This window comes from Mobula hypostoma, chromosome 29, assembly GCF_963921235.1.
Source record: "Mobula hypostoma chromosome 29, sMobHyp1.1, whole genome shotgun sequence".
Taxonomy (NCBI): domain Eukaryota; kingdom Metazoa; phylum Chordata; class Chondrichthyes; order Myliobatiformes; family Myliobatidae; genus Mobula; species Mobula hypostoma.
In genome coordinates, this window is record NC_086125.1 from 30,859,283 (window position 1) to 31,435,998 (window position 576,716).

Here is a 576,716-nt window from a genome sequence, read left to right on the forward strand (position 1 = left end):
GCAGGAGAAATCTGAGGCTTTCTTTGAAAACACTGAACTGCACTCAACAGTCATCTTTGATGATAGACCTGGTGTCTATTTTGGGTTCCCTGCCAATATAATCCAACTTCCTCTTCTTTTTCGTTAAAAGGTCAATCATGACAATAACAGCAAAGTAAGTGAAGCATATTCATTGAAAAACACTTCCTTTCATTCATACTCCAAGAATTCAAGGAGACTGGGGAGCTGGGTTATGCCCTTTTATCTTTACCACAGATAGAAAGGAGACCAGTCTGAAGAAAGAAAAATGGGCCAAATCCAATAAACAACAAAACTTCCTTTTATTCAGCCCCTCATTTGGTTGCTAAGGAAATACATTTGAAACCATTCTGGCCAAAAAGTTCTTCTTCTTCTTAAGCCCAAGCGAGCATAGGCCACTGACAGCAGATCGCCAGAGTCCTCTGGCTTGGAACAGTCTTTCAATATGTCCTGAAGTGTAGTTCATCCTCGAAAATCCATCCTCTCCCAGGGGTGAGGCCCTTGAAGCTTCTGATGACAAAGCTCTGAGTTTTGACGGGATGGAGCTGCTTGCCCCGTGCCCAACCCTCATCCTTTTGTAATTTGGCTTGGGACCATCAATGGCAGAGTTAACTGGCCAAGGGGTAGCACATACAAGATACTGGAGGAACCCATCAGGCCAGGCAACATCGATGGAAAGGAATAAACAGTCAATGTTCCAGGCTGAGACCCTTCATTAGGATCTGTTGGATCAGGTTTTGGATTCAGGAAGACAAAAGAAAAAGCTTTCCGTCTTCAGAAGCAGGATTTTGGCATGAAAGAGGAAAGTCTCTAGTCTCCAGTCTCTACTCCCCTCTACTGACACTCTTACACTGGTACATTGTGGCCTCTAGTTTCTTTCAGTGTGAGTAACAGTTGTTCACTTGGGAGGCAAATTAATATGATGCAACTGGCATTGAAATTTTAGTGACCCCCTTATCTAACATTTCAATATATTCCAGAGAGTTCTTTGTAGATAGACTCCACCCATGTACATAAGAAATTTTCAGAACTGAACTGTATAACATTTAAATGACTAAATTTTAGATAAATCCCTTCATATATAATTGCAAAGCATTTCAGTACAAAGGTTCGGGTGCCACAGTAGCATAACGGTTACCTCGATGTTATCAGAACTCATATTGTCAGAGTTCAGAGTTACTTCCTGCCCTGTCAGTAAGCTGTCTCTGTGGGTCCTTCCCGGGGGATGCTTGGGTATTCCCCAGGTGCTTTGGTTTCCTCCCATTGTCCAAAAAACTTATCAGGTAGGTTACTGGGTCTTTGTTAATTGTCCCGTGCTTAGGATAGGGTGAATTGGGGTTGTTGGGATGGTATGGCTCAAAGGGCTGGAATCAGCTACTCTGTGTTCTATTGCTAAATAAACTAATTAATTAATAAATCTCTGGAGTATTGTTTACTTTATACATATTGTATTCCAATATCAGTCAGGCTATCATTTGTTACGTCAGCTCTGTTGTTCCTGAATTCTTTAATCATTCCTACGTAGACGCAATAGAACGTAGATCACTTGGGAGGGGGTTTTAGACAACACATGTCTATGGATTATCTGTAGGCAAATGAGATATTAATTTAGCATTATGTTCAGCACAGATTTTATGGACAGAAGGGCATGTTCCTCTGCTGAGCTGTTCTAAATTCTGTCACAGATACTGTCATCTGTAGCAGAAAACCCACATGTGGCACTGGAAAACCTTAATGCACCAAACACCCTTTACAGAAATACTCTTGAAACACCCCACCCTTCACTGTAACACTGACAAACCACACACCCCTCACTGTACTACTGATACACCCCAACCCCTCACTGTAATACTGACAAACCTCACACACCCCACTGTAACACTAACAGAACCCACACAACTCACCTTAACACTTTGACACAGTCATACCCCACACTGTAACACTGACGCACTTCACACTCCTCACTCTAACACTGACACACCCCACACACCTCAGTATATCACTCTGAAACAACACACACCACACTGTAAAAATGACACCCAGTATACCAGTCGGTGGAACACTGACAACACCCCACACCCCTCACTGGATCACACTGACACAACACACCCCTCACTGTAAAAATGTCACTCAGTACACCCCTCAGTGTAACACTGACACACATCACACCGTTCACTGTGACACTGACAAACCCCACACCATTCACTGTAATACTGACACAACCACACACACCACTGTAACACTGACACACACCACACCGTTCACTGTGATACTGACACACCCCACACCCCTCGATGTAACACTCCCACCCAGACCCTTTACTGTAACACTGACACCCCACACCCCTTTCTATATCACTAAACCACCGCATACCCCTCGATGTAACACTGACACACCTCACAACCCTCACTGTAACAGTGATACACCCCACACCGGTTACTGTAATTCTGACACACCCCACACCCCTTGCTGTAACACTGTCATAACCCACACCCGAAACAGTGACACTGACACACGCCACAATCCTGATTGTAGCACTGACACCCCACACCCCTAACTATAACACTGACAACCCACACCCCATTCTATAACACTGACACACTCCACACCCCTCACTGTATTACTGACAGACTGCACACACCTCACTGTAACACTGACAGAACCCACACCCCTCACTGTAACACTGACACAGTCCACACTTCTCACTATAGCAGTGACACACCCCACATCCCTCACTGTATCTCTCTGACACCCCACACCCCTCACTGTTACACTGAAACACCATACTCCTTACTGTAACACAGACACATCCCACACCGAAAAAATGACATCTAGTACACCCCTCAGTATAACACTGCCACACTCCACACCCCTCACTGTAATATTGACACACCACACCCCTCACTGTAACACTGACATCCTCACACCCCTCACTGTTACAGTGACACACCCCACACCCCTCACTGTGACAATGACATCCCCACACCCCTCACTGTAACACTGCCACACCACACTCCTTACTGTAACACTGACACATCCCACACCGAAAAAATGACACCTAGTACACCCCTCAGTGTAACACTGCCACACTCCACACCCCTCACTGTAATACTGACACACCACACCCCTCACTGTAACACTGACACGCCACACCCCTCACTGTTACAGTGACACACCCCACACCCCTCACTGTGACAATGACATCCCCACACCCCTCACTGTAACACTGCCACACCACACTCCTTACTGTAACACTGACACATCCCACACCGAAAAAATGACACCTAGTACACCCCTCAGTATAACACTGCCACACTCCACACCCCTCACTGTAATATTGACACACCACACCCCTCACTGTAACACTGACATCCTCACACCCCTCACTGTTACAGTGACACACCCCACACCCCTCACTGTGACAATGACATCCCCACACCCCTCACTGTAACACTGCCATACACCACACTCCTTCACTGTAACACTGACACACCCCACACCCCTCACTGTAATACTGACACACCACACCCCTCACTGTAACACTGACACTCCACACTCCTCACTGTAATACTGACACACCACACCCCTCACTGTAACACTCTCCGACACACCCACACCCCTCACTGTTACACTGATACACCCCACACCCCTCACTGTGACAATGACATCCCCACACCCCTCACTGTAACACTGATACACCCCACATCCCTCACTGTGACAATGACATCCCCACACCCCTCACTGTAACACTGACACACCCCACACCCCTCACTGTAATACTGACACCTAGTACACCCCTCAGTGTAACACTGCCACACTCCACACCCCTCACTGTAATATTGACACACCACACCCCTCACTGTAACACTGACACACCACACCCCTCACTGTGACAATGACATCCCCACACCCCTCACTGTAACACTGACACGCCACACCCCTCACTGTGACAATGACACACCCACACCCCTCACTGTAACAATGACATCCCCACACCCCTCACTGTAACACTGATACACCCCACACCCCTCATTGTAACAATGACAGCCCCACACCCCTCACTGTAACACTGATACACCCCACACCCTTCACTGTAACACCGATACACCCCACATCCCTCACTGTAACACTGATACACCCCACACCCCTCACTGTAACACTGACACGCCACAGCCCTCACTGTGACAATGACATCCCCACACCCCTCACTGTAACACTGATACACCCCACACCCTTCACTGTAACACCGATACACCCCACACCCTTCACTGTAACACTGATACACCCTACACCCCTCACTGTAACACTCTCCGACACACCCACACCCCTCACTGTAACACTGATACACCCCACACCCCTCACTGTGACAATGACATCCCCACACCCCTCACTGTAACACTGATACACCCCACATCCCTCACTGTGACAATGACATCCCCACACCCCTCACTGTAACACTGACACACCCCACACCCCTCACTGTAACACCGATACACCCCACGTCCCTCACTGTGACAATGACATCCCCACACCCCTCACTGTAACACTGATACACCCCACATCCCTCATTGTGACAATGACATCCCCACACCCCTCACTGTAACACTGACACACCCCACACCCCTCACTGTAACACTGACACACCCCACACCCCTCACTGTAACACCGATACACCCCATGTCCCTCACTGTACCACTCTGACACAACACACGCCTCAGTGTTAAAATAACACCCAGCATACATCTCAGTGTAACACTGACACACCCACACCACCCACTGTGACAATGACACAGCCCACCTCCCTCACTGTAACAGTGACATACACCACACACTTCACTGTAATACTGATACATCCCACTGTAACACCGATACAGCCCACACACCTCACCGTAACACCGATACACCCCACATCCCTCACTGTTTCACTCTGACACAGTCACATATTGATTCACATACAAACCTTGTTGTTGTTCGTCCATTGTCGTGATCAATGAAGACCTCAACACCATTGATGGATCGAGACTAGCACGTGATTTGGATTTAAGTGAGGGAGAGTTGCGCAGCGTCAGCCTCACTCTCTCTTCCCAATTCCCATCTGGGTCCAGTGGCAAGACAGAGTCGAGACGACTGGAGATGGGACTAGGCGCAGTTGATGACCAGGACGTCTTCTGTGTCTTGTCCTGCTCTACACGTTCCACGACGCTTGCAGAGACCGCCTTCTTGACCGTTGGACCTTCCATTGGTCTCATCCGCTCAATCCACCGGAGTCTGTCTTCACATGCTGGGATAGACAACTCCCTATCTCACCGAGGGTTTGAGACCCATCGGCTACCCTCACCTAGTTTAGCCAGCATGTCGAAGCCTTTGCCTGGGGTGTGGCCGCTGTCACGTGCAAACAGCTACGGGGAGCCACAGGTGAGAGCTGAGTGCCAGGTGGGGACCAAAGGTGGACTAACCGCCTTGAAAAGGACGCAACATGCTCCCCCACCAGAGGTGCTACCCCTCCCTGACACCCCATGCACTCCAAACCTTACTATAATGCTGACATTCCCAAACCCCTCACTGTAACACTCACACCCCCCACACTTTACTGTAACACTGACACACCCCACATCCCTCACTGTTACACTGATACATCCCAAACCCGTCGCTGCATCTCTCTGACACCCCACACCTTTAACTGTAACACTGGCACACCACATCCCTTTCTATAACACTAACACACCCCATACACCCCTCTGTTTCACTGACACACTTCAGCCCCTTCATTGTAACACTGACACATCTAACACCCCTCACTGTATCACCCTGACATGGTCACGCCCCTCAATATAACACTGACACACACCACACAATGACTGTGACACTGACAAAACCCACACCGTTCACTGCAACGCTGTCACATCCCACACCCCTCCCTGTAACATGACACCCACACCCTTTACTGTAACACTGACACTCCACATTCCTTTTTATAACACTGACACATCCCACAGCCCTCACTGTAACACTGACACAACCCACAACCTTTACAGTAACACTGACGCACCACACACCCTTTACTTTAATACGCCCGACACCCCTCACTGTAATACTGATACATCCAACACCCTTCACTTTAACACTGATACACCCCACATCCCTCACAGTATCACTCTGACACAACAAACGCCTCGTGAGACTGACACACCCATCTCTCTCACTCTGACACTGACACACCCCATACCCCTCACTATAACACTGATGTTCCCCACACCCTTGACAGTGACATCGACACACCCCATACCCCTAACTATATCATTGACACCCCACTACACTTTCTATAACACTGACATATCCCACACCCCTCACTGTAAAATTGACACCCAGCATACCCCTCAGTCTAACACTAACATACCCACACCCCACACTGTAACACTGACATACCCACATCCCTCACTGTGACAGTGACGCACTCCACACCCTCCACTGTAACACTCACAGCCCATCACCCTTTCTATAACTCTGACACACCCCACACCCCTCGCTGTATTATTGACACACTGCACACCGCTCACTGTAAAAATGACACCCAGCATACCCTTCAGTCTAACACTGACACACCCCACACTCCTCACTGTGACAGTGACACAGCCCTCCTCCTTTACTGTGACACTGAAACATCCCACACCACTCACTGTAACACTGACATACACCACACCCCTCACGATATCACTGACATCCCACACCCCTACGTTAACGCTGAAACCCCAGGCCCCTTACTCTAGCACTGACACCCCACATGCCTTTATCTAACACTGATACACCTTACACCCCTCACTGCAACACTTATACACCCCACACACCTCACTGTATCTCTCTGACACCCCACAGCCCAGCCTGTAACACTGACACACCACATCCCTTTCTATAATACTACCACACCTCATACCCATCTCTGTAACACCGACACACCACACACCCCTCACTGTATCACCCTGACATAGTCACCCTCCTCACTGTAACAATGACACACCACACCCCTTTCTTTATTACTCTGACACAGTTGCACCCCTCACTGTAACTCTGACACACCCTACACCCATCACTGTAACTCTGACATGCCACAACCTTCAGTGTGACACTGACACACCTCACACACATCACTGTAATTCTGATACACCTCACACATTTCACTGTAACACTGGCACACCCCACATCCTTCACTGTAACACTCTGACACAGTCACACCCCTCACTGTAACACCGACACACCCTACACCCATCACTGTAACACTGACATACCCCATACCCCTCACTGTGCACTGACACACACCACTCCCTCACTGTAACACTGACACCCCACACACCTCAATGTAACACTGAAACATCCCACACCCTTCACTGGAACAATGACACATTCCACACCCCTCACTGTAACACTGACAGCCCACACCATTTTCTATAACAGCTGACACATCCCACACCTCTCACAGTAACACTGACACCCCATCCTTCACTGGAACAATGACACACCCCATGCCCTTTATTGTAATAATGATACAACCCACACACCTCAATGTAACACTGAAACATCCCACACACCTCAATGTAACATTGAAACACCCCACACTCCTCACTGTATCACTGACACCCCACAACCCTCACTGTAACACTGACACACCACATTCAATACTGTAATTCTGACAAACCCAGCACACCCCATTGTAACACTGATGCACCCCACATCCCTCACTGTATCACTCTGACAACTCACCCCTGTAAAAATAACACCAATCATACCACTCAGTGTAACACTGACACTCCCCACACCCCTCTCTTTCTCTTCGGTCGTCCATCGAAATCTGATAACGACGTCCACTCCTTTAACGGTGAGATCTCTGATGACTATACAGTCCTATCCTGGACCCACAAGCTCTATTGCAGGTGGGACGTGTATATGTGGTAGTGGTGGCAACCATGGCTGCATTTCTCCCGGCTCTCTTCTGTTGTCTACTGGTTGCTCTTTCCATCTCCAGAATACGAGCCCCGTCCCTACACAGCTGTCGCCAAGTGGTACGGTCAGCAGCAACTCCTCCAGGTCCTCGGGTCTGATCTTGCACTTCCTTAAAGCATTCTTCATCTGATCCTTATCGCTCTTCTTCGGCCTTCCAGCTGAGCGTCGACCATGATGTAGCTGGCCGTATAACACTCGACAGGGTAGCTGACATGGGGGCATCCTTATCATGTGCCCCAGCCACTGCAGCTGACGCTGGGTGATCATGGCCTCAATACTCCTGCAGTTGGTCTTTACAAGTATTTCAGTGTGAGGCACCCGCTCACGCCAGGTAATTCCCAGGATGCGCTGAAGGCAGCTTATGTGGAAGGGCTCCAAGGATTTGATGTGATGGCTGTAGGTTACCCAAGCTTCACAGCTATAAAGGAGGGTGGTGACACAGTGCTTGGTATATGGCGACCTTTGTGGAGGGATAAAGGCTGCTGTTCTGAAAGACTCTACACGGAAGTCTCCCAAAGGCAGCTGATGCCTGTTTAATGCGGCTCTGCATATTGCTGTCAATGCCGCTATCCTCAGAGAGAATGCTCCCCAGATATCTGAAAGATGGCACTACTGACAGCTTCTCATCACCAACAGTGAAGGCAGGTAGAGTGGGTGGGACGCTGGTACTCCATTGGCAAACCACTTCTGTCTTGGTGGTATCGACAGTCAGCCCCATCCTGCTGTACGCTCTCACCGCCACAGCAAGGACAGTCTGAAGATCCTCCGGAGTATGGGCCACAAGAACACAGTCGTCTGCATACTGCAGCTCCAGGACCTGCTCTCTACGGAGTTTGGTGGTCGCGCGGAGCCTCCTGATGTCAAAGAGGTTGCCATCTAATCCGAGGTCCACTGCCACACCGCTGCTGTCTTCAATCTTGTTGTGGAGAAGCCTGGTAACACACAAGAGGAAGATGTTAAAGAGCACTGGCACTAGCACACACCCCTGTGCGTACAAGGAAGGGCTCGGGCTCTTGTCCTCCTATGGTCACCTAAGCAGTCATTCCATCCTGAAGCTGGCGGAGGATGTTAACAAATTTATTAGGACAGGCAAACCTGAGGAGGACATCCCATAAGAGTTCTCTTTGCACGGTGACGAATGCTTTGGAGAGGTCGGCAAAGGCCATAAACAGGTCCTGATGTTGCTCCCGGCACTTTTCCTGAAGCTGCTGGGCTGTGAAGATCATGTCGATCATGCTCCTGTTCTTTCTAAATCCACACTGCGATTCAGGCAGCATTGACTCAGTGATGTTGCTGATGAGTCTCTGAAGCATCACCTTAGCCAGGCCCTTTCCAGCAACAGAAAGGAGTGATATGCCCCTACTATTGCCGCAGATGGCCTTGTCACCCTTGTTCTTATAAATGACAACGATATTTGCATTTCCCTGTTGCTGTGGGATGCTCTCATCAGTCCAGGCCTTGGTGATGTACTGGTAGAGGGTGGTACGCATACACATGTACCCTCCGTTCTTCAGTAACTCAGCAGGGATATTGTCAGTGCCAGGGGACTTGTTGTTCTTAAGGGAATAGACAGCTGATAGAACCTCCTGGAAGGTTGGTGGTAGACTGAGGTCGTGAATAGGAGGAAGTTCAGGCAGTTCGTCCAGGATGGTGGGGTCTGCGTCAGAGTCCTGATTAAGCAGGGTGTTAAAATGCTCAGCCCACCTCAGCAGAATGGTATTCTGATTCTTCAGAAGTGTTAGACCATCTGCTGTTTTCGGGGGAGTAACACATCAATTTATTGGGCCGTAGATGGTTTTGACAGCATTGGAAAAATTATGCACGTCATTATTATTGGCAAAGGACTGGATTTCATGTGCCTTTTCAGTCCACCACTCATTTTGTATGTCCCGTATGGCCTTTTGCACTTTCCTCCGAGCTGCCTGCCAATGCTGCCTGATACTGGTGGATGAGGAGTTGTCTAAAGTTGCCCGGTGTGCTTTGTTCATGTCCTTAAGCAAGTTGTGGATGGTGTCTGAGTTATCGTCAAACCAGTCTTCGTGGTTCCTGCTCTTACGGTGGTTCCTCTCTGTGACACTGACACAAACCATACCTCTCATTGTAACACCTTGACACAGTCAGACCTCTCACTGTAACACTGTCATAACCCACACGCCACAGAGTGACACTGTCACATGCCACACCCCTCACTGACACCCCGTACCCCTAACTATAACACCGACACCCAACACCACTTTCTATAACACTGACACATCCCACACCCCTCACTGTAAAAATGACACCCAGCATACCCCTCAGTCTAACACTGACACATCCCACACCCCTCACTGTAAAAATGACACCCAGCATACCCCTCAGTCTAACACACACACACCCTACTTCCCTGACTGTGACACTGACACACCCCACACCCGTCACTGTGACACTGACACACCCCACCTCATTCACTGTGACACTGATTCATCCCACACCACTCACTGTATCACTCGGACATCCTAGACCCCTCAATGTAACACTAACACACCCCACACACTTCAGTGTAATACACACCACCCCACACCCCACTCTAACATTGATGCACTCCATACCCTTCACTGTAGCACTGACACACAACATCACTGTAATACTGACCACCCCACACACCCCACTGTAACAGAGATACACCCCACACTGCTCAATGTAACACCACATCCCTCACTGTATCACTCTGACACAGTCACATTCTGATTCACCCATAACCCTCACTATAATGCTGACATCCCCACATCCCTCACTGTTACACTCACAATCCACACCCATTACTGTAACACTGACACTCCCCACATCACTCTGTATCTCTCTGACACCCCACACCCCTCACTGTAACACTGACACACCACATGCCTTTCTATAACACTAACACACCCCATACACCCCTCCGTAACACTGACACACCTCACACACCTCACTGTAACACTGACACACCTCACACACCTCACTGTAACACTGACACACCTCACATACATCACTATATTAATGACACATCACACACCCCTGACTATGACACTGACACACCACACAGCCTTCACTGTAACACTGACACTACACACCCTTTTTATAACACTGACACACCCCAAACCCCCACTTTAACACTGTACATCCCTTTTGGTAACACTGACACACCCCACACCCCTCACTGTATCACTCTGATACCCCAGACTCCTCACTGTAACACTGACAATCCCCATATCCCTGTCTTAACACTGACATCTCCTACACATCCCACTGTAACACTGATACACCCACACCCCTCACTGTAACACTGACACCCAACACACCTTTCTATAATCCTGACATACCTCACTTCATCAGTCTGACACAACACACCCCTCACTATAAAAATAACAACCAGCATTCCCTTGAGTGTAACTCAACACACCCCGCACACCCCACTGTCACACTGACACCCCACACCCCTCACTGTGAAACTGACACACTCCAACACCCTCACTGTAACACTGACACCCCACACCCCTCACTGTATCACTCTGACATCCCAGATCCCGCACTGTAACGCAGACACACTCCACATCCCTCAGTGTGACACTGACACACCCCACACTCCTCACTGTAACACTGACACCCCACACCCCATACTGTAACACTGAAGCAGTGTTACCTTTCATGGTAACACTGACACACCCTACACCCCTCACTGTATCACTCTGACATCCCAGATCCCGCACTGTAACGCAGACACACTCCACATCCCTCAGTGTGACACTGACACACCCCACACCCCTCAATGTAACACTGACACCCTCACACCTTTCTATAACCCTGACATGCCCCATATACCTCACTGTAAGACTCTGACACAACACACACCTCACTGTTAAAAATAACACCCAGCATACCTCTCAGTGTAACGCTGACACACACCACACCCCTCACTGTATTACTGACACACTGCACATCCCTTCCGGTAACATTGACCCACTCCTCAACCTCCACTGTAACACTGACATACCCCACACCCTTCGTTGTGACACTGACACACCCCACACCCCTCACTGTAACACACACACCCCACCCCCACACCCCTCACTGTAACACTGACACACCCCACACCCCTCACTGTAACACTGACACACCCCACACCCCTCACTGTAACACTGACATACCCCACACCCTTCGTTGTGACACTGACACCCCACACCCCTCACTGTAACACACATACACCCCACACCCCACACCCCTCACTGTAACACTGACACACCCCACACCTCTCACTGTAACACTGACACACCCCACACCCCTCACTGTAACACTGACATACCCCACACCCTTCGTTGTGACACTGACACCCCACACCCCTCACTGTAACACACATACACCCCACACCCCTCACTGTAACACTGACATACCCCACACCCTTCGTTGTGACACTGACACCCCACACCCCTCACTGTAACACACACACACCCCACACCCCACACCCCTCACTGTAACACTGACACACCCCACACCCCTCACTGTAACACTGACATACCCCACACCCTTCGTTGTGACACTGACACCCCACACCCCTCACTGTAACACACACACACCCCACACCCCTCACTGTAACACTGACACCCCACACCCCTCACTGTAACACTGACATACCCCACACCCCTCAATGTAGCACTGACACACCACACCCCCATCACTGCAATACTGACACACATCACACACCCCATGTAGCACTAAAAACCCTACAACCCTCACTGTAACACTGACTCCCCCCACATCTTTCTTCAACCCAGACACACCCCACTTCCCTCAATGTATCACTCTGCCACAACACACACTTCACTGTAAAAGTAACACCCAGTATACCCCTCAGTGTAACACTGACACACCCGTTATCCCTCACTGTGGACACTGACACACCCCAGTGTAACACTGACAGCCAACATCCACAGACAAACCCCACACACCTGTCGGTAACTCTAATGCATCCCACACTCCTCACTGTAACACTGACAACACACTCGCCTTTCTGACACAACCCCCCACTGTATCACTCTGACACCTCACACCCTTCCCTGTAAAATTAACTCCCAGCATTCCCCTCAGTTAACATAAAATACAAAATACTCTGCAGATGCTGGGGTCAAAGCAACACTCACAACACGCTGGAGGAACTCTGCAGGTCGGGCAGCATCCGTAGAAACGATCAGTCAACATTTCGGGCCGGAACCCTTCGTCAGGACTGAAGAGGGAAGGGTCAGGGGCCCTATAAAGAAGGTGGGGGGAGGGTGGGAAGGAGAAGGCTAGTCAGTTCCAGGTGAAAAACCAGTAAGGATAAGATAAAGGGGTGGGGGAGGGGAAGCAAGGAGGTGATAGGCAAGAAAGGTGAAGAAGGAATAGGGGAAAATACAATGGGTAGTAGAAGGAGGCGGAACCATGAGGGAGGTGATTGGCAGCTGGAGGAGGGGGGCAGAGTGAAATAGGGATAGGGGTAGGGAGGGGGAGGGAATTACCAGAAGTTGGAGAATTCAATATTCATGCTAAGGGGCTAGAGACTACCGAGATGGTATATGAGATGTTGCTCCTCCAACCTGAGTTTGGCCTCATCATGGCAGTAGAGGAGGCCATGTGTGGACATATCCGAATGGGAAGGTGAAGCAGAGTTGAAGTGGGTAGCACCCGACGATCCTGTCTGTTGTGGCGGACGGAGCGGAGGTGCTCGATGAAGGGGGTCCCCCAATCTGTGTCGGGAGAGTCAACATGGCTTTGTGCGTGGTAGGTCATGTTTGACCAATCTGTTGGAGTTTTTCGAGGAGGTTACCAGGAAAGGGAAGGCAGTGGATATTGTCTACATGGACTTCAGTAAGGCCTTTGACAAGGTCCCGCATGGGAGGTTAGTGAGGAAAATTCAGTCGCCAGGTATACATGGAGAGGTGGTAAATTGGATTGAACATTGGCTGGATGGAAGAAGCCAGAGAGTGGTGATAGAAAATTGCTTCTCTGAGTGGAGGCCTGTGACTAGTGGTGTGCCACAGGGATCAGTGCTGGGTCCATTGTTATTTGTCATCTATATCAATGATCTGGATGATAATGTGGTAAATTGGATCAGCAAGTTTGCTGATGATACAAAGATTGGAGGTGTAGTAGACAGTGAGGAAGGTTTTCAGAGCCTGCAGAGGGACTTGGACCAGCTGGAAAAATGGGCTGAAAAATGGCAGATGGAGTTTAATACTGACAAGTGTGAGGTATTGCACGTTGGAAGGACAAACCAACGTAGAACATACAGGGTTAATGGGAAGGCACTGAGGAGTGCAGTGGAACAGAGGGATCTGGGAATACAGATACAAAATTCCCTAAAAGTGTCGTCACAGGTAGATAGGGTCGTAAAGAGAGCTTTTGGTACATTGGCCTTTATTAATTGAAGTATTGAGTATAAGAGCTGGAATGTTATGATGAGGTTGTATAAGGCATTGGTGAGGCCAAATCTGGAGTATTGTGTTCAGTTTTGGTCACCAAATTACAGGAAGGATATAAATAAGGTTGAAAGAGTGCAGAGAAGGTTTACAAGGATGTTGCTGGGACTTGAGAAACTCAGTTACAGAGAAAGGTTGAATAGGTTAGAACTTTATTCCCTGGAGCGTAGAAGAATGAGGGGAGATTTGATAGAGGTATATAAAATTATGATGGGTATAGATAGAGTGAATGCAAGCAGGCTTTTTCCACTGAGGCAAGGGGAGAAAAAAACCAGAGGACATGGGTTAAGGGTGAGGGGGGAAAAGTTTAAAGGGAACATTAGGGGGAGCTTCTTCACACAGAGAGTGGTGGGAGTATGGAATGAGCTGCCAGATGAGGTGGTAAATGCGGGTTCTTTTTTTAACATTTAAGAATAAATTGGACAGATACATGGATGGGAGGTGTATGGAGGGATATGGTCCGTGTGCAGGTCAGTGGGACTAGGCAGAAAATGGTTTGGCACAGCCAAGAAGGGCCAAAGGGCCTGTTTCTGTGCTGTAGTTTCTATGGTTCTATGGGTCTCACCAATGTAGAGGAGGCCGCACCGGGAGCACCGGATGCAATAGATCAGTGGTCCCCAACCACCGGGCCGCAAAGCATGTGCTACTGGGTCATGAGGAAACGATATGAGTCAACTGCACCTTTCCTCATTCCCTGTCAGGCCCACTGTTGAGCTTGAACGCATGCGAGGTCATTACCCAGCGTCATCCATGTCAACGCGGGAAGGAGATCAACTCCTTGCGCTTGCAAATGACGGCGGGCAGAAAAGGTATGTTTGACATAACATCTCTGCCAGCATTCTGGATCGAAGTCAAGGCTAAATATCCTGAGATAGTCATGAAAGCACTGAAAACGTAGCTTCCATTGACAACATATCTCTGCAATGAATGCAACGAAAACTAGATTGCGGAATAGACTGGACATAAGGAACCACCTTCGAGTATCGCTGTCTCCCGTCACCCCTCGATGGCACCATCTTGTTGCAGAGAAACAAACCCCGGGTTCGCACTGATTCAGCGATATTGGTGTGTTGCAATGATTTTATATGTCCATACGGGGAAAATATGTGCTGCGTGTTTAATATCCAAACGTTACTTAAAATGTTATAATGCTGTTGACTTACTTATATAACCATATAACAATTACAACACGGAAACAGGCCATCGCTGCCCTTCTAGTCCATGCTGAACGCTACTCTCACCTAGTCCCACCGACCTGCACTCAGCCCATAACACTCCATTCCCTTCCTGTCCATATACCTATCCAATTTTTCTTTAAATGATAATATTGAACCTGCCTCTACCACTTCTACTGGAAGTTCATTCAATACTTACTTCAAGCTCCCCTGTCCTCCCCTGATAATTGACTTATCACTATATTCATGCGAGGAAATTATGCGCTGTGTGTTTAATATTAAATTCGTTAGATAAACCCTTTTAGAAACGATATTGAGTGTATTAGCCATTTATCACCAATATTCTGGTTGTGATTAACACTCCCCCGCCGACAGAATCGCCAAAAACGATTTGTAGTAAAAAATTGGCATGTATACGCATGCGCACTGGTGCCCCCGCAAGGCTTCATGGTCATTGTAGTCTTTCTCAGGGTAAACACAACGTATTTGACTGCTGCTCTTGTCCACTGGCAACCACCCCGCCCCCCACCGGTCGGCCGGTCCACAGTGCAAAAATGGTTGGGGACCCCTGCAATAGATGACCCCAACTGACTCACAAGTGAAGTGTTGTTTCACCTGGAGGGATTGTTTGGGGCCCTGAATGGTGGCAAGAGAGGAGGTGTAGGGACAGGTGTCACACTTCGTCGACCACCTCCGCTCCGTCCGCCACAACGGAGGGAATGGTGGCAACCGGGAGATCCTGTCCTGAGCTCCAGATCGAGCTCGAACCGAGGTCCTGACCCTCTCCAGACCGGGACCGCTCTTACTGCCGCTGGGTTCTACACCCGTCCTATTCCCCCACTACCCTCTTTCCACCCCGCGACTCCCAAACTTCCCTCTACCCCTCATCGCCCCTCCAATCCTCTGATCCCTCATCCTCCCCTAACCCCACTCTTCCTGAATATCCCAACCCCCTCTCTCCTGAGACTTCCCTCTCTTCACCCTCCTCTGACCCCAGCCCCAACCCTTGCCGTGTCTTCACCATCCCCTCTGACCTTCCCCTCTCTGAGGCAGAAAGTTCTGTCCTTAGCAAGGGCCTCACTTTTGTCCCCCTCTGTCCACACCTCTGTGAGTTCGGTGCCCGCCATGACGCTGAACTCTTCTTCCGTCACCCACATCTCCAAGCCTACTTCTTTGGCAAGGCTTCCCCTCCCCCTACTGATGACCCCTTCTCCCGTCTTCAACCCTCCTCCTCCTCCTGGACGCCCCGCTCGGGCCTTCTACCTGCACTCAATCTCTTCATCTCCAACTGTCGCCGAGACATCAACCGTCTCAACTTCACCACTCCTCTCTCCTGTTCCAACCTCACTCCCTCTGAACGCACTGCCCTCCACTCTCTCCGCACTAATCCTAACCTCACCATCAAACCCGCAGACAAACGTGGTGCTGCAGTAGTCTGGCGGACGGACCTCTACCTCACTGAGGCAAAACGGCAGCTCTCTGACACCTCCTCTTACTTACCCCTGGAACAGGACCCCACCAAAATACATCAAACCATTGCCTCCCGTACTATCACCGCCCTTATCAACTCTGGAGATCTTCCATCCTCAGGCACTAAACTCATAATTCCCACACCCCGTACTGCTCGGTTTTACCTCCTCCCCAAGATCCACAAGCCTGACTGTCCCGGTAGACCCATAGTTTCTGCCTGCTCCTGCCCCACCGAACTTGTATCTGCCTACCTGAACTCTATTTTGTCCCCCATAGTTCAGTCCCTCCCCACCTACATCTGGGATACATTCCATGCCCTCCACCTCTTCAATAACTTCCAGTTCCCCGGTCCCAACCGCTTCATTTTCACTATGGATGTCCAATCCTTATACACCTCCATTCCCCATCAACAAGGCCTCAAAGCCCTCCTCTACTTTCTGAACAATAGACCTCACCAGTTCCCCACCACCACCACCCTCCTCCGGTTTGCAGAACTGGTACTCACACTTAATAACTTCTCTTTTGGCACTTCCCACTTTCTTCAGACCAAGGGTGTAGCTATGGGCACTCACATGGGCCCCAGCTATGCCTGCCTCTTCGTTGGTTATGTGGAACAGTCTGTGCTCCAAACCGATACTGGTGCTGCTCCCCAACTTTTCCTTCGCTACATTGACGACTACATTGGTGCTGCTTCCTGCACCCATGCTGAGCTCATCAATTTCATCGACTTTACTTCAAACTTCCACCCAGCACTCAAATTCACTTGGTCCATCTCGGACACTTCTCTCCCCTTTCTCGATCTCTCGGTCTCCATCTCTGGAGACAGACTGTCCACTGACATCTTCTACAAGCCCACTGACTCTCATAACTACCTCGACTATACCTCTTCCCACCCTGCCATATGCAAAAATGCTATTCCTTATTCCCGGTTCCTCCATCTCTGCCGCATCTGCTCCAGGATAAGGCTTTCCGTTCCAGGACATCTCAAATGTCCTCTTTCTTTAAGGATCGTGGTTTCCCTTCTGCCGTAATCAATGATGCCCTCACCCACATCTCCTCCATTTCCCACACTTCGGCCCTCACCCCATCCTCCCGTCACCACAACAGGGACAGAGTTTCCCTTGTCCTCACCTATCACCCTGCCAGCCTGCGGATCCAGCACATTATCCTCCGCAGCTTCCGCTACCTTCAACAGGACCCCACCACTAAGTGCATCTTTCCCTCTCCATCCCTCTCCGCTTTCTGCAGGGATTGTTCCCTTCGCAACTCCCTGGTCCACACGTCCTTCCCCATGGATCTCCCACCTGGAACTTATCCCTGTAAGCGTAAGAGCTACACCTGTCCCTACACCTCCTCTCTTGCCACCATTCAGGGCCCCAAACAATCCTTCCAGGTGAGGCAACGCTTCACTTGTGAGTCTGTTGGGGTCATCCGGAGCTCCCGGTGCAGCCTCCTCTACATCAGTGAGACCTGATGCAGATTGGGGGACCATTTTGTCGAACACCTCCGCTCCGTCCGCCACAACAGACAAGATCTCCTGGTTGCCACCCACTTCAACTCTGCTTCACATTCCCATTCTGATATACAACATAGAACATAGAATAGTACAGCGCAGTACAGGCCCTTCGGCCCACATTGTTGTGCCGACCCTCAAACACTGCCTCTCATACAACCCCCCACCTTAAATTCCTCCATATACCTGTCTAGTAGTCTCTTAAACTTCACTAGTGTATCTGCCTCCACCACTGACTCAGGCAGTGTATTCCACGAACCAACCACTCTCTGAGTAAAAAACCTTCCTCTAATATCCCCTTTGAACTTCCCACCCCTTATCTTAATGCCATGTCCCCTTGTATTGTGCAGTGGTGCCCTGGGGAAGAGGCGCTAGCTGTCCACTCTATCTATTCCTCTCAATATCTTGTATACCTCTATCATGTCTCCTCTCATCCTCCTTCTCTCCAAAGAGTAAAGCCCTTGCTCCCTTAATCTCTGATCATAATCCATACTCTCAAAACCAGGCAGCATCCTGGTAAATCTCCTCTGTACCCTTTCCAATGCTTCCACATCCTTCCTATAGTGAGGCGACCAGAAATGGACACAGTAGTCCAAGTGTGATCTAACCAGAGTTTTATGGAGTTGCCTCATTACCTTGCGACTCTTAAACTCTGTCCCTCGACTTATGAAAGCTAACACCCCATAAGCTTTCTTAACTACACTATCTACCTGTGAGACAACTTTCAGGGATCTGTGGACATGTAACCCCAGATCCCCCTGCTCCTCCACACTACCAAGTAGCCTGCCATTTACTTTGTACTCTGCCTTGGAGTTTGTCCTTCCAAAGTGTACCACCTCACACTTCTCCGGGTTGAACTCCATCTGCCACTTCTCAGCCCACTTCTGCAACCTATCAATGTCTCTCTGCAATCTTTGACAATCCTTTACACTATCTACAGCACCACCAACCTTTGTGTCATCTGCGAACTTCCCAACCCATGCTTCTACCCCTACAACCAGGTCATTAATAAAAATCACGAAAAGTAGGGGTCCCAGAACCGATCCTTGTGGGACACCACTAGTCACAACCCTCCAATCCGAATGTACTCCCTCCACTACGACCTTCTGCCTTCTGCAGGCAATCCAATTCTGAATCCACCTGGCCAAACTTCCCTGGATCCCATGCCTTCTGACTTTCTGAATAAGCTTACTGTGTGGAACCTTGTCAAATCCCTTACTAAAATCCATATAGATCACATCCATTGCACTACCCTCATCTATATGCCTGGTCACCTCCTCAAAGAACTCTATCAGGCTTGTTAGACACAATCTGCCCTTCACAAAGCCTTGCTGACTGTCCTCGATCAGAGCATGATTCTCTAAATGCCCATAGATCCTATTTCTAAGAATCTTTTCCAACAGCTTTCCCAGTACAGACGTAAGGCTCACTGGTCTATAATTACCCGACTATCCCTGCTATCTTTTTTGAAACAAGGGGACAACATTCGCCTCCCTCTAATCCTTTGGTACCATTCCCGTAGACCATGAGGACATAAAGATCCTAGCCAGAGGCTCAGCAATCTCTTCCTTCACCTCGTGGAGCAGCCTGACCATATGTCCATACATGGCCTTCTCTACTGCTATGATGAGGCTAAACTCAGGTTGGAGGAGCCACACCTCATATACAGACATCCCACCCTGCAAAAACTCATTTCAGGGAGGTACTACCCTCGCCCCCCACAACCCCATATCCCCCCATCGACCTCCAAGGGTGTATGTAATACTTTGTTTAGTGATTTTGTCTAATCTGTAAACCAAGTTGGGTATATGCAGAAAATGTGACATTAAAAAATGTACTTATATTATCATGTTTATTCTATTACATCTTTAAGCAAGTCTACAGGGGGTTTGGCCTGATCACGTAGGACATCAATAGTGTAGCTCCTTAGCAGCCAGCCAGCTAGTTTAAATAACGTTAGTTATTCTAATGAACGAATGACATCTGTTCAACTCACCTCAACATGTCTTTTACATTTTAACCCACCATGGGCAATAGAAAAGTCACTGTTGCAAACAGTGCAGCGAGCAACACTGTCATTATTTTTGAGGTCAACTGTAAAGCCTGCCCACAGAGAAAACTGACAGGTCTACTTAGAGCTGTCAGTTAAAGGTCTCCAACCTTTTTTGCACCTCGGACCGGTTTAATATTAACCATGTTCTTTCGCACCGGCCAACCGGTGGGGGGGGGGGGTGGTGGGTGTTAATCACAACCGGAATATAGGTGATAAGTCAACTATAAGTCACTTATAAGTGGCTAATACACTCAATTTCGAATCTAAAAGGGATTATCTAACGAACGTAATATTAAACACACATATTTTCCTCACATGAATATAGTGATAAGTCAATTATAAGTCAATAGCATCATAACATTTTAAGTAACGTTTGGATATTAAACACACAGCTTAAATTTTCCTCATATGAACATTTAAAATCATTGCAACACACCAATATTGCTGAATCAGTGGGAGCCCTGGGCTTGTTTTCCTGCAACAAGATGGTCCCATCGAGGGGTGATGGGAGACAGCAATACTTGAAGGGGGTTCCTTATGTCCAGTCTATTCCGCAATTTAGTTTTCGTTGCATTCATTGCAGAAAACCCCGCTTCGCAGAGATATGGTGGAAATGGAAGCAATGTTTTCAGTGCTTTCGTGGCTATCTCAGGATATTCAGCCTTGACTTTGATCCAGAATGCCAGCAGAGATGTTATGTCAAACATACTTTTCAGCCCACTGTCATTTGCAAGCTCGAGGAGTTGATCTTCCCCCGCTGACATGGATGACGCGTGCGTAATGACCTCGCGTGCGTTCAAGTTCAACAGTGGGCGTGACAGGGAATGAGAAAAGGTGCAGCTGGCTCATATTGTTTCCTCGTGGCCCGGTGGTTGGGGACCACCCTTAGCACGAAGAGAGACCAATCAGGATGTTCCCTCTCCCTCTCCCTCTTGCGCTCAAAAAATCGATTTCCGGGATATTGCATATAATTTCCGGCCGTCAGGAAACCACTATTGATGTGCGGGAGACTCCCGGAACTTCCCGGAGAGGTGGGATGTCTGCATATACCGTTTAGGTAGTTTCCAGCCCCGTGGTATGAACATTGAATTCTCCAACTTCCAGTAATTCCCTCCCCCTCTCTTCCCCCATCCCAGTTTCACTCTGCTCCCTCCCCCAGCTGCCTATCACCTCCCTCATGGTTCTGCCTCCTTCTACTACCCATTGTGTCTTCCCCTATTCCTTCTTCACTTTTCTTGCCTATCCCCTCCCTGCTTCCCCTCCCCCACCCCTTTATCTTTCCCCTTACTGGTTTTTCACCTGGAACCTACCAGCCTTCTCCTTCCCACCCTCCCCCCACCTTCTTTATAGGGCCTCTGCCCCTTCCCTCTTCAGTTCTGACGAAGGGTTCCGGCCCGAAACTTTGACCGATCGTTTCTACGGATGCTGCTCGACCTGCTGAGTTCTTCCAGCGTGTTGTGAGTGTTGTTCCTTCCCCTCAGTTAACACTGACACACCCCACACCCCTCACTGTAACACTGACACACTCCATACCCCTCACTGTGACACTGACACACCCCACCTCCTTCCCACTAAAACTGACACCCTACACCCATTTCTTTAACACTGACACACACCATACCCCTTATGGTAACACTGACATCCCATATCCGTTTCTATAACACTGACACACCCCACACCCCTCACTGTATTACTGGCACACCCCACACTCCTCACTGTAACACTGATATACTCCACACCCCTCACTGTAACGCTGATACACCCCACACCCCTCACTGTAACACTGACACCCACACACTTTTCCTTAACCCAGACACACCACACATCCCTCAACATATCACTCTGACACAACACACCCTTCACTGTAAAAGTAACACCCAGCATACCCCTCAATGTAACACTGACACACCGCACCACACAGCCCCACTGTATCACTCTGACACAACACGCACCTCACTGTAAAAATAAAACCCAGTATACCCCTCAGTGTATCACTGACAAACCCCACACCCCTCACTGTGACACTGACACACCCCACACCCCTCACTGTGACACTGACACACCCCACACCCCTCAGTGTAACACTGACACACACCACACCCCTCAGTGTAACACTGACACCCAACATCCCTCACTGTAACACTGACACCCCCCACACCCCTCACTGTGACACTGACACACACCACACCCCTCACTGTGACACTGACACACACCACACCCTTCACTGTAACACTGATGTATCCCATGCCTCTCACTGTAAAACTGACACACCCCACATCCTCACTGTATCACTCTGACACAACACACACCCCTCACTGTAACACTGACACACCCCACACCCCTCACTGTGACACTGACGTGCCCTGTACCCCTCACTGTAACACTGAAACACCCCACACCCCTCACTGTGATATTGACACACCCCACACCCCTCACTGTGACACTAATGTGCCCTGTACCCCTCACTGTAACACTGACACACCCCACACCCCTCACTGTGACATTGACACACCACACAGCCCTCACTGACAACACACACCTCACTGTAAAAACAACACCCAGTATACCCCTCAGTGTAACAGACTGACAAACCCCACACCCCTCACTGTGACACTGACACACCCCACTTCCCTCACTGTAACACTGACAAACCCCACACCCCTCACTGTAACACCTTGACACAGTCAGACCCCTCACTGTAATGCTGTCATAATCCACAAGCGACACAGTGACACAGTGACACAGACACACCCCACACACATCACTGGAACGTTGACACCCCACACCACTTTCTATAACACTGACACATCCCACACCCTCACTGTAAAAATGACACCCAGCATACCGCTCAGTCTAACACTAACATACTTCACAACCCTCAATATGACACTGACACATTCCACCTCCTTCACTGTGACACTAACACATCCCACACCACTCACTGTAACAATGAAATACCCCACACCCCTCACTGTAACACTGGCGCACCACACAGTCCACACTGTAAAACTGACCCCCTACACCACTTACTGTAACAATGACACGCCCCACAAATCTCACTGTAAAACTCTGACACAGTCACACCCCTCACTGTAACACTAACACACCCCACACCCTTCATTGTGACTCTGACACCCACACACTTTTCTTTAACCAGACACACCCCACATCCCTCAATGTATCGCTCAGACACAACACACCCTTCACTGTAAAGGAACACCCAGTATACTGCTCAGTGTAACACTGATGCGCCCCATACACCTCACTGTGACACTGACACACACCAACTCTCTCAGTGTGACACTGACACACCCCATTCCCTCACCGTAACCCTGACGTACCCCACAACCCTCACTGTGACACTGACACCCCATATCCCTTACTGTAACACTGACACACCCCACACCCTTCACTGTAACACTGACACACCCCACACCCCTCACTGTGAAAATGACGCATTACACAGCCGTGACTGTAACACTGACGCACCACATAGGCCTCATAGTAACACTGACACCCCACACCATTCACTGTAACACTGACATACACCACACCCATCACTCAAATACTGACACACCCCACAAACCTCATTGTAACACTGATACACCACACATCCCCCACTGTATCATTCTGACACAACACACACCTCACTGTAATAATAACACCCATCATACCCTTCAGTGTAACACTGACAAACCTCATGCACCCCACTGTAACAGTGATGCAACCCACACCCCTCAGTGTAACACTGACACCCCACACCCTTTGTATAACCTTGACACACGCACACCCTTCACCGTATCATTCTGACACAACACACACCTCAGTGTAAAAATAACTCCCAGCATCCCCTCAGTGTAATATAACACACCCGACACCACTCACTGTGACACTGACACACCCCACTTCCCTCACTGTAACACTGAGATGACCCACATACCTTACTGTAACACTGAAACCCCACACCCCTTTCTATAACACTGACACACACCACACAACTTCCTGTAACACTGAAACCCCACACCCCTTTCTATAACACCGACACACCCCACAACCCTTTCTATAACACTGACACACCCCACAATCCTTTCTATAACAGCGACACACCCCACATAACTTACAGTAACACTGAAACCCCACACCCCTTTCTATAACACTGACACATACCACACCATTCAATGTATCACTGACAGACTGCACACCCCTCACTGTAACACTGATGCACCTCACACTGCTCACTAATACTGACACACCCCACATATCCCACTGTAACACTGATGCAGCGCACAGCCCTCACTGTAACAGTGACACACCACACCCCTTACTGTAACACTGACATACCCCACACCCCTCACTGTGAAACTGACGCTCTACACAGCCCTCACTGTTACACCCTGACACGCTAGACCCCTCAGTGTAACACTGACACACTCCACAATTGTCAATGTAACACTGATACAACCCACATCTCTCACTGTAACACCTTGACACAGTCAGAACTCTCACTGTAACGCTGTCATAACCCACAACCGACACAGTGACACTGACACACCCCACACACATCACTGTAACACTGACACCCACACCACTTTCTATAACACTGACACATCCCACACCACACACTGTAACAATGAAATACCCCAGACCCCTCACTATGACACTGACGCACCACACAGCCCACACTGTAACACTGATGTTCTACACCCTTACTGTAAACATAGAAAACATAGAAAATAGGTGCAGGAGTAGGCCAATTGGCCCTTCGAGTCTGCACCACCATTCAGTAAGTTATGATCATGGCTAATCTTCCAACTCAGATCCCTGTACCAGCCTTCTCTCCATACCCCCTGATCCCTTTAGCCACAAGGGCCATATCTAACTTCCTCTTAAATACAGCCAATGAACTGGCCTCAACTGTTTCCTGTGGCAGAGAATTTCACAGATTCACGACTCTCTGTGTAAAGAAGTTTTTTCCTCATCTCTGTCCTAAAAGGCTTCCTCTTTATCCTTAAACTGTGGCCCCTCGTTCTGGACTTCCCAACATCGGGAACAATCTTCCTGCATCTAGCCTGTCCAATCCCTTTAGGATTTTATACATTTTAATAAGATCCCCCCTCAATATCCTAAATTCCAGCGAGTATAAGCTTAGTCGGGCAACGCACATCAAAGTTGTTGGTGAACGCAGCAGGCCAGGCAACATCTCTAGGAAGAGGTACAGTCGACGTTTCAGGCCGAGACCCTTCATCAGGACTAACTGAAGGAAGAGTTAGTAAGAGATTTGAAAGTGGGAGGGGGAGGGGGAGATCCAAAATGATAGAAGAAGACAGGAGGGGGAGGGATGGAGCCAAGAGCTGGACAGGTAATTGGCAAAGGGGATATGAGAGGATCATGGCACAGGAGGTCCGGGGAGAAAGACAAGGGGGGGGGAACCCAGAGGATGGGCAAGAGGTATAGTCAGAGGGACAGAGGGAGAAAAAGGAGAGTGAGAGAAAGAATGTGTGTATAAAAATAAATAACGGATGGGGTACGAGGGGGAGGTGGGGCATTAGCGGAAGTTAGAGAAGTCGATGTTCATGCCATCAGGTTGGAGGCTACCCAGATGGAATATAAGGTGTTGGTCCTCCAACCTGAGTGTGGCTTCATCTTTAGAGTAGAGGAGGCCGTGGATGGACATGTCAGAATGGGAATGGGATGTGGAATTGAAATGTGTGGCAACTGGGAGATCCTGCTTTCTCTGGCGGACAGAGCGCAGGTGTTCAGCAAAGCGGTCTCCCAGTCTGCGTCAGGTCTCGCCAATATATATCCCATTCTGACATGTCTATCCACAGCCTCCTCTACTGTAGAGATGAAGCCACACTCAGGTTGGAAGAACAACACCTGATATTCCGTCTGGGTAGCCTCCAACCTGATGGCATGAACATCGACTTCTCTAACTTCCGCTAATGCCCCAACTCCCCCTTGTACCCCATCTGTTATTTATTTTTATACACACATTCTTTCTCTCACTCTCTTTTTTCTCCCTTTGTCCCTCTGACTATACCCCTTGCCCATTCTCTGGGTTCCCCCCCCCCTTGTCTTTCTCCCCGGATCTCCTGTCCCATGATCCTCTCATATCCCCTTTGCCAATCACCTGTCCAGCTCTTGGTTTCATCCTTCCCCCTCCTGTCTTCTCTTATCATTTTGGATCTTCCCCTCCCCCTCCCACTTTCAAATCTCTTACTAACTCTTCCTTCAGTTAGTCCTGACGAAGGGTCTCGGCCTGAAACGTTGACTGTACCTCTTCCTAGAGATGCTGCCTGGCCTGCTGCGTTCACCAGCAACTTTGATGTGTGTTGCTTGAATTTCTAGCATCTGCAGAATTCCTGTTGTATAAGCTTAGTCAATCCAGTCTTTCATCATATGAAAGTCCTGCCATCCCAGGAGTCAATCTGGTGGACCTTCTTTGTACTCCCTCTATGGCAAGAATGTCTTTCCTCAGAATAGGTGACCAAAACTGCACACAATACTCCAGGTGTGGTCTCACCAAGGCCTTGTACAACTACAGTAGTACCTCCCTGCTCCTGTACTCGAATCCTCTCACTATAAATGCCAGCATACCATTCACCTTTTTCACTGCCTGCTGCACCTGCATGCCCACTTTCAATGACTGGTGTATAATGACACTCAGGTCTCGTTGCACCTCCCCTTTTCCTAATCAGCCACCATTCAGATAATAATCTGTTTTCCTGTTCTTGCCACCAAAGTGGATAACCTCACATTTATCCACATTAAATTGCATCTGCCATGAATTTGCCCACTCACCTAATCTATCAAAGTCACCCTGCATTCTCTTAGCATCCTCCTCACAGTTAGCACTGCTGCCCAGCTTCGTGTCATTGGAGATGCTGCCTTTTAATTCCCTCATCTAAGTCATTTATATATATTGTAATCAACTGGGGTCCCAGCACTGAGCCTTGCGGTACCCGACTAGTCACTGCCTGCCATTCTGCAAAGGTCCCGTTTATTCCCACTCTTTGCTTCCTGTCTGCTAACCAATTCTCTATCCACATCAATACCTTACTCCCAATACCGTGTGCTTTAAGTTTGCACACTAATCTCCTGTGTGGGACCTTGTCAAAAGCCTTTTGAAAATCCAAATATACCACATCCACTGGTTCTCCCCTATCCACTCTACTGGTTACATCCTCAAAAAATTCTATGAGATTCGTCAGACATGATTTTCCTTTCACAAATCCATGCTTACTTTGTCCGATGATTTTACCGCTTTCCAAATATTCTGTTATCACATCTTTGATAACTGACTCTAGCATTTTCCCCATCACCGATGTTAGGCTAACCGGTCTATAATTGCCCGATTTCTCTCTCTCTCTTTTTTTAAAAAGCGGGGTTACATTAGCCACCCTCCAATCCTCAGGAACTAGTCCAGAATCTAAAGAGTTTTGAAAAATTATCACTAACGCATCCACTATTTCTTGGGCTACTTCCTTAAGCACTCTGGGATGCAGACCATCTGGCCCGGGGGATTTATCTGCCTTTAATCCCTTCAATTTACCTAACCCCATTTCCCTACTAACATGTATTTCCCTCAGTCCTCCATCTCAATAGACCCTTGGTCCCCTACTATTTCTGGAAGATTATTTATGTCCCCCTTAGTGGAGACAGAACCAAAATAGTTATTCAATTGGTCTGCCATGTCCTTGCTCCCCATAATCAATTCACCTGTTTCTGACTGTAAAGGACCTACATTTGTCTTAAGCAATCTTTTTCTTTTCACATATCTATAAAAGCTTTTACAGTCAGTTTTCATGTTCCCTGCCAGCTTTCTCTCATAATCTTTTTTCCCTTTCCTAACTAAGCCCTTTGTCCTCCTTTGCTGGACTCCGAATTTCTCCCAGTCCATAGATGCCGCTTTTTCTGGCTAATTAGTATGTTTCTTCTTTGGAATTGATACTATCCCTAATTTCCTTTGTCAACCACAGGTGCACTACCTTCCCTGGTTTATTCTTTTGCCTAACTGGGATGAACAATTGTTGTAGTTCATCCATGCGATCTTTAGATGCTTGCCATTGCATATCCACTGTCAACCCTTTAAGTATCATTTGCCAGTCTATCTTAGCTAAATCACGTCTCATACCTTCAAAGTTACCCTTCTTTAAGTTCAGAACCTTTGTTTCTGAATTAACTATGTCACTCTCCATCTTAATGAAGAGTTCCACCGTATTATGGTCACTCTTACCCAAGGGGCCTAGCACGACAAGATTGCTAACTAACCCTTCCTCATTGCTCAATACCCAGTCTAGAATGGCCTGCCCTCTAGTTGGTTCCTTGACATGTTGGTCCAGAAAACTAACCCTCATACATTCCAAGAAATCCTCTTCCTCAGCAGCCTTACCAATTTGGTTCACCTAATCTATATGTAGATTGAAGTCACCCATTATAACTGTTGTTCCTTTATTGCATGCATTTCTAATTTCCTGTTTAATGCCATCCCCAACCTCACTGTAACACTGACACACCCCACAAATCTCACTGTAACACTCTGACACAGTCACACAGTCACACCCCTCACTGTAACACTGACACACCCCACACCCTTCATTGTGACTCTGACACTCCCCACTCCCTTCACTGTAACACTTACACATCCCACACCCCTCTCTGTATCACCTTGACACCCCAGACCCCTCACTGTAACACTGACACACCCCACACCCCCTCACTGTAACACTGACATACCTCACATCTCTCACTGTAACACTGACATCCCACACCTCTCTCTATAGCACTGACATACCCCACACACCTTACTGTAACACTGACACCCACATACTTTTCTTTAACCCAGACACACCCCACATCCCTCAATGTATTACTCTGACACAACACACCCTTCACTGTAAAAATAACACCCAGCATACCCCAGTAAACTGATACTGACACACCCCATACCCCTCATTGTGACACTGACACACACCATCTCCTTCACTGTAACACTGACACATACCACATCCCTCACTGTGACACTGACATATCCCACACCCCTCAATGTGACACTGACACAGCACAAAGCCCTCACTGTAACACTGACACACCCCACACCCTTTAGTGTAACACTGACACACTTCACACCCTTCACCGTAACACTCACATATCCCACACCCCTCACTGTGACACTGACACAGCACACATTCCTCACTGTAACACTCTGACACCCTAGACCCCTCAGTGTAACATTGACACACCCCACACCCTTCACTGTAATACTGACACACCCACACCCTTCACGGTAACACTGACACACCCCACACACCCCAGTGTAACACTGATATATCCCAAAACCCTCACTGTAACATTGACACACCCTACAAGTGTCACTGTAACACTGCAACAACCCACAACTCTCACTGTAACACCTTGACACAGTCAGACCTCTCACTGTCATGCTGTCATAACCCACAGCTGACACAGTGACACTGACACACCCAACACACATCACTGTAACACTGACAACCATCCCATTTCTATAACACTGACACATCCATTACTGTAAAACTAAAACCCAGCATACTCCTCAGTGTGAAACTGACACACCCAACAGCCCTCACTGTAACATTGACATTCACCACAAACCACTCAGCCTTCACTGTAATACTGACACACCCCTCACCCCTTCCTGTGACACTGACACTCCCCACACCCGTCAGTCTAACACTGACACACACCACACCCCCCACAGTATCCCTCTGACACACCCCACACCCCTTACTGTGACACTGACATACCCTGCCTCCTTCACTATAACACTGACACACCCACACCCTTCACTGTGAGATTGACACACCCCACACACCATTCTTAACTCTGACACACCCCACATCACTCGCTGTATCACTCTGACACAACACACATCTTACTGTAAAAATAACACCCAGCATACCCTTCAGTGTAACACTGACAAACCCCACACCCCTCATTGTGACATTGACACACACCACACCCCTCAGTGTAACACTGACACCTAACACCCCTCACTGTAACACTGACACAACCCCCACCCCTCAGTGTAACACTGACATCTAACACCCCTCACTGTAACACTGACACAACCCCCACCCCTCAGTGTAACACTGACACCTAACACCCCTCACTGTAACACTGACATACCCCACACACTACACTGTAATACTGATGCACTCCACACACCCCATGGTAACACTGATACACCCCACACCCCTCAGTGTAACTACTACAACTACCACGTCGACTCAGGCCTAGGGGGCCGGTGTCGGGCACGACGACGGACTCTCCACTTCTCCCTCTCCCTCAGCAGTGTGTTCAGTTCATCTACATGAGCTGCACCACTGGCTTCTAGAAGCGTGTTGACCATAGTCTTGGGAGGGCGCCCAGAGTTCATCCTCCCGTACTTGGGCTCCCATATGATGACTAGGCTGGCAGGTAGCTCAGGGTGGCGTAGACAGTGCCCCGCTAGTTGCAGTCTTCTCGCCTCGATTTTAGTGGAGAGCATCGGTAGGTTGTTATAGAGCTTGACTTTCATCATGTGCTGTTGCCAACTCATATCAAGAGCCATCTGGAGCATTTGTGTATAGCAACCATTTAGAGACTTTCGCATTGTCTTGGTGAGTGTCCACATCACACATCCGTACGTGAGAATGGACTCTATGACTGCTATGAAAATCCTCTTCTTAAGCCCTCTGGTCAGGTTCGACTTTCAGATTTCCTTCATGTCGTTCATAGCCCTCCACACCAGCGCCTTCCGTATCTTTATGTCCTTCTCCGAACTCATCATTCATTACACCCCTCACTGTAACGCTGACATACCCCGCATGCTTCACTGTGATACTGACGCACCCCACACACCTCACTGTAACACTGATACACCCCACACTCCTCAGTGTAACACCGACGTACCCCACACCCCTCACTGTGACACTGACACCCGACACCTTCTGACTGTAACACTGACATAACACTCACTCTTCACATGCAATACTGACACACCCCTCACACCCCACTGTGACACTGACACAACCCACACCCCTCACTGTGACACTGACATACACCACACAGCCCTCACTATAATACTGACACCCTCACCACTTTTTATATCAGTGACACCCCCACACCCCCCACTGTAACACTGACTCCCCACACTGTTCACTGTAACACTGACACATCCCACACTCCCTACTGTAACACTGACATACCGCACACTCCTCATTGTATCACTCTGACACAGTCACACTCTGATTCACCCACAACCCTCACTATAATGCTGACATCCCCACACTCCTCACTGTAATACTCACACCTCACACTGCTTTCTATAACACTGACACACCCCACACCCCTCACTGTATCAGCCTGATGTAGTCGCACTCCTCACTGTAACACTGACATCCCACACCCCTTTTATAACAGTAGTGAGAGCAAGTCCCTGTCCCTGCCTTTGCAATGTGTTTGGTCTCAGTTTACTTAAAACTACACAGACATTGTGTACAGGAGATATTACTGGATGCCTTTGTGGTTCAACTTCAGTACACCCACAGCTGAAGATAGTTGCAGGATTTAATTATTGAGTAACTCTTTGTAAATTATGAGTCTCCAGCTATTCTGGCTACACTTGCAAAATCTCTAATCAGCTGTCTCTTCCTGTAAAAACACAAGATAGTGTTGGCAGGAAACTTCCTCCCACATCACACCCAACAGATCTCTGAGCTGTGCTTAAAATAATTAATGTGGCTAACTCAACACTCGGACATGCGTACAGGAAATACGAGCACTCGGTTCACAGCTCTCTGTGCCTGAGTGATTCAGGTATTAACCTGGACAAGCAACACACATCAAAGTTGCTGGTGAACGCAGCAGGCCAGGCAGCATCTCGAGGAAGAGGTACAGTCGACGTTTCGGGCCAAGACCCTTCATCAGGACTAACTGAAAGAAGAGCTAGTAAGAGATTTGAAAGCTGGAGGGGGAGGGGGAGATCAGAAATGATAGGAGAAGACGGGAGGGGGAGGGATGGAGCCAAGAGCTGGACAGGTGATTGGCAAAAGGGATATGAGAGGATCATGGGACAGGAGGACCAGGAAGAAAGAAAAGGGGGAGGGGGGAAAACCCAGAGGATGGGCAAGGAGTTTAATGAGAAGGACAGAGGGAGAAAAAGGAGAGAGAGAGAAAAAGAATGTGTGTATATAAATAAATAATGGAAGGGGTACGAGGAGGAGGTGGGGCATTAGCGGAAGTTTGAGAAGTCAATGTTCATGCCATCAGGTTGGAGACTACTGAGACGGAATATAAGGTGTTGTTCCGCCAACCTGAGTGTGGCTTCATCTTTACAGTAGAGGAGCCGTGGATAGGCATATCAGAATGGGTCCATCCCTCCCCCTCCTGTCTTCTCCCATAATTTCTCTTATCTCCTATAGCTCTTCTTTCAGTTAGTCCTAACAAAGGGTCTCGGCCGGAAGCGTCGACTGTACCTCTTCCTAGAGTTGCTGCCTGGCCTGTTGCGTTCACCAGCAACTTTTATGTGTGTTGTTTGAAATTCCAGCATCTGCAGATTTCCTTCTGTTTGCACATTTATCTGGACACTTTGTAACTGCAGCCAGTGGCCCAGCTTCAACCAGCTTCTCAGAATTCAATCTAGTCAGAGAGGATCTGTCCCTGAAAAACCACATTACCTTTCTCTGATTAGCTTCTGCCTTTCCAATGATCACTAATTCTCAGAAGTTTCTCCACTGACACAGAAGATCCCTACCACTGGTGATTCTATAGTTACCAGGCCTTTCCCCGGTTTATTTTATGAAAATGGGGACTCATTGACTACCCTCTAGCCATCAGATACCTCCTATGTCCAACAAAAATTTAAAATCACAGCTAGAGCCCGACCAATCTCTTTCCTTACCACCTGGATAAATTCCATCTTTTCTGGGGATATTTCAATGGGAGACTACCACAAATACACCTTTACCCCACATTCCATAGGGATTGCTCCCTCCATATTCCCTTGTCCATTCACCCCTCCCCACTAATCTCCCTCCTGTTAGTATCCCTGCAAGTGGCAGAAGTGCATCAGTTCCTCTCATTCAAGACGATGAATGGTCTTTGTGGTGAGGAAACACTTCACATTCCAATCTGCTGAGGTTGCCTACTGTACCCTGTGCTCCGGGTGCAATCTCCTTTACAATGGTGAGACCCGGCAGAGATTGGTCAAGCACCTCAGCTCCATCTGCAAGAAGCATAAAATCTCAGTGGCCAATTATTTCAATTCCTATCACAATTTCCATTCTGACGTGTTGGTCCATGGCCTCCTCTTCTGCCATGATGAGGCCACTCTCAGGTTGGACGAACAAGACCTCACTGAATTAAGCAAGGGTCTGAGGTTGAACTGTCTGTGGACTTTAGTTCAGAACACTATTTGCTTGCATTTATTGTTTGCGTGATTTGTTTGTTTTCTTTTCTGCACTTTGTTTGACAGACTTCTTTTTTGTGTGAGTTCTTTTGGATTTCTTTGTTTTGTGGCTGCCTGTTAGGAGACATATCTCAAGGCTGTATATTTTGATAATAAATGTACTTTGAATTTGACCTTCATATTCCATCAAAGTAGCCTCCAGTCTAATAGCATAAGTTTCGATTTCTCCAACTTCAGGTAATTTGTTTCCCTCCCACTTCCACCTTCTTCATTTCCCTACTCTGACCCCTGCATATCACCTCCCTCAGTGCCCCTCCTCATTCTCTTTCTCCCACGATCCATTCTCCTCTCCTATCTTAAACATAAGAAAGTCTGCAGAAGTTGGAAATCCAAGCAACACACGCAAAATGCTGGAAGACCTCAGCAGAACAGGCAGCATCTATAGTAATGAAGAGATAGTTGACATTTCAGGCTGAGACTCTTCTTCAGAACGTAGAAGGAAGGGGGAAGATGCCAGAATAAAAAGGTGAGGGGAGGGGAAGGAGGAATAACTGGAAGGTGATAGGTGAAGCCAGGGGTGTGGGAAAGGTCAAGGGCTGGAGAAGGAAGAATCTGAAAGGAGAGGAGAGTCAACCATAAGAGAAAGGGGAGGAGGAGGGGATCCAGGGGAAATAATAGGCAGGTGAAAAGAGATAAAAGGTGGATTTAGAGGAAAGGGGGCAAATTTGTTTACTGGAAGGTCCTCTCCTCCTTCCCTTTCTGAGAGAACACATGAATTTATCCATTCTAATTTGCTTCAAGTCAGCAAACACCCCCTCCTCTGTAATCTGTATAGGGTCCATGAACTTGCTGCTCCTTTGCCTCATATCTATAGACTTTGTGTCCATTTCCTGAGTAAATGAAGATGCAAAAAAAAACATTTCACATCTCCCCCATCTTTTTTGACTCCACATGTAGATTACAACTCTGATCTTCCAGTAGACTAATTTTGTCACTTGCTTTGCTTTTGTTCTTAACATATCTGTAGAAACCCTTTGGATTCTCCTTCATCTAATCTGCAGGAGCTACCTTTAGTCTTCCTTTAGCATTCCTGATGTCCTTCTTTAGTGTTCTCTTGCATTTCTTATACTCCTCAAGTACCTCATTTGTTCCTGCCTGATTATACCTGCTATGCATCTCCTTTTTCTTAAAGGAGGGCCTCCATATCCCTCAAAACCAAGCTTCCCTAAACCTGTTATCCTTGCCTCTAATTCTGACAAGAACATACAGTACTCTCAACATGTCACATTTGAAGGCTTCCCAGTTACAAAGTACACATTTCCCAGAAAACAAACTGTCTCAATCGACTCACAAAAAAGAGAAAATCTGCAGATGCTGTAACTGCGGGTAACGCACTCAAAATGTTGGAGGAACTCAGCAGGCCAGGCAGAATCCAGAAAGAGAGTACAGTCAACATTTCGGGCCAAAACCCTTCAGCAGGATTGGAGAGAAAAGCTGAGGAGCAGATTTGAAAGGAGTGGGGACAAATGCAAGATGAGAGGTAAAACCTGAAGAGGGAGGGATGAAGTAAAGAGCTGGGAAGTAAATTGGTGAAAGAGACAGAAGGCCAAGGAAGATAGACAAGGTGGGGGAGGGGGGGAGAAGCACCAGGGGGAGGCGATGGGCAGGCAAGGAGATAAAGTGAGAGAAGAAAAAGAGGATGGGAAATGGTGAAGGAGAGGGAAGGTGGGGGGCATTATCGGATGCTCAAGAAATCGATGTTCATGCCATCAGGTTGGAGGCTACCGAAACAGAATATAAGGTGTTCCACCAACCTAAATGTGGTCTTATCATGACAGTGGAGAGGTCCATGGATGGACATATTGGAATGGGAATGGGAAGTGGAATGAAAATGGGTGGCCACTGGGAAATACCACTTTATCAGGCAAATGGAGTTTAGGTTCTGGGCGAAGTGGTCTCCCAATCTACGTCGGGCCTCACCGATACACAGGAAGCCTCACCGGGAGCACCAGACACAGTATATGACCCCAACAGACTCACAGGTGAAGTGTCACCTCACCTGGAAGGACTGTTTGGAGCCCTGAATGATAGTGAGGGAGGAGGTGTAGGGGCAGGTGTAGCACTTGTTCTGCTTGCAAAGTTAAGTGACAGGTGGGAGGTCACTAGGGAGGGACAAATGGTCAAGGGAGTCGTGGAAGTGATCCCTGCGGAAAGAAAAAAGTGGAGAGGAGGGAAAGATGTGCTTGGTGGTGGGAACCCTTTGGAGATGCGGAAATTTTGGAGAACTATGTGCTGGACTTGGAGACTGGTGGGGTAGTTGGTGAGGACAAAAGGAAGCCTATCTTTGCTAGGGCAGCGGGAGGTAGAGTCCGCATCCTCCTGACACCCTACCAGGGATAGGATTTCTCTTGACCCCATCCTCCCGCCTGTGAATCTTTTGGGGCCATATACTGTGTTCAACTGTGTTCAATGCTCCCAGTGTGGCCTCCTGTATATCGGTGACACCCGGCACAGATTCTGGGGTGGGGGTGGGGTGGGAACGTCGACTCAGACCATGACAGGCCTACGTCGGGCATTTTCATGCCTTACAAGGCCGGCGCCGATTGGAAGTCAGTGTGGGGCGCCACTCCTCGAACAGACTAGATTAATGTGTGATTAAGTGCCTTTGCTCAAGGACAAAAACACACTGCCACAGTTGAGGCTCGAACTAGCGACCTTGAGGTAACTAGACAAACGCCTTAACCACTTGGCCACGTGCCCAATATTTCTAATTCATAATATTTCATAATGAATATTTCATAATTCTACATCCCTAAGCTCATCTGCTTTTCCTACAATACTCATTGCATTGAAATACACACAGCTCAGATGTTAGTCCCAGCTTGCTCAACCTTTTGATTTATGACTTTGTATGGAGGCTTAACAACATCGTGCGCCATAACCACTCCACTATCTGTTCTGGTGTTCTGGTTCCTACCTCCCTGCAAATCTAGTTGAACTCTAGCTCTCCCCCACCCGCCGCCTTTGCAACACCAGCAAATCTCCCCACCAGGATATTGGTCCCCCTCCAGTTCAGATGTAAACCAACCATTCTGTACGGGTACTATGTTCCCTGGAAGAGAGCCAATGATCCAAAACCTGAAGCCCTCCATCCCATACCATCTGATCAGCCATGTGTAAATCTGCAGGATCTCTTGTGTTTGGTTTGTCAAACTTTAAGCCTGTCGAGGCTTGTAAAAAGCCTTTCGGCTCACCTTAATTCTATCCACTGTTGATTTCTCATGACCCATCTCAACCTTTTTAATTCCTTATTTGATGTTCTTCTTTCACTTTTTATACTCATGACATGCCTCTCTTATCATTCGTTCCCCATACCTGTCAAATAATTCATTTTCTCTTTTTATCCAACCCTCAAAATCCCTTGACATCGAGCATTTCCTATGATTGCCACCCCTGGCTTGCATCCTCACAAGACCATGTTGGCCTTGAACTCTTGTTATTTCTTCTTTTTATGCAGAGCTTGTTACAAATAGGCACCCCCTATCTACATTTGCCAGGTCCTACCTTTAGGATGTCCTGAAGGTGGAAGGTGAACAGCCAGAGGTCATGGTACATATTGGTACCAATGACATAGGTAGGAAAAGGAAGGAGGTCCTGAAAACAGACTATAGGGAGTTAGGAAGGAAGTTGAGAAGCAGGATTTCAAAGGTAGTAATCTCCGGATTACTGTCTGTCCCACGTGACAATGAGTATAGGAATAGAATGAGGTGGAGGATAAATGGTGGCTGAGGGATTGGAGCAGGAAGGCAGCTATTCAGATTTCTGGATCATTGGGACCTCTTTTGGGGCAGGCATGACCTGTACAAAAAGGACAGGTTGCACTTGAATCTGAGGCGGGACCAATATCCTGGCAGAGAGGTTTGCTAAGCCTAATGGGGAGAGATTAAACTAGAATTGCTGGGGAGTGAGAAATTAAGTGAAGAAACCAAGGAAAGGGCTGTTGGCTCACAAATAGAGAAAGCTTGGAGACAGTGTGAGAGGGAGGATAGGCAGGTGATAGAGAAGGGATGCACTCAGACTGATGGTTTGAGATGTGTCCATTTTAATGCAAGAAGCATCATGAGCAAAGCAGATGAGCTTAGAGTGTGGATCAAAACTTGGAGCTCTGATGTTGTGGCCTTACAGAGACTTGGATGGTTCAGGGGCAGGAATGGTTACTTAGAGTGCCAGCTTTTAGATCTTTCAGAAAGGACAGGGAGGGAGGCAAAAGAGGTGGGAGCATGGCACTGCTACAGAAAAGGAGGAGTCATGGAGGGATCGTCTACTGAGTCTCTGTGGGTGGAAATTAGAAATAGGAAGGGATCAAGAACTCTACTGGGTGTTTTTTATAGACCACCCAATAGTAACAGGGACAGCAAGGAGCAGATAGGGAGACAGATTCTGGAAAGGCATAATAATAACAGGGTTGTCATGGTGGGAGATTTTATTTTCCCAAATATTGATTGGCATTTCCCTAGAGCAAGGATTTTAGATGGGGTGGAGTTTGTTAGGTGTGTTCAGGGAGATTTCCTAACACAAAATGTAGATAAGCCTACAAGGGAAGAGGCTGTACTTAAACCATAAGACCAACAGACAAAGGAGCAGAAGTTGGCCATTCGGCCCATCGAGTCTGCTCTGCCATTTTATCATGAGCTGATCTATTCTCCCATTTAGTCCCACTCCCCCGCCTTCTCACCATAACCTTTGATGCCCTGGCTACTCAGATACCTATCAATCTCTGTCTTAAATACACCCAATGACTTGGCCTCCACTGCCGCCCGTGGCAACAAATTCCACAGATTCACCACCCTCTGGCTAAAAAAATTTCTTCGCATCTCTGTTCTGAATGGGTGCCCTTCAATCCTGAAGTCATGCCCTCTCGTACTAGACTCCCTCATCATGGGAAACAACTTTGCCACATCCACTCTGTCCATGCCTTTCAACATTCAAAATGTTTCTATGAGGTCCCCCCTCATTCTTCTGAACTCCAAGGAATACAGTCCAAGAGCGGACAAACATTCCTCATATGTTAACCCTCTCATTCCCGGAGTCATTCTAGTGAATCTTCTCTGTACCTTCTCCAACGTCAGCACACCCTTTCTTAAATATGGAGACCAAAACTGCCCACAGTACTCCAAGTGAGGTCTTACCATTGCCTTATAGAGCCTCAACATCACATCCCTGCTCCTATACTCTATTCCTCTAGCAGAGTGTAGGGCTTTGGCTTCAACGGGCTTCGGCAGTAAACGGGAAGAGGCGAGAGCGAAGCGCCAACTCTTTCCACCCTCCCCTTGGTGCATCGGCCTGGACAGACAGGAACAGCAGGGCACACACAGCTGACAGTACAAGCTAACGGTTTAAAAAGTCCGTCTGTTTGCCGAGGTAAGTGGGTGAGTAGACTTACTTTTACTGTTTCATTCCTGTAGAATTAGATAGCATGCCTGCAGAGTTAGTGCTTTGTTCAGGGTATCAGATGGGGAATCCTGGGAGACCTCCAGCCTCCCTGATGGCCACATCTGCGCCAGGTGCTTCAGTATTCACTACGGAAAAGGATCTTGGCGATTGTAGGGATGACTTACAGTGGATTGAAAAGCTTGAGCATTAAGAAAGAGGATGTGCTGGAGCTTTTGGAAAGTATCAAGTTGGGTAAGTCTCTGGGACTGGACAAGATGTACCCCTGACTACTGTGGGAGTTGAGGGAGGAGATTGTTGAGCCTCTGGCAATGATCTTAGCATCATCAATGGGGACGGGCAAGGTTCCGGAGGATTGAAGGGCTGGAGGGTTGCAGATGTTGTTCCATTATTCAAGAAAGGGAGTAGAGATAGCCCAGGAAATTACAGACCAGTGAGTCTTACTTCAGTGGTTGGTAAGTTAATGGAGAAGATCCTGAGATGCAGGATTTATGAACATTTGGAGAGGCATAATATGATTAGGAATAGTCAAAGGCAGGTTGTGTCTGATTGAAATTTTTGAGGATGTGACAAGTTTTTTATGCAGAGAGTGCTGAGTGCGTGGAATGGGCTGCCGGCAACAGTGGTGGAGGCGGATACAATAGTGTCTTTTCAGAGACTCCTGAATGGGTACATGGAGCTTAGAAATATAGGGGGCTGTAGGTAATTTCTAAGTAAGTACATGCTGGGCACAGCATTGTGGACCAAAGGGCCTGTATTGTGCTGTAGGTTTTCTGTTTCTACGTTTCTACCTTGAAATTGCCCAGTTTCAGACCTTTCCTACTGATCCATCCATCTGCTTTACTATAACCATTTTTAATTATATGGAATTTGTCATTATATTTTAATGACTTCTCACTGACACCCTGTCCACTCAACCAGCTGCTCGGTGATACTCCTTCCCTACATACATTGGTCATGACAAAACTACTCATTGGATTGTTAATTAACAATGATCTTGTGGTGAAAATGGTGCATGCAAAAATTTTGTTGGCATATGGTACAGTGGAGCCCCTTAATTCGTTAAACAACTCCTCACCCTCAAAAAAGATTATCATTTTTAAGGTCAAATGAATCAGCAAATGATATTTCACAACCCGAGAGCAAGGAAATGTTTTCCACAGGACATACCTCAAGCTGGCTTAGTATCACCTACACTGTTGCAAAACCACGTAGTATTGGATGATATGTTCTGAGATCCTCGCAGACCCGGTGTACGATGGTTACAATAACAATACTATTAGAAATGATGTTATTTTTCAATTCTCTTTTTAAAAGATCAATATTGATAATTTTTGAACAAGCTTCTACTGCTAAGGAAGGCTGACTAAAAAATATGTTAAGCTGGGAGGATCAACAAGCATACATTTTCTGCGCTGCTTAACTCTATAACTTTACAAACCATTCTACACTGAAAGCATCACAGGTTCCTTGTTCAGATGCAAAACAGCGCATCAACTAATTTTATTTCTCGGAGGTTTAGAATGGTGATAAGATCAATATGAAGCCTAGGAGATGGTGAATCATCAAGTGATGTACACAGTCACTGTGCTGTAAGCTCTGGTGGATGCAGCCTGTATGATGCGGACTGGAAGCAAATGCTTACAGCAGAGCAAGGGAGTACTCATCCAATCTCCAACAGCAAGATATGAATTGTCTGTCATTTCCTGGATGTTCTGTGGTTATGCTTCAGAAAACATAATATGTAATGTGCTGTACTATTCCATGTTCTATGTTCTAAAACATGTACCTTTTGTTGGCAGCACTTTAAAATATCCTGTGAGTTTGCAAGCTGCTGTGGAATTGCAAATGTGTCCTACTCCAAGAGTTGGGCTTCATCTGTTTCTGAGGGAGTTTTGTGGTGTATTTTCTGCTTAACAATGATTAGGACATGACACTGTATATCTACAGATGTTTCCTAAAAGTGAAGAGGAGAAAATTCTGATACCCTAAGATTATAAGACATAGGAATTCAGCCATTCAGCCCACCAAATCTGCGCCGCCATTCCTCGTTTATTATTCTCATTTTCCTCGCTTCTCTCCGCAACCTTTGACACGATGACTAATCATGAATGTCATTAAAGACACCTAATGACCTCAGTTTCACAGTCACCTGTGTCAACAAATTCCACAAATGCAGTACCTCTGGCAGAAAAACTTCTTCTTTATCTCCATTCTAAATGGATATCCCTCTATTCTGAGGTTGTGCCCTTTGGTCCTCTAGTCCCCCGCGATAGGAAACATCCACAACCGCTCTATCTCAGCCTTTCAACGTTCAGTAGATTTCAATCAGATCCTCTTTTATTCTTCAAAACTCCAATGAGTACGGGCCCAGAGCCATCAAATTCTCCTCACATGAAAAGCCTTTCATTCCTGGAAGCCTTTTCTTGAATCTCCTTTTAACCCTCTCCAATGTTAGCACATCTTTTTTTTCGATAAGTGGCCCAAAACTCCTCACAATATCCTGTGAGGCTTCACTTCAGCATTAAGTCCTTGTGTTTTATATTCTAGTCCTCTCAGAATGAATGCTAATATTGCATTTCCCTTCCTCACTACCGACTCAACCTGCAAGTTAACCTTTAGGGAATTCTCCATGAGTATCCCCAAATCCAATTGAACCTTGATTTTTGAATTTTATCCCCATTTATAAAGTATTCTAGTCTTTTATCCTTCTAACAAGTTGCTTGACCATACACTTCCTGATATTGTATTCCAGTGGCTGCTACTTTGCCCATTTTCCCAAACTTTCCCTGCACCCACCTTGTTTCCTCAATATTACATGCCCTTCCACCTCTACCATCATATCTTCCACAAACCTGGCCACAAAGCTGTCAATTGCATCATCAAAATCATTGATGTGCAATGTACAAAGAAGTGGTCCCAACATCAACCCTTACGGAAAACCACTAGTCACTGATAGCCAATCAGAAAAGACTCTTTTTAATGACAAGAGGCCAAAATGTTTTATCCCGTGGTTCCTGATACAGCCAATGTGCAGAATAATGGTTTGATACATGCTAGGTGAGCTGAAGGACCTGTTTCCGTGCTGAAGTATTCTACGACTTTTAATTTGTGGATATCCACATTCAACTGAATTGAGATTTAACTGATTCGTCAAAAGGTGATGCCTTAAAAAGGTGGCTTCCATCATTAATGACCTCTTCTACCCAGGATATACTTGTATATAGTGGATTCTGGGACAGCTCTTAAAGAAAAAGAAACTAATCACGAAAATAATCTCTTTGTTTATTTGGGTCACTATGCAACTTAATTATGACAGGAGATTGCTGGAGAACTGTTTCTAACTAGCATCAGGTGCAAGCACTTATTTGGTCATAATACACCATGCTTAGAGCAGTTTCTATATAGCGTCAGTCATGCGCACTTACGTTCAGAAAGCAGTGATTTTTGTCACTGACTGTTGACAAGAAATAGGCATTAAGAACTGTTTTGCACCTGTGGTTTCAAGCATTCATGCTTGGAGATACCAGAAATGGCTGGGAGTGAAAATGGAAATATTTCACGACTTCAATAAGTTAGGAACTATGAAAAATTTGAAGGTATCAACAATCATCATGAATGTTACAATGAAAATGAAGATTTTTAGCATGCAGTCATCAAAAGCATTGCATGAAGGTTAATCGTTGTCTACACCAGATTTTGTTCATTTACAGTCAATCAAATGCACATGGCATCCTCCTTCAATAAATATTTAAAACCAATATACAGTTTTATAGTACAGGAGTAGCATTGATAGTGTTATAATTTATGCATACATACATACAGTGCCTGTAAAAATTATTCACCCACCTTGGAAATTTTCATATTTTATTGTTATACAACATTGCAACATTGAATCAGTGCTGGAGAAATTGTGGAAATCAAAATGCAAACCATTATCATATTTTCTGTAAATGCCCCATTATCAAAGACTATTGGAGTGGGATACATAATGCCCTATAAGACACCTTTAAATGTGAAATACCCTTAGAGAGTAAGACCATATATTTTGGGTATATACCTCAAGAATAGTTGAAAAGAGATAAATATTTAATGAATGTACTGCTGGTGGCTGGTAAAAAGACCCTTAACACGAAATGGTTATCTCAGGAGAGCCCAACTTTAAATGTATGGATGGAAATTACAATGGACATTAACAAAATAGAGAAGATAACAGCATCTGTTAATCATAAGTTGGAACAATTTTTTTCTTACTGGAAGAAATGGTTTAACTACATAACACCTTATTGGACTGATTTTATTCTCACATGTCAATGAATATGTTGTAAATAAAATCACTCCCTACTCTGCACATAGTTTTCTTCTTTTGATTGTTCTTTCTTTCTTTCCTCTCCTTTTCTATAAGTATATACCTCAGATAAATATTATGTGGAGATTTGTGACAAATATGATTATATGATATATATGTACAGTATCTGAAATACATTTTATGGAAATGTTTGTTTGATGATGAAATTCAATAAAAAATAAATTACAAAAAAAAGAGAAACCTACAGCACAATACAGACTCTTCGGCCCACAAAGCTGTACTGGACATGTCCTTACCTTAGAGATTACCTGGGATTACCCATAGCCCTCTATTTTACTGAGCTCCATATACCTGTACAGGAGTCTCTTCAAAGACCCTATCGCATCCACCTCCACCATCTTCGCTGGCAGCTCATTCCACACACTCACCACTCTCTGTATAAAAAATCTTACCCCTGACATCTCCTCTGCACCTACTTCCAAGCACCTTAAAATTGTGCCCTCTCAAGCTAGCCATTCCAGCCCTGAGAAAAAGCCTCTGACTATCCACACGATCAGTGCTTCTCATCATCTTATACACCTCTATCAGTTCACCTCTCATCCTCCGTCGCTCCAAGGGGGAAAAGGCCGAGTTCACTCAACCTATTCTCATAAGGTATGCTCCCCAATCCAGGCAACGTCCTTGTAAATCTCCTCTGCAGTATTTCTATGGTTTCCACATCCTTCTGATAGTGAGGCGACCAGAACTGAGCACAGTACTCCAAGTGGGGTCTGACCAGGGTCCTATATAGCTGTAACATTAACTCTCGGCTCCTAAACTCAATCCCATGATTGATGAAGGCTGGGTTGAACTCCATCTGCCACTTCTTAGCCCAGTTTTTTTTAGATTATGAGGACACGCAGTTCTCTTTTATTATCATTTAGTAATGCATGCATTAAGAAATGATACAATGTTTCTCCAGAATGATATCACAGAAACAGATGACAATCTGACTGAAAAACTGACAAAAATCACATAATTATAACATATAGTTACAACAGTGCAAAGCAATACCGTAATTTGATAAAGAATAGACCATGGGCACGGTAAAAAATCTCAAAGTCTCTCGAAAGTCCTATCATCTCACGCAGATGGTGAACCTCCAGCGCTGCAAACTTGCCGATGCAGCATCCTGGAAGCATCTGACCACAGTCCGACTCCGAGTCCGTCCGAAAACTCTGAGCCTCTGACCAGCTCTCCGACACCGAGCACCGAGCACCATCTCTGCCGAGCACTTCGACCCCAGCCCCGGCAACAGGCAATAGGCAAAGCTGAGGATTTGAGGCCTTCCTCTCTGGAGATTCTCAATCGCACAGTAGCAGCGGCAGCTAAGCGGGCATTTCAGAAGTTTCTCCAGGTGTTCCTCTATGCTTCTCACAGCTGTCTCCATCAAATCAGGATTGTGCACGGACCCCTAGTTAACACATACGATATCATTCGGAATGGCCGTGCGCGCTGCATCGCATCGCCATCTTCTCCTCCCTCCTTTTTTTTGCATAGTTTTGCATCCTATCAATGTTTCGCTGTAACCTCTGACAGCACTCTGCACTATCCACAACACACCCAAACTTTGTGTCATCAGCAAACTTACTAACCCATCCCTCCACTTCTTCATCCAGGTCATTTATAAAAATCGCAAAGAGTAAGGGTCCCAGAACAGATCCCTGAGGCACACCACTGGTCACCACCTCCATGTAGAATATGACCCGCCCATAACCACTCTGTGGGCAAGTCAGTTCTGGATGCACAAGGCAATGTCCCCTTGGATCCCATGCCTCCTTACTTTCTCAATAAGCCTTGCATGGGGTACCTTATCAAATGCCTTGCTGAAATCCATATACACTACACCTACTGCTCTACTTTCATCAATGTGTTTAGTCACATCCTCAAAAAATTTAAACACGACCTGCCTTTCACAAAGCCATGATAACTATTACTAATCACATTATGCCTTTCCAAATGTTCATAAATCCTGCCTCTCAGGGTATTCTCCATCAACTTACCAACCACTGAAGTAAGACTCACTGGTCTATAATTTCCTGGGCTATCTCTACTCCCTTTCCTGAACAATGGCACAACATCAACAACCCTCCAATCCTCCGGAACCTCTCCCGTCCCCATTGATGATGCAAAGATCATCGCCAGAGGTTCAGCAATCTCCTCCCTCGCCTCCCACAGTAGCCTGGGATATATCTCATCCAGTCCTGGTGACTTATCTAACTTGATGTTTTCCAAAAGCTCCAGCATATCCTTTTTTCTTCATACCTCCATGCTCAAGCTTTCCAGTTCACTGTAAGTCAATCGCCAAGATACTTTTCCTCAGTAAATACCAAAGCAAAGTATTCATTAAGTACCTCTGCTATCTCCTCCAGTTCCATACACACTTTTCCACTGTCACACTTAATTGGTCCTGTTCTCTCACATCTTATCCTTTTGTTCTTCACATTCTTGCAAAATATCTTGGGGTTTTCCTTAATCCTGCTCGCCAAGGCCTTCTCATGGCCCCTTCTGGATCACCTAATTTGCTTCTTCATCTCCTTCGGGCTAGCCGTATAGCTGCTAGATCGCTATCATTATCTAGTTTTTTGAACCTTTGTAAGCTCTTCTTTTCTCCTTGAATAGATTTTCAATAGCCTTTGTACACCACAGTTCCTGTACCCTACCATCCTTTCCGTCTCATTGGAACATACCTATGCAGAACGTCACACAAATATCCCTTGAACATTTGCCACATTTCTTCCATACATTTCCCTGAGAACAAGGCCTTGGTGAGACCACACCTGGAGTATTGTGTGCAGTTTTGGTCCCCTAATCTGAGGAAAGACACCCTTGCCATAGAGGGAGCACAAAGAAGGTTCACCAGATTGATTCCTGGGGTGGCAGAACTTTCATATGATGAAAGATTGGATCGACTAGGCTTATATTTGTTGGAATTTAGAAGATTGAAGGGGGATCTTATTGAAACATATAAAATCCTAAAGGGATTGGACAGGCTAGATGCAGGAAGATTGTTCCCGATGTTGAGGAAGTCCAGAACGAGGGGTCACAGTTTGAGGATAAAGGGGAAGCCTTTTAGGACCGAGATTAGGAAAAACTTCTTCACACAGAGAGTGGTGAATCTGTGGAATTCTCTGCCACAGGAAACAGTTGAGGCCAGTTCATTGGCTATATTGTGTTTAAATCTTTTTATTGAGTAAGTATACAAAAAAGGTAAGCCATATAAACATTAATACAATGTTAAAGTACAATAAAATTCCAAAAGATAACAATACCAAAAAGAAAATACTACAAACAATGTAATTTAAGCATAAGAAACCAAGATAACATAATAGTATACTAGATTTTATATATATCAATGGAAAAAAAAAGAAAAAAGAAAAAAAAAACCCCCAAAAAAAAACCCACCGTGCAACTACCTAAAAGCAAAGCAAAGCAATGGGCTAACTTGAAACCAAACAGAGTTAAACTTAAAATCACGTCCTCAATCCCGACCTCCATTAAAACAGTGAAAAAAAAACAAGAAGGGTAAATATTACATTAAATGAAAATATCGAATAAAAGGTCCCCAAATCTGTTCAAATTTAAATGAAGAATCATAAAGGTTACTTCTAATTTTCTCCAGATTCAAACATAAAATCGTCTGAGAAAACCAAAAAAAGGTAGTTGGAGCATTAAGCTCTTTCCAATGTTGTAAAATACATCTTTTCGCCATTAAAGTAAGAAATGCAATCATTCTACGGGCTGAAGGGGAAAGAGGGAGTTATATTTTAATACAAGGAGTATTATTGGCTATATGGCTATATTTAAGAGGGAGTTGGATATGGCCCTTGTGGCTAAAGGGATCGGGGGTATGGGGGGAAGGCTGGTACAGGGTTCTGAGTTGGAAGATCAGCCATGATCATACTGAATGGCGGTGCAGGCTCGAAGGGCCAAATAGCCTGCTCCTGCACCTATTTTCTATGTTTCTATCTGTTCCCAATTTATGCTTCCAAGTTCCTGCCTGATAGCCTCATATTTCCCCTTACTCCAATTAAATGCTTTCCTAACTTGTCTGCTCCTATCCCTCTCCAATGCTATGGTAAAGAAGATAGAATTATGATCATTATCTCCAAAATGCTCTCCCACTGAGAGATCTGACACCTGACCAGGTTCATTTCCCAATACCAGATCAAGTACAGCCTCTCCTCTTGTAGGCTTGTCTACTTACTGTGTCAAGAAACCTTCTTGAACATACCTCACAAACTCCGCCCTATCCAAACCCCTTGCTCTAGGGACATGCTAATCGATATTTGGGAATTTAAAATCTCCCACCACCACAACAGTGTTATTATTACACCTTTCCAGAAACTGTCTCCCTATCTGCTCCTTTATGTCCCTGTTACTATTGGGTGGTCTATAAAAAAACACCCAGTAGAGTTATTGACCTTAACTTTGCTTAAGTTCTTAAGTTCACCCACAGAGGCTCCGTAGACAATCCCTCCATGTCTTCTTCCTTTTCTGCAGCTGTGACACTATCTCTGATCAACAGTGCCATGCCCTCACCTCTTTTGTCTCCCTCCCTGTCCTTTCTCAAACATCCAAAGCCTGCAGCTCGAAGTAACTATTCCTGCCCCTGAGCCATCCAAGTCTCTGTAAGGCCACAACATCATCGCTCCCAGTACTGATCCACGCCCTAAACTAATCCGCTTTGTTCACAACACTCCTTGTATTAAAATAGACACATCTCACATCTCAAACCATTGGTCTGAGCGTGTCCCTTCTCTATCACCTGCCTATCCTCCCTCTCACACTGTCTCCAAGCTTTCTCTATTTGTGAGCCAACCGCCTCTTCCTCTGTCTCTTCAGTTTGGTTTCCATCCCCCAGCAATCCCAGTTTAAACTCTCCCCAGTAGCCTTACATGAAGTTGTTGCCAGTGTGAAAGTGATGGGGAAGCTAGTGTTAAGTTAGTGAGCTAACAGAGATAGAGTGTAGACTGTGAAACTCAGCCACACTGAGTGTGAGACTTGAGAGACAATTTTCTCTGTGTACAGCCTGAGAGCCAGGGGCCCATGTGCACCAGGAAAACTAAGACAAGGATACAAGTGAAGTATTGGAAAGGATGCACACTAATGATTGGACAATTGGCTTACCATCACAAGTGTCTATTTGGCCATTAATATTTTAGCTTTATTGGTTTTTGACACCTGAAGAATATATTGTGATTGGTAGTTACTATGCAGATACTGAATTGGAAAGTGCATAAACACAACGAGATCCTGCAGATGGTGGAAATCTTGATTAGCACTCTAAATCTTGATTAGTGGAGGAACTCAGCAAGTTTGGCAGAAGGTACAGAGAAGAATAAATAGTCGATGGTTCATGGCAAGACCCATCCTCTGGACTGAAAAGGAAGAGTTCAGCAGTCATAATAAGAAGGTGGTGGAAAGGGGGAGCTGATAGGTGTTGGGGGAGACCTGTTGGGGGAGAAGGTGGTTGGGTGTGGGAGAGGTTGTGAAGTAAGAATCTGAAGGGTGATAGGTGAACGAGGAACAGGCAGAATAAGGAACCTAACAGGAGAGGGGAACTAGAAGGAAGCGATGGATAGGTGAGGAAAAGGGTTGAGAGAGAAACTGGATTGGGGAATAGAAAAAAACAGAAGTGGAGGGGGTGTGAAGTAATGACAGGAAGTTTGAGAAACCGATGTTCATGCCACCAGGTTAGCTGCTGCCCAAATGGAAAATACATGTGGCTCCTCCAAAATGAGATTGGACATATCATGTCAGGATTGCAGAAAGGAAACTATGGACCAACATGTCAGAATAGGAAAGCAAAGTCAAATTAAAATTGGTGGTCACTGGGAATCCTGTCTTTTGCAGCAGACAGAACCAAGATGCTTAACAAAGCAGTCCCCCAATCTGCATCAGCTCTCACTGATAAAGAGGAGGCTGCGCTGGGAACACTGGATACAAATGATTACTCCAACAGATTCACACGTTAAATCACAAACATGAGAAAACTTGAAGATGCTGAAAATCTAAAGCAACACATACAAAATACTGGAGGAGGTGATAGTTGATGATTTGGGCTGAGACCTTTTATCAGGACCAGAAAGAAAGGGATGAAGTCAGAGTAAGAAGGTGGGGGGGGGGAGGGGGAGGGTTGGAAGAAGGAGAAGGTGGCAGGTGAAGGGTAAAAATGGAAGAAGGGGAGAGCTGGGAAGTTGATTAGGTGAAAGAGATAAAGGGCTGGAGAAGTGGAAATCTGGTAGGAGATGGCAGAAGACCATGGAAGAAAGGGAAGGGGAGGAGAACTAGAGGGAGGTGATGGGCAGGTAAGGTGAGAGAGGGAAATAGGAATGGGGAATGGTGGGGGGGTGGGGTGGGGAATGGAGGCAATTACCGGAAGTTTAAGAAATTGATGTTTATGCCATTAGGTTGGAGGCTACCCAGATAGAATACAAGGTGGTGCTTCTCTAAGCTGAGCCTAGCTTCATCGTGGCAGTAGGGGAGGCCATGGGCTGACATGTCAGAATGGGAAGTAGAACTGAAATGATCAGCCACTGGGAGATCCCGTTTTTTGTGGCAGACAGAGTGAAGGTGCTCGGTGAGGGAGATCGGTGTGGAGGAATGCATGGATAAGGAAGTCATGTGGAGCGTGACCCACGCGGAAACTGTGGAAGGAGTGAGGGAACAATGTGTTTATTGAATCTATATTGGGTCACTTCGATGTACAGGAGGCCGTACCGGGAGCCCTGGACACAGTAAATGACCCCAACAGACTCACAGGTGAAGTGTGGCCTCACCTGGAAGAAATTATCGGTGCCCTGAATGGTGTTGAGGGAGGAGGTGCAGGGGCAGGTGTTGCACTTGTTCCATTTTTAAGGATAAATGCCAGGAGGGAGATTAGTGGGAAGAAACGAGCGGAGTAGAGAGGCACATAGGGAAGTGATCCCTGTGGAAAGTAGAGAGTGGAGGATAGGGATTTCTCGGACTTCTGGTAATTGCCCCCCCTCACAGTATTCCCCATTTGTGTTTCCGTCACTTACCTTATCCCCTTACCTGCCCACCACCTCCCTCTGGGGCACCTCCCCCTTCCCTTTCTTCCATGTTCTTCTGTCCTCTCCTATCAAATTCCTCCTTTTCCAGTTCTTTATCTCTTTCAGTAATCAACTTCCCAGCTCCATTTCCCCCACCTTCTTCATTTGTTTTCCAGTCCTGATAAATGATCCCGGCCTGAAGCATCAACTGGTTATTTATTTCCATAGATGCTGCCTGTCCTGCTGAGTTCCTCAGTATTTTGCGTGTCACAGTTTAAATGCTGCCTCTCCAGGAATGACTGTTTGAGGCCCAGAGTGGTGGTGTGGGAGGAGATGTAGGGACAGGTGTAGCATTTGTCATGTTTGCAGGGAAAAGTACAAGGAGGGAGATCAGTGGGGAGGAATGCATGGACAAGTAAGTCATGTAGAGTGTGACTGCTGCGGAAACTGGAGAAGGAGTGAGGGAACAATTTGTTTATTGGTAGGATCCGGTTGGAGACGACGGAAGTTATGGTGAACGATGTACGTGATACAGACTCTCATGTGGTGGTAGGTGCAAGTGGAACCCTATCCCTGTAATGGCGACCGGAAGATGGGATGGGGGCATTTGTTGGGAAGTTGAGGAGGGAATTAATAGTGATGAAAGGGAAACCCCTTTCTTTGAAAAAAAAGTGGACATCTCAAATGGTCAAGCATGGAACCGAAAGGCAGAAGAAATAAAATTATCCACCACACACACAAAATGGTCGAGGAACTCAGCAGGCCAGACAGCATCTATGGAAAAGAGTGCAGTTGACATTACAGGCCGAGACTCTTCGGCAGGACTGGAGAAAAAATGCTGAGGAGTAGATTTAAAAGATGGGACGGAGGGGACAGAGAAATACAAGGCGATCTGAAGGGGGAGGATGAAACATAGAAAACTTACAGCACAATACAGACCCTTTGGCCCATAGTGCTGTGCCGAACATGTACTTACTTAGAAATTACCCAAGTTTACCCATAAAACCATAAGATATAGGAGCAGAAATAGGCCATTCGGCCCATTGAGTCTGGTCTGCCATTCAATCATGGGCTGATCCAATTCTTCGAGTCATCCTCACTTCCCTGCCTTCACCCCATACCCTTTGATGCCCTGGCTAATCAAGCACCTATCTATCTCTGCCTTAAATACACCCAATAACTTGGCCTCCACAGCCGCTCGTGGCAACAAATTCCACAGATGTACCACCCTCTGACTAAAGTAATTTCTCTGCATCTTTGTTCTAAATGGTCGTACCCTCTTGTCCTAGAATCCCCTACCATGGGAAATAACTTTGCCATATCTAATCTGTTCAGGCCTATTAACGTTCGGAATATTTCTATGAGATCCCCCCTCATTCTCCTGAACTCCAGAGAATACAGCCTAAGAGCGGCCAGATGTTCCTCATACTGTAACCCTTTCATTGCTGGAATCATTCTTATGAATCTTCTCTGAACCCTCTCCAATGTCAGTATATCCTTTCGAAAATAAGGAGCCCAAAACTGCACACAATACTCCAAGTGTGGTCTCACGAGTGCCTTATAGAGCCACCACATCACATCCCTGCTCTTATATTCTTTCCCTCTACAAATGAATGCCAACTTTGCATTCGTCTTCTTCACAATCGACTCAACCTGGAGGTTAACCTTTAGTGTATCTTGCACAAGGACTCCCAAGTCCCTTTGCATTTCTGCATTTTGAATTTTTTCCTCATCTAAATAATAGTCTGCCCATTTATTTGTTCCACCAAAGTGCATGACCATACACTTTCCAAAATTGTATTTTATTTGCCACTTCTTTGCCCATTCCCCTAAATTATCCAAGTCTCTCTGCAGGCTCTCTGTTTCCTCAACACTACCCACTCCTCCCCTTATCTTTGTATCATCGGCAAATTTAGTCACAAATCCATTAATACCGTAGTCCAAATCATTGACGTACATCGTAAAAAGCAATGGTCCCAACACCGACCCCTGTGGAACTCCACTGGTAACTGGCAGCCAGTCAGAATAGGATCCCTTTACTCCCACTCTGTTTTCTGCTGACCAGCCAATGCTCCACTTATGCTAATAACTTCCTTGTAAGTCCATGGGCTCTTATCTTGCTAAGCAGCCACAAGTGTGTCACCTTGTCAAAGGCCTTCTGAAAATCTAAGTACACCATGTCTACTTTGTCTACCCTGCTTGTAATTTCCTCAAAGAATTGCAGTAGGTCTGTCAGGCAGGATTTTCCTTTCAGGAAACCATGCTAGCTTTGGCCTATCTTGTCATGTGCCTCCAGGTACTCTGTAATCTCATCCCTAACAATCAATTCCAACAACTTCCCAACCACTGATGTCAGGCTAACAGATCTATAGTTTCCTTTCTGCTGTCTCCCACCCTTCTTAAATAGCAGAGTAACATTTGCAATTTTCCAGTCATCTGGTACAATAACAGAATCTATTAGTTCTTGAAAAATCATCGATAATGCCTCTGCAATTTCTCCAGCTACTTCTTGCGGAACCTGAGGGTGCATTCCATCAGGTCCAGATTTATCCACCCTCAGACCATTAAGCTTCCTGAGCACCTTCTCAGTCGTAACCCATAGCCCTCTATTTTTCTAAACTCCATGTACCTATCCAGGGGTCTCTTAAAAGACCCTGTCATATCCGCCTCCACAACCATCACCGGCAGCCTATTCCACACACTCACCACTCTCTGCGTAAAAACTTACCCCTGACATCTCCTCTGTACCTACTTCTAAGCACCTTAAAACTGTGCCCTCTCATGCTAGCCATTTCAGCCTTGGGAAAAGCCTCTGACTATCCACACAATCAATGCCTCTCATCATCTTATACACCTCTATCAGGTCACCTCTCATCCTCCGCCGCTCCAAGGAGAAAAGCAAAAAGCTGGGAAGTTGGCTGGTGAAGGGGGGTGTCAGATGGAAGAGGTCAGAAGGCCATGGAAGAAAGCAAAGGGGGGAGTAGTGCCAGAGGGAGGCGATGGGCAGGCAAGGAGATAAGGTAAGAGAGGGAAAAGGAAACCAGCAGATTTTCTCTTGTTTGTGATTAAATTATCCGAAACTTAGCTGACTTCAATGGTAGGAAAGATGTTGAATGCTATTATTCAGGATGAGCATTTGGAGTACTTGAAGGCACATGATAAAATAAGACAAAGTCAGCCTGGTTTTCTCAAGAGAAAATCTGCTGGAATTTTTTGAGGAAATAGCAGGCAGGATAGACAGAGGAGAGTCAGTGGATGTTGTTTATTTGGATTTTCAGAAGGCCTTTGACAAGGTGCTGAACATGAGGCTGGTTAGCAAGATAAGAGCCCATGGAATTACTGGATAGGTACCAGCACAGATAAATGATTGGCTGACTGGCAGAAGGCAAAGAGTGAGAATTAAGGGGGCCTTTTCTGGTTGGCTGCTAGTGACTGACTAGTAGTGTGCCACAGGGGTTGGCGTTGGGACTGTTCCTTTTCATGTCATTTATCAATGATAAAGGTGCGGACTATTTTCAAAATGGGGAGAAAATTCAAAAATCAAAGGTGCCAGAGGTTTAACTTGCAGGTTTAGTTGGTGGTAAGGAAGGTAAATACAATGGGAAAATTGGAATGCATATCGGTGAGAGGCCATGTAGATTGAGAGACCGCTTCGCCTAGCACCTATGCTCTGTCCGCCAGAAAAAGCAAGATCTGCCAGTGACCGCCAATTTTAATTCCACTTCCCATTCCTATTGTTTACACTGACTTAATTGAATATGCTCTTGCTTCAGGTGTGGCCACAAAGCATGAATGGAAGCCACAAAGGCAGAAAGGTATAAAGGGAGACATTCTAGAGAGCTGGTTTCAACAAAGACACCAATGGCTGGGGAAAAGCCGAGCTGAGTACAAGTTGAGGAATTTAGATACAGTGAATAACTATTATAAGTTCATTGTTTACAATGTTGTTAAAAGATTTAGAAGGCAATTTATCAATAAAACACTTTATTTAATTATGTACATTCTGCTGGCAATATCAAAAGCACTGAGGTAAGGCAATATTGCAGAGCTAAAGTGATCTAAACAACTAATACTACACCATCGTTGGTGGGATGGAGCTTTGAGATTCATCTTGTCAGGTTAGACCTGGAGCTGGTTACATGGTGTCCGGTGAACTGAAAGTGGAAAAGCAAAATGCTGCAGAGTGCCGTTAATTCAGGCCAATCACTGTCAGGATTTGTACTTGTTTGTGACACAGATATCATTGGCAATGCCAACTTTCGTTATATGGAACTGAGGGGCAGTTACACACACATTGGTGAGCTTGGGGGCACATATGATCTAACCAGAAGAAAGGAAATGTAGCAGTGGTGGGATTTGAACTGCTGTATCTGGATTAGTGGTGCAGAACTCTGCTACCTCAGGAAGTAAATCCCTGCACTGCTGTATTCCTGTCTCTCTAATAGGGTAACAAGCAAGGTGTGTCCAATTGCACCAAATTAAAAAAAATGTTTTGACAGAGAATAATTCACTGGGTGAATGGAAAATGGTGTTTATGAGATTGCAACCACAGGCACAATAATCTTTCCAGCCTCTTACTCTTCAGTAACAATTCTAAGAAATGTGAATGAATGAAGAGATAAATATGTTTCTCTGTGGGTTGGTACATTGACCTTGAAGAGGCAGGGATTTGGGAAATCTAAAAATTCCAATGTTTGAGTTCTAGAGAGCAAGAGGTTTTAAAAATGATTTTACATTCATTTCAGCATGAATTCAGAAGCAATTCACAAAGGTTGCAGCTTCTCCAGTTCTCCGCTGCAAAAGGTTGCAGGTCCCAAATTTACTGGAGCTCCTCAGACTAAGTTTGTTTGATTTTTCTTGTCAGGCAAATGGCAGGGAGATGGGCTTGAGATATAGACAGATGATAAGCAGTGTGCTGAGACCACAGGACTCAGATGAAGAAGCAGGAAGCTGTTTAAGCCTTTGCAAATTAATTGTCAGGAAATCACAAACCAAAATCCATAGATAATACAAACCTGGATTGAACTATGGGTTAAAACAATATTTTTTCCTCTGGTCAATGAACAGTGAATGGATATTAACAGTCCAAGCTTATGTCATTACAAAATAAACTTTCTCTACTTAAATTTTACAAAAACTATTGGAAGTATTACACTCGACAGAACTTGAGAGGAGATGTTTTATCAGTGACTGATGCCCACAAATTCACTCGTAGGTTGCAGAGGTGCCAGCATGAGAGGAGGAGGAAGAAGGCAGGAACGAATTGGCAAATGACGAGTATTTTGATAACTTCAGGAAGTTGCAGACGTTTACAAACCACACCTGATACTCACTTCTCACCTAAACCAGCAGAGCAGAAGATGGATAAGGAATGTGCAAAACATATTCTCATCATCACATAGATCATCTAGTATTACAGTTGTCTTATAGACTCATTCAGTGGCGGGACATACAGTCCCTGTTACACACACGGCCATCATGGGGACATCATCCCTGTTCACAAACACAGTCAGTGCTGGACACATGGTCCTTGATGGACACATGGTTCCTATTGCACACATGGTCAGTGCTGGGACACAGTCCCTCTTATTCACATGGTTCCTCATACATTCTATACTGCGCCATTAATAGGAATACAGTGAACGCAGGAGCAGGATTTAACCATTTGACCTTTGGAGCTACTTGACAGTCCAATGCCTCATGATGCTCTGAGCCTCACCTGCTTGTTGATGACACAGTGCAGAATGAAGATGAATGTTCCCTGGAAGCTGTTGAGGATTGTGAAGATATACGCCAGTGCAATGGTTCTCCTTTGGAAATGGAAAACTCCAAAAATCCAGGCAGAGCCCAGCAACTCCAACTGAGCAATCGCAGTTATGACAAACACTCTACGCAGGAAAATAGAAAATACCATCATGAATAGTCACTAACCAACTGTTAGCACAGAGTGAGAGGGGGGTGGGGTAAGAAATGGGGAAGCATTAGGGATGGGGTGGGAGGGTAATTAGCAACACATAGAAGCAAGGCAGACATCTGGATACAAGATTTTAGACAGGCATGATGTTTGGGATGTGAACTTTAGGAGGTGTGATTTTTTTTGGACATAGAAGTGGATTTTTCAGACTGAACATGATTTTCTGCGGGTGAAAATGTGGTTGTTTCAAGGATCATCAGCAATTTTGGGCTTGTGCGGACATTTTGGGCCCAATACCAGTCTTTAAGGAAAGTAGCTAATGCTTTGATAGAGATGGGGCAGGTGAGACCGTGTATGTGGGTGAACATAGTTTGGGACTGGGTAAGACATGTGTAGGTGGGCATAGTGTGGGAAAGGGAAGGGAAGTATGTGTGCGGGTAGACACAGTGTGGGACAGGGTAAGGCAATCTGTATGCACGTGAGCACATTGTTGGAAAGTGTGGGACAAGACAAGGCAGTGTGTGAGTAGGTGGGCACAGTGTAAGACAGGGTAAAGAAAGGTGTGTGCAGGTGGGCACTGTGTGGAACAACATGGGAAAGGTGAAGCCAGTTTGTACTGGTGGGCATGATGTGAGGCAGGGTAAGACATGTAGGTGCTCACAGTGTGGGACAGAATAAGGGAGCATGTGAGTGGGTGAGCACTTTGTGGGACAGGATAGGGTAGAGTGTGTGGGTCAGCACAAAGAAGAACAAGATAAGACAGTATTTGTTTGGGTTGGTACTGTGTGGGGCAGAGGACAGTGCCAGTGTGAAGGTTTGGCAGACTGTGAAGAAGTGGTAGGTGGAGCATCGTGACTGACTGGAAGAACTGGTGTGAGAGGGTGTGAGTGGCCCACAAGTTCAGGTATGCGATGTTGAGTTCGTGGGGGGGGGAATGTGTGGGAGATGTGAGGTGGGTGTTGAGAATCTGTGAAGGACTGAGTGAGTGGGAGAGTCTGTTGAAGGTGGGTGGGGGGGTGTGTGCAAGGAAAGAGGAGACCATGGGGGGTAGGTGAGGGGGGATCGGGGGGAAGCCGTATGGAGGGGGAGGGGTGGGGTAAGTGTGGAGGAGGCCATGCGGAAGGGTGGTGGAAGTGTGGGGGAGGTCGTGCTTGGAGGGTGGGAGTCGAGTGAAGACTGCAGGGTGGGACGTGAGGGGCATGTACTGGAAATGGAGGGGTGTGCACATGTGCACACTGTAGGCAGGAGAGATTAGGTTAGTTAGACATTTGATTGCTAATACAATTAGTGCAACACAACATTGTGGACCAGAGTGCATGTTCCAATATTGTTTTGTTATATGTTATACATGTTGTAGGTTGCAAGAGCATTTGTAGTCTGAGTTTCTCCTGTACAGATTGAATGTGGCAGGAATCCATTGGGCTAAATATTCATTTCAGCCAGGCTCTGCTGAAATCTCCATGTACAACATTTAATGCTTGAAGCTTGATTGAGCAATACTGATTGGACTTAGTACCTGACGTTCTGTAAGTCCGTTAAATCTGGATTGATGGAATGGAATTTCTGAATCAGCTTCCATATTGTCAAACTGAGGAAAACAAGATTTACCTAGGAAGCATCAAGAAATAATGGTGATGAGTTAGTGGACTGTATGTTGCTCCATTTGTGTCCACATGCATGTGTGTCTGCATGGATATACTGAGTGTCTATGTGAAGAAGAATCTAAGTACTTCCACCCCATTCCCCTTCTTCATGGTCAAACCTCCCTTGACACTGTGCTTGGTCATTGAGCAACCCAGCATGGATACAGGCTCTCTCACCGTAAGACATAGGAGCAGAATTAACCAAATTGGCCAAATGAGTCTGCTCTGCCATCCCTTTATCCCCATTCTCCTGCTTTCTCCCGATAACCTTTGATACCCTTACTAATTCCACCAAGATGCAACACTGAGCGTCATAGGAAGTCATTCCTGCCTGTGGCCATCAAACTTTACAACTCCTCCCTTGGAGGGTCAGACACCCTGAGCCAATAGGCTGGTCCTGGACTTATTTCCTGGCATAATTTACATATTACTATTTAATTATTTATGGTCTTATTACTATTTAATTATTTATGGTGCAACTGTAACGAAAGCCAATTTCCCTCGGGATCAATAAAGTATGACTATGACTAATTTGGATCCTGTCAACCTCAGGTTTAGATATACCTCATGACTTGGCATCAATAGCCATCCGTGGCAACAAATTCTGCAGATTTTCCACCCTCAAGCTGAAGAAACTTTTCCTCACCTCTTTTAAAGACATGCCCCTCTATTCTGACATGGTTCCAGACTCTCTCACTAGAGGAAACATTCTCTCCACATCCACTCTATTTAGGTATTTCAATATTCAATAGGTTTAAATGAGATCCCGCATCATTCTTCTAATCTCCAGTACCCAGAACTACCAAATGTTCCTCATACTTCGAACCTTCCAGTTCCAGAATCATTCTCATGAACCTATTGGATGCTCTCCAATACTCCAGTACTATCACATCTTTTCTTAGTTAAGGAGCCCAAAACCGCTCACAATACTTGAAGTGCAGTCTGACCAATGATGTCTCAGGATTACATCCTTGATTTTGCATTCTAGTCCTCTTGAAATTAATGCTATAATTGTATTGCCTTCCTTACCATCAACTGATCTTGTAAGTTAACATCAGAGAGTCCTGCATGAGGATTTTTGTCCCAAGTCCCATTGCATCTCTGATTTCTGAAATTTCTTCCCACTTTAAAAATAGTCTAAGCCTCTATTCCTTCTACCAAAGTGCATGACCATACACTTTTTTGCACTATATTCCAACTGCTACATTTTTGTCCATTGTCCCAATCTGTGCATTTTCTTCTGCAGACTCCTTGCTTCACTAACGCCACCTGTGCATCAACCTATCTTTGTATTATCCACAAACTTGGCCACAAAGCATCAATTCTTTCATCTAAACTGTTGACATACAATGTGAAATGAAGTGGACTCAATACCGACCCCCCCAGAACACCACAAGTGACATGCGGCCGTGGAGGCCAAGTCATTGAGTGTATTTAAGGCAGAGATAGATAGGTTCTTGATTAACCAGGGCATCAAAGGGTATGGAGTGAAAGCAGAGGAGTGGGGATGACTGGAAGAACTGGATCAGCCCATGATTGAATGGCGGAGCAGACTAGATGGGCTGAACGGCCTACCTGCTCCTATATCGTATGGTCTTATGCAGCCAATCAGAAAACCGCTTTATTCTGACTCTTTGCCTCCTGCCAGTCGACCGATCTTTGATCTATTCCTGTAATCTTTCCTGTAATACCATGAGCTCTTATCTTGTTTATCAGCCTCATGTGGAGCACCTTGTCAAAGACCTTCTGAAACTCCAAGTAAACATCATCCATTGACTCTCTTTTGTCTATGCTGGCTGTTACTTTCTTAAAGAATTCCGACAGATTTGTTTGGCTAGATTTCCCCTTACGAAAACTATGCTGAGTTTGGACTATTATCATGCGCCTCCAAGTACCCTGAAATCTCATGCTTCATAATGAACCCAAACATCTTCCCAACCAACCACTGAGGCCAAGCTAACTGGACTATAATTCCCTTTCTTTTGCCTCCCTCCCTTCTTAAAGAATGGAGTGGCATTTGTAATTTTCCAGCACTCTGGAACCATTCCAGAATCCAGTGCTTCTCAAAAGTTCACTACTCATGCATCCACAATCTCTTCAGCCACCTCCTTCAGAGTGTAGTCCATCTGACTCAGATGACTTTTCTGCCTTTAGGGCTTTCAGCTTCCTGAACTACTTTTCCTTAGTAATAGCAGCTATACTTTTGCTCCCTGACCCTCTCAAATTCCTGCTAGTGTCTTCCTCAGTGAAGGCTGACACAAAATACTTAAGTTTGTCCACCATTTCTTTGTACTCCATTGCTACCTGTCCAGTGTCATTTTCCAGTGATCCGTTATCCATAAGACCATAAGATTATAGGAGCAGAAGTAGGCTATTCTGCCCATCAAGTCTGCTCCGCCATTCAATCATGGACTGATCCAATTCTTCCAGTCATCCCCACTCCCCTGCCTTCATCCCATACCCTTTGATGCCCTAGCTAATCAAGAACCTATCTCTGCCTTATCCACTTTTGCCTCTCTTTTACTCTTTATATATCTGAAAATCTTATGGTATCCTCTTATATTATTGGCTAGTTTACCTTCATATTTATTTTTTTTCTTTCTTTGTTGCTTTTTAGTTGCTTTCTGTTAATTTTTAAAAACTTCCCAATCTTCTAGCCTCCCACTATTTTTTTGTTATTTTATATGCCCTCTGTTTTGCTTTAACACTGTCTTTGACTTCCCTTGTCAGCCACAGTTGCCTCAACCTATTAGAATACTTCTTTGGGATGTATTTGACTGGTGCCTTCTCCCTGAAACCCCAGCCAACACTTCTCTGCCATCATCCCTGTCCCTTTCCAATCAATTTTGTCCAGTTCCACTTTCACACTTCTGTAATTCACCTTCTTCCACTGTTATACTGAAACATCTGATTTTAGCTTCTCCCTCTCAAACTGCAGGGTGAACTCCACCATATTATGATCACTGCCTGCTAAGGGTTTCTTTACCTTAATCTCCCAAATTAAATCTGTTCATTGCACAGCACCCAATGGTGAAGAGGGAAAGTGTTCATGTTTGGGACAAGCAGTCAATGCTGACCGCGGTACCCAGCCAGCTAGTCTCAGTTTCCCTAGCCAATTCCTCATGTGACCTGGTGTAAAAATATGAACTCATGATCAGCAGGAATAGGCCATTTGGTTCTTTAAGCTTGCCCTACCATTCAGTGGCTGTTCTACCCCAGGTTTCAGATCCTCTCCTCTCCCTGTTTTTCAGAAGTTCATTTACTTCTTCTTCAGATACCCTCAATGATACAGCCTTCACATCCCTCTAGGGCAAAAAATTCCAGAGATCCAATACCCTCTGAGAGAAGTTCAGTTTTAATCAGCCAACTCCTTCATAACTATGACCCCTCATTGAAATTTCCACCACTGGAAACGTATCGCTTCGCCTCCCCAAGCCCCACCATGCCGTCAAGGATCTTTTAATCATTTCACAATTCTCTAAAATCTGAAGAGTATAGATTTAATTTCCTTAGCCACTTGGGAGAGGACAACTGTCCCAGCAATTCACCTAGCAAATCTCTTTGGGATTGCCTCCAATATCAGGTACACAATTTCTTAAATAAGTGGACCCAAACTGCACCCATGACTCCAGGTAATTTAAATGCAGATTGTTGTCAGGAGCTCTTGCTACAGAGTTACCACCTTTACAGTGTTGGCAAATTTAACAACACCTACCAGGCAGATGATACACATGGGAGCCACAAAACTCCAGCGAAATCCCTTCTTCATTGTCAGCCAACAGCTGAGAGGGAAAGTAAGCACAATTAGAAACATAGAAAGATAGAAAACCTTCAGCACAATGCAGACTCTTCGGCCCACAAAGCTGTGCTGAACATTCCTTACCTTAGAACTACCTAGGCTAACCCATAGCCCTCTATTTTTCTAAGCTCCGTGTATCCATCCAGGAGTCTCTCAAAAGACCCTATCGTTTCCGCCTCCACCACCACTGCTGGCAGCCCATTCCATGCACTCACCACTCTCTGCGTAAAAAACTTACCCCTGACATCTCCTACTTCCAAGCACTGTAAAACTGCCCTAGCCATTTCAGCCTGGGAAAAAGCCTATCCACACGATCAATGCCTCTCATTGTCTTATACATCTCTATCAGGTCACCTCTCATTCTCCGTTGCTCCAAGGAGAAAAGGCTGAGTTCACTTAACCTATTCTCATAAGGCATGCTCCCCAATCCAAGCAACATCCTTGTAAATCTCATCTGCATCCTTTCTATGGTTTCCACGTCCTTTCTGTAGTGAGGCGACCAGAATTGAGCACAGTACTCCAAGTGGGATCTGACCGGGGTCCTATATAGATGCAGTAGTGTGCCTCAGGGATCTGTTCTAGGACCCTTACTCTTTGTGATTTTTATAAATGACCTGGATGAGGAAGTGGAGGGAAGGGTTAGTAAGTTTCCTGATGACACAAAGGTTGGGTGTGTTGTGGATAGTGTGGTGGGCTGTCAGAGGTTACAACGGGACATTGATACAATGCAAAACTGGGCTGAGAAGTGGCAGATGGAATTCAACCCAGATAAACGTGAAGTAGTTAATTTTGGTAGGTCAAATAAGATGGCAGAATATAGTATTAATGGTGTAACTCTTGGCAGTGTGGAGGATCATAGGGATCTTGGGGCCCGAGTCCATAGGATGCTCCAAGCAGCTGCACAGGTTGACTCTGTGGTTAAGAAAGCATATGGTGTATTGGCCTTCATCAATTGTGGAATTGAATTTAGGAGCCGAAAGGTAATGTTGCAGCTATATAGGACCCTGGTCAGATCCCACTTGGAGTGCTGTGCTCAGTTCTGGTCACCTCACTACAGGAAGGATGTGGAAACCATAGAAAGGGTGCAGAGGAGATTTACAAGGATGTTGCCTGGATATGCTGGCATTTATAGCGAGAGGATTCGAGTACAGGAGCAGGGAGGTACTACTGCAGTTGTACAAGGCCTTGGTGAGACCACACCTGGAGTATTGTGTGCAGTTTTGGTCCCCTAATCTGAGGAAAGACATCTTTGCCATAGAGGGAGTACAAAGAAGGTTCACCAGATTGATTCCTGGGATGGCAGGTCTTTCATATGAAGAAAGACTGGATGAACTGGGCTTGTACTCGTTGGAATTTAGAAGATTGAGGGGGGATCTGATTGAAACGTATAAGATCCTAAAGGGATTGGACAGGCTAGATGCAGGAAGATTGTTCCCGATGTTGGGGAGGTCTAGAACGAGGGGTCACAGTTTGAGGATAGAGGGGAAGCCTTTTAGGACCGAGGTTAGGAAAAACTTCTTCACACAGAGAGTGGTGAATCTGTGGAATTCTCTGCCACAGCAAACTGTTGAGGCCAGTTCATTAGCTATGTTTAAAAGGAAGTTAGATATGGCCCTTGTGGCTACAGGGGTCAGGGGGTATGGAGGGAAGGCTGGGTTCTGAGTTGGATGATCAGCCATGATCATAATAAATGGCGGTGCAGGCTCGAAGGGCCGAATGGCCTACTCCTGCACCTATTTTCTATGTTTCTATGTTTCTATGGATTGGGGAGCACACCTTATGAAAATAGGTTGAGTAATTTCTAAGATAGGGACATGTTCGGCACAGCTTTATGGAACGAAGGGCCTGTATTGTGCTGTAGATTTTCTATGTTTCTCTGTTTCTAACATTACCTCTCGGCTCTTAAACTCAATCCCACAATATGATGAAGGCCAATGTACCATACGCCTTCTTAACCACAGAGTCAACCTGCTCAGCAGCTTTGAGCGTCCTATGGATTTGGACCTCAAGATCCCTCTGATCCTCCACACCGTCAAGAGTCTTTCCATTAATGCTATATTCTGCTATCATATTTGACCTACCAAAATGAACTCCATCTGCCACTTTTCAGCCCAGTTGTGCATCCTATCAATGTCCCACTGTAACCTCTGACAGCCCTCCACACTATCCACAACACCCCCAACCTTTGTGTCATCAGCTTATTTACTAACCCATCCCTCCACTTCCTCATCCAGGTCATTTCTAAAAATCACAAAGAGTAGGGGTCCCAGAACAGATCCCTGAGACACACCACTGGTCACCGGCCTCCGTGCAGAATATGACCAGTCTACAACCACTCTTTGCCTTCTGTGGGCAAGCCAGTTCTGGATCTAGTTATATATAAAAAAAAACAACACAGCTTCTGTCTCTTTCTTCTTTCCTTCTAACCAGGTCCAAATCTGTGGTTTGCAAGCTTTCAAAGTTCAAAGTACATTTATTATCAAAGTATGCATACTGTACGCAACTGAGATTTGTCTCCTTACAGCCAGTCATAAAGCAAAGAAATCCAAAAACCCATTAAAAAGAAGAGGACTCACTGTTCTTTGGTTCCGTAGCCCTCCGGGTACACTGCTGCAGAAAGAATGACGATCAGAGCTGGGATGCCATAGGCAACGAGATAGGTGTACTTCCCATAAAGACTCCGGGCCTGAAAGACCTTTACCACCAGCAGGTAGAGATGGAATCCTTCTAGAAGCATCCACATAAAAGATGCCAGGAAGAGGTAATGCAGGAGCCCAGCAATGGTAGCACACACAACCTAGGGAAAGAGAGTCCTTTCAGTGCCACAGACACTTGCAGATTACGCTGTCATGTACACTGCAGCCCTGTCATTTGATGTTGGGAGCCCCCAGCCCTCCACACATTTATAGTGGTAGCAGGTGGAAGAGGGGACATTTCTGCCTGTTCTGAGACATCATTTTCATCTGGGATTTCCCCATAAAATTCTGTCACATTGTCCTGCTGGAAAAGGGTGTCCTGTATTGGGCAAACACGAGGAATTCTGCAGATGCTGGAAATTCAAGCAACACACATCAAAGTTGCTAGTGAACACAGCAGGCCAGGCAGCATCTCTAGGAAGAGGTACAGTCGACGTTTCAGGCCAAAACCCTTCGTCAGGACTAAGGGTCAGTTAGTCCTGATGAAGGGTCTCGGCCTGAAACATCGACTGTACCTCTTCCTAGAGATGCTGCCTGACCTGCTGCGTTCACCAGCAACTTTGATGTGTGTTCCTGTATTGGGGAAGGGATTGTTGCCCTGTAATGATGAAGTGACCAGTGTCCTGTAAATAATAATGGTGCCTGGGAGAGGTGTCCTGTAATGGTGAAGGGGGGATTTGTCCTCTAATAGTGAATGGATGGGTGCTCTATGACAGTGGAAGGCGGACAAGGTTTGAAGTACAGAGAAGCGCCAGGACTGAATGGGAGAATGACTAACCCAGTGGGTCAGTTACACCTTAAACTACTGCAGTCCTCACCCAATCCTCAACGATGATCTGAATGAAAGAACCTTTGATAAAGCAGCTTTACCTCAGCATTATGCTGGGTTACTGCATCATAGAACACAGAACAGCACTGATATAGGCCCTTCAGCCACCATGTCTGCACTCGTTCTCGGAAACACCAGTGCCACAGCGGTGTAGCAGTTGGCAAGATGATACTACAGCTTAGGGGGTTCTGGAGTTTGGAGTTTAATTCTGTCGCCATTCTGTACGGAGTCTCTGTACATGGGGTTTTCGCTGGGTGTTCCTGTTTCCTCCTACGTGTCACAGTTAGGGTAATTGGCCCTTTCATGATTAGGTTAGGATTAATCAGGGTTGTGGGGTTGCTGGAGAAGTGTGGCTCGAAGGGCCAGAAGCGCCTACTTTCTGGTGTATTGCTAAATAACCAAATAATAGATAACATTAACGTGTGATATTGGGACAAATTAATTGTTGATATTTTTCTATCATTTCCTTAATATTGATCCCAGCAAATAAGCAGCTTAAACCCACCATCCCATCCTTGGATTTTGCAAAGTCTATGTTTCTTCATAATCACCATTGGGATTGAGGTTCTGCAATTTTGTGAGAGATAAACCCCCATCTCATAAGCTTAAGTATAAAAATCCATGCGCTCGATGTCGTGAGATCACTGAAGTAGTATTTAGTGCGTTCAGTCAATACCATGCCTGAGGAATCTGTTATTCATCAAGGAGGTTGGCCTCTGGTTGTTACCTTGTTTTCGGTTTTGGATATTCCGATAAGGAACAGCAGTTCTGCCAGGAATAGACAGAGGCAGAGGTGCGTGTGGATAGTGGTCCGTGAGCTCTGGATAGCCCGGCACATGGTGAATGTGATGACCGCCATTAACAATGCCACCAGTGAGATCAAGATGCCGACGTAAGTAATGATGTTAAGAGCAGGATCCTGCAGAGACAGGAGAGGGGATCAGTCTAAAGCAGAAAGGAGGCAGAATTCACTAGTAATTATGTCAAAGGGTCATATAGAAATCAAGAAACTGTAGCATGTACAGGCCATTTGGCCCATCAAACCTGCTCCATCATCTAATATAATCAGAGCAGATCATCTATCTGATTGTCAGTTCCTCTCTCTCATTTCTCCTGATTTCCTGTGTGTCTAGTTATTCTAGAACTAACTAGTTAATCACCAAGCTAAGGTAATTAGCTCAAAGCTGGTTCTCATTACAGAGTTTTTCCTTCTATCAGAAATATGCCCATGTATCAGATTAGATACATGGTTAGAACATATCAACCTGTCTAATCCACACTTAATTTTTGATGCAGATTTGGTGTAGAAAGGTAGGCAGAACAGAGTGGTCATATAATGAATTAGCACACAGCAGGTCCTACAGGGAGCAATGGAATGCTAAAATCTGCAGGTAAAAAATATGAAGTGACATAAAATGCTAGAAATTCATAGCTGATCAGACAGCATCTGTGGAGATAGAATATTATACATTGATACCTTCCATCAGAACTGCCCACCTCTGATAAAATCAGAAAGTCAAATGTTCTTGTCAGATGTGCTGGACCTTTTGGAAAATATCAAGTTGGATATGTTGCCGGGACTGGATGAGATGTACCCCAGGCTACTGTGGGAGGCGAGCAAGGAGATTGCTGAGCCTCTGGCGGTGATTTTTGCATCATCTATGGGGACGGAGAGGTTCCAGAGGATTGGAGGGTTGCGGGTGTTGTTCCTTTATTCAAGAAAGGGAGTAGAGATAGCCCCGGAAATTATAGACCAATGAGTCTTACCTCAGTGGTTGATAAGTTGTTGGAGAAGATCCTGAGAGGCAGGATTTATGAACATTTGGAGAGGCATAATATGATTAGGAATAGTCAGCATGGCTTTGTCAAGGGCAGGTCATGCCTTACAAGCCTGAGTGAATTTTTTGAGGATGTGACAAAACATATTGCTGAAGGAAGAGCAGTAGATGTAGTGTATATGAATTTCAGCAAGGCATTTGATAAGGTACCCCATGCAAGGCTTATTGAGAAAGTAAGGAGGCATGGGATCCAAGGGGATATTGATTTGTGGATCCAGAACTGGCTTGCCCACAGAAGGCAAAGAGTAGTTGTAGATGGGTCATATTCTGCATGGAGGTCAATGACCAGTTGAGTGCCTCAGGGATCTGTTCTGGGATCCCTTCTCTTCTTGATTTTTATAAATGACCTGGATAAGGAAGTGGAGGGATGGGTTAGTACGTTTGCTGATGACACAAAGGTTGGAGGTGTTGTGGATAGTATGGAGGGCTGTCAGAAATTATAGCGGGACATTGATAGGATTCAAAACTGGGCTGAGAAGTGGCAGATGGAGTTCAATTCAGATAAGTGTGAAGTGGTTCATTTTGGTAGGTCAAATGTGATGGCAGAATGTAGTATTAATAATAAGACTCTTGGCAGTGTGGAGGATCAGAGGGATCTTGGGATCCTAGTCCATAGGACACTCAAAGCAGCTGCACAGGTTGACACTATGGTTAAGAAGGCGTACGGTGTATTGGCCTTCATCAATCGTGGAACTGAATTTAGGAGCCGAAAGGTAATGTTGCAGCTATATAGGACCCTGGTCAGACCACACTTGGAGTACTGTACTCAATTCTGGTCGCCTCACTACAGGAAGGACGTGGAAGCCATAGAAAGGGTGCAGAGGAGATTTACAAGGATGTTGCCTGGATTGGGGAGCATGCCTTATGAGAATAGGTTGAGTGAACTCGGCCTTTTCTCCTTGGAGCGACGGAGGATGAGAGGAGACCTGATAGAGGTGTATAAGATGATGAGAGGCATTGATCGTGTGGATGGTCAGAGGCTTTTTCCCAGGACTGAAATGGTTGCACAAGAGGACACAGGTTTAAGGTGCTGTGGAGTTAAGGTACAGAGGAGATGTCAGGGGTAAGTTTTTTTACTCAGAGAGTGGTGAGTCTGTGGAATGGGTTGCCAGCAATGGATGTGGAGGCGGATACAATAAGGTCTTTTAAGAGACTTTTAGATAGGTTTATGGAGCTCAGTAAAATAGAGGGCCTAGTAATTTCTAAGGTAGGGACATGTTCGGCACAATTTTGTGTGCTGAAGGGCCTGTATTGTGCTGTAGGTTTTCTATGTTTCTCTGTTTCTGAAATGCTGAGTTCAGTATTGAGACACAGTGTAGTAAAAGCTTCCACTGGTTTCCCAGAGGGAGAGAAGGTCATTCTGGGAGATGGATGGAGAATTAAAGGTGAGGTTTACCCTTCAAAGGTTCATTTATTATCAACGTATGTATGCAGTATACAACTCTGAGATTCTTCATCACCAGCTAGCCACAAAATAAGGAAAAACCATGGAAGTCCGTTCAGAGAGAAAGAGCAAAACCCACAAAAAAAAAGAATGGCAACATGATCATCAATCCACAAAGCCCCCACCCCGATACAAAATGCAGCAAAAACACTGGCCATAAAAACCCCCTCCTCCTGTACAAAATGCAGACTGAATGGAGATGTTGTGTTCCACTAGGACAATATTTGGTGATCTCATTGGAATGTACGAACTTTGTACTGGGCTTCACAAGCCAGATGGTGTAATTGTTTGGTGACCTTTCATCAGAACTAGGAAAAGTTCAGAAACAAGCAGGCTTTAGATTGGAGAGGATGAAGGAGAGGTGGCTGCTTTAACCTGTAAAGTTGACAGCTTTATTCTCTATTCTCTGTGGTTCCTGAGTCCACTCGCACTGTCATAGTTCTCCAATTCCAATCTGGCAACAAAACTTATCTTCCAGTGGGCACAAAATAGGCCTCTGGTTCAACAATTTCTGATCGCCTGGCTTTTTTCTCTCAGAGTCAGACTGGGCAGCGAGAAACAGAAAATACAAGCTGTTCATGTCTGCACCACCATCCAATTTAGTCCCTGTATTCTCCCTATATCCCTCTCCTTATGGTTTTATGGCCACCTCCTTTTTAAATATTTATACATCCTTGGGCTCCACTGCTTGTTGTGGTGGAGAATTCCACAGACCCACCATTCTTTGGGTGAAAAACCTCCTCTTGATCTCAGTTCTAAATATCATATCCCATAAAGTGCAGCTGTAACCTCCAGTTGTGAGATTCCTTGCCACTGGGAACATCCTCCTTACATCCATTTTGTCTCTTCACAGTTCTTCAGATCCCCTCTCATCTGTCTAAGCTGCAAAGGGAAGAATGGGAGGAACACCCAGTAAATTCAGAAGGGTTAGACCCCAGGACATACGAAAGATGCAGACTCCAGTAGGGAGTGGATCCCAGCATGCAAGGGAGCAGATCCAGCAGATCCAGTGGGGAACAGCACATAACAATAAAACAGATCCCTGAAATCTGAAACTGAAAAAAAACCACCGAAACTACTGTAAGCATCGAGCAGATCAAGGCAGCATCCATAGAAAGAGGAGCAATTTATGTTTCCAAGACCCTCATCAGAACTAGGAAAGACTCTGTGGTGGTAGAGAATGTGGGGATGGAGTGGATAGAACAAAGAAAATTTCTAGTTGTTATCACATTGGGGAGAAACATATGGGAAGCCCAAAGGGAACAGAATGAATGTGCAGAATCCACTAGCTCTAGCAGAGCACAGCACCTGCCACATTCAGTACAGAACAAAACCGGCAAAGTCAAGACACACGAGAGAAAATGCTAGTGTCCAGATGAAGGGTCACAACACAAAATGGTGACTGCTATTTGCCTCTACAGATTCTGCCTGGTCCATTGAATTCCTCCAGCACCTTGTGTAAAATCAGGACAGAAAAACACTATCATCAGAGAAAGCATCCTCTCTGGATACCATGGTTTGGTATGAAACTTCAGAGAATTGTGGGCAATTCAGCACATTACGAAAACCAGCCTCACCTCAATGAATTCTGTCTACACTTGTCACTGCCTCAGTAACATTGCCTGCAGGATCATACAGCCCACCCACCCCGGACATTCTCTCTTCTCCACCTCCCATGAGACTGAAGATACTGAAGCCTGAATGTACATACCACCAAGCTCAAGATCAGCTTCTCTCCCACTCTTAAAAGATTATTGAATGATTCCCTAGTTTGATAACATGGATTCTTAATCTGACAATCTATGTCCTTGCACGTTGTTGCCTAAATAAACCAAATTCAATTCCATTTCCAGTCCCCATGTCCAGCTGGGAAAAGACCCTAGCTGATCTGGCAGCACTCAGTACTCCCAGAACAGAGAAGATTCCAGCATGTTGCCTTGTCCTTCGGGACCAGTCGGGAGGAGCTCTCAGAAAGTCCTGCAAGGCAAAAAGTCCTGAAGGGCTCACTCGGGACAACCTGGATTATTAAACCAGGAGACAGTGTTCAGCTAGTTCAGTACGGGGCACACAACAGCTGCAGACGCTATAATTTGGAGCAACAAACAATCTGCTGAAGGAACTCAGTGGATCAAGCAACATCTGTATGAGGAAAGGAACAATTGTTTCTGTTGGAGATTCTCGTAATTGGGAGTTCTGGAGACGGTTTCAACTTGATATTCCTTTCCTCTGAAAGACTGTCGTCGACCCATTGAACTCCACCAGCAGACACTTGGCCAGCAAGAAGCAGTTCCCAGCAGAGCAGGGGGGGAGCAGCAGTGGTCTTGTCCAGTTTGAGGGGGAACAGGCAGGAAATCCAGCAGGTTCTTGAGGAAGCAGTTGTCAAAATTCAGAAGGGGAAGATTGCAGCAACTCTGTTCAAGTTGAAGTTTATTGTCAGCTGACTGTACATAGTGTTACGTACCCCGTAACTGGGTTGCCAAACCAGCAGAAATGGATCACTCAGTTGGAGTCTGGAGTACTAGAACTAAGAAAGTTTTATTAAAGAAACAAGCAACACAGTAATCGAAAGGATAATAAATGCAACAGTTCAGTGATGATAAACACACATGTGCACAGAATTAAGATAACAGCATCAATCAAGCTCTATCGTTGTCTAGGGGTAAATGACCAATTTCAAAATGACTCAACGTTCAGTCCAGTTTGTAGTTCAGTTCGCAGTAATCGTTGTCATGGCGATGGACAAGGTGGGGAAGAGAGACATAGAATAGGAACAACTCATCATTCAGCACAGCTTCACTCACAGACCAGCGAGATGGCTCACAAACAGCTTTTGGGCAGGTCCTTGGTGATGTCACCTGAGGTCACCGACTGTGACCCCTCCTCCAGATGCGGTCGATCCTCTGCAGTGAACCCGGCACCCAGGCAAGGGCGGACACACACCGGGTTCCCGCTGATCGTACCTTTCCACCCTTGTCGTTGTCTGGGACTTCTCACCCACTCGTGAGAAGCGCACCGCTTCCAGGGTCTCGTTACCTCGGGTGGCGTGTGTCTGTCTTAGCGAACCTGTCCCTTTTTATCCCCCTGCTGGGGTATCGCCTGTCCATCACTTCAAACAGTTCAGGGTTCAAAGGGGGGAGCCGCTCCAGACAGCTCTTCCTCCCACATCCCTTCATTACACATCTCCAGACGCTGCTCCATTGTTCCTTATCTCTCCTTCCCCTGAGGGCAGGTGGCAGACCAACTGCTGATGCCACTGATGCTAGCCCAGGCCAGCAAACATCTTAATTTTATGTGTATTCTCGTAACAATAGTCATAGTGATCCCGGGGGAAATTGATTTTTGTTACAGTTGCACCATAAATAATAAATAGTAATAAAACCATAAATAGTTAAATAATAATATGTAAATTATGCCAGGAAATAAGTCCAGGACCGCCTATTGGCTCAGGGTGTCTGACCTTCCAAGGGAGGAGTTGTAAAGTTTGATGGCCACAGGCAGGAATGACTTCCTATGACGCTCTGTGTTGCATCTCGGTGGAATGAGTCTCTGGCTGAATGTACTCCTGTGCCCAACCAGTACATTATGTAGTGGATGGGAGACATTGTGCAAGATGGCATGTAACTTAGACAGCATCCTCTTTTCAGACACCACGGTCAGAGAGTCCAGTTCCATCCCCACAACATCACTGGCCTTACCAAAGGGAACAGTGTTCCTCCAGGGAACAGTGCAGCCACAAAACACAACGTTCGCAGTACATAAACCAAAATATTACATAAACAAGTCAATAAAGTATGATTCAAAATGTATGCAAAACAGGTAAGCTGTAAACAGTATCAGTGAAGAGCATCCTAACCTATGATCAGACATCATTGGTGACAGGGTATTCATTAGACTCACAGCCTGAGGGAGAGAAGGTGTTACCCAGTGTAGCAGTCCTAGTCCTGATGCTTTAGCACCTCCTTCCTCACAGTGGGTCAGAGATTGTAGGATGGGTGGTGGGGTGCTTGGGGTCCTTTGTATATAATGCTGCTGGTAAATGGCACAAATAGGGAAGGGAGACCCTAGTGATTCTCTTTGTGGTGCCAACTGTTCTCTGTAGGGTCTTGTGGTCTGACGCCTTGCAGGTTCCGTACCACACAATGATGCAGCCAGACAGGACACTGTCAATGGTGCTCCTGTAGAAAGTTGTGTGTCCAGGTTAGCTCATTGTTATGTGCACACAAAGGAAGTTTGTATTCTTCACTCTCTGCACAGCTGAGCCATTGATGTGGAATGGGGGGTGGTCGACCTGTGCCTTCCTGAAGTCCACAATCATCTCTTGTCCACGTTGAGACTCGGGTTGTTGTTCTCACACCATTTGAAGAACCTCCCCACTTTCCTCTCTGTATGCCCCATTGTTATTGATGAGACAACCACTATTGTATCATCAACAAACTGGATGATATGATTTGAGCTGAATCTGGCAGTGCAGTCATGAGTCAGCAGTGTGAATCACAGTGGGCTGAACACACAGCCCTGGGGGGCACCAGTGCTCAGCATGATGAAGCTTGAGATGCTGCTGCCAATTTGGACTGACTGGGATCTTTCTGTTAAAAAGTCCAAAATCCAGTTGCAGAGAGGGGTCCAATTACAAACAAGAGAAAAGCTGCAGATGCTGGAAATCCAAGTAACACACACAAGATGCTGGAGGAGCACAGCAGTCCAGTCCTGTCGAAGGGTCTTGGCCTGAAATGTCAACTGTACTCTTTTCCATAAATATTGGCTAGTCTACTGAGTTCCTCCATTTTGTGTGTGTTTACTTGCAGAGAGGGGTGTTGAGTCCCAGTGAGGACAATTTACCCACCACCCTTGAGAGATGGTTAGATTAAACACCGAGCGAAGTTGATGAACTGCATTCTGGAGTACGAGGTGTCGTATTCTTTTTGGTTCAGGACAGAATGCTATGGCATCATCAGTGCATCAGTTTGAGCAGTCAGCAAACTGGATGGGTCTAGTGTAGTTGGAAGATGGCATTTTACAGTATATAATCTATTACCAGCTGCTCAAAACATTTCACGATTGTGAAGTCAGTGCCACTGGGCAGAATTGTTGAGGCTATTTAACATTGCACTCTTGGGCACTGGAATGATGGTGGCTGCCTTGAAGCCTGCAGAGAGAGTGGACTTTTCAAAGAGATGTTAAAGAAGTCCGTTAAGAACACTGTCAGCTGTTCCATACTCCCTCTGCGTCTGTCCAGGTATGTTGTCCACCCCCGCAGATTTGCTTGGGTTTACCCTGGCTAGGATCCTTCTTACCTTGGCTGCAGCTAGAAGGGGTGTCTGATCCTTGGGGAAAGGGTGCTTTCCTTGATGTTACAGTATATTGTTCAATGCATCAAATCATGTATAGAAGGCATTCTGGCGATCGAGAAAGGAGGCATCATTGTTGTTGATGCAGAGGGTGAGTTTATAATCTGTTATGGTTTGAATACCCTGCCATATGTGCTGCGATTCCTGTTGTCACAGAAGAGTCTGTGAATTTTCTGTGTGTACTCACACTTTGCCTCCCTGATGGACTGGGAGAGCATGGCTCTTGCTGATCTAAGAGATGTTCTTTTCCCTGATCTGAAGGCAGTGGCCCCATCCTCAAGTAATGATGAATCTCTGCTCCTCCCGTGGAGGGTCAGACACCCTGAGTCAATAGGCTGGTCCTGGACTTATTTCCAACTGACATAGTTTGCATATTGTTGTTTGATCCTTTGTGGTTTTTGTGTTTCTATATTTATGCTCTATTCTTGGTGGTGCAGCTGTAATGAAACTCAATTTCCCTCGGGATCAATAAAGTATGTCTATGTCTATCTCTGCAGCCAGCTATTATTTCTGGTTTGCCCTAGCGTTGTAAGGTTTAATCATGGCAATGCCCTCAATGCAATTTCCTATGTAACCAGTTGTACTGTATGTTTGAGTACAGTAATCTTATTCATCCTGTAGAACACAATGCAGCAGGGACAAACACCAATTTGGTTCAATTGGTTGCAATACCCAGAATTCCCAGCAGAGAATAGTATTCTGCTGGCCCTCCAGAGCCACCACTGCAGAATGTACTGGCCAATGGGCTGCTAGGCTTAGGAAGGCAGTTCACCCTGAGCACAAATCCTCAATCTTGCTCTCACCACCCAGACAGACCCTCCGGCCCACCCTGAAGCTCCAGCAGCCTCTCACCTCCACCTTGTAAAGAGCAACCAGCACGGCGAAGTTACTCAGGTGCTTGCAGTTACAGAATGTGTGGGACTGATTGGAGAATGTCTTCCTACAGCCAGTGGTTGACCAGAAAACCCTTCCCTGGCTCTTACGCAGGAAGACACAGACTGTGTATTCATCGACGTTATCTACCTACAAAAGGACAGTCAACAGATTGCAATCAACTGATGATATCAGCGCAAAATAAAATTTTCCATCTACGCCAATGCAGATAAACCCCCTGCTCCTTCAGTAAACCATAACACTGGAGAACTTTTGGAAACACACACTCTTACTGTTACTCTCACTGTAACATGACACTCCCAATGCCCCTAGGTTAACACTGACAACCCACACCACTCACTGGACCATTAATCCACCTCATGTACTCACTGTAACATGACACATCCCAGACCCTTCACTGTAACACCTACACACGCCACACCCCTCACTCTGATACACCGCTTATTGTAACATTTATTTCACAGATCCCTTCAGGGACAATGATAACAACTTGGATCTCTTTGATTTTTAAACCTCTTTGTTTTTGATGATAAATGTGACGTTTTCAAGACTTTGATTGGTGGTGGTCAGTATGGCCATCAGCAGGTTTGAATGCAGCTCCAAATGCTCCTTCCCAAACTTCTTATTCTCCATTTCCAGCTCTTTCACATTCAGTAACGCCCCCAACTTCATACAGACAACGAAAGAAACAGCTGCAAATTCTGTTGGGAAACAGGATTGGTGGTGTTACATGAAGTGATAAAATTTGTACCTGAGGAAAGAGGAAGCTGAGAAGAACTTGGTGAATTTGGAGGAAGCTGTTACGTCTGTTTTTGGAAACATAAAACACAGAGCAATACAGCTCAGGACAGCAAACCAGGCCCTTTGGCCCACGCAGTTGTTCCAACATTTTAAACTACTCTAAGATCAAACTGACCCTTCCCTCCTACACAGCCTTTGAACATTCTTTCATCCATGCACAAATCTAAGCTTCACATAGTTGTCCCTTATGTATTACACCCAACAATCTCTATGTAATAAAACCTACCTCTGGCATCTCCCCTGTACTTTCCTCCAAAACCTCCATAACCTTGAAGTTATGCCCCCTTGTTTTAGCCATTTATGCCCTGGAAAAAGGTCTCTAGCTGTCCACTCTATCTATATGGCTTATCACCTTGATTATTTTTATCAATCCATCTTTCATCTGCCTTCGCTCAAAAGGTAAAAACCCTGGTTTGCTCAACCTTTCCTCATGAGATATGCTCTCCAATCCAGGCAGCATCCTGGTAAATCTCCTCTGTGCCCTCTCTAAACCTTCCACATCCTTCCTATAATGAGGTGATTAGAACTGAATACTCCAAATGTGGTCTAACCTGGGTTTTTTTAGAGCTGCAACATTATCTCCCGGCTCTTAAACTCAGTCCCCTAATTAATTAATGCCAACACACCATACACCTTAACAACCCTATCAACTTGAGCAGCAACTATTTGGAATGATAGACCTAGACCCCAACAACCATTTGTTCCTCAGCACTGCTAAGAATTCTTAGTAAATGGATCCTGGAGAAGAATTATGAGGGACTAGTGGATGTATTTTGGCATTGCAGATCATGTTGCATCACAGTTCCAGCAACTGTAGTTCAATCTGGATCTCATCTGCTGACTAGGTGAAGCTTGCATGTTCTCCCAGTGATGATGTAAGTGTCCTCAGGTGTGCCAGTTTACTCCTACATCTCAAAGATGTACCCAGTGGTAGGTTAAAAGGAATCAGAGGGTGGTGGTGAAGAGTTGTTTCCAATTTGGAAGCCAATAACTAGTGGTGTGCCACAGAGATCAGTGCTGAGTCCTCTGTTGTTTGGTTACATATCAACAATTTGGGTGAGAATATAAGTGCTAGAGTTAATAATTTTATAGATGGCAGCTGGTGTAGTGGACAATAAAAAGGTGATCTAAGATTGCAACCAGATCTAGATGAACTGGGTAAAAGAATGGGACATTGAGTTCTATGCAGTAAAGTGTGATGTGATGCATTCTGAGAAGTTAATCAAGGGCTGGACACACATACGAATGACAGGTCCCTGCAGAGTGTTTTCGGACAGAGAGACCTAGGCTACAAATATATAGTTCCCTGAAAGTGGTGACAGAGGCAGACAAAGTGAAGAAAGTATGTTGCAACTCTGCATTTGTCAGATAGGAAATGAGTTGGGACAACACGTTAAAGGACAGTGATAAGAAATTCAGTGGCAAAATACTATAGGAAGGATGCTGCTAAGTTTTAAGAAAATATTTATGATGTTGAAGTGTTATAAGATGAGGTTGGGCAGGCTAGGACTTTGGTCCTTGGAGTGTAGAAGATTGGAGGTGGTGATATAATAGACGAGAATTAAACATGAGGGACCTTGATAATGTAAACACATTTGGTCTTTTTCCCAGCAAAGGGGAACATGATACTAGAAGAAATAGGCTTAAGGTGAGAGGGGAAAGGTTTAAAAGGAACTTGAGGGGCAACTTTCTATGGAGTTTGTTACCACAGGCAACTGTGGAGGCCAGGTCATTGGGTGTATTTAAGGCAGAGATTGATAGGTTCTTGATTGGACATGGCATCAAAGGTTATGGGGAGAAGGCTGGAAAATGGGGTTGAGGAGGGGTAAAAAAAAGGATCAGCCATGATTGAATGCTGGAGCAGACTTGTTGAGCCAAATGGCCGAATGTTACTCCTATGACTAATGGTCATATGGTTAACTTCTTCACACAGAAGGTAGTGTGTATATGAGACGAGATGTCAGAGAAAGTGGTTGAAGTAGTAATATTCAAAAGGCATTTGGATAAGTACATGGAAAGGAGTAGTTTAGAGGGATATGCACCAAATGCAGGACGAAGTTAGTGGTCACAGTGGCTAGCATGGATGAGATTGGGATTTTGGGTTGAAGTTCCTGTTTCTGTGCTGTATTAGTCTGGTCTCGGCCTGTTCAGTCTCTCTTTATAATTTAAGGCATCCAATCCTGGTAACATCCTTGTGAATCCTTCCTTTCCCCTCTAATTTAGAGTTATAGAGAGAGTAATCCATACCTCTCCCATCCATGTACCTATCCAACTTTCTCTTAAACGTCGAAATCAAACCTGCACCCACCACTTTCACTGACTACCGCTCTCTGAGTGAAGAAGTTCCCTTTCATGTTCCCCTTACACATTTCACCTTTCACTCTTAATCCATGATCTTTAGTTCCAGTCTCACCCAATCTCAGTAGAAAAGGACAGCTTACATTTACCCTTTCTATACCCCTCAGTTTTGTGTACCTCCATCAAATCTCCACACATTCTTCTTTGCTTGAGGGAATAAAGTCCTAACCTACTCAATTTTCCCCATAACTCAGGCTCTCAAGCCTAGGCATCATCCTTGTGAATTTTCTCTGCTCTTTTGATCTTGTTGATATCTTTTCTGCAGTTAAGTGACCAAAACTGCACACAAGACTCCAAATTAAACCTCACCAACTTCTTGCATAACGTTGACATAGCATCCAAATACATGAACTTGGTACTTTGATTTATGGAGACTAATGTGCCAAAAGCTAGCTTTATGAGCCTATCTCCCTGTGATACCATTTTCAAGGAATTATTGGTCTCTATTCCCAAATTTCTCTGTTCCACCACAATCCTCAGTGTCCTACCACTCTTACTCTGGATTGTCGTCCCAAGTTCAACACCTCACGCTTGTCTGCATTAAATTCCACCTGTCATCTTTCAGCCCATTTTACCAGCCCGTCCAGATGCTATTGCAAACTTTGATAGTCTTCCTCACTGTCCATTACACCCCCAATCTTGGTGTCATCTGCAACTCTGCTGATCCATTTTAGTCCATTATCATCCAGATCACTGATATTGATGATAAACAACGGACACAGTTCCAGTTCCTGCAGTACATCACTACTGGCAGGGCCGCAGTCAGAGAGGCAGCCATTTGCTCCCACTCTCTAGCTTCTCCAGTGATGTAAGTGTCTAAGCCAGTATACTACCTCGTCTTAAATGCCAAGAGACTGAAGCTTCTTGATCAACTTTTCTAGTAACTTGGTCAGCAAAAACCCTTGAAAATTGGCTAGATGACTGACCACACAAAAACATGTTTACTATCCCTAATCAGTCCCAGTTTGTCCAAGTACTGAAATGCTTATATATTCGGACCCTTAGAGTACTTTCTAGTAACTTTCCCACTACTGATGTCAGGTTCACTGGTCTATCATTTCCTGGCTTATTCTATGAGCCTTTCTTAAACAATGCAGCAACATTAGCTATCTTCCAATTCTTCAGTTAATACAGAGGAAATTTTCAGAAAAGCAAATGAGTGATATCCTGTTGTGACAAAGCCTTTGTTAAAAGTCCATTGTAAGCTCTGACAGAGTTCGTCCTCTAATTCACTTCTCACAGAGAGAGCTGACCTTACCAAATTTATAATTCGACTTCTTTGTTTCCCAATGGAATTCCATCTGATTTTGGTTTGCCAATAGTGTCACAGTTCTGTTGACTCTGACGGTTTCATTTCTAAGAAGTTTGACTTGAAGGTCTGAAATAGAATGCAAATAACTGAAATCATTTAATGTGGTTGGTTGTTGCTTAGTGGCTGCTTTTTAATATTTTAGATGCTCAGTAGAATTTTTTAGGGTAATCTCCATTTGGCCAAGCCAGTTGTGCTGACATTTATGGTCTGTTTAAGCCTTCTCCTCTATAACTCAGCCCAGGGACAGGGTTCATTGACTAGAGGTTGACAATAGTGATCTGTATTTATACAGCACTATCAACATGTGTAAATATATGAAGCAACCTTTGACAGCATACTCTTTAGAAGCATTACAATACACGAGGCCATTTAGCACATTGTCCATGTGCCAAATAAGAATGAGTTCTCCAGCCTAATCCTGCCTCCTACTTGTGAGTCTAGCTCTGAAGGTCCAGCTCATGAGTACATCCAAGTGTTTACATGTGATGATTTGCTCAGTCTCTTCATGCAGAGGGTTTTAGGTTCCATCACCCTCTCGACAAGAACCATTTCATCCCCTGCCCTTTAATCCCTCTACCAGTTGATTTAAATCCTTGATCCCTAGTTTTTGACCCAACATTTTCTACTTACTCTGTCTCGGCCAAGCATGATCTTGTACAAATCAACTAATTATTTCATTGCCTTCTTCTGGTTTCATATGCCGACTATCCCCTGAATGAAGAAGTTGCCCCTCAGGTACTTATCAAATTTCTCTCCTTTAATCTGAAACCTATGCCTTATACCTCCTGACTCCCCAAAAGTCTAACAGCATTCAAAAGAATAAAAGCATATGCCCCCACCGTGATGTTATTCACCTCTATAAGAACACCACTCAGTGTCCTGAACTCCAATGAATGAAGTCCTAACCTGCTCAACCTCTCTCTTTAACTCAGTCCCTTGAGTCCCAGAACCATCCTTTATATTCTTTCCAGCTTCAAAAGATCATTCCTGTAGCAATTATGAAGGCTGGTAATTTAACTGCTGTTGCCTGGTTGGTTCGCTTGGTGAGGAAATGGAAGAAACCCAACCTTATATCTAACTGGTGTGAGAAGGAGATCAAAGCTCGGTCCTTGTGTGAACCTTTAAAGCTTCAGGTTAATGGATTTTACCAAAGGATCAGTTCATCACAAGGATGAAGCCATTGGTAAATACAGGAAATACTGTAGGTGCTGTAAATCCAAAGGAACATGCACAAAACGCTGGAGAAACTCAGCAGGACTGTCAGCATCCATGGAAATGAGCAAACAGTTGATGTTTCAGGTTTTGTTGCACCTTAAGGGTATTGGCCTGAAACATCAAATGTTTGTTTATTTCCATAGATACTGCCTGACCTTCTGAGCTCCTCCAGCATTTTATGTTTTTTGCTCTGAATTTCCAGCAAATGCAGAATCATGTGTTTATATCTAGCTTAGAACCTGTGATGATCTGCAAGTTACAAAGTTGGCTTAATGGATTACATACCTGGTGGGACCTACCTAGACCACCCACTGTTAAGCTGTAATTCTCCATTTTCATGTTTACCACATACAGCTCTATGGAACGCTCCAGAAAATCCATCGGGAGCAAGGCAACTTTTGTGCGTTGATCCTCCTCCATTTCCTCCCACTGGTTGTTGTCTTCTATGATCTGGTTGATGCTGCCGAACACATTCTGTAAGAAAGAAGAAGCTGGACATAAACTGAAGCTGGTTCAGCACACATGAGGAGCTGAACATAGCTGATTGTGGCTTTAGTGTGGAACACACTGAATGACAGGAGGACCTGCAGAAGAACAAGACCACCGTGAATGTTTTCCTCACTCTGCACAATCACACAGGCTGAATACTCACTGATCTCATGCAGGATTATAACATAAGAACATAAGAAATAGGAGGAATAGGCCATCTGTCCTGTCAATCCTGCTCTGCCATTCAATAAGATCATGGTTGATCTGACCATTGGCTCATCTCCATCTACCTGCTTTTTCTCAATAACCCATCATTCTCCTAGTATGCAAAAATCTATCCAACCTGGTCTTAAATATATTTACTGAGGCAGCCTCCACTGCTTCATTGGGCACAAATACACAAAATGCTGGAGGAACTTAACTCAGCAAGTTAAGCAACATCAGTAGAGGGGAATAAACAGTCAATGACTTTTGCATGTTTATGATCTAATTCTGGAAGCAGTGGAAGGGTCAAGTTGCCTCTACACCCAGTTCCCAAGCATAGACTGAAGTACAAGACAGTGTCTGCACTCTCCTATGCTTGGCACCACTTATCAAAAGACAGCTGGAGTAGTGTAATCTCAACCCAGAGATTACAGGTTATTCGAGTGTCCAAGTACAGGAATGGAGTGTGAGGGGTCAGTGACAACAAGTTGGCTCATAAGTTGATTGACCAGTCCTGTCACTATATTCTGATCTGGAGCTTCTGCCTTTTGACAACTCCATGAACTCAAGGTGTCCCAGCATTCAGTCAGGAGCCCTCCAGCTGGCACCAGGCACAGCAACCCAACAATCAGGAATGGATACGACAGAGAGTCTTCTACCTTGGACACCGTGTGCTAGGAAAGTTACTGTGGACTTGGAGATATTTAGTATGGTCTTATCAATGTAAGAGGTTAAATTATAATTACACAAGGGGTTGCATTAATGAAGTTTTGATGGACTAGGCATGATCTGATACAATGTCACACCGTTGGTTTTGGTGAGGATCGTGTGCACTTATGAAAGTGTTACTTTAAAATCAGATGGCAGGCCAAAATAACACATCCAGTGCAAGGTCGTCTATTGTATGCCCGAGTTTTAAAAAATTAGAAAAAGTACAAAAATATTCACAGTGCAAATGTGGCAAAATGACAAAAGAGAGAATGATGATATATACCACCAGACCTTTAGGACTACATCTCTAAAGCATCAGTATGAACCTACATAACCCCCTCCGCACTTTACACTGAAATGGACCTTTAAATAAGGATCTCCTTACACTAGGAGAAAAGCCATAATTCATTCTTTGTAATGCAGCGGAGTTGTCATCATTAGCTGGAACAATTATCCAAAATAAAATAAAAGAGAAATTCACATCCCTCTTCAAAATCACCACTGTTTGCAAATATATTCGTTACAGTGGGATCACAATGGCACTGATCAACGAATCAATCAATAACTAAACATTTTCCTGAAGCAAGAACTCTCCCCGTCCCCCAACATGAACTCTTCCACTGAGCCAGCACTGAGCATGCACAACCACAAACAAGACAAATCATTCATTAGTTGGGCCGCCTCCCTGAAACAGGAAGCAGCAACAAACCGAACACGTCAGAGAATTCCATTGTCCTGAAGAGTGCTAGAACAAAAAAAAACAGTCTATGCTGCGCGTTAGCCCAGCATATGCACCCGATAAGCATAATGTCAGCACTGAGAATTACCTGGCTACTGGGGGTGGAAGAAATTACTTGTGGCAAACCCCGCTTTATTACATACAGGCTACCAAGATGCTTAGTGAAACTAGTGGAATAGCCCTGGAGAATCAGGGGCGAGGGAACATGTACAAACATGGACCAGGTCTGTCAGGAGTGAAGAACTGTAACACCTCTACACACACAATCATAAGACCATAAGATATAAGAGCAGAATTAGGCCATTTGGCCCATTAATTCTGTCTCTGCTTCATCATTTCATCATGGCTGATCTATTTTCACACACAGCCCCAATATCCTGCCTTTTCCCCATATCTCTTCATGCCCTGACTAATCAAGAGTCTATCAACCTCTACCCTAAATATATCCAATGACTTTGCCTCCACAGCCGCCTGTGGCAACGAATTCCACAGATTCACCATTCATTGTCTAAAAAATTCCTCATCTCCATTCTAAATGGATGACCCTCTTTTCTCAGGCTGTATCCTCTGGTCTTAGACTTCCTCACCATAGGAAACATCCTCTCCACATCCACTCTATCAAGGCTGATGACCATTCAATAGGTTTCAATGAGGCTACCTTTCATTCTTCTGAATTCCAGGAAATAGAGGCCCAGAGCCATCAAATGCTCCTCATCTGATAAGTTTTTAGATCCTAGAATAATTTTCCTGAAGCTTCTTTGAACCCCCTCCAATATCAGCACATCCTTTCTAAGATAAGGAGCCAAAAAGGCTCACAATACTCCAAGTAATACCTCACTAGTGCTTTACAAATGTTCAACATTACATCCTTCCTTTTATATTCTGGTCCTCTCGAAATTAATGCTAACATTGCATTTGCCTTCCTCACCACTGATCTAACCTACAAACTAACCTTTAGGAAATCCTGCATGAGGACTCCCAAGTTCCTTTGCATCTCATATTTTTGAATTTTCTCTCCATTTCAAAAGTAGTCTGCACTTTTTTTCCTTCTGCCAAGGTGCATGATCGTACACTTCCTGACACTGCATTCCATCTATGTCTTTGCCCATTCTCCTAATCAGTCTAAGTTCTTCTGTAGCTTCTCTGCTTCCTCAAAGGTATCTGACCTTCCTCCTATCTTCATATCTTCTGCAAACAAGGCTACAAAGCCATTAACTCCATCATCAAAATCATTGACATATAACGTAAAAAGAAGTGGTCCCTGCATTGACTAACATGATTAACTGGTCTGTAGTTTCCTTTCTTCTTGAATCTGTCTAGCTTCTTGAAGAGTGGAGTAACATTTGTAACTTTTTAGTCTTCTGCAATGATTCCAGATTCAATTGATTTATAAAAGATCATTACTAATGCCTCCACAATCTCTTCAGCCACCGTTTTTAGAACCTTGGGGTGTAGACCATCTAGTCCCTGTGACTTACCTAGACCTTTCAATTTCCCGAGAACCTTTTCCCTAGTAATGGCAACTTCAAGCACTTCTGCCCCCTGACACTCACAAACTTCTGCTATACTGCTAGTGTTTTCCACAGAGAAGACTGAAGCAAAATACTTATTCAGTTCATCCACCATTTCCTTCCAGCAGTCCAATATCTACTCTCACCTCTCTTATACTCGTTATGCGTCTGAAGAAACTTTTGGTATCTTCTTTAATATTATGGGCTAGCTTATCTTCATATTCCCTCTTTTCTTTATGACTTCTTAAGTTGCCTTCTGTTGGATTTTAAAAACTTCCCAATCTACTAACTTCCCACAAATTTTTGCTCCATTATTTGCCCTCTCTTTGGATTTTATGTTGGCATTCTTAGCCGTCGTTGCATCATCCTGTCTTTAGAATACTTCTTCTTTGGGATGTATATGTCCTGCGCCTTCTAAATTGCTCCCAGAAATTGCAGCCATTACTGGCATCCCTGTTAGTGTTCTGTTCCAATCAATTTTGGCCAGGTCCTCTCTCATGCCTCTGTAATTCCTTTTATTCCACTGTAATTTCACATTAGCTTCTCTTTCTCAAATTTCAGGGTGACTTCTATCATATTATGATATCCGGCACCTAAGAGTTCCTTTATCTTAACTCCCTAATAAATTTTGGTTCATTGCACAGTCCATAACAGCTGATTCTCTAGTGGGCTCAACCATGAGCTGCTCTAAAAAGCCATCTCAAAAACATTCTAAAAATTACCCTCTCTTGGGATCCCACACCATTCTGATTTCCCAATCTATTTGCATATTGAAATGTCCTGTCACTATCATAACATTGCCATCTTGACTTGCATTTTCTATTTCCCATTGTAATTTATAGACCACAACTTTACCACTATTTGGGATCCTCTATGTAAGTTCCATCCAGGTCTTTTTACACTTGCAGTTTCTTAGCTTTACCTACAACAATTCTATCCTTCTGATCCTAGAGCACCTCTTTCCAATGATTTGATTTCATTTTTTACCAACAGACCTTCCCCCTCTGCCTACCCACCTGCCCTTTCAACATGATGTGTGTCCTTGGACGTTAAGCCCCTAGCTATAATCTTTCAGCCACAATTCAGTGATGCCCACAATGCCATACATGCCAATTTGTAATTTTTCTAGAAGTTCATCTACTGCATGCATTTAAATATAACAGCTTCAGTCCTGTATTCACACTGTTTGATTTTTTCCACCTTTTACATTGTAGCTTATCCTGTTGACTACAATTGTCCCTTATCATCAGCTTCTCCTTGCTATCTGGCTCACTACACACCACCTCTGTTTGTAACTTACCCCATCCTCAGCACTGTCACTCTGGTTCCCATCCCATCACGTTCGGAATCCTCTCCATAGAGCTGATAGAGTTTAGGTCAGGAGTAACTTTTAAATCTGAGACTTTTGTAACTCTAAGTATTAAGGCACACTGGATAAGGACATGACTCAGAGATCAGCCAGGATCTTGTTGGAAGATAGAACGGAACAGCTTCTTCTTTTTCCTGTGCTCCTGCTCTGTTGTGGGAAAGAGACTGAGTGAAGAGTGGTAAATGAACGAAACAACAGTTTTAGCAGAGAGTTGATTAACCAGACCAGCCAAGGACAGGTTTTTGTCTAACTCACCGACAGAATTAGATTACTGGAGCCATTCCTCTTGTAATTTTCGCAATTCTCAGTGATCAAGGAGGCCAAATTCTAGAGATCAAGAAATGGCACATTGTTATTCTGTGAATGAAATGCAAAAAGAGGATTAAATATAAGATTAACCATATTATAGATTGTTGCTATTGAGGTAGCTGTGGATTAGATGTCCACTGAGAGGACTGTGGCACTTTTATTCCATCCTTTAAAAAGTCTTTGCAAAGTAAACTGGGGAAAGACTTAAAGAAACCAAGACAAAAGTGACAGGTTACACTTGAACACTGGGATTGGCCAGTTGTTTCTGTGTATTAGAGAGGAGGGGGAGGGAGAGGGGAAGAGGGGTTGGGCAAGGGCTGAGGGTGAGAGGGGGAAAGAGGTGAAGGAGGGGGCAGAGAGATATGAAAATATAGAACATAGGACATAGAACATATATGGACACTTGAGGCTGTCTGCATGGAGTTTGCCCATTCTCCCTGTGACCAAAGGAATTTTCTTCCAAGTTGTTTGGTCCCCTCCACATCCCAAAGATGCGCAGGTTGTAAGGTTAATTTTCAAAGATGTTTTTCGAAATCTAGACACGGCACTTACATATATCATTTCCTGTCAATATGTTGTTAGCTTGGCTCAACATCAATCAGCAATTCAGTGCAGATTTTATAGTTTATTTGCCATCGAGAATGTATGCTATGTGCAATTTGAATGAACTGGTTAATCACTTGAAGTCCTATTGACAGAAGGTAACCCACTGTAAATACCTGGCTTGGTAATAGGAGGCAAAGAGTGTTGGTCGGAGTCATAGAACATGACAGCCCAGAAACAGGCCCTTTGGCCTATCTAGTCCATGCCAAACTGTTCTTCCTCATCCCATTGACTTGCACCTGGAACATAGCCCTTTTTTCCATGTACCTATCCAAATATTCCTTAAATGTTGAAATCAAATTTCCATCCAGCACTTCTGCAAGCAGCTTGTTCTGCACTCTCACCACTAAGTGAAGATCCCCCTCATATACATAGAACAAAGAAGATAGAAGAGTACAGCACAGTACAGGCCCTTCAGCCCACAATGTTGTGCCGACCCTCAAACCCTGCCTCCCATATAAGCCCCCACCTTAAATTCCTCCATATACCTGTCTAGTAGTCTCTTAAACTTCACTAGTGTATCTGCCTCCACCACTGACTCAGGCAGTGCATTCCACTCACCAACCACTCTCTGAGTAAAAAACCTTCCTCTAATATCCCCCTTGAACTTCCCACCCCTTACCTTAAAGCCATGTCCTCTTGTATTGAGCAATGGTGCCCTGGGGAAGAGGTGCTGGCTATCCACTCTATCCATTCCTCTTATTATCTTGTACAACTCTATCATGTCTCCTCTCATCCTCCTTCTCTCCAAAGAGTAAAGCCCTAGCTCCCTTAATCTCTGATCATAATGCATACTTTCTAAACTAGACAGCATCCTGGTAAATCTCCTCTGTACCCTTTCAAATGCTTCCACATCCTTCCTATCTTCCTATAGTGAGGCGACCAGAACTGGACACAGTACTCCACGTGTGGCCTCACCAGAGTTTTATAGAGCTGCTTCATTACCTCGCGACTCTTAAACTCTATCCCTCCACTTATGAAAGCTAACACCCCATAAGCTTTCTTAACTACCCTATCTACCTGTGAGGCAACTTGCAGGGATCTGTGGACATGTACCCCCAGATCCCTCTGCGTCTCCACACTTCCAAGTATCCTGCCATTTACTTTGTACTCTGCCTTGGAGTTTGTCCTTCCAAAGTGTACCACCTCACACTTTTCCGGGTTGAACTCCATCTGCCACTTCTCAGCCCACTTCTGCATCCAATCAATGTCTCTCTGCAATCTTTGACAATCTTCTACACTAGTTACAACACCACCAAACTTTGTGTCGTCTGCAAACTTGCCAACCTACCCTTCTACCCCACAAGCAGGTCGTTAATAAAAATCACAAAAAGTAGAGGTCCCAAAACCGATCCTTGTGGGACACCACTAGTCACAATCCTCCAATCTGAATGTCCTCCCTCCACCACCACCCTCTGCCTTCTGCAGGCAATCCAATTCTGAATCCACCTGGCCAAACTTCCCTGGATCCCATGCCTTCTGACTTTCTGAATAAGCCTACCGTATGGAACCTTGTCAAATACCTTACTAAAAACCATGTAGATCACATCCGCTGCACTACCCTCACCTATATGCCTGGTCACCTCCTCAAAGAACTCTATCAGGCTTGTCAGACACGATCTGCCCTTCACAATGCCTTGCTGACTGTCCCTGATCAGACCATGATTCTCTAAATGCCCATAGATCCTATCTCTAAGAATCTTTTCCAACAGCTTTCCCACCACAGACGTAAAGCTCACTGGTCTATAATTACCCGGACTATCCCTACTACCTTTTTTGAACAAGGGGACAACATTCGCCTCCCTCCAATCCTCTGGTACCATTCCCGTGGACAACGAGGACATAAAGATCCTAGCCAGAGGCTCAGCAATCTCTTCCCTCGCCTCATGGAGCAGCCTGGGGAATATTCTGTCAGGCCCTGGGGATTTATCCGTCCTAATGTATTTTAACAACTCCAATGTACCCCTTAAATATTTCACCTTTCAACTTTCATACCCCTTAAATATTTCACCTTCCATGACCTCTAGTTCTAGTCTCACCCAACCTCGATAGAAAAAGTCTGCATGCATTTTCCCTATCTACACCCCTCAATTTTGTATACCTGTAGCATATATCCCCTCATTCTGATATGGTTTCAGGAATAAAGACCTAATCTGTTCAACCTTTCCCTAATTTAGGTCCTCATGTTATGACAACATTCTTGTAAATTTTCTCCAGTAACCCAGTGATCAGGAACAAGCATGACAGAGTCTTCTACCTTGAACACTGTGTGTTAAGAAAGTTGCTATGGACCTGGAGATGTCCAGTATGGTCTTACCAATATAAAACTGTATAAAAGGTTAAATTAGAATTACACAATGGGCTGCATTCATGGAGTTTGGATGGACGAGGCATGATATGACACAGGTTACGAAAATACTAGGTCAAAACATTAGATCAGATATTCGGCAGGTGGTCTCACTCCTAGGGACTCAGATGGATTACATGTGCAAACATAGATTCAGTTCTGTTAGGAGTGAAAAACTGAAGCCCCTCTCTACACACATGCTGATCCATATTTGGACTCCTCTCCACAATGAGGCTGGGACAGGAGTTAATTTAAATCTAAGACAATTTTGTTAACTGTAAGAATTAAGGCACACAGGACATCAATACGAGTCATAGATCAGCCATGATCTTGGAAGATGCACAGAATAGCCTCCTCTTCCTGTGCAGGGCCCAACTCTGTGTTCCTGCTCCATCCTGGATAAGAGCTTGAGCAGAGGGTGGTAACTGAAGGAAACTGTAGTGTGAGCGCAGGGTTGATTAATCTGGGCATCTGGAGAGATATCGTGAATTAGACTAGTCATTATGGCTTGGTGTGTGGGAGGTCATAAGAACATGTCTTACAAACTTGACTGTTTTTTTGATGAGGTGACCAAGAAGGTTGATATCAGAATCAGAATAAGGTTTATTATCATCGGCATGGGACGTGAAATTTGTTAATTTAGAGGCAACAGTTCAATGCAATACATAATCTAGCAGAGAGAGAGAGAAATAATAGTAAATAAAATAAAACATTATAATAAATAAACAAGTAAATCAATGACATATATTGAATAGATTTTTTAAAAATGTGCAAAAACAGAAATACTATATCACAATTACAGCATGGAAACAGGCCATCTCAGCCCTTCTAGTCCATGCCGAACTCTTACTCTCACCTTGTTCCACTGACCTGCACTCAGCCCATAGCCCTCCATTCCTTTCCTGTCCATATATCTATCCAATTTAACTTTAAACAACAACGTCAAACCTGCCTCAACCACTTCTGCTGGAAGCTTGTTCCACACAGCTACCACTCTCTGAGTAAAGAAATTCCCCCTCATGTTACCCCTAAACATTTGCCCTTTAACTCTCAACTCATGTCCTCTTGTTTGAATCTCCCCCATTCTCAGTGGAAAAAGCCTATCCACATCAACTCTATCTATCCCCCTCATAATTTTAAGTACCTCTATCAAATCCCCCCTCAATCTTCTACGTTCCAAAGAATAAAGACCCAACTTGTTCAACCTTTCTCTGTAACTTAGGTGATGAAACCCAGGTAACATTCTAGTAAACCTTCTCTGTACTCTCTCTATTTTGTTGACATCTTTCCTATAATTTGGTGACCAAAACTGTACACAATACTCTAAATTTGGTCTCACCAATGCCTTGTACAATTTCAACATTACATCCCAACTCCTATACTCAATGCTCTGATTTATAAAGGCCAGCATACCAAAAGCTTTCTTCACCACCCTATCCACATGAGATTCCACCTTCAGGGAACTATATACCATTATTCCTAGATCCCCCTGTTCTATTGCATTCTTCAATGCCCTACCATTTACCATGTATGTCCTATTTTGATTAGTCCTACCAAAATATAGCACCTCACATTTATCAGCATTAAACTCCATCTGTCATCTTTCAGCCCACTCTTCTAACTGGCTTAAATCTCTCTGCAAGCTTTGAAAACCTACTTCATTATCCACAACTCCACCTATCTTAGTATCATCTGCATACTTACTCATCCAATTTGCCACCCCATCATCTAGATCATTAATGTGTATGACAAATAACATTGGACCCAATACAGATCCCTGAGGCACATCACTAGTCACCGGCCTCCAATCTAACACACAGTTATCCACCACTACTCTCTGGCGTCTCCCATCCAGCCACTGCTGAATCTATTTTACTACTTCAATATTAATACCTAACGATTGAACCTTCCTAACTAACCTTCCATGTGGAACCTTGTCAAAGGCCTTACTGAAGTCCATATAGACAACATCCACCGCTTTACCCTCGTCAACTTTCCTAGTAACCTCTTCAAAAAATTGAATAATATTTGTCAAACATGACCTTCCATGCAGAAATCTATGTTGTCTGTTCCTAATCAGACCCTGTCTATCTGGATAATTATATATACCATCTCTAAGAATACTTTCCTTTATACTTTATTTATACTTTATTGTATAAATACTTTATACTTCATACTTTATTGTCGCCAAACAATTGATACTAGAACGTACAATCATCATAGCGATATTTGATTTCTGTGCTTCCTGCTCCCTAGATTACAAATCGATAGTAAATATTAAAATTTATTTATAGATTTATAAATACTGTTTATTTAAAAAGTGAGGTAGTGTCCAAAGCTTCAATGTCCGTTTAGGAATCGGATGGCAGAGGGGAAGAAGCTGTTCCTGAATCGCTGAGTGTGTGCCTTCAGGCTTCTGTATCTCCTACCTGATGGTAAAAGGGAGAAAAGGGCATGCCCTGGGTGCTGGAGGTCCTTAAGAATGGACGCTGCCTTTCTGAGACACCGCTCCCTGAAGATTGTAGGTTAGTGCCCAAGATGGAGCTGACCAGATTTAGAACCTTCTACAGTTTCTTTCGGTCCTGTGCAGTAGCCCCTCCATACCAGACATATGGACTTGGATAAGGCTTTTGATAAGGTTCCACATGCTAGACTGTTTTGGAATGTTAGATTGCATGGGATACAGTGTGGGCTGGCTATTGGATACACAACTGGCTTGATGGTAGAAAGTAGGTGATTTTAGAAAGTTGTTCTTGGACTGGAGGCTGTGACAAGTGGTGCCTCAGGAGTCGGTGTTGAGCCCAGTGCTATCTGTCATTAGAAACACAGATACATAGAAAACCTACAGCACAATATAGGGCCCTCATAGGATACTCATTCAGAAGACTAAGATGCATGGGATCCATGGTGAATTGGCCATTTGGATTCAGAACTAGCTTGCCCATAAAATCACAGGTTAGCGGTTGAAGGGACTTATTCTATATGGAAGTCCATCATTAGCGGTGTTGCTAATATTACTGGTGGCCTATGTTACTTGTACTATATAAGTGGTCACCCGATTAGTGCTAATCAGAGAGTCCTAGTTTTGAGAATGTTATGTTTTGCATTGTCGCTTGGCCAAGCCACCAGTTTTCTTTTGGAATTCTTATGAATAAATTCTAGTCACTCTCTCTACATCAGAATATCTTTCCTCCACACTTGGGTCCTGACATTGCCAGTGCACATTGTGACACCGTGCTGTCCTGTTCTATGTTCTATTCTTCCATCCTCCACTCTGTTAAGAATCCTACCATTCACCCTGTACTTTGCCTTCAAAACTTTCCAAAGTGAATCACTTCACACTTTTCCGGATTGAACTCCTTCTGCCACTTCTTAGTCCAGCTCTGCATCCTATCAATGTTCCATTGTAAGTTCTTGTGAAGCAGTCTTGAATTAGGGCTCAAATATTTAAATATGAAAGTCACCCACTTAAGGCTATCATGATGAGATCTACAGGTGCTGGAATTTCAAGCAACACACATAAAAGTTGCTGGTGAATACAGCAGGCCAGGCAGCATCTCTAGGAAGAGGTACATAGGTACAGTCCTGATGAAGGGTCTCGGCCTGAAACATTGACTGTACCTCTTCCTAGAGATGCTGCCTGGCCTGCTGCGTTCACCAACAACTTTTATGTGTGTCACTTAAGGCTATGATGAGTTCTCGCACATGGTTGTGATGTGACCATTCTCTGTCAACAGAAGCAGTGTATGAATAACTTTGAGGTTGATTGATAGATATTGCAATGTGATAAGGGTGTAGAATTGGCTACAAACTGATCAGCCTCCTCATGACTTGAAAGGCTGAGCTATCATCTCTTCCTGATTCATACCTTTGTTTGAATGTTCTGGACCAATCAGAGTTACAGTGGTCACTTACCGAGAGCTGTTCACTTTTCTCTGTGGTTGTGAAATTGCTGACTTCTGGGCATTCTAGCTCTGCAAAGCAAACAGAATCCAACAACAAATCAGCTGGTGCTGTCCTGATAAGACCCCACCGCTCCAAGCAGCGAAAGAACTGAAACCAGAGTGAAATTTCCTGGGACCGAGTTCAATAATATTGTGGCATAATAACTAATTAGCTAGCTGGCGGTATAGTGGCATCAGTACTGGACTTCGTGACAAATGGTCCTGGGTCTGAATCTGGCTGGCTCTTTGCATGGTCGACCGTTGAGCTAGCAACTAGGCCTTGTAAAAAACAAACAAATGCTAAGGAAGCGGCAAAAAAAAAAGCTGCCTGAAGAGCCACAAGTAGCCGAAAATTTTTGAAATTGATTAGTTCTCAATTATACAAGCTGCCATCAGGAAAAGGATTTATGAAATTACAGTATTATTAAAAATGACCCCTCTGAGGAAGTGCTGTTCTTATCTGGTCTGACCCAGGTGTGAGTCCTGATGCACAGAAATGTGGTCAGGGCTTCTAGGATGGACTTTAAATACTGGCATTGCTGGTGATGGCCTTGTTTATAACAAGCAAAATTCCTGCTTCTGGACTCAATGCTCCACAAGCCATCAACACTGCTGGAGATTTGGTCCCAGAGAACGAGATCAATGCAGAGAGAAGAAATTTTAATAGCTTGGGTTGTTCCCTTTGAAAGGAAGATAAAGGCAGCTTCAGTGAAGACCTTCATTGGGGATTTGAAGGGGGAATGTGGAGGGGAGTCAGAAAAATTCAAAGTACATTGAACTTGTGGGGAAGAGAGTCAGACTAGGTGTGTTTCATTTCACAGCTCCTAGGCATTGTTACTTTGTAATGTAACTACAGGTGTCAGTTATTACTCTGTACAGGATGTGTGACCATTTCTACATCTCAGCCTTTGAGGATGAGACTTCAACCACAGGATGAATAGTACTCTAATGGTAGTCTATCTCCAACTTCTGCAACACTAGTATTGGGCAGTCTGAAAGGTGCACAACAATGGAGCAGTTGTGACTTCATGGACAGGAGATGGTTACAGAAGATTAGTCCAACAAATGCCAAGGCCCATTCTAGCTTGCCACTAGCACTTTAATTCTGTTACTGCCTGATCAGGCATGGATGAACATTTTGGTCTAATTGGTTACCCAGACACGGTTTCTTAGCAGCCTCCTTTCCTTCTTCGCAGATGCATTTGTAGTGGTCATTTAGAGAAAGGCATTTTGCCGTTTTATCACAAATTTTGTCTTCCACGCAATAATCTTTAACTGTAAGAAAGAGAAAAGGTGAATAGCACATATTCCTGAATGTATCCCATACAATTAATTAATGTGCTAAATACAAACTGGTAAGTCCATTTTCCCAGGTGGTTCCATCATTGGATGTTTGTTGTCAAGCACAATATTGATAGATTGTTGGGATTTGGAGGTTCAGACTCATGGTATATTTTCCTTATGAAATGAATTAATGAATGTAGTCAATTTGGTAAACATATTTTTGTGGATAGTGTAGAAGGTTAATGAAGGTTACAACCAGCCACTGATAGGATGGATTTTAGTAAGGTTTTTGACAAGATTCCTCATGGTAGACCCATTCAGAAAATCAAGAGACATGCTATCCAGAAAAACTTTGCTGTATGGATTCAGAATTGGCTTGCCCACAGTGGGCAGAAGGTTAGACCATAAGATATAGGAACAAATTAGGCCATTCAACCTATCAAGTCTGCTCTGCCAGTCCACCATAGTTGATCCCGGATCCCACTCAACCCCATACAGCTGCCTTCTCGCCATGTCCCTCGATGCCCTGACTGATCAGTAAACAATCAACTTCCGCCTTAAATATACCCACAGACTTGGCCACCACCACAGTCTGTGGCAGAGAATTCCACAGATTTACTACTCTCTGGCTAAAAAAATTCCTCCTTACCTCTGTTCTAAAGGTTTTCCCTTCAATTTTGAGGTTATGCCCTCTAGTTCTGGTTAACCCTGCCACAGGAAACATTCTCTTCACATCCACCATATCTAGTCCTTTCAACATTCAGTAGGTTTCAATGAGATCTCCCCACATTCTTCTAAATTCCAGTGAGTAGAGGCCCAAAGCTGCCAAGTGCTCTGGATATGTTAACCCCTTCATACCTGGAATCATCTTCGTGAACCTTCTCTGGATTCTCTCCAATGACGACACATCATTTCTGAGATATGGGACTCAAAACTGCTACAATACTCCGAGTGTGGCCTGATTAGTGTTTTCTAAAGCCTCAGCATTATCTCCTTATTTATATATTCTATTCCCCTTGGAATAAATGACATTTCATTTGCCTTTTTTTTATCACAGACTCAACCTGTAACTGAACCTCTGGGAGTCTTGCATGAGGACTCCCAAGTCTTTTACCAAAATACGTTATCATACATTTCCCAAAACTGTATTCCATCTGCCACTTTTTTGCATATTCTTCCAAATTGTTTAAGTCCTGCTACAATCGCATTGTTTCATCAGCACTACCTACCCCTCCACCTGTCTTCGTATCCACAAACTTTGCCACAAAGCCATCAATTCAATTATCCAAATCATTGACAAACAATGTGAAAAGTAGTGGTGCCAATACTGACCCCTGAGGAACACCACTAGTCACTGGCAGCCAACCAGAAAAGGCCCCTTTATTCCCACTTGCTGCCTCCTGCCTGTCAGACATTCCTCTATCCATGCCAGTATCTTTCCTGTAATACCATAGGATTTTATCTTGTTTAGCAGCCTCATGTGTGTCATCTTATCAAATGCCTTCTGAAAATCTAAGTAAATGACATCCACTGCCTCTCCTTTGTCCACCCTACTTGTTACAGAAACCATGCTGACTTGACTTACTTTGTCATTAGTCTCCAAATATCCAGAAACCTCATCCTTAATAGTAGACTCCAACACTTTTCCAACCACTGAGGTTAGAATAACCAGCCTATAATTTCCTTTCTTTTGCCTTTCTCCCTTCCTAAAGAGTAGAGTGACATTTGCAATCTTCCTGTCCTCCAGGACCATGCCAGAATCAAGTGGTTCTTGAAAGATCACGACCAATGCCTCCATTATCTCTTCAGCAACCTCTCCCAGGACTCTGGGAGCTAGTCCACCTGGCCCAGGTGACTTACCTACCTTAAGACTTCTGAGTTTGCTTAGCACTTTTTTCTTTGTAATAGCAACTCCCCACACCTACTCTCTGCCACTCACAGACCTCTGGTACACTGCATCAGTCTTCACTGTGGAAGACACTAGCAAAGTACCCATTCAGTTCATCTGCCACTTCTTTGTCCCCCCGTTACTACCTCACCAGCACCATTTTCCAGTGGTCCAATAGCAACTCTCATATCCCTTTTACTCTTTATATAACTGAAAAAAACTTTTGTTATCCTGCTTTATATTATTGGCTAGTCTGCCCTCAGATTTCATCTTTTCCCTTTGTATAGCTTCTCTGATGCCTTTTGTTGGATTTTAAAAGCTTCTCAATCATCCAACTTCCCACTCACTTTTGCTACCTTGTATGCCCTTTCCTTGGCTTTTATGCAGTCCTTACCTTCCCTTGTCATCAGGGTTGCCTACCCTGCCATTGGAGAATTTCCTCCTCTGTGGAACATATATTCCCAGAAACTGCAGCCATCTCTTGTCTGCCATCATCCCCGTCAGTTTCCTCCTCCAATCTACCTGGGCAAGCTCCTCTTTAATGCCTCTGTTATACCCTTTTTTCCATTGCGATACAGATACATGTGAGTTATGCTTCTCCCTCTCAAATTGTAGTATGAATTCAATCATCTTATGGTCACTGTCTCCTAAAGGTTCCTTTAGGCTAAACTCCCTAATAAGATCTGGGTTATTACACAACATCCAATGTAGGATAGCCTTTCCCCAAGTAGGCTCAAGCACAAGCTGCTCTAAAAAGCCAACTCTTAGGCATTCAACAAATTCCCTCTCTTGCAATCCAACACTAACCTGATTTTCCCAACCTCTTACATATGATTTCCGTAATTCCTTTTTCACTCTAGCAATTTCTTAACTCTACCCACAAAGATTCAACATTCTTTGACCCTATGTTACCTCTTTCTGAAGACGTAACTCCATCTCTTACCAACAGAGCCACACCATCACCTATGCTTTCCTGTCTGTCCTTTTGATACAAAGTATATCTTTTGATCTTAAGTTCCCAGCTATGGCCTTCTTTCAGCCCTCAACAGCATATTGACCAATCTGTAATTACACCATGAGTTTATCCTCCTTATTCTGAATGCTACGTGCACTTAAAAACAGCACCTTCAGTCCTGCATTCTGACACCCTTTTGAATTTTGCCTCTGTGGTACAATTTAACTCTTTGCTCTGTCTACATTTGTATCCAATCAATGACTCATCCTTCCTTATGTTCATTTTATTCCCATCATTACTTGTAAACCTGCTGGCTCATCCTAAGCTCTATGCAGGCAAAAGAGGTGGGGGCGTGGCACTACTGATCAGAGATAGCGTCACGGCTGCAGAAAAGGAAGAAGTCATGGAGGAATTGTCGACTGAGTCTCTGTGGGTGGAGGTTAGAAACAGGAAGGGGTTTATAGCTCTACTGGGTGTTTTTTATACACCACCCAATAGTAACAGGGACCATAAGTCCATAAGACAAAGGAGTAGAAGTTGGCCATTCGGCCCATCGAGTCTGCTCTGCCATTTTAACATGAGCTGATCTATTCTCCCATTTAGTCCCACTCCCCGGCCTTCTCACCATAACCTTTGATGCCCTGGCTACTCAGATACCTATCAATCTCTGCCTTAAAGACACCCAATGACTTGGCCTCCACTGCTGCCCGTGGCAACAAATTCCATAGATTCACCACCCTCTGACTAAAAAAATTTCTTCACATTTCTGTTCTGAATGGGAGCCCTTCAATCCTTAAGTCATGCCCTTTCGCACTAGACTCCCCCATCATGGGAAACAACTGTGCCACATCCACTCTGTCCATGCCTTTCAACATTCAAAATGTTTCTATGAGGTCTGCCCTCATTCTTCTAAACTCCAAGGAACGCAGTCCAAAAGTGGACAAACGGTCCTTATATGTTAACCCTCTCATTCCCCGAATCATTTTAGTGAATCTTCTCTGTACCCTCTCCAACGTCAGCACATCCTTTCTTAAATAAGGAGACCAAAACTGCCCACAGTACTCCAAGTGAGGTCTCACCAGCGCCTTATAGAGCCTCAACATCACATCCCTGCTCCTATACCCTATTCCTCTAGAAATGAATGCCAACATTGCATTCGCCTTATTCACCACCGACTCAACCTGGAGGTTAACCTTAAGGGTATCCTGTATGAGGACTCCCTAGTCCCGTTGTATCTCAGAATTTTGAATTTTTTCCTCATTTAAATAATAGTCTGCCAAAGTGCATAACCATACACTTTCCAACATTGTATTTCATTTGCCACTTCTTTGCCCATTTTTCCAACCTATCCAAGTCTCTCTGCAGACACTCCGTTTACTTAGCACTACCGGCCCCTCCACCTATCACGGGATGTTCAGGTCCCAGAGACATGCATCCTTTAGCTACGTCTCAGTGATGGCCACAATATCATACCTGCCAATCTGTAGCTGTACAACAAGATCATCCACCTTATTCCTTATGCTGCGTGCATTTAAGTATAACACCTTAAGACCAATATTTGGTACTTTTTGCTTTGATTTCACTGCAACTTTATTGCACTGCAACTCATCCCAATGGCTACAAATTTGCCCCATCACCTGCCTGTCTTTCCTGACATCTTTACTGCTCGCTATCTTAGATTTATTTCTGTTTTCCCCTTCCTCTGCTCTGTCATTCCGGTTCCCATCCCCCTGCCAAATTAGTTTAAACCCTCCCTAACAGCTCTATTAAACTTTCCCACCAGGATATTGGTCCCCTTTGGGTTCAGGTGTAACCTGTCCTTTTTGAACAGGTCATACTTCCCCCAGAAGAGATCCCAATTATCCAAGAATCTGAAGCCCTGCTCCCTGCACCAGTCTCTCAGCCACGCATTCATCTGCCTGGTCCTACTATTCTTGCCCTCACTAGCACGGAGTAGAGACATCAAGGAGTAGATAAGGAGACAGATTCTGAAAAGCATCAAGTTGAATAAGTCTCTGGGACTGGACGAGATGTACTCTAGGCTATTACGGGAGGCAAGGGAGGAGATTGCTGAACTGCTGGCAATGATCATTGCGTGATCAATGATCAATGGGGAACGGAGGAGGTTGTAGAGGATTGGAGGGTTGCAAATGTTGTTCCCTTATTCAAGAAAGGGAGTAGAGATAGCCCAGGAAATCATAGACCAGTGAGTTTTAATTCACTGGTTGGTAAGTTGATGGAAGAGATCCTGAGAGGCAGAATTTATGAAGATTTGGAGAGGCATAATATGATTAGGAATGATCAGTAGTGTGCCTCAGTGATCTGTTCTGGGACCCCTTCTCTTCATGATTTTTATAGATGGCCTGCATGAGGAAGTGGAGGGATGGGTTAGTAAAGTTTCTGTTGACACAAAGGTTAGCAGTGTTGTGGATAGTGAGGAGGATTGGCAGAGGTTACAGCAGGACTTCGATAGGATGCAAAACCAGGCTGAGAAGTGGCAGATGGAGGTCAACCCAGATAAGTGTGAGGTGGTTCATTTTGGCCCTTGTGGCTAAAGAGATCAGGGGGTATTGGGGGGGAAGGCTGGTACAGGGTTCTGAGTTGGATGATCAACCATAATCATACTGAATGGCGGTGCAGGCTCGAAGGGCCGAATGGCCTACTCCTGCACCTATTTTCTATGTTTCTATGTTTCTATGTAAATATGATGGCAGAATATAGCATTAATGGCAAGACTGTTGGCAGTGTGGAGGATCAGAGGGATCTTGTGGTCTGAGTCCATAGGACACTCAAAGCTGCTGCGCAGGTTGACTCTGTGGTTAAGAAGGCATACGGTGTATTGGCCTTCATCAACCGTGGGATTGAGTTTAAGAGCCGAGAGGTAATGTTACAGCTATATAGGACCCTGGTCAGACCCCACTTGGAGTACTGTGTTCAGTTCTGGTCACCTGACTACAGGATGGATGTGAAAACTATAGAAAGGTGCAAAGGAGACTTAGAAGGATGTTGCCTGGATTGGGGTGCATGCCTTATGGGAAAAGGTTGAGTGAACTCAGCCTTTTTTGCTTGGAGCGACAGAGGATGAGAGGTAACCTTATAGAGGTTTATAAGACGATGTGAGGCATTGATTGTGTGGATAGTCAGAGGGTTTTTCCCAGGACTGAAGTGGCTATCACAAGAGGATATAGGTTTAAGGTGCTTGATGCTTGGAAGTAGGTACAGAGAAGATATCAGGGGTAAGTTTTTTTTTATGCAGAGAGTGGTGAGTGCTTGGAATGGGCTGCTGGCAATGGTGGTGGAGGCGGATACCATAGGGTCTTTTAAGAGACTCCTGGATAGGTACATGAAGCTTAGAAAATTAGAGGGCTATGGGTATCCCGAGGTGATTTCTAAAGTAGGTGCATGTTCGGCACATCATTGTGGGCTGAAGGGCCTGTATTGTGCTGTAGTTTTTTCTATGTTTCTATGTTCTAAAGACAAGTTGCTTTGACTCCTGTCTTTTCTGAGGTGACTGTGCCCAAATTTGGGCCCACTGCTCTGCATCATGATGAGCATGCTTTGCTCATCAGACTTGTGATGTCCTGTTCTGCACTCATTGTAGAGAATCTGAGAGGTAGGTGACATTTTCAAGGCAGCTCCTCTTTCCTGTGGATTGAAGAATCTGCACACACCTGCTGGGCAGGTAAAACTTGTGATTTGATGGGCCATAGTCTTACTTAGTTAAACAATTCCTGTGTTCTTATTTTTGTGCAGCAATCATCAAATTTTGTTTGCAGTTCATTTAGGAAGTTTCTCGGCAAGCGACATGTCCTAAGTTTCAAGCCTTTTACTATGAGCATGACATCACTTGTCTCCAAAGCTTATTGGCAATACTGTAGGTATTGAGAAGTCAGCAATAATCACTGGAATGGTGACTCAGCAGGATGTACTTCTACAAAGGAAAGACATGAGACTGCAGGTGTTTCATCCTCGAAACTAGAGCAACAAACCAGCTGCTAGAGGAACTCACTGAATCAGCCAGTATCCATGGAGGCAGAGGGTAGTTGACATTTTGGCTTGCAAACCTGCATTGGGACTGAGACCAGGGGAAATATTCATATGAAGAAGTGAGGGGGAGGTGAGACAGGAGCTTACAAGCAATAGGTGGAACCAGATGACCACAAAACCGGTAAGTTGGATAGCTGCTTTTAGAATGTACCAACATCACTTGAAAAGTATACTTTTTGATATATTCTGTACTATAGAAACATTATTTTGAAGTATAACTAAGTGCTTATTACTTACTTTGATTTGCAAATGCCTGCGGAAAAGTCTCTTGTTCGCTCAAAATGGTACAGATATATAAACCTGTCAGAGAGAGAATTCCATATTAGGCGCATTCAATCCAATGATTCCCATGGACCCTATATGCACTCAAATACATGTTAAATTAAGCAGCAATTAATGAAAACATTTTAGTTTGAAATTCTCTTCCCATTTCATCAAGTAACACTCATGTCCGTTGAAAGACCATTTGCAATCATTGATCTTTGGTGTCAAAGTCAGAGCTTTAAAAGAACTGCACCTTTGACAAATAACAAACATGTATTAGTTAGATTTATTATAAATTTTAATAATAATGGCAATTAATTTTCAACATTTCTAACCAAATTCTGCCAGGGAATGTTTACTTTACTGGCAACCCAAGTTGTTTAGTAGAGATTAGCTTTATTTGTCACAGGTATATAAGAACACTAATCTAATGTAAGAGAATAAATCAAATCAGCTCGGATTGTGCTACACAGCTTGCAAGTGTTGCCATATTTCTTGTGCCAATATTGTATGCCTAAAACTCACTAACTGTACATCTCTTTGGAATGTGGGAGGAAACCCACACCATCACTGGCAGAATGTACAAACTCCTTACAGGCAGCCGAAGGAATCAAGCCCTGGTCTTACAGTTGGCTCTATAAAGCATGGCACTAACCACTACACTACCGTTTCTTCCTCAGTCTCCATCAGTCAGTGATTGTGAAAAAATTATCTCATTTATTTCAGCCAAGATGGAGGGAATGAATTCTAGAGAGCTTTACAGTTGGAGGAAGGGAATTCTGCCTAAGCAGGTCTTTGCACTGAATCAATTTCACTGGCAAAGCAAGTCTGCAGCTTGAGGGTTATTAGGTTGGGTACCTGATTCATCTGTATCTTTCTAAGAGTTGCACAGGGTAATTTCCTGAACATTTATGTTAGGTTTTGTTGCCCTAAGTTAATAGCTATATACTCTTCTGCATAGTGCAATGCCAGAAGATCCCTCAGCATCTTACCAGTATACAGAGATACTGCTACTGATGGCCAGGGCCATCTGCCACTACCTCTTTCCTTACCTTTGCTGCAAGTAAATCTCTCTTATGCACCCCATTCACACACTGTATATCCTGTGATCCCCCTCAACTCTTCTAACAAAGTGTCAGTATTGCCAATACTTCCACTCATCCCCACACTCTTACTCTGCCCCTAACATGTACATGGGTAACATTTCAATATTCTCCAGTAAACCAGGCCTCTCTCTGTCCTTAGTTCTTCTTGTTCCTGTGTTTAGTGGTATGAAAACCCATTGAAACACACACAAAATGCTTTAAGAACTCAGCAGGTCAGGCAGTTTCCACAGAAATGAATAAACCATTCACAAGAATGGTTCCTTCCTTCCTGATCAAGGGTCTTGGCCTGAATTATTGACTGTTTCTTCTCCTCCATAGATCTGCCTGACCTGCTTAGTTCCTCAAGCATTTTGTGTGTGTTTCTCTGGACTGGCTTGATACATGACTCTATATCCACTTTTGTGAATGCCTCAGCAAACCACATCTGTGTTAAAACAGAGAAGGCATGAAATAGAACTGACCATCAAGCATTGACCGGAGCGTAGCAGAGCTGGCCCTGCAAGATCCCCTTACAAACATTTGCGAATGTGTCTTGACTGAGAGAGCTGCCCTATAAGGCTGCGAAGCAACATTATGATGCTGTCATCCTCACAGAATCATACCTTCCAGACAATGTGCTGCTTTCATGTTGCGGATACCCTCCATCACCTCTCATAACACTATAGCCATGATAAATGGGAGGACAGATCCGACAACTCAAGACTCAACTCAAAATAACTGTAAAGTGAACTTAAGCAACTTTAAGGGACTTCAGTTTTACCAAGGTTCCCTTATGCAAAATTCAAACGCTATCTCAAGAGCAGTCTTTTCCACCTCACATCTAGTGTTTAGGCTGTTTGATCTGTATTTCGATGGCGGTTCTGATGAGATATGAGTGTATTGATTTGGGCTATTGTGAAAGAATTCCCCTATTGACAATGGTTTCCATCACTTGGCTGATAATTAGACTGCTGCAGCTTTAGCTGACATTAACCTTCAGTTGAGTTCCCAGCATGTCTATCTACACTTTTGACTGGATAAGAGTGGTTCCCCTGAAACCCCTTTTTACCAGGCAACTCTAGAGATGTGGCTCATTAGTCCCTTGCTAAAAGCCACTGGACTCAGTAGTGAGAAAACCATCTTTCTCAAACTACAGTCACAAACAAGAGAAAATCTGCAAATGCTGGAAATCCAGGCAATGCACACGAAATGCTGGAGGAACTCAGCAGGCCAGGCAGCATCTATGAAAAAAAGTACAGTCGACATATCGGGCCGAGACCCTTCAGCAGGGCTGGTCAAGGGTCTCGGCCCGAAATATTGGCTGCTCTTTTCTATAGCTGCTGCCTGGCCTGCTGAGTTCCTCCAGCATTTTGTGTGTGTTTCTCAAATTCCATATATCTAGTGCTGGTATGACTTGGGTCCCACCAAACTGTGAAGTTGGAAAGTCTTGATCACCCTGAACCCTGATCTGTGTGTATACTGTGCAAGTACTGCCCCCATGCAATTAGTCGTTGGCAAGAAATACCAGATCGTAGTTTGCATACAATTATAAAGAAAATATATTTACAAATTTCAACTTTATCGAACAGTTAATAGGAAAAAAAGGGAAAAAATAAAAAGGGCCCATTACAGTTAAACCAGTCCAAATGAGGACAAGTTGAAGCTCATCTGTAACTTACGAGCTGGACCCACAGTCTGCGGGAAAGCACACACCACCTTCTGAATATTGCTCAAAATCTATCTCAAACAAATGGGCTCCCCTATGGGAGTATTGGTCCTTCCTCTTTGAAGCCATTCATCTGCACAAAGAACCTTGTGCAACAGGGACGGCATCCTCAGCCATCTTCCCTCCTGTCTTCTCCCAGCTTCTGCCAAAAAGACTTCAACCCAGACTAGTGTCCGTCAGAAAACCTCTCCATCCAGCATCCTCGAGAACCTTTTCCCAATTCCACCATCCTGATTGGCTGACACAATATTCCTTAGTTCACCAACATAGCCCCTTATCTTTAACTCAAACCCAAACATGCTAAAAGCAGAACAGACTGCTCTTACAGAACTGCTAAAATGAAGCACTGGCAGCATGACAGTCAAGATCTTAATCAGGGTGTTACACCCCTAAATTGAGATTAATAGTTGAGCGAGGGATACACCAGGCTGTGAGTGAATATTATAGGAAGTTTTCAGCAGATACAAAGATTGGTGGCATCGAGGATAATGTAGAACGCTGTAAAAGGATTACAGCAGGATATAGAACAGTTGTAGATATGGGCAGAGCAATGGCGGATGGGGTTTAATTTGGGCAAGTGTGGGATTTGGGAAATCAAATGTAATGAGACGGTACACGGTTAATGTCAGTGCCCTCAGCATTGTTAATGTACAAAGGGATCTCGGTGTCCAAGTCTATAGCTTCCTGAAAGCAACCATAGAGGTTAATAGGGTGGTAAAGAAGGTGTTTATTAGTTGAAGCAGGTTCAAGTGTTGGGAAGTTATATTGCAGCTTTATAAAACTTTAGTTAGCCCAATCTGGAGTGTAGCATTCTTTTCAGGTATCCCTATTACAGGAAGAATGTAAAAGCTGTGGACAGAGTACAGATGAGGTTTATCAGGATGTTGTTAGTTAGTTATAACATGGAAGGAAAGGAAAGGAAATTGCCTTTTAAACTCACGAGAGAGCATAGGCCATCAACTTTTTGCTGTTGATGTTTCTGTAGCAGGCAATCTCTTTTTCACGAGGTCGAGCTGCTAGCTCGTCACTCAACCCAGCACAGATGGAAAGCGTGCCTGTGGAGCTGGCTGGGTTCGAACTTGGGAGCCTTCGCTCCGAAGACTGGCACTGATGCCACTACGCCACCAGCCAGCCCAGTTATAACATGAAGTGTTTTCTCTGTCATTCTCTGTTAAAATTCCTCTGTCTTATTTTCTTAATCCCCACATCTCTGAGAACTCATCGTTCTTCTGGTTCTGGCCTGCATTCATTCTTCACTTACCCTACTATTGGCAATTGTACCTTCAGGCACTGAGCTTAGGAGTTTCATTACTGACCTTTCTCCAGTATCCTCTCTCCCTTTGGGACACAGTTGATCTCTGTTAGCTAAATGACACTTTTAGAATGAGCACTTTAACATCTTGACAAAACCTTTACATTCATTGAGTTTTGTGTTTTATCTAATATCTTTTGTCTTCCCCATATTTAATTTTTATTACTTCAGAAACCCCTTCTGCTAACTCCTTTCAATCCAGAGACATTGTGCTTAAGGAAGTAGCCCAAGAAATAGTGGATGCATTAGTGATAATTTTTCAAAACTCATTAGATTCTGGAATCTTTTAATAGAGCATCAATTTCTTTAATACTAAAGAAGGATAAAGACCCTGCTCAATGTGCATCTTATAGACCAATATCTTTATTAAATGTTGATTCTAAAGTTTTTTCTAAGTTATTAGCAAATAGACTAGAAAAAGTACTTCCTTCTATTATTTCGGAAGACCAAACGGGTTTTATTAAAGGTCGTTACTCTTTTTATAATATTCGTACATTGTTAAATATCGTTTATACTCCCTCACAAAATGTTCCTGAGTGTGTTATTTCTTTAGATGCCGAGAAAGCTTTTGATAGAGTAGAATGGCCTTATTTATTTAAGGTGCTTGAAATGTTTAATTTTAGCTTGAAATTTATATCCTGGATTAAACTGTTATATCACTCCCCTGTAGCCTCGGTTCGTACTAACTCTTTAAACTCACCTTTTTTTCCTCTCTTTCGTGGTACTCGACAAGGCTGTCCTCTTAGTCCCCTATTATTTGATATTGCATTAGAACCTCTTGCAATTGCTATTCGAGATTCTTCAAATATTACTGGGATAACTCGGGGATTAAAGTTCCATAAATTATCACTCTATGCTGATGATTTACTTTTATATATTTCTAATCCTGAGAGATCTATTCCTGCTGTTTTAGAGTTATTAGCACAATTTGGTCTTTTCTCAGGTTATAAATTAAATCTTAGTAAGAGTGAACTTTTTCCGATTAATAAACATCTTCCCTTATATTATAAATTTCCATTTAAATTGATTAATAATTACCTTTCATATCTTGGGATTAAAATTACTTGTAAACATAAAGATTTATTTAAGACTAACTTTTTACCATTAATAGACCATATTACTCAACTTTCATCTAAATGGTTTCCCTTATATTTAACTTTGATTGGTCGTATTAATGCAGTTAAGATGTTTTTTTTGCCAAAATTTTTATATGTGTTTCAGGCATTACCAATTTTCGTTCCTAAATCTTTTTTTGATAAAGTCGACTCTAAAATTTCTTCATTTATTTGGCAGAATAAGAATCCGAGACTGGGTAAAATACATTTACAGAAAGCTAAGAGAGATGGAGGTTTAGCATTACCTAACTTTAGATTTTATTATTGGGCTATTAATATTCGACATATGAAATTTTGGTTACTTGACCGGGACATACTATCTATTCCTAAATGGGTAGCATTGGAATTACAATCTGTTCAGGGTTATACACTTGGTTCTATTTTAGGTTCATCTCTTCCCTTTGATTCGAAACGCCTTAAGCAGGTCTCTAACCCGATCGTTAAATATGCTTTGCGTATTTGGTTTCAATTCAGAAAATTTTTTGATCTTAATCAATTCGGGTTAGCGATTCCTATTTTAGGTAACATATTTTTTCCTCCCTCTTTTACGGATCGCGCTTTTCAAACTTGGAAGACTAAGGGTATTTTACGGTTTTTGGATTTATTTTTAGATGGTTCCCTTATGTCTTTTGAACAATTATCTAATAAATATAACTTATCAAGAATACATTTTTTTAGATATTTACAAGTTAGAAATTTCTTAAGTACTATACTTTCTTCCTTTCCAATGCTTCCTCCTATATATATTTTAGATTCGATAATTAACCTTAATCCATGTCAGAAAGGTGCATCGGCTATGATTTATAATATTATTATGAAACTTAGGAAAGCTCCATTTGATAAGATTAGGGTAGATTGGGAACAGGAATTGGGGCTTACCATCTCTGTGGATGATTGGGGGCAGATTTTACAATTAGTTAATACTTCCTCTATTTGTGCTAAACATTCCCTAATTCAATTTAAAGTGGTTCATAGAGCACATATGTCCAAAGATAAGTTAGCGCGTTTTTACACGCATATTAATCCTTTCTGTGATAGATGTTCGGGGCAGATAGCCTCTTTAACTCATATGTTTTGGTCTTGCCCTACTTTGGAAACTTTTTGGAGAGATATTTTCAATATTATTTCTAAGGTATTAAATATAGATATCTCTCCTCACCCTATTACTGCTATCTTTGGACTACCTAAAATTTCTAGTAATCTTTCCCCTTCAGCCTGTAGAATGATTGCATTTCTTACTTTGATGGCGAAAAGATGTATTTTACAACATTGGAAAGAGCTTAATGCTCCAACTACCTTTTTTTGGTTTTCTCAGACGATTTTATGTTTGAATTTGGAGAAAATTAGAAGTAACCTTTATGATTCTTCATTTAAATTTGAACAGATTTGGGGACCTTTTATTCGATATTTTCATTTAATGTAATATTTACCCTTCTTGTTCTTTTTTCACTGTTTTAATGGAGGTCGGGATTGAGGACGTGATTTTAAGTTTAACTCTGTTTGGTTTCAAGTTAGCCCATTGCTTTGCTTTGCTTTTAGTTAGTTGCACGGTGGGTTTTTTTTTGGGGTTTTTTTTTTCTTTTTTTTCCATTGATATATATAAAATCTAGTATACTATTATGTTATCTTGGTTTCTTATGCTTAAATTACATTGTTTGTAGTATTTTCTTTTTGGTATTGTTATCTTTTGGAATTTTATTATACTTTAACATTGTATTAATGTTTATATGGATTACCTTTTTTGTATACTTACTCAATAAAAAGATTTAAAAAGAAAAGAAAGATTCTGGACTAGTTCCTGAGGATTGGAGGGTGGCTAATGTAACTCCACTTTTTAAAAAAGGAGAGAGAGAGAAACCGGGGAATTATAGACCGGTTAGCCTAACGTCGGTGGTGGGGAAACTGCTGGAGTCAGTTATCAAAGATGTGATAACAGCACATTTGGAAAGTGGTAAAATCATCGGACAAAGTCAGCATGGATTTGTGAAAGGAAAATCATGTCTGACGAATCTCATAGAATTTTTTGAGGATGTAACTAGTAGAGTGGATAGGGGAGAACCAGTGGATGTGGTATATTTGGATTTTCAAAAGGCTTTTGACAAGGTCCCACACAGGAGATTAGTGTGCAAACTTAAAGCACACGGTATTGGGGGTGAGGTATTGATGTGGATGGAGAATTGGTTGGCAGACAGGAAGCAAAGAGTGGGAATAAACGGGACCTTTTCAGAATGGCAGGCAGTGACTAGTGGGGTACCGCAAGGCTCAGTGCTGGGACCCCAGTTGTTTACAATATATATTAATGACTTGGATGAGGGAATTAAATGCAGCATCTCCAAGTTTGCGGATGACACGAAGCTGGGTGGCAGTGTTAGCTGTGAGGAGGATGCTAAGAGGATGCAGAGTGACTTGGATAGGTTGGGTGAGTGGGCAAATTCATGGCAGATGCAATTTAATGTGGATAAATGTGAAGTTATCCACTTTGGTGGCAAAAATAGGAAAACAGATTATTATCTGAATGGTGGCCGATTAGGAAAAGGGGAGGTGCAACGAGACCTGGGTGTCATTATACACCAGTCATTGAAAGTGGGCATGCAGGTACAGCAGGCGGTGAAAAAGGCGAATGGTATGCTGGCATTTATAGCGAGAGGATTCGAGTACAGGAGCAGGGAGGTACTACTACAGTTGTACAAGGCCTTGGTGAGACCACACCTGGAGTATTGTGTGCAGTTTTGGTCCCCTAATCTGAGGAAAGACATCCTTGCCATAGAGGGAGTACAAAGAAGGTTCACCAGATTGATTCCTGGGATGGCAGGACTTTCATATGAAGAAAGACTGGATGAACTGGGCTTGTACTCGTTGGAATTTAGAAGATTGAGGGGGGATCTGATTGAAACGTATAAAATCCTAAAGGGATTGGACAGGCTAGATGCAGGAAGATTGTTCCCGATGTTGGGGAAGTCCAGAACAAGGGGTCACAGTTTGAGGATAAAGGGGAAGCCTTTTAGGACCGAGATTAGGAAAAACTTCTTCACACAGAGAGTGGTGAATCTGTGGAATTCTCTGCCACAGGAAACAGTTGAGGCCAGTTCATTGGCTATATTTAAGAGGGAGTTAGATATGGCCCTTGTGGCTACGGGGGTCAGGGGTTATGGAGGGAAGGCTGGGGCGGGGTTCTGAGTTGGATGATCAGCCATGATCATACTGAATGGCGGTGCAGGCTCGAAGGGCCGAATGGCCTACTCCTGCACCTATTTTCTATGTTTCTATGTTTTGTCTTTTGAGCTTTGTGCAAACTGCGCAGAGAGATTCTCAGTCCAGTGCAAACTTTCCCCATTCCTCACCTTTAATTCTTCCATTACCCACAATTAATAGCCAGTCAGATAACTTTAACAAATTTGACTTACCCAGTACGAGGGTCAGCCATACTTCCTTCATATCAGCTCTGCAGACGACCAGACTTCACTACACAAATCCTTTAACATGGCAGAGGAAGGAAATGGAAATTGTGGTGCAACAACTTCCTTTACTACAGTAGAAAACTGGTGTTACCAAACTTGAAAAAAAATAGGAAGACAGATAATATGTTAACCTCCATCGCAAGAGGAGTTGAGCATGAGAGTAAAGATAAGGCAAATTTCTAGATCTTACTGCCTGAAGAGGTGGTGAAGACGGACATAACATTTAAGAAATACCCAGATGACCATTTGAATTGCCAAACTCAAAGATGATGGTCCAAGCGTTATGGTAAATGTGATCAGTGTAGGTGGGTGGGATAATGCATTTGGGGTTGCTTCTCTGACTCCATCTTGTAGCAATTACATGGGACCTTGTGAGACTGCATCTGGAGTCATGGGGACAATTTGTACTCCTAACTGCAGCCAAGTGGTTTCAACAAGAACCACGAAGCTCATGGTGAACCAACTTGCAGTTCAGTTATTGTGAGGACTTCATTGTTTACTGCTGAACTTTTCAAACAGGATGCAAGCTGGAAGGAAGCTCGTAAAGTACTTGTTTTTGAAAAGGTTAACACCTTATCTCACCTCTATCACATGACAATATTACCAAGTAGTGCAGTCTACAGAACTCATCCCTGGCCCATATAAATAAATGGGAAAGAGCTTAGCAGGGCATCCAAGACTGGAAATGGAATAGTTTAGGAACTATCAGCCAGTGTTGGTACATATTGGCACATGGCAGAGGTAGAGAAGGTGACGAGGTCCTGAAGAGACATTTTAGGGAGGTAGGTCGAAAGCTGAGAAACAGGACCTGCAGGGTAGTAATCTCTGGATTGCTGCCTGTGCCACATCCCAGTGAGGGTAAGAATAGGATATTTTGGCAGATGAATGTGTGGCTGAGGAACTGGTGCAGGGGATAGGGGTTTAGATTAATGGATCATTGAGATCCCTTCTGGGGAAGGCATATTATACAAAAGGGATGGGTTGCACCTGAACTGGAGGGGTTCAATATCCTTGCGGGCAGGTTGGCTAAAATTATTTGTGTGGGTTTAAACTAATTTGGCAGAGGGGATGGGAAAGGAAGTGATAGTGCTGAAGATGAGGCAATTGGCTTACAAACAGAGTAATGTGTAGGGTTGTCAGGATATTGGAGCAGGGACTGTGCACACACAGTGATATTAATCGAGAAACAAATCCTGAGGTGCAAACAAAGTAGGCGTCAAAGTTCAGGCAGAGATCAAAACATCCAGAGAAATCCAAAGACCAGAATTGGGAAACAGGCAAAGTCGATATTCAGACAGACAGAGTACAGAACAAATGCTGGAACAGCTCAGGCTGTAAAAGAGGGAATTTGTTGAATGCCCACGAGATGGTTTTTTAGAGCAGCTTATGCTTGAGCCTCCTCAGGGAAAGGCTATTTTAGATTGGATGTTGTGGAATAAGTCAGATCTTATTAGGGAGCTTAATGTAAAGGAAACCTTAGAGTAAGTGGTCATAATAAGATTGAATTCATTCTGCAATTTGAGAGTAAGTATTCTTAAGCAAAGGTGACACAACCGTGGCTAACAAGAGAAGTCAAAGCCAACATAAAAGGCAAAGGGAGGGCATTTAATAGAGCAAAAATCAGTGGGAAATTTTTAAATACCAATAGAAGGCAACCTAAGAAGTCATTTAGAAGGTAAAGATGAAATATGAATGTACGCTCACCAATAATATTGAAGAGGATACCAAAATTTCTTCAGATACATAAAGTGTAAAAGAGAGGCGAGAGTGGATATCTGACCACTGGAAACAATGCTGGAGAGGAAGTAGTAGATGGTAGTAGTAGTAATGGCAGATGAACTGAATAAGTATTTTGCAACAGTTCTTCACTGTGGAAGACACTAGTAGTATAGTGGAAGTTCCATCAGTCACGGGTCATGAATTGTGTGAAGTTACCATTACTAGGGAGAATGTTCTTGGGAAACTGAAAGGTCTAAAGGTAGGTGAGTCACCTGGACTTACACGCCAGGGTCTGAAAGAGGTGGCTGAAGGGATTGTGCAGGTGTTAGTAATGATCTTTCAAGAATCACTCAATTCAGAAAATTGCGAATGTCACTCCACTCTTCGGGAAAGATGAGAGGCAGAGGGAAGAAAATTATAGGCCAGTTAGTTTGGCCTCAGTGGTTGGGAAGATGTTAGAATCGATTAGTGAGGTTAAGGTCTCAGAGTACTTGGAGACAAACGATAAAATAGGCAGTAGTCAGCATGGTTTCCTCAAAGGAAATCTTGCCTGACAAATCTGTTAGAATTCTTTTGAAAAAACAACAGGCAGGGTAGACAAAGGAGAATTGGTTGATGTTGTGTACTTGGATTTTCAGAAGGCCTTTGACGAGGTGTCACATATGAGGCTGCTTAACAAGCTACTACCCCTTGGTTAAACAGGAAAGATTCTAGCATGGATAAAACCATGGCTGATTGGCAGGAGGAAAAGACTGAGGATAAAGGCAGCCTTCTCTGGTTGGCTGGTGTTGACTAGTGGTGTTCCACTGGGGTCGGTGTTGGGAACAATTCTTTTTAAGTTATATATCAATGATTTGGATGATAGAATTGATGGCTTTGTTGCAAAGTTTGCAAATGATATGGAGGGGCATGTAGTTTTTCAGAAATAGAGAGGCTACAGAAGGACTTAGATAAATTAGGAGAATGGGAAAAGAAGTGGCAGATGGGATACAGTGTCGGGAAGTCTATGGTCATGCACTTTGGTAGAGGAAATGAAAGGGTTGACTATTCTCTAAATGGAGAGAAAATACAAAAATCTGAAGCACAAAAGGATTTGGGAGTCCTTGTGCGGGATTCCCTAAAGATTAGTTTTCAGGTTGAATCTGTGGTGAGGATGTGATGTTAGGATTATTTTAGGAGAACTGGAATATAAAAGCAAGGATGTAATGTTGAAACTTTATAAAGCACTGATGAGACCTCACTCGGAGTATTGTGAGCAGTTTTGAGCCCCTTGTCATAGATAAGATGTGCTGAAACTGGAGAAGATTCAAAGGAGGTTCATCAAAATGACTCCAGGATTGAATGGCTTGTCATATGAAAACCGTTTGATTGCTCCGGGCCTGTATTCACTGGAATTCAGAAGACTGAGAGGTGACCTAATTGAAACCTGTCGAATGGTGAAAGGCCTTGATGGAGTGGATGTGGAGAGGAAGTTTCCTATGGTGGGGGAGTCTAAGACCAGAGGACGCAGCTTCAGAATAGAGGGGCATGCTTTTAGAATAGAGTTGAGGAGGAATTTCTTTAGCCAGAGAGTAAAGAATCTGTGGAATTTGTTGCCACAGGTGGCTGTGGAGCCTAAGTCTTTATGTATATTTAAGGCAGAGGTTGATGTATTCTTGATTGGTCAGGGCATGAAAGGATATGGGGGGAAGACAGGAGATTGGGGCTGAGAGGAAAATTGGGTCAGCCTTGATGAAATGGTGGAGCAGATGCAATGGACAAAATGGTGTAATTCTGCTCCTATAGCTTATGGTCTTAGGTCTGTATATGATAAACTGAGCTACAGCTACCCATGCAATTCAAAATGAATCATTGGGGACAGAGAACTGTGCCTTGGGGCAGCTTTTAGACAGGGAAAGGAAGAAGGCAATGGAGATGGGTAAGAATTTTAAAGTTGAAAACTTATTAAGTCAGGATGCATTGTAGGTTGTTTGTGATGGTGTAACAGGACTTCCTCATATGTCATCTCTTCTGTAAACTTGTCTATGATGAAAGTTTGAAGCAAAGTGTTGAAATCATTGCAGCAGCGATACAGGATCATATCTAACTCCTTCCCCATTTGACCACTGAGGTAAGAACAAAAAAGTTCACTCTCTGCCATTTGTGATTTTATGACCAGACAACATTTGATTTTATTTTCCATTGAGAGGATAGTTTACTTGAACCAATTTTCAGGATCTGGACATCATTGGTAGAGTCCAACATGAATTACCCTCCTGAGCCATCGCCTTTAAATACTATAGTCTCTCTTGAAGTTATATAAAATGTTGGTAAGGCCTAATTTGGAGTATTGTGTACAGACAAAATACTCTGCAGATGCTGGGGTCGAAGCAACACTCACAACACGCTGGAGGAACTCAGCAGGTCGGGCAGCATCCGTGGAAACGATGAGTCGACGTTTTGGGCAGGAACCCTTTGTTAGGACTGGAGAGGGAAGGGGCAGAGGCCCTATAAAGAAGGTGGGGGGAGGGTGGGAAGGAGAAGGCTGGTAGGTTCCAGGTGAAAAGCCAGTAAGGGGAAAGATAAAGGGGAGGGGTAGGGGAAGCAGGAAGGTGATAGGCAGGAAAGGTGAAGAAGGAATAGGGGAAAACACAATGGGTAGTAGAAGGAGGCAGAATGATGAGGCAGGTGATAGACAGCTGGAGGAGGGAGGCAGAGTGAAACTGGGATGGGGTTAGGAAGGGGGAGGGAATTACCGGTATTGTGTGCAGTTTTGGTCACCTTCCAACAGGAAAGATGTAAGCAAGCTTGAAAGAGTACAGAGAAATTTTTACAAGGAAGACCTGAGCTATAAGGAAAGGTGAGTAGGTTAGGGCTGTATTCTTTCGAATGTAGAAGATTGAGAGGAAATTTGATAGAGGTATACAAAATTATGAGGGGTATAGATAGCACAGGTGCAAACAGGCTTTATCCACAAAGGTTGAGTGGGACCACATTACAAGATCATGGATTAAGGGAGAAAGGTGAGAAATTTAAGGGGAACATGAGGGGAAACTTCTTCACTCAGAGGATTGTGAGAGTGTGGAATGAGCTTCCAGCACAAGTGGCCCATGTGACCTCAGTTTCAACATTTAAGAGAAGTTTGGAGATGTACATGGATAGTATGGATATGAGTACTATGGTCCCGGTGCAGGTCATTGGGAATAAGCAATTTAAATAGTTTTCAGAATGGACTAGATGGACTGAAGGGTGTGTTCCTCTATGATTTTTAAAATTAGACATAATGGAATGGTGGAGCAGACTTGATGGGCTTAATGGCCTAATTCTGCTTCCAAGTCTTAAGGTCAAAGACTACACAGGGAAGTATATTAGTTTTGAAGAGTAGGCTAATACAGTATAACCTCCTTATAGTGAGGGTACCTATAGATACTTATATCCCATAATGCTTAGAATCTTCTTTTGAATTTAGGGCTTTGCAGACAGTGAACCCAGTACCATCACAATATGCCATTGCTAGTGCATGTCAGGAGATCTGAGTGTATGGCAGCACTAACACCAACACAGAGAACAGCGTGTGAGAATAGCTGACAAACTTTAAAATGAACCTACAGACTGTTTTCATTAAACTAGTGAAATTTCATTGATGTCTTTTGTCTTAACAGGATAGTAATCCATGTTTGACATATTGTACAACTGTTGTCAATTTTTCAGGTAAAAATTCACAAATCCTTATTACCAGTGATGTACTGTTGATAGATCATTAAAGGGTTAAGATTTATAGGGAGAAGCCGGAAGAATTTAGTTAAAAAAAATCACCCATGATTCTCTGGGCTAAATGGCCTAACTCTGCTCTTATAGCTGATTGTCTAAGGTGTATTGAAGGATGAGTCCAGAAACGTGCAGCTCCGTGTATCTGTAAAATAGTGAACAGACAGCATGCACCACTTTTCATTTGGAAAAGGAAGGCTGAGGATTGAATTAATACTGTAGAGGTTTTAAACATCATGAAATGTTCGGAGGAGAGAATGGGAAAGAGTGGCACAACTCCACATTCAAGTTTGTTGATGACACCACCGTCACTGGCTAAATTAAAGGTGGTGGCGAATCAGGATATGGGAGGGAGATTAATAATCTGGCTGAGTGGTGCCATAGCAATGACCTCTTACTCAATGTCAGCAAGACCAAGGAGCTGATTACTGACTACAGGAAAGGGAAACCAGAAGTCTAGAGAGTGGTGAATGTGTGGAATGGGCTGCCAGCAGTGGTGGTGGAGGCAGATATGATAGAGTCTTTTAAGAGGCTCCTGGACAGGTACATAGAGCTTAGAAAAATAGGAGGCTATGGGTAACCCTAAGTAATTTCTAAGGTATTGACATGTTCGGCACAGCTTTGTGGGCTGAAGGGTCTGTATTGTGCTGTAGATTTTCTATGTTTCTAAGCAGCAGTGCTGCCCATGGCACACCACAGGTCACAAGTCTCCGGTCTGAAAAAACAAATCCCCACAACCATCCCAGGTTTCCTTCCACCACCAATTTTATTCCTGGTTGACTTGCTTGCTCTGGATGCCACACGATCTCCCTTTCTGCACTCTGTGTGAAATGCACCCAGGGGACCCACAGTGTTTTGTAGCCATTATCTTTGTGAATAGAAAACAAGTTCCTTCCTCTGTGTGCTGTTTAGCAGGAAGTTGGGTGTGTTTGATCCTTTGGGCTTTAATCTATTATACTTTGCATAACTATCAGATCTCAGCACAGCTCAGCCCGTAAACAGCTCAACACACATACTCCGCACAATAGTGCATTATTTGCAGAGTGACAAACCAATCCAACAATTTGCATTTCTATAGCACCTCTGCATGTTGAACTATCCAATAGGACCACACCTTTTTTTACACCATATCACGGAAAGAGAAGTTGGAATCAACGACAAATACTTTGAATTGAAGTAGCAGCTGGAAAAATGGGCTGAAAGATGGCAGATGGAGTTTAATACTGACAAGTGTGAGGTATTGCACTTTGGAAGGACAAACCAAGGTAGAACATACAAGGTAAATGGTAAGGCACTGAGGAGTGCAGTAGAACAGAGGGATCTGGCAATACAGATAAAAAATTCCCTAAAAGTGGCGTCACAGGTAGATAGGGTCGTAAAGAGAGCTTTTGGTACATTGGCCTTTATTAATCAAAGTATTGAGTATAAGAGCTGAAATGTTATGATGAGGTTGTATAAGGCATTGGTGAGGCCGAATCTGGAGTATTGTGTTCAGTTTTGGTCACCAAATTACAGGAAGGATATTAATAAGTTTGAAAGAGTGCAGAGAAGGTTTACAAGGATGTTGCTGGGCCTTGAGAAACTCAGTTACAGAGAAAGGTTGAATAGTTTAGGACTTTATTCCCTGGAGCGTAGAAGAATGAGGGGAAATTTGATAGAGGTATATAAGATTATGATGGGTATAGATAGAGTGAATGCAAGCAGGCTTTTTCCACTGAGGCTAGGAGAGGACATAGGTTAAGGGTGAAGGGGGAAAAGTTTAAAGGGAACATTAGGGGTGGCTTCTTCACACAGAGAGTGGCAGGAGTGTGGAATGAGCTGCCAGACGAGGTGGTAAATGCAGGTTCTTTTTTAACATTTAAGAATAAATTGGACAGATACATGGATGGGAGGTGTATGGAGGGATATGGTCCGTGTGCAGGTCAGTGGGAATAGGCAGAAAGTGGTTCGGCACAGCCAAGAAGGGCCAAAAGGCCTGTTTCTGTGCTGTAGTTTTTCTGTGGTTTCTATGGTTTCTTTCTAATTCCCAAGAAATTGGAGGGAGTCCTGGTGCACAAATGCCATTACAGGAGAGGATGGAGAAGGTTAAAGAGAATAGCAGAAATGGAGGCATAGGTGGAGGTTTTGGTGATGGATTAAAGGATCAAACTTCAGGAGTTTCCTCAGTGAAGGCCTGTACTGACTCAAAGCCTCAGATACCCGTTTCCAGTCCACCACTATTTAATTACATCTTAAGAGACGGAAACTTGCATTTCCCCGAATGAGACTGTTTATTCCGCTTCTCCTTTTTTGCTAACTATACAATATCTATAGAGTTTTGATAACTACCAACAGCATAATTCCACATGTGAACCTTTATTTCTTGAAACTATCAGGATCTAATGCAGTTCAGAAAACACCACGGTTGGCTGGATGTTCCTGTGGGCATATTCAGATTATGGCAGATATAATTGCTGCCCCGCACAATCACAGTCAGAGTCACAGAGCACTACAGCACAGTGACAGGCTCTTTGGTTCATCTAGTCCATGCTGGCCTGATCTCTTCCCTAGTCCATCCACCTGCATCCAAACATATCCTTCCAAACCATCCCACCCATGAACTTCTTTTAAATGTTACAATAGAACTTGCATCTTTCATTTCCACTGGCAGCTTGTTGCACACTTGCATTACCCTCAGACTGAAGTCCTCGTCGCAATTCTCCTTAAGTATTTTATCTTTCACCCTTAACCCATGATATCTAGTTCTTGTCTCACTCAAACTCAGTTGCATTCACTCTATCTATACCCTTCATAATTTTGTATGCCTCCTGAAGTTCTCCCCTCATATGCCTACGTTCCAAGGAATAAAATACTAACCTATTCAACCTTTCCCTATAGCTCAGGTCCTCAAGGCAATTCTTTCAAGCTTAGTGATATGCTGATTTATGAAGCCAATTTGCGAAAAGCTGTCTGTACATCCCTATCTAACTGCGATACTATTTTCAAGGCATTATGGATCTGTATTCCCAGCAACACACATCAAAGTTGCTGGTGAACGCTGCAGGCCAGGCAGCATCTCTAGGAAGAGGTCCAGTTGACGTTTCAGGCCGAGACCCTTTGTCAGGACTAACTGAAGGAAGAGTTTTTAAAGAGAAAGTAGATCTTTTTGGAAGAGCTGGGAACTTGAGGGATAAAGATAGCTGACAGAGACAAAATGAAGCTGAAAGCAAATCAGTTATTATCATATTGAATGCTGGGACTGAGTGGCCTACTCATGCTCCTATTTTCTATATTCTTAACTTCAGGATTCAAACAAAAGTGCTGGTCATTGATTGCAGGAATGGGAGTGCTGCACATGCTCCTATCTACAGTTCTGTGCAAATGTTTTAGGCACATGCGTATATATATATATTTAGGTATATATCGTAATGATATGTATTGCACTATACTTTGCCATAAAACATAAAAACTAATTCCATGACATATGTAAGTGATGATACATCTGATTTCGATATGTGTTTTCTATTGTGCCCCAGGAGTGGGAAGGGGACCTGGAGAAGGAAATCATGGCTGAGAAAAGGGGAAGGGAGAAGGGACAGAGCAGAAACCACCAGAGAAACCTTGCCTGGCATCTCAGGGCTGGGTTTGTCTGTACCTGCACCACTCTCCTGCCCTGGCATTTCCTTCTCTGCCACCTGTCCCACAATTCTCCCACAGTGTTCCACCCTCGCCGTTCCCAATATTTTCTGCTCCTGCCAGATTTGAGAGCCTCAAAATCCTAGGTGTGAACATACAGCCTATTATGATCAAACCACGTAGATATCACTAATGTCTCTGCTTCGTCAGGACACTAAATAAATTAATCTCTTACCAGTTGTTATTGATGCACCACAGAAAGCATTCTGTCTGCATGAACAACAGGTTGGTATGGCAACTTCTCTGCACATGACCACACAAACCTGCAGAGCACATCACAGCAACAAGCTTTCCCTCTATGGACTGTGATTATACTTCTCACTGCGTCAGTACAGCAGCCAGTATGATCAAAGATTTCATCCACCCTGAACATTCTCTCTTTTTCCCTGTTCCATAGGGCAGAAGACACAAAAGATTGAAGGCACATACCACCGGGCTCAAGAACAGGTTCTATCAGACTGTTATCAGACCCTTCAATGGACCCGATGTACAAAAATATGGACTCTTGGTCTTAGAATCTAACACAATCATTCATCTGCACCATACTCTTTTGGTAGTTCTTAGACTTTATTCTGTAATTGTTATTGTTCTACCTTATTCTAGCTCAATGGACTATATAATATACAGTATACAGCACAATCTTTTCACTGGACCTCCACATATGTGATAATAGTAAATCAAGGCCAAAACTTTCCTCTAAGGTCAGTACGTCCTTTCTTGCAAAAGGAAATAAACCAGTATGCTGTCCTCCAGCTGTGCTTTTATCAAACCCTGTGCAGCCACAAAATTTGACCTCTATCACTCCTGTAAAAATAAACAATACCTGTATTCTATTTGCATTTTTAATAACTTACTTTGCATAGATTCTATATTTCTTTGAAAAAAAAACAGAAAACTTCAGGCATGGAAGTTTGAAATGAAAACAGACAATGTTGGGAATATTCCACAGATTAAACAACATCTGTGAAGGAAATACAGCGTTAATTCATCAGGTTAATGACCTTGCTTTCGATTGAACTTTCTATGTTGTACAGTGCTTACAGAGTCGCTGCGTGTTTGAGTTTGTATGTTTATATTATGTTCTGCATTCTCCTCCTACTACAGGTTGATAGGGTGGTCTAGGAGATGTACAGCAAGTTGCCTTTATAAGTTGAGGCACTCTGTTTAAGAGTTATATTGCAGTTTTATAAAATACTGGTTATGCCACATCTGGAGTACTGCATTCATTTCTGGTCACCTCATTATGAAAAAAACTTTGAAGAGTGTGCAGAGGAGGTTTATGAGGATGCTGTTTTTATTAGAGGGCATGTGTTGTAAGGAGTATTTGGGCAAGCATGGAGTTTTCTTTTCTGGAGCAGAAGAGGTTGAGGAGACACCTGATAGAGGTTTATAAGATTATAGGAGGCATAAATAGACAGCTAGTGTCACTTTCCCAGGTTCACAATATCTAATCAGAGCATGTCCTGAAGAAGAGTCTTGACCCGAAACATTAATTTCCATGGATGCAGCCTGACCTTCAGCATTCTCCAATATTTTGTGTACGTTACTTTGGATTTACAGCATATGCAGAATTTCTTGCATTTAAGAGTGATAATCAAATTCGTATAGTAGTTCAGGAAGGGACACAATTTACCGCAAGCATTTTGCATGTAACCTTATAAACTCTGTGATGCTGATAACCCTCTATCCCCTTTGCTGTTGTATAATTCCAAACCAATATTCTATGTCACCTGATCCACCTGTCAATTAAAATCACAATCTATCAAAGGAATCTCAAACCCACATATTTGTATTCCTCTTCCTTTAGCTATTGTTCCTAGGAAAGACTTCGCTGAGTTTAAAGAGGAACATAGTCATTGCTGGAGGTGTTGTGCTGTAGTGCATAATAGAACAGCGGAAAGAAACAATGGCATTTCTCACTACTTACTTCATTCTGGGTGAGTTTGACAGCTCTGCTGTTCGTTTGATGAATTAACAAAAATGTTAAAAGTAAGAGAAAGAAAATAGAAAACTGAGAAAGGTCTTGAAATACTTTGACCATTGTGACCGTAGATTGAGAGGAGGAAATGCTTGATTTAGGGTTGAGTGGTGGTTCACTTACTTAGAAAAGCAGATGCACAAGAGGGGGATGGGGGTTATCGATAATTAGTTTAAATTGGCATCAAGGATGGCAGAAACATGTCAGCTGAAGGATCTGTTCCTGTGCTCTACTGTTCTTTGTTCCATGATTTGTGTTCTGTGTTCAAATCTCCCTATGGCAGCAGGACATTTTAAATTCAAGTGATTAAGTAAATCTAGAATTGAGTAAAGAAGTTAAACTCAACAATGGTATCACTGGGTTATTAAAAAAATATATCCATCTTGTAGCAAAGGATATGTTCCCATAACTGTTCTTTATGTAACTGTAGAAACACTAATGCGGTTAACTCCTAACTGCTTCCATTTCAGGGACAGTTGGTGATGGAGGTGAAGGAAAGTCACTGGATGTTGTTTATTTGGATTTTCAAAAGGCCTTTAATGAGATGCTGCACATGAGGCTGTTTAATAAGATAAGACCCCAAGGTATTACAGCAAAGATACTAGCATAAGTAGAAGATCTGCTGACTGGCAAGAGGCCAAGAGTTTGAATAAAGGGGGCCTTTTCTGGTTGGCTGTGAGAGACTAATGGTGTGTTGCAGGAGTTGGTGTTGGGGCCGTTTCTTTTCACGTTTTATGTCAATGATCTGGATGAAGTAATTGATGGCTTTGTGGCCAAGTTTGCAGACAATATAAGGATAGGTGGAGGGGCAGGTAGCAGTGAGGAAGCACCAAGTCTGCAGAAGGACTTAGACAGATTGGGACAATGGGCAAAAGTGTGTCACATGGAATGTAATGTAGGGAAGTGTATAGTCATGCATATTGGTAGGAGGAATAAAGGCATAGACTATTTTCTAAGCAAGCAGAAAATTAGAAATGCAAGAAATTTGCGAGTTCGCGTCCATGATTCCCTGAAGATTAACTTGCAGACTGAGTTGGTGGTAAGGAAGGGAAATGAAATGTTAGCATTAATTTCAAGAGGACTAGAATATAAGAGTAAGGCTGTCATACTGAGGCTCTATAGGGCTTGGTCAGATGCAGTTAGAGTATTGTGAGCAGTTTTGGGCCCCTTATCTAAGAAAAGATGTGCTAGCATTGGAGAGGGTCCAGAGGTGGTTCACAATAATGATTCCAGAATGAAAGATCTCATTGAAAACTATTGAATATTGAAAAGCCCAGACAGAGTGGATGTGGAGAGGATGTTCCCTATAATGGGGGAGTCTAAGACCAGAGGGCGCAGCCTCAGAACAGAGGGTGTCCCATTTAGATCAGAGTTGAAGAGGAATTCCTTTAGCCAGAGGAGTATATTTAATGAAGAGGTTGATAGGTTTCTGATTAATCAGGGTATCAATAGTATATTGTATGTTTAGGTATGTTAAAGTATATTTAATGTCAGAGAAATGTGTACAATATACCTCCTGAAATGTTTATAGGCAAGAGAATGGGATTGAAAGGAATAATAGAATAGCCATGATGAAATGGTGGAGCAGACTTAATAGACCAAGTGGCCTAATTCTGCTCCAATGTTTTGGGGTCTTATGGTTTAAGGGTGAGTGTTGGCGCTACAGCAAAGTCCATATCCTGTTAGCAAATGGAAGAGAAGAAGCAGGTTATATTGGACATATCAGCCCAAGCCAACCATGGTGCCCACCCAGCTGGTCCCAATTTCCTGCATTCATCCCATATCTATCTAAGCCTCAGATTGAAATGCTTCTTATTATTACTAATGTACCTGGTTCAACCTCTTCCTCTGGCAGCTTATTCCATATACTCACTGCCTTCTACATGAAAATGTAGTCCTTTTAAATATTTCCCCTTTCACCCTAAATCTATGCCCCTAGTTCTCCTACCCTGGGGAAAAGAGTGCTAATATCTTCCCATCTTATTTAACAGTTTTTAAATGGTTCTATCGGGTTTGCCTCTACAACTACCCTAGAGAGTGCATTCCAGGCACCCACCACTCTGTATTTAAAAAAAACTTTCCCAGTGTATCTCATTTGAACTTATCCCCTCTCACATTAAATGCATGTCTTATGGTAATAAAAGTTCAAAATAAATTTATTATCAAAGTACATATATGTCACCATATACTGAGATTCATTTCCTTGTAGGCATTCACAGTAAATATAAATAAATACAATAGAGCCAATGAAAAACCACATACAATGAAGACAGACAAACACCAATGTGCAAAAAACAACAAATTGTGCTAATAAAGAAGATAACAATAAGTAAGTAATACTCTGAGAGCTTAAGTTGGAGAGTCCTTAATAATGAGTCCATAGGTTGTGGAATCAGTTCAGGTTGTCTATGTTGTTCAAGAGCCTGATGTTTGAGGGATAATAACTGTTCCTGAAGTTGGTGGTGTGGGATCTGAGTCTCCTGTACCTCCTTCCCGATGGCAGTAGTGAGAAGAGATCATGGCCTGATGGTGGGTGTCCTTGATGACGGCTGCTGCTTTCCGGTGGCAGTGTTCCTTATAAATGTGCTCAATGGTGGGGAGGGCTTTGCCTCAGCCGGACTAGACTATATCCACTACTCTTCATAGGTCTTTCCATTCAAAGCCATTGGTGCTCCCACACCAGACCATGATGCAGACGCTCTAAAGATGTTTTTCAAAGTACTATTTGACATGCTAAATTTGTGCAAACTTCTAAGAGAGTAGAGGCTCTGTTGTGCCTTCTTTGTAATGGAACTTAGGTACTGAACATAGGACAGTTCCTCTGAAATTATCAACATGGAGGAAGTTAAGACATTTCAACCCTGGGATAAAAATATACTCTACTGTATATCTGCAAACTTTCTAACTCGGCCATCTATATTCTTATCCATCTCATTTACATAAATGACAAATAGCAGAGGTCTCAGTATGGATCCCTGTGGATCAGGCCACCAGCTTGAATAAATCTCATTGACCACTACTTCTATGGACAAGCCAATTCTGAATCCTAATGGCCAATTACTGTAGATCCTAAGAATCCTCTCCAGTAACTTCCCTACCACTGATGTGAGACTCACCAATTTATAGTTTCCCTTCTTGAATAATAAAACAACATTAGCTACTCTCCAGTCCTCTGGAACTTCACCTGTGGCTAGAGAGGACAACAAGATATTCATCAAGGCATCATAAATCTCATCTCTTGCTTCTCTAATAACCTGAGGTATATCCAATCAGGCCCTAGGGAGTTATCCCCTTAATTTTTTTTAAGAAATCCCACACTACATCCTTCTTTATCTCAAAATGTCCCAACAAATTAACGTGTTCCACACTGATCTCCCTATCCTCCACATCCTTCTCTTCGGTAGAATATTCCCTCCTTTATCCTTGAGGGTACTCCCCACTTTTCACTACCTTCCTGGCTTTTCTAATTCCAATCTTATGTTCTTTTCTGGCTTCTTTATAATTCTCAAGGGCTCCATTTAATCACAGCTTCCGAAACCTTACAGAACTTTCTTCTTCTACAGGACTAATGTAATCACCTATCTTTACATCCAAGTTTCCCTGCCTTGCTTCCTTCGTCCTTTCTTTTCTTTGGAAAATATCTGTCCAGTACTCTATGCAGTTGATCTGTAAACATCTTCATACGCTAGATGTGCAGATCCCAATTATCTCTTTAGTTCCTCCATAATTTTATTCTAATTTGCCCTGCTCCAATTTAATACTCTCCTTCAAGGTCCATGTTTATCCTTACCTATAGCTGTCTTAAAACTTCCAGAGTTGTGATCACTGTAGTTGCGCTGATATGCGACGAGTGAAAACAACACACTGACGTAAGCAGGGTTGGGTTGAACCGTTTACTGTTCTGTCTGTCTGTGTCTTGTTTTACGGCGGTTGGCATCCAGCTTAATGGTGCATTACCGCCACCTTCTGCTCCGGAATGTGCACTAGACATATATTCTAAATCCCTTCACCCAATCGCGCGCGCGCGCACACACACACACACACACACACACACACAAACCTACACTTTACCCTCCCATCTTTGACCATCCGAGTACCCTATTCCTGTTTATCCATCATATCCTATAAAAAACCCTTGTACCCCTTAAGAACGCTAAAAATACCCGGACCTGTGCTCTCTCACCCATGCCCAGCAACCCTTTTGATGTGAATTCCTGCACCCCCAACTCCCTTAGTTTAATTCACATCATCTCCCTCTGTATCCCATACTTCCTGCAACACAGAACTACATGTTCTACTGACTCCTCTTCCTGACATTCCTCACACAATCCTGTCTGGTGTTTCCCTATCATTTTCAATGTTTTGTTTAATGCACAGTGCCCCAACCTTAACCTAGTCCACACAATTTCCTCTCTTCTGTTTCCACTACCTACCCTAGTACCTGCAACACTCTGTTGTATTTGATATAAATGCCTCCCCTTCCCCTCCCTGTCCCATCTTCCTTGCCACATTTGGTTGACTTTTTCCCAGATTACACACTTAACCTCTGCTTTACTGATACTAATGTGCATTTCCACATTTTCTTTCTTTAACGCCCTCTTTGCCAACTCATCCACCCTCTCATTCCCCTTCACCCCTACATGTGCTGGAACCCATAGAAATTTTACCTGACCTCCCTGATTTGCAATTCTTGTAACTAGCTGAAGGACTTCATAAAGTACATCTTGCCGACTGTTTGTGTGAAAAGACCTTAAGCTTGCTAGAACTGAGGATGAATCTGAACATATCAATGCTTTGGCTTGTCTGGCTTTCTGCACCCATTGCAACGCAACCAACACTGCCAGCATCTCCACTGTAAACACCCCTAACTTATTAGATGTTCTTCTGCTGATTCCAATTTCTTTTGCTGGTATAACCACCCCAAACCCTGTCACTCCTGTTTCAGGTTCCTTCGCACCATCCGTATAAATGTGAGTATAATCACTATACCTTTCCATCACATGACAATTAAATGCATTTACCAAATCTGTTTTATATCTTCCTTTCCTTTTTACCTCTAACAAATGCCAGTCTATGTCAGGCCATACAAGCTTCCATGGAGCTACAACCGGATAAACTACTGAAGGACTTATCCTCAGATCAAACACTCCACATTCTTTTGTGATATAATTCCCTACCCGACTAAAGGTATCCCTCTGAAACCTCCCATTTTCCCAGCACTCCTGCAACACTCCTTTTGCAGGGTGAGAATCATTGTGCCCCTGCAAGTTAGCCCAGTAGTTTACCATCAGTTACATCCTTCTTAATTCCGAAGGCATTATTCCCATTTCTACCTGTAGGGCTGACACTGGTGACGTTTTAAAAGCCCCACTGCACACCCTCAAGGCCTGAGCCTGAATCACATCCAGTTTCCTTATAAGAGATCTAGCTGCTGATCCATATGCTATATTTCCATAGTCTAACACAGATCTCACTAAAGCCACATACATTCTCTTCAAAGCTGAATAACTTGCTCCCCATTCCCTACCAGTCAAACATCTCAACACACTTATTACTTTTTTACATTTCTCCTCAACTTTCCTGATATGGTCTGCCCATGTTAATCGTGAATCAAATATAACTCCCAGAAATTTAAATGATGCAACCCTTTCTAATTCAACCCCATACATCCTTAACTTCTTCCCTACCTCAACCCTTTTCCTGGTAAAAAATACAGTTTGAGTTTTATCTACTGAAAATCTACATCCCCAATCATAACCCCACTCCACCACTTCATCAATTGCTTCTTGTAGTTTCCTGATTATATGGTCCATGTTCCTGCCTCTTTTCCACAAGGCCCCATCATCCGCAAACAGTGACCTACCTATATCCACCGGTACCTTTGTCAAGACATCATTGATCATAATGACGAAAGTAACGGGCACTACCTTGAGGTGTGCCATTTTCCACTATGTACTGTTTTGATAATTGTGATCCAATCCGAACTTGAATTTTTCTACCAAACAAAAAATCTTTAATCCAATTAAAAACTCTCCCACCAACCCCCAACTTGTGCAGTTTAATTAATAATCCTTCCTTCCACATCATATCATAGGCTTTTTCAATGTCAAAGAACACTGCAACTACTGACTCTTTATTTGCCTGGGCCTTCCTTATTTCAGTTTCTAACCTTATCACTGAGTCCATGGAATTCCTTCCCTTTCTAAAACCACTCTGATATCTTGCCAGCATTCCCCTCTTCTCAAGCTCATATGATAGCCTTTCTGTTATCATCCTTTCCATTATCTTACATATATTTGATGTTAATGCAGTTGGTCTGGAGCTAATGGGTTTTGACGGATCCTTGCCAGGCTTCCTTATTGGAATTACTACTGCTTCTTTCCTCTTTTTTTAATTTTATTTTTATTTGGATAAGGAATTCACAATTATCATGTACTTTTTTCACACATATAACCTTTTCCATTTTTTTATATGTATAAAACTACAATTATTTATACATTCTTAAGTACACATTGAGATGATATAAAAGGAAAATAAACATTTAAATAGATAATTATGTACTTTGGTAAATCTAACCTATTAGGCTAAGTAATGAAATTAGTTGTTAAGAAAAATGGTAATAATAGTTTCCATACAACCCTTCTGGACCATTTCCACTGGTCCAAAATGTTGCATACAAGCCTATATACCAACCATTGTAGGTGTTTATATCCCAATTTGTTCGTGCTTGTTCCTGCCCGCAGAAATAATTATCCAATCCCTATGTACTTATTTACTTAATTTTTTCATTTTTTTTAATCCCTTTCCCAAATCTTTCCCTTTACTTGTGTTAATTCTCTATTTTCCAAAAAAAAAACAAACATTTAGACTAGGGGAGCTTACATTAGCAATATTACTGTGTTGATGAGAAGAGCAATATAAATCATTAGGAGAGTCATCTAAAGTCTGCTCGCATTGGGGTTATATATTCAATCCATTTATTCCAGATTTGATAAAATGTTTCTTTTTGAGTTCTCAGGGAGTAAGTCAACTTTTCCATTTTAAATATTTCCAAGATAATTTCGTACCAATCTTCTAATGTAGGTGGTATTGGATTTAGCCATTTTCTAGTGATTGATTTCTTACTTGCCGCTAAGAGGGCCTGCAGCAACTTTATATCTTCCTTCTGTTCAAGGAACAATACATGCCCCAAATAGAGCGTCTCAAAGTTCAGAGGTATCTGGGACCTAAGTACCTTAACTAATGTTCTATGAATACCTTCCCAAAATAGACTTAATTTAGGGCAACCCCAGAATATATGAAAATGATTTGCCTCCTTGGAGCCGCACCTTCTCCAACACATCACATTTGTATCTTTATATTTTTCCTGATATGGGGTCTTGAAGTATCTTATAATGTTTTTCCAACAATGTTCTCTCCAAGTCAAAGAATTAGTCGAGGACCATTGAAAGCTGCAGATTTTCCCCCAAGCCTCCTCTGAAAGTACCAACCCCGCTTCTTTCTCCCACTTCTCTTTAATATACAGTGTATTTACATTTTTAGCATGGGAGAGTGTATTATATAGGCGAGAAACTGATTTACTAGGTATTGAACTGCAAGCCGAATTCAGAATCTTGAAAAATTCTAATTCTACTATTGATAGGTCTGTATATCTACAACTCTGGTTAACATAGTTTCGTATTTGAAGGTACCTAAAAAAGTCATTATGTTCTAGGCCATGTTTGTCCTGCAGGATTTGGAAACTTTGTAATACTCTTTTATCTATAAATGAGAGGTAGGTTGTAAGACCTTTCTTTATCCATAGCTCAAATCTTTTATCTCCTCTGTTGGGAAGGAATTCGGTATCATATGCACACCATCTAAAGAGTTTTAACATGTTATTAATTCCACATGAATTAACCACCTTCTGCCATACTTTTAATGTAAGATTTATCCAAGCATTATTAAATTTTTCCAACTGGGCCATCAATCCTTTGTCAGCTATTGAGGCCTGAAGAGGAAAACTGTCAACTAATCCAAATTCTATTTCCTTCCATCTAGCCTTATATTCCCTATTACACCAATATAACAGAGGGGTTATCTGTGAGGCATAAAAATAATTTCTCAGGTAAGGAAGAACCATACCTCCTCCTTCCTTCCCTAACTGTAAGGTGTTATATCGAATTCTAGGTTTCCTTCCTTGCCAAATGAAGCAGGAAATCCATTTGTCCCATTCCCTGAATTGATTATCATCCACCTCCACTGGTAAAGTATGGAAAAGATATAATAACCGAGGAAGAATATTCATTTTTATAGTATTTATCCTTGAATTTAAACTTAAAAAGGGGATAAGATTCCATCTATGCATATCTGCTTTTATCTCTGAGATCAATGGCCCATAATTTACCTGTGACAGTGTTGAAAGATCCTTCGGCAGGGTTATTCCTAAATATTTTAATGATTTAGCTTCCCACTTAAGATCGTATGTATCCTGCAATTTTTTGGATGGTGTATAATTTAGGGACATAACCTGCGTTTTCTTTACATTTATTTTATAACCTGATATTTTCCCAAAGTCATCCAACAGTGTAAACAATCCTATAAATGATTTTTCTGGTTCACTCAGATAGACCAAAACATCATCTGCGAATAACGCCACGTTCTGTTCAATCCCTGCCACCTTGATACCTTTTACGATTTCGCTCTGTCTTATTAGTTGGGCAAGTGGTTCAATATATAGTGCAAAAAGGAGAGGAGAAATTGGGCATCCCTGTCTAGTGCCTCTCTCTAAAATGAAGGAGTCAGAGAGGTCCCCATTTATCTTAATTCGGGCTGTAGGGCTGTCATATACAGTCTGAATTACTTTAATAAACCTTTCTTGAAAGCCGAATCTTCCTAACACTCTGTATAGGAATGCCCAACTAACCGAATCAAAAGCTTTCTCAGCGTCCAATCCTACTACCATTGCCTCTGTCTCGTACTTATTAACCTGTTCTAATATGTGCAGAGTTCTCCTTATGTTGTCCTGTGTTTGTCTTTGTTGAATAAATCCAGTCTGGTCTAAATGGATTAGGCCAGGTAAAAACTTTTCCAATCTGCGCGCTAATATAGATGTAAATAGTTTGTAATCTAAATTAAGAACACTAATTGGCCGATAATTGCCACATTCTAGTTTATCTTTACCCTCTTTAGGAATAACTGAAATAATCGCTTCTCTCCAGGAAGGTGGAGTTTCTCCTCTCTGCAAGATCCAATTAAAGGTGTTAAGTAGTAATGGGGCTAACTGCGTCTTCAGGGACTTGTACCACTCTGAGGTAAACCCATCAGAACCCGGGGACTTTCCAGCCTTTAACCTAGAGATGGCCACGTTCGGTTCTTTGACAGTTACTGGTTCTAATAAACTTTCATTTTGTAAATCTGTAAGTTTAGGTAGATCTAAAAAATTCAATACACTGTCTATATAGGGCTCATTGGGGGCCCGGGGTTGGGAGTACAGCTCTCGATAATATGTTTCAAAACTCTCTTGCATTTTCCCTATTGTACTCTCCACAAGCTTTGTCTTTGGATTCTTTATTTTATGAATTGTATTGTCTGCTTGTTGTTTTCGTAATTTATATGCTAATAATCTAGCTGATTTACCTCCTACTTCTTAATTCTTTTGTCTCAGGTAAAGAAAATTTCTTTGAGTTTCCAACGTATAAATATCATCAATTTCACTTTGCAATTTCCTAATTTCCTGTTTTCGATTTGAATTACTTTTGTTGCTATCTACAACTTGAAGTTGTTTTAATTTTCCTTGAAGGTCTGCTGATTTTTGTGCATTGATTTTTTTCATGTGAGTAGTAATGGAAATAATTTTCCCTCTCAGTACAGCTTTCAATGTATCCCATAAAATCACTGGTGATGTTTCTCCCGTGTCATTAAGGTCTAGATATTCTTTGATTTCTCCCCTTAATCTCTCCATTACTTTCGGGTTATTGAGTATATGTGAGTTTAGCCTCCATAGTGTTTTCCTCATTTTCCTTTCCAGGATTAGAGACATAGAGACTGGGCTATGATCCGACAGATCAATTGTTGCAATATTACAGTTTTTTATCCTGAGTCTATCTGTATTAAAGATAAAGAAATAGTCTATCCTTGAATAGGCTGAATGACGGAAAGAGTAATATGTATAATCTTTACTAGTAGGGTGTAATTCCCTCCAGACATCTGTAATTCCCAACTCCTCCATCAATGAATTCACTTTCCGAGTCAGAGGTTTATTCTGAGTAACTATTCTTGAAGAATCTAATATAGGATTTAATCTAATATTAAAATCCCCTCCACAAATTACTACCCCTCGAGAACTGACCATTAGGTCAAAAATGTGTCTATAAAATGACCATTCACTACCTGGAGGAGCATAAACATTCAGCAATGTTATTTCTGTACCTTCTATTCTTCCTGTGATTTTTACAAACCGTCCTTCTTTGTCTCTAGTCTCTGAAATATGTTCATAATTAAGAGTACTTGATATTAAAGTAGCTACCCCTCTTTTGTGACTCAGTTTATATGATGAATAAAATATATGCTTAAAGCCCATTCTTTTTAATTTTCCATGTTCAGATTGGCTCATATGTGTTTCCTGGAGGAAAGCTATTTGTGCCCTCTCTTTTTTCAATTTAGACATACTCTTATTTCTTTTAATTGGATTCAAAACCCCATTAACATTATAGGAAATTATTTTTACCAATTCAGTTTGCATTTTTCTCTAGTAGAAAAAAAAGCACTCTCCTTTTCTAACCAAACAGTAAGCAATCCCTTCTCAACAGTAAATCAAGACATATAACCACACCCTAGACATTTCTGAACGTATAACATTTGAAAATTTTTCCCGACTTCCCACAGTGAGGCCTCAGCACCGACCCGCCTCAGTTCAGAGGGATAACCTCTATCTTCACCCTGTGTTAGAGGGCCCTCAGCAGTTTGAATAATCATAGAGAATTTTCTCCTATTTATGTCTCGACCATATTGCTATCATTCAAGTTATTCCGCCTAGTTTATTTTCAGTTACCAGTTTTCATTTTACTTTTAAGTCCGATTTACTCTTTTCAGTCATTTCTCTTAATTAATCTGTATTCTCTGTACATTCGCTCCTGAATATTTGCAGCTTTTCCTTGTAGTTTGACACTCTGGTTCCAGTGGAGCGTCCTCGCCCCACTAACTGCCACGACTTCTGCTGAATCCTCTCCAGTAGCGACTCCGGTTGGGTGATAACTTTAATAGGTAGTCCCCGGTCCGCCAGGTCCAACGTTGCCTCCTCCACCGTAGCGTAAGTTTTTGTCCCTTCGTCGTAAAAGACTCTCAGCCAAGCTGGATACAGGGTCTGGAATCTGATGTTGTTTTCCTTCAGGACTCTCCGTGTTTCCATATATTCCTTCCGTCTGGCAAGAATTCCCGGTGCGTAGTCATGGTCTAAACTGATTTTGCAGTTGTTCCACATGAAACCTTTCTTTTGCCATGCTCTTTTAAGCACCTCTTCCTTCGTTCTGTAACTGAGAAATCTGATCAGAATCAATCTGGGCTGGGCGCCTGCCGGAGGCTGTGGTGCCAACGCGCGGTGAGCCCTTTCTATCTGTAGGTCTTTTGCGGCCGGTATATCAAGGTTCTCTCTAAGCAGCTTCTCCACGAAGGGAACCATCAATCCTGGTTTACCTTCGGTTCCTTCGGGAACTCCGTAGATCCTCACATTTTCCCTTCTCGAGCGGCCTTCTTGATCTATTAGTTTCCACTGGAGCTGGTCTTGTAGCTTCAGCATTTCTGCTATCACTTCCTCGGCGTTTTGTAGCTTCTCTTCAATTCCAACAATCCTCGCTTAGGCTTCATCTATCCACGAGTTAGTTTTTACTATTTCTCCTTTAATATCTTCCAGCTGTTTGCTGTTATCTTGTCGGAACTCGCGAATCTCTCCTAGAATCAAAGACAGAGTCACCGATTCCCCCTCATTATCTCCGTCCTGGCTTGCCGTGGGGGAGCTAGGCCCGTCGCCTTGCTGCATCTCTTTATGTTTATCAGCCTTCGAAGCGGACTTTTTATTCTTGTTCTTAGACATCATCCTTGCCCCTTTTATTAATATAGTTATGCAATATTAAGTATTTGTCTAAATTCGATTTTGGGGCAGTTTACCTTCTTTTTTGTCGAGAGACCTTTTCCTTACGCCGCCATTCCCTTGATGACCCGGAAGTCCCCCCACTACTGCTTCTTTCCATGCAGTTGGTAATCTTCCCTCCCGCCACACTCTGTTATAAAAATGCAGCAACTTCAAGAGCGCTCCTTCTCCTAGATTTTTTAGCATAACATAGCATATCAGATCTTTCCCTGGGGAGGTTGGTCTCGATCTCTTTATTGCTCTCAGCATTTCTGCTAATGTAAATGGATCATCAATTATATCATCTGTTCCTTCCCTCCTGTTTAACACACCTGGGTGTTGGCTCATTATTCTTTCCCTTCTCCTTCTCCCTTCTTCAGACAAATTTTCTGAACTGTGTATCAGTACAAATGACTTGGCCATGATCACAGCCTTATCCCTACTGGAGACTGCAGTTTCCTCCTCAGATATCATTACTGGATATTCCCATTCCCTTCTATCTCCTCCCATCCTCTTAATCATTCCCCACATCTCTCCCACAGGTGTTGTTCTTCCTATCTTGTTGCAAAAAACTCCTCCAACTTGCCCTTTTAGCTTGACGTATAGTTCTTCTCACCACTGCCTGTGCTTTCTTATATTAAACCAAAATGCTGCATATTATGGGTTCTTTTAACTAGCCTGAATGCTCTATTTCTGTTTTTTACAGCCTGACAACATTCCTCTGTCCACCATGGTACTGGTTTCTTTAGGTTTGAAGCAGCGTGCGCTTAAGTAACCCGCTCCCAGCAACCCCCACTCTTCGCGGGGCAGAAGTGACGTCGGCTTCCAGGCCGAGGTCTGCCTCGTACTCAGAGTCCTCTCGGTTGCCGCTGTCTGCTGGCTCACCGGTGACTGCTGGAGCTGGTTCGCTTGCTGTGTGGGCAAGCCGCCACATGAACCGCGCCCCCCCCCCCAGAACCAGCGATAGGAGGTGCAGAGTCTGCAGCCTGCACACTTCAAGTGCCTGTGGAAATGTTCCACCAGGCCGTTAGACTGCGGGTGGTATGCAGTCGTTCGGTGGAGCTGGGTTCTGAGGAGTTGTGCCAGCGCCGACCACAAAGCCGATGTGAACTGCACACCCCTGTTTGAAGTGACGTGGGCTGGGAGTCTGAGCTGTGCCACCCAGTGGTAATCAGGGCTCTGGAGCATGTCTCCGTGGCCGTGTCAGCGAGTGGGACAGCTTCCGTTCACCTTGTAAACCTGTCCACCATGGTGAACAGGTATCTCGCTCCTCTCGAAACCGGCAGTGGGCCAACGATGTCCACCTGGACATGTTCGAACCTCCTATGTGTCGGCTGGAAGGATTGCAGAGGGGCCTTCATGTACCTCTGGATTTTGGAGGTTTGACAGTGTGTGCATGTCCTGGCCCAGTGCCCGATCTCCTTGCGTAGGCTGTGCCACACAAATCTGTCTGCAATCAGCCGGATGGTCGCCTGGATGGAAGGGTGGGCTAAACCGTGCAAGATGTCAAAAACGTGGCGCCTCCAAGCAGTCTGGACAATGGGCCGAGGTTGCCCGGTGGACACATCGCAAAGGAGCCAATGGGTATATATATATATATGGTATATATATATGGGTATAGCCTTCAGGCCCAATGGGTATATCTTCGAGGCGGAGACCTGAGACTGCGGTTCGGTGCGCCGGCATCTCACTGTCCAGCCATTGCGCCTCAGCTAACGCCGCATAATCCACCCCCGGAGACAGAGAGTACACTGATTGGACGGAAGTTCGTGATAGCGCGTCTGCCACCATGTTGTTCTTCCCGGAGATGTGCTTGATCGTGGTGGTAAACTACGAGATGTACGACAGATGGTGTCGTTGGCGGCCCGACCACGGGTCCGACACTTTGGCAAACGCGAAAATGAGGGGCTTGTGGTCTGTGAAGACCGTGAACTCTCTCCCTTCTAGGAAAAACCTGAAGTGCCGGATGGCAAGGTACAGGGCCAGCAGCTCCCTGTCAAAAGCCCTGTACTTAAGTTCCGGGGGTTGTAGGTGCTGGCAGAAGAAGGTGAGCGGCTACTGACCTTCGATGAGCTGCTCGAGCACGCCGCCAACTGCCACGTCAGAGGCATCCACAGTGAGGGCAGTGGGGACGTCGACCCGGGGGTGGACCAGGAGTGTGATGTTTGCTAGTATGTTCTTGGATTGTTCAAAAGCTGCTGTCGCCTCCTCTGTCCAGGTGACCTCTTTGACCTTGCTGGACAAGGGGCCGCATCATCCGGACCGCTGAGGGCAGGAAACGGTGGTAAAAGTTAACCATCCAAACAAATTCCTGCAGGCCTTTAACAGTGCTGAGCCTGGCGAATTGGCGGATGGCCTCAACTTTCGCTGACAGAAGAACAGCTCCATGGCGGTCAATCCGATGTCCCAAGAAGTCGATGGCGGGTAGGCCGAACTGGCACTTGGCGGGGTTGATAGCCAGGCCGTAGTCGCTTAGGCGGCAGCAGAGCAGGCGTAGATGTGCTAGATGTTCCTGGCGGGAGCGGCTGGTGATAAGTATGTCATCCAGGTAGATGAACAGAAAGTCCAGACCTCGCCCTACTGCATCTATCAAGCGCTGGAAAGTCTGCACTGCGTTTTTGAGCCCGAACGGCATCCTGAGGAACTCGAACAGGCCAAGGGGGGTAATGAGGGCCATCTTGGGTACATCATCCGGGTGGACTGGGATCTGATGATACCCTCGGACCAGCTCAATCTTCGAAAAGATGTGCGCCCCGTGCAGGTTGACCATAAAGTCCTGGATGTGTGGTACCAGATAGCAATTGGATGTGGTGGCGTCGTTCAGCCTCCAATAGTCGCCACACAGTCTCCACCCTCCTGCGGATTTGGGCACCATATGGAGTTGGGAGGCCCACGGGCTGTCGGAACGCCGCACAATCCCCATCTCCTCCATCTTCTTGAATTCCTCCTTCGCGAGGCGGAGCTTGTCGGGCGGTAGCCTGCGGGCCCGGGCATGAAGGAAAGGTCCCTGTGTGGGGATGTGGTGCATCACACCGTGCTTGGGGTTTGTTGAGGAAAACTGCGGCGTGATGATAGATGGGAACTCCGATAACACTCTGGCGAACTCGTTGTCGGAATGAGTGACGGAGTCCAACTGCGGGGCCAGTAACCTGGCCTCACCAAGGGAGAAAGACTGGAACGTCTTCGCATCGGCCAGTCATCGTTTCTTCAAATCCACGAGCAGGCAGTACACGCGGAGGAAGTCCGCACCTAGCAATGGCTGCAACACTGCGGCCAGCATAAATGTCCATGTAAAGCGCTGGAACCGAACTGCAAGGGGATGGTTCTTGTGCCGTAGGTGCGGATGGTGCTGCTGTTGGCTGCCCTAAGTTCCGGTCCTGTTCTTCTAGTTCGGGTATCGTGGCTCGAGGGGGGTAGGACACTGATTTCCACCCCCGTTTCCACCTGGAATCTATGCCCAGAGTGCTTGTTCCAAACGTAGAGGAGGCCAGCCGCCGTAGCCATCAGCGACAGCTGGTCCTGGTGTTTCCCTGGAACGAGCATGGTGGTCGGCAGTGGCGGGCCCCGGAACCCCACCTTCGATGATAAAAGCACCAAGACTCAGAAGTGGTGCCGTCTCTTGGTGTGGGTGTTACGTGCTGTGCTGTTGGGGTGTGGGAGGGCTGGGCTTTCAGCTGTGCCGCAGCTCTAATTCCAATGGTGGTTCTGCCAATTTCTTTGGCGCGCCAAGGCACGTCCGCGCAGGCAGCCACCCTGTGCGGGTCTCTGAAGTCTTCATCTGCTAGCAGGAGGCGGATGTCTTCAGGCATTTGCTCCAGGAAGATCTGTTCAAACAGCAGGCAAGGCTTATAGCCGTCTGCCAGTGCTAGCATGTCGCTCATCAGGGCTGATGGTGCGCGGTCGCCCAGGCCGTCCATATGTAGTTCGCGGCAGGAGAGGCCAAATGTGCAGATTAACAGGGCCTTGAGTGCCTCGTACCTGTGTGTTGCCAGGGGCTGACGCAGAAAATCAATAACGCGACCCGCTGTCTCCTGGTCGAGGGCGCCCACCACGTAGTAATACTTGGTGGCATCTGAGACAATTTGCCTGACCTGGAACTGGGCCTCTGCTTGCTCAAACTAGACCAGGGATTGGGTGGTCCAGAAGGCTGGCAGGTTAAGGGAAACTGCATTCTGCAGAGCTGAGTCATTCATGTTGGGTCCAAATGCCGTTGGACCGTTGGAGTCACCAACGTAGTCACGCTGATACGCGACGAGTGAAAACAACACACTGACTGGAGCAGGGTCAGGTTGAACTGTTTACTGCTTGAATTGGCGCGCACTTAAGTAACCCGCTCCCAGCAACCCCCGCTCTTTGTGGGGCAGAAGCGACATCAGCTTCCGGGCCGAGGTCTGCCCTGCACTCAGAGTCCTCTCGGTTGCCACTGGCTGCAGGCTCGCCGGCGACTGCTGGAGCTGGTTCGCTTGCTGCGTGGGTGAGCCGCCACATCACTGTGATTTACTCTTTTAGTTACCTTTTCAAGAACCTCATAAAGATTAATCAAACACAACATCCCATGCACATGGCCATGCGGACTCCTCCTGATCAGACTCTGTCTTTTCAAATGTTGACAGATCAAGCTCATCAGAATTCTCTCCAGTAACTTCTCTGCTACTGCAGAGAAGATGACCAACCTGTAGTTCCCTTACATGTCCTTGCTACACTTCTTAAATAATGGAATTAAATTAGCCACCTTCTAGTCTTTAGACACTTCAATGGTGGCTAGTAATGAAGCAAATATATCCACAATGTTAGGGGACTGTTTAATGCCTTTTTCTCAGTTAGTGGATAAATATGATTTATCTAATGCACACTTTTTTAGATATTTACAAATTAGGAATTTTTTATGTGGTTTGTTGCCAAATTACTCTTCTGCTTATCCATCTAATATGACAGACGCTCTCATTCAGTTTAAACCATTTCAAAAAGGGTTGATAGCTATAATCTATAAATGATTGTTGAACTCACGAATGATATCTAATGATAAAATTAAACGTGCTTGGGAATCGGAACTTCAAGAGTCATTTTCAGATAATCAATGGAGTAAAATTTTTGATTCAGTTAACAACCCATCTATTTGTGCCCGTCATTCCTTGATACAGTTCAAGGTAGTGCATTGGGCCCATATGTCATAGGATAAACTAGCATGTATTTTCTCCAATATCAATCCTATTTGTGACAGATGTAATACTGAGCTGGCCACTTTAACTCATATTTATTGGTCTTGTATAAAGCAAGATATCTTTTGGAGAGATGTTTTTAAAACACTATTAAAAGATTTGGATCTGGATAGACAACCTAATTTGCTTACAGCAATTTTTGGGATTATCCCACTGGAAGCAGGAAATATTCCTGTTTCCGCTCAACGTATGATGGCCTTTTCAACCTTACTGGCTAGGAGAGCCATTTTATTGAAGTGGAAGGATTCTAATCCACCTACCGTCTTTTTTTGGCTCTCTTCCATTATGTCCTGTTTAAGTTTAGAGAAAATGAGAAGTTGGAATTTGATGCATCCTTTAAATTTGAGCAAATCTGGCAACTTTTTATCCAATATTTTCATTTAAACTGACTTATTATTCTTTCAATCTTTTTTCTGAAGTTTAAGATTTGAGCAGAAAGTCTTTCTTTTTTTAAATTGTATCCTCAAAATGGACTGCCCAGTCCCTTTTTTTCTGATTTTTTTTTGTTTTTTTTCTATAGTGTAGTGGTTTTTATTTTCTTTCCATTTAAAACCCGAAGTTTTTTCTTTTCTGATAAGAGGACAATTGTTATTTTCATTTTTTTGTTATATACCGAATTATAGGAAAGATGTCAATAAAATTGAGAGAGTACAGAGGAGGTTTACTAAAATGTTGCCTGGGTTTCATCTCCTTAGTTACAGAGAAAGGTTGAACAAGTTATGTCTTTATTCTTTGGAGCGTAGAAGGTTGAGAGGGGACTTGATAGAGGTGTTTAAAATTATGAGGGAGATTGATGGAGTTGATATGGATAGGCTTTTTCGATTGAGAGTAGGGGAGATTCAATCAAGAGGACATGAGTTGAGAGTTAAAGAGCAAAAGTTTAGGGGTAATACGAGGGGAAACTTCTTTACTTAGAGAGTGGTAGCTGTGTGGAACGAGCTTCCAGCAGAAGTGGTTGAGGCAGGTTCAATGTTGTTGTTTGAAGTTAAATTGGATAGATATATGGACAGGAAAGGAATGGAGGGTTATGAACCGAGTGCAGGTCGGTGGGACTAGGTGAGAGTAGGTGTTCGGCACGGACTAGAAGGGCAGAAATGGCCTGTTTCCGTGCTGTAATTGTTATATGGTTATATGGTTATATGTTATATTTTATACTAGTTTAACAGTATCTATGATTTTGACACTGTCTATCCTAATCATGGTTTATATTGTTACTGATATATATATATTCAAAATAATTCTCCTCTTTATTTATGTACTTATGCTTCTTTTAAATCAATAAAAAGATTAATAAAGAAAAGAAGAAATATATCCACATCGGCCTCAGCTATTTCTTCTATAGCCTTCCACGAAGCCTGAGAATGCACTTACTCAGGCTCAGGGAATTCATCAACGTTAATGTGCTGTAAGGCTGCAAGTACCTCTTCCATGGTAATATGAACATCCCTACTTGTTTTCCTCATCTTTTGAGCAACCATCATTTTTTCTCAGTAAACACCAAGGGAGGAATATTCATTAAAAATGCCCCCCATCTCCTGTGGCTCAAGAAATAAGTGGCCCTGCTGATCTCTCTCTCCTCAGCATCATCGTATGACATGGGTGATCATGGTCTATGGCCATGATTGTTCTTTGCAAATTTTTCTATAGAAGTGGTTTGCCATTGTCTTCTTCTGGGCAGTGTCTTTACAAGATGAGTAACTCCAGCCCATTATCAATACTCTTTCAAATTTTTTGCCTGGCATTAGACGACACATAACCAGGACTTGTGATAAGCACCAGCTGCTTGTACAACCATTCGTCACCTGCTCCTATGGCTTCACACGGTCCTGACTGGGAGCTAAGGAGGTGTTACACCTTGCCCGAGCGTGACCTGCAGGCTAGCGGAGGAAAGGAGCGCCTTACACTTCCTTTGGTAGAGACTTATCTCCACCCCTCCACCTTAACTGCCTTCCTTAGCTACCCTTATAGTCTTAATATATCTAAAGAACCCTTTGGGACTTTCCTTAATCTTTCATAGCTTCTCTTTGCCCTCCTGATTTCCTTCTTGTGTATTCTTAATTTTTTTATAGTTATCAAGAGATTCATCTATCCCCAACCTCCTACGCCTGATGTATGCCTTATACACCTCAATATCTCTCATCAGCCGTGGTTCTCAAAACTTGCTAGTTTGACTCTTCACCCTAACAAGAGCATGTTGTTCCTGGGCTCTTGATACCACACTCTTAAAAGCCTCCTGCTAGCCATTTGTTTCTTTCCCTCCAGACAGGCTTCCCCAATTGACATCTGCTAGATCCTTTCCTAGTTCCCCCAAAAGTAGCCCTGCTTCATTTTATCTTGTGCTTGAGGCTGGGAATGAGAGAGGATGCTATTGCTGGTTCTTATCCTGCCAGTGTATTGGTATATTTCATTGCTTTGATTCACCCACTATAGGTTTTTGGTACCAAGTTTCAGAAGCAGGACTTTTGGGATGGCAGGACTTTCATATGAAGAAAGACTGGATGAACTGGGCTTGTACTCGATGGAATTTAGAAGATTGAGGGGGGATCTGATTGAAATGTATAAGATCCTAAAGGGATTGGACAGGCTAGATGCAGGAAGATTGTTCCCGATGTTGGGGAAGTCCAGAACGAGGGGTCACAGTTTGAGGATAGAGGGGAAGCCTTTTAGGACCGAGATTAGGAAAAACTTCTTCACACAGAGAGTGGTGAATCTGTGGAATTCTCTGCCACAGGAAACTGTTGAGGCCAGTTCATTGGCTATATTTAAGAGGGAGTTAGATATGGCCCTTGTGGCTACGGGGGTCAGGGGGTATGGAGGGAAGGCTGGGGCGGGGTTCTGAGTTGGATGATCAGCCATGATCATAATAAATGGCGATGCAGGCTCGAAGGGCCGAATGGCCTACTCCTGCACCTATTTTCTGTGCTTCTATGTTTCTAAGCATACAGGAGGACAAGAAACAGAAAACAGAAACAAGCTATTTGGTGCTTGGGGTCTGCCACCCAAAAAAAAGACTCATTTATTCAAACACTCTGGTCTCTATTGGTTAACAAGGATCACTGTGGTGCGTTAGATAACAAATTCTGTGCCAGGGTTGACCCTCTTCTCAGACAGCCAAAGGTGGATTGACAACAATGGTAAATCTCATCACTGATAATTGTTTTATTTTTGCTGAGGTGAGACTCCAAAGATATGGAAAGTGGAGCAAATGTTCTTGTCTCCTGTCATGGATCTTTAATGTTGGACAGAAGTATAATGCAGCAGGTACAGATTGGTGGAGGGCCTTTATTTGATTCATGATGGTGCCGACTCAAACTACGCGACATCTTCTCCCGTCTTTCTCACTGCATTGTTGAACCTTTCCTCCAACAAGTCTCCTGCTTGAGTTGAACGGATCTGCAGGATTTATGATAAATTGTTCAATCTTTATCAGGTCTACTCCAGAAGAAGTGCAAAGCTGGTACAGGAAAAGGAAGACTATTTTCATATGCAGGCATACTCAGAGGCTGAATTCCAAGTCACTGTAAACTTGTTATGGAAGTATATCCGCACATCACCAAGGCATATACTGTATCATATATATGTTTTGTATTGAATATTTACATAACTGTTTTGTACTTTTTATATCATGGTTTATCCCCAGTGTGTGCATCATTTTGACACACAAATACGCCTGCTTCTTAATGTCTTTTTGCTTCACTTTGAGTCACGCTGATGACAAGGGCGCTGGCTTGCTTTGTGGACTAACTCTGAATTGCTTTGATTTCAGGTCTGCTCTGTTGCATTATCAACAATCATTTGGAAAACAAAGGCAGAGCAAGTGAGTTGCAATTTGTAAAGAAGACTCTATTTATTTGTACACGGATCATAGAACCATTGTGTCATACAGCATGGAAACAGACCCTCTGGTCCAGCTGGTCCTTTCCACTAAAGATGCCCATTTAATCTAGTCCTTTTGTACACGCTTGGGAACGTAACTCTCTAAACTTTTGTTATCCATATACTTGTCCAACTGTCTTTTAAAAGTTGCTATTGTACCCACCCAACCAATTCCCTGATAGCTTGTCCCATACATACATCAGCATCTGTGTTTAAAAAAAAAGGTTCCTTAAGTCCCTATTAAGTATTTCCCCTTCACCTTCCACCTACACCTACTAGGTTGGGTTTTTCATTAACCCAGCCTTGGGAAACCGACTTGAGCGCACATGGCCTATCTATAACCCTCATGGTTGGACCAGAGGAAATCTGTGGAACGAAGGCTGAAATTTGATTGGAGTGCACCAAACGTGACAGGTTTAGTGAGGAGAAAGAGAGGGAAGGTGCTGGTACTGGCATGTGTTCAGAAGGATAGACGTCCAGTCTGGGTGAGGGTCAGTGTGGGTGAGGTTTTGGCTGCTAGTCAGCTGAATAACAGACCAATGTTACAGACTGTCATAAGTGAGATCTGCATACTAGGGGAGGATGAGAATAGTGTGTTGAGAGGTGAGTGATCAGTGGAGATTGTGTTCAATGAGTTCTAGATGGGTGCCAGAGGTCAGAGTGGACAGTGGAGGGTATGGTTGGTGAGTTGAGGATGAGTGGTCAGTGAGTTTTGGGTGGATGGGCAATTGGAACTGTAGTCAGTGAGTTTTGGTGGGTGGTCAGTGCAAATTGTGGTGAAAGAGTTTGGAGTGGGTGATCATTGGAAATTAGGTCAGGTGAGGCCATAGTCAGAAGGTTGACAATGAATGATCTTTGGTCACTGCAGTCAGTGAGTTGGGCTGCCAGTGTCAGTGGTGGCTGTGGTCAGTGAGTTAGGCAGTGGGTGGCAAGTGGAAAATGTGGTCAGTGACTAGGACAGTGGGAGGTCATTGGGTACTGTGATCAGTTTCTTGGACAGTTAGTTCAGTGGATTCTGTTGCTAGTCAGATGGGCAGGGTGGGTAAGTGGATGTTATGGTCAGTGAGTTGGACAATGCGTGATTATTGGAGGCTGTGCTTTGTTAGTTGGGCATTATGTGGTCAGTGGAGGCTGTGCTCAGTGAGCTGGGTGGTTTGTGTTCAGTAGAGACTGTGGTCAGTGAGTTGGACAGTGGGAGATCAGTGGAGTTTATGGTCAGTGAGTTGTACAGTGTGTGGTCAATGAGTAGTAGGTGGTCAGGGTGTTGGGATGACTATGGACAGTGGAAGGCATGGTCAGCATTAGTCGGTGAGTGGTCAGAAGAGTGTGTGGTCATTGAGTTGGGCAGTGGGAAGTCAGTGGAGCTGTGGTCTGTAATGTGGGCAGTGCGTGGGTAGTGGGTTGTTAGTGATTTGGGCAGTGGAAGATCAGTGAGTTGGACAGTTGATGATCAGTAGGTTGTACAGTGGATGGTCAGTGAGTTGTACAGTGGGAGTTCAGTGAGTTGTATAGTGGGAGTTCAATGCGTTGTACTGTGGGTGTTCGGTGAGTTGTACAGCAGGTGTTCGGTGAGTTGTACAGTGGGTTGTCAGTGAGTTGTACAGTGGGTGTTCGGTGAGTTGTACAGTGGGTGTAGAGTGAGTTGTACAGTGGGAGTTCAGTGAGTTGTATAGTGGGAGTTCAATGCGTTGTACTGTGGGTGTTCGGTGAGTTGTACAGCAGGTGTTCAGTGAGTTGTACAGTGGGTGGTCAGTGAATTCAGCACTTTGAGTTGGGTTGTGGAATGTCAGTGAGTTGGACAGTGGGTAGTCATTAAGTTGGGCAGTGTGTGGTTCGTGGTGCTTGTGGGCAGTGGGTGGTCAGTGAGTTGGGCAGTGGGTGGTCAGTGAGTTGGGCAGTGGGTGGTCAGTGAGTTGGGCAGTGGGTAGTCAGTGAGTTGGGCAGTGGGTAGTCAGTGAGTTGGGCAGTGGGTAGTCAGTGAGTTGGGCAGTGGGTGGTCAGTGAGTTGGGCAGTGGGTAGTCAGTGAGTTGGGCAGTGGGTAGTCAGTGAGTTGGGCAGTGGGTAGTCAGTGAGTTGGGCAGTGGGTAGTCAGTGAGTTGGGCAGTGGGTGGTCATTAAGTTGGGCAGTGGGTAGTCAGTGAGTTGGGCAGTGGGTGATCAGTGAGTTGGGCAGTGGGTAGTCATTAAGTTGGGCAGTGTGTGGTTCGTGGTGCTTGTGGGCAGTGGGTGGTCAGTGAGTTGGGCAGTGGGTGGTCAGTGAGTTGGGCAGTGGGTAGTCAGTGAGTTGGCAGTGAGTTGGGCAGTGGGTGATCAGTGAGTGGATGAGTTGGGCAGTGGGTGGTCAGTGAGTTGGGCAGTGGGTAGTCAGTGAGTTGGGCAGTGGGTAGTCAGTGAGTTGGGCAGTGGGTGATCAGTGAGTTGGGCAGTGGGTAGTCAGTGAGTTGGGCAGTGGGTGGTCAGTGAGTTGGGCAGTGGGTAGTCAGTGAGTTGGGCAGTGGGTGGTCAGTGAGTTGGGCAGTGGGTAGTCAGTGAGTTGGGCAGTGGGTGGTCAGTGAGTTGGGCAGTGGGTGGTCAGTGAGTTGGGCAGTGGGTAGTCAGTGAGTTGGACAGTGGGAGGTCAGTGAGTTGGAGAGTGGGAAGACAGTGAGTTGGGCAGCGGGTGGTCAATGAGTTGGGCAGTGGGTGGTCAGTGAGTTGGGCAGTGGGTGGTCAGTGAGTTGGAGAGTGGGTGGTCAGTGAGTTGGAGAGTGGGTGGTCAGTGAGTTGGACAGTGGGAGGTCAGTGAGTTGGAGAGTGGGAAGACAGTGAGTTGGGCAGCGGGTGGTCAGTGAGTTGGGCAGTGGGTGGTCAGTGAGTTGGGCAGTGGGTAGTCAGTGAGTTGGGCAGTGGGTGGTCAGTGAGTTAGGCAGTGGAAGGTCAGTGAGTTGGACAGTGGGAGGTCAGTGAGTTGGAGAGTGGGAAGACAGTGCAGTGAATTGGGCAGTAGTTGGTCATTGATTTGGACAGTGGGTGGTCAGTGACTGGACAGTTGGTGGTCAGTGGAGCATATGGTCTGAGAGTTGGGTAGTGGGAGGTCAGTGAGATGAACAGTGTGATGACAGTGAGTTGCACAGTGTTTGGTTAGCGGATGCTGTAGTAAGTGAGGTGATAATTGGTTGGTCGGTGGCTGAGGCAGTGTGTGGTCAGTGGAGGAAACAGTCCCTTAGTTTGGCAGTCGGTAGTCAGTGGTGATTGTGGTCTGTGAGTTGAGCTGTGCATGGTCAGTGGAGGCTCTGGACAGTGACTTAGTCTGTTGTTGGTGACATTCTTGGTCAATGAGTTGGGAAATGGGTGGTCTGTGAGATGAGAAGTAGGTGGTCAGAGGATGATGTGGTCAGTGAGCTGTGCAGTGAGTGAAGAGTGGAGGCTGTTGTCAATGAGTTGTGCTGTGGGTATTCAGTGGATGCTGTGGTCAGTGAGTTGGGTAGTGGCTGGTTAGTAGAGGCTGTGGTTAGAGACTTGGGTAGTGGGTGGTCAATGGTGGTTGTAGTCATTGAGCTAGGCTTTGGGTGGTCATTGAGTTGGGCAGTGGGAGGTTATTGGATGCCTCTGTCGGGGAGTTGGACAGTGGCGTTCAGTGGATTCTGTTGTCATTGCGTTGTGCTTGGGTGGCTGGTGGATGCTATGGTCAGTGAAACGAGCAGCTGGTAGTCAGTGGATGCTAAGGTCAATGAGTTGAGGTAGTCAGTGGAAGTTGAGGTCAGTGATTTAGGTCAGGGGATGCTATGGTCAGATTGTTGAGCAGTGGGTAGTCAGTTGTACCAGTCAACTGCCCAGTGACTGGGCAGTGGGTGCTCAAAGGAGGCTGTGGTTAGATTTGGGCCTTGGGTGGTCAGTGGAGGTTGTGGTCAGTGAGTTGGACAGTGTGAGTGTGGACATTTAGTTGGGCAGTGAGTGATCAGCAGTGGTTGTGGGCAGTGGGTGGTCGATGGAGGCTGTAGTCAGTGAGTTGAGCAGTTGATAATCAGTGGATTCTGTGGCTAATGAGCTATGCAGTGGATGGTCATTTGATGCTGTGTCAGTGAGTGGTCACCAGTGGTTATGGTCAGTGACTTAGGCAGCAGGTGGTCAAAGTTACTTGGGATGTGGAAACTATAGAAAGGGTGCAGAGGAGATTTACAAGGACGTTGTCTGGATTGGGGAGCAAGCGTTATGAGAAAAGGTTGAGTGAACTCCGCCTTTTTTCTTTGGAGCGGCGGAGGATGAGAGGTGACCTGATAGAGGTGTATAAAATGATTAGAGGCATTGATTGTGTGGATAGTCAGAGGCTTTTTCCCAGGGCTGAAATGGCTAACATGAGAGGGCACAATTTTAAAGTGCTTGGAAGTAGGTACAGAGGAGATGTCAGGGTTAAGTTTTATATGCAGAGAACAGTGAGTGCGTGGAATGGTAGTGGAGGTAGATACAATAGGGTCTTTTAAGAGACCCCTGGATAGGTACATAGAGCTTAGAAAAATAGAGGGCTAAGGGTAACCCTAGGTAATTTCTAAAGTAAGTACATGTTCAACACAGCATTGTGGGCCGAAGGGCCTGTATTGTGCTGTAGGTTTTCTATGTTTCTATGTACTTGCCGTTAGTGAGTTGGGAAGAGGGTGGTCAGTAAAGGTTGTGCTCAGTGAGTTGGTGTTCAGTGGATTCTGTAGCTAATCAGCTGATGGTAAATAGATGCTGTTGTCAGTGAATTGGGCAGACGATTGTCAATGGCATTTATGGTCAGAGAGCTGGGCAGTGTGTGGTCAGTGTGAAGTGTGATCTTTGAGTTGGGCAGTGTGTGATCAGTGACTTGGGCAGGGGGTGGTTTTAGGATGTTGTGGTCAGTGAGTTCTGCAGTTGGATGTTCAGTGAATGCTGTGACTAACGAGCTGGGCTGTGAGTGGTCAGTGACCTGATTAGTGGCTGGTCGGTATAAGGTCAATGAGTTAGGCGGTGGGTGGTAAGTTGATGTTGACGTAAGTGAGTTGGGGATTGGTTGGTCAGTGGACACTCTAACTGATTATCTGAACTGATTTTATTTCTCTCTAAGGTGCGGAAACATCTGGATTTTGTTGCAGATCATCTGTAAGTCTTTAGTTTTTAATGTAAATTGCAAGCAAAAATCAGTCTGATGTTAGAAAAAGGACAACTTTACAAACAAACATCACAGTCTACAGAGCACAGGCTCAAGACTGCTGGCTGCTGGCTCAAGAGATGTGATTTGCAAAGTGAAGTGACCATGAGACTTTGGGGTAATGGCCTAGATGCTGCTTAGCCTGCTGAGTTCCTCCAGTATTTTGTGTGTGTTACCTTGATTTCCAGCACCTTCAGATTTTCTCTTGAGAATGGCAAAAAGGCAGGGCAAGAGAAAGAAGGAGTAGAATTATTCCTCAAACTTTGGTTTCTGCAACAGGTGACTCACTCTTCTGCAACTTGTTGCTATGTTCTTTTGGTTCTTAAGAACTGTACCTGTGTTTGAAAACTTGTAGTTTAAAAACTTTTGTAATTCAGAAGTCTTTTATAAATCAGAAATCCTCTGTGAGTTTGAAATGTGTGTTATGAACTATTTGTCTAAATATAAACATGTTAAAGCTATTTTGTTAGTTGAACAACTCTCCTTCTGGGTTGGAACAGGGAGCCCACTACTCAAACAATGAGTATTGGCTGTTAGACCTCACAGAGATTAATGGCTTTGTGCCCAAGGTTACAGACAATGCAAAAGATAGGAAGAGGGGCAGATAATGTTGGGGAAACAGGGAGTCTGCAGAAGATCTTAGACAGATTGGGAGAATGGGCAAAGAAGTGGCAAATTGAATACAGTGTAGGGAAGTGTATGGTCATGCACTTTGGTAAGAGGATTAAAGACATTGACTGTTTCCTAAACAGGAAGAAAATTCAGAAATCAGAGATTGAGTTGATAGTAAGGCAGGCAAATGCAATGTTAGCTCTCATTTCGATAGGACGAGAATATAAAGGCAAAGATGTAATGTTGAGGCTTTATAAAGCAATGTACTTGAAGTATTATGAGCAGTTTTGGGCCCTTTGTTTAGGAAATGATGTGCTGGCATTGGCAAGGGTCTAGATAAGATTCATGAGAATAATTCTAGTAATGAATGAATTCACCTATGAGGAGCATTTGAAGGCCCTGGTTCTGTACTTGCTAGAGTTTAGAAGAATAAGGGGGATCTCATTAAAAGCTATCAAATATTGAAAGATCTAGATAGAGTGGATGTGGGGAGGATGTTTTGTAGAGTGGGACCAGAGGGCCCAGCCTCAGAATAGAGAACAGAGATAAGGAGGAATTTCTTTAGACAGAGGGTAGTGGAATATGTGGAATTCATTTCCACAGATGGTTGTGGAGGCCAAGTTATTCAGTATATTTAAAGTAGAGGGTGATAGGTTCTTGATCAGTAATGGTGTCAAAGGTTACATGGAGAAGGCAGAAGAATGGGGTTGAGAGGAATACTAAATTGTGTATGTGGATATTCGACAAGGTCCTGCACAGGATGCTGATCAAGAAAGTTCAGTCACTCAGCATTCAAGATGAAGTAGTAAATTGGATTAGGCATTGGCTTTATGGAAGAAGACAGAGAGTGGTCATTGATGGTTGCCTCTCTGACTGGAGGGTTATGACTAGTGGTGAGCCACAGGGATTGATGCTGGGTTCTTTGTTGTTTGTCATCTATAGCAATGATATGGATGACAATGTAGTTAACTGGATCAGCAAATCTGCGGATGACACCAAGGTGTAGTGGACAGTGAGGAAGGGTTTCATGGCTTGCATGAGCTGGAACAATGGGTTGAAAAATGACAAATGGAATTTAATGCGGACAAGTGCTAAGTTTTGCACTTCAGTAGGACTAAACAAGGTAGGTCTTACACAGCGAATGATAGGGCACTGAGGAATGTGGTAGAACAAAGGGATCTGGGAATACCGATACATAGCTTGTTGAAAGTGGCATCACAGGGAGATAAGGTTTAAAGAAAGCTTTTGGCACATTAGCCTTCATTAATTAATATACATTTTGAGTGCAGAAGATAGGATGTTATGTTGAAGTTATATAAAATGTTGGTAAGGCCTAATTTGGAGTATTGTGTGCAGTTTTGGTCACCTACCTACAGGAAAGATATAAGCAAGGTTGAAAGAGTGCAGAGAAATTTTTACAAGGATGTTGCTGGGTTGGAGAACCTGAACTATAAAGAAAGATGAGTAGGTTAAGGCTGTATTCTTTTGAATGTAGAAGATTGAGAGGAGATTTGATAGAGGTATACAAAATTATGAGGGGTATAGATAACATAAGTGTGAACAGGCTTTTTCTACAGAGGTTGAGTGGGACTACAACCTGAGGTCATAGATTGAGGGTGAAAGGTGAGGAGTTTAAGGGGAACATGAGGGGAAACTTCTTCACTCAGAGGATTGTGAGAGTGTGGAATGAGCTTCCAGCACAAGTGGCCCATGTGACCTCAGTTTCAACATTTAAGAGAAGCTTGGAGATGTACATGGATAGTATGGATATGAGTACTATGGTCCCGGTGCAGGTCATTGGGAATAAGCAATTTAAGTAGTTTTCAGAATGGACTAGATGGACTGAAGGGTGTGTTCCTCTATGATTTTTAAAATTAGACATAATGGAATGGTGGACCAGACTTGATGGGCTTAATGGCCTAATTCTGCTTCCAAGTCTTAAGGTCAAAGACTACACAGGGAAGTATATTAGTTTTGAAGAGTAGGCTAATACAGTATAACCTCCTTATACTGAGGGTACCTATAGATACTTATATCCCATAATGCTTAGAATCTTCTTTTGAATTTAGGGCTTTGCAGACAGTGAACCCAGTACCATCACAATATGCCATTGCTAGTGCATGTCAGGAGATCTGAGTGTATGGCAGCACTAACACCAACACAGAGAACAGCGTGTGAGAATAGCTGACAAACTTTAAAATGAACCTACAGACTGTTTTCATTAAACTAGTGAAATTTCATTGATGTCTTTTGTCTTAACAGGATAGTAATCCATGTTTGACGTATTGTACAACTGTTGTCAATTTTTCAGGTAAAAATTCACAAATCCTTATTACCAGTGATGTACTGTTGATAGATCATTAAAGGGTTAAGATTTATAGGGAGAAGCCGGAAGAATTTAGTTAAAAAAAATCACCCATGATTCTCTGGGCTAAATGGCCTAACTCTGCTCTTATAGCTGATTGTCTAAGGTGTATTGAAGGATGAGTCCAGAAACGTGCAGCTCCGTGTATCTGTAAAATAGTGAACAGACAGCATGCACCACTTTTCATTTGGAAAAGGAAGGCTGAGGATTGAATTAATACTGTAGAGGTTTTAAACATCATGAAATGTTAGGAGGAGAGAATGGGAAAGAGTGGCACAACTCCACATTCAAGTTTGTTGATGACACCACCGTCACTGGCTAAATTAAAGGTGGTGGCGAATCAGGATATGGGAGGGAGATTAATAATCTGGCTGAGTGGTGCCATAGCAATGACCTCTTACTCAATGTCAGCAAGACCAAGGAGCTGATTATTGACTACAGGAAGAGGAAACCAGAAGTCCATGAGCTAGTCTTCATCGGAGGATTAAAGGTGGAGAGATTCAGCAACTTTGTTCCTCAATATTATTTCTGTCCTGGCTCAGCACTTAAGTGCAATTATGAAGAAAGCATAACAGCGCCCTTCTTCCTCAGAAGAATGTGAAGATTCAGCATGACATCTAAAATGTTGACAAATTTCTACAGATGTGCATGTATATTGACTGGCTGCATCATGGCCTGATATGAAAACACTAATGCCCTCGAACAGAAAATTCTACAAAAGTAATGAATCCATCACGGGTAAAGCCCTGCCCACCACGGACCACATCTACACAAAATGTTGTCATAGGAAGGCAGCATTCATCATCAGGGACCCCCACCATCCAAGTCATGATTTCTCCTTGCTGCTGCGATCAGGAAGAAGGTACTGGAGACTCAGGACTCACAACACCAGATTCAGTAACAGTTATTACTCCTCTACTATCAGGCTCTTGAATCAAAAGAGATAACTTCACTCAACTTCACTTGCTCCATCACTGAACTGTTCCCACAACCTATGGACTCACTTTCAAGGACTCTTCATCCCATGTTCTCGATCTTTTTTGCTTTTTCTTTCTTTCTTTTTGTATTTGATCAGTTTGTTTCCTTTTGCACACTGACTGAACTCCCAAGTATAATTATTATTCTGTTATGAATTTGTTTAGTATGCTCACAAGAAAGTGAATCTCAGGGTTATATATGTTGACATATATGTACTTTGATGATAAAGTCTATTTAAATTTTGAACTTTGAACTTACTTGTTGAGAAAATCATTACTGAACATCGTTCACTTTCAAGCCTAACAATGAAATCAAACAGGGAATGAAGGAACTTCTTCAGCAAGAAAGTGACATGAGTGTGGGAGAGGTGGAAGAGAATAATATAGTATTTAGGTAGAGGCTGGACAAGGACATTAAAGTGGTGGGGAGTGAAATGAGGGTGAAATTAGATTAGATTAGATTATGAAAGCATGCAGTCCTCTTTTATTGTCATTGAGTAATGCATGCATTAAGAAATGATACAATATTTGAGAAATATTGGGAGACTTAGAGAACAAAAGACTAGCAGAGGCATGAGGAGGGACATAAACATCCATATGAACTGAATGGCCTGTTTCTGTGCTACATATCCATTGTCATCCAATTTTTTGACATTTTTCTATCATCCAAGTGCCCATCTAAGAATCTTTTAAATGTTCCAAATGTTTCTGCCTCGACCACAACATTGTGTGTATGCAATTTTTATGGGATTTGTGTATCTGTAGGGGGTAGTGTATATCTATGTTGTATGTACGTATACATATACTAATGGCTCCATTAATGATTATATGGTGACAATTGTATTTCAGTTTATTCTAATGTTACTGAAGTAAATATCACAAGCACTGGAAAAGTGATTATTCCACTGAACATGAGCACTTTGGAAATGCAGCTGAATGAGAATGAATGGAACAAAGGTAAGAGTGTGTTATGCATTGGGCACTAAACTTTCTCATTGACATTTTCAATCTCTTTCCACTGGAAATTCTGTGGTGTCACAACAGCTAATTTTCATTTGATCAGAGGAATGGCAAATAGATGATGTGAATGGAAGAAATAATTTTTGGGAAGGCTGGGAAATCACATGGAGAAGGGGTTGGAACCCAGAAGATGATAAACACAAAAGATTCTGCAGATGCTGGAAATCCAGAACAGTACACCTAAAATGTTGGGGGAGCTCAGCAGGTCAGGCAGTATCAATGGAAATGAATGAACAGCTGACGTTTCAGACTGAGACCCTTCATCGGGACTGATGGCAAGTTTTGGCCTGAAATATCAACTCTTTATTGCCCTCCATAGATGCTTGCTGACCTACTAAGTTCCTCCTGCATTTTGTGTGTATTGCTCATGGAAAATTCATTTCAGGACAATCACTCAGAATGAGAAAACAAGGACATACAGAGATGATCATTCTATAAGTCTCCCCTGCATTGTGGACAGGCCCTTTAATAAGCTTAAGACATGCTGCAGGATGATGGTCCATGGTTATGTAAATTGCATGCATAAGGTAAAGATGGTGAAGAGATGCTAGTCATGTTTGCAGGCTGATGCTTTGCAATGCATACTTGTCATACATGTGTCAGAGAACACTGGTATTCTTACATTCTGTTGACATACATCATGAAACTGATTGGATTTCCAATAAAATTAGATAGTGTGCTGCATAAAATATTGAGGTATACCTAGCATTTCACAAGGAAGTTAGTTCCATGCTTTGATGTTCTGAAGGGAAATCTGAACCACATTGGGATGAATGATTCTTATTAGGCAGCAAACTCAGGATGTTTCCCTTTCAAGCATCACGTTGAGTGGAGTAGAGCATCCTGTTTTTTGTCTTCACATCATTCCTTATGCCAAGTGCTATGGTGTGATAAAGAGGAAGAGGTATAACACGTATGGCCATAGAGATTTCCACTATTAAGAAGTATTGTAATTAAATACATTATGCTTCCATTTCTAGATTTGCCCACAGTATCTTTGTTCCATTCCATTTATCCGTGAAGGAAAAGGTAATTTTGGTCCAGCTGGCTCTTGCCCTTTGGATCCTTGAAGATAAGCACGATGCTGATTGGATGGATGATGCTTATAACCTATTGACAAACCAAAGTGTTGCCTACTGGAATCCATACGCCACACCCTAGAGGCTTTGCAATGGGTCAAATTACACAAAGGCTTACATTAAAGAGATAATGTCAGAAAATGTTCTTCAACCTCTCGTACAACATGACACTTGACAGCATCCAGGCAATTGGGACTTATTTGGGTATGCAACATGGTCAGCATGGACAAGTTGGTCCAAAGGGCTGGCTTCCGTACCATTTACTCTATGTCCTTATCTATGAGCATGGAATATAGGCTCGTACACCATGATGTGTAAACAAATCCCTTCTGAATGCACATGATCCAGTGAGATCCTCCATTGATCAAGGCTGACCACAGACATTATGTCCTGGTTGTGTATGTGATATGCAAGCCAGTACGCAAACTAGGGATATGGAGAGCAAGTTGTTGCTCATGCAGCAGAATCCCACTCTCCACGTAGATGAAGAATCCAAAGGAACGGCAGAGACCGATCCAGTCTGGCATCAGTGGCATTGCAGGAATTGCCAGTCAGAGTTCAATTCAATGTAGGACTGCCTTTGGGACTCCAGCTCCAGATTTTTCTTTGGGTTTATACACGAAGCCTTTCCCATGAATAGGTATAGTCGCAGTGCAGAGGAGGATTGAGATTTCTTCTCCTAGATGAGTTGCCAACTACAGCTGACAAGCCCCATCTGCCTGAAGCAACTCATTTTAAGGCACCAGTAAGCTTCCTTTTCCCCTTCTCCTGCCTCCTTTCCCCCTTCTCCTGTCAGTAGAAATGGTTCCACCAGGAAGCCACACATGAAGTCCAGGAGCTGGACTTTGTTGTCAGAGGCTGTTTGAGATGCACATTATGAAGAGCATTTAATAGGTAGTGGGAGCTTATCTCCAATACTTCCCCCCACTGTGACAACCTTTAGGAATAGGATCCATATCCCTGCATTTTCTATATGTTTATGTGTCTGTCCAACAGCCTTTTATCACATCTGCTTCCATTACCGCCCCTGGCAGACTATTCCAGGCAACAAGCACTCTAACACACACTGTATTAAAAATAAAACTTGCCACACACATTTCCTTTAAACTTTTTCCCGACCATTTTAAATTCATGCCCTCTAGTATGTGACATTTCTACCCAGGGAAAAATATTCTGATTGTCTACTCTATCCATGCTTCTCATAGTTTTATAACCTTCTATCAGGCCTTCAATGCCCTGGAGAGAGCAATCCAAGTTTGTACAACCTCTCCTAGTAACCCGCTTCTACATCCTTTCCAAAGCCTCCACATTCTTCATTCTCCACATAACCAGAACTCAAAGAGAACATATTGATACAGAGCCGAGTAACATGATGCCAACAGAACAACATTTCCCCCAATGTAGTAAAACAAAAGAACTGGTCATTGATTTCATAACAGGGGTAGTGCAGGTGATCCCGTTGACATTAATGGTGCTGAGGTCGTGAGAATTGAAAGCTTCGAGTTCCTAGGAATGACACCAACTGTCCTGGTCCAAACACATTGATGCCACAGCCAAGAAAACCAGCATAATGGAAGACCCTGTGTATAACAGACATCCTCTATTCTCTCCATCCAATTGGGCAGAAGATACAAATCATTGAAGCACATACCACCAGTAGAATCTGGCCTACTGTTGTACAGTAAGACTATCAACCTAGTATGATGATATAGATTCTGGACCTCACTATTTACCTCATCTTGGCCTTGAAATTTATTGTCTGCCTGCACTGCACTTTCTCTGTCACTATGTCAGTTTACTCTATAGTGTCAGAGGTTGAGAGGAAACCAAATATAATATGAGAGACCTAAATGAAGTAAGTAGTTGGAATGTTTTTCCCAGGTAGAAATGTGAATATTAACTTTAAGGTGGTGGGCGTACGTTTAAAGGAAGAGTGCAGAGCAAGTATTTTTTTGCACAGATAGTGTTGGATGCCTGGAATGCATTGCTTGGGGTGGTGGTGGAGGAAGATATGATAGTGGCATTTAAGAAACTTTTAGATAGCCACATCAAAAAGCAGGGAATGGAGGAATATAAATTAGACAGACAGACAGAAGGGACTTTAAAACAATTTGGCATCATGCTCTGCACAGATATTGATGACCAAGGACCTGTTCCTGCATTGTACACTTTATGTTCTCTGTTCTGTGGTCAACCTCCAGACAATTTTACTTCATATCAAGAGTTGCTGTTAGAAATATCCAAAATGAAAGATCAGAGAGAAATGAATTATTTCCTCATGTATGCCTACAGCACAAGGACCATACCTTAAAATCAAGACTAGCCTGACCAAGATCAGAGTTAGAAAATAATTATTTACCAAAAGGGCAGTGAAAATGTATAACACTCTGCCAGAGCTACAGAGGGTGGGCAGCATTGAAAGAGGGATTCCCAGAATTTGTTAGCCAGGAGGAAAATTAAGCTTAATGAGATGTGACTAGGTGAAGGTGGGGTCCAGATCAGCCATGTGAATGATGAGATGAGATTCTGGTAGCTGAATTGTTTCCAGTTTCTATCTTTCTTGGGGCTGGATTTTACTGTGATCTTACTTTTCAGAGTTGTTTATAAGGAACCATTAGAAACTTAAAAATTCAGAAGCTATGTACTGCACTTTCTTTCACTGGTTCAAAGCGTGATACCACTTTAGCAATTAATGTGAAGTGGAAGAATAACTGATATTTTCAAACTCTTTCTATGTGCAGGGAATGCAAGTGTTATTTTTGTCGAGTGGAGAGAATGGAAGTACACTAACATATTGTACAAAGAAAATGGACTAGGATACACCCTCCCAGTAGCCTCTACACCAGTCACAGTCATAATTGCCAATGCATCAGAAAATATTTTTAATCAATCAATCACCGTAATTTTCAACAAGGTTGGTATTTTTTTTTGTCTAATACAGAGAAATGTTATTGACTTGTCCATGAGAGGCCACAGGCTGTTCCAGTGCATCGGCAGTTAGAGAGGGCAATAAATGTTGGACAGCAACTCTCATATTGAGAAAATGAATGAATATCTCCAAAATGATTTGTGGCTGGTGTTAATCTGTGACCTCACCCCATAACTCTGCCTATAACCAATATCTCTCTGGTAAGCATAATATATGATTATTGAGCACCCTTAAACTGGGGAACTGTGCTTCTCCACAGCTGATAGAGGAACAAGGGCCAAGAATTCCATGGTTAACCACTCATCATTTGCCTGTTCTACACAGAGCAGATGGATGCACAAAGGCATACACATTAGGAGGGGTGTAGGTCACTCGGACTCTCCAGCGTCTTTCCCAATTTATAAGGTCCTTGCTGAGCGGATCCTCTTGTAGTCAAACTCCATTTTCCAATCTACTCACAGTGACTTTTCACTCCTTACTTACCACCTACCACTCAGATACTAGAAAATACTCAGATGAACAACAGTACTATGAATAGAGCTATTGACTCTTAGCACCAGCAACACAAGTTGAAGCCTGACCTTGGGTGCCGTCTATGTAGAGACTGCACGCTTCCCCTGTGACCATGTGGGTTTCCTATGGGTAATTCTGTTTCCTCCAACATCCCAAATATATGGAGGTTAGAAGTTTAATTGACTACTGTAAGTTGTCTATAGAGTACAGGTGAGGGGTAGAATATGAGGGTGGTTGAAGAGAATGTTGGGGAGAATAATAATATAAAAGGATTAAGTGGAATAAGTATTTAATGGCTGGTGTAATGATGGTCTATTTCTGTATTGTGTTTCTCTCGGACTTCAAAAGACATTTATGGGCCAAATGCAAGTAGGGCTAGATTGGATTGGCATCTTGGTCAGCAGGAACAAATTGGGCCAAATGGACTTTTTCTGTGTTGTTTGAATCTACAGTTCTGTTTCCATCGTTCTTTCAGGAAGAGCAATCCAAAGGATTGGGACTCAGTCAGAGGATAAACCAACTGTCTTATCCTGGGTCCATTTGAGCCTCTGAGGTTTGAGTTTGCTCCCCATTTGGAGAATGGTTTGCACCTTAGTACCTTTTGCCAAAGTGCATGGTCATGCATGAGAGGACATTTCCTATAATGAAGGAGTCTAGGACCTGTGAGCTCAGCTTCAGAATACAAGGACATCCCTTCAGACCCAAGATGAGGAGGAATTTATTTAGCCAGAAGGTGGTGAATTGGTGGAATTCTTTGCCTCAGACAGCTGTGGAGGCCAAGACATGGAGTATATTTAAAGTGGTGGTGTAGGGTAATTTAATTGGTGGAAATGTTCATAATTCACAACCACAAACATTAAGTTGGGGTTTCACTTTAAGAGGCTGGTCTGACTTGATGACATAATTACGCTAGGATTTTTTAGCGCACTTCTGTGTTTAGGTTTTGGAGTACGATAAAATATTTTACAGGTTTCATTAAACTTAAAACACCTCACTTCATTTTATTTGCAAAAACCTGCATTGGTGATCCGATGCTCTGGGACGATTCCAGAGTTATTGAACATGTCGGCTAATGTAGTCACTTTGAAACTGCTGGAGTTTTGGGAGCAAAATGCCATTGCTTGGTTTGTACAAGCTGAGGTCCGGTTTTCTCTGTGAGAAATCTCCGCAGATAACATCAAATACTACTGTGTAGTATTGTCGTTCAGCAGTTCCATGCCGGTGAGAGTGGTGAGTCTGCTTGTAAACCCACCTGAACACGATAAATACTGATCGCTGAAAACCCACCTTTTACAGACTTCTGAACTCTCGGAGTCTGAATGTGCCAAATAACTACCAACCTCGGTGATGCTAGTCCTTCAGAGCTAATGGACCAGATGCTACCTCTCCAGGGAAATCACCATCCTTGTTTTATTTTTAAAGAAATCTTCATGTAACAAATGCCTGATTTAATTTGCATAGCCCTCACTAATGCACCCATCAAGGACTATAGGGAGCTTCCTAAATGGCTGATAGCCTACACTCAGCGGGGCAGTGACCTTGTTGGTCAACTTCTCCCCTCCCAGCATTTCACGCACCTCCTTACTATGGTAGACTATACCACCAGGTGGCCAGAGGTTTCCATCGATGATGCCTGCAGATGTAGCTTGGACTCGGGTTGCTTGGTTCGGCACTTCATTGAATCTTTTCTCTGACCGTGGTCCCCAAGTCATCAAATCTCTGGGCTATGATGGTCTAGAATCTTGGCATTAGGCTAAATCACTCACAGTCCAATGGCTGATGCGAGCAGTTTCACTGCTCCTTAAAGGCTGCTTTGAGGGCTTCCCTGACTGATGATATGATTGTCTCCCGTGGGTCCTGCTGCAGCTCAGAACAGCTCCAATAGAGGACCTTTAGTCGTCCGTGGCTGAGTTGGCATACAGACAAGTGCCAGGTGATTTCATTCCTCATGCTATGACAGCCTGGTCGACCTCTCAATAGCGTTCCACACTCCTCATTAAATTCTATTCCTTTCCACCTATTCCCATAGACCAGAATAAGACATAAGAGTAGAATTAGGCTATTTGGCCCATCGAGTCTGCTCTGCCATTCAATCATGACTGATCTTTTCTTTTCCCCTCCTCAGCCCCACTCTTTGAGATTTTCCCTGTAACCTTTGATGCTGTGGCCGATTAAGAACCTATCAATCTCCGCCTTAAATACACCCAAAGACCTGGCCTCCATTGCTGCCTGTGGTAATAAATTCCACAAATTCACCACCATCTGGCTAAAGAAATTTCTCTGCATCTCTTGTTTAAATTGACACTCCTCTATCCTGAAGCTGCACCCTCTTGTCGTAGAATCCCTGACATGGGAACCATCCTCTCCACATCTGCTCTGTCCAGACCTTTCAGCATACGAAAGATTTCAATGAGATCACCTCTGGTTCTTCTAATTTCCAGTGAGTACAGACCCAGTGCCATCAAATTTTCTTCATAACTTCTTTGTTTCCTGGAATCAACCTTGTGGACCTCCTCTGAGCCCTCTCCAATGCCAACTCATCTTTTCCGTAAGTCATAGTAGCAAAATTAGGCCAGCTGGCTCATCTTCTTAGATAAGGAGCCCAAAACTATTCACGGTACTCAAGGTGAGGCCTCATCAGTGTCTTATAAGGCCTCAGCATCACATCCCTGCTCTTAAATTTTAGACCTTGTTAAATGAAAGCTAACATTGCATTTGCCTTCCTCACCAACAACTTAACCTGCATCCCATTAGCAGTATAGCACTCTTGGTTTCCTGTTGACCCTACATCCTGTCTGGTTTGTTTTCATCCACCATAATGCATACCAACATCCCCTTAGGCCCCATGGAATGGGGAGAAAAGACTTTTATCATATATACGAGGGGTAAACCTGAACGTATTTTGGTAGATCTCCTTAAACTGGCCCACCAAGGTTTGAAGGATTCCACCATCATGCCCCTGCCATCGCAGCATGATCATGAGCATGTTAACACACCTCTGGATGACCCAGAGGCACCTGCTGTCTCACCACTCTTGGAACAGAGGACCTGAGTTGGGTGGCTTGTCTGAGCATCTGAACAGGCTCACAATGCCGGTTTTAGTGAATTCTAGATGGGCCTGTGTAGGGTAGTTAGTAGAAATGTACATAATTCACAACCACTGACATTGAGATGGGATCTCACTTTAAGGGGCTGGTCTGCTGTAATGATATAATTATGTAAGGAGTTTTAGCATGCTTTTGTAATTTTGTTTTGGAGTTCAATAAAATATGTTATGGGTTTCACTGAACATAAAATGCCTCACTTTGTTTTATTTGTTAAAACCTACAATGGTTGCTAGGTTCTTGATTATTAAGGGAATAACAGGTTACAGGATGAAGGCAAGAGAATAGGGGTGAGGGGGATTATAAATCAGCCATAAAGTAATGGTGGAGAAGACTTGATAGACTGAATGGCCTAATTCTGCTCTTATGTTATATGGTGTGATGATGTATCTCCATCATGAATACCCTTACTTTAATCAGTAATCACTGCTTCTGGATTCTGTCTTGAGCAACATCCTCTCAATGTCCAGCTTTTGAAGATCTTTCAAGATCTTACTGTTCTAATTATGCACCCGCTCACTCTCCTAATTCAAGCGGATCAAATGCCAGCCTGTCCAATGTTTCATAAACTCACGCTACCCCATTCGTCAGTCTAGTAATTTATTTTCTGAAGTGGCCTTAATGTATCCTTCCTTACATGAACAGACAAGTTCTGCCTACAAAACTCAAACCAACTCCAACCAAAACTCCAATGTTGGTGGTTGTGAATTATGTAAATTTCTACTCATTACGCTAACCGACACAAGCCCATCCAGAATGTCCCACCAAGTCCTTTATGACTGAAGGACAACCTGCCTACTTTGTATTTAAGTTCCTTGGAAATCAATAACAACCTTCTGGTTTTCATTATGATCTACTACCTTGTATGCCAGCCTTCTATGACTGATGCACTGGAACAGCTGAAACATCTGTACTGCGGATCTCTGTCTCTCTCACCATTTAGATACATGATCTTTTTATCTTGCCAAAATGAACAACTTCACATTTCTCCACTTTACCTTCCATTTGTCAGAATTAAACTTCAGAGAAATGTTTTGTTTTACTGTTTTTGCCTGCAATTCTTAAATCAGCAGAAGCATATTTTTTTTACTGTGCACCTAATTGTGTTTTGGACAGAATTTGAAGGGCGGCAATTTTGTTTGTGCCCACTTGGTCGTAGAAAATTGTACTGCTGTGTGGTCTTCAGAGAACAGATCTGTGCAGCATGTCACTGAGACATCTATTACTTGCTCCTACAATCAACCCTCCACATTCACTATACTGCAGAGAATCGCTTCATTAGAGGTACTGTCAATTTCTCTTGCATGTGTGCAAGATTTTTTTCACAATACAAATTCGAATTTTAAACGGATGGATGAGCTTTGGTTCATGCAGTTAGGCCTACTCTGCCATTCTTACTGCATTTATCTGCAACGTTTTCTTTCTGTTGATACAATGTTGAAAAGCTGAATAGTGTGTGAAATGTGAGAGAATGCAGAGAACCTTCAAGAGGATATAAGCCGCAATAAGGACATGAGAGATGGAGCATAATGTAGAATGATAAGTGATTGTATGTTTTAGTTGAGAGAAAAATAAGTAAAGCAGATATTTGTTAATTATGAGGTTGAAAGCTATTGGTTATCTCTGAAAACTAGCTGTTCTATATATAAAAAGTAATGCAAAGGTACAGCAAATAATTAGGAAAGCAAGTTGTATGTATTTTTATTGCATGAGGATTTGATGCACAAGTAAGATGGTGTCTTGTAATCATATAGGACTTCGGTGGGAACTGAACTGAAGAGACCGAGGAAAGGGCGGTTGGCTCACAAATAGAGAAAGCTTGTAGGCAGTGTGAGAGGGAGGATAGGCAGGTGATAGAGAAGGGATGCACTCAGACTGATGGTTTGAGATGTGTCTATTTTAATGCAAGAAGCATCATGAACTAAGTGGGTGAGTTTAGAGTATGGATCAGTACTTGGAGCTATGATGTTGTGGCCATTAGAGAGACTTGGATGGTTCATGAGTAGGAAAGATTACTTAGAGTGCCAGGCTTTAGATGTTTCAGAAAGGACAGGGAGGGAGACAAAAGAGGTGGGGGCGCGGCACTGTTGATCAGAGATAGTGTCACGGCTGCAGAGAAGGAGGAGTCATGGAGGGATTGTCTACTGAGTCTCTATGGGTCAAAGTTAGGAACAGGAAGAGGTCAATAACACTACTGGTTGTTTTTTTTAGACCTCCCAATAGTAACAGGGACATCGAGGAGCAGACAGGGAGACAGATTCTGGAAAGGTGCAATAATAACAGGGTCATCGTGGTGGGAGATTTTAATTTCCCAAATATTGATTGGCATCTTCCTAGAGCAAGGGGTTTAAATGGGGTGAAGTTTGTTAGGTGTGTTCAGGAAGGTGTCCTGACTGAATATGTAAATAAACCTACAAAAGCAGAGGCTGTACTTAATCTGGTATTGGGAAATTAACCTGGTCAGGTGTCAGGTCTCCCAGTAGGAGAGCATTTTGTAAATAGTGAGCATAATTCTATCTCCTTTACCATTGTATTGGAGAGGGATAGGAACAGACAAGTTAGAAAAGCGTTTAATTGGAAAAAGAGGAAATATGAACCTATCAGGCAAGAACTTGGAAGCATAAATTGGGAACAGATGCTCTCAGGGAAATGTATGGCAGAAATGTGGCAAATGTTCAAGAGATATTTGCGTAACGTTCTGCATAGGTACATTCCAATGGGACAGGGAAAGGATGGTAGGGTACAGGAACCGTGGTGTAGAAAGGCTGTTAAAAATCTAGTCAAGAAGAAAAAAGTTTACGAAATGTTCAAAAAACTAGGTAATGATAGCGATCTGGAAGAAGCTAAAAGGAAGCTAAAAGCTAAAAGGAAGAAGCTTAAGAATGAAATTAGGAGAGCCAGAAGGGGCCATGAGAAGGCCTTGGTGAGCGAGATTAAGGAAACCCCCAAGATATTCTACAAGTATGTAAAGAGCAAAGGATAAGATGTGAGAGAATCGGATCAATCAAGTGTGACAGTGGAAAAGTGTGTATGGAACTGGAGGAGATAGCAGAGATACTTAATGAATACTTTGCTTCAGTATTCACTACAGAAAAGGACCTTGGCAATTGTAGGGATGACTTACAGTGGACTGAAAAGCTTGAGCATATAGACATTAAGAAAGAGGATGTGCTGGAGCTTTGGGAAAGCATCAAGTTGGATCAGTCACCAGGACTGGACGAGATATACCCCAGGCTATTGTGGGAGGCAAGGGAGGAGATTGCGGAGCCTCAGGCAAGAATCTTTGTATCATCAGTGGGGACAGGAGAGGTTCCAGAGAGTTGGAGGGTTGCAGATGTTCTTCCTTTATTCAAGAAAGGGAGTAAAGATAGCCCAGGAAATAATAGACCAGTAAGTCTTACTTCAATGGTGGTAAGTTAATGGAGAAGGTCCTGAGAAGCAGGATTTATGAAGATTTGGAGAGGCATAATATGATTAGGAATAGTCAGCATGGCTTTGTTAATGACAGGTCATGCTTTACGAGCCTGATTGAATTTTTTGAAGATGCGACTAAACACATTGATGAAGCTAGAGAAGTAGATATAGTGTACATGAATTTCAGCAAGGCATTTGATAAGGTACCCCATGCAGGGCTTAATGAGAGAGTAAGCAGGCATGGGATCCAAGGGGACCTTGCTTTTTGGATCCAGAATTGGCTTACCCACAGAAGGAAAAGAATGTTTGTAGATGGGTCATATTCTGCATGGAGGTCGGTAACCAGTGGTGTGCCTCAGGGATCTGTTCTGGGATCCCTACTCTTTGTGATTTTTATAAATGACCTGGAAGTGGAGTGATGGGTTAATAAGTTTGCTGATGACACAAAAGTTGGGGGTGTTGTGGATAGTGTGGAGGGCTGTCAGAGGTTACGGCGGTACATTGATAGGATGCAAAACTGGACTGAGAAGTGGCAGATAGAGTTCAACCGAGATAATTGTGGTTCATTTTGGTAGGTTAAATGTGATGGCAGAATATAGTATTAATGGTAAGACTCTTGGCAGTGTGGAGGATCAGAGGGATCTGGGGTTCCGAGTCCAAAGGACACTCAAAGCAGCTGCGCAGGTTGACTCTGTGGTTAAGAAGGCATATGGTGCATAGGCCTTTATCAACTGTGGGATTGAGTTTAAGAGCCATGAGGTAATGTTACAGCTTTAGGGGACCCAGTCATACCCCACTTGGAGTACTGTGCTCAGTTCTGGTCACAGTTCTGGTCACATCACTGGAGTGATGATGTGGAAACTATAGAAAGGGTGCAGAGGAAACTTACAAGGATGTTGCCTGGATTGGGGAGCATGCCCTATGAGAATAGGTTGAGTGAACTTGGCCTTTTCTCCTTGGAGTGACAGAGGATGAGAGGTGACCTGACAGAGATGTATAAGATGATGAGAGGCATTAATCATGTTGACAGTCTTTTTCCCAGGGCTGGAATGGCTAACACAAGAGGGCACAGTTTTAAGGTGCTAGGAAGTAGGCACAGAGGAGATATCAGGGGCAAGTTTTTTATGCAGAGGGTGGTGAGGATGCATGGCAACTCTGGCAGGGTCTGCAAGACATTACTTCGTACAAAGCAAAACCCAATAACATGGATGGGAGTGATGCTTCACTACCAGATGAACTCAGCAGCTCTATGCACGCTTTGAAAGGGAGAGCACAACTGCAGTGTGAAGGTCCCTGCTGTATCTAATGACCCTGTGATCTCTGTCTCAGAGGCCAATGTTAGGCTGTCTTTAAAGAGATTGAACCCTCGCAAGATGGAAGGTCCCGATGGAGTACCTGGTAAAGCTCTGAAAACCTGTGCCAACCAATTAGCAGGAGTATTCAAGGACATTTTCAACCTCTCAATGGTGAAAGTTTCCACTTGCTTCAAAAAGGCAACATTTATACCAGTACCGAAAAAGAATAATGTGGGCTGCCTTAATGACTATTGCCTGGTAGCACTCACATCGACAGTGATGAAATGCTTTGAGATGTTGGTCATGACTAGACTGAACTCCTGCCTTAGAAAGGTCCCGGACCCATTGCATTTTGCCTATTGCCACAATAGGTCAATGGCAGATGCAATCTCAATGGCTCTCCACACAGCTTTAGACCACCTGGACAACACAAACACCTACGCCAGGATGTTGTTCATTGACTACAGCTCAGCATTTAATACCGTCATTCCCACAATCCTGATTGAGAAGTTGCAGAACCTGGGTTTCTGTACCTCCTTCTGCAATTGGAATCTTGACTTCCTAACTGGAAGACCACAATCTGTGCGGATTCGTGATAATATATCCTCCTCGCTGACGATCAACACTGGTGCAACGCAGGGATGTGTGCTTAGCCCACTGCTCTACTCTCTACACATGACTGTGTGGCTAGGCATACCTCAAATACCATCTCTAAATTTGCTGACGATACAACCATTGATGGTAGAATTTCAGACGGTGACAAGAGGGCTACAGGGGCGAAATATGCCCACTAGTGGAGTGGTGTTGCAGCAACAACCTGGCTCTCAACGTTAGTAAGACAAAAGAGCTGATTGTGGACTTCAGGAAGGGTAAGACGAAGGAACACATACCAATCCCCATAGAGTGATCAGAAGTGGAGAGTGTGAGCAGCTCCATGTTCCTGGGTGTCAAGATCTCTGAGGATCTAACCTGGTCCCAGCATATCGATGTAGTCATGAAGAAGGCAAGGTAGTGGAGTTTGAAGAGATTTGGCATGTCAAAAACTTCTATAGTTGTACCGTAGAGAGCAATCTGACAGGCTGCATCACTATCTGGTATGGAAAGAAGCTGTAGAAGGTTGTAAATTTAGTCAGCTCCATCTTGGGTACTAGCCTACAAAGTACCCAGGAAATCTTCAGGGAGCAGTGTCTCAGAAAGTCTGCATCCATTATTAAGGACCTCCAGCACCCGGTACATGTCCTTTTCTCACTGTTACCATCAGGTAGGAGATACAGAAGCCTGAAGGCACACACTCAGTGATTCAGGAACAGCTTCTTCCCCTCTGCCATCCGATTCTGAAATGGACATTGAATCAATGGACACTACCTCCTGTTTTTTTTTATATACAGTATTTCTGTTTTCACACTATTCAATATACATAATTGATTTACTTATCTATTTATTATTATTATTTTTTCTCTCTGCTAGGATATGTATTGCATTGAACTGCTGCTGCTAAGTTAACAAATTTCACGTCACATGCCGGTGATAATAAACCTGATTCTGAGTGGAATGGGCTGCTGGCGATGGTGGTAGAGGTGGATACGATGGGGTGTTTTAAGAGATTTCTGAATAGGTACATGGGGCTTAGAAAAATAGAGGGCTATGGATAACCCTAGGTAATTTCTAAAGTAAGTACATGTTCGGCACGGCATCGTATTGTACTGCAGGTTTTCTAGGTTTCTATGTTTCTATGGTGGGACTGCACCAGAAATACCATACCCACTCTGCCTAAGGAATATCGGGAGGGCACCATGCTCAACCGATTGATTCCGAGGTTGGTTAGTTTGTTTTTATCTGTGATTAGTAGAAATGCACATATATTCTCTCAATTCAAGACCCTACACTGTTTAATGTGATTTACAGTACGCAACTGTAAAGGAGAATGAAATAATTATTACTCTGGATCTGATGCAACACAACAAAATATAATAAGATAAAGAACACAATAATAATAAAAATTCAATAAGTATTAGTAAAATAAGTATAAGTAAAATACATTGTTTGTATATCCATAAATTGACGCTAGGCACGGGAGTGTTTGTTTATAATGTGACTCTGATGGGAAATGATAAGTGGTTGGGGGTGTGGAGGGGTGGGTTAGTGGGTGGAGGTGTTGATCAGATTTACTCCTTCGAGGAAGTAACTGTTTTGAGTATGGTAGTCCTGGCACATAGGCTATGTAGCCTCCTCCCTGATGGGAGTGGGACAAAAAATCCATGAATAGGGTTGGTAGGGACTTTTATGATGTTACTGGACTTTCTCCAGCACCTCTCTTGATATATGTCCTTGATGGTGGTCTCTTTGAAGCATAGACGTGTTTGGTGGGTTTGAGTACCTCAGAGGGTTGATGAGAGGAATTACTCTAACCTACTGTCAAATTTGCTAGTTAATGAAACTATGGAGCTTGAAAACTATATTGAATTGGTGCTATAAAACTGCCTGACATGACCTCCTACCTGAAGAAAGGTACTAAGGGGCAGTGAACAAAACTCACCAAAGAACAGATACAACTGTCCAAACCTCACTGTGGAACAGATACAACTGTGCAAAGCTCACCGCAGAGCAGATAGAACTGTCCAAAGCTCATCACGGAACAGAAACAACTGTTCAAACCTCACCACGGAACAGACAAAGCAGTCCAAAGCTCACTGCGGTGCCAATGCAGCTGTCCAAAGCTCACCACAGAGCAGATAAAACCATCTGAAATTCATCATGGAACAGATACAGCTATCCAGTTCTCACCACGGAGCAGATACATTTGTCCAAAGCTCACCACAGAGCAGATACAACTTTCAAAACACACCACAGAGCAGATACAGCTGTCCAACGCTCACCACGGAACTGATACAACTGTTCAAAGCTCACCACAGAGCAGATACAACTGTCCAAAATTCACCAGGGAGCAGATACAGCTGTCCAAAACTCACTGCAGAGCAGATACAACTGTCCAAAGCTCACCACGGAGCAGATACAACTGTCCAAACCTCAGCATGGAAGAGAAACATCTGTCCAAAGCTCACTACGGAACATATACAACTGTCCAGAATATATGACAGAACAGATACAACTCTCTGTGGCTCACCATGATGCAGATATAGCAGTCTAAAACTCAACATGCAGCAGATACTACTGTCCAAAGCTCACCACAGAGCAGATATCACTTTCCAAAATGCACCATGGAACAAATACAGCTGTCTGTGGCAACTGGGGTGCAGATACAACTGTCCAAAGCTCATGACGTAGCAGATACAAAGTCCAAAGCTCACCACGGAACAAATACAACTGTTTGTGGCAACCAGGGTGCAGATGCAACTGTCTAAAGCTCATGAGGGAGCGGATACAACAGTCGAAACCTCACCACGGAACAGATACAACTGTCCAAAGCTCATTGCAGTGCAGATGCAGCCAAATCTCACCACAGACCAGATACAACTGTCCAAACCTCACCACGGTGCTGATACAACTGACCAAATCTCACCATGATGCAGATACATAGAAAGATAGAAACATAGAAAACCTACAGCACAATAAGGCCCTTTGGCCCACAATGCTGTGCCGAACATGTCCTTACCTTAGAAATTACCTAGATGTTTACTGGAGATGTCAGTGGTAGGCTTTTTACACAAGCGTAAGACTGGCAAGTGGCTGCGATACCCTACCTGGTGAGATGGTCAAGGCTGAATCATTAGGGGCATTTAACAGACTCTTAGATAGGCACATGGATGAAGGAAAAAAAGAGAGTTATGGGCTGTGTAGGAGGGAAGGGTTAGACTGATCGTGGAGTAGGGGCCCATACTGTGATGCACTGTTCTATGTTCTATTTCAGGTGTCCAGAATCTGTAGTTTTTATTTATTTCCATTTTAGTAATTTGTTGTTGAACAATGTGCCAAAGGATAAAGGAGGGTTTAAGCATGTAACATTCAGCTGAGATGTCTTACAAGGTTGACTGCTCAGTGGCTCCTTATTCACAAAGCCTTCTGCAAACAGTGATCTGTGTGATGAGTGTAAGTGGTGATAAATGTCAGTCTGTCAGTGAGTGGGTCTAATAGATCCAATGCAAGAAACAAACTTGACCATTTTAATCTTTTCTTTCCACAGAACATTGGTAAAGTAGTATCAAACTTCGGTCAAGGATACAAATCAAAACAAGCTACTGCAGGGAATTTGAAGACAATGGAAAATTTAATACAGAACGCATCACGCGACATTGCTAAGATTAAAGAAGCAAGGCTAAAAAATGAAAAGATAGGTAATCTCAACAGGCTGTACCGGGGTTTGGTTTAGGAAGGGGTCTTGTATTATTATTTTGCTTTTTACAACCACACTTCTCCCAAATCAGTTTGAAAACAATAAAGGCAAAGCAAGCAGCAAAGACAGTGGTAATTCATCAACACAACAGATTCTGCAGATGCTGGAAATTCAGAGTAACACACACAAAATGCTGGAGGAACTCAGCAGATTAGGCAACATCCATGGAGGGGAATAAACAGTCGACATATCAGGCCAAGATCCTTCATAAGGACTGGAAAGGAAGGGGGAAGAAACCAGAATAAGAAAGTGGGGGAAGAGGAAGGAGTACAATCTGCAGGTGACAGGTGATACAAGTAAGAGGGAAGAGTGGCAGAATGTCAGTTGTGAAAGCGCAGGGCATTCATGATCCACTCAGCAGCTCAGAGTCTTAACAAGTTCAATACTCCTGTGCAATATGGCAGTGCTGGAACACTCCTGGTTCACTGAATACTGACCAGTGCTGAATTTGGTAGTGGTGCAGGAGCCTGGTGTCTCTCCAGCATTCAGAGTGTACAGATACTGTAGGTCCGAGGGCAGCCAGGGTCAATATAAGTTTGAATGGTGAGCTTGCAGCAGTGTGTAACATCTGTGTAGTGCTCACCTTATCTCATGTGACTAGTGGCCACACACTGTATGAGAAAACCAAATTACATAGTACTACACTAGGTGCTCATAGGCCATCAGAAGCTTTAGATATTGGAAGGAGGCAGTGAATAGAAAACGCACACTTCTGGAGGTAAGTTTAGTTTATTAAAAAAAACAAGATATACAAAATATTTACATGAGTAAGATGCATTCCAAATTCCAACATTATGCTTAGGTTCTAAATCTCAGATATCAACAAATACCAATTTCCTGGTTAGTTAGAATCAGTGATATTCATTAGAACTCCAATTTCTCTAACTAATTACATCTAGTGTTACTCCCTATTTAAAGGTTTACAGACTAACCTTTCCCTTTCTGTTTTCCTAGTTAGTTAGAAAACTAATTGAATTCCTATTCTTAAGTATTATGGTTAACTTTAGTTTTAGTCCAAGTCAGTATATCAGTATATGTGATTTAATAGAATTAATTCCCAGTTACACAGTAAAGATCTTGGACACTCATCTCTGCCGATATTATCGCGTTACAGCTGCTGCTTGTTATATCTGTAGCTTCAATAGATCTTTTTTCACTATTGTCTTTCCTCCAGTGGTTTCACCCTGAGGTTTTCAAGTAAGGTAGAGATACTCACTACTAATTCCACTTTTAACAGTTTATATCTTTAATTTCTCATAATTTGCTGTGTTTCTCTCACTTTCCCATGCTGCGTCAGCCATGCCTTGTGCTCACATAGTTTTTCATTCCCCAAGTTATTTTTTTAAAATTCAGTAAAGCTCAATTTTATCCCTCCACAGGTGAAGCTTTCTAACATTACATCTTTGGGTTTAATTAATCTGGGTTACACCCTCCCCCTTTGAATTTATTCAAGTCCCTTTGCATATTGCTACAGGTTGCACTATAATGGGTTTGGGGTGTTCAACATATGTGAAATCTGGAAGAAACTACAATGGTGACTGTTCATTCTTAGTACTCCTGCGAGTTGTGTACTTATGAACAGGGACAGGAGAAAGTTGTTCATTGTCTTCAAAAGGAAGAAATCCAATGGAGAGCAATAGATCTCTATACAATGTTCATGTGGGCCCGGACTGGTTCTCAGGGTATATCTTGTAGACAGGCAGATCTAGCTTGGCTCACCACTACATAAACTATTTCTTCCCATTTATTGGCAAGTTTGTTTTTACCTTGTAGGTGCACATTCCTTACTAGCACTTGGTCTCCTTTCAATTCTGAAGCTAACACGTTTGTCATATCTGGTCTTGTTTCGGTCTGCCATTTTCTATGAGTTCCCCATGGCTATCTTGAAGCTTTCCTCAAGATGAGATTTCATATTTTGTACATACTGAGAGCGTGATGTACCATGTTTGTCTTTCCAGGTAGTCCAAAAGTTAAGTCAACTGGAAGTCTGGGTTGTTGTCCGAACATCCATTCATAAGGACTAAAACCAGTTGTCTTGTTCCTCGTACAATTATATGCATAGACTAGGGGTTTCACAAATACTCGCCAGCAACTTTTATATTTCGTCTCCACGGTTCCCAACATATTTAAGAGGGTCCTGTTAAACATCTCGACAGGGTTTCCCCTGGGATGAAAATGGTGTAGTTCTGACTTTTTGAATTCTAGCTATCTCACACAATTCGTGAATCAAATGCGATTCGAAGTCAGGCCCCCTAATTGCTGTGTAGGTGTTCGGCATAACCATAATGCAAGGGGAAATGCTCCCATAGGCACTTTGCAACCGTCTTAGTTTTTTAGTTAGGTGTAGGAACAGCCAAAGCATATTTAATGAAATGATGAGTTATTACTAACACATCTTTTGTGTTACTTTGATTGGTTTCTGATGCATGAAAGTCGATGCAGACCAGCTGCAAGGATCAAGTATTCACAATATTCATTAACGGAACAGCTTTCTCAGGCAGGAATTGATTCTTACACATCAGCCACATGTTTTAATCTTGTGTTCCACATCAGCAGCCATCTTAGGGCAATAGGATCAGCTTCTGACTAAATCCAGGGTACGATCAATCCATGTGACCAAACTCATTGTGAAGAGCCTTAAGTACCTCACATTGAAACTTTTCAGGTAAAACAAGCTGGTTTGTTGTTTTATCTCTGGTTAATCTTTTCCTGTAGAGAATTCCATCTTTTAGCTCTGGACAATCCCATTCTCCGAGAAGGTAGGGTAGTCTGGGAATTGTGTTTCTCACTGAAGTGGATGGTTTTTCTCCAGTTTCTATCTGCTTGTTGACTTCCCTTATATAAGGATCTGCTAACTGCGAGTCTGTAATCACAGCAGCAGAGAGATGAGAAATGACTGGTAATCCCTGACACTGATCTTGTGTGAAACTGTCAGCCATAACTCTTGAATGCATCATTAATGATCGAACATATGCAATGGCAACATTTGCAGCAGGTTTTGTTTGTTGGATGAGATGACTTTCACATACCGCTGGCAAAACGTCAGCGTTACCTTCAACCATATCACCTGAGTTCACCAGATGATTTTCAGTAAACTTCAAGATGTGTTCCTGCTCTTTCTGAGACTTTGTTTCACCAAGCAAGATCTTGGAGCTTTTGGGACATGCTTAGCCAACATCAGTCCCCATTTGTCCTGCAACAGGAATTGTTTCTAGTTTAAAATGAGGCTCAGAAGTACTATAACATGACTCCCACTCACTTTGTCTCTTTTCAAGCTGTCTTCTCTTTTCTGCTACTAATGCCGGATTGGGTTCATGGCAGCAAGAGCTGGCTATATGCCCATCTTTGTCACATTTAAAACAATACCAAGGTTTTGGTTTGACATTTGGCTGTTTGTTAGTGGTTATAAGAAGACTCGTACGTCCAGATTTGGGAACAGCTTCTTTCCAACTGTGATAAGACTGCTGAACGGATCCTGACCCGGAACTGGGCCATACCCTCCAAATATCCGGACCTGCATCTTGGTTTTTTTGCACTACCTTACTTTCCATTTTTCTATTTTCTATTTATGATTTATAATTTAAATTTTTAAAATTTACTATCGATTTGTAATCCAGAGAGCGGGAAGTGCAGAATCAAGTATCGCTATGATGATTGTACATTCTAGTATCAATTGTTTGGTGGCAATAAAGTATAAAGTATAAAGTATAGACTATTGTTTACCTTTCGTGTCAGCCTTTCCTTTTGGTGGCATATCATTTGCTGCCTTAGAGCTCGTTTTTACCTTCTGCTGTTTCATAGTTTGTAGAGTAGCTAGTTGACTTTGAAGCTCAGCAATTCATTTAGTCAGTTGACAAGTAACTGAAATTAGCTGTGCTATATCATCTTCTTTACAGGCACCTGCAGTCTAAGACTGTGTAATGGCATTGTTCCTACATGCTGCTTCACGGTTGAGGTTCTGGAAGCATGCTTGTCTTCCTTCGTGCATAGAAAGGTCAATAGTTCGATAAACAAAGGCGTGTTTTGTTTTTTTCTTCTGTTCCAGTTGCAGCTCTAACATTGGGGAGTGGTCCCAACATCCCCTACAAAACTGCTTTAGTAAAAGATGCTTGTTAGCCTCAGTTTCAGCAACTCTGCCTCGCTTTACAGGCAGTGTCAATGCTACCTGTAGCTGCTGTAGGACGGCAGAAGGTTTTTCACCCGTATTCTGTACCATGTTCATAAATTTGGTGAATGACTCATTACCGTCTTCCATGGTGGCAAAAACAAGGAGTTGTACGTAAATAGCAGGTGAAGCTCCAAGGCTTATTGATTTGATAATGTCAGAAGCTGGTGGAAGAATACTTTCACATATTTTCCATGTTCTGTGGATCTTGACAGAGCAGTTCAACACTAGTACTCGTCATTAGGTGGACGAGGGGCTCTGCCAGAAAAAGCTTGGAACTTTACTGCCACCATGAGCCATCAAGTCATTACTGCACACAATGTGCTCTGATACAACTCTTCAAATATCTGGAAGGATAGATCACTGGGAGAGAGGGATGGCTTCACTGCAAATCCATTAGTTTGTATTACAGGGATTGAGTTATTCTGAACAGCAGCTAGAGCTGCTTCTGGCTGGTTAGTATCACAGGAGTCTGCTCTGAATTGAAGAGTTGTGGTCTTGTTACGTTCACCTTCAGCAGTTTGAACAGTGACTGTTTCCCTATTCTCGATAGTAAGGGTTTCACTGATTGGGTTAATACCTTTCTCAGGATTTTGTAATAATCTTTCCCACTGCGCTTCGCTAGGTTTTTCAACCTATGAAGGTAAGCTTGAGTGGTGTCTTTTCCAACTTTCTCAGTGTAAACGCTAGCTAAAGTAACTACATGGTAGCAAACCTTTTGGTCACCACTTGCCTGTTGAGTGTACCGTAGCAAGGGTTGGAGATAGAAACATAGAAACACAGAAAACCTACAGCACAATACAGGCCCTTCAGCCCACAAAGCTGTGCCGAACATGTCCTTACCTTAGAAATTACTTGGGTAACTCTCTGCGTAAAAAACTTACCCCTGACATCTCCTCTGTACCTACTTCCAAGCACCTTAAAACTGTGCCCTCTCATGCTAGCCATTTCAGCCCTGGGGAAAAGCCTCTGACTATCCACATAATCAATGCCTCTTGTACACCTCTATCAGGTCACCTCTCATCCTCTGTCGCTCTAAGAAGAAAAGGCCGAGTTCACTCAACCTATCCTCATAAGGCATGTTCCCCAATCCAGGCAACATCCTTGCAAATCTCCTCTGCACAGCTGCTTGCCTTACTATGGTTTTCACATCCCTCCTATAGTAAGGCAACCAGAACTGAGCACAGTACTCGAAGTGGGGTCTGACGACTGGGTACAGTTAGAGGAATAATTCTGGCAACTGAATCATATTCTTTTAGAAAGTCTAGTATTCCCTCATTCCCTCATCTTTTTCTGTTCCTGTTATAACCATATAACAATTACAGCACAGAAACAGGCAATCTCAGCCCTTCTAGTCCGTGCCAAATACTTACTCTCACCTAGTTCCACTGACCTGCACTCAGCCCATAACCCTCCATTCCTTTCCTGTCCATATAGCTAACCAATTTAACTTTAAATGACAACATCGGACCTGTCTCACCCACTTCTGCTGGAAGCTCGTTCCACACAGCTACCACTCTCTGAGAAAAGAAGTTCCCCCTCATGTTACCCCTAAACTTTTGCCCTTTAACTCTCAACTCATATCCTCTTGTTTGAATCTCCCCCACTCTCAATGGAAAAAGCCTATCTACATCAACTCTATCTATCCCCCTCATAATATTAAGTACCTCTATCAAGTCCCCCTTCAGCCTTCTATGCTCCAAAGAATAAAGACCCAACTTGTTCAACCTTTCTCTGCAACTTAGGAGATGAAACCTGGGTAATATTCTAGTAAATCTTCTCTGTACTCTCTCAATTTTGTTGACATCTTTCCTATAATTCGGTGACCAGAACTGTTCACGATACTCCAAATTTGGCCTTACCAATGCCTTGTACAATTTCAACATCACATCCCAACTCCTACACTCAATGCTCTGATTTATAAAGGCCAGCATACCAAAAGCATTCTTCATCATCCTATCCACATGAGATTCCACCTTCAGGGAACTATGCACCATTATTCCTAGATTCCTCTGTTCTACTGCATTCTTCAATGCCCTACCATTTACCATGTATGTCCTATTTTGGTTAGTCCTACCAAAATGTAGCACCTCACATTTATCAGCTTTAAACTCCATCTGCCATCTTTCAGCCCACTCTTCTAACTGGCCTAAATCCCTCTGCAGGCTTTGAAAACCTACTTCATTATCCACAACTCTGCTTATCTTAGTATCATCTGCATACTTACGAATCCAATTTACCACCTCATCATCTAGATCATTAATATATATGACAAACAACATTGGACCCAGTACAGATCCCTGAGGCACACCACTAGTCACCAACCTCCAATCTGACAAACAGTTATCCATCACTACTCTCTGGCGTCTCCCATCCAGCCACGATTGAATCCATTTTACTACTTCAATATTAATACCTAACGATTGAACCTTCTTAACTAACCTTCTGTGTGGAACCTTGTCAAAGGCCTTACTGGAGTCCATCTAGACAACATCCACCGCTTTACCCTCAACAACTTTACTAGTAACCTCATCAAAAAATTCAGTAAGATTTGTCAAACATGACTTTCCACGCACAAATCCATGTTGACTGTTCCTAATCAGACCCTGTCTATCCAGATAATTATATATACCATCTCTAAGAATACTTTCCATCAATTTACCCACCACTAACATCATACTCACAGGCCGATATTTGCTAGGTTTACTCTTAGAACCGTTTTTAAACAATAGAACCACATGAGCAATATGCCAATCTTCCAGCACCATCCCCGTTTCTAATGACATTTGAAATATTTCTGTCAGAACCCCTGCTACTTCCACACTAACTTCCCTCAAGGTCCTAGGGAATATCCTGTCAGGACCCGAAGAGTTATCCACTTTTATATTCCTTAAAAGTGCCAGTACTTCCTCTTCTTTAATCATCATAGTTTCCATAACTACCCTACTTGTTTCCCTTACCCTCCACAATTCAATATCCTTCTCCTCAGTGAACACCGAAAAAAAGAAGTTGTTCAAAATCTCCCCCATCTCTTTTGGCTCTGCGCAAAGCCATCCGCTCTGATTCTCTAAGGGACCAATTTTATCCCTCACTATCCTTTTGCTATTAATATAACTGTAGAAACCCTTTGGATTTATTTTCACCTTACTTGCCAAAGCAGCCCCATATCTTCTTTTAGCTTTTCTACTTTCTTTCTTAAGATTCTTTTTACATTCTTTATATCCCTCGAGCACCTCATTTACTCCAAACTGCCTATATTTATTGTAGATCTCTCTCTTTTTCCGATCCAAGTTTGCAATATCCCTTGAAAACCATGGCTCTCTGAAACTTTTAACCTTTTCTTTCAATCTAACAGGAACATAAAGATTCTATACCCTCAAAATTTCACCTTTAAATGACCTCCAGTTCTCTATTACATCTTTCCCATAAAACAAATTGTCCCAATCCACTCCTTCTAAATCCTTTCACATCTCCTCAAAGTTAGCCTTTCTCCAATCAAAAATCTCAACCCTGGGTCCAGTCCTATCCTTCTCCATAATTACGTTTCTATATTGAAACTAATGGCATTGTGATCACTGGATCCGAAGTGCTCCCCAACACATACCTCTGCACCTGACCTATCTTATTCCCTAACAGGAGATCCAACACTGCCCCTTCTCTAGTTGGTACCTCTGTGTATTGTTGCAAAAAACTATCTTGCGCACATTTTACAAACTCCAAACCATCCAGCCCTTTTACAAAATGGATTTCCCAGTCTATGTGTTGAAAATTAAAATCTCCCACCATCACAGCTTTGTGGTTACTACAAATTATCTGCTATCTCCTTACAAATTTGCTCCTCCAATTCTTGCTCCCCATTAGGTGGTCTATAATACACCACTATAAGCGTTACTACACCTTTCCCATTCCTCAATTCCACCCAAATAGCCTCCCCAGACGAGTCCTCTGATCTATCCTGCCAAGCTACCATTCAGGTCTCTGGACTGCATCCACAGAATTGCCTATCTGACCCCCTTACTATCTAGTCCCCTATTACAACTGTCCTCCTCTTCCTTTCCCTACCCTTCTGAGCTACAGGGCCGGACTCTGTGCCGGAGGCACGGCCACTGTTGCTTCCCCCAGGTAAGCTGTACCTCCCAACAGTACTCAAATAGGAATACCTATTGTCAAGGGGCACAGCCACCGGGGTACTCTCTATTACCTGACACTTCCCCTCCCCCCTCCTAACCATGACCCACTTGTCTGCCTCCCATGGCCCCAGTGTGATCACCTGCCTGTAACTCCCCTCTATCAACTCCTCACTCTCCCTGACCAGATGAAGATCGTCGAACTGCAGCTGCAGTTCCCTAACGTGGTCCTTTAGGAGCTGCAGCTCAGCTAACCTGGCGCAGATGTGGACGTCTGAGAGGCTTGGAGACTCCAGGGCCTCCCACATCCGACACCACAAACAACAAGCTGCCCTCACACTCATACTTCCCCCTTTCCTCAAATAATAGGAAAAATTGAAAACCAAACCTATTTTGCCTCACCCGTTTCTGCCTAAGCCTGTTGAGCCAAAGCCCTTAGGCCTTCAATCTGCTCCCGGTTCACACCGCTGCCCGCAAAACGATGCTGCCCGCTGTATAAAGCTGTGTTCCTTTTAAATCTTCCTCTCTTCACTGCCCAACGTCACACATCTGCACAGTCCCGCCTCTCTTAACTCCGATGATAAGAACAAAAAATCAAAATGGCTCCCACCGCACTCCCTCTCCGATTCTCAGACTTCCTTCTCTGAATTGACTACTGACTAGAGTTATGCCACTGACTAAAACAGCATTTGGGATTTTGACACCCTTTTCTTCTATAACTTCCATTTTCTTTCATTGTAGATCTTAATTGAATAAGTGAGTTTAAACAATATGATTCTTTCAGTGTTCTGTATACTAATCAGTGTGTTATGGTTACCTAATACATTGCCTCCTGGCTGGCTGGGGGAGTTTTATGTAACTCCTGTGTAGTGATTGTCTTATCTCATGTGACAGGTCGCTGCATCCCCTTTATGATAAAAAACAAATTATATGATACTACACTAGGTGCTAGTAGACCATCAGAAGCTCTAGATATTGGAAGGAGGCAGTGAATAGAAAACATACACTTCTAGGGGTCAGTTTTGTTTATATAAAAAAATCAAGATATACAAAATATTTACATGAGTAAGAACAATTCAAAATTCCAACATTCTGCTTCGGTTCCAAATCTCAGATATCAACCAAAACCAAATTCCTGTTTAGTTGGAATCAATGATATTCATTAGAATAACCACTGTTACTCCAATTTCTCTAATTAATTATAGCTAGTGTTACTCCATATTTAAAGGTTTACAGACTAACCTTCCCCTTTTTGTTTTCCTAGTTAGTTTGAAAACTAATTGAATTCCTATTCTTAAGTATTATGGTTAACTTTAGTTTCAGTTCAAGTCAGTATATCTACAAATTGAAATTCAAAAGTTATGTGTCTACTCACTGCTTAACTTCTTTTACAATTCTCCAACATCATAACTTTTAGACAAAGTAAATCTCATTCAGTAACTTATCAAAGTCTTTCAAAAATAATCCGTTCTTGCAGAAAATCAAATTCAAATCCTTCGAATTAAAATATGCATCCAAATGTATTAAATCGTCTATACCATGAAACATTTTGTTCCAGTGCTGGTTCTTCAGTTTGGGTGGCTTGCCATCTTGTTTCTTCATTCATTGGATGAAATAGTTAGACAAAAAAACTGACCAAATCCCTTGGTATGATTTAACAGAACGAATTCCCGGTTACACAGTAGAGATCTTGGACACTCGTCTCTGCCGATATTGTCTTGTTACAGCTGCTGCTTGTTATAGCTGTAGCTTCAACAGATCTTTTGTCACTATCTTCTCTCCTCCAGGGGTTTCACCATGAGGTTTTCAAGTAAGGTAGCGATACTCACTACCAATTCAACTTTTAACAGTTTATATCTTCAGTTTCTAATAGTTTGTTGCATTTCTCTCACATTCCCACCCTGCATCAGCCGCGCCTTGTTCTCGCATAGCTTTTCTTCCCCGAAGTTCGCTTTTTTAAAAAATTCAGTAAACCTTGATTTCATCCTTCCAGGTGGAGCTTTCTAACATTACATCTTTGGGTTTAGTAAGGAAGAATAACTTAAAATGCATGTTACGGGTAAACCTACTGAAACACAGACAATTATTTTCAAAGTTTTTATGTTCTTAGCAGATATATTGAAAAAAATCTACAATTTACAATTTACAATCTAAAATTTTGACCTGCTTCCTTGAGTTACTTTTAAATATTTCAAAATGACAAGAATGACAGGCTCCATTCAGAAATAATGGAGAAATGTGTGAGGTTATGGTACAGGAAGAGGCCACTGGCCCATCCTGCCTGGAGACCCATAAAAAAACCCACATATCTATAGCCCTATTTGCTGTGATCCTTTAATGTTGCATTAAATAATTAATGTCTGCAGTCAAGGTTTCTGCCTCCACCACCTAGAGTCAATGAGTCATAGAGCACTACAGCGCAGGAACAAGACATTCAGCCGATCTAGTCTGTGCCAAATTGTTATTCTGCCTAGTCCCTTCAACCTACACCCGGACCATAGCCCTCCATGGATATCCCTCCTGTACAAACTTTTCTTAAACGTTGAAATCAAACCTGCATCTTCCAATTCCACTGGCAGCTTACTGCACACTTGCACTATCCTCTGAGTGAAGACACCCCTCCTCAGGTTCCCTTCATACATTTCATTAATCATTGTGCGAGTCTCAGGCACACAGTTGTGCAGGTAAATTCAAAAGTAGCATGCACAAATACAAACACGAGGAAATCTGCAGAAGCTGGAGTTTCAAGCAACTTTTATGTGTGTCGCACAAATACAAGGCATTTTTAATAGATCCATTAAGGTAAATAAGGTGATTCTCATGAAGGTGCATGTATTACCTTGTCTTCACTTCAGCCTTAGTCCAAACATAGACAAAAGAGCAGGCCTCCAGAGGTGAAATGTCTGCCTTAAAAAACTGTTCTCTACATTACAGCAGCACTTGATCAAATGTGGCACTAAGGAGCCCTGGTTAGGTGTCAGTGGGAATCAGGGAATCCTGCCTTCCCCCTTACTGGTTTGAGTTATACGGCAACACACGGCAATGGAAGGTAGTTGTAATGTTTGGAGTTCAATAATCTCTGCCAACAGCAACTCCACAGGAATTCCTCAGGATAGTGTCCTAGTCCAACCACCCTCAGCTGCTTCATGGGTAATACAATCAGAAGTAGGGATGTTGGCTTACTTCAACAATGTTCAGCAATGTTTGTGACTCCTCAGGTAATAGGCATCCAAATGGAATGAGACCTGGACAATATCCAGGCTGGGCTGATAGGTGACGAATTATATTCGTAGCACATGACAATACCCAACAACAGAAAATCTACCTCTTATCCCATAAGATGACAAAGGCATTACCATCACTGAATCCCCTCTATCAATTTCCTGGAGGTTGCCATTGACTGGAACCTGAACTTGTGCAGCCATGTATACGATGTGCATGTCAGGGGCTAAGAATCCCGTGGTCAGTAACTCACCTCCAAACTCCCCAATACCTGTCCACTACCTACAAGTTTGTGTCAGGAGTGTGATGGAACAGTCCCCACTTGACAGGGTGAGGGCAGTTCAATTGACACCACACAGGACACAGCAAACCACTTGACGAGCTCCCCAGCCACAGCTGTTCACTCACTCCATCACCAATGCACAGTAGCAGCAGTCTATATCATCTATAGAATGCACTGCAGCAACTCACCAAGACTCCTTAGACAGCACCTTCCAAACCCACCACCTCTACTTGCTGAAATGATAAGGGCGGCAAAAGCACAGGGAACACCAGTTCCTTAGAAATGGCTACAAACCACACTGACTTGGAAATATATCACCATTCCTTCACCGCTGCTGGGTCAATAGCTTAAAACCCCCTCCTTACCACATTGGGAGTACACCCCACACTTCAAGGACTACAGCAGCTCAAGAGAGAAGCTCACCACCATTTTCTTGAGGGTAACAGAGCATTTAAGTCCTGGATAAAGCTGTAAAGACCACATTCCTTGCAGTAGTATTTTTTAAATCAGAAAGTTTGTGGTATGTGATTCCACAGGTAATTGTCAAGGCAATTAGACGCTTCCGGAAAAAAAACATGATAATAGAATAAGAATGGAGGCTAGAAAAATGAGGCAGAGGTTGAGATGAAGGATATGGTGGAGGATGAGATTCATATAAAGTACCTTCAGTGTCTGAGTTGAAGGACACTTCCTTCCACTACAGCTCTGCAGGATCTGAACTAGCTAATGAGCCAGACTCTAACTACAGTCCTGATGTAGAATTTTGATCCAAAACATTGACAGTTTCTTTCCCCCCACAGATGGCACTCAACCTGATGATTTCCTCCAGCAGGTTGTTTCTTGCTTCAAACTCTGCCAAGATGGCCTAGGAATGATCTGACAGGGCTGCTGGATGATTTCTTACTGTGTCTTTACCATTCACATCATGGCTGATGGCTGCATGCAGTGTCATGTAGCATCAGTTTTTCTCTAGTTATTTCAAGGTTGGAGACATCCTCAGAATTATTTGTAGCTTCAAGAATCCTGTTCTTACCTATCTACACCTGCTCCCAGGTCCCCCAGCAGGACAGGGAGACTGCTTACACTCCTGGAATGCTCTTTCTAAAGTGGCAGAGACACAAATAATGTTATCATTAGGATTAGATCAGCTTGGTAGGCACAAAAATATGATTGGAGGAAATATGGTAGAAAATGAGAATAGGATCCTTTTCTGCAGATAGTAAATGAAATGGGGTTTGTATCAAATAGTCTCTTGCATTATTGACCAGCCATCTAGAATATGAAGGATCTCATAGCAAGGGGAATAAATTGTGTAATTTTATATACCAGAGAAGGTTTAGTACAATTGCACTCTGTACAGAAGCAGATGAAATTTACGACCACTGATTAAGTGAGTGCATTTAAGGATAGACTGCAACAGAGGAATTGATATTGTTGATGGGATAAATAAGAGCTGCAACTCTTTCATCCCACCCTATTGTGTGCAGTTTTGGTCAATTGTATGCAGTTTTGGTCTCCAGGGTTAAGGAAGGACATCCTGGCTGTGGAGGAGGTGCAGCGTAGGTTCACTAGGTTAATTCCTGGGATGTCTGGACTGTCTTACACAGAGAGGTTAGAGAGACTGGGCTTGTACATGCTGGAATTAAGGAGATTGAGGGGGGATCTGATTGAGACATGTAAGATTATTAAGGGATTGGACAAGATAGAGGTAGGAAATATGTTCCAGATGCTGGGAGATTCCAGTACCAGAGGGCATGGTTTAAGAATAAGGGGTAGGTCATCAAGGACAGAGTTGAGGAGGAACTTCTTCTCTCAGAGAATTGTGGAGGTGTGGAACGCGCTGCCTCAGAAGGCAGAGGAGGCCAGTTCTCTGGATGCTTTCAAGAAGGAGCTAGATAGGTATCTTATGGATAGGGGAATCAAGGGTTATGGGGATAAGGAAGGAACCGGGTATTGATAGTAGATGATCAGCCATGATTTCAGAATGGCGGTGCAGGCTCAAATGGCCGAATGGTCTACTTCTGCACCTATTGTCTATTGTCTATTGTCTATTGTATTGTGTATTATTGAGCACAAACTCCACTAACTCTATCTGAATTCCCTTTTCAGAAGTTGTTATTCAAGCTTTTCCCATTAACGAGTTACCAAATTCAACGGCAAAATTATCAGCGGAATCTGCGAGCATTGAGCTATTGTGGGAAGCCATTAAAGGCGAGAGCCCATCTGGTAATATTGAATTCTCTTCTACAGGTTGAATGTCTGTTCGTAAAGCTTCTGTCCTCAGTAAAGGGCAATTCCCTTCTACTTGGCCACTCCCTATTAGAATGTTCCCATTTGAAGACCATTTGAGAAAGTCACTAATAAATTTGTGATTAAATTGTGATTTGTGAAGAAACTCCATCTTGTAATGAGGTGCACACTCCACACATGTAGCTCAGAAGTATTTAAACTAAATTAGTTGGTCATACGAGGGAGAAAAGACTAAAGGAATATAGGTTAAATAGGGTATGTAAGATCTTCCTTGAGGTAATTATTCTGGAATACATCTGTAAAATCAGATAACAACATACATCAAAGTTGCTGGTGAACGCAGCAGGCCAAGCAGCAGCTATAGGAAGAGGCGCAGTCGACGTTTCAGGCCGAGACCCTTCGTCAGGACTAACTGAAGGAAGAGTGAGTAAGGGATTTGAAAGCTGGAGGGGGAGGGGGAGATGCAAAATGATAGGAGAAGACAGGAGGGGGAGGGATAGAGCCGAGAGCTGGACAGAAGGTTCTGACGAAGGGTCTCGGCCTGAAACGTCGACTGCGCCTCTTCCTATAGATGCTGCTTGGCCTGCTGCGTTCACCAGCAACTTTGATGTATGTTGCTTGAATTTCCAGCATCTGCAGAATTCCTGTTGTTTGCGTGTAAAATCAGATGTTATTTTTGAATTTTAGCTTCTATATCAGGTTAGTTAAATGGATTCCCTGAGGAAATTCATGGACTACATAAAGAGAGATGGTCCCAGAGCCCATGTTACTGTCAGAGGGATAAATTTTATCCACTTGTTCCCTGCCATATATTCCTGTACTTTTATGTGGTCTATCGAATAGGATATACAGAACCATAATTCCAAAATAGCAGTTGTGAAGCTACATCAGTGTCTATGTCAGTTTTTACCTTAATGCTTGTGAAAAATATATGCTGTTAATTAGAGGCAAAATTTATTTCATTATATCCCAGGGACAGTTCCTAACTGAATTAATTGAGAGAAATGGTGGTAAAGTGAAATGATCCAAACATGGATTGAGTTGTCCTATAAACCTTGATAAGGTCCCTAGTTAAGTTCTCTTTTATTTCACTGCGGTCATCCGTTTTTTTGGGCCTGTCCATTTCCCTCCACCTTCATCAATACTTCTCCCTCTAGGAAGTCTCTTAAATCACATGACAATGTCCTTGCTTGTTGCCTCATTCTACAAAGTAGTCACCTTCAGGCCGCAAAGCTGACCACCACCTACCATCCTATCCTTCATACTGTATAGTTAATTCTTGTCTTGTGTCTACCCGAGATTTGACACTTTCTCCACAGACAGCAGGGTCTGGTGGGCCTCATTCGGGTATATAGTGACTATATCTGGAACAAATGTTGGCTGCTTGAAGATTATCAGCTCAGTCGAGCTACAAACACTGCCGCACATCAGTTGGAGGGGGGCAGGGGTGCGAATTATCTGGAAACATTTCCAGGAGGCAATTACATCCTCAGATTAGCTGGCTCTGAAGTGCAAATGATTGAATTATGGTGTGACTACAGGTGAGACAGGCAGGACAGGTAGAGGGTTCCAGAGGATAGTTTCAGGGAAGACTCAGCCCTGTTCCTTGCTTACAGGTACGAAGTTCTTACTCCCTGTGTTGCCAAGACTTGGGGCTGCAAGATAGATATGCAAGTTGTCCATAGCCCTATGGCACAGGAAGCCATTCAGGGGAGAGCAGGAAAGAGAAACATAATAGTCATAATGGATAATATTGTTAGGAGAACAGACACTGTTCTCTAAAGCTAGAGTTCTAAAGGCATGTTGCCTTCTTGGTGTCAAAGTTGAGAGCATTAAATTTGCAGGGAATTGTGAAGCTGGCCATGTACAAGGAGGTGGATTTGTTGGGTTAGCATTATAGTTGGTACAGACTTGATAGACCAAAGAGCTTGTTCCTGAAGCAAAGACTTTTTGGTATGTTCTTTATTTCTTCTGGGCTGGAGAAGGAGTGGATCCAGATGTCATGGTCTATGAAGGCACTCACTACATGGGTAAAGATAGAGGAGGTTCAATTGTGGGATTACAAGGAACTCAGAGCAAAACCTGAAAAGCAGAAACACAAGGTAGATAACCTCCAGATTATTACCTGTGTATGAGCCATGTATAAATTGGCCAAGGGTAAATAAGATTTAATGTGTGGCTGATAGTGTGGTGTGGCAGAGATGGGTACTGACTCATGAGGTTCTGGGGAAGGAGAGAGTTGTTCCTTTGCGAGAGGCTTCATCTATATTGTGGTGGCAGCAGTGTCCTAGCAAATCATCTAAATAGAGTTGTAGAGAGGAATTTAAACTAAATATTAGAGAAAGGACGCTTCACTGTGGAGGAAACTGTAAACATCCCTCAGATAATAGATGAGCTAACTTCAAATAACAAAGAGGATTGTAAAAATCCCAATCACGGGGGAGAAAATATTAGAGAAACTAATGGGGCTAAAGGCAGACAAGTGGTGAAGACCCAATGGCCTACACCCATGAATTTTAAAGGAAGTGGCTGCAGAGTGGAACCATTGGTTGGGATTTTTCAAAAGTCACCAAACTCCAGAAGGTACCAGAAGACTAGAAAACTGCCAATGTTCAAAATAGCAGGAAGATAGAAGGTGAGTTACTACAGGCCAGTTAATTAACAATTATTGTTGAAAAATTCTACAAATCAATAATCACAGAGGAAATAACTGATCATTTAATAAAGTGGAACATAATCAAATATAGTTTAAGTAAATTATGTTTGATGAATTTGCTCAAAATTTTTGAGGATGTGACAGGGAGGGAAAATCAGAGTTGGAATTAATTGGTCCTTTTCAGGTGAGAAAGATGGGAGTAGAAGGGTGACCCTATATCAATTCCTGGAGGCAGGAGCAGTATGTTAGGTTTCCATGCTTATTAATGATCCAAAGGTTGGTGGAAGAGTATCAGAGTTTGAGGATATGGTAATTTTGAGATTGAGGGATATAGATAGAGTGACTGTGCCAAACCTCACATATGTAAGAAAAGTAAAATACCTACACTTTAGTAAATGGAATCAAAAATGTACATAGATTATTGTTTAGATGTAGAGTGACTGAGTGAAACTCAGAGGAATTTATGTGTACGAATGCAATAAACACAAGTTAATATGCAGGGGAAAAATAGTTTAAAAAAGCACACGCAGTAAATTGGCCTTTATTGCAAAGGGTTTGAATTTGTTTTTTTCCCAGTTGTACAGAGTTTTGGTGAAGCCACACCTAGAATACTACATATAGTTTTGATCCCTTACCTTGAAAGGATGTTCACTTTGCTAATTGCTGGGGCGCCCAGGATGAGAATGTTGTCCTATCAAGAGAGGTGGACAGTTGGCCCTTGAATTCCTTGGAGTTTTGACAAAAGAGGAGTGACCCTTATTTCAAACATATAAAATTCTAAGGAAGCTTGTCAAAGCAGATGTTGAGATGTTTTCACATGTAGAAGTGTCATGAACAAGGGGTTATAGCTACCAAGTAAGGGGCTGGGCATTTAAAACTGAGGTTTCTTCTCTCAGAGAGTAGTGAAACTTGAAATCCATCTCAGGGTGGTGGAGGCCAGATTATTTGATATCCTTAAGGTGAAGATAGATAAATATTTGAAAGATTGAGGAATTGAGAGTGATTGAGAGCTGGCAGAAAAGAGAGATGAGGGCAGTATGAAATAGACATGGTCATATTGAATGATGGGTCGGGGTTGAGAGGCTGAGTGGCTCCTGTGTTCTTGTGTTTTTATAGTTTCTTGTGAGGTGAAGTTGTTCTCTCATGCCTGTCTATCTAATTGTTATCTGATACACAGAATTTGTTTGCATTGGTATCGTCATCCTCAAAGGCTCTCAATCAGGACTGGACCCCAGTCTCGCGTCAAACGAATCTGAAGTAAAATCAAGACTGGCTTCCGATGTGCTGACAGTGAGCATTAGTGGCATGAAAACAGGAAATCTCTCATCTCCCATCATTTTCAACTTAACTTTGGCTCAGGTTGGTGTGTCTGTCATTGTGAAACGTCACTTAAATTCAGATTGTCAAATATAATGTGCATTTTTAATCTTATTTCTCTGAGAAATATCAATGTTTAGGAATATTACATTACAGTATTTAGTAACTGCAGCAAACACTCCAGAAATGAAATTGAAATAAAGGTTAAAGCTCTCTCTATTCAATTCAATTCAACCCTTTCAGAATAGTGACAGCATAGTTTAGTACTGAGTAAATTTGTCTACAGACCCCCATTAAAATGTCTAGGGAAGGGATAAGACCATAAGACCATATGACATAGGAGCAGAATTAAGCCATTCAACCCATCGAATCTGCTCTGCCGCTCTATCATGGCTGACCCCAGATCCCACTCAATCTCATATACCTGTCTTCTCGCCACATCTTTTGATGTCTTGACCGATCAGGAAACGATCAACTTCCGCCTTAATATACCAACGAACTTGGCCTCCACCATATTCTGTGGCAGAGCATTCCACTACTCTCTGTCTAAGACAATTCCTCCTTACCTCTGTTTTAAAAGATCACCCTTCAATTTTGAGGCTGTGCCCTCTAGTTCTGGATACTCCCACCATAGGAAACACCTTTTCCACATCCACCCTATTTGTCCTTTCAATATTCGATAATTTTCAATAAGATCCTCCCATATTCTTCTAAATTCCAGTGAATACAAGCCCAAAGCTGCCAAATGCTCCTCATATGTTAACCCCTTCATTCCTGGAATCATCCTCATCAACTCCCTCTGGATTCTCTCCAATGACAATACATCCTTTCTGAGACATGGGACCCAAAACTGTATGGGGACCAAGAGGATACAATTAGAATCACACAATCTGCTTCAAATATACCTGAGTTCAATCCCACATCTCATGGTTAATTCTTAATGCTATCAGGACACTTGGGGATGGGCTGTCTTCCTGATCTGCCATTGTTGCAAATTACTCTTCCCTCTAAACGTTTCTTATCTGGCCAAATGTCTACTACAAGTCACCATTAAGAAGGTGACTTGTACAAGCAGCTCCGATGGAAATCATCATTCCAGTTTTAGACAGCTACAGCTGAAATCCACACCTTCAGCCATGGACAATACAGTAAGCAACATCGTTTTAAGATGTTTAAAAAATCTATCACTACTCAAAGTCACACTGGATTAAATGCTTGTTCAAGGAAAAGAGGGTTCCGACTTCCCCTACCGACTATTCTGCTGGCAAATGTACAGCCTCTGGAAAATAAAATTGAAAACCACAGAGTAAGATTGCTGTACCAGAGGGATATCAAAGACTATTGTCTTTTTTTGTTTCTCGGAGACTTGGATATCTGCCACCATTCCAATGCAGCGATACAGCTTGCTGGCTTCACGATTCACTGCTAAGGTAGGACTGCTGACTCTTCCAAAAGCAGAGGAAGTGGAGTATGCTTTATGATTAACTAACTCCTCATGGTGCACAGATGTGGCAGTTCTGTTCCAGTCCTGCTCACCCAACCTGAAACATCTTGCGATCAAGTATCACCCATTTTATCACTATGGGAGCTTTCAGTCATCATCTTAGTAGTCATCATCCTGCAGGATTTTAACCAGGCCAGAAAAAGTCTCTTAAGTATCACTTGTGGAACCAGAGGAGCCAACATACTGACCACTGTTATACTACCATTAAGAGCTCTTACCATACCATCCTATGACCACAATTTGAAAAGTCTGATCATCTGGCTGTACTTCTACTCCCTGAGTATAGGCAGAATCTAAAAATTGCAGCACCAGTAGTAAGGAGCAAGAGAATCTGCCAAGGGTGGTGGAGGAGCACTTACAGGACTGCTTTGAGTTGGTGGACTGGACAGTATTCATGGATTCATCTTTGAGTCTGAATGCATATGTAACAGATGACTTCATCAAAACCTATGTGGATGAGTGTGTGACTATCTGAATCAAAAGTTGTGGATGAACCCAAAGATTTCAAGTCTGCTGCAGGCTCAATCTGTGACATTGAAGTCTAGTGATCCAGGACTATACAAGAAGGCCAGATACAACGTATAGAAGCCTAGCTCAAGGGTGAAAGAACAATTACGATTGAGGTTAGAGGCAGAATCAGATGCACATCTAATCTAGTAGGGTTTGCAGGCCATTACTTCCTACAAAATGAAACCTAATGTCAGGAATGATGGTGATGCAGCTCAGATGAGCTCAATGTCTTTTTTGCATGGTTTGAAAGGGAGAATAAAACTACAGGTATGAGGATCCCTGCAGCATCTGGTGACCCTGGAATCTGTCTGAAGCCAACATCAGAACATCTTTCAAGAGGGTGGACCTCACAAGGCACCAGGCCCTGATGATGTACCTGGTAGAGCTCCGAAAACTTATATCTAACTAACTGACAGGTGTGCTCAAAGACATTTTCAATGTCTCTTGCTACAGTCAGAATTTCTGACCTGGTTCAATGGGCAATAATCATACCAGTAGACTAGAAGAGCAGGGTGATCTGCCTTAATGACTATTGTCCAGTAGCACTCACATCTAAGGTGATGAAGTGCTTTGAGAGGTTTGTTATAGCTAAAATCAGTTCCTGCTTAAGCAAGGACCCACTGCAGTTTGGCTATCACCACAATAGGTCTACAGCAGATGCAATTTCCTTGGCCTTCACACGGTGAATCACCTAGACAATACAACATCAGGCTGTTTTTTATTAACTACAGTTCAGAGTTTTCAACACAATCATTCCTACAGTTCAGATCAACATCTGGGCCTCTGTACCTCCCTTTTTAATTGGATCCTTGACTTCCCTCTGGAAGACCACAGTATGGGTGGATCATAAATAACAAATCCACCACGCTGGTAACCTACACTGGCACACCTCAAGGATGTGTGCTTAGCCCACTGCTCAACTCTCTCTATACCCATGACTGTGTGGCTAGGCATTGCTCAAATGTCATCTCTAAATTTGCTGACAACACAATTATTGTTGGCAGAATTTCAGATGGTGATGAGAAGATGTATGGGAACGAAAAAGATCAACTGGCTGAGTTCAGTAAGACCAAAGAATTGATTGTGGACTCCAGAAAATGTAATATGAGGGAACACGCACCAGTGCTTATCGAGGAATCAGAATTGGAAAGGGTTAACAATTTGAAGCTCCTGGGTCTAAACATCTCTAAGGATCTATCCTAGGCCCAACATACTGTTACAGTCACAATGAAGGCACGACAGCAGCTATATTTCATTAGAAGCTTAAGGAAAATTGATATGTCACCAAAGACACTCACGAATTTCTACAGAAGTACCATGGAGAGCATTCTAACCAGTTGCATCACTGTCTGGTGGGGGGGGGGTAGGGCTGGGGGAAGGGTGGTGAGAGCACCACTGCGCAGGATAGAAATAGGCTGCAGAAAGTTGTAAACTTTGTCAGCTCCACCATGGACACTAGCCTCCCCAGCTTCAAGGAGTGATGCTTCAAATAACTGGAACCTATCATGAAGGATTCCCATCATAAATCCATAAACTATAAGACATAGAGGTAGAATTAGGCCCTTGGACCCATCAAGCCTGCTCTGCCATTTCATCTCTTTCCCTCTCCACCCCAATCTCATGCCTTACCCCAGTATCCCTTCATGACCTGACCAATCAAGAATCTATCAACCTCTGCCTTATTCAGAAATCTGATGACATTCCCTTTCAAACTAATATGGCAGGGGAATGGGAACTAGTATGACAGAGCTGAGGATGAGCCAGCAGGTTTATAAAGTAGATGATGGGTGTAACATCAATGTAATGAAGGGCAAGCCAATGATTGAGTATAAATGCAGACAGAGCAAAGAGTTAAATTGTATCACAGAGGCAAAATTCAAAAGGGAATTTGTTTAATGCCTACAGGATGGATATTTAGAGTAACTTGTACATGAGCCTACATGGGGAAAGGCTATCTTAGAATGGGTATTGTGTAATATCCCAGATCTCTCTAGAGAGCTTAACGTAAAGGAACCCCTAGGAAGCAGTGATCATAATATGATTGAAGTCATACTGGAACTTAATAGGGAGAAGCATAAGTCACATGTATCAGTATTGCAATGGAATAAAGGGTATTTTGGAGGCATGAGAGAGGAGCTTGCCCAGGTGGATGGAAGAGGTTACTGGTGGGGATGATGGCAGAGCAGGGGTGGCTGAAGTTCCTGGGAATAGTTTACAAGGCACAGAATAGATATGTCCCACAGAAGAAGTTCTCAAATGGCAGGGATAGGCAATCGTGGCTGACAAGGGAAATTAATACTGTATAAAAGCCAAGGATCAGGAATATAAGGTTGCAAAAGTGAGTGGGAAGTTGGATGATTGGGACGATTTTAAAATCCAACAAAAGGCAACTAAGAACTACAAGTTTCTGTAAGCTTGGAAGAACAGGCAAAAATGTGACAGATGGAATACAGTGTTGGGAAATGTATAGTCGAAAAAAAGTCGATAGATTCTGGCATGGTTCTGGAGGACTGGAAGATTGCAAATGTCACTCCACTATGTAAGAAGGGGGCAAGGAAACAAAATGGAAATTATAGACTTGTTAGCTTGACATCGGTGGTTGGGAAGTTGTTGGAGTCGATTGTCAAGGATGAGGTTACAGAGTACCTGGAGGCCTATGACAAGATAGGCAGAACTCAGCATGGATTCCTTAAAGGAAAATCCTGCCTGACAAACTTAGTACAATTTTTTGAGGAAATTACAAGTAGGCTAGACAAGGGAGATGCAGTGGATGTTGTATATTTGGATTTTCAGAAGGCCTTTGACAAGGTGCCACACATGAGGCTACTTAACAAGATAAGAGCCCATGGAATTATGGGAAAGTTACATACATGGATAGAGCATTGGCTGATTGGCAGGAAACAGAGAGTGGGAATAAAGGGATCCTATTCTGGTTGGCTGTCGGTTACCAGTGGTGTTCCACAGTGGACCGTGTTGGGGCCGCTTCTTTTTACATTGTACATCAGCGATTTGGATTATGGAATAGATGGCTTTGTGGCTAAATTTGCTGATGATACGAAGATAGGTGGAGGGGCCGATGGTGCTGAGGAAACGGAGAATCTGCAGAGAGACTTGGATAGATTGGAAGATGGGCAAAGAAGTGGCAAATGAAATACAATGTTGGAAAGTATATGGTTATGCACTTTGGCAGAAGAAATAAAACGGCAGACTATTATTTAAATGGGGAAAGAATTCAAAGTTCTGAGATGCAATAGGACTTGGGAGTCCTCATACAGGATACCCTTCAAGTTAACCTCCAGGCTGAGTCAGTGGTGAAGAAGGCGAATGTAATGTTGGCATTCATTTCTAAAGGAATAGAGTATAGGAGCAGGGATGTGATGTTGAGGCCCTATATGGCACTGGTGAGACCTCACTTGGAGTACTGTGGGCAGTTTTGGTCTCCTTGTTTAAGAAAGGATGTGCTGACGTTGGAGAGGGTATAGAGAAGATTCACTAGAATGATTCTGGGAATGAGAGGGTTAACATATGAGGAACGTTTGTCTGCTCTTGGACTGTATTCCTTGGAGTTTAGAAGAATGAGGGGAGACCTTATAGAAACATTTTGAATGTTGAAAGGCATGGACAGAGTAGATGTGGTAAAGTTGTTTCCCAAGGTGGGGGAGTCTAGTACGAGAGGGCGTGACTTAAGGATTGAAGGGCTCCCATTCAGAACAGAAATGCAAAGAAATTTTTTAGTCAGAGGGTGGTGAATCTATGGAATTTGTTTCCATGGGCAGCAGTGGAGGCCAAGTCATTGGGTGTATTTAAAGCAGAGATTGATAGGTATCTGAGTAGCCAGGGCATCAAAGGTTATGGTGAGAAGGCGGGGAAGTGGCACTGAATGGGAGAATGGATCATCTCATGATAAAATGGTGGAGCAGACTCGATGGGCCGAATGGCCAACTTCTGCTTCTTTGTCTTCTGGTCTTATGGTATAATAATGCATTTCGGTAAAAGGAACAATAGTGGGGACTATTATGTAAATGGGGAGAAGGTTTAAATATCAAAGGTGCTGCAGGACTTAGGAGTCCTTGTGCAAGTCTCCCAGTAGGTTAATTTACAGGTTGAGTCTGTGTAAAGAAGGCAAATGCAATATTAGCATTTCTTTCTAGGGGAATAGAATATAAAAGCAAGGAGATAATGCTGAGGCTTTATAAGACACTAATCAGGCTGTATTTGAGTATTGTCAACAAGTTTGGGACCCCATATCTCAGAAAGGATGTGTTGCCATTGGAGAGAGTCCAGAGGAGGTTCACAAGGATGATTCTGGGAATGAAGGGGTTAACATATGAGAAGTGTTTGGCAGATTTTGGCCTGTATTCGCTGGAATTCAGAAGAATGGAGAGGGATCTCATTGAAACTATCTAATGTTGAAAGGATTAGACAGAGTGGATGTCTTGGTGGAGACCTGATGGGCTGAATTTCCGAATTCTGCTTCTATGTATTATGGACTTATGGTTTTATGTATGCATAAAGACTTCACAGCTTCCTGTGGCAATGGATTCCACGATTCACTTCTCTCAGGCTAAAGAGATTTACATAGAAACATAGAAAACCTACAGCACAATTCAGGTCCTTTGGCCCACAAAGTTGTGCCGAACATGTCCCTACCTTAGAAATTACTAGGCTTACCTTTAGCCCTCCATTCTTCTAAGCTCCATGTACCTATCCAAAAGTCTCTTAAAAGACCCAATCGTATCCACTCCCACCAGAGTTGCCGGCAGCCCATTCCACGCACTCACCATTCTCTGCGTAAAAAATTTACTCCTGGCATCTCCTCTGTACCTACTCCCCAGCACCTTAAACCTGTGTCCTCTTGTGGCAACCATTTCAGCCCTGGGAAAAAATCTCTGACTATCCACATGATCAATGCCTCTCATTATCTTATACACCTCTGTTAGGTCACCTCTCATCCTCCGTCGCTCCAAGGAGAAAAGGCCGAGTTCACTCAACCTATTATCATAAGGCATGCTCCCCAATCCAGGCAGCATCCTTGTAAATCTCCTCTGCACCCTTTCTGTGGCTTCCACATCCTTCCTGTATTGAGGCGACCAGAACTGAGCACAGTACTCCAAGAGGGGTCTGACCAGGGCCCTATATAGCTGCAACATTACCTCTCGGCTCCTAATTTCAGTCCCATGATTGATGAAGGCCAATACACAGTACGCCTTCTTAACCACAGAGTCAACCTGCGCAGCTGCTTTGAGCGTCCTATGGACTCGGACCCAAGATCCCTCTGATCCTCCACACTGTCAAGAGTCTTACCATTAATACTATATTCTGCCATCATATTTGACCTACCAAAATGAACCACTTCACATTTATCTGGGTTGAACTCAATCTGCCACTTCTCAGCCCTATCAATGTCCCGATGTAACCTCTGACAGCCCTCCACACTATCCACAACACCTCCAACTTTTGTGTCAATAGCAAACTTACTAACCCATCCCTCCACTTCCTCATCCAGGTCATTTATAAAAATCACGAAGAGTAAGGGTCCCAGAACAGATCCCTGAGGCACTCCACTGGTGACCAACCTCCATGCAGAATATGACCCATCTGCAACCACTCTTTGCCTTCTGTGGGCAAGCCAGTTCTGGATCCACAAAGCAATGTCCCCTTGTATCCCATGTCTCTTTACTTTCTCAAAAAGCCTTGCATGGGGTAACTTATCAAATGCCTTGCTGAAATCCATATACACTACACCTACTGCTCTTCCTTCATCAATGTGTTTAGTCACATCTTCAAAAAATTCAATCAGGCTCTTAAAGCACAACCTGCCCTTGACAAAGCCATGCTGACTATTCCTAATCATATTATACCTCTCCAAATGTTCATAAATCCTGCCTCTCAGGATCTTCTCCATCAACTTACCAACCACTGAACTAAGACTCAATGGTCTATAATTTTTTGGGCTATCTGTGCTCCCTTTCTTGAATATTCTAAAAGGACACCTCTCTATCTTGAGGCTGTGTCCTCTGGTCTGAGACACACCCACCATAGGAAACATCCTATCTACATCCACTCTATCAAGTCCTTTCAATATTTGATAGATTTCAAGTAGGTTACCCCTCCTTCCTCTATATTCCAGTGACTACAGGCCCAGAGCCATCAACTGCTCTTCATATGACAAGTCATTTCATCTTGGAATAATTTTTGTGAACCTCCTTTGAACCCTCTCCAGTTTCAGCAATCCTTTCTAAGATAAGGGGCCCAAAACTGCACACAATACTCCAAGTGAGGCTTCACCAGTGCTTTATAAAGTCTCAATTGGGAAGACATGAGAAAACATGCCTTCTTCCCATTGCCATCATCAGGTAAGAGATACAGGTACCTGAAGGCATACACTCAATGATTTAGGAATAGCTTCTTCTCTTCTGCCATCAGATTTCTGATTGGATGTTGAACCCATGAACACTTTCTTACTATGTTATTTATTCTCTTTTTGCACCGCTTCTTAAATTTAACTTTTGAAATATATACATACATCTTCCTGTAATGTATAGTTTTTATTATTATGTATTGGAATGTACTGCTACTGCATAACAACATATTTCATGACATATGCCAATGATATTAAATATGATATTTTGGTTCTGATTCTGATTCTGATTCTGAAATATCTTTTAAATGTTGCAAATGTACCCTCCTTTGGCAACTTGTTTGGCATACTCACCACACACTCTGTGGAAAAACTGCCTCTCAGGTCCCCTTCAAACCTTCCCTTCTCACCTTAAGTATACACCCCCTAATTTCAGACTCTATACCCCAGGAGCAAAACTGTAACATTTAACTTAGCTCAGATCTCATACCAAAATGTCTTGTATTCCCTTGTGGTGAGGATTGGGATTGTACACTTGGAGTTGGAGATCCTCAAGTTTGAGTGCTAGTTATTGCCTCCTGCTCCTTCTGGGATGTTAATCTTAAACAAATAATGTTTGATGGCCCACATATCCTCTGTCCATCTTGTGGTTAACTTTGCCTGAGTGTGGAAATCTGTGCTGGATACACAATTGAAGATGGATGTTTACAAGTGGGGAGAATTCCTTGATGACCATATGTAATCAGATGAGAAATAAAAAATAGAGTGGTAATATATCCCCAGCTTGATCTTAATAAGGCTTAGTGGATAAAATTGAATTTATTTAAGTGTTTAAGAGTGGGACAATCCACATCACTGGGGCATAAAAATCCAAACTTTAAAGGCAGAGTTTTGTGGCAGTTTCTCTGAGTTGAGGAATGACCAATCAGCAAGAGGGATTCATTGGAAAGGGCCAGTAAGAATAATTCAAGTGCAATTCATTGAGTGGCCATTCTTTTGAGTGTATCAGTGCTTACAGTGACTTCAGCTGTTCGGGCTTAGATGAGATCAGGCTTGGGTGAGGTAAATTTTCTTATAAGTTCTGATTCATTTATTCCTCATCTATTAGTGTATAATACAGTGAGAATGGCTTCAGGGGCAATGTTTTGTACTGAGTGTGGAATGTGGGAAGTCTGAAAGGCCTCCAGTCTCCCAGATAAACACATCTGTACAAGCTGCAGCTCCTGAGAGAATGTATTAAGGAACTGGAGCTGCAGCTTCATGATCTTTGACTCATATGGGAGAATGAGGAGGTGATTTACAGGAAGTAGAGTGACAGTGAGGTAGTCACCCCTAGGTTGTAGGAGACAGGTAACAGAGTGACTGCCAGTAGAAGGATGGGAAATGCACAGCCAGTGAAGACTACACCTATGGCCATTTCCCTCAGTAATAAGTATAAAATGTTAGATAATATTGAGAGGGACGATTTACTGGCTGGCAGGGATCCACAGTGAACAGGTCTCTGGCACACTGAGTCTGGTGCTGTGGCTCAGAAGAGCAGGGAAGTGAAGAGGACTGCAGTGTGGATAGGAGATTCCTTAGAGGAACAGAGATGAAGTTCTGTGGGCATGATAGAGACACCTGGATGGTATGTTGTCTCCCTGGTGCCAGAATCAGGAATGTCTTGGATCATGCCCATGGCATTCTCAAGGGCAGCCAGAAGTTTTGGTACATATTGGCACATGGCAGAGGAAGACAAGGTGAGGAGATCCTGAAGAGAGATTTTAGGGAGCTAGGTAGAAAGCTGAGAAACAGGACCTCCAGGGTAGTAATCTCCGGATTGCTGCCTGTGCCACGTGCTAGTAAGGGTAAGAATAGGATGATTTTGCAGGTGAATAGGTGTCTGAGGCAGGGGTTCAGATTTATGGATCATTGTGATCTCTTCTGGGGAAGAAATGACCTGTACAAAAGGGAAGCATTAAACCTGATGATCCAATATCCTTGAGGTAAGTTGGCTTGCATTGTTCAGGTGGGTTTTAAACTAATTGTGCAGGGGATGGGAACCAGAATGACAGTGCTGAAGCTGAGGTAGTTGGTTTCAAACAGAGGCAATATGTAGTGAGACCGCTAGCGAGGAAAGGCAAAATTGCAGTTAACAGGATGAGTTTCAACGTAAAAGGCAGACAAAATTGAAAAAATAGAACTGAGATGTTATATATGGATATGCGCAGTATATGGAATATGGTCGACAAACTTGTAGCACAGTTACAGATTGGGAAATATGATGTTGTAGGCATCACTGAATCATGGCTGAAAGACCATAAGACAAGGGAGCAGAAGTTGGCCATTCGGCCCATCGAGTCTACTCCGCCATTTTATCATGAGCTGATCTATTCTCCCATTTAGTCCCACTCCCCCGCCTTCTCACCATAACCTTTGATGCCCTGGCTCCTCAGATGCCTATCAATCTCTGCCTTAAATACACCCAATGACTTGGCCTCCACTGCTGCCCGTGGCAACAAATTCCATAGATTCACTACCCTCTGACTAAAAAAATTTCTTCGCATTTCTGTTCTGAATGGGCGCCCTTCAATCCTTAAGTCATGCCCTCTCGTACTCGACTCTTCCATCATGGGAAACAACTTTGCCACATCCACTCTATCCATGCCTTTCAACATTCAAAATGTTTCTATGAGGTCTCCCCTCATTCTTCTAAACTCCAAGGAATACAGTCCAAGAGCGGACAAATGTTCCTCATATGTTAACCGTCTCATTCCCGGAATCATTCTAGTGAATCTTTTCTGTTCCCTCTCCAATGTCAGCATATCCTTTCTTAAACAAGGAGACCAAAACTGCCCACAATACTCCAAGTGAGGTCTCACCAGCGCCTTATAGAGCCTCAATATCACATCCCTGCTCCTATACTCTATTCCTCCAGAAATGAATGCCACCATTGCATTCGCCTTCTTCACTACTGACTCAACCTGGAGGTTAACCTTAAGGGTATTCTGTATGAGGACTCCCAAGTCCCGTTGCATCTCAGAACTTTGAATTTTTTCCCCATATTCTTCTAATCTATCCAAGTCTCTCTGCAGATTCTCCATTTCCTCAACACTACCGGCCCCTCCACCTATCTTCGTATTGTCAGAAAACTTAGCCACAAAGCCATCTATTCCATAATCCAAATCGTTGATGTACAATGTAAAAAGAAGTGGCCCCAACACGGACCCCTGTGGAACACCACTGGTAACCGGCAGCCAACCAGAATAGGATCCCTTTATTCCCACTCTCTGTTTCCTGCCAATCAGCCATTGCTCTATCCATGTATGTAACTTTCCTGTAAATCCATGGGCTCTTATCTTGTTAAGTAGCCTCATGTGTGGCACCTTGTCAAAGGCCTTCTGAAAATCCAAACATACAACATCCACTGCATCTCTCTTGTCTAGCCTACTGGTAATTTCCTCAAAAAATAGTAATAGGTTTGTCAGGCAGGATTTTCCTTTAAAGAATCCATGCTGAGCTCTGCCTATCTTTTCATATACCTCCAAGTACTCTGTAACCTCATCCTTGACAATCGACTCCAACAACTTCCCAACCACCGATGTCAAGCTAACAGGTCTATAATTTCTTTTTTGCTGCCTTGCCCCCTTCTTAAAGAGCGGAGTGACATTTGTAATCTTCCAGTCCTCTGGAACCATGCCAGAATCTATCGACTTTTGAAAGATCATCGCTAATGCCTCCGTAATCTCCACAGCTACTTCCTTCAGAACACGCGAGTGCATTCCATCTGGTCCGGGAGATTTATCTACCTTTAGACTATTCAGCTTCCTGAGTACTTTCTCCATCGTAACTGTGACTGCGCACACTTCTCTTCCCTGCCACCCTTGAGTGTCCGGTATACTGTTGATGTCTTCCTCAGTGAAGACTGATGCAAAATACTCTTTCAGTTCCTCTGCCATCTCCTTATCTCCCATTATAATTTCTCCAGCATCATTTTCTATTGGTCCTATATCTTCTCTCACCTGTCTTTTACTCTTTATGTACTTGAAAAAGCTTTTAGTATCCTCTTTGATATTATTTGCTAGCTTCCTTTCATATTTAATCTTTTCCCTCTCAATGACCTTCTTAGTTTCCTTTTGTAAGGTTTTAAAAACTTCCCAATCCTCTGTCTTCCCAATAATTTATGTTTCCTTGTCTGCCCTCTCCTTCGCTTTAACTTTGGCTTTGACTTCTCTTCTCAACCACGGTTGCATCCTTTTTTCATTCGAAAATTTCTTCTTTTTTGGAATATACCTGTCTTGCACCTTCCTCACTTCTCGCATAAACTCCAGCCACTGCTGCTCTGCTGTCTTTCCCGCCAGTGTCCCTTTCCAGTCGACTTTGGCCAGTTCCTCTCTCATGCCACTGTAATTTCCTTTACTCCACTGAAATACCGACATCAGATTTCGGCTTCTCTTTTTCAAATTTCACAGTGAACTCAATCATGTTATGATCACTGCCTCCTAAGGGTTCCTTCACCTCAATCTGTCTAATCACCTCTGGTTCATTAAACAATACCCAATCCAGTACAGCCGATCCCCTAGTGGGCTCAACAACAAGCTGTTCTAAAAAGCCATCTCGCAGACATTCTACAAATTCTCTCTCTTGAGATCCAGTGCCGACCTGATTTTCTCAATCCATTTGCATGTTAAAATCCTCCACAATTATCATAACACTACCCTTCTGACAATCTTTTTCTATTTCCTGTTGTAATTTGTAGTCCACATCACCGCAGCTGTTTGGAGGCCTATAAATAACTGCCATCAGGGTCGTTTTACCCCTGCGATTTCTTAGCTCAACCCATAAAGATTCTGCACCTTCTTATCCTATATCACCTCTTTCTAATGATTTAATATAATTTCTTACCAATAAAGCAACGCCTCCCCCTCTGCCTACCTTCCTATCCTTCCGATACACCGTGTATCCTTGGACGTTCAGCTCCCAGAGACATGCATCCTTTAGCCACATCTATATTCTATCAATATAGAAGATTATATTGGGGAGTTTAACACCCAAGGAGACATATTGTATCGATAAGATAGGCAAGTTGGCAAAGGGGCTAGCATGGCTCTGTTGGTAAAAAGTGAAATAAATTTTTCGAAAAAGGAGCAATAGATGAAATTGTTGAATTTTTGTGAAAATAGCTAAGGAACTGAAGGGAGTTGAAGGCAGTTATATACAGATCCCCAAATAGTAGTAAGGATGTGGTCTACAAATTACAATGGGAGATAGAAAATACATTCCAAAAGGGCAATGTAACAATAGTCATGGGGGGATTTTAATATCAAGTAGATTGGGTAAATCAGATGGCGTGGGATTCAAAGAGGGGGAGTTTCTAGAATGCCCATGAGATGGCTTTTTAGAGCAGCTCATGGTTGAGATCACTAGGAGATCAGCTGTTCTGACTGGGTGTTGTACAATGAACCGGAATTGATTAGAGAGCTGAAGGTAAAAGAAACCTCACAGGTAAGTGATCACAATACAATTGAGTTCATCCTGAAATTTGAGAAGGAGAAACTAAAGTCAGATATATCAGTATTACCAACAGACCATAAGATGTAGGAGCAGAATTAGGCCATTTGGTCCATTGCACTGCTCCGCCATAATTATGACTGATCACTTTACCTCTTAGCCCCAATCGCCTGCATTCTCCCTGTATCCTTTCATGCTCAGACCAGTCAAGAATCTGTCAACTTCTGCCTTAAATATACATAAAGATTTGGCCTCCACAGCTGCCTATAACAGAGAATTCCACAGACTTACCACTCTCTAGCTAAAGAAATTCCTCCTCATCTCTTTTCTAAAGGACACCGCTCCATTCTGAGGCTGTGTTCTCTGGTCTTAGACTCTCCCATTACAGGAACCATCCACTTCACATCCACTCTATTGGCAAGTTAGAGGATTGGGAAGCTTTTAAGTGCCAACAGAAGGCAACTAAAAAGTAATTAAGAAGGTAAAGATGGAAAACAAAAGTAAGCTAGCCAATAATATTAAAGAGAATACTAAAATCTTCTTCAGATACATGAAGTGGAAAAGAGAGGTGGAAGTGTATATAAGACTGCTGGAAAACAATGCTGAAGCAGTTGTAATGGGGGACTAGAAAATGGCAGATGAATTGAATAAATACTTTGCACCACTGTAGAAGCCACCAGCAGAGGTATCAAGCAGTAGAAAACCAAGGCAGCTGGACTTGCTGTGTTGTCTAGAAGCTGCTTCACCACTCATCCTAGAGGCTCCTACAGTTCTGATTCATGGTAGGTAGTTTTCCGGCTTATAAGCACTGTGAGTTGTTTAAAGGTATAACCATCACATGAGGGTCATTAGAGTCATAAAGATAATGAGAGGATCCTTAGTCTTATCTTTGCATGACTGAAGGTATGAACTCTTATGGAGAAACATAGAAACATAGAAAATAGGTGTAGGAGTAGGCCATTCGGCCCTTCAAGCCTGCGCCAGCAGTCAGTACGATCATGGCTGATCATCCAACTCAGAACCCTGTACCTGCCTTCTCTCCATACCCCCTGATCCCCTTAGCCACAAGGGCCAAATCTAACTCCCTCTTAAATATAGCCAATGAACTGGCCTCAACTGTTTCCTGTGGCAGAGAATTCCACAGATTCAACACTTTCACTTCGGTCCTAAAAGGCTTCCCCTTTATCCTCAAACTGTGACCCCTCGTTCTGGACTTCCCCAACATCGGGAACAATCTTCCTGCATCTAGCCTGTCCAATCCCTTTAGGATTTTATACGTTTCAATCAGATCCCCCCTCAATCTTCTAAATTCCAGAGAATATAAGCCTAGCCGATCCAGTCTTTCAACATATGAAAGTCCTGCCATACCAGGAATCAATCTGGTGAAGTTTCTTTGTACTCCCTCTATGGCAAGAATGTCTTTCCTCAGATTAGGGGACCAAAACTGCACACAATACTCTAGGTGTGGTCTCACCGAGGCCTTGTATAACTGCAGTAGTACCTCCCTGCTCCTGTACTCGAATCCTCTCGCTATAAATGCCAGCATACCGTTCGCCTTTTTCACTGCCTGCTGTACCTGCATGCCCACTTTCAATGACTGGTGTATAACGACACCCAGGTCTCGTTGCACCTTCCCTTTTCCTAATCGGCCACCATTCAGATAATAATCTGTTTTCCTGTTTTTGCCACCAAAGTGGATAACCTCACATTTATCCGCATTAAACTGCATCTGTCATGAATTTGCCCACTCAGCTAAACTACCCAAGTCACCATGCATCCTCTGAGCATCCTCCTGACAGCTACCACTGCCGCCCAGCTTCCTGTCATCCGCAAACTTGGAGATGTTGCATTTAATTCCCTCATCTAAATCATTAATATATATTGTAAACAACTGGGGTCCCAGCACTGAGCCTTGCGGTACCCCACTCATCACTGCCTGCCATTCTGAAAAGGTCCCATTTATTCCCACTCTTTGCTTCCTGTCTGCTAACCAATTCTCTATCCACATCAATACCATACCCCCAATACCATGTGCTTTAAGTTTGCACACTAATCTCCTGTGTGGGACCTTGTAAAAAGCCTTTTGAAAATCCAAATATACCACATCCACTGGTTCTCCCTTATCCACACTACTAGTTACATCCTCAAAAAATTCTATGAGATTCGTCAGACATGATTTTCCTTTCACAAATCCATGCTGACTTCGTCTGATGATTTCACCGCTTTCTAAATGTGCTGTTATCACATCTTTGATAACTGACTCTAGCATTTTCCCCACCACCGATGTCAGGCTAACTGGTCTATAGTTCCCTGGTTTCTCTCTCCCTCCTTTTTGAAAAAGCGGGGTTACATTAGCCACCCTCCAATCCTCAGGAACTAATCCAGAATCTAAAAAGTTTTGAAAAATTATCATTAATGCATCCACTATTTCTTGGGCTACTTCCTTAAGCACTCTGGGATGCAGACCATCTGGCCCGGGGGATTTATCTGCCTTTAATCCCTTCAATTTACCTAACACCATTTCCCTACTAACATGTATTTCCCTCAGTTCCTCCATCACACTAGACCCTCAGTCCCCTAATATTTCCGCAAGATTATTTATGTCCTCCTTAGTGAAGACAGAACCAAAGTAGTTATTCAATTGGTCTGCCATGTCCTTGTTCCCCATGATCAATTCACCTGTTTCTGACCGTAAGGGACCTACATTTGTCTTAACCAATCTTTTTCTTTTCACATATCTATAAAAGCTTTTACAGTCAGTTTTTATGTTCCCTGCCAGCTTTCTCTCATAATTTTTTTTCCCTTTCCTAATCAAGCCCTTTGTCCTCCTCTGCTGGACTCTGAATTTCTCCCAGTCCTCAGGTGTGCTGCTTTTTCTGGCTAATTTGTATGTTTCTTCTTTGGACTTGATACTATCTCTAATTTCCCTTGTCAGCCACAGGTGCACCACCTTCCCTGGTTTATTCTTTTGCCAAACTGGGATGAACAATTGTTGTAGTGCATCCATGCGATCTTTAAATGCTTGCCATTGCATATTCACCGTCAACCCTTTAAGTCTATCTTAGCTAATTTACATCTCATACCTTCAAAGTTACCCTTCTTTAAGTTCAGAACCTTTGTTACTGATTTAACTATGTCACTCTCCATCTTAATGAAGAATTCCACCATATTATGGTCACTCTTACCCAGGAGCTGGGGTAGAGATGTTAGAACTGCGTTGTAAGTAGCTGATAGGTGGTGTCATACCCCACCCCCTCTGTTTAGGGATGGGTTTTCCAGTTTGTCAAAGATGGCTTCTTTAACCCCTCTTTCAGTTCTCCCTGTCTAAAATGTGCACATTGTTATAATCAAAGGAGTGTCCCTTGTCATGAGGGTGTAGATATACAGCCAAATATGGACCTGAGGTGTTAGCTCTCCTTTGTTGTGCCATCGATTTGTGAAGTGGTTGTTTTGTCCTAACATCTCTACCTGGCATCTGCACAACAGTTCACACCTCCATTCTTGCAAACATAAGACAAATGACCCTCTCATTACCTCTATGACTCTTAATGACCCACATGTGACTGCTTTACCTTTAAACAACTCAGAGTTCATAGGCCTGAAAACTACGCACTGTAGATCAGAACAAAAGATGCCTATTGGATGAGAGGTGAAATGGCTTCTAGACAACACAGTTGTCTTGATTTACTACTGCTTGATACACAATGATCTGGATGACTGAGAACCTTCATAGACATATAGCAGTATGGTGGAAGGTCCATGTGTCAGGGGTCATGAAGTGTGTGAATTTACCATTACAAGGAAGAAATTTCTTGTGAAACTGAAAGGCCTGATGGTAAGTAAGTCACCTGGACCAGATAAAGCACACCCCAGTGTGTCACAATGGTGGGGCATTGGGAGCAAGGGTGGACCCAAATGGAAGACACATCTTGTGAGGTTAATTAAATTTAGTTTATTGTTCGATATCAGGAGAGCTAGGCAGGAGCAGGAGTAGTGAACTGGACAAGGACTGAGGACTACGACTAGGCTGGGACAAAGGGTCTGGGCTAGGACTCGGAATCGGCTCCCAGAACTAGAGGAGACATGAAGGGGCTAGGGTATGGACTCCGAGCCCGAGACTGGGCAAGGACCCCAGAACCAGGCATGGACACGACTTGGGCTAGGGAGAGGAGGAACATGGGAACACAGAGCCTCGGTTTCGGGGAGCAGGTACATGGAACCATGGACACATACACAGACGGCATTACGGCCTGACTTACCCCGCGGAGGCGAAAACAAGACAAGACAGGACATGACCCCCCGTGGGGCAACGGCACGATGGCCTGACTTACCCCATGGAGGCGAGGACAAGACAAGACAAGACAAGACAAGACCACACAAATGAACACCAGACAGTACCTATCTAGTTCCGGTGATGGAACTAGACCGAAGTGCAGGCAGGGGCTGCAGATGAGGGCTAGAGTCGAGAGGGGCAGAGAAGGGATTCAGACAAGGGGGTAGGATAGGAATCACAGACCGCCAGGGCCAGGACTTGACTCAGAACTGGGAAGCCGCCAGGGACAGGACTTGACTTGGTGCTTGAATGCCGCCAGAGCCAGGACTTGACTTGGAGCCTTCGGGTAATGGTGAGCTCTCGACTCAGCCCGGGAACAGTAGACAGCGGTTCTTGATTCCCTCTGGCGGGTTAACTGATGGACCCACCTCGGTGAGGAAACTTTGCAGGCTCGCTTTGGCGAAGTAACTGGACAGGGTTGCTCCGGCGAGGAGAGGCGAATTACCAGCACTCGTTTCTGCAGAGACTAGGCTTGCTCCAGCCGGATGACATCGGCACACCGTACCCTAGATGACTTTGCAGATGCTCCCGCGCCGAATGGCTGAAAGCTGGAGACTATAAACTACCGGTTCAGCCCAGTGTTAATTGCCTCTAATTACCAAAGTCGAGGGACACGGGAAAACAGGGAATCAATGGTCCGGATCGTAACATAAACAAGGTAAATTTAAAGGGACCCCAATCCGGACCATGATACAGGGTTCTGAATGAGATTGTGGAGGATCCTTCAAGAATCACTAAATTCTGGAATGGTTCCACAAGACTGGAAATTGCATATGTTACTCCACTCTTCAAAAGGGAAAGAGGTGGAAGAAAGGAAATGATAGACCAATTAGTCTGACCTCAGTGGTTGAGAGATGTTGGAGTCAATTATTAAGGGTGTTATTTCAGGGTACTTAGGGGCACATGATAAAATTGGCTGTAGTCAGCATGGTTTCCTCAAGGGAAAATCTTGCCTGACCAATCTGTTGGAATTGTTTGAAGAAATAACAAGCAGGATAGACAAAGTAGAATCAGTTGATGGTCTGTATATGGATTTTCAGAAGGCCTTTGACAGGGTGCCACATGTGAGGCTGCTTAACAAGCAACAAGCCCATGGTATTACAGGAAAGATTCTAGCATGAATAAAGCAGTGGCTGATTGGTAGGAGACAAAGTGGTGGAATTAAAGGGATTCTTTTCTGGTTGGTTGCTGGTGACTAGTGGTGTTCCACAGGGGTCTGTGTTGGGATCAATTCTTTTTATGCTATACGTCAATTATTTGGATGATGGAATTGCGGCTTTTTTGTAAAGTGGGCACACAATATGAATACAAGTAGGAGGCAGGTAGTTTTGAGAAAGAAAAGAGGCTACAGAGGACAGACAGATTAGAAGAATAGACAAAAATGTGGCACATGGAATACAGTGTCAAGAAGTGTATGGCCATGCACTTTCGTAGAAGAAATGAAAGGGTTGACTTTATCTAAATGGAGAGAAAATAACAAAAAAGACTGAGGCACAGAGGGATTTGGGAGTCCTTGTGCAAGATTCTCTGATGGTTAATTTGCAGGTTGAGTCTGTGTTGAGGAAGGCAAATATGAAGTTTGCATTCATTTCAAGAGGACTAGAACCTAAAAATAAGGGTGTATTGTTGAGACTTTATAAAACAGTATAAATGTTTTATGTTAAGAGGGGGATAATTTAAAGGAGATTGTGGGGCAAGTTGTGCACCCTGAGAGAGGTGAGTCTCTGGAATGGGCTGCCCAGAGAGGTGATGGGGGTAGATATGATGGTCATGTTTAGGAGACACCTAGACAGATATGTAAACATAGAGGGATATGGACAATGAGCAGATGCTTCACTTGAGCAGTTAAGCCCCTTATCTTAGTTAGAAAGGATGTGCTGAAACAGGATAGGGTTCAAAAAAGGTTCACAAAAATGTTTCTGGGGTTAAATGGCTTGTCATGTGAAGAGTGCTCGATGACTCTGGAATCCACTGGAATTCTGAAAAATGAGGGGTGACTTAATTGAAACCCATTGATTGTTGAAAGCCCTTTTTAGAGCAGATGTGGAGAGGACCTCTCCTATGGTGGGAGAGTCTGAGACCAGAGGACACAGCCTCAGAATAGTGGGGCATCCTTTTAGAATAGAGATGAGGAGGAATTTGTTTAACCAGAGTTTGGTGCATCTGTGGAATTTGTTGTCACAGGCAGCTGTGGAAGTTAAATCATTGGATATATTTAAGGCAGAGTTTGATAGATCCCTGATTAGTTAGGGCATGAGGGGATATGGAGGGTGGGAAGGCAGATAATTGGGGCTGAGAGGAGTAATGGATCAGCCATGATGAAGTGGCAGAGCAGACTCAATGGGCCAAATGGCCTAATTCTGCTCCAATATCTTACAGTCTTATGGTTTAGAAAGATGAGGTTTGTATACCTTGCCTGAATGGAAAGACGATCCAAATAGCATCAGTGTCTTTACAGAAAGACCAATGACAATACAAAGGAGCTGCCACAAAGCATCATCAGGAAAATAGAAGACATACATTTATGCTGCGTAAGGAGGTGAAATGGTTATGGTCAAGTCGCAGAACTTGTGTTCCAAGGTCTCAAGTAAATATTAGAAAACTTGATTTCATACCTTACCTTGTATAAATATGGTAAAATAATCTGGAACCTGATCAGGCTTTAGTGATGATAACCAACAGCCGACTTTACTTTTATAAAGGACTTATTGTAAGACCAGGTGAACGGTCTCACCCCCACCCCCACAGATGCTGCTTGAACTCCAGCATTTTGTGCATGGCTCCAGATTCCAAAATCTGCATTTTCTGGTTTCTACACTAGTACTCTACTGTTTCCTTCTGGACTGAATTGGCTCGTGATACAATGTCTGCTGAGCAGATCACACGGTCCTCCAAACTCCACACCATGCCCCCCTTGCCTGCTCCCAAACTTCACAGACTGAGAAAATTTGCAAAAGCTACTTTTTTTTTTCTGCTCAATGTGTGTTGCCAGCTGCATCTGTGTCTTTTAGGACACAGAACAGGAACATGCGCTTTGGCCACAATGTCTGCCGATGCCAATTAAAATCAATTTCTTCTGTTTGCTCATTGTCCATATCCCTCTATGTTCACATATCTGTCTAAATGTCTCCTAAACATGACCATCATATCTACCCCCATCACCTCTCTGGGCAGCCCGTTCCAGGCACTCACCTCTCTCAGGGTGCACAACTTGCCCCACAATCTCCTTTAAATTATCCCCCTCTTAACATAAAGCTATTCCCTCTACGATTTGACATTTCTGCACAGGGAGAAAAAAAGACTCCAAATACACTTCCTGTCTATAAGGCTCATAATTTGATAAATCCCTGTCAGGTCACACCAGAAACTCCAGTGAAAACATCCAGGTTTGTCCAATATCTTCTAATGACTAATGCCTTCCTATCCAGACTGAGAGAAAAAAAAATATTTTATTTGGAAAGGGCCAGGGAACAGAAGTTGTATTTTGGTTTATAGGGTGGGAGGAGATTGACTAGGCACAAACACAGCCAGAGACACTGAGACAATCAGCTGCTTTAAAGTGAAGCAATATTCAATTTTGTAATGTCAGTGGTTCAGAACTAATTATTCTATAGTGACACATGTAAAATGCTGAAGGAAATCAGATCAGGCAGCATCTATGGAAAGGAATAAACTGTCAATGTTTCAGGCCAAGACCATTCATCAGGATTGGAAAGGAAGGGGGTAAGAGCCAGAAGTTTGTTTATAATTATTCAATAATCTTCTTTTCCTTTCTTGCAGAGGAAAGCAAAATCTGAAAATCCAGTATGTGTCTACTGGGAACATGGAGGCAAGGCCAGGAAGGAAGGATGGAATATCTTTGGCTGTAAACTTCATCAAGATTTGCCAGAAACTACATCATGCAGTTGCACACACCTGACCAGCTTTGCCGTTTTGCTTTCCCATACTCCAATCCCGGTACAGTCTATAGTTGATTAAAGTCTCTCTGATGTGTACTAACTGAAAGAGATCGCTCTGGGTAAACCAATTTGGAATACGAAAGGAAGAGCAGGTTGAGAAATACAGGATCACATCATTTGGAGTCCATTGAATGGGCTTGAGAGTCATTACTCTCCCCGTTTGTATACCTGAGATCACATCGAGAGACCTAGGACAGTGCGTACCTAGACTTGCAGCTTTCATCATTGAACTGATCAGCAACATGAGTTGAAGGATAGAATTTGACTCCAGTGAGCATTACATTGCTTTATGTAATGAGGCACCCCAGGAGCGAAGGCCTGCATGTTTCCAGCTGTAGCTCAATGGGAGCTTTCTCCCAGTTAGATCTGAATTAGTGGGTCAAAGCTTGCTTCCAATTTATGTACAGTGAATGCTTCCTCCATATAGTATACATTTTTCTTAAAAGGACTTTGCAAGGATATTTAAAGGGACCAGGAAATAGAGCCATGTTGCATTTCAAGGGATCGTGGGAAACAGAGCACCAGTATTAAGGTATATAAAGATGTTTTAAAAAAATCTATCAATAATGAAAATTGATGAACCTTAGTCAGCAGACTTAGATCAAGAGTGCAGTTCCCTTTTAAGAAAACTGAATTGGGGACATCATGCCAGTCAACAAATATGGATGAAACACAGAGGGCTTAGATTTCCACTCCCAGTTATCCTCCCGGCTATCCTGCTGGTGAGTGCATAGTCTCTTGAAAATATAATTGAAGACGTCTATTCTGTTTTATGGAAACGTGGCTCACACCCACAATTTTGGATGCCATTCTCCACAAAGACAGGACAACTTGGACAACTCAGTCTTTTAAAGGCAGAGGAGGTGGAGTATGCTTTAGGATTTTCTCATTGTCATGTGCAATCATGGCAGTTCTGTTTCAGTCCTGCCCAACCTGGAGCATCAAGAGGTCAAATATTGTCTATTTTATCTTCTGGGGAAGTTTTCTGGCACCATCCTGGTAGCGCCTCAGGCCAATGTCAGGCAGGCATTGGAGGAACTGAGCATCATAATCAGCAGCACAAAACTGCACTCTGATACCTTCCAGATAATCGCAGGAGATTTCAACCATTCCAGTTGGAAGAAGGCTCTCAACATCTACACATTTTGAATCATCTATCATTTTTGAATCTGAATGAATACACCACAGTTGTCACTGACTTCATCAAGATCTGTGTGGATGAGTGTATAACTTCAAGAACATACTGGACATACCCAAACCAAAAGCCATGGATTAGATTAGATTATTACAAACGTAGATTATGAGGACACACAGTCCTCTTTTATTGTCATTTAGTAATGCACGCATTAAGAAATGATACAATTTGTTCCTCCAGAATGATATCACAGAAACACAAGACAAACCAAGACTAAAAAAACTGACAAAAACCACATAATTATAACATATAGTTACAACAGTGCAAAGCAATACCGTAATTTGATAAAGAACAGACTGTGGGCACGGTTAAAAAAAAGTCTCAAAATCTCTCAAAAGTCCCATCATCTCACGCAGACGGTAGAAGGAAGAGAAACTCTCTTCCTGCCATGAACCTTCAGCGCTGCAAACTTGCCGATGCAGCACCCTGGAAGCACCCGACCACAGCTGACTCTTGAGTCTGTCCAAAAAATTCGAGCCTCCGACCAGCCCTCTGACATCGAGCACCGAGCACCATCTCTGCCGAGCGCTTCGACCCCAGCCCCGGCAACAGGCAATAGGCAAAGCCGAGGATATGGGGCCTTTCCCTCCCGAGATTCTCGATCGCACAGTAGCAACGGCAGTGAAGCAGGCATTTCAGAAGTTTCTCCAAATGTTCCTCCATGCATTTCACGTCTGTCTCCATCAAATCAGTATTGTGCATGGTACCTACTTAACAAATACGATATCATTTCGGAGCGGCTGCGTGCGCTGCGTCATGTCACCATCTTCTCCTCCCCACCTCCCATCCCCACCCCATCACTAGTTATAGTGATGACTATAACTATAGAAAAAAAATTCAGGTACTACCTACAGAAGGCTACTTTAAGAGAAAAGTAACAATTTTAGTTGAGGTTAAGGATGGAATCATCAGCTCTGGTGGGGTTTGCAGGTTCCTACGAAGTGAAACCTAACATCATGAATGAGCGCGATGCTTCATTCCCAGATAAGCTCAATGCCTTTTGTACAGGATTTGAAAGGGAGACTAAAGCTGCATCTGTGTAGTTCCCTGCAGCACCTGGGACCCTGTAATCTGTCTCCGAGGCCAATATCAGAACATCTTTCAAAAGGGTGAACCCTAGCAAGAAGTCAGACCCTGAGAGGGCTCTGAAAACCTGTGCCAGCCAACTACCAGGACTGTTCAAAGTCATCTTCAATCTCTCACTGCTGCAGTCAGAAGTTCCCACCTGTTTCAAAAGAGTGACAGAGTGACAGTCATATCAGTGCCCAGGAAGAGCAGGGTGATCTGTCTCAAGGCAACAGTCACAACACACTGGAGGAACTCAGCAGGTCGGGCAGCATCCGTGGAACCGATCAGTCAACATTTCGGGCCGGAACCCTTCATTAGGACTGAAGAGGGAGGGGGCAGAGGCACTATAAAGAAGGCGGGGGGAGGGTGGGAAGGAGAAGGCAGGTAGGTTCCAGGTGAAAAACCAGTAAGGGGAAAGATAAAGGGGTGGGGGAGGGGAAGCAGGGAGGTGATAGGCAGGAAAGGTGAAGAAGGAATAGGGGAAAGCACAATGGGTAGTAGAAGGAGGCGGAACCATGAGGGAGATGATAGGCAGCTGGGGGAGGGGACAGAGTGAAATAGGGATATGGGAAGGGAGGGGGTGGAAATTACCAGAAGTTGGAGAATTCTATGTTCATACCAATAGACTGGAGATTTGACCCCAGCATCTGCAGAGTATCTTGTGTTTATGATCTGTCTCAATGACTATGGATCAGAGGCACACATTTCTACTGCGATGAAATGCTTTGAGAAGTTAGTCAAGGCCAAATCACCTCCTGCCTAAGCAAGGACCTGGCCCCACTACATCCACTGTAGACCTATTGAGGTGACAAGCAAAATACAATCTCATTGGCTCTCCTCTCGGTTTTGGCTCACCTGGACAAAATTAATAGAACATAGAAATCTACAGCATATTACAGGCCCTTTGGCCCACAATGTTATGCTGACCATGTAACCTACTCTAGAACCTACCTAGAATTTCCCTACAGCATAGTCCTCTATTTTTCTAAGTTCTATATAACTATCTCAGAGTCTCTAATAAACCCTATTGTATCTGCCTCTACCACCATTACTGGTAGTGCATTCAACGCACCCACCACTCTCTCTGTGGAAAAACCTACCTCTGACATCCCATCCGCACCTCCTTCCAAGCACCTTAAAACTATGCCCCCTTCATGTTAGCTATTTCAGCCCTGGGAAAAAGCCTCTGGCTATCGACACGATCAATGCCTCTAATAATCTTCTACACCTCTATCAGGGCACCTCTCACCCTCCATTACTCCAAGGAGAAAAAGCCAACTTCACTCAACCTATTCTCATACGGCAAGCTCACCATCCAGGCAATATCTGTGTAAATCTCCTCTGCACTCTTTCTATAGTATCCACATCCTTCCAGTGGTGAAGTGGCTAGAACTGTACACAGTACTCCATGTGGGGTCTAAGATCTTTTATAGCTGCAATGTTACCTCACAGCTTTTGAACACAATCCCATGGCTGATGAAGGCCAACACACCATACTCCTTCTTAACAACACTCATCCTGTGTAGCAGCTTTGAGTGTCCTATGGACATGGACCCTAAGATCTCTCTGATCTTCCACATTGCCAAAAGTCTTATCATTAGTATTATATTCTGCCTACCAAAATGAACCACTTCACACTTAACTGGGTTGAGCATCATCTGCCACTTCTCAGTCCAGTTCCGCAGCCTATCAATGCCCTGACAACCCTCCAGACTATACACAACATCCCCAACTTTTGTGTCATCAGCAAATGTTCTTACCCACCCTTCTACTTCCTCATCTAGGTCACTTATAAAAATCACAGAGGAGGGGTCCCTGAACAGATCCCTGCAGAACACCACTGGTCACCGACCTCTATTCAAAATACAAACCATTTACAATCACCCTTTGCCTTCTGTGAGGAAGCCAATTCTAAATCCACCAAGCAAGGTCTCCTTGGATCCCATACCCCCTTACTTTCTGAATGAGCCTTGTATGGGGAACCTTATCTAATGCCTTACTGAAATCCATGTACACTGCATCCACTGCTGTATCTTCATCAATGTGTTTTGTTACATCCTCAAAGAATTCAATCAGACTCGTAAGGCACAACCTGCCCTTGACAAAGCCATGCTAACTGTCCCTAATCAAGTTATGTCTCTCCAAATGCTCATAAATCTTGCCTGTCAGGAATTTCTCCAACAACTTGCCCACCACTGAAGTAAGACTCACTGGTCTATAATTTCCTGGATTATCTCTACTCCCTTTCTTGAACAAGCAAACAACATTTGCAACCCTCCAATTCTCTGGTACTTCTCCCGGCCATATTGATGATGCAAAGATCATCACCAGAGGCTCAGCAATCTCCTCCCTCACTTCCCACAGTAGCCTGGGGTATATCATTTCTGGACCTGGAGCCTTATCTAACTTAATGCTTTTCAAAAGCTCCAGCACATCCTCTTTCTTAATGTCTGTATGTTCAAGCATTTTAGTCCACTGTAATTCATCCCCACAACTGCCAAACTCTTTTTCCCTGATGAATATTGAAGCAAAGTATTCATTAATTTCCTCCTCCGACTCTATGCGCATGTTTCCACTATCACACCTGATTTGTCCTATTCTCCTACGGCCTATCCTCTTGCTCTTCACATACTTGTAGAATGTCTTGGTGTTTTCCTTAATCCTGCTTGCAAGGCCCCTTCCAGCTCTCCTAATTTCATTTTTAATCTCCTTCCTGGCAATCTTGTAATTTTCTAGTACTCTAACAGCACCTAGTTTCTTGAACCTTTTGTAGACTTTTCTTTTCTTCTTAACAAGATTTTCCACATCCTTTGTACACTACCATCCTTTCCCTGCCTCAGTGGAATTTACCTATGCAGAATGCCATGCCATGAACCTTTGCTACAATTGCGCTGTGCATTTCCCAGTTTCTGCCTAATAACATCATACCCCAATTAAATGTTTTCCCAAGTTGTCTGCTCCTTTCCCTCTTCAGCACTTTGGTAAAGGAGATAGAGTTGTGATCACTACCTATCCCACTGAGAGATTTGACAGCTGACCAGGCTCATTTCCCAATATCAGATCAAGTACAGCCTCTCTTCTAGTTTGCTTATCTACATATTGTGCCAGGAAATCTTCCTGAACACACCTAACAAACTCTATCCCATCCAAACCTTTTGCTCTATGGAGACACCAGTCAATATTAGGAAAGTTAAAATCACCCATCACAACAACCCTATTATTACTGCACCGTTACAGAATCTGCTTCCCTATCTGCTCCTCGATGTCTCTGTTACAATGGGGGGTATCTATAAAAACACCCATTACAGTTATTGCCCCCTTCCTGTTTTTGACTGCCACCCATACTGACTCAGTAGACAATCCCACCATGACTTCCTCCTTTTCTACAGCCGTGATACTATCCCTGATTAGCAGTGCCATGCCCCCACCTCTTTTGCTTCCTTCTCTGTCCTTTTTGAAATACCTAAAGCCCAGCACACTCAGCAGCCCTTCCTGCCCCTGAGGCATCCAAGTATCTGTAATGGGCACAACGTCATAGTTGCACATATTGATCCACACTCTAAGTTCATCTGTCTTGTTTATGATAATCCTTGCATTAAAATAGACACATCTCAAACAATCTGGCTGAGTGCATCCTTGCTCTATCATCTGCCTATCCTTCCTCACAAACTCCCTACAAGCTGTCTATTTGTGTGCCAACTGCCCCATCCTCTGCTTCTTCACTTTGGTTCCCACTCTCCTGCAAATCTAGTTTAAACTCTCCCCAATAGCATCAGCAAACCTCCCTCTCAGGATAGTGGTTCTGCTCCAGTTCAGGTGCAACCCCTCCCACTTGTAGAGGTTACCCCTTCCCCAGAAAAGGTTCCAGTGATCCAAGAACTTGAAACCCTGTCCCCTGCACCATCTCCTCAGCCACTCATTCATCTGTGCTATCTTCCTGTTCTGACCTTCCCTAGCTCATGGTACTGGAAGTAATCCATTGATTACTACCCTGGATATCCTGCTCTTCAGGTTCCTTCCTAACTACCTTAACTTACTGAGCAGGACCTCTACCCCTCTCCTGCCTATGTCATTGGTAACCAATATGTACCATGACCTCTGGCTGCTCACCCACCCCTTCAAGAATATTCTGCAACTGCTTGGATATCCTGGACCCTAGCATACGAGAGGCAACACATTAGCCTGGCATCTCTTTTGCTGCCGCAGGATTTCCTATCTTTCCCCCAACTATCGAGTTCCCTATAACTATTGCTCCACCTGTCCTCACCTTACCCTTCCGAGGCTCAGAGCCAACCACAGAGCTATTGGTCTGGTTGCTGCTGCCTTGCCCAGATAGGTCATCCCCCTCAGCAGTATCTATAGGAGTATACCTGTTGCTCAGGGGAATGGCCACAGGGGGACCCTGCACTGACTTCTTTCTCTCTTTACCTCTCTGTGTTCACCCATCTACTCCCTGAATTCTGCACTCTGGGTGTATCCACCTGCTCCAAATCTTATCTGTCAATTGCTCTGCCTCCCAGATGATCCTTAGTTTATCCAATAGCTCCAGCTCCTTAATGCATTCTTTCAGGAGCTGGAGTTGATTGCACTTCCAACAGGTGTAGTCATCAGGTTCCATAAATTCCTACCTCCTACAGGAGGAGCATTCCACTGCCATATCCGCCAACCTGCCTGCACTGTACTATGGGCAACCAAGACCAAATCAGTAATAATGGAAGGAAGAAACTACTCTTCTTGCCCGTTTCCTTGGCTTCAGCCTCTTCTCGTCGCCGCCTCTTGAGTCAAAGCCTCTAAGTTCCCACTCTGACTCTATCCCCCACTCCGTGAATGGCTGCTTCAACGATGGCCACTCTGCTTGACCCCATCTCTTTAATGGTTTAAAAAAATAAGAAAAACCCCCATGCAAGGAGAAAGAAGTCACTTTGTTTGGCAGTGTTCTGCCTGCCTTCTGCTGCCGCCAATGCCTCTGACACTTCCCACGTCTGCGCACTAATATCTATATCAACCTACTGTTTGTTGATTACAGCTCAGCATTCAATACAATCATACCCTCAGTTCTAATCAACAAGCTGTAAAACCCAAGCCTCTGTACCTCCCTCAACAACTGGATCCTTGACTTCCTTGCTGGAAGACCACAGTCAGTGTGGGTCAGAAATAATCTCCTCCTAGCTGACAGTCAAAAGTGGGGCACCTCGAAGATGCATGCTTTGCCCACTGCTCTACTCTACATTCATGGTTGTATGGTGGCTATATATTTGTATTTATTGATTGTAATTTGTAGTTTTTATTATTATGATTTGCAACATCTGCTGCAAAACAACAGATTTCATAACATATTTTAGTGATATTAAACCTGTTTCTGATTTTCTGAACATTGAGATTTGCAAACAATTGGACAGTGGGATTTCACTGTATGCTTATGCAGGTAAAATATATTGTCATATCATATAATGTCCTAGAATTTTGCAAGGCATGGGAATGAACAGATATGGTCCTGCACATCATTGATTAAGTTTTCCTTTTTGATTGTTGTAGCACAAGTGGAGTAATTTGGATTATTAGATATTTCAACTCATTTTTTTCTCTCTGTCTTACCAAGGCGGCTGATGAGAAGAATCTGGAATTAATCACTTATGTTGGACTGTCATTGTCAGTTTTCTGTCTTCTGCTCTCAGTCATCATCTTCCTCTATTGTCGTTCCATCCGAAGCATTCGAATTACAATTCACACACATCTGTGCCTGAGTATGCTGCTGGCAGAATTCCTGTTTCTTGTAAACAGTTCAAAAATTAAAAATGAGGTAAGTTCACAAAATTGCATTACAGTGGGCAGCTGAGACTCAACAGATATTAAAAATCAAACAAACAGTAACATACTGGAAATTTGCGGTACAATAGAACAAGCTGACAGACCTCGTCAGTGAAAGAGACACAGAGCTGACGTTTCAGATAAATATACACATACCTATATACATACACACACATACAACTACAATATAGATATTAATGAAATAGTAAATTTTAAATTGTCCCATTGTCCCATTCAAGCATAAAGCTTTAATCACTGGGGACAATTTCTTACTCTTATGGGAAGATTACATCTTTCCTGACTTTGCTTGGCAGGTGAGATGTGGCTGTGAAACAATCTCAGGTTGTGGGGCCTCCTCCGTGGTGATTGTAGGCGCTTACTCTGAAAAGCAGTAAGTGGTTCTGACTGCTCTGGACACTTCCTTCTCTAACAATTGACTCTGCTGTCCTTAACTGGTCTATGTGTTGTCTTCAGATGACATCAGATGCAATCTCTTATTGTGTCGGAAAGCGGTCCAGTTCCATTCTGAATCTTTTTAAGTACCCACTTTTTATCACCTCTGCAGTCCTGCAACAGGACTATTTGTCCAGGAGTGAAATAGTTTGAGAGCCCTCAATTTGTTTCAGCTGCTAGTCCAACTTACTCCTTTTGAGAATGGGTTTGAGGATATCCGACCATGAGCGAAAGAGATAATCCAGGGACCACATATCTGGTGAGTTGTTGGTTGTGGAGTGCATTGTATTGCGAAATGCAAGAAGCAAATTGTCAAACTTTCGATTCAGTGTCACTGTAGTGTGTTCTGGGGACATTGCTCGCAGTGGGTTCTTTAGACTCTGGACAAATCTTTCTGCTAAGCCATTTGTTGCTGATGGCACAATGCAGATGTAATATGTCTTATTCCATTCATTTTCAGGAATGACAAACTGTTCCACAACAAATTGTCACGCAAACACGAGGAAATCTGCAGATGCTGGAAATTCAAGCAACACACACAAAATGCTGGTGGAACGCAGCAGGCCAGGAAGAAAGGTCTCAGCCTGAAACGTCGACTGTGCTTCTTCCTACAGATGATGTCTGGTCTGCTGCGTTCCACAACAAATGGACAGTCCATTATCACTGACGAAATGTTCTGCAGTACTAGTCCTTGAGAAGAGGCTTCTCAACACCTTAACACTGTGCTAAGTTATTGGGAACACTTCCAGCTTTGTAGCTGGAAAGCTTTGTAATAAGAAATTTGTGTTCATGCATGGTCTGGCAAAATCTGCAAGAATCCTCAGGGACTGAGAGGCGCTGGTCTTGGCATCTTCTGGACATGTTGGCATCCTGAGCAGTCCATGGCAAACTGCTGGATCTGCTGATCAATCCCAGGTGATCAGACAAAGCTTTCAGCCAACGCTTTCATTTTGACCATGCCTAGATGTTTGGCATGTAGATCCTCAACACTTTAGCTTTCTGCTGGAGTGCTACAATAACTCTCAATCATCACATAAAGCAGTACCTGCCAAGAGCAAGTTCATCCTGGCACTGGGGATATTGGATTTATAATGCATATTCCTGACATTGTGGGTGGCCATATAGTCCTGAGACACTGTGGTGTCTTTTCTGATTGCCCTTTGGATCATCTCTGCTGTAATAAGAAGTCTTTCGATTTGCATTAGAGAGAATACGTTTAGAGGAGTGTCTTTTTTTGTAACTTCTTTTCTAAAGGTAAACGGGACAATCCATCAGCATTTTCATCATTAGTTGTCATCCTGAATTCAATCTTGTAATTCTTTCTTCCAAGAAACAGAGCCCATCTCTGCATTCATGCAGCTGTTCCATCCATGGAACACCCTTCTGTAGATTGAAAATGAACTCTAGTGGTGGATAATCAGAAATAAGGGTAAATTCTCTCCCATAGAAGTACTGGTTGAAAGATTTAATGCCCCAAACCAGTCTCACAGTCGATCTGTGTGTAAGTTTTCTCTGCATCGATAAGAGAATGTGATGCAAAGTCTGTGGGACGTTCACTTCCATCACTCATAACATGAGACACGATTACACCTATACCATAAGGCGAGGCATCAGAGGCGAGCTTCACTGCACGTTGTCGATCATAATGAGTGAGTACAGTGTCTAGCATCACAATTTCCTTTACTTTTTGGAAAGTCACCTCACAGTGCTTTGTCCATTGCCATTTCTTCCTATCTGTAGCAATTAGTTCAAGGGGTGGAGTACTGTAGTCAGGTTTGACAGGAACTTGTTATGGTAATTGACAAATCCTAAAAAATGTCCATAACTGTGACACATACTTTGACCTTGGAGTATTCACCACTGCTTGAATTTTCTCAGCACACATGTGCAATACTTGTGCATCAATAGTGTAACCATGATACGTGATGCTGGGTTTAAAGAATTCACGCTTGTTTCATTGTGCCAAGCTCATAATCTTCCAATCACGTTAACACTGTCTAGAGATTTTGGAGATGCTCCTTGTCATCCTCACGATAATTATGATGTCATCCAGGTAACACTGACTGCCTGGCAGTCTTGCAGCACCTGATCATCACCATTTGTAGGAAGGCTTCATCTAAGTCTACTTTGCGAAAGTGATTTCCTCCAGAAAGCTTTGCAAAGATATCCTCTATTCTAACAAGATGGCATTGGTCTACTTTCTATACTGCATTGATGGTGACCTTAAAATCACCACAGATCCTGACAAATCTATCCATCTTGGCTAATGCGACCACTGGTATCCATGAGTCCACTCAACCTTGGAAAGGATTCCTTCAGTCTCCTTGCAATCTAGGCAACTGGCTACAAGGAACCAGATGGCTTTATAAAACTTAGTGTGGCATTTACATTTAACATTATTTTACCCTTGATATGTTTTCCAGTGCTATTCTAGAACACCACTGTGGCATCATCCAGTACTTTTCTTAATTCACTTTTAGTTGACTTTATTGCAGGGGATGTGGCATTCAAATGGTGGGTGGATTTCCAGTCAAGTTTCAGCAAATCAATGCTGGTCCTCCTGCTTTTACAACAGCCAAAAGGTCCCAGTGTATTTCACTGTTCCAAATGTCATCCCCACAGGAACGATCTTTTCTCAAGTTGGATATCTGCAGGATTCAGTTCAGTATATTTGAAATATTGTTCAAACTCATTTTGTGGAATGACAGAAAAAACAGCTGAATTGGTGGTCAGTTCTATTTTACTTAATTTGCTGTTTTCTTCTGGTATAAGCCATATTGCTTATCTCAGGTTAGTTTTTACATTGTAAATCTTAAGCCTGTGTCACTTTCATCATTATCAGATTTTTCTTCAACAGTATGCAGTTTGATGCTCTTTTTGTCTGACTAGCATGTTCTCTTGTATGTGTCCTACTTTGTTGCATTTTCTGCAAGTTTTCCCCTTAAACCTACATTGGTTTCAAGTATGAGGTCCACAACAATGACACAATTTGAGGCGAGATCCCATCTGATATACTGGAATGTTTTAATAAGAGTGGTGCAGTTATATATTGTCTACCTGGACTTTATTAGGGCCTTTGACTAGGTTTTACATGGGAAACCTATCCCTGATTGGGTCAAAGCCAAGAGATCAGGGCAATGTAGCAAATTTATTGGAGACAGAGAGTAGTGGCCAAGGGTTGTTTTTGCCATTGTGTCTGTAACTAGCGGTGTACCACAGGAATGTTGGGGTCAAAGAGCTATACTGTGCTATACTGTTCTATGTTTATGATGTAAATCTAGGAGGTAGGATCTGTAAGTCTGCAGGTAGTGTTATAGTGACAGAATATATTGATCAGTCGCTAGGATAGGCAGAACAATGGATGATGGAATTTAATTCTGCCAGAAGAGATAATAGGAAATCTTGCCCCATAGCAGAGGCATCTAAAGCTAGAAGGCATAGGTTTACGGTAGGAAAATTGGAGTGAATTTGATTATTATTTTCACTAAGAAGGTGACTGAAACCAGGAATTCACTGTCTGTGGAGGGGGAGACAGAGACTCCAATCATCTAGGTGAGGAGTTGATGCTTCAAAGCAAATATTGCTACAGACCAGGCTGGAAAATGAAATTCATAAAGATGCAAATTTGATGGTCAGGGCATAAGTGTTTGTATATCTCTGTAATTCTAAGTGAATTGACTGAAGGATAGCAGTGTTATTATGGGCTGAGAGAAAGGGAGAAAGAGAGTGAAATTACAAAGGGAAAATCAATGCAGAAAGATGAACATTTTATCTGAATATGGAACACTACCCATTTTGGGCCAGAAGCTGTTGTGATGGGTAAACATGATGTGGCATATTATTGGCACAGGGCGGTGTCCCAAGACAGGGGTGATACAGTACAGAGTGTTAGAGACTATTCATGTTGTGATGGGGATGGAAAGCTCATTAAAGAGACTTGGTACCTCAACATGGAAAAAAATGGCATAGATCATAGAGATAAAATCTAAATTGCTGAGGATAAATGAGTATCAGGTTTGCTTTTGACTGGACACATATAATTCAGGGTCAGAGATCAAATGGCCAGTGGAGAAAGGGACAAAAGGACAAAGTCTCCCTGTTGACATATACATAGAAGAATGTGCTACCAGGGGAGGTAGAAAGAGGGATGTGATCAGCAATTCAGCAGATTGCTCTATGATCAGCATTTCAGCAGATACCAGGGATTAAGTGTCCAAATGGCTAAGCTATTGGTTCAGGTCTGGATTGTTGTTTTGTTAATATCCCACCAGAGCAGTCTATTTCTATTTAAGCCAATCTTATTGCCATCACTACTAGATTGTTATTAAAAAAAACGAGTATTGGTTCTTTCATGTCTACCAGGAAAACTGCAGTTCTTATCTTGTTTATGTGACTCCAGACCCACCAAGTGGAGTAATCTGATCAGAGTGACAAAGGGATGGACAATAAATGTTGTGATTGCCACATCGCTTGTATGGATTAGCAGAGAAAAAGGCTAAGAACTGGTACAGTTGATTAAAATTAATAACATATGGTGTCCTGACTATATATTTGGAATGTGTATGTTTTTACAGTTGGGATGCAAGATTGTGGCCATATGTCTTCACTACCTGTTCCTGGTCTGTTTTGCTTGGATGCTTCTGGAAGGAATTCAGCTTTATTTCATGGTGGTAAAGGTCTTCCATTCAAGGAGTCTTCAGAAGAAGTATCTCTTCCTGGTCGGCTATGGTTCTCCTCTTATCATTGTCATTGTCACAGCGGCCTACAATATTAATGCTTATAGTACATCTAAGTAAGTATGGAGTTTCTACCCTCAACAACATTTTTCCTTATTTCAATGATGCCTCTAAAATGATAGTTTTATTAGATTGCTGTATCTTACTGGAAAATTTGAAAACAGAACATTCTAAAGTAATCAATCAGTTAGTGTGAATCTTTTCTTTCCTGCCACCCTAACATCCACTTGTGGTGTAGAGTTCGTGAACTCTGCTCAACTGATCTCTACAGCTGAATCACTGTCCTTTCTTCACTGGAATGACAAAGTGATGGTGGTATGTCTTGTCAAAGCTGATCTTTAGCAAATGCTGCAGCAGACATCATCACAATGATGTACCACAAAGCGCCTGCCCTTCCAGGAACAGGAATGCACCAGCCAGGATATCCCCTCATACTGCACTTCCCCCTTTAAACAGGGGAAGGTGAATAAAAACTTACTTTGAAGATTTATATTATCAATAGCTCATTGAGAGGTTTACAATTTCCTTGAGTTTGGTTACAATTAAAAATACAAGTTTGTAAATTTGGTTATCATTTCAGGAATTTATTTACTGTAAATATGCAAAAGAATGAATTGCAATTGTTTATTTTCTGCATATTTTCTTGTTATTTCCCTTTGTACTATATCCTCACTTCCTTCTTGCACCTTGCTGCATACTGTCTGACTGTGCTGCTGGAATCTCCTCTGCTCTCTGAATAGAGCAAACTTGTAATGTGGTTACCACCTAATAAAGGATCTTGACTCAAAACATCCATTTATTCCTCTACTTGATGTTATCTGACTTACAAAACTCTGGAGGAACTCACTGTGTCTAGCTCTGGATATCCAGCATCTGCAGAACCTCTTTTGTTTTAATGGTTACCAGCAACTGTTCACAGCTGCTCAGGATACTTTTTATAAGAGGCAACAAAAAAGAATTCCTTACTACTTGCTCTTTGCCATGAGCTAGGCCCAGCATCTTCCAAGTGCAGCAGTCAACAAACAGCTAACATAACTCCAGTGTATGATGAGGCCACTTCCCTGAAAGCACTGCTTATTTTTTTTTAGCCCTCCTGTCAATATCATCTCCTGCCCCATCACCATACTCTCACTCATCGCATAGAGACTCTTCCAATATCCATAGTAACCCAACTCACCCTATAGTAATCCCTAGGAAGAGGCGCAGTCGACGTTTCAGGCCGAGACCCTTCGTCAGTCCTGACGAAGGGTCTCGGCCTGAAACGTCGACTGCGCCTCTTCCTATAGATGCTGCTTGGCCTGCTGCGTTCACCAGCAACTTTGATGTATGTTGCTTGAATTTCCAGCATCTGCAGAATTCCTGTTGCTATAGTAATCCCAACCCTTTCATCAGTGAACCTACCCTCCATACAATAGCCCTGACCATCTCTGCAATAACGTCACCTTTTTTGTCAGTAATCTTGCCCTCTCTACCATGACCTCACTCATCTCCACAGTAGCCCCACCCGTTTCATCAGTAACCCCACTCATCTCCACAATAACTCCTCCACTTTCACCAGTAACTGCCCACCCTAGTGTCATCAGCCATTTACACTGTAGCTCGACCCCTTTCATCAGTAAACCCACCCATCTCTACAAAAATTCTTCTGCTTTCATCAGTAACCCTGCCCTCCATACAGTAACCATGCCCATCTCTGCAAGAACTCCACCACCATCACCACATTAACATTGCACCCTGCATTAATCCCTCCTCTCTCGTTAATAATCCCACCCATCTCCAAACAAAGCCCCTGGCTGCAGTAACATATTGATGCCATTACAAAGGTACAATAGCAGCTCTATTTCATTAGAAGTTTGAAGAGACTTAGTATGTCACCAAATACTCTTGCATATTTCTACATGTACTGTATACCGTGGAGAGCATTCTATCTGGTTGCATCACCGTCAGGCAATGAAAAGGTCACTGCACAGGATCGAGAAAAGCTGCAGAAATTTGTGAATTTAGTCAGCTCCATCATAGGCACTATCTTCCCTAGCACTGAGGATGCCTTCAAAAGGCAATACCTTAAAAAGGTGATCTCTATCGCCCAATCCGTATTCTCTTCTCATTGCTACCATCAAGGAGGAGTTACAGGATCTTGAAAGCACACACTCAACATGTTAGAAACATCTTATTCCCTTCCTCAATCCTCACTATTTTTGCTTTATTTTGAATACATTATTTAATTTAATATATTTCTTATTCTAATTTATAGATTTATTTATTACTGCTACTGCTGCAAAACAGCAAATTTCAAAACATATGCATGTGTTATTAAATCTGATTCTGTTTCCCCCCCTTTGCTAAAATACCGTCCACCCATATTCCCAGCCACTCCACTGTCATTCCCCTTTTAACCAGATGTGGATAATATGGAGACCAGTTCTTTGGGTAACTAGAGCAGATGGCCTGACCTGATCTCAAAGCCATATTCCGAACCTTCTCAAAGCACAATAGGAAGCTGCAGTTCTCAGTCACTTCCTGGACTGTGAACTTCCACATACGCTACCTACACTCTTCTCTTGACATGTGTCGATTCCCTTTCGAACAGAGACATGTCCTTAGGACAGAAATGGCGAAAATTTCTTTAGGCAGAGGATGGCGATTCATTGTCATAGTTGGCTGTGAAGATCTAATCATTGCTTATATATTACAAAGGGAGATAGAAAAGGCATGCAATGTTAGATTGGGAAACTCAAGTTGATGCTAGGTCCCAAGAGAAGGTATTTGTAAAATGCCTATGAGATGGATTTTCACAGTAGCTTGTGGTTGGAACCACTAAGCGAAAGGTAATTCCTGGATTGGGTGTTGTGTAGTGAACCATATTTGATTAGGGAGCTTAAGGTAAGGAACTTATGAGGCAGTGACCACAATATTATACACCCTGCAGTTTGAGATGGAGGTGAAGTCACACATATCAGATTTTCAGTGGAGTTAAAGGAATTAGAGGCATGAGAAAAGAGCTGGCCAAGGTTCATTGGAATGGGACAATAAATGGGATGACAGTAGAATAACAATGGCTGGGGCTTCTGGGGCAATTTGGGAGGCACAGGAAAGATGAATCCCAAAGATAAAGAAGTATTCTAAAGAGAGGATGAGGCAACTGCAGCTGACAAGGCAAGTCAAAGACAGCATATAAGCAAAAACGAGGGCATATAATGTAGCAAATATTAGTGAGAAGTTAGAGAATTTGGTAGTTTTAAAAAACCAACAGGTGACATCTAAAAACCATAAGAATAAAATGAAGACTAGCTAACCAATAATGTATAAAAAATACTATAAATTTCTCCAGATATATAAAGAATAAGACAGAGGTGAGAGTGGATATCATTCTTCTGGAAAATGATGCTGAAAGGTAGTAATGAAGAAGAAAGAAATAGCAGGCAAACTTTCAAGTATTTTGTGTCAGTCTTCTCTGTGTATGATACTAGCAGTAGGCCAGAAATTTGACAGTGTCTGGGGCAGAAGTGAGTATAGTTGCCATTACAAAGGAGAAGATACTTGAAGCTGAAAGGTTTGAAGGTACATTAGTCACCCAGACCACTTGGACTGCACCCCAACACTCTGAAAGAGGTAGCTGAAGAGATTGTGGAGGCATTAGTAATGATTTTTCAAGAATCACTAGATTCTGGAATGGTTCCAGATGACTGAAAAATAGCAAATGTTACTCCATTCTTTAAGAAGGGATAGAGGCAGAAGAAATAGCCTTGCAGGCCAGTTAGCCTGACTTCACTGTTTGGGAAGATGTTGGAATCCACTCGTAAGGATGAGGCTCATCATAAGGTAGGCCAAAGTCAGCATGGTTTCTTTAAGGAGCAATTTTGCCTGACAAATATGCTGGAATTCTCGGACGAAATAACAGGCAAAATAGGCAAACAAAAACCAGTGGATGTTGTTTATATGGATTTTCAGAAGACCTTTGACAAGGATGTTAAATGTCAACAATTTGGGTGATGAGATTGATGGCTTTGTGGCCAAGTCTGATACAAGTATTGGTGGAGGGGCAGTTAGAGTTGAGGACGCAGGCAATCTTCGGAAGAACTTAGAGAGATTGGGCAAATATGCAAAAAAACAGACAGGTGAAATATAGTGTTGTAGAAGGAATAAAGGTGTTAAATATTTCCTAAAGGGGGAGAAAATTCAAAAATCAGAGGTGCAAAGGGATGTGGGAGTCCTTTTACAGGACTCCTTAGAAATTATAGATATATAGATAGATAGATCGATAGATAAACTTTATTGATCCCAAGGGAAATTGGGTTTCGTTACAGCCGCACCAACCAAGAATAGAGCGTAAATATAGCAATACAAAAACCACAAACAATCAAACAACAAAATGCAAACTATGCCAGATGGAAAATAAGTCCAGGACCAGTCTGTTGGCTCAGGGTGTCTGACCCTCCACGGGAGGAGCTGCAAGTTCAATGGCCACAGGCAGGAATGACCTCCTGTGCCACCCAGTGTTGTATCTCGGTGGAATGTGGCTGAAGTCCAACAGTAAAAAGTTCAATATCCGGTCTACAAACATGTTCCTCGATCGTAATATGACCCGGATTGCACCATCTGTTGTTAACCAGAACAGTAACCACCCAACTCCTTTACGCTTACCGCTCTCAGTGCATTTCCGGTCAGCCGGAACGGTCTGGAAGCCGTCCATGGAGAAGTTTTGATCGGGTATGTCCTCGTGCAGCCCCGTTCCAGTGAAACACATAAGATTGCACTCCCAAAATGTTCTCTGATGCTTGGCTAGCGCTGTGAACTCGTCCATTTTATTACCCACTGAACTCCTCTTCTCCATAAGTCTCTATTGTCTTGACCCAGTCCTCTTTCTTCACCTTTGTGATCCCCCTCTGCAGGTTAACTTGCAGGTTAAGTAAGAGGTAGTATTTATTTCAAAAGGACTAGAATATAAGAGCAAAGGTATGATGTTGAGGCTTTGATAAAACATTATAAGCCTGTACTTAAAGTATTGTGAGCAGTTTTCGGCCCCATATCTAGGCCAGCATTGTGGCACAGAGGTTTGCACAATGCATTACTGTAGCAGTGACCTGGGTTCAATCCTGCCACTGCCTGTAAAGAGTTAGTATGTTCTCCCCATGACCACATGGGTTTCTTCCGTGTGCTCTCACTTGCTGGGCAGCATGGTTCAAGGGGGCCGGAATGGCCTATTCCACGCTGTATTTCAGTCAGTCTAAAAAAAGCACTGACATTGAAGGTCTAGAATGAAAGGGTTAATCTATGAAGAGTTCTGTTAGATTTGAGTTGGTACTTGATGGAGAGAGGGGGGATCTCATTGAAACCTATTGAATATTGAAAGTCCTGGAGAGAGTAAATATGAAGAGGATGTTCCCTAATATGAGCAAGTCTAGGGCACATATATGAGGGGTGATTGATAAGTTCCTGGCCTAAGGTAGAAGGAATCAACTTTAGAAAACCTAGCACATTTATTTTTCAACATAGTCCCCTCCTACATTTACACACTTAGTCCAGCGATCGTGGAGCATACGGATCTCTTCCTTGTAGAAGTCGGCATCTTGGACCTCCAGTAGTGGTCCACAGCAGGGATGATTGATATGTTCGTAGCCTATGGTAGAAGGAGATCAGTTATACAACTCTCGTTATAGAGTGCAGGTCAACTCTTTGAGTGATTATGCAGAAAGTTTGAAGTTAGTAACTCATCTCCTTCTACCTGACGCCATGAACATATCAATCACCCCTTGTAAGGGCACAGCTTCAAAATAGAGAGACATCCATTTAGAATGAGAAGAGAAGGAATTTCATTAGACAGAGAGTAGTGAATCTGTCAAATTCATCGTTATGGATTACTGTCGAGGCCAAGTCATTGAGTATATTTAAAGTGGGTGCTGAGAGGTTCGTGATTAGTTAGCAAGTCAGAGGTTACATGAAGAAGGCAGAAGAATGAGGTTGAGAGGGTTAATAAATCAGCCATGATGGAGTGGTGGAGCAGACCTGATGGGCTTGATTTGCTTGTTTATTTATTATTATGTTTTGTTTATTATTATTATTATTTTCTCTCTCTCTCTGCTAGATTATGTATTGCATTGAACTGCTGCTGCTAAGTTACCAAATTTCACATCACATGCCGGTGATAATAAACCTGATTCTGATTCTGTGTCTTATGGTCTTGTGATCCTGCAGCTACTGTTATTCATCCTGCCATTGGACACCCATTACCCTGTGGTTGCAAGGTGCTTATCACAGAACCCACTCCTGGAGAAACTGCTCTTGGTGTACTTTTTGCCTTTGCTTGTCTTATTGATGTAATTTCAGCATATCGGTGCACTGATACGCACTTGTCAGACTTTCCATTATCCTCCCTTTGAAGGCATGACCTGTCTTCTTCACAGTTGGAGAACTTTCCTTTGTCTTTCTGCCAACATTAGAGTTAAAAAATGGAGCACCTGCCAGCAGCATTAGACCTGGCTCATGTCACCAAAGGATTTAATGCTTGCAGCCTAAAGACACGCTGGTTGTCATGTCTAACTAATAAACACTATTCTCTCACCTAACTGACTTGTTAGGAACGTCCAGCATTCCTAGTTTCACATCATTCTGCCATCTGAGATGAATTCTCCTTTTACCCGAGATAAATCCTAGCCCTTTCATCAGAGCCACACTCTGAGCTACTGAAACAGATTTCTCTTTCACCTCTATCCTTACACACTACTATCCTTACACAGCTTTTTACCTGCCTAAGCCACGCTCCAATGCTTCACCCACACTGAAATCAAGTGATGTTTTCCATTTCCTTTTAGCATATGATATTTCATACCTTGGTTTTCTATTAGACTTGTTTTGGTCACCTAAAACTATCAGTCTTTTATTTAATTGTTTTTAATCTGAATTGTTTACCTTGCTCCAGACTTTACACACCTTTGTAAGTGAGAAGATGAAATGTTATCGTATGGTTGTGGTCACAATCAGATTACCTACAATCATTATCATCCAGCACAGAAACAAACCTTTCATCCTGCCACGTCCATGCTGACTATCTTGTTTCTATCCACATTTTTCTGCATCCATCTTTGCCCTAATGATTCAATTGCTCAAGATTTGAGCACTTGAATGATTGGTCTTGCTCCTAATTTGTACAAAGTTAATGTGGAATATTTATTTTACAGTGAGTTGAAGTGGAAAATGTTGGTTCCAAATGTTTTCTTGCAACCACCACCTAACATTTCCAGTTTGTGATACGGACTTTTATAAAGGCCAGTTTTCCCCTGGACCACATGCATCCTGTCTCTCTTAGAGTTCACAACACTTCTCTGCAGTTTATACATAATCAGAGTTACTGTTCATCCACACAAGATTCTACAGATGCTGGAAATTTTGAGCAGCATATACAGAATGCTGGAGGAACTCAACAAGTCAGGCATCATCTATAATAGTCGATGTTTGTGATGAGATCTGTTATCAGTCACTGTTTATGAGCGGGAATTCCATTGTGTACCTATGGGTATCTCAGTGTTTTTCTGAAGAGTCTGCTGTGCACCTACTCATTGCAAGGTCCTGATAAATTATTTTAATAGTAGCTCAGAATGAACTGTCTTTTGTCATATCATCATCAGTGCTATAGATACCTTTCACCAAGTGTTCCTCTTGCTGGTTAGCTTTCCTGGAATTCCCAGCACCTTGGCTGTTTCCCATGGGAATATATCCATACTCCAAGTAATCCCTGGGGTGCAGTTCTTGGTCAGGCATGTTATACTTGTTTCTATAGATGTTCTATTTAATTGTATCAATGGGCAGACAGAGCGCTTGTTTTTTCTGGCATCATATAATTTTTCTAACATGAGGGAATTTACTTCTGTGATCTGCATCAGAACCCAACACCATTGTCATGGTTTAGGTTTTCTCTCCCTCACAACCCAACCAGATCCCACAACTCTGCCATTACCAACACATCACAGACAAAGAAACACAATAATTCTCTAACTGTCCTTCAACCCATTGACCCTGTTTCAACCTATCACAGATATTCCTTTGCCCTATCTTCCCACCTTCTTTGCCACTTAGGGGGTTTCAGACTCTTAATCTATCTTCATAGATGCCACCTTACCTATTTTCAATGTATCAGGTCAAAATATCCAGCAGTAGTCTGGAGGAATGTTGTTTCATTTGATTTTATATATGTACAATCAGAACACAATAAACCTGAACCTGAACTTGATATCCAACAGGGCCAAACAAACTATTGGTTGTGACGTGGGAACTGAATTAAATTGACTTGACTTTATTACTTACATCCTTCACATACATGAGGAGTAAAAATCTTTATGTTACACCTCTGTCTAAATGTGCAATGTAGTCAAGGAAAAGAGTTCATTGGGTACAAAAAGACTTTATTAGTGACAGTGGGTATGGTGTGTGGCAAAGATACCATCCAACTGATGAGCGATTTCCCAGAGAATGTGCTCATTAATCTACAAGGACCAGTTAAGGTCAATAGTTAATATTGCAGTTAATGGTGTGAGTGTCCCACCAGCTCTTAGGTCCACAACACGCAGATTTATTTTTGCATGTAGTGTCAAAATGTGTACAGCATATCACGTGATTTTACAGCATACATCAGGAGACCTCTGAATGTATGTGTATATGCGCACTTGCATACACAACATACGAAGGACATCAGTGAAACTTTGGGAAGTGTATGGTTGAAAGGTAATGTGGGATGTTTTCGCTAAAGCTCACTACACAAGGTATACAATATAGCACTATGCAAGAGAATTTTTCAGTCAGGATTTCAATGAGGAAAAGGTAAGAAAATACTCCAGGAAAGTCAAGGACAGTGAAATCCTTCCGCAGCTTGTACTGTTGTCTGGAACAAATCAACCACAAACCTTGCCGTGCAATTAAGTCCTTCAATGAATTCCACTTTACCTAGCCATTTTAATTTTTTTTCTCTCCTCTTCAAGTTGCTGGTTGAACTTCAAATCTGGATTCATCTTTGCTTTTATTGGACCAGTCTGTGCTATTATCGGAGTAAGTTCAAAACTAGCACTGTGAAATAAGATTGGAATTGGTCTATTCTTGTCATATGTACTGAGATGCGGTGAAAGGTTTGTCTTTTATATTGTTCATATGGATCAGATCATGAGGTAGCTCAAGGTTAAAAACAGTAACAATTAGAATAAAGTTTAACAGTTACAGAGAAAGTGCAGAGCAGGTAAACAGTTAGTATCAAGATCATTACAAGGTAGATTGTAAGATCAAAAACCTATCTTATTGTACAATGGAACCATTTACTAATCTTATTACAGCAGGGGAGGAGCTGTCCTTGAGCCTGGTGGTATGTGCTTTCAGGCTTTTGTGTCTTCCGCTCAATGAGAAAGGAGGGAAGAGTGAATCTCTGGGGTGGGTGGGGTCTGGCTGCTTTACTGAGGCAGTGAGGTTAAGATAGATTCCACGAAGGAGAGTCTAGCTTCCATGATGTCCATAACCCTCAGCAGTTTCTTGCAGTAACATGCAGAACAATTGCCATACCAGTTTGTTATGCAACGACAGGATGTTTTCCATGGTGTATTGGTAAGGGTCAATGGGGCATGCCAGATTTCTTTAGCCTCCTTAGGATGTAGAGGAATGGGTGAGCTTTCTTGGTCATGTTGTTTACATTGTTGAACAAGGACAAGTAATGTTCACTCCTGGAGCCATGAAGTTCTCAACGTCAATGCAATTGGTGTAAGCAGGAGCATGTGCATCATCTGCTTTGTGGTCAATGACCAGCTTTTTTCATTTTTCTGACATTCAGGGAAATGTTGTCATGACACCAGTTACAAAGTTCTATCTTCCCCTGTACGCCAACTCATTAATTGAGATACAGACCACCACAATGATACTATCCACAGACTTGTACATGGAGCTAGAGCAGAATCTGGCCATACAGTCTTGGCTGTACAGCAAGTAGAAGAGACAACTTTGTGGAACAACAGTGTTTAGAATAATTGTGGTGGTGGTTGCTGCCTATCTTTGCTGACTGCAGTCTGTTGTAAATCTTCACCATCGTTGCAACTACAATATGAAGTTGGTAATCCTTAATGAAGTCCATCAGAGTTATTGCACTTCTTGGAGCTTCTTTCCCTTAAGGCTCCTTCCGTTCCAGGAAGACAAAAACTCTTCTTATGTCATTCTCTACCCTGCTCCTTTTACAATCACGGTCTCCCCTTTTATTTATTTAGCAACTGCGTGAAATTGGCCCTTCTGGCTCTTTGAAACGCACCACTTAGCAAACCCAACTAAACACCAGCCTAATTTGGGGTAATTTACAATGACCAATTAGCCTAGTACATCTTTAGACTGTAGGACAAAACCAAAGCATCCAGAAGAAGCCCACAAATTCCATGGAGATGATGTACAGACTCCTTACAGATGGTGTTGGTATTGAACACCAAACTCAGACATCCTGAGCAGAAAAATGTCATACGAGCCACTGCACTACTGTCAACTGTAAAAGCCCTCCTTTCACTGTATGTGATTTGTTGCCTCAGCATCATACACTTTTTTGCTCCTTCATTCAGGCACAAAATCCCCCTCTCCAGTGGGGGATGAACAGACACTGAGAACAGAAGACTTTTGTGCCACTGGTAATCTTTTCCAGCAATGCTCCAATCTTATATTTTCCTACTCCCACCCAAATAAAACCTAATTCCATAACCACAACAACTCAATAAATGAGGCAGCATCCATGGGCTGAGAGAAGTGTTTGAAGTTCAGCAGGTGGTGGTGGAGAGAAGACCATATCTGAACTGGAGATTAGACACAAACTGTCAGTTAGACAGAGAAAATAAAAAAGATGTTGAATGGTGGTGGGTTTCCCCAGTTCTAGAGAAAGATCCTCACAGAACAGAAACAGGACCTATAGCCCTTTGAGTCCATTCCCCCTTCAACCACCTAGAAAAACCATAGAAACCATAGAAAAACTACAGCACAGAAACAGGCCTTTTGGCCCTTCTTGACTGTGCTGAACCATTTTCTGCCTAGTCCCGTTGACCTGCACACAGACCATATCCCTCCATACACCTCCCATCCATGTATCTGTCCAATTTATTCTTAAATGTTAAAAAAGAACCCACATTTACCACCTCGTCTGGCAGCTCATTCCACACTCCCACCACTCTCCATGTGAAGAAGCCCCCCCTAACGTTCCCTTTAAACTTTTCCCCCTTCACCCTTAACCCATGTTCTCTGTTTTTTTTTTCTCCCCTTGCCTCAGTGGAAAAAGCCTCCTTGCATTCACTCTATCTATATCCATCATAATTTTATATAATAGGTTAGTTAACCACCAAGTTAACATTAACACTACAACATTCCATTTTAATTCTCCCGACATTCCCATTAATTCTCTCCAGTTACGACCACTCACGCATATACTAGGGATAATTAACCCCCCCCCCACCATCCTCAATCAGAACGCCTTTGGGCTGTGGGACAAAACCAGAGCATTTGGAGGATATATCCACAGTCAGTGGGAGACATGCAAACGCCACACAGGCAGCACCTAAATTCGGGATTGAATCAAGTTGATGAAAGTGACCTGGATCACATTTCTTCTGCATTCTGATGTTTGGACAATAATTGAACCTCTTGGGCATGTCTGCATGCTTTTATTAATATCATAAGCTGTACCACTGTGTCACCTGTTTAGCACTTCACCTGAAAACAACAGTGTGACTTTTCAGTAGATTTAAGACAGAATTATGGCTGTTTGTGGCATCCTGCTATGCTTTAATTAGCTGTTGATTTTCTGATTTACAGTATCCACCCAATTACATGGAGTTACACCCAGTGGCCACTTTGTTATGTACAGGACATAATAAAATTGCCACTGAGTGCATTTTGCTTGACGTAGAATTCTGCAGACATTCTTGATGAGGAGGAAAGGCAATTGATATATTTATTTAACTACTAAACAGGCAGCAATGTTCAATGTTGAAAACTAATTTTCATTTTTCGATTTGTAGTTGAATTTAATTTTCTTCATTATTACCATATGGAAATTGGCTGATAAATTTTCAATGCTCAACTCGGACGTACCACACTATAAGAAAGTGAGGTAATTAAAAACTTTATTTGCTATTGTTCACAAGCCATTGTCACTGAATTAATTGGATTTCACTGACTTGGACAGATTGGGAAAATGGGCAAAGAAGTGGCAGATGAAATACAATGCAGAGAAGCGTATGGTCATGCATTTTGTTAGAAGGAATAAATTCTTCGACTATTTTTAAAATGGGAAGCAAATTTGGAAATTAGAGGTGCAGAATTCCCTGAAGGTTAAATTGCAGTTTGAGTTGGTGTTAAGAAGGCAAATGCAATGTTAGCACTTATTTAAAGAAGGTGATAATATTAAAGCAAGGCTATAATGCTGAGACTCTGACATTGATCAGATCACATTTGGGACATTGTGAGGTGTTTTTGGCCCCTTTTCTAAGGAAGGAAGTGTTGGTATTGGAGAGAGTCCAGGGGAAGTTTAAAAGAATGAACCTGGGAATGAAAGGGTTAATATATGAGACACATTTGATAGCTCTGGTCCCGTACAGGCGTACCATAGAATGTGCCGTGAACAGTTGCATCAGTGCCTGGTATGGGAACTGCAAGGCATCTGACTGCAAGTCCGCACAAAGGGTTCTGAAAACTGTTCAGAGGATCATCAAGGTCTCTCTCCTAGCCATTAAAGATACTTAAAAGGGTGCTGCATACGCAGGGCCCTTAGCATTGTTAATGATCTTTCCCATCCATCCAACAATCTCTTAGATCCCTAACATCAGGCAGAAGGTTCTGTAGCATTGGGTAAAGAACTGCTAGAATGAGAAACAACTTCTTCCCCCAGGCCATAAGGCTACTGAATTCTCTGCCACCACCCAGATCTCATCATGTATGAAGCATCAGTAGCATTATACTGTTTACTTTTTAAGTTGTATCATATATAAACACCTTAGTATTTGTTAATTTGTTTGTGATATTATTGCTTTATGTATTACGTGTATGAATTATAAGTTTTGTGTTGTGCATCTTGGTCCGGATGAACGTTATTTCGTTTGCCAGTATAGATGTGTACCGTTGAATGACAATAACTGAATATGACCTGATTTTTACTTGCTGGAGGTCAGAAGAATAAGGGGGAGGGGATCTCACTGAAATCTATCCAAAATTGACCGGCCAAGATAGTGTTGACGTGGAGGGCATGCTTGCAATAGTGTGAAAGTTGAGGACCAGAAGACACAACCTCAGAATGACAAGGACTTCCCTTTAGGACAGAGATGAGGAAGAATTTCTTTAGCCAGAAGGAAGTGAATCTGTGGAATTGATTGCACAGGTGCCTGTGGAGGTCAAGTCTTTGGGTATATTTAAAGCAAAGGTTGGTAAGTTCTTGATTAGTAAGGATGTCAGAAGTTATGAGGAGAAGAGAAGAACGGAATTGAGAGGGAAAGTAACTCAGCCATGATCAATCGGTGGAGCAGACTTGATGGTCCAAATGACTTAATTCTGCTCCTATGACTTATTCTCTTATGGATTTCAAGCAAGAGTAACTGCGTTTTTTTAAAAAAAAGCAGATGTGGAGGCCAAGTCTTTATGTATACTTAAGGCAAAGATTGATAGATCCTTGATTGGTTAGAGCATGAAGGGATACTGGGAGAAGGCAGGAGACCGGGGCTGAGAGGACAATGGATAAGCCATGATGAAATGACCGAGCAGACTCGACGTTGCCCTATATCTTATGGTATTATGATTTAAAAATGCAGCCCTGAAACCAGCAAAACATAAATAAAGGAATGCATAGAAAATGCTGGAGGAAGAGAAGCACCAATGACACACAGATGTGGATTAATTTTCTTCTAATTTATAAGAAGGAAGTAAATTTCACTGTAGATCCCTATTGATTAAATAACAAGCAGCTGACATTTTACAAAGGCTGCAAGCACATGAAACTAACCTCAGCATTCACATAAATCTTGAAAGGCTATGTTGAAGATGTATTTGTTTGGGATTGGGACAGACAGCAATGCAGTGTGTCCATGACTCCTGAGAGACTTAGTGAAAGGTTCATGGGCATCCATAATGAGATGAAGAGCTGGTTTTAAAACAGCATTTGGTGGGGGGTGGGAGTGGGGGGGGTGGAGAGACACATTGAAAGTCTAAGCCAGGACACTGAGATCAGGATAAGAGGAACAATTGATGAATGCACCCTACCCAGGGCTGAAGTCGACTAAATGGCTCAGAGCAGCCATCGTAGGAAACAGGAAAGGATATGAATGAAGCAGACATGAAGAATGCAGTGCATTAGAGAAGGAAGGTGTCTGGCACCATTGTAACATAGACAAAATGGAATATCCTAAATTAAATTTATGCAAGAGGTCCCAAAGAACTAATTGACTAAATTGGTCATTCATATCTGACAGGCTGTCAATCACTGGTCATTATATCATTATGTTATACATTCTGAACTGCCTACTTGAAAGGTTTGATGTCATCACCACTCTAGTCAGTGAGTAGTTTTCCTTATAACATAAATAATGTTGTTCACAATGCCATCTACCATGTTGCAGTCAAAAAGGTATTCTGGGATTATCTTAGTTACCTGTGGAATTAATGAAATTAGATTCTAGAGGAACTTTTGAAGTTTTATTACTGCTATAATGTAGGATGTGAGGTACAGCTGACCCTACTCTACTGACCTTACTGTGTGTTGCATACAAAGCTAGGCAGGGAGTTAAGCACCTTCTTAAAATATTACCTGAGCTGGAAGCTTTCATCAGGGACTTTAAATGAGAAAACTTTGTGAAGAGATATTGCTATATCGAGGCAAATAAAGAGTGGATGGAAATGGATGTGTATCTACCATATGTGGTTCAAGTCGAAGTCCAAATTAACATGCACCAGAAATGATGCAAATAAATGAAATGAATGGGAAGTGACGTTTGAACAAAACAAACTGCATACAAAATAAGCAGTGCCTCTAGAGGCAGAACACTTGCAGAGTTTAACAGAGTAGTGGACAAATAACTTGATTCACCATAGTTGGCTAAGAGATAAAAAGAGATGAAAGCATCAGGGGGAACTGGCCTGCTCTGATTTGAAATATAGAAGCTTTCCATTCCACCCAGAAAGGGCAGAGAGAAGCTTAGTTCATCCAGAGATGGATTATCACAAGGAATGACAAGCCAGGGTTTGTGTTGAAGACAATAAGTATGTGGGAGGCTACTGATCTGAACCTCAATAGTATATTGTACCTAGAGAGGAGAAATTGTCTCTGCGACATTCAATATCTTAGTGATTTTTTTTCTTTTTGCAGATCATTCATGTGTACAGCAATTGGCCAGCTTGTACTTTTGGGTGGTACATGGATCTTTGGCATGTTTCATTTCAATGAGGGGACTGTCGTCATGGCTTACATCTTCACTGTAATTAACAGTTTCCAAGGCTTTTTCATTCTCATCCTGCACTGCGTCTTAAACAAACAGGTAAGTTTCATTGAAAATATATCAATGTATTTAAGTTAAACTGGTGACTTTCCCAAGTCTTACAGCTGCCTGGGAGCCGAGGTTCCAGCTGGGACTACACTGATGTACACTAGCTCTGGGAATGGGAACCATAGTGACAGAATAGATAGAAGACCCACTGTGGAGAAAGATGTTGATAAGCCTACATACAAAGTCAGGAATCAAAAGGTCAAATGTGGTGGGACTGAGCTGCATATATTTCAATACAATGAGTATTATAGGATGAGCTTGGGACATGAATCAGCATGTGGGTTTGTGCTACCATAGCCATTAGTGAGGGGCAGGACTGGCAGTTCAAAGTTCTGGGATTCTGTTGTTTTAGATGTGTTAAAGTGGGAGGAATTAAAGGGTCTTATCAATCAGGGAAAATTCCACACCCAGAGCTTAGTCAGGACAGACTAGAAAGGTCATCTAGAGAGGCTTTATGGGTAGAACTAAAGAATAAGAAAGGCGTAATGACTTTAATAGGATCATAATATAGCCCACCCAAAATTCCATGGAACTTAGAGGAACATATTTGCAGGGAGATTGTAGACTCTTACAAGAAGCATAATTTGTGATAGCAGCAGATTTTAAATTTCCACATATTGACTGGGACTCCCATACTGTAAAATGGCTAGAGGGAAACAGTTTGTCAAATGTGTTCAGTAAAGTTTCTTTAATCAGTACATCAAATTCCAAATGAGAGAAAGTGCAATACCAGATCTCCTATCAGTAAATGAGACAGGGCATGTGACAGAAGTGTGTGTAGGGCAACACTTTGCATCTCATGATCATAATGCAATTAGTTTCAAGGTAATTATAGAAAAGGATTGGTCAGGTCCTCAGTTGGGACTCTAAATTGGAAAAAAAGCCAATTTTGATGATATCAGAAAAGATCTGGCAAGTGTTGATTGGGTCAGATTGTTATCTGGCAAAGGTATACCTGGTAAGTGGGAAGCCTACAAAGTACGGAGTTTATACGTTCTTGTCAGAACAAAAGACAAGCATAACAGGTATAGGGAATCTTGGTTTTCAAGAAATATTGAGGCCCAGTTTAAGATAAAGAAGGCGTTGCATAGCAGGTATAGACAGGCAGGAACAAGTGAGTTACTTGATGAATATAAGAAATACAAGGGAAAACTTAAGGCAGAAATCAGGAGGGCTAAAAGAAGATTAATGAGGGGCAGGACTGTGGTTACTCTAGCAGACAAGGTGAAAGAGAATCCTATGGGTTTCTATTGATGTATTAAGAGCAAATGGATAAGCAAGGGACAAAATTAGTTCTCCGAAACATGAGTGGTAATCTATGCATGTTGCTGAAGGGGATGTGGAAGATCTTAAATGAATTATGTGATCTGTATTTACTTGGGAGATGGAGTCTATACATGTGAGGCAATGCAGTAGTGAGTTCATGGAACCTATACAGATTACAGAGGAGGAGGTGTTTGCTGTCTAAGGCAAATTAGGGGGGATAGATCATCCGCACCAGACAGTATGTTCCCTTGGGTCCTGCAGAAATTACAGGAATCCTAGCAGAGGTATTTAAAACTTCCTCAGCCATTGATAATTTACCAGAGGACTGGAGGATAGATAATGGTGTTTCAGTGTTTAAGAAAGGCTCTAAGAATATACCTGAAAATTGTAGGCCAGTGAGCCTGACATCCATAGTAGAAAAGTTATTGAGGGTATTCTAAGGGACAGGATAAATAAACATTTGGATAGGCAGGGCCTGATTAGGGACAGTCAAAATGCCTTTGTGTGTAGTAAGTCATATCTAACCAATCTTATATATTTTCTGAGGAAGCTACCAGGAAAGTTAATGAAGACAAATGGATATAGCAAGGCCTTTTAGAAGGTTCCACATGGGAGTTTGATTGAGAAAGTTCAGTCAAGATGAGGTAGTAATTTGGATTCAACATTGGCTGTATGGAAGAAGACCAAGTGTGGTTGTGGTTGGTTATTCCTTTGACAGGGCTTCTGTGACTTGTAGCATACCACAGGGATCTGTGCTGCATCTATTGTCATTTGTCATCTATATCAGTGATCTGTATGATAATGTGGATAATTGGATCAGCAAATTTGCGGGTGACACAAAGTTTGGGGATGTAGTAGACGGTGAAGAAGATGATCAAAGCTTGCAGTGGGATCGGGACCAAATGGCTCAAAAGGTTAATTTTAATATCAAAGAATATATACAGTATACAACCTGAAATTTTACTCTTCGAAGACATCCACGAAACAAGAAACCCCAAAGAATGAATGATAGGAGTATCAGAACCCCAAAGCCCACCCTAACTTCCCACGCATAAGCAGCATTGACCCTCTCCGTCCCCTTCCTCTCACTTGCACTAGCAGAAGCACCCCCCACCATGCAAGGAATAGCAAAAGCCCCCAAAGACACCTTGACATAGAGTCGATAAGACCATAAGATATAGCAGCAGAAGTAGGCCATTCAGCTCATCGAGTCTGCTCTGCAATTCAATCAAGGGCTGATCCAATTCTTCCAGTCATCCTCACTCCCCTGCTTTCACCCCATACCCTTTGATGCCCTGGCTAATCAAGAACCTATCTATCTCGATCTTAAATACACCCAATGACTTGGCCTCCACAGCCACTCATGGCAACAGATTCCACAGATTTATCACCCTCTAACTAAAGTAATTTCTCCGCATCTCTGTTCTAAAAGGACGTCCTTCAATCCTGAAGTCATGCCCTCTTGTCGTAGAATCCCCTACCATGGGAAATAACTTTGCCATATCTAATCTGTTCAGGCCTTTTAACATTCGGGATGTTTCTATGAGGTCCCCCCTCATTCTCCCGAACTCCATGGAATACAGCTCAAGAGCTGCCAGACGTTCCTCATACGGTAACCCTTTCATCCCTGGAATCATTCTCGTGAATCTTCTCTGAACCCTATCCAATGTCAGTATATTCATTCTAAAATAAGGAGCCCAAAACTGCACACAATACTCCAAGTGTGGTCTCACGGGTGCCTTAAGAGTCTCAACATCGCATTCCTGCTCTTATATTCCATACCTCTAGTAATGAATGCCAACATTGCATTCGTCTCCTTCACAACCAAATCAACCTGGAGGTTAACTTTTAAGGTATCATTGAAGTCTCTTTGCATCTCTGTATTTTGAATTCTCTCCCCATCAAAATAATTGTCTGCCCATTTATTTCTTCCACCAAAGTGCATTTTCCAAAATTGTATTTCATTTGCTACTTCTTTGCCCATCCCCCTAAATCATTTAAGTCTCTCTGCAGGCTCTGTTTCCTCAACACTACCCGCTCCTCCACCTATCATTGTATCATTGGCAAATTTAGCCACAAATCCATTAATAATGTATTCTAAATATTGACATACATCGTAAAAAGCAGCGGACCCAACACCAACCCCTATGGAACTCTGCTGGTAACCGGCAGCCAGTCAGAATAGGATCCCTTTACTCCCTCTCTCTTTTCTGCTGACCTGCCAATACTCCACCCACTCTAGTAACTTCCCTGTAATTCCATGGGCTCTTATCTTGCTAAACAGCCTCATGTGTGGCACCTTGCCAAAGGGCTTCTGAAAATCAAAGTACACAACATCTACTGCATCTCCTTTGTCTACCTTGCTTGTAAATTCCTCAAAAAATTTCAGTAGGTTTGTCAGGCAGGATTTTCCTTTCAGGAAACCATGCTGGCTTTGGCCTATCTTGCCATGTGCCTCCAGGTAGTTCGTAATCTCATCTCTAACAATTGATTCCGACAACTTCCCAACCACTGATGTCAGGCTAACAGGCCTATAGTTTCCTTTCTGCTGCTTCCCACCCTTCTTAAATAGCACAGTAACATTTGCAAATTCCCAGTCATCCGGTACAATGCCTGAATCTTGAAAGATCATTGTTAATCTCTCAGCAATCTCTCTCGCTACCTCCTTCAGAACCCAAGGGTTCATTCCATCAGGTCCTGGAGATTTATCCACCCTCAGATTATTAAGCTTCCTGAGCACCTTCTCAGTCGTAATTTTCACTGCACAATCTTCACATCCCTGACACTCTTGAATGTCCAGTATACTGCAGATGTCTTCCACTGTGCAATTGTAATTTCCTTTATTCCACTGAAATACTGACACATTTGATTTTATTTTTTCCCTCTCAAATTTCAATGTGAACTCGATCGTATTGTGATCACTAAGGGTTCCTTAACCTTAAGCTCTCTTATCACCTCCGGATCAATGCACAACAACAAGCTGTTCTAAAAAGCCATCCCTTAGACATTCTACAAATTCTCTCTTGTGATCCAGTACTGACCTGGTTTTCCCAAACACGAGGAAATCTGCAGATGCTGGAAATTCAAGCAACACACATCAAAGTTGCAGCTGAAGGGTCCTGACGAAGGGTCTCAGCCCGAAACATCAACTGTACCTCTTCCTAGAGATGCTGCGTTCACCAGCAACTTTGATGTGTGTTGCTGGTTTTCCCAATCCACTTTCATGTTCAAATCCTCAACGATTATCATGACCTTCCCCTTCTGACATGCCTTTTCTATCTCCTGTCGTAATTTGTAATCCACATCCCAGCTGCTGTTTGGAGGCCTGTATATAACTGCCATTAGGGTCCTTTTAACCTTGCCATTTCTTAACTCAACCCATAGAGACTCTATACCTTCCAATCCTATGTCATCTCTTCCCAATGATTTAATATTATTTCTTATACACAGAGCCACACCACGCCCTCTGCCTGTTAACCTATCTTTCCGAAACATCGTGTATCCTTGGACGTTCAGCTCTCAATGGTAGCCAAGTTTCAGAGATGGCCACAACATCATATTTCATAGTCATATTCATAGTCATACTTTATTGATCCTGGCGGAAACTGGTTTTCACTACAGTTGGACCATAAATAATTAAATAGTAATAAAACAATAAATAATTAAATAGTAATATGTAAATTATGCCAGGAAATAAGTCCAGGACCAGCCTATTGGTGCAGGGTGTCTGACCCTCCAAGGGAGGAGTTGTAAAGTTTGATGGCCACAGGCAGGAATGACTTCCTATGACGCTCTGTGTTGCATCTCGGAGGAATGAGTCCCTGGCTGAATGTACTCCTGTGCCCACCCAGTACATTATGTAATGGATGAGAGACATTGTCCAACATGGCATGCAACTTGGACAGCATCCTCTTTTCAGACACCACCGTCAGAAAGTCCAGTTCCATCCCTACAACATCACTGGCCTTACGAATGAGTTTGTTGATTCTGTTTTTGTCTGCTACCCTCAGCCTGCTGCCCCAGCACACAACAGCAAACATGATAGCACTGGCCACCACAGACTCGTAGAACATCCTCAGCATCGTCCGACAGATGTTAAAGGACCTCAGTCTCCTCAGGAAATAGAGATGGCTCTGACCCTTCTTGTAGACAGCCTTAGTGTTCTTTGACCATTCCAGTTTATTGTCAATTTGAATCCCCAGGTATTTATAATCCTCCACCATGTCCACACTGACCCCCTGGATGGAAACAGGGGTCACCGGTGCCTTAGCTCTCCTCAGGTCTACCACCAGCTCCTTAGTCTTTTTCACATTAAGCTGCAGATAATTCTGCTTACACCATGTGACAAAGTTTCCTACCGTAGCCCTGTACTCAGCCTCATCTCCCTTGCTGATGCATCCAACTATGGCAGAGTCATTAGAAAACTTCTGAAGATGACAAGACTCTGTGCAGTAGTTGAAGTCCGAGGTGTAAATGGTGAAGAGAAAGGGAGACAAGACAGTCCCCTGTGGAGCCCCAGTGCTGCTGATCACTCTGTCGGACACACAGTGTTGCGAGCACACGTACTGTGGTCTGCCAGTCAGGTAATCAAGAATCCATGACACCAGGAAAGCAGCCACCTGCATCGCTGTCAGCTTCTCCCCCAGCAGAGCAGGGCGGATGGTGTTGAACGCACTGGAGAAGTCAAAAAACATGACCCTTACAGTGCTCGCTGGCTTGTCCAGGTGGGCATAGACACGGTTCAGTAGGTAGACGAAGGCACCCTCAACTCCTAGTCGGGCTGGTAGGCGAACTGGAGGGGATCTAAGTGTGGTCTAACCATAGGCCGGAGCAGCTCCAGAACAAGTCTTTCCAGGTTCTTCATGATGTGGGAGGTCAATGGAACTGGTCTGTAGTCATTGACGCCGCTAGGGCGTGGCGTCTTCGGCACAGGGACAAGGCAGGATGTCTTTCACAGCACAGGAACCCTCCGGGGCCTCAGGCTCAGGTTGAATACATGGTGAAGTACTCCACATAGCTGAGGAGCACAGGCCTTGAGCACCCTGGTACTGACACCATCCGGTCCAGCAGTCTTGCTTGGGTTGAGACGTTTCAGCTGTCTTCTCACCTGTTCAGCTGTGAAGCCCACCGTGGTGGTTTCGTGTGGGGAAGGGGTGTAGTCATGAGAGCAGGGTGGGAGACTGTGAGAGGGGGGAGTAGGAGGGGAGAGTGGAATATGTGTTGGTTGGGGGCTGACAACAGATGCCAATCTGTAGCTGAATTTTAAGATTTCAAGAGTCCATCAAAGCTACAGTCCATAACCCAGCACTTTAGTATCTCAGACAGGCTTTCTCTCACCACCAAGGGAGAGAGAGATGGATCCTGCAATAATAAGAGTGGGAGACCAGTGAAAATCTTCGATGTTGCTTCGCCAAGCCTCTCAGCTCAGGGACCATCAGGCTCTCACCCTCCATAGAGAGAGAGAGAGAGAGGGATAGATTCTTCCCACAGCATCACCATGATGTCTTGATGCTGTCTTGATGCTTCAGTCAGCAAAATCGGTGAGAAATCAGGTCGGCCTCAGGGCTGCCTCCATGAGGTGCAAGAATATTCCTAGCTGCTTCTGGAGATTTCAAACGGCCAGGCTGCACCCCAGTGCAAAAACCCACTGTTAGCGGAGAATCGTAGTTTGAGCTGTAGATTACTGACTCTGACTGTAGATCCCAGTTACCTTGAAATGAAAAGAAAGACATAGGAAAAGAAAAATAATCTGTTTTGCAAATGGTCTGGAAGAAGTCTCCTGGGTCTACTAAAACCTCTCGTGCCATCTTTCCTTGCTCCTCCCCAGCTGGACAAATGGAAGATGGAATTTAGTGCAGACCAGTGTAAGATGTTGCACTTTGCGAGGACCAACCAGGGTAGGTCTTAAATTGTGAATGGTAGGGCACTGAGGAGTGCCCTAGAACAGAGGGATCTAAGCATACAGATCCAAAATTCCTTGAAAGTGGCATCCCAGGTAGAGATGGTTATAAAGAGAGGTTTTGAAAGATTGGCCTTTATAAATCAATGTATTGAGCACAGGATTTGGGATGTTATGTCAAAATTGTATAAGACATTGGTGAGGCCTAATTTCAAGTATTGTGTGCAGTTTTGGTTGCCTACCTACTAGAAAGATGTAAATAAGATTGAAAGAGTGCAGAGAAAATTTATAAGGAGTTAGAGAGAAAGTTTGCATAGGTTAGCACTTTATTCCCTTGAACATACAAGATTGAGGAGAGATTTGAAAGAGAGATACATAAAATCATGAGTGATATAGATGAGGTAAAATAAAGCAGGCTTTTTCCAATTAGGTTGGGTGATACTACAACTAGAAATCATGGGTTATGGGTGAAAGGTGAAATGTTTAAGGGTGCTGAGAGTGTAACAAGCTGCCGGCACAATTGGTGGATGTGAGTTTGATTTTAATATTCATAAGAAATGTGGATAGGGACATTGGAAGGGAGGGATGTGGAGGGTTATGGTCTGGGGACAGCTCAATGGGACGAGGCAGACCAATGGTTTGACACAGAATAGTTGGGCCAAAAGGCCTGTTTCTGTTCTGTAGTGTTTTATGACTCTGAGTCCAGGAGCAGGATCACTGACAATGGTGCTGGGGAAAGACACATATTCCTAAAATGTCTACAGTGTCATTAGGAGCTGGTATATAAAATGATGAGAGGCCTAGATAGGGAAGATAGCTAGAAACTATTTCCCTTGGTAGAGGCAGCTAAATTTTTAAAGGGATAGGGAGGTAGTTTAAAGGGGATCTGCGATGGAAGTGTTTTACACAGAGTAGCTGGTCTCTAGCAGAGGTGGATGGGCTAGGGACAACATTTAAGAGGCATCTGAAAGATATAGGGCATAGAGGGAAATGGTATTAATGCAGCCAAGTGGAATTTGTATGAACAGATATGGTGATTGGCATGGACAGGATGGGCTGAACGGTCTTTATCTGTGCTGTATCAATCTGACACATGGATGGAAGATGGAACACTTATAATAAAGATGACAACCCCAGCTCCAAACTTCAAAGTAAAATTTATTATCTGAGTACATACATGTCAACACATACAAATCTGAGATTCTTCTTCCTCCGGACATACTTAGCAAATCCATTGAACAGTAACTGTAAGCAGGATGAGTGAACAGCAAGCTATGCAAATGCAAGTATAAACAAAAAGCAATAAATAATGAGGATGCAATAAAAAGACAGAATCCTTAAAGTGAAAGCACTGGTTGTCAGAGCACCAGAAACAGAATGACTGTAGTTATCCACCTTCGTTCAAGAGCCTGATGGCTGAGGGGTAGTAACTGTTCTTGAACCTGATGGTGCCAGTCCTGAGGTACTTCTACCTTCTACCTGATGGCAGTAGTGAGAAAAGAGCATGACCTGAGTGGTGAGGATCTTTGATGATAGATGCTGCTTTACACGGCAACATTTCATGTAGACATGCTCAGTGGTTGAGAGGGTTTTACCAGTGATGTACTAGCTGAATCCACTACCTTTTGTAGGATTTTCCACTCAAAGGCATTGATGTTCCCATACCAGACCATAATGCAGTTAGTCAGCAATCTTTCCAAGACACACCGATAGAAGTTTGCCAAGGTTTTTGATGACATGCCAGATCTTTGCAGACTCCTGAGGAAGTAGAAGCACTGTCATGCTTTGCAAATATATTTATATGATGCGTCCAGGACAGGTCCTCTGAGATAATGACACCCAGGAATTTAAAGTTACTGATCCTCTGAATACTGGCTCACAGACTGGCTCTTGTTTCCCTCTTCTGGTCTACAGTCAGTTTCTTGGTCTTATTAACACTTAGTGAGAGGATGTTGTTATTACACCACTGAGCCAAATTTCCAATCTCCCTCCTGTATGCTGATTCACCACCACTTTTGATGCAGCCCACAACAGCGCACTGATGACATTGTTGTCTCTGAGACAGATGGTCATCATTACAGGTTCCACTTCATCATCTTGAATACACCCTTGGCTGACGGAGTGCAGTGCCATGCTTTAAAGGAGTCACAAAGTGCATGAAAAAAAGATGAAAAGTTGTCCACTGTCGCAGGCAATATTTAACACTCAACCCATGGTGAAAATTCTAAGGTTAGGAGTTAGTAACAACTTTGTGGATAGTAAAGGCAATGGGGTTGTTTATGTAACACTTGTACAGCACCCGTCTTATCGTGTGTGACTAGTCACCACACTCTTTGAGAAAATCAAATTACACTAGGTGCTAGTTGGCCATTAGAAGAATCCAGGTATTAGAAGGAGGCAGTGAATAGAAACCACATACTTCTGGAGATAAGTTTTGGTTATAAGAAAAAAAAACTATGTACAAAATATTTATGAGCAAGAACATTTCAAAATTCTAACATTCTGTTTAGGTTCCAAATCTTAGATATCAAATCACAACAAATTCCTTTTTAATTTGAATCAGTGAAATCCTTTTAATATTCTAATCTCTCGAACTAGTTAGATCTAGTGTTATTCCCAATTTAAAAGTTTACAGACTAAACTTTCCTTTTTACCTATCCCTAGTTAGTTAGAAAACCAAATATAATTCCTATTCTCAGGATTATAGTTAACTTCAGTTTCAGTTCCTTGTCAGTATAGCAACATTTAAATTCAAATTCAAATATTATATATACGCAGTTCTTGCAGAAAATCAAATTTGGATTCTTCGAATGAAAATAAGCTTGTACATCTAACCATATTAAATCCTCTGCATCATTACACATTTCGTCCAGAGCTGGTTTGTCATCTTGGGTGGTTCACCATCTTTTTTCTTGGTTCATTGGATGAAATAGTTGATCATCCACAGAAAGTCAATTCACAAACTTGTACAACAACTTGACCAAATGCCGTGGTATGAGTTTGCAGAACTAATTACCGACTACACAGTAGGGATTTTGGACACTCGTCTCTGCTGATATTGTCTCGTTAAAGCTGCTGTGTATTATAGCCGTAGCATCAATAAATCTTTTATCGCTGTTGTCTCTCCTCCAGGGGTTTCATCCTGAGGTATTCAAGTTAGTAGGGTAAAGGAACTCGCTATTAATTCCAATCTTAACACATTATGTCTTCAGCTTGTAATTGTTGCTGCGTTTCTCTCCTTGTCTGTGGCTGTGTCCAGCCCGACCCACCCTCACATTGTGCTTTTTCCCAAATTTTTTTAAAATCTGTAAACTTCGTTTTCATCTCTCTGCTGTAGAACTTTCTAACATTAGTCATAGTCATACTTTATTGATCCTGGGGGAAATTGGTTTTCGTTGCAGTTGCACCATAAATAATAAATAGTAATAGAACCATAAATAGTTAAATAGTAATATGTAAATAATGCCAGGAAATAAGTCCAGGACCAGCCTATTGGCTCAGGGTGTCTGACCCTCCAAGAGAGGAGTTGTAAAATTTGATGGCCACAGGCAGGAATAACTTCCTATGATGCTCTGTGCTGCATCTCGGAGGAATGAGTCTCTGGCTGAATGTACTCCTGTGCCCACCCAGTACATTATGTAGTAGATGGGAGACATTGACCAAGATGGCATGCAACTTAGACAGCATCCTCTTTTCTGACACCACCGTGAGAGAGTGCAGTTCCATCCCTATAACATCACTGGCCTTACGAATGAGTTTGTTGATTCTGTTGGTGTCTGCTACCCTCAGCCTGCTGCCCCAGCACACAACAGCAAACATGATAGCACTGGCCACCACAGACTCATAGAACATCTTCAGCATCGTCCGGCAGATGTTAAAGGACCTCAGTCTCCTCAGGAAATAGAGACGGCTCTGACCCTTCTTGTAGACAGCCTCAGTGTTCTTTGACCAGTCCAATTTATTGTCAATTCGTATCCCCAGGTATCTGTAATCCTCTACCATGTCCACACTGACCACCTGGATGGAAACAGGGGTCACCAGTACCTTAGCTCTCCTCAGGTCTACCACCAGCTCCTTAGTCTTTTTCACATTAAGCTGCAAATAATTCTGCTCACACCATGTGACAGAGTTTCCTACCGTAGACCTGTACTCAACCTCATCTCCCTTGCTGATGCATCCAACTATCTTTGGGTTTAATTAACCTGGGTTATATTCACATAGCAAAAAGGGTTGGTCACTTGGACTGGGATGAAAATAGATTTCATTGTACAGAAGATTGTAGATGGTTAGAGATGTTTCTGTTAGGTTACTAAAATAGCTCACTGCTTGCCTACATTCCAAGCTAAGTACCATGCCCCTTGGAAATGAAAGATGAAAAGGAGCTGCTTTTTGATCAGGCCAACACCTGAGATTTTAAAGGCAGTTTTGCGGCAATTTCTCTGAGTTGAGGAGCAACCAATCCAAAAAGGGGATTCATTAGTCAAGGCCAATAAGAACAATTCAACTGCAAGAGGAGTAGCTATTCTTTTGAGTGTGCCAGTCTTTAAAGTGTCTGTGGCTCATCAGGTTTTGGAAAGATCACGCTTCGTTGAGGTAGATTGTCTAATAAGTTACGCTCTTTGTTCTTATTTGTTCATTCCGCATCCATTAGTTCATAGTATAGTGAGAATGGTAGTATTTTCTACTCTGTGTGGGATGTTGGAAGTCTGGGAGATTTCTGAGGTAAGCACATCTGCAGCAGGTACAGCTCCTGAGTGAATATATTAAGGAACTAGAGCTGCAGCTTAATGATCTTCAACTCATACCAGTGAATGAGGAGGCGATAGACAGGAGCTACAGGTTGGTAGTTACAACTAAGATGGAGGAAATGGGTAACTGGGTGATAGTCAAGAGAAGAAGGGGAAACACACAACCAGTGCAGAGTACACCTGTGTCTGCTTCCCTCAATAATAAGTGTACAACTTTAGATACTATTAAGGTGGAACAATCTACTGAGGGGAGGGGAGGGTGGGACCACAGTCTGGTGCTGCAGCTTAGAAGAGCAAAGAGATGAAGAGGACTGCAGTGTCGATAGGAGTTTGCTTAGTCTCAGATCAGGTCCGTGACATTCTCAAGGGCACGGCTGAGCATCCAGAAGTCTTGGTATATATAGAAGCCTTGGCACCAACGACATGAGTAGACAAGGTGAGGATGTCCGAAAGAGGGGTTTTAGGAAGCAAGGTAGAAAGCTGAGAAACAGAACCTCCAGAGTGGTAATCTCTGAATTGCTGCCTGTAGGGGTATGAAAAGGGCGATTTGACAGGTGAATACGTGGCTGAGGAACTGGTGCAGGGGGCAGGAGTTCAGATTTATAGATCGACTGGATCTCTTCTGGGGAAGGAATAAGAGAAGGGTTACACCTGAACCTGAGGGGTCCTATATCCTCGCATGCATTTTTGTTAATCCGGTAAATTGGAAAAATCAGTTTGGTTTGGAATTCCAAGAGGAGGAATATCTAGAATGCTTATGAGATGGCTTTTTAGAGCAGCTCGTGGTTGAGCTATTCACCAGAGGATCAGCTATTCTGGACTGGGTGTTGTGTAATGAACTGCAGTTGATCAGAGAGCTTAAGGTAAAAGAACCCTTTGGGGAAAGTGATCATAATAGGGTCAAATTCACCCTGAAACTTGAGAAGAGGAAGCTAAAATCAGATGTATCAGTATTACAGTGGAGTGAAGGAAATTACCAAGGCATGAGAGAGGAGTTGGCTAGAACTCATTGGAGAAGAACACTGGCAGAGGAGCAATGAAATTTCTGGAAGCAATTCGGAAGGCATGGGATATATACATACCAAGGAGGAAAAGTATTCTAAAGGCAAGATGACACATCGATGACTAACAATAAAAGTCAAAGCCAAAGTAAAAGCTAAAGAAAGAGCATATAATAGAGCAACAATTAATGGGGTTAGAGGATTAGGAAGCCTTTAGATACCAACAGAAGGCAACTAAAAAAGTCATTAAGAAGGTAAAGGTGGAATACGAAAGTATGCTAACCAATAATATTAAAGAGGATACCAAAAGTTTTTTTCAGATACAGAAAGTATAAGAGAAAGGCAAAAACATGGATATCAGACCACTGGAAAACGATGCTGGAAAACAGTAGTGGAGGGTGACAAGGAAATGGCGGATGAACTGAATAAGTATTTTGCATCAACCTTTACTGTGGAAGACACTAGCAGTATGGTGGAAGTTCCAGGTGTCAGGGGTCATGAAATGTGTGATGTTAACATGACAAGAGAAGTTTCTTGGGAAACAGGAAGTTCTGAAGGTAGGTAAGTCACATTGTCACCTAGATGGTTTACACCCCAGGATTCAGAAATAGATGGCTGAAGCGATTGTGGAGGTGTTAGTAATGTTCTTTCAGAAATTACGTTATTTGGAAGGGTTCCAGAAGACTGGAGATTTGCAAATGTCACCCCACTCTTCAAGAAGAGACAGAAGCAGAAGAAAGGAAACTTCTGGTCATTTATTCTGCCCTCACTGGTTGGGAAGATGTGTTAGAGTCAATTGTTAGGAATATGGTTTTAGGATACTTGGAGGCAATTGACAAGAGAATCCTCAAAATTTTCCTCAAAAGAAAATTTCGCCTGACAAATCTTTTGAATTCTTTGCAGAAATAACAAGCAGAAGAATCAGTTAATGTTGTGTACTTGGATTTTCAGAAGGCACACATGAGACTACTTAACAAGCATGGTATTACAGGAAGGATTCTAGCATGGATAAAGCAGTGGATGATTGGCAGGAGGAAAAGACTGGGAATAAAGGGAGCCTTTTCTAGTTGGCTGTCAGTGACACATGGTGTTCCACAAAGTACTGTGTTGGGATCGATGCTTTTTACATTGTATGTCAATGATTTGGATGATGGACTTGATGACTTTGTTGCAAAGTTTGCAGACAATATAGAGATAGGTGGGGGGGACAAATAGTTTTGAGGAAATAGGGAGGCTACAGAAGGGTTTTGACACATTAGGAGAATGGGCAAAGAAGTGGCCAATGGAATACAGTATCGGTAAGTGTATGGTCATACACTTTGGTAGAAGAAATGAAAGGGTTGACTATATTCTAAATGGAGACGGAATACAAAAAACCAAGGTGCAATGGGACTTTGGAGTCCTTGTGCAGGATTCCCTAATGATTAATTGACCAGTTTTGGGCCCCTTATCTTACAAAGGATATATATAAAAAACTGGAGAGAGTTTGAAGGAAATTCATGAAAATGATTCTAGAAATAAATGGCTTGTCATGAAGAGCGTTTAATGGCTCTGAGCCTGTATTCAGAGTCAGGTTTAATATCATCGGCATGTGACATTAAATTTCCTAACTTAGCAGCAACAGTTCAATGCAATACATAATATAGAAGGAAAATAACAGAATATAATAATAAATAAATCAATAACTAAATCAATTACACTATATGTATATTGAATAGATTAAAAATTGTGCAAAAACAGAAATGCTATATATTTAAAAAGCTGAGGCAATGTCCAAGGGTTCAATGTCTATTTGAGATTCGGATGGCAGAGGGGAAGAAGCTGTCCCTGAATCACTGAGTGTGTGCCTTCAGGCTTCTGTACCTCCTAACAGTGAGAAAAGGGTATGCCCTGGGTGCTGGAGGTCCTTAATGATGGACACTGCCTTTCTGAGACACTGCTCCTTGAAGCTGTCCTGGGTATTTTGTAGGCTAGTACACAAGATTGAGCTGACTAAATTTACAACCCTCTGCAGCTTCTTTTGGTCCTGTGAAGACACCCCCCCCCCCATACCAGACAGTGATGCAGCATTCTGACAGGCTCTCCACAGTACATCTATGGAAGTTTTTGAGTGTATTTGTTGACATACCAAATTTCTTCAAATTTCTACTGACATGTATCCGCTTTTTTACCTTCTTTATAACTGCATTGTTATGTTGGGACCAGGTTAGATCCTCAGAGATCTTAATATCCAGAAACTTGAAACTGCTCACTCTCTCCACTTCTGATTCACTAGGTATTCTCGTATTCACTGGAATTCAGAAGAATGAGGGGTAATCTAATTAAAACCTATCGAATGGTAAAAGGCCTTGATAGAGTCTATTTGGAGAGGATGCTTCCAATGGTGTGAGTGTCTAAGACTAGAGGGGCATTCTTTTAGAGCAGGAATGAGGTGGAATTCTTTTAGTCAGAGAGTGGTGAATTTGTGGAATTCATTGCCATAGGCAGCTGTGGAGCTGCAGAGGCTAATAGAATCTTGATTGGTCAGGGCATGAAGAGATACAGGGAGAAGGAAAGAGATTGGGGCTGAGAGGCAAAATGAATCAGCCGTGATGAAATAGTGGAGCAGATCTGATGGGCCAAATAGCCTAATTCTGCTCCTATATCTTATGGTCTTATGATGTCCAGGGAAGGGTAATTCATACTGACATGGAACCAACGTGTGAAGGCGCTGGAAGGGATGGCAACCTGAGTGTTGGGAAAGTGGTGGAGTGAAGACCAAAGTTATATTTATGGAATGTGAGTCCAATACTCCAGAGAGAATTGATATTGGCTGTATTGAGACCTTTTAGCATCTACACTTTTTAATTTCTTGCCTTCTCTCAACAGGTTCGCACAGAGTTATGGAACCGTCTTAGCAACATCTCAACAGGCATGAGTGTCGACACCAGGAAGGGCACCAACTGGAAGGTGAGGGCTGTGGACACCAGTAATACATTTGTAGATACTGCAGTCAGTAGGTCAGTGAAGGGGAGAGGGAGCGAAGCTAGGGTGGAGGGCCAATGTTTAGAGGGTTTTGCATTTTGGCAGAAAAATGAGGTGTATACGAGGCAGAAAGTGCCATGGTCCGGATCGGGGTCCCTTTAAATTTAGCTTGTTTATGTTATGATCCGGACCGTTGATTCCCTGTTTTCCCGTATCCCTCGACTTTGGTGATTAGAGGCAATTAACACTCGGCTGAACTGGTAGTTTATAGTCTCCGGCTTTCAGCCCTTCAGTGCGGGAGTGTCTGCAAAGACATGGCGTGCCAATGTCATCTGGCCGGAGCAAGCCTTGTCTCCGCCCGAAGCGAGTGTCGGTAATTCGCCTTTCCTCACCGGAGCAACCCTGCCCATTTATCGCGCTGAAGCAAGCCTGCAAAGTTTCCTCATCAAGGTGGGTCCGTCAGTTAACCCGCCAGAGAGAATCAAGAGCCGCTGTCTACTGTTCCCGGGCCGAGTCAAGAGCTCGGCACTACCCGGAGGTTCCAAGCACCATGTCCTGGCTCCGGCGGCATCCAAGTACCATGTCAAGTCCTGGCCCTGGCAGCTTCCCAGTTCTGAGTCTAGTCCTGGCCCTGGCAGTCTGTGATTCCTGTCCTACCCCCTTGTCTGAATCCCTTCTTTGCCCCTCTCGCCTCTAGCCCTTGTCTGCAGCCCCCGCCTGCACTTCGGTCTAGTTCCATCACCGGAGCTAGATAGGTACTGTCTGGTGTTCATTCGTGTTGGTCTTGTCTTGTCTGGTCCTCGCCTCCATGGGGTAAGTCAGGCCATTTTGCCGTTGCCCCGCGGGGAGTCATGTCTTGTCGTGTCTTGTCCTCACCTCTGTGGGGTAGGTCAGGCCGTCTTGCCATTGCCCCACGGAGGGTCATGAGTCCCAGCCCTATGTCCTGCACCCAAGGAGGGGTCCCGACTCTGTGTTCTGTGTATGTGTCCATGGTTCCATGTACCTGCTCCCCGAGACCAAGGCTGTGTGTTCCCATGTTCCTCCTCTCCCTAGCGCATGTCATGTCCTTGCCTGGTTCTGGGGTTCGAGCCAGAGGCAAGACCCAGGTACCAGTTCCTTGCCCAATCTCTGGCTCGGAGTCCATACCCTAGCCTCTTCAAGTCTCCTCTAGTTCTGGGAGCTGATCCCGAGTCCTAGCCCAGACCCTTGGTCCCAGGCTGGTCGTAGTCTCGGTCCTTGTCCAGTTCGCTACTCCTGCTCCTGCCTAGCTCTCATGGTATCGAACAATAAACTAAATCTACGTAACCTCACAAGATTTGTCTTGCATTTGGGTCCACCCTTGCTCCCAAAGCCCCCGCTCATTGTGACAGAAAGACTTGTTCTGGACGTGTAAAACCTTCATGCTAATGGAGGAACAGTATTCTTGTGATTGATCTGTGTTCTGCTGGGATGTTCTGTGAAGCTCCTGGGACATTGACCACACTGGGAGCACAGACTAAACTCCAGAAAGACCACTATTGCTAGTGGAGACATTCATCTTCATTTCACAGCCCTCTCACCCCCTTTCTGGTCCATTACTGCCTCTTCTTTGCACTGTCCTCTGCAGCAAGTTGGTAAATTGTCATCCAGTGGCTTTGCTCAGAGACAGATATCTCTAACATTCTTCCACTCAGCAGTATACATCACAGCTGGGAATGTTTCGGTCTTCAAATGACCCAACAAATATTTTATGATACTATCAGCTCCTAATGTCATGTGAACTATTTTGTTGTGAACAAATCAAGGTTCATAGAAGGCAGAGTCAGCCCTTTAATAAATTTTCCTTTTCATTTCATTTCAGGGCTTGCAGAATTCACAAGAGTCCAACAATTTCAAATCAACTACAAACGTCGTTACTTACAGCTGAGAATCTGAAGTTCTCTTTGGCTTCTTGCTTTGATGTAACTACCCTTCCCATTTTAACCTTGTATCTCGAGCTGTTGCAACTTCACTACACTTACACAGAGCTTGGGTCATTCAGCCGTTCTCACTCTCTACTGTGTCTGCTTTTAACTCTGGTCTCTTCAGTCTTCTCTTTAACATCAACTGCCATACGAACAGTTTAACTCTGTAGGAAATAATTAGTCTTTGACTGATAGTCACGGCTACCTGGTCATCTGTACTCCCTTCTGTCATCCCCTTCAATGCAGGCAAAATCATGATAGAGGCAAATTCTTTGAACTAACCCTCCCTAATCATTACCCGCCTCAATTCTAACCTCCCCTACCCAAGCTCAACCCTCCACTACACAGCAGTCATCCTGTACACAAACTAAGCTTTCCTCTCACATGTACATTATCTTTGCTGTCCGCCAGAAGAGTATCTCCAATATTACTTTATTGACACATATAATACTGTCTTAAACCTAAACACTTGCAGCCTCCATAACTCATCCTAACCTTACACAAACCATGGTCCTACTTTGTTAGATTAACTTTTTGATTTCCATTCTATCCTGTCCCATCCCATCTGTCTTTATATAACCCTAACAAGCCTTCTTTATCAAAACCTGTACCTTCCTTTGCTCCACCACCAACCATTTCTACCCCAACATTATTGTAGATAAGATCTTCTGACTTTAACCCAGAGACTCAGATAAATGAGAGTGGTCCCCTGATATGTGCAAAGGTGAACCAACTGGGCAATCAAGATTTGATTTTTGTTTACCACGTTGTTCTGTTGTGCACAAATTAACTGCCATTTACTTGATATTACAATATTAGTTAATCTGAAAATATTCTTTAATGACATTGCAATGTCCAGCAGTTCCAAACGATTCTACATAATGCAATTTGCAGAACCATGGAGGTTTACAGAACCACAGGAATCCATTCGAGCTATTATGTTGTATCCCCTACAGATGCAGAGACAACACAATGCAGGTTTAGCTCAAACTCAACATCAATGCCCATTATTACCCTATGGTATAAACTGGCTAGTACAAAGGAATATCAGGAAAATGAAGGAGTGCAAGGCACTTCTCCCACCACTCCGAAGATCTTGAGTTGGTAGTTATATTCTGATGTATCAAACTGTTTGGACCTCCTGTAACAATTTAAAATTGCGCAGCCAAACCCAAATTGTGATGTTGCATAGCACTATTTTTGGGTTGAAAGCAAGTAGTTATTAATGATATAAATACAGACATTTAATAATCACCTTTGTGCTTTCATTTGCATAGCTAATTAACATAGATTAGACTTAAATATGAGAAATGTTGATTTTAATATTTTTCATTTTAAAATACATAAGGATTTGATTATATATTCTATTATTATTGCTACTACTCTTTAGAACTGCTATAGTGAACAAAGCTATAACCTTGAGTTCCATAAATACCTGTTAAATGTACCTTGTTAGTCTCGTCTCTTTCTATGGTTAAGTAGCTTTCAAATAAAGCAGGATTTCTGCTAATGTTCAGAATATTTACTCCATGTATCTCTTCTCATTCTTTGCTGAAAATTATTAAATGGGTTTGTCACTCAATAATGATGCTCCATTACATATAGAATGGTCTGGACAAGCAATGGCTGACTGGACTTGGGAAGGATCTGCCTGGGAGAGTGTTGATGGCCAAACAGTGTAATGATGGACACTATTTCAAATCATAGAACCACTGTCTAGTTTGTTTAATTTGCGAAACTGCAGTATCATCATGATGCATGAAGGCAAGGAGCAGTAGGTGGTGTTGGTTGCTTGAATTGACCACGATTATACCTTTCATCAGATGTGTGAATGCTGCTTCTGTCGTAAGGTGTTCGATGATAATATATTTTATCAGTGTCCATCAAACAAGGCCTGAAATTATTTGCTACTCAAGTTAATAATTGTGTGGTACTTAGTTAATAAAAAGCATGGAGCTCCTGTTGTCAGGCTAATAATTATCTTTCAACTAGCACTGTAGATCATAGAATTCTACAGCACAGAACCATGGTCCTTTCAGCCCATCTCTTTCATACCAACTATGATCTACAGTACATGGACCCTACTTAAAACATAGAAAACCTAGAAAATCTACGGCACAATACAGGCCTTTTGGTCCACAATGCTGTGCTGAACTTACTTTAGAAATTACCTAGTGCTACCCATAGCCCACTATTTTCTAAGCTCCATGTACCTATCCAGGAGTCTCTTAAAAGACCCTATCGTATTCCCCTCCACCACCGTTGCCAGCAGCCCATTCCACGCACTCTCTACTCTCTGTGTAAAAAAAAGAAAAAAAAAAACAACTTAGCCCTAACAACTCCTCTGTACCTATTTCCAAGCACCTTAAAATTGTGCCCTCTCGTGTTAGCCATTTCAACCCTGAGAAAAACTACTACTACGTCGACTCAGGCCTAGGGGGCCGGCATCAGGCAAATAAGGCAAGGCCTGGGAAAAAGCTTCTGACTATCCATATGATCAATGCCTTTCATCATCAATTACCTGCATTAGATCCATATCTATCACTCCAATCCTATCTAAGAACCTTCCAGATGCCCTTTAAACATTGTAATTGTACCTGCTTCCACCACCTACTTTGGCAGCTCATTCTAGATGTGCAATGATCTGGCAGTGATAAGGTTAAGGAAACCTTAGGGAACAGTGATCACAATATGATCGTGCTCACTCGAAAATTTGAGAAGGAGAAACTGTATTCCAATGTGTTGGTATTTTAGTGGAATAAAGGAAATTACAATGGCATGAGAGGGATACTGACCAAAGTTGACTGGAAAGGGACTCTAGCAGGAAGGACAGCAGAGCAGCAATGGTTGGAGTTTCTGTGAAAAATGGAGAAAGTGCAAGATAGATATATTCCAAAGAAGAAGACATTTTCAAATAGAAGAAGGACACTACCGTGGCTGACAAGTGAAGTCAGAGCCAAAATAAAAGGAAAAGACAGGGTATACAAGGAAGCCAGAGCTAATGGGAAGATAGAGGGTTGGGGGGCTTTTAAAAACTTGCAGAAGGAAAATAGGAAGGTCATTAGGAAGGAAAAGATGAATTATGAAAAGAAGTTTGTGACTAATATCAAAGAAGATACTAAAACCTTTTTTAAGTATATAAAGGGTAAAAGAGAGTTGAGGGTAGATATAGGACCAATAGAAAATGATGCTGGAGATATTGTAATGAGAGACGCAGAGATGGCAAAGGAATTGAATGCCTATTTTGCATCAGTCTTCACAGTGGAAGACACCTGCAGTATACTGGACATTCAAGAGCTTCAGGGAAGTGAATTATGTGCAGTGAATATTATGACTGAGAAGGTGCTCAGGAAGCTTAGCGGCCTGAGGGTGAAGTAATCTCCTGGACGTGATGGAATGCACCACTGGGTTCTGAAGGAAGCAGCTGGAGAGGTTAAGTAGGTATTAACAATGATCTTTCAAGAATCGATAGATTCTGGCATTGTACCTGATTTTCAGATGTTACTCTGCTATTTAAGAAGGTGTAGGAGGTAGTAGGAAGGAAACTATAGACCTGTTAGCCAGACATCACTGGTTGGGATGTAGTTGGAATCGATTATTAGAGATGAGATTACGAACTACCTGGAGGCACTTGAGAAAATAGGTCAAAGCCAGCATGGTTTCCTGAAAGAAAAATCCTGCCCGACTAACCTACTGTAATCCTTGGAGAAAATTACAAACAGGGTAGACAAAGGAGATGCAGTAGATGTGCTGTACTTGGATTTTCAGAAGGCCTTTGACAAGGTGCCACACATGAGGCTGCTTATCAAGATAAAAGCCCATGGAATTACAGGGAAGTTACTAGCATGGTTAGGGCATTGGCTGATTGGCAGAAAACAGAGAGTGGGAATAAAGGGATCTGATTCTGGTTGGCTGACAGTTACCAGTGGAGTTCCACAGGGGTCGGTGTTGGGACTGCTGCTTTTTATAATGTACATCAATGATTTGGAGTATGGGATCAATGGATTTGTGGCTAAATTTGCTGATAATACAAAGATAACTGGAGCAGCAGGTAGTGTTGAGGAAACAGAGAGCCCACAGACATACTTAGATAGTTTAGGGGAATGGGCAAAGTGGCAAATGAAATACAATGTTGGAAAGTGTATGGTCATAAACCTTGGTGGAAGATATAAGTAGGCAGACTATTATTTAGATGTGGAGAGAAGTCAAAATGTAGAGATCTAAAGTCCTTGTGCAGGACATCCTGAAGGTTAACCTCCAGTTTGTGTTGGTGGTGCAGAAGACAAATGCAAAGTTGGCATTCATTTCTAGAGGTATAGAATATAACAACAGGAATGTGATGTTGAAGCTCTATAAGGCACTTGTGAGACCACACTTGGAGTATTATGCGAAGTTTTGGGCTCCTTATTTTAGAAAGGATATACTGACATTGGAGAGGGTTCAGAGAAGATTCACGAGAATGATTCCAGGAATGAAAGGGTTACCATATGAGAAATGTTCGGCAGCTCTTGGACTGTATTCCATGGAGTTCAGGAGAATGAGGGGGGGATCTCATTGAAACATTCCAAATGTTAAAAGATTAGATGTGGCAAAGTTATTTCCCATGGTAAGGGAGTCTAGGACAAGACTGCACAAATTCAGGATTGAAGGATGCCCATTTAGAACAGAGATGCAGAGAAATTACTTCAGTGAGAGGGTGGTAAATCTGTGGAATTTGTTGCCACGAGCGGCTGTGGAGGCCAAGTTATTGGGTGAATTGAAGGCAGAGATAGATAGGTTCTTTTTGGCCAGGGCATCAAAGGATATGGGGAGAAGGCAGGGGAGTGGGGATGACTGGAAGAATTAGATCAGCCCATGATTGAATGTCGTGGCAGTCTCAATAGGCTGAATGGCCTGCTTCTGCTCCTATATCTTACGGTCTTATAGATCACCACTACCTTTGTGTGGCAAAACCTACTCCTCAGGTCTCCTTAAACTTTCATCCCATCACCTTATATCCATGCCCTTTATTTCCAGATTCTTTCATCTTGTGGAAAAGATTTTGATAATCCATCCTGTCTATATAGAACTTATTACTTTACAAGCACCAATCAAGATAGGGGGGCTAAAAGTGGCCATGAGATATCCTTGGCAATTAGGAAGGGAGAGATTTTAGATCTAGTTTGATTAAAATTAGTTTTAATTTCAATTCCACCCTCAGTTATTTGCTCAGTTATTAGAAGCACTTAAGAACCTTTGAAAATAAACATATTAACAGGAACTGCAGATAATTTCATATTTTTATTAAATCAAAGCATTGCATTTTTCAGAAGTTATTTATTTCCACACTCAGTGTACTATATAATAGAGTACAAACAGATTTACCAGCATACCATCCTGCTTCTTGAACAGAGTGAACAGCATTTGTCTCATCTGCAGCAGTTACTATCAAACTTGGGCCAAGGGGAGACATGAACCATGTCCATGTTTCACTTTTGGCTGCTGTTTCATTAATCAGCCTCGGGCAAGCCCAAAATTCAGTGTTCAATCCCCAGCTGTCTTTGAGAATGTGATGATGGGAAATCCCTTTGTGAACTACTCTGTGCATATTCAATATGCCTGAGAGGATAGTTGCAAATTATTGCCCCAGTGATCTGCTTTCTGATGCTGACATGAGGAATCAGGAGGAGATGTTGTTCCTATGCAGCAGCTGCTTCTAACTGGCAGTGGAGACCTTGTTGTCTTTTGCTGCTGAGGAATTTCTACTCCATCCTAATCTGGGCCAACTCTGGTTTCTTGCCTAGTGGTGGCAAGAGCCAGAATATTCCTGTCGGATTTAACCCATTGTCACTCTTGTTAGACACTGCAAACATCATCTGTTAAACAGAAACTCAGACATACCAGAGCCAGTCAGGGGATGGCATCGTCAGTGTGAATCTGCAATGTGTTTTTGCTGGCTCTTGAAAGTCCCCCATTATGACTGGCTATGATGGTCATAATATTGTGTCACCAAAGCAGTAGCATCCAAAAGCCAAATGAGGAGCTGTTTTTATATGAACTGGTTTAAATAGGTTAGCAGACACTCAAGGGTCAGAGCAAGGTGTGGTTGGATAGTGGATGAAGCGTGCTTGACTATTGAACAATAACTCAACACAAAATATCCCACACATCCACAGGAATTCTTTACCAATGCAAACTCCTTCCAATACCAGCTGAGTGCCAATCCTTTCCTTCCTCACCTTCTCGTGGCTGTTCCTGAAGTTGTGACACCTTTCCAACCTCTGTCCAAACATCACCAGTTAGACATTCACTGAACTTAAATTCAAAGAGAGCTTCATCAGATCTGCCCGTGATAGTGCTTGAAATGTAAGGGAATTCCTTGCTTTCCCCAGGAATCAGACTGGTATTGTTGCACACGTTATTGTACAGTCTAGTCCTATTTTAGGAACCTGATGAACTCAAGTTACAGGTAAGGTGATTTGAAACAGAGAGCTGAAACAACCAAACTCTCAGACAGCAAAGTTTTCCCTTTCTGAAGTTTGTACAAATTTCTACAGTGCGATGGAGGTAAGAAAGAGAAAGATGGCGACAGTGATGGGGCATTCTCCGATGACAGTGCCAAGCAAAGTAAGTCAGTGCGATGCTGCTCCTGTGCTCTCTTGCGCTTTGTAAGCAGCTGCAGGCTCACATCCTGTCATTCACATCCCTGTCTCGTGTGTGATTTTTAGGCTCTGTAAGAAAACAGATGAGACTGTCAGGAGCTGAAATTCAACACACAGTCTGTCCTATACATGCCAGTTTGGGTAATATTCGAACACACGAAGTACGCTGTATGAGCCCTGATAGCAACTGCACAACTCAGCTTACAAGCTGAAGAGAACTAATATAAACCTGTCGGGCTGTCAGGAGGCATCTCAATTCTCGAGGGATATTTGGGGAGAATGTGTGATGCAGTGGGTGAGGATTGTGTGAGTGCTACATATGGTAGCCATGTGCACAATCTGTGGGTGTGAGCGTGTGGGGTGGATCTGTGGTGGAGATGTATGATAGTGAATGAAAGAGAAGATAGTTCAGGTTTATATGGGAGGAGGGTGTGGGGGAGCATTAGAGGGAATGTGAGTTGGTGTATATAGGGGAATGTGTGGGGAAGTATTAAGGGTAGTGTGCAAGGGAGAGGGCAGGAGAGTGTCGAGGAGCATGAGGAGGTCATGAGGGGAGTGTGTGGGGAAGAATGCAGGAAGGTGTGAGAGCGAGAGTATGGGCAGCAGTGGAAGAGGCAGAGGGTAGAGTGATGGAAAGGGCAGAGACACCGGTGGAACAGTATGAAATTAACTGAGGCAACCTGAGAGAACAGGTGAGCAACGAACTTAGTCGTTGGGATTTAGTAGAGGATGAGGGTGGTTTGGTGCAGATGTGGTGGTGTATGGCAATGGTGACCCCACATATTCAATAGTCACAGGAGAATGTGTTGCTCATCAATGCTGAAAGATCAAACTTTCAATAATTAATCTGGAGGAATAAAGTTCTCTTGACTGGCAGATACAAATGGTAATATTCCAGTTAAGGACAGGTGAAGGTACGAACAGTCCATTTAATGGGAACAGCTACAGGCCTTCACTCCTTATTCTGGCACTGTTTCCAACCTCTGTAATCCAAGCACACAAATATGATTATTCCTGTGCCTCTCACTGAAATCTCATGTGTATTGAACACCTCACTCAGCTTCTGGGGCATAAAGTTTACACACAGAGTTTCTCATTCGCAAATCCATCATGCAAACCCAGAATGTATTGCTCAATATAATTGTGTAATTTTTATTGTAAACAGTTGCTTTGCTAGTGAAAGAAAGCTGTGGCTTATATGAAGTATCTTCCATGAACTCAGTATTTCCCAAATACCTCACAGCCAGTGCAATACTTTAGAAGTTTATGATCATGAAGCAGGATATTGAATGACCATGTAAAAATCCAGCAAATAGACTGAATGTAGGGAAGTGTGAGGTCACACACTTCAGTAAGAGGAATCAAAAGTTGGATTATTATCTAAATCAAGAGAGACTGGAAATGGGTTCAGAGGGATCGAGGTATTCCAGAGCATGTAGAGCAAAATGTCAGTAGACTGCTCCAAGAAGTCAATTAAGATGGTAAGCAATCATGTTTACTATCTTTACTGCAAGGGGGTTGAGGTTGAAGAATATAGAGGTTTTATTTCAGTCATAGTGTTTCTGAGTCCATGCCTTCGAATATTGCACTATACTTCAGCCCCTTTACTGAGAAAAATGTATAGTATCTTTGGACAGTGACTGAGCTAATTCCTGGGAAGTCCTATCCAGAGTGGCTTGATGGTTGGCTTTGTATTCTTGGAGTTTGGAAGAAAGAGGGGTGACCTCATTCAAACAGCTAAGATCCTCAGGGAAGATGCTGAGATGTTCTCCCTAGAGGGGGAGTTGAAAAGCAGGGGGATATAGCAACAGAATAAGGGGTTTAACCCGAGGTGTGGAAAAACCTCTTTCCTTAAAGGGTGGTCAACCTGTGGAATTCTTTGCCCATAAGAATTAGAGTATGTAAAGGCCAAATTATCAGAAAATTGAAGGGGGAGATAGATGAATATTTGAAAGGTCAAGAAATTGATGGTTATGGGTGACTGGCACAAGGAAGAGTTGAGGCCAGCATAGATCAACTGGGATCAAATTGAATGGTGGGAAACACTTGGGGGCCTGAATGCCCTACTTGTGTTCCTATTTGCTTGTGGTTTGTAGGGGAAGTGGCAGTGAATTGGTGCACAGAGAGCATCCACAAACAATAATGGCCAGGATTATTTTTTAATGATGCTGGTTGAAGGATAATTGCTGGTCCCCTGACCTGTGATCCTCCTTGAAATAGTGTTTTGTGATCTTCTTGGCCTCAATCCCTCTTTGTGCAATTAGATCCTTGATTTCCTCACCTGCAGACCTCAGTCAGTTTGGATTGGCAACAACATCTCCTCCACAATCTCCATCAGCATAGGTGTGTTCACCACAGTGCTTAGCCCTCTGCTCTGTTTGCTTTACGCTTATGACTGTGTGGCTAAGCACAGCTCCAATGCCATATTCAAGTATGCTGTTGTAGGCCAAATTAAAGGTGGTGACAAATCAGTATATAAGAATGACATTGAAAATGTGACTGAGTGGCACTACAACAACAAGCTTTTACTCAATGTCAGCTGATTATTGACTTAAGCAGGAAGAAAACAGAGGCCCATGAGCCAGTTCTCACAGGATCAGAGGTAGAGAAAGTCAGCAACTTTTAATTCCTTGGTGTTATAATTTCGGCTGACTTGTCCTGGGCCCAACTCATAAGTGTAATTACAAACAAAAATGGCAGAGTCTGCCTCCTTAGAAATTTGAGAAAATTTGGCATGACATCTAAAACTTTGCCAAACCATTATAGATGTGTGGTGAAGAGTGCATTGACTGGCTGCGTCACAGCCTAGTTTGGAAACAACAATGCCCTTGAATGGAAGATCCTCCAAAAAGTAGTGGGTAGAGCCCAGTCCATCACGTGTAAACCCCTCCCCAACATTGACCACATCTGTACAAAACACTGTCACGGGAAAGCAGCATCCGTCATCAGGAACCCAACAACCCAGTTCATGCTCTCCTCACTGCTGCCATCAAGAGGTTTAGGAGCCTCAGGACTGACACAAGCAGGCTCACAAACAGTTAATAACCCTCAGCTATCAGGCTCTTGAACCAAAGGCTCTTGAATCAGGCTTGTGACTTCACTTACACCATGACAACCTATGGACTCACTTTCAATCTCTTCATCCCATGTTCTTGATATATGTTCCTTATTTATTTACTTATTATTATTTCTTTCTTTATCTATTTGCAGATTGTTATCTTTTGTACACCAGTTGAACACTCAAGTCGGTGTGGTCATTCATTGATTCTAATATGATTATTATTCTATTATGCATTTATTATGCCACGCGAAAATGAATCTAAGGGTTGTATGTGGTGACACATATGTATTTTGATAATAAATTTACCTTGAGCTTTGAACTTCTATGGGGCTTGGTCTCATTTTGACACCTTGCCTACAAGACAGCCTCTTGCAGTGTTGCACTCTAAATATTATGCTCAAGTCTAGAGTAGATGATAAGTCTACAAATTTATGACCTTATGGCATACATATTTCACAATGAGGCAATTAATAAATGCTGGGACATTGAACTCATTCATCTTTCAATTATTCTTACAAACTTGGACTATCTGTTTTCTCTCTTTTCACTATTTGTGGGAATTTGATGCACATAAAATGTCTTTGTAGTTCCAATTTAGCAACAGTGACTATATTTCAGAATTACACCTGGATTACTGGCAAATGTTTGAGCACCACAGTTTAGGAAGAAAATACTGATCCTCCCAGGTACAAATGTCCTGACTTATGGACATCTATACAAGTGATCCTTTGGTAGAACAGTGGAAGGAATGCAGATAGATCAGTTGCTGCGAGGCTGTAGGAACCTTCCTTTGGGTGGGAATGGGGACCGCAACATTGCCACATGACACTGATCCTCCCTCCCACCCCCAAGCCAAAACAGCCAGGGGCTGAGTGGAGGTGAACAGAGCCTGGAGCAGTGAAAATACTTAGTTCATCTTCCTGTGCTTGCTAACTCTTCCACCACTGCTGCTCCTCTGATTCTCTCCCATAACTTTTGTTCATTTCTGACTTACATACAGTTTGTGCTATGAACAGTTCTGAGGAATGAATCCTGTTGTAACCTGGTGATCAGCAGTAGGGATAGGCAGTGCACAATTAGTTAACAAATGACAGAAAAATTACAGAAGATAGGGTTGTATAGTTTGAAATTTAGGAAGCTGGATTGGCTTAATTAAAGTTACAAAATAACTGGGCAAAGTGTTCCTGCAATTTGGGAATGTGAGATTCGGCACAAGATCTAGTCACACCCTTCTTGTGGGTAAAATTAATAAAGTTGTCCAATGAAGGCAGAGAGTGTGGTGGGAATTTGGAATTCTCTTGTGGAGAAGGTAATCTATAGATGCTGTTCTTAAAGCATTGCAAAGCATATCTATATTTCCATGTAGATCCATTCACAGGATGTGGTGTTGCTGGGAATATTATGGTGTTATTGTCCATCCCTATGTGAACCATAGGTTCACAAGGTTAATTCCCGGGATGGCGGGACTGTCACATGTTGAAAGATTGGAGCAACTGGGCTTGTATACACTGGAAATTAGAAGGATGAGTGGGGATCTGATTGAAACATGTAAGATTATTAAGAGATTGGACACACTGGAGGCAGGAAGCATGTTCTCACTGATGGGTGAGTTCAGAACCAGAGGCCACAGTTTAAGAATAAGGGGTAGGCCATTTAGAACGGAGTTGAGGAAAAACTTTTTCACCCAGAGAGTGGTGGATATGTGGAATGCTCTGCTCCAGAAAGCAGTGGAGGCCAAGTCTCTGGATGGATAGAGCTCTTAAAGATAGCGGAATCAAAGGTAATGGGGATAAGGCAGGAACTGGATACATGATCACATTGAATGGCGGTGTTGGCTCGAGGGGCCGAATGGCCTACTCCTGCACCTATTGTCTATTGTCTATTGTCTATCCTTAATTGCCCACAAATTCAGATAGCAATTAGGAGTTAACTAGATTTGAGAGATTGTAGCCAGATCAGATAAGGTCAGCAGATTTTTTTCCCTGAATGACAATAGTGAAATTTTTTAACAAAACTTCATAAACTTTGTTGCTGATATTAGCTTTAACATCTGCAGATCGGAAGTACACAATACACTGTCTTTAGTTTTTGCTGTATATTAAGGATGGCTGATTGGTTACTCCTATAGCACCACCCCGCCCCGTGTTGAACACAGCATGAAACATTGTGATCATACCTGTGTAGTAGAGGTTGAAAACTCAGAGTACTTTGAAGTTTTCTTCAGAGAGCAAACACCAAGGAAGAATTTCGTATATTCATCCCTCACCTGTAAGACAATACGATGAGGAATTTGTACATTTTTTCCCATACACTTGACAATGAGAATTACAAAGTGATGACATGGAGAAGGGAACACTCTTGGCAGAGGATGACTCTCCCCTCTAAGTGAGGGGTACTTGCCTGTTTATGAAGGAGGCAATGCAGGATGAAGATGAACATTCCCTGGAAACTGTTGAACACAGTGAAGATGTAGGCCATAACAATCCCTTTCTTGTCGAAGTATAACATGCCAGATATCCATACACATCCCAGGAGGCAGAGCTGAGCAACAGCAGTGAAGGTAAAGATCCTAAAATAAGAGGTATGAGGGAACTGAATGTAAGGCAACATCTAATTCTTTCCTATGTACAGTTTACAGATGCAATATAAACGTTCCCCTGCCCCGCTTCTGGCAGCTCTTTAAAATTATTTGTGATCACTGGGCTAATTTCTTGAATTTTGCATCCAACAAAACTTTGAAGCCTTCATTACAGAGACTGCAACAGATAAAGAAGGCAATCAATAAATCTAGGTGTGGCTTGTGGCACCCAGAATCCAGATGATTTACTGAAAAGAAGGAAATTTTTATGTTGGTACTTACTAAGTAATTTTGGTTCATGATTTCAAACTGAATAATGCAAAGCTCTGTACTTCTCGTACCAAAACAGTAACCAGAGAAAGCCAATCCATGAACACACATCCAATGACCTCGATTTACAGTATAATTGGTACAGTAATTATGACTGGGTGAATCATATGCTTGCCCTTTCATTTACTGGCTAACCCACAAGCCTGGAGTCAGCTGTTCTACCTGCAGCCTTCAGGCAATCTATCTTACTTGATGCTTTTATCCTTTTGGTTTTTACAAGTTTGAGGAAAGTTCAGCTATTAGTGAGTGGGTCCTAAATCAGATGAGCAAGATCTGTGAACACTAACAGCTTCAAGTAAATTGTGGAAGAAAGAATTTAAATATTTAAATTGTCAACCCATTTGTATGGTCCTAAATAACAGGAAATGCCTGGATGCACGTGAAAACCATGTAAGTCACCATCTCATGTACCAGATATTCTCACCTGATTTTCTTCAACCAGCCATATTCAGGATTAATACTTGAAAACTTATTAACCAGTTTCCACACAGTAATAATGAAGAATCCTCCATTCAACTGCCGATGAAAGGGGAATACGTGAGATAGGTAATAGTTTTTGTAATAATATACAATAAGATAGCTAACTGCATCTTTACAGTCCAAAACTCATGAACACTACCTCATTATGTAGATTCTTTGCACTACTTTTTTTTATCTTTCTTATTGTAACTTATAGTTTTTTTAGTATATGCTACTGTACTGCTGCGGCAGAACAACAGATTTCATGACTTGTCAGTGATAATGAACCAGATTCTGAATCTGATAAGTATACTTGTTATAATATGTAATGTCATTGGCGTGATCTTTAGTCTATTCACATTTCCATGGAAACACCTTCCTCTGGAAAAACAGCTACACCTGAAGCTTAATCACGATGACTTTTAGAAGACATAGTAATAGGTGTTCCAGCAGTTGCAAGGAAATAATTTCAAACCTTATCATATTGTATTGTGATTTAAAGTTATTAATGGACATGGTATAAAGAATCAATATGGAAACCAATATGACAGAAATTTTGCTCATGATCTTTGAAGAACTATCATATCACCAAGCTCTATGTTGCTCTCTTAATCGCCAAGGTTAGTACAGAGCATAACTGGAGAATATTCAGTAACTCTGGCCATGTAAGTACTTTTGCCACCCTGAGCTTTAGAAAGGTTTAGGAGAGAGTGTGGACAGTACAACTCTCACATCCATGGGCCAGCCATGGGTAGGAGGAGAAAGGACTGCACCTTGGAACTCAACAAGGGTCAATGATAGAGGCAGAAACAATCATGTAATTCATAATCCCAACATGTACTACTAAAAATTTGCCCTTTCTAAGCCTTGCCTCAGAAATAGTGCATTTTAAAAGCCTACCATTCATGGTGCATGTCCAGGCCTTGCAAATGTTCCCATAATGCATCACCTCATATATATCTGATTCAAACAGATCTTCATACTTTTACAACTTACCAGAATGATTATACAAACTGGAGCCAGAAAAGCCCACAGAAAGCCTGATTTTAGGTCCAACCAACAACTGGGGAAAGAAGGAAAAAATATTGGTTTTCAAATCACACAGAGGATTTTTCTTCACTTTATACCTACACATGAACACACATTTGCACCGGTTGCACCAGTAACATTACTATTCAAATGACAGTGTTCCATACATGAGCCTAGGCAGTGGCTGACTATTCTAGTGATGGAAATTGCTGCCAAATCCAGTTTGGTATTGATCTTATTGTGCACTGACAGTTTGGGCTACAACCTGGAGAATGCACTGGAGGGGTTACTGGTTTGGGAAGGAGTTGATTATTTTCAGCAGTGTTACTCTCCATTCAGTTATCCTATACTTTTCATTCCACTGCAACTTTCATATCTGTTAGTCTTCCTAATCACCCTCTTTAAACTTATGTGCTCCCATACTGGAAAGAGCTTATGTGTGACTTCCTTCAGGAGAAAGGTGCAGTCGACATTTCAGGCCGAGACCCTTCGTCAGGACTAATTGAAGGAAGAGTGAGTAAGGGATTTGAAAGTTGGAGGGGGAGGGGGAGATCCAAAATGATAGGAGAAGACAGGAGGGGGAGGGATGGAGCCAAGAGCTGGACAGGTGGTAGGCAAAAGGGATACGAGAGGACCATGGGACAGGAGGTCCGGGAAGAAAGACAAGGGAGAGGGGACCCAGAGGATGGGCAGGGGGTATATTCAGAGGGACAGAGGGAGAAAAAGGTTCCCCCCCCCGTTGTCTTTCTTCCCAGACCTCCTGTCCCATGATCCTCTCGTATCCCTTTTGCCTATCACCTGTCCAGCTCTTGGCTCCATCCCTCCCCCTCCTGTCTTCTCCTATCATTTTGGATCTCCCCCTCCCCCTCCAACTTTCAAATCCCTTACTCACTCTTTTTTCAGTTAGTCCTGACGAAGGGTCTCGGCCTGAAACGTCGACTGCACCTCTTCCTAGAGATGCTGCCTGGCCTGCTGCATTCACCAGCAACTTTTATGTGTGTTGCTTGAATTTCCAGCATCTGCAGAATTCCTGTTGTTTTCCTTCAGGAGAAAGTTGGGCCTGTTAGAGTGACCAGGGTTTCTTTGTGGATAAATCACTGGAAACATGTTTAGGTACAGCGAGCACTCAGGAAGGCAATTGCTATGTTGCCTTTATTTAAGAGGAGCAAGTAGGGGTAAGTCAAGTAACTACAGGCCAGTAAGCCTTAGGTGAATGGTCAGAGTATTGGAGAAATGTGAAGAGACAGGATGCATGTGAATATGGAAAGACAGGAGCTGATTAGAGACAGTCAAGTGTCATTGACTGTGAGAAATCCTACTTCACTAATCTGATTGAGATTTTTGAGGAGTTAACAAAGGACGATGGTAGATGTTGCCCAAATGGCATTTAGAGGACCATCCGAGAAGGCCCCACATGGTATGCACAGACATGTGTGTAGACTGGATGCAGAGTTGACTTGGTGATAGGAAGCAGAGGGTTGAAGTGGATAGATATTACTCTACTTGAAAATCTATTACAAGTGGTTTTTCACAGGCATCAGTTATTTGTAATATGTTTATGACTTAGATGAGAAGGTAGGAGGTAGCTTTAGTAAACTTATGGATGACACTGAATTTATTGAGAAACATTGTCTAGAGTTGCCAGCATTTTCTGTAGGGTCCTTTGTTCTACCACAGTCTCCAGTAAGTCCAGTTTGAATCCTATAACAAATCCAGCCTTTCTAATCTTTACATTGAGGCTGCTGGCAGCACCTGTGTTGATGTCATTGCCCCAACACATCATCGCATGGAAGATTGTACTGGTGACAACAGACTGGTAGAACATGTGAAGGAGAGGACTGCATACTCCAAAGGACCTCAGTCTGCTCAGGAAGTTGAAGTGATTCTGGCCCTTCTTGTACACAGCCTCTGTGTTGATATTCCACTCAAGTCTGTCATCCAGGTGCACTCCCAGGTACTCATACGTCCTCACCACATCCACGTCTTCACCATCAATAGTAACAGGGAACAATGTAGGTTTAGGCTTTCTAAAGTCCATCACCATCTCCTTTGTCTTACTGATGTTGAGATGCAGATGATTCAACTTGCACCAGTTGACAAAGTCATCCACCAGGAGGACTTGAATTTTGATAAATAAAATTATTGGGATGCAGCATGGAATAGGCCCTTCAGGCCCTTTGAGCCACGCCACCCAGCAACCCCCGATTTAATTCTAGCCTAACATAAGACAATTAACAATGATCAATTAGCCTATGAACCAGTACGTCTTTGGACTGTGGAAGGAAACCGGAGCATCCGGGGATGCAACGCAGCCACAGGGAGAACGTACAAACTCCTTACAGGCAGTGGCAGGAATTGAACCTGTACCGTAAAAGTGTTGTGCTAACCACGACGCTACCGCGCCACCCTAAACTTCTCAAAAATGTGATAAAGCTGCAACATAACCTCCTGAATTTTGTACACAATGCTTCAACTGATGAGGAGAATTTCCTCCATCACAGCCTCAATCATCTTCATCACTTCAAATTTGTAGGACAGGATATTTTCAGCACAAAGCCACGGTGACTATCCTCAACAACCCTATGCTTTTTCAAATGTGATTAAATCATGTTTTTAAGAATCTTTTCCATAATTTTCCCACTGCAGATTTAAAGCTCACTATTTTATAATTTCCTAGTTTGTCTCTACAGGCCTTTAGAATGGAGGAACATATAGGCTGTTCTCTAGTCTTCTAGCAACTTGCATGTCGCTGAAAATGAAACAGAGATCACAATCAAGACAGCAGAAATCCTTTGCCAACCCCCTCCCCACTGAGCATCCCAAGACCTATTCCATGAGGTCCAGATGACTTTTTCTTGGCTCAGAGTTGATAAACTGCATTACCAGCTTGGGTCAATTTAGTCCCTTATGAAAGGGGAACATCTCCATGATGCTTTCTTCCAAGAGTCAGTCACACCTTGTAAATTAGGTACTACAGGTTTGATTAGCGTGGATGTGACCGAGGCAGGTATGCAGATTCAGATGGTGCCACTGGAGAAGATTTAGCCCGGGCCTTTGACCAAAAGAGAGAGAAAGAGAGTAAAGCAATGGATACCATTTATGAAAAATGGTACTAAGGTGAAAGGTCAGTCACTGACTGGTAGAAGAGGCACAAGTGGGCACTGTGGTACTGTAGTGGCTAGAGCGATGCTATTACAGCTTGGGATGTTTGGAGTTTGGAGTTCAACTCCAGTGCTGTTCTGCAAGGCTTCTCTGTATATCCTCCCAATGGAATGTGTGGGTTTTCTCTGGGTCTTCTGGTTTTCTCACACAGTGCAAAGATGTACAGAAGTATAGAAGTCTGAAGATTCACACACAACATTATAGGAACAGCTTCTTCCTCTCTACCATCTGATTTATTAACAGTCCATGATTCCATGAACACTACCTGATTATTCAGCTTTTGTACTATTTATTTGTTTTTATTTTAACACAGTAATTTATTATGATTACACTGTACTGCTGCCACAAAACACGGCTTGTTAATGACAATAAACCTGATTCTGATCATTAAAACTGCACGAACAGAGAAATAAATAGTTTGTCCACACTTACTATTTGGTTGTTCCATATCCTTCACGATACACAGCAGCTGAAATGCCAACCACTATCAAAGGGCATCCATAGCCGAACAAACACATGTACTTTGCCTGAAGACTCTTTGCATTGAAGACTTGCACCACCATGAGGTAAAGCTGGATTCCTTCCAGAAGCATCCAAGCAAAACAGGCCAGGAAGAAATAATGGAGGAATCCTGCGATGACAGCACAGACAGTCTGTGGAGGAGATGCAAAAGAGCAACAAGGTAATAACCAACAGGAGCATGTAACTACCCATCCACCATCCAGAGTAATATACAGAAAAGGTTCAGACACTGGCCACAGGTGCTGGGTCACTGTGTGAGCTCGGTGTGTGGAGTCAGTGTGTGTGGGGTCAGTATGTGCAGGGCTGTTGTGTGGGACAGCTGTAAGGGCTTGCATGTGGTTTCAGGGGCTGGGTATTATTGAGAAGGGATGGCAGTGAGTATGGCGGGCAGGTGATGAATGTTGTGTGAGCTGGGCTGAAGAATGGGACTATGGACAGTACATGGGGAGGTGGGGAATGCGTGGTAGGATGTGCTGAAGAATAAAAGACAGCTGCCTCACTGGGACCCTCTTCAACGCTGCTGTATGAAGGGCAGGTAGTCCAGCGAATTACAGCCAGGTTACTTCTGCATACCCTGATCTAAGTTCCACCACAATGATCCAAGCAGATTCTTGTACAGGTAATGGTGTTGCATTGTCTATCTAACAAGGGAAACATATAAGAGAATTCCGCAAAAGACTTATTGAATATCCATTGGAATGCAAGATTATTCCAAAGTGGTTTCAGTGCAATTAGTTATCGAGTCATAGCTCAATGCACTTGGACACAGCCTCTTTGGGTGCTACCACAATTAGACTGGGAGAGAAGAAATTGATTTTCATTTGCATGGAGTTCAAAAGAGCAAATGACTGCAAGTGAATTTCTCAGCAGAGATACCATGTCTTTCATAACCTTGGAAGTCACAAAGGATTGAAAGTCAATGGAACACTTTTAAAACGTGGTCACTAATGCAATCAAATGAACCAGATGGCTAATGGCTAGTGGTAGTATGATAATGACTAGATAGGGCAGCATGGAAATTCCCTTTATCTCATTCACTATTTTTTGAGTTCCTTTGTTGGTCAAGGGTATGGATATTGTGTCCTAGCTGTCTATGTGAAAGGTTAGCCAGGGTAGTACAATGTGGAGAGCAATATGTAGCATGCTTCCCCTCTCTGTGCAGCTGATGATTCCAAAAGAAGGGCAGAGACTGATATAGTATGGTATCAGCGGTATCGCAAGAGTTGGCCAGTCAGCATTGAACTCAACATAGGACTGTCTTAAAGACTCCAGCTCTGGATTTTTCCTCAGGGTTTATCCCCAAAGCCTTCTTCATGAGTGGGTATAGCTGCAAGGCAGCAGAGGTTTGAGATCAGAAGTTTCCTTCCCCTGGATGAGTTTCCAACCACGGCTAACAAGCCCCATCTCCTCAAAGTGATTAGTTTTAAGGAGCCATTGTCCCTTTTGTCCCTTCCACAGTTCTGCTGGGTTTAGGAGCTAAGCTACATGTGAAGGCCAGGAGCTGGATTTGGTTTTCAAAGTCTATTTGAGATGCAAATTATTGGGAGCCCCACTACCTAGCTCTCTCTGCTATGACAACCTACAACCTTAAGGAACTACATTCACTATTAACTTCAGGAATAATTTCTATCAGTAAACACAAATGAATGCATTTGTTGAATGTTGTATGAAAAAAAGTGATATGGATTATCCCAGACAATTGATCAATCTGGTCTTGTACACAGAGATGGCCAGTTCTTCAAATATTGTGCTTGGAGAAGATACCAATATGTATTTTCACTTACCGTGTCTTTGGTCTTGTCTATTCCAACGATGAAAAGAAAATCTGCTATAAAGAGGCTGATGCAAAGGTGTGTATGGATAGTTGTCCGGATACATTTAATGGAACGACACAGGCTGAAGGTGAGGATTGAAATCAAAAGGCACACCAGAGAAAAAGAAATGCCAAAAATAGTGATCATATGCAGACGGAAGCCATGAACTGCCTAAGAAGAAACAAGAGCCAGTTTAAATAATAGCATCATTGAAGGGCAGTTAACTCAAACATGTGAATGGGTAATGGGAGGATATGGACCATGTGCAGGTGGATATGCAGTTTATAGTGGCAACATAGTCAGTACAGACATAGTAGGCTGAAAGGCATGTTCCTTTACTGTACTGTTCTGTATTCTAAACACTAATTTCATTCATTCCACTCACAGTAATTTCACTTTGAACACTACACAACAGAAACAGCAGAAAGAGCTGCTGACTACATTTGAGACAGACGTGGATAAACTTCTGTTACAGGTATTAAGGGCAATGAGGAACATAATGTTGAGGTAGAAAATAACCTATGATCTCTTTAGATGCAGCAGACTTGGGCTGGTAGAGTGGTGGTCTAAGGTCAACTACAGCTCCTTGCCTAAGCCCCCAGTTGTTGTTATCATCTGCGGCAGACCAATCGGTTCACAGAGAGAGAGCTTCTCACAGTTCAGGGAGAAGAGTTTAAAAAAATAGTATTTCCCGGGGCTCAGGTCATTAGTGGTGGACCAGATAACTCATGATTCTCACAATCAGCAGGAGCAAATAAAAGTAAAGCAGGGTCAAAGTAGAGCGGCCATTGTGTGAGGGGACCAGTGTAGGAGTGGGAACTAGAGGCTTTGGCTCACAGGGCTTTGGCGAGGAGGCACAGGTGAGTAGCAGGAAAGGCTTTTATTGTGGTTGAATAAGAAGTCACTAAATTACAGCTAATTAAATAAAGTAGGGATGATGCAGGATCAGGTGATGTGCTGTAGTTGCAAGACATGGGAGCTGGTGGACTCCATTGTGGTTCCTGGTGACCACATCTGCAGCAAGTGTTGGCTGCTTGAGGAGCTCAGGCTCAAAGTTGATGAACTGGAATCTGAGCTTCAAACACTGCGGCACATCAGGGACGGGGAGAGTTACTTGGATTCTCTGTTTCAGGAGGTAGTCACACCCATTAGGTTAACTGCCTCAAATTCGGTCTGCGGTCGAGACCAAGAGGGTGTGACTGCGAGTGAGGAAGGTAGTGGGATCCAAGAGGCAATGCTGGAGAAGCCTCAGCCCTTGAGCCTATCCAACAGGTCTGAGATATACTACCTGCTCCCTGTGTGGATGAGAGTGGGAGATGTAGGAAGGATGAGCAACCTAACTGTGGCATCGTAGTTCACGGAGACATCAAGAGTGGGGAGAGGAGAGAATTGTAGTGGTAATTGGGGATAGTATAGTCAGGGGAATAGGCAGAGTTCTCTGTTGCAAAGATAGTGTCCCAAAGGCTGAGTTGCCTGCCGGGTGTCCGGGTTTGGGATATCTTAACTGACCTGCAGAGGATTTTGCAGTGGGAGGGGAAAGATCCAGTTGTCGTGGTCCATATAGGTACCAATGACTCAGGTGGAATGAAGCAAGAGGTTTTTCTGAGTGAACTTGAGCAGCTAGGGACCAATTTAAAAAGCAGAACCAAAAAAAGTGGTAATTTCTAGATGACTACCTGAGCCACATGCAAATTGGCATAGAGTCAAGAAGATTAGAAAGTTAAATGCGTGGCTCAAGGATTAGTGTAGGAGAAGTGGGTTTGAATTCATGGGGAATTGGCACCTGTACTTGGGAAGGAGGAAGCTGTACCAATGGGATGGGCTCCACCTGAACTGTGATGGGACCTGGATCCTAGCAAATCACATAACTAGGGCTGTGGATAGGGCTGTGGTAGGTTCAACAGATTGGAGAAGTATGGATAAAGTAAAAGAGAAAAGTGTCGAGAAAGGTAAAGAAAAAAACAAAAGATAAAAAAGAGAAAAGTAAGAGTGGAGTGAAGAAAAGTCAAATGCAAAAGAGTAAAAGATTACAAGGTTTTAAAAGCACGATGAGTGTAAGGGCACTTTATTTGAATGCCCGTAGTATTCGAAACAAGGTCAGTGAACTCGTGGGACAAATCTGTACAAAGGGGTCTGATTTAGTGGCCATTACAGAAAGGTGGTTGCAGGGCGGAGAGAATTGGGAATTAAATATCCTAGGATATCAGGTAATACTGAATGATAGGCAGGAAGGTAAGGGAGGCGGGCTAGTGTTCTTAATTAAAGATGAGAGCAGGGCAATAGTGAAGGATGATATAAGAACTAAGGAGCAGAATGCTGAATCCATCTGGGTAGAGATTAGCAATTGTAAATGGGGAAAAAAATCACTGGTGGGAGTTGTCTATCAGCCATGGAATAATATGATTACAGTGGCACAGGCAGTAAACAGAAGTATCTGAGGCATTTAACAATGGAACAGCAGTTATCATGGGAACTTCAACTTGCACATAGATTGGGTGAATCAAATTGGTTGAGACAGTCTTGAAGAGGACTTCATAGAATGCACCTGTGATGGCTTTCTTGAACAGGATGTTACTGAACCTACAAGGGAACATGCTGTCTTAGTTCTGGTCCTGTGCAATGAGACAGGTAAAATCAGTGATCTTGTAGTTAGGGATCCTCTTGGAAAGAGTGATCACAGTATGACTGAGTTTCTCATACAAATGAAGAGTGCAATAATTCAATCTAAAATCAATGTATTATGCCTAAACAATGGAGAGTACAATGGGATGAGGGAGGATTTGGCTAGTGTAGACTGGGAACACAGGCTATATGGTGGGACGGTTGAAGAACAGTGGAAGACTTTCAAAGAGATTTTTCACAGTGCTCAAAGTATATTCCAGTTAATAGCAAGGATAGTAAGGGTGGTGAGAGCCAGTCTTGGATGACCAAGGAAATAAAAGAAGGCATCAAACTAAAAGCTCATGGATACAAATTCACCAAGAGTAGTGGGAAACTGGAAGATTGAGAAAATCTTAAAAAGTGACAAAGAACCACTAAGCAAGCAATAAAGAAATTGAAGCTAGATTATGAACATAAGCTAGCACGAAATATGAAAAATAGATATTAAAAGATTTTGTATTTATAGAAATTGGAAAATTGTGGCTAAAATGAACGTAGGTCCCTTGGAGGACAAGAAGGGGGAATTGATATTGGCTAATGAGGAGATGGCCGAGTCTTTGAATGCCATTTTGTGTTGGTCTTCATGGTGGAGGACACATCTAACACACCAAAGAGAGATGTTATGGATGTGATGAGAGGTATCACTAGCTATCACTAAAGAGGTAGTGCTGAGCAAGCTCGTGGGCCTGAAGATAAACAAGTCCCTTGGTCTTGATGGAAAACATCCCAGGGTACTGAAAGAAATGGCAGAAGTTATAGTAGAAACTTTGATGATAATTTACCAAAATTCTCTAGACTCTGGGCAGGTCCTGACAGATTGGAAGACAGCAAATATTCAAAAAAAGGTGTAGGTAAAAGGCAGGTAACTACAGACCAGTTAGTTTAACGTCTGTAGTTGGGAAACTGCTTGAAGCTATCATTAAAGAAGAAATAGCAAGGCATCTGGAGTGCAATGGATCCATCAGGCAGACGCAGTGTGGATTCAGCGAAGGCTGGTCCTGTTTGACAAACTTACTTGAGTTCTTTGAAGCAAGTGCAGTGGTTAGAGGGGAACAGTGTTACCAGGTTCTGATATGACCCAAGTGTGGAGTGAGAGACACTGAAGCAGTTTGATAGTTCACGGTCTTTAATACGAACAGTGTTAAAGGGAAAATGAAGCTGATTGTTGGGTGGCCCTCACCTCTGCCTCTATTCCCCAGATAACCGGAGCAGCGATACACGAGGGAGAAAGAATGGGATCTGGATCGGCATTGTCCTCAGATCCATCGAACTGCTGGGAGAGAGCGTTGGCCTTTGTATTCTTGCAGCTGGGACGATAAATGAGGACAACATTGAACCGTGTGAAGAAGAGAGCCAACCGTGCTTGACGAGAGTTGAGTCTCTTAGCATCCTGAATATAGGAGAGGTTCTTGTGATCTGTTCAGACCAAGAATGCATGCTCTGCCCCCTCCAGCCAGTGTTGCCATTCCTCCAGGGCCTCCTTGTCAGCCAGAAGCTCCCGGTTCCCAACGTTGTAATTCCTCTTGGCTAGAGTCAAGTGACGGGAAAGAAAAGCACAAGGGTGCAGCCAGCTATCCGCAGACGAGCGCTGAGAGAGGACAGTTCCAATGCCTACATCGGATGCATCCACCTTGACAATGAATGGCTGATATGGGTCTGGGTGTTGCAGCAGCGGGGCAGTGGTGAAACGTCGCTTTAGCTTGGAAAATGCTTGGTCGACATCGTCCGTCCAATGGAATCCTGCCGAGGTGTTCTTGGTGAGTGCATTAATTGGAGCTGCGATAGAGCTGAAATTCTGGATGAAGCGGTGATAAAAGCTCACAAACCCCATGAAGTGCCGTACCTGTTTGACTGTAGACTGTTTGGGCCACTCTGAAACTGCCTGAACTTTACTAGGGTCCATTTGAACACTGGATGGGGTAAGTATATAGCCCTGAAATGGCACCTGGTCTTTATGGAATTCACATTTTTCAGGGTTGATGTACAGGTTATTTTCAAGAAGGCATTTGAGTACTCTCTAGACATGCTTGACGTGTTCCTGATGAGAGTGGGAATAGGTAAGGATGTCATCTAAACACACAAGCACAAATTTGGCCCTTTTCCAGTTTAGAACCTCAACCTGAGGACCAGATCTATCTTTATCCATGATCAAGTTGAAACTAATCGTGTTATGATCACTGGAACCAAGGTGTTCTGCTACACACACTTCCGTCACCTGTCCTAACTCATTTCCTAATAGGAGATCTAATATTTCAACCTCTAGTTGGTACCTCAATATATTGATTTTGAAAACTATCCTGAACACATTTTACAAATTCTAACCCATTAACCTTTAACAGTATGGGAGTCCCAATCAATATGTGGAAAATCAAAATCCCCTACTATCGCAACTTTATGTTTCCTGCAGTTATCTGCTATCTCTCTGCAGATTTGCTCCTCTAATTCTCGCTGACTATTGGGTGGTCTATAATATAACCCCATTAATGTGGTCATACCTTTCCTGTTTCTCAGCTCCACCCATATGCCCTTGGTAGACAAGCCCTCTAACTCCGCCACGAAACAGAACGACTGGTCTGCGGGGTACCCTTGCTCCCGTAAAGCATTAAACAGGCTGAGTGGAGGTCCATCAAGAAGATTGACCATCTACACCAATCTTTGCACATCATCACCTAAACTACCAGGCTGGGCTTGGAATGTCAGCTCGCATTGAGTAATAAAATTCCTGCAACCATCGGGATCACCAGAATATCTGCCTGGTCGTGGAATACTCGGTTCTTCAACAGTCGTGGGAGTTGGATCTGGTCCAAGTGCAGGAAAGGGAGCATTAGTAGCAGAGATTGTCGGGGCAGCAGAAAAGGAGGACCTGTGAGATGCTGAGAGTGCGACTGAGGCGGCCTGAAGCTGCTGAATTGAGATGTCAAAAACGTTAATGGCTGCCAGCTGATGCTAGCTATTGAACTGTTGTGGCTAGGGATGATACCTGTTCCTCCAAGTGAGACTGGGCTCGTCGGCACGAGGTTATCTGCCTCGTTGCCTCTGTAACGTCACTGAGAATAGATTCCATTGCCTGTAGCTTGTCTCCTACCTGACCAATGAATCTCACGGCCAAGGTCAGCTGCCCTCTCTCTGCTGGGTCCATCTTTGTCATTCAAGACTTGCTGTTACCAGGTTCGGATATGGCCCAAGTGCGGAGTGAGAGACACTGAAGCAGGTCGATAGTTCACAGACTTTAATACGAACAGTGTTAAAGGGAAAATAAAACAATAAACGCTAGGCCAAACAGGGCCATTAACTAAAACTCTCAAAAGGAAAACAAATCCTACGCTGCAGCTGAAAAGAATATATAAACATTAAACGAGTACCGCGAGTCTTCAGAGTCAGTTGATTTGAAAGTCCAATATCTCAAGGAAGGTCGAATGCAAACAGCAACGAAGTGTTGCTACGTTCTGTCCAAGTCTCGACAACATGACAAGTATGGAGTTAAATATTGCCACGATTAAATAATAATTAGCTGACACGTGCAAATTCACAAGTGCAATTGCCATATCTACCGTGCTGCCGAATCCGTGGTTGTGGTAAACAGATGGACGTTATTTACTTGGAAGGTGTTTGATGAGGTGCCGCATAACAGACATATTCATAAGATAAGGATGCATAGAGTTGGAGATGATGTATTAACATAGAGAGAAGATTGGTTAACTAGTAGAAAGCAGAGTTGGGATACATGGGTGTTACCCTGGTTGGCAATCAGTGGTGAGCGGTGTGCCACAGGGGTTGGTGCTGGGCCTGCAACTGTTCATGATATAAATTAATGATCTAGAAGAGGGGACTGAGTGTAGTGTATCTAAGTTTGCTGATATACTAAATTAAGTGGAAAAGCAAATTGTGCAAAAGATACAGAGTCTGCAGAGAGATATAAATAGGTTAAGTGTGTGGACAAGGGTCTGGCAGTACAATATTAGTAAATGTGAGGTCATCCACTTTGGAAGGAAAAATGAAAGAGCAGATGATTATCTAAATGGTAAAACATTGCAGCATGCTGCTGTGCAGAGGGACTTGGGAATGCTTGTGCATGATCACAAAAGGCTGGTTTGCAGGTGCAGCAGGCTATCAAGAAGCCAAATAGAATGTTGGCCTTCATTGCTAGAGGGATTGAATTTAAGAACAGAGAGGTTATGCTTCAAATGTACAGGGCACTGGTGAAGCTACACCTGGGGTACAGTGAACAGTTCTGGTCTCCTTACTTGAGGAAGGATATAGTGGCTTTGGAGACAGTGCAGTGGAGGTGCACCAGTTGATTCCAGAGATGAGGGGATTGACTGTACTTATTGGCATTCAGAAGAATGAGAGGGTATATTATATTACAGAAATGTAAAATTATGAAAGGGATAGATAAGACAGGCAGGAAAGTTGTTTCCACTGGTAGGTGAGAATAGAACTAGGGGACATAGCCTAAAGATTTGGGGGGTAGATTTAGGATGGATATGAGGATGAACTACTTTTCCCAGAGAGTGGTAAATCTGTGGAATTCTCTGCCCAATAAAACTGTAGAGCCTACCTTAGTAAATACATTTAAGACAAGGTTGGGTAGATATTCATGTAGTAGGGGAATTAAGGGTTATTGGGAAAAGGCAGGTAGGTGGAGATGAGTCCATGGCCAGATCAGCCATGATCTTATTGAATGGCAGAGCAGGCTGGATGGGCCAGATGGCCTACTCCTGCTCCTATTTCTCATTTCTATGTTCATATCAGAAAAATCAAGCTTGAGCTTAACGGACTTTTCTGTTTCCTGCACTAATGTTGCTTATTTTGTTTTATAAGTTATGTACAATTTTGAGTCACAGAGCAATACAGCACAGATATAGACCCCTTGGTCCAAGCATTCCCTGCTGACCACAGTGCCCAGCCAGCAAGTACTATGTTCAGCCCATATCCTGCTGACCACAGTGCCCAGCCAGCCAGAATCATGTTCCAGTTCCTATATTCAATGCCCTCTGATGAAGATTAATGTGCTACATACCTTTCTCGCCACCATGTCTACTTATGACACCAGATTCAGCAAACTAAGCACTTGTATTCATCGGTCCCTCTTTTCCATTGCACTCCCTATTGCCCTACCATTCATGGTTTAATAACTACACTGGTTTGACTTTCCAAAATGCATCACCTCACACTTAACTGTATTGAAATTTATGTTAATTTAAGTTTTATAATGTACTGCACTGCTGCTGATGAAAAATATTTAATTTCTATTGCATTTAAATTCTGACAATGAAAGTGAAATTAAACTGCAGAGTATCTCCATAGATCATTTTGCTGGCACAATCTATACTGTTTCGAGGAAGGAATGAGGTTTGTTGGAGCCAAAAGGTATAAGATAACTGAGAATGCTAGTGATGTAAAGACTTTCATCTCTTACAACCTTTTGTCTAGTAATCCTCTTTCTAGAACCAAGCTATTGGTCACTTATCATGTTATCTCTTTCTGTGGTGCTTGGTTAATTGTCTTTGAAATACCTTGGTACATATAAATACACAACCTTTCCAAAGTACTCTTCGATTGTGCTTAGGTGACTTTGGTAAATGATGTGTTTGGCTGTAGTGTAATCAGTGCCAAGGCTGCTCTACATTAGGTCGAAGCAACTTTGGGCCGCTGTTTGAAAGACAGCAATATCGGAGGATTAATATATTTCCTGTTGAATTCTGCTGCCACTGTATGGAGTAAGATTATCAAACCTGTGGGGATGTTGACTCCTGAATTGTGATCTCTTCTCACTGCCCTCTAGCTCTGTGGCCAAGTTCCTAATGCACCGCACTTCCCATTCACGCACCCTCAACACACCATGTAGAGCGTACCTCTATTTCACTCAAGGCCATAAGCACAGCAAAGCTTGTCAGATGTTTGCAGCTGCAAACTACGTGTGTCACGTTGAACCTGAGCACTTTGCAGCCATGTTCAGACCAGGCACTAGCTGATCCATTCCAGAAGACACATTTTGGTGTTTCATTAGTAAGCTGTTAAAAGACAGAAAAAAAGAATGACAGTAATTAACTCCTTCCATTGAACAAATTGGCATATATTGTATTTCATGGTTTAGGCTTGGAATTTTAACAAAATTTAAATTTGCCTGCAAGGAGTGTTTAAAAGGTATTCCATAGCCTTTTGGGTCCTTTGAAGAGCCTTTGAGGTGTATTTATTGTTGTAGGATAAATGGCTGTGCAGGAAGCTCCCACAAGCAACAATCTGAAAAGACCAGTTAAGCTATTCTTGAAGAGTCATCCCTACATTCCCTAAAAGGGGAGCAGATCCTTTGTTTAACATTAATTCTGTATAAAATCTCGAGGGACAATGAGGAAGTGATAGACAGGAACTTCAGGGTGGTAGTCACCCCTAGATTGCAGGAGACAGATAACTGGGTGACTGTCCGGAGAATGAGGGGAAATGCACAGCCAGTGCAGACTAGGCCTGTGGCCGTTCCCTTCAATAATAAGCATATAACTTCAGATGAGGTAGTCGGTTTACAAACAGAGGCAATGTGTAGTGGGACTCATAGCATGGAGAGGCTGATGACAGTGCAAAATTGCAGTCAACAGAATGAGTTGCAAAGTAAAAGGTGGACAAAATCAAAAGGGTGAATACAGGACTGGAAGTGTTATATTTGAATGTGTGTATGTATGGAATAAGGCACATGAACTTGTAGCACAGTTGCAGATTGGCATTTATGATGTTGTAGGCATCACGGAATCAAGGCTGAAAGAAGATTATAGCTGGGAGATAAATGCCCAAGTATACACTTTGTATCAAAAGGACAGGCAGGAATGCAAAGGGGCTGGTGTGGCTCTGCTGTTAAAAGATGAAATCAAATCATTAGAAAGAGGTGATATAGGGTCAGAAGGTGTTGAATTGTTGTGGATAGAGCTAAGGAACTGCAAGGGTAAAAAGACCCTGATGAGAGTTATATACAGACCCTAAACAGTAGTAAGGACGTGGTCTACAAATTACAACAGAAGGTACAAAGTGCACGCCAAAGGGGTAATATTACAATATTTGTGGGAGATTTCAATATGAAGGAAAGTTGGGAAAATCAGTTTGGTGCTAGATTCAAAGAGGGGGAATTTCTGGAATGCCAACAGGATGGCTGTTTAGAGCAACTTATGGTTGACCCCACTAGGGGATCAGCTATTCTAGATTGGGTGTTATGCACTGAACTAGAATTGATTAGAGAGGAAGGTAAAATAACCCTTACAGACAAGTGATAATATAATCGAATTCACCCTGAATTTTGAGAAGGAGATGATAAAGTCAGACGTATCAATATTACAATGGAGTAAGAGAAATTACAGAGGCAAGAAAGAGGTATTGGCCAGAAGTGATTAGAAAAAAAAAGACACTGGCAGGAATGCCGGCAGAGCAGCAATGGCTGGAATTCCTGGAAGCAATTCAGAAGACACAGTATATATGTTACCCAAAGAGGAAGAAGTATTCTAAAGGCAAGATAGCACAACCATGGCTATCAAGGGAAGTCAAAGGCAACATAATAGAGCAAAAATTAGTGGAAGTTAGAGGATTGGGAAGCTTTAAATACCAACAGAAGACAACTAAAAAGTCATTAAGAAGGTAAAGATGGAATACGAAAATAAGCTAGCCAAAAATATTGAAGATGATACCAAAAATTTCTTCAGATATATAAAGTGTAAAAGAGAGGCAAGGATGGATATCAGACTGCTGGAAAACGATGCTGGAGAGATAGTAATGGGGGACAAGGAAATGGTGGAAGACACTAGCATTATGCTGGAAGCTCCAGGTGTCAGGGGTCATGAATTGTGTGAAGTTGCCACTACTAAGGAGAACGTTCTTGGGACACTGGAAGGTCTGAAGATAGATAAGTCACCTGGACCAGATGGAGTACATCCCAGGGTTTTGAATGAGGTGGCTGAAGAGATTGTTGAGAAATTGGTAATGATCTTTCGACAATCATTAGATTCTGGAATGGTTCCGGAAAACTGGAAGATTACAAATGTCACTCTACTCCTCAAGAAGGGAGAGAGGCAGAAGAATGGAAATTATAGGCCAGTTAGTCTGACCTCAGTGGATGGGAAGGTGTTGGAGTTGATTGTTCAAGATATAGTTTTGGGGCACTTGGAGGCACAGGATAAAACATGCCATAGCATGATTTCTTCATGAAAAAATCCTGCCTGACAAATCTGTTGGAACTCTTTGAAGAGATAACAAGCAGAGTAGACAAAGGAGAATTGGTGGACGTTGTGCAATTGTATTTTCAGAAGCCTGTGACAAAGTGCCACTTGTGAGGCTGCTTAACAAGCTATGGCCCCATGGTATTACAGGAAAGATTCTTGCCTGGGTAAAACAGTCATATGAAGAGCATTTGATGCCTCTGGGGCTGTATTCATTGGAATTCAGAAGAATGAGGGGTGCCTTCATTGAAACCTATCGTATGGTGAAAGGCCTTGTTAGAGTGGATGTGGAGAGAATGTTTCCTATGGTGCGAGAGTCTAATACCAAAGACACAGTGTCAGAATAGAGGGGCGTCTTTTTAGAATGGAGATGAGGAGGAATTTATTTAACTGGAGAGTGGTGAATATGTGGAGTTCATTGCCAAGGGCAGCTGTGGAGACAAAATCTGTATGTATATTTAAGGCAGAAGTTGATAGATTCTTAATTGGTCAGGGCATGAAAGGATATGGGGAGAAGGCATGAGATTAGGGCTGAGAGGAAAAATAGATCAGCCATGATGAAATGATGGAGCAGACTCAATGGGCCAAATGACCAAATGACTCCTATACCTTATACAACAGGAATTCTGCTGATGCTGGAACTTCAAGCAACACACATCAAAGTTGCTGGTGAACGCAGCAGGCCAGGCAGCATCTGTAGGAAGAGGTGCAGTCGACGTTTCAGGCCGAGACCCTTCCGAAAGGTCTCGGCCTGAAACGTCGACTGCACCTCTTCCTACAGATGCTGCCTGGCCTGCTGCGTTCACCAGCAACTTTGATGTGTGTTGCTCCTATACCTTATGGTTGTTTCCCAGGGTTGGGAAATCAAGAACCACAGGGTATAGATTTAAGCTGAGAAGGGAAAGATGTAATATCAATAGGAATTTGAAAGTTAACTTTTTTACACAATGAGTGTAATCTATGCAGTTCTAGTCACCAACCTACAGCTACATAACCAAAGCTAATGGAAGATTTAAAGTGTACAGAGAAAATTTACAAAGATGTTGCCAGGACTTAAGGACCTAAGTTATAAAGAAAGTTGAATAGGTTAAGATTTTATTCCCTGGAGCATAGGAGAATGAAGGGCAATTTGATAAAAGTGTACAAAATGATGAGGGGTATAGTGTAAGTACATTCAAGTTCTTTTCCCTTGAGGTTGAGTGAGACTAGAACTAGTCATGGGTTGAGAGTGAATGGTGAAATGTTTAAGGGGAACATGAGGGATAACCTCTTCACTCAGAGGGTGCTGAGAATGTGGAATGAACTGCCAGTAGGATTGGTGGATGCAGGTTCAATTGAAATGTTTAAGAAATTTGGATATATACGTGGAAGAGAAGCATGGAGGGCTATGGTCTGAGTGCAGGTAGTTGGGACTTAGGCAGAAAAAAACAGGTTGGCATGGACTAGATGGGGAGAAAGTCCTGTTTCTATGTGGTGGTACTCTATGATTCTATTATTCATCACCCTCACACTGCCACTCCTCCAACTTTGCTGGGTTAAAAATCCTTGAATTTCAGATCCAATGATCTTGCAGGAATACCTTCTGAGGAAATGATGCTCAGACCCTCTGACTGCCTGATCTTCAGCACTACCTATTTATATTTCAGATTTCCAGCATCTGTAGTATTTTGCTATTGAACAAACCCGGTTCTCAATGGTAAGATTGACTCGTTCAGGAAGATCTTTCGTGTTCTTGTTTGTTACTGCAACAGTAACAATTTTGGATTTTAGTTGCAGCTTGGATTCATTGTTGCTGGCTTCCAAAAGAGTCGGTTTCATGTGGGAGCCCAGATCTTTGTAGGTTATAAGAACAACAGCGGCAACATCTGCAGAAAGAAAATAAAAAACTGAGCAAATTACCCTTAGTGTCATAACAACGGGATTCAGGAAGAGAGATGCCAACTCTTCAGGAAATTCCTTGGTTAATTTGAGCAATATGCAGATAAAAACCTTCAGAAGGGCTTTGTCTATTTAATTTTAGTGAAATATATTTGTTTGTCAGTTGAAAGTATTACCAAAGATTTACCAAAAGCAGTACCAAAACTTAGCATTTTCAATGGTTCAAGATTTCATGGCTCTGTAAATGGGGGAATCGGAGGTTGGTGTCTGGGCAGGAGATCGGTGTGTCATGGGAGATGGAAGATCTAAGGCTGTGCGCCCAGAGACCCAGATCTTTGGGCACAGAGCTCGGAAAAAGTGATGCAATGGACTCTTAACATCGTAAACCAGTGAGTTGTTTGTTATGTCTCCATCTCGCTGTGAAACGGAGATACCTCTTTCTCCCTTATTAGGGAGAGAGAGAGAGCCTGTGGTATTTTGCATATTGGGTGAACAAGTAGTCTTTGGCGTACTGCAGGTCTGTATGCTTTGTTCATGCTTGAGCGCTCGGTGGCGGGTGCCAATCCTTTTTTTTACATGCTATCACTTACACGTGGGAGGAAGGGGAGCTGGGGAGGACTTTGTGGTTCTAACATTTAACTATCATTCATTCTTTGGGGGCACTCCTCTGTTTTTCGTGGATGGTTGCGAAGAAAAAGCATCTCAGGATGTATATTGTATGCATTTCTCTGACATTAAATGTAGCTTTGAAACCTTTGGTTTTAGACACTCCTACCATAGAAAACATCCTCTCCACATCCACTCTATCAAAGCCTTTCAACATTCGATAGATTTCAATTAGGTCACCCCTCATTCGTCTGAATTCTAGTGAATACAGACCCAGAGGCATCAAACACTCTTCAGATAACATTGTCATTCTGCTGAGAATGACTGCACTTCTGGACATGTCTCATGAATAACAGCAGCAACATGGGACAGGGTTGATTGGTCAAAACGGCTCATGTGGTGAAACATTCAGGAGCATGGGAAACCAATATCCAGTACAATTGTCAGCAGAGGACCATTTTGATTCTCAGAGAGTTAGGGACAGAGAATGCAAAGTTTAAATGTTCTTTGAATTAGGAAAATGTATAAAACTGGAAATGAAATGTCTGAGTCTTTTCCAATGAATGTCTAACAGAACTGTGCAGGAAGGAACCTCCTCAATATACATTATTAGATGAGATTTATTCTCAATATCTCAATTAAGATTGGAGGTGCTCTCAGTATTCAGGACCCAGGCGGAATCTATGCACCAGAAACTTCCCATGAATGGTGCTGATCAATATGATGCTCTTTTCCTTTTTGAATCTGTTCTGATGAAATTGTAGCAAATCTGAATAATACAAGAAATAGAAACAGGGGTAGGCTATTCAATCCCTCATGCAGATTAAGTCACAATACTGTTATTTACCCCATGGTTTTTATTGAGCTGACTGGTTGAGTTTCTGGGCTATGGTGACTTCAGTAAGGTTGAACATGATGTCAGGTGATGTTAAGTGCATTGACCACCAAGCCAGGTGGTGAGACAGGAGATGGTCATTGTTACTTGTCACTGAATGCTGTCTAGGTGCTGCTTTGTGCAGGCATGAGCAGCCTCATTATAAATAAGATTGAACAATAAGAATATAAGAACATTATATATAGGAGCAGAATTAGGACATTTGGCCCATAGAATCTGCGCCACCATTTCATCATGGTTTATCCATTTTCCCTCTCAGACCCAATCTCCTGCTTTCTCCTAGTATCCATTCAAGCCCTGACAAATCAAGAATCTGTCAACTATTGCCTTAAATATACCCAATGAGAGCCTCCACAGCAGTCTGTGGTAACGAATTCCACAGATTCGCCACACTTTGGCTCAAGGAATTCCTCCTTATCTCCATTCTAAAAGGATTCCGTACTATTCTGAGTGTGTTTCCTCTGCTCTTACACTCTCCCACCATAGGAAACATCCTCTCTATATTCACTCTAACAAGGCCTTTCAATTTTCGATTTGTTTCAATGAAGTCACTCTTAATTCTGAATTCTAGTGAATAGAGCCCCACAAGGCTGATTTCAGGAACCAAAGGTTTGACATATGTCTGGCAGATTTGGACCTGAACTTATTGGAATTTAGATAAATGTGGGGGGGGGGGGGTGGGTAGAATCTCATTGAAACCTACTGAATGTTGAAAGGACTAGGTAAGGTTGATGTGCAGAGGATGTTTCCTCTGGTGGAGGTATCCAGGACTAGAAGGCACAGCCTCAAAATTGAATGGTGACCTTTTAGAACAGAGGCAAGGAGGATTTTTTTTTTTAGCCAGGGAGTAGTGAATCTGCCACAGACTACGGTGGAGGCCGTCCATTTGTATATTTAAGGTGGTAGTTGATAGTTTCCAGTTGGTCAGGGCATCAAAGGATATGGTGAGAAGGCAGGTGTATAGGTTAAGTGGGATTCAGGATCAGACATGATGGAATGGTAGAGCAGACTTGATGGGCTGAATGGCCTAATTCTGCTCCTATGTCTTATGGTCTTATGGTCTTGGTAAAATCCAAACCAGGAATGGCAGTTTGCTCATGAGTAATTGTTTCTTGAAAGCAATTGGATCTCAGGAGAAGCTAAGATGGACCATCTACTTGCTACTTACATATAAGAATAATACAAATAGCATAGCCTCATTTTTAGTACATATTTATTGGGCCTCACCATCATAGAAGATGTGAATGTTAGTTATTTAAATGTCCCTTCTCATTTATGACTAGGTGTAGTAGATAAAATCCCCTTGGGGGATTTCTTGGCTAATGTTCTACAGCTTCATTAGTCTGATACATTGTACTGCTCCTGGCATTCCCTCTACAGTCTACACTCTGAAGTGAGTCAGAACTGATGCACTTGTTTGGCAGAAGTCAAGTCAGGAGTATGAAGTGGTGGTAGATATCTCTGTTGCTGTTGAAGGTACACACTGCCTTACGGATGCACAGGTTTGAGCAACCTGATCTATTGTGATTTTGTACTATTTAGCAAATTTGAAATGCATTACATGAAGGAAGATTTCCTCTGTGTGAAGATTTGATCTTCAAGAACTGTGTAAGTTATTTCTATGGTAGACAGTAAGTAAGGATGAGAACAAGATATATGCCCCACAGAAACACAAGCAAACAGCAATGTCTTTACAGGAACTGGTCAGTCTGATCTTCCACTGTCCTCTTAGAGAGCTAGTTCCAAAAATACCATATGAAGAAATCCCATTTCTATCCTGAAAATGATACTGAGGTGTGTGTTGGATATTTGATATTAATTTTAGTTTGATTTCTGTCAACAAGAAGTCCAAGCTTAAAATGTAAACACTCACTGGTGGACAAAATACTGTAGAACTAACCAGTTTTAGACAAGCTCTCAGCATCAAACCAAGTACAAAAGAATAGCTACTTATGTGCTTACTTAAGATAACCTCTTATTATTTACTCTGAATCTAGCAATGCAGGCATTTATATTTTATGAACGTTGTATGAAATGCAGCAACCTGTATTTGTTGCAAACTGTTAAGGATCTGGCCTGAACACTGGGTCGAAGGGCCTCTGCTGGTAGCTCTGGATCATGATAGTCTTTAATTTCTGTTTTCTTTCACCTGGCCATATGGGTTCCGGCCCAGCCCCATTCCTTTTTGGACTTACTCCAATTACCAGCTTGTCTCCTCATTTGCACCCACCTGTTTCTAATTTTCACTTATTACCCTGTCCATTTAAACCCTGCCTTGACTAGCATTCTCTGTTAGGGCTGGCTGTGTGAATGTGGTTTGGAACCTGTTGAGGGAAAGAGAGTGGGGAAGGAAGGGAAATTGCTGGGAGGGGGTTGTGTGGGTCTGGTAATGGTGGACAAGATAAGAGGTGGGGTTGAGGGAAAGAAAGTGGAGAAGGAGAGGGGTAGAGACTTAGGACCAGAGGTAGGTAGTTGGGGAGAGGTGGATTATTGTGAAGGGAGAAGTAAAGGGAATGAGGAGGTAGTGAGTGGTCAGATGAATAAAAACCAAGACAAAGGGAATAAAAGAATAAGAAATGATAGTGGAGAAAGCTCTGAAAGTGAGGAAGATGAACAAGCTCAGAGAGGAGGTGTTGTCATAATTAGGTTTAATGAGAAGGCTCAGGGACATATGAAGAAAATTAACCTGTTTGAGCTAAGAACAACTCTGACAAATAAGATAGGGGAAATAGTATTTGCAAAAGTCCTTAATGATGGCAACTTATTTGTAAGATGTATAAATGAGGAACAACTTGAGAAAGTACTCAAGCTAAAAGAGATAGGAAAATGCAAGGTGGAATACACTGGGAGGGTGGGAGCACAAAATAGTGGTTGTAAAGGAGTGATCACGGGGGTACCAATGAGTATAAATATGGAGGAGTTAGAGGAATATCAAAGGAGGGAAAGTAATGAATGTTCAAAGACTGAAAACAACAAAGGAGGGAGTGAAAAAGGAAAGTGAATCAGTATTGATTAAATTTGAAGAAAAGAGTACCAAGGAAGGTGTTCCTGGGTTTCATGAGTTACCCAGTAAGGGTGTATGTGCCAAAACCACTGAGGTGCTATAATTGTCAAAGGTTTGGACGTATAGCTAAAAACTGTAAAAGGCAGAGGAGATGTGCTAGATGTGAGGGTGATCATGAATATGGAATGTGCGGAACAGGAGTTCAACCAAAATGCTGCAATTGTGGAGGAGCTCATAATTTGGCATATAGTGGGTGTGAGGTTGTGAGATGGGAGACTAAAATTCAAGAAATAAGAGTGAAAAGAAAGATCACTTATGCAGAAGCTGTAAGAATGTCAAGAGAACAGAATAATGCTCCTAATGAACAGGGAGCAATAGGGATACGAGAGATGCAACAAAGAACAAATGACAGGATTTATGTAGACAAAAAGGCTCTAGTAACATTCATTGCAGGAGTGATTAATAGTACTGCTGAAGTAAAGTCAAAAAGTGACAAAATTCAGCTGGTGGTAAAAGCAGCAGTAAACCATTTAGGGTTAGTAGGACTGACATGGGAGGAAGTGAGGGAGAACCTCGCTAATCAGTCAAGCCAGGAAGTGTCATGTGTTGGTTAATACCAATTATGGTGATTCTTTTACAATGGAATGCAAGGAGCTTACTGGCCAATAGCCAGGAATTCAAGCACTTTATTAAAGAAATGGTTGTAAAACCGAATGTAGTGTATATTCAGGAAACTTGGTTGAAACCAGCTTTAGACTTTATGGTATATGGGTATACAATGATAAGGAAAGATAGAAATCTAGGGGGAGGAGGGGGTTGTGCCATGTTAATCAAGCAAGGTATACAATAGGGTACTGGAAAAAGGAGATGATCAGAAATACATAGTGGTGGAAGTGTGGGAGAGAGGGGAGGGAGTGGTTATAATTAACTACTACAATCCATGTAAAAGGTTGGATTTGGACAGCCTATTAAAGATACAAGGACAAAACAGGCATAAAGTAGTGTGGTGTGCAGATTTCAATGCTCATAGCACAATATGGGGGGACCAGATTACAGATCCAAATGGAAAGGTAATTGAAGATTTGATAGAAGAAAGGGATTTGGTGTGTATGAATGATTGTAGAGGCACAAGGATAGATATAACAACAGGAACTGAGTTAGTGTTAGATATTACGTTAGTGTCTAATACCTTGGCTGGCATTAGTAACTGGGGAGTTTGGACTGCTTCAACAGTAGGCAGTGATCACTACCCAGTTTTATGTTCAGTGGGTGAAAGAGTTGAAGTAAGACCAGGTGGCGGAACCCCAAAGTGGGTGTTTGGAAAAGCAGATTGGGGTAAGTTCCAGAAGTTGAGTGAAGAAGGGTTTGCAAAGATTGACATTTCTGGAAATGTAGATGAATTAAACAGTCAGGTGACTTCAGCAATTATCATGGCAGCAGAAGGATCTATACCCAGGAGTAAAAATAGGATGAATAGGAAACTGGTACCATGGTGGACAGAGGAATGTTGTCAGGCTGTAAAAAACAGAAATAGAGCATTCAGGCTAGTTAAAAGAACCCATAATATGCAGCATTTGGTTCAATACAAGAAGGCACAGGCAGTGGTGAGAAGAACTATACGTCAAGCTAAAAGGGCAAGTTGGAGGAGTTTTTGCGACAAGATAGGAAGAACAACACCTGTGGGAGAGATGTGGGGAATGATTAAGAGGATGGGAGGAGATAGAAGGGAATGGGAAAATCCAGTAATGATATCTGAGGAGGAAACTGCAGTTTCCAGTAGGGATAAGGCTGAGATCATGGCCAAGTCATTTGTACTGATACACAGTTCAGAAAATTTGTCTGAAGAAGGGAGAAGGAGAAGGGAAAGAATAATAAGCCAACACCCAGGTGTGTTAAACAGGAGGGAAGGAAGAGATGATATAATTGATGATCCATTCACATTAGCAGAAATGGTGAGAGCAATAAAGAGATCGAGACCAACCTCCTCAGGGAAAGATCTGATATGCTATGTTATGCTAAAAAATCTAGGAGAAGGAGCGCTCTTGAAGTTGCTGCATTTTTATAACAGAGTGTGGGAGGAGGGAAGATTACCAAGTGCATGGAAAGAAGCAGTAGTAATTCCAATAAGGAAACCTGGCAAGGATCCGTCAAAGCCCACTAGCTACAGACCAATTGCATTAACATCAAGTATATGTAAGATAATGGAAAGGATGATAACAGAAAGGTTATCGTATGAGCTTGAGAAAAGGGGAATGCTGGCAAGATATCAGAGTGGTTTTAGAAAGGGAAGGAATTCCATGGACTCAGAGATAAGGTTAGAGACTGAAATAAGGAACGCCCAGGCAAATAGAGAGTCAGTAGTGGCAGTGTTCTTTGACATTGAAAAAGCCTATGATATGATGTGGAAGGAAGAATTATTAATTAAACTGCACAAGATGGGGGTTGGTGGGAGAGTTTTTAATTGGATTAAAGATTTTTTGTTTGGTAGAAAAATTCAAGTTTGGATTGGATCAGAGTTATCAAAATAGTGCATAGTGAAAAATGGCACACCTCAAGGTAGTGTGATTAGCCTGTTACTTTTCATCATTATGATCAATGATGTCTTCACAAAGGTACCAGTGGATATAGGTAGGTCACTGTTTGCGGATGATGGGGCCTTGTGGAAAAGAGGCAGGAACATGGACCATATAATCAAGAAACTACAAGAAGCAATTGATGAAGTGATGGAGTGGGGTTATGATTGGGGATGTAGATTTTCAGTAGATAAAACTCAAACTGTATTTTTTACCAGGAAAAGAGTTGAGGTAGGGAAGAAGTTAAGGATGTATGGGGTTGAATTTCTGGGAGTTATATTTGATTCACGATTAACATGGGCAGACCATATCAGGAAAGTTGAGGAGAAATGTAAAAAAGTAATAAATGTGATGAGATGTTTGACTGGTAGGGAATGGGGAGCAAGTTGTTCAGCTTTGAAGAGAATGTATGTGGCTTTAGTAAGATCTGTGTTGGACTATGGAAATATAGTATATGGATCAGCAGCTAGGTCTCTTATAAGGAAACTGGATGTGATTCAGGCTCAGGCCTTGAGAGTGTGTAGTGGGGCTTTTAAAACGTCACCAGTGTCAGCCCTACAGGTAGAAATGGGAATAATGCCTTTGGAACTAAGAAGGATGCAACTGCTGGCAAACTACTGGGTTAACTTGCAGGGACACAATGATTCTCACCCTGCTAAAGGAGTGTTGTAGGAGTGCTGGGAAAATGGGAGGTTTCAGAGGGGATACCTTTAGTCGGGTAGGGAATGATATTGCAAAAGAATGTGGGGTGTTTGATCTGAGGATAAGTCCTTCAGTAGTTTATCCGGTTGTAGCTCCATGGAAGCTTGTATGGCCTGACATAGACTGGCATTTTTTAGAGGTAAAAAGGAAAGAAAGATATAAAACAGATTTGGTAAATGCATTTAACTGTCATGTGATGGAAGAGTATAGTGATTATACTCACATTTATACAGATGGTGCGAAGGAACCTGAAACAGGAGTGACAGGGTTTGGGGTGGTTATACCAGCAAAAGAAATTGGAATCAGCAGAAGAACATCTAATAAGTTAGGGGTGTTTACAGTGGAGATGCTGGCAGTGTTGGTTGCGTTGCAATGGGTGCAGAAAGCCAGACAAGCCAAAGCATTGATATGTTCAGATTCATCCTCAGTTCTAGCAAGTTTAAGGTCTTTTCACACAAACAGTTGGCAAGATGTACTTTATGAAGTCCTTCAGTTAGTTACAAGAATTGCAAATCAGGGAGGTCAAGTAAAATTTCTAAGGGTTCCAGCACATGTAGGGGTGAAGGGGAATGAGAGGGTGGATGAGTTGGCAAAGAGGGCGTTAAAGAAAGAAAATGTGGAAATGTACATTAGTATCATTAAAGCAGAGGTTAAGTGTGTAATCTGGGAAAAAGTCAACCGAATGTGGCAAGAAAGATGGGACAGGGAGGGGAAAGGGAGGCATTTATATCAAATACAAAAGAGTGTTGCAGGTACTAGGGTAGGTAATGGAAACAGAAGAGAGGAAACTGTGTGGACTAGGTTAAGGCTGGGGCATTGTGCATTAAACAAAACATTGAAAATGATAGGGAAACACCAGACAGGATTGTGTGAGGAATGTCAGGAAGAGGAGTCAGTAGAACATGGCCAGGCATCATCTGTAGGAAGAGGTGCAGTTGACGTTTCAGGCTGAGACCCTTCGTCAGGACTAACTGAAGGAAGAGTGAGTAAGGGATTTGAAAGTAGGAGGGGGAGGGGGAGATCCAAAATGATGGGAGAAGACAGAAGGGGGAGGGATAGAGCTGAGAGCTGGACAGGTGATAGGCAAAAGGGGATACGAGAGGATCATGGGACAGGAGGTCTGGGAAGAAAGACAAGGGGGGGGACCCAGAGGAGGGGCAAGAGGTATATTCAGAGGGACAGAGGGAGAAAGAGGAGAGTGAGAGGAAGAATGTGTGCATAAAAATAAGTAACAGATGGGGTACAAGGGGGAGATGGGGCCTTAGCGGAAGTTAGAGAAGTCGATGTTCATGCCATCCTCTACTGTAAAGATGAAGCCACACTCAGGTTGGAGGAACAACACCTTATATTCCGTCTGGGTAGCCTCCAACCTGATGGCATGAACTCCTCTACTGTAAAGATGAAGCCACACTCAGGTTGGAGGAACAACACCTTATATTCCGTCTGGGTAGCCTCCAACCTGGTGGCATGAACTCCTCTACTGTAAAGATGAAGCCACACTCAGGTTGGAGGAACAACACCTTATATTCTGTCTGGGTAGCCTCCAACCTGATGGCATGAACATCGACTTCTCTAACTTCCGCTAAGGCCCCATCTCCCCCTCGTACCCCATCTGTTACTTATTTTTATGCACACATTCTTCCTCTCACTCTCCTCTTTCTCCCTCTGTCCCTCTGAATATACCTCTTGCCCATCCTCTGGGTCCCCCCCCCCTTGTCTTTCTTCCCGGACCTCCTGTCCCATGATCCTCTCGTATCCCCTTTTGCCTATCACCTGTCCAGCTCTTGGCTCTATCCCTCCCCCTCCTGTCTTCTCCTATCATTTTGGATCTCCCCCTCCCTCTCCTACTTTCAAATTCCTTACTCACTCTTCCTTCAGTTAGTCCTGACGAAGGGTCTCGGCCTGAAACGTCGACTGCACCTCTTCCTACAGATGCTGCCTGGCCTGCTGCGTTCACCAGCAACTTTGATGTGTGTTGCTTGAATTTCCAGCATCTGCAGAATTCCTGTTGTTTCAGTAGAACATGTAGTTTTGTGTTGCAGGAAGTATGGGATACAAAGAAATAATGACAATTAAATTAAGGGAGTTGGGGGTGCAGGAATTCACGTTAAAAGGGTTGCTGGGCATGGGTGAGAGAGCACAGGTCTGGGTATTTTTAGCATTTTTAAGGGGTACAGGGGTTTTTTATAGGATATGACGGATAATCAGGAATAGGGTACTAGGATGGTCAAAGATGGGAGGATGAAGTGTAGGTTTGTGTGTGTGTGTGTGTGTGTCTGTCTGTCTGTCTGTGCGCGCGTGTGCGCGCGATTGGGTGAAGGGATTTAGAATATATGTCTAGTGCACATTCCGGAGCAGAGGGTGGCGGTAATGTACCATTAAGCTGGATGCCAACCGCCGTAAAACAAGATACAGACAGGCAGACATTCTCTGCCAGTTTGTTCCAGTTCTGACCTGTGTCATTCTAGTCTGTCATTGCGACTTCCGCCAACCGATTCTGCCTGATTCTGTGTTTTGGATTTTGCCCGTTTGTACACCTGATTTTTGCCTGTGTGCTCTGGATTGTCTGTCCTCGCCTGACTGCCTTCCCTGGTAAGACCTCTGCCTGCCATTTCGGATTCATGCCTGCTTTCTGCTTTTGAAAGACTGTTACCTTTGTTCTCCCTAATAAATCCTGGTGAAAAAGTATTCATCGGTCTGCACTTGAGTCCGACCGAAACCCGACACAAACTCATGGATCCTTTTTGAATGAATTTGTTATGTTTTTTTTAAACTATCTTTAACGAGTATATATAGAATTTTGGCACATTATTGTTATGAATTAGGTAAGAACAAAGAAGCCTTGACCCTGTGACAGAGAGGAATCTACAACCAGAGCAGTATTTTGGCTTCTATGAAGTGGCAAAAGACTATAAAAGGATCCAAGTTTAGACTCACCGAAGTTCCCGTTTCCTGTCACACTGCTCCAGCCAATGTCCAGGCTGTTGTTGGTAGTGGATAACTTTAACCTATTAACCTTAAGGAATGCGCTATTCCGAATTGCTTGCATAACGATTTCTATGGAAGCAGGAATATCAGCAACAGAATTTAGTAACAGGAAGAAAATGTTTCACAGCATTAGTAACTTGTCACATTTTTAGGGAGAAAATCACTACAAACTTTTATAAAACATATCAATCCTTCTTCTGTACAGAACTCCCTTCTCCCCACTCTGGGTTACTCTCATTACTTCATTCAATGAGAATTTGAAAAACCTTTCTCTAATAACTCACTTTTATCAGTTTTGCTACAGATGGAGCTAGTTCTTTAAATTGTAAATTACGTTTTTAAGGGCTGTAATGGGGGAGGTTTTCTTTTCATACAACATTCGTAATAGTTAAATCTTAAGATAAATATTTTGCCTTCCCAAACTGTGTATCTTCCAGTCTCTAGTTGCTTTATTTGTACCATTACCAATCTATTTCACCCACACTATTAGAATAAGACCATAAGATATAGGAGCAGAATTAGGTCATTCAGCCCATTGAGTCTGCTCCACCATGGCTGATTTATAGAATCACAGAATCCTAGAGAAGTATAGCACAGGAACAGTTTCTCTTGCCTCCACACATTCTCAATATTATAAAGCATGTTTACTTTAAAGCTTTGCCTGGTATGATGTAGTTTACCAACCTGAAACATTAGCATATATTTTAGTATGTTCTAAACTGTTTCTCTCAACACAAATATTGTCAGACCTACTGAGTATTTCAGAGCATCGTTGTTTCAAACTATTTCCTTCATTAAGAGACCTGTGATAAGTCACCACCAATTTAACATTGTGATAAAGAGAGTGAGGAGAACTTTGAGGGGAATTTCCAATTAAAACATGGGATAATGGAGAAAAATATGTCCTGTTATTCCTATTGATTGTGCCATACACTAACATTGACTTTTAGAGGAACAGAACTACAGAAACAGTTCAAAGCATATCTGTTACTATATTGGATATTTAAGACAAAGGACACATTTCTATCAAGTTTACTTTTTATTACTAATTTCTAAGAAGTGGGGGTCCCTTTGTGGAATTCATTTGATTACTTTTATAAAATGAACCAATTACCAATCTACAGCACACTGACAATGAGATCCCATGAGCAGCAACTGGAAGAATTACTCTTAAACCATTTTGACATTGCTACCCAGGGAAAGACTGTTGGTTCAAGCCTACAACACTTTCCACCTCATTGTTATACTCCAACATGTGATGATATCCTGAATGATCCCTTATGGACTGTACCTTTAAAAAGAGAGAGATTCGGAGAGAGAGAGCAACGAGCAGCCGTGAGTCACCATGGTGACTGAGGGCAGTGTTATTTGATGGACAGCTGGTGTTCAGCATACTTAGATAAATACAGGGTCAGTTGGTTGAGTGACGGACACACACAGATTTGGACACTGGATGAGCTTTGTGTGCCCACAGAAGGGTGGGTTTTTGGAGGTTTGATTGGGAGAATCGATCAGTGGCTTTTGCAGTGTGGAAAAGAGGTGACCGGTGGGAAGTTATCAGTGTGTCCAACCCTTGCCTGGGTCGATAGCTTTACCACAGAAGACAGTCTCCTTCTTCAACAGAGGATCGACAGCATCGGCTTACCTGGAGAACTAAACACCTATCTCTCTGTCTCTCCTCAATTCTACTCAACTAAATATCATGAACTGAACTAAACTGACTTTGCTTACCTACTATTGTAAGACTATCCAATTACCCCCTAAGCTTGAAGAAGTTTGGGTTTTATATTTTTGCATCTGTATATGCAACAGTTCTGCTAACCTGTTTGATTTATCTGGTTTTATATTATTATGTAGTTACTAATAAAATAGCTTTTTGTTAACAGCAATACCAGACTCCAGATGTGTTCCATTTCTGCTGGCTCTTTAAACCCATTACGGGGTATGTAACAAACAATTTTGTTAAGCAATGGGTGTGAACTGTACATCAGAAACCAATTGGGGGAAACGAATGGCTAAAGCAAAGCTTCAGAACAAAGACTCCTACATTACCATAACTCTCGGAAGAGATTGTTTTTATTTCATTGTGATGTAATTTCAGGGCAGCAGCAATTGCATAATTTTCCATTCTTTCCAGGAAGTTGGAAATTGACTTGTAGAATTCCGTTGAATTTGTCTTGTTTGACTTTGATAAGTTCATGAAAAATTGGTCAGCAAGTGAACTGATATCCTGTTGGGACAGAAAATAGTGCCCTTTTAACCACTTTATCTATCTTTAAACATCTGTGGGCATGCACTTCGAGGTCCCACTGCTCTCTTCATCACTCAATACCTTTTCATTTTCTGTATATTTTCTTGCTTTGTTGTATCTTTGCCTCTCTCCCACCCAATGTACTGCTTCACACGCTTTTAGAGTAAATCCCATCATTACTCTTCTGCCCAGCTGACCACCCTGCATACATCCTCCAGAAGTTACCACCGCTTCTCCATAGCCATTTGATGGGTCATCTGTAATCTAAACTAACTTGTCGACCAATGTTCCCTCCAATTTGTAATGATTAGTGTACGCACAAGATCTGGTGTTTTGCAACTTTTTGCCTAGTGACAACAACATGTGCTTACTAATTCTTCAATAAAAACAGTATAAATAAGCCAGTTCTAAAATCTACAGATAGATCATCGCAAACTCCACATTGTCAACACTGTCCACATCAGAAACTGGAAAAGGAAATGTGATTGTGTACTATCATGAAGTACACTTAATATGCCAACAAGATAGAGGGTGATAACCTTTTGAGCGTAGTTTAAATTCCTCTGTGCACTAAGTAGCAAGAGATGTGTGCGCGCGCGCGCACCATCTGCCCTCGACACACACACACCACCTTAGAGGGAAAATTGTTGCCCACTATCTTTTGCTAAAAATAATTTGTATATCATAAAAATCTCAAAACTGAATACTGATCCTGTGGAACCTACCGATTACAGTTTTGCAGTCCTAAACTTGCCTAGCAAACGTTACTCTTTGTTATATTTTGTACTTACCTGCAACATTATTTTTGTCAAAAAATTTAGAGTCCAAGTACACTACATCAAATGTACTACCCTCATGAACAGTTCATCTCACCACCTCCAGAAATTAGACAATACCTCACCTCAACAAATACAAGCTGATAGAGTCTGAATATTCTTTTTCACTAAATGAAAGGTTAAGTAGTTCAATATTTTGATCATCACTGAAGCTAAACTAATTGGCCTGCAAATAAAGGTCCTGAGACTGAGGCAGGAGCTTTTAAACTGCGGAGCATCTTTTCATTGTAAACCTGCTCAAGATAGGTTTTGGAAAATCAAATAAGAAAATTAATTAAAACCTGTCACCACAACTGTGCTTACAAATTAAGTCAGAGATTACTTCAAAATAAACTCTTACCTGAAGTGATGAGCTGTTGGAATGTGAATCTGTTAAAAGTAAAAGAAGTGGATGAACCAGCAATCAAAGGGAAATTAGAGTAGAAAGTCTGATGCTACTAATATGCTATGCCAACAACAATGTTGAATATGCCAGCTTTCACAGAGGATATCAAACCATGTCCTCCCTGATCATCTTATGCTGACATAAAGCTTTATTAGAAAGTGAGAGTTCATACCTCACAGCACCAGTGATCCGGTTTGGATCCTAACCTCTGGTGATTTCTCTGTGCAATTTATATTTCCTCCTATATCTCTGTGCATTCCCTCTGGATGCTCCCACATGGTCGGTTAAATTCCTCCCAATGTGTAGCTGGGTTGTAGAATGTTCGAGGAGGGGAGTAGGGAGCTAATAGAAATATGGGAAGAGTTTAGTGGATGTGGGTAGGATTAGAGTAAAAATAGGTGCTTGATGGTCAGGCTGTATTAATGTCAAATATAGAACAGGGCCGCACAGTACCTACCAGTTGCAGACAGATCAGCGCAGGAAGCCTTACACGGGTCAGAAGTGTGGAAGTTAAATAAAGGAGCTTTCACAGGACTTCGCTAGTGCAGTTGCAGTCAGATCAGTGCAGGAGGCCTTATGCATTAGCAAAGACAAATAAAAACAAGGCAGGGCCAGGCATAGTGGCCATTGTGTGAGTGGGCCAGTGTTAGAGTGGGGGAGCTCATTAGGCTTGGGCAAGGTAAGTATCCGGTAAGTTTCTTCATCTTCATTCTTCATTTTTTGTCCATGAGTACGTTGTTAGAGCAGTGAGAATAGCTCTAGGGGCTGAGTTATGTGAGATATAAGAAATTCTGGGAGACCTCCAGCCTGTACCACATCTCTACTAAGTGCTCCGAGTTACAACTCAGAGAATGTGTTAAGGAACTGGAGATGCAGCTTGATGACCATATGGGAAACTGAGATGATAGATAGCAGTTGCAGAAGGTGGGAAAATGGGTGACTATCAGGGGAGGGAAGAGAAGTGGCAGCCAGTGCAGAATTCCCCTGTGCCCGTTCCTCTTAATAATAAGCTTATCATTTTCGATACTGTTGAGTCGATCTGCCTACTGTGGAGGGAGCCACATCGACTGGGTCTCCGGTGCTGTGGCTCAGAAGGGAAGGAGGGAGAAGAGGACTGCAGTTGTGCCAGCAGACTCCATAGTTATAGTTATGAGATTCTGTGTATGTAATGGAGACACTCAGATGATATGTTGCCTCCTAGCTGCCAGGGTCAGGGACATCTTGGATTGGGTCCATGACATTCTAAGGGAGGAGGGTGAGCAACCAAAAGTCTTGTTACATATTGATAGGAAAAGCAAGGAGGCCCTGAAGAGAGAATTTAGGGAGCTAGGTAGAAAGTTGAAAACTCCAGTGATAACAGTCTCTGGATTGCTGCCTGTGCCATGTGCCACAGTAGAATGATCTGGCAGATATATGCGTGGCTGAGAAATAGGTGCGGGATTATAGATTTCTGGATCACTGTGATCTCTTTTGGGGAAGGTATGACAACAGGAATGTAAGGGAACTAATATCCTTGTGGGCAGGTTTGCTGGAATTGTTGGGGATGTTTTAAACTAATTTGGTAAGGGGATGGTAACCAGAGTGATAGGGCTTCCCCATGAGACTGTCGGGAGGGACAGCAGATGACCGGCAAAATTGGAGTCAGTGGGATGAGTTGCAGTATAGGAAGAGGACAAAATCAGAAAGGGTGTTGGATACAGAATTGAAGGTTTTAGTGGTACAGTTAGAAATTGGCAAGTATGATTTTATGGGCATCATTGATTCACGGCTGAAAGAAGATCGTAGTTGGATCCTAAGAGAGATAATTTGTAGAGGGCATACAGATGGATTTTTAGAGCAGCTTGTGGTTGAATCCACCAGGATATCAGCTATTCTGGATTGGGTGCTTCCATCAGTCTGCACTGCAGAAGACACTATCAGAATGCTGGAAGTTTGAGAGTATCAGGGAGCGGCATTGAGTGCGGTTGCTATGGAGAATGTGCTTGGGAAGCTGAAAGGTCTGAAGGTAGAGAAGTCACCTAGACCAGATAAACTACACATCAGGGTTCTGAAAAAAGTAACTAAAGAACATAGAGCATAGAATAGTACAGCACAGTACAGGCCCTTCGGCCCACAATGTTGTGCCGACCCTCAAACCCTGCCTCCCATATAACCCCCTACCTTAAATTCCTCCATATACCTGTCTAGTAGTCTCTTAAACTTCACCAGTGTATCTGCCTCCACCACTGACTCAGGTAGTGCATTCCACGCACAAACCACTCTCTGAGTAAAAAACCTTCCTCTAATATCCCCCTTGAACTTCCCACCCCTTACCTTAAAGCCATGTCCTCTTGTATTGGGCAGTGGTGCCCTGGGGAAGAGGCGCTGGCTATCCACTCTATCTATTCCTCTTATTATCTAGTACACCTCTCATCCTCCTTCTCTCCAAAGAGTAAAGCCCTAGCTCCCTTAATCTCTGATCATAATGCAAGAGATTGAGGAAGCATTAGTTATGATGTTTTGAGAATCACATGATGCTGGAATGGTTCAGGAGTACTGGAAAATTGCAAATGTCACTCCACTCTTCAAGAAGGGAGGGAAGAGGAAGAAACAAAATTATACACCAATAAGCCTGACCTCAGTGATTGGGAATATGTTGAGTTGGTTGTTAAGGACTTGGAGGCAGATGTTAAAATAGGCCAAAGCTAGTACGGTTTCCTTTAGGGAATACGTTGCCTGACAAATCTGTTAGAATTCTTTGAGGAAATAGCAGACAGGATAGACAAAGGAGAATTGGTGAATATTGTGTACTTGGATTTTCAGAAGGCCTTTGACAAGATGCCACACATGAGGCTGCTTAACAAGATAAGAGTGTATGGTATTATGGGAAAGATACGTCCATGGATACAGCATTAATCAAATGGCAGGAGGCAAAGAGAAGGCAAGGAGGATAAAAAGAGGCCTTTTCTGATTGGCTGGCTTTGACTAGTGGTGGTCCACAGGGATCTCTGTTAGGACCACTCCTTTTCATGTTCTGTCAATGATTGGATGATGGTATTAATGGCTCTGTGGCCATGATTGTGGATGATATGAAGACAGGTGGAGGTGCAGGTAGCGTTGAGGCAAATGGCATATAGTGTCAAGAAGTGTATGGTCATGAACTTTGATAGAAGAAGTAAAAGTATAGATTATTTTCTAAACAGGGAGAAAATTCTAAATTCTGAGGTGCAGAGAGTCTTGGGAGTCATTGTTATGGATTCCCCAAAATGTTAATTTGCAGGTTGTGTTGGTGGTAAGGCAATTGTAATGTTAGCATTCATTTCAAAAAGACTGGAATATAAAAGCAAGGATATAATGTTGAGGCTTTATTATAAAGCCCTGTTGAAGCCTCACTTGGAGTATTGTGAGCGGTTTTGGGCCCCTTATTTAAGGAAGGATGTGCAGAGGAGGTTCAGAAGAATGATTCTTGGAATGAAAGGCTTATCGTATAAGGAGCAGTTGATGGTTCTGGGCCTGTTGGAATTTTGACAAATGGGGGGATCTCATTGAAATCTATCAAATGTTGAAAGACTATATAGAGTGGATGTGGAGAGAATGCTTCCTATGGTGGGAGGAGTCTAGGACTGGAAGGCAAGGCCTCGAAATAGAGTGACATTGCCTTAGAATAGAGATGAGGAGGAATTTCTTCAGCCAGAGGGTGGTGAATCTGTGGAATTCATTGTCACATGCAGCTGTGGAAGCCAGGTAATTAGATGTATTTAAGGAAAAGGTTGACGTGTTCTTGATTAGTCAGGGTGTGAAAGGTCACGAGGCAAAGAAGGTAGAAGGGGGTTGAAAGGGAAATGGATCAGTCATGATGAAATAGCTGAGCGGACTCGATGGGGAAAAAATGGCCTAATTCTTCTCCTATGCCTTGTGTCTTAGACCCATGTACTGGCCTATATAAATCTAACCCTTCCTTCCTACACATCCTATAACCCTCCATTTTTCTTACATCAATGTGCTTATCTATATGCTTTTAATTCTTCCTAATTTATCAGCCTCTACCATCACCCTCCAGCAACAAGGAGGTGTCTGAGCAGTTGCACAACATCTCAATAGGACAGGTGAGCAGCCAGAGGTCATTCTGCATGTTGGCATTAATTACATACTGTAGGCAGACAAGAGATGAGGTCCTGTGGAGTTAATACAGGGAGACAGGAAAAAGATCAGAAAACAGTGCTTCAGCTAATCATCTCTGGATTCCTCCTGTGCCACATGTTAGTGAAGGCAAGAAAAAATGGTTATAGCAGATGAATGTGGGGCTGAACAGTTGGGCAGGGGCAGGGATTCATTTTTTTGGACCACTGGGATCCCTTTTGGGACAGATGTGAAACGTACAAGAGGGTCAGCTTGCACCTGAACTGGAGCGGGATCCAACATCTCAGCAGAGTTTGGCTAGTGCTACCGGGAAATTTTAAACAAGTCTGGCCGAGTTTAGGGTTTAGCTCAGAAAACAGGCTGAGGAATGACAAAGAGGATAAGTGTGAGTTATTTCATCCTGGGAAAACCAAAGAGTGCAGGACATATACTGTCAATAGTTGTGCCCTGCAGAATTACAGTGCCTATAGAAAACATTCACCGTCCCCCTCAAAAGTTTCCATGTTTTATTGTATAACAATATTGAATCACAGTGGATTTAATTTGGCATTTTTGACACTGATCAGCAGAAAAAGACTCTTTTGTATCAAAGTGAAAACAGATCTCTACAAAGTGATTTAAATTAATTACCAATATAAAGCACAAAATAATTGATATACACAAATATTCTCTGCCTTCGTCAGTACTTAGTAGATGAACCTTTGGCAACAATTACAGCCTTGAGTCTGTGTGGGTAGGTCCCTATCAGCTTTGCACATCTGGAAACTGCAATTTTCCCCCATTCTTCTTTACAAAAGTGCTCAAGCTCTGTCAGATTGCATGGGGATTGTGAGTGAACAGTCCTTTTCATATTCAGCGATAAATTCTCAATGGGATTGACATCAAAAACTCTGATTTGCCCACTCTGAGACATTAACTTTGTTGTTTTTAAGCCATTCCTGTGCAGCTTTGGCTTTATGATTGGGGTCATTGTTTTGCTGGAAAGCAAACCTTCTCCCAAGTCACAATTCTCTTGCAGACTGCATCAGGTTTTCCTGCAGGATCTCCCTGTATTTTGCTGGATCCATTTCACCCTCTACCTTCACAAGCCTTCCAAGGACTGCTGCAGTGAAGCATCCCCATTGCATAATGCAGTCACCACCATACTTCATGGTCAGATGGTGTTTTTGATGATGTGTGGTGTTTGGCTTATGCCAAAAATAGTATTTAGTCTGATGGCCAAAAAGCTCAATTTTGATTTCATCAGACCATAGAAATTTCTTCCACCTGAATTCAGAGATTCCCACATGCCTTCTGGCAAACTCTAGCTGAGATTTCAACAGTGGCTTTCTCTTTGCCACTCTCACATAAAGCTGCGACTGGTGAAGTACCCAGTCAACAGTTGTATGCTCAGTCTCTCCCATATCAGCCACTGAATCTTGTAACTCCTCCAGAATTATCATAGGTTTCCTGGTGGCCTCCCTGACTAGTCCACTTCTTGTACAGTTACTCAGTTTTTGTGCCATAATCCACGATAATCCACCCAGAAATGGTGAAGAGCATTCATGTTAAGGAGAGATTAGTAAATGAAATGTTATTTGAAGGGCTCCTTACAGTGAAATGTGTCATTGACAAGTTTACCTCCTTTAAGTTTCTCGCAGAGTAGGTGCTGGAAAGTTGGATCATAACTTAAAGCAATTTAACTGAACTAGTCATGTAAAAGTGATCCAGGACACCAGATTCTGATGTGGCCAGTACTCTTCCGGCCCAATCAACTTGCAAGTTCCTTCACACAAATAATTGGTGAACAGTTACTCAATTGGAAGAACTAACTATCCCACACATTAACCAAGCAATACTTTGACATTATGGATGTATTAGTCTTCCTTCTAATCCAGGGCAATTCCTGCCCCACTCAATGACAAACTCACAAGAGGGTGTGGTACAGTTCTATAAAAGTAATTGACTTGGAATTCCTCAAATAATTATTTCAAATTTCATGAGCCTCTCAGCATCAGGTGAAACATGGGCAAAGAATGTTCCTCCTGTGTACCACATCCTGCTTTCCTTTTGTGACAAAAGAGGGGGACAAAAGTACACATAGACTAAGATGTAAACTGTCCTGTGCTATCACCAGTGGGATCATCAGTTGATCTGCCACCTGTCTTCAGGAGAGAGAGATAAATAAGACAATGGAGCAGCATTTGGAAATGTTAATGAGGAGACGAGAGAGGTTAACGGAAGGACACCGGTCTGAGTATTGTCAAGACTGGCTCCTTAGAACCTTGAACTGTTTGAGGTGATGGACAGGCGATACCCCAACAGGGAAGATAAAAAAGGGACAGGTTCACTAAGGCAACAGACACCACACACGACACCACGAGGTAACGAGACCCTGGAAGCGGTGTGCCCCCACAAGTCGGTGGGAGTTTTGAAAATCTGGTCGCGGGACCAGCCATAGACGCACAGGGTGGAAAGAGACGGTCGGCAGGACCCTGGTGTGTGTGTCCACCCTTGCCTGGGTGCCGGGTTCACCGCAGAGGAATGATCGTATCTGAAATGGAGGGGTCACAGTCGGTGACCTCAGAAGACATTACAAAGGGCTCGCCCAAAAGCTAACTGCGAGGAATATCAAAGGTCTCTTGAATCCGATTTGAACATCAGCATTCGCTCTCCCTCTCCCCAATGGCACGATGGCGATTACTGTGAACTGAACTAAACTGAAATCTGTCACTTGTGATTGATCATTTTACCCCTAGACTGCGATAGAGCTTGATTGATCCTATTATCCCAGTTCTGTGTACATGTGTGTTTATTCATTGCTAACCTGTTGTAGTTATGTCCTTACTATTAGAGTACTGTATTGTTTATTTCTTTAATAAAACTTTCTTAGTTCCAGTAATCCAGACTCCAACTGAGTGATCCATTTCTGCTGGTTTGGCAACCAGTTACAGGGTACGTAATGTAAGTGGGGTTCTCGTCCGCGATTTTGAACGCTAAATTTGGGACGGGGTAAATTGACTGGGTTAAAAAAAATTCCCGGAAGAAAGAAAAGGCAAACAGCAGAAATGGAGATTGTGGAATTTCTAAAGGCGCCAACCTTGGAGGCATTAGAAGATGCCAGGAAAGCGGAATTGGCAGCTATGGCCAAACGGTTGAATCTTGTTAAGGGGAAGTCGACAATGAGGAGAGAGGAGATACACAGAGCTATTGTAGAGCACTATGTATCTAAAGGTGTGTTTCCCCAAGGGGAGCTGGAGGTGGTGTCTATTGAAAAACCTGGTGAAGACGCAGTACAGGGGCAGATTGAAAAACTGAGACTCGAGCACGAGTTCCGGTTACGGCAGCTAGAACACGAAAAGAAACAGTTAGAACGGCAAGAAAGAGAGAGGCAATGGGAGCGAGAAGAGAAAGAGAAGCAGTTAGAAAGGCAGGAGAAAGAGAAACAGAACGACAAGAAAGAGAGAGGCAATGGGAGCGAGAAGAGAGGCAGAGGGAAAGGGAATTCGAGCTGGAGAGGTTAAAGATGAGGGCAGAGCAGGGGCCCATGCCGAACCAAGGTGGAGGATTCAGGGCGACCCAGGAGGTTAGGCTGGTTCCCCCATTTGACGATACCAATGTGGATCAGTACTTTCTCCATTTCGAAAAAGTTGCTGCAAGTCAGGACTGGACGAAGGATAAGTGGGCTGTTTTGCTTCAGAGTGTACTTAAAGGAAAAGCCCAACAAGCTTACTCAGCTTTGTCCGCGGAAGATGCCCAGAGGTATGAGGTGGTGAAAGAGGCCATCCTCAGGATTTATGAGTTGGTCCCAGAGGCATACCGGCAGAGGTTCCGGAATGCAAGGAAGCTGTGGGACCGCACATATTTGGAGTTTGCCCGTGAGATGCAGACATATTGTGAGTGTTGGTGCGCCTCGAAGGGGGTAAATGGGGATTATACAGACTGTTACAGCTGATCCTGATTGAGCAGTTTAAAGGTTGTGTCCCTGAAAGTATGAGACCCTACCTAGATGAGAGAGAGAGGCAGCCACGTTAGCCGCAACTGCTAAATTAGCAGATAAGTACGCGTTGAGGCATTAAAATGAAGTTTGCCCTGAGTAAAGGCTACCAGAAGGGTAGTCAGGACGGCGGGGAGAGTCCGCCAGAAAAGTCAGAAAATAAGCCGGGGACTAGTGAGAAGGATAAGGTGGACCAGGAGCAGTCTGGTAGGTAGTCTCCTGGGGTCGTCTGTTATAATTGTGGGAAAGTCGGACACTTTGCGTCCAGGTGCTTTACCCCAAAGAAGGAGACAAGGAAAGGAAAAATGGCGATTTCGACTGGCTGTATTGAGCTGGTAAACAAACCGCTAGGAGAGGAAAGGTTTGCCAAAGTTCAGGAAGGGCGCGAGAGGTTTATCTTGGCCGGATTGGTGTCGGTGAAGGAGGGGTTAAACCCAGTTCCAGTACGGATCTGGAGAGACACGGGACCATGTCAGTCATTGATATTAAAGGGTGTGTTAGACTTCAGTTCAGAGACCGAGACTGGGAAAGTCAGGGCCATGAAAGGCATTGGAAAGGGGACTGAGGCAGTCCCTTTGCACCAGATACACATACAAAGCAACTTGGTCTCTGGACTAGTCACGGTCGGGGTGAGGCCCGAATTACCGATGAAAGGCGTGGAAGTCTTGCTTGGTAATGGCCTCACCGGGGGAATCGTGTTCCCAGCCGTGAGATTGACAGGTCAGCCTGCCAGCATTGAGGCCCCGCCCGTGGACTCACAGGTTCATCCCGTTTGCACAGTGACGTGGTGTGTGTCCAGAAAGACTGCCGAAGTAAATTTAGCTGAGATGTTTCTACCAGCCTTGTACCAGGAGGAGGTAGAAAGTGAAAAGAAGGAGTGTAGTGAAACAGGAGGAAGTGAGGGAGCTGAGGCAGACTTAGCATTCGCCAGGAAGGAATTTGTACAGGCGCAGGAGCGAGACGAGGAGCTGGTGGTTTCGGCGAAGACAGCTGTCTCTGAAGCAGAATTAAAAAGAGAGCCAGTAGGCTATTATGTGAAGGAGGGAGTGCTATGGAAGAAAGGGAGACCAAGTACCGTACCCACAGGTGAGGAATGGGGGATGGTGCCAAAAATTTATGGGGATGAGATTCTTAACCTGGCCCACAAGATACCCCTCGGTGGACATTTTGGGGGGAGGGAAACAGTTGGCGGAATCATGAAAGAGGTTTACTGGCTGCACAAGAGGAAGGACGTTATTGACTATTGCAGACGTGAGTTAACACAGTTAGAGGCTAGTAACATGTTAAAAGCCCACCACGATCAGAGAATAGATCTAGCTGGTGATATCATGAAAATTAATGAGGCTAAGGTGCCACCTGATAAGGGGAGGACCCATTTTGAAAAGATAAGTGTGGTGCCGACCAGATGGGAGATGTCTATTGTTTTGACCTGTTTTGCTGATAAGGTCTCTCACCTAAACCCCGAACAAAGCGGGCCATTGATAAAGCTAATTAACCGGCACGCGCACGTAGGTCTAGATGTCCCGAGGCGATGCAAAGCGCTGGGACATGGAGCTGTTTTCACATCAGGTCAGCCTAGTGAGCAACGCCCCTATAGAATGATTAATTCAGTGACAAACGGGCGAAAGAACACAGAAATGTATATTGGCGATGTAGTGGTCTGGAGTAACACATGGGAGGAGCTGTTCAAAAAGCTGTCTGAAGCCGGCCTGACAGTGAACCTCGCAAAGATTGAATTCGGCCATGAGAAAGTCACTTATCTGGGATTTGTGGTAGGACAGGGGCAGCTGGCTCCGATGCAAACTAAGGTGCGGGCTATCGCTGAAGTCCCCACCCCGACAGACAAGAGAGCCCTAAGAAGGTTCTTGGAGATGGTGGGGACTATCAGAAATTTTGCAGAAAAAAACAACTTTGCGGATAGTACCCACCCTCATACTAAGACCTTTCCAAAGAATGCTAAATTGGTATGGGACGACCCTTGTGATCTGTGTCCGGGGCGAAAACCACTGAGAAGTTACACTGATCACAATTCATTTAGTGTTTTCGGCCACTATGAAGTCTGCTAAGTTGGAGCCTGGTTTGAGAAGATTATTAAAATAACACATATAAAAGGAACAGAAAATGTGATTGCTGACTGTCTGTCAGGTGTTGACAACATAAAATTCTCTGTATTAGCCAAATAGCTGATGAAGATGTATATTTGTGTGTATCTAATAATGTATTCATGCTTGTAATTTTTACCCCGGTAAAAATCCTTAAAGGGGAGGGGTGTGATGAAAGAGGGGGACAAAAGTACACATCGACTAAGATGTAAACGGTCCTGTGCTATCACCAGTGGGATCATCAGTTGATCTGCCACCTGTCTTCAGGAGAGAGAGATAAGTAAGACAATGGAGCAGCATTTGGAAATGTTAATGAGGAGACGAGAGAGATTAACGGAAGGAGACACCGGTCTGACTATTGTCAAGACTGGCTCCTTAGAACCCTGAACTGTTTGAAGTGATGGACAGGCGATACCCCAACAGGGGAGATAAAAAAGGGACAGGTTCGTTAAGGCAACAGACACTAAACACGACACCACGAGGTAAATAGAACCTGGAAGCGGTGTGCCCCCACAAGTCGGTGGGTGTTTTGGAGAAGTGATCGCGGGACCAGCCATAGACGCACAGGATGGAAAGAGACGGTCGGTGGGAACCTGGTTTGTGTGTTCACCCTTGCCTGGGTGCCGGGTTCACCACAGAGGAACGATCGTATCTGAAACGGAGGGGTCACAGTCGGTGAACTCAGAAGACATTACAAAGGGCTCACCCAAAAGCTAACTGCGAGGAATATCAAAGATCTCTTGAATCCGATTTGAACATCAGCATTCGCTCTCCCTCTCCCCAATGGCACGACGGCGATTACTGCGAACTGAACTAAACTGAACTCTGTCACTTGTGATTGATCATTTTACACCTAGACTGCGATAGAGCTTGATTGATCCTATTATCCCAGTTCTGTGTACGTGTGTTTATTCATTGCTAACCTGTTGCATTTATATCCTTACTATTAGAGTACTGTATTGTTTATTTCTTTAATAAAACTTTCTTAGTTCCAGTAATCCAGACTCCAACTGAGTGATCCATTTCTGCTGGTTTGGCAACCCAGTTACGGGGTACGTAACATAAGTGGGGTTCTCGTCCACGATTTTGAACGCTAAATTTGGGACGGGGTAAATTGACTGGGTTAAAAAAAAAAATTCCCGGAAGAAAGAAAAGGCAAACAGCAGAAATGGAGACTGAGGAATTTCTAAAGGCGCCGACCTTGGAGGCATTAGAGGATGCCAGGAAAGTGGAATTGGCAGCTGTGGCCAAATGGTTGAATCTTGTTAAGGGGAAGTCGACAATGAGGAGAGAGGAGATGCACAGAGCTGTCATAGAGCACTATGTATCTAAAGGTGTGTTTCCCCAAGGGGAGCTGGAGGTGGTGTCTATTGAAAAACCTGCTGGAGACGCAGTACAGGTGCAGCTTGAAAAACTGAGACTCGAGCACGAGTTCCGGTTACGGCAGCTTGAACACGAAGAGAAACAGTTAGAACGGCAAGAAAGAGAGAGGCAATGGGAGCAAGAACAGAAAGAGAAGCAGTTAGAAAGGCAGGAGAAAGAGAAACAGTTAGAACGGCAAGCAAGAGAGAGGCAATGGGAGTGAGAAGAGAGGCAGAGGGAAAGGGAATTCGAACTCGAGAGGTTAAAGATGAGGGCAGAGCAGGGACCCATGCCGAACCAAGGTGGAGGGTTCAGGGCGACCCAGGAGGTTAGGCTGGTTTTCCCATTTGACGATACCGATGTGGATCGGTACTTTCTCCATTTCGAAAAAGTTGCTGCAAGTCAGGACTGACCGAGGGATAAGTGGGCTGTTTTGCTTCAGAGTGTACTGAAAGGAAAACCCCAACAAGCTTACTCAGCTTTGTCCGCGGAAGATGCCCAGAGGTATGAGGTGGTGAAAGAGGCCATCCTCAGGATCTATGAGTTGGTCCCGGAGGCATACCGGCAGAGGTTCCGGAATGCGAGGAAGCAGTGGGACCGCACGCATTTAGAGTTTGCCCGTGAGATGCAGACATATTGTGAGTGTTTGTGCGCCTCGAAGGGGGTAAATGGGGATTATGACAGACTGCTACAGCTGATCCTGATTGCGCAGTTTAAAGGTTGTGTCCCTGAAGGTATGAGACCCTACCTAGATGAGAGAGAGAGGCAGCCACGTTAGCCGCAACTGCTAAGTTAGCGGATGAGTACGCGTTGACGCATAAAATGAAGTTTTCCCCGAGTAAAGGCTACCAGAAGGGTAGTCAGGACGGCGGGGAGAGTCCGGCAGAAAAGTCAGTAAGTAAGCCGGGAACTAGTGAGAATGATAAGGTGGACCAGGAGCAGTCTGGTAGGAAGTTTCCTGGGGTCGTCTGTTATAATTGTGGGAAAGTCGGACACTTTGCGTCCAGGTGCTTTGCCCCAAAGAAGGAGACGGGGAAAGGAAAAACGGTGATTTCGACTGGCTGTATTGAGCTGGTAAACAAACCGGTAGGAGAGGAAAGGTTTGCCAATGTTCAGGAAGGGCGCAAGAGGTTTATCTCGGCCGGATTGGTGTTGGTGAAGGAGGGGTTAAACCCAGTTCCAGTACGGATCTGGAGAGACACGGGACCGTGTCAGTCATTGATATTAAAGGGTGTTAGACTTTAGTTCAGAGACCGAGACTGGGAAAGTCAGGGCCATGAAAGGCATTGGAAAAGGTACTGAGGCAGTCCCTTTGCACCAGATACCCCTACAGAGAAACTTGGTCTCTGGACTAGTCACAGTCGGGGTGAGGCCCGAATTACCGATGAAAGGCGTGGAAGTCTTGCTTGGTAATGGCCTCGCCGGGGGAATCGTGTTCCCAGCCGTGAGATTGGCAGGTCAGCCTGCCAGCATTGAGGCCCCGCCCGTGGACTCACAGGTTCATCCCGTTTGCGCAGTGACGTGGTGTGTGTCCAGAAAGACTGCCGAAGTAAATTTAGCTGAGATGTTTCTACCAGCCTTGTACCAGGAGGAGGTAGAAAGTGAAAAGAGGGAGTGTAGTGAAACAGGAGGAAGTGAGGGAGCTGAGGCAGACTTAGCATTCGCCAGGAAGGAATTTGTACAGGCGCAGGAGCGAGACGAGGAGCTGGTGGTTTCGGCGAAGACAGCTGTCTCTGAAGCAGAATTAAAAAGAGAGCCAGTAGGCTATTATGTGAAGGAGGGAGTGCTATGGAAGAACGGGAGACCAAGTACCGTACCCACGGATGAGGAATAGGGGATGGTGCTAAAAATTTATGGGGATGAGATTCTTAACCTGGCCCACAAGATACCCCTCGGTGGACATTTTGGGGGGAGGGAAACAGTTGGCGGAATCATGAAAGAGGTTTACTGGCTGCACAAGAGGAAGGACGTTATTGACTATTGCAGACGTGAGTTAACACAGTTAGAGGCTAGTAACATGTTAAAAGCCCACCACGATCAGAGAATAGATCTAGCTGGTGATATCATGAAAATTAATGAGGCTAAGGTGCCACCTGATAAGGGGAGGACCCATTTTGAAAAGATAAGTGTGGTGCCGACCAGATGGGAGATGTCTATTGTTTTGACCTGTTTTGCTGATAAGGTCTCTCACCTAAACCCCGAACAAAGCGGGCCATTGATAAAGCTAATTAACCGGCACGCGCACGTAGGTCTAGATGTCCCGAGGCGATGCAAAGCGCTGGGACATGGAGCTGTTTTCACATCAGGTCAGCCTAGTGAGCAACGCCCCTATAGAATGATTAATTCAGTGACAAACGGGCGAAAGAACACAGAAATGTATATTGGCGATGTAGTGGTCTGGAGTAACACATGGGAGGAGCTGTTCAAAAAGCTGTCTGAAGCCAGCCTGACAGTGAACCTCGCAAAGACTGAATTCGGCCATGAAAAAGTCACTTATCTGGGATTTGTGGTAGGACAGGGGCAGCTGGCTCCGATGCAAGCTAAGGTGCGGGCTATCGCTGAAGTCCCCACCCCGACAGACAAGAGAGCCCTGAGAAGGTTCTTGGAGATGGTGGGGGACTATCAGAAATTTTGCATAAAAGAACAACTTTGCGGATAGTACCCACCCTCATACTAAGCCCTTGCCAAAGAATGCTAAATTGGTATGGGACGACCCTTGTGATCTGTGTCCAGGGTGAAAACCACTGAGAAGTTACACTGATCACAATTCATTTAGTGTTTTCGGCCACTATGAAGTCTGCTAAGTTGAAGCCTGGTTTGAGAGGATTATTAAAATAACATATAAAAGGAACAGAAAATGTGATTGCTGACTGTCTGTCAGGTGTTGACATCTTAAAGTTCTCTGTATTAGCCAAATAGCTGATGAAGATGTATATTTGTGTGTATCTAATAATGTATTCATGCTTGTAATTTTTACCCCGGTAAAAATCGGTAAAGGGGAGGGGCGTGATGAAAGAGGGGGACAAAAGTACACATCGACTAAGATGTAAACTGTCCTGTGCTATCACCAGTGGGATCATCAGTTGATCTGCCACCTGTCTTCAGGAGAGAGAGATAAATAAGACAATGGAGCAGCATTTGGAAATGTTAATGAGAAGACGAGAGAGATTAACGGAAGGAGACACCGGTCTGAGTATTGTCAAGACCGGCTCCTTCGAACCCTGAACTGTTTGAAGTGATGGACAGGTGATACCCCAACAGGGGGAATAAAAAAGGGACAGGTTCGCTAAGGCAACAGACACCACACACGACACCACGAGGTAAATAGACCCTGGAATCGGTGTGCCCCCACAGGTCAGTGGGTGTTTTGGAGAATTGATCGCGGGACCAGCCATAGACGCACAGGGTGGAAAGAGACGGTCGGCGAGAACCTGGTTTGTGTGTCCACCCTTGCCTGGGTGCCGGGTTCACCGCAGAGGAACGATCGTATCTGAAACGGAGGGGTCACAGTCGGTGACCTCAGAAGACATTACAAATGGCTCACCCGAAAGCTAACTGCGAGGAATATCAAAGGTCTCTTGAATCCGATTTGAACATCAGCATTCGCTCTCCCTCTCCCCAATGGCATAACGGCGATTACTGCGAACTGAACTAAACTAAACTCTGTCACTTGTGATTGATCATTTTACCCCTAGACTGCGATAGAGGATTGATCCTATTATCCCAGTTCTGTGTACATGTGTGTTTATTCATTGCTAACCTGTTGTAGTTATGTCCTTACTATTAGAGTACTGTATTGTTTATTTCTTTAATAAAACTTTCTTAGTTCCAGTAATCCAGACTCCAACTGAGTGATCCATTTCTGCTGGTTTGGCAACCCAGTTACGGGGTACGTAGCACTTTATTGACAAAACTGTCTCATTTTAACTGTGAATGTCCAGTCCCTATACACTTCCATCCCCAACAGGAGGGCCTTAAAACTCTTCACATTTTTCCAGTCGGTGCGTTGTGCATTAAATAGGGTTTTGGGGGCGTTTACTGTTGTCCCTGTAGCAGAGAACCATGCCTGCCCATAGTCAAGGGGTGGTGGGTATCGTAGTTATTTTTCCCTTGCTTGTATATGTACCTGTACTCTACCCCCACACCGTTTTCCCATGTATTGTACTGCCGACCCGACTTTTCCCACGCACCTCTATTCTAAGTGCGTTTTTGCGAATATTGTAGCCATTTGTGTTGTCCCCAAGCTCTTCTCCCCTTGTAAATAAACTCCTTATTGTTAAAACTGTGTGTCCAGAATCCTTGCCTTGAGACCCAAAGAATCTGTCTCATTTCCATCACAACAGATGGGAGGAGATTTTAACTGCTGGTTAGATCCACTATTAGATCGCTTGTCTGTTAAACCAGCCACACCTGGTAAATCAGATCTGTTTATCCAATCCTTTCAAACTAAATGTGGTATAGTTGATGCTTGGTATTTTTTTTATCCGACAGACAGGGAGTATTCTTTTTTCTCTCATGTCCATCATTCTTATACCAGGATTGATTCTTTTTTTATTGACCGTCAAATGATTCCATTGGTTTGATCGGTCGAATATAAAGAGATTGCTATTTCTGACCACTCTCCTGTACTTTTATCTTTAAATCTTCCTGGTCCTATCCCTATGAGTAGATCTTGGCATTTAATTTAACCCTGTTATCCGATGAGGACTTTTAAAAATTTATGGAGAATCAAATTATTTTTTTGAAGAAAATACGTTGGAAGAGATGTCTCGTCTTATTATATGGGATACTTTTAAAGCATATATCCAGGGTCAAATTATTTCTTATTCTGCAAATATCATTAAAAAAGTTAACAAAGATAGAAATGAACTAGCTAATCAGTTAAAAGAACTGGACCATAAATATGCTTCAGTACCCGATCCTGAAACATAAAAGAGGCGTATTGAAACCAAAACTAAATATGATCTTCTTTTAAAGTATCGAATTGAAAACCAGCTTTTAAAAGATAAGTCAATTTTATATTCAGAGATAAAACTGGCAAGCTACTGGCTAATCAATTGAAGCCATTTATAGCCAAGCGGCAAATTAAAGAAATAAGTAAAATTAATTGGGACATGACAACTGACCACTTTGAAATTAATGACACTTTTAGGGAATTTTATTCCAAATTGTATAGTTCTGACTCTGTTAATGATATTATAATGAATATTCAGGGACTCAAAGGTTATGGTGAGAAGGCAGGAGAGTTGGAATAAGTGTGAGAATGGATCAGCTCATGATATAATGGCAGGGCAGACTCGATGGGCCGAATGGCCGACTTCTGCTCCTTTGTCTTATGGAATAATTTTTTAGATCAATTAAATATTCATAATCTTTCGATAGACGATCATAGGCAATTGGATCAACCTATTTCCCAGGAGGAAATTGCTCAGGCTATTGGAGAATTTCATTCTGGGAAATCCCCAGGACCCGATGGATTCTCTGGAGAGTTTTATTAGGTTTTTTCCTCTTTGCTTATTCCACACTTATGTTCTACCCTGACAGATTCCTTTAAGGTAGGAGGGTTACCACAGTCTTTTTACAAAGCTTTCATTTCACTTATTCATAAAAAGAATAAGAATCCTACTGAATGTTCTTTGTATAGACCTATCTCTTTACTCCATTTTGATGTTAAAATTTTATGTAAAGTGTTGGCTCTCATACTTGAAAATATTGTATCTTCTATAGTTTCGGATGATCAGACAGGAGTTATTAAAAATCAATATTCCCATTTTAATATACAACGTTTCTTAAATGTTACGCATTCTCCATCTAAGGAAATATCAGAATGTGTGATATATTTGGATGCGGTGAAGGCCTTTTACAGAGTTGAATGAAATTATCTTTTTACATCCTTAGAAGAAATTAATTTTAAACCTAATTTTATTCATTGCATTAAATTACTTTATTTATTTCCCTCCTCTCAGGTTCTTATTAATTTTCAGAATTCTAAACCCTTTAAACTCCAATGTGGGACTAGACAAGGTTGTCCTTTGAGCCCTCTGCTTTTTGATTTGGTATTGGAACCCTTAGCAATTGCTTTTTGAGAGTCTAAAGAGATTACTGGTATTTTAAGGAGAGGTACTATTCATAAAGAGTCGCTTCATGCTGATGACTTGTTGCTTTTTATATCTAATGTTACAACCATCTCTACCATCTGTGTTCCGTTTACTGACTAATTTTAATCAGTTCTCAGGATATAAATTAAATTTACCTAATAGTGAACTGTTTCCTTTAAACTATTTAAGTGATATTAAACTTCATTTTAAAATTTTAAGAAAACAATTTACGTATTTAGGAGTAACAATTACCAAGAATTATAAAGATGTATTTAAGGAAATTTTTTTAACTTTAATAAATTATGCTGAAAAACACTTTCTAATTGGTCACCTTTCTCTTTATCACTGATTGACTGAATTAATTCTATTAAAACGAATATCTTACCAAAATTTATATTCCTTTTTCAAGCTGTGCCTGTTTTTATTCCTAAATCTCTTTTTTGACTCTTTGAATTCAATCCTTTCTTCCTATATATTGAAGAATAAAAAACCTCGAATACATAAAGCTCACCTTCAAAAAACCAAACAGAATGGAGGCTTTACCTTACCCAATTTTAGGTTATTATTGGGCAGTTAATATACAAAATATTACATTCTGGATATATTACATTAACCATGAGAATTGTCCTATATGGGTCTCTTTGGAAGTCAACTCTGTTATGAAATTTTCCATTATTTCTTTACTTGAATCCTCGCTTCCTTCATCTTTAAAGAAATTAACTGACAATGTGGTGGTCAAACATACTTTGAGTATTTGGTTACAGTTTAGAAAACATTTTGGTTTATTGAGATTCTCCCTCTCGAGTCCCATCTTTTCTAATTGTTTTTTTAAACCATCTATAATTGACTTATCTTTTAAAGAATGGGATAGATTGGGTATTAAACGATTTCAGGATTTGTTTGATGGACGGAATCTCTCTTCTTTTGTGTAACTTTCAACGAAATTTAACCTTTCCAATAACCACTTCTGTTGATACTTACAGATTAGAGATTTTTTAAGATCTCAATTACATACATTTCCTACAAGTCCAGATAGGAATATAATAGATACAATTTTTAACCTGAAACCCTTTGACAACGGTTCGATATCTTACATTTACGGTCTGCTGTTGGGACTGAAAAAGGCTTCTTTCGATATAATTAAAGGAGACTGGGAAAAGTATTTACAGATTTTCATATCTGAAGAGAGCTGGAAGATTATTTTAAAATTGATTAATTCTTCATCATTATCTGCTTGTCATTCTTTATTACAATTCAAAGTGGTACACAGAATTCATATGTCTAAAGACAAACTATCTCGTTTCTATGCAGATATTTCCCCTTAATGTGATAGATGTACGAATGGAGTGGCCACACTAATTCATATGTTTTGGACATGTCCGAGCCTTGAAAAATTTTGGAACGGTTCCGGTGACGACATCATTCAGAATGGCAGCTTAAATCAACAGCTCCTCCGGAAAAACGCATATTTTCCCCCGTTAATCCATCAAATATAAGATCTTTCGGAAATATCTGAATTGGTAAGGGGGGCAAGAATGGGGAAAAAGAATGGAGATAAAAAAAGCACCACCGCGGAGCCTATGAAAGAGAGAGGTGCAGCGCGCAGCTCTCCTAAACGTGCGTGTGGCGGCGAGGCTGACGCTGGGCTTCGTGCAGGTGAAGCGGCAAATATGATGAGGATTTTGGAAGAGGTAAGGAAGTCCAAAAAGATATAAAACAGCAACTCAATGATATAAACAGAGTAAGAGGTGGAGAGTTTCTTAAATGCATCTATTTTAATGCTAGAAGCATTGTAAGAAAGGTGGATGAGCTTAGAGCATGGATTGATACCTGGAAATATGACATTGTAGCTATTAGTGAAACATGGTTGCAGGAGGGGTGTGATTGGCAACTAAATATTCCTGGATTTCGTTGCTTCAGGTGTGATAGAATCAGAGGGGCAAGAGGGAGAGGTGTTGCATTGCTTGTCAGAGAAAATATAACAGCAGTGCTCTGGCAGGATAGATTAGTCGATCTGTCTAGGGAGGCTATGTGGGTGGAATTGAGGAATGGGAAAGGTGTAGTGACGCTTATGGGGGTGTATTATAGACCACCTAATGGGGACCGAGACTTGGAGGAGCAGATATTTGTAGTAAGCACAAGATTGTGATTGTGGGAGATTTTAACTTTTCACACCCATTCTGTAAAATGAGCTGGATGGTTTGGAGTTTGTAAAATATGTGCAAGATAGTTTTTTGCAGCAGTACATAGAGGTACCAACTAGAGAGGGGGCAGTGTTGGATCCCGTTAGGGAATGAGATAGGGCACGTGACGGAGGTATGTGTTGGGGAGTTCTTCGGGTCCAGTGATCACAATACCATTACTTTCAATATAATTATGGAGAAAGATAGGACTGGACCCAGGGTTGAGATTTTAATTGGAGAAAGGCTAACTTTGAGGAGATGCAAAAGGATTTAGAAGGAGTGGATTGGGACAATTTGTTATATGGGAAGGATGTAATAGAGAAATGGAGGTAATTTAAAGGTGAAATTTTGAGGGTACAGGATCTTTATGTTCCTGTTAGGTTGAAAGGAAAGGTTAAAAGTTTGAGAGAGCCATGGTTTTCAAGGGATGTTGAAAACTTGTTCAGAAAAAGAGGGGGATCTACAATAAATATAGGCAGCTTGGAGTAAATGAGGTGCTCGAGGAATATAAAGAATGTAAAAAGAATCTTAAGAAAGAAAGTGGAAAAGCTAAAAGAAGATATGGGGCTGCTTTGGCAAGTAAGGTGAAAATAAATCCAAAGGGATCTACAGTTATATTAATAGCAAAAGGATAGTGAGGCATAAAATTGGTCCCTTAGAGAATCAGAGTGGATGGCCATGTGCGGAGCCAAAAGAGCTGGGGGAGATTTTGAACAATTTCTTTTCTTTGGTAAAGAAGAAAAATTGACAAATCTTATTGAATTTTTTGATGAGGTTACAAGGAAAGTTGACAAGGGTAAAGTGTTGGATGTTGTCTATATGGACTTCAGTAAGGCCTTTGACATGGTTCCACATGGAAGGTTAGTTAGGAAGGTTCAATCGTTAGCCGTTAATATCGAAGTAGTAAAATGGATTCAGCAGTGGCTGGATGGGAGATGCCAGAGAGTAGTGGTGGATAACTATTTGTCAGTTTGGAGGATGGTGTGTAGCGGTGTGCCTCAGGGATCTGTACTGGGTCCAATGTTGTTTGTCATATATATTAATGATCTGAATGATGGGGTGGTAAATTGCATTAGTAAGTATGCAGATGATTCTAAGATAGGTGGAGCTGTGGAAAATGAAGTAGGTTTTCAAAGCTTGCAGAGAGATTTAGACCACTGAGAAGAGTGGGCTGAAAGATGGCAGATGGAGTTTAATGCTGATAAACGTGAGGTACTACATTTTGGTAGGACTAATCAAAATAGGACATACATGGTAAATGGTAGGGCATTGAAGAAGGCAGTAGTACAAAGGGATCTAGGAATAATGGTGCATAGTTCCCGGAAAGTAAAATCTCATGTGGACAGGGTGGTGAAGAAAGCTTTTGGTATGCTGGCCTTTATAAATCAGAGCATTGAGTGTAGGAGTGGGAATATAATGTTGAAATTGTACAATGCATTGGTAAGGCCAGATTTGGAGTATTGTGTACAGCTTTGGTCACTGAATTATAGGAAAGATGTCAATAAAATTGAGAGAGTACAGAGGAGGATTACTAAAATGTTGCCTGGCTTTCATCTTCTAAGTTACAGAGAAAGGTTGAACAAGTTAGGTCTTTATTCTTTGGAGCATAGAAGGTTGAGGTGGGAATTGATAGAGGTGTTTAAAATTATGAGGGGGGATTGATAGAGTTGACGTGCATAGGCTTTTTCCTTTGAGAGTGGGGGAGATTCAAACAAGAGGACATGAGTTGAGAGTTAAAGGACAAAATTTAGGGGTAACATGAGGGGGAACTTCTTTACTCAGAGAGTGGTAGCTGTGTGGAACGAGCTTCCAGCAGAAGTGGTTGAGGCAGGTTTGATATTGTCATTTAAAGTTAAATTGGATAGATATATGGACAGGAAAGGAATGGAGGGTTATGGGCTGAGTGCAGGTCAGTGGGACTAGGTGAGAATAAGAGTTTGGCACGGACTAGAAGGGCCGAGATGGCCTGTTTCCATGTTGTAATTGTTATATGGTTATAGGGTTAAAGTCAGAGCTCGCCAACGTCAATCAGAAGATAGCGGTGGCAGAGACTCGAATTGAGAAGGTGGAAGATCGCGTGCAAAACATGGAACAGATACTAAGTAAGATGATAAAAATATTAAAGCAACAGGAAACTAAATTGCTTGACCAGGAGGGAAGCTCGCAATAGAAAAATATAAGGATTATAATATTCCTGAAGGAGCAGAGGGATTATTGATGATAGAAACATAGAAACATAGAAAATAGGTGCAGGAATACACCATTCGACCCTTCGAGCCTGCACCTCCATTTAGTATGATCATGGCTGATCATCCAACTCAGAACCCTGTACCAACCTTCCCTCCACACCCACTGATCCCTTTAGCCACAAGGGCCATATCTAACTCCCTCTTAAATATAGCCAATGAATTGGCCTCAACTGTTTCCTGTGGCAGAGAATTCCACAGATTCACCGCTCTCTCTGTGAAGAAATTTTTCCTCATCTCAGTCCTAAAAGGCTTCCCTTTTATCCTCAAACTGTGACCCCTTGTTCTGGACTTCCCCAACATCGGGAACAATCTTCCTGTATCTGGCCTGTCCAATCCCTTTAGGATTTTATATGTTTCAATAAGAACCCCCCTCAATCTTCTAAATTCCAATGAATATAAGCCTAGTCGATCCAGTCTTTCATCATATGAAAGTCCTGCCATCCCAGGAATCAATCTGGTGAAACTTTTTGTACTCCCTCTATGGCAAGGATGTCTTTCCTCAGATTAGGGGACCAAAACTGCACACAATACTCCAGGCGTGGTCTCACCAAGGCCTTGTACAACTGCAGTAGTACCTCCCTGCTCCTGTACTCGAATCCTCTTGCTAGACTGATGGACTTTGTAGACAAGCTGCTGCGGGACCATGGAGATTGAAATTGAGAGGGCGCATCGTTCGCTTGTCCAGCGACAGAGAAAGTAAACCACGCTCAATAGTACTTAAATTCCTTCGATTCAAAAGCAAGGCGGAGATTCTACCAAGGGCCTGGGGTAAGAAGAGGGTTTTTTGGAATGGGAAGTTAATATACTTTGATCATGATTACCCCCCGGCGGTCCTACAGAAACAGAAGGAATATTCTGAAACAAAACGAATATTAAAGCAAGAAAAGATTAAATTCCAAACCCCGTACCCTGCTAAACTGAGGGTATTTTACCAAGAGGGGATACGACTATATCAGATGGTGGAAGAGGCGACTACAGACATGAACAACAGATGACTGCCAGTTAGCGTGTCAAACCAAGGGAAAGTTGGTTAGTTGTGAAGTTAGTTAGTCCTGATGGGATGAATCCTTTCTTGCAAAGGCAGTAGAAGATCCCACTGTATTAAAGCATATAGTATTTGGCTCACACACTGGAACTTGGAAACATTCATTATTTTCTGTAATCAATATGAAATAGATGTGAATAATATCAAGCAACACACACAAAATGCTGGTGGAATGCAGCAGGTCAAGGCAGCATCTATAGGAAGAGATACAGTCGATGTTTCGGGCTGAGACCCTTCATCAGGACTAACTGAAAGAAGAGATAGTAAGAGATTTCTTTCATTTTCTCTTTTTTTCCTCCCTCTGTCCCTCTCACTATAACTCCTTGCCTGCTCTCCATCTTCCTCTGGTGCTCCTCTCCTCTCGTCCCATGACCCTCTCCCTTCTCCAGCCTTGTATCCCTTTTGCCAATCAACTTTCCAGCTCTTGGCACCATCCCTCCCCTTCCTGTCTTCTCCTATCATTTCGGATCTCCCCCTCCTCCTTACAAATCTCTTACTATCTCTTCTTTCAGTTAGCCCTGACAAAGGGTCTTGGCCCAAAATGTCAACTGTACTTCTTCCTATAGATGCTGCCTTAACCTGCTGCGTCCCACCAGCATTTTCTGTGTGTTGCTTGAATTTCCAACATCTGCAGATTTCCTCATGTTTGTATATGTAAATAGTATGTATTCTTTATACTGCGTTGCAGTTTTTTTATTTTTCCATTTTTCTATTTTCTATTTATGATTTAGAATTTAAATTTTTAATATTTACTCATTTTTACTATTTCTAATATTTAATATTTGTAATCCAGGGAGTAGGAAGCACAGAATCAAATATTGCTGTGATTATTGTACGTTCTAGTGTCAATTGTTTGGCGGCAATAACATATAAAGTAGTTTTAACAGTTTTTCTATTCTATTACCATGTATTGCATTCTACTGCTGCTACAGAGTCAACAAATTTCATGACATATGCTGGTGATGCCTTTAATACCATCATTCCAAATTAACGGATTCCTAAGCTCCGGAACCTGGGCCTTAGCACTCAGATCTGCAGCTGGATCTTCAACTTCCTCAAAGACAGGACCCAGGCTGTAAAAATAGGGGACAAGCTCTCCTCTGAAATCACTCTGAGCGCCGGTGCCCACAAGGCTGTGTACTCAGCCCCCTGCTGTGCTCACTGTACACCCATGATTGTGTAGCCAGGCTTCCATCAAACTCAATATATAAGTTTGCTGATGACACAACAATTGTAGGCCGTATCTGGGGTAATGATGAGTTTGAGTACAGAGAGGAAATTAAGAACCTGGTGGCATGGTGCGAAGACAATAACCTATCCCTCAACGTCAGCAAGACGAAGGAATTGGTTGTTGACTTTAGAAGGAGTACCGGATCGCACGACCCAATTTACATCGGTAGTGCGCAAGTGGAAGAAGTCAAATGCTTTAAGTTCCTCGGGGTCAATATCACAAATGACCTGACTTGGTCCAACCAAGCAGAGTCCACTGCCAAGAAGGCCCACCAGTGCCTTTACTTCCTGAGAAAACTAAAGAAATTTGGCCTGTCCCCTAAAACCCTCACTAATTTATATAGATGCACCGTAGAAAGCATTCTTCTAGGGTGCATCACAACCTGGTATGAAAGTTGTCCTGTCCAAGACTGAAAGAAGCTGCAGGAGATCCTGAACACAGCACAACACATCACACAAACCAATCTTCCATCCTAAGACTCACTTTACACCGCACGTTGTCAGAGCAGTGCTGCCAGGATAATCAAGGAAACGACCCACCCAGCCAACACACTTTTCGTCCCTCTTCCCTCCGGGAGAAGGCTCAGGAGCTTACAGACTCGTACGGCCTGATTTGGGAGCAGCTTCTTTCCAACTGTTATAAGTCTGCTGAACGGATCCGGACCCGGATCTGGGCCGTACCCTCCAAATACCTAGACCTGCCTCTCGGTTTTTTTGCACTACCTTACTTTCCATATTTCATTTTCTGTTTATGATTTATAATTTAAATTTTTAATATTTACTAATTTTTACTATTTTTAATATTTAATATTTGTAATTCAGGGAGTGAGAAGCACAGAATCGAATATTATTGTATGTTCTAGTATCAATTGTTTGGCGGCAATAAAGTATAAAGTAGTTTTAACAGTTTTTCTATACTATTATCATGTATTGCATTGTACTGCTGCTACAAATGCAACAAATTTCATGACATATGCTGGTGATATTAAACCTGATTCTGACTCTCATTTTGAAAAATCTGCCATCATTTTTCATCTGATTGAATTACTTCATTCAACAGATGGAAATCACTTCTTAGCTTTTGTTCCTAGAGACAGAAAAGTCCACAACAGGATTAGACAAGATCAATAGAGGGAAGCTTATTAACCTCCCATGAGTAGAGAGTTCAAGGTCTGAGGTGAGGGGATATGAAGAAAAACTGTATCATTGGAGATTTGATTTAAAGCGCTGGGGAAAACGGGAAATGAGACTTGTATTTGGGCCATTGGCAGAGACATTGCAGCAACGTTGAAATAGTTGTAGGAGGCTTGATTTTTGAGTACAGCCACTTTCTACCTGAAAAGAACAACAAGATGTCTTCTGACCGACCCATGCTTAAGGTCAAGGGAAAACTTCGGAATGCGTCAAATATGGGTGTTATTACTCACCTGTGCAGTTTTCCCGCTTTGTGAAGTTCCTTCCATTGTTTGAGTTCATATATCCTTCCTTACATTTACAGTAGAAGCTTCCCGCCGTGTTGTAACAAACAGCATTCGTACCACATAAAGCTTCTACAATGTCTTTTCCTCCAGAGCACTCATCGTCATCTGAATTGAAGAGAAAATGATTCAAGGTTTAATAAAAGCTCAAAAATGTATGAATTCGGAGCAAAAGTCAGCCACCTGTCATACTCCTTAGCTGATCATGCCTGATCCTATCCCTTCTCATGCAACAACTTCCCAGATATATTAAGGAACACAGGGTCTAATGAAAGGAGGGAACCAAACAAACTCAGTATTTGTGGAAAATAGTATTAAAAATATTGAAAGGATTAAAGACTTTTAAATTCCCAGAGCCCAATAGACTGCATTGCAAGTACTTTGGGAAGTGACACTAAAGTTGGCCAACGTATTGGTGATCACTTTCCAGCTTTGTTTAGTTTCCTCATGTTTGCGTATGGTTATATTTCAGAAGGAGTTTGAAGAGATTTGGTATGTCACCAAAATCACTTGCAAATTTCTACAAATGTACTGTGGAGAGTGTTCTAACTGGATGCATCACCATCTGTGATGGGCATGAAGGGCTACTACACAGGATCAAAGTGAGCTGAAGAATGTTCTAAAATTAGTCGGTTCCATCACAAACACTAGCCTCCTCAGTATTCAGGACATCTTCAAGTAGAGGTGCCTTAGAAAGGCAGTGTCCATTATTATAGACCCCCACCACTCAGGACACACCCTCTTCTCCTTGCTACTTTCTGGAAGGAGGTATAGAAGCATGAAGGCATACATTCAGTGATTTAGGAACAGCTTCTTTCTCTCTGCCATCCGATTTCTGAACACACATTGAGCCCATGAACACTACCTCACTACTTCTTTATTTCCTATTTTTTTGCTCTAATTATTTAATTTAACAATATTCCCTAACCGGAAACTTTGGATGAATTATGAGGTCAAGCCCCTTTTTAAGGCTAGAGCTGCAGCTTTTAGGTCCGGGGATACCGGGCGCGACACGGAATCCAGCGTAAACTCCGGAATGCCATTAAGGGCGCCAAGAGGCAATATCGAGCCAAGTTGGAAGCCCAGCCTAACCAAAGGGATGCCATTAGACCATGGAAGGGTCTAAATGAGATCACTGGGTGCAAAGAAAAGGCTGGGAATATCAATAACTGTGGCGCTTCTCTTCCTGACGAACTTAACGTATTCTACACAAGATTCAAACAGAAGAGGAGCGTCCCGCTCCCTCCAGACGAATCGGACCTGGTGGCATCGAGATTCATCGTCACTGAGGAGGACGTTAGAAGGGCCTTCCTGAAGATAAATCCAAGGAAGGCGATGGGCCCAGATGGCATCCCAGGACGGGTTCTCCGGGCCTGTGCAAGTGAGCTAGCTGGAGTGTTTGCTGACATCTTCAACTGCTCCTTGCTTCAGTCTAAGATCCCCTCGTGTTTTAAGAAGGCATCGATAATCCCAGTGCCAAAGAAGAGCAAGATGGCATGCCTGAATGAATATCGACCTGTGGCTCTGACATCAATTGCCATGAAGTGCTTTGAGAGACTGGTTATGGCACACATCAACCACAGCCTACCGGTCAAACTCGACGTTTTGCAATTCGCCTACCGGAGCAACAGGTCAACGGCAGATGCCATCTCTCTGGCCCTACATTCCTCCTTAGAACACCTGGAGAATAAAGACGCATACGTAAGGCTCCTTTTCATTGACTACAAATCTGTCTTTAATACCATCATTCCAAATAAACGGATTCCTAAGCTCCATCATAACACCATTATAACACCATTAGTGATCATAACACCATTAGTTTCAATTTGATCATGGACAAGGATAGATCTGGTCCTAGGGTTGAGGTTCTGAACTGGAAGAAGGCCAAATTTGAAGAAATGAGAAAGGATCTAAAAAGCGTGGATTGGGACAGGTTGTTCTCTGGCAAACGTGTGATTGGTAGGTGGGAAGCCTTCAAAGGGGAAATTTTGAGAGTGCAGAGTTTGTATGTTCCTGTCAGGATTAAAGGCAAATTGAATAGGAGTAAGGAACCTTGGTTCTCAAGGGATATTGTAACTCTGATAAAGAAGAAGAGAGATTTGTATGAAATGTATAGGAAACAGGGGGTAAATCAAGTGCTTGAGGAGTATAAGAAGTGCAAGAAAATACTTAAGAAAGAAATCAGGAGGGCTAAAAAAAGACATGAGGTTGCCTTGGCAGTCAAAGTGAAGGATAATCCAAAGAGCTTTTACAAGTATATTAAGAGCAAAAGGATTGTAAGGGATAAAATTGGTCCTCTTGAAGATCAGAGTGGTCGGCTTTGTGCGGAACCAAAGGAAATGGGGGAGATCTTAAATAGGTTTTTTGCGTCTGTATTTACTAAGGAAGCTGGCATGAAATCTATGGAATTGAGGGAATCAAGTAGTGAGACCATGGAAAGTGTACAGATTAAAAAGGAGGAGGTGCTTGCTGTCTTGAGGAAAATTAAAGTGGATAAATCCCCGGGAACTGACAGAGTGTTCCCTCGGACCTTGAAGGAGACTAGTGTTGAAATTGCAGAAATATTTAAAATGTCGCTGTCTACGGGTGAAATGGCGGAGGATTGGAGAGTGGCTCATGTTGTTCCGTTGTTTAAAAAAGGATCGAAAAGTAATCCGGGAAATTATAGGCCGGTGAGTTTAACGTCAGTAGTAGGTAAGTTATTGGAGGGAGTACTAAGAGACAGAATCTACAAGCATTTGGATAGACAGGGGCTTATTAGGGAGAGTCAACATGGCTTTGTGCGTGGTAGGTCACGTTTGACCAATCTGTTGGAGTTTTTCGAGGAGGTTACCAGGAAAGTGGATGAAGGGAAGGCAGTGGATATTGTCTACATGGACTTCAGTAAGGCCTTTGACAAGGTCCCGCATGGGAGGTTAGTTAGGAAAATTCAGTCGCTAGGTATACATGGAGAGGTGGTAAATTGGATTAGACATTGGCTCGATGGAAGAAGCCAGAGAGTGGTGGTAGAGAATTGCTTCTCAGAGTGGAGGCTCGTGACTAGTGGTGTGCCACAGGGATCAGTGCTGATCAGGGATTGTTATTTGTCATCTATATCAATGATCTGGATGATAATGTGGTGAATTGGATCAGCAAGTTTGCTGATGATACAAAGATTGGAGGTGTAGTAGACAGTGAGGAAGGTTTTCAGAGCCTGCAGAGGGACTTGGACCAGCTGGAAAAATGGGCTGAAAAATGGCCGATGGAGTTTAATACTGACAAGTGGGAGATATTGCACGTTGGAAGGACAAACCAACGTAGAACATACAGGGTTAATGGTAAGGCACTGAGGAGTGCAGTGGAACAGAGGGATCTGGGAATACAGATACAAAATTCCCTAAAAGTGTCGTCACAGGTAGATAGGGTCGTAAAGAGAGCTTTTGGTACATTGGCCTTTATTAATCGAAGTATTGAGTATAAGAGCCGGAATGTTATGATGAGGTTGTATAAGGCATTGGTGAGGCCGAATCTGGAGTATTGTGTTCAGTTTTGGTCACCAAATTACAGGAAGGATATAAATAAGATTGAAAGAGTGCAGAGAAGGTTTACAAGGATGTTGCCGGGACTTGAGAAACTGAGTTACAGAGAAAGGTTGAATAGGTTAGGACTTTATTCCCTGGAGCGTAGAAGAATGAGGGGAGTTTTGATAGAGGTATATAAAATTATGATGGGTATAGATAGAGTGAATGCAAGCAGGCTTTTTCCACTGAGGCAAGGGGAGAAAAAAACCAGAGGACATGGGTTAAGGGTGAGGGGGGAAAAGTTTAAAGGGAACGTTAGGGGGGTCTTCGTCACACAGAGAGTGGTGGGAGTATGGAATGAGCTGCCAGACGAGGTGGTAAATGTGGGTTCTTTTGTAACATTTAAGAATAAATTGGACAGATACATGGATGGGATGTGTACGGAGTGATATGGTCCGTGTGCAGGTCAGTGGGACTAGGCAGAAAATGGTTCGGCACAGCCAAGAAGGGCCAAAAGGCCTGTTTCTGTGCTGTAGTTTCTATGGTTTCTATGGTTTCCGGAACCTGGGCCTTAACACTCAGATCTGCAGCTGGATCTTCAACTTCCTCACAGACAGGACACAGGCTGTAAAAATAGGGGACAAGCTCTCTTCTACAATCACTCTGAGCACCGGTGACCCACAAGGCTGTGTACTCAGCCCCCTGCTGTACTCACTGTACACCCATCATTGTGTAGCCAAGTTTCCATCAAACTCAATATATAAGTTTGCTGATGACACAACAATTGTAGGCCGTATCTTGGGTAATGATGAGTTTGAGTACAGAGAGGAAATTAAGAACCTGGTGGCGTTGTGCGAAGACAATAACCTATCCCTCAACATCAGCAAGACGAAGGAATTGGTTGTTGACTTTAGAAGGAGTACCAGACCGCAAGACCCAATTTACATCAGTGGTGCGCAAGTGGAACAGGTCAAAAGCTTTAAGTTCCTCGGGGTCAATATCACAAATGACTTGACTTGGTCCAACCAAGCAGAGTCCACTGCCAAGAAGGCCCACCAATGCCTTTACTTCCTGAGAAAACTAAAGAAATTTGGCCTGTCCCCTAAAACCCTCACTAATTTTTATAGATGCACCATAGAAAGCATTCTTCTAAGGTGCATCACAACCTGGTATGGAAGTTGTCCTGTCCAAGACTGAAAGAAGCTGCAGAAGATTGTAAACGAGGCACATCACATCACACAAACCAATATTCCGTCCGTGGACTCACTTTACACTGCACGCTGTCGGAGCAGTGCTGCCAGGATAATCAAGGAAACGACCCACCCAGCCAACACACTCTTCGTCCATCTTCACTCCGGGAGAAAGCTCAGGAGCTTGAAGAATCGTACGGCCAGATTTGGGAACAGCTTCTTTCCAACTGTGATAAGACTGCTGAACGGAGCCTGGCGTGGATCTGGGCCGTACCCTCCAAATATCCAGACCTGCCTCTCGGTTTTTTTGCACGACCTTACATTTCCATTTTTCTGTTTTCTATTTATGATTTATAATTTAAATTTTTAATATTACTAATTTTTACTATTTTTAATATTGAATATTTGTAATCCAGGGAGTGGGAAGCACAGAATCAAATATTATTGTATGTTTTAGTATCAATTGTTTGGCGGCAATAAAGTATAAAGTAGTTTTAACAGTTTTTCTGTACTATTATCATGTATTGCATTATACTGCTGCTACAAAGTCAACAAATTTCATGATATATGCTGGTGATATTAAACCTGATTCTGACTCTCATTTTGAAAAATCTGCCATCATTTTTCATCTGATTGAATTACTTGATTCAACAGATGGAAATCACTTCTTAGCTTTTGTTCCTAGAGACAGAAAAGTCCACAACAGGATTAGACAAGATCAATAGAGGGAAGCTTATTAACCTCCCATGAGTAGAGAGTTCAAGGTCTGAGGTGAGGGGATATGAAGAAAAACTGTATCATTGGAGATTTGATTTAAAGCGCTGGGGAAAACGGGAAATGAGACTTGTATTTGGGCCATTGGCAGAGACATTGCAGCAACGTTGAAATAGTTGTAGGAGGCTTGATTTTTGAGTACAGCCACTTTCTACCTGAAAAGAACAACAAGATGTCTTCTGACCGACCCATGCTTAAGGTCAAGGGAAAACTTCGGAATGCGTCAAATATGGGTGTTATTACTCACCTGTGCAGTTTTCCCGCTTTGTGAAGTTATTTCCATTGTTTGAGTTCATATATCCTTCCTTACATTTACAGTAGAAGCTTCCCGCTGTGTTGTAACAAAGAGCATTCGCACCACATAAAGCATCTACAATGTCTTTTCCTCCAGAGCACTCATCGTCATCTGAATTGAAGAGAAAATGATTCAAGGTTTAATAAAAGCTCAAAAATGTATGAATTCGGAGCAAAAGTCAGCCACCTGTCATACTCCTTAGCTGATCATGCCTGATCCTATCCCTTCTCATGCAACAACTTCCCAGATATATTAAGGAACACAGGGTCTAATGAAAGGAGGGAACCAAACAAACTCAGTATTTGTGGAAAATAGTATTAAAAATATTGAAAGGATTAAAGACTTTTAAATTCCCAGAGCCCAATAGACTGCATTGCAAGTACTTTGGGAAGTGACACTAAAGTTGGCCAAAGTATTGGTGATCACTTTCCAGCTTTGTTTAGTTTCCTCATGTTTGCGTATGTGAATAGTATGTATTCTTTATACTGGGTTGCAGTGACCTTTTCTCCCAGCTGAGAAATATCCCCATGCCAGTTTTCTTAACAGAGTGTTGACACATCCAGTGGATGTCAAAATGTGCCAGGAGATTTGCTGCCAACTAAGTGGATTAAGGAAAGGGTCCAATCTGAACATTATTTTATAATGAGAACACTTTATGAATTGGACAATATATAATTGCAACAGAATAACCACCAGCTGTCCAAATGACCAGGGAAGTTCTGAAGCATCCCTGTGATGATGGTACTTAACGTACAGCCTCGCCTGGCATCTCGGGCTGGTCGCAGGCTTTCAGTGAGCCACAGTAAGGAGCTATTAATGGCTCTTCCACTCAAGGGTTTACGTGCTTTGAGAGATCATTATCACCTGTGTTGTGGGCATATGGGACAGAAAGACAAACATCACCATGAGCGGCTCCAGCAAGATCTTGTCACTGAGACAAAGCTTCTTCATGGGTAAAAGGCTGCATCCATTTCTCTCAGATGCCCTGGTTGTTGTTGAGAGCCACATTGCTTCATTCAGGTTTCACTATGTGAAGCTGAGGTCCATGATGCAGGGTTGGAATGGAACAGAAAGGAAGATTATTTAACCTGAATAATTAATTGATAAGATTATGGAATATTAATTGGGTAACAAAGATAGTACCGATGTTAAGAAGCTGACTAATACTACTACATCGACTCAGGCCTAGGGGGCTGGTGTCGGGCACGATGACGTACTCTCCACTTCTCCCTCTCCCTCATCAGTGTGTTCAGTTTATCTACATTAGCCGCGCAGCTGTCTTCCATAGCGTGTTGACCATAGTCTTGGGAGGGTGCCCAGGGTTCATCCTGCCATGCCTGGACTCCCATATGACGACTAGGCTGGCAGTTAGCTCAGGTGGTGTAGACAGTGTCCCGCTAGTTGCAGTCTTCTCACCTCGATTTTACTGGTGATCATCGGTTGGTCATCATAAGAGCTCAACGTTCGTCATGTTCTATTGCCAACTCGCTTCAAGAGCCATCCGGAGCATTCGTGTATAACAACCATCAAGAGACTTCCACATAGTCTTGGTGAGTGTCCACGTCTCACATCCGTACGTGAGAATGGACTCTATGAATGCTATGAAGATCCTCTATTTAAGCCCTCTGGTCAGGTTAGACTTCCAGATTTCCTTCATGTCGTTCATAGCCCTTCAGGCCAGCACCTTCCGTATCTTTATGTCCTCCTCTGTACTCATCATTCTTGATCCGAGGTACTTGAAGTCAAAGATTTTCTTAATGGTATCATTCTTTACAGTCTTAAGAGTAACTTAAGAAGCAGAAGAACAGTGAAAATTTCATAAAGATTAAACAATTATTGTATGACAGTGTAAAAAGTTGAGAAACAGATCAAGAGTAGGTCAATAGGCCATTCATACCTGCTCTATTGTTCTGTAAGAACACGGCTGAATTGTTACCTCTCCTTCATATCTAAAAATTTGTCTATTGCTTCGTTTAGAGTGCTCCTATTTGCCAGAAATCATTTCCTGAATGTAATATCACATTGAGTCCAATGCATTGAGAAATGGAATTAATTTTGCAGGCAGAGTATTGGAAGAAAATGTTTTGCCTGGGAAGAAAAATAGGGAGCTCCATTATGAATAAACCTGTAAATACCATGACAGCCAGGCCAAGCTCAGAGCTGCAGCCTCGGTTCATCACATAGCAGGGAAAATCACCGTGAAGCTCACAGACGCAAAGCCCAGAGCAGAGGGAGTAGTTACACAACCTCAGTTCCATGGAGAGTGAAGCAAATGTCTCGAAGCAGTAAACAAAACTGGCCCGACCCTTGCCTCCAGTCCTGAAACCCTGCCTTTTCAGTCCATCTGGGCTGCGTTTAAATTTTCTACCACTGGGTCATCCTCTGCACAGGACGCAGGCCCTGCCTTACCAATACAGTGTGCTCTGTGCCTGGATCCTGCCACCATGTTCTTTCCCCTACCCGACCTTTCCAAATCAGCCCGGAACTTAGATCAATCCAACCTCGCTCGCTATTTAGGTGGATGGGCTCTGAAGCTTCTCCAAAATTTCTCCGCTCCGCTCGCTCCAATTCTGTTTCCGATTCTGACTCCGTCCAGAACATGCCCCGACCCTGCTAAGACCACTTCTCCTCAAACTTGCGATGATCCGAATTTGCATTGAACCCACATGCCTCAACCTGCAAGTCAACCTCACCTTTGCTCACTTCTTCATTGTTTGCAGTGATAGTTTACCACAATTTAACTACAGAAAAAATGCCAATAATAAAGTACTTAGTTGTATTTCTTGCTTTATGAACCACCAGAAACTGTTGCTCTCAGCAGAACCATAGAACATTACACCACAGAAACAGGACTTTTGGCCTTTCTTGGTTGTGCAGAACCACTTTTCTGCCTTGTCCCACTGAAATGCACCTGGACCATATACCTCCATACTCCTCTCATCCAAGATTTCAAAATGTTAAAAGTGAGCCCGCATTTACCACTTCATCTGGCAGCTCATTCCATACTCCCACCACTCGCTGTGTGAAGAAGCCTGCCCTAATGTTCCCTTTAAACTTTTTCCCCTTCACCCTTAGCCCATGTCATCCCCTAGCCTCAGTGGAAAAAGCCTGCTTGCATTCACTCTATCTATACCCATCATCATTTTATATACCTCCATCAAATCTCTCCTCATTCTTCTACGCTCCAGGGAATAAAGTCCTAACCTATACAACCTTTCTCTGTAACTCAGTTTCTCAAGTCCCGGCAACATCCTTGTAAACCTTCTCTGCATTCTTTCAACCTTATTAACATCCTTCCTGTAATTTGGTGACCAAAACTGTACACAATACTCCAAATTCGGCCTCACCAATGCCTTATACAACCTCACATTAACATTCCAAATCTTATATGCAATACTTTGATTTATGAAGGCCAATGTACCGAAAGCTCTCTTTGCGACTCTATCTACCTGTGACGTCACTTTTCGGGAATTTTGTATCTGTATTCCCAGATCCCTCTGTTCTACTACACTCCTCAGTACCCTACCATTTACCTTGTATGTTCTACCTTGGTTTGTCCTTCCAAAGTGCAATACCTTACACTTGTCTGTATCAAAGTCCATCTACCATTTTTCAGCCTATTTTTCCAGCTGGTCCAAATCCCTCTGCAAGCTTTGAAAACCTTCCTCACTGTTCACTGCACCTCCAATCTTTGTATCATCAGCAAGTTTGCTGATCCAGTTTACCACATTATCATCCAGGTCATTGATATAGATCACAAATAACAACGGACCCAGCAATGATCCCTGTGGCACACCACTAGTCACAAGCCTCCACTCTGAGAAGCAATCCTCCACTACCACTCTCTGGCTTCTTCCATTGAGCCAATGTCTAATCCAATTTACTACCTCTCCATGTATACCTAACGACTGAATCTTCACTACTAACCTCCCATGCGGGACCTTGTCAAAGGTCTTAGGCGAAGTCCATGTAGACAACATCCACTGCCTTCCCTTCATCCACCTTCCTGCTTTCCTGGTAGCCTCCTTGAAAAACTCTCATAGATTGGTTAAACATGACCTACCACACACAAGGCCATGTTGATTCTCCCTGTCCATCCAAATACATATAGATCCTATCTTTTAGTACTCCTTCCAATAATTTACCTACTACCGACGTCAAACTTACTGGCCTATTTTTTCCCGGATTACTTTCAGAGCCTTTTTTAAACAATGGAACAACATGAGCTATCCTCTAATCCTCCGGCACCTCATCCGTAGATACCAACATTTTATCTGCCAGGGCCCCTACAATTTCAACACCAGTCTCCTTCAAGGTTCGAGGGAATACCCTGTCAGATCCTGGGGATTTATCGACTCTGATTTGCCTCAAGATAGCAAGCACTTCCTCCTCCTGAATATGTATAGTTTCCATGACCTCACTGCTTGTTTGCCTTATTTCCATTGACTCCATGCCAGTTTCCTTAGTCTGATAATGATACAACTATTGTTGGCAGGATCTCAGATGGTGACGAAAAGGCAAACCGAAGTGAGATAGATCAGCTAGTTAGTGTTGTCACAGCAACAACCTTGTACACAACATCAGTAAGACCAAAGAACTGATTGAAGACTTCAGACAGAGTAAGACGAAGGAACACACACCAGTCCTCAAAGAGGGTCAGAAGTGGAGAAACTGATCTCTTTCCAGTTCCTGGCTGTCAATATCTCCAAGGACCTAACCTGGTCTTACAGAATATGGTGAGAAGGTTGGATGAGGTTGAGTGGGATCCGGGATCAGCCATGATGTAATGCCGAAGCAGACTCGATTGGCTGAATGGCCTTATTCTGCTTCTATGTCTTACGGTCTTATATCCATGCACTTATAAAGAAGACAAGACAGTGGTTATATTTCAGAAGGAGTTTGAAGAGATTTGGTATGTCACCAAAATCACTTGCAAATTTCTACAAATGTACTGTGGAGAGCGTTCTAACTGGCTGCATCACCATCTGTGATGGGCATGAGGGGCTACTACACAGGATCAAAGTAAACTGCAGAGAGTTCTAAAATTAGTCAGTTCCATCACAAACACTAGCCTCCACAGTGTCCAGGACATCTTCAAGTAGAGGTGCCTTAGAAAGGCAGTGTCCATTATTATCGACCCCCACCATTCAAGACACGCCCTCTTCTCCTTGCTGCTATCAGGAAGGAGGTACAGAAGCCTGAAGGCACACATTCAGTGATTCAGGAACAGCTTCTTTCTCTCTGCCATCCGATTTCTGAACACACATTGAGCCCATGAACACTACCTCACTACTTGTTAATTTCCAATTTTTTGCACTAATTATTTAATTTAACAATATTCCCTAACCGGAAACCTTGGATGAATTATGAGGTCAAGTCCCTTTTAAAGGCTAGAGCTGCAGCTTTTAGGTCCGGGGATACTGGACACGACATGGAATCCAGGTGTGAACTCCAGAAAGCCGTTAAGGGCACCAAGAGGCAATATCGAGCCAAGTTGGAAGCTCAGCCTAACCAAAGGGATGCCAGTAGACCATGGAAGGGTCTAAATGAGATCACTGGGTGCAAAGAAAAGGCCAGGAATAACTGTGGCGCTTCTCTTCCTGACGAACTTAACATATTCTACACAAGATTGGAATAGAAGAGGAGCGTCCCGCTCCCTCCGGATGAACCGGACCTGGTGGCATCGAGATTCATTGTCACCGAGGAGGATGTTAGAATGGCCTTCCTGAAGATAAATCCAAGGAAGGCGACAGGCCCAGATGGCATCCCAGGATGGGTTCTCCGGGCTTGTGCAAGTGAGCTAGCTGGAGTGTTTGCTGACATCTTCAACTGCTCCTTGCTTCAGTCTAAGATCCCCTCGTGCTTTAAGAAGGGCATGATAATCCCAAGCCGAAGAAGATCAAGGTGGCATGCCTGAATGACTATCGACCTGTGGCTCTGACATCAATTGCTATGAAGTGCTTCGAGAGATTGGTTATGGCACACATCAACCACAGCCTACCGGTCAACCTCAACCTTTTGCAATTTGCATACCGGAGCAACAGGTCAACGGCAGATGCCATCCCTCTGGCCCTACATTCCTCCTTAGAACACCTGATGAATAAAGACGCATACGGAAGGCTCCTTTTCATTGACTACAGCTCTGCCTTATAATACCATCATTACAAATAAACGGATTCCTAAGCTCCGTAACCTGGGCCTTAGCACTCAGATCTGCAGCTGGATCTTCAACTTCCTCACAGACAGGACCCAGGCTGTAACGATAGGGGACAAGCTCTCCTCTACAATCACTCTGAGCTCCGGTGCCCCTCAAGGCTGTGTACTCAGCCCCCTGCTGTACTCACTGTACACCCATGATTGTGTAGCCAAGTTTCCATCAAACTCAATATATAAGTTTGCTGATGACACAACAATTGTAGGCCGTATCTTGGGTAGTGATGAGTTTGAATACAGAGAGGAAATTAAGAACCTGGTGGCATGGTACGAAGACAATAACCTATCCCTCAACAAGATGAAGGAATTGGTTGTTGACTTTAGAAGGAGTACCAGACCGCAAGACCCAATTTACATCGGTAGTGCGCAAGTGGAACAGGTCAAAAGCTTTAAGTTCCTCGGGGTCAATATCACAATTGACTTGACTTGGTCCAACCAAGCAGAGTTCACTGCCAAGGAGTTCCACCAGCGCCTTTACTTCCTGAGAAAGCTAAAGAAATTTGGCCTGTCCCCTAAAACCCTCACTAATTTTTATAGATGCACCATAGAAAGCATTCTTCTAGGGTGCATCACAACCTGGTATGAAAGTTGTCCTGTCCAAGACTGAAAGAAGCTGCAGGAGATCCTGAACACAGCACAACACATCACACAAACCAATCTTCCATCCTAAGACTCACTTTACACCGCACGTTGTCAGAGCAGTGCTGCCAGGATAATCAAGGAAACGACCCACCCAGCCAACACACTTTTCGTCCCTCTTCCCTCCGGGAGAAGGCTCAGGAGCTTACAGACTCGTACGGCCAGATTTGGGAACAGCTTCTTTTCAACTGTGATAACACTGCTGAACGGATCCTGACCCGGATCTGGGCCGTACCCTCCAAATATCCGGACCTGCCTCACGGATTTTTTGCACGACCTTACATTTCCATTTTTCTATTTTCTATTTATGATTTATAATTTAAATTTTTAATATTTACTAATTTTTACTATTTTTAATATTTAATATTTGTAATCCAGGGAGTGGGAAGCACAGAATCAAATATTATTGTGTGTTCTAGTATCAATTGTTTGGCGGCAATAAAGTATAAAGTAGTTTTAACAGTTTTTCTATACTGTTATCATGTATTGCATTGTACTGCCGCTACAAAGTTAACAAATTTCGTGACATATGCTGGTGATATTAAACCTGATTCTGACTCTCATTTTGAAAAATCTGCCATCATTTTTCATCTGATTGAATTACTTCACTCAACAGATGGAAATCACTTCTTAGCTTTTGTTCCTAGAGACAGAAAAGTCCACAACAGGATCAGATGAGATGAATAGAGGGAAGCTTATTAACCTCCCATGAGTAGAGAGCTCAAGGTCTGGGGCGAGGGGATATGAAGAAAAACTGTATCAATTGGAGATTTGTTTTAAATCGCTGGGGAAAACGGGGGAATGAGACTTGTATTTGGGCCATGGCAGAGACATTGCAGCAACGTTGAAATAGTTGTAGGAGGCTTGATTTTTGAGTACTGCCACTTTCTACCTGAAAAGAACAACAAGATGTCTTCTGACCGACCCATGCTTAAGGTCAAGGGAAAACTTCGGAATGCGTCAAATATGGGTGTTATTACTCACCTGTGAAGTTACTTCCATTCTTTGAGTTCATATATCCTTCCTTACATTTACAGTAGAAGCTTCCCGCCGTGTTGTAACAAACAGCATTCGTACCACATAAAGCTTCTACAACGTCTTTTCCTCCAGAGCACACATCGTCATCTGAATTGAAGAGAAAATGATTCAAGGTTTAATAAAAGCTCAGAAATGTATGAATTAGGAGCAAAAGTCAGCCACCTGTCATACTCCTTAGCTGATTATGCCTGATTCTATCCCTTCCAATGCAACAACTTCCCAGATATATTAAGGAACACAGGGTCTAATGAAAGGAGGAAACTAAACAAACTCAGTATTTGTGGAAAATAGTATTCAAAATATTGTAAGGATTGAAGACTTATAAATTCCCAGAGCCCAATAGACTGCATTGCAAGTACTTTGGGAAGCGACACTAAAGTTGGTCAAAGTATTGGTGATCACTTTCCAGCTTTGTTTAGTTTCCTCATGTTTGCGTATGTGAATAGTATGTATTCTTTATACTGGGTTGCAGTGACCTTTTCTCCCAGCTGAGAAATATCCCCATGCCAGTTTTCTTAACAGAGTGCTGAAACATCCAGTGGATGTCAAAATGTGCCAGGAGATTTGCTGCCAACTAAGTGGATTAAGGAAAGGGTCCAATCTGAACATTCTAATGAGGTGACTTTATGAATTGGACAATATGTAATTGCGACAGAATAACCACCAACTGTCCAAAGGACCAGGGAAGTTCTGAAGCATCCCTGTGATGATGGTACTTAACGTACAGCCTCGCCTGGCATCTCGGGCTGGTCGCAGGCTTTCAGTGAACCACAGTAAGGAGCTATTAATGGCTCTTCCACTCAAGGGTTTACGTGCTTTGAGAGATCATTATCACCTGTGTTGTGGGCATATGGGACAGAAAGACAAACATCACCATGAGCGGCTCCAGCAAGATCTTGGCACTGAGACAAAGCTTCTTCATGGGTAAAAGGCTGCATCCATTTCTCTCAGATGCCCTGGTTGTTGTTGAGAGCCACATTGCTTCATTCAGGTTTCACCATTTGAAGCTGGGGTCCATGATGCAGGGTTGGAATGGAACAGAAAGGAAGATTATTTAACCTGAATAATTAATTGATAAGATTATGGAATATTAATTGGGTAACAAAGATAGTATGGATGTTCAGAAGCAGACTACTACTACTACTACATCGACTCAGGCCTAGGGGGCTGGTGTCGGGCACGATGACGCACTCTCCACTTCTCCCTCTCCCTCATCAGTGTGTTCAGTCCATCTACATTAGCCGCGCAGCTGTCTTCTAGAGCATGTTGACCATAGTCTTGGGAGGCGCCCGGGGTTCATCCTGCCATGCCTGGACTCCCATATGACGACTAGCTGGCAGGTAGCTCAGGGTGACACAGACAGTGCCCCGCTAGTTGCAGTCTTCTCACCTCGATTTTAGTGGTGAGCATCAGTTGGTCATCATAGAGCTCGACGTTCGTCATGGGCTATTTGCAACTCACGTCAAGAGCCATTCGGAGCATTTGTGTATAACAACCATCTAGAAACTTTCACATAGTCTTGGTGAGTGTCCACATCTCATATCCGTAGGTGAGAGTGGACTCTCTCTATCTATCTATCTATCTATCTATCTATCTATGAAGATCCTCTTTTTAAGCCCTCTGGTCAGGTTCGACTTCCAGATTTCCTTCATGTCGTTCATAGCTCTACACGCCAGCACCTTCCGTATCTTTATATCCTCCTCCAAACTCATCATTCTTGATCCGAGGTACTTGAAGTCAAAGACTTGCTAAATGGTATCAATTTTTACGGTCTTAAGAGTGACTTAAGAAGCAGAAGAACAGGGAAAATTTCATAAAGATTAAAGAATTATTGTATGAGAGTGTAAAAAGTTGAGAAACAGATCAAGAGTAGGTCAATAGGCCGTTCATACCTGCTCTATTGTTCTGTAAGAACACGGCTGAATTGGTACCTCGCCTTCATATCTAAAAATTTGTCTATTGCTTCGTTTAGAGTGCACCTATTTGCCAGAAATCTTTTCCTGAATGTAATATCACCTTGAGTCCAATGCATTGAGAAATGGAATTAATTTTGCAGGCAGAGTATTGGAAGAAAATGTTTTGCCCGGGAAGCAAAATAGGGAGCTCCATTGTGAATAAACCTGTAAATACCATGACAGCCAGGCCAAGCTCATAGCTGCAGCCTTGGTTCATCATATAGCAGGGAAAATCACCGTGAAGCTCACAGACACAAAGCCCAGAGCAGAGGGAGTAGTTACACAGCCTCAGTTCCATGGAGAGTGAAGCAAATGTCTCGAAGCAGTAAACAAAACTGGCCCGACCCTTGCCTCCAGTCCTGAAACCCTGCCTTTTCAGTCCATCTGGGCTGCGTTTAAATTTTCTACCACTGGGTCATCCTCTGCACAGGACACAGGCCCTGCCTTACCAATACAGTGTGCTCTGTGCCTGGATCCTGCCACCATGTTCTTTCCCCTACCCGACCTTTCCAAATCAGCCCGGAACTTAGATCAATCCAAACTCGCTCGCAGCTTAGGTGGATGAGCTATGTAGCTTCTCCAAAATTTCTCCGCTCCGCTCGCTCCAATTCTGTTTCAGATTCTGACTCCGTCCAGAACATGCCCCGACCCTGCTAAGACCACTTCTCCTCAAACTTGCGATGCTCCGAATTTGCACTGAACCCACATGCCTCAACCTGCAAGTCAACCTCACCTTTGCTCACTTCTTCATTGTTTGCAGTGATAGTTTACCACAATTTAACCACAGAAAAAATGCCAATAATAAAGTACTTTGCTGAATTTCTTGCTTTATGAACCACCAGAAAACTGTTGCCTCTCAGTAGAACCATAGAACATTACAGCACAGAAACAGGACTTTTGGCCTTTCTTGGTTGTGCCGAACCACTTTTCTGCCTTGTCCCACCGAACTGCACCTGGACCATATACCTCCATACTCCTCTCATCCAAGATTTCTTAAATGTTAAAAGTGAGCCTGCATCTACCACTTCATCTGGCAGCTCATTCCACACTCCCACCACTCTCTGAGTGAAGAAGCCAGCCCTAATGTTCCCTTTAAACTTTTCCCCCTTCACCCTTAGCCCATGCCCTCCCCTAGCCTCAGTGGAAAAAGCCTGCTTGCATTCACTCTGTCTATACCCATCATCATTTGATATACCTCCATCAAATCTCCCCTCATTCTTCTACGTTCCAGGAATTAAAGTCCCAACCTATTCAACCTTTCTCTGTAACTCAGTTTCTCAAGTCCCGACAACATCCTTGTAAACCTTCTCTGCACTCTTTCAACCTTATTAATATCCTTCCTTTAATTTGGTGACCAAAACTGTACACAATACTCCAAATTCGGCCTCACCAATGCCTTATACAACCTCACAATAACATTCCAAATCTTATACTCAATACCTTGATTTATGAAGGCCAATGTACCAAAAGCTCTCTTTGTGACTCTATCTACCTGTGACGTCACTTTTAGGGAATTTTGTATCTGTATTCCCAGATCCCTCTGGTCTACTGCACTCATCAGTGCCCTACCATTTACCTTGTATGTTCTCCCTTGGTTTGTCCTTCCAAAGTACAATACCTCACACTTGTCTGTATTAAAGTCCATCTGCCATTTTTCAGCCCGTTTTTCCAGCTGGTCCAAATCCCTCTGCAAGCTTTGAAAACCTTCCTCACTGTTCACTACACCTCCAATCTTTGTATCATCAGCAAATTTGCTGATCCAGTTTACCACCTTATCATCCAGGTCATTGATATAGATCACAAATAACAATGGACCCAGCACTGATCCCTTTGGACACCACTAGCCACAGGCCTCCACTCTGAGAAGCAGTCCTCCACTACCACTCTCTGGCTTCTTCCATTGAGCCAATGTCTAATCCAATTTACTACCTCTCCATAAATCTTCCGAACTAATCTTCCATGCGGGACCTTGTCAGAGGTCTTGGGTGAAGTCCATGTAGACAACATCCACTGCCTTCCCTTCATCCACTTTCCTGGTAACCTCCTTGAAAAACTCTCATAGATTGGTTAAACATGACCTACCACACACAAAGCCATGTTGACTCTCCCTAATATGACCCTGTCTATCCAAATACATATAGATCCTATCTCTTAGTACTCCTTCCAATAATTTACCTACTACCGACATCAAACTTACCAGCCTATATTTTCCTGGATTACTTTCAGAGCCTTTTTTAAACAACGGAACAAAATGAGCTATCCTCCAATCCTCCGGCACCTCACCCGTAGATACCGATATTTTAAACATATCTGCCAGGGCCCCTACAATTTCAATACTAGTCTCCTTCAAGGTTCAAGGGAATACCCTGTCAGATCCTGGGGATTTACCTACTCTGATTTGCCTCAAGATAACAAGCACTTCCTCCTCCTCAATATGTATAGTTTCCATGACCTCACTGCTTGTTTGCCTTATTTCCATTGACTCCATGCCAATTTCCATAGTCTGATGATGATACAACTATTGTTGGCAGGATCGCAGATGGTGACAAAAAGGCATACAGAAGTGAGATAAATCAGCTAGTTAGTGTTGTCACAGCAACAACCTCTTATACAACACCGGTAAGACCAAAGAACTGATTGTAGACTTCAGACAGAGTAAGACGAAGGAACACACACCAGTCCTCAAAGAGGGTCAGAAGTGGAGAAACTGATCTCTTTCCAGTTCCTGGCTGTCAATATCTCCAAGAACCTATCCTGGTCTCATAGAATATGGTGAGAAGATAGGATGAGTTTGAGTGGGATCCGGGATCAGCCATGATGTAATGGTGAAGCAGACTAGATGGGCTGAATGGCCTTATTCTGCTTCTATGTCTTATGGTCTTATATCCATGGAGTTATAAAGAAGACAAGACTGTGGTTATATTTCAGAAGGAGTTTGAAGAGATTTGGTATGTCACCAAAAACACTTGCAAATTTCTACATATGTACTGTGGAGAGCATTCTAACTGGCTGCATCACCATCTGTGATGGGCATGAGGGGCTACTACACAGGATCAAAGTAAGCTGCAGAAAGTTCTAAAATTAGTCGGTTCCATCACAAACACTAGCCTCCACAGTACCCAGGACATCTTCAAGTAGAGGTGCCTTAGAAAGGCAGTGTCCATTATTATAGACCCCCACCACTCAGGACACGCCCTCTTCTCCTTGCTACTTTCAGGAAGGAGGTACAGAAGCCTGAAGGCACACACAGTGATTCAGGAACAGCTTCTTTTTCTCTGCCATTCGATTTCTGAATATACATTGAGCCCCTGAACACTACCTCACTACTTCTTTATTTCCAATTTTTTGCACTAATTACTTAATTTAACAATATTATGCAGACAATCCGGGTATTCCCTAACCGGAAACCTTGGATGAATTATGAGGTCAAGTCCCTGTTAAAGGCTAGAGCTGCAGCTTTTAGGTCCGGGGATACTGGACACGACATGGAATCCAGGTGTGAACTCCAGAAAGCCATTAAGGGCACCAAGAGGCAATATCGAGCCAAGTTGGAAGCCCAGGCTAACCAGAGGGATGCCAGTAGACTATGGCAGGGTCTAAATGAAGTCACTGGGTGCAAAGAAAAGGCCAGGAATATCAATAACTGTGGCACTTCTCTTCCTGACGAACTTAACGTATTCTACACAAGATTGGAACAGAAGAGGAGCATACCGCTCCCTCCGGATGAACCGGACCTGGTGGCATCAAGATTCATTGTCACCAAGGAGGACGTTAGATGGGCCTTTCTGAAGATAAATCCAAGGAAGGCGACAGGCCCAGATGGCATCCCAGGACGGGTTCTCCGGGCCTGTGCAAGTGAGCTAGCTGGAGTGTTTGCTGACATCTTCAAATGCTCCTTGCTTCAGTCTAAGATCCTGTCGTGTTTTAAGAAGGCTACGATAATCCCAGTGCCGAAGAAGAGCAAGGTGGCATGCCTGAATGAATATCAACCTGTGGCTCTGACATCAATTGCCATGAAGTGCTTCGAGAGATTGGTTATGGCACACATCAACCACAGCCTACCGGTCAACCTCGACGCTTTGCAATTCGCATACCGGAGCAACAGGTCAACGGCGGATGCCATCTCTCTGACCTGGAGAATAAAGACGCATACGTAAGGTTCCTTTTCATTGACTACAGCTCTGCCTTTAATACCATCATTGCAAATAAACGGATTCCTAAGCTCCGGAACCTGGGCCTTAGCACTCAGATCTGCAGCTGGATCTTCAACTTCTCACAGACAGGATCCAGACTGTAAAAACAGGGGACACGCTCTCCTCTACAATCACTCTGAGTACCGGTGCCCCACGAGGCTGTGTACTCAGCCCCCTGCTGTACTCACTGTACACCCATGATTGTGTAGCCAGGTTTCCATCAAACTCAATATATAAGTTTGCAGATGACACAACAATTGTAGGCCGCATCTCGGGTAATGATGAGTTTGAGTACAGAGAGGAAATTAAGAACCTGGTGACATGGTGCTAAGACAATAACCTATCCCTCAACATCAGCAAGACGAAGGAATTGGTTGTTGACTTCAGAAGGAGTAGCGGACCGCAAGACCCAATTTCCATCGGTGGTGCGCAAGTGGAACAGGACAAAAACTTTAAGTTCCTCGGGGTCAATATCACAAATGACCTGACTTGGTCCAACCAAGCAGAGTTCACTGCCAAGAAGGCCCACCAGCGCCTTTACTTCCTGAGAAAACTAAAGAAATTTGGCCTGTCCCCTAAAACCCTCACTAATTTTTATAGATGCACCATAGAAAGCATTCTTCTAGGGTGCATCACAACCTACTATGGAAGTTGTCCTGTCCAAGACCAAAAGAAGCTGCAGAAGATCATGAACACGGCACAGCACATCACACAAACCAATCTTCCGTCCTTGGACTCACTTTACACCGCATGCTGTCAGATCAGTGCTGCCAGGATAATCAAGGTCACAACCCACCCAGACAACAGACTTTTCGTCCCTCTTCCCTCCGGGAGAAGGCTCAGGAGCTTGAAGACTCGTACGGCCAGATTTGGGAACAGCCTCTTTCCAACTGTGATAAGACTGCTGAACGGATCCTGACACAGATCTGGGCCGTACCCTCCAAATATCCAGACCTACCTCTCGTTTTTTTTGCACTACCTTACTTTCCATTTTTCTATTTTCTATTTATGATTTATAATTTAAGTTTTTAATATTTACTAATTTTTTACTATTTTAAATATTTTTAATATTTAATATTTGTAATCCAGGGAGTGGGAAGCGCAGAATCAAATATTGCTGTGATTATTGTACGTTCCAGTATCAATTGTTTGGCGGCAATAAAGTATAAAGTAGTTTTAACAGTTTTTCTTTTTTTTTCTTTTTCAATCTCTTTATTGATTTTGGAATATATAAACAAAACATAGCAATGATACAAATAATAGGAGATAAATTGTTACACTTACAAACAGTAATTGTAAAGTCCAATATTGAAATTTGACAATACTCCCAATCATGTAAAACTAACAATGGATAAAACAGATCAAAAAAAACTAAAAAAAAGCATGAAAAAGAAAAAAAACAAAACCAAAAAGAAAACCCCAACCCAAAAGAAAGACAAAATTAATCAACTAAACTAAAAGACTTGGGCAAATCTAAGAACTTAAAAATGAAAAAGAAGAAAACCTCAGAGCCGACGACTCCATTCCCCTCCAACAGCAATACAGAGAAATAAAATAGGTTTGGAAATAAAGATATTACATTAAGTGAAAATGCTGAATGAATGGCCTCCAAGTTTTTTCAAACTTGATGGAAAAAAAAACTGAACTGAACTGAACTTCTAATTTTCTCCAAATTCAAACACAGCATAGTTTGTGAAAACCAATGAAATATCTTAGGAGGATTAATCTCTTTCCAATTCAATAAAATAGACCTTCTGGCCATTAAAGTAAGAAATGCAATCATTCTTCGTGATGAAGAGGTTAAATTATTTAAATCTATCATTGGTAGTCCAAAAATAGCAGTAATTGGATGCGGTTGTAAGTCTATATTTAAAACCGTTGAAATAATATCAAAAATATCTTTCCAATATTTCTGCAACAGGGGACATGACCAAAATATGTGGGTTAGAGAAGCTATCTCGAAATGACATCTATCACATATTGGATTAATATAAGAGTAATAACGAGATAGTTTATCTTTGGACATGTGAGCCCTATGCACTACTTTAAACTGTATCAACCTATGCTTAGCACATACAGAGGATGAATTCACCAACTGAAGAATTTTTTCCCATTTTTCAGTCGGTATAGTAATTTCAAGTTCTCTTTCCCAGTCAGCTTTAATTTTATTAGAAGCATCAGGACATAGATTCATAATTATATTATATATAATTGCTACAACACTTTTCCGAGAGAGATTTAAATCTAAAATTTTTTCCAAAATGTCCGTTGGATATGGATGTGGGAAATTAGGGGAAACAGTAATTAAAAAGTTCCTAATCTGTAAATATCTGAAAAAATGAGATCTGGGTCAGTTTTTCTATACTATTATCATGTATTGCATTGTACTGCTGCTACAAAGTCAACAAATTTCATGACATATGCTGGTGATATGAAACCTGATTCTGACTCTCATTTTGAAAAATCTGCCATCATTTTTCATCTGATTGAATTACTTGATTCAACAGATGGAAATCACTTCTTAGCTTTTGTTCCGAGAGACAGAAAAGTCCACAACAGGATTAGACAAGATCAATAGAGGGAAGCTTATTAACCTCCCATGAGTAGAGAGTTCAAGGTCTGAGGTGAGGGGATATGAAGAAAAACTGTATCAATTGGAGATTTGATTTAAAGCGCTAGGGAAAACGGGGAAATGAGACTTGTATTTGGGCCATTGGTAGAGACATTGCAGCAACATTTAAATAGTTGTAGGAGGCTTGATTTTTGAGTACTGCCACTTTCTACCTGAAAAGAACAACAAGATGTCTTCTGACCGACCCATGCTTAAGGTCAAGGGAAAACTTCGGAATGCGTCAAATATGGGTGTTATTACTCACCTGTGCAGTTTATCCGTACTGTGAAGTTACTTCCATTCTTTGAGTTCATATATCCTTCCGTACATTTACAGTAGAAGTTTCCCGTTGTGTTGTAACAAACAGCATTCGTACCACATAAAGCTTCTACAATGTCTTTTCCTCCAGAGCACACATCGTTATCTGAATTGAAGAGAAAATGATTCAAGGTTTAATAAAAGCTCAAAAATGTATGAATTAGGAGCAAAAGTCAGCCACCTGTCATACTCCTTAGCTGATATAACACAGCAACTCAATGATATAAACAGAGAGTAAGAGGTGGAGAGTTTCTTAAATGCATCTATTTTAATGCTAGAAGCATTGTAAGAAAGGTGGATGAGCTTAGAGCATGGATTGATACCTGGAAATATGACATTGTAGCTATTAGTGAAACATGGTTGCAGGAGGGGTGTGATTGGCAACTAAATATTCCTGGATTTCGTTGCTTCAGGTGTGATAGAATCAGAGGGGCAAGAGGGAGAGGTGTTGCATTGCTTGTCAGAGAAAATATAACAGCAGTGCTCTGGCAGGATAGATTAGTCGACCCGTCTAGGGAGGCTATGTGGGTGGAATTGAGGAATGGGAAAGGTGTAGTGACGCTTATGGGGGTGTATTATAGACCACCTAATGGGGATCGAGACTTGGAGGAGCAGATATTTGTAGTAAGCACAAGATTGTGATTGTGGGAGATTTTATCTTTTCACACCCATTCTGTAAAATGAGCTGGATGGTTTGGAGTTTGTAAAATATGTGCAAGATAGTTTTTTGCAGCAGTACATAGAGGTACCAACTAGAGAAGGGGCAGTGTTGGATCTCCTGTTAGGGAATGAGATAGGTAAGGTGACGGAGGTATGCGTTGGGGAGTTCTTCGGGTCCAGTGATCACAATACCATCAGTTTCAATATAATTATGGAGAAGGATAGGACTGGACCCAGGGTTGAGATTTTAATTGGAGAAAGGCTAACTTTGAGGAGATGCGAAAGGATTTAGAAGGAGTGGATAGGGACAATTTGTTTTATGGGAAGGATGTAATAGAGAAATGGAGGTAATTTAAAGGTGAAATTTTGAGGGTACAGGATCTTTATGTTCCTGTTAGGTTGAAAGGAAAGGTTAAAAGTTTGAGAGAGCCATAGTTTTCAAGGGATGTTGAAAACTTGTCCAGAAAAAGAGGAGGAAATACAATAAATATAGGCAGCTTGGAGTAAATGAGATGCTCGAGGAATATAAAGAATGTAAAAAGAATCTTACAAAAGAAAGTAGAAAAGCTAAAAGAAGAGTGCTTAAGGAAGTAGCCCAAGAAATAGTGGATGCATTAGTGTTAATTTTTCAAAACTCGTTAGATTCTGGACTAGTTCCTGAGGATTGGAGGGTGGCTAATGTAACCCCACTTTTTAAATAAGGAGGGAGAGAGAAACCGGGGAATTATAGACCGGTTAGCCTAACGTCGGTGGTGGGGAAACTGCTGGAGTCAGTTATCAAGGATGTGATAACAGCACATTTGGAAAGCGGTGAAATCATCGGACAAAGTCAGCATGGATTTGTGAAAGAAAAATCATGTCTGATGAATCTCATAGAATTTTTTGAGGATGTAACTAGTAGAGTGGATAGGGGAGAACCAGTGGATGTGGTATATTTGGATTTTCAAAAGGCTTTTGACAAGGTCCCACACAGGAGATTAGTGTGCAAACTTAAAGCACACGGTATTGGGGGTAAGGTATTGATGTGGATGGAGAATTGGTTAGCAGACAGGAAGCAAAGAGTGGGAATAAACGGGACCTTTTCAGAATGGCAGGCGGTGACTAGTGGGGTACCGCAAGGCTCAGTGCTGGGACCCCAGTTGTTTACAATATATATTAATGACTTGGATGAGGGAATTGAATGCAGCATCTCCAAGTTTGCGGATGACACGAAGCTGGGTGGCAGTGTTAGCTGTGAGGAGGATGCTAAGAGGATGCAGGGTGACTTGGATAGGTTGGGTGAGTGGGCAAATTCATGGCAGATGCAATTTAATGTGGATAAATGTGAAGTTATCCACTTTGGTGGCAAAAATAGGAAAACAGATTATTATCTGAATGGTGGCCGATTAGGAAAAGGGGAGGTGCAACGAGACCTGGGTGTCATTATACACCAGTCATTGAAAGTGGACATGCAGGTACAGCAGGCGGTGAAAAAGGCGAATGGTATGCTGGCATTTATAGCGAGAAGATTCGAGTACAGGAGCAGGGAGGTACTACTGCAGTTGTACAAGGCCTTGGTGAGACCACACCTGGAGTATTGTGTGCAGTTTTGGTCCCCTAATCTGAGGAAAGACATCCTTGCCATAGAGGGAGTACAAAGAAGGTTCACCAGATTGATTCCTGGGATGGCAGGACTTTCATATGAAGAAAGACTGGATGAACTGGGCTTGTATTCGTTGGAATTTAGAAGATTGATGGGGGATCTTATTGAAACGTATAAAATCCTAAAGGGATTGGACAGGCTAGATGCAGGAAGATTGTTCCCGATGTTGGGGAAGTCCAGAACGAGGGGCCACAGTTTGAGGATAGAGGGGAAGCCTTTTAGGACCGAGATTAGGAAAAACTACTTCACACAGAGAGTGGTGAGTCTGTGGAATTCTCTGCCACAGGAAACAGTTGAGGCCAGTTCATTGGCTATATTTAAGAGGGAGTTAGATATGGCCCTTGTGGCTATGGGGGTCAGGGGGTATGGGGGGAAGGCTGGGGTGGGGTTCTGAGTTGGATGATCAGCCATGATCATAATAAATGGTGGTGCAGGCTTGAAGGGCCGAATGGCCTACTCCTGCACCTATTTTCTATGTTTCTATGTTTCTAAGATATGGGGCTGCTTTGGCAAGTAAGGTGAAAATAAATCCAAAGGATTTCTACAGTTATATTAATAGCAAAAGGACAGTGAGGCATAAAATTGGTCCCTTAGAGATTCAGAGTGGATGGCTATGTGTGGAGCCAAAAGAGCTGGGGGAGGTTTTGAACAATTTCTTTTCTTTGATAAAGAAAAAAAATTGACAAATCTTATTGAAGTTTTGATGAGGTTACAAGGAAAGTTGACAAGGGTAAAGTGGTGGATGTTGTCTATATGGACTTCAGTAAGGCCTTTGACAAGGTTCCACATGGAAGGTTAGTTAGGAAGGTTCAATCGTTAGCCGTTAATGTCGAAGTAGTAAAATGGATTCAGCAGTGACTGGATGGGAGATGCCAGAGAGTAGTGGTGGATAACTGTTTGTCAGTTTGGAGGATGGTGTGTAGCAGTGTGCCTCAGGGATCTGTATTGGGTCCAATGTTGTTTGTCATATATATTAATGATCTGAATGATGGGGTTGTAAATTGGATTAGTAAGTATGCAGATGATTCTAAGATAGGTGGAGTTGTGGATAATGAAGTAGGTTTTCAAAGCTTGCAGAGAGATTTAGACCACTGAGAAGAGTGAGCTGAAAGATGGCAGATGGAGTTTAATGCTGATAAATGTGAGGTACTACATTTTGGTAGGACTAATCAAAATAGGACATACATGGTAAATGGTAGGGCATTGAAGAAGGCAGCAGAACAGAGGGATCTAGGAATAATGGTGCATGGTTCCCGGAAAGTGGAATCTCATGTGGATAGGGTGGTGAAGAAAGCTTTTGGTATGGTGGCCCTTATAAATCAGAGCATTGAGTGTAGGAGTGGGAATGTAATGTTGAAATTGTACAAGGCATTGGTAAGGCCAGATTTGGAGTATTGTGTACAGCTTTGGTCACTGAATTATAGGAAAGATGTCAATAAAATTGACAGAGTACAGAGGAGATTTACTAAAATGTTGCCTGGCTTTCATCTTCTAAGTTACAGAGAAAGGTTGAACAAGTTAGGTCTTTATTCTTTGGAGCGTAGAAGGTTGAGGGGGGAATTGATAGAGGTGTTTAAAATTATGAGGGGGGATTGATAGAGTTGACGTTGTGACGAGAATACACATAAAATTAAGATGTTTGCTGGCCTGGGCTAGCATCAGTGGCATCAGCAGTTGGTCTGCCACCTGCCCTCAGGGGATGGAGAGATAAGGAACAATGGAGCAGCGTCTGGAGATGTGTAATGAAGGGACGGGGGAGAGAGAGAGCTGTCTGGAGCGGCTCCCCCCTTTGAACCCTGAACTGTTTGAAGTGATGGACAGGCGATACCCCAGCAGGGGGATAAAAAGGGACCGGTTCGCTAAGACAGACACACACGCCACCCGAGGTAACGAGACCCTGGAAGCGGTGCGCCTCTCACGAGTGGGTGAGAAGTATCAGACAACGACCAGGGTGGGAAGGGTACGATCAGCGGGAACCCGGTGTGTGTCCGCCCTTGCCTGGGTGCCGGGTTCACTGCAGAGGATCGACCGCATCTGGAGGAGGGGTCACAGTCGGTGACCTCAGGTGACATCACCAAGGACCCGCCCAAAAGTTGCTTGTGAGCCATCTCGCCGGTCTGTGAGTGAAGCCGTTCTGAATGATCAGTTGTTCCTGTTCTATCTCTCTCCCCCCACCCCACGTTGTCCATCGCCATGGCAACGATTACTGCGACCTGAAGTTTGAGTCACTTTGAAATTTGGTCATTTACCCCTAGACAACGATAGAGCTTGATTGATGCTGTTATCTTAATTCTGTGCACATGTGTGTTTATCATCGCTGAACTGTTGCATTTATTATCCTTTCGATTACTGTGTTGCTTGTTTCTTTAATAAAACTTTCTTAGTTCTAGTACTCCAGACTCCAACTGAGTGATCCATTTCTGCTGGTTTGGCAACCCAGTTACGGGGTACGTAACAACGTGCATAGGCTTTTTCCTTTGAGAGTGGGGGAGATTCAAACAAGAGGACATGAGTTGAGAGTTAAAGGACAGAATTTAGGGGTAACATGAGGAGGAACTTCTTTACTCAGAGAGTGGTAGCTGTGTGGAACGAGCTTCCAGCAGAAGTGGTTGAGGCAGGTTTGATATTGTCATTTAAAGTTAAATTGGATAGATATATGGACAGGAAAGGAATGGAGGGTTATGGGCTGAGTGCAGGTCGGTGGGACTAGGTGAGAATAAGAGTTCAGCACGGACCAGAAGGGCCGAGATGGCCTGTTTCCGTGCTGTAATTGTTATATGGTTATAGGGTTAAAGTCAGAGCTCGCCAATGTCAATCAGAAGATAGCGGTGGCAGAGACTCGAATTGAGAAGTTGGAAGATCACGTGCAAAACATGGAACAGATAGTAAGTAAGATGATAAAAATATTAAAGCAACAGGAAACTAAATTGCTTGACCAGGAGAGAAGATCGCGATAGAAAAATATAAGGATTTATAATGTTCCTGAAGGAGCAGAGGGTTTATTGATGATAGAAACATAGAAACATAGAAAATAGGTGCAGGAGTAGGCCATTCGACCCTTCGAGCCTGCACCGACATTCAGTATGATCATGGCTGATCATCCAACTCAGAACCCTGTACCAACCTTCCCTCCATACCCCCTGATCCCATTAGCCACAAGGGCCTTATCTAACTCCCTCTTAAATATAGCCAATGAATTGGCCTCAACTGTTTCCTGTGGCAGAGAATTCCACAGATTCACCACTCTCTCTGTGAAGAAATTTTTCCTCATCTCGGTCCTAAAAGGCTTCCCCTTTATCCTCAAACTGTGACCCCTTGTTCTGGACTTCCCCAACATCGGGAACAATCTTCCTGCATCTAGCCTGTCCAATCCCTTTAGGATCTTATACGTTTCAATCAGATCCCCCCTCAATCTTCTAAATTCCAACGAGTACAAGCCCAGTTCATCCAGTCTTTCTTCATATGAAAGTCCTGCCATCCCAGGAATCAATCTGGTGAACCTTCTTTGTACTCCCTCTATGGCAAGGATGTCTTTCCTCAGATTAGGGGACCAAAACTGCACACAATACTCCAGGTGTGGTCTCACCAAGGCCTTGTACAACTGCAGTAGTACCTCCCTGCTCCTGTACTCGAATTCTCTTGCTAGACTGATGGACTTTGTAGACAAGCTGCTGCGGGACCATGGAGATTGAAATTGAGAGGGCGCATCGTTCGCTTGTCCAGCGACAGAGAAAGTAAACCACGCTCAATACTACTTAAATTCCTTCGATTCAAAAGCAAGGCGGAGATTGTACCAAGGGCCTCGGGTAAGAAGAGGGTTTTTTGGAACGGGAAGTTAACATACTTTGATCATGATTACCCCCCGGCGGTCCTACAGAAACAGAAGGAATACGCTGAAGCAAAACGAATATTAAAGCAAGAAAAGATTAAATTCCAAACCCCGTACCCTGCTAAACTGAGGGTATTTTACCAAGAGGGGATACGACTATATCAGATGGTGGAAGAGGCGACTACAGACATGAACAACAGATGACTGCCAGTTAGCGTGTCAAACCAAGGGAAAGTTGGTTAGTTGTGAAGTTAGTTGGTCCTGATGGGATGAATCCTTTCTTGCAAAGGCAGTAGAAGATCCCACTGTATAAAAACATATAGTATTTGGCTCACACACTGGAATTTGGAAACATTCATTATTTTCTCTAATCAATATGAAATAGACATGTGAATAATATCAAGCAACACACACAAAATGCTGGTGGAATGCAGCAGGTGAAGGCAGCGTCTATAGGAAGAGGTACAGTCGATGTTTCGGGCTGAGACCCTTCGTCAGGACTAACTGAAAGAAGAGATAGTGAGAGATTTCTTTCTTTTTCTCTCTTTTTTTTCCTCCCTCTGTCCCTCTCACTATAACTCCTTGCCTGCTCTCCATCTTCCTCTGGTGCTCCTCTCCTCCCGTCCCATGATCCTCTCCCTTCTCCAGCCTTGTATCCCTTTTGCCAATCAACTTTCCAGCTCTTGGCTCCATCCCTCCCCCTCCTGTCTTCTCCTATCATTTCAGATCTCCCCCTCCTCCTTACAAATCTCTTACTATCTCTTCTTTCAGTTAGCCCTGACAAAGGGTCTCGGTCCGAAATGTCAACTGTACTTCTTCCTATAGATGCTGCCTTAACCTGCTGCGTCCCACCAGCATTTTCTGTGTGTTGCTTGAATTTCCAGCATCTGCAGATTTCCTCATGTTTGCATATGTAAATAGTATGTATTCTTTATACGGGGATTGCAGTTTTTTTATTTTTCCATTTTTCTATTTTCTATTCATGATTTATAATTTAAATTTTTAATATTTACTAATTTTTACTATTTTTAACATTTAATATTTGTAATCTAGGGAGTGGGAAGCACAAAATCAAATATTGCTGTGATTATTGTACGTTGTCGTATCAATTGTTTGGTGGCAATAAAGTATAAAGTAGTTTTAACAGTTTTTCTATGCTGTTATCATGTATTGCATTGTACTGCTGCTACAAAGTCAGCAAATTTCATGACATATGCTGGTGATATGAAACCTGATTCTGACTCTCATTTTGAAAAATCTGACATTATTTTTCATCTGATTGAATTACTTGATTCAACAGATGGAAATCACTTCTTAGCTTTTGTTCCTAGAGACAGAAAAGTCCACAACAGGATTAGATGAGATGAATAGAGGGAAGCTTATTAACCTCCCATGAGTAGAGAATTCAAGGACTGGGGCGAGGGGCTATGAAGAAAAACTGTATCAATTGGAGATTTGATTTAAAGCGCTAGGGAAAACGGGGAAATGAGACTTGTATTTGGGCCGTTGGCAGAGACATTGCAGCAACATTGAAATAGTTGTAGGTGGCTTGATTTTTGAGTACTGCCACTTTCTACCTGAAAAGAACAACAAGATGTCTTCTGCTCGACCCATGCTTAAGGTCAACGGAAAACTTCGGAATGCGTCAAATATGGGTGTTATTACTCACCTGTGTAGTTTTCCCGCTTTGTGAAGTTACTTTCATTGTTTGAGTTCATATATGCTTCCTTACATATACAGTAGAAGCTTCCCGCTGTGTTGTTACAAGCAGTATTGGCAGCACATAAAGCTTCTACAACACTTTTCCCTCCAGAGCACTCATCGGCTTTGTGCGGAACCAAAGGAAATGGGGGAGATCTTAAATAGGTTTTTTGCGTCTGTATTTACTAAGGAAGCTGGCATGAAATCTATGGAATTGAGGGAATCAAGTAGTGAGACCATGGAAAGTGTACAGATTAAAAAGGAGGAGGTGCTTGCTGTCTTGAGGAAAATTAAAGTGGATAAATCCCCGGGAACTGACAGAGTGTTCCCTCGGACCTTGAAGGAGACTAGTGTTGAAATTGCAGAAATATTTAAAATGTCGCTGTCTACGGGTGAAATGGCGGAGGATTGGAGAGTGGCTCCTGTTGTTCCGTTGTTTAAAAAAGGATCGAAAAGTAATCCGGGAAATTATAGGCCGGTGAGTTTAACGTCAGTAGTAGGTAAGTTATTGGAGGGAGTACTAAGAGACAGAATCTACAAGCATTTGGATAGACAGGGGCTTATTAGGGAGAGTCAACATGGCTTTGTGCGTGGTAGGTCACGTTTGACCAATCTGTTGGAGTTTTTCGAGGAGGTTACCAGGAAAGTGGATGAAGGGAAGGCAGTGGATATTGTCTACATGGACTTCAGTAAGGCCTTTGACAAGGTCCTGCATGGGAGGTTAGTTAGGAAAATTCAGTCGCTAGGTATACATGGAGAGGTGGTAAATTGGATTAGACATTGGCTCGATGGAAGAAGCCAGAGAGTGGTGGTAGAGAATTGCTTCTCAGAGTGGAGGCTTGTGACTAGTGGTGTGCCACAGGGATCAGTGCTGATCAGGGATTGTTATTTGTCATCTATATCAATGATCTGGATGATAATGTGGTGAATTGGATCAGCAAGTTTGCTGATGATACAAAGATTGGAGGTGTAGTAGACAGTGAGGAAGGTTTTCAGAGCCTGCAGAGGGACTTGGACCAGCTGGAAAAATGGGCTGAAAAATGGCCGATGGAGTTTAATACTGACAAGTGGGAGATATTGCACGTTGGAAGGACAAACCAACGTAGAACATACAGGGTTAATGGGAAGGCACTGAGGAGTGCAGTGGAACAGAGGGATCTGGGAATACAGATACAAAATTCCCTAAAAGTGTCGTCACAGGTAGATAGGGTCGTAAAGAGGGCTTTTGGTACATTGGCCTTTATTAATCGAAGTATTGAGTATAAGAGCCGGAATGTTATGATGAGGTTGTATAAGGCATTGGTGAGGCCGAATCTGGAGTATTGTGTTCAGTTTTGGTCACCAAATTACAGGAAGGATATAAATAAGATTGAAAGAGTGCAGAGAAGGTTTACAAGGATGTTGCCGGGACTTGAGAAACTGAGTTACAGAGAAAGGTTGAATAGGTTAGGACTTTATTCCCTGGAGCGTAGAAGAATGAGGGGAGTTTTGATAGAGGTATATAAAATTATGATGGGTATAGATAGAGTGAATGCAAGCAGGCTTTTTCCACTGAGGCAAGGGGAGAAAAAAACCAGAGGACATGGGTTAAGGGTGAGGGGGGAAAAGTTTAAAGGGAACGTTAGGGGGGTCTTCGTCACACAGAGAGTGGTGGGAGTATGGAATGAGCTGCCAGACGAGGTGGTAAATGTGGGTTCTTTTGTAACATTTAAGAATAAATTGGACAGATACATGGATGGGATGTGTACGGAGTGATATGGTCCGTGTGCAGGTCAGTGGGACTAGGCAGAAAATGGTTCGGCACAGCCAAGAAGGGCCAAAAGGCCTGTTTCTGTGCTGTAGTTTCTATGGTTTCTATGGTTTCCGGAACCTGGGCCTTAACACTCAGATCTGCAGCTGGATCTTCAACTTCCTCACAGACAGGACACAGGCTGTAAAAATAGGGGACAAGCTCTCTTCTACAATCACTCTGAGCACCGGTGACCCACAAGGCTGTGTACTCAGCCCCCTGCTGTACTCACTGTACACCCATCATTGTGTAGCCAAGTTTCCATCAAACTCAATATATAAGTTTGCTGATGACACAACAATTGTAGGCCGTATCTTGGGTAATGATGAGTTTGAGTACAGAGAGGAAATTAAGAACCTGGTGGCGTTGTGCGAAGACAATAACCTATCCCTCAACATCAGCAAGACGAAGGAATTGGTTGTTGACTTTAGAAGGAGTACCAGACCGCAAGACCCAATTTACATCAGTGGTGCGCAAGTGGAACAGGTCAAAAGCTTTAAGTTCCTCGGGGTCAATATCACAAATGACTTGACTTGGTCCAACCAAGCAGAGTCCACTGCCAAGAAGGCCCACCAGCGCCTTTACTTCCTGAGAAAACTAAAGAAATTTGGCCTGTCCCCTAAAACCCTCACTAATTTTTATAGATGCACCATAGAAAGCATTCTTCTAAGGTGCATCACAACCTGGTATGGAAGTTGTCCTGTCCAAGACTGAAAGAAGCTGCAGAAGATTGTAAACGAGGCACATCACATCACACAAACCAATATTCCGTCCGTGGACTCACTTTACACCGCACGCTGTCGGAGCAGTGCTGCCAGGATAATCAAGGAAACGACCCACCCAGCCAACACACTCTTCGTCCATCTTCCCTCCGGGAGAAAGCTCAGGAGCTTGAAGAATCGTATGGCCAGATTTGGGAACAGCTTCTTTCCAACTGTGATAAGACTGCTGAACGGATCCTGACGTGGATCTGGGCCGTACCCTCCAAATATCCAGACCTGCCTCTCGGTTTTTTTGCACGACCTTACATTTCCATTTTTCTGTTTTCTATTTATGATTTATAATTTAAATTTTTAATATTACTAATTTTTACTATTTTTAATATTGAATATTTGTAATCCAGGGAGTGGGAAGCACAGAATCAAATATTATTGTATGTTTTAGTATCAATTGTTTGGCGGCAATAAAGTATAAAGTAGTTTTAACAGTTTTTCTATACTATTATCATGTATTGCATTATACTGCCGCTACAAAGTCAACAAATTTCATGATATATGCTGGTGATATTAAACCTGATTCTGACTCTCATGATTGAATTACTTGATTCAACAGATGGAAATCACTTCTTAGCTTTTGTTCCTTGAGACAGAAAAGTCCACAACAGGATTAGACAAGATCAATAGAGGGAAGCTTATTAACCTCCCATGAGTAGAGAGTTCAAGGTCTGAGGTGAGGGGATATGAAGAAAAACTGTATCAATTGGAGATTTGATTTAAATCGCTGGGGAAAATGGGGAAATGAGACTTGTATTTGGGCCATTGGCAGAGACATTGCAGCAACATTGAAATAGTTTTAGGAGGCTTGATTTTTGAGTACTGCCACTTTCTACCTGAAAAGAACAACAAGATGTCTTCTGACCGACCCATGCTTAAGGTCAAGGGAAAACTTCGGAATGCCTCAAATATGGGTGTTATTACTCACCTATGCAGTTTTCCCGCTTTGTGAAGTTCCTTCCATTGTTTGAGTTCATATATCCTTCCTTACATTTACAGTAGAAGCTTCCCGCCGTGTTGTAACAAACAGCATTCGTACCACATAAAGCTTCTACAATGTCTTTTCCTCCAGAGCACTCATCGTCATCTGAATTGAAGAGAAAATGATTCAAGGTTTAATAAAAGCTCAAAAATGTATGAATTCGGAGCAAAAGTCAGCCACCTGTCATACTCCTTAGCTGATCATGCCTGATCCTATCCCTTCTCATGCAACAACTTCCCAGATATATTAAGGAACACAGGGTCTAATGAAAGGAGGGAACCAAACAAACTCAGTATTTGTGGAAAATAGTATTAAAAATATTGAAAGGATTAAAGACTTTTAAATTCCCAGAGCCCAATAGACTGCATTGCAAGTACTTTGGGAAGTGACACTAAAGTTGGCCAAAGTATTGGTGATCACTTTCCAGCTTTGTTTAGTTTCCTCATGTTTGCGTATGTGAATAGTATGTATTCTTTATACTGGGTTGCAGTGACCTTTTCTCCCAGCTGAGAAATATCCCCATCCCAGTTTTCTTAACAGAGTGTCGACACATCCAGTGGATGTCAAAATGTGCCAGGAGATTTGCTGCCAACTAAGTGGATTAAGGAAAGGGTCCAATCTGAACATTATTTTATAATGAGAACACTTTATGAATTGGACAATATATAATTGCAACAGAATAACCACCAGCTGTCCAAATGACCAGGGAAGTTCTGAAGCATCCCTGTGATGATGGTACTTAACGTACAGCCTCGCCTGGCATCTCGGGCTGGTCGCAGGCTTTCAGTGAGCCACAGTAAGGAGCTATTAATGGCTCTTCCACTCAAGGGTTTACGTGCTTTGAGAGATCATTATCACCTGTATTGTGGGCATATGGGACAGAAAGACAAACATCACCATGAGCGGCTCCAGCAAGATCTTGTCACTGAGACAAAGCTTCTTCATGGGTAAAAGGCTGCATCCATTTCTCTCAGATGCCCTGGTTGTTGTTGAGAGCCACATTGCTTCATTCAGGTTTCACTATGTGAAGCTGAGGTCCATGATGCACGGTTGAAATGGAACAGAAAGGAAGATTATTTAACCTGAATAATTAATTGATAAGATTATGGAATATTAATTGGGTAACAAAGATAGTGCCGATGTTACGAAGCAGACTACTACTACTACATCGACTCAGGCCTAGGGGGCTGGTGTCGGGCACGATGACGCACTCTCCACTTCTCCCTCTCCCTCATCAGTGTGTTCAGTTCATCTACATTAGCCACGCAGCTGTCTTCTAGAGCGTGTTGACCATAGTCTTGGGAGGGTGCCCAGGGTTCATCCTGCCATGCCTGGACTCCCATATGATGACTAGGCTGGCAGGTAGCTCAGGGTGGCGTAGACAGTGCCCCGCTAGTTGCAGTCTTCTCACCTCGATTTTAGTGGTGAGCATCGGTTGGTCATCATAGAGCTCAACGTTCGTCATGTGCTATTGTGACCTCGCGTCACGAGCCATCCAGAGCATTCGTGTATAACAACCATCAAGAGACTTCCACATAGTCTTGGTGAGTGTCCACGTCTCACATCCGTACGTGAGAATGGACTCTATAAATGCTATGAAGATCCTCTTTTTAAGCCCTCTGGTCAGTTTTGACTTCCAGATTTCCTTCATGTCGTTCATAGCCCTACACGCCAGCACATTCCGTATCTTTATATCCTCCTCTGAACTCATCACTCTTGATCCGAGGTACTTGAAGTCAAAGACTTTCTTAATGGTATCATTCTTTACGGTCTTAAGAAGCAGAAGAACAGGGAAAATTTCATAAAGATTAAAGAGTTATTGTAGGAGAGTGTAAAAAGTTGAGAAACAGATCAAGAGTAGGTCAATAGGCCGTTCATACCTGCTCTATTGTTCTGTAAGAACACGGCTGAATTGGTACCTCGCCTTCATATCTAAAAATTTGTCTGTTGCTTCGTTTAGAGTGCACCTATTTGCCAGAAATCTTTTCCTGAATGTAATATCACCTTGAGTCCAATGCATTGAGAAATGGAATTAATTTTGCAGGCATAGTATTGGAAGAAAATGTTTTGCCCGGGAAGCAAAATAGGGAGCTCCATTGTGAATAAACCTGTAAATACCATGACAGCCAGGCCAAGCTCATAGCTGCAGCCTTGGTTCATCATATAGCAGGGAAAATCACCTTGAAGCTCACAGACACAAAGCCCAGAGCAGAGGGAGTAGTTACACAGCCTCAGTTCCATGAAGAGTGAAGCAAATGTCTCGAAGCAGTAAACAAAACTGGCCCGACCCTTGCCTCCAGTCCTGAAACCCTGCCTTTTCAGTCCATCTGGGCTGCGTTTAAATTTTCTACCACTGGGTCATCCTCTGCACAGGACACAGGCCCTGCCTTACCAATACAGTGTGCTCTGTGCCTGGATCCTGCCACCATGTTCTTTCCCCTACCCGACCTTTCCAAATCAGCCCGGAACTTAGATCAATCCAAACTCGCTCGCAGCTTAGGTGGATGATCTATGTAGCTTCTCCAAAATTTCTCCGCTCCGCTCGCTCCAATTCTGTTTCAGATTCTGACTCCGTCCAGAACATGCCCCGACCCTGCTAAGACCACTTCTCCTCAAACTTGCGATGCTCCGAATTTGCATTGAACCCACATGCCTCAACCTGCAAGTCAACCTCACCTTTGCTCACTTCTTCATTGTTTGCAGTGATAGTTTACCACAATTTAACCACAGAAAAAATGCCAATAATAAAGTACTTAGTTGTATTTCTTGCTTTATGAACCACCAGAAAACTGTTGCCTCTCAGTAGAACCATAGAACATTACACCACAGAAACAGGACTTTTGTCCTTTCTTGGTTGTGCCGAACCACTTTTCTGCCTTGTCCCACCGAACTGCACCTGGACCATATACCTCCATACTCCTCTCATCCAAGATTTCTTAAATGTTAAAAGTGAGCCCGCATTTACCACTTCATCTGGCAGCTCATTCCACACTCCCACCACTCTCTGTGTGAAGAAGCCCCCTTTAATGTTCCCTTTAAACTTTTCCCCCTTCACCTTTAGCCCATGTCCTCACATAGCCTCAGTGGAAAAAGCCTGCTTGCTTTCACTCTAACTATACCCATCATAATTTTATATACCTCCATCAAATCTCTCCTCATTCTTCTACGCTCCAGGAAATAAAGTCCTAACCTATTCAACCTTTCTCTGTAACTCAGTTTCTCAAGTCCCAGCAACAACCTTGTAAACCTTCACTGCACTCTTTCAACCTTATTAATATCCTTCCTGTAATTTGCTGACCAAAACTGTAAGCAATACTCCAAATTCAGCCTCACCAATGCCTTATACAACCTCACAATGACATTCCAAATCTGATACTCAATACCTTGATTTATGAAGGCCAATGTGCCAAAAGCTCTCTTTGCCTGTGACGTCTACCTGTGATGTCACTTTTAGGGAATTTTGTATCTGTATTCCCAGATCCCTCTGTTCTACTGCACTCCTCAGTGCCTTACCATTTACCTTGTATGTTTTACTTTGGTTTGTCCTTCCAAAGTGCAATACCTCACACTTGTCTGTATTATACTCCATCTGCCATTTATCAGCCCATTTTTCCAGCTGGTCCAAATCCCTCTACAAGCTTTGAAAACCTTCCTCACTGTCCACTACACCTCCAATCTTTGTATCATCAGCAAATTTGCTGATCCAATTTACCACATTATCATCCAGATCATTGATGTAGATCATAAATAACAATGGACCCAGCACTGATCCCTGTGGCACACCACTAGTCACAGGCCTCCACTCTGAGAAGCAGGCCTCCACTACCACTCTATGGCTTCTTCCATTGAGCCAATGTCTAATCCAATTTACCACTTCTCCATGTATATCTAGCGACTGAATCTTCCGAACTAACCTCCCATGCGGGACCTTGTCAGAGGTCTTAGTTGAAGTCCATGTAGACAACATCCACTGCCTTCCCTTCATCCACTTTCCTGGTAACCTCCTTGAAAAACTCTCATAGATTGGTTAAACATGACCTACCACACACAAAGCCATGTTGACTCTCCCTAATATGACCCTGTCTATCCAAATACATATAGATCCTATCTCTTAGTACTCCTTCCAATAATTTACCTACTACCGACATCAAACCTACCAGCCTATATTTTCCTGGATTACTTTCAGAGCCTTTTTTAAACAACGGAACAAAATGAGCTATCCTCCAATCCTCCGGCACCTCACCCGTAGATACCGATATTTTAAATATATCTGCCAGGGCCCCTACAATTTCAACACTAGTCTCCTTCAAGGTTCAAGGGAATACCCTGTCAGATCCTGGGGATTTACCTACTCTGATTTGCCTCAAGATAACAAGCACTTCCTCCTCCTCAATATGTATAGTTTCCATGACCTCACTGCTTGTTTGCCTTATTTCCATTGACTCCATGCCAATTTCCATAGTCTGATGATGATACAACTATTGTTGGCAGGATCTCAGATGGTGACAAAAAGGCATACAGAAGTGAGATAAATCAGCTAGTTAGTGTTGTCACAGCAACAACCTCTTATACAACACCGGTAAGACCAAAGAACTGATTGTAGACTTCAGACAGAGTAAGACGAAGGAACACACACCAGTCCTCAAAGAGGGTCAGAAGTGGAGAAACTGATCTCTTTCCAGTTCCTGGCTGTCAATATCTCCAAGAACCTATCCTGGTCTCATAGAATATGGTGAGAAGATAGGATGAGTTTGAGTGGGATCCGGGATCAGCCATGATGTAATGGTGAAGCAGACTAGATGGGCTGAATGGCCTTATTCTGCTTCTATGTATTATGGTCTTTTATCCATGCAGTTATAAAGAAGGCAAGACAGTGGTTATATTTCAGAAGGAGTTTGAAGAGATTTGGTATGTCACCAAAAGCACTTGCAAATTTCTACAAATGTACTGTGGAGAGTGTTCTAACTGGATGCATCACCATCTGTGATGGGCATGAGGGGCTACTACACAGGATCAAAGTAAGCTGCAGAATGTTCTAAAATTAGTCGGTTCCATCACAAACACTAGCCTCCTCAGTATTCAGGACATCTTCAAGTAGAGGTGCCTTAGAAAGGCAGTGTCCATTATTATAGACCCCCACCACTCAGGACACGCCCTCTTCTCCTTGCTACTTTCAGGAAGGAGGTACAGAAGCCTGAAGGCACACACAGTGATTCAGGAACAGCTTCTTTCTCTCTGCCATCTGATTTCTGAATACACATTGAGCCCATGAGCACTACCTCATTACTTCTTTATTTCCAATTTTTTACACTAATTATTTATTTTAACAATATTCCCTAACCAGAAACCTTGGATGAATTATGAGGTCAAGTCCCTGTTAAAGGCTAGATCTGCAGCTTTTAGGTCCGGTAATACCAGGCATGACACGGAATCCAGGCATGAACTCCAGAAACCCATTAAGGGCACCAAGAGGCAGTATCGAGCCAAGTTGGAAGCCCAGCCTAACCAAAGGGATGCCAGTAGACTATGGCAGGGTCTAAATGAGATCACTGGGCACAAAGAAAAGGCTGGGTATATCAATAACTGTGGTGCTTCTCTTCCTGACGAACTTAACGTATTCTACAGAAGATTTGAACAGAACAGGAGCATCCCGCTCCCTCCAGATGAATCAGACCTGGTGGCATTGAGATTTATCGTCACCGAGGAGGACGTTAGAAGGGCCTTCCTGAAGATAAATCCAAGGAAGGTGATGGGACCAGATGGCATCCCAGGACGGGTTCTCTGGGCCTGTGCAAGCGAGCTAGCTGGAGTGTTTGCTGACATCTTCAACTGCTCCTTGCTTCAGTCTAAGCTCCCCTCGTGTTTTAAGAAGGCATCGATAATCCCAGTGCCGAAGAAGAGCAAGGTGGCATGCCTGAATGAATATCGACCTGTGGCTCTGACATCAATTGCCATGAAGTGCTTCGAGAGACTGGTTATGGCACACATCAACCACAGCCTACCGGTCAACCTCGACGCTTTGCAATTCGCATACCGGAGCAACAGGTCAACGGCAGATGCCATCTCTCTGGCCCTACATTCCTCCTTAGAACATCTGGAGAATAAAGACGCATACGTAAGGCTCCTTTTCATTGACTACAGCTCTGCCTTTAATATCATCATTCCAAATAAACGGATTCCTAAGCTCCAGAACCTGGGCCTTAGTACTCAGATCTGCAGCTGGATCTTCAACTTCCTCACAGACAGGACCCAGGCTGTTAAAATAGGGGACAAGCTCTCCTCTGCAATCACTCTGAGCACTGGTGCCCCTCAAGGCTGTGTACTCAGCCCCCTGCTGTACTCACTGTACACCCATGATTGTGTAGCCAAGTTTCCATCAAACTCAATATATAAGTTTGCAGATGACACAACAATTGTAGGTCGTATCTCGGGTAATGATGAGTTTGAGTACAGAGAGGAAATTAAGAACCTGGTGGTATGGTGCGAAGATAATAACCTATCCCTCAACGTCAGCAGACGAAGGAATTGGTTGTTGACTTTAGAAGGAGTACCGGACCGCACGACCCAATTTACATCGGTGGTGCGCAAGTGGAACAGGTCAAAAGCTTTAAGATCCTCGCGGTCAATATCACAAATGACCTGACTTGGTCCAACCAAGCAGAGTTCACTGCCAAGAAGGCCCACCAGAGCCTTTACTTCCTGAGAAAACTAAAGAAATTTGGCCTGTCCCCTAAAACCCTCACTAATTTTTATAGATGCACCATAGAAAGCATTCTTCTAGGGTGCATCACAACCTGCTATGGAAGTTGTCCTGTCCAAGACCGAAAGAAGCTGCAGGAGATCGTGAACACAGCACAACACATCACACAAACCAATCTTCCATCCTCTTCCTTCAGTTAGTCCTGACGAAGGGTCTCGGCCTGAAACGTCGACTGCACCTCTTCCTACAGATGCTGCTTGGCCTGCTGCGTTCACCAGCAACTTTGATGTGTGTTGCTTGAATTTCCAGCATCTGCAGAATTCCTGTTGTTTCCATCCTAAGACTCACTTTACACCGCACACTGTCGGAGCAGTGCTGCCAGGATAGTCAAGGACACGACCCACCCAACCAACACACTTTTTATCCCTCTTCCGTTCGGGAGAAGGCTCAGGAGCTTACAGACTCGTACAGCTAGATTTGGGAACTGCTTCTTTCCAACTGTTATAAGATTGCTGAACGGATCCTGACCCGGATCTGGGCCATACCCTCCAAATATCCAGACCTGCCTCTCGGTTTTTTTGCACTACCTTACTTTCCATTTTTCTATTTTCTATTTATGATTTATGATTTAATTTTTTAATATTTACTAATTTTTACAGTTTTTTAATATTTTAATACTTAATATTTGTAATCCAGGGAGTGGGAAGTGCAGAATCAAATATTGCTGTGATTATTGTACGTTCTAGTATCAATTGTTTGGCGGCAATAAAGTATAAAGTATAAAGTAGTTTTAACAGCTTTCCTATGGTATTATCATGTATTGCATTGTACTGCTGCTACAAAGTCAACAAATTTCATGATATATGCTGGTGATATTAAACCTGATTCTGACTCTCATTTTGAAAAATCTGCCATCATTTTTCATCTGATTGAATTACTTGATTCAACAGATGGAAATCACTTCTTAGCTTTTATTCCTAGAGACAGAAAAGTCCACAACAGGATCAGATGAGATGAATAGAGGGAAGCTTATTAACCTCCCATTAGTAGAGAGTTCAAGGTCTGGGGTGAGGGGATATGAAGAAAAACTGTATCAATTGGAGATTTGATTTAAATCGCTGGGGAAAATGGGGGAATGAGACTTGTATTTGGGCCATTGGCAGAGACATTGCAGCAACATTGAAATAGCCGTAGGAGGCTTGACTTTTGAGTACTGTCACTTTATACCTGAAAAGAACAACAAGATGTCTTCTGACCGACCCATGCTTAAGGTCAAGGGAAACTTCGGAATGCTTCAAAAAGTAAAGCGCTAAGTACCAAAACTATGGGTGTTATTATTCACCTATGCAGTTTTCCCACTCTGTGAAGTTACTTTTATTGTTTGAGTTCATATATCCTTCCTTACATTTATAATAGAAGCTTCCCTCTGCGTTGTAACGAACAGTATTTGTACCACATAAAGCTTCTACAACACTGTCACTGTTCTTTACAGAGCACTCATTTTCATCTGAATTGAAGAGAAAATGATTCAAGGTTTAATAAAAGCTCAAAAATGTATGAATTAGGTGCAAAAGTCAGCCACCTGTCATACTCCTTAGCTGATCATGCCTGTTCCTATCCCTTCTCATGCAACAACTTCCCAGATATATTAAGGAACACAGGGTCTAATGAAAGGAGGGAACTAAAGAAACTCAGTATTTGTGGAAAATAGTATTAAAAATATTGAAAGGATTAAAGACTTTTAAATTCCCAGAGCCCAATAGACTGCATTGCAAGTACTTTGGGAAGTGACACTAAAGTTGGCCAAAGTATTGGTGATCACTTTCCAGCTTTGTTTAGTTCTGGAACAGTTCTAATTAACAAGGGCGAATGTAACCCTCGCAAGATAAAACAGGAACTCATAGAACAGTTAGGCTGACATCAATGACAGGGCACTTGAAGAATGACTGAATTGGACAAACTCAGTGGGCATCTGTAAAAAATGAGGATGTGTAAAGGACAACCAGTGGATGTGGTGTATTTAAACTTCCAGAAAGCTGTTGCTAATATCCCACAGAAATTAAGTCAACATGGGATGAGGGCAAGGTACTGATCTAGATAAAAAAAAATATTTGGCCCACACGAAACAGAAATAAACATGGTTTATTCTGAGTGGCAATCACTGGGTTAAGAATCACAGAGATCATTGTTGGAACCGTAGTTGCTTACCATAAATTAATGATTTGGATGAAGGAATTAATAGTACTGTCTTTAGTTTTACAGATAATACAGAGCTGGGTGGGAATATCAGCCTAGAGGATACAGAAGACTCAAGGTTAATTAACAGGAAGAGGGAGTGCCTAGATACTAGGCTGATGCAGTACAATATGAATAATTTGAAGTTATCCACTTTGGAGGCAATATATCAGGAAGGCAGATTATCTGAATGGTGGAAAAGAGCAGTTACGACAGTACCTGGATGTCTTCATGCAGATGCAACAGATGATAGGTCAAAAAATGGTCTGTTCACCTTTGTTACAGGGAACTCCAGTATTAAAAGTAGAGATGTGCAAAACCATGATGAGCCTGCACCTGGAGTATTGTGTACAGATCTGGTCTCCTTATCTAAGGAAGGATGTTCTAACTATGAAAATAATTCACCAAAGGTCCACTGGACAGATTCCTAAGGTATTCCTGATGCCTGGAGAGTTGTATCACTTAGTGACATACTCACCAGAGTTTAGAAGAATGGGAATGCTAACAGGACTGGGAGATAAGGTGCAGTATGAATGTTCCTGATGGCTAAGCAGTCTAGGAACAGGAGTCATCGTATAATAATGTATTTATTTAAGACAGGGAGGAAGAGAGATTTCTGCTCTGAGAGAATGCTGAATCTGGGAAATGCCCTGCTGCAGAAACAAGTTGAAGCCTAAACATGAAATATATTCCAGAAGTTAGATTTTTTTAGGGTTGTGGGGATCAAGAGGAGAGGAAGCAGGAATGGGGCACTGAAAGTGAATGATAGGTCATGATCATATCGAATGGCGGATCTGACTTACATTCCTGCTTCAGTGTTTCTGTGATATCTGTCCCAAAATCACTGTATAGATGTATGTGTTTGGACACCACAGCCTCCCATTCACTTCAGAATCAGGAGCTTCTTTAGTTGTGAATAGCCCAGGAAAATAAGTTGTTTATTTCTTTTTCGGAGCTTTGGCTGACGGGTGCAGGGAGAGTGAACAGTAAAGAGATTCTTTGTGTGAAAATGTTGCATTCTGACTCACCAACACAGCCATTAGTATTACTCTGTTGAATGTATCCATTCGGACACCGATTGGGTACAACTTGAGTCCTTAGGTGACTGAAGTAAATCACTAAAAGAAACCAGAAAAAACTTGGTAAGAGTCCATTTCATACTTCATTCCACTCCTACAGAACCACAAATAAGGAAAGGAAACATGGTTAATGCTTTACTAATTGACTAAATTTAGAGAAAAGCTCTGTGACTCTGCAAAGATGTGATCAATAAAATTACTTTGACATATTGACATAAACCAGCTAGGCTGAATAATATCACAACCATAATATTCCCCTGAACATCACATTTGACCTTGAATGGGAAGTATAGCCATAATCATTCAGCAATAGCTTAACCTCTTCGAAATTCTACTAACTGCATCAATGGCAAAACCCCCATTTCAAAGAGGGAAATGAATGAACCAACAGCTTTTCAAGAATATCTAGCTATAGTTATACATTCCAGCATTGCTAGCAATACCTAAAGCCTGAAATATTTACACTGTAAAATTGTTTCGATGTCTGTGGCAATAAGGTTTCTTTGCTTAAGTGAGCAAAGGAGAGGTTTGGAATAACATGCAGTTTCAAGGGTAGAAGTATTCAAGGCTACTGAAATAGCCTGAAACAATGACAAATACATTAAAATAGAGCCAACTTTTGTTTCTTTAATCTACCACTGGATATCTTAAAGTGCCTGCTGAGTTTGTAAGGTCGATGTTGTACACAAAAAACTTATCCAAGTAGCAGAGCATAGAGCATAGAACAGTATAGCATATGTCCTTAGGCCCAGAATTGGGTCAAACCAATTAAAGTAGAAATCAATGGCTGACCAAGCTAATCTATTCTGCTTGCACAATGTCCATATCATTCCATTTTCTTCACATTCATGTGCCAATCTAAATTTCTCTTAAAAGACTTTAACATATCTGCCTCTAGCACTACCCCATGCAGTGCATTCCCAACACGCACCACTCTCTGTGTAAACAACTAGCCTTTACATCTCCTTTGAAATTACTCCTTTCACCTTAAATGCATGCCCTCTGGCCTTAGACATTTCAACCCTGAGAAAAAAAAAATACCGTCTGTCAACTCTGTCTATGCCTCCTGTAATCTTATAGACTTCTATATGATCTCCCCACAGCCTCTGCACCCTCTCTAAAGCCTTGACATCCTTCCTATAATGGGGTGACCAAAACTCTATGCAATACTCCAGATGTGGCCTAACTAGAGTTTTATGAAGAGCTTTATATACTCTGAGGAATGGACAGTCAACATTTCAGTTTGTGACCCTTCATCTGAGTCCAAATCGAAAGCTTTCAAACCAAAATGTTGATTGCCCATTTTTCTCCACAGATGCTGTATGGCCCACTAAATTCCTCCAGTGTTTTCTATGTTGTTCCATATTCCTGCATCTGTAGCCCCTGTGTCTCCATGTAGAGTGATGGATAAATCACTGAAAGAATAATCTTGAGTATGGACAAAAAATCACATCATAATAAGTGGAGTTGAAAAAACATGAGTTCTAGAAAAAGTGGTCATGAGGCTACTTAACCATAATGGTTAAGACTTAGCCATTTCACTGACATTCTTCAGAAAAGAAAATTTGTCCCTCTTACCTGGGTTGGCCCTTTCTGACCCCAAATCCTCTGTTATGTAGACAATTCTTAGATGCCTCCTAAACTCAGGGGCAAATCATGATGAAAAACAGATATGGACTACCCAGTGACATCCAATTGATTTGTAAGTAGTAGAAAAATATACATTCAAGATGAGGTAGTAAAATAGATTAGACATTGGATTTGTGGGAGAAGCCAGAGAGTGCTAGTACATACAGTAATTGCCTCTCTGACTGGAGGCCAGTGACTAGTGGAGTGCTTCAGGGGCTGGTGCTGGCTCCATTGTTTGTTTCTCATCTATGTTTGTTTATCATCAATGATCTGGATGATAAAGTGGTTAACTGAATCAGCAAATTTGTGGACAACACCAAGATTGAGGGTGTAGTGGACAGTGAGGAAGATTATCAGAGCCTGTAGTGAGATCTGCATCAGCTGGCAATATAGGCTGAGAAATTGCAAGTCGAATTTACTTCAGACAAGTGTGAAGTGTTTCACTTCAGCTATGTAGAACAGTCTATGTTCAAAGCCTTCCCTGGTCATACCCCCTAACACTTCCTTCTCTATATTGACAATTGCATTGGCGCTGTTTTGTGCACCTAGGCTGTGCTCGCCAATTTCATCAATTTGCTCTAATTTCCATCCTGCCCTTCAGTTCACTTGGGCCATCTCTGACACCTCCCTCCCCTTTCTTGATCTCTCTGTCTCCATCTCTGGAATCAAAATATCAACTGACACCTTTTATAAACTTACTGACTCCCATGGTTGTCTTGACTATAATTTTCTTGACACCATCTCCTGTAAAAATACTGTTCCTGTCTCAGTTTCTTCGCTTTGGTCTCATCTGTTCCCAGGATGTGGCTTTCCATTCTAGGACATCTGAGATGTCCTCCTTCATTAAGAATTGAGGTTTCACTCCCTTTGCTATTGATGCTGCCCTCACTTGCACCTTCTCCATTTTCCACACATCTGCGTTCATTACATCTTTCTGGTGTTGTAAAGGTGACAGAGACTCTCCTTGTCCTTACCTACTGCTCCATCAGCCCCCACATCCAACACATTATCTTTTGCAAATTCCACCATCTCCAAAGGAACCCCACCACTAAATATATCTTTACCTCCCCTGCTTCACTTTGCACAGGGATTGCTCCCTTCGTGATTCTCTTGTCCATTTGTTCCTCCCCAGTAATCTCTTTCCAGACACTTATCCATGCAAGAGGCCTAAGTGCTACCTCTGCCCATACATCTCTTCCCTCACCTCCATTCAGGACCCCAAACAGACCATCCAGGAGAGGTAACAGTTCTTCCATGAATCTATGGGAGTTGTCTATGGTGTCCAGTGCTTCCAAAAGGGCTTCTTTTATGTTGGTGAGACCCTTTGTAAATTGGAGGACCTCTTTGTCCAATACCTCTGCACTAGACACCAGAAGCAGGACTTGCCAGTGGCCAAACACTTTAATTCTGATTCCCCTTCCCTTTCCGACATGTCAATCCATGCGTCCTCTTGTGCCAAGATGAGGCCACCCTCAGGGTGGATGAGCACACCTTATACTCTACCTGGGTACCCTCCAACTTGATGGTATGAATATAGATTTCTCCTTCTGGTGAAAAGAATTCTCTCCCCCACCTTCTATTCCCCACTCTGACTGTTTACTTCTTCTCACCTGCCTATTACTTCCCCCTGGATTCCCTCCCACTTCCCTTTCTCCCATTGTTCACTCATCACCCATCTTCTCCAGCTTTTGACTTTTCCCACCAGCTGGCTTCACATATCACATTCCAGCAATCCTCTTTTCCCTCCCCCCACCTAATTCAAGCATCTCACCCCTTCCCTCTCAGTCCTGCAGAGGGGTCTTGGCCCAAAATGTCAACTTTTCCATAAATGCTGCCTAAGCTACCGAGTTCCTTACAAACAAGAGAAAATCTGCAGATGCTGGTAATCCAAACAACACACACAAAATGCTGGAGGAGCTCAGAAGGCCAGGCAGCATCTACGGAAAAGAGTATAGCTGACCTCCTCCAACCCTGTTACTTGTATTACAAACCCATGGACCCTCACAGCTACCTGGAGTATACCTTCTCCCATCCCTTCTCTGAATTCCTCTGAATCTGCTGCGTCTGCTCTCAGGATGAAGCTTTTCATTCCAGAACGAAAGAGATGTCCTCCTTCTTCAGAGAAAAGAGCTTCCTTTTCTCCACCATCAATACTGCCCTCAACTACATCTCTTCCATTTCATGCACGTCTGCTCTCACCCCATCCTCCTGCCAACCTACCAAAAGGTGTCCTTTTGTCCTCACCGACTACCCCACCAGCCTCCATGTCTAGCACATAATTCTCCACAATTTTCGCCATCTCTAGTGGGAGCACACCACCAAGCCCATCTTTCCCTCCGCCTCACTTTCTGTTTTCTACGGGGATCACTCCTTACATGACTCCCTTGTCCATTTGTCCCTCCCCACTGATCTCCCTCCTGTCACTTATCCTGGCAAGCGGAACAAGTGATACACCTGCCCTTACACTTCCTCGCTCACTACTATTCAGGGCCCTAAACAGTCCTTCCAGTTGAGACAGCACTTCACCTGTGAGTCCTTTGGGGTCATTTACTATGTTTGCTGCTCCCGGTATGGCCTCCTGTATAACATTGAGACCCGATGTAGATTGGGAGACGTTCCGTCTACCAGACAAAGCGGGATCTCAGAGCAGCCGCCCATTGTAACTTCTCTCCCCATTCCCACTCCGCTATGTCTATCTATAGCCTCCTTCTTTGTAACGATGAGGCCACACTTAGGTTGGAGGAACAACACCTTATATTCCGTATGGGCAGCCTCCAACCTGATGGCATGAACATCGATTTCTCGAACTTCCGGTAATTCCTCCCTTTTCCTCTTTTACTATTCCTCATCCCCTTTTGCTCTCTTACCTTACCTCCTTGCCCACCGATTACCTCCTTCTGGTGCTCCTCTCCCCCTTTTCTTTCTTCCATGGCCTTCTGTCCTCTTTTATCAGACACCCCTTCTCCAGCCCTGTATCTCTTTCACCAATCAACTCCCCAGCTCTTTACTTCATCCCTTCTCCTTCAAATTGTGTTACTCTCTCCCTTTCTCCCACTTTTTAAAATCTGCTCCTCAGCATTTTTTCTCCAGTCCTGCTGAAGGGTCTTGGCCCGAAATATCGACTGTACTCTTTTCCATAGATGTTGCCTGGCCTGCAGAGTTCCTCCAGCATATTGTGTGTGTTGCTGAGTTCCTCCAACTTTTTCCACTGAGGTTCAGTGGGACTACAGCTAGAGGTCATAGCTTAAGGATGAAAGATGGAAAGGTTAAGGGGAACATGAGTGGAAACTTCTTCAGACAGGCGGTGGTGGGAGTGTGGAATGAGCTGCTAGTGCAAGTGGTACATACGAGCACAATTTCAAGATTTAAGTGAAGTTTGGATGGTATGGGGATGTGAGGAGAATGGAGTATTGTTAACAGTTTTTGGTCCCATATCTCAGAAAGGATATAGAAACATAGAAACATAGAAAATAGGTGCAGGAGTAGGCCATTCGGCCTTTCGAGCCTGCACCCCCATTCAGTATGATCATGGCTGATTATCCAACTCAGAACCCTGTACCTGCCTGCTCTCCATACCCCCTGATCCCTTTAGCCACAAGGGCCATATCTAACTCCCTCTTAAATATAGCCAATGAACTGGCCTCAACTGTTTCCTGTGACAGAGAATTCCACAGATTCACCACTCTCTGTGTGAAGAAGTTTTTCCTCATCTCGGTCCTAAAAGGCTTCCCCTTTATCCTCAAACTGTGACCCCTCGTTCTGGACTTCCCCAACATCGGGAACAATCTTCCTGCATCTAGCCTGTCCAATCCCTTTAGGATTTTATACGTTTCAGTAAGATCCCCCCCAATTTTCTAAATTCCAACATGTATAAGCCTAGCCGATCCAGTCTTTTATCATATGAAAGTCCTGCCATCCCAGGAATCAATCTGGTGAACCTTCTTCGTACTCCCTCTATGGCAAGAATGTCTTTCCTTAGATTAGGGGACCAAAACTGCACACAATACTCCAGATGTGGTCTCACCAAGGCCTTGTACAACTGCAGTAGTACCTCCCTGCTCCTGTACTTGAATTCTCTTGCTATGAATGCCAGCATACCATTCGCCTTTTTCACCGCCTGCTGTACCTGCATGCCCACTTTCAATGACTGGTGTATAATGACACCCAGGTCTCGTTGCACCTCCCCTTTTCCTAATCGGCCACCATTCAGATAATAATCTGTTTTCCTGTTTTTGCCACCAAAGTGGATAACCTCACATTTATCCACATTAAACTGCATCTACCATGAATTTGCCCATTCACCTAACCTACCCAAGTCACCCTGCATCCTCTTAGCATCCTCCTCACAGCTAACACTGCTGCCCAGCTTCGTGTCATCCGCAAACTTGGAGATGTTGCATTTAATTCCCTCATCTAAGTCATTAATATATATTGTAAACAACTGGGGTCCCAGCACTGAGCCTTGCGATACCCCAGTAGTCACTGCCTGCTATTCTGAAAAGGCCCTGTTTATTCCCACTCTTTGCTTCCTGTCTGCCAACCAATTCTCTATACACATCAATACCATACCCCCAATACCATGTGCTTCAAGTTCGCACACTAATCTCCTGTGTGGGACCTTGTCAAAAGCCTTTTGAAAATCCAAATATACCACATCCACTGGTTCTCCCCTATCCACTCTACTAGTTACATCCTCAAAAAATTCTGAGATTCATCAGACATGATTTTCCTTTCACAAATCCATGCTGACTTTGTCCGATGATTTCACCGCTTTCCAAATGTGCTGTTATCACATCTTTGATAACTGACTCTAGCATTTTCCCCACCACTGATGTCAGGCTTACCGGTCTATAATTCCGTGGTTTCTCTCTCCCTCCTTTTTTAAAAAGTGGGGTTACATTAGCCACCCTCCAATCCTCAGGAACTAGTCCAGAATCTAAAGAGTTTTGAAAAATTATCACTAATGCATTCACTATTTGTCATTGGAGGGAGTCCAGATGAGGTTTACGAAGATGATTCCAGGAATGAAGAGGTTAACATATGAGGAACGTTTGGCAGCTTTAGGCCTGTACTCACTGGAATTTTGAAGAATTAGTGGGGAACCTTATTGAAACTGATTGAATAGAAACATAGAAAACCTACAGCACAATACAGACCCTTCAGCCCACACAGTTGTGCCGAACATGTCCCTACCTTAGAAATTACTCGGCTTAACTATAGCCCTCTACTAAGCTCCGCCTATCTAAAAGTTGCTTAAAAGACCCTATTGTATCCACCTCCACCACCATTGCTGGCAGCCCATTCCACGCACTCACCACTCTCTGAGTAAAAAACTGGCATCTCATCTTTACCTACTCCCCAGCACCTTAAACCTGTGTCCTCTTGTGGCAACCATTTCAGCCCTGGGAAAAAGCCTCTGACTATCCACACGGTCAATGCCTCTCATCATCTTATATACCTCTATCAGGTCAACTCTCATCCTCCGTCGCTCCAAGGAGAAAAGGCCAAGTTTATTCAACCTGTTTTCATAAGGCATGCTCCCCAATCCAGGCAACATCCTTGTAAATCTCCTCTGCACATTTATGATTTCCACATCCTTCCTGTAGTGAGGCAACCAGAACTGAGCACAGTACTCCAAGTGGGGTCTGACCAGGGTCCTATATAGCTTAACATTACCTCTCAGCTCCTAAATTCAATTCCACAATTGATGAAGGCCAATACACAGTACGCCTTCTTAACCACAGAGTCAATCTGCGCAGCTGCTTTGAGCATCCTATTTACTCGGACCCCAAGTCCCTCTGATCCTCCACATTGCCAAGAGTCTTACCTTTAATACTATATTCAACCATTGTATTTGACCTATCAAAATGAACCACTTTACACTTATCTGGGTTGAATTCCATCTGCCACTTCTCAGCCCAGTTTTGCATCCTATCAATGTCCCGGTGTAATTTCTGACAGCCCTCCACACTATCCACAACATCTCTAACCTTTGTGTCATCAGCAAACTTACTAACTCATCCCTCCACTTCCTCATCCAGGTCATTTATAAAAATCACAAAGAGTAAGGGTCCCAGAACAGATCCCTGAGGCACTCCAATGGTGACCGACCTCCATGCGGAATATGACCTGTCTACAACCACTCTTTGCCTTCTGTGGGCAAGCTAGTTCTGGATCCACAAAGCAATGTCCCCTTGCATCCCATGTCTCCTTACTTTCTCAATAAGCCTTGCAGAGGGTACCTTATCAAATGCCTTGCTGAAATCCATACACACTACATCTACTGCTCTTCTTTCATCAATGTGTTTAGTCACACCCTGAAAAAATTCAATCAGGACTAGAAGCACAGAGGAACATCTGGAGAATCTTCCGAAATGCCTGCTTCGCTGCCGCTGCAACTGTGCGATCGAGAATCTCCGGAGGGGAAGGCCCCAAATCCTCGGCTTTGCCTATTGCCTGTTGCCGGGGCTGGGGTCAAAGCGCTCAGCAGAGATGGTGCTCGGTGCTCGGTGTCGGAGGGCTGGTCGGAGGCTAAAGTTTTCGGACGGACTCAGAGTAGGACTGTGGTTGGGGTGCTTCCAGGATGCTGCATCGACAAGTTTGCAGCGCTGGAAGCTCATGGCAGGGAGAGTTTCTCCGTTCAACCATCTGCGTGAGATGATGGGACTTCCGAGAGACTTTGAGACTTTTTTTAACATGCCCATGGTCTGTTCTTCATCAAATTATGGTATTGCTTTGCACTGTTGTAACTATATGTTATAATTATGTGTTTTTTGTCAGTTTCTTTGTCTTGGCTTGTCTTGTGTTTCTGTGATATCATTCTGGAGGAACAAGTTGTATCATTTCTGAATGCATGCATTACTAAATGACAATAAAAGAGGACTGCGTGTCCTCAATCTAATCTAATCTAATCTAATCGGGTGGATATGGAGAAGATGTTTCCTATGGTGTGGTATTGAGAACTAGAGGGCACAGCCTCAAATTTGAGGGGTGACCGTTTAGAAATGAGGTAAGGAGGAATTTTTTTTAGCCAGTGAGTAGTAAACATGTGGAATGCTCTGCCACAGACTGCGGTGGAGGCCAAGTCTGTGCATATATTTAAGGTAGAAGTTGATCGTTTTCTGATTGGTTAGGGCATCAAAGGATATGACAAGAAGGCAGTTATTTGTGGTTGAGTGGGATCTGGGGTCAGCCATGATGAAATGGCTAAATGGCCTAATTCTGCTCCTATAGCTGATGGTCTTATGGTCTGGGTGCAGATCAATTGTGTGCAGGCAGTTTAAATAGTTCGGCACAGACTATTTGGTCAGAAGGGCTTGTTTCTGTAACATGATTTTCTCTGACTATGAGTCTAGAGGCTGCACAATTCATCATTGCTTGCTGATTCTCCTTAGAGCGGGAAAGAGCAAAGAGCATTAAACATAGAAGAGTACGAAACAGGAACAAGCCATTTAGAAACAGAAAACCTACCGCACAATACAGGCCCTTCAGCCCACAAAGTTGTGCTGAACATGTCCTTACCTGAGAAATTACCTGGGGTTACCCATAGCCCTCTATTTTTCTGAGCTCCATATACCTGTCCAGGAGTCTCTTAAGAGACCCTATCATATCTGCCTCCACCACCATTGCCAGCAGCCCATTCCACGCACTCACCACTCTCTGCATAAAAATACTTACCTCTGACATCTCCTCTGTACCTACTTCCAAACACCTTAAAACTGTGCCCTCTCATGCTAGCCATTTCAGCCCTGGAAAAAAGCCTCTGACTATCCACACAAAAAATGCCTCTCATTATCTTATACACCTCTATCAGGTCACTTCTCATCCTCCGTCGCTCCAAGTTCACTTAACCTATCCTCTTAAGGCATGTTCCCCAATCCAGGCAACATCTTTGTAAATCTCCTCTGCACCCTTTCTATGGTTTCCACAATGTTTCCACAATTTAGCTCACAAAGTTGCTAAAAAGCAAATCAAAGCACTAATCTTTCCTACCTAATCCATGACCATATCCTTACGTGCCTACGTCTCTTAAAAACCTTCAAAGTATTTGCCTCTACCACTGTACCAGGCAGTGGATTATGGACATCTGACTCTTTGAGTAAAAAATTTACCACTCATATCCACATTGAACTTACCCCCTCTCACCTTCAATGCATGCCTTCTGGTATTAGACATTTCAGCCTTGGGAAACAGATACTCTGTCTATGCCTCTCATACGCTTGTTAAACTCTTTCAGATCTCCCCTCAGCCTTCTAAATTCCAGTGAGTACAGACCCAGAGCTATCACACGTTCCTCATATTCCCTTTTATTCCCAGAATCATTCTTGTGAAGCGCCTCTGGACCCGCTCTAATGTCAGCACATCTCTTCTTCGATGAGGAGCCCAAAATTGTTCACAATACTCAAGGTGAGGCCTCACCAGTGCTTTATAAAGCATCAGCATTACTTCCCTGCTCACGTATTCAAGACCTTTTGAAATGAATGCTAATATTGTACTTGCCTACCTCACCACCAATTCATCCTGCAATTTAACCTTTAGGGTGTTCTGCAAAAGGACTTCCAAGTCTTTTTGTAACTCAAATTTTTGGACTTTCTCCCAGTTTAGAAAATAGCATACACATTTATTTCTACGACCAAAGTGTATGACTGTGCATTTTCCAACATTATATTTTATTTGCCACTTTCTTGCCTATTCTCCTAATCTGTCTAGATCCTTCTGCAGCCTACCTGTTTCCTCAACACTACTTGCCGCTCCACCTTAGGGGGCCCAACACTTCTTCGTCCTTGACCTCTAAACATACTAATGCATTTATACATGCAGCACTGATCTCCAGGTCCTCCATATCCTTTTCCTTGGTAAATACTGAAGCAAAGTACTCAATAAGTGCCTCGCTCACATTCCCTTCATCCAGTCAAAAGAACTTTTGGAGATAATCCTAATTAAAGTAATGAAACCGGTGGTCACCTCTGTTTAATGTACAATAATCCATGAGTAATAAACAGTGAGGTTGGTAGAATTTGATAAGCTCCCTTAGACCACGGGACCATAAGACATAGGAGCAGAATTAGGCCATTTAGACATTGAGTCTGCTCTGCCATTCCACCATGAATAATCCTGGATCCCATTCAAACCCATACACGTCCCTTCTTGCCATATCCTTTAATGCCCTGACCAATCAGGAAATGATCGACTTCCGTCTTAAATATTTCCATGGTCTTGGCCTCCACCACAGTCTGTGGCAGGGCATTCCACAGATTTACTACTCTCTGGCTAATAAAATTCCTCCTTACAGAGACAGCACAAAGAATACTGGTCTCCTTACGTAAAAACAGATCTATTTTCCAGTGAAAGAGAGAATATAGGACTTAGAACGGTACAGCACAGTATAGGCCAAATCTTTTAAGTCTTTCCAAGCCACATAGCTCTCCATAATTTTTACTTATGTACCTAGCTAAGAATTTCTTTGATATCCTTAATATACCCGTCTCCGCCACTACCATAGGCAGTTACACGCTCTCTAAACCAAACCCTAATCTCTGACAAGACCCCAGATTCTTTCCTCCAACGATCTTAAATGTATGTCCTCCTGTGTTCGTCATTGCTACCCACGGAAAAATTCTCTGGCTGTCCACTCTATCTATGCTTCTAATCATCTTATATATCTTTATTGAGTCTCATCTCATTCTCCATCACTCCAAAGAGAGAAGCCCTAGCTCGTTGAACTATCCCCATAAGACATGTTCTCTAACGTAGGCAACATCCTGGTAGATCTCCTCAGCGCCTTTCCTAAAGCTTCCATATTCTTTCTATAATGATCGACCAGAAATGAACACAATATTCCAAGTCTGTTTTAACCAGAGTTTTATATTGCTGCAATATGAATTCCATAATGCATTAAGACCATAAGACAGAGGAGCCGAATTAGGTTATTTGGCCCATTGAGTCTATTCTGCCATTCAATCATGGCCGATCCTTTTTTTCCCCTCCTCAGCCCCACTTCCTGGCCTTCTCCCAGTTGCCTTTGATGTCATGTCCAATCAAGAACCTATCAAGCTCTATCTTAAATACATACAACAACCTGACCACCACAGCTGCCTATGGTAATAAATTTAACAAATTCACCACCATCTGGCTAAAGAAATTTCTCCTCATTTCTGTTTTAAATGGAGGCACCTCTACCCTGAGGCCGTGCCCTCTTGTCCTGGACTTCTCCACTATGGGAAACATCCTTTCCACATCTACTCTGTCTAGGCCTTTCAACATTTAAAAATGTTTCAAGAGCTGCCAGATGTTCGTCATGCTGTAACCCTGTAATCATCCTTGTGAATTTTCTCTGAACCCTCTGCAATGTCAGTATATCCTTTCTAAAATAAGGAGCCCAAGACTGCACATAATACTCGAAGTGTGGTCTCATGAGTGCCCTATACAGCCTCAACATCACATCCCTGCTCTTATATTCTATACCTCTAGAAATGAATGCCAACATTGCATTTGCCTTCTTAACCACCGACTCAACCTGGAGGTTAACCTTTAGGGTATCCTGCACAAACTTTCCAAGTCCCTTTGCATCTCCCCATCTAAATAATAGTCTGCCTGTTTATTTCTTCCACCTCTGTCTAACGTAGTATTTCATTTGCCACTTCTTTGCCCATTCACCTAAACTATCAAAGACTCTCTGCAGGCTCTCAGTTTCCTCATCACTACTCGCTTCTCCACCTATCTTTGTGTCATCGGCAGATTTAGCCATCAGTCCATTAATCCAATAGTCCAAATTATTGACATGCATCGTAAAAAACAATGGTTCCAACACCAACCCCTGTGGAACTCCACTGGTAATCGGCAGCTAGCCAGAATATTATTTATTCCCACTCTCTGTTTTCTGCCTATCAGCCAATGCTTCATCCATGCTAGTAAATCCCTTGTAATTCCATGGGATCTTGCTAATCAGCCTCATGTGTGGCATCTTGTCAAAAGCCTTCTGAAAATCCAAGTACAGCATATCTACTGCATCTCGTTTGTCTACCCTGCTTGTAATTTCCTCAAAAAAATTGCAGTAGGTGAGTCAGGCGGGATTTTCCTTTCAGGAAACCATGCTGGCTTTGGACAATCTTGTCATGTGCCTCCAGGTACTCCATAATCTCATCCCTAACAATCAATTCCAACAACTTCCCAACCACTGATGTCAGGCTAACAGGTCTATAGTTTCCCTTCTGCTGCCTCCCACCCTTCTTAAATAATTTTCAATTTTCCAGTCATCTGGTACAATGCAGAATCTATCGATTCTTGAAAGATCATTGTTAATGCTTCTGCAATCTCTCCAGCTACTTCCTTCAGAATTTGAGGGTGCATTCCATCAGGTCCAGGAGATTTATCCACCCTCAGACCATTAAGCTTCCTGAGCACCCTCTCAGTTGTAATTTTCACATGGTTTCCACATACTTCACTTCCCTGACACTCCTGAATGTCCAGTATACTGCAGATGTCTTCCACTGTGAAGACTGATGCAAAATACACATTCAGTTCCTCTGCCATCTCTGCATCTCTCATTACAATATTCCCAGCATCATTTTCTAATGGTCCTATTTCTACCCTCTTTTACCCTTTATATACTTAAAAAAGCTTTTATTGTCTGCTTTGATATTAGTCACCAGCTACCTTTCATAATTCATCTTTTCCTTCCTAATGACCTTCTTAGTTTCCTTCTGCAAGTTTTTATAAGCTTCCCAATCTTCCATCTTCCCACTGGCTTTGGCTTCCTTGTATGTCCTCTCTTTTGCCTTTATTTTGGCTCTGACTTCACTTGTCAGCCACGGTTTTTTCCTTCTTCCATTCGAAAATTTCTCCTTATTTGGAATATATCTATCTTGCACTTCCCCCATTTTTCACAGAAACTCCAGCCATTGCTGCTCTACTGTTCCTCCTGCTAGAGTCTCTTTCCAGTCAACCTGTGCCAGTTCCCTTCTCATGCCATTGTAATTTCCTTTATTCCACTGAAATACTGACACATTGGAATTTATTTTCTCCTTCTCAGACTTCAAAGTGAACTTGATCATATTGTGATCACTGTTCCCTAAGGGTTCCTTAACCTTAAGCATCTTATCACTTCCAGATCATTGCACAACATCCAATCCAACATAGCGGATCCTCAAGTGGGCTCAACAACAAGCTTTCTCTAAAGCCATCCCTTAGAGATTCTGCAAACTCTCTCTCTTGTGGTCCAGTACTGGCCTGGTTTTCCCAATCCACTTTCATGTTAAAAACCCCAACGATTATCATGACGTTGCCCTTCCGACACACCTTTTCTATCTCCTGCTGTAATTTGTAATCCACATACTGGCTGCTGTTTGAAAGCCAGTATACAACTGCCACAAGGGTCCTTTTACCTTGCCATTTCTTAACTCAACCCATAGAGATGCTACACCTTCTGATCCTATGTCATTCCTTTCTAATTTGCCTTGCTCACCACCGATTCTACCTACAGGTTAAATTTCAGGGTGTTCTGCAAAAAGACTCTCAAAACCATTTGCATCTCAGATTTTTGTCTTTCTCCCCACTTAGAAAATAGTCTGCACATTTATTTCTACTACCGAAGTTCATGACCATGCATTTTCTAAAACTGTATTTTATTTGCTACTCCCTTGCCTGTTTCCCTCATCTGGCTAAGTGCTTCTGCAGCATTGCTGTTTCTTTAACACTACCTTCTACTCCACCAATCTTCATATCATCTGCAAACTTGGCAGCAAAGCCACCTACTTAATCATCTAAATCATTGACACACAGCATAAAAAGAAGTGGTCCCAACACTGATACCTGTGGAACACCACTAGTCACTGGCAGCCAACTAGAAAGGATCATTGTGTTGTCATTGGAGAGTGTCCAGAGGATGTTCACCAGGATGATTCTGGGAATGAAGGGGTTAACATATGAGGAGTATTTGACAGCTTTCTACGTAGCTCCCTATATTTGCTCTTCAGAAACTCACCTTTTTTTCGAGCTATATCGTTGCTTCCAATATACTATGCCCTCTAGCTGCTCTCTATCCCCCATAAGAATACTATGGACTCAATCTAGGATGTCAATCGCCATCAATCTAAGATGTTAATGACCTAATATGTCACCTGGGAGGCACCATTCCATTGGAGAGTCTCTTTTGTGTCCACAGAATCTCCTGTCTGTTCAGCTAACTATTGAATTCCCTATCACCACTACTATCCTCTTCTCCTCTTTCCCTTCTGAACCACAGAGCCAGAATTAATGCCAGAGATCTGTTCACTACAGCTTACCCATAGGTCATTTCCCTACCAAGAGAATTCAAAGTGGTGACAGAGGGGAATGGCCACAGGGGAACTAGGCACTGTCTGTATATTATTTTCTTGAGGAAGTTGCAGAATGAGTGATAGAAAATGGAAATGGAAATTTCCTTGAGTGTTCGATAAGCTGGAAGGAGGGCAAATATTTTGCCTGGCTGTGGAATCTTTGAACTTAGGTCAACAATATCAGAAGAAGAGGTGACCTAAGTGAGCTGAAAAGTAATTTCTTCACACAGATGACAGTGAACTTGGAATGATCAATTCAGGAACATGAAAATTAATATAGAACATAGCACATGAACAATATGATGATCTGTCATGTACTTGATGACGAACAGAGTAAAACAAGAGAAACACAGAGGTAGATCCTGGAAACTGAAGCAAAATTCAATGTGTCAAGCAGAATCAGTGTGGAGAAAGGAACTGTCAACGTTTTGGATCAGGAGTCTGCATCAGGTCTGAGAGGGGAAATGACCAGTACAAAAAGGAGAGGGAGAGGGGTGAGACATGGGCTGGTGGTTTTTGGTGGACCAACGGGAGGTGAGGACCCAGATGAATGAGTGGGAGAGACCAGGGTTGAATTTGGAGACAAAGACAGGTGGGTGATGGTGGAAGCAGGGAATGAGAAAGGAAGCAAGGAGTGGTGTGGATGGATCCAAGTTAGGGGTGGGGAGGGTGAAGATGAAGCTGGAGGGCGGCTGATGATAACTGGGTACCCAAAGGCTGTAGATGCTGGTGCCTGATAATTAAAGAAGGTAATAATGAGGACCATAATAGAGAGGGGTCAAGGGCACATGGAACCAGATTTGGTGATCCTATGGGTGAAGTGTATGTGTGGTAGTTAGACTGAATTTGAAGAAAGAAGTGAATAAAAATTGTCTAAGGGTATTGGAGCTATGAACAAACATAGAGGAATGGAATCAAAAGGTTCAATGGCAAAGGTTCAAAAGTTCATTTATTATCAAAGTATATATGATAATTCTGAGAAGCATTTTTTCCAAATAGAAACATAGAAACATAGAAAATAGGTGCAGGAGTAGGCCATTCGGCCCTTCGAGCCTGCACTGCCATTTATTATGATCATGGCTGATCAACAGCCATGAAACAAAGAAAACAATGGAAGTCATTTGAAGAAAAACATCAACTCCCGCAAAAAATACAAATTGCACAATAGCAACAAGAACATCACCCACCCCCCATGCCAAAAATAAATCGTGCAAATAGCAAGAACATCAAACTTCAAACCACAACCCTCCCTCACACAAAAAAAACAAATCATATCAAACAGCAACAGCAACAAGTCAGTATGTGTAACAACACAGAAGATAATAAAAATCATATAACCAAAAGAGTCCATTTTGAACTACAGTTCACAGTCCAACCATAAATTGCAGAATTTTGGTAACATCCTTCAACAGCTTCAAGGGAGAGAGGGAGACACCACTGGAACATAGAGGCTTTTCTTTGGGAGCAGTGAGCAAGGGGTCTGTCACACACAGACACTTATCCAGCATTAACGAGCGAGAGATGGGTAGTCGACACTGAATACTTGCTTGCCAATGCATTCGCCTCAATGTTCTTGAAGTTTTAATCAGCAACTAAAGGGGGTCGATCATAGGTTCGCTCCCCATCTCTAAGCTTTTACTCTTTGAGACTGCTTGCCTTCTGGAATTTTCTCAGAGACATCAGAGATCTCTCAATCGATCTACAAACTGTAAATTGCAAGCTCTAACATTACCAGAAACACATCTAAAATAAAAGATGTAAAAGAAGTGAAATAGATAGTTTTGTGGACTAACTGGAGGATATCACCTGAGGAAGCATTATGTGCTGGCACCATCTTGACAGGGTAGAGGAGAAACCATGAGGTGAGAATTTCAAATATATTCTTTCAATGTCTGACTACCTACTTTTGTTGGACTCAGCAATGCCCACCAGGAGGTAGTACAGTCCATGAACTGAGGTTCAGATGGTGAAGATACTCCATGTGTTGGTGCTTTCACAGCTTCTTTCCTGAGAACCTTACAGCATGTTAAGTGCCTGAGCACTGAGCCATTGTGTTACAAGTACAGTTATACATAAGTTTGAGACAGATGCCATTCCAAAATACCAGAGTCTGCACAATCAACTACACACTTATACTAATCTGATAGTATTCCCTTTGCTCAAAACCTTCCCTATAGGCCATCAACTTCCCTCAGTTTCTACCATTCACCCACACACTAGGACGAATTTACAGTGGCCCGTTAATTTACCAACCAGCACATAATTGCGATGTAGGATTAAACTTGAGCCTTCAATCAAGGTTTCACCAGGGTCACTTGGCTCCAGATCTTATCACAACTTTGTTCTAAACATGAACATTGAAGCTGAATTCCAATAATGTAAAACTTTAATTTTTCCTATTATACATCCTATGCAGGTTAACTTTGATATTATTCTTCTAGTGAACTACATCAACAAGATATGATTAACATTATTGAGATATGAGTAATTTCTCAATTTCACATTGGGGATGAGCAGGAATGAGCTTAAAACAGAAGAATGGTGGATTTTACCTTTCTTCAACACTACAGGCTTACTAATTTGTTCTGAACACTTATCTAATGTGCTTTACTCCATCCATCAAGGCTTGCTCCACACAGATGTGATTGTCTTAAAATGGCCTCTGAGCAGCCTATCGGAGAAACCAATGACTACCTATCTTATCGCTGTGATCCATATTCTCAGCAGTAACTGAACATCTAGATAAGGGTAGCACTTAAGGACAAATTTATGTCACAAGTCAGGAGGCTATTCTACGTCAACATGGTCACCAACATTTGACTTGCTTTGGCTCTTATGAACAAATCTAAGGTCATGGTGGGTGTGCAAAGATTTGGTATAAATGATAAGGAATTGTTTTATGAAATGACCTGTATGGAAAACCGGCACTTCATTATGGGAAGATTTAATGAAATTGTTCAAAACCACAAACGTTTTGGGAGAATGGATAGAGGGAGGCACCTTCCTGTGGTTGGTAGGTATGGAAGTATAATAACTGGGACAGATAAGGAGAATTTCTTTCATGGGGGAGCTGTTTCAGTTTGGAATGAATTGCTTGGAAGGACAGCAGAAACAGATTAAATGGCAAGCTTTCAATAGAAACAAAACATTGTCTCAAAAGCATCAGGGTTGTGAAGCACAAGTAGGAGAGTGGAAAGGTGGACAGAGAGAGACACAGTTGGGGATAGGACCAAACACCAGGTGGGAATAGGGCCAGGAGGAGAACTCTCTCCAGGAAGAGAGAGAATAAGTGAGCCATGATGGAATGGCTGAACAATGATCTAACGAGCAACAGTATATTGGATGGATTTGTGTATTTGTGTATTTTATGAGTCTAAGCACACTGAAGATCGCTGAAATGTAACACTCAGAACACGCTGGAGGAACTCAGCAGGTCAGGCAGCATCTGTGGAAATGATCAGTCAACGTTTTGGGCGGGAACCCTTCGTCAGGACTGAAGAGAGCAGAGGCCCTATAAGGAAGGGGGAGGGTGGGAAGGAGAAGGCTTGTAGGTTCCAGGTGCCCCTTCCCTCTTCAGTCCTGACGAAGGGTTCCGGCCTGAACGTTGACTGATCGTTTCCACAGATGCTGCCCGACCTGCTGATTTCCTCCAGCATGTTGTGAGTGTTGCTTTGACCCCAGCATCTGCAGAGTATTTTGTGTTATTGATGACATGTAGGTTGACGCAATAGAGTTTCACATAATCTGAACCAAAAAGCAGAGTTGGGAAGTTGTAAATAGGGAACTGGAAATGTGAGATCTGGGGCCCAGGGATGAGTTAGGGTGGGAGGGAATGAGAGTCGAAGGAGTCAGTGAGAATGAGGAGAGCTGGGGTTGTGTTGCTGCCGACGGGAGGGTTAAGGGAAGTAGGAGGTGCCTGCCAGAGAATGCTGACATCTGGATCTAGGACCTGCAGAATTTCTTCTGTATCTTGTATCCAGTGTTTTCGCAAGTGGGCTGCTGACATTCAGTTTGTCTAAGAAATGTCCCAAATGGTCACAAAAAATAGTGTCAGAGGTCAAATCCTCTCAGTTCAGTATAGTATTTCGGCCAGCTAGCAACTGCTTGCAAAAGGCTCTCTGTGGTGGTGGTATGCAAACGGAACTGCAAGCACAAAGTGATATCTGTTCTGCTGCTGGGATAATTGCCCGGGAGATCAGACTTTGCAATCTCTTGTACTCTGACTAATGAAGGTTCAAAGAGCGTGTGGGGAGCACTTGCAAGGAGGAAGGAATAACTTGGTTCTATGGAGTATATTCTCATCACAGTGAAATCACACAGTCAAATTTCTGGATCCAAAAACAAACTCACATCAGTCACATCAGTTTGTGTTGGTAAAAGGAAAATCAATCAACTTTTTGCAACTTCCGTTTCTGCCATACTTCCCCTCTCCTGAACCCTGTGACCCTGTCAAATGGTGCTGTCAGAAGGCACAGCCTGGCCAATTCCAGTTTCTACCTCACTCAAGTGACAATTTGTCCCAGTGGAAACCACTGCAGTGCGTATCAGACATGGAGTCTGGAGTCATGGAGTCATAGAACACTACAGCAGAGGAATAGGCCCTTCAGCCCATCTAGTCTGTACTGAACTATTAATCTGCCTAGTCCCATTGACATGCACCCTGATCATAGCCCTCCATACACTTTTCATCCATGTACCTATCAACATTTCTCTTAAATGTTAAAATTGAAACCCCCCCCAAACAGAACTTTTCTGGCAGCTTCTTTCATACTCTCACCATGCTCTGAGTGAAGAAAAACCCCTTTATGTTCCCCTTAATCATTTCACATTCATCCTTAACCCACAGTGACCAGAGACCAAGGCGAGGATGGTCAGAACCCAAGTGCTGGAGTATCCGAGACTAGAATTAAGACACAATATAGAGACTGAGATGAGGACAGGGTTCTAAACTCAATGCTTAATGAGAATCCAAAGTAGGGCTGATGGTTGAGCACTGAAACGCAGTTCAGATGCTTTCTAAATGTTAAAATCCTGGTGCCAAAACATGGTCACTAATCATCAGAATGGGCCTGAATCTTTCAAAGGGGACACACCAGTTATCCATATTCTGGATAGTCGGAGTGTCTAAGCTCCGGAGCTAGTGCAGTCGGGTGCGTATCGTAGCACCCATGACCTCTACTTGTAGTCTCACCCAACCTCAATGCATGCCTGCTTGCATTTACCTCATAATTAACCTCAATCAAATCAAAAAGGGCCACTTTTCAACATAATTGTATAAGGGCTAAGAGTGTTGTAAAAGCAAGCCTGAAGGCTTTGTGTGTCAATGCAAGGAGCATTCATAACAAGGTGGATGATTTAAAAGTGCAGATTGTTATTAATGAATATGATATAGTAGGGATCACAGAGACATGTCTCCAGGGTGACCAAGGATGGGAGCTCAACATTCAGAGATATTCAATATTCAGGAGGGATAGACATGGAAGAAAAGGAGGTGGGGTAGCATTGCTGGTTAGAGAGGAGATTAATGCAATGCAAAGGAAGGACATTAGCCGGGAGAATGTGGAATCGATGTGGGTAGAGCTGCATAACACTAAGGGGCAGAAAACGCTGGTGGGAGTTGTGTACAGGCCACCTAACAGTAGTAGTGATGGCATTAAACAGGAAATTAGAAATGCGTGCAATAAAGGAACAGCAGTTATAATGGGTGACTTCAATCTACATATAGATTGGGTGAACCAAATTGGTAAGGGTGCTGACGAAGAGGATTTCTTGGAATGTATGCAGGATGGTTTTCTGAACTAACATGTCGAGGAATCAACTAGAGAGCAGGCCATTCTAGACTGGGTATTGATCAATGAGGATGGGTTAATTAGCAATCTTGTCATGAGAGGACCCTTGGGTAAGAGTGACCTTGGGTATGGTGGAATTCTTCATTAAGATGGAGGGTGATATAGTTAATTCAGAAACAAAGATTCTGAACTTAAAGAAGGGTAACTTTGAAGGTGTGAGACGTGAATTAGCTAAGATGGACTGGCAAATGATACCTAAAGGGATGACGGTGGATATGCAATGGCAAGCACTTAAAGATCGCATGGATGAACTACAACAATTGTTCATCCCAGTTTGGCAAAAGAATAAACCAGGGAAGGTAGTGCACCTGTGGCTGACAAGGGTAATTAGGGATAGTAGCAATTCCAAAGAAGAAACATACAAATTAGCCAGAAAAAGCGGCTCACCTGAGGACTGAGAGAAACGGGCTTAATTAGGAAAGGGAAAAAAGATTATGAGAGAAAACTGGCAGGGAACATAAAAACTGACTGTAAAAGCTTTTATAGATATGTGAAAAGAAAAAAGATTGGTTAAGACAAATGTAGGTCCCTTACGGTCAGAAACAGGTGAATTGATCATGGGGAACAAGGATATGGCAGACCAATTGAATAACTACTTTGGTTCTGTCTTCACTAAGGAGGACATAAATAATCTTCCGGAAATAGTAGGGGACCAAGGGTCTAGTGAGATGGAGGAACTGAGGGAAATACATGTTAGTAGGGAAGTGGTGTTACATAAATTGAAGGGATTAAAGGCAGATAAATCCCCAGGGCCAGATGGTCTGCGTCCCAGAGTGCTTAAGGAAGTAGCCCAAGAAATACTGGATGCATTAATGATAAATTTTCAAAACTCTTTAGATTCTGGACTAGTTCCTGAGGATTGGAGGGTGGCTAATGTAACCCTGCTTTTTAAAAAAGGAGGGAGAGAGAAACCGGGGAATTATACACCGGTTAGCCTGACATCAGTGGTGGGGAAAATGCTAGAGTCAGTTATCAAAGATGTGATAACAGCACATTTGGAAAGCGGTGAAATGATCGGACAAAGTCAGCATGGATTTGTGAAAGGAAAGCCATGTCTGACGAATCACATAGAATTTTTTGTGGATGTAACTAGTAGAATGGATAGGGGAGAACCAGTGGATGTGGTATATCTGGATTTTCAAAAGGCTTTTGACAAGGTCCCACAGAGGAGAGTAATGTGCAAACTTAAAGCACATGGTATTGGGGGTATGGTATTGAGGTGGATAGGGAATTGGTTGGCAGACAAGAAGCAAAGAGTGGGAATAAATGGGACCTTTTCAGAATGGCAGGCAGTGACTAGTGGAGTACTGCAAGGCTCAGTGCTGGGACCCCAGTGTTTACAATATATATTAATGACTTGGGTGAGGGAATTAAATGCAGCATCTCCAAGTTTGCAGATGACACAAAGCTGGGCGGCAGTGTTAGCTGTGAGGAGGATGCTAAGAGGATGCAGGGTGACTTGGATAGGTTAGGTGAGTGGGCAAATTTATGGCAGATGCAATTGAATGTTGATAAATGTGAGGTTATTCACTTTAGTGGCAAAAACAGGAAAACAGATTATATCTGAATGGTGGCCGATTAGGGAAAGGGGAGGTGCAACGAGACCTGGGTGTTATTATACACCAGTCATTGAAAGTGGGCATGCAGGTACAGCAGGCAGTGAAAAAGGTGAATGGTATGCTGGCACTCATAGCAAGAGGATTCGAGTATAGGAGCAGGGAGGTACCCTGGTGAGACCACACCTGGAGTATTGTGTGCAGTTTTGGTCCCCTATTCTGAGAAAAGACATTCTTGCCATAGAGGGAGTACAAAGAAGATTCACTAGTTTAATTCCTGGTACGGCAGGACTTTCATATGATGAAAGACTGGATCGACTTGGCTTATACTTGCTGGAATTTAGAAGATTGAGGGGAGATCTTATTGAAACGTATAAAATCCTAAAGGGATTGGACAGGCTAGATGCAGGAAGATTGTTCCCGATGTTGGGGAAGTCCAGAACAAGGGATCATAGTTTGAGGATAAAGGGGAAGCCTTTTAGGACCGAGATGAGGAAAAACTTCTTCACGCAGAGAGTCGTGAATTTGTGGAATTCTCTGCCACAGGAAACAGTTGAGGCCAGTTCATTGGCTATACTTAAGAGTGAGTTAGATATGGCCCTTGTGGCTAAAGGGATCAGAGAAGGCAGGTACAGGGTTCTGAGTTGGATGATCAGCCATGATCATACTGAATGGAGGTGCAGGCTCGAAGGGCCAAATGGCCTACTCCTGCACCTATTTTCTATGTTTCTATATTATATCCTCTGGAATAAAGATTCAAAGATTCAAAGTACATTTATTAGCAAAATACAGTATACAGATGAGATTCATCTTCTCCACAAACAGCCATGAAACAATGTGTCCGTATGTTATGCTGAAATTCTATAAGACATTATTATACTATTATGGCACTCCCCGCCTCAAGGAATATACATCAAACCTCGCCCATGCACAAAAGAAACACACAAATCGCACAATTAGCAACAAAAAGGTCGAGTGAGGTTTTGTGGCCTCAAGACCACACGCTTTGCTTGAAAATACCCGCAGAGACAGTGAAGTGCCAGATTGCTCAAATTGCCCAAAAACACACCACCTAAGTCTTGATCTCAGGCTCCAACAGTAGCAGAACCACATTTGATAGAAACAGAAGATGTAAGGGAAGTAAAAAAGTAGCTTTGTGAATCGCCTGAAGGATGCTGCCCTTGATCACGTTGTCCACTGGCGCTATCTTCTTTAGGATCAAACCTTTCCCTGCAACTCAGGTCCTTGAGGCCCAGCAGCATCTCTGTAAATTTCCTGTGCATCTTTCAATCTTATTTACATATTTCCTGTAGGTAGGTGAGTAAAACTTCACACAATATGCCAAATTATTTATAGATGATTTATAGAACTTCAACATAACATACTAACACTTGTACTTACTATATTAATTTATGAAGGCCAATCTGTCAGAAGTTTTCTTTATGACCCTAACTACCTATGACACCACTTTTAAGGAATTATGGAACTATATTCCCAGATCCCTCTGTTCTACCACAATCCTCAGTGCCCTACCCCTCACCATATAAGACCTATGCTGGCTCGTCCGCCCAACATTCAATATCATACACTTGTCTGCATTAAATTTTATCTGCCATTTTTCAGCCAATTTTTTCAGCTGGTTCAGATCCTGCCACAAGCTTTGTCGCTTGCTGTGCACTACAGCCCGATCTTGGTGACATCTGCAAACTTGCTGATCCAGTTTACCACATTATCATCCAAATCATTGATACAGACGACAAGCTACCAGCACCAGCGACCCAGCACCGATCCTTGAAGCACCCCACAAGTCTCAAGCCTTCAGTCAGAGAGTCAACCACCCACAACTACTCGCTGGCTTCTTGCACGAAGCCAATGTCCAATCCAATTTCGTACTTCATCTGGAATGCCAAGTGATTGAATTTCTTGACCTTGTCATAGGCCTTGCCTTCTTCAACTTTATAAGATTGGTTAGCCATGACTTACCACACACAAAGCCATATTGACTATCCTTAATCAGTCCCTGTCTATCCAAATACTCATATATCTAGAATATCTTCCAATAACTTTCCTACTAATGATGCCCGGCTCACCAGCCTATAATTTCCTGGTTTACTTTTAGAGCCTTTCTTAAACAGTGGAACAACATTATCAATCCTCCAATCTTCCGTTACCCTACCTGTCACTAAAGATGTTTTAGATATCTCTACTAGGGCCCCTGCAATTTCCTTTTACTATTAATAATCTGTAGAAGCTCTCACGGTTCTCCCTCACTCTGTCTGCTCGAGCAGCCTCTTTCACCTCTCCTAAATTCCTTCTGAAGTGTTATCCTGTATTTCTACAGTCCTCAAGTACCTAATTTGTTCTTGTCTGCCTATATCTGTATACACTGTCTTTTTCTTAAACAGGGTCTCAATATCTCTTAAAAACCAAGGTTCCATAAACCTGTTACCACTGCCTTTTATTCTGACGGGAACATACAAACTTTTCTTCAAGACTCCATAGCCCTGTAAATAAGATTATATCTATCCTCTCAATCATTTATAACTTTATAAATCTCTATAAGGTCATCTCTCAGCCTTCAACGAGAGTAAAGTTCACTCTCTCCTTGTAACTCTAGCCCACTAAGCCAGACAATATCCTAGTGAATCTCTCCTGCATTCTTTCTGTTGATACCACAATCCTTCTGTAATGTGGCATCCAGAAATATGCATAATAGTCCAACAAAATATAATCGATGTTTTGTACAATTGTAATATGGCATCCAACTTGTACACTCAATGCCTCAGCCTATGAGCACATGCATACAAATACTTACAAGGGGTCTGAGGTAAAAGTACCACAAAGTAGTTGTATTAAGAGAACATACAGATGTCCTGGTGGTCTGGAATCAGTCGTGTTTAAGATGTGTTCCCCGCAGTCACACAAGGAATCACCTAGAGCCTCAGCAAAAGCGGTCTGATGTGCTGAGCAGTCAGATGTGAGCCATTACATCAATTAACTAGCAAAACATGTAGGGTTCACTCACATTTTCACTATCCTCTGGGTATAGAAGGTGCTGCTGTTACTGACAGAACAGAGAAATCCCTTTGACTGGCCACCATGCAAATTCAATCTACTCCCATCTGTCTGCATATAATCAATATCCCTCTCGTTCACAAGTGTGGCTAAATGTATTGGCTTTCACCACCTCTCCTGGCAGCACTTTCAAGGTACGCACGACTGTTTGTTAAAAAAGCTTGCCCTGCAATCACTTCTAAAGTTTTCCCTATTATCATAAAGTTATGCCGTTTAGTATTTGACTTCTACACCCAGGAAAAAGACTTTGTTCAATGTATGCCACTCACTCATAACATTATAAACTTCTGTCAGGTCTCCGTTCAGCGTGAAATGCTCAAGAGGAGACAACCCAGTGATAATTAACAAATAATTTCTAAGCATTTACACCAACACATTGCTCAGCCAATATACATGTCGTGTGAATTCAATTTATTCCAATTCCAATGACAAAATAGGATCAAATAGTTTTTTAAACTTACAATTCAGTCTAAAAATTTCTTGTATTCAGAAATGAGACTTTACAGTTCAAATTGACCACTTTGTGAATGTTTTACAATAAGATACAATCAAAATGAGAGTAAGAACTGCTTAATGTGGTCTGTGTACAGCAGCTGCCCAAGAGCTGTGGGCTTCTCGGAGACTGCTCAGATCGGCAGTCATTGTCTCCCAGTCACTTCCACCACTGTACATATGAAAAGATTGCTATTTTTAGTCCACAGGAGTGTTCAGACAGCTGGTGGAACATTCACATGTTCAATAAAAACTGTGGAAAATGAAGTATGGAGAAATGCCGTGATCTTGGTTTGAGGTGCTAGAGAAAAAATATAGGCACAATAATAAAAAAATAAAAGGGAGCATGAAGGAATGAAGAGAGAAAAGAAGCAAAGAGTAAGGACATAAACATTCACACCAAAGATTGCAGAGCCATGTCAAAGTCTAACTATCTAATATATTTTAAGAGAAAAGGAAGGAATGATTTCTTAAACAGATGAGGCAAGGGGAATTACATGCTTATGAGATTGACAGCGAGAGAAAGGTCAAACAAGAAAATTAATCATTCATGCAGAAAAAAGTACTAACTTTACATGTCTAAAAATGTTAAAACACTGTGTTACAGAATAATCTTTCTGAGATCAATTTCATATAACATACCAAGCATAAGGTAGCTGTATCCCAATTGCATGGTGTTCTCAAAAGTGTTGAACTGTAACTGTTCAGCGGTAATCTCACTTAGACACTGTTCCCTTCCTTTTCATACCACTGAGATCACTTGGCAGAACTTCAGCAGATGAAGTCACAGACACACCCAAATGGGGGAGGAGAGAAACCCAGCTTCAGCCTGCCTCCCACGGCCCACAACCTATTAATCCACTGACTTTAAATCTACGTATGAATTCAAATCTGGAGTACACCCTTGAGATCCTACAACATCTGATTCTACTCATATGCTCCGAATTGTGGAAATCCTTTGTTGGCAATACCTATTTTCCAAATCTGCTTATTGCATGATAGATGATTAGAAACATAGAAACATAGAAAACCTACAACACAATCCAGGCCCTTCAGCCCACAAAGTTGTGCCGAACATGTCCCTACCTTAGAAATTACCAGGTTTACCTATAGCTTTCTATTTTTCTAAGCTCCATGTACCTATCCAAAAGTCTCTTAAAAGACCCTATCGTATCCGCCTCCACCACCGTTGCCGGCAGCCCATTCCACGCACTCACCACTCTTTGAGTAAAATATTTACCCCAGACATATCCTCTGTACCCACTCCCCAGCACCTTAAACCTCTGTCCTCTTGTGGCAACCATCTCAGCCCTGGGAAAAAACCTCCTCTGACTATCCACATGACCGATCAATGCTTCTCATCATCTTATGCACCTCTATCAGGTCATCTCTCATCCTCCGTCGCTCCAAGGAGAAAAGGCTGAGTTCACTCAATCTATTCCCATAAGGCATGCTCCCCAATCCAGGCAACATCCTTGTAAATCTCCTCTGCACCCTTTCTATGGCTTCCACATCCTTCCTGTAGTGAGGCAACCAGAACTGAGAGGTGAGGGCTACTACCCATTGTGTTTTCCCCTATTCCTTCTTCACCTTTCCTGCCTATCACCTCCTGGCTTCCCCTCCCCCATCCCTTTATCTTTCCCCTTACAGGTTTTTCACCTGGAACCGACCAGCCTTCGCCTTCCCACCCTTCCCCCACCTTCTTTATAGGGCCTCTGCCCCTTCCCTCTTCAGTCATGACGAAGGGTTCCGGCCCGAAACGTTGACTGATCATTTCCACGGATGCTGCCCGACCTGCTGAGTTCCTCCAGCGAGTTCTGAGTGTTGCTTTGACCCCAGCATGTGCAGAGTATTTTGTGTTTGCATCCTATCAATGTCCTGCTGTAACCTCTGACAGCCCTCCACACTATCCACAACACCCCCAAACTTTGTGTCATCAGCAAACTTACTAACCCATCCCTCCACTTCCTCATCCAGGTCATTTATAAAAATCACAAAGAGCAGGGATCCCAGAACAGATCCCTGAGGCACACCACTGGTCACTGGCCTCCACGCAGAATATGACCCGTCTACAACTACTCTTTGCCTTCTGTGGGCAAGCCATTTCTGGATCCACTAAGCAATGTCCCTTTGGATCCCATGCCTCCTTACTTTCTCAATAAGCCTTGCATGGGGTACCTTATCAAATGCCTTGCTGAAATCCATATATACTACATCTACTGCTCTTCCTTCATCAATGTGTTTTGTCACATCCTCAAAAAGTTCAATCAGGCTTGTAAGGCATGACATGTCCTTGACAAAGCCATGCTGACTATTCCTAATCATATTATACCTCGCCAAATCTTCATAATCCTGCCTCTCAGGAATTTCTCCATCAACTTACCAACCACTGAGGTAAGATTCACTGGTCTATCATTTCCTGGGCTATCTCTACTCCCTTTCTTGAATAAAGGAAAAACATACGCAACCCTCCAATCCTCCGGAACCTCCCCCGTCCCCATTGATGATGCAAAGATGATCGCCAGAGACTCAGCAGTCTCCTCCCTCGCCTCCCACAGTAGCCTGGGGTACATCTCATCCAGTCCAGGTGACTTATCCAACTTGATGCTTTCCAAAAGCTCCAGCACATCCTCTTTCTTAATATTTGCATGCTCAAGCTTTTCAGTCTGCTGCAAGTCATCACTACAATCACCAAGTTCCTTTTCCACAGTGAATGCTAATTTAAAGTATTCATTAAGTACCTCTACTATTTCCTCTGGTTCCATACAAACTTTCCCACTGTCACACTTGATAGGTCCTATTCATTCACATCTTATCCTCTTGCACTTCACATACTTGTAGAACGCCTTGGGGTTTTCCTTAATCCTGCCCACCAAGGCCTTCTCATGGCTCCTTCTGGCTCTCCTAATTTCCTTCTTACGCTCCTTCCTGTTAGCCTTATAATCTTCTAAATCTCTAACATTACCTAGCTCTCTGAACCTTTTCTAAGCTTTTCTTTTCTTCTTGACTAGATTTATTACAGTCTTTGTACACCACGGTTCCTGTACCCTACCATAACTTCCCTTCTCATTGGAACGTACTTATGCAGAACTCCACACAAATATCCCCTGAACATTTGCCACAGTTCTTCCGTACTTCTGTTTCCAATTTAAGCTTCCAATTTCCTGCCTGATAGCCTCATAATTCCCCTTACTCCAATTAGATTAGATTAGATTATGAGGACACGCTTTTCTAACTTGTCTGTTCCTATCTCTCTCCAATGCTATTGTAAAGGAAATAGATTGATGGGATATGTGATTGAAGTGCATTAAAATGAATAAAAAGTTTCATGGAACATAGTACATAGAACAGTACAATACACTAATCCCACCTACTTAGACAATGTTCATATCCCTCCATCTTCCACACGTACATGCACCTATCTGAATGTCTCATGTATTTGCCTCTACCACCATATCAGGCAGCACATTCCAGGCATCCCCTTTGAACCTACCCACTTTCATCTTCAATGCACGCCCACTGGTATTGGACATTTCTAACCTGGGGAACAGATACTCCCTCTCTACTCTATCTATGCCTCTCATACTCTTATAAAACTCCATCCGATCTCCCCTCAGACATCACTACTCCAGAGAAAACAACCCAAGTTGATCCAACTTTTCGTGATAGCACGTACCCTCTAAACCAGGCAGCATACTGATAAATCTCTTCTCCACCCTCTCCAATGCCTCAACATTCTTCCAATTGTGAGGGAACCAGAACTGTATTCAATACTACAAATGTGGCCTAAGCAAAGTTTTACAAATTTGTAACAATACCTCCTGACTTTTGAACTCAGTGCTTGCATTCCAAAAGCCTTCTGAACAGGAAAGATTCTTGCCTGGATAAAGCAGTGGCAGATTGGCAGGAGGCAAAAGGTGGGAATAAAGGAAGCCTTTTCTGGTTGGCTGCCGTTGACAAGTGGTATTCTACAGGGGTCTGTGTCAGGGCTGATTTCTTTTTATGTTATATGTCACTGATTATGTTGATAGAATTAATGACAATGTTGGAAAGTTTGAAGATGATCTGAAGATCTGAAGATCGGAAGGGCACGTAGTTTTGAAGAAGTAGTGAGGGTACTAAAGGACTGGGATAGATTGGGAGAATGGGTAAAGAAATGCACATGGAATACATATTGGGAAGTGTATAGTCATGCACTTTGGTAGAAGAAATGAAATGGTTAACAATTTTCAAGAGCAAAGGACTCGGGAATCCTTGTGCAAGATTCCCTAACGGTTAATTTGCATGTTGAGTCTGTGGCGAGGAAGGCAAATGTGATGTTAGCACTCACTTCAAGAAAACTAGAAAATAAAAGCACAGATGTAATTTTGAGACTATATAAAGCGCTGATAAGGCCTCACTTGGAGTATTGAACGTACTTTTGGGCCCTGCCCCTTGGCTCAGAAAAGATGTGCTGAAACTGCAGGAAACATAAAGTTGTGGTGGTAGGGGATTTTAATTTTCCATACATTGATTGGGACTCCCATACTGTTAGGGGTCTAGATGGTTTAGAGTTTGTAAAATGTGTTCAGGAAAGTTTTCTAAATCAATATATAGAGGGACCAACTAGAGGGGATGCAATATTGGATCTCCCGTTAAGAAACGAGTTAGGACAAGTGATGGAAGTCTGTGTAGGGGAGCATTTTGGTTCCAGTGATCATAACACCGTTAGTTTCAATTTGATCATGGATAAGGATAGATCTGGTCCTAGGGTTGAGGTTCTGAACTGGAAGAAGGCCAAATTTGAAGAAATGAGAAAGGATCTAAAAAGCGTGGATTGGGACAGGTTGTTCTCTGGCAAAGGTGTGATTGGTAGGTGGGAAGCCTTCAAAGGGGAAATTTTCAGAGTGCAGAGTTTGTATGTTCCTGTCAGGATTAAAGGCAATTTGAATAGGAATAAGGAACCTTGGTTCTCAAGGGATATTGCAACTCTGATAAAAAAGAAGAGGGAGTTGTATGAAATGTATAGGAAATGGAGTAAATCAGCTGCTTCAAGAGTATAAGAAGTGCAAGAAAATACTTAAGAAAGTAATCAGGAGGGCTAAAAGAAGACATGAGGTTGCCTTGGCAGTCAAAGTGAAGGATAATCCAAAGAGCTTTTACAGGTATATTAAGAGCAAAAGGATTGTAAGGGATAAAATTGGTCCTCTTGAAGAGTGGTCGGCTATGTGCGGAACCAAAGGAAATGGGGGAGACCTTGAATAGGTTTTTTGCGTCTGTATTTACTAAGGAAACTGGCATGAAGTCTATGGAATTGAGAGAATCAAGTAGTGAGATCATGGAAACTGTACAGATTGAAAAGGAGGAGGTGCTTGCTGTCTTGAGGAAAATTAAAGTGAATAAATCCTCGGGACCTGACAGAGTGTTCCCTCGGACCTTGAAGGAGACTAGTGTTGAAATTGCGGGGGCCCTGGCAGAAATATTTTAAATGTCGCTGTCTACGGGTGAGGTGCCAGAGGATTGGAGAGTGGCTCATGTTGTTCCGTTGTTCAAAAAAGGATCGAAAAGTAATCCGGGAAATTATAGGCCGGTGAGTTTAACGTCGGTAGTAGGTAAGTTATTGGAGGGAGTACTAAGAGACAGAATCTACAAGCATTTGGATAGACAGGGACTTATTAGGGAGAGTCAATTTGGCTTTGTGCGTGGTAGGTCATGTATGACCAATCTATTGGAGTTTTTCAAGGAGGTTACCAGGAAAGGGGATGAAGGGAAGACAGTGGATATTGTCTACATGGATTTCAGTTAGGCCTTTGACAAGGTCCCGCATAGGAGGTTAGTTAGGAAAATTCAGTCGCTAGGTATACATGGAGAGGTGGTAAATTGGATTAGACATTGGCTCATTGGAAGAAGCCAAAGAGTGGTGGTAGAGAATTGCTTCTCAGAGTGGAGGCCTGTGACTAGTGGTGTGCCACAGGGATCAGTGCTGATCAGGGATTGTTATTTGTGATCTATATCAATGATCTGGATGATAATGTGGTAAATTGGATCAGCAAATTTGCTGATGATACAAAGATTGGAGGTGTAGTAGACAATGAGGAAGGTTTTCAGAGCCTGCAGAGGGACTTGGACCAGCTGGAAAAATGGGCTGAAAAATGGCAGATGGAGTTTAATACAGACAAGTGTGAGGTATTGCACTTTGGAAGGACAAACCAAGGTAGAACATGCAGGGTTAATGGTAAGGCACTGAGGAGTGCAGTAGAACAGAGGGATCTGGGAATACAGATACAAAATTCCCTAAAAGTGGCATCACAAGTAGATAGGGTCGTAAAGAGAGCTTTTGGTACATTGGCCTTTATTAATCAAAGTATTGAGTATAAGAGCTGGAATGTTATGATGAGGTTGTATAAGGCATTGGTGAGGCCGAATCTGGAGTATTGTGTTCAGTTTTGGTCACCATATTACAGGAAGGATATAAATAAGGTTGAAAGAGTGCAGAGAAGGTTTACAAGGATGTTGCCAGGACTTGAGAATCTGAGTTACTGAGAAAGGTTGAATAGGTTAGGATTTTATTCCCTGGAAAGTAGAAGAATGAGGGGAGATTTGATAGAGGTATATAAAATTATGATGGGTATAGATAGATTGAATGCAAGCAGGCTTTTTCCACTGAGGCAAGGGGAGAAAAAAAACCAGAGGACATGGGTTAAGGGTGAGGGGGGAAAAGTTTAAAGGGAACATTAGGGGGGGCTTCTTCACACAGAGAGTGGTGGGAGTATGGAATGAGCTGCCAGATGGGGTGGTAAATGCGGGTGCTTTTTTAACATTTAAGAATAAATTGGACAGATACATGGATGGGAGGTGTATGGAGGGATATGGTCCGTGTGCAGGTCAGTGGGACTAGGCAGAAAATGGTTCGGCACAGCCAAGAAAGGTCAAAGGCCTGTTTCTGTGCTGTAGTTTCTATGGTTTTTATAGTTTCTATGGTTCAAAAGAGGGTCACGAAAAATGCCTTGTCATGAAGAGTGTTTGACGGTTCAGGACCTGTATTCACTGGAATTCAAAAGAGTGAGGGATAACCTAATTGGAACTTAGCAAATCGTTAAAGACCTTGATAGAATAGACGTGGAAAGGATGGTGGGAGAGTCACCATTGTGAAAAAACACTGCACAAATAACTCCTTATTTGGAAATCTCTCATCCAGCAGATTACCTGGAGCATCATTATGTCTACTGCAAAACACTGATCAAGCCAGGCAACTCCAGTTCACAAAATGGAGGATGCAGGGTAGCTTCACAAAAATGCACCCTCCATTTCGTTCAGTTATATGGCAAAGCAAGGTCAATTGGTTTGTCTAGTTCCACTGTCTTTGATTCATTCAAATTCACTGATTTGTAAAATGCAGTTATTTCTATTCACCACTATCCTGGAAGTTAAGGAGTTGTGGTTATTGTTCCCTAGCTGTTCACCAACTGAAATATCAGACACCTGGCTTGGCTCTTTAGCCAACACCAGGTTCTGCACAGCCCCTCCTGTCTATTCAACCTATCCCTGTAATTCAGATTATAGGAATTCTGAGCAGATAACCCAATGAAAACCTCTTTTTGAGCTATCATCTAGGTATTGAGGAGAAAGGTGAGAACTGAAGACAAGAATACACAAATTAGTTAAACAGAAAATACAACAATAAGTGCGTTATTTGGAGACAAAGCAGCATTGACTTATATAACAAGTGTGTTTAGTTCCTTTGCTGACTTTTAGTAACAGATTAGGAGAAGCAAAGACCACAAATGGAAACAGGACTATTTCCATTTCCATCTATTGATCATGACTCAAGCTCATAGAGTGAGAATAATGAAGTTGACATGAAGGAAGGTTAGCTCTGGTATTGAATTGGATTGGATTTTATTTAACCAGGACAGGACCTGAAGTTCAACAGGAATCAGCAGATCCAGCAGGAAACAGAAAACAGCATGGGAACCTAGAGAAGACTTATACAGTTAGCTTTGGAGATAACTGCTCTCTATAGTCAAGTTCACTCTGTCCTAGATGATATGAAATGTGAAAGGCCTTAAAATATCACCAGAAATCTCATTACAGATTATCATTAGGATTGCTTTTGGCAACGTTTTGGAAGGGATATGTTACAGCAACACAGTGGACTTGCCCAATGCAGGTGCTCGAACAAGGATTATGCTAATTGCAGTGTTAATTGGATCTTTGACTTCCTAACTGGAAGACCACAATCTGTGCGGATTGGTGATAATATATCCTCCTCGCTGACAATCAGGGGTGTGTGCTTAGCCCCTGCTCTACTCTCTACATACACTTGACTGTGTGGATAGGCATAGCTCAAGTACCATCTATACATTTGTCGATGATACAAACATTGTTGGTAGAATCTCAGGTGGTGACGAGAAGGCGTACAGGAATGAGATATGCCAACTAATGGAGTGGTGCCGCAGCAACAACCTGGCACTCAACATCAGTAAGACGAAAGAGCTGATTGTGGACTTCAGGAAGGGTAAGACGAAGGAACACATACCAATCCTTATAGAGGGATCAGAAGTGGAGTGAGCAGCTTCAAGAACCTGGGTGTCAAGGTCTCTGACGTTCTAACCTGGTCCCAACATATCGATGTAGTCATAAAGAAGGTAAGAGAGTGGCTATACTTTATTAGGAGTTTGAAGAGATTTGACAAGTCAACAAATAAACACAAAAACTTCTATAGTTGTACCATGGAGAGCATTCTGACAGGCTGCATCACTGTCTGGTATGGAAGGGCTACTGCACAGGATCGAAAGAAGCTGCAACCAAGGGAGGGAGCTGGGGAGTGTAGTTGGGAGCCGTGGGAGGAGTTGTGTGGGTGATGGGTAGATGCACACATGTGAGTAAATTGATGGAAAGTATTCTTAGAGATGATATATATAATTATCTGGATAGACAGGGTCTGATTAGGAACAGTCAACATGGATTTGTGCGTGGAAGGTCATGTTTGACAAATCTTATTGAATTTTTTGATGAGGTTACTAAGAAAGTTGATGAGGGTAAAGCGGTGGATGTTGTCTATATGGACTTCAGTAAGACCTTTGAAAAGGTTCCACACGGAAGGTTAGTTAGGAAGGTTCAATCATTAGGCATTAATATTTAAGTAGTAAAATGGATTCAGCAGTGGCTAGATGGAAGATGCCAGAGAGTAGTGGTGGATAACTGTTTGTCAGATTGGAGGAAGGTGTGTAGCAGTGTGCCTCAGGGATCTGTACTGGGTCCAATGTTGTTTGTCATATATATTAATGATCTGGATGATGGGGTGGTAAATTGGATTAGTAAATATGCAGATGATACTAAGATAGGTGGAGTTGTGGCCAGTTAGAAGAGTGGGCTGAAAGATGGCAGATGGAGTTTAATGCTGAAAAATGTGAGGTGCTACATTTTGGTAGGACTAGTCAAAATAGGACATACATGGCAAATGGTAGGGCATTGAAGAATGCTGTAGAACAGAGGGATCTAGGAATATGGTGCATAGTTCCCTGAAGGTGGAATCTCATATGGATAGGGTGGTGAAGAAAGCTTTTGGTATGCTGGCCTTTATTAATCAGAGCATTGAGTATAGGTGTTGGGATGTAATGTTGAAATTGTATTAGGCATTAGTAAGGTCAAATCTGGAGTACTGTGTACAGTTCTGGTCACCAAATTATAGGAAAGATGTCAATAAAATTGAGATAGTACAGAGGAGGTTTACTAAAATGTTGCATGAGTTTCATCTCCTAAGTTACAGAGAAAGGTTGAACAAGTTAGGTCTTTATTCTTTGGAGCGTAGAAGGTGGAGGGGGGACTTGATAAAGGTGCTTAAAATTATGAGAGGGATAGATAGAGTTGACGTGGATAGACTTTTTTCCATTGAGAATGGGGGAGATTCAAGCAAGAGGCCATGAGTTGAGAGTTAACGGGCAAAAGTTCAGGGGTAACATGAGGGGGAACTTCTTTACTCAGAGAGTGGTAGCCGTGTGGAATGAGCTTCCAGCAGAAGTGGTTGAGGCAGGTTTGATGTTGTCGTTTAAAGTTAAACTGGATAGATATATGGACAGGAAAGGAATGGAGGGCTATGGGCTGAGTGCAGGTCGGTGAGAGTAGGATATCGGCATGGACTAGAAGGGCCGAGATGGCCTGTTTCCGTGCTGTAATTGTTATATGTTTATATGGTTATATATGCAGAGGTCAGAGGAGGGGCCAGGTAGATTAGGAGGAGGGAGAAAGGGGGAAGCAGTTTACTGGAAGTTGGAGAATTCAACGAACATTAAATTCTTCAACTTCCAGACTCCTCATCTTTGCCTCAAAACTACTCCCATCCAACTTTTAGTTTATCACTTGATGTGTCAAAGTTATGCTGTTTCTAGCCTCTGATATCAGTCAAGTCATCAGGCACCTCCCTATGTGAGAAAATGACCTTGTTACCATGATGATGACATCGCTTGAAAATAACACAGAAGTTCTGAACAGTTGCACAATGTGTGAAAATTACTGGGATAGCATCATCAACTGCGATATTTCACTTTGTTATTACATTACTGGCAAATGCAGAGTTGCAAATTTCCCCTTTTGTGTCTTTCCATCTGGTTTTAATTTGTTATTTCCAATCCCATCCTGCTCTTGACGTACCAGTCGGGTCAGATCTTATTTCTGTTTACACTAGTATCACACTAATTTATGTTGGACAGACATTCCTGCTATTTAAATAAGTAATATCTGGCAGCCTATCACAATTATTTCCAACAAACCAGAGGTAAGCATCTGACATATACCACCATTAACTAGCTGTCTGTCTCAGTGAGAGCTCAAGGCCAATGTATTCCTGCTAGAGTGAGGGGCAAGGCTGGCAGGATTAGAAAAATCTGGGGATATTGAGGCTCTGGTCAGAAAAGAGTGCTGTACACGCAGCTGGGATCAACTGAACCTCTGAAGGAGTATAACGGATGGGGTCGTACACTTAAGAAAGAAGAGAAAGAGAACATGATATCCCTGTGACTGTTGCCCTCAATAACAAGTATATAATTTTAGATATTGCTGGGTGGAAGGAATCAACTACCAGGGAAAGCCACACCAGTCAGGTCTTGGGCACCGAGCCTGGTTCAGAAGAGGAGGAGGCAGAAGAGGAGAGCAGTAGTGATCGGGGATTCATTGATTCGGGGTTCTGAGAATGTGAATGAGACTCTCGGATGGTACGTGCCTTCCAGGTACCAGCATCAGAACCTTCTCAGATCAGATCAGTAGCATTCTTAAGGGGGAGGGTGAGGAGCCAAAGGCTGTGGAATCTGCCTACAAATCTGTTCCTCTGTGAAGATGGTGCTGGCGAGACACTGCAACACTTTACAGGCAGCAAACAAAACTACTAACCATTCTCTTAAATATAATTTTTTTGGACTACATTCACCATAATCCACAGCCTTTAATTTGCTTTTGAACTGTCTGTACAACCTGGTGTTTTGTGGTAGCTTTAAATATTTGATGAACTGGACTTTCAAGAATGCAGGCCCTGAGAGTGGGAACAAACTGATGTTTGTCCGATTTAAGCACGAAACCAGATTAAAAAGATTGAGTCATTGAGGCCAAGGGCAGAGGAAGAAATTGTTTTCAGCTCACTCTTCCGGTTGACTTTACTAGCCTCTGTGCAGTGAGCAAGCATCACAAACTGGGGTCTTCCTTGGTTGAAGTGGATGACAATGACTTCTCTTATGCCTTGTCAGGCCTTCTGCTCTCCATGGAGTGTTGCAGAATCGCCTTCCTGGACGTTGGATCTCACTGTGGATCTCATCCACCGGCCATCAGATCTGACCTCATATGCTAAGGTGAGCATGTCTGTCTGGGTACAAAGATAAATGACAGCACATCCAAGGTGGTGCTCTCAATATCGAAAAAAGAAAATGCTGCTTGGGGCTTTTTGTAGATCTACAGTATTTTTCTCAACAACCTTTCCTTTCCCTAACAGTCTCCCTCCTACAACCTCAGAGTAACTACCTCCTTGTAACTTCTGTCAATCAATTCTCAGCCTCCCATATGATTTGGAATGCATCCAGCTCCAGCACCAGCTGCTTAACATAATCTGTAAGGAGCTGCAGCCATATGCACTTCTTGCAGGTAGTCATAACCTCCCAAACGCAACGTCATGTTGACTAACCTTAATCTGTGTATAAGGTGATGAGAGGCATTGATCATGTGGATAGTCATGTAGATGGTCGTTTAAGAGGCTCCTGGACGGGTATGTGGAGCTCAGAGAAATAGAGGGCTAAGGGTAACCCTAGGTAATTTCTCAGGTAAGGACATGTTCATCACAGCTTTGTGGGCTGAAGGGCCTGTATTGTGCTGTAGGTCTTCTATGTTTCTATCAGTCTATCCAAATACTTATATATGCAGTCCTTTAGAATACCATCCCATAATTTATGCACTATTGAAATCAGGCTCACTAGCTTATAATTTCCTGGTTTATTCTTAGAGCTTTCATGAAAAAATAACTATTCTCCAGTTCACCCATGGCTAAGGACAATTTAACTACCTCTGCCCAGGTTCCTGCATTTTGTGCACTAGCCTCCTACAGGGTCCAAGGGGACATCTTGTCAGACCCTAGCTTGATGGCTGAAGCCTGGAGACATGGACGACTGGAGGCCTGTCCTGAAGTTGATAAACTGTTCATGTGTGTGTGGGGGGAGGGAGGGAGAGTGTAAGGGGGCGGTGGTTGTTTTGTTGCTTGCTGTGTTCCGTTTTATTGTGTTCCATGTTGTTCTGCCTAGCAAAGTAGGGTTGCTACTTTGACACCAAAATATGTGGTGACCCTTGCGAGTGCCTATGGCACATCCTTATTGGTTGTTTCAATGTACATATGATACATCTGAATATGAATCTGAAGTACATTTTCCTCTATAATCAGTATATGATCCATGACATAAATCCTGTTATGCCTCAGTTCTAAAACTCAGTGTCTGTCTCCCAAGTACATACTGATGCACAAATTCCATTTAATAGTAGATAACCTTGCTGATTTTCAACTAGACCTATCTTGATCCTTGTTATCCTCCCTCTTTCTCTTCATATATCTGTAGAATCTCTTGGAATTCTCCTTCACTTGCATGCTAGCAGGACCTCACACTCCTGAAACGGGAGGGTGAGCAACTAGAAGTCGTGGTACGTATTAGTACCAACGACAGAGGAGGTCCTGAATAAAAGAATATAGGGAGAGAGGAACGAAGCTAAGAAACAAGACCTCAAGAGTAGCAATCTCGGGATTGCTGCCTTTGTCACATGACAGTGAGAATAGGCATAGAATGAGGTGGCAGATAAATATGTGGCTGAAGGATTGGAGCTGGGGTTAGGGATTCAGATTTCTGAAGACTTGGGACCTCTTCTGAGGCAGGTGGGACCTGTACAAAGGGAAGTGCTGCACTTGAATCTGAGGGGGGCCAATATTCTTGCGGGCAGATTTAATAGAGCTGTTGGGAATCGTTTAACATAATATGGCAGGTGGATGGGATCCAGTATGATAGAGCTCAGGAAGATGATGGATATAACATGAATGTAAGGAAAGACAAGCCAATCATTGGGTACAAATGCAGACAGATTAAAGAGTTAAATTGTACCACAGCGGCAAAATACAAAAGGGCAAAGAATGCAGAACTGAAGGTGCTGTATTTAAATGCGCATAGCATTCGGAATAAATTGGTCGAATACATGGTGCAATTAGAGATTGGTCAGTTGGACATTGTGAGCATCACTGAGTCATGAATGAAAGAAGGCCATGGTTGGGAGCTCAAAGATCAAAGGATATATCAAAGGAGGGGGAAGAGAAGATGGCGGCTCGACGCAGTGCGCGCAGCCGCTCCAAAATGATATCGTATGTGTTAACTAGGGGCTGTGCACAATCCTGATTTGATGGAGATGGACATGAAAAGCAGGGGGGAACACCTGGAGAAACTTCTGAAATGCCTGCTTCGCTGCCGCTGCTAATGTGCAATCGAGAATCTTCGGAGGGGAAGGCCCCAAATCCTCGGTTTTGCCTATTGCCTGTTGCCTGTTGCCGGGGCCGGAGTCGAAGCACTCGGCAGAGATGGTGCTCGATGCTCGGTGTCGGAGGCTCGAAGTTTTCGGACAGACTCAAGATTCGGCTGTGGTCGGGTGCTTCCAAGATGCTGCATCAGCAAGTTTGCGGCACTGGAAGCTCATGGCAGGAAGGGTTTTTATTCTTCCTTCTACCGTCTGCGTGAGATGATGGGACTTTCGAGAGACTTTGAGACTTTTTTTTACCGTGTCTATGGTCTGTTCTTCATCAAATTACAGTATTGCTTTGCACGGTTGTAACTATATACTATAATTATGTGGTTTTTGTCAGTTTTCAGTTGGTTTGTCTTGTGTTTCTGTGATATTATTCTGGAAAAACATTGTATCATTTCTTAATGCATGCATTACTAAACAACAATAAAAGAGGACTGCGTGTCCTCATAATCTAATCTAATCTAATCTAATATACTTTGTATTGGAAAGACAGGCAGGAAGGCATAGGCGGTGGTGTGGCTCTGTTAATAAGAGATGGAACTATATCTTTAGAAAGATGTGACACAGGGTCAGAGAATATTGAGTCTTTGTGGGTGGAGTTAAAAACTGCAAGTGTTGAAATGAGGAAAGTGCAGGGCACATTCCAAAAATGAAGAAATACTCAAATGATAAAATAGTACAACCATGGCTGACAAGGGAAGTCAAAACTATTGTAAAAGCAAAAGAAAGGGCATACAGCAAGGCAAAAATTAGTAGGAAGATAGAGGACTGAGAAGTTTTTAAAAACCTATAGAGAGAAACTAAAAAATCATTAGAAGGGAAAAGATAAAATATGAAAGCAAGCTCACAAATGATATCAAAATGGATAGTAAAAGCTTTTTCGAGTATATTAAAAATAAAAGAAATGAGAGTAGACATAGGACCGCCATAAAATGAAGCAGGAGAAATAATAATGGGGGACAAGGAGATGGCTGGTGAACTAAATGAGTATTTTGCATCAGCCTTCACTGTGAAAGACACTAGCAGTATGCCTGACGTTGTAGTGTGTGAACGAAGAGAAGTAGGTGCAATTACAGTTACAAGAGAGAAGGTTCTCAAAAAGCTGAAAGATCTAAAGGTACATAAGTTACCTGGACCAGATAAACTACACCCTAGGGTTCCTAAAGAGGCAGTGTTAGAGATTGTAAAAGTGGCATTAGAACTGATCTTTCAAAAATCATTGAACTCTGGCATGGTGCCAGAGGACTGGAAAATTGCAAATGCCACTCCACTCTTTAAGAAAGGAGAAAAGAAGCAGAAAGGAAATTATAGACCATTTAGCCTGACCTCAGTGGTTGGGAAGATGTTAGAGTTAATTGTTAAGGATGACGAGATGGAATACAGCCATGATCTTATTGAATGGTGGGGCAGGCTTGATGGGCCGGATGGCCTACTCCTCCTCCTATTTCTTATGTTCTTATTACAGTGGAATGCAAAGGTTTGGGCACCCCTAGTCAAAATTTCTGTTACTGTGAATAATTAAGTGAGTAGAAGATGAACTGATCTCCAAAAGTCATAAAGTTAAAGAAGAAACATTTGTTTCAACATTTTAAGCATTGTATTATGTTTGTTTTGTACAATTTTAGTGTGAAATAAGGAAAGGAGCACCATGCAAAAGATTGGACACCCCAAGAGATTTGAGCTCTCAGATAACTTTTACCAAGGTCTCAGACCTTAATTAGTTTGTTAGGGCTATGGCTTGTTCACAGTCATCATTAGGAGAGGCCAGGTGATGCAAATTTCAAAGCTTTACAAATACCCTGACTCCTCAAACCTTGTCCCAACAAACAGCAGCCATGGGCTCCTCTAAGCAGCTACCTAGCACTCTGAAAACTAATATAACTGATGCCCACAAAGCAGGAGAAGGCCATAAGAAGATAGCAAAATGTTTTCAGGTAGACGTTTCCTCAGTTCGCAATGTAATTAAGAAATGGCAGTTAACAGGAACGGTGGAGGTCAAGTTGAGGTCTGGAAGACCAAGAAAACTTTCCAAGAGAACTGCACATAAGATTGCTAGAAAGGCAAATCAAAACCCCCATTTGACTGCAAAAGACCTTCAGGAAGACTTAGCAGACACTGGAGTGGTGGTGCACTGTTCTACTATGCAGCAACACCTGCACAAATATGACCTTCATAGAAAAGTCATCAGAAGAAAACTTTCCTGTATCCTCACCACAAAATTCAGCATCAGAAACAAGTCCTGCGGACTGACGAAGTTAAAATGGAACTTTTTGGCCGCAATGAGCGAAGGTATGTTTGGAGAAAGTATAAAAGCAAGAACGTAATGCTGAAGCTTTATAAGATGGTTGTCAATCCTCTCTTAAAGTATTGTGAACAGCTTTTGGGCCTCTTATTTAAGAAAGTATATGCTAACATTGGAGATGTTTCTGAGGAGGGTCAGCAGAATGATTCTGGAAATGAAAAGGTTAATGTATGTTTGATGGCTCTGTGCCTGAACTAGTTGGAATATAGAAGAATGAGGGGGGAATCTTATTGAAACCTATTGAATGTTGAAAAGTCTCAACAGAGTGGATGTGAAGAGGATGTTTCTTATAATGGGTGAGTTTATGACCAAAGGGTACAGCCTCAGAATTGAGGGTCCTCTTAGAACAGAGATGAGGAGGAATTTCTTTAGCCATGTTAGGATGGTTTTTGGAGTAATGGAATATAGCAAATATTAATTTCAGCAGCAATCAGTCTTCAGATCTGAATGTGGATCATAGATTGGTTTTAAAATGCAGCTCAGATTAATAGTGTTCTTGGAGCGTCAGACTGGGGTTGATTGCAAGCCAAGAAACACTTATTGACCTGAAATGTCTGCATATGTCTGTAAGACAGAAGTTGATAGATTGTTGATTAGTCAGGGCATGAAATGCTACCGGGAGAAGGCAGGAGAATGGGCTTGAGACAGAAAATGGATCAGTAATGATGAAATGGTGGAGCAGACTCGACCAAATAGTCTAACTCTGCTCCTACCTCTCTTATGGTCTTTATTAAAGTGAGCTACTTTCGATTTGACTCTAGTGTCTGAGACAATAATATATCAAAATTGCACCATGTGATCCCAAATGTACTTCAATGTTATCCGCGCCTCCAAACATCCCCCCTCCCACATACACACAGATATATATATATACTATTTTTATAAAATTGTGTTCCCTCATCTTACCCTTTCTGAAATCCAAAATCAGCTCTTTGGTCTTGATGACGTTAAGTGCAAGGGCGTTGCTCTGACACCACTCAACTAGCTGGTATATCTTGCTCCTATGCATCTTTCTGTCTCCATCTGCCAATAATGGTTGTATTATCAGCAAATTTATAAATGGCATTTGAGTTATGCCTAGCCACGCAGTCATGAGTATAAAGAGTAGAGCAGTACACATCTCTGAGGTGCACCAGGGTTTATCGTCAGCGAGGAGAATATATTATTACCAATCCACACAGATTGTGGTCTTCTGGTTAAGAAGTCATAGGTCTAGTCACTGAGGGAGGTACAGAGGCCCAGGTTCTGTAGCTTTTTGATCAGGACTGTAGGCATAATGATGCTAAACGCTGAGCTGCATATATTTCAATACGAGAAGCATTCCAGGAAAGGCGGATGAGTTCAGGGCATGGATCAACACCTGGAATTGTGACAATGTATCCATTAGTGAGACTTGATTGCAGGAGGGGCAGGACTGGCAGCTCAATATTCCGGGGCTCCATTGTTTTGGATGCGACAGGGCGGGGAGGATTAAATGAGAAGGGATGATGATACTAGTCAGGGAAAATGTCACAGTAGTGCTCAGTCAGGACAGACTGGAGAACTCTTCTAGAACTCTTCCAGTGAGGTGATATGGGTGGAACTGAGAAATAAGAAATGTATGACCATGTTAATGGGGCTATATTACAGACCAGCCAATAGTCCAAAGGATTTAAAGGAACAAATTTGTAAAGAGATCACAGCAAGAAACATAAGATTGTTACAGTAGGTGACTTTAACTGTCCACATATTGACTGTGACTCCCATACTGTAAAAGGACTAGATGGGATTGAAGTTGTCAAATGTGTTCAGGAAGGTTTCCTTAATCAGTACATAGAGTGTGCAATACTTGATATGTTACTAGACCGGGCAGGTGACAAAAGTTTGTGTAAGGGAACACTTTGCAACCAGTGATCGCAATGTCATTAGTTGCAATGTAAATATGCAAAAAGATAGGTTTGGTTCGTGGGTTGAAAATTTGAAATGGAGAATTTATCTGAATTTGATGGTAAGGGAAATAATCTCGTAAATGCGGATTGGGACAGGCCGTTTTCTGGCAAAGGTGTACTTGGTAAGAGAGAGACCTGAAAAAGTGAGATTTTAAGAGTATAAAGCTTGTAGTTGCCTGTCAGAATAAAAGGTAAAGATAATGAGTGTAGGGAACTTTGGTGAGGCCCTGGTTAAGAAAAAAAGTGGAGGTGTATTGGCAAGAAGGAACAAATCAGCTGCTTAAGAGATGCAAGAGAAGACTTAAGAAAGAAACCAGGAGGGCACGAGTGGCTCTGGAGGCCAAGTCATTGGGTGTATTTAAGGCAGAGATAGATAGGTTCTTGATTAGCCAGGGCATCAAAGGGAATAGGGTGAAAGCAGGGGAGTGGGGATGACTGGAAGAATTGGATCAGCCTATGATTGAATGGCAGAGCAAACTTGATGGGCTGAATAGCCTACTTCTGCTGCTATATCTTATAGTCTTATGCTATTTTGGCTGAAAGAAGCCATGAAGTTGCCCTACCAGACAAGTTGAAGGAGAATCCTAAGGGATTCTACAGATATGTTAAGAGCAAAAGATTGCAGTGGGCAAAATTGGTCCTCTGGAAGATCAGAATGGTTATCCATGAGTGGAGCCAAAAGAGATAGGGGAGATCTTAAATTTTTTTTGCATTCATATTTATTCAGGAGACTGACACAGAGTCTACAGAAGTGAGGCAAAATGGCATCAACTTCATGGATCCTTTATAGATTACAGAGGAGGAAGTGTTTGCTGTCCTGAGGCAAATCAGTGTGGATAAATTCCCAGGGTCTGACAAGGTCTTCCTCAAACCCAAGGGAGGTATGGAGAAATTGCCAGGCTGTAGCAGAGAAATTTAAATCATCTTTAGTGATGGAGAGGTATCGGAGGATTGCAGGAAAGCCAATGTTTACAAAAGCCTCTAAACATCAACCAGTTGTGAGTCTGATATCAATTGTGGGAAAGTTAGAAACATAGAAACATAGAAAACCTACAAAACCTACAGCACAATACAGGCCCTTCAGCTCACAAAGTTGTGCCGAACATGTCCCTACCTTAGAAATTACTAAGGTTACCCATAGCCCTCTATTTTTCTAAGCTCTATGTACCTATCCAAAAGTCTCTTAAAAGACCCTATCATATCCGCCCCCACCACCGTTGCCAGCAGCTCATTCCACGCACTCACCACTCTCTGCATAAAAAAACTTACCCCTGACATCTCCTCCCAAGCACCTTAAACCTCTTCCCACTTGTGGCAGCTATTTCAGCCCCGGGAAAAAGCCTCTGACTATTCACAGGATCAATGCCTCTCATTATCTTATACACCTCTATCAGGTCACCTCTCATCCTCAGTCGCTCCAAGGAGAAAAGGTCGAGTTCACTCAACCTGTTTTCATAAGTTATTGGAAGGTATTCCAATGGACTGGATATATAAGTATTTGAATAGACATGGACTGATAAAGCCTTCATGCCTGGTAGGTCATGTCTAACCAACCTTATAGAATTTTTGAGGAAGTTACCAGGAAAGTGGATGAAGGCAAGGCAGTGGATGTTATCTACCTGGACTTAAGCAAGATATTTGACAAGGTCACACATGGGAGGTTGGTCAAGTAGATTCGTTGTTCAATATTCAAGATCAAGTAGTAAACTGGATTAAACATGGGCTTTGTGGGAGAAGCCAGAGAGTGGAAGTAGATGGTTGCCTCTCTGACTGAAGGCCTGTGACTAGTGGAGTGCCACGGGCATTGGTGCAGAGCCCATGTTGTTTGTCATCAATATCAATGATCTGGATGATAATGTTGTTAACTGGATCAGTAAATTTGTGGATGACACCAAGATTGGTGGTGTAGTGAACAGTGAGGAAGGCTATCATGGCTTGCAGAGGGATGTGGATCAGCTGGAAAAATGGGCTGCAAAATGGCAGATGGAATTTAATGAAGACATGTGTAAGGTGTTGAACTTCGTTAGGACCAACCATAGAACCATAGAACATTACAACACAGAAACAGACCTTTTGGCCCTTCTTGGCTGTGCCAAACCATTTTTCTGCCTCATCCCACTGACCTGCATCTGGACCATGTCCTTCCATACACCTCTCATCCCGGTACCTGTCCAAGTTTTTCTTAAATGTTAAAAGTGAGCCCGCATTTACCACTTCATCTGGCAGCTCATTCACACACTCCCACCACTCTTTGTGTGAAGAAGCCCCCCAATGTTCCCTTTAAACTTTTCTCCCTTCACCCTTAACCCATATCCTCTGGTTTTTTCCTCCCCTAGCTTCATGGGAAAAAGCCTGCTTACACTCACTCTATCTATACCCATCATAATTTTATATACCTCTATCAAATCTCCCCTCATTCTTCTACGCTCGGGGGAATAAAGTCCTAACCTATTCAACCTTTCTCTGTAACTCAGTTTCTCAAGTCCCGGCAACATCCTTGTAAACCTTCTCTGCACTCTTTCAACCTTATTTATACCCTTCCTGTAATTTGGTGACCAAAACTGCACATAATATTCCAAATTCGGCCTCACCAGTGTCTTATACAACCTCATCATAACATTCCAACTCTTATACTCAATACTTTGATTAATAAAGGCCAATGTTCCAAAAGCTCTCTTTACTAAACTATCTACCTGTGACGCCACTTTTAGGGAATTTTGTATCTGTATTCCCAGATCCCTCTGTTCTACTGCACTCCTCAGTGCCCTACCATTTACTCTGTATGTTCTACCTTGGTTTGTCCTTCCAAAATGCAATACCTCACACTTGTCTGTATTTAACTCCATCTGCCATTTTTCAGCTCATTTTTCCAGCTGGTCCAAATCCCTCTGCAAGCTTTGAAAACCTTCCTCACTGTCCACTGCACCTCCAATGTTTGTATCATTAGCAAATTTGCTGATCCAACTTATCACATTATCAACCAGATCAATGATATAGATGACAAATAACAAGGGACCCAGCACTGATCCCTGTGTCACACCACCAGTCACAGGCCTCCACTCAGAGAAGCAATCCTCCACTACCACTCTGTGGCTTCTTCCACTTTGCCAATGCCTAATCCAATTTACTGCCTATGTATACCTGGTGACTGAATCTTCCGAACTAACCTTCCATGGGGGACCTTGTTAAAGACCATACTGAAGTCCACGTAGACCAGCATTTGCTACCGGGCCGTGAAGAAACGATGTGAGTCAGCTGCACCTTTCCTCATTCCCTGTCACGCACTGTTGAACTTGAACATAGGGTTGCCAACTGTCCCATATTTACTGGGACATCCTGTATATTGGGCTAAATTGGTTTGACCCATATTTCCCCTGCTAAGGTAGAGTGTTCCTATGAAACCTTTTGTGACAAAATGGCGTGAAGCGAAGAAGCAATTACCATTAATTTATATGGGAAAAATTTTTGAGCATTCCCAGGCCCAAAAAATAACCTAACAAATCATACCAAATAACACATAAAACCGAAAATAAATAACACTAACATATAGTAAAAGCAGGAATGATATGATAAATACACAGCCTATATAAAGTAGAAATAATGTATGTACAGTGTAGTCGGGAAAATAAAGGCAAAAGCGATTTGTGGGGGGAAAAATCCGGCACCTACGCGCATGCGCACGTCACACATGAGCACACAAGTGCCCGCGCAAGGCTTCATGGTCATGGTAGTCTTTCCTGGGGTAAAGTGTCCGGGATTTGACTGCTACTTTTGTCCCTTATTTGGGAGTGAGAAAGTTGGCAACCCTAATTGTAAAAGGCATGTTGAGGTGAGTTTAACCCTACTCGAACACCCCCTCACCGCGGTTGGCCGGTCCGCAAGAATATTGTCAATATTAAACCGGTCCACGGGCCAAAAACGGTTGGAGACTCCTGATGTAGACAACATCCACTGCCTTCCTTTTATTCACTCTCCTGGTAACCTCCTCGAAAAACTGTAATAGATTTGTTAAACATGACCTACCACGCACAAAGCCATGTTGACTCTCCCTAATCAGTTCCTGTCTATCCAAATACATGTAGATCTTATCTCTTAGTACTCCTTCCAATAATTTACCTACTACCAACGTCAAACTTACCAGCCTATAATTTCCCGGATTATTTTTAGAGCCTTTTTTAAACAATGGAACAAAATGAGCTATCCTCCACTCCTCCAGCACCTCACCCGTAGATACCGACATTTTAAATGTATCTGCCAGGGCCCCTGCAATTTCAACACTAGCCTCCTTCAAGGTCCGAGGGAATACCCTATCAGGTCCTAGGGAATTATCTATGCAAACAACAGGAATTCTGCAGATGCTGGAAATTCAAGCAACACACATCAAAGTTGCTGGTGAACGTAGCAGGCCAGGCAGCATCTCTAGGAAGAGGTACTGTCGACATTTCAGTCCGAGACCCTTCGTCAGGACTAACTGAAGGAAGAGTGAGTAAGAGATTTGAAAGTTGGAGGGGGAGGGGGAGATCCAAAATGATAGGAGAAGACAGGAGCGGGAGGGATGGAGCCAAGAGCTGGACAGGTGAAAGGGATACGAGAGGATCATGGGACAGGAGGTCTGGGAAGAAAGACAAGGCGGGGGGAATCCAGAGGATGGGCAAGGGGTATATTCAGAGGGACAGAGGGAGAAAAAGGAGAGTAAGAGAAAGAATGTCTGTATAAAAATAAATAACAGATGGGGTACGAGGGGGAGGTGGGGCATTAGCGGAAGTTAGAGAAGTCGATGTTCATGCCATCAGGTTGGAGGCTACCCAGACGAAATATAAGGTGTTGTTCCTCCAACCTGAGTGTGGCTTCATCTTTACAGTAGAGGAGGCCATGGATAGACATGTCAGAATGGGAATGGGATGTGGAATTAAAATGTGTGGCCACTAGGAGATCCTGCTTTCTCTGGCGGACAGAGCGTAGGTGTTCAGCAAAGCGGTCTCCCAGTCTGCGTCGGGTCTCGCCAATATAAAAAAGGTCACATCGGGAGCACCGGACGCAGTATATCACCTCAGCCGACTCACAGGTGAAGTGTCGCCTCGCCTGGAAGGACTGTTTGGGGCCCTGAATGGTGGTAAGGGAGGAAGTGTAAGGGCATGTGTAACACTTGTCCCGCTTACACGGATAAGTGCCAGGAGGGAGATCAGTGGGGAAGGATGGGGGGGATGAATGGACAAGGGAGTCGCATAGGGAGCGATCCCTGCGGAAAGCAGAGAGACGGGGGGATGGAAAGATGTGCTTAGTGGTGGGATCCCGTTGGAGGTGGCGGAAGTTACGGAGAATAATATGTTGGACCCGGAGGCTGGTGGGGTTGTAGGTGAGGACCAGGGGAATCCTATTCCTAGTGGAGTGGCGGGAGGATGGAGTGAGAGCAGATGTACGTGAAATGGGGGAGGTGCATTTAAGAGCAGAGTTGATAGTGGAGGAAGGGAAGCCCCTTTCTTTAAAAAAGGAGGACATCTCCCTTGTCCTAGAATGAAAAGCCTCATCCTCCACTATCAATGGGAGTAGGCAGTTTACATGGTTTGGTATGGACTACATGAGCCAAAAGGCCTGCTTCCTATGAGTCTATTACTCTGATGTGTTTCTTAAGCAAAACTTCTTTGATCCTTTTTCCTAACAGTTGTGATCAACAACTTTAGACCATAAAGAGTTCCAGACGGGATGTCAGTGGTAAGTTTATTACGCAGAGAAAGGTGAGTGCATGGAATGGGCTGCTGGTGACTGTGATAGAAGCGGATACAATAGGGTCTTTTAAGAGGCTCCTGGATAGGTACATGGAGCTTAGAAAAATAGAGGGCCATGGGTAACCCTAGGTAATTTCTAAAGTAAGTACATGTTTGGTACAGCATTGTGGGTCTAAGGATCTGTAATCTGTAGGGTTTTCTGTGTTTCTATGTTTCTGTTGTGACTTTGAAATGTTTCTGTATGTTAGAAGTGCTACATAAATGCCTGTGTTGTTATTCTGAAGATACAAAAGGATCAGATTAAGTAAAGTCATTTGTTATTACTGTTTTCATTTCCGTCTCAAACCAATCTGTAGGGTTTCACAGCAAAAGTTTCATTTTGTGTATTGCCTGGAACAGCCAATCATGTCACCTTTCCTGTCTCTCAAAATAGAACATATATAAAGCTTTCAAAGCAGAACTGTTTAGAGTCACACTCAATCAGAAAGTAACTCAGCTCTGAACTGAGGGGTTACAGCTGTTCTCCAAGCAGATTGCCAGCTTCAATCTGATGCAAGTATGGAAGAAATTTGGAGTTCACATGCAGTCACATGGACCTTAACCACACAGACACATGTCAATTGGCTGCATGGTCTATGTGGCGGCTTTGGCTTCACATAAAACCAATCACAACCCATGTGAAAGTCATTTATGATCATAATTAGTTATCTAAGTATGTATATGTTACCATATACTGCATTGAGATTTATTTTCTTGCAGGCAACTATGGGAAAATAAAGAAATACAATTGAGTTTTTGAAGAACTAGACATAAACGAAGGCTGACAGACAACCAATATGCAAAAGAAGATAAATTTATATATATGTATGTAATGTGTGGAAGAAGGAATACTGGATATCCTGTTAGGGGATGAGGGGGCCAGGTAATTGAGATGGCTGTTGGCACCATTTCTGGTCCAGCGATCACAATTCTATTAGTTTTATAATAATCGCGGGAACAGAGCGAACAGTTCTTCAGGTTAAATTCTTAAAATGGAGGATATTAGACAGGATCTCGCTTGGGTTGACTGAGCAACTCTATTTAACTGCAAAGGAACAGTTGGCAAGTACGATACATTTAAAAGGGTCATACCAAGACTTTGGAGCGTAGAAGGTTGAGGGGGGGATTTGATAGAGGTATTCAAAATTATGAGGGGGATAGATAGAGTTGACGTGGATAGTCTTTTTGCATTGAGAGTAGGGGAGATCCAAACAAGAGGTCATGAGTTGAGAGTTAAGGGGCAAAAGTTTAGGGGTAACATGAGGGGGAACTTCTTTACTCAGACCTGTGTGGAACGAGCTTCCAGTGGAAGTGGTAAAGGTAGGTTCAATTTTGTCATTAAAAAAAAAATTGAATAGGTATATGGACAGAAAAGGAATGGAGGGTTATGGGCTGAGTGCAGGTAGATGGGACTAGATGTTCGGCACGGACTAGAAGGGCCTAGATGGCCTGTTTCCATGCTGTAATTGTTATATGGTTATACCAAGGGTCCATTTGCAGCACCTCCTCCAGTGGATGATCCCAGAGCAAAGTTTAATCAACACAGATTGTAGATTTGGACTATAATTTATTTTTATGATGTGTTCTAGTTTCTAGCCACATAAGACACCTTCCAAGTTACCTATTGAAATACCTCCTGAGTTTACTTCCGAAACAACCTCTGAGACTACTTCTAACATGCCTGCTTAATTACCTGTTGAACTTTCCACTTCTAATCTCGGTTCATCTGATTTGTCTAGAGTACCTCCAGAACATGCAAACCTGCAGGAGGTCTTCAGCAAGAAACAGGCCGCCACTCTACCACCTTATCATGACCACGCCATCGATCTGCTACAGGGTACTGGGTATTGCCCTCCTTCGGATCGGCTCTACTCTTTATTGCCTCCAGAGAAAAGCCATGGAGGGCTACATCCAAGAAGCTGTGGCGTGTAGGTTTTTTCAACTGTCTAAATCTTCCGCTGGGGTCGGGTTTTTCTTTGTCACCAAGAAGGATGGTGGTCACAGGCCCTGCATAGACTATAGGGGGATAAACAAAATCACTGTTAAAACATGAACATTGCCTTTGAGATTCTCTAGGGAGCTACAATATTTTCCAAATTGGACCTCCGTAGAGCCTACAACCTAATCTACATTCGTGAGGGAGATGAATGAAAAACAGCATTCAACACCTCTTTGGGTCACTACGAATACCGGGTCATGCCTTTTGGGTTGACAGATGCCCCATCAGTATTTCAAGCCTTCATCAATGATGTGCTCTGGGAGACACTACATCACTTGGTTGTCGTTGACCTATAAGATTTCCTTACTTTCTCCCAGGTGACTCAAGAACACGTCCAACACGTTCAAGAGTTTCTACGACATCTTCTAAAGAATCAATGATTTGTCAAACTCAAGAACAACAAATTCCATGTAATAATATTCTCCTTCCTCGAGTTTGTTATATCTATTGGCAACCAACAAATCAATCACAGTAAGGCCTCAGATATGTGGAATTGGCTGTAAACCACCTCCATGAAACAACTCCTGCAATTTCTAGGTTTTGCCAACTTTTACAAATGGTTCATCCACAAATTCTGTTCAGTGAGGCACTGCTTAGCAACTTCACAAAGAAATCTATTAGGCCTCTGATGGAATCTAGGATACCGAGGTAGCTTTGGCAGAGTTAAAACAAAGGTTCATATCTGCACCTATCCCAGTTCCACTGCACACAGACTTACCTTTCATGGTGGAGGTCGATGCATCAGACATGGGAGTAGGGACCATCTTGTTTTAATGAACTGCTTTGGATCCCAAAACTGCATTCCTGTGCCTTCTACACAAAACATAGGTTATCTATGTTTCTTTGTCTTTCTCCTGGTGAGACGAACTATGACATCAGGAATCAGGATTTGCTGGCTTTTAAGCTGGCACTGGAGGAGTGGAGGCAACGTTTGGATATTTCATCTTACTGACATTGAGTGCAGGGCTGTCACTGCAACAGCATTAGTTGTTGCAACAGTTGGTATATCTTGCTCCTGTACGCCCTTTCGTCTCCATCTGAGGTTCTACCAACAACGGATGCCAACAATAGATTCTACCAACAATGGATGCCCACCTAGGTTTGAAGCATGTCCCCATTTAAGTAATTACAAATGATCAGGTTTGATCATATTCATTTGTAGTGTGAAATGACCACAAAAACCTAGCCTACGTCTAGGATATGAAGAGGCTGAATTCCAGGCAAGCACATTGGTCCCTATTCTTTATTCCTTATAACTTACTGTCCAGGTTTCAAAAAGTCAAAAAGGAGACGCAATCTCTCAACAGTTCAAAGCACCTAATGGGGAGAAGAACCCTTCAAGTATTCTCAGTGCCAGAATGGTGGTGCCCATCCGCTGGAACATAGATTTGATAATCTGCTGAGCTCAAGGGCAATATGGGGCAGACCCGTATAATGGTCCTCCCATATGTATCTTTGATTCCAATGCTGATCATTTGTAAGTGCTCAAATGGGGACATGCTTCGAACCTAGGTGGGCATCCATTGTTGGTAGAAGCTATTATTGGCATCCACTGTTGGTAGAATCTCAGATAGAGAAGAGAGGGCATACTGGATCAAGATATACGAACTGTTGCTGTTGCAACAACAGCCCTGCACTCAATGTCAGTAAGATGAAAGAGTTGATTGTGGACTTCAGGAAGGAACACATACCAATCCTCATAGAGGGAGCAGTTTCAAGTTCCTGGCTGTCAAGATCTTTGAGGACCTAACCTGGCCCCAACATATTGATGCAGCTATACAGACCGCAAGACAGCAGCTGTACTTCATTAGGAGTTTGAAGATATTTGGTATGTCAACAAAAAACACTCAAAAACTTCTATAGATGTACCACGTAGAGCATTCTGACAGGCTGCATCACTGTCTGGTATGGAGGGTAGGGTGCTACTGCACAGGACCGAAAGAAGCTGCAGAGGGTCGTAAATTTAGTCAGCTCCATCTTGAGTACTAGTCTACAAAGTACCCAGGTCGTCTTCAAGGCAGCATCCATTATTAAGGACCCCCAGGACCCAGGGCATGCCTTTTTTTCATTGTTACCATTGGGTAAGAGGTACAGAAGCCTGAAGTCAAACACTCAGCAACTTAAGAACAGCTTCTTTCCCTCTGCCATCTGATTCCTAAATGGACATTGAACCTGTGAACACTTCCTCACTTTTTAATATATATTTTTCTGTTTTTGCACAATTTTTGATCTATTCAATATACTTATACTGTAATTTATTTCTTTATTTTTTTCTTCTATATTATACATTACATTGAACTGCTGCTAAGTTAACAAACTTCACGACACATACTGGTGATATTAAAATTGATTCTGATTCTGATCCAGGAATGTCTCATACCCTAGAGTTTGTCAAGAGACTTTACTGGTGGTCAAGCATGGCCAAAGATGTCTGAGGATCTGTCTTAGCATGTGATGTCTGGACACAAAATAAAGAATACTTTCTTTTATGACATTGGGACATTGAACCGGAGGAAAAAGCAGAGGTACTTAATGAATACTTTACTTCAGTATTCACTATGGAAAAGGATCTTGGTGATTGTAGTGATGCCTTGCAGCAGACTGAAAAGCTTGAGCATTAAGAAAGAGGCTAGAGCTTTTGGAAAGCATCAAGTTGGATAAGTCACCGGGACCAGATGAGATGTACCCCAGGCTACTGTGGGAGGCAAAGGAGGGGATTGCTGAGCCTCTGGCGATGATCTTTGCATCATCAATGGGGATGGAAGAGGTTCCGGAGGATTGGAGGGTTGCGTATGTTGTTCCTTTATTCAAGAAAGGGATAGAGAAAGCCCAGGAAATTATAGACCAGTGAGTCTTACCTCAGTGGTTGGTAAGTTGATGAAGAAGATCCTGAGAGGTAGGGTTTGTGAAGATTTGGAGAGGTATAATATGATTAGGAATAGTCAGCATGGCTTTTGTCAAGGGCAGGTCATGCCTTACGAGCCTAATTGAATTTTTTGAGGATGTGACTAAACACATTGATAAAGGAAGAGCAGTAGATGTAGTGTATATGGATTTCAGGAAAGCATTTGATAAGGTACCCCATGCAAGGCTTATTGAGACAGTAAGGAGACATGGGATCCAAGGGGACATTGCTTTGTGGATCAGGAAATGGCTTGCCCACAGAAGGCAAAGAGTGGTTGTAGACGGGTCATATTCTGCGTGGAGGTCGGTCACCAGTGGAGTGCCTCAGGGGTCTGTTCTGGGACCCTTATTCTTCGTGATTTTTATAAATGACCTGGGTGAGGAAGTGGAGGGATGGGTTAGTAAGTTTGCCGATGACGCAAAGGTTGGAGGTGTTGTGGATAGTGTGGAAGGCTGTCAGAGGTTACTGCGGGACATTGATAGGATGCAAAACTGGGCTGAGAAGTGGCAGATGGAGGTCAACCCAGATAAGTGTAAAGTGGTTCATTTTGGTAGGTCAAATATGATGGGAGAATATAGTATTAATGGTCAGACTCTTGGCAGTGTGGAGGATGAAAGGGGTCTTGGGGTCCGAGTCCACAGGACGCTCAAAGCAGCTGTGCAGGTTGACTCTGTGTTTCAGAAGGCGTACGGTGTATTGGCCTTTGTCAATCGCGGAATTGAATTTAGGAGCCGAGAGGTAATGTTGCAGCGATATAGGACTCTGGTCAGACCCCATTTGGAGTACTGTGCACAGTTCTGGTCGCCTCACTTCAGGAAGGATGTGGAAGCAGTAGAAAGGATGCAGAGGAGATTTACAAGGATGTTGCCTGGATTGGGGAGCACATGAGAATAGGCTGAGTGAACTTGGCCTTTTCTCCTTGGAGCGACGGAGTATGAGAGATGACCTGATAGAGGTGTATAAGATGATGAGAGGCATTGATCGATCATGTGGATAGTCAGAAGCTTTTTCCCAGGGCTGAAATGGTTCCCAGAAGAGGACAGAGGTTTAAGGTGCTGGGGAGTAGGTACAGAGGAGATATCAGGGGTAAGTTTTTTCACTCAGAGTGTGATGAGTGCGTGGAATGGGCTACTGGCAACGGTGGTGGAGGCAGATACGACAGGGTCTTTTAAGAGCTTAGAAAAATAGAGGGCTATAGGTAAGCCTAGTAATTTCTAAGGTAGGGACGTGTTCGGCACAACTTTGTAGGCCGAGGCCTGTATTGTGCTGTGGGTTTTCTATGTTTCTAAGGAGAAGTATACAGAAGGGTATGGATAACATCTACCTTGGTTTGAGGTCTTGATCACCAATCACTTCTCAACTGGTCAACCACTTTGTTTGATGATAGAAATGCCTTAGGTGATCTGAGAAATAACAAGATCCAGATTGACCATTCTCATACCGCCACCTTTACTCCAACTTGGTCCACATTGCTGTGAGTGATCTAACTTCTAGAAACATAAGGTTGAAGTTTGAGCAGAGATGGGAACTTTAAGTTCTGAAAGGTACGAATGAAGCAGACTGTCATAGCCCCTTGCAAAACAGGGAATAAATTTCCAGTGACATTGACCTCTCCCAACTCAGGACTTCAAGTCCAGGCAGCATCTTTGAAAATCTCTTCTGCACTCTTTCCCCCTTGACAATATCTTTCCCATCACAGGTGACCAAAACTGTACATAATATTCCAAGTGCAGCCTCACCGATATCTTACATAATTGTATCAAAATGTCCCTACTCCTAAATTAAATGCCCTTAATGATGGAGGTCATCGTGCTAAGTGCCTTCTTTACTATTCTTCAGAAAATAGACTAATTTTGACACTGGGAAAAAAATTCAAAAATTTGAAGTGCAAAGAGAATTTGGAGTCCTCATGCTGGATTCCCTAAAGGTTAACACGTAAATTAAGTCAGCGGTAAGGAAGGCAAATGCAATTGCAGAATGGGCAAAAAAGTGACAGATGGAATACAGTGTTGGGAAATACATGATCATGCATTTTGGTAAAAGAAACAACAGTGCAGACTATTATCTAAATGGGGAGCAGGTTCAAACACCAGAGATGCGGAAGGACTTGGGAGTCCTCATGCAAGACACCCAGAAGGTTAAATTTACAGGCTGAATCTGTGGTAAAGAAGGCAAATGCAATGTTGGCATTTATTTCAAGGGGAGTGCAACATAAAAGCAGGGAAATAATGCTGACACTAGTCAGGCCACACTTGGTATATTGTCAACAGTTTTGGGCTCCATATGTTGTCACTGGAGAGATTCCAGAGGAGTATCACGAGGATGATTCTTGGAATGAAGGGGTTTACATATGAAGAGCATCTGGCAGCTTCGGGCCTCTACTCACTGGAATTTAGAAGAATGCGTGGGAATCTCATTGAAATCTAACAAATGTTGAAAGGACTAAATAGGGTGGATGTGGAGAGGATGTTTCCTGTGGTGAGTTTATCCAGAACTAGAGGGCACAGCCTTAAAACTGAGGGGTGATCCTTTAGATCAGAGGTAAGGAGGAATTTTTTTTAGCCAGAGAGTAATAAATCTGTGAAATGCTCTGTAACAGACTGTGGTGGCAGCCAAGTCCATGGGTGTATTCATGGTGGAAGTTGATTGCTTCCTGATCGATCAGGGCATCAGAGGATATGGTGAGGAGGAAGGTGGGTGTATGGTGTTGAGTGGGATCCGTGATCAACCATGATGGATTGTCACAGAAGAATTGATGGGCTGAATAGCTTAATTCTGCTCTTATGTCTAATGCTCTAATGTTAGCATTTGTTTTGAAAGGAATAGAATATAAAAGAAAGGAACTAATGCTGAGGTTTTATAAAGCATTGATCAGACTGCAGATGAAGTGAGCATTTTTGAACCCCTTATCTAAGAAGAGGTATATTGGCATTGGAGAGAGTCCAGAAGAGGTTCATGTGAATGATCTTGTGAAAAGGTTAATGCCTGAGTGTTTGATGCCTCTGCGTCTGTACTCACTGGAGTTTAAAAGAATGAGATGGTATCTCATTGGAACCCACTGAATATTAAAAGGCTTTAATAGAGTGGATGTGGAGAGGATGGTTCTTGTAGGGGGAGCATCTAGGACCAGAGGGCACAATCTCAGAATAGAGGGACATCCCTTTAGAGCAGAGATAAGGAGGAATTTCTTTAGCTATAGTGAGATGAATCCATGGAATTCATCGCCACAAATGGCTGTGGAGGCGAAGTCAATGTTCATATTTTATATGAAGGTTGATAGGTTCTTGACTAGTCAGGGTGTTAAAAGCTATGGGGAGAGTGGGGTTGTGATGTAAAATAAATCAGTCATGATGAAATGGCAGAGCAGAATCTATATGTTAAATGGCCTAATTCTGCTTAATGCCCAATTCTGCAGCCAATTTTAGTGAATTCTGCACTTGCACTCCCAGATCCCTCTTTTCTACAACACTTGTCAGTGTCCTGCCATTCAATATTCAAATCCAATCCTAGTTTGACTGTCCAGGCTACCGTTTGCACATCACCTGATACTTTTGTAAGATGACATAGTAAGATACTTTCCCAATGTCACACTTGATAGGTCCTATTCTTTCACGTCAGAATGGCAGGCAGTGACTAGTGGGGTACTGCAAGGCTCAGTGCTGGGACCCCAGTTATTTACAATATATATTAATGACTTGGATGAGGGAATTAAGTGCAGCATCTCCAAGTTTGCGGATGACACAAAGCTGGGCGGCAGTGTTAGCTGTGAGGAGGATGCTAAGAGGATTCAGGGTGACTTGGATAGGTTAGGTGAGTGGGCAAATTCATGGCAGATGAAATTTAACGTGGATAAATGTGAAGTTATCCACTTTGGTGGCAAAAACAGGAAAACAGATTATTATCTGAATGGTGGTCGATTAGGAAAAGGGGAGGTGCAACAAGACCTGGGTGTCATTATACACCAGTCATTGAAAGTGGGCATGCAAGTACAGCAGGTGGTGAAAAAGGCGAATGGTATGCTGGCACTCATAGCAAGAGGATTCGAGTACAGGAGCAGGGAGGTACTATTGCAGTTGTACAAGGCCTTGGTGAGACCACACCTGGAGTATTGTGTGCAGTTTTGGTCCCCTAATCTGAGGAAAGACATCCTTTCCAGAGAGGGAGTATAAAGAAGGTTCACCAGATTGATTCCTGGGATGGCAGGACTTTCATATGATGAAAGACTGGATGAACTAGGCTTATACTCGTTGGAATTTAGAAGATTGAGGGGGGATCTGATTGAAACGTATAAAATCCTAAAGGGATTGGACAGGCTAGATGCAGGAAGATTGTTCCCGATGTTGGGGAAGTCCAGAACGAGGGATCACAGTTTGAGGATAAAGGGGAAGCCTTTTAGGACCGAGGTGAGGAAAAACTTCTTCACACAAAGAGTAGTGAATCTGTGGAATTCTCTCCCACAGGAAACAGTTGAGGCCAGTTCATTGGCTATATTTAAGAGGGAGTTAGATATGGCTCTTGTGGCTAAAGGGATCAGGGGGTATGGAGGGAAGGTTGGTGCAGGGTTCTGAGTTAGATGATCAGCATAATCATACTGAATGGCGGTGCAGGCTCGAAGGGCCGAATGGCCTACTCCTGCACCTATTTTCTATGTTTTTATGTTTTATCCTCTTGCTCTTCACATACTTGTAGAACGCCTTGGGGTTTTCCTTAATCCTGTCCGCCAAGACCTTCTCATGGCCCCTTCTGGCTCTCCTAATTTCCTTCTTACGCTCCTTCCTGTTAGCCTTATAATTTTCCAGATCTCTAACATTACCTAGCTCTCTGAAACTTTTCTAAGCTTCTCTTTTCTTCTTGACTAGATTTATTACAGCTTTTGTACACCATGGTTTCCGTACTTCCATAACTTTCCATAACTTCCCCGTCTCATTGGAACGTACCTATGCAGATCTCCACACAAATATCCCCTGAACATTTGCCACTTTCTTGTCTCCCAAATCCCTTAATATCTAGAAAATATACCTCTGAAAGGATAAAGCGGGCAACTAATTAAATGCCGAGGAAGAATGGGTGCCTTGGGCAATCATCTTGAGAAGTAGGAGAAGAAGCAGCAGACACTGATGTCACTCAATTCTGTTTATGACCAATACAAATTTACTTCACAATTTACTGTCAGGTAATTGGAACACCTTCAACGAATTTGTTGCATTATGTTTTGATAATGTAATGGTCGGTTCTTTGTGCACTAATAAGACTGCTCTCTTCATTGACCCATTGGGTAATCTGTAGCTAATGACAAAGTTTAAGTGCTATTATAGCAGAGTGGGTCTTGGGAAACAGAAGAACAGCTTGTGGTTTTCTCACTTGATAAAGCTGACAGGATTCGGCTATTCAGCACTCAGCGAGGCAACGGGGCAAGAGTGTGAGAGAGTGCATGAAAGAGCACACACAGTAAAGAATAAGAGGGTGCACAAGACAGCATGAGTGAGCGAGCAGGAAAGAGCCTGCATGCGACAAAAGGAGAACACTAGCAAGTCACTTCTGAGAGAGGAAATGTGGTTTTTTGCTGTAATGTTCCTGAGTTGGGTGAAGATTGCACTTCAGTTGAACTCATGGGAGGGGTGTTACTTTTAACTTCCTCCAAGCTGGTTGTGTGAGATGTAAAGATGAAATTGAAGAAAATGTTGTTTGTCCATCTGAAGTAAAATAATGGTAACCATTCAGGTGGCACATCAAAGGTTAACATCATTTGCAGCAATGTGACAGTGTTTCTAATGTGTACTTAATCAACTTCCTGGTTCGTCTATGGAAAAGAGTTAATAAATGGATAAGTGGGCATTTCGAGTATATGTACATGACCAATATCTTTGGAGCCAAGAAAAAAGTGCTCAAGTTAAGAAATGAGTGAAAGCTTGCCCTGAAAGTTTAGGGTAGGGATCGATTTTACATAAATTAACTGCTATGAGACAGACCAAACTCTTGAGAGTTTGCACAGAAACAGATAAACAAAATCAGATATTCAAGGAAGATATTGAATTATGAAATTCAAAAGTCAGATTGTATACTGTTTGAGAGAATGCAAGAGAACCTTGAGCAAGTAAATACGGAAGCACCTCTTCCCTTGCTGTGTTCTGCTTGCATCAAAACAATATTGTGTAATAAACCTGATTCTATCAACAAGGGGACTGATGCTATTCTGGGATCATTGTCGAGACCGACAGTTGAGGATTGAGTTACACATGATAGACTGGACAGTTTCATTCCAAGGAATATTAGTGGACTGGCAATGGCTAACAATGACCATTTGCTCAACCCATTCCTACATTCAATACGACTTGGAGATTTAAATATAGCCTGATCAGTGTTCAATCACGCTATATGCGTTGAGTTTACTTGTTTTTACCTCTGGCCACTCTTGAAGACTTCAAAGTTATAGGCTAAGTGGTCTCTGTAAATTACTCTTAGTGTGGAGGAGGGAATGGTAGAATCTGGGTGATGGAGATGGTTATGTGGGGAGCACAGATTATCAGTGCGAAGTGGGATTATTCTATAAACTAGCACACTTACCATAAGGAAATATGAACAAATAATCACCAGCAAAAGATGTTAAATACTGTAATGTTACCCACCTCTATCACTTCATCTGATAGCTCATTCTACATCCTCACCACTTCCTTGCCCCCTGCCTTGAAATGTTTCTCTTTTCACCTTATCACATGCCCTCTTGTTTTGGCTTTTTTCCCAAGCTGGTGTGTGTGGCAGGAGGAGGGGGTAGGGTGTGGTTCCACCACCAGCAACTCTTTCTATGCCCCTCATGAAATTATAAACTGGTCCCTTCCCAGCCTCCTTTTCTCCATGGAACACAATTGCAGCTTATCTAGCCTCTCCTTATAACTTGAGCCCTCCAGTCAGGGCAACATGTCAACATGTTGCTGAATATTTTCTGCACCCTCTCCAGCTGAATCACATCTTTCCTGTAGTGCGGTGACCAGGACTGCAAACAGCACTCCAGATGCCATCTCAGCAGCTGTAACATGACATCCTAACACTTGTAATCAGTGCCCCAGCTGATGAAGGCAGGCATGTCAAAACTTTTCTCTGCACCTTACCTACCTCTGTTGCCACTTTCTACCACATTCATGGGGCCCTGCCATTCATTATGCAAGTCCTGTCCTGGTTTAACATCCCCAAGTACATTACTCCAAATGTCAGAGTTAAATTCTATATCCAATTCTTTTGTCCATTTACCCAGTGGAACTTGGTGCTGTTAAAACCTTAGACAAGCTTCATCATTATACCACCAATTTTTGTGTCAAACACAAGTTTACTAATCATGCCACCTAAATTCACATCCAAATTGACAAACAATGGAGGACCCAGCACTGATTCTTGTGGCATACTGGTCACAGACCTCCAACCTGAATATCAAACTCTCCACTACCACCCTTTGTCTCCTACCACAGTAGAGTCACAGAAACTTTGCTGCCATTTGGCATAGATGAACTAATTAAAATGCCTACTCCCAACAACCTGCACAGGGACCATAGCCCTCTCTACTACGACCATCATGCACCTATTCAAACTTATTTTAAGCGTTGAAATTGAGATGGCAAGCACCACTCCTGCTGGCAGCTCATTTCACATTCTCACGTTCATCTGAATAAAGAAGTTTCCCCTCATGTTCCCCTTAAACTTTTCACCTTTCAACCCTAACCTCTGATCTCTAGTTGTAATCCCATTGAACCTCAGTGAAAAATGCCTGTTTCCTTCACCCTATCTGTACCCTTCATAATTTTGTATACCTCCTACCAAATCTCTCCTCAATCTTTTGTGTTACAAGGAATAAAGTCCTAACCTATTCAATCTTTCCTTCTGACTGAGGTCCTCTAGTCCCAGCAACGGCCTGGTAAATTTTCTCTGTACTCTTTCAACATTATTTACATCATTCCTGTAGGTAGGTGACCAAAACTGCACACAATACTCCAAATTAGGCTTCACCAACGTCTTATACAACATCAACATAACAACCCATCTCCTGCACTCATTACTTTGATTTATGAAGGTCAAAGTGGAGGAAGCTTTCTTTATGACATTCTCTACTTATGCTACCACTTTCAATGAATAATGGACCTGTATTCCCAGATCCTTTTGTTGTACAGCACTCCTCAGTGTCCTCTCATTCACTGTATAAAACCTACACTTATTGTGAAGTGCAATGCCTCACACTTGTCTGCATTAATTTCAATCTTTCATTTTCAGCCCATTTTTCCAGTTCATTCAGATCGCGCAGCAAGCTCTCATAGTCTTCCTTGCTGTCCACTACACCCCCATCTTGGTGCTATCTGCAAATTTGCTGATCTAGTTAACCACATTATCAACAAGATTGTTTATATAGATGACAAACAATGACAGAGCCAGCAGCTATCCGTGCAGATCTCTACCAGTCACAGAGAGGCAACCACCAAACCAATATTTTATCCAATTGGCTAGCTCACACTGGTTCTCATGATATCTCATCTTGATTAGCTAAGCATGCAGAATATTGTTAAAAGTCTTGCAAAAGTACAACTAGACCATAAGACTTCGAAAAAGGAACAGAGGTCATTAGGTCCATCAAGCCTGCTCTACCATTTCATCATGGCTGATCCAATTCTCCTCTCAGCTCCAATAGCTTGCCTTCTCCTTATATCCCTTCATGCCCTGACCAATCAAAAATCCATCAACCTCTTCCTTACATATAAATAAAATCTTGGACTCTGCAGCTGCCTGTGCCATAGATTCACCACTGTATCTGTACTTCCTTCAATCGCAGGATTCTGCAGAGAGTGGTGCGGACAGACCAGCACATCTGTAGATGTATATTTCCCACTATTCAGGACGTTTACAAAGACAGGTGTGTAAAAAGGTCCCGAGGATCATTGGGGATCTGAGTCACCCCAACCACAAACTGTTCCAGCTGCTACTATCCAGGAAATGGTACCTTAGCATTAAAACCAGGACCAACAGGCTCCGGAACAGCTTCTTCCATCAGGCCATCAGACTGCTTAATTCATGCTGACACAACTGTATTTCTGTGTTATATTGACTATCCTGTGCACATACTATTTATTATAAATTACTATAAATTGCACATTGCACATTTCGATGGAGACGCAACGTAAAAATTTTTACTCCTGATGTACTTGAAGGATGTAAGTAATAAAGTTCAAGTTCAGTTTATTATCATTCAACTGTACACCACCTATATACCACCAAATGAAACAACATTCCTCTGTATGAGTCATACGCCAGCTTTCAGCCTCTCTCTGCAGCCTAAGACTAACTTCCACACAGTCAACATCTTTGTCACTCTTTCTGTCAACTTACTGACCTTGTCAAATTTGTCCACAACCAGTTCATGCATATATATATAACCATATAACCATATATAACAATATAACATTTACAGCACAGAAACATCTCGGCCCTTCTAGTCTGTGCCAAACTCTTCCTTTCACCTAGTCCCACCGACCTGCACTCAGCCCATAGCCCTCCATTCCTTTCCTGTCCATATATCTATCCAGTTTAACTTTAAATGACAACATCGAACCTGCCTCAACAACTTCTGCTGGAAGCTCATTCCACACAGCTACCACTCTCTGAGTAAAGAAGTTCCCCCTCATGTTACCCCTAAATTTTGTCCTTTAACTCTCAACTCATGTCCACTTGTTTGAATCTCCCCCACTCTCAATGGAAAAAGCCTATCTACGTCAACTTTATCAATCCCCCTCATAATTTTAAACACCTCTATCAAGTCCCCCATCAACCTTTTTTGCTCCAAAGAATAAAGACCCAACTTGTTCAACCTTTCTCTATAACTTAGGAGATGAAACCCAGGCAACATTTTAGTAAACCTCCTCTGTACACTCTCAACTTTATTGACACCCTTCCTATAATTTGGTGACCAGAACTGTACACAATACTCCAAATATGGCCTTACCAATGCCTTATATAATTTCAACATTACATCCCAACTCCTATACTCAATGCTCTGATTTATAAAGGCCAGCATACCAAAAGCTTTCTTCACCACCCTATTCATATGAGATTCCACCTTCAAGGAACTATGCACCATTATAAAAAAAAGCAACACACATCAAAGTTGCTGGTGAACGCAGCAGGCCAGGCAGCATCTATAGGAAGAGGCGCAGTCGACATTTCAGGCCGAGACCCTTCGTCAGGACTAACTGAAGGAAGAGTGAGTAAGGGATTTGAAAGCTGGAGGGGGAGGGGGAGATGCAAAATGATAGGAGAAGACAGGAGGGGGAGGGATGGAGCCGAGAGCTGGACAGGTGATAGGCAGAAGGGGATACGAGAGGATCATGGGACAGGAGGTCTGGGAAGAAAGACGGGGGGTGGGGGGGTGACCCAGAGGATGGGCAAGAGGTATATTCAGAGGGACAGAGGGAGAAAAAGGAGAGTGAGAGAAAGAATGTGTGCATAAAAAAGAGTAACAGATGGGGTACGAGGGGGAGGTGGGGCCTAGCGGAAGTTAGAGAAGTCAATGTTCATGCCATCAGGTTGGAGGCTACCCATACGGAATATAAGGTGTTGTTCCTCCAACCTGAGTGTGGCTTCATCTTTACAGTAGAGGAGGCCGTGGATAGACATGTCAGAATGGGAATGGGATGTGGAATTAAAATGTGTGGCCACTGGGAGATCCTGCTTTCTCTGGCGGACAGAGTGTAGATGTTCAGCAAAGCGGTCTCCCAGTCTGCGTCGGGTCTCACCAATATATAAAAGGCCACATCGGGAGCACCGGACGCAGTATATCACCCCAGTCGACTCACAGGTGAAGTGATGCCTCACCTGGAAGGACTGTTTGGGGCCCTGAATGGTGGTAAGGGAGGAAGTGTAAGGGCATGTGTAGCACTTGTTCCGCTTACACGGATAAGTGCCAGGAGGGAGATCAGTGGGGAGGGATGGGGGGGACGAATGGACAAGGGAGTTGTGTAGGGAGCGATCCCTGCGGAATGCAGAGAGAGGGGGGGAGGGAAAGATATGCTTAGTGGTGGGATCCCGTTGGAGGTGGCGGAAGTTACAGAGAATAATATGTTGGACCCGGAGGCTGGTGGGGTGGTAGGTGAGGACCAGGGGAACCCTATTCCTCGTGGGGTGGTGGGAGGATGGAGTGAGAGCAGATGTACGTGAAATGGGGGAGATGCGTTTAAGAGCAGAGTTGATAGTGGAGGAAGGGAAGCCCCTTTCTTTAAAAAATGAAGACATCTCCCTCGTCCTAGAATGAAAAGCCTCATCCTGAGAGCAGATGCGGCGGAGACGGAGGAATTGCGGGAAGGGGATGGCGTTTTTGCAAGAGACAGGGTGAGAAGAGGAATAGTCCAGATAGCTGTGAGAGTCAGTAGGCTTATAGTAGACATCAGTGGATAAGCTGTCTCCAGAGACAGAGACAGAAAGATCTAGAAAGGGGAGGGAGGTGTCGGAAATGGACCAGGTAAACTTGAGGGCAGGGTGAAAGTTGGAGGCAAAGTTAATAAAGTCAACGAGTTCTGCATGCGTGCAGGAAGCAGCGCCAATGCAGTCGTCGATGTAGCGAAGGAAAAGTGGGGGACAGATACCAGAATAAGCACGGAACATAGATTGTTCCACAAACCCAACAAAAAGGCAGGCATAGCTGGGACCCATACGGGTGCCCATAGCTACACCTTTAGTTTGGAGGAAGTGAGAGGAGCTAAAGGAGAAATTATTAAGAGTAAGGACTAATTCTGCTAGACGGAGCAGAGTGGTGGTAGAGGGGAACTGATTAGGTCTGGAATCCAAAAAGAAGCGTAGAGCTTTGAGACCTTCCTGATGGGGGATGGAAGTATATAGGGACTGGACATCCATGGTGAAAATAAAGCGGTGGGGGCCAGGGAACTTAAAATCATCGAAAAGTTTAAGAGCATGAGAAGTGTCACGAACATAGGTCGGAAGGGATTGAACAAGGGGTGATAAAACTGTGTCGAGGTATGCAGAAATGAGTTCGGTGGGGCAGGAGCAAGCTGAGACAATAGGTCGGCCAGGACAGGCAGGTTTGTGGATCTTGGGTAGGAGGTAGAAACGGGAAGTGCGGGGTGTGGGAACTATAAGGTTGGTAGCAGTGGATGGGAGATAAAGTCGTTGATAGTGTGGGAGACAATGGCCTGGTGCTCCTTAGTGGGGTCACGATCGAGGGGTAAATAAGAGGAGGTATCCGCGAGTTGTCGCTGTGCCTCGGCAAAGTAGAGGTCAGTACGCCAGACTACAACAGCACCCCCTTTATCAGCGGGTTTAATAATAATGTTAGGATTAGTGCGGAGGGAGTGGAGAGCAGAGCGTTCCGAAGGAGTGAGGTTGGAATGGGGACAAGGTGCGGTGAAGTCGAGACGGTTGATGTCCCGTCGGCAGTTGGCAATAAAGAGATCCAGAGCAGGCAGAAGACCAGAGCGGGGTGTCCATGAAGAAGAGGAGGGTTGAAGACGGGAGAAGGGGTCATTGGTGGGGGTGGAAGAGTCCTTGCCGAAGAAGTAGACTCGGAGACGGAGACGGCGGAAGATTTATTCCTAGATCCCTCTGTTCTACAGCATTCTTCAATGCCCTACCATTTACCATGTATGTCCTATTTTGATTAGTCCTACCAAAATGTAGCACCTCACATTTTTCAGCATTAAACTCCATCTGCCATCTTTCAGCCCACTCTTCTAACTGGTCTAAATCTTTCTGCAAGTTTTGAAAACCTACTTCATTATCCACAACTCCACCTATCTTAGTATCATTTGCATACTTACTAATCCAATTTACCACCTCATCATCCAGATCATTAATGTGTATGACAAATAACACTGGACCCAGTACAGATCCCTGAGGCACACTGCTACACACCTTCCTCCAATCTGACATACAGTTATCCAATACTACTCTCTGGCATCTCCCATCTAGCCACTGCTGAATCCATTTTACTCCTTCAATACCTAATACCTAATGATTGAACCTTCCTAACTAACCTTCCATGTGGAACCTTGTCAAAGGCCTTACTGAAGTCCATATAGACAACATCCACCGCTTTACCCTTGTCAACTTTCTTAGTAATCATCAAAAAATTCAATAAGATTTGTCAAACATGACCTTCCACGCACAAATCCATGTTGACTGTTCCTTATCAGAACCTGCCTATCCAGATAATTATATATACCATCTCTAAGAATACTTTCCGTCAATTTACCCACCACTGACATCAAACTCACAGGCCAATAATTGCCAGGTTTACTCTTAGAACCCTTTTTAAACAATGGAACCACATGAGCAATACGCCAATCCTCCGGCACCATCCCCGTTTCTAATGACATTTGAAATATTTCTGTCAGAGCCCCTGCTATTTCCACACTAACTTCCCTCAAGGTCCTAGGGAATATCTTGTCTGGACCCGGAGACTTATCCACTTTTATATTCCTTAAAAGATCCAGTACTTCCTCTTCTTTAATTGTCATACTTTTGTTACGTACCCCGTAACTGGGTTGCCAAACCAGCAGAAATGGATCACTCAGTTGGAGTCTGGATTACTGGAACTAAGAAAGTTTTATTAAAGAAATAAACAATACGGTACTCTAATAGTACGGATATAAATGCAACAGGTTAGCAATGAATAAACACACATGTACACAGAACTGGAATAGTAGGATCAATCAAGCTCTATCGCAGTCTAGGGGTAAAATGATCAATCACAAGTGACAGAGTTCAGTTTAGTTCAGTTCGCGGTAATCGCTGTCGTGCCATTGGAGAGAGAGAGAGAACGAATGCTGATATTCAAAATCGGATTCAACAGACCATTGATATGTCTCGCAGTTAGCTTTCAGGCGAGCCCTTTGTAATGTCTTCTGAGGTCACCGACTGTGACCCCTCCGTTTTCAGATACGATCGTTCCTCTGCGGTGAACCCAGCACCCAGGCAAGGATGGACACACACACCAGGTTCCCGCCGACCGAATCTTTCCACCCTGTGCGTCTATGGCTGGTCCCATGACCAGCCCTCCAAAACTCCCACTGACTTGTGGGGGAGCACCGCTTCCAGGGTCTCGATACCTCGTGGTGTCGTGAGTGGTGTCTCGTGTGGTGTCTTGAGTGATATCTCGTGTGGTGTCTCGTGTGGTGTCTCGTGTGGTGTCTGTTGCCTTAACGAACCCGTCCCTTTTTATCCCCCTGTTGGGGTATTGCCTGCCCATCACTTCAAACAGTTCAGGTTCAAAGCAAACCAGTCTTGACAATACCCAGACCGGTGTCTCCTTCCGTTAATCTCTCTCGTCTCTTCATTAACATTTCCAAATGCTGTTCCATTGTCTTACTTATCTCTCTCTCCCCTGAAGACAGGTGGCAGATCAACTGTTGATCCCACTGGTGATAGCACAGGACAGTCAACATCTTAGTCTATGTGTACTTTCGTCACACTTTCCATTACTACCCTTCTTGTTTCCTTTACCTTATACAATTCAATATACTTCTCCTTAGTGCATAGCGAAGAAAAGAAATCATTCAAAATCCCCCCCATCTCTTTTGGCTCTGCACATAGCCGTCCACTCTGATTCTCCAAGGGAGCAATTGTATCCCTCACTATCCTTTTGCCACTAACATAACTGTAGAAACCCTTTGGATTTATTTTCTCCTTACTTGTCAAAGCAGCCTTGTATCTTCTTTTAGCTTTTCTAATTTCTTTCTTAAGATTCTTTCTGCATTTTTTATATTCCTCGAGCACCTCATTAACTCAAAGCTGCCTATATTTATTGAAGATCCCTCTCTTTTTCCGAACCAAGTTTCCAATATCCCTTGAAAACCATGGCTCTCTCAAACTTTTAACCTTTCCTTTCAATCTAACAGGAACATAAAGATCCTGTACCCTCAAAATTTCACCTTTAAATGACCTCCATTTCTCTATTACATCCTTCCCATAAAACAAATTGTCCCAATCCACTCCTTCTAAATCCTTTTGCATCTCCTCAAAGTTAGCCTTTCTCCAATCAAAATTCTCAACCCTAGGTCCAGTCCTATCTTTCTCCATAATTACACTGAAACTAATGGTATTGTGATCACTGGACCCAAAGTGCTCTCCGTCACCTGCTCTATCTCATTCCCTAATAGGAGATCCAACACTGACCCTTCTCTCATTGGTACCTCTATGTATTGCTCCAAAAAACTTTCTTGCACACATTTGACAAACTCCAAACCATCCTGCCCTTTTACAGAATGGGCTTTGCAGTTTATGTGTGGAAAATTAAAATCTCCCACAATCACAACCTTATGTTTACTACAAATATCTGCCATCTCCTTACAAATTTGCTCCTTCAGTTCTCGGTCCCCATTAGGTGGTCTATAATACACCCCTATATAACAGCAGCAATTGTCCTAATACTGCTAGCAATGGACCAAGGAATTGATTGAAGACAGCAGGAGAAGGAAACCAGAGGTTCATGAGCCAATAATCATTAGTGGATCAGAGGTGGAGAGGATTGGTAATTATAAATTCTTGGGTGTCACTATCTCAGAGGACCTGTCCCGGACCCATCACATAAATATAATTGCAAAGAAAGCACAACAGCGCCTCTAATTCCTCAGCAGTCTGCGGAGATTCAGAATGTCATCAAAAACATTGGCAAATTTCTACAGATGTGTGGTGGAAAGTGTGCTGACTGCCTGCATTATGGCCTGATATGGAAACACTAATACCTTTGAGCATGAAATCCTGCAAATCATAGTGGATTCAGCTCAGTACATCACAGGTAAAACCCTCCCAACCATTGAGCACATCTACATGAAATGTTGCCATAGAAAAGCAGTATCCATCATCTCCAGGCTTTACTCTTTTCTCACTGGTGCCATCAGGTAGAAGGTTCAAATGCCTCAGGACTCGCACCACCAAGTTCAAGAACAGTTACTACCTTTCAACCATCAGGCTCTTGAACACTCATTCTACTCCTGGTGTTCTCACAACCGATGGTCTCACTTCAAGGACTCTTTTATTTTGTTATTTCATGCTTGTTATGTATTGTTCATTATTTATATCTGTATTTACACAGTTTGATGTCCATTGATACTGTTTATAGTTACTGTTCTAAAGACTTGCTAAGTCTGCCTGCAGAAAAAGAATGCCAGAGTTGTATGTGGTGACAATTATGTACTCACACACACAACCCTGATAGTAAATTTTACTTTGAACACCGTGGTGATCCTTGTAGGACACTGCTGGTTACAGACATCCAACCTCAAAAGCAACCCACTGCCATAACCCTCTGACTCTCATTGCCAAGTCAATTTTGGATCCAGTTTGTCAACATGCCACAGGCCCCAACCTTCTGAACCGTTTGGGACCTTGAAAAATCTATTTAAATCATATCCACTGCTCTGCAGTCATAAGTACACTTTGTTACTCCTTCAAAAGATTTTAATGACTGGATCTGCCCTTGACAAAAATAAGCTGGCTGTTCCTGTTTAGACTCTGCCTTTGCTAATTTGAGCATAATGCTCTGAGGGATGAATATAGAAAAATACAGGTAATGTGACAACTATTCATGAAAAATGACACAATCTTTTAAATGTAATGTCATTGACCTGAAAAAATGAAATCCAAAGTTTTAGCTTGGTCTTCTGAAGATTGCCGGTGGATTTTATTTTCATGTCAGATTTCCATGACATGCAGTGTTTTGCTCTTCAATCACTATGGTGGCTGTCTGGGACCAAAGGGAGATACAATCCAGATTTGACAGTTATTGTGAATATCAGACTCATCTGACGTTTTGACCGAGGCTGCAGCCAAATATTCTGTACAACCCCCATTACAAAATTGAGAGGAATCGTGAAACGTTAGGGAATTGTGATTTTTCCTAGCTGTACAGAAATTAGAGCAAAATTTTAGAACCTTGAGCCTAAACCAGTACTTGTTCCTGGAAAAGCACTTAAAAATGCTCCATGTAATACAGTCTCCCCCACAGTTCTCATGATTAATTCTCATATCGCTTTCGGTTCTGCTGCCTCACTGGTGGAGATCACTGCTGTTTCCGCCTTTATTTCTCTGACTCACCAACTCCATTCTTATTTTGGGAATTTCCAAATAACACTGAGGAACTCTGCAGCTTGGACTACCATCTCAATTATAGAGTCATATAGCACCGTGGCACAGAAACCAGACCTTCGGCCCACCTAGTCCATGCAGACTAGGTATTCTGACCAGACTCTACTTGTACTCTGATCAGGGTGGGGCCTCACTAATGTTTTAAGTGTTATTTTATAGTTTCCTAACTGCTACACACAGTGGCCATTGAGTGTATGTTCAAGATTTGACACATTTTGTACACTACTGTTGTAAAGCATAGTTATGTGAGTTACCGTCACCTTCCTGTCAACTTAACCCAGTCTAGTCATCCTCCCCTGACTCCCATAAAGGACATTTTTGCTACAAACCTCCCAATCACCAGATTTCTTCTAATTTTTTGCACCACTCTGTAAACAATAGACACTGTTGTGCATGAAAATCCCAGGAATAAGCGGTTCTGAGATAGTTAAACTACCCAGTCTGGCACCAACATTCATTCCATGGTCAAAGTCACTTACATCATACTTCTTTCCCATTCTGATGTTTGGTCTGAACAACAACTGAACCCCTTGACCATGTGCGCATGCTTTAATGCATTGAGTTGCTGATACATATTTGCATTAATGAGCAGGGGTATCCAATAAAGTGACCATTGAGTGTATACTCAAATCCTTGACTGATGAAAACCAGCATACTAAATGCTTTCTTCACCATCCTATCTACCTCTGACGTCACTTTAAGGGAACTATGAACTTGCACTTCTAGGTTCATACCCAAGATCATTCTTGTAAATCTCTCTCCAATACCTGACATAGAGAAAGGGCCAAAAATCCCTCAGAAAACTCCATATGCGATCTGACTATTGCCTTATAAAGCCTTAGCATTATAACATTGCTTTTATATTATTGTCCTCTTTAAATAAATACTAGCATTGCATTTGGGCTTACTTACCATCGACCTAATTTGCAATTTAACATTCAGGGCATCCTGCATCTGTGATTTCTGAATTTGCTCCCCATTTATATAAAAATATAAATAGTCTAAGCATTTATTACTTCTAGCAAAGTGCATGGCCATGCACTTCCCTGCTCTGTATTCCATCTGCCATCAGTAATATCCAATTGAAGAAGCAATAGTTTATGAACAATAGCAAATAAAGTTTATAATTACCTGACCTTCTTATAGTGTGGAACATCCGAGTTGAGCATTGAAAATTTAAAATGTGTATTTTAGAGAGCCATCTGTGACTGCCTTCAGGTAATCCTTCAATTAATTTTGATCCAAGATATAATCAAAATTTGTGGTTGATAGTTTAGTGTTCCACTCCATTCACAACCCTACAGTAATAAAACTCTCCATACCTGCATGCAGCCTGGCCTTGATAACATTTACGAGGGACGATTGATAAGTTTGTGGCCTAAGGTAGAAAGAGGCAATTTTAGAAAACCTAGCACATTTATTTTTCAACATAGTCCCCTCCTACATTTACACACTTAGTCCAGCAGTCGTGGAGCATACAGATCCCTTCTTTGTAGAAGTCGGCTTCTTGGACCTCCAGAGGTGGTCCACAGCATGGGGTGACTGATAAGTTTGTGGCCTAAGGAAAAAGGAGATGAGTTATTAACTTCAAACTTTCTGCATAATCACTCAAAGAGTTGAAATGCACATGCATGTAACAAGAGCTGTATAACTCTGTTCAAAGTTCTATGGAGGGTGAATGTTTGCAATTCTTTATCCAGTGTGGGGGAGACTGGGTGATAGAGTGGAGTGGAGGCTTGAGCACAAGGGTATTTGGAGAAGAAGCTGATACTTTTGTGAAAGACTGGGGGAATTGAATGCAAGAGCTGAAATCTGGAACAGACCAGTATCTTCAGGTTGAATAGTTCTGATAAAGGTCTCAGCACAAAACATCAAACTTCCTTAGATTCACTTCCTTAGATGCTGCCTGACCTGCTGAATTCATGCAGCTTTTTTATGTGTTATTCTCAATATCCAGCTTCTGCAGAATCCCTGTGTTGATGAATGATGGGACAGGCTTTGCAGTACAAATGCTAAGCTTCAGTTTCCAAGGATATGGACAGTCATGTTGGCGTCTGTCAGACTACTTAACAAGTTTTCATTATTTTATACTATTTGTGTTGTTTTCAGTGCCTGTTAAGAAAGATTCCTTTAAGTCTGAAAATCTAAATAATTCTTCCGCTGATCTCAATCATTCCCAGGATGTGCTTAGCAACAGTCTATCAGCTTATGAAACTTTAATATCTCAGGTCAAAAGGATCTCTTCATGAAACAAATATCTCTGGATACTAAATGATAATTGGGCAAATTTTAAATGTTTTATTATATTTCCTCCAGTGCTCTTATGGGAGCATGCAGATGAAAATCCTCATTTTTAATGTTTCAGATATGGTGAGGTATCCACTTATTTCATTTACTTTATGTTATTGAGTGATACAGCACTGAGTAGGCCCTTCTGTCCTTTTCAGCCATCCATCCCTGACAATCCCTGACTGGATCAACTAGGCTTATACTCGTTGGAATTTAGAAGATTGAGGGGGGATCTTATTGAAATGTATAACATCCTAAAGGGATTGGACAGGCTAGATGCAGGAAGATTGTTCCCGATGTTGGGGAAGTACAGAACGAGGGGTCGCAGTTTGAGAATAAAGGGGAAGCCTTTTAGGACCGAGATTAGGAAAAACTTCTTCACACAGAGAGTGGTGAATCTGTGGAATTCTCTGCCACAGGAAACAGTTGAGGCCAGTTCATTGGTTATATTTAAGAGGGAGTTAGATATGGCCCTTGTGGCTAAAGGGATCGGGGGTATGGAGGGAAGGCTGGTACAGGGTTCTGAGTTGGATGATCAGCCATGATCACACTGAATGGCGGTGTAGGCTCGAAGGGCCGAATGGCCTACTCCTGCACCTATTTTCTATGTTTCTATGTAACCTACACTAACCTCATCGTAGGATAATTTACAATGACCAATTAACCTACTAGTATGTCTTTGGACTGTGGGAGGAAACCAGAGCACCCAGAGAAAACTCAATCATTCTATGGGAAGGACGTATAGAGACTCCTTACAGAATGGTACTAGAATTGAACTCTGAACTCTGGAACACACCAAACTGTAATAGTGTTGACTTATAGCATTAATTTTAAGACTCTTGGCAGAGTGGAGGATCAGAGGGATCTTGGGGTCTGAGTCCATAAGACACTCAAAGCTGCTACACAGGTTGACTCTGTGGTTAAGAAGGCACACGCCATTGGCCTTCATCAATTGTGGGACTGAGATTTAGAGCCGAAAGGGAATGTTGCAGCTAAATTGGACCCAGGGCAGACCCCACTTGGAGTACTGTGCTCAGTTCTGGTCACCTCATTACAGGAAGGATGTGGAAACCATAGAAAGGGTGCAGAGGAGATTTACAAGGATGTTGCCTGGACTGGGGAGCATGCCTTATGAGAATAGGTTGAGTGAAGTTGGCCTTTTCTCCTTGGAGCGACCGTGGATGAGAGGTGTACAAGATAATGAGAGGCTTTGATCGTGTGGATAGTCAGAGGCTTTTTCCCAGGGCACAAGAGGGCATATTTTTAAGATACTTGGAAGTAGGTACAGAGGAGATGTCAGGGGTAAGTCTTTTATGCAGAGAGTGGTGAATGTGTGGAATGGGCTGCCGGCGATAGTGGTGGAGGCGGATACGATAGGGTCTTTTAAGAGACTTCTGGACAGGTACATCGACCTGAGAAAAATAGAGGGCTATGGATAACCCTAGGTAATTTCTAAGGCAAGGACATGTTCGGCATAGCTTTGTGGGCTGAAGAGCCTGTATTGTGCTGGAGGTTTTCTATGTTTCTAAATGATTAATTTCAATTGTTAATTACATTGCTAGAAAAAGGCTTTATTGCAGTCCAATATTATGAGCCAATCTCAAACAAGAGGCCCACAAAGCTGTGCCAAACATGTCCCTACCTTAGAAATTACTAGGGATACCCATAGCCCTCTATTTTTCTAAGCTCCATGTACAGTGGCATGCAAAAATTTGGGCACCCCAATCAAAATTTCTGTTACTGTGAGTAGCAAAGCCAGTAAAAGATGACCTGATTTCCAAAAGGCATAAAGTTAAAAATGACACATTTCTTTAATATTTTAAGCAAGATCACTTTTTTTATTTCCATCTTTTACAGTTTCAAAATAACAAAAAAAGGAAAAGGGCCCGAAGCAGAAGTTTGGGCACCCTGCGTGGACAGTACTTAGTAACACCCCCTTTGGCAAGTATCACAGCTTGTAAACGCTTTTTGTAGCCAGCTAAGAGTATTTCAGTTCTTGGGATTTTCGCCCATTCTTCCTTGCAAAAGGCTTCTAGTTCTGTGAGATTCTTGAGCCATCTTGCACGCACTGCTCTTTTGAGGTCTATCCACAGATTTTCGATGACGTTTAGCTTGGGAGACTGTGAGGGCCATGGCAAAAACTTCAGCTTGCGCCTCTTGAGGTAGTCCATTGTGGATTTTGAGGTGTGTTTCGGATCATCGTCCTGTTGTACAAGCCATCCTCTTTTCATCTTCAGCTTTTTTACAGACGGTGTGATGTTTGCTTCCAGAATTTGCTGGTATTTAATTGAATTCATTCTTCCCTCTACCAGTAAATGTTCCCCATGCCACTGGCTGCAACACAAGCTGAAAGCATGATCAATCCACCCCCGTGCTTAACAGTTGGAGAGGTGTTCTTTTCATGAAATTCTGCACCCTTTTTTCTCCAAACATACCTTTGCTCATTGCGGCCAAAATTCAGCGTCAAAAGTTTGTAAAGGAACATCTAAACAAGCTTGATGCATTTTGGAAACAAGTCCTGTGGACTGATGAAGTTAAAATAGAACATTTTGGTCGCAAAGAGCAAAGATATGTTTGGAGATAAAAGGGTGTAGAATTTCATGAAAAGAACACCTCATCACTATAATCGCCAAGATCCTTTTCCATAGTGGATACTGAAGTGAAGTATTCATTAATAGCTTCAATCTCCTTTGCCTGCAACTCTCTTGAAGTTCTGACATACTGCTAGAGTCTTCCACAGTAAAAACCTATGCAAAAGACTTGTTCAGTTCATCCGCCATTTCCTGGTCCCACATCACTACCTCTCCAGCATCATTTCCCAGCAGGACAATATCTACAATCGCATCTCTTCATGTATCTGAAAAAAATTTGGAATCCTCTTTAATATTATTGGCTGGCTTACTTTTGTGTTCTACCTTTTCCTTTTTGTAATGACTTCCTTTTCTTAGTTGCCTTCTGTTGGTTTTTAAAAGCTTCTCAATTCACTAACATCTCACTAATTTTTGCTCTATTATATTCCCCCTCTTTAGCTCTGTTTGCCACAGTTATATCATCACACCTTCAGACTACTTCTTACCCTTTGGGATATATCTATCCTGCACCTTCCTAATTGTTCTCAGAAACTCCAGCCATTACTACATTGCCATCATCCCTGCTGGCGTTTAGCCAGCTCCTCCCTCATGCCTCTGTAATTCCCTTTTACTCCACTGAAATTTTGATACATCTGACTTTAGATTGATGGTCATAGAAAAGTATGACACAGAAACAGACAGTTAGCGCATCTAAATCATGCCAAAGCTATTTAAACGGCCTGTATTATCAACCTGTATAGGGAGCATAGCCCTGCATACCCCAACCATCCAAATTTTGCTTAAACGTTGAAATCGAGCTTGCATACACCACTTATGCTGGCACCTTGTTCCACACTGTTATGACCCTCTGAATAAACAAGTTTCTGCTCACATTCCCCTTAAACTTCACACTTCTCGCTCTTAACTCATAACCTCTGGTATCCGCCCACATAACTTCAGTAGAAAGAGCCTGCTTGCATTTACCATATCTATACCCCTCCCATACTTTTGATTTCTTTATTAAATCTTCTCTCTATCTTATATGTACCCAAGGAATGAAGTCTGAAGCTATTCTATCTTTCCTTAAAACTCAGTTACTGAATCCCAGCTCCCTTTGTCTTACAACACTCCTCAGTGCCTTACCATTCACAGTGTAAGACCTACCTTAGTTGATCCTAATTTTTGCACAGGTCTGTATTAAATTCCAACTACCATTTTTCAGCCCATTTTCCTAGCTGACCCAGATCACTTCAAACCATGGTTGAAATTCCTTGCTGTCCACTACGTCCCCTAACTAGTGTCATCTACAAATTTGTTGATCCAGTCAACCACATTATCATCTAGATCATTGATATAGATGACAAACAACAATGGACACAGCACTGATCCCTGCAGTACACCAGGAGTCACAGGCCTCCAGTCAGAGAGGCAACCATCTACTTCCACCCTCTGATCCATGTAGACAACATTCACTACCTTGCCTTCATTAACTTTCCTGATAATTTCCTCAAAACACTCTATAAGATTGGTTAGGCGTGATCTACCATGCAGTAAGCCACGATTATTGTCCTTAATCAGTTCATGTCTATCCCTTAGGATAACTTCCAATAACTTTCCCACTATTGATATCAGATTCACTGGACTATAATGTCGTGGTTTATAAGTAGAGCCTTTCTTACACAATGAACCAACTTAGGCTATCCTCTAATCCTTTGGTACCTCTCCTGTAGCTAAGAATGATCTCCAGCAATTTCTGCACTTGTCTCCCGTAGGGTCCAAGGAACATGTTGTCAGCCCCTAGGGATTTATCCACACTGATTTGCCACAGGACTGCAAACAACTCCTCTGTGATTTGTATTGGTCCATGAAGTTGATGCCACCTTCCTTCACTTCTAGACACTGTGTCTGCCTCCTGAGTAAATACAGAAGCAAAAAATTCATTTAAGATTCCCCCCCATCCCATTTGGCCCCACACATGGATTACCACTCTGATCTTACAGAGGACCAATTTTGCCCCTTTCAATCCTTTTTGTTCTTAACATATCTGTAGCATCCCTTAATATTCTCCTTCATCTTGTCTGCCACAGCAATTTCATGCCTTAGTTTAGTCCCCTGATTTCTTTCTTAAGTATTTTCTTGCACTTCTTATACTCCATAAGCACCTAATTTCTTCCCATCTGCCTATTCCTGCTTTGCATCTCTTTTTCTCCTAACCAGAGCCTTTCAGTATCTATTGAAAACCTACATTTGTTTTCTTTACCTTTTCTTCTGACAGGCACATACAAGCTTTGTACTTTAATATTTCACTTTTGAAGGCCTCCCACCACTAAGTATACTTTTTCCAGAAAACAGCCTGTCCCAACCCACACTTGACTGATCATTTCTGATACCATCAAAATTGGTGTTTCTCCAATTTAGAATTTCAACCTGTCAACCAGACTTATTTTCTTCTTGCATATTTGCTTTGAAACTAACGGCATTGTGATCACTAGGTGCAAAGTGCTCCCCTTCATAAACTGCTGTCATCTGCTCTGTCTCATTCCCTAATAGCAGATCAAGTATCGCACACTCTCTCATTGAGACTTCTTTTTACTGATTAAGGACTCTTCCTGAACATATTTGAACATTATTTTATCCCATTTAGTCTTTTCACACTCCTTTTCCTACTCCTTTTCCTACTCCTTTTCCTCCTTCTCAAATTGCAGGGATAAATCTAGTATATTATAATCACTGACCCTCAAGGGTTTCTTTACCTTAAGTTTTCTGATCAATTCCAGTTCATTGCACTACACCCAATCTGAGCAGCTGCTCTAAACAGCCATCTCATAGGCCATTCTAGAAATTTCCCCTCTTGGAATACAGCACCAAATTGATTTTCCAAAACTACCTGCATATTGAAATCCCTCGTGACTATCATAACATTGCTACTTTGGCATGCATTTTCGATCTCCCATTGTAATCTGTAGATGACATCTTTGCTACTGTTCAGACATATAATTCTCACCAGGTTCTTTTTACCTTTACAGTTTCTTAGCTCTACCCACAACAATTCAATATCTTCTGATCCTATGTCACCTCTTTCTAATGACTTGATTTCTTTTTTTTAACAGCAGAGCCACCCTACACCCTCTGCCTATCTGCCTGTCTTTCTGATACAATTTGTATCTTTAGGTGTTAAGCTCCCAGCTATAATCTTCATTCATTTCTAACTGTGCAACATGTTCATCTACTGCTGCATGCAATCAAATATGACACCCTCAGTCCTTTCATCCTTTTCAATTTTACATGCATTTACATTGCAACTCATCCTGTTGACTGCAACTTTGCCCTATCGTCAGCATCTCCTTGCTAGCGGTCACACTACACACTTCCTCAGTTCATAAACCAACTATCTGTTGGAATCAGTTGTTTTTTTAAACTTTTTACACCATATTTGTTGAATTAACACAAGATTAAAATTGTAGTTGCAACTAGGGCAGTAAAAAGAACTAGAATTTTTATTTTTAACTAACTCATGCATTTTTCACAATATGTGGTTTGTCCCCACCTACTGGCAGGAGATGGTATAGCAATTACATATAAAACCATAAGATATCGGAGCAGAGTTAGGCCATTTGGCCCATCGAGTCTGCTTCGCCATTTCATCATGGCTGATCCATTTTTCTTCTCAGCCTTGTAATATTGATGCGACTCGGACACCACTGTAGATTGAACAACCACGTTTATTCACCAGACTTCCATTTTTACTTCTCCACATCCTGACGTCATACGCACTCTGACGCTATGATTACTCACACAATACATTACATCCCCCTTCTCAAGATTTATTTTTTTTCTACAACTCTGTGAATTACCAAAACAATCCCTCCAGGTATGCCCTTCTTACAGTGCAACAACCATAACATAAACTAAAAAAATTTACCTTCTTGTACTGTATTCTGCATTGTATCTTACAATACTAACAACAATGTGTTTTCTTTTACTAACATAGACTAATAAACTTTTTATTTCACACCTTGTAACTTATAACATGTGTGACTTTGCCTCAAACTGTATGAGACTGTATGTATGTCTAGTCTCTGTATCTAGCTGGAAGTTTGACTTGTCTCCCAGACCATGTGTGATACAACTGTGACTGTGCTTGTCCTTCATCAATGTCAGTCTCTCGAGTGGCCTCTGTGTCTTTGTGGTCTGCATCACTCTTGGTGTCATTTGTTTCCATGTCTGTATACGTGGAAATGTCCTGTGCATCTGTACGTGGAAACTCCCTCTCGCCTGTCTTCAGCAGATGCTTCCTGTTCCTCCTGTAGACTCTTCCATCCGGCGTGCGAACTATGAAGGATCTTGGTTGCTGATGTCTGTTCACAACCACAGCTGGTCGCCAAGTGTCTCCTCTCTGTATTCTGACATTTTCACCTGTATGCGGATCTGGCAACTGTATTGTATGTCTGTCATGGTAGCTCTTTTGCTTTATTTGCTTGTACTTTTGCTTGTCATGTACTTGAGCATTACCTTCAGGAGTCAGTAGAGTTGTGGATGTTGCAGTCTGGACTTCAGACGACGTCCCATCAACAGCTGCGCAGGAGAGAACCCCTCACCCTCAATCGGTGAGTTGCAGTATTCAAGCAGAGCGATGTAAGGGTCACCGTTGCTGCTTTGTGCCTTCTTGACCATGTTCTTGACAGTCTGCACAGTTCTCTCTGCTTGTCCATTAGACTGAGCGTGCCCTGGACTGGAAGTAACATGTTGAAATTCCCAGCTTTCTGAGAACCCTCTGAACTCACCACTGGCATATTGAGGACCGTTGTCACTAACGACAATATCTGGAATCCCATGTCTTGCGAACGTCGACCATTGCGGTAATGACACCTCGACTGGACGTGTCACTGAACTTGGTGATCTCTGGATATTTTGAATAGTAGTCCACACAAAGCAGATATTCTGCACCATTGTAGTGAAAGAGATCTGTGCCAATCTTCTCCCATGGTCTTCCTGGTAGTGGGTGGGGAAGCAGAGGCCCTCTCGGATTGCTGTTTTTGTTTTCATTACAGACAGCACACTGAGACACAATGTTCTCTATCTGAATTGACATGCCTGGCCAATAGAGAATGTCCCTTGCTCTTTCTTTACATTTCACTATCCCAGGTGTGACTCATGAATTCTGTTGAGCATTTCCTGTCTCATTTGGTTTGGTACGATGAGTTTTGCCGTTTTGAACATTAATCCTGATGCATAGCTGATTTCCTCAGTCCTGACGAAGGGTCTCAGCCCGAAACATCGACTGTACCTCTTCCTAGAGATGCTGCCTGGCCTGCTGCATTCACCAGCAACTTTGATGTGTGTTGCTTTCTCTTTAAATGTCCAGTATTTCCACATATCCTTTGGAACATCTTTCTGTTGGCCATCCATTCATTGTAATGTCTCTTAGCATTTACATTTCAGGATCATCTGCAGTCACTTTCCTGAACATGGTCAACTTCTCCTCAGAGATGGGTAGCTGAGGTGTAACCCAGTTGACCTCCAGCTCTCTTCCTAGCAACTCTTCCTTTTGCTCTTTGAGGTAAGCATGGCTCAAAGCATCAGCGATGTACAGTTCTTTTCCTGGCTTATAGGTGACTGTGAGAGTGTACCTCTGTAGCCTGAGAAGCATCCTTTGCCACCTCATAGTAGCTTGGTGGAGTGGCTTTGTCCTACTCTTGTCAGTTTTCACAGTATTTATTTTGTGCACTTCAATCTCTTCATTGAGCACTTTAACCTGACTTGACATGATCTCGCTGGCATGGCAAACATCAATCGCCTTTTCTAATGTAAGATCCGCCTCTCTCAATAGCCTCTCACTTGATCATCCCGTATGCCGCATACAATTCTGTCACGTATTAAAGAGTCATGCAGTTGTCCGAACTCACAGTTTTTTGCCTTGTTCTTTAAATCTATTACATAGGCTTTTATGGTCTCTATTGGTCCTTGAGCCCTCGTGAAAAACTTGTGACCAATGTACGGTAGGTTTTTTCTCAGTTCCCAGTAATCTTGAAACTTTTTCTTCAACACTTCAATTTTATCTTGCTTGTCATCTTGGAAGACAAAAGTGTTACCAACCTTTATTGCCTCTTCTTCCGCCACATGCAGAAACGTAGCACATTACACATTCTCCGTCTTTTCAGCTGCGCCGTTAGCGATGCAAAACAGCTCAAACTTCTGGGTCCATATTTTCCAGCTCTCAGCAAGATTACCTCGTCGGCTTAAACTTGATGGTGGCTGTAACTGTGACATCTTTTACGTGTCTTCTCTTCCTCTTTTTTCACAATTTCTTCTGACACCATGTAATGTTGATGTGACTCGGACACCGCTGTAGATTGAACAACCACTTTTACTCACCTGACTTCCATTTTTACTTCTCCACATCCTGACGTCATACGCACTCTGACGCTATGAATACTCACACAATACATTACAAGCCCCACTCTCCTGCCTTCTCCCCATATTCCTTTGTGCCCTGACCAATCAAGAATTTATCAACATTTGCCTTAAATATAAAGAATTAGCCTCAACAGCTGCCTGTGATGACAAATTCCACAGACTCACCACCCCAAAGAAATTCTTCCTCATCTCCGTTCTAAAAGAACATCCCTCTATTCTGAGGTTGTGTCCTCTGGTCCGAGACTCTCCTGCCATAGGAAACATCCCCTCCATATTCATTCTATCGAGGCCTTTCAACATTCAAGAGGACAGGACATTCAATCCTGGAATCATTTTCATGAACCTCCTTTGAACCCTCTCTATTATCAGCACACCCTTTCCCAAAACTGCTCACTATACTTCAAGTGAGGTCTCACCAGTGCTCTATAAAGCCTCAACATTACATCCTTGCTTTTATATTCTAGTCCTCTTGAAATTAGCGACATCAATTTCAGTCCTTGCCACTGACTTAACCTTTAAGAAATCTTGTACAATGATGCCCACATCCCTTTGAACCTCAGATTTTGGAATTTTCTCTCCAATTAGAAACAGTCTATACTTTTATTTCTTCTACCAAAGTACATGACCATACACTTCCCAACATTCCATCTGCCACTTCTTTGTCCATTCTCCTAATCTGCCTAAGTCCATTTGTTGACTCTCTATTTCCTCAAAACTACCTGTCCCTCTACCTATCTTTGCAAACTTTGCAACAAAGCCATCAATTCCATCATCCAAGTCGTTGACATATAATGTAACAAGAAGCGGTTCCAACACAGACTCCTGTGGAACACCGCTATTCTTTGGCAGCCAACCAGAAAAGGTTCCCTTTATATCCACCCTTTGCTTCTACCACTGTTTTATCTATGCTAGTATGTTTCTTGTAATACCATAGGCTGATTGGACGGTGGCACAGATGCAGTAGAAGAGTTCCTGCACAGGTCCAGGTTGGAGCTTGAAAAAGACAGCCTCCATAAATGAGAGGTACCACCTAGCGGAGCAGTCATCATCAGAGTGGTAAGATTTTGCCTCAGCAGGCTTCGGCGAGAACAGGCAGAGGCAAGGGAAGTAGGTAAATTTATTTCTTATTTCTTTTTCTTATTTAACTCTTGAAAGAATAGGAGGTATCTCTGCACAGCCAGTGATCTGTTCTGGGTGTCAGATGTGGGATTTCCTGGAGAGCTCCAGCCTCCCTGATGGCCAGATCTGCACCAGGTGAATCGAGATGCAACTCCTTAGAGACTGTGCTAGGGAACTGGAGCTGCAGCTCGATGACCTTCGGCTTGGTAGGGGAAATGAGGATATGAAAGGCAGGAGCTACAGGGAGGTAGTTACCCCAAGGCTACAGAAGACAGGTAAATGGGTGACTGTCAAGAGAGGAAAGAGAAAACATCAGATAGTGGACAACAGCCCTGTTGCCGACCCCCTCAACAATAAGTACTCATTTACATAGAATAGTACAGCACAGTACAGGCCCTTCAACCCACAATGTTGTGCCGACCCTTAAACCCTGACTCCCATATAACCCCCCCATCTTAAATTCCTCCATATACCTGTCTAGCAGTCTCTTAAATTTCACTAGTGTATCTGCCTCCACCACTGACTCAGGCAGTGCATTCCACGCACCAACAACTCTGAGATGATGGGTGTAATATGAACGTAAGGAAGGACAAGCCAGTGATTGAGTACAAATGCAGACAGAGCAAAGAGTTAGATTGTACCAAAGAGACAAAATTCAAAAGGGTGAAGAATGCAGGACTGAAGATACTTATATGCATGTAGTACTTGGAATAAGGTGGATGAATTTGTGGCATAATTAGAGATTGGTCGGTATGATGTTGTGGGCAGCACTGAGTCGTGGTTGAAAGAAGGCCATAGTTGGGAGCTTAATATCAAAGGATATGATCTGTATTGAAAGGCCAGGCAGGAAGACACAGGTGGTGATGTGGCTCTGTTGGTAAGAGATGGAATTGAATTGAAGAGGTGTCATAGGGTCAGAGAATGTCAGATCTTCGTGTTTGGAGTTAAGAAGTTGCAAGGGTAAAAATGCCATTATAGGAATCAGATATAGGCCTCCAAATAGTAGCCAAGATGTGAGGATGAGACAGCAGAAGGATCCAGAAAAGGCATGTAATAAGGGTAATGTCACAATTGTAATGGGGGACTTCAATATGCAAGGGGATTGGGAAAATTAGGTTGGTGTCAGTTTGCAAGAGAGGGATTTTGTTGAAATGCCCATGAGATAGCTTTTTGAAGCAGCTTGCTTTTAAGCCTATTCAGGGAAAGGCTATCCCAGATTGGGTGTTGTGTAATAATCCAGATTTTATTAGGGATCTTGAGGTAAAGGAACTGTTAGGAGTTGTGTAATCATAATATGATTGAATTCATACTGGAATTTGAGAGGGAGAGGCATAAGTCAGATGTATCAGTATCACAATGGAATAAAGGGAATTGCAGAGACATGAAAGAGGAGCTTGCTCAGGTGGATTGGAAGAGGGCACTGGTGGGGATGACAGCGGAGCAGAGGTGGCTGAAGTTTCTGGGAATAGCTCACAAGGAGCAAGATAGATATGTCCCACAGAAGACATTCTCAAATGTCAGGACTAGACAACCATGGCTGACAAGGGAAGTTAAGGACTGCATAAAAGCCAAGGAAAGGGCATATAATATTGGTCCACTGGAAAATGATGTCGGTGAGGTAGTAATGGGGGACAAAGAAATAGCAGATGAACTTCATAAGTATTTTACATGTGTCTTCATTGTGGAAGACACTAGCAATGTGCCAGAGGTCTGTAAGAGTCAGGGGGTAAGAGAGAATGCCATTGTTATTATAAAGGAAAAAGTGGAAACTGAAGGGTCTTAAGGTGGATAAGTCACCTGGACCAGATGGACTACATCCCAGAGTTCAGAAAGAGGTTTCTGAAGATATTAGCATATGCATTGGTTATGATCTTCCAAGAATTACTTGATTTTGGCATGGTTCTGGAGGACTGCAAAATTGCAAATGTTACTCCACTCTTTAAGAAGGAAGGAAGGCAAAAGAAGAGAAATTATACGCCAGTCAGCCTAATCTCAATGGTTGGGAAAATGTTGGGAATCCATTATTAAGGATGAGGAGTTGAGGTACTTGGAGACTAATGATAAAATGAGTCAAAGTCAACATGGTTTCTCTAAAGGGGAATCTTGCCTGACAAATCTGTTAGACCTTTGAGGAAGTAACAAGCAGGGTGGACAAGGGAGAGGCAGTGGATGTCACTTACTTGGATTTTCAGAAGGCAAGATAAGATGTCACACATGAGGCTGCTTAACAAAATAAAGTCCTAAGATGTTACAGGAAAGATCGTGGCATGGATAGACGAATGGCTGACAGGTAGAAAGCAATGAATGGGAATAAAAGGGTCCTTTTCTGGTTGGCTGCCAATGACGAGTAGTGTTCCTCAGCAGTCAGTATAGGGATTGCTACTTCTCACATTATTTGTCAAGGATTTAGATAATGAAATTGATGGCTTTGTGGCAAAGTTTATTGATGACATGAAGATAGCTGGAGGGGGAGATAGTGCTGAGGAAGCAATGCGTTGGCAGAACGACAGACAAGTTGGAAGAATAGGCAAAAAAACGTGGCAGATGGAATTCAGTGTTTGGAAATGTATGATAATTTATTTTGGTGAAAGGAACAAAAATGTAGACTATTATCTAAATGGAGAGCAAAATCAGACATCAGAAGTGCAAAGGGACTTAGGATTCCTTGTGAAAGACACCCAGAAGGTTAATTTACGGGTTGACCCTATGCTAAAGAAGGCTAAAGCAATGTTGGCATTTACTTCAAGGGGAATAGAATATAAAAGCAAGGAGATAATGCCGACCCTTTATAAGACACTAGTCAGGCCACACTTGGAGTATAGCCAACAGTTTTGGGGCCTATATCTCAGAAAGGATGTGATGTCACTGAAGAGCGCAGACGAGGTTCATGCGGATGATTCTGGGAATGAAGAGGTTAACATTTGGTAATGTTTGGCAGCTTTGGGCATGTACTCATGGGAATTTAGAAGAATGCATGTGAATCTGATACATTTGATTTTAGCTTCCTCTTCTCAAGTTTCAGGGTGAATTTGATCCTGTTATGATCACTTTCCCCAAACGGTTCTTTTACCTTAAGCTTTTTAATCAGTTCTGGTTCATTGCACAACCCCCAATCCAGAATCACTCATCCTCTGGTGGGCTCAACCATGAGCTGCTATAAAAAGTTATCTCGTAGGCATTCTAGAAATTATCTTACTTAGGACCTAGCACCAACCAGATTTTTGCAATTTAACTGCATATTGCAATGCCCTGTAACTGTTTTAACATTGTCCTTCTGGCATATATTTTCTACCTCCCATTGTAATTTGGAGAGTACATTCTTATGTCTGAATATTCTCCCATCAGGATATTTTGACACTTACAGTTCCTCTGCTCTTCTCACAATGATTCAACTACTTCCAGCCCTATGTCACCTCTTTCTAATGATTTGAGTAGTACACACGAAATGCTGGAGGAACTCAACAGGCCAGACAGCATCTATGGAAAACAGTAAATAGTCAATGTTTTGGGCTGAGACCCTGAATCAGGACTGGATTTGTTTGTAATGATTTGATTCCATTTTTTCACTAACAGAACCACACCACCCCCTTTGCCTTCCTGCCTGTCTTTTCAATACAATGTATATCCTTGGACGCTGAACTCCCAGCTATAATCTTCTTCCAGCCATGATTCAATGATGTCTACAACAACATACATACTTCTGTGACTGCACTACATCTGCCTTCTTCTGTATGCGGTGTGCATTCAAATATAAAACCTCCAGTCCTGTATTCTACCTTTTACATTGCAACTCATCCTCTTGAAACATAGAAACATAGAAAACCTATAGCACAATGCGAGCCCTTCGGCTGACAAAGCTGTGCCAAACATGTCCTTAACTTAGAAATTACCTGGAGTTACCCATAGCCCTCTATTTTTCTAAGCTCCATGTACTCCAGGAGTCTCTTAAAAGACCCTATCGTATCCGCCTCCACCACCATCGCCGGCAGCCCATTCCATGCACTCACCACTCTCTGCTTAAAAAACTTATCCCTGACATCTCCTCTGTACCTACTTCCAAGCACCTTAAAATTGTGCCCTCTTGTGCCAGCCATTTCAGCCCTGTGAAAAAGCCTCTGACTATCCTCATGATAGTTGACTCCAATTTTGCCCTGTCAAGAGCCTCTCCTTGCTCAGATTCTCACAACACATTGCCTTTGTAAACCAACCACCATATCTTCAGCATTATCACTCTGTATCCCATCCCCCTGCCAAATTAGTTTAGATCTTCCCGATCAACTCCAGCAAACCTGCCCTGAAATATATTGGACTCTTTTCATTTTTCATTGACTAAGTATTAGCACATTACACATGTATTATAATTGTTTTAATTGAGTAACCTGTTCACTAGATTATTTCTATCTGAGGAATTTCTGTTATCTGGAGTATAAAGTTGGTAGATTTTTTTTAAAGGTGCCGTCTTCGTCTTTTTTCGTCTGCTTTGCTTCTCAGGTATCTTACTAAGCTCAAATGCTCTGTATCTTTATTTAAAGTTCAAAATAAATGATTATAAAGAAGCAAAGTTTTTTGCTTATTCCTAAACTCCCAAAAATTGCTGAGATCCAACAAGTTTTGGTACCAATCTTGAAAAAACTGAGTTTGTGGAATTCTTTGGACAAAGAAAGGAATTTTTATCATGCATCTATAGGAGGTAAGAGAGCTTCCCCCATTTCTTAATTGTCAGAGAAATCATCTGAAAATAGCAGTTCGAGAGTGAGAAGAAAACTGCCTTTACTTTGTGGCAGATCTGTACTAAATATTTTGCTTCCAACTCTAACAGCCTAAGAAATAAGCCTTCATGAGCTACTTGCCAGTCCTGCAGGGACTCACCTGTGGCTAGAGAGGAAAAGAAGATCGTGGTCAATACCCTAGCAATCTCTTCTCTTGCCTCTCAATAATTTGTGGTACATTCCATCAGGCGCTTGGGAGTTATCCACCTTAATGCTCTTTAAGAAGCCTGTCAGTACCTCCTCCTTTAATTTGAAATGCCCCAGCAAATTATTATTCTCAGCACCAATCTCTTTCCTCTATGTCCTTCTCCTTGGCAAATACTGATGTGAGGTACTCATTAAGGACCTCATGCAAATCCTCTGCATCTAAGTAATTATTCCAGCTTTGGTCCGACCCTCTCCCTAGATACGCTCTTGCTCTTTATGTATGTATAGAATGCCTTTGATAAAGGTGTTGCTTTGTAATAATTTGTATCATCAAGTCATATTATTGTTCTTACAGGGTATGGTCAACGTAGTCTTCCATGTCAGATGGTAACTGTGTAGCTGGATTCGCTGGACTCATTTGTTAAATAGTGATACAAGTTACTTTAAGAAGGAACAGTGGATGACTTGGACCATCGAGCAACTGTTACTTGAGAGGCCCTATTCATACTCAGTAAAGAGTATACTGGGTATGGATATTAGTGACGGCGAGAAAGGGTGTTGTATTTGAGATTGCCAGAAGGTTGGATCTTAAAGGAATTACAAAGGTTACAACAAACCCAGTAATTCAGAGAAAAATCATGGCACATTATAAAGAGTTGGGTGTTTTTGATGAAGAAGTGTTAGATATGTTTCCATTGAGTCATCTAGAGATGCAGTTACATATTGAACAAATAAAGTTAAAGCAATTAGAAGCTGATTTGGAAAGAAGTCAGTTAGAGGCTGAAAATAAAGAGAAGGAATTCGAGGCTAGAGAAACCCATAGGAAAAGGGAATTGAAGAAAGAGAAGCAAATAAAAGGAGGGAGATTGAGCTAGGGATGGAGAAATTAAAGTCCGAGAATCAGTCCTCTGGTTCTAGGAAACAGTTTGTTGCTAGTCGTGAGGTTATTTTGGCTCCTCCATTTAATGAAGCAGAGGTGGACAAATATTTCCAAAATTTCAAAATTGTTGCTCTGAGTTTAGAGTGGCTGAAAGAGAGATGGCCAGTGATGTTACAAAGTGTAATTAGAGGCAAGGCACAACAAGTTTATACAGCTTTAAATGCTGAGCGAGCACTTGATTATGATATTGTGAAACAGCAAAATTGAAAGCTTATGAATTGGTTCTGGAAGCTTATAGAGAAAGATTCAGAAATTTGAAGAAATCTGTGGAAAAAACTTACATGGTATTTGCCTATGAGAAATCTATGTGTTTTGAGAGATGGGTTTCCTCTAAAAATGTGAATGGGGAGTATAATAAATCAAAAGAGTTGATTTTAATGGAGGAATTTAAAAGGAGCATTCCTGCTGAAGTGAGGACATACTTAAATCAAAGGGACACTGCTACATTGCAGGAGTCTACTAAATTAGCTGATGAGTATGATTTAATTCATAAGAGTAAATTTTCTCCAGGTAGAACTTTTAAAAGGAAAAATAGCACAGAGATTCAAGGTAAACCAGAAATTAAATCTGAAGTTAGTGAGAAAGGTAAGGATGAAGGGAGACATGTGAAGGAAAGACGTTTTGGTCTTATTTGTAATTATTGTAAAAAACCTGGACATGTAATAGCTAACTGTTTTTAATTGAAAAAGAAAGAGAAGGAAGCAGTCCCAGAGGCTTGTGTGCAGCATATTGAAAAACTAGTAAATCCACAGAGCTCAATAAATACTAATGAAGTTTTGCCTGACCAAGTTAAGAGGGGATATGAACATTTTATAACCAAAGGATTTGTATCCTTGAAAGAGGGATCCAATCCAGTACCAATAAGAATCCTTAGAGATACTGGAGCTTCTCAATCACTCATGTTAGACAGTGTTCTAAAGTTTATTTATGAGTCTAACATCTGTGAAGTAAACTATATAAGAGGAATTGGGAGTGCCCTTATGCCGGTACAATTGCATAGAGTAAATTTAAGGTCAGGGTTAGTTACAGGTCTTGTTAAAGTAGGTCTACAACCCAGTTTACCCGTGAATGATGTTTCTCTTTTGTTAGGGAATGACTTAGCAGATGGACAAGTTTTTCCTGAAGTACATTTGACAATAAAGCCTATTTCTGAGAAGCCACTGGGGGATTCTAACACAGATTCTTCTTGTGTTGTAATCCAAGCTATGGCTAAAAAGACTGATGTACAGGATGAGGTTGTTACCCATGACTGTTCAACTTGGGATGCGAATTTTGAGAATGTGTCAGAGACTGTCTTACCTTCATTATTTGATGAAGATTATTGTGGTAAGTCTGATCATGAAGATTTGTCTTTATCTCGAAAGGAGATGATAGCAGAGCAGAGTAGAGATCTTGAGATTATCAAATTAAAGGAACAAGCTCTTCCAGATAGTGAAATTGAGAAGGTGCCAGTAGGATATTATTTTGAAAAGGGAGTATTAATGAGTAAGTGGAGATCACCTACAATTCCTGCTAGTGAAGAATGGGAAGTTAATCACCTAAAATTCCTAAAGTTTATCGAAATGAGATTTTAACTATGGCTCATAGTATGCTTTTGGGTGGCCATCAAGGTGTAAAGAAAACTATGAACAAGGTTTTAAAACATTTTTACTGGCCTAGCTTAAGAAAAGATGTGGCGACATTTTCCAGAATGTGTCATACATGTCAAATTGTGGGTAAACCTAATCAAGTTACTCCAGTGGCCCCACTGCAACCGATTCTAGCATTCGGTGAGCCGTTTTCCAAAATTATTATAGATTGTGTAGGCCCATTGCCAAAAACTAAAACTGGACATCAATATTTGCTGACCATTATGTGCATAGCATCTAGGTTTCCAGAGACAATACCTCTTAGGAATATAACAGCCAAAACTGTGACAAAGGCTCTTATAAAATTCTTTACTTTTTTTGAGTTGCCTAAGGAAATACTATCTGATCAAGGTAGTAATTTTATGTCTGGATTGTTTCAGCACATAGTTTATAAACTGGGAGCAAAACAGATTACCTCATCTGCATATCATCCAGAATCGGAAGGAGCCTTGGAGAGATTCCATTCTACCCTCAAAACTATGATTAGGATGTATTGTGTGGAAATTGAAAAGGACTGGGATGAAGGTGTACATTTACTACTTTATGCAGTATGGGAGGCAGTACAGGAATCATTAGGTTTTAGTCCTTTTAAACTTGTGTTTGTGTATAGAGTTCGAGGACCTTTGGCCTTGTTGAAAGAACAGTGGATTAATAAAGAGGTATACACTAATTTGTTGGATTATGTTTTAAAATTTAAAGAAAGATTACATAAAGATTGTAGTTTAGCCAAGGAAAATTTAAAATTGGCTCAAGAGAGGATGAAAACTTGGGATGATAAGGAGGCTAGGATGAGGTCATTTAAGCTTGGAGATAAGGTGTTGGTTCTTTTCCCAGTGCAAACGTACCAATTACAAGCAAAATTTCATGGTCCTTATGAGATTAAATTTAAAGTAAATGTTGTGGATTATGTAATAAAAAACCTCAGATCAAAGAAAGTCAACACAGCTGTGTCATAAAATATGATAAAACTGTATTATGAGAAACAGGCTGCTACTATGACTATTGTGCTCAATAATGAGTCTGATCTTTCCAAAAATTTAATGGATGATTCATCTGAAACTCATTTTAAACCCAACATTACTTCTGCCAGATTACAAAACTCCACAATTCTGGAAAATATTGATGAGAAATTAGCTCATTTACAGCCGGAGCAGATGAGACAGTTAATTTTTAAATATAGGGATTTATTTCCAGATGTTCCTAGAACAACCACCATAGCTTCACATGATGTAGATGTTGAAGATGCAAAACCCATAAAACAACATCCATATCGGATGAACAGGGAAAATGTGAGCTGGCTGAACAAGAAATTAAGTATATTTAAGAGAATAATATTATTAGACCTAATTCGAATTAGAGTTCTCCGTGTGTCATGGTGCCTAAGCCAGACAATAGTATTCGATTTTGTACAGATTGCAGGAAGGTGAAGGCTGTGACAAAAACTGTTGCATATCCAATCCCTAGGGTAGAGGATTGTGTGGATAAAGTTGGACAAGCAAAGTCCTTACAAAGATTGATTTGTTAAAATGTTATTGGTGTGTTCCATTGACGGATAGAGGTAGAGAGATTTCTGTATTTGAAACCCAATCTGGGTTATATGAATATACTGTTCTTCCATTTGGGATGAAGAATGCACCAGGTCCTTTCCAGCGTATGTTTAATAGTGTGATTCATGGGTTAAAAGATACAGATGCCTATATGGATGATTTAGTTACAGGAAATAATAGTTAGAAAGCACATATTACTGCGGCGGAGGAACTATTTGAGAGACTTTCAAAAGCTCACTTAACTATTAACTTAGCTAAAAGTGAATTTGGTCATGCCACTGTGACTCCCCTTGGTTATGTTGTAGGTCTGGGCTCAGTTAAAGAAAATGGTTAAGGAAACAAATCAAACTCCAAAGTTTGATGTTACAGGAGTATAATAATTTGATAACTTATATTAAAGGTAAAGATAATTACCTTTGATTGTCAATCTAGATGTTAAATGTACAAAGTAAAATTTTTTTGTGGAGTGGTATTTTAACACTTGTAACACTCCTACTGTATGTTAGTTTTCAAGATGCTGTATGATAATACAGTGTATGCTGTAAATTTTAGACATTTGTATTTTTTTTGTAAATAGTTAATTGTTAAAACTTTGCTCCTAAAAGACCAAATTTTTTTGGAGGGAGGTGTTACATACTTCATGGATATTTTGTGACTGTCTTATAAGGATGATGTAATGGTCTTGTGGAGGTCACATGATGACCTGTTCTCAACAGGTATATAAAAGGGAGACCCCTGGCGACGCAGTTAGATTTTTCAGTTTAGTTTTGTGTTAGATACTCCATTTTGCTGCCTATTCAGCTAATGACACAGTTTTGTTTTAAAGTGGAGTTCTACTTTCTATTGTAAGTAGTATTGGAGAATGAAGACCTTACCAAAATACAGGAATTCGCCAAGTCGAATAAAGCTGATATTGATTGGCAGTTTTGGAGGGGATCGACCTTTATTGAATCTTCGTTCAAGTAAAAGTGACCTGCAACTGAGATATCCCCTGCTAAAGTAGGAAGGATAGTGTATTTGCCAGAGGAAAAGGTCAGTTCTTTTAAACCGTTTTATTTCCATCGTCGTGAATCCCGCAGACAAGGCAGGTTCCGGCTGGGATCAGCAGTCTTTGAGGAATTTTTTACTTCAGGAAAGACTCTCCTAATTGACTGTATAAATCTCTTGGACATTCGAATTTACCATTCTAAGAACTGTGTTCAAATTTACTACTTTAAGAACTGTTTTTACATTTACCCTTTTAGGAACTGTTCCAGAGTTACCGTATAGCAGTTAACTTCGGGTTAAATTATTCGCTTGAATATTTTTCACCATTGTTGATCAGAGTTTGATGAATGTTTATTTGTTTTTATAAAACCTGGCTCAATTGATATTCAATGTTGCTGGTCACGTGACACTGCTAACAACCCAAACCACGGTGAAGGTTGAAGGAAAAGGAAAATTGATTCACGCTACTAGGTGCAAACCGCACCAGGAGTTGGAAGACAAGAAAGCATGAAGCTGACAAGCCAGATGCTTTAGAGGGGAATGATACTGGGGGAGTTAGTGTGGCCTTGTCCAAAAATACCTTTTTGTCTTTATGTCACACTTATGCCAGTCATCAAAGTGAAGAGTTGGACTCTTGTTGGGTGTGTGTAAAGATACCTCAGCATGCCGCCCAAGGAATGTCTGTGGAAGGGGTTCCCCTGAATGGAAGCAAAATGCTTTCTGTGCAGTTTATGAACCTACTTAACACATCCTGTTCCAGCGTTAGAACAAGAGAATGGCAGGAGATGATGAAGGACTGTGATGGCAGTGAAGGGGATTGTAGATGTTTCAATGGATGGTTCCTCTGTACCCCATCAGATGGAAAAAGGATGCCCTTTTTTGAGTTAGTCAATACACAGAAAACTGTAAATAGAAGCAACACACATCAAAGTTGCTGGTGAACGCAGCAGGCTAGGCAGCATCTCTAGGAAGAGGTACAGTCGACGTTTCAGGCTGAGACCCTTCGTCAGGACTAACTGAAGAAAGAGCTAGTAAGAGGTTTAAAAGTGGGAGGGGGAGGGGGAGATCCAAAATGATAGGAGAAGACAGGAGGGGGAGGGATGGAGCCAAGAGCTGGACAGGTGATTGGCCCATGATCCTCTCATACCCCTTTTGCCAATCACCTGTCCAGCTCTTGGCTCCATCCCTCCCCTTCCTGTCTTCTCCTGTCATTTTGAATCTCCCCCTCCCCCTCTCATTTTTAAATCTCTTACTAGCTCTTTCTTCAGTTAGTCCTGACGAAGGGTCTCGGCCTGAAACGTCGACTGTACCTCTTCCTAGAGATGCTGTCTGGCCTACTGTGTTCACCAGCAACTTTGATGTGTGTTGCTTGAATTTCCAGCATCTGCAGAATTCCTCGTGTTTGCGAAACTAGAAATAGAATTTGTTATTGTAATACAGCGGGGGGAAATGGGACATTTTTGGGTAATAGCTCTTGTGTTGAACAGAGGGTGGGTCCTCCTCTGCATACTCCTAATGGGACTTACTGGGTATGTGAGGAAAGAGCTTATCCCTGGCTTCCAAGGCTGCCAGGCGAAAGTGGGAATGTGCCCCCAGGAAACTGGATGGGCTGCTGTTATCTAGCCTATATAGTGCCCTTTATGCATCCCATAAAAGATGTATCGCAACACCCTTATTGAAGGCGAAGTAAGTGAGGGATAACGGAAAGTGAAAGGTTTTGGATGATAACATTTCCCTCATATGGCGTGGCCTGAAATTCGCGGGAAATTATTAATATATTAGCGGCTCTAGAGAAATTGGCCAATGACTCTGCCGATGCCCTAACTGACGTGCAGACGCAAGTGGAAGACCTAACAACAGAGGTGGTTGCCCTTAGGATGGTAGCCTTGCAAAATAGAAGGGCCCTGGGCCTGCTCTTAGCTGAAAAAGGAGGGACATGCGCCGTGGTAGGGCAGGAATGTTGTACTTATATTCCCGATGCCTCAGAAAACATAACTGACCTAAGTCAAATAAGTGATTGAGGAGATTAGGAAGATAGGGAAACAGTTTAAGAATATTGGTTCAGGAACGAAATGGTGGGAAGTAACAGAGGGAAGGTTTTCTGGCTGGGGAAGCTGGATTACCCATGGGATAATTATAGTGGTAATGGTATGTGTTTTAGGGTGCTGTGTATGTGGAGCAGTATGATTGTGTTGTTTCCAGTTGAAAAAAAGCCTTACTCGGACCTGCACATGTCTCTATGATACCCCAGATGGGGAGAGAAATGCCCGGTAGGGGAAACTGGTGGGGAGAAGAGGTACATCCTGGCAAAAAAAGACTCTTCCCGGAGGGATATGAACCCCCCTATGAGGAAGAGGAGGAAATACCTCATGAGGAGTGTTGATCTGAAAGGATCAACAAGGGGGGAATTGTGAAAGAATTTAAGAATCTTTGTATATATAGGGGTTAACCTAGTCGCTTGTGAATGCTCTTAAAAATAAAAAATAAATCCTCTTAAAATTTAGCTTAGGTCTGAGTCGCAAGCCTTAGAATTTAGCTAGAGTCCTTGCTAAAGTCTAAACAAGAATGTGTGGCACAGGAGGGAAGGAAAAGGAGTGGGAGAACTATAGTGATAGGGGATTCAATTGTAAGGGGAATAGATAGGCATTTCTGCGGTCGCAAACAAGACCCCAGGAGGGTATGTTGCCTCCCTGGTGCAAGGGTCAAGGATATCTCTGAGCGGCTGCAGGACATTCTGGAGTGGGAGGGTGAACAGCCAGTGGTGGTGGTGCACATAGGTACCAACGATATAGGTAAAAAACGGGATGAGCTCCTACAAGGTGAGTTTAGGGAGTTAGGAGATAAACTAAAAAGTAGGACCACAAAGGTAATAATCTTTAGATTACTCCCAGTGCCACGTGCTAGTCAGAGTAGAAATAGGAGGATATATCAGATGAATACGTGGCTTGAAAAATGGTGCAAAGGGGAGGGATTCACATTTCTGGGGCATTGGAACCAGTTCTGGAAGAGGTGGGACCGGTACAAACAGGAGTGTCTGCACCTGGGCTGGACTGGAACCAATGTCCTACGGGGAGCATTTGCTACTGTTGTTCAGGAGGATTTAAACTAATGTGGCAGGGGGATGGGAACAAGTGCAGAGAGACAGAGGGGTGTAAAATGAGGGTAGAAGTGAAAAGTAAAAGTGGCAGGCCGGCAAGTCCAGGGCAAAAATCAAAAAGAGCCACTTTTCAACGTAACTGTATAAGGGCTAAGAGTGTTGTAAAAGCAAGCCTGAAGGTTTTGTGTGTCAATGCAAGGAGCATTTGTAATAAGGTGGATGAATTGAATGTGCAGATAGTTATTAATGAATATGATATAGTTTTTCTCGGCGGTTGATTGAGACAGGACTGCGCAAGCGCGTGCAAGTCGGTCCGTGAGGCAGTGGGAGTATTTAAAAGAGAGCAGTTTGACGGAGCGCGTGACGTTGTAGCGGGTGACGGAGTAGTGGGAGACAGAGTAGGAAGGCTTTGGCTTGAGAGGCTTTGGCGAGCAGAAGCTGAGGACGAGCTTCACACCAAGTGAGGTAAGGCCAAGTAAGTTCCCTTAAAAGGAGAACAGTCTGCAGCGGTATTTTATTTGAAGCAAGGAAGGCAGCGAGGCTGTAGCGTATTGGATAGGTCATGACAGCTGAGATCGGCCCCGTGGTTTGTTCCTCCTGCAGCATGTGGGAAATCAGGGATACTTCCAGTGTCCCTGATGACAATGTGTGCAGGAAATGTGTCCAGCTGCAGCCTCTGGCAGACCGCATTGAGCAGCTGGAGCTGCAACTAGATTCATACTGGAGCATCCGCGATGCTGAGAAAGTCATGAATAGCACATTCAGTGAGTTGGCCACACTGCAGGTAAAGGCTACACGGGCAGAAAGGGAATGGGTGGCCACTAAGCAGCGTAGCAGTAGGCAGGTAGTGCAGGAGTCCCCTGAGGTCATCTCCCTCCTAAGCAGATATACTGTTTTGGATACTGTTGGGGGAGATGTCTCATCAGGGCAAGGCAGCGGCAGCCGAGTTCATGGCACCATGGGTGGCTCTGCGGCACAAGAGGGAAGGAAAAGGGGTGGGAGAGCTATAGTGATAGGGGATTCTATTGTAAGGGGAATAGATAGGTGTTTCTGAGGCCACAAATTAGACTCCAGGAGAGTATGTTGCCTCCCTGGTGCAAGGGTCAAGGATGTCTCTGAGCGGCTGCAGGACATTCTGGAATGGGAGGGTGAACAGCCAGTGGTGGTGGTGCACATTGGTACCAACGATATAGGAAAAAAACAGGATGAGGTCCTACAAGGTGAATTTAGGGAGTTAGGAGATAAACTAAAAAGTAGGACCACAAAGGTAATAATCTCTGGATTACTACCAGTGCCATGTGCTAGTCAGAGTAGAAATAGGAGGATATATCAGATGAATACTTGGTTTGAAAAATGGTGCAAGGGGGAGGGATTCACATTTCTGGGGCATTGGAACCAGCTCTGGAGGAAGTGGGACCGGTACAAACAGGAGTGTCTGCACCTGGGCTGGACTGGAACCCATGTCCTACGGGGATCAATTGCTACTGTTGTTCAGGAGGATTTAAACTAATGTGGCAGGGGGATGGGAACAAGTGCAGAGAGACAGAGGGGTGTAAAATGAGGGTAGAAGCAAAAAGTAGTAAGGTGAAAAGTAAAAGTGGCAGGCCGGCAAATACAGGGCAAAAATCAAAAAGGGCCACTTTTCAACATAATTTTATAAAGGCTAAGAGTGTTGTAAAAGCAAGCCTGAAGGCTTTGTGTGTCAATGCAAGGAGCATTCATAACAAGGTGGATGAATTAAAAGTGCAGATTGTTATTAATGAATATGATATAGTTGGGATCACAGAGACATGGCTCCAGGGTGACCAAGGATGGGAGCTCAACATTCAGGGATATTCAATATTCAGGAGGGATAGACATGAAAGAAAAGGAGGTGGGGTAGCATTGCTGGTTAGAGAGGAGATTAATGCAATGCAAAGGAAGGACATTAGCCGGGAGGATGTGGAATCGATATCGGCAGAGCTGCATAATACAAAGCGGCAGAAAACACTGGTGGGAGTTGTGTACAGGCCACCTAATAGTAGTAGTGAGGTTGGGAATGGCATTAAACAGGAAATTAGAAATTCGTGCAATAAAGGAACAGCAGTTATAATGGGTGACTTCAATCTACTTATAGATTGGGTGAACCAAATTGGTAAGGGTGCTGAGGAAGAGGATTTCTTGGAATGTATGTGGGGTGATTTTCTGAACAAACATGTCGAGGAACCAACTAGAGAGCAGGCAATTCTAGACTGGGTATTGAGCAATGAGGAAGGGTTAATTAGCAATCTTGTCATGAGAGGCCCCTTGGATAAGAGTGACCATAATATGGTGGAATTCTTTATTAAGATGGAGAAAGACATAGTTAATTCAGAAACAAAGGTTCTGAACTTAAAGAAGGGTAACTTTGAAGGTGTGAGACGTGAATTAGCTAAGATAGACTGGCAAATGAACTTAAAGGGATGACGGTGGATATACAATGGCAAGCATTTAAAGATTGCATGGATGAACTACAACAATTGTTCATCCCAGTTTGGCAAAAGAATAAACCAGGGAAGGTAGTGCACCTATGGTTGACAAGGGAAATTAGGGATAGTATCAATTCCAAAGAAGAAACATACAAATTAGCCAGAAAAAGCGGCTCACCTGAGGACTGGGAGAAATTCAGAGTCCAGCAGAGGAGGACAAACAGCTTAATTAGGAAAGGGAAAAAAGATTAAGACAGAAAACTGGCAGGGAACATAAAAACTGACTGTAAAAGCTTTTATAGATATGTGAAAAGAAGAAGATTGCTTAAGACAAATGTAGGTCCCTTACACTCAGAAACAGGTGAATTGATTATGGGGAACAAGGACATGGCAGACCAATTGAATAATTACTTTGGTTCTGTCTTCACTAAAGAGGACATAAATAATCTTCCGGAAATAATAGGGGACCGAGGGTCTAGTGAGTTGGAGGAACTGAGGGAAATACATGTTAGTAGGGAAGTAGTGTTAGGTAAATTTGACAAGGTGCCACATAAGAGGCTACTTAACAAGATAAGAGCCCATGGAGTTACGGGAAAGTTACATACGTGGATAGAGCATTGGCTGATTGGCAGGAAACAGAGAGTGGGAATAAAGGGATCCTATTCTGGTTGGCTGCCGGTTACCAGTGGTGTCCCACAGGGGTCCATGTTGGGGCCGCTTCTTTTTACGTTGTACATCAATGATTTGAATTATGGAATAGATGGCTTTGTGGCTAAGTTTGCTGATGATACAAAGATAGGTGGAGGGGCCGGTAGTGCTGAGGAAACGGAGAGTCTGCAGAGAGACTTGGATAGATTGGAAGAATGGGCAGGGAAGTGGCAAATGAAGTACAATGTTGGAAAGTGTATGGTTATGCACTTTGGCAGAAAAAATAAACGGGCAGACTATTATTTAAATGGGGAAAGAATTCAAAGTTCTGAGATGCAACGGGACTTGGGAGTCCTCGTACAGGATACCCTTAAAGTTAACCTCCAGGTTGAGTCGGTAGTGAAGAAGGCGAATGCAATATTGGCATTCATTTCTAGAGGAATAGAGTATAGGAGCAGGGATGTGATGTTGAGGCTCTATAAGGCGCTGGTGAGACCTCACTTGGAGTACTGTGGGCAGTTTTGGTCTCCTTATTTAAGAAAGGATGTGCTGATGTTGGAGAGGGTACAGAGAAGATTCACTAGAATGATTCCGGGAATGAGAGGGTTAACAATATGAGGAACGTTTGTCCGCTCTTGGACTGTATTCCTTGGAGTTTAGAAGAATGAGGGGAGACCTCATAGAAACATTCCGAATGTTGAAAGCTATGGACAGAGTGGATGTGGCAAAGTTGTTTCCCATGATGGGGGAGTCTAGTACGAGAGGGCCTGACTTAAGGATTGAAGGGCGCCCTCTCAGAACAGAAATGCGAAGAAATTTTTTTAGTCAGAGGGTAGTGAATCTATGGAATTTGTTGCCACGGCAGCAGTGGTGGTCAAGTCATTGGGTGTATTTAAGGCAGAGATTGATAGGTATCTGAGTAGCCAGAGCATCAAAGGTTATGGTGAGAAGGCGGGGGAGTGGGAATAAATGGGAGAATGGATCGGCTCATGATGAAATGGCGGAGCAGACTCGATAGGCTGAATGGCGGACTTGTGCTCCTTTGTTTTATGGTCTTATAAATTGAAGGGATTAAAGGCAGATAAATCCCCAGGGCCAGATGGTCTGCATCCCAGAGTGCTTAAGGAAGTAGCCCAAGAAATACTGGATGCATTAGTGATAATTTTTCAAAACTCTTTAGATTCTGGACTAGTTCCTGAGGATTTGAGAGTGGCTAATGTAACCCCGCTTTTTAAAAAAGGAGGGAGAGAGAAACCAGGGAATTATAGACCGGTTAGCCTAACATCGGTGGTGGGGAAAATGCTAGAGTCAGTTATCAAAGATGTGATAACAGCACATTTGGAAAGCGGTGAAATCATCGAACGAAGTCAGCATGGATTTGTGAAAGGAAAATCATGTCTGATGAATCTCATAGAATTTTTTGAGGATGTAACTAGCAGAGTGGATAAGGGAGAACCAGTGGATGTGGTATATTTGGATGTTCAAAAGGCTTTTGACAAGATCCCACACAGGAGATTAGTGTGCAAACTTAAAGCACACGGTATTGGGGGTATGGTATTGATGTGGATAGAGAATTGGTTGGCAGACAGGAAGCAAAGAGTGGAAATAAACGGGACCTTTTCAGAATGGCAGGCAGTGACAAGTGGGGTACCGCAAGGCTCAGTGCTGGGACCCCAGTTGTTTACAATATATATTAATGACTTGGATGAGGGAATTAAATGCAGCATCTCCAAGTTTGCGGATGACACGAAGCTGGGCGGCAGTGTTAGCTGTGAGGAGGATGCTAAGAGGATGCAGGGTGACTTGGATAGGTTAGGTGAGTGGGCAAATTCATGGCAGATGCAATTTAATGTGGATAAATGTGAAGTTATCCACTTTGGTGGCAAGAACAGGAAAACAGATTATTATCTGAATGGTGGCCGATTAAGAAAAGGGGAGGTGCAATGTGACCTGGGTGTCATTGTACGCCAGTCATTGAAAGTTGGCATGCAGGTACAGCAGGTGGTGAAAAAGGCGAATGGTATGCTGGCATTCATTGCAAGAGGATTCGAGTACAGGAGCAGGGAGGTACTACTGTGGTTGTACAAGGCCTTGGTGAGACCACACCTGGAGTACTGTGTGCAGTTTTGGTCCCCTAATCTGAGGAAAGACATTCTTGCCATAGAGGGAGTACAAAGAATGTTCACCAGATTGATTCCTGGGATGGCAGGAATTTCATATGATGAAAGACTGGATCGACTAGGCTTATACTCTCCGGAATTTAGAAGATTGAGGGGGGATCTTATTGAAACGGATAAAATTCTAAAGGGATTGGACAGGCTAGATGTAGGAAGATTGTTCCCGATGTTGGGGAAGTCCAGAACGAGGGGTCACAGTTTGAGGATAAAGGGGAAGCCTTTTAGGACTGAGACGAGGAAAAACTTCTTCATACAGAGAGTGGTGAATCTGTGGAATTCTCTGCCACAGGAAACAGTTGAGGCCAGTTCATTGGCTATATTTAAGAGGGAGTTAGATATGGCCCTTGTGGCTAAAGGGATCAGGGGTATGGAGAGAAGATTCTGAGTTGGTTGATCAGCCATGATCATACTGAATGGCGGTGCAGGCTCGAAGGGCCGAATGACCCACTCCTGCACCTATTTTCTATGTTTCTATGTTTCTAAGAATTCTATGGCTCCACATTTATGTCATCTTCCTGTTTGTCGAAATCTAGTCCTAAGTTCGAAGTCCCACTGCTTGTCAAAATCTAGTGCTAAGTTCAGAGTCAAGCAATGTTATTGTTAAGTGCTTTTCATCACGTACACTGTGCCTATATAATGAAGCGGGTCTGCAAGATAGGCAGAGCCCCTAAGCACCACACTTAGGAGGAAGGAGGCTGTCCATGATATTACGTAAATAAAATCCTTTAGTCTGAAACTATTCTCTGGGTCAGTCTGATCTATTCTGTCTGCTGCTCCTGAGATTTTTTCTGCAACATTCAGACACTACCTCACTTTAAAAAAAATACAGTGTTTCTGTTTTTGCACATTTTTTAATCTATTCAACATATGCAATTGATTTACCTGTTTATTTACTGTTATTATTATTTTTATTTTACTTATTATTTCTTCTCTCTCTGCTAGATCACGTATTACATTGAACTGCTGCTGCTAAGTCAACAAATTTCATGTCACATGCCGGTGATAATAAACCTAATTCTGATATAACGAGAGCATAGAGGGGAACAGATGGACGTTATTTATTTGGATTTTCAGAAGGCATTCGCTAAGACTTATCCATAAGATAAGGATGCACAGAGTTGTATAAGCATTGATATATATAGGCATCCGTTAGTCTCATGAGACCATGGATTTACACCTTGGAAGGTTTCCAGGGTGCAGGCCTGAGTAAGGTTGTATGGAAGACCAGCAGTTTCCCATGCTGCAAGTCTCCCCTCTCCACGCCACTGATGTTGTCCAAGGGAAGGACATTAGGACCCATACAGCTTGGCACCGGTGTCGTCGCAGAGCAATGTGTGGTTAAGTGTGTTGCTCAAGGACACACACACTGCCTCAGCCAAGGCTCGAACTAGCGACCTTCAAATCACTAGCCTTAACCACTTGGCCATGCACCAACACGAGCATTGATAGAGGATTGGTTAACTAATAGAAAGCAGAGTTGGGATACATGGGTGTTACTTTGGTGGGCAATCAGTGCTGAGTGGTGTGCCGCGGGGGTCGGTGCTGGGCCCACAACTTTTCATGATATACATTAATGATCTGGAAGAGGGGGCCATGTGCAGTGTGTCCAAGTTTTCTGATGATACTAAATTAAGTGGAAAAGCAAACTGTGCAGAAGATACAGTGAGTCTGCAGAGAGATATAGATAGGTTAAGTGAGATACACCTGGAGTACTGCATGCAATTCTGGTCTCCATACTTGAAGCAAGAAGCATACTGGCTTTGGAAGCAGTGCAGAAGAGGTTCACCAGGTTCCAGAGAAGAGGGCACTAGGCTATAAGGTGCGATTGAGTCGCCAAGGATTGTACTCACTGGAATTCAGAAAATTGACAAGATATCTTACAGAAACATATAAAATTATAAAAGGGGTAGATAAGATCAAGGCAGGAAAGTTGTTTCCACTGGTAGGTGAGATTAGAACTTGGGGACACAGCCTCAAGATTTGGGAAGGTAGACTTAGGATGGAGATGAGGAGAAACTGCTTTTCCCAGAGAAACATAGAAAACACAAGAGAGTTGTGAATCTATGGAATTCTCTGCCAAATGAAGGAGTGGAGGCAACCTCAGTAAATATATTTGAGACACGGTGAGAGAGATTTTAGCATAGGTGGAGAACTAAAGGTTATGAGGAAATGGTAGGTGGGCGGAGGTGGGCAGATCAGTCATAATCTTATGGACTGGTAGGGCAGGCTTGACGACCCAGATGGCCTACTCCTGCTCCTATTCCTTATGTTCTTTTCTCACATCCAACCTTGAAGCTTGAAATTTATTTTTAAATCTTTTGAATCACCAGATAACTGGAAAAAAAGTTGTAAACAAGGGTGAGGAGAGAAGCAACTTTGATCGAGAATTCAGTCCATGTAAAGAATTGTATGAATAGTGGCAGAACATGGAGATATAAGGTGAACTACCCAAGTACAATGGGACAAATGGGAAGGGATCAGGAGATGAGGGGATCACAGGAGAGCGAAGTAGAAGATTCAGTGGGGATCAGCCGACTGTGAATGGTATTGGTAAGTGAGGGAGAGACGGAAGGAGGAAGTGCAGGAGAAAGTGTGGAGGTGCACGTCGGACCACAAAGTTCGATCGGAAGTCCAGAATTCAACAAGATTCATGATTCAAGGTTATTTGTAACACATGCATTGAAGCAGATAATGAAATGAGTTGTTTGCTTTGACAACCAACATGTCATGTTGTGCTGGGGACTTGCCCAAAGTGTTGCCACATATTCCACTTTCCGGGCCTCAACTTCCAGAACCCCAATTTTTCCCCCGGAATTGATCGTTGGCATGGATCCAAGAACATGTTGGTCACCGAACAACAAGACTTCGAACTCTGGACTCAGCGGTGGCGAACACTGGGCATCTAACACCATTCTCACCAATTGATGAACCCAGGGGGGCTACTGGAATTCATTCCTCCTGTCAACATAAAAATCAGACACCAGAACCCGCTGACAACTCACTTTGAGTCCACTGGGGAATCAGAAGGCACAATGTCTGTGAATCTAATATAGCTGGAACATTACCTCTCAGCTCTTAAACTCAATCCCATGGCTGATGAAGGCCAATGCACCATAAGCCTTCTTAACCACACAATCAACCTGAGCAGATGCTTTGATTGTCCAATGGACACGGACTCCAAGATCCCTCTGATTCTCCACATTGCCAAGAGTCTTACCATTAATGCTATATTCTGGCATCATATTTGACCTCACACTTATCTGGGTTGAACTCCATCTGCCACTTCTCAGCCCAGTTTTTTCATCTTATAGGTCCCGCTGTAACCTCTGACTGCCCTCCACACTATCCACAACACCCCCAACTGTTGCGTTATCAGCAAATTTACTAACCTATCCCTCCACTTCCTCATCCAGGTCATTTATAAAAATCACAAAGAGTAGGGGTCCCAGAACAGATCCCCGAGGTATACTGACTTCCATGTAGACTATGACCTATCTACAACGACTCTTTGCCTTCTGTGGGCAAGCTAGTTCTGGATCCACAAAGCAATGTCCCCTTGGATCCCACGCCTCTTTACTTTCTCAATAAGCCTTGCATGGGGTACCTGTCATGGTCGGGACCGAGGTCCCTTTAGATTTACATTGTTTACGTTACGATCAGGACCGTTGATTCCCTGTTTTCCCATGTCCCTCGACTTTGGTGATTAGAGGCAATTAACGCTCGGCTGAACCGGTAGTTTATAGTCTCCGCTTTCAGCCATTCGGTGGGAGAGCATCTGCAAAGTCACCAAGGTACGGCGTGCCAATGTCATCTGGCCGGAGCCAGCCTAGTCTCCGCACGAAGCGAGTGCCAGTAATTAGCCTTTCCTTACCGGAGCAACCTTGTCAAATTACCCCGCTAAAGCAAGCCTGCAAAGTTTCCTCACCGAAGTGGGTCCGTCAGTTAACCCACTGGTGGGAATCAAGAACCACTGTCTACTGTTCCCATGCCGAGTCGAGAGCTCGCCACTACTTGGAGGCACCAAGTCGAGTCCTGGCCCTGGCGGCATTCTAGCACCAAGTCGAGTCCTGGCCCTGGCAGCAGTCTAGCACCGAATCCTGGCCCTGGCGGCAGTCTAGCCCTAATTCGAGTCCTGGCCCTGGCGGCAGTCTAGCACCAAGTCGAATCCTGGCCCTGGTGGCATTCTAGCACCAAGTCGAGTCCTGACCCTGGCGGTTTCCTAGTTCTGAGTCAAGTCCTGGCCCTGACGGTCTGTGATTCCTGTCCTACCCCCTTGTCTGAATCCCTTCTCCGCCCCTCTCGCCTCTAGCCCTAGTCTGCAACCCCCGCCTGCACTTTGGTGGCATTCCATCACTGGAGCTAAATAGGTACTGTCTGGTGTTCATGCGTGTTAACATAGAACATAGAATAGTACAGCACAGTACAGGCCCTTTCGCCCACAATTTTGTGCTGAACCTCAAACCCTGCCTCCCATATAAGCCCCACCTTAAATTCCTCCATATACCTGTCTAGTAGTCTCTTAAACTTCACTAGTGTATCTGCCTCCACCACTGACTCAGGCAGTGCATTCCATGCACCAACCATTCCCTGAGTAAAAAACCTTCCTCTAATATCCCCCTTGAACTTCCCACTCCTTACCTTAAAGCCATGTCCTCTTGTATTGAGCAGTGCTCCCCTGGGGAAGAGGCGCTGGCTATCCACTCTATCTATTCCTCTTATTATCTTGTACACCTCTATCATGTCTCCTCTCATCCTCCTTCTCTCCAAAGAGTAAAGCCCTAGCTCCCTTAATCTCTGATCATAATGCATACTTTCTAAACCAGGCAGCATCCTGGTAAATCTCCTCTGTATCCTTTCCAATGCTTCCACATCCTTCCTATAGTGAGGTGACCAGAACTGGACACAGTACTCCAAGTGTGGCCTAACCAGAGATTTATAGAGCTGAATCATTACATCGCGACTCTTAAACTCTATCCCTCGACTTACGAAAGCTAACACCCCATAAGCGTTCTCAACTACCCTATCCACCTGTAAGGCAACTTTCAGGGATCTGTGGACATGAACCCCGAGATCCCTCCGCTCCTCCACACTACCAAGTATCCTGCCATTTACTTTGTACTCCGTCTTGGAGTTTGTCCTTCCAAAGTGTACCACCTCACACTTCTCCAGGTTGAAGTCCATCTGCCACTTCTCAGCCCACTCCTGCATCCTATCAATGTCTCTCTGCAATCTTTGATTATCCTCTACACTATCTACAACACCACCAACTTTTGTGTCAAACCTGCCAACCCACCCTTTTACCCCGACGTCCAGGTCATTAATAAAAATCACGAAAAGTAGAGGTCCCAGAACAGATCCTTGTGGGATACCACTAGTCACAATCCTCCAATCTGAATGTACTCCCTCCACCAACACCCTCTGCCTTCTGCAGGCAAGCCAATTCTGAACCCACCTGGCCAAACTTCCCTGGATCCCATGCCTTCTAACTTTCTGAATAAGACTACCATGTGGAACCTTGTCAAATGCCTTACTAAAATCCATATAGATCACATTCACTGCACTACCCTCATCTATATGCCTGGTCACCTCCTCAAAGAACTCGATCAGGCTTGTTAGACATGATTCTGCCCTTCACAAAGCCATGCTGACTGTCCCTGATCAGACCATGATTCTCTAAATGCCTATAGTTCCTATCTCTAAGAATCTTTTCCAACAGCTTTCCCACCACAGACGTAAGGCTCACTGGTCTATAATTACCCGAACTATCCCTACTACCTTTTTTGAACAAGGGGACAACATTCACCTCCCTCCAATCCTCCGGTACCATTCCCGTGGACAACGTGGACATAAAGATCCTAGCCAGAGGCTCAGCAATCTCTTCTCTCGCTTCGTGGAGCAGCATGGGGAAAATTCCATCAGGCCCCGGGGACGTATCTATCCTAATGTATTTTAACAACTCCAACACCTCCTCTCCCTTAATATCAACATGCTCCAGAACATCAACCTCACTCATATTGTCCTCACCATCATCAATACCGAAGAGTATTCATTAAGGACCTCGCTCACTTCCACAGCCTCCAGGCACATCTTCCTACTTTTATCTCTAATTGGTCCTACCTTCACTCCTGTCATCCTTTTTTTCTTCACATAATTGAAGAATGCCTTGGGATTTTCCTTTACCCTACTTGCCAAGGCCTTCTCATGCCCCCTTCTTGCTCTTCTCAGCTCCTTCTTGAGCTCTTATCTTGCTTCCCTATATTCCTCAATAGACCCATCTGATCCTTGCTTCCTAAACCTCATGTATGCTGTCTTCTTCCACCTGACTAGATTTTCCACCTCACTTGTCACCCATGGTTCCTTCACCCTACCATTCTTTATCTTCCTCACCGGGACAAATTTATCCCTAACATTCCGCAAGAGATCTCTAAACATCGACCACATGTTCATAGTACATTTCCCTGCAAAAATATCATCCCAATTCACACCCGCAAGTTCTAGCCTTATAGCCTCATAATTTGCCTTTCCCCAATTAAAAATTTTCCTGTCCTCTCTGATTCTATTCTTTTCCATGATAATGCTAAAGGCCAGGGAGCAGTGGTCACTGTCCCCCAGATGCTCACCCACTGAGAGATCTGTGACCTGACCCGGTTCATTACCTACTACTAAATCTAGTATGGCATTCCCCCTGGTCGGCCTGTCCACATACTGTGACAGGAATCCGTCCTGGACACACTTAACAAACTCTGCCCCATCTAAACCCTTGGAACTAATCAGGTGCCAATCAATATCAGGGAAGTTAATATTAATAACGTTATTAACAACCCTGTTATTTTTGCAGCTTTCCAAAATCTGCCTCCCAATCTGCTCCTCTGTATCTCTGCTGCTACCAGGGGGCCTATAGAATACCCCCAACAGAGTAACTGCTCCCTTCCTGTTCCTGACTTCCACCCATATTGACTCAAAAGAGGATTCTGCTACATTACCCACCCTTTCTGTAACTGTAATGGTATCCCTGACCAGTAATGCCACCCCTCCTCCCCTTTTTCCACCCTCTCTATCCCTTTTAAAGCACTGAAATCCAGGAATATTGAGAATCCATTCCTGCCCTGGTGTCAGCCAAGTCTCTGTAATGACCACTGCATCATAATTCCATGTATGTATCCAAGCTCTCAGTTCATCACCTTTGTTCCTGATGCTTCTTGCATTGAGGTACACACATTTCAGCCCTTCTACCTTACTGTCTTTACGCCGTTTATTCTGCTTCTCTTTCCTCAAAGCATCTCTGTATGTTAGATCTGGCTTTTCTCCATGCACTTCTTTCACTGTTCTATTGATCTGGGTCCCATCCCCCTCGCAAATTAGTTTAAACCCTCCCGAACCATGCTAGCAAACCTACCTGCAAGGATATTGCTCCCCCTCGAGTTCAGGTGCAACCCATCCAATCTGTACAGGTCCTACCTTCCCCAGAAGAGATCCCAATGATCTAAAAATCTAAAACCCTGCTCCCTGCACCAACTCCTCAGCCACGCATTCAACTGCCATCTCCTCCCATTCTTATCATCACTGTCACGTAGCACTGGCAGCAATCCTGAGAACACCACCCTTGAGGTTCTGCTCTTCAGTCCCTAGTTCCCGAAACTCGCACTTCAGGACCTCATCCCTCTTCCTGCCTATGTTGTTGGTCCCAACATGTATCATGACTTCTGGTTGTTTTCCCTCTCGTAACAGGATGTCGTGCACCCTGTCAGAGACAGTCTGGACCCTGGAACCTGGGAGGCACGTGGTCTTGTCTTGTCCTCGCCTCTGTGGGGTAAGTCAGGCCAACTTGCCATTGCGCCACTGGGGGTCATGTCCTGTCTTGTTTGGTCCTCGCCTCTGTGGGGTAAGTCAGGCTGTCTTGCCGTTGCCCCACGGGGAGTCTTGTCTTGTCTTGTCCTCGCCTCTGTGGGGTAAGTCAGGCCATCTTGCCATTGCCCCGCGGGGGGGTCATGTTCTGTCTTGTCTTGTCCTCGCCTCCGTGGGGTAAGTCAGGCTGTCTTGCCGTTGCCCCACGGGGAGTCTTGTCTTGTCTTGTCCTCGCCTCCGTGGGGTAAGTCAGGCTGTCTTGCCGTTGCCCCACGGGGAGTCTTGTCTTGTCTTGTCCTCGCCTCCGTGGGGTAGGTCAGGCTGTCTTGCTGTTGCCCCACGGGGAGTCATGTCTTGTCTTGTCCTCGTCTCTGTGGGGTAAGTCAGGCCATCTTGCCATTGCCCCGCGGGGGGGTCATGTTCTATCTTGTCTTGTCCTCGCCTCCGTGGGGTAAGTCAGGCCGTCTTGCCATTGCCCCGCAGAGGGTCATGAGTCCCGGCCCTATGTCCTGTACCCAAGGAGGGGTCCCGGCTCTCTGTTCTGTGTGTGAGTCCAGGCCCTATGTCCTGTACCCAAGGAGGGGTCTCAACTCTGTGTTCTGTGTATGTGTCCATGGTTCCATGTACCTGCTCCCTGAGACCGAGACTCTGTATTCCCGTGTTCCTCCTCTCCCTAGCCCATGTCATGTCCTTGCCTGGTTCTGGGGTCCAAGCCTGAGGCAAGACCCAGGTACTGGGTCCTTGCCCAGTCTCTGGCTCGGAGTCCATACCCTAGCCACTTCATGTCTCCACTAGTTCTCGGATCTAATTACAAGTCCTAGCCCAGACCCCTAGTCCCAGCCTAGTAGTAGTCCTGAGTCTTTGTCCAGTTCTCTACTCCTGCTCCTGCCTAGCTCTCATGGTATCGAACAATAAACTAAATCTAAGTAACCTCATAAGATGTGTCTTGCATTTGGGTCCACCCTTGCTCCCACTGCCGGCGCCATTGTGGCAGTACCTTGTCAAATGCCTTGCTGAAATCCATATACACTACATCTATGGCTCTATATTCATCAATGTGTTTAGTCACATCGTCAAAAAATTCAATCAGGTTTATAAGGCACGGCTTGACTTTGACTAAGCCATGCTGTCTATTCCTAATCATATTACGCCTCTCCAGATTTTCATAAATCCTGCCTCTCAGGATCTTCTCCATCAATGATTGCATTTTGTTAAAGAAAATAACATGTTGAGTAATAGATCAATTTTTCAAATAAAAAGTTGATTATTTTGTAGATAAATAGCCCAGTGAATGATTAAACAAAGTTAAGAAAGGGAACATTAAAAGCCTGCAGCATGATCTGGGCCAGCTGGAAAAACTCGCTGAAAAATGGCAGATGGAATTTAAGATAGACAAACATGAGGTGTTGGACTTTGGGATGACAACCAGGGGATGTCTTATCCAGTAAGTGGTCGGGGACAATAGAGTGCAGTAGAACAGAGAGATCTGGAAATACAGGTCTATAACTCGTCAAAGTGGTGTCACGGGTAGATAAGAGCACATTGGCTTTCTTAAGTTAATGTACTGAGTACAGGAGCTGGGAAGTTGTGTTGAAATTATAGAAGACATTGCTGAGGCTCCATTTGGGGTATTGTCTGCATTTTTGGTCACCTACCTACTGGAAAGATGTAAATAATGTTGTAAGAGTTCAAAGAAAAAATTAGAAGAATGTTGCCAGGTCTGGAGGACCTGAGTTACAGGTAAAGGTAGAAGAAGCTCAGACTTTATTCCTGAGAATGTAAAATATTATGGAGCAACTTCACAAGGGTAAACAAATTATGAGTAGTACGGAAGTACGGACAGAGTGAATGCAAGCACTACTTCCACTGAGGTTGGATGAGACTACAACTGAAGGTCATGGTTTAAGACAATAAAACAATGGAGCAGAATTAAACAATTTGGAGTCTACTCTGACGTTTCATCATGACTGATCTTACTTTCTTCTCATTTCCTCTCTCCTGCCTTCTCCCCAGATCCCTTCATGCTCTGACCAGTCAAGAATCTATCAACCTCTGCCTTACATATACATAAAGACTTGGCCTTCACAGATGCCTGTGGCAAAGCATTCCACAGATTCACCACTCTCCAGCTGAAGAAATTCCTCATCATGTCCATTTTAAAATGACATCCCTCTATTGAGGCTCAGTCCCTGGTCTCCCAGTATAGGAAACATCCTCTCCACATCCACTCCACCAAGTCCTTTCACCACTTGATAGGTTTCAATAAGATCACCCCTCATTTATCTGAATTCCAGCGAATAAAGGCTCAGAGCCATCAAACGCTTTTCATATGACAAGCCATTCAATCCTGGAATCATTTTTGTGAACCTCCTTTCAACCCTCTCCAGTGTCTGCGCATCCTTTTTAAGATAAGGGGCCCAAAACTGCTGGCAATATTCTATGTGAGGTTTCACCAATGCTTTATAAACTCTCAACATTACACCCTTGCTTTTATATTCTGGACTTCTTGAAATGAATGCTAACATCGCATTTGCCTTCCTCAACACAGACTCAACCTGCAAATTAACATTTAGGGAATCCTGCACATCAGTTTTTGTTATTTTCTCTCATTTTAGAACACAGTTAACCATTTTCTTTCTTCTCCAAAAGAATATGAATATACACTGTATTCTATCTGCCATTTATTTGCCTATTCTCTCAATTTAAGTCCTACTGTAGCCTCCTTACTTTCGCAAAACTACCCCCCCCCCCACCATCACTGCCAGGCAGCCAGAAAAGGCTCCTTCTTTGCATTTTACCAGTCAGTCTCTGCTTTATCCATGCTAGAATCTTTTCTGTAATACCATGGGCTTGTAGCTTGTTAAACATCTTCATGTGTTGCACCTTGTCAAAGCCTGCAGAAAATCCAAGCACACCGCATAAACTAATTCTCCATAAATGCTTGTTATTTCTTCAAAGAATTCCAACAGATATGTCAAGCAAGATTTTCCCTTCAGGAAACCATCCTGACTACAGCCCATCATGTACCTCCAAGTACCTGAAGTCCAATATCGATTCTCACTTCTCTTTTTCACTTTCTGTATTGGTATTCTCTTCACCTTACTTTCAAATTCCATTTTGATTATGTTAATGATTATTTTTAGTTGCCTTCTGTTGGTTTTTAAAAGCTTCCCAATTCTCGAACTTCCCACTAATTTTTGCTCCACGTTATGCTTTGACTTCACCACGGTTGTGTTACTTTCCATTAGACGACTTCTTCCCTTTTGGGATGCATATATCCTGTGCCTTTTGAATTGCTTTCAGACATTACAGCCGCTGCTGCTCTGCTGACATTCCTGCCAGGGTTCTTTTCCAATCAATTCTGGCCAACTCCTCTCTCGTACCTCTGTAATTCCTTTTACTCCACTTCAATACTGATACATCTGATTGAAGCTGCTGCTTCTCAAATTTCAGAGTGAATTCAATCTGACTACGATCACCTTCACCTGGGGTTCTTTTACCTCAAGCTCTCTGACCAACTCTGCTTCAATGCACAACTCCTAATCCAGAATAGATAATCCTCCAGTGGGCTCAAACATGAGATGCTCTAAAAAGCCATCTCTTGGGCACTGCAGAATTTCCCCGTCCTGGAACCCAACACCAACCTGACTTTCCCTTTCTGTCTGCATATTGAAGACCCCCAGACTGTTGTATCATTGCCCTTTTGCATGCTTTTTCCATCACCCATTGTAATTTAGAGGTCAAACACTTACTGCTGTTTGGGTAACTATGGAACTCCCACAAGGGAGAATTTACCCTTGCAGTTCCTGAGTTCTATCCACAATCACCCAACACCTTCTGATCCTATGTCACCTCTTTCTAATGATTTTATTTCATTTTTTACTAACAGAGTAACGAAGCCCCCTCACTTTCCTCCCTGTCCTTTTGATACAGTGTGTATCCTTGGACATGAAGCTCCCAATACCTTTATATATTCCTAGAGTCTGAAGGTGAAAGGTGAAAGGTGAAATGTTTAAGGAGTATATGTGGGAAAATTCTTCACTCAGAGGGTCATGAGAGAGTGGAAGGTGCTGCCAATGCAGGTTGTGGATACGAGTTCGACTTCATCATTTCAGAGAAATCTATGCAGATCGATTGTGGAGCGTAGAGGGCTACAGTCCAAGTGCAGGTCATTGGGACAAGCAGATAAATGGTTTGACATCGACTAGATGGCCAAAGTACCTGGTTCCATGCTGTGGTGTTCTGAGACTCTATAACACTATACAGTTATTGGAATTGGAAATGGCTTATTGTTGTCGCATGTACCAAGATACTGTGAAATCTTGTCTTGTCTACCATTCATACACACAAATCACTGCACACTCCACTGCGGTAGAACAAAGGAAATCAATAGCAGAATGCAAAATAAAGTGTAAGAGCTGCAGTGAAAGTGTAGAACAGGCAAACAATAAGATACAAGATCAGAACAAGGTAGTTTGTGAGGTCAAGAGTCCACATTATCATACGAGGGATCTGTTTAATAATATTATAACTGTGAGGCCTCTGCTGTCCTTGAGACTGGTGGTACATGCCTTCATGGTTTTTACATTTCCTGCCTGTGGCAGAGTGGAAAGAGAGAGACTGTTGGACTGAGAGAAGCTTTTATTATGCCAGCTGCTTTACTAAGGCAGCAAGAAGTAAAGACAAAGTCCATCCAGGGATATGTTTTTAGAACAGAAGGAACTAAGGGGACATGGTTTCTGGAAAATGGAATCACAGGAATATGCTGTGATGTTGAAGGCATTTGGCACACAGGCCTCCATTCATCAGGACAGTAAGCAGAGGAGTTGGAACATTATGTTGTAGCTCGTGAGGCCACACCTGGAGTATCTGGTACTTGTCTTCGAGGCTGACGCCAGAACATCTATCAACAGGGTGCACCCTTTCAAGGTGTCAAGCCTTGATGTTACAACTAGTAGGTTTCTGAAAACCGGTGTGAAGCAACTGGTGGAAATGTTCAGGGACATCTTCAATCTCTCACTTTTACAGTCATGGTCCCTTGACTTCCTCATTGGGAGACCACAGTCAGTGACGATTCGAAATAACATTTCCTCTTCACTGACTGACATTCACTACAAGCGCACCTTCAGGATGTGTGCTAACTCTCTCTACATCTGTAATTTTGTGGCTCGGCACAGCACCAACACTGTCTGTAAATTCACAGATAAAACAACTGTTAGCAGAATCTCGGAGGGCAATGAGGAAACGTACAGGAGAGAGACCGATCATAAACACAAGTAAGTCTGCAGTTGCTGGAACTGCAAAGCAACACACACAAAATGCTGGAGGTACTCAGCAAGTCAGGCAGAATCTCTGGAAATGAATAAAGAGTCAATATTACAGAGGCCCCATCAGCGGCGGGAGCAGAGAACCACAAGCTAAATAAAAGTGCAGGAGGGACAAGCGGAGCGGCCATTGTCGGGAGTAGGCCAGTGGCGAGAGTAGGAGCGACAGGCTCAAAGGAGGTTTCGGCTCGGAGGAGATGTTGACTCTGGGTTGGCTTCTATTAAGCTTTCTTTTTTGTTTTTCTCTTACTGTACCTGGAATAATAAATGGTGTTTGTGTGTTCTTCACGCCGGTGTTCAAAAATGACATGTTGAACTGAACCTGATGGGGACAAATAATCTTGCAGGCAGATTTGTTGGAGCAGTTGGGGAGGGTTTAGGGGGAGATGGGAACCGGAGTGAAGGGACTCAGGATAGGACGGATGGTAAAAAAGTGAAGACAGCGTTAGACAGTTAGACTGTCAGGAAGGGCAGGCAGGTGATGGGACATAGTTCCAGCCAACAGCGTGAGAATCAGTACATTAGGGATACAAAATCAAAAATGGAAGCAAATATGGTACTCGAGGTTTTATATCTCAATGCATGGAATATAAAAAATGAAGTCGATGAACTTGTTGCACTATTACAGATTGCCAGGAATAATGTTGTGGCCATCACTGAATTGTGGCTGAAGGATGGTTGTAGTTGGGAGCTGACTGTCCAAGGTTGCACGTTATATCGGAGTGATATGAAGGTAGGCAGAGGGGGTGGCATGGCTCTACTGGTAAAGAATGGCATTAAATCAGTAGAAAGATATGATATAGGATCAGAAGATGTTCACTCCTTGTGGGTTGAGTTAAAAAACTGCAAGGGTAAGTAGATCCTGATGGCATTACAGTGGCTGGGAGGTGGATCACAGATAACAACAGGAAATACAACAGGCGTGTCAGAAGAGCAATATTATAATAGTCATGGGAGACTATTTATATGTATAGATTATAATTATGCAGGTTGATTGGGAAAATCAAGTTGGTAATGAATCTCAAGACACTGAGTTTGCTGAATGCCGAAGAAACGGCTTTTTACAGCAGTTTGTCATTGAGCCTACTGGGGATCAGCTATACTGGAATGGGTGCTACATAATGAACGAGAGGCGCTTAAGGAGCTTAAAGTAAAAGAACCCTTAGGAAACAGTGATCACAATATGATTGAGTTCAACTTGAAATTTGATAGGGAAGAAGTAAATTCTGACATAGCAGTATTTCAGTAGAGTAAAGGAAATTACAGTATTATGAAAGAGGAATTGGTCAAAGTAACTTGGAAGGAGCTGCTGGCAATGATGTCAGCAGGCAGCAATGGCATGCGTCTCTGGAAAAAATGAGGAAGGTGCAGGACATGTGTATTCCAAAAGAGAAGAAATACTCAAATGGCAAAATAGTACAACTGTGGCTGACAAGATAAGTCAAAGCTCATGCAAAAACAAAAGATGGGGAATACAACAAAGCAAAAATTAGTGGGAAGGTACAGTATTGTGAAGTTTATCAAAACCTACAGAAAACAACTAAAAGAAACATTAGAAGGGAAAAGATGAAAGATGAAAACAAGCTAGCAAATACGTTTGCAATATCAAAGTGCAGAGAAAAAGCTTTTTCAAGTGCCCTTTTTGTTTTGCCATTGGGGGGAGGGGGGATTGTTGTTCTCCACTGCTTACATGCGGGAAGGGGACTTTGGGGTTCTGGCGTTTAACTGTCGTTCATTCTTTGGGACATTTCGCTGTTTTCATGGATGTTTTGTGAAGAAAAAGCATTTCAGGATATATATTGTATACATTCTCTGACATTGAATTGAACCTTTGAACCTTTGAAGTATGTAAAAAAATCAAAAAGAGAGATGAGAGTGGAGAAGGACCACTAGAAAATGAGGCAGGAGAAATAATAATGGGGACAAGGAGATGGCAGATGAACTATTTGAGTATTTTACATCAGCCTTCACTGTGGAAGACACCAGCAGTGTGCCAGACGTTGTAGTGTGTGAAGGAAGAGAAGTGGGTGCAAATACTATTACAAGCAGTAAAATGGATTCAACAGTGGTTGGATGGGAGACGCCAGAGAGTAGTGGTGGATAGCTGTTTGTCAGGTTGGAGGCTGGTGACTAGTTGTGTGCCTCAGGGATCCCTACTGGGTCCAATGTTGTTTGTCATATATATTAATGATCTGGATGATGGGGTGGTAAATTGGATTAGTAAGTATGCAGATGATACTAAGATAGGTGGCGTTGTGAATAATGAAGTGGGTTTTCAAAGCTTGCAGAGAGATTTAGACCACTGAGAAGAGTGAGCTGAAAGATGGCAGATGGAGTTTAATGCTGATAAATGTGAGGTACTACATTTTGGTAGGACTAATCAAAATAGGACATACATGGTAAATGGTAGGGCATTGAAGAATGCAGTAGAACAGAGGGATCTCGGAATAATGGTGCATAGTTCCCCGAAGGTGGAGTCTCATGTGGATAGGGTGGTGAAGAAAGCTTTTGGTATGCTGGCCTTCATAAATCAGAGCATTGAGCATAGGAGTTGGGACGTAATGTTAAAATTATACAAGGCATTGGTAAGGCCAAATTTGGAGTATTGTGTACAGTTCTGGTCATCGAATTATAGGAAAGATGTCAACAAAAAGGAGAGAGTACAGAGAAGATTTACTAGATTGTTACCTGGGTTTCAGCATCTATGTTACAGAGAAAGGTTGAACAAGTTGGGTCTTTATTCTTTGGAGTGTAGAAGGTTGAGGGGGGACTTGATAGAGATATTTAAAATTATGAAGGGAATAGATAGAGTTGACGTGGATAGGATTTTTCCATTGAGAGTGGGGGAGATTCAAACAAGAGGACAAACAAGAGTTAAAGGGCAAAAGTTTAGGGGTAACATGAGGGGGAACTTCTTTACTCAGAGAGTGGTAGCTGTGTGGAACAAGCTTCCAGCAGAAGTGGTAGAGGCAGGCTTGATATTGTCATTTAAAGAAAAATTGGATAGCTATATGGACAGGAAAGGAATGGAGGGTTATGGGCTAAGTGCAGGTCGGTGGGATTAGGTGAGAGTAAGAGTTCTGCATGGACTAGCAGGGCCGAGATGGCCTGTTTCCGTGCTGTAATTGTTATATGGTTATATGGTTAAGGGAGAAGTTGAAAAATCTGAAACATGTAAAGGTACATAAGTCACCCAGACCAGATGCACTGCACCCTAGGGTTCTGAAAGAGGAAGCGTTGGATTCTGTGTTGTGAGAGGCCCCTTGGGTAAGAATGACCATAATATGGTGGAATTCTTCATTAAGATGGAGAGTGACATAGTGAATTCAGAAACAAAGGTTCTGAACTTAAAGAAGGGTAACTAATCGATATCGGCAGAGCTGCATAATACAAAGCGGCAGAAAACACTGGTGGGAGTTGTGTACAGGCCACCTAATAGTAGTAGTGAGGTTGGGAATGGCATTAAACAGGAAATTAGAAATTCGTGCAATAAAGGAACAGCAGTTATAATGGGTGACTTCAATCTACTTATAGATTGGGTGAACCAAATTGGTAAGGGTGCTGAGGAAGAGGATTTCTTGGAATGTATGCGGGGTGATTTTCTGAACAAACATGTCAAGGAACCAACTAGAGAGCAGGCAATTCTAGACTGGGTATTGAGCAATGAGGAAGGGTTAATTAGCAATCTTGTCATGAGAGGCCCCTTGGATAAGAGTGACCATAATATGGTGGAATTCTTTATTAAGATGGAGAAAGACATAGTTAATTCAGAAACAAAGGTTCTGAACTTAAAGAAGGGTAACTTTGAAGGTGTGAGACGTGAATTAGCTAAGATAGACTGGCAAATGAACTTAAAGGGTTGACGGTGGATATACAATGGCAAGCATTTAAAGATTGCATGGATGAACTACAACAATTGTTCATCCCAGTTTGGCAAAAGAATAAACCAGGGAAGGTAGTGCACCTATGGTTGACAAGGGAAATTAGGGATAGTATCAATTCCAAAGAAGAAACATACAAATTAGCCAGAAAAAGCGGCTCACCTGAGGACTGGGAGAAATTCAGAGTCCAGCAGAGGAGGACAAACAGCTTAATTAGGAAAGGGAAAAAAGATTAAGACAGAAAACTGGCAGGGAACATAAAAACTGACTGTAAAAGCTTTTATAGATATGCGAAAAGAAAAAGTTTGGTTAAGACATTTGTCCCTTACAGTCAGAAAGAGGTGAATTGATTATGGGGAACAAGGACATGGCAGACCAATTGAATAACTACTTTGGTTCTGTCTTCACTAAGGAGGACGTAAATAATCATTCGGAAATAGTAGGGGACGGAGGGTCTAGTGAGATGGAGGAACTGAGGGAAATACATGTTAGTAGGGAAGTGGTGTTACGTAAATTGAAGGGATTAAAGGCAGATAAATCCCCACAGCCAGATGGTCTGCATCCCAGAGTGCTTAAGGAAGTAACCCAAGAAATAGTGGATGCATTAGTGATAATTTTTCAAAGCTCTTTAGATTCTGGACTAGTTCCTGAGGATTGGAGGGTGGCTGATGTAACCCCACTTTTAAAAAAGGAGGGAGAGAGAAACCGGGGAATTATAGACTGGTTAGCCTAACATCAGTGGTGGGGAAAATGCTAGAGTCAGTTATCAAAGATGTGATAACAGCACATTTGGAAAGCGGTGAAATCATCGGACAAAGTCAGCATGGATTTGTGAAAGGAAAATCATGTCTGACGAGTCTCATAGAATTTTTTGAGGATGTAGCTAGTAGATTGGATAGGGGAGAACCAGTGGATGTGGTATATTTGGATTTTCAAAAGGCTTTTGACAAGGCCCCACACAGGAGATTAGTGTGCAAACTTAAAGCACACAGTATTGGGGGTATGGTATTGAGGTGGATAGAGAATTGGTTGGCAGACAGGAAGCAAAGAGTGGGAACAAATGGAACCTTTTCAGAATGGCAGGCAGTGACTAGTGGGGTACCGCAAGGCTCAGTGCTGGGACCCCAGTTGTTTACAATATATATTAATGACTTAGATGAGGGAATTAAATGCAGCATCTCCAAGTTTGCGAATGACATGAAGCTGGGCGGCAGTGTTAGCTGTGAGAAGGATGTTAAGAAGATACAGGGTGACTTGGATAGGTTCAGTGAGTGGGCAAATTCATGGCAGATGCAATTTAATGTGGATAAATTGGAGGTTATCCACTTTGGTGGCAAAAACAGGAAAACAGATTATTATCTGAATCGTGGCCGATTAGGAAAAGGGGAGGTGCAACAAGACCTGGGTCATTATGCACCAATGATTGAAAGTGGCCATGCAGGTACAGCAGGCAGTGAACAAGGCGAATGGTATGCTGGAATTCATAGCAAGAGGATTCGAGTACAGGAGCAGGGAAGTACTACTGCAGTTGTACAAGGCCTTGGTGAGACCACACCTGGAATATTGTGTGCAGTTTTGGTCCCCTAATCTGAGGAAAGACATTCTTGCTATAGAGGGAGTACAAAGAAGGTTCACTAGGTTAATCCCTGGGATGGCAGGACTTTCATATGATGAAAGACTGGATCGACTAGGCTTATACTCGCTGGAATTTAGAAGATTGAGGGGGGATCTTATTGAAATGTATGAAATCCTAAAGGGGTTGGACAGGCCAGATGCAGGAAGATTGTTCCGATGTTGGGGAAGTCCAGAACGAGGGGTCACAGTTTAAGGATAAAGGGGAAGCCTTTTAGGTCCAAGGTGAGGAAAAACTTCTTCACACAGAGAGTGGTGAATCTGTGGAATACTCTGCCACAGCAAACAGTTTAGGCCAGTTCATTGGCTATATTTAAGAGGGAGTTAGATATGGCCCTTGTGGCTAAAGGGATCAGGGGGTATGGAGAGAAGGTTGGTACAGGGTTCTTAGTTGGATGATCAGCCATGATCATACTGAATGGCGATGCAAGCTAGATGGGCCGAATGGCCTACTCCTGCAGCTATTTTCTATGTTTCTATGTTTCTACTTTAGTAAATATCTTTCAAAGATCATTGGACTCTGCCATGGTGCAGAGGACTGGAAAATTGCAAATGTTACTCACACTTTAAGAAAGGAGGAAGATAGCAGAAGGGAAATTATAGACCAGTTCGCCTGACCTAAGTCGTTGGGAAGACGTTAACAGTCCATTGTTAAGGATGAGGTGATGGAGTACTTGGTGACACAAGACAAAATAGGACAAAGTCAGCATGGTCTCCTCCAGGGATAATCTCGCCTGACAAACCTGGAATTCTTTGAGGAGATTAAAAGAAGGATGAATAAAGGAGATGCAGTGGATGTTGAATATTTGGACCTTCCCCGCATTCTGAAGACATATCAGATAGTGCGAGTGAGGTGTGGGCATGCTATGTTGGCGGTGGAAGTGTAGCGACATTTTTGGCCTGTCCTCAGCACAATCCTACAATTGTGTAGATCGTTGATACAAATGACACACTTCACTCTATGCTTCCTTGTTTCGCTCTACACTGGATTGGTGGACAGGTTGATCGAGCTTGGGGTCTCTTCTTTGGAGTGAAGAAGAATGAGAGGTAAAGTGACAGTGGTGTACGAGGTGATGGGAGATAGATGGGACAATCGGAGACGTTTTCTGAGGACAGAAATGGCAAATACCAGGGCATTTTTTTCAGAAGACTTGAGGCAAGTACAGGGGGGGGGATGTCAGAGCTCAGTGATTTACACTGAGAGTGGTGAGTGCACTATACATCCTGACAGGGATGGTGGGAGAGGCAAATCCATCAGGGGAATTTGACACAAAATAATCTGCAGATGCTGGGGTCAAAGCAACACTCACAACACGCTGGAGGAACTCAGCAAGTTGGGCAGCAGACAGGTCCTGACAAAGGGTTCTGGCCCGAAACATCGACTGATCATTTCCACGGATGCTGCCCGACCTGCTGAGTTCCTCCAGCATGTTGTGAGGGGAATTTAACAAACTCTTAGATAGGGACATTAATGATAGAAAACTGGAGATGGTGTGGGTTAGATTGATCTTGGAGTGGGTTAAAATGTTGTCATATTCTGTATAATTCTAATAATGTTCATCACAACTTTGAGTTCCATCCTTGTCTCCATGGCTGAATGTCACTGTAAGTGAATCGTGTCCACTGAGCGCTGGAGATGGATGTGAATCTATTAGGAGTCAGCCTGGATCAAACAACCAAGTCAGACTGTGATTCTGAGATACACCACACACCCAGATTGTCACATTAACAATCACAGACAAAACTAGTGTGGGCAGTCAGCTTTCCTGACTGAGTTCTCTTAAACAGTTACACATACACACACTTAGCAGGAGTACGGGAAAGTATGGCTGAGTTCAGAATGCAATTCTGGCACTGTCTGCAAGGGGGTTATACGTACACTCAGTGAGCGAATGCAGCTCTTCTGGGTGGTGCACTTTCCTCCACGGTCCAAAGTCGTGGCAGTTTGTTGATTGATTCGTCACTGTATACTGTCCTGTCATTGGGGTTGACGTACAGTAAATAAGTGGGTCATTAGACTGGAAAGTACTGATCTGTGATGTTTCTCTCAATAAAATACAATCATTGTTAGAACCATAGAACCATAGAAACTACAGCACAGAAACAGGCCTTTTGGCCCTTCTTGGCTGTGCCGAACCATTTTCTGCCTAGTCCCACTGACCTGCACATGGACCATATCCCTCCATACACCTCCCATCCATGTGTCTGTCCAATTTATTCTTAAATGTTAAAAAAGAACCTGCACTTACCACCTCATCTGGCAGCTCATTCCATACTCCCACCACTCTCTGTGTGAAGAAGCCCCCACTAATGTTCCCTTTAAACTTTTCCCCCCTCACCCTTAACCCATGTCCTCTGGTTTTTTTCTCCCCTTGCCTCAGTGGAAAAAGCCTGCTTGCATTCACTCTATCTATACCCATCATAATTTTATATACCTCTATCAAAACTCCCCTCATTCTTCTACGCTCCAGGGAATAAAGTCCTAACCTATTCAACCTTTCTCTGTAACTCAGTTTCTCAAGTCCCGGTAACATCCTTGTAAACCTTCTCTGCACTCTTTCAACCTTATTTATATCCTTCCTGTAATTTGGTGACCAAAACTGAACACAATACTCCAGATTCGGCCTCACCAATGCCTTATACAACCTCATCATAACATTCCAGCTCTTATACTCAATACTTTGATTAATAAAGGCCAATGTACCAAAAGCTCTCTTTACGACTCTATCTACTTGTGATGCCACTTTTAGGGAATTTTGTATCTGTATTCCCAGATCCCTCTGTTTTACTGCACTCCTCAGTGCCTTACCATTAACCCTGTATGTTCTACCTTGCTTTGTCCTTCCAACGTGCAATACCTCACACTTGTCTGTATTAAATTCCATCTGCCATTTTTCAGCCCATTTTCCAGCTGGTCCAAGTCCCTCTGCAGGCTCTGAAAACCTTCCTCACTGTCTACTACACCTCCAATCTTTGTATCATCAGCAAATTTGCTGATCCAATTTACCACATTATCATCCAGATCATTGATATAGATGACAAATAACAATGGACTCAGCACTGATCCCTGTGGCACACCACTAGTCACAGGCCTCCACTCAGAAAAGCAATTCTCTACCACCACTCTTTGGCTTCTTCCATTGAGTCAATGTCTAATCTAATTTACCACCTCTCCATGTATACCTAGCGACTGAATAACTGACCTCCCATGCGGGACCTTGTCAAAGGTCTTACTGAAATCCATGTAGACAATATCCACTGCCTTCCCTTCATCCACTTTCCTGGTAACCTCCTGGAAAAACTCCAATAGATTGGTCAAACATGACCTACCACGCACAAAGCCAAGTTGACTCTCCCTAATAAGTCCCTGTCTATCCAAATGCTTATAGATTCTGTCTCTCAGTACTCCCTCCAATAACCTACCTACTACCGACGTTAAACTCACTGACTGATAATTTCCCGGATTACTTTTCGATCCTTTTTTAAAGAACAGAACAACATGAGCCACTCTCCAATCCTCCGGCACCTCACCCGTAGACAGCGAAATTTTAAATATTTCTGCCAGGGGCCCCGCAATTTCAACACTAGTCTCCTTTAAGGTCCGAGGGAACTTATTGTCAGGTCCTGGGGATTTATCCACTTTAATTTTCCTCAATACAGCAAGCACCTCCTCCTTTTCAATCTGTACAGCTTCCATAATCTCACTACTTGATTCCCTCAATTCTATTGACTTCATGCCAGTTTTCTTAGTAAATACAGACACAAAAAACATATTTAAGATCTCCCCCATTTCCTTTGGTTCCGCACATAGCCGACCACTCTGATCTTCAAGAGGACTAATTTTATCCCTTACAATCCTTTTGCTCTTAATATACCTGTAAAAGCTCTTTGGATTATCCTTCATTTTGACTGCCAAGGCAACCTCATGTCTTCTTTTAGCCCTCCTGATTTCTTTCTTAAGTATTTTCTTGCACTTCTTATACTCCTCAAGCACCTGATTTACTCCCTGTTTCCTATACATTTCATACAACTCCCTCTTCTTCTTTATCAGAGTTGCAATATCCCTTGAGAACCAAGGTTCCTTACTCCTATTCAATTTGCCTTTAATCCTGACAGGAACATACAAACTCTGCACTCTCAAAATTTCCCCTTTGAAGGCTTCCCACCTACCAATTACACCTTTGCCAGAGAACAACCTGTCCCAATCCACGCTTTTTAGATCCTTTCTCATTTCTTCAAATTTGGCCTTCTTCCAGTTCAGAACCTCAACCCCAGGACCATATCTATCCTTGTCCATGATCAAATTGAAACTAATGGTGTTATGATCACTGGAACCAAAATGCTCCCCTACACAGACTTCCATCACTTGTCCTAACTCGTTTCTTAACAGGAGATCCAATATTGCATCCCCTCTAGTTGGTCCCTCTCTATATTGATTTAGAAAACTTGCCTGAACACATTTTACGAACTATAAACCATCTAGACCCCTAACAGTATAGGAGTCCCAATCAATGTATGGAAAATTACAATCCCCTACCACCACAACTTTATGTTTCCTGCTATCTCTCTGCAGATTTGCTCTTCCAAGTCTCGTTGACTATTGGGTGGTCTGTAATACAATCCCACTAATGTGGCCATACCTTTCTTGTTTCTCAGCTCCACCCATAAGGACTCAGTAGACAAGCCCTCTAATCTGTCCTGCCTGAGCACTGCTGTAATATTTTCCCTAACAAGCAATGCTACTCCCCCACCTTTCATTCCTCTGCCTCGATAACATCTGAAACATCGGAACGCTGGAATATTAAGCTGCCAGTCCTGCCCCTCCTGTAGCCAAGTTTCACTAATTGCTATAACGTCATAATTCCACGTGTCAATCCACGCCCTCAACTCATCCGCCTTCCCCGCAATACTCCTAGCATTGAAATATATACACCTCAGAAGATTTTTACCACCACTCACAACCTTTCTATCAGTGGATTTGCTTGAACTTTCAACATCATTTATTTTCACCCCAGCCACACTGTCAGCTCTGGCACTCTGGTTTCCATCCCCCTGCAAATCTAGTTTAAAGCCTCCCCAACAGCACTAACAAACCTCCCTGAAAGGATATTGGTCCCCCTGTAGTTCAAGTGTAACCCGTCTCTCTTGTACAGGTCCCACCTGCCCCAGAAGAGATCCCAATGATCCTGAAATCTGAAACCCTGCCCCCTACACCAGTTCCTCAGCCACTTGTTCATCCTCCAGAGCATCCTATTCCTACCCTCACTGGCTCAAAGCACAGGCAGCAATCCTGAGATTACCACCCTTGAGGTCCTGCTTTTCAACTTCCTACCAAGCTCTCTATACTCACCCTCCAGGACCTCCTCACTCTTCCTTGCTACGTCATTGGTACCTATGTGCACCACGACATCTGGTTGGTCACCGTCCCACTTCAGAATGTCATGCAAGCGATCAGAGATATCCTTGACCCTGGCACCCGGGTGGCAACAAACCATCCTGGATTCTCTGTCAGGACCACAGAACCTCATATCTGCACCTCTAACTATCGAGTCCCCTATCACTACTGCTCTCCTCTTTTCCCCCCTCCCTTCTGCACTGCAGAGCCAGACTGAGTGCCAGAGATCCGGCTACTGCAGCTTGTCCCAGGTAAGTCATCCCCCCCAACAGTATCCAATGCGGTGTACTTGTTGTTGAGGGGAATGGCCACAGGGGAACCCTGCTCTGCCTGCCCTTTCCTCTTCCCTCGCCTGACAGTGACCCAATTTCCTGTCCTCTGCTCCTTTGGCGTAACTACCTCCCTGTAGCTACTATCTATAATCTCCTCATTCTCCCGAATGATCCGCAGGTTATCCAGCTCCTGCTCCAGCTCCCTAACGCGGTTTGTCAGGAGCTGCAGCTGGGTGCACTTCTTGCAGGTATCGTTGTCAGGGACACCGGAGGGCTCCCTGACTTCCCACATCCTGCAAGAGGAGCATTCCAACATCCTGCCTGGCATTCTCACTGCACTAAACAATCTGAACAAAAAAACTGACCGGAACCTACCCTGGCCTCTGCCTGTTCCTGCTGAAGCCTGTTTGAGCCAAAGCTGTCCCACTCTGACTCAGTCCACTCCAACGATGGCCACTGTATATGGAGGTCTGCTTTTAAACCTTGGCGCGCTACGTCACGCACCTGCGCAGTGCAGACCCTTCTCCCCGAGCTGTTTAAAAAATAAGACTTTTTCTACCCGATTTCTTCCACTGTTCTTCTCAGCTGCTTGCTTCGACTGAAACAAGAACTGTTGAAAATTCTTTTTTTGTTATTTTATTTTATTCTGCTGCTTCTGCCTAGACCACAGCTGCCTTGAGGCAGCAAATCTACTGGATTTAACATGCTGTCATACCATGAATCAAGGTCTAATCACTCGCATTGTTGGCCCCTTGAACAAATATTTTTATAAACTTCCTTTAAAAACTCTTCCTCTCCCACCATCCCTCCAAGACTGAATATGAAACAATTGTGCTAATCAAATGGCTAGAGTATTTACTGTTGTCTTTAATGGCAGGCTGAAATACCTACCTGCCTGAAGCAGGCATTGAACAGGCTGATGCCCAGGAAGTATGAGGTAACCTGCTTCAAAGATTATCATCCAGGAGCACTTACTTCCACTGCCGTTGGAACACATCAACTCCTGCTCTGCCCTCTATTCTAAGGCTTGTGCCCTCTGGGGATTGACAGCCCTCTTACACGAAATATACTCGCCACATCCGCACTGTCTAGTCCTTTCAACATTCAATAGATTTCAATCGGGTTCTCATTCTTCTGAACTCCAATGAGTACAGGCCCAGAGCCATTAAACATTCCTCGTACTTTAACCCTTTCATTCCTGGAATCACTCTCATGAACCTCACAATGCACACAAAATGCTGGAAGAATTAATCTGGTCAGGATAAAGAAATACTTTTGGCCGAGTCCCTTTCTCAGGATGGGAAAGTAAGGGGGAAAATGCCACAAAAATAAAGTAGTGGGAGTGGAAGGAGGACAGGCTGGGTGATAGGAGAACACAGGTGGGTGGGGGTTGGGGGGACATGGTAAGAAGCTGGGAGGTGATAGGTGGAAAAGGCAAAGGGCTGGAGAAGAAGGACCCTGATCAGAGAGGAGAGTGGACCATGGTAAAAAGTGAAGAAATAGGGGCACAAGGGGAATGTGATAGGCAGGTGAGAAGACAGCTAAAAGGCCGGAGTGGGAATTTGAAGAAGAGGGAAGGAAGAGGGGACAAATTATCAGAAACTGGAGAGCTCAATGTTCATAGAAACATAGAAACATAGAAAATAGGTGCAGGAGTAGGCCATTCGGCCCTTCGAGCCTGCACCGCCATTTATTATGATCATGGCTGATCATCCAACTCAGAACCCAGCCTTCCCTCCATACCCCCTGACCCCTGTAGCCACAAGGGCCATATCTAACTTCCTTTTAAACATAGCTAATGAACTGGCCTCAACAGTTTGCTGTGGCAGAGAATTCCACAGATTCACCACTCTCTGTGTGAAGAAGTTTTTCCTAATCTCGGTCCTAAAAGGCTTCCCCTCTATCCTCAAACTGTGACCCCTCGTTCTGGACCTCCCCAACGTCAGATTGAATGCTACCTCAACAGAATAAGAGGTGTTGCTCCACCAACCTCAGAGTGGCATCATCATGGCAGAAGGGGAGCCCATGGGCCAACATGTTGGAACAGAAATGAGAACTGAAATTAAAATGGTTGGCCACAAATAAAGCATACTTTTTGCAGATGGAGCAGACAAACTTGACAAATCAGTTCCCCAATCTACGTTGGGCCTCTCCAATGTAGAGGAGTGTGCATCAAGAGCACTGGTAACAGCAGATGAACACAACAGATTCACAGGTGGTGCTGCCTCACCTGGAAGGGCTGTTTCAGGCCCTGAATGATGTTAAGTGAAGAGGTGAATGGGCAGGTGTACCACGTCAGCTGCCTGCAGGAACAAATACCAGGGGGGAGATTAATTGGGAGGAATGTATGGACAAGGGAGTCACGGACGGAGCTAACACTGCAGAATGCAAAATGCGGTGAGGGTGGTGGTGGAAGGCAAAGATGTGTTTGGTGATAGGGTCCCGATAAAGATGGCAGAAGTTGCTGAGAATAATGTGTTGGCTGTTGCTCATGGAGTGGGACACAAGGACAAGAGGAACTCTGTCCCTGACAAGGTGATGGGAAGGTGGCATCAGGGCAGATATTTGGGTAATGGAGAAGATGCGAGTAAGAGCAGCATCATAGTGGAGGAAGGGAAAACTCATTCATTGAGGAAAGAGGACAAATCTGATATCCTGAAAAGGAAACTTTCATCTTCTAAAATGAACTCGCTCGATTCTGAGGCTGTGCTCTCTGGTCTTAAGACAATTGTCACTGTTGGAAACATCATATCCACGATCACTCAATTCAGGCTTTTAAAGAACTAATAGGTTTCAATATGAGATTCCCCCTCAGTCTTCTAAACTCCAATGAGTACAGGCCCAGAACCACACAATGCCTCTCTTACATTAACCTGTTAGTTTCCAGGATCATTGTTGTGACCCTCCTCTGGTCCCTGTCCAACAACAACACATCCTTTCTTAGAAGCGAGGCCCAAACTGAAAAGTGTTGGACCTGGACCCAACTAACTACCATTCACCCCAGCGATTCCATACTTGTCATTGATGGAAACACTCAACGTCACTTTCTGCTCAGTATCTTGTTCGACTCCAAAACTTGCACCTTCATGAGCACATCCACCACTGAACTGGGTTTCACTGGGTTTGACTCGGGGAGTGATTTAGCAACTGTTATGAACTAGCAGCAATAGAGATGAATTTTATTCCATTTTTAATAAAATAAACAATGACATTTATTAACATCTACTCAAATAAACATGGAACAGTAAACGAACGATTAACTTAAATGGATGTTAACAGCGTTATGTGTCTACGGTTATCAGACAGTTGAACTTAAAGACAATTCTTTATCGATCTTATTTAAGGTGTTAATTTAATAAGTCCAAATGATTCCTGAAATAGTCCAGAGGAGAGACTTCCCAAACCAGCTTTACCCGAAGTAAAGACGTCACTGCTGACGCAGCTCCCAGCTGAAATGCCTTGTCCGAAGTTATGACACTGTCCACCGGTAAACTGGGTCGCAGTCCTACTTTAACAGTTCCTGAAACTAACCCTGACTTTAAAACTACTTTGTGCAGAGGTACAGACATAAAGTTGCCCTTAATACCGCGTATAATATTTACCTCACCAATGTCAGTCTTGTCATTAAACTCTAGAACACTGTCTAACATTAGTGACTGAGAAGCCCCAGTATCCCGAAGAATTTTTATTGGTACTTGAGTGGTCCTTGCATTCACCGAAACAAATCCCTCTGACATAAAAGGATTGTATCCCTTCTTAACAGACCTTGACAGAGCTTCCTTTGAATGTCCCGAACCCTGTGGGTTTCTGGGCATTTCAAAGTGTTGCATGCAAGCATCTGGAATTACCTCCTTTTCCCTCTTCTTCAGATGGAAACAGTTAGCCATAACATGATCAGGTTTCTTTCAATAGTAACAAATAAGACCAAACTGTTTTTCCTTCACTTGCTTCCCTTCATTCTTAACCTTTCTCACTAGCTTCCGATTTAATTTCTGGTTTACCCTGACTATCCAGGCCACTCTTTTGGAAGGTTTTATTCTTATGGGTGAGAGCTCTATGGTCTGCGGTCTTCACTCTTTAGGTGAAGCTGATCGGTCTGTGCTCTCTCATCGGTGGTCTGTGCTCTCTGGCCTAAACTCAATGGTCTATTGTGTATGGTCTCTGGCCTAAGCTCTACAGTCGGTGGTCCCCAACCACCGGGCTGCAAGGAAACAATATGATTTGGCGATATGAAATGATATGAAACGATATGAGTCAGCTGCACCTTTCCTCATTCCTTGTCACGCACTGTTGAACTTGAAATAACCAACCAAATCATACCAAATAATACATAAAACCTAAAATAACACTAACGTCTATACAGGAATGATATGATAAATACACAGCCTATATAAAGTAGAAATAATGTATGTACAGTTTAGTTTCACTTAACAGAATTGGGACTGTTAAGCCAAAACCGATTTGCAGAAAAAAATTGTCATGTACACACATGTGCACGTCACGCATGCGCACACTGGCGCCCGCGCTAGGTTTCATGGTCATGGTAGTTTTTCTCGGGGTAAACACAGGTGTCCTGTATTTGACTGCTACTTTTATCCCTTATTTGGGAGTGAGAAAGCTGACAACCCTACTTAAACAACACCTCCCGCCCCCGGTTGGCCGGTCCACAAGAATATTGTCAATATTAAACCGGTCCACGGTGCAAAAAAGGTTGGGGACCCCTGATCTACGGTCTCTAGCCGATCTGTTGTCCACAGTTGTTGTCTATGCTCTCTGGCCCATCTCTTCAAACTGTGTTCTGCAGTCTGTGGTCTATGGTCTCTTGCCTACACTCTACTGCCTGAGCTCTATGGTCTGTAGTCCATGGTCTTTCGTAAAAGCTCTGTGGTCTCTGGTCTATGGTCACTAGCCTATGATCTACAGAATGTGCTCTCTGGTCTCTAATCTGAGCTCTATGGACTATGCTCTACACTCTGTGGTCTGTAGCCATAGGTGATCTATGGTCTATGGTCTCTGGACTAAGCTCCATGGTCTGTAGTCTATGGTCTCTGGCCTAAGCTCTACAGTCTGTGGTCTATGTTCTCTAGCCGAAGCTCGTCGGTCTGTGCTCTACGGTTTGTGATCTATGATCTCGGGCCCATCTCTTGCAACTGTGTTCTGCGGTCTATAGTCTATGGTCTCTAGCCTAAGCTCTACTGTCTGTGCTCTCCAGTCTGTAGTCTGTGGTCTCTCATTAAAGCTCTGTGGTCTCTGGTCTATGGTCACTGGCCTATGGTCTACGGTCTGTGCTCTTTGGTCTGTCGTCTATGGTCTCTAATCTAAGTTAGAAACATAGAAACATAGAAACATAGAAAAAAAGTTCTAAGGACTAGGCCCTACACTCTGTGGTCTGTGGTCTCTGGTCCAAGCTCTATGATCTGTGCTCTACGGACAGCGGTGTATGGTCTCTGGCATTAGCTCTACAGTCTGTGGTATATGTTTATTGTCAAAACTTTTCAGCCTCTGGTCTATGGCCTCTGATCTGAGCTGTATGGTCTGTAGTCTATGGTCTCTGGACTAAGCTCATCGGTCTGTGATCTACTGTCAGTGGTCAATGTTCTGTGTCTACGGTCTCAAGCCTAATCGCTTCCGTCTGTGCTCTACGATTTGTGCTCTATGATCTCTGTCCTAGACTCTCCGGACTATCTTCTGCAGCCTGTTGTCTATGATTTCTCGCCTAAGCTCTACTGCCTGTAGTCCATGGCTTCTCTTCCAAGCTCTGAGGTCTGTGGTCTATGGTCACTCTACGGTCTGTGCTATACAATCTGTCCTCTATGGTGGCAGACCACAGCTCTATGGACTATGCTCTGAAGTCTGTGGTTTCTGGCCTAAGCTCTAAGATCTGTGCTCTACGGATTGTGGTCTATGGTCTCTTGCCTAATATCTATGGTCTTTGGTCTGTAGTCTCTGCCTTAAGCTCTTCAGTTCGTGCTCTACAGTTTGTGGTCTATGGTTGCTGGCCCAAACTCTCTGAACTGTGTTCTGCAGTCTGTGGTCTATGGTCTCTGTCCTAAGCTCTACTGTCTGTGAAACATAGACTCTGGCTAAATATCTATGGTCTCAGCTATATGGTCTCTGGCCGAAATGCCACAGTCTGTGAACAATGGTCTTTGGCCAAAGCAGCACGGGTTGCAGTCTATGCTCTCTGGCCTAAGCTCAACAGTCTGTGCTCTACAGTGTGTGGTCTCCAGGCTCTGGCACTAGGTCTATTCTCTGTGGTTTTGGTCTCCAGCCCAAGTTCTAAGGTCTGTGCTCTAAAGTATGTTGTCTTTGGTCTCTGACGAAAGCTCTACAGTCTATTCTCTACGGTTCTGTACTTTATGGCTCTGACTTATGTTGCACTGTCTGTGGTCTTCGATCTCTGGCATGAGCTCTACATTCCGTGCTCTTAGGCCCATAGTCTATGGCCTCTGGCCTGTATGGTCTGTAGTGTAGAGTCCCTGGACTATGCACTTCGGTCTGTGGTCTACATTTTGAGGTCTATGTTCTGTGGTCTATGGTGCCTAGCCCATGCTCTGCAGTCTCTGTGGTCTCTGGCCTATGCTCTCCTATCTGTGCTATTCAGAATCTGGTCTATGGTCTCTCACCTATGCTCTATAGTCTGTAGTGTAGGGTCTTGTAGCGGTGTGCTACACACAGCGCTAGAATAACCACACTGAGTCGGTGAGTTAGAGTTGCGATGAAAGATATTTATTCAAACTTCGCGGCCTGCTTTAAAGCCTTCCCGTTCCCGCCCTCCCTGAGGCGGGACTGCTGTGGGGAATGCATATTCCCAGACCCTTTCTGCGCGCGAGATTTTCCCCCTGCTGGTGAAGATGGCCTGGCGCCCTTTTTGGGGCCGGCCCTCTGCCTGCGCGCGCTGTTGTGAGCCAGTTCGTGGGTGCCAGAAAGTGGGTCGCCACATAACCGCCCCCCAGAACTGGCGATACCTCCCCCAATGTCCACAGTCTGGATTGGCCTCTGTTTGGGAGGTCTGCCCCTGCGCCACGGTGCCTGAGCCTGGACCAGCTGCGCCAAGTCCACATGGATTGGTTTGAGTCGGTCCACCGTGAAAACCTCCTCTCTCCCCCCAGTGTCCAGCACGAACGTGGACCCGTTGTTCCTGATCACCTTAAACGGCCCCTCGTAGGGCCACTGTAGCGGTGCCTGGTGTCCACCTCATTGTACAAAAAGAAACTTACAGTTCTGCAGGTCTTTGGGTACGCAGGTCGGGCTCTGTCCGTGCTGTGAAGTGGGGATGGGGGCCAGGTTACCGAGCCTCTCCCGTAGTCTGTCCAGGACTGCTGTGGGTTCTTCCTCTTGCCCCCTTGGGGCTGGTATAAACTCTCCTGGGACTACTAGGGGTGCGCCATACACCAACTCGGCCGACGAGGTGTGCAGATCCTCCTTGGGCGCCGTGCGGATTCCGAACAGGACCCAGGGAAGTTCGTCCGCTCAGTTAGGCCCCTCCAGGTGGGCCATGAGAGCTGATTTCAGGTGACGGTGGAAGCGCTCCACTAGTCCGTTCGACTGTGGGTGGTAGGCAGTTGTGTGGTGTGACCACGCTCCTCGTGACACTGGCAGGGGCCCCATGATATCCACATGGATGTGGTCGAACCTCCGGTGGGTGAGTTTGAACCGCTGCAGCGGAGCCTTGGTATGCCTCTGCACCTTGGCCGTTTGGCACTGCATGCACGTTTTGGCCCATTCACTGACCTGTTTATGCAGTCCTTGCCACACAAACCTGTTGGCGACCAGCTGGACGGTTATCCTGATGGAGGGGTGCACTAAGTTGTGAATGGACTCGAAAACCCGCCGGCGCCAGGCTGCTGGGACGACGGGGCGGGGTTGGCCGGTAACTACGTCATATAGTAGGGTCCTCTCACATGGGCCTACGGGGAGGTCTTGGAGCTGCAAACCGGAGACTGCAGTCCTGTAACTGGGGATCTCCTTGTCTGCCTGCTGTGCCTCTGCCAGTGCTGCATAGTCCACCCCCTGGGACAGGGCCTGTATGGTAGGTCTGGAAAGTGCGTCCGCCACGACGTTGTCCTTTCCAGAGACATGCCGGATGTCCGTCGTGTACTCAGAGATGTAGGACAGATGTCGCTGCTGGCGGGACGATCACGAGTCGGACACCTTCATGAACGCAAAGGTAAGCGGTTTGTGGTCTGTTACCGCTGTGAAGGGCCTACCTTGTAAGAAGTACCTGAAATGCTGGATTGCCAGGTATAGTGCCAATAGCTCCCGGTCGAAAGCACTGTATTTGAGTTCAGGTGGTCGTAGGTGTTTGCTGAAGAACGCCAGGGGTTGCCAGCGACCCCCGATGAGTCGTTCCAGCACTCCACCGACCGCTGTGTTGGATACGTCCACCGTGAGGGCAGTAGGAACGTCCATTCTGGGGTGCACGAGCATCGCGGCGTTTGCCAAGGCTTCTTTGGTTTTAACGAAAGCGGTTGCGGCTTCTTCATCCCTGGTAATGTCCTTGCCCTTACCCGACATTAGAGTGAATAGGGGTCGCATGGTTCGGGCTGCTGAGGGGAGGAAACGGTGGTAGAAATTCACCACACCCACAAATTCCTGCAGGCCTTTGATTGTGTTGGGTCGGGGGAAGTTGCTGACCGCGTCTACCTTGGCGGGCAGCGGGGTTGCCCCGTCTTTAGTAATCCTGTGGCCCAGGAAGTCGATGGTGTCGAGTCTGAACTGGCATTTGGCTGGGTTGATTGTGAGGCCGAATTCGCTCAGGCGGGAGTAGAGCTGGCGGAGGTGGGACAGATGCTCCTGCCGACTACTGCTGGCTATGAGGATGTCGTCCAAATAGATGAACGCAAAGTCCAGGTCGCGTCCCACCGCATCCATTAGCCGCTGGAAAGTCTGTGCGGCATTCTTTAGACCGAATGGCATTCGGAGGAATTCGAAAAGTCCGAACGGGGTGATAAGTGCTGTTTTGGGGATGTCGTCCGGATGTACAGGGATTTGATGGTATCCCCGGACGAGGCCTACCTTGGAAAAGATCCTTGCGCCGTGTAGGTTTGCTGCGAAGTCTTGAATGTACGGCACAGGGTAGCAGTCTGGCGTTGTAGCCTCGTTCAGTCTGCGGTAGTCACCACATGGTCTCCAGCCCTCCGTTGCCTTGGGGACCATGTGAAGGGGGGAGGCCCATGGGCTGTCGGACCGTCGTATGATCCCCAATTCCTCCATCTTCTTGAACTCCTCCTTTGCCAGTCGGAGCTTGTCCGGGGAAGCCTTCGAGCACGGGCGTGGAGGGGTGGTCCCTGGGTCGGGATGTGGTGCTGTACTCCGTGTCTGGGCATGGCTGCCGTGAACTGCAGTGTCAGTACTGATGGGAAATCCGCCAGGACCCTGGTGAATTCGTCGTCGGACAGCGTGATGGAGTCCAGCTGTGGGGCTGGCAACTGTGCTTCACCCAGGGAGAACGTTTGAAAAGTCTTGGCGTGGACTAATCACTTCCCTTGCAAGTCGACCAGCAGGCTGTGGGCTCGTAGAAAATCTGCCCCCAGCAGTGGTTGGGCCACGGTGGCCAGTGTGAAGTCCTACGTGAACCGGCTGGAGCTGAACTGTAGCCGTACCGTGCGGGTGCCGTAGGTTCGTATTGTGCTGCCATTTGCGGCCCTCAGGGTGGGTCCCGGTTCTCTGTTGCGGGTGTCGTAACTCGTTGGAGGTAAGACGCTGATCCGGTGTCAACCAAAAAGCGGCGTCCCGACTGCTTGTTCCAGACATACAGGAGGCTGTCCTGATGGCCAGCCGCCGTAGCCATCAGCGGCGGCTGGCCCTGGCGATTCCTGGGAATTTGCAGGGCGGTCTGCAGCGGCGGGCCTCTGTGCCCCACCGCTGGTGGTAGAAACACCATTGTTCGTTGGGCTCCTCACTCCCGTCGCCGGGTTTTGTAGGCTCTGCTGCCGGGCCTGGTCTGGTCTGTTGTTGGGCATGCGGTTTGGTGATCTGTGCGACGGATGCCCCTCTCTCTTTCCTGGCATTCCACAGCACATCTGCTCGGGCCGCCACCTCCCGGGGGTCGCTGAAATCTGCGTCGGACAGCAGCAGGCGTATGTCCTCGGGCAGTTGCTCTAGGAACGCCTGCTCAAACATGAGGCAGGGTTTGTGTCCTTCAGCCAGGGCCAGCATCTCGTTCATTAATGCTGACGGCGGCCTGTCTCCCAAACCATCCAGGTGCATTAAGCAGCATGTTCGTTCGCGCCGTGAAAGTCCGAAAGTCCTTATGAGCAGGGCTTTGAATGCTGTGTATTTGCCGTCCTCCGGGGACGACTGTATAAACTCCTCAACTTGTGCAGCTGTCTCCTGGTTGAGTGAGCTCAGCATGTAGTAGTAGCAAGTGGACTCCGAGGTTATCTGCCGAATGTGGAATTGTGCTTCTGCTTGTTCGAACCATAATTGGGGTCGCAGTGTCCAGAAGCTTGGCAGTTTTAACGAAACTGCGTGAACAGATGCAGCGTCGGTCATCTCTGGTCCAAATATTGTTTGGGCCATCGGGGTCACCAATTGTAGCGGTGTGCTACACACAGCGCTAGAATAACCACACGGAGTCGGTGAGTTAGAGTTGCGATGAAAGATATTTATTCAAACTTCGCGGCCTGCTTTAAAGCTTTCCCTTTCCCGCCCTCCTTGGGGCAGGACTGCTGTGGGGAATGCATATTCCCAGACCCTTTCTGCGCGCGAGATTTTCCCCCTGCTGGTGAAGATGGCCTGGCGCCCTTTTTGGGGCCGGCCCTCTGCCTGCACGTGCTGTTGTGAGCCGGTTCATGGGTGCCAGAAAGTGGGTCGCCACAATCTCTGGCTTTTTCTCTAAAGCCTGTGGTCTATCGTCTCTTGCCAAAGCTCTTCGATCTGTTTTCTACGGTTTGTGGTCTCTGACCTCTGGTTCATCTCTTCAAACTGTTATGCATTCAATGGTCTCTTGCCTGTACTGTAGTCTATGGTCTCTCGTAGAATCTTCATGGCCTATGGTCAGGGGCCTAAGCTCTACAATCTGTGCTCTATGGTCATTGTCGATGGTCTCCGATCTAGGGTATATGGACTATGCTCTACAGACTGTTCTATTGTGTATGCTCTCTGCTCTATGTTCTATGGTCTATGGCTTGTGTCAATTGTCTGTGCTGTCTGGCATATGCTTTGTGCTCTACAAACATTTTCTATTGTCTTGCAACATGGTCTGTGTGGTGTGGTCTATGTTCTCTGCTCCATGCTCTAGGCTATATACTCTGTGGTCTATTGTCTATGCTCTCTGCTCTCTGAATTATGGTGTATTCTTCATGCTGTATGTTTGTAGTCTAGGTTCTAAGGCCTCTGCTCTGTAGTCCATGCTCTTTGCTCTGTGGTCTGTACGCTCCGTGCTCCATGTACACATGTATGATGTAGTCGTTTGCAACCAGTATTCTGTTTATATTCGTTAAGCTGAATAAGTTACAGTCAGTTATATCACAAATTGCACAGAATCAAGATTTAGAGTTTCCAGAGCAAAAGGCATACAATGCCAATTGCAACTAAAGTTCTTGTGTTACATGCTCAAGGAGATCTGTTTTTTTTTGTGAAAATGATGTAATGGTCTTTTGAAGTTCACCTGATGTGATGTTCCCGCCGATGTGAAGTCACGTGATGACACGTGCCCCATGACTATATAAGGGTTGACCCAGGTGACGCAGTTGGTTTTTAAGTTTGTAGATTTCCAGGTAGAACGTGCTGTGCCTCCGTTTCTGTTGCGTTTGTTTTTGTGACGCAGTTTCATTTTTAAAATAGTTGTGTGTTCTGTTGAAAGATTCCATATTACTTGGACTGGAAATTTGTGGCCGGGTGCCAGGGTCAAGGATGTCTCTGATCGCTTGCATGACATTCTGAAGTGGGAGGGTGATCAGCCAGATGTCGTGGTGCACATCGGTACCAATGACATAGCAAGGAAGAGTGAGGAGATCCTGAAGAGTGAGTATAGAGAGCTTGGTAGGAAGTTGAAAAGCAGGACCTCAAGGGTGGTAATCTCAGGATTGCTACCTGTGCTACATGCCAGTGAGGGTAAGAGTAGGATGCTCTGGAGGATGAACAAGTGGCTGAGGAACTGGTGTAGGGGCAGGGTTTCAGATTTCAGGATCATTGTGACCTCTTCTGGAGCAGGTGGGACCTGTACAAGAGAGACAGGTTATACTTGAACTACAGGGGGACCAATATCCTTTCAGGGAGGTTTGTTAGTGCTATTGGGGAGGCTTTAAACTAGATTTGCAGGGGGATGGGAACCAGAGTGCCAGAGCTGACAGTGTGGCTGGGGTGAAAATAAATGATGTTGAAAGTTCAAGCAAATCCACTGATAGAAAGGTTGTGAGTGGTGGTAAGAATCTTCTGAGGTGTATATATTTCAATGTTACGAGTATTTTGGGGAAGGCGGATGAGTTGAGGGCATGGATTGACACGTGGAATTATGACGTTATAGCAATTAGTGAAACTTGGCTACAGGAGGGGCAGGACTGGCAGCTTAATATTCCAGCGTTCCGATGTTTCAGATGTGATCGAGGCAGAGGAATGAAAGGTGGGGGAGTAGCATTGCTTGTTAGGGAAAATATTACAGCAGTGCTCAGGCAGGACAGATTAGAGGGCTTGTCTACTGAGTCCTTATGGGTGGAGCTGAGAAACAGGAAAGGTATGGCCACATTAGTAGGATTGTATTACAGATCACCCAATAGTCAACGAGAATTGGAAGAGCAAATCTGCAGAGAGGTAGCAGGCAACTGCAGGAAACATAAAGTTGTGGTGGTAGGTGATTTTAATTTTCCATATATTGATTGGGACTCCCATACTGTTAGGGGTCTAGATGGTTTAGAGTTTGTAAAATGTGCTCAGGAAAGTTTTCTAAATCAATATATAGTGGGATCAACTAGAGGGGATGCAATATTGGATCTCCTGTTAGGAAACGAGTTAGGACAAGTGATGGAAGTCTGTGTAGGGGAGCACTTTGGTTCCAGTGATCATAACACCATAGCTTTCAACTTGATCATGGACAAGGATAGATCTGGTCCTAGTGTTGAGATTCTGAACTGGAGAAAGGCCAAATTTGAAGAAATGAGAAAGGATCTGAAAAGCGTGGTTTGGGACAGGTTGTTCTCTGGCAAAGATGTGATCAGTAGGTGGGAAGCCTTCAAAGGTGAAATTTTGAGAGTGCAGTTTGTATGTTCCTGTCAGGATTAAAGGCAAAGTGAATAGGAATAAGGAACCTTGGTTCTGAAAGGATATTGCAACTATGATAAAGAAGAAGAGGGAGTTGTATGACATGTATAGGAAACAGGGAGTAAATAAGGTGCTTGAGGAGTATAAGAAGTGCAAGAAAATACTTAAGAAAGAAATCAGGAGGGCTAAAAGAAGACATGAGGTTGCCTTGGCAGTCAAAGTGAAGGATAATCCAAAGAGCTTTTACAGGTATATTAAGAGTAAAAGGATTGTAAGGTATAAAATTGGCCCTCTTGAAGATCAGAGTTGTCGGCTATGTGCGGAACCAAAGGAAATGGGGAAGATCTTAAATAGGTTTTTTGTGTCTGTATTTACGAAGGAAACTGGCATGAAGTCTATGGATTTAAGGGAAACAAGTAGTGAGATCATGGAAACTGTACAGATTGAAACGGAGGAGGTGCTTGCTGTATTGAGGAAAATTAAAGTGGATAAATCCCCGGGACCTGACAGGGTGTTCCCTCGGACCTACAGGTGAGGTGCCGGAGGACTGGAGAGTGGCTCATGTTGTTCTGTTGTTTAAAAAAGGATCAAAAAGTAATCCAGGAAATTATAGGCCGATAAGTTTAACGTCGGTAGTAGGTAAGTTATTGGAGGGAGTACTAAGAGACAGAATCTACAAGCATTTGGATAAACAGGGACTTATTAGTGAGAGTCAACATGGCTTTGTGCTTGGTAGGTCATGTTTGACCAATCTATTAGAGTTTTTCGGGGAGGTTACCAGGAAAGTGGATGAAGGGAAGGCAGTGGATATTGTCTACATGGACTTCAGTAAGGCCTTTGACAAAGTCCCGCTTGGGAGGTTAGTTAGGAAAATTCAGTCGCTAGGTATACATGGAGAGGTGGTAAATTGGATTAGACATTGACTCAATGGAAGAAGCCAAAGAGTGGTAGTAGAGAATTGCTTCTCCGAGTGGAGGCCTGAGACTAGTGGTGTGCCACAGGGATCAGTGCTGGGTCCTTTGTTATTTGTCATCTATATCAATGATCTGGATGATAATGTGGTAAATTGGATCAGCAAATTTGCTGATGATACAAAGATTATAGGTGTAGTAGACAGTGAGGAAGGTTTTCAGAGCCTGCAGAGGAAAAATGGGCTGAAAAATGGCAGATGGAGTTTAATACAGACAAGTGTGAGGCATTGCATGTTGGAAGGACAAAGCAAGGTAGAACATACAGGGTTAATGGTAAGGCACTGAGGAGTGCAGTAGAACAGAGGGATCTGGGAATACAGATACAAAATTCCCTAAAAGTGGCGTCACAGTTAGATAGGGTCGTAAAGAGAGCTTTTGGTACATTGGCCTTTATTAATCAAAGTATTGAGTATAGGAGCTGGAATGTTATGATGAGGTTGTATAAGGCATTGGTGAGGCCGAATCTGGAGCATTGTGTTCAGTTTTGGTCACCAAATTACAGGAAGGATATAAATAAGGTTGAAAGAGTGCAGAGAAGGTTTACAAGGATATTGCCAGGACTTGAGAAATGCAGTTACAGAGAAAGGTTGAATAGGTTAGGACTTTATTCCCTGGAGCGTAGAAGAATGAGGGGAGATTTGATAGAGGTATATAAAATTATGATGGGTATAGGTAGAGTGAATGCAAGCAGGCTTTTTCCACTGAGGCAAGGGGAGAAAAAAACCCTGCCATGGTCTGTTCTGTATCAAGTTACGGTATTACTTTGCACTGCTTTAACTATATGTTATAATTATGTGGTTTTTGTCAGTTTTCAGTTTTTTAAGGTGTTGTTCCTCCAACCTGAGTGTGGCTTCATCTTTACAGTAGAGGAGGCTATGGATAGACATATCAGAATAGGAATATTCTAGAGATGCTGCCTGGCCTGCTGCGTTCACCAGCAACTTTTATGTGTGTTGATAGATCACAGACAATAGAGCATAGGCCAGAGACCATAGACCAGAGACCACAGAGCTTCAATGAGAGACCAGAGACTACAGAGTGTAGAAAACTGGTAGTAGAGATTAGGCTAGAGACCATAGACAACAGACCACAGAACACTTTTCGAACAGATGGGAGAGTGATCACAGACCACAAACCACAAACCACAGACAACAGATCTATGGTTATGCTTCAGCTAGATTCATAGACCACAGACCGTGGAGCTTATAGTAGTCACAGTGAGTTTCAGGGTAGTGAGGTGATAGTGGTCACAGTGAATTTCAGGATAGTGTGGGGACAATGGTACCAGTGAGTTTCAAGGTAGTAAGAGGATAGTGGTCCTAGTGAGTTTCAGGGTAGTGTGGGGATAGTTGTCCATCAGAGTTACGGACCAGAGTGGGGTTAGTGGTCACAGTGAGTTTCAGGGTAGTGAGGGGACAGTGGTCACGGGGAGATTCAGGGTAATGTGGAATAGTGGTCACAGTGAGTTTCAGGGTAGTGTGAGGATAGTAGTGACAGTGAGTTTCAGGGTAGTTTATGGATAGTGGTCACACTGAGTTTATAGGTAGTGTGGGGATAGTGGTCCCAGTAAGTTTCAGGTATTGAGCGCATTGTGGTCCCAGTGAGTGTACTATGGGGATAGTAATGCGGCTGAGTTTCAGGGTAGTGTGGAGATAGTGGTCCAAGTGAGTTTCAGGGTACTGTGGGGACAGTGGTCCGGATGAGTTTCAGGGTACGATGGTGATAGTGGTCCGGATGAGTTTCAGGGTAGTGTTGGGACAGTGGTCACAGTGAATTTCAGAGTAGTGTGGGGACAGTCTACCATTGAGTATCAGGGTAGTGGTCCCAGGTGAGTTTTTTGGTAGACTGGGAATAGGGGTCCCAGTTAGTTTCAGGGTAGTGAACACATTGTGTTCCTGTGAGTTTGAAAGTTCTGTGGAGACAGTGGTCCGGATGAGTTTCAGGGTTGGTAGTGAGTTTCAGTCTACTACCGGATGGTAGTAGAGATTAGGCTAGAGACCAAAGACAACAGATATTCATGAGGTATGTAACACCACACTAACTTGAAACTCACTGGGAGACTATTCCCAAACTCATCCGGACCACTTTCCCCACAGTACCTTCAAATTCACAGTGACCACAATGCGTTCACTCCCCTGAAATTCACTGGGACCAATATCCAGACAACAGAGCGCAGAACACTTTTCAAACAGATGGGAGAGTGATCACAGACCACAAACCACAGACAACAGATCTATGGTTATGCTTCAGCTAGGTTCATAGACCACAGACCGTGGAGCTTATAGTAGTCACAGTAAGTTTCAGGGTAGTGAGGTGATAGTGGTCGCAGTTAGCTTTCGGGCGAGCCCTTTGTAATGTCTTCTGGGGTCACCGACTGTGACCCCTCCGTTCCAGATACGACCGTTCTTCTGCGGTGAACATGGCACCCAGGCAAGGGTGGACACACACACCAGGTTCCCGCCGACCCTATCTTTCTACCCTGTGCGTCTATGGCTGGTCCCGTGACCAGACCTCAAAAACATCCACTAACTTGTGGGGGTACACCGCTTCCAGGGACTCGTTACCTCATGGAGTCGTGTGTCTGTTGCCTTAGCGAACCTGTCCCTTTTTATCCCCCTGCTGAGGTATCGCCTGTCCATCAAACTTCAAACAGTTCAGGGTTCAAAGCCACCGGTCTCTGACAATACTCGGAACCGTGTCTCCTTTCGGTAATCTCTCTCATCTCTCTCTTATTAGCACCTTGCATGTTCCCCCATTGTCCTCTTATCAGCATCAATCTTCTGATAACTGGTTCTTTTGTCACAGGATGATGTAATGGTCTTTTGGAGGTCACCTGATGTAATTTTCCCGCCGATGTGAGGTCACATGATGACATATTCACCACGGGTATAAAAGAAGACCCCTGTGGTGACGCAGTGGGTTTTCCAGTTGGAATGTTAGCCAGATACTCTGCTCTGCTGCGTATTTGTCTTATGATGCAGTTTCGATTTAAAACGGAGTTTTACATTCTATTGTAATGTACAAAAGTGCTGGACCGGCAGTTTAACCAATTTCTGCCAGGTTTGTTGATGTATCTTTTCAGTAGTATTAGAGAGTGAAGACAGGAACCTAAAGGAGTCGTTCGACGATTGAAAGGATCAACCATTATTGAATTTGTTCAAGAAAGAGTGATCTGCATGAGATAGCCTCTGTTAAAAGTGGCAGAAAAGGTTGTGCGGGATCTAGTATCAAAAGGTAAAGGTCAGTGCCTTTAAACTGTTTTATTTGCGTTGTCGTGAATCCTGCGGACAAGGCAGGATCCAGCTGGGACTGGCATGACGTCGTGTTTTCGAGAAATTCTTTACTTCAGTAAAGTCTCTCCTAATTGACTATAAATCTCTTGGACGTTTGAATTTACCATTCTAAAGAACTGTTTTCGCATTTATTGCTTTAAGAACTAGTACTGAGTGGCGGTTTGTTAAATGGCCGCACAGCAGTTAACTTCTGGTTAAGATTTTCATTTTTTTTTATATATTGAGCAGAGTTTAATAAATGTTTGATTGTTTTTATAAAACCTGACTCAATTTAATTCTATATTCATTTTTGCCGGTCACTGACATAAACTTGGGGGCTCATTCAGATATGTCCCGATTTTGAGCTTAAGTGCTTGTTTAAGTATCAACCTGATTTGGAACAGGGAAATACCCGATTCTTTTGTTTGATTGGTGTCTGAGTGGCATTCAGCAGCAATGAATATTGATAACTTTATGGATTCTCCTGACCCGGAGTTTTTAGCGAATGCGAGAAAACCTGAGGTGTTGGAGATTGCTAAAAGGTTGCATATTAAAGGAATTACGAAGGGTACAACAAAGCCAGTAACTCAGAGAAAAATCGCTGAGCATTATATAAGATTGGGAAAGTTTGACGATGAGGTGTTCGGAAGGTTTCCAATGAGTACACCAGAAATGCAGTTATATCTTGAACAGATAAAGTTTGAACAATTTAAAGCAGAAATGGCTGAAAGAGAGGAAAATAAAATAAAGGAGTTTAAAGAAAGAGAAGCTGAAAACCAGAGGAAATTTGAGCTAGAGATGGAGAATTTAAGGATGGGAAATCAGTATTCTGTTTCTAAGAAACAGCTTGTAGTGAGTCATGAGGTTATTTTGGCTCCTCCATTTAGTAAGACAGAAGTGGACAAATATATCCAGAATTTCGAAATTGTTGCTGTGAGTTTAAAGTGGCCGAAAGAGCAATGGGCAGTGATGTTGCAAAGTGTAATTAAAGGCAAGACACAACAAGTTTATACAGCTTTAAATGCTGAGCAAGTGCTTGATTATGATACTGTGAAGCAGCATATATTGAAAGCGTATGAGTTGGTCCCGGAAGCGTATAGAGAAAGATTCAGAAATTTGAAGAAATCTGTGGAGAAAACTTCCGTGGAATTTGCCTACAAGAAACCTGTGTGTTTTGAGAGATGGGTTTCCTCTAAAAATGTGAATGGGGAGAATAATAAATTAAAAGAGTGGATTTTACTGGAGGAATTTAAAAGGAGCATTGCTGTTGAAGTAAGGACATACTTAAATGAAAGGGATACTGCTACATTGCAGGAGTCTGCTAAATTAGCTGATGAGTATACTTTAATTCATAAGAATAAATTTTCTCCAGATAGAACCTTTAAAAGGAAAAATAGCACAGAGAGTCAAGGTAAACCAGAAATTAAATCTGAAGTTAGTGAGAAATGTAAGGATGAAGGGAGACGTATGAAGGAAAGACATTTTGGTATTACTTGTAATTATTGTAAGAAACCTGGACATGTAATAGCTAACTGTTTTCGATTGAAGAAGAAAGAGAAGGAAGCAGTCCCAGATGCTTGTGTGCAGCAAATTGAAACACCTGTGAATCCACAGAATTTGATAAGTATCAATGAAGCTTTGTCAGAGTCTGACCAAGTTAAGAGGGGATATGAACCTTTTACAACCGAAGGATTTGTATCCTTGAAAGAGGGATTCACTACTGTACCAATACGAATACTTAGAGATACTGGAGCTTCTCAATCACCAATGTTAGACAGTGTTCGAAAGTTTAGTGATGAGTGTGACATTGGTGAGGTAAACTATATAAGAGGAGTTGGGAGTGCCCTTATGCCAGTACATTTACATAGAGTAAATTTAAGGTCAGGGTTAGTTACAGGGCATGTTAAAATAGGACTACAACCCAGTTTACCTGTGAATAATGTTGTTCTATTGTTAGGGAATGACTTAGCTAATGGACAAGTTTTTCCTGAAGTACATTTGACAATAAAGCCTATTTCTGAGGAACCACACGAGGGATTCTAACACAGATTCTTCCTGTGTTGTAACCCGAGCTATAGCTAGGAAGACTAAGGTACAGGATGAGGTTGTTACCCATGACTGTTCAACTCGGGATGCAAATTTTGAGGATGTGTCAGAAACTTTCTTACCTTCATTATTTGATCAGGATTTTGGTAGCAAGTCTGGCCATGAAGATTTATTTTTATCTCGGAAGGAGATGATAGCAGAGCAGGGTAGAGATCCTGAGATAGTTAAATTAAAGGAACAAGCTCTTCCAGATAGTGAAATTGAGAAGGTGGCAGTAGGATATTATTTTGAAAAGAGAGTATTAATGAGAAAGTGGAGATCACCAACAATTCCTGCAAGTGAGGAACAGGAAGTTAATCACAAGGTAGTTGTTCCTAAAGTTTATTGAAATGAGATTTTAACTATGGCTCATAGTATTCCTTTGAGTGGTCGTCTAGCTGTAAAGAAAACTATGAACAAGGTTTTTAAACATTTTTACTGGCCTAGTTTAAGAAAAGATGTGGTGACATTTTTCAGAATGTGTCATATGTGTCAAATTGTGGGTAAACTTAATCAGGTTACTCCAGTGGCCCCACTACAACTGATTCCAGCATTTGGTGAGCCATTCTCCAAAATTACTATAGAATGTGTAGGCGCATTGCCAAAAACTAAAACTGGACATCAGTATTTGCTGACCATTATGTGCACAGCATCTAGGTTTCCCGAGACAATACCTCTTAGGAATATTATAGACAAAACTGTGACAACAGCTCTAATAAATTTTTTACTTATTTTGGATTGCCTAAGGAAATACAATCAGATCAAGGTAGCAATTGCCGATTGCATTGCCTCTGATCTGGGCTGACAATTACGTGCCAGGCGACACCTAATTAATTAGCATGTTTATTTCGGCTTTTTTCTTAAAGATGTGCTGTGTGCCTCCCAGCTAGCGCTGCATTCTCCGCGAATTGGTATCTGTCCGCAGCCTGGGGGTTGGGGTGGTGGGACACTGGGGTGTCATCTCATCGTTGTCTGTTTCCATTAGGGCAGGCAGGTCATCTTCTTCTATTTCTGCCTGCCTCGATGTCGAAGGTTGAGGTTCGTCATCTGCTGTGGTTGATGTGGAAGGCTTGCTTAACTGCTTAGCCTCACGCATTTTTAGATCATACAGTTTGATGTAAGCACTCAAACCATCTTGCAAATACGCCCTAAACCGACGTACCCTTTCAAAATTAAAGTCGTACTTTATCATTACTCATTCAGTTTCGATTGTTATCCTTTCCTCTTCCAATTGCGTCAGCTCTTCATCTATCAGTTCTTGGTCATGGGATGCCAAAACCTCTTCAACATCATCTTCGTCAACTTCCACAAGCCAAACTCACCTTGTCCTTACTTCGTTCACCACAATTAATTATGTCTAGTTACACCCTTACAAGCTCTTTTAGGCTTTTCTGATACCTTAGAACTCATCTTGCTAATGGCTGCTCACAGGTACGTGTTTAAGCAATGCCGGTGAGAATGCCGTTCCGAATCTGGGGGAGAGTGGCTGCTCGGGGCACACGCTGCCTTTTTACTTTTTATCGCACACTGCTTTTCTTCATAACAGTGTAAACACCTTCTGTTAGTGAAAACAGGTAACTAATGTAGGTCTTTTGTAACAGAGAGGTTTCGTAAAGCGAACATTCGAAAAGCGGGGGACACCTGTAACAAAGAGGTACACACTAATTTGCTGGATTATGTTTTGAAATTTAAGGAAAGATAATACAAAGCTTGGCCAAGGAAAATTTAAAATCAGCTCAAGGGAAGATGAAAACATGGTATGATAAGGATGCTAGAATGAGGTCATTTAAGCCTGGGGATAAGGTGTTGGTTCTTTTCCCCATGCAAACGAATCGATTACAAGCTAAATTTCATGCTCCTTATGAGATTAAATCTAAAGTAAATGATGTGGATTACGTGATTAAAACTCCAGATCAGAGAAAGGCAACACAAGCTGTGTCATATAAATATGATAAAACCATTTTATGGGAGAGAAGCTGCTACTGTGACTGTTGTGGTCAATAATGAGTCTGATCTTTCTAAAAACATAATAGATGATTCATCCGAAACTCATTTTAAACCCAACATTATTTCTGCCAGGTTACCAGACTCAAAATTTCTGGAAAATATTGATGAGAAATTAGTTAATTTACAGCCATAGCAGAGAGAGTAGATGAAGCAGTTAATTTTTAAATATGGGGATTTATTTCCAGGCGTTCCGAGAAGAACCATCGTAGCTACGCATGATGTAGATGTTGGAGATGCAGAACCCATAAAACAACATCCATATTGGATGAATAGGGAAAAATGTGAACTTGCTAAACAAGAAATTAAGTATATGTTAGAGAATAATATTATTAGACCTTCTAATTCGAATTGGAGATAATCATGTGTTATGGTGCCTAAGCCAGACAATAGAATTAGGTTTTATACAGATTACAGGAAGGTAAATGCTGTGACAAAAACTGATGCATATCCAATCCCTAGGGTAGATGATTGTGTGGATAAAGTTGGACAAGCAAAGTTCCTTACAAAGATTGATTTGTTAAAAGGTTATTGGTGTGTTCCATTGACAGATAGGGGTAGAGAGGTTTCTGTATTTGTAACCCCATCTGGGTTATATGAATATAATGTTCTTCCATTTGGGATGAAGAATGCACCAGGTACTTTCCAGCAGATGATTAATTCTGCGATTCATGGGTTAAAAGATACAGATGCCTATATTGATGATTTAGTTACAGGAAGTAATAGTTAGAAAGCACATATTACTGCGGTGGAGAAACTATTTGAAAGACTTTCAAACTCTAACTTAACTATTAACTTAGCTAAAAGTGAATTTAGCCATGCCGCAGTGACCTACCTTGGTTATGTTGTGGGTCAAGGAAATTTAGCTCCTGTTCAGGCAAAAGTTCAAGCAATTTTAGAAATACCCACTCCAACTGGTCGGAAAACTCTTAGAAGATTCTTGGGTATGGTAGGATCTTACAGGAAATTTTGTAAGAATTTTGCGAACATTGCTCTTCCATTAACTAACTTCTTGAAGAAAAATGAGAAGTTCGATTGGGCAGAACCTTGTCAAGAGGCCTTTGATAAATTAAAAATTATAGTATGCAGTCAACCTGTGCTCAAATCCACTGACTTTGAAAAACCATTTTCATTAGCTAGTGGTGAAGCTGCAGGAGCAGTGTTACTTCAAAGAGATGAGGGTGATGAAGTTGATTGTGGGGTAGCTTACTTTTCTAAGAAATTTAATGCCTGTCAAAGGAATTATTCAATAATAGAAAAGGAATTATTATTCTCTTGTTTTGGATTTACAGCATTTTGAAGTGTATGTTGGTACTACTCAGAAACCATTCATAGTTTACACCGATCATGATCTGTTAGTGTTTTTGAGTAAGATGAAAAACAAAAATAGAAGATTATTAAATTGGAGTTTAATGTTACAAGAGTATAATATTTTGATCACTGATACTAAAGGTAAAGATAATGTGATCGCTGATTGGCTGTCTAGATGTTAAATGTACAATGTAAATTTTATGGAGTGATATTTTAACCTTTGTAACACTCCTACTGTATATTAGTTTGGTTGAGTGCTGTATGATGATACTGTATATGTTGTAAATTTTATACATTTGTTTTTTTTTGTAAATAGTTAAATGTTAAAATTTTGCTCTTAAAAGACCAAAAATTTTTTTTGGAGGGAGGTATTACATACTTCATGGATATCTTGTGTTTGTCTTATGAGGATGATGTAATGGTCTTTTGGACGTCACCCGATGTAAATTTCCCGCCGATGTGAGGTCACGTGATGACATGTTCACCACGGGTATAAAAGGAGACCCGTGTGGTGACGCAGTGGGTTTTCCAGTTAGAACGTTAGCCAGATACTCCGCTCCGCTGCGTATTTGCCCTATGACGCAATTTCGATTTAAAACGGAGTTTTATGTTCTATTGTGAGGTACAAAAGTGCTGGACTGGCAATTTAACCAATTTCTGTCCGGTTTGTTGATGTATCTTTTCAGTAGTATTGGATAATGAAGACAGGAACCTGAAGGAGTCGTTCGACAATTGAAAGGATTGACCATTATTGAATTCGTTCAAGAAAGAGTGATCTGCATGAGATAGCCTCTGCTAAAAGTGGCAGAAAAGGCTGTGCGGGATCTAGTATCAAAAGGTAAAGGTCAGTGCCTTTAAACCATTTTATTTGCGTTGTTGTGAACCCTACGGACAAGGCAGGATCTGGCTGAGACTGGCGTGATGTTGTGACTTGGAGAAATTCTTTACTTCAGGAAAGTCTTTCCTAATTGACTGTATAAATCTCTTGGACTTTCGAATTTACCATTCTAAGAATTGTGTTTGAATTTGCCACTTTAAGAACTGTTTTCGCATTTATTGCTTTAAAAACTAGTACTGAGTGGCGGTTTCTTAAATGGCCGCATAGCAGTTAACTTCCGGTTAAGATTTTTGTTTGTTTTTTTTATATTGAGCAGAGTACAATAAATGTTTGATTGTTTTTATAAAACCTGACTCAATTTAATTCTATATCCATTGTTGCCGGTCACGTGACAGTAGGTATAGTTGTCCCTGTGAGATTCTGGGTTGTGTGGGGAGAGTGATCGGGATGAGTTTCAGGGTAGTGAGTGTCAGTGGTCACAGTGAGTTTCAAGGGAAGGTGAAGATAGTGTTCCAAATGAGTTTTAGGGGAATGTGGGTTCAGTGGTCACAGTGAGTTTCAGGGTAATGTGGAAAAGTAGTTTCAGTCAGTTTCAGGGTTGTGAGGGTATAGTGGTCACAGTGATTTTCAGGGTAGTGAGGGTATAGTGCTCACAGTGAGTTTCAGGGTAGTGTGGAGATAGTGGTCACAGTGAGTTTCAGGGTAGTGTGGGGATAGTGGTCACAGTGAGTTTCAGGGTAGTGTGGGGATAGTTTTCCAGATGAGTTTTAGGATAGTGAGGGGTCAGTGGTCACAGTGAGATTCAGAATAGTGTGGGGATAGTGGTATCAGTGAGTTTCAGATTTGTGATGGTCAGTGGTCCTCGTGGTTTTCAGTGTAGTTTGGGAATAGTGGTCCCAATGAGTTTCAAGGTTGTGTGGGGATAGTGTACACGGTGAGTTTCAGGGTAGTGTGGGGATAGTGGTCACAGTGAGTTTCATGGTGGTGTGGGGACAGTCTCCAACTGAGTTTCAAGTTAGTGTGGGGATAGTCATCACAGTGAGTTTCAGGGTCTTGTAGGGATAGTGATCACGGTGAGTTTCAGGATACTGTGGAAAAGTGGTTACAGTGAGTTTCAGGGTAGTGTGGGGATAATGGTGCCAGCAAGTTTCAGGGTAGTGTGGGGATAGTTGTCACAGTGAGTTTCACGGTGGTGTAGGTGCAGTCTTCAAGTGAGTTTCAAGTTAATGTGGTCCCAGTGAGTCTTTGGGTAGAATGGGTAAAGTGGTCCCAGTGAGTTTCAGTGTTGTGTGGGGAGTCTTTGGGTAGAATGGGTAAAGTGGTCCCAGTGAGTTTCAGTGTTGTGTGGGGATAGCTGTCCCAGTGAGTTTCAGGGTAGTGCAGGAGAGTCGTCATAGTGAGTTGCAGCGTAGTGTGGGGATAGTTGTCCTAGTTAGTTTCTGTGTAGTGTGGGGATAGTGGTCACAGTGAGTTTCAGGGTAGTGTGGGAATAGTTGTCCCAATGAGTTTCAGGGAGTGTGAGGTCAGTGGGCCCAGTGAGATTCAGGGTAATGTGGAAAAGTGGTTACAGTGAATTTCAGGGTAGTGTCAGAGAGTACTCCCACTTAGCTGTAGTGTGGGGAAAGTGGTCGTAGTGAGTTTCAGGGTAGAGTGTGGATAGTGGAAAATCTCAGTTTCAGAGTATTGTGGGGATAGTCATCCCAGTGAGTTTCAGGGGAGTGCGCGGATAGTGGTGGCAGTGATTTTCAGTGCAGTGAGGGGATAGTGGGCACAGTGAGTTTCAGGGTAGTGAACTCTTAGTTTCCAGGTACTGTGCGGAAAATGGTCCGGATGAGATTCAGGGTAGTGTGGGGAGAGTCTCCCAGCGAGTTTGAAGTTAGTGTGGGGATATTTTTCCCGGTGAGATTCAGGGTAGTGTGGGGAATAGTGTCTAGATGAGTTTCAAGGTAGTGAGTGTTAGTGGTCACAGTGAATTTCAAGGTAGTGTTGGAATAGTGGTTCCAGTGAGTTTCAGAGTTGTCGGTATAGAGTGCTCACAATGAGTTTCAGAGTAGTGTGGGGATAGTGGTCACAGTGAGTTTCAGGATAATGTGGAAAAGTGGTTACAGTGAGTTTCAGGGTAGTGTGGGGATAATGGTGTCAGCGAATTTCAGGGTAGTGAGGTGATAGTGGTCACTGTGGGATTCACAAAAGTGTGGGGACAGTGGTATCAGTGAGTTTCAGGGTGTGAGGGGATAGCTGTCTTAGTGGTTTCCAGGGCAGTGTGGGAATAGTGGTCCAAGTGAGTTTCAGGGTGGTGTGTGGATAGTGGTCATAGTGAGTTTCAGGGTTGTGTGGGGTAGTGTTGCCAGTGATTTTCAGGGTAGTAATGGGATAGTTGTCACAGTGACTTTCAGGGTAGTGTGGGGTAGTAGTGCAAGTGTTTCTCTGGGTAGTGAGGGGATAGTGGTCCCAGTGAGCTTCAGAGTAGCGTCGAGATAGTGATCCCAGTGTGTTTCAGCGTAGTGAACGCATTGAGGGTTCCGTGAGTTTCAAGGTACTGTGGGGAAAGTGGTCCGGATGAATTTAAGGATAGTGTGGGGTTAGTCGTCACAGAGAATTTCATGGTGGTGTGCGGACAGTCTCCCAGTGAATTTCAAGTTAGTGTGGGTTAATTGTTCCAGTGAGTTTTTGGACAATCTGGGAAAAGTAGTCCCACTGAAATTCAGGGTAGTGTACCAGATGAATTTTAGGGTAGTGAGGGGGTCAGTGGTCACAGTGAGATTCAAGGTAATGTGGAAAGGTGGTTGCAGTGAGTGTCAGGGTAGTGAGGGGATCGTGGTCAGAGTGAGATTCAGAATAGTGTGGGGACAGTGGTACCAGTAAGTATCAGGTTTATGACGGGATAGTGGTCCTAGTGGTTTTCTGTGTAGTATGGGAATATTGGTCCAAATGAGTTCAGTGTAGTGTGGGGACAGTCTCCCAGTAAGTTTCAGTACCGTCTTGGGATGTTGGTCCAAGTGAATTTCAGGGTAGTGTCTGGATTGTGGTCTCAGTGAGTTTTATGGGAGTGGATGCATTGAGGTCACTGTTAATTTTAAGCCTACTAATTGCAGTTTTTACTTCAGCTTCAGTAATGTCAGCAGTTATTGTTCTGTTTTGTTCTTTGCTTAAGGTGGGTAATTCTAAAGAATTCAGGAAGGTGTCAATTTGGGTTATGCTTCCCCCTGGAACTTTGGAATATAGAGTTTTGTAAAACATTTCAAAAGCTTCTTGAATTTCACTTAGCTTATTTTTTATCATTTTTGCTCTTGGATCTCTTATTCTATGAATTGTATTTTTTGCTATCTTTTTTTTCAGTTTCCACGCCAGTATTTTCACAGATTTAAATCCACTTTCATAGTGTCTCTGTTTCAGAAACATTAAATTTTTTTCTAATTTCTTGTGCAGCCAAACTATTAATTTCATTCCTTTTTTTTTTTACTTTCCTCCAGTGCATCCTGTGCCAAATTCAATTTGTGTTTTTTCTAGTTCCTTATTTTGTAATTCCTCTAATATCCTATTCCTTATTTTTTTCTTATATGAAGATATCACTATAATTTTCCCTCTTAAGATAGACTTCAGAGTATTCCATAGAATGGGAGGTGAAACCTCTCCATTATCATTGAATTCTAAGTAAAGACCAATTTCTTTTTTAACTTGTTCCTTAAAATAGGGATCATTGAGTAGACTTGAATTTAGTTTCCAAATAGTATTCTTTGGTTGCAGGTCAAAATCAACAGATAAATATATAGGCGCATGGTCACTTACGTCTATTGTCCCAATTCCACAGGTGATTATTTTGTCTCTATCTTTTCCATATGTTATGAAATAGTCTATTCTTGTATATACAGAATGGGGGGGGGGCAGAATAATGAGTGTAATCCCTTCTATCGGGGAAAAGGTCCCTCCATATATCAATTAGACCAACAGCCTCAAAAAGAGTGTTAACTTTCTTATGTAAGGACTTTGTTTCATAAATTTTTCTTTGGAAGAGTCTAACTTTGGTTGTAATTGTAAATTTAAGCCTCCCCCACATAGCAAGAGAACTTCTGTTTCTGTTACCATAATATCAGTAATTTTCTGGAAGAAACTAGTATCATTTCCAGGGGTGCATATATATTCAATAAAGTAACTGGATTTCCATCTATATTCCCCCTTACCAGAATATATCTGCCCTCCTTATCTCCCATTTTGAATACTTTTTCAAAATTTAGCTTACTTGAGATGAGAATTGCAACTCCTCTTCTATGACCTGATTTATATGAGAAGAAAAACAAATTAGTGAAGCCCATTTCTTTAATTTTCCATGCTCATTATCACTTAAGTGAGTTTCCTGTAAATATACTACATGGACTTGTTCTTTTTTTCATTTTTGATAGAATTTTACTGTACTTGACTGGATTCAACAGCCCATTGATATGAAAAGAAATGAATTTTATTTTGTCCTTAGCCATGTGTTTTTATCTGTTAGTATATCATTGAAATTTGCAGAATATAACTTAATCGATCTACTCCCTGAACAAATAAGAGCCAAGAAATGCGAATAATAAAAAAAAAGTAACAAAGGTGTGATTCCAAGGCTGGGGTCTCTAGATGACCCTCGGTTGGGCTAGAAGAAAAGTCTAGCTGTGGGGGATAGCCCCTCCTACCTGTGGGTTGAGGGCCCCCGTTGCAGTACCTATTAAAGTAAGTAAAAAAAAAACTATGTCCATTAAACAGAAATGATTTCCCTGTGTATTCTTCCCATGTATATATTCTCATTTAGGCGGGGATAAAGGAATGAATAAATCAATTTTTAAAAATTGAGTAATATAAAATCCACATTATAACACGTATTTCTCAAGATAGGTATATCACCATCTATTTTTGCTTCCGTTTAGTTTATCAGCACTTTTAAAGTTACCCAAACCTTACGGCTCTTCTGGAGGAGGTGAGGGCTGCCCTCGGAGAACTGACAGTCTCTTCCTAATATCCTTCTCTCGTCCTGCTCCCATCCGCTGCTTTCTCGGTTCTCTTACTATTTCCCAAGCAGCTCGGGACAACTGCTCAGCCAGACTTTCCCTTGTCACTGGGAACACTACACTACATTGCCCTGATACTCGCTGAGACCACCATCCTGAAACTCATTCACCACTAACCCCACACCATCCTGAGACTCACTATGACCACTCTCCCCTAAGTACCCTGAAACTCAGAGGGAACACAATTGCCACACTACCCTGAATCTCAAAGTCACAAATATTCCCACAGTACTCTGAAACTCACCAGGACCAAAATCTCCACACTACCCTTAAACCCACTAAGGAGTACTATCTAGTCACTACTCTGAAATTCACCACATCCACGATACCCACATGACCCTGAAACTGATCCGGACCACCATCCCCACTCTTGCCTGAGTCTCACTGTGACCACTAGCCACATACTACACTGAAGCTCAGCAGGACCACTCTCCCCACACTACCCTGAAACTCACTGTGACCACTGTCCCCACCTTACTCTGAAACTCATTGGGACCACGATCCCCACACTATCCTAAAACTCACTGGGACCACTATAACCACACTACCCTGAAAATCAGTGACCACTGTCCCCACACTATCCTGAAACTCACTGTGACAACTATTCCCACACAGCCCTGAAACTCGCTGTGACCTCTGTCCCCACACAACCCTGAAACTCATCTGGACCACTCTCCCCAGAGTATCTTGAAACTCACAGGGACCTCAATGCGCTCACTACCCTGAAACTCACTGGGACCGCTGTACCCACACTATCCTGGAGCTCACTTGGAGCACTATACTCACATAATCCTGAATCTCAGTGTGACTGCTCTCCCCACTGAACTCACTGTGCTAACTATCCCCATACTACTCTGAAACTTACTGGGACCACTATTTTCTCAGTACACTGAAACTCCCTGAGACCACCGTCCCTAGATTATCCTGAAACTCACTGTGACCACCAGCACACGTTCCCCTGAACTCTCTCAGACCACTATCCCAATACAAACAACCCTGATACTCACTAGGACCACTATCCCCTCTCTACCCTGAAACTCACTCTGACCATTATCCCACACTACCCTGAAACTCATCCGGACCACTATCACCTCATTACACTGAAACTCTCTGGGAGCACTATCCCCATACTACCCTGAAACTCACTGGGACCACTATTCCCACGCAACCCTGTAACTCACAGTGACCACTTTACGCACACGACCCTGAAACTCACAGTGACCACTTTACGCACACTATCCTCAAACTCACTGTGACCACTGCCCCCTCACTATCTTGAAACTCACTTGGACCACTATACCGACACAACCCTGAATATCACTGTGGCCGCTATCCCCACAGTACTCTGAAACTTACTCTGACAACTATCCCCACACCACACTGAAACTCACTATGATCACTCTCCCCACACTACCCTGAATCTCATCATGAACACTCTCTGCTCATGTCCCTGAAACTCACAGGGACTACTATCCCCTCACTACCCTGAAACTCTCTGGGACCACCATCTCTAGACTACCCTGAAATGCACTGAGACCACTATACCCACAATATCCTGAAAGTCACTGTGACCAGTATCACCTCACAACCCTGAAACTCACTGTGTCCTCTGTCCCCACACAACCCTGAAAATCATACAGACCACTATCCCAACTGTACCTTGAAACTCAGAGGGATGACAATGCTCTCACTACCCTGAAACTCACTGGGACCACTATCCCCACACTACCCTGAAACTCACTGTGACAACTTTCCCCACACTTCCCTGAATCTCACTGTGACCACTATCCCCACACTACACTGAAACTCATCTGGACTACTATCCATTCACTGCCCTGAAACTCTCCAGATCTACTATACCCTCAGTACCCTGAAAGTCATAAGGACCACAATCCCCTCTGTAGCCTGAAACTCACTATGACCTGTAACCCGAATCTACCCTGAAACTCAGCACGACCACCATCCCCACACTACCCTGAAACTCACTGTGATCACTATCCCCACACAATCCTGAAACTTGCGGGAACCACCATCCCCACACTGCCCTGAAACTCAGCAGGCCCACTATCTGCACAGTACCCTGAAACACACCAGAAACACGATCACCACACTACCCTGAAACTCACAGTGACAACTCTGCCCGCACTAACCTGACTCTCACTGGGATCACTATTTGCACACTACACTGAATCCCACTGTGACCACTATCCCCACACTAGCCTGAAACAAACTGGAACCTCCATTCCCACACTGTCCTGAAACTCAGTGTGAACTGTATCCACATAGAGAGTGGTGAATCTGTGGAATTCTCTGCCACAGGAAACAGTTGAGGCCAGTTCATTGGCTATATTTAAGAGGGAGTTAGATATGGCCCTTGTGGCTAAAGGAATCAGGGGGTATGGAGGGAAGGCTGGTACAGGGTTCTGAGTTGGATGATCAGCTATGATCATACTGAATGGTGGTGCAGGCTCGAAGGGCCGAATGGCCTACTCCAGCACCTATTTTCTATGTTTCTATGTTTCTATATATAGATCTCTCCTTCGTTTCTTGAATGACTACCATTTCCTTAATGTGTAGCCAACTGGCTCGGCTTTTGATGTACATAAGCCGAGGTCTTCCTCTGGTTTGCTCCCCTTGGATTTTCCAGAGAGTATGAGTTTTTCTAATTCATCTTTCCGCATGATGTGTCCTAGGAATCTGAGTTGTCTTTCTCTTATTGTTGGTATGAGTGATCAAACTGCTTGGGCTGTTCTGAGAACTTCTTCATTTGATGTGTGTGTGGTCCATGATATTTTTAACATTCTCCTGTAGAACCATAACTCAGCTGCTTCTAGTTATTTTTCCATTGCTGGGGAAATGGTCCAGCATTCACTTCCATAAGTCAGGATAGAATAAATGTAGCACTGCAGTATTCTGTTTTTAATGTACGTGCTCATCTTTCTGTCTGTTAATAGGGTCTTCATTTTTTGGAAAGCTTCTTTCGCCATTGCTATTCTGTGTTTGATATCTGTCTCGCAGCTGTTATCCCCACACTAACCTGAAACTCACTGGGACAACTATCACCACAAAATGCTGAAACTCACTTCTACCAATCTCCCCACACAACCCTGAAACTCACTGGGACCACTTACCCCACACTACCCTGAAACTCAGTGGCCAAATATTCCCAGACTACCCTGAATCTCACTGTGACCATTGTCCCCTAATTACCCTGAAAGTCAGAGGGACCATTATTGCCACACTACCCTGAATCTCAAAGTCCAAGTATCCCCACACTACCCTGAAACTCACCAGGACCAAAACATCACACTACCGTTAAACTCACTATGGTACAGTATCTGGTCACTACCCTGAAACTCACCAGATTCACTATACCCTCACTGCCCTGAAACTGATCCGGACCACTTTCCCCACTCTAGCCTGAGTCTCACTGCGACCACTATCCCTACAGTAACCTGAAGCTCATCCGGACCACTATCCCCACACTACCCTGAAACACACCGGAACCAGTATCGCCACATTACCTTGAAACTCATTGTGACCACCATCCCCACACTACCCTGACACTCACAGGGACCACTATCCCCACACTGCACTGAAATTCACTGTGACCACTTTCCCCTCACGACCCTGAAACACGGTGGGGCTACTATGCCCTCTGTACGCCGAAACTCACTGGGACAATTATCGGTACATAATTATCGGTACCTTGAAACTCATTGTGACCACCATCCCCACCATACCCTGAAATTCACTGGGACTACTATCCCCACACCACCCTGAATCTCACTGTGACCACTATCCTCTCACTAGCCTGATAACTCACTGTGACAACTTTCCCTACACGACTCTGAAACTCACTGTGACCACGATACCCAGACTATTCTGATACTCACTGTGACCACTATCTCCACACTATACTGAAACTCACTGGGACCACCATCACCACACTACCCTGAAACTCATGCCTGTGCAGTGTAAGACAAAAAAGTTGATTTCTCGGTGCATACAATGCTTTGACAATACAAGTAGTATACATTTCAATTTTACACAAAAGTACTTACTGCAAACCTGAAGGAAACACCTTAGGTAAGCTTCCCACATGATTCTGAGATGTCTGAAAGTTGTTTCATGCCTGTGCAGTGTAAGACAAAAAAGTTGATTTCTCGGTGCATACAATGCTTTGACAATACAAGTAGTATATATTTCAATTTTACACCAAAGTACTTACTGCAAACCTAAAGGAAACACCTTAGGTTAACTTCCCACATGATTCTGAGATGTCTGAAAGTGGTTTCATGCCACTGCAGTGTAAGACAAAAAAGTTGTTTTCTCAGTGCATACAATGCTTTGACAATACAAGTAGTATACATTTCAATTTTACACCAAAGTACTTACTGCAAACCTAATGGAAACACCTTAGGTTAACTTCCCACATGATTCTGAGATGTCTGAAAGTGGATTCATCCCACTGCAGTGTAAGACAAAAAAGTTGATTTCTCAGTGCATACAATGCTTTGACAATACATGTAGTATACATTTCAATTTCACAGCAAAGTACTTACAGCAAACCTAATGGAAACACCTTAGGTTAACTTCCCACATGATTCTGAGATGTCTGAAAGTGGTTTCATGCCACTGCAGTGTAAGACAAAAAAGTTGTTTTCTCAGTGCATTCAAAGATTTGACAATACAAGGAGTATACATTTCAATTTTACACCAAAGTACTTACAGCAAACCTAATGGAAACACCTTAGGTTAACTTCCCACATGATTCTGAGATGTCTGAAAGTGGTTTCATGCCACTGCAGTGTAAGACAAAAAATTTGTTTTCTCAGTGCATACAAAGCTTTGACAATACAAGTCGTATACATTTCAATTTTACACCAAAGTACTTACAGCAAACCTAATGGAAACACCTTAGGTTAACTTCCCACATGATTCTGAGATGTCTGAAAGTGGTTTCATGCCACTGCAGTGTAAGACAAAAAAGTTGTTTTCTCAGTGCATACAATGCTTTGACAATACAAGCAGTATACATTTCAATTTTACACCAAAGTACTTACTGCAAACCTAATGGAAACACCTTAGGTTAACTTCCCACATGATTCTGAGATGTCTGAAAGTGGTTTCATGCCACTGCAGTGTAAGACAAAAAAGTTGATTTCTCAGTGCATACAATGCTTTGACAATAGAAGTAGCATACATTTCAATTTTACACCAAAGTACTTGCAGGAATGCTAATGGAAACACCTTAGGTTAACTTCCCACATGATTCTGAGATGTCTGAAAGTGGTTTCATGCCACTGCAGTGTAAGACAAAAAAGTTGTTTTCTCAGTGCATGCAAGGCTTTGACAATACAAGTAGTATACATTTCAATTTTACACCAAAGTACTTACTGCAAACCTAATGGAAACACCTTAGGTTAACTTCCCACATGATTCTGAGATGTCTGAAAGTGGTTTCATGCCACTGCAGTGTAAGACAAAAAAGTTGTTTTCTCAGTGCATACAATGCTTTGACAATACAAGTACTATACATTTCAATTTTACACCAAAGTACTTACTGCAAACCTAATGGAAACACCTTAGGTTAACTTCCCACATGATTCTGAGATGTCTGAAAGTGGTTTCATGCCACTGCAGTGTAAGACAAAAAAGTTGATTTCTCAGTGCATTCAATGCTTTGACAATACAAGTAGTATACATTTCAATTTTACACCAAAGTACTTACAGCAAACCTAATGGAAACACCTTAGGTTAACTTCCCACATGATTCTGAGATGTCTGAAAGTGGTTTCATGCCACTGCAGTGTAAGACAAAAAAGTTGTTTTCTCAGTGCATACAATCCTTTGACAATACAAGTAGTATACATTTCAATTTTACACCAAAGTACTTACTGCAAACCTAATGGAAACACCTTAGGTTAACTTCCCACATGATTCTGAGATGTCTGAAAGTGGTTTCATGCCACTGCAGTGTAAGACAAAAAAGTTGTTTTCTCAGTGCATAAATGGCTTTGACAGTACAAGTAGTATACATTTCAATTTTACACCAAAGTACTTACTGCAAACCTAATGGAAACACCTTAGGTTAACTTCCCACATGATTCTGAGATGTCTGAAAGTGGTTTCATGCCACTGCAGTGTAAGACAAAAAAGTTGTTTTCTCAGTGCATACAGTGCTTTGACAATACAAGCAGTATACATTTCAATTTTACACCAAAGTACTTACAGCAAACCTAATGGAAACACCTTAGGTTAACTTCCCACATGATTCTGAGATGTCTGAAAGTGGTTTCATGCCACTGCAGTGTAAGACAAAAAAGTTGTTTTCTCAGTGCATGCAATGCTTTGACAGTACAAGTAGTATACATTTCAATTTTACACCAAAGTACTTACTGCAAACCTAATGGAAACACCTTAGGTTAACTTCCCACATGATTCTGAGATGTCTGAAAGTGGTTTCATGCCACTGCAGTGTAAGACAAAAAAGTTGTTTTCTCAGTGCATACAAAGCTTTGTCAATACAAGCAGTATACATTTCAATTTTACACCAAAGTACTTACAGCAAACCTAATGGAAACACCTTAGGTTAACTTCCCACATGATTCTGAGATGTCTGAAAGTGGTTTCATGCCACTGCAGTGTAAGACAAAAAAGTTGTTTTCTCAGTGCATGCAATGCTTTGACAGTACAAGAGGTATACATTTCAATTTTACACCAAAGTACTTACTGCAAACCTAATGGAAACACCTTAGGTTAACTTCCCACATGATTCTGAGATGTCTGAAAGTGGTTTCATGCCACTGCAGTGTAAGACAAAAAAGTTGTTTTCTCAGTGCATACAATGCTTTGACAATACAAGTAGTATACATTTCAATTTTACACCAAAGTACTTACTGCAAACTAATGGAAACACCTTAGGTTAACTTCCCACATGATTCTGAGATGTCTGAAAGTGGTTTCATGCCACTGCAGTGTAAGACAAAAAAGTTGTTTTCTCAGTGCATACAATGCTTTGACAGTACAAGTAGTATACATTTCAATTTTACACCAAAGTACTTACAGCAAACCAAATGGAAACACCTTAGGTTAACTTCCCACATGATTCTGAGATGTCTGAAAGTGGTTTCATGCCACTGCAGTGTAAGACAAAAAAGTTGTTTTCTCAGTGCATACAATGCTTTGACAATACAAGTAGTATACATTTCAATTTTACACCAAAGTACTTACAGCAAACCTAATGGAAACACCTTAGGTTAACTTCCCACATGATTCTGAGATGTCTGAAAGTGGTTTCATGCCACTGCAGTGTAAGACAAAAAAGTTGTTTTCTCAGTGCATGCAATGCTTTGACAGTACAAGTAGTATACATTTCAATTTTACACCAAAGTACTTACTGCAAACCTAATGGAAACACCTTAGGTTAACTTCCCACATGATTCTGAGATGTCTGAAAGTGGTTTCATGCCACTGCAGTGTAAGACAAAAAAGTTGTTTTCTCAGTGCATACAATGCTTTGAGAATACAAGTAGTATACATTTCAATTTTACACCAAAGTACTTACAGCAAACCTAATGGAAACACCTTAGGTTAACTTCCCACATGATTCTGAGATGTCTGAAAGTGGTTTCATGCCACTGCAGTGTAAGACAAAAAAGTTGTTTTCTCAGTGCATACAATGCTTTGACAATACAAGTAGTATACATTTCAATTTTACACCAAAGTACTTACAGCAAACCTAATGGAAACACCTTAGGTTAACTTCCCACATGATTCTGAGATGTCTGAAAGTGGTTTCATGCCACTGCAGTGTAAGACAAAAAAGTTGTTTTCTCAGTGCATACAATGCTTTGACAGTACAAGTAGTATACATTTCAATTTTACACCAAAGTACTTACAGCAAACCTAATGGAAACACCTTAGGTTAACTTCCCACATGATTCTGAGATGTCTGAAAGTGGTTTCATGCCACTGCAGTGTAAGACAAAAAAGTTGTTTTCTCAGTGCATGCAATGCTTTGACAGTACAAGTAGTATACATTTCAATTTTACAACAAACTACTTACTGCAAACCTAATGGAAACACTTTAGGTTAACTTCCCACATGATTCTGAGATGTCTGAAAGTGGATTCATGCCACTGCAGTGTAAGACAAAAAAGTTGTTTTCTCAGTGCATACAAAGCTTTGACAATACAAGTAGTATACATTTCAATTTTACACCAAAGTACTTACTGCAAACCTAATGGAAACACCTTAGGTTAACTTCCCACATGATTCTGAGATGTCTGAAAGTGGTTTCATGCCACTGCAGTGTAAGACAAAAAAGTTGTTTTCTCAGTGCATGCAATGCTTTGACAGTACAAGTAGTATACATTTCAATTTTACACCAAAGTACTTACTGCAAACCTAATGGAAACACCTTAGGTTAACTTCCCACATGATTCTGAGATGTCTGAAAGTGGTTTCATGCCACTGCAGTGTAAGACAAAAAAGTTGTTTTCTCAGTGCATGCAATGCTTTGACAGTACAAGTGGTATACATTTCAATTTTACACCAAAGTACTTACAGCAAACCAAATGGAAACACCTTAGGTTAACTTCCCACATGATTCTGAGATGTCTGAAAGTGGTTTCATGCAACTGCAGTGTAAGACAAAAAAGTTGATTTCTCAGTGCATACAGTGCTTTGACTATACAAGTAGTATACATTTTAATTTTACACCAAAGTACTTACAGCAAACCTAATGGAAACACCTTAGGTTAACTTCCCACATGATTCTGAGATGTCTGAAAGTGGTTTCATGCCACTGCAGTGTAAGACAAAAAAGTTGTTTTCTCAGTGCATGCAATGCTTTGACAGTACAAGTAGTATACATTTCAATTTTACACCAAAGTACTTACTGCAAACCTAATGGAAACACCTTAGGTTAACTTCCCACATGATTCTGAGATGTCTGAAAGTGGTTTCATGCCACTGCAGTGTAAGACAAAAAAGTTGTTTTCTCAGTGCATACAATGCTTTGACAATACAAGTAGTATACATTTCAATTTTACACCAAAGTACTTACAGCAAACCTAATGGAAACACCTTAGGATAACTTCCCACATGATTCTGAGATGTCTGAAAGTGGTTTCATGCCACTGCAGTGTAAGACAAAAAAGTTGTTTTCTCAGTGCATACAATGCTTTGACAATACAAGTAGTATACATTTCAATTTTACACCAAAGTACTTACAGCAAACCTAATGGAAACACCTTAGGTTAACTTCCCACATGATTCTGAGATGTCTGAAAGTGGTTTCATGCCACTGCAGTGTAAGACAAAAAAGTTGTTTTCTCAGTGCATGCAATGCTTTGACAGTACAAGTAGTATACATTTCAATTTTACACCAAAGTACTTACAGCAAACCTAATGGAAACACCTTAGGTTAACTTCCCACATGATTCTGAGATGTCTGAAAGTGGTTTCATGCAACTGCAGTGTAAGACAAAAAAGTTGTTTTCTCAGTGCATGCAATGCTTTGACAGTACAAGTAGTATACATTTCAATTTTACACCAAAGTACTTACTGCAAACCTAATGGAAACACCTTAGGTTAACTTCCCACATGATTCTGAGATGTCTGAAAGTGGATTCATGCCACTGCAGTGTAAGACAAAAAAGTTGTTTTCTCAGTGCATACAAAGCTTTGACAATACAAGTAGTATACATTTCAATTTTACACCAAAGTACTTACTGCAAACCTAATGGAAACACCTTAGGTTAACTTCCCACATGATTCTGAGATGTCTGAAAGTGGTTTCATGCCACTGCAGTGTAAGACAAAAAAGTTGTTTTCTCAGTGCATACAATGCTTTGACAATACAAGTGGTATACATTTCAATTTTACACCAAAGTACTTACTGCAAACCTAATGGAAACACCTTAGGTTAACTTCCCACATGATTCTGAGATGTCTGAAAGTGGTTTCATGCCACTGCAGTGTAAGACAAAAAAGTTGTTTTCTCAGTGCATGCAATGCTTTGACAGTACAAGTAGTATACATTTCAATTTTACACCAAAGTACTTACAGCAAACCTAATGGAAGCACCTTAGGTTAACTTCCCACATGATTCTGAGATGTCTGAAAGTGGTTTCATGCCACTGCAGTGTAAGACAAAAAAGTTGTTTTCTCAGTGCATGCAATGCTTTGACAGTACAAGTAGTATACATTTCAATTTTACACCAAAGTACTTACTGCAAACCTAATGGAAACACCTTAGGTTAACTTCCCACATGATTCTGAGATGTCTGAAAGTGGTTTCATGCCACTGCAGTGTAAGACAAAAAAGTTGTTTTCTCAGTGCATACAAAGCTTTGACAATACAAGTGGTATACATTTCAATTTTACACCAAAGTACTTACAGCAAACCAAAAGGAAACACCTTAGGTTAACTTCCCACATGATTCTGAGATGTCTGAAAGTGGTTTCATGCCACTGCAGTGTAAGACAAAAAAGTTGTTTTCTCAGTGCATGCAATGCTTTGACAGTACAAGTAGCATACATTTCAATTTTACACCAAAGTAAGTACTGCAAACCTAATGGAAACACCTTAGGTTAACTTCCCACATGATTCTGAGATGTCTGAAAGTGGTTTCATGCCACTGCAGTGTAAGACACAAAAGTTTTTTTCTCAGTGCATGCAATGCTTTGACAGTACAAGTAGTATACATTTCAATTTTACACCAAAGTACTTTCAGCAAACCTAATGGAAGCACCTTAGGTTAACTTCCCACATGATTCTGAGATGTCTGAAAGTGGTTTCATGCCACTGCAGTGTAAGACAAAAAAGTTGTTTTCTCAGTGCATGCAATGCTTTGACAGTACAAGTAGTATACATTTCAATTTTACACCAAAGTACTTACTGCAAACCTAATGGAAACACCTTAGGTTAACTTCCCACATGATTCTGAGATGTCTGAAAGTGGTTTCATGCCACTGCAGTGTAAGACAAAAAAGTTGTTTTCTCAGTGCATGCAATGCTTTGACAGTACAAGTAGTATACATTTCAATTTTACACCAAAGTACTTACTGCAAACCTAATGGAAACACCTTAGGTTAACTTCCCACATGATTCTGAGATGTCTGAAAGTGGTTTCATGCCACTGCAGTGTAAGACAAAAAAGTTGTTTTCTCTGTGCATACAAAGCTTTGACAATACAAGTGGTATACATTTCAATTTTACACCAAAGTACTTACTGCAAACCTAATGGAAACACCTTAGGTTAACTTCCCACATGATTCTGAGATGTCTGAAAGTGGTTTCATGCCACTGCAGTGTAAGACAAAAAAGTTGTTTTCTCAGTGCATGCAATGCTTTGACAGTACAAGTAGTATACATTTCAATTTTACACCAAAGTACTTACTGCAAACCTAATGGAAACACCTTAGGTTAACTTCCCACATGATTCTGAGATGTCTGAAAGTGGTTTCATGCCACTGCAGTGTAAGACAAAAAAGTTGTTTTCTCAGTGCATGCAATGCTTTGACAATACAAGTAGTATACATTTCAATTTTACACCAAAGTACTTACAGCAAACCTAATGGAAACACCTTAGGTTAACTTCCCACATGATTCTGAGATGTCTGAAAGTGGTTTCATGCCACTGCAGTGTAAGACAAAAAAGTTGTTTTCTCAGTGCATACAATGCTTTGACAATACAAGTGGTATACATTTCAATTTTACACCAAAGTACTTACAGCAAACCTAATGGAAACACCTTAGGTTAACTTCCCACATGATTCTGAGATGTCTGAAAGTGGTTTCATGCCACTGCAGTGTAAGACAAAAAAGTTGTTTTCTCAGTGCATGCAATGCTTTGACAGTACAAGTAGTATACATTTCAATTTTACACCAAAGTACTTACTGCAAACCTAATGGAAACACCTTAGGTTAACTTCCCACATGATTCTGAGATGTCTGAAAGTGGTTTCATGCCACTGCAGTGTAAGACAAAAAAGTTGTTTTCTCAGTGCATACAATGCTTTGACAGTACAAGTAGTATACATTTCAATTTTACACCAAAGTACTTACAGCAAACCTAATGGAAACACCTTAGGTTAACTTCCCACATGATTCTGAGATGTCTGAAAGTGGTTTCATGCCACTGCAGTGTAAGACAAAAAAGTTGTTTTCTCAGTGCATGCAATGCTTTGACAGTACAAGTAGTATACATTTCAATTTTACACCAAAGTACTTACTGCAAACCTAATGGAAACACCTTAGGTTAACTTCCCACATGATTCTGAGATGTCTGAAAGTGGTTTCATGCCACTGCAGTGTAAGACAAAAAAGTTGTTTTCTCAGTGCATGCAATGCTTTGACAGTACAAGTAGTATACATTTCAATTTTACACCAAAGTACTTACTGCAAACCTAATGGAAACACCTTAGGTTAACTTCCCACATGATTCTGAGATGTCTGAAAGTGGTTTCATGCCACTGCAGTGTAAGACAAAAAAGTTGTTTTCTCAGTGCATGCAATGCTTTGACAATACAAGTAGTATACATTTCAATTTTACACCAAAGTACTTACAGCAAACCTAATGGAAACACCTTAGGTTAACTTCCCACATGATTCTGAGATGTCTGAAAGTGGTTTCATGCCACTGCAGTGTAAGACAAAAAAGTTGTTTTCTCAGTGCATACAATGCTTTGACAATACAAGTAGTATACATTTCAATTTTACACCAAAGTACTTACTGCAAACCTAATGGAAACACCTTAGGTTAACTTCCCACATGATTCTGAGATGTCTGAAAGTGGTTTCATGCCACTGCAGTGTAAGACAAAAAAGTTGTTTTCTCAGTGCATGCAATGCTTTGACAGTACAAGTAGTATACATTTCAATTTTACAACAAACTACTTACTGCAAACCTAATGGAAACACTTTAGGTTAACTTCCCACATGATTCTGAGATGTCTGAAAGTGGTTTCATGCCACTGCAGTGTAAGACAAAAAAGTTGTTTTCTCAGTGCATACAATGCTTTGACAATACAAGTAGTATACATTTCAATTTTACACCAAAGTACTTACAGCAAACCTAATGGAAACACCTTAGGTTAACTTCCCACATGATTCTGAGATGTCTGAAAGTGGTTTCATGCAACTGCAGTGTAAGACAAAAAAGTTGTTTTCTCAGTACATGCAATGCTTTGACTGTACAAGTAGTATACATTTCAATTTTACAACAAACTACTTACTGCAAACCTAATGGAAACACTTTAGGTTAACTTCCCACATGATTCTGAGATGTCTGAAAGTGGATTCATGCCACTGCAGTGTAAGACAAAAAAGTTGTTTTCTCAGTGCATACAAAGCTTTGTCAATACAAGTAGTATACATTTCAATTTTACACCAAAGTACTTACAGCAAACCAAATGGAAACACCTTAGGTTAACTTCCCACATGATTCTGAGATGTCTGAAAGTGGTTTCATGCAACTGCAGTGTAAGACAAAAAAGTTGTTTTCTCAGTGCATGCAATGCTTTGACAGTACAAGTAGTATACATTTCAATTTTACACCAAAGTACTTACTGCAAACCTAATGGAAACACCTTAGGTTAACTTCCCACATGATTCTGAGATGTCTGAAAGTGGTTTCATGCCACTGCAGTGTAAGACAAAAAAGTTGTTTTCTCAGTGCATGCAATGCTTTGACAGTACAAGTAGTATACATTTCAATTTTACACCAAAGTACTTACTGCAAACCTAATGGAAACACCTTAGGTTAACTTCCCACATGATTCTGAGATGTCTGAAAGTGGTTTCATGCCACTGCAGTGTAAGACAAAAAAGTTGTTTTCTCAGTGCATAGAATGCTTTGACAGTACAAGTAGTATTCATTTCAATTTTACACCAAAGTACTTACAGCAAACCTAATGGAAACACCTTAGGTTAACTTCCCACATGATTCTGAGATGTCTGAAAGTGGATTCATGCCACTGCAGTGTAAGACAAAAAAGTTGTTTTCACAGTGCATGCAATGCTTTGACAGTACAAGTAGTATACATTTCAATTTTACACCAAAGTACTTACAGCAAACCTAATGGAAACACCTTAGGTTAACTTCCCACATGATTCTGAGATGTCTGAAAGTGGTTTCATGCCACTGCAGTGTAAGACAAAAAAGTAGTTTTCTCAGTGCATGCAATGCTTTGACAGTACAAGTAGTATACATTTCAATTTTACACCAAAGTACTTACTGCAAACCTAATGGAAACACCTTAGGTTAACTTCCCACATGATTCTGAGATGTCTGAAAGTGGTTTCATGCCACTGCAGTGTAAGACAAAAAAGTTGTTTTCTCAGTGCATACAATGCTTTGACAGTACAAGTAGTATACATTTCAATTTTACACCAAAGTACTTACAGCAAACCTAATGGAAACACCTTAGGTTAACTTCCCACATGATTCTGAGATGTCTGAAAGTGGTTTCATGCCACTGCAGTGTAAGACAAAAAAGTTGTTTTCTCAGTGCATAGAATGCTTTGACAGTACAAGTAGTATTCATTTCAATTTTACACCAAAGTACTTACAGCAAACCTAATGGAAACATATTAGGTTAACTTCCCACATGATTCTGAGATGTCTGAAAGTGGTTTCATGCCACTGCAGTGTAAGACAAAAAAGTTGTTTTCTCAGTGCATGCAATGCTTTGACAGTACAAGTAGTATACATTTCAATTTTACACCAAAGTACTTACAGCAAACCTAATGGAAACACCTTAGGTTAACTTCCCACATGATTCTGAGATGTCTGAAAGTGGTTTCATGCCACTGCAGTGTAAGACAAAAAAGTTGTTTTCTCAGTGCATGCAATGCTTTGACAGTACAAGTAGTATACATTTCAATTTTACACCAAAGTACTTACTGCAAACCTAATGGAAACACCTTAGGTTAACTTCCCACATGATTCTGAGATGTCTGAAAGTGGTTTCATGCCACTGCAGTGTAAGACAAAAAAGTTGTTTTCTCAGTGCATACAATGCTTTGACAATACAAGTAGTATACATTTCAATTTTACACCAAAGTACTTACTGCAAACCTAATGGAAACACCTTAGGTTAACTTCCCACATGATTCTGAGATGTCTGAAAGTGGTTTCATGCCACTGCAGTGTAAGACAAAAAAGTTGTTTTCTCAGTGCATGCAATGCTTTGACAGTACAAGTGGTATACATTTCAATTTTACACCAAAGTACTTACTGCAAACCTAATGGAAACACCTTAGGTTAACTTCCCACATGATTCTGAGATGTCTGAAAGTGGTTTCATGCCACTGCAGTGTAAGACAAAAAAGTTGTTTTCTCAGTGCATGCAATGCTTTGACAGTACAAGTAGTATACATTTCAATTTTACACCAAAGTACTTACTGCAAACCTAATGGAAACACCTTAGGTTAACTTCCCACATGATTCTGAGATGTCTGAAAGTGGTTTCATGCCACTGCAGTGTAAGACAAAAAAGTTGTTTTCTCAGTGCATGCAATGCTTTGACAGTACAAGTAGTATACATTTCAATTTTACACCAAAGTACTTACTGCAAACCTAATGGAAACACCTTAGGTTAACTTCCCACATGATTCTGAGATGTCTGAAAGTGGTTTCATGCCACTGCAGTGTAAGACAAAAAAGTTGTTTTCTCAGTGCATACAAAGCTTTGACAATACAAGTGGTATACATTTCAATTTTACACCAAAGTACTTACAGCAAACCAAAAGGAAACACCTTAGGTTAACTTCCCACATGATTCTGAGATGTCTGAAAGTGGTTTCATGCCACTGCAGTGTAAGACAAAAAAGTTGTTTTCTCAGTGCATGCAATGCTTTGACAGTACAAGTAGCATACATTTCAATTTTACACCAAAGTACTTACTGCAAACCTAATGGAAACACCTCAGGTTAACTTCCCACATGATTCTGAGATGTCTGAAAGTGGTTTCATGCCACTGCAGTGTAAGACAAAAAAGTTGTTTTCTCAGTGCATGCAATGCTTTGACAGTACAAGTAGTATACATTTCAATTTTACACCAAAGTACTTACTGCAAACCTAATGGAAACACCTTAGTTTAACTTCCCACATGATTCTGAGATGTCTGAAAGTGGTGTCATGGCACTGCAGTGTAAGACAAAAAAGTTGTTCTCTCAGTGCATGCAATGCTTTGACAGTACATGTAGTATACATTTCAATTTTACACCAAAGTACTTACTGCAAACCTAATGGAGACACCTTAGGTTAACTTCCCACATGATTCTGAGATGTCTGAAAGTGGTTTCATGCCACTGCAGTGTAAGACAAAAAAGTTGTTTTCTCAGTGCATGCAATGCTTTGACAGTACAAGTAGTATACATTTCAATTTTACACCAAAGTACTTACTGCAAACCTAATGGAAACACCTTAGGTTAACTTCCCACATGATTCTGAGATGTCTGAAAGTGGTTTCATGCCACTGCAGTGTAAGACAAAAAAGTTGTTTTCTCAGTGCATGCAATGCTTTGACAGTACAAGTAGTATACATTTCAATTTTACACCAAAGTACTTACTGCAAACCTAATGGAAACACCTTAGGTTAACTTCCCACATGATTCTGAGATGTCTGAAAGTGGTTTCATGCCACTGCAGTGTAAGACAAAAAAGTTGTTTTCTCAGTGCATGCAATGCTTTGACAGTACAAGTAGTATACATTTCAATTTTACACCAAAGTACTTACAGCAAACCTAATGGAAGCACCTTAGGTTAACTTCCCACATGATTCTGAGATGTCTGAAAGTGGTTTCATGACACTGCAGTGTAAGACAAAAAAGTTGTTTTCTCAAGAAATACAAAGCTTTGACAATACAAGTGGTATACATTTCAATTTTACACCAAAGTACTTACAGCAAACCAAAAGGAAACACCTTAGGTTAACTTCCCACATGATTCTGAGATGTCTGAAAGTGGTTTCATGCCACTGCAGTGTAAGACAAAAAAGTTGTTTTCTCAGTGCATGCAATGCTTTGACAGTACAAGTAGTATACATTTCAATTTTACACCAAAGTACTTACTGCAAACCTAATGGAAACACCTTAGGTTAACTTCCCACATGATTCTGAGATGTCTGAAAGTGGTTTCATGCCACTGCAGTGTAAGACAAAAAAGTTGTTTTCTCAGTGCATTCAATGCTTTGACAGTACAAGTGGTATACATTTCAATTTTACACCAAAGTACTTACAGCAAACCTAATGGAAACACCTTAGGTTAACTTCCCACATGATTCTGAGATGTCTGAAAGTGGTTTCATGCCACTGCAGTGTAAGACAAAAAAGTTGTTTTCTCAGTGCATGCAATGCTTTGACAGTACAAGTAGTATACATTTCAATTTTACACCAAAGTACTTACTGCAAACCTAATGGAAACACCTTAGGTTAACTTCCCACATGATTCTGAGATGTCTGAAAGTGGTTTCATGCCACTGCAGTGTAAGACAAAAAAGTTGTTTTCTCAGTGCATGCAATGCTTTGACAGTACAAGTAGTATACATTTCAATTTTACACCAAAGTACTTACTGCAAACCTAATGGAAACACCTTAGGTTAACTTCCCACATGATTCTGAGATGTCTGAAAGTGGTTTCATGCCACTGCAGTGTAAGACAAAAAAGTTGTTTTCTCTGTGCATACAAAGCTTTGACAATACAAGTGGTATACATTTCAATTTTACACCAAAGTACTTACAGCAAACCAAAAGGAAACACCTTAGGTTAACTTCCCACATGATTCTGAGATGTCTGAAAGTGGATTCATCCCACTGCAGTGTAAGAGAAAAAAGTTGTTTTCTCAGTGCATGCACTGCTTTGACAGTACAAGTAGTATACATTTCAATTTTACACCAAAGTACTTACTGCAAACCTAATGGAAACACCTTAGGTTAACTTCCCACATGATTCTGAGATGTCTGAAAGTGGATTCATCCCACTGCAGTGTAAGACAAAAAAGTTGTTTTCTCAGTGCATGCAATGCTTTGACAGTACAAGTAGTATACATTTCAATTTTACACCAAAGTACTTACTGCAAACCTAATGGAAACACCTTAGGTTAACTTCCCACATGATTCTGAGATGTCTGAAAGTGGATTCATCCCACTGCAGTGTAAGACAAAAAAGTTGTTTTCTCAGTGCATGCAATGCTTTGACAGTACAAGTAGTATACATTTCAATTTTACACCAAAGTACTTACTGCAAACCTAATGGAAACACCTTAGGTTAACTTCCCACATGATTCTGAGATGTCTGAAAGTGGTTTCATGCCACTGCAGTGTAAGACAAAAAAGTTGATTTCTCAGTGCATACAAACCTTTGAGAATGCAACTGGTATACATTTCAATTTTACACCAAAGTACTTTCAGCAAACCTAATGGAATCACCTTAGGTTAACTTCCCACATGATTCTGAGATGTCTGAAAGTGGTTTAATGCCACTGCAGTGTAAGACAAAAAAGTTGATTTCTCAGTGCATACAAACCTTTGAGAATGCAACTGGTATACATTTCAATTTTACACCAAAGTACTTTCAGCAACCCTAATGGAATCACCTTAGGTTAACTTCCCACATGATTCTGAGATGTCTGAAAGTGGTTTCATGCCACTGCAGTGTAAGACAAAAAAGTTGTTTTCTCAGTGCATGCAATGCTTTGACAGTACAAGTAGTATACATTTCAATTTTACACCAAAGTACTTACTGCAAACCTAATGGAAACACCTTAGGTTAACTTCCCACATGATTCTGAGATGTCTGAAAGTGGTTTCATGCCACTGCAGTGTAAGACAAAAAAGTTGTTTTCTCAGTGCATGCAATGCTTTGACAGTACAAGTAGTATACATTTCAATTTTACACCAAAGTACTTACTGCAAACCTAATGGAAACACCTTAGGTTAACTTCCCACATGATTCTGAGATGTCTGAAAGTGGTTTCATGCCACTGCAGTGTAAGACAAAAAAGTTGTTTTCTCAGTGCATGCAATGCTTTGACAGTACAAGTAGTATACATTTCAATTTTACACCAAAGTACTTACTGCAAACCTAATGGAAACACCTTAGGTTAACTTCCCACATGATTCTGAGATGTCTGAAAGTGGTTTCATGCCACTGCAGTGTAAGACAAAAAAGTTGTTTTCTCAGTGCATGCAAAGCTTTGACAGTACAAGTAGTATACATTTCAATTTTACACCAAAGTACTTACTGCAAACCTAATGGAAACACCTTAGGTTAACTTCCCACATGATTCTGAGATGTCTGAAAGTGGTTTCATGCCACTGCAGTGTAAGACAAAAAAGTTGTTTTCTCAGTGCATGCAATGCTTTGACAGTACAAGTAGTATACATTTCAATTTTACACCAAAGTACTTACTGCAAACCTAATGGAAACACCTTAGGTTAACTTCCCACATGATTCTGAGATGTCTGAAAGTGGTTTCATGCCACTGCAGTGTAAGACAAAAAAGTTGTTTTCTCAGTGCATGCAATGCTTTGACAGTACAAGTAGTATACATTTCAATTTTACACCAAAGTACTTACTGCAAACCTAATGGAAACACCTTAGGTTAACTTCCCACATGATTCTGAGATGTCTGAAAGTGGTTTCATGCCACTGCAGTGTAAGACAAAAAAGTTGTTTTCTCAGTGCATGCAATGCTTTGACAGTACAAGTAGTATACATTTCAATTTTACACCAAAGTACTTACTGCAAACCTAATGGAAACACCTTAGGTTAACTTCCCACATGATTCTGAGATGTCTGAAAGTGGTTTCATGCCACTGCAGTGTAAGACAAAAAAGTTGATTTCTCAGTTCATACAAACCTTTGAGAATACAAGTGGTATACATTTCAATTTTACACCAAAGTACATATAGCAAACCTAATGGAAACACCTTAGGATAACTTCCCACATGATTCTGAGATGTCTGAAAGTGGTTTCATGCCACTGCAGTGTAAGACAAAAAAGTTGATTTCTCAGTGCATACAAACCTTTGACAATACAACTGGTATACATTTCAATTTTACACCAAAGTACTTTCAGCAAACCTAATGGAAACACCTTAGGATAACTTCCCACATGATTCTGAGATGTCTGAAAGTGGTTTCATGCCACTGCAGTGTAAGACAAAAAAGTTGTTTTCTCAGTGCATGCAATGCTTTGACAGTACAAGTAGTATACATTTCAATTTTACACCAAAGTACTTACTGCAAACCTAATGGAAACACCTTAGGTTAACTTCCCACATGATTCTGAGATGTCTGAAAGTGGTTTCATGCCACTGCAGTGTAAGACAAAAAAGTTGTTTTCTCAGTGCATGCAATGCTTTGACAGTACAAGTAGTATACATTTCAATTTTACACCAAAGTACTTACTGCAAACCTAATGGAAACACCTTAGGTTAACTTCCCACATGATTCTGAGATGTCTGAAAGTGGTTTCATGCCACTGCAGTGTAAGACAAAAAAGTTGTTTTCTCAGTGCATGCAATGCTTTGACAGTACAAGTAGTATACATTTCAATTTTACACCAAAGTACTTACTGCAAACCTAATGGAAACACCTTAGGTTAACTTCCCACATGATTCTGAGATGTCTGAAAGTGGTTTCATGCCACTGCAGTGTAAGACAAAAAAGTTGTTTTCTCAGTGCATGCAATGCTTTGACAGTACAAGTAGTATACATTTCAATTTTACACCAAAGTACTTACAGCAAACCTAATGGAAACACCTTAGGTTAACTTCCCACATGATTCTGAGATGTCTGAAAGTGGTTTCATGCCACTGCAGTGTAAGACAAAAAAGTTGTTTTCTCAGTGCATACAAAGCTTTGACAATACAAGTGGTATACATTTCAATTTTACACCAAAGTACTTACAGCAAACCAAATGGAAACACCTTAGGTTAACTTCCCACATGATTCTGAGATGTCTGAAAGTGGTTTCATGCCACTGCAGTGTAAGACAAAAAAGTTGTTTTCTCAGTGCATGCAATGCTTTGACAGTACAAGTAGTATACATTTCAATTTTACACCAAAGTACTTACTGCAAACCTAATGGAAACACCTTAGGTTAACTTCCCACATGATTCTGAGATGTCTGAAAGTGGTTTCATGCCACTGCAGTGTAAGACAAAAAATTTGTTTTCTCTGTGCATACAAAGCTTTGACAATACAAGTGGTATACATTTCAATTTTACACCAAAGTACTTACAGCAAACCAAAAGGAAACACCTTAGGTTAACTTCCCACATGATTCTGAGATGTCTGAAAGTGGTTTCATGCCACTGCAGTGTAAGACAAAAAAGTTGTTTTCTCAGTGCATGCAATGCTTTGACAGTACAAGTAGTATACATTTCAATTTTACACCAAAGTACTTACTGCAAACCTAATGGAAACACCTTAGGTTAACTTCCCACATGATTCTGAGATGTCTGAAAGTGGTTTCATGCCACTGCAGTGTAAGACAAAAAAGTTGTTTTCTCAGTGCATGCAATGCTTTGACAGTACAAGTAGTATACATTTCAATTTTACACCAAAGTACTTACTGCAAACCTAATGGAAACACCTTAGGTTAACTTCCCACATGATTCTGAGATGTCTGAAAGTGGTTTCATGCCACTGCAGTGTAAGACAAAAAAGTTGATTTCTCAGTGCATACAAACCTTTGACAATACAACTGGTATACATTTCAATTTTACACCAAAGTACTTTCAGCAAACCTAATGGAATCACCTTAGGTTAACTTCCCACATGATTCTGAGATGTCTGAAAGTGGTTTCATGCCACTGCAGTGTAAGACAAAAAAGTTGATTTCTCAGTGCATACAAACCTTTGAGAATGCAACTGGTATACATTTCAATTTTACACCAAAGTACTTTCAGCAAACCTAATGGAAACACCTTAGGTTAACTTCCCACATGATTCTGAGATGTCTGAAAGTGGTTTCATGCCACTGCAGTGTAAGACAAAAAAGTTGTTTTCTCAGTGCATGCAATGCTTTGACAGTACAAGTAGTATACATTTCAATTTTACACCAAAGTACTTACTGCAAACCTAATGGAAACACCTTAGGTTAACTTCCCACATGATTCTGAGATGTCTGAAAGTGGTTTCATGCCACTGCAGTGTAAGACAAAAAAGTTGTTTTCTCAGTGCATGCAATGCTTTGACAGTACAAGTAGTATACATTTCAATTTTACACCAAAGTACTTACTGCAAACCTAATGGAAACACCTTAGTTTAACTTCCCACATGATTCTGAGATGTCTGAAAGTGGTTTCATGCCACTACAGTGTAAGACAAAAAAGTTGTTTTCTCAGTGCATACAATGCTTTGACAGTGCAAGTGGTATACATTTCAATTTTACACTAAAGCACTTACTGCAAACCTAATGGAAACACCTTAGGTTAACTTCCCACATGATTCTGAGATGTCTGAAAGTGGTTTCATGCCACTGCAGTGTAAGACAAAAATGTTGTTTTCTCAGTGCATGCAATGCTTTGACACTACAAGTAGTATACATTTCAATTTTACACCAAAGTACTTACAGCAAACCTAATGGAAACACCTTAGGTTAACTTCCCACATGATTCTGAGATGTCTGAAAGTGGTTTCATGCCACTGCAGTGTAAGACAAAAAAGTTGTTTTCTCAGTGCATACAAAGCTTTGACAATACAAGTGGTATACATTTCAATTTTACACCAAAGTACTTACAGCAAACCAAATGGAAACACCTTAGGTTAACTTCCCACATGATTCTGAGATGTCTGAAAGTGGTTTCATGCCACTGCAGTGTAAGACAAAAAAGTTGTTCTCTCAGTGCATGCAATGCTTTGACAGTACAGGTAGTATACATTTCAATTTTACACCAAAGTACTTACTGCAAACCTAATGGAAACACCTCAGGTTAACTTCCCACATGATTCTGAGATGTCTGAAAGTGGTTTCATGCCACTGCAGTGTAAGACAAAAAAGTTGTTTTCTCAGTGCATACAAAGCTTTGACAATACAAGTGGTATACATTTCAATTTTACACCAAAGTACTTACTGCAAACCTAATGGAAACACCTTAGGTTAACTTCCCACATGATTCTGAGATGTCTGAAAGTGGTTTCATGCCACTGCAGTGTAAGACAAAAAACTTGTTTTGCTCAGTGCATGCAATGATTTGACAGTACATGTAGTATACATTTCAATTTTACACCAAAGTACTTACTGCAAACCTAATGGAAACACCTTAGGTTAACTTCCCACATGATTCTGAGATGTCTGAAAGTGGTTTCATGCCACTGCAGTGTAAGACAAAAAAGTTGTTTTCTCAGTGCATACAATGCTTTGACAGTACAACTGGTGAACATTTCAATTTTACACCAAAGTACTTGCAGCAAACCTAATGGAAACACCTCAGGATAACTTCCCACATGATTCTGAGATGTCTGAAAGTGGTTTCATGCCACTGCAGTGTAAGACAAAAAAGTTGTTTTCTCAGTGCATACAATGCTTTGACAATACAAGTGGTATACATTTCAATTTTACACCAAAGTACTTACAGCAAACCTAATGGAAACACCTTAGGTTAACTTCCCACATGATTCTGAGATGTCTGAAAGTGGTTTCATGCCACTGCAGTGTAAGACAAAAAAGTTGTTTTCTCAGTGCATGCAATGCTTTGACAGTACAAGTAGTATACATTTCAATTTTACACCAAAGTACTTACTGCAAACCTAATGGAAACACCTTAGGTTAACTTCCCACATGATTCTGAGATGTCTGAAAGTGGTTTCATGCCACTGCAGTGTAAGACAAAAAAGTTGTTTTCTCAGTGCATACAAAGCTTTGACAATACAAGTGGTATACATTTCAATTTTACACCAAAGTACTTACAGCAAACCAAATGGAAACACCTTAGGTTAACTTCCCACATGATTCTGAGATGTCTGAAAGTGGTTTCATGCCACTGCAGTGTAAGACAAAAAAGTTGTTTTCTCAGTGCATGCAATGCTTTGACAGTACAAGTAGTATACATTTCAATTTTACACCAAAGTACTTACTGCAAACCTAATGGAAACACCTTAGGTTAACTTCCCACATGATTCTGAGATGTCTGAAAGTGGTTTCATGCCACTGCAGTGTAAGACAAAAAAGTTGTTTTCTCAGTGCATGCACTGCTTTGACAGTACAAGTAGTATACATTTCAATTTTACACCAAAGTACTTACTGCAAACCTAATGGAAACACCTTAGGTTAACTTCCCACATGATTCTGAGATGTCTGAAAGTGGTTTCATGCCACTGCAGTGTAAGACAAAAAAGTTGATTTCTCAGTGCATACAAACCTTTGAGAATGCAACTGGTATACATTTCAATTTTACACCAAAGTACTTTCAGCAAACCTAATGGAAACACCTTAGGTTAACTTCCCACATGATTCTGAGATGTCTGAAAGTGGTTTCATGCCACTGCAGTGTAAGACAAAAAAGTTGATTTCTCAGTGCATACAAACCTTTGACAATGCAACTGGTATACATTTCAATTTTACACCAAAGTACTTACAGCAAACCTAATGGAAACACCTTAGGTTAACTTCCCACATGATTCTGAGATGTCTGAAAGTGGTTTCATGCCACTGCAGTGTAAGACAAAAAAGTTGTTTTCTCAGTGCATGCACTGCTTTGACAGTACAAGTAGTATACATTTCAATTTTACACCAAAGTACTTACTGCAAACCTAATGGAAACACCTTAGGTTAACTTCCCACATGATTCTGAGATGTCTGAAAGTGGTTTCATGCCACTGCAGTGTAAGACAAAAAAGTTGTTTTCTCAGTGCATGCAATGCTTTGACAGTACAAGTAGTATACATTTCAATTTTACACCAAAGTACTTACTGCAAACCTAATGGAAACACCTTAGGTTAACTTCCCACATGATTCTGAGATGTCTGAAAGTGGTTTCATGCCACTGCAGTGTAAGACAAAAAAGTTGTTTTCTCAGTGCATACAAAGCTTTGACAATACAAGTGGTATACATTTCAATTTTACACCAAAGTACTTACAGCAAACCAAATGGAAACACCTTAGGTTAACTTCCCACATGATTCTGAGATGTCTGAAAGTGGTTTCATGCCACTGCAGTGTAAGACAAAAAAGTTGTTTTCTCAGTGCATGCAATGCTTTGACAGTACAAGTAGTATACATTTCAATTTTACACCAAAGTACTTACAGCAAACCTAATGGAAACACCTTAGGTTAACTTCCCACATGATTCTGAGATGTCTGAAAGTGGTTTCATGCCACTGCAGTGTAAGACAAAAAAGTTGTTTTCTCAGTGCATACAAAGCTTTGACAATACAAGTGGTATACATTTCAATTTTACACCAAAGTACTTACAGCAAACCAAATGGAAACACCTTAGGTTAACTTCCCACATGATTCTGAGATGTCTGAAAGTGGTTTCATGCCACTGCAGTGTAAGACAAAAAAGTTGTTTTCTCAGTGCATGCAATGCTTTGACAGTACAAGTAGTATACATTTCAATTTTACACCAAAGTACTTACTGCAAACCTAATGGAAACACCTTAGGTTAACTTCCCACATGATTCTGAGATGTCTGAAAGTGGTTTCATGCCACTGCAGTGTAAGACAAAAAAGTTGTTTTGCTCAGTGCATGCAATGATTTGACAGTACAAGTAGTATACATTTCAATTTTACACCAAAGTACTTACTGCAAACCTAATGGAAACACCTTAGTTTAACTTCCCACATGATTCTGAGATGTCTGAAAGTGGTTTCATGCCACTACAGTGTAAGACAAAAAAGTTGTTTTCTCAGTGCATACAATGCTTTGACAGTACAAGTGGTGAACATTTCAATTTTACACCAAAGTACTTGCAGCAAACCTAATGGAAACACCTCAGGATAACTTCCCACATGATTCTGAGATGTCTGAAAGTGGTTTCATGCCACTGCAGTGTAAGACAAAAAAGTTGTTTTCTCAGTGCATACAATGCTTTGACAATACAAGTGGTATACATTTCAATTTTACACCAAAGTACTTGCAGCAAACCTAATGGAAACACCTTAGGATAACTTCCCACATGATTCTGAGATGTCTGAAAGTGGTTTCATGCCACTGCAGTGTAAGACAAAAAAGTTGTTTTCTCAGTGCATGCAATGCTTTGACAGTACAAGTAGTATACATTTCAATTTTACACCAAAGTACTTACTGCAAACATAATGGAAACACCTTAGGTTAACTTCCCACATGATTCTGAGATGTCTGAAAGTGGTTTCATGCCACTGCAGTGTAAGACAAAAAAGTTGTTTTCTCAGTGCATACAATGCTTTGACAGTGCAAGTGGTATACATTTCAATTTTACACTAAAGCACTTACTGCAAACCTAATGGAAACACCTTAGGTTAACTTCCCACATGATTCTGAGATGTCTGAAAGTGGTTTCATGCCACTGCAGTGTAAGACAAAAAAGTTGTTTTCTCAGTGCATGCAATGCTTTGACAGTACAAGTAGTATACATTTCAATTTTACACCAAAGTACTTACTGCAAACCTAATGGAAACACCTTAGGTTAACTTCCCACATGATTCTGAGATGTCTGAAAGTGGTTTCATGCCACTGCAGTGTAAGACAAAAAAGTTGTTTTCTCAGTGCATACAAAGCTTTGACAATACAAGTGGTATACATTTCAATTTTACACCAAAGTACTTACAGCAAACCAAATGGAAACACCTTAGGTTAACTTCCCACATGATTCTGAGATGTCTGAAAGTGGTTTCATGCCACTGCAGTGTAAGACAAAAAAGTTGTTTTCTCAGTGCATGCAATGCTTTGACAGTACAAGTGGTATACATTTCAATTTTACACCAAAGTACTTACAGCAAACCTAATGGAAACACCTTAGGTTAACTTCCCACATGATTCTGAGATGTCTGAAAGTGGATTCATGCCACTGCAGTGTAAGACAAAAAAGTTGTTTTCACAGTGCATGCAATGCTTTGACAGTACAAGTAGTATACATTTCAATTTTACACCAAAGTACTTACTGCAAACCTAATGGAAACACCTTAGGTTAACTTCCCACATGATTCTGAGATGTCTGAAAGTGGTTTCATGCCACTGCAGTGTAAGACAAAAAAGTTGTTTTCTCAGTGCATGCAATGCTTTGACAGTACAAGTAGTATACATTTCAATTTTACACCAAAGTACTTACTGCAAACCTAATGGAAACACCTTAGGTTAACTTCCCACATGATTCTGAGATGTCTGAAAGTGGTTTCATGCCACTGCAGTGTAAGACAAAAAAGTTGTTTTCTCAGTGCATACAAAGCTTTGACAATACAAGTGGTATACATTTCAATTTTACACCAAAGTACTTACAGCAAACCTAATGGAAACACCTTAGGTTAACTTCCCACATGATTCTGAGATGTCTGAAAGTGGTTTCATGCCACTGCAGTGTAAGACAAAAAAGTTGTTTACTCAGTGCATGCAATGCTTTGACAGTACAAGTAGTATACATTTCAATTTTACACCAAAGTACTTACTGCAAACCTAATGGAAACACCTTAGGTTAACTTCCCACATGATTCTGAGATGTCTGAAAGTGGTTTCATGCCACTGCAGTGTAAGACAAAAAAGTTGTTTTCTCAGTGCATACAAACCTTTGACAATACAAGTGGTATACATTTCAATTTTACACCAAAGTACTTACAGCAAACCTAATGGAAACACCTTAGGTTAACTTCCCACATGATTCTGAGATGTCTGAAAGTGGTTTCATGCCACTGCAGTGTAAGACAAAAAAGTTGTTTTCTCAGTGCATGCAATGCTTTGACAGTACAAGTAGTATACATTTCAATTTTACACCAAAGTACTTACTGCAAACCTAATGGAAACACCTTAGGTTAACTTCCCACATGATTCTGAGATGTCTGAAAGTGGTTTCATGCCACTGCAGTGTAAGACAAAAAAGTTGTTTTCTCAGTGCATGCAATGCTTTGACAGTACAAGTAGTATACATTTCAATTTTACACCAAAGTACTTACTGCAAACCTAATGGAAACACCTTAGGTTAACTTCCCACATGATTCTGAGATGTCTGAAAGTGGTTTCATGCCACTGCAGTGTAAGACAAAAAAGTTGTTTTCTCAGTGCATGCAATGCTTTGACAGTACAAGTAGTATACATTTCAATTTTACACCAAAGTACTTACTGCAAACCTAATGGAAACACCTTAGGTTAACTTCCCACATGATTCTGAGATGTCTGAAAGTGGTTTCATGCCACTGCAGTGTAAGACAAAAAAGTTGTTTTCTCAGTGCATGCAATGCTTTGACAGTACAAGTAGTATACATTTCAATTTTACACCAAAGTACTTACTGCAAACCTAATGGAAACACCTTAGGTTAACTTCCCACATGATTCTGAGATGTCTGAAAGTGGTTTCATGCCACTGCAGTGTAAGACAAAAAAGTTGTTTTCTCAGTGCATAGAAAGCTTTGACAATACAAGTGGTATACATTTCAATTTTACACCAAAGTACTTACAGCAAACCAAATGGAAACACCTTAGGTTAACTTCCCACATGATTCTGAGATGTCTGAAAGTGGTTTCATGCCACTGCAGTGTAAGACAAAAAAGTTGTTTTCTCAGTGCATGCAATGCTTTGACAGTACAAGTAGTATACATTTCAATTTTACACCAAAGTACTTACTGCAAACCTAATGGAAACACCTTAGGTTAACTTCCCACATGATTCTGAGATGTCTGAAAGTGGTTTCATGCCACTGCAGTGTAAGACAAAAAAGTTGTTTTCTCAAGAAATACAAAGCTTTGACAATACAAGTGGTATACATTTCAATTTTACACCAAAGTACTTACAGCAAACCAAAAGGAAACACCTTAGGTTAACTTCCCACATGATTCTGAGATGTCTGAAAGTGGTTTCATGCCACTGCAGTGTAAGACAAAAAAGTTGTTTTCTCAGTGCATGCAATGCTTTGACAGTACAAGTAGTATACATTTCAATTTTACACCAAAGTACTTACTGCAAACCTAATGGAAACACCTTAGGTTAACTTCCCACATGATTCTGAGATGTCTGAAAGTGGTTTCATGCCACTGCAGTGTAAGACAAAAAAGTTGTTTTCTCAGTGCATACAATGCTTTGACAATACAAGTGGTATACATTTCAATTTTACACCAAAGTACTTACAGCAAACCTAATGGAAACACCTTAGGTTAACTTCCCACATGATTCTGAGATGTCTGAAAGTGGTTTCATGCCACTGCAGTGTAAGACAAAAAAGTTGTTTTCTCAGTGCATGCAATGCTTTGACAGTACAAGTAGTATACATTTCAATTTTACACCAAAGTACTTACTGCAAACCTAATGGAAACACCTTAGGTTAATTTCCCACATGATTCTGAGATGTCTGAAAGTGGTTTCATGCCACTGCAGTGTAAGACAAAAAAGTTGTTTTCTCAGTGCATGCAATGCTTTGACAGTACAAGTAGCATACATTTCAATTTTACACCAAAGTAAGTACTGCAAACCTAATGGAAACACCTTAGGTTAACTTCCCACATGATTCTGAGATGTCTGAAAGTGGTTTCATGCCACTGCAGTGTAAGACACAAAAGTTGTTTTCTCAGTGCATGCGATGCTTTGACAATACAAGTAGTATACATTTCAATTTTACACCAAAGTACTTACTGCAAACCTAATGGAAACACCTTAGGTTAACTTCCCACATGATTCTGAGATGTCTGAAAGTGGTTTCATGCCACTGCAGTGTAAGACAAAAAAGTTGTTTTCTCAGTGCATGCAATGCTTTGACAGTACAAGTAGTATACATTTCAATTTTACACCAAAGTACTTACTGCAAACCTAATGGAAACACCTCAGGTTACCTTCCCACATGATTCTGAGATGTCTGAAAGTGGTTTCATGCCACTGCAGTGTAAGACAAAAAAGTTGTTTTCTCAGTGCATACAAAGCTTTGACAATACAAGTGGTATACATTTCAATTTTACACCAAAGTACTTACAGCAAACCTAATGGAAACACCTTAGGTTAACTTCCCACATGATTCTGAGATGTCTGAAAGTGGTTTCATGCCACTGCAGTGTAAGACAAAAAAGTTGTTTTCTCAGTGCATGCAATGCTTTGACAGTACAAGTAGTATACATTTCAATTTTACACCAAAGTACTTACTGCAAACCTAATGGAAACACCTTAGGTTAACTTCCCACATGATTCTGAGATGTCTGAAAGTGGTTTCATGCCACTGCAGTGTAAGACAAAAAAGTTGTTTTCTCAGTGCATACAAAGCTTTGACAATACAAGTGGTATACATTTCAATTTTACACCAAAGTACTTACAGCAAACCAAATGGAAACACCTTAGGTTAACTTCCCACATGATTCTGAGATGTCTGAAAGTGGTTTCATGCCACTGCAGTGTAAGACAAAAAAGTTGTTTTCTCAGTGCATGCAATGCTTTGACAGTACAAGTAGTATACATTTCAATTTTACACCAAAGTACTTACTGCAAACCTAATGGAAACACCTTAGGTTAACTTCCCACATGATTCTGAGATGTCTGAAAGTGGTTTCATGCCACTGCAGTGTAAGACAAAAAAGTTGTTTCTCTGTGCATACAAACCTTTGACAATACAAGTGGTATACATTTAAATTTTACACCAAAGTACTTGCAGCAAACCTAATGGAAACACCTTAGGATAACTTCCCACATGATTCTGAGATGTCTGAAAGTGGTTTCATGCCACTGCAGTGTAAGACAAAAAAGTTGTTTTCTCAGTGCATGCAATGCTTTGACAGTACAAGTAGTATACATTTCAATTTTACACCAAAGTACTTACTGCAAACCTAATGGAAACACCTTAGGTTAACTTCCCACATGATTCTGAGATGTCTGAAAGTGGTTTCATGCCACTGCAGTGTAAGACAAAAAAGTTGTTTTCTCAGTGCATGCAATGCTTTGACAGTACAAGTAGTATACATTTCAATTTTACACCAAAGTACTTACTGCAAACCTAATGGAAACACCTTAGGTTAACTTCCCACATGATTCTGAGATGTCTGAAAGTGGTTTCATGCCACTGCAGTGTAAGACAAAAAAGTTGTTTTCTCAGTGCATGCAATGCTTTGACAGTACAAGTAGTATACATTTCAATTTTACACCAAAGTACTTACAGCAAACCTAATGGAAACACCTTAGGTTAACTTCCCACATGATTCTGAGATGTCTGAAAGTGGTTTCATGCCACTGCAGTGTAAGACAAAAAAGTTGTTTTCTCAGTGCATACAATGCTTTGACAGTGCAAGTGGTATACATTTCAATTTTACACTAAAGCACTTACTGCAAACCTAATGGAAACACCTTAGGTTAACTTCCCACATGATTCTGAGATGTCTGAAAGTGGTTTCATGCCACTGCAGTGTAAGACAAAAAAGTTGTTTTCTCAGTGCATGCAATGCTTTGACAGTACAAGTAGTATACATTTCAATTTTACACCAAAGTACTTACTGCAAACCTAATGGAAACACCTTAGGTTAACTTCCCACATGATTCTGAGATGTCTGAAAGTGGTTTCATGCCACTGCAGTGTAAGACAAAAAAGTTGTTTTCTCAGTGCATACAAAGCTTTGACAATACAAGTGGTATACATTTCAATTTTACACCAAAGTACTTACAGCAAACCAAATGGAAACACCTTAGGTTAACTTCCCACATGATTCTGAGATGTCTGAAAGTGGTTTCATGCCACTGCAGTGTAAGACAAAAAAGTTGTTTTCTCAGTGCATGCAATGCTTTGACAGTACAAGTAGTATACATTTCAATTTTACACCAAAGTACTTACTGCAAACCTAATGGAAACACCTTAGGTTAACTTCCCACATGATTCTGAGATGTCTGAAAGTGGTTTCATGCCACTGCAGTGTAAGACAAAAAAGTTGTTTTCTCAGTGCATGCAATGCTTTGACAGTACAAGTAGTATACATTTCAATTTTACACCAAAGTACTTACTGCAAACCTAATGGAAACACCTCAGGTTAACTTCCCACATGATTCTGAGATGTCTGAAAGTGGTTTCATGCCACTGCAGTGTAAGACAAAAAAGTTGTTTTCTCAGTGCATGCAATGCTTTGACAGTACAGGTAGTATACATTTCAATTTTACACCAAAGTACTTACTGCAAACCTAATGGAAACACCTTAGGTTAACTTCCCACATGATTCTGAGATGTCTGAAAGTGGTTTCATGCCACTGCAGTGTAAGACAAAAAAGTTGTTTTCTCAGTGCATACAAAGCTTTGACAATACAAGTGGTATACATTTCAATTTTACACCAAAGTACTTACAGCAAACCTAATGGAAACACCTTAGGTTAACTTCCCACATGATTCTGAGATGTCTGAAAGTGGTTTCATGCCACTGCAGTGTAAGACAAAAAAGTTGTTTTCTCAGTGCATGCAATGCTTTGACAGTACAAGTAGTATACATTTCAATTTTACACCAAAGTACTTACTGCAAACCTAATGGAAACACCTTAGGTTAACTTCCCACATGATTCTGAGATGTCTGAAAGTGGATTCATCCCACTGCAGTGTAAGACAAAAAAGTTGTTTTCTCAGTGCATGCAATGCTTTGACAGTACAAGTAGTATACATTTCAATTTTACACCAAAGTACTTACTGCAAACCTAATGGAAACAGCTTAGGTTAACTTCCCACATGATTCTGAGATGTCTGAAAGTGGTTTCATGCCACTGCAGTGTAAGACAAAAAAGTTGTTTTCTCAGTGCATGCAATGCTTTGACAGTACAAGTAGTATACATTTCAATTTTACACCAAAGTACTTACTGCAAACCTAATGGAAACACCTTAGGTTAACTTCCCACATGATTCTGAGATGTCTGAAAGTGGTTTCATGCCACTGCAGTGTAAGACAAAAAAGTTGTTTTCTCAGTGCATGCAATGCTTTGACAGTACAAGTAGTATACATTTCAATTTTACACCAAAGTACTTACTGCAAACCTAATGGAAACACCTTAGGTTAACTTCCCACATGATTCTGAGATGTCTGAAAGTGGTTTCATGCCACTGCAGTGTAAGACAAAAAAGTTGTTTTCTCAGTGCATCCAATGCTTTGACAATACAAGTGGTATACATTTCAATTTTACACCAAAGTACATACAGCAAACCAAATGGAAACACCTTAGGTTAACTTCCCACATGATTCTGAGATGTCTGAAAGTGGTTTCATGCCACTGCAGTGTAAGACAAAAAAGTTGTTTTCTCAGTGCATGCAATGCTTTGACAGTACAAGTAGTATACATTTCAATTTTACACCAAAGTACTTACTGCAAACCTAATGGAAACACCTTAGGTTAACTTCCCACATGATTCTGAGATGTCTGAAAGTGGTTTCATGCCACTGCAGTGTAAGACAAAAAAGTTGTTTTCTCAGTGCATACAAAGCTTTGACAATACAAGTGGTATACATTTCAATTTTACACCAAAGTACTTACAGCAAACCAAATGGAAACACCTTAGGTTAACTTCCCACATGATTCTGAGATGTCTGAAAGTGGTTTCATGCCACTGCAGTGTAAGACAAAAAAGTTGTTTTCTCAGTGCATGCAATGCTTTGACAGTACAAGTAGTATACATTTCAATTTTACACCAAAGTACTTACTGCAAACCTAATGGAAACACCTCAGGTTAACTTCCCACATGATTCTGAGATGTCTGAAAGTGGTTTCATGCCACTGCAGTGTAAGACAAACAAGTTCTTTTCTCAGTGCATGCAATGCTTTGACAGTACAAGTAGTACACATTTCTATTTTACACCAAAGTACTTACAGCAAACCTAATGGAATCACCTTAGGTTAACTTCCCACATGATTCTGAGATGTCTGAAAGTGGTTTCATACCACTGCAGTGTAAGACAAAAAAGTTGTTTTCTCAGTGCATGCAATGCTTTGACAGTACAAGTAGTATACATTTCAATTTTACACCAAAGAACTTACTGCAAACCTAATGGAAACACCTTAGGTTAACTTCCCACATGATTCTGAGATGTCTGAAAGTGGTTTCATGCCACTGCAGTGTAAGACAAAAAAGTTGTTTTCTCAGTGCATACAATGCTTTGACAATACAAGTGGTATACATTTCAATTTTACACCAAAGTACTTACAGCAAACCTAATGGAAACACCTAAGGATAACTTCCAACATGATTCTGAGATGTCTGAAAGTGGTTTCATGCCACTGCAGTGTAAGACAAAAAAGTTGTTTTCTCAGTGCATGCAATGCTTTGACAGTACAAGTAGTATACATTTCAATTTTACACCAAAGTACTTACAGCAAACCTAATGGAAACACCTTAGGTTATCTTCCCACATGATTCTGAGATGTCTGAAAGTGGTTTCATGCCACTGCAGTGTAAGACAAAAAAGTTGTTTTCTCAGTGCATGCAATGCTTTGACAGTACAAGTAGTATACATTTCAATTTTACACCAAAGTACTTACTGCAAACCTAATGGAAACACCTTAGGTTAACTTCCCACATGATTCTGAGATGTCTGAAAGTGGTTTCATGCCACTGCAGTGTAAGACAAAAAAGTTGTTTTCTCAGTGCATGCAATGCTTTGACAGTACAAGTAGTATACATTTCAATTTTACACCAAAGTACTTACTGCAAACCTAATGGAAACACCTTAGGTTAACTTCCCACATGATTCTGAGATGTCTGAAAGTGGTTTCATGCCACTGCAGTGTAAGACAAAAAAGTTGTTTTCTCAGTGCATCCAATGCTTTGACAATACAAGTGGTATACATTTCAATTTTACACCAAAGTACTTACAGCAAACCAAATGGAAACACCTTAGGTTAACTTCCCACATGATTCTGAGATGTCTGAAAGTGGTTTCATGCCACTGCAGTGTAAGACAAAAAAGTTGTTTTCTCAGTGCATGCAATGCTTTGACAGTACAAGTAGTATACATTTCAATTTTACACCAAAGTACTTACTGCAAACCTAATGGAAACACCTCAGGTTACCTTCCCACATGATTCTGAGATGTCTGAAAGTGGTTTCATGCCACTGCAGTGTAAGACAAAAAAGTTGTTTTCTCAGTGCATACAAAGCTTTGACAATACAAGTGGTATACATTTCAATTTTACACCAAAGTACTTACAGCAAACCAAATGGAAACACCTTAGGTTAACTTCCCACATGATTCTGAGATGTCTGAAAGTGGTTTCATGCCACTGCAGTGTAAGACAAAAAAGTTGTTTTCTCAGTGCATGCAATGCTTTGACAGTACAAGTAGTATACATTTCAATTTTACACCAAAGTACTTACTGCAAACCTAATGGAAACACCTTAGGTTAACTTCCCACATGATTCTGAGATGTCTGAAAGTGGTTTCATGCCACTGCAGTGTAAGACAAAAAAGTTGTTTTCTCAGTGCATACAAAGCTTTGACAATACAAGTGGTATACATTTCAATTTTACACCAAAGTACTTACAGCAAACCTAATGGAAACACCTTAGGTTAACTTCCCACATGATTCTGAGATGTCTGAAAGTGGTTTCATGCCACTGCAGTGTAAGACAAAAAAGTTGTTTTCTCAGTGCATGCAATGCTTTGACAGTACAAGTAGTATACATTTCAATTTTACACCAAAGTACTTACTGCAAACCTAATGGAAACACCTCAGGTTAACTTCCCACATGATTCTGAGATGTCTGAAAGTGGTTTCATGCCACTGCAGTGTAAGACAAAAAAGTTGTTTTCTCAGTGCATACAATGCTTTGACAATACAAGTGGTATACATTTCAATTTTACACCAAAGTACTTACAGCAAACCTAATGGAAACACCTTAGGTTAACTTCCCACATGATTCTGAGATGTCTGAAAGTGGTTTCATGCCACTGCAGTGTAAGACAAAAAAGTTGTTTTCTCAGTGCATGCAATGCTTTGACAGTACAAGTAGTATACATTTCAATTTTACACCAAAGTACTTACAGCAAACCTAATGGAAACACCTTAGGTTATCTTCCCACATGATTCTGAGATGTCTGAAAGTGGTTTCATGCCACTGCAGTGTAAGACAAAAAAGTTGTTTTCTCAGTGCATGCAATGCTTTGACAGTACAAGTAGTATACATTTCAATTTTACACCAAAGTACTTACTGCAAACCTAATGGAAACACCTTAGGTTAATTTCCCACATGATTCTGAGATGTCTGAAAGTGGTTTCATGCCACTGCAGTGTAAGACAAAAAAGTTGCTTTCTCAGTGCATGCAATGCTTTTACAGTAAAAGTAGTATACATTTCAATTTTACACCATAGTACTTACTGCAAACCTAATGGAAACACCTCAGGTTAACTTCCCACATGATTCTGAGATGTCTGAAAGTGGTTTCATGCCACTGCAGTGTAAGACAAAAAAGTTGTTTTCTCAGTGCATACAAAGCTTTGACAATACAAGTGGTATACATTTCAATTTTACACCAAAGTACTTACAGCAAACCTAATGGAAACACCTTAGGTTAACTTCCCACATGATTCTGAGATGTCTGAAAGTGGTTTCATGCCACTGCAGTGTAAGACAAAAAAGTTGTTTTCTCAGTGCATACAATGCTTTGACAATACAAGTGGTATACATTTCAATTTTACACCAAAGTACTTACAGCAAACCTAATGGAAACACGTTAGGTTAACTTCCCACATGATTCTGAGATGTCTGAAAGTGGTTTCATGCCACTGCAGTGTAAGACAAAAAAGTTGTTTTCTCAGTGCATGCAATGCTTTGACAGTACAAGTAGTATACATTTCAATTTTACACCAAAGTACTTACTGCAAACCTAATGGAAACACCTTAGGTTAACTTCCCACATGATTCTGAGATGTCTGAAAGTGGTTTCATGCCACTGCAGTGTAAGACAAAAACGTTGTTTTCTCAGTGCCTACAAACCTTTGACAATACAAGTGGTATACATTTCAATTTTACATCAAAGTACTTACAGCAAACCTAATGGAAACACCTTAGGTTAACTTCCCACATGATTCTGAGATGTCTGAAAGTGGTTTCATGCCACTGCAGTGTAAGACAAAAAAGTTGTTTTCTCAGTGCATGCAATGCTTTGACAGTACAAGTAGTATACATTTCAATTTTACACCAAAGTACTTACTGCAAACCTAATGGAAACACCTTAGGTTAACTTCCCATATGATTCTGAGATGTCTGAAAGTGGTTTCATGCCACTGCAGTGTAAGACAAAAAAGTTGTTTTCTCAGTGCATGCAATGCTTTGACAGTACAAGTAGTATACATTTCAATTTTACACCAAAGTACTTACTGCAAACCTAATGGAAACACCTTAGGTTAACTTCCCACATGATTCTGAGATGTCTGAAAGTGGTTTCATGCCACTGCAGTGTAAGACAAAAAAGTTGTTTTCTCAGTGCATACAAACCTTTGACAATACAAGTGGTATACATTTCAATTTTACACCAAAGTACTTACAGCAAACCTAATGGAAACACCTTAGGTTAACTTCCCACATGATTCTGAGATGTCTGAAAGTGGTTTCATGCCACTGCAGTGTAAGACAAAAAAGTTGTTTTCTCAGTGCATGCAATGCTTTGACAGTACAAGTAGTATACATTTCAATTTTACACCAAAGTACTTACAGCAAACCTAATGGAAACACCTTAGGTTAACTTCCCACATGATTCTGAGATGTCTGAAAGTGGTTTCATGCCACTGCAGTGTAAGACAAAAAAGTTGTTTTCTCAGTGCATACAAAGCTTTGACAATACAAGTGGTATACATTTCAATTTTACACCAAAGTACTTACAGCAAACCAAATGGAAACACCTTAGGTTAACTTCCCACATGATTCTGAGATGTCTGAAAGTGGTTTCATGCCACTGCAGTGTAAGACAAAAAAGTTGTTTTCTCAGTGCATGCAATGCTTTGACAGTACAAGTAGTATACATTTCAATTTTACACCAAAGTACTTACTGCAAACCTAATGGAAACACCTTAGGTTAACTTCCCACATGATTCTGAGATGTCTGAAAGTGGTTTCATGCCACTGCAGTGTAAGACAAAAAAGTTGTTTTCTCAAGAAATACAAAGCTTTGACAATACAAGTGGTATACATTTCAATTTTACACCAAAGTACTTACAGCAAACCAAAAGGAAACACCTTAGGTTAACTTCCCACATGATTCTGAGATGTCTGAAAGTGGTTTCATGCCACTGCAGTGTAAGACAAAAAAGTTGTTTTCTCAGTGCATGCAATGCTTTGACAGTACAAGTAGTATACATTTCAATTTTACACCGAAGTACTTACTGCAAACCTAATGGAAACACCTTAGGTTAACTTCCCACATGATTCTGAGATGTCTGAAAGTGGTTTCATGCCCCTGCAGTGTAAGACAAAAAAGTTGTTTTCTCAGTGCATGCAATACTTTGACAGTACAAGTAGTATACATTTCAATTTTACACCAAAGTACTTACTGCAAACCTAATGGAAACACCTTAGGTTAACTTCCCACATGATTCTGAGATGTCTGAAAGTGGTTTCATGCCACTGCAGTGTAAGACAAAAAAGTTGTTTTCTCAGTGCATGCAATGCTTTGACAGTACAAGTAGTATACATTTCAATTTTACACCAAAGTACTTACTGCAAACCTAATGGAAACACCTTAGGTTAACTTCCCACATGATTCTGAGATGTCTGAAAGTGGTTTCATGCCACTGCAGTGTAAGACAAAAAAGTTGTTTTCTCAGTGCATGCAATGCTTTGACAGTACAAGTAGTATACATTTCAATTTTACACCAAAGTACTTACAGCAAACCTAATGGAAACACCTTAGGTTAACTTCCCACATGATTCTGAGATGTCTGAAAGTGGTTTCATGCCACTGCAGTGTAAGACAAAAAAGTTGTTTTCTCAGTGCATACAAAGCTTTGACAATACAAGTGGTATACATTTCAATTTTACACCAAAGTACTTACAGCAAACCTAATGGAAACACCTTAGGTTAACTTCCCACATGATTCTGAGATGTCTGAAAGTGGTTTCATGCCACTGCAGTGTAAGACAAAATAGTTGTTTTCTCAGTGCATGCAATGCTTTGACAGTACAAGTAGTATACATTTCAATTTTACACCAAAGTACTTACTGCAAACCTAATGGAAACACCTTAGGTTAACTTCCCACATGATTCTGAGATGTCTGAAAGTGGTTTCATGCCACTGCAGTGTAAGACAAAAAAGTTGTTTTCTCAGTGCATACAATGCTTTGACAATACAAGTGGTATACATTTCAATTTTACACCAAAGTACTTACAGCAAACCTAATGGAAACACCTTAGGTTAACTTCCCACATGATTCTGAGATGTCTGAAAGTGGTTTCATGCCACTGCAGTGTAAGACAAAAAAGTTGTTTACTCAGTGCATGCAATGCTTTGACAGTACAAGTAGTATACATTTCAATTTTACACCAAAGTACTTACTGCAAACCTAATGGAAACACCTTAGGTTAACTTCCCACATGATTCTGAGATGTCTGAAAGTGGTTTCATGCCACTGCAGTGTAAGACAAAAAAGTTGTTTACTCAGTGCATGCAATGCTTTGACAGTACAAGTAGTATACATTTCAATTTTACACCAAAGTACTTACTGCAAACCTAATGGAAACACCTTAGGTTAACTTCCCACATGATTCTGAGATGTCTGAAAGTGGTTTCATGCCACTGCAGTGTAAGACAAAAAAGTTGTTTTCTCAGTGCATGCAATGCTTTGACAATACAAGTGGTATACATTTCAATTTTACACCAAAGTACTTACAGCAAACCTAATGGAAACACCTTAGGTTAACTTCCCACATGATTCTGAGATGTCTGAAAGTGGTTTCATGCCACTGCAGTGTAAGACAAAAAAGTTGTTTACTCTTTGCATGCAATGCTTTGATAGTACAAGTAGTATACATTTCAATTTTACACCAAAGTACTTACTGCAAACCTAATGGAAACACCTTAGGTTAACTTCCCACATGATTCTGAGATGTCTGAAAGTGGTTTCATGCCACTGCAGTGTAAGACAAAAAAGTTGTTTTCTCAGTGCATACAAAGCTTTGACAATACAAGTGGTATACATTTCAATTTTACACCAAAGTACTTACAGCAAACCAAATGGAAACACCTTAGGTTAACTTCCCACATGATTCTGAGATGTCTGAAAGTGGTTTCATGCCACTGCAGTGTAAGACAAAAAAGTTGTTTTCTCAGTGCATGCAATGCTTTGACAGTACAAGTAGTATACATTTCAATTTTACACCAAAGTACTTACTGCAAACCTAATGGAAACACCTTAGGTTAACTTCCCACATGATTCTGAGATGTCTGAAAGTGGTTTCATGCCACTGCAGTGTAAGACAAAAAAGTTGTTTTCTCAGTGCATACAAAGCTTTGTCAATACAAGTGGTATACATTTCAATTTTACACCAAAGTACTTACAGCAAACCAAATGGAAACACCTTAGGTTAACTTCCCACATGATTCTGAGATGTCTGAAAGTGGTTTCATGCCACTGCAGTGTAAGACAAAAAAGTTGTTTTCTCAGTGCATGCAATGCTTTGACAGTACAAGTAGTATACATTTCAATTTTACACCAAAGTACTTACTGCAAACCTAATGGAAACACCTTAGGTTAACTTCCCACATGATTCTGAGATGTCTGAAAGTGGTTTCATGCCACTGCAGTGTAAGACAAAAAAGTTGTTTTCTCAGTGCATGCAATGCTTTGACAGTACAAGTAGTATACATTTCAATTTTACACCAAAGTACTTACAGCAAACCTAATGGAAACACCTTAGGTTAACTTCCCACATGATTCTGAGATGTCTGAAAGTGGTTTCATGCCACTGCAGTGTAAGACAAAAAAGTTGTTTTCTCAGTGCATGCAATGCTTTGACAGTACAAGTAGTATACATTTCAATTTTACACCAAAGTACTTACTGCAAACCTAATGGAAACACCTTAGGTTAACTTCCCACATGATTCTGAGATGTCTGAAAGTGGTTTCATGCCACTGCAGTGTAAGACAAAAAAGTTGATTTCTCAGTGCATACAAACCTTTGAGAATGCAACTGGTATACATTTCAATTTTACACCAAAGTACTTACAGCAAACCTAATGGAAACACCTTAGGTTAACTTCCCACATGATTCTGAGATGTCTGAAAGTGGTTTCATGCCACTGCAGTGTAAGACAAAAAAGTTGTTTTCTCAGTGCATACAAACCTTTGACAATACAACTGGTATACATTTCAATTTTACACCAAAGTACTTACAGCAAACCTAATGGAAACACCTTAGGTTAACTTCCCACATGATTCTGAGATGTCTGAAAGTGGTTTCATGCCACTGCAGTGTAAGACAAAAAAGTTGTTTTCTCAGTGCATGCAATGCTTTGACAGTACAAGTAGTATACATTTCAATTTTACACCAAAGCACTTATTGCAAACCTAATGGAAACACCTTAGGTTAACTTCCCACATGATTCTGAGATGTCTGAAAGTGGTTTCATGCCACTGCAGTGTAAGACAAAAAAGTTGTTTTCTCAGTGCATGCAATGATTTGACAGTACAAGTAGTATACATTTCAATTTTACACCAAAGTACTTACTGCAAATCTAATGGAAACACCTTAGTTTAACTTCCCACATGATTCTGAGATGTCTGAAAGTGGTTTCATGCCACTGCAGTGTAAGACAAAAAAGTTGTTTTCTCAGTGCATGCAATGCTTTGACAGTACAAGTAGTATACATTTCAATTTTACACCAAAGTACTTACTGCAAACCTAATGGAAACACCTTAGGTTAACTTCCCACATGATTCTGAGATGTCTGAAAGTGGTTTCATGCCACTGCAGTGTAAGACAAAAAAGTTGTTTTCTCAGTGCATGCAATGCTTTGACAGTACAAGTAGTATACATTTCAATTTTACACCAAAGTACTTACTGCAAACCTAATGGAAACACCTTAGGTTAACTTCCCACATGATTCTGAGATGTCTGAAAGTGGTTTCATGCCACTGCAGTGTAAGACAAAAAAGTTGTTTTCTCAGTGCATAGAAAGCTTTGACAATACAAGTGGTATACATTTCAATTTTACACCAAAGTACTTACAGCAAACCAAATGGAAACACCTTAGGTTAACTTCCCACATGATTCTGAGATGTCTGAAAGTGGTTTCATGCCACTGCAGTGTAAGACAAAAAAGTTGTTTTCTCAGTGCATGCAATGCTTTGACAGTACAAGTAGTATACATTTCAATTTTACACCAAAGTACTTACTGCAAACCTAATGGAAACACCTTAGGTTAACTTCCCACATGATTCTGAGATGTCTGAAAGTGGTTTCATGCCACTGCAGTGTAAGACAAAAAAGTTGTTTTCTCAGTGCATACAAAGCTTTGTCAATACAAGTAGTATACATTTCAATTTTACACCAAAGTACTTACAGCAAACCAAATGGAAACACCTTAGGTTAACTTCCCACATGATTCTGAGATGTCTGAAAGTGGTTTCATGCCACTGCAGTGTAAGACAAAAAAGTTGTTTTCTCAGTGCATGCAATGCTTTGACAGTACAAGTAGTATACATTTCAATTTTACACCAAAGTACTTACTGCAAACCTAATGGAAACACCTTAGGTTAACTTCCCACATGATTCTGAGATGTCTGAAAGTGGTTTCATGCCACTGCAGTGTAAGACAAAAAAGTTGTTTTCTCAGTGCATGCAATGCTTTGACAGTACAAGTGGTATACATTTCAATTTTACACCAAAGTACTTACAGCAAACCTAATGGAAACACCTTAGGTTAACTTCCCACATGATTCTGAGATGTCTGAAAGTGGTTTCATGCCACTGCAGTGTAAGACAAAAAAGTTGTTTTCTCAGTGCATGCAATGCTTTGACAGTACAAGTAGTATACATTTCAATTTTACACCAAAGTACTTACTGCAAACCTAATGGAAACACCTTAGGTTAACTTCCCACATGATTCTGAGATGTCTGAAAGTGGTTTCATGCCACTGCAGTGTAAGACAAAAAAGTTGTTTTCTCAGTGCATGCAATGCTTTGACAGTACAAGTAGTATACATTTCAATTTTACACCAAAGTACTTACTGCAAACCTAATGGAAACACCTTAGGTTAACTTCCCACATGATTCTGAGATGTCTGAAAGTGGTTTCATGCCACTGCAGTGTAAGACAAAAAAGTTGATTTCTCAGTGCATACAAACCTTTGACAATACAACTGGTATACATTTCAATTTTACACCAAAGTACTTACAGCAAACCTAATGGAAACACCTTAGGTTAACTTCCCACATGATTCTGAGATGTCTGAAAGTGGTTTCATGCCACTGCAGTGTAAGACAAAAAAGTTGTTTCTCAGTGCATACAAACTTTTGACAATACAACTGGTATACATTTCAATTTTACACCAAAGTACTTACAGCAAACCTAATGGAAACACCTTAGGATAACTTCCCACATGATTCTGAGATGTCTGAAAGTGGTTTCATGCAACTGCAGTGTAAGACAAAAAAGTTGTTTTCTCAGTGCATACAATGCTTTGACAATACAAGTGGTATACATTTCAATTTTACACCAAAGTACTTACAGCAAACCTAATGGAAACACCTTAGGTTAACTTCCCACATGATTCTGAGATGTCTGAAAGTGGATTCATGCCACTGCAGTGTAAGACAAAAAAGTTGTTTTCTCAGTGCATGCAATGCTTTGACAGTACAAGTAGTATACATTTCAATTTTACACCAAAGTACTTACTGCAAACCTAATGGAAACCTCTCAGGTTAACTTCCCACATGATTGTGAGATGTCTGAAAGTGGTTTCATGCCACTGCAGTGTAAGACAAAAAAGTTGTTTTCTCAGTGCATACAAAGCTTTGACAATACAAGTGGTATACATTTCAATTTTACACCAAAGTACTTACAGCAAACCAAATGGAAACACCTTAGGTTAACTTCCCACATGATTCTGAGATGTCTGAAAGTGGTTTCATGCCACTGCAGTGTAAGACAAAAAAGTTGTTTTCTCAGTGCATGCAATGCTTTGACAGTACAAGTAGTATACATTTCAATTTTACACCAAAGTACTTACTGCAAACCTAATGGAAACACCTTAGGTTAACTTCCCACATGATTCTGAGATGTCTGAAAGTGGTTTCATGCCACTGCAGTGTAAGACAAAAAAGTTGTTTTCTCAGTGCATACAATGCTTTGACAGTACAAGTGGTGAACATTTCAATTTTACACCAAAGTACTTGCAGCAAACCTAATGGAAACACCTTAGGTTAACTTCCCACATGATTCTGAGATGTCTGAAAGTGGTTTCATGCCACTGCAGTGTAAGACAAAAAAGTTGTTTTCTCAGTGCATGCAATGCTTTGACAGTACAAGTAGTATACATTTCAATTTTACACCAAAGTACTTACTGCAAACCTAATGGAAACACCTTAGGTTAACTTCCCACATGATTCTGAGATGTCTGAAAGTGGTTTCATGCCACTGCAGTGTAAGACAAAAAAGTTGTTTTCTCAGTGCATGCAATGCTTTGACAGTACAAGTAGTATACATTTCAATTTTACACCAAAGTACTTACTGCAAACCTAATGGAAACACCTTAGGTTAACTTCCCACATGATTCTGAGATGTCTGAAAGTGGTTTCATGCCACTGCAGTGTAAGACAAAAAAGTTGATTTCTCAGTGCATACAAACCTTTGACAATACAACTGGTATACATTTCAATTTTACACCAAAGTACTTTCAGCAAACCTAATGGAAACACCTTAGGTTAACTTCCCACATGATTCTGAGATGTCTGAAAGTGGTTTCATGCCACTGCAGTGTAAGACAAAAAAGTTGATTTCTCAGTGCATACAAACCTTTGACAATGCAACTGGTATACATTTCAATTTTACACCAAAGTACTTACAGCAAACCTAATGGAAACACCTTAGGTTAACTTCCCACATGATTCTGAGATGTCTGAAAGTGGTTTCATGCCACTGCAGTGTAAGACAAAAAAGTTGTTTTCTCAGTGCATGCAATGCTTTGACAGTACAAGTAGTATACATTTCAATTTTACACCAAAGTACTTACTGCAAACCTAATGGAAACACCTTAGGTTAACTTCCCACATGATTCTGAGATGTCTGAAAGTGGTTTCATGCCACTGCAGTGTAAGACAAAAAAGTTGTTTTCTCAGTGCATGCAATGCTTTGACAGTACAAGTAGTATACATTTCAATTTTACACCAAAGTACTTACTGCAAACCTAATGGAAACACCTTAGGTTAACTTCCCACATGATTCTGAGATGTCTGAAAGTGGTTTCATGCCACTGCAGTGTAAGACAAAAAAGTTGTTTTCTCAGTGCATGCAATGCTTTGACAGTACAAGTAGTATACATTACAATTTTACACCAAAGTACTTACTGCAAACCTAATGGAAACACCTTAGGTTAACTTCCCACATGATTCTGAGATGTCTGAAAGTGGTTTCATGCCACTGCAGTGTAAGACAAAAAAGTTGTTTTCTCAGTGCATGCAATGCTTTGACAGTACAAGTAGTATACATTTCAATTTTACACCAAAGTACTTACTGCAAACCTAATGGAAACACCTTAGGTTAACTTCCCACATGATTCTGAGATGTCTGAAAGTGGTTTCATGCCACTGCAGTGTAAGACAAAAAAGTTGTTTTCTCAGTGCATGCAATGCTTTGACAGTACAAGTAGTATACATTTCAATTTTACACCAAAGTACTTACAGCAAACCTAATGGAAACACCTTAGGTTAACTTCCCACATGATTCTGAGATGTCTGAAAGTGGTTTCATGCCACTGCAGTGTAAGACAAAAAAGTTGTTTTCTCAGTGCATACAAAGCTTTGTCAATACAAGTAGTATACATTTCAATTTTACACCAAAGTACTTACAGCAAACCAAATGGAAACACCTTAGGTTAACTTCCCACATGATTCTGAGATGTCTGAAAGTGGTTTCATGCCACTGCAGTGTAAGACAAAAAAGTTGTTTTCTCAGTGCATGCAATGCTTTGACAGTACAAGTAGTATACATTTCAATTTTACACCAAAGTACTTACTGCAAACCTAATGGAAACACCTTAGGTTAACTTCCCACATGATTCTGAGATGTCTGAAAGTGGTTTCATGCCACTGCAGTGTAAGACAAAAAAGTTGTTTTCTCAGTGCATGCAATGCTTTGACAGTACAAGTAGTATACATTTCAATTTTACACCAAAGTACTTACAGCAAACCTAATGGAAACACCTTAGGTTAACTTCCCACATGATTCTGAGATGTCTGAAAGTGGTTTCATGCCACTGCAGTGTAAGACAAAAAAGTTGTTTTCTCAGTGCATGCAATGCTTTGACAGTACAAGTAGTATACATTTCAATTTTACACCAAAGTACTTACTGCAAACCTAATGGAAACACCTTAGGTTAACTTCCCACATGATTCTGAGATGTCTGAAAGTGGTTTCATGCCACTGCAGTGTAAGACAAAAAAGTTGTTTTCTCAGTGCATGCAATGCTTTGACAGTACAAGTAGTATACATTTCAATTTTACACCAAAGTACTTACTGCAAACCTAATGGAAACACCTTAGGTTAACTTCCCACATGATTCTGAGATGTCTGAAAGTGGTTTCATGCCACTGCAGTGTAAGACAAAAAAGTTGATTTCTCAGTGCATACAAACCTTTGACAATGCAACTGGTATACATTTCAATTTTACACCAAAGTACTTACAGCAAACCTAATGGAAACACCTTAGGTTAACTTCCCACATGATTCTGAGATGTCTGAAAGTGGTTTCATGCCACTGCAGTGTAAGACAAAAAAGTTGTTTTCTCAGTGCATGCAATGCTTTGACAGTACAAGTAGTATACATTTCAATTTTACACCAAAGTACTTACTGCAAACCTAATGGAAACACCTTAGGTTAACTTCCCACATGATTCTGAGATGTCTGAAAGTGGTTTCATGCCACTGCAGTGTAAGACAAAAAAGTTGTTTTCTCAGTGCATGCACTGCTTTGACAGTACAAGTAGTATACATTTCAATTTTACACCAAAGTACTTACTGCAAACCTAATGGAAACACCTTAGGTTAACTTCCCACATGATTCTGAGATGTCTGAAAGTGGTTTCATGCCACTGCAGTGTAAGACAAAAAAGTTGTTTTCTCAGTGCATGCAATGCTTTGACAGTACAAGTAGTATACATTTCAATTTTACACCAAAGTACTTACTGCAAACCTAATGGAAACACCTTAGGTTAACTTCCCACATGATTCTGAGATGTCTGAAAGTGGTTTCATGCCACTGCAGTGTAAGACAAAAAAGTTGTTTTCTCAGTGCATGCAATGCTTTGACAGTACAAGTAGTATACATTTCAATTTTACACCAAAGTACTTACTGCAAACCTAATGGAAACACCTCAGGTTACCTTCCCACATGATTCTGAGATGTCTGAAAGTGGTTTCATGCCACTGCAGTGTAAGACAAAAAAGTTGTTTTCTCAGTGCATACAAAGCTTTGACAATACAAGTGGTATACATTTCAATTTTACACCAAAGTACTTACAGCAAACCAAATGGAAACACCTTAGGTTAACTTCCCACATGATTCTGAGATGTCTGAAAGTGGTTTCATGCCACTGCAGTGTAAGACAAAAAAGTTGTTTTCTCAGTGCATGCACTGCTTTGACAGTACAAGTAGTATACATTTCAATTTTACACCAAAGTACTTACTGCAAACCTAATGGAAACACCTTAGGTTAACTTCCCACATGATTCTGAGATGTCTGAAAGTGGTTTCATGCCACTGCAGTGTAAGACAAAAAAGTTGTTT

At 42.7% G+C, this 576,716-nt stretch overlaps 3 protein-coding genes across 3 annotated transcripts; 1 reads left to right on the top strand and 2 right to left on the bottom strand.

Moving 5' to 3' along the window:
• Nucleotides 1-51,058: 51,058 nt before the first annotated feature.
• On the bottom strand, nt 51,059-110,398 carry LOC134339510 (adhesion G protein-coupled receptor E5-like). The gene is made up of 15 exons (XM_063036106.1): nt 110,330-110,398; nt 101,661-101,723; nt 94,405-94,524; nt 93,221-93,279; nt 86,302-86,373; nt 81,323-81,497; nt 79,755-79,874; nt 75,851-76,038; nt 75,296-75,466; nt 66,541-66,732; nt 64,865-65,085; nt 62,205-62,271; nt 58,363-58,454; nt 56,652-56,820; nt 51,059-56,272 (listed from the first exon to the last, which is right to left on the bottom strand). The coding sequence occupies exons 1-15, from the start codon at nt 110,358-110,360 to the stop codon at nt 56,138-56,140; spliced, it is 1,875 nt and encodes a 624-aa protein (XP_062892176.1). The 5' UTR covers nt 110,361-110,398; the 3' UTR covers nt 51,059-56,137.
• A 9,807-nt stretch (nt 110,399-120,205) lies between these two features.
• Nucleotides 120,206-257,334, top strand: LOC134339366 (adhesion G protein-coupled receptor E5-like). The gene is made up of 19 exons (XM_063035806.1): nt 120,206-120,225; nt 121,332-121,461; nt 142,594-142,644; nt 147,767-147,801; nt 150,725-150,773; nt 152,654-152,761; nt 156,645-156,817; nt 161,566-161,733; nt 169,300-169,450; nt 183,416-183,532; nt 187,390-187,571; nt 209,508-209,684; nt 217,549-217,749; nt 222,785-223,002; nt 231,919-231,985; nt 234,961-235,052; nt 238,293-238,461; nt 254,253-254,333; nt 256,189-257,334. The coding sequence occupies exons 2-19, from the start codon at nt 121,431-121,433 to the stop codon at nt 256,252-256,254; spliced, it is 2,136 nt and encodes a 711-aa protein (XP_062891876.1). The 5' UTR covers nt 120,206-120,225; nt 121,332-121,430; the 3' UTR covers nt 256,255-257,334.
• Nucleotides 257,335-261,558: 4,224 nt separating this feature from the next.
• LOC134339490 (adhesion G protein-coupled receptor E2-like) lies at nt 261,559-399,502 on the bottom strand. The gene is made up of 19 exons (XM_063036045.1): nt 399,379-399,502; nt 372,769-372,858; nt 362,752-362,910; nt 351,377-351,535; nt 342,299-342,439; nt 334,415-334,573; nt 328,653-328,811; nt 302,817-302,845; nt 301,442-301,619; nt 299,339-299,458; nt 288,427-288,608; nt 284,404-284,562; nt 275,858-276,058; nt 273,984-274,204; nt 270,357-270,423; nt 269,326-269,417; nt 268,394-268,562; nt 268,170-268,259; nt 261,559-263,001 (listed from the first exon to the last, which is right to left on the bottom strand). Exons 1-19 carry the CDS (start codon nt 399,407-399,409, stop codon nt 262,969-262,971), a joined length of 2,439 nt encoding a protein of 812 aa, XP_062892115.1. The 5' UTR covers nt 399,410-399,502; the 3' UTR covers nt 261,559-262,968.
• Between the last annotated feature and the right edge of the window lie 177,214 nt (nt 399,503-576,716).

Excerpts from the sequence above, each read along its gene's own strand:
- LOC134339510 (XM_063036106.1), bottom strand. The coding sequence starts at position 110,360 with ATGAAGGAAGTATGGCTGACCCTCGTACTGG. Across the intron at positions 76,039-79,754 it reads GAAGTCGAATTATAAATTTG|AATTTGCAGCTGTTTCTTTC; the intron begins GTAAGGTCAGCT and ends GTTTCCCAACAG. Across the intron at positions 62,272-64,864 it reads GGCTACGGAACCAAAGAACA|CTGTTGGCTGACAATGAAGA; the intron begins GTGAGTCCTCTT and ends TTTCCCTCTCAG.
- LOC134339366 (XM_063035806.1), top strand. The coding sequence starts at position 121,431 with ATGGCATTTCTCACTACTTACTTCATTCTGG. Across the intron at positions 147,802-150,724 it reads GATTTTGTTGCAGATCATCT|GATAGTAATCCATGTTTGAC; the intron begins GTAAGTCTTTAG and ends TTGTCTTAACAG. Across the intron at positions 223,003-231,918 it reads AATGCTTATAGTACATCTAA|TTGCTGGTTGAACTTCAAAT; the intron begins GTAAGTATGGAG and ends CTCCTCTTCAAG.
- LOC134339490 (XM_063036045.1), bottom strand. The coding sequence starts at position 399,409 with ATGCAATTGGGATACAGCTACCTTATGCTTG. Across the intron at positions 372,859-399,378 it reads ATACAGCTACCTTATGCTTG|TGATTTACTTCAGTCACCTA; the intron begins GTATGTTATATG and ends GGTTTCTTTTAG. Across the intron at positions 362,911-372,768 it reads TAATACTAATGGCTGTGTTG|ATGACGATGAGTGCTCTGGA; the intron begins GTGAGTCAGAAT and ends TCTTCAATTCAG.